We start from the raw sequence: 576,716 nt of genomic DNA on the forward strand, positions 1-576,716 counted from the left end.
TCATATCCAGTAGGTGGTCAAGCACACACGTCCAGTCAGTTGGCCAGGCTAACACACATAGTTGGTGGTAATTAACGCCAGGCACACACAGCTTGTTGGTTCGTCAGGCTAACACATTCAGTTGGTAGCCATGCATAGAACAAAAAAAGACACACATCTCGTCCAAGCAGTAACTAGAATCGTCCAGAATGCAGCCAGTCATGTCCAGTAGGCGGTCAGCTATATCTACTTGGTTATGTCAGAGATGCTGGACAGCCTTGCTTATCCAACGGTTGGTCATGCTATCTCGTCCAGGCAATAGCCAGCCATGTCCAGTAGGTGATAAAGCACACACGTCCAGTTAGTTGGTCAGGATATCACACACAGTTGATGGTAAGTAACGCATAGTCGGTCAGCCAGGTACACACAGCCTGTCGGTTCGTTAGGTTAACACGCTCCAACGGGATACAGGGCAACTTGGTTACATGAATACTTGGCTACAAAGCTACAAGACTATGAAGCATCGAGACTTTGAAGTTATTGGCATCAAGTGGATACTTCTGAAAATCAAGGTAAAAAGAAAACAATTTACATAAATTTTACACAAAAATAAAAAAAGTTCTGCTAGCTTCTAATAAGTAGATACATAAAATCAAGAAAATATTTTTAATATCACATAAATTCCACAAAAACTAATAAACAGAAAATAAAAATGACACAATTTCTACCAGCTTGCGAACTTCTCCTTTGTTCAGCAAGGATAGAGTTCTACCACAAGCCAGAATTTTTGTAATTTTTTTTTATTAGTTTTTGTTGAATTTATGTGATTTTAAAATTTTCGTCATTTTTATATGTTAGAAGCTAGCAGGTCTTTATATATTTTTGTGGTATTAATGAAATTTAATTTTTTTCTTTGACTTTCAGAAGTATCCTTATTTGCCAATAACGTCGAATTCTCGATGCCTCGTAGTCTTGTAGCTTAGTAGAAACGTATCCCCATAAGCAAGTTGCCTTTTGAACCAAGCAGCCCTGTATCCCGTTGGAGCGTGTAAGCCTAACGAACCGATAGTCTGTGTGTGCCTGGCTGAACGACTATGCGTCACTTACTTAAACTATGTGTGTTAACATGCCGAACTAACTGGATGAGTGTGCTTTATCCCCTACTAGACATGACTGGCTGTTTCCTGGACGAGATAGGATGACCAACCGTTGGATGAGCAAGTCTGTCCAACATCTCTGACATAACCAAGTAGATGTGCCTGACCGCCTACTGGACATGACTGGCTGCAGTCTGCACGATTCTAGTTACTGCTTGAATGAGACGTGTGTCCTTTGCTTGTACTCTGCATGGCTACCGACTGAATGTGTTAGCCTGAAGAACCACCAGGCTGTGTGTGCCTGGCATACCGACTACGCGTTACTTACCACCAACTGTGTGTGTTAACCTGGCCAAATGGCTGGACGTGTGTGCTTGACCACCTACTGGACATGGCTGGCTGTTGTCTGGACGAGATTGCATGAACAACTACCTGGATGAGCAGGTCTGTCAAAACTACCTGACCGAACCAAGTCTATGTGCATGACCACCTACTGGATATGACAGGCCACAGTCTGGATTCTCGTAGTTTTGTAATCGTTAGTCTCGTAGCCGAATAGCCTTGCGAACCTTCTTCTCGTAATTTCGTGAACCTAAGTCTCGTAGTCGCGTAACTTCATTATCCTTAGTCTCGTTATCACGGAGCTTGGTAACCAAGTATCCATGTAGCCAAATATCCACCTAATCAAGTAGCTTTGTGTCACTGTAGCCCTGGCTACAAGATTCGTAGTCTTGCAGCATCGAAGTTTCGTAGTCATAAGCCAGGGAGCATCGTGAACCTACATATTATAGTCACGTAGCTTCGTGATCATATGTCTCTTAGTCACGTATTTTCGTGAAGCTAAGCTCGAAGTTGCGTATCAACGTGGTGCTATGTCTCGAATTTGCATAATTTAGTAGTCAAATTATGTGGTAGCAGTTGTAGCACTTGGGCAGTTGGAGTACTTCGGCAGTTAGAGACCTATTGAAGCTATTGAAGCTGTGTGTCCTTTGCGTGACCTGTACGTATAATCTGCTTGTTCCTGGGCATCCTTTGAGTGTACTTTGAGTGTTCCTTATCATATCTTGAGTGTACTTTGAGTGTTCCTGAGCATACTTTGAGTGTTCTCTGAGCGACCGCTGAGTGTGCTTGGAGTGTACCTGAGCATCCTTTGAGTGTACCTGAGCATCCTTGAGTGTACCTGACCATCCTTTGAGTGTACGTTGAGTGTCCTGAGCATACTTTGAATGTACCTGAGCGTCCATTGAGTGTACTAGGAGTGTATTTGGCATCCTTTGAGCATACTTTGAGTGTTCCTGAGCATCGTTTGAGTGTACTTTAAGTGTACCTGTGCATTCTTTGGGCGTAATTTTAGTGGTCCTGAGCATTCGTTGATCGTACTTTTAATGTTCCTGAGCGTCCGTTTGAGCATACTCTGAGCGTCTGTTGAATATACTTGGAGTGTAACTGAGCGTACTTTGAGTGTACCAACTTTAAGTGTTCCTGAGTGTCCATTGAGTATGTTTGGAGTGTACCTGAGTGTGTTTTGTGCTGCCTGTGCTGCCATTTGTGCTGCCTGTGCTGACGTTTTTGCTGCCTGTGGTGCCATTTGTGCTACCTGTGATGTCGTTTGTACTGCCTGTGTTGCCTTTTGCATGTACGATGTATACTGTGTGTCATTAGTGGTACTGTGTGTCATTTGTGTTGTAGAATATTTGTACTGTGTTAACAGTGTGTACTGTGTGTACTGCGTGTCATTTGTTTGAACTGTGTGTGTCATTTGTGTTGACTGTATGTACTGTGCTGTTTGTGTGTAATGTGTGGTGTTGTGTGTTTTGTGAGTACTGTGTCGTCTGTGTGTGCTGTGTGTACGGTGTGTCCTTTTTTATTTGTGGTGTTTTATTTTTCGAACTTTAATTTTTTTGTTTAAATGTACGATTTTCTTAATTTTGGACCTTTTCCCGAATTTATAGCTTAATGTTTACAAATTTTCCTAAAGGGTGGAAGAACATCTAGATTGTGGACCGATTTTATGTTAGTATTTTAATAATTGTATTTTTTTGTTATTTTAAAAATTTTCCAGCACTAAAATTGTGGATTTTCAAGAATTTGACCAAGTAACAAGATGGCGGTCAAGTTACAAAATGTGCGGACGCCCAGGTAATTAATTAATATTGTATTATAGGGGGAAAAATAAACTAACAAGAAGTCATCCAAGATGGCTCCCACCAGTACGACATAAAAAACTAAGATGGTGGCCTCCAGCAGAAAAAATGAAAGATGGCTACCATGACGTCATACAGACTGATGTAATATATACGTTGGCGTTAGTGGTGGGAGGTCAATATACTGGAAGCTTCTGTGGAGGAAGGATCTGTCGCCCTCTTTATTTTACCTCACCAGGTACGAACCGAAGACCTTTTTACGTAAGTCCGTTTTCTATTTAAGTATATTTTATCAAATAATATTTTATTAAATTTTCTTAATTTAAATAATTTTTATAATTTTTTTGATTAAAAACCTAAGATGGCGGAGGGCATAAATGAAAGAGCAACGGCCATGACGCCATACCTCAAGATGTTTGGGTACATTTTAATTAAATATTTATTATTTATTTTGTTATTAATTTTATTTTTTCCTATAAAAATCGGATAATAAATAAAAATATCGAAGATGGCAGGCGCAACAAAAAGTGCAACATTCCAGGATAGCGGAAGAAGTCAAGTCCATATTTGGTAACAGGCTTGGGAGGCTACACGATGTCCAATTTCTGCTATCTTTTTTCATACCCATGGGTATAACAGTGGGTATAGAAGTTTGTAAAGCAAAAGTGGAAGCAGAAATATTACAATCATATCCACACGATCACCAAACTGGTAGCAGAAATAAGTAAACAAACTGAATAGTGCGCAGAGAACAGTCTTTTGTTAGTGTAAACAGACAATATGGATGACAGTGAAAGTTCATGCATACGGAGAAGAAAATTATGCGCTGTCGTATCATTGACATCAACACTTGCGAGAGAAAAGTCACGATGTAAAATTAAACGTAGGGCACGACAATGGTGAACAAAACCTTGGCTCCAGAAACGAGATGAAGGAAATGGCCACGGCATGTTGTCTTTACTCCGGAATGAATTGAGGTTAGTTTAAATTGTATTAATAATATAGGTAACTACTTTAAAGATTTATTATTCCCTTTTGATGTTCAAAATGTTTGTGTCTGATGGCCTTCACAAAATCTACTGATTTGTTAATGTTTCATAGGCTATATGACACCGAGAGTTTTAGAAACTTTGTGCGAATGGATGGGGCTCTTTTTGACGAATTGTTGGGACGAGTGTGTCCCATCATTCAGAAGCAGAATACAGTAATGAGGGAAGCCATCAAGCCCCGTGACAGGTAAAATTCTTGAATTATTTATTTCAAATACAAGTGGTTTAGGTGAAATGAATATCTTGCTATTTTAATCAATTGTATTTGTTCAGGCTGGCTGTCACCCTTCGGTATTTGGCAACAGGATGCACATACAAAGACTTGCAGTACTCGACAAGAATTGCGGCAAGCACACTTGGTGTCATCATACCAGAAACATTGCAGGCAATTTATGACACAATGAGGGATGAATGCATCAAAGTTAGTGCTGCTAACTTTTTCTTTACTAACGATGGTTTCTCAAATGTTGGGAATAACTTTAAAATGGTCTATTGTGGAATAGAAGCCCCTTGTTGTATCCAGATGAGCTAAGATTACCAAAGGTTAAAGTTCAGTATTGCGTATGCAAGTTAACGCTGTGATCCTGATGGCATGATCCTGAACACGATCCTGTGGTACATGATGCTTTTTTTTTCAGCAGTAGGGAGGTGCGCAGCGCCGACGTGTTTCCCGCGACAGCGCGGAAATTGATGATGTAAAAACTAAATTACATATAACAGAAATTAATCAGGTATCGTGCCATCGCGCTAAATGCTTCGGTGTTGTGCCTCCCCACTGCTAACCATAGGATCAGGTGTACAGGATCATGCCATCAGGATTATTGTATCAGAATCACAGGGTTAACTTGGATACGCAATACAGAACTTTTACCAAAAATAAAAATACTTGAACATTTCGTGATCAGTAGGTTATGTTAGCTGTATTAAAAATACAGACAATCTGGTGAACCATTTTACAGTACTTTAAATGTACCTAACCTAAACAACCATACACATCGGCTTGTAGTAGCAATTTTTACTGCAAAAAGCCTAACCAAACATGCACCCTATTGTTAAAGCTTGTAAATGAACAGAGATTTTACTAGATTTCAAGCTTTTTAAACAATTACTAAAATTCAGTGTCTTAGCTTCTTATCTCCACCTGTCCCGAAAATTGTTGGTATAACCTATCATAATGTAATCTATTGATTATAATAAAAAAATTCTAAATTCCCAGCCATTTCAGCAATACCACATTCTTTGTAAACCAAAAAATCCATTAACCTAAACTTTTTGTAATACATACTATATAATCCCAATATTTCATAACTGAAAATAAGAACATACGAGTTGTAATCTAAGTAGACAGTTGCATCATTTCAGGATAAAAAGAAAATTTTAGGTCTACAGATTACTATGTTAAAATAAAAAAGAAAGATAACTTAGAAAACTCTAATATAAGTATAGGGTAATTTTCTTGTGTCGCGGCTTTTCCATAAGTAAAATAATAGTATTCATAAAACCCATTTTTTCATACCTAAAAAAATCACCCTATTTACTCTTAAAGGGCCGTTTCAAAATTCCAACTGGTTTCCGAGATATTGCTGTTTGTAATTCAACCTAGCTAGCCTATGCATTGAATCGGCCATCGCCATGTTGTGCTTTAAATGTGCTGCCGATCCTGTGGTTTTACATATGTAAGAACAAGAATATTTTTGACATGGGTATTGAAACTTGACGCCGCCGTCAGTGCTCCCTCTGAGAGCACAGGCCGTTATGTGTCCTCAACACCTGATAAGTGCCGCGCCCCGAACGCGCCCGCGCGCGCAACGTAGTGCAGTGCCCCGAACAGCGTGACGTCAGTCACGGCCTCCTACGTGTGCAAAGCGCCCGGCCGGGTGTGGCACTGCGCAAGGGTATTGTTTATTCATGCATTCGATAATATAAACAGAAACTAATAAATCTAAAGCCATCAATAATCAATGTTAATTTAATAATCATGTTATAAAGGGTTATAATTCACAAAACTGGCCGAAGTCATCTTCCCGCGCTCCGCAGTTTTCCCGCGGAATTTCCCCCCTCCCTGGCCCCGGCGGCCAGGGAGGTTAGTCAGTCGCCATCCAGCACTCGCCCGGGCCGGCAGCCCACGCACGGGGAGCCTTCAACTTTCGCGCCAACATCCTGTAACTGCAATAGGTAATTATAGCCAAACCGTTTTATATCAGCTCCCCGGCCGGCCCAATCGGCCGTTAGCAACCTCGCGCGGTCTATTAATAAAATGTGTATCCCATCCAGGGATTTTTATATCTTACGTAATCAATTAGGTGATCCTTCGTGGCACCTGCGCCTCACGCTATAACGCCCCACCTCGGGACATAGTTCTTTGCCCACGCAGGGCGGCACTGCGCCAAACGCGACCACAAACATTCGGACGAGTCATCAACTGGGACGTGCCACGGCCACGTGTGTGATATCATACCAGATTCCACCGTGTCCGTACCCAGCTTAACGTGGCCTTCGCCACCCCGCGGACTAGCCGCTTGTGCATATCCTCCTGTGCGGGACTAATCACAGTGATTTAGTGTAATGTGTTTTCATAAGTAAATTCGCGGGACCTGCCGTCCTTATAGTGTAATGTGTTTTCATAAGTAAATTCGCGGGACCTGCCGTCCTTATAGTGTAATGTGTTTTCATAAGTAAATTCGCGGGACCTGCCGTCCTTATAGTGTAATGTGTTTTCATAAGTAATTTGCGGGACCGATCGCCCACACACTTCACGTCGCGTCCGAGTACTCTCGCATAAGCCAGAACAGGTTCATCGTGCGCGGAGCTTAGGTCGACGATGAAGCGGCCAGTTACGTGAACGTGTGACGTGTAGACTGTGCTACGCAATAAATCAGCTACAAGTACGTGTGTGTTTCATTAATAAGGCGTCCTGGGAGGCCATAACAGCCCGGGGAGTCCTTTGTCGCCGCGTCCCTGCCTGCAGCCACGAGGCCAGGAACCCCACCCTTGAGATCCAAAATTAATCCACCAGTTTGAATTCACGTAAATTCAGATCAGGCAACGGGGACGGCGTCAAACTCACTGTACCGTAAATAATAAAAAAATATACGTGAATTCCTACAGTGCATCTAAGCCCAATCGAAAACCCTTGACAGGGATTATTTTTAGCAGTATGGAGGCAGGAAGCGCCAATGTAATACGCACGACTTAATCCGACATGCAATAGGAATTGTAGTTGTAATTCCTTAGTTTCACAATTTTTTCTTGCCATTATATATATCCTCATACTTGTAACCATTGAAATTGACAAGCTATGCAATCAAAATTGACGATGCTACATTGTTGGAAATAGATAGCTGACTCATTTTGTAATACTTTTACTTCGTATATATGTGTGTAGGTTAACAGATCCAGTAATTGTAGTATGCTTACGAGTAGGTTATTTCAAACCCACAAACAAACTCTATCAGTAACAGGATGTATAATGTATGAGTAATTCGGTTTGCAGTAAAAGCCTTGATTATAGTTTTTTTTTTACATTTTGTGTTAACTACTTTTCGGGAATTTTTTTATACTGTTTTGTGTTTTCCACTAGATAATGCTCCTAATTAATGTATTTGTTAACTGTCCTAATTCTTTTTGTTTTATCTAGGTGCCAGATACTCCCGCTGAATGGGAAGTGGTTTCTAATGGTTATCACAGCATGTGGCAACTGCCTCACTGCATTGGTGCCCTTGATGGAAAACACATCAACTTCAGACCGCCTCGAAATATGGGCTCTTTCTTCAGGAATTACAAAGGGCATGACAGCATTGTACTGTTGGCACTTGTTGATGCAGAATACAAATTTTTGTATGTAAATGTAGGAGTCAACGGTCGTATGAATGATGCTGGAGTCTTTCGTGAGAGTGACCTTTCTGAAGCATTACTTGGTGGGACTCTCAATTTGCCCAAAAGCCGTCCACTGCCTGGAAGAGACTTGCCTATGCCATTTGTAATAGTTGCTGACGATGCATTTCCACTTACACAAAATATAATGAAGCCCTACCCAGACAAAAATCTTTGTCAGGCCAAACGCATTTTTAACTACAGATTGTGCAGAGGACGTCGTGTGGTTGAAAATGCATTTGGTATGATGTCGAATAAATTCAGAATATTGCTGTCAACACTTCAGTTACCAGTTAAGAAAGTGGAGTTGTTGACAGCAGTATGCTGTATTTTGCATAACTTCATTCTGTTGCGAAAGAATGTGCATTACCTTAAGTCATGTGTTGCGGAAGACACTGCTGAAATTGACGATTTCCTGCCAGTACTGCAAGGCCTTAGCCAACAGGGTGGAAATCACCACAGCAGAGGGGCAGCAGCTGTTCGAAATGAATTCAGTGAATATTTCAGTGGTGTTGGATCTGTTCCATGGCAGGATTCTAAGGTAAGGCTAAATCAGTGGTAGGAATTCTATTCTTAACTGTCAAAGAGAGAGGCACATCCAAAATAAATAAGTGAATAAAAATAAATAAATACAATAATGTTATTTATTTACTTCTTCACATAATTTCTAATCATTCTGTAACAGCTTTGTGATCTTTTAAGTATTTTACCGGTAATTTTACTTTCGTATGGTAGGTTAGGTTAAGTAAGCAAAATCTGTAATACTGTAAAATCTTGTGACTGGTAGGTTTGTTCAGATTCGCTACATTATAAATAATGTATAATAGTGTGGAGAGGTTGGCAGGGTTAACTTAACATTTAAAATACTGTAAAATTGAAGCAAAGGTCGTTTAGGTTAGGTTCGTGACACTTAAATTTTTATTGTGGGACGATTACCTAATTAACACCGAAAGAAACAGACTGATTATCATGGTTTATTATTTTTTATTTTTAGAGTGAACACTGAGTGATGCTAGTTGAGTGGAATGACTATGAAGTTATTTTTAATTTTGGAGGTATTAATGGCAAATTGCCTAAGCTAAAATAGGTTATGTTGGTGGATAGAAAGAAAACAAAATAATTCATGATAAAGCACTTAAAAATGCAGAGGTGTAGTAGGTATCGGATGAGGCAAAACAATGGCAGAGAGCAATGAGCCAGTGGGGCAAAATGAGCCTCGGATGAGGTGCGAGAATTGCATTAGAGTAAGCCTCTAACTTGCGAGAAGTGACGGGAATTGCGAAATATTTTTAGTTTTCTCAATTTTTCTGCAGTGGCCAATCGACCGTCAAGTAATTAATACGTTCTTCGAATTCACTGATAAAAATATCGCAATATAATTTTTTTTATTTTGAAATAGAATATTTATTCATTTCATACAATACGTTTACATTCAGCGTGATGGAAATTCATGAAACAAACCCCTGGTGGCTGTAGTCGCAAATTTTTGGATGTGTCCCTCTCCAAGTAAATTACCATTCTGTTACAATTTCTTGCATTTGGTGTTTGAGTGTAGCAAGAGACAAACTATTAAAGATTTGGCCACACAGAAAGTTACACTATGTCCGCAATGTTCATTGTCAGGAGGTAGTTAAGCCTGTATTCCACGATGGAAGTTTCCTTGCAAGGTCTTCCATACCAGCTGTTATGGATTATTCTGAGGTAGAATTAGCAGAGCATTGGCCGGTTTCATGGAAGTTTTTGTAATTGGCCACGTTCAAATTTCTGTAGGTTTCGTAGACGGTGGGAATTTTATTCAATCAGAATGACATAGTAATATACCCCTGGTGTTTAAAACAGTAATTCATTTAGGAGGGATTGAGATGTTTTTAGTAGTGGTGAATACTTTTATATTCATATTGAAGAACATAGTTACAATATGTGTTTCGCAAAACGTTTTGCCAGTTGATGGTTTTGATGATGTAAATGCTCCCCAATTCTTTTTTAAATTTATTTTTTTAAGTAAATGAGAGTATTCAAAGTGTATTTTTAAATAATCAAGTTGCCGGACCGTGGGCCCTATTCTCGACGCTGCCGGAATAATTCCGGTAGCGGAATGATCCTCAAATTTCAGCCCGGTAGACAACTAAATATCAATTCTTGAAACTGCTATTGTAACTACCGGAATAAACATTGTCGGTGTTTCGAAATGTCTTTATGGAAGTGTGGCAACGTTTAATTTTGTGTTGACGTACCTGGTAGAAGGCCAATCACAAAGAGGGAACGGTCTTTTGTTATTAAAACGAATGAAATGTTTTCGTTATATTCATATCTTTTCATTAGTTGATGGACATGGAGGTTATGTATGTATATAAATACTAGTAATAATTAAAAATGAATTTTATGACTTGACTTACATGAAAACAATTGCGGAAATACCTATAGTATGTTGTGAAATCAACAACTTTATTTCATGTAATAAAAAGTACTACTAACACATAAATATTTACAAAAATATTTACAAATTCATGTGCAATTTTAGTTAGAATTAAAGATTCTTATCACTTAAAAATACTCGTTTGTTAGTTATTGTTTCTGCTTACTTGTTAGAATTTAGAATTCTTATCACTTGAAAATACTCGGTTTTTAGTGTAGTATTGTTTATGCTTACTTTACCATAACTTGTTATGTGTTTGTGTATGAATTGAGGTGAAAATAAATTTTATGCAGTGTTTCTTGATTCAGAAAATAATTTGTGAATGTGTACATTGAGATTTCTATAATAAATGCAAGTCAGTAGGCCTACAAAATTATACAATTTTATGGACAGCTTCTTGGCAATTATTTCAGAGAGAAAGTTAGTAATTGTTTGCTGTAGTGGACTTCTTGAAAACAATCAAATATATTCATCAAAAAAATCTTTCAACTATATAATTGTTTGCTGTAGTGGACTTCTTGAAAACAATCTTATATATTAATCAAAAAAACCTTTCAACTATATCTTCTTTCATCATTTATTTAATAATACTTTATGGGTTTTCATCGATGTGTTGTTTTCAATCATATTTTCTACATGTAGGAATATTGGCTCTGTATGCAAGATAGGGATGGGTCAATATGATAACCTTTATTGTCACAATCACTTCTATTTGAGGAAATTTCATGTATATGTGGACTCATTTTGAGTACATTTCAATTCTGGGATTGATGTACTCTAAGAATGCATGTGCATAACCTAACACTAGTTATGTTCCATCAAAACATTTCTTTATAAGTTAATTTGTGTTTATTCGGAGTATTTCATGTTAATGTATTGTTGACACGTGTGTATCTTGATAGTGCTGTGCTTTAAGTTTTTATGTTACTGTATTGCTTATTTGTAAAATGTTTTTTAATTATAGAATTAACATACTTTGCAAGACTGATTTTTTATTTAGTGTTCTGTATACGTATTTGCTAATTATTTCCCATCAGAATGACTAAATTGTTTTTAATACTAAGTTCTACTGCATTAGTTATTCATAGTTCCTCAATAAAACATTATTTTATGTAAAAATTATCAACTTGATTGTTGTTATTGTTGCTGGTTGTTGTATATATTGTGGCATTACCACTTTTGCATTTTAATGTGAACTTACGTTAAGAGGTTAAGTAAAAGGTATGACCTAATATTGTATTGCATGTATGTAGTTATCGAGTGCTTGCTAATATTTAATGTGTATCGTGTTTGTAAGTTTTCTTATGAATAAACACAAATTAATTACAACATATATGTATTTTATTACTTTCAACTCTATGGAATGACATTTTAGTATCTTGGTAATAACTAGGGACACCCGTATTTCGCGAATACAATTCGTGTCAAGGTATTTCACAAAGCATTGTAGCTTTTTCTTAGAGTATTGGCGAATAGTGACCGTCCAGCACTACGGTACTCACATTTCCATTGGCTCCGTCAAGGGCGGGACGACACCTTTCACCGACCACAACCAATAAAATATAAGAAAAAGCTACAGTGATTTATAAAATACCTTAACATGGAATGTATTCGCGAAATATAGGTGTCCCTAGTAATAACGCTTCCATTAGTTACACATTAATATTTGGACCGATTACACATCAGTAATGTATAACGAAGCACAAACTTGGTATTTAAATCACCTATGCACAAACCAAATTTTGTCTAACATTTGCATGCAAAATTAAAAATTCTGGATACATAAAATGAGTAGTTAAATCTTGTTATTCAAACTTGGTTTGTTTAAACTAGGTGGTACCTGGCATGTTGCTGCCAAAGAAGAATTAATTATGTAAATGTTTAGAATTTGGAAGCATTATCTAGTTTAACTAGGAATGATAAAATATTTATTTTCTTGTCAATAATGAATACATTATATGAAATCCTATGATATGTAATATTTGTACTGTCCCTATAACCTTCAACAAATGCAAGCATTCTGTTGACACATGTTTATTGCAATCGGATTAAAGAGATGGTAGCACATAAAACACTAACAAACAAGCGTTGATTTTTATATATTAAATTTATCTGCCAGGCATTAAATGTTGCAGGATTAAGTATCCAGCTTTTATTTTGTTAATAACAATATGTTTTGTAACTGAGAGCATATAATATTTTAACACTTATTTGAAAATATAAATAATTGTAGTATCCATACTTATTATTTTGTTAGCTGTTTAACAGGATTATTGATTGCAGAAGGATAAATATAAATAATTTAATACATTAAACAATTTGACCCCAGTGGTTGTATTCTTTGATCATATATTGAGGGAAATATAAAAGCCAAACAATGGGCTGGAAAATTCAATACCAAAACAGAAAATACTTTCATTATATAAACAGAGATAGTTTAATGTTCTCCAAACAGAAAATTTTCTACGAGCACAAATATGTAGTGGTGTGAATATGATTGATAGTATCTAAAACATAAACAAAAACCTACATATATTAAGTATTTGGCTTTTTATGTTACAAAATAAACCCATTGCTTTTTTATATGAATGATCACCTCAATTTATGCCCAGTAATGATTATTATTCAATTAAGTAGGTAAATTACCCAAATGAAATATAATTTTTTTTGTATTTAGTATGAATAACACTATTTACATACAATCTTGCACACATACGCATGCAGGAACTAAAAACTTGAAACCTGTCTCTTAAAATTCGTAACTACTATAAGAAAAAAGTATAATTTTTATTTTACAAGTTAATAAGTAACATTTTTATTTTACAATTTACAAATTTACAGAAAAAAGGTACGCAAATACAAAGAAAAACACATAAGCTTGATGTAACATCATTTGAGCAAATTAGATGTATGGGAGTCATCCAATTCAGCTCCCATAATTATTTTCATTATATCATGTTTGGCTGCCATGCAGACACCCCGATCTTTTATGCTGTCTAACGCACAACCTAACCACTGGCCAAAGCGCTCATTTACCGTGAGGCGTGGTGGTTCCTTTTTGAGTTCGTCGACAACACTGTTGAGGACTGCCGTGTACCCATCCTCAGAAGGTGTAGAATTTTTTTGTTTTTTATGTGATTTTGGTGTACACGCAACACTGTCTAATGAGGCTGAAGTCCCTGTATGTCCTGTGACGGGGGACTGTTCCATGGTCTTGCACAGCTCTGCAGAGGGCCCGGGCTGTCCCTCGGCTATATGTGCCCGAGACTGACATGACAGTGAAATAGCCTGGTTTGATGTCGTTGAATCCTGGCTTTCATTGGGTGCTTCTGAAAGCGACTGATCTTCATCCTTTATAAACCAAAGAACAAATATCGAAATAATAAAATTTTACAAAATATTTTGGTCCCAGAATTAATACAACATAGGGCAAACACACAAATTACCATGTTCTTTTAAAGTAACTAAGAAATGAATCAGGGTTGTCCTTGGAATGTGGAATGTTTCATTCTACAAAATTTAATGCAGATGAAATACAAATTCAATATGTGAAACTAGTACATAAGCCAGCAAATGAATCTCTTCATTGTATCTAGTAGTCTGCATGTAATCGCAAACGGCAAAAGATAATGGGTGCATCACTAAAATCCTCTGTGACTATTCACTCAATGTGTTTGTTCACATTACAAAACTTATTTGGTACAACAGATTTTGGTAATAACATAGTAGTATTTATTTCACTGATGCATTATTTACTACATTTCAGGTTGATGTGTCATGTTTGTGTCACCTTATTTTAACCCAAGGTTAATTTTAATTATCAATTTGTGGTATGAAGTTAGTCAAAACTTCCTTTCATGATGATTACAAGTAATTACGTAGAGGTAATCATTAATATATACTGAATTTGGGTCAGTTTTTTTAAAAATACATATTAAATTAGTTATACAGTTTTATATATATATACACAACAAATATTATACAACCCATTTAGTTAACAAATATTATTAATACCAGTGAAATACCATGGCGATGATAACTGTAATAATTGTGTGGCTTTAAGGCACAATTTAATACCACATAACATCTAGCATGACCGATGCTCAGTGCAGACCATATAATTTGCACAAGGAACTACTATAAAGTGCATGTCTCATTTTACCCCACTTGAGCCACTTCACGCCCTAGCTGGGTCAGATGATGGCACCCATAATAATTGTTACATTAATGCACTCTCACTAACCAACAACTGGCCCCAAATTAGATAGCTGTGCAGAAGAAAGAAGTGTTTCTATAAGCCTCATTCTAACCATTGTGCCAAATAAGATCCTTGTTGAGATTGTGTTTTATTGTAAGGCAAATAACACCACATTACTTTTCAAAATTGCCTGTGCTTTGTCTATCAATTTTCATTTTATCAAGTCTATCAAATTTAATTCCTCTGTTGTAGGCTTGAGGTCAATGTGGTACAGTTTATATGCTTAGAAAAAAAGTAGGCAGAGAATTTTATTGAAAAATTACTTATTTAAAAACACAGGATTTGGTTCAGGGAAGACTTGAATCATATTGGTGTTTTACCTTAAGTAAGTTTATATCAGCTGTTATATAATAAAAATGTTTTGAAGAAAAAAATTGGTCACTATAATATTCAGTTATACTTAAAAAGTAAATTAAGGGAATGTAATAATGTCCCCACCTGTACATTACCCTTTATGCTAACTTTTACATGTATGAATAATGCTAAAATTAAAATTTGCTTTAATGTTACTTGGCACTTCTAAAAGTTGGCATGTATATAACAATTACAAAAAAATTACTAAGTAACCATTTGGTGTGTGCCTGAAAATTAAATTATTTATTTTCCATCTGCAAAAAATGTTTATTTGCAAATGGGTAAATAGGTCACAATCTAACAGCAACCAATTTGCGAATCATACTTACATAAACCACTAAAGGCTCCCACACCCTCGATGCAGGTGCAACTTTTAACTTTGTTTCTACACCCTTCCTCGGAACAATGTGGTTTATAAGAAAAAAGAGTTTCTTATAATACCAAAAATTTGGTTCATAAATCTGCAAAAAAATAAAAAAAGGGTTTACTGTTTTGCAATCAAGTATAATAAAACCAACATTTACAAATAAATAATTCTACTACAGTGAAGTCTGACCTTTTCCTTCCAATAACAATGTGTATGACCTATGCATTTTTAATTTAGCTGATCCAATGTAATTAAACCAAGCAAATGATAAACAGATATAAGTAATAATCGATTGAGCAGACATGTAAATGCACCAGGGCATTGAGGTAATGAAGGGGCAACCCAGCCCCAAACAAAGCAAAGTTGTCGACAACAGTAGATATTTCAAAATAAATTACATCAACTAAGATATTTTTAACATATACAATATACACTGTTATTTTCCCACACTTAAATAATCTCCTGTGTTAAATAACCTCTTATGTTTACAATTTTTTTTGTACATGCCGGATGTGTAATAATGCATATAGACCTAATGGCAGTTCACCATATCAGTGATAGGGTTAATTATATTTCATATAGACCTATAGTAAACAATTGAGTGGTTAATCTAAGTTTATGATACTGCCAATATTTCCCTACAAATTTTAATGTGAGCATGATTCATGCAAAATGTCTCAGGGGAAAAGGTGAGTTTTGTGTTAATGCATAGCGAAATATATACAATTTTACAAATGAGCATTTATCCTTAAGGGTAGATTGTGTGCTGTTATATTTTTGTAAAGGTTTACTTTTACTGATAATTTTTTTTCAATTTGGCTAGGTCCCCCCCCCCCCCCACACACACAAACATATGTATTTACATAGTGGCCAGAATAGGCCTATTCCTAAGGTAAACCTAAATGTTAATAGTAATTTTATCAGATTTACTACAGTTATTTCATTCTTTAAATAATATATCTTGATTTACCCATTTATATATATTTTTTATTTTCATTGATATTATTTAATCCAATACTTCAGAATCACCATACGCCAAAAATTATTAATATTCTGAAATACCATTAAGATATTTTGCTCTAAAATAGTCATTCTCATTATCAATAGGTACCTACTTTAACAAGTAGCCTATGTTTAAATTGGTCAGAACATGAATAAACCAAATCATTCAAAACCCATACAACCTAATGTTAAAAATAATACAGTAACTTTCTGACAGCCTGGCAAGCAACGGTCCAGAATGCCCCTAGGCCTGGCACTATTGAGGAATGCACAGATTTGAGGCATGCAAGCTTAAGCTAAAAACCTATAATTTTAACCAAACTGAAAATAACTTTTAAAATATACAATCAAAATTGATTTTGTGCCTGAATTACTGTTTAAAAGTTTAACCTTATGTTTGTGCTTAATCAATATTTGCTGCCAAACACCGTATTACAGATGCATTTGCTCTACAACTAAGCATTTGGTAATTTCAGGCATTCTACCTATAAGCCCAGCATTTTCAGTGATCCTGCATCTGCAAAGTTTTGAAAGTTACAGATTATAAGATGTCTGATGTATTAAATTTTTGTTTACAGAGCAGATAGTATCTCGCACCAACCAAATTAATTTTTTTAACAAAAACAATTAAGAATCTTAAAAACTCCTGGCGATAACTATTAATAAACACCACCGCAATGGCAGCAGCCGCATGGGTAAAAGTTTCGTATAGCGTGTCCACGTTAACCCTGTGTTCCTGATGGCATGATCCTGTACAGCTGATCCTGTGATACATGAAGCTTATTTTTTTTAGCAGTGGGGAGGCGCTTAGCTCTGATGCGTTTCACACGATACTAGTATAAAACCTAACGTAATTTATTTTTTACATCAAGTTTCGCGCTGTTACATGAAACGCGTCAGCTTAAAAAAATAAGCATCGTGTACTTACCACAGGATCAGGAGTACAGAATCATGCCATCAGGAACAAAGGTTTATCTGGATACACCTGGATACGCAATACAGGATGTTTACCCTGCACGGCTTTGAAATGTAACCTATAAATAGGAATTTCTCAGAAACCATAAGAAATTGAGAAATGCTGTTTTCAGGGTAAAAAGTGTTCGATAAAACCATTTACAGAAATTAATTATTTTATTTACGAAAAAGCTGCAACGTTAGTTTTTGATACAAAACCCAACCCAACCAACCTTTTTCACAATAGCACAATATTTGTAATGGAAATTTCTAGAAGTACAAGGGTAGGAAAGTTATAAAAAAGAGCAAAGAGGAAAGAATTATTTTTTTGTGAGCAGAGAATGGAATGTATTGGAGTGTATGTTGGCTAGTAGTGTAATTCAGTTTGGGATAAAACAGGAACGTAGGAGGGATGCTTATCACTGAGTGTTTGTCCTTTTGCAGCACAAATCAGTAACCTGCCCCAACTATTGGTTAAAATAGTAAACCATTGGTAATATATCAAGTAACAAAAAATTTTTTAGAATTTTTATTTAAATTATTTCACTAATGCCGCTCTAGCCTACTTGCAATTTAAAATTTGTTACTTCATTATTACTAACTCACAGCAATTTAATTTTATTTAATAAAATTTTTAACAAGTGTGAAAACCTGCTCACAGCGGGCTTTTAAAGAAATTTAAAAAACAATATATTCAAAATTATTCATCACGCTTTTACTCTAACACTGTATTTGATACAACTGCAAATGAGTCTCTGAATAAATACGGATAGTGCGAATCCTAATCTCCATAATGTAGACCTACATAATAATTTAGTTCCAACTACACTTAAATATATGTAACTTACCTCATCAGTACCGGTCCCACTCTTCTCTGAGGTTTTCTTCTTGCTGAATCCAGCGACGAAGTGAGATCGCAGTTTTGCAAACTTATTCTTCACTTCGTCGACAGAAGTCCCAGGCCTCAACTCTGACACAGCACTTGCTATAGCTGCCAGCGCTTCATTTCTTGCGTGTTTATTATGATATATGGGGCTTTTCACGTTGTAGAGACAAGGGTATTTCTCATAATTTTCAATCAAACATTCCACATGTTCCACACACCACTTGGCCGCCATGTTGATAGTTACTTTATTTTGAAAACCCGGAAGGACACGTGACCAATATACGCAGCTATGATTGGTTGAGGAGGATCATGGGTAATTCAACAACAGATTTCGTAGCAGAAAAATAGGACACGTTCTATTGGTTTTGGCTAAGACTTTGGGTATGAAAACTTTTATACCCATAGAAGGGTGCTGGAAAGTTACCCACACGGGAGCAGGCGCGCTAGCATAAAAATAACATGAAAACTGCTAAGGAAATGGGCATCGTGTGGGGCGGGCTTTAAGCCTTTTCCTGGACATTTGTTGCTTTTGGTATTTTCGCGGACTAAAACGGGAATTTTTCTCTCAAAACGGGAAGTTTTCCTTCGGAGATGGAAAATTTTTAGAAATTTTGCTGAATTTATTGCGAGAAACACCAGCCGGCCAGATGGTCAACACAGCTTCTATTCAATATATTCACGGAAAACCCAGCAGGATGCGCTCGGTTGGCTGCCCTCTGATAACTCTGAAAGCAGCCGCGGAACTCGCGGCCTTTGGTAGCTCAGGACGCCAGACACGACCCGGCTTACGAGATCGGAGCTCCACGTGGAGTAATGGATCTGTAATCCTAGCTGCGAGCGTCACATGTGTATAACGCAATGCAACGCCGCGTATCATATGTGTCCCTCTTTCTCTACACCAGACATAAACTGCGCCCGGAAAAACGATACGTCTGTGATAGCGCGATTACTGGCGCTCGTCGAGACCCTGAACACAGCTCTCGTTTTTTAAAGTGCGGTAACCTTTTTTACATACCAGCACTTAGTTACTTTATGTACGGAGGCGACACGGTATTGTTTTCGATTATCTCGCCGTAAAAATAAAAAAATTGCTAGCCCTGATTCGCTGTTAGACTTCCGTGTGTTCATTGGCTCCAAGAGAGGGGAAAAGGCGGTGCATGGGAAGGCAAGTGGGAGACACATCCACCCCTCAAAACTTGGAGAGATGGTCGGTTGGACAAATAGTCACTTGGACAAATGGTCCTTCGAACAAACGGAGCTTGGAGAAGTGGTCGCTTGGAGAAGTGGACACTTGGACAAATGGTATACACCCGCCCTGAGGAGCTGCGGTCTGGTGTGGGCTGGTTCAGCTGTGAGCTGGGCGCCCTGGGTGACGAGTCCGGCCTCCAGGAGTCGAGTGGCTTCTTCAGGTGTAGCAAAAGCCACTCGGTGAAGGCCGGTGGGGCGCCCTGTTGCCTGGCTGCGGATGCGCCAGCACTTGGTCGGTTTGTGGCCGGCCTCGCGCAGTGCAGACTCCACTTCTTCAGTCGGCACCCCGGCCCCTCCGCCGCCCCGGAGGACGACAAAGTGCCAGGGCACTCTCTTCAGTTGCGGAGGCTGCTGGCGTAGATCTTCAGCAGGCTGAAGTCGTGGTTCCCGCGCAGCTGTGGCCTCCTCCCTCTTCTTGGCAGAGGCGGCCTGAGTCACTGAGCGGTCTCTTGGCGCTTGAAGCTGTTGTTGTTGTTTTGGCGCTGTGACGTCAGTGCTGGTGCCTTTCGCTGCCGTGAAAACGGCGGTTTGGGTGCCAGAGTGTTTCCACTTGGCTGGGGCGGACGTCTGACACGAGGTGTGTCGGAGCCTCGCTGGCTGGTCCGTTTGAGTGCTGCAGTCCTGCAGCTCTGGAGTTGATTGGTTGCGGCTGTCGATATCTCTGCCACGAGTCATTCCACTCGCTGCACTATGCTATACTAGGCTCCCTCCCCCCCTCCTTTCTCGAGCATGCGTTCGTAGCACTTCTCATCTGAGGCTTTGATGAAGCAGAGAGGCCTCTGCAACCAGAGGGATCACTGGCAGTCAGTGCCAACAAATTTTCCTAAATGAGTCACTTGAGAGATAGGTGATAACACAAGTTATAATTAGTCGATGAACTTCTTATAGCTTGATGTATTGCACATTTTTCATTCTTTAAGTAGAAATTTTGCACTATTGTTTTCTTAAAACCCAAACAATTTATCGCAGTGCATCAAATTCTGTTGTTTATCTCTACTTTGGTAATTAATGAGTAAATAAGATAAATAAAAATATGACAAAAAAATTACTTCTTTGCCTTATTTCTAATCGTTTTGCAAAATTGCATTTCGATATTTCCAGTAGCTTGCATATCATTACCATTTTAACTAGTCAGTAGTTTAGGTTTGCTTCATTTGAAATAGTGGTAAATCGGGTAAAGGTTGGTTCTATTAGGTTAGCTACATTAAGTGCAGTTTTCACCATCATCATTTAAGATTTTAAACATGGCATAACAGCACTTAAATAGATTTAAGTAAAGTATTGTATTTCACCAAATATTTAATTGTGTTTAAAATGGATAACCAAGATTAACTTTAAACAGTCGATTAAGTTTTTTATATTCATAACAGTTGTTTAGCACACACAAAAATTTCTGCACAATTGTGTCAGCTGATACTTGAAGATGAAAACAAGACAAATACATAATCTTAAAATTTTAAGCCAAAAAATTAGTTAATTATGATAGTGATGATAATTATAATGATTTTAATGCTTGTTTTTAACTTAAAAAATACTGTGCTAAAGGAAACGTGAAATTCTGTTTGTTTCCATCAAACAAATGTCGCATATACAATTTTTATGAAGAAATATTTTCAAGTTAGAAATATTTTAAGTAAGATTTTTGAAATAAAAAAATTCATATTCAAAATTTTGAATTAAATTTAATTTAATACTTTATCTTTATTTCCTTTTCATTAGTTTGAAACAACTCCAAACTATTATAAACCAACAATTTCTACTTCCTAATTATAAGTTAGCGAATATTATTGAACAGTATTGCAAGGACCTTTTCACTTTATTCCACAAAGATTAATATAAAACGCATATACATTTTTATGAGTTTGATATCTCGTTCATCTCTTACATATTTTAATAACTACCAAGAAAAGGCTATATATTTATTGAAAATATGATTCCACAATTTAACTTAGGCCAGAAAATTCAATGGCTAGAATATTTTATATATTGATTATAAATTGCATATAAATTTTACATGCACATTGAACACATCATACAGACATTTTCATAATTTTATTACAGCTAGGTATACGATTTCATCTTACATAAATAACTTAAACTAAAAATACATTTCATGTGATTTCAAAAAAAATTGTTTGTAAAATTAATGTAACGAATGTTTAATAAGTAACATATTTTTATAAAATATAAGTTTACAATGTTAACTTGATATGACCCAAAAATGAACAAAAAATTTGCTACTGCTTGGAATTTAATTTCTAGCGAACTTTAAGAAAGTTAAACTTAGCTTAAACTGCTCGAAGTTATGAAAACACAAGAAAGTAGTGATGAAGTAAAAAAAGCTTGATATTTGTTTAAAAACGTTATGTAACTTTAAACTACCCTTAGTAATAACACCTGTTAACAAAACCATAGTGAAATTGGCTCTATTAAATTCGATAAATTAAATTTGGTAAAACACATTTAAAATACTTTAAAATCGTGTGGACAGTTGGTTTTAAATTTTTTAAATTTTTATTTTTGGCACTTCTCTTTTCCATAATTAGCTCCACTTTCCCATACAGTACCCATTTGGGTTTAATGTTGTGGTTAAAGTATTGTTAAGATGCTGCTTAAAGCTGTCAAACTTTTAACACATTTGAATTATAAGAATAAGCATTGGTAATTTTGAAAGAAAACTGAAAATTCAATCAGTTGCCATTTAAATATAATTTTTGAGTGTGATAGGTAATAGTTTAAAATTTTAATTTTGCGAAACCCTGAGGACATGGATTTCGTAAAACTAAAAATATATAGCTAATGCTACTGAGAAATGCTTTGAACATTCACGGACTTCTTTCACATGAGAAATGTGTTTTTAGTTTGAGCATACAACACAGAGCTAAGACAGAGCTAGGTGTCATACTATAACATAGCTAAACTTTGTTTTTGGAGAGATATTGATAAAAAGTATAATAACCAGTATTCTTTAATTTTAGTAACTTCTTCCTATATTCCATTCCAACTTATCATACCAAAGGACACACAATCGTATAATTTATTTAATTTTAAAACTTTATTATGCTGCCACTGTTATAACTATAAAAATCCCCATGAAAGCTCACGATTTAGGTTTTAAAGTTTAAAATTATTCCATAATTCAACTAAACACTTTATATTATAGTGTTAAAGTAGTAAAAAACAAATTAAAAACCATGTCGTTGCATATCAAAACACATAGTACCAATGCAATGTTTTGGGCTCAATGTGGGCATGTCATGGCTTGGAGAATGCTGGTAGGGCACCTCCTACCTTCTCCTTAATCCCAACAAGGTAGTTTTTATTCTCTACCTTACCCAAGTGTCTTGGGATGCCACCCTAAAAGTACTGTAATCTCTCTTGTCTAACGCGAGAGGCACAAGGGATGAAATGGAAAACAGAGGTGTGCAGTGTGTTAGACATTAATTCATCCAGAAACACATACCCTTAATGACATCAGATTAAATACAGAATATTATAACGAAGTACATTTGATTTCAGAGCCTTGGCTGCTAACAGAAGTCGAAAGTAACTGCGAACAAACAAACAAAACAAATGATTAGCAGAGCCCTTATTTTAGTGAGACCGCCTTAACAAAACACTGGGCTTGCAGCTCGTCAACTACCACGCGACCCCGGCGGGGACACTGTTAAAACAAATTACGTGACAGCAAAAATAAATCATTCTTTACTGCTCCAGCCAGAACATTTACACACATTAATGAAATGTTCTACAAGGCAATCTGCTGTTTCTCTATGTAACAAAGAATAGTAAACACATTTTCTGACTTGGAAACTCGATTAAGACACAACTATAAAAATTCTAATTATTTACTTAAAAACACTTAAGACTGATATTACTCTCAATAACATAATTATTACACATTACTGAACAGGTAAACAAGTGACAGATAAGTTAAACAGCAATTAATATGCTTAAAGTTCGAATCTTTTCAATTTACGAGATACTTTATTTATACGTTCAAAAGGCGTCGTTCTAAGGCGAATATGTATGCTGTACTGATGTGGCTATTGCTGCAAATGATGCAAGTCCTTGTTTGGCATTTACAAGTGTCTTAGGTCCGCAACAGGAACGACTCAATTAGTTTTCTCACAAATTTTGAACTTCCAGTTATTTCTTCAAAATGTAGTTACCGTTCCTTCCGGGATTTACTGTTTCTAGTGGAAACAAAAGATAAATGTCTCTTATCGGTGGGTTTTTATGCTCACACACCGTCAGCTCGAAATCCTGCCTCCGTCACCGCTAGCCCCTTTGCAAGTTTTACTCCAACTGGTCTCGCTGCCTTAACGGTGTCACCGTTAGCTCCGCAAGCAGTTTTCCGATGAAGTGTCCTACCAAGTCGAGTGGAGTTTGGTCAGGCAGCGTGACGGCGTGCAGGCGAGATTCTGACAGTGTAGCTTCTGGGCGGCAGCAACTCCCCACCTCGGTCGTCGACTCTGGGCTGTCTCTCTGTCCCAGGGCAAATTGGGGACCTTTTATACCCTGGAACTTGAGGTAAAAAACATCGGAGATTAATCTGTAGGCCAGTCAACAAGAGGCAAAGTAAGCACTTTTTACCAGCAGACCTGAAAACTTGATATAAGGGTAATTCGAGGACGCTGAATCGAATGGTGTTAATATTTTTAAAATCGGATGTGAAGTTTTTGGAGAAAATGGTTAAAAATTGGTTTGACTCAGTTTTTCTCAGAATCTAGGCGTTTAAGTGAAAAAGGTTTCAAACAAAAGTTGTGGATAATCAAAAAATACATTAAAAAGGTACCCAGGTCCATCTTCGTATTTGTAAATATGAGCGAGACAAATTGGAGAAAAAGTAGTAAAGCGTAATTGTAAAAGTGGGGCTAGTGTGTGGGCGAGCGTACGTGTGAACTAAACTCAAACGAAGGGTCTTCGGCTATTCTCGGACCTCTCCGTTATGACTATCCAGTGCGAGTGAGAGACGAAAGCGTTTGTTCTCTCTTTCTATTGTCTCACGCGTTAGCGAGTATTTTTCGTCTTTGGCCGTCGAGTGTCGAGCGTTATATATCCTTATCCTTACTAATTATTATTATAATTGTTATTATACATGCGAATGTGAGTTTGTTTGTTATGCTTTCACGCAGAAACTACTCAAACAATCATAATGAAATTTTGAGCGAATATTTTCAAGGGTATAGTAAAGGACTGACGTCGTTCCAAGTGCAATTCGCGGCTTGAGGAGTCCTGCTGCGCTTGGGACGTTTTTGCGGGAAGCGGGCTCCGGGTGACGCGCAGCGATGCAGAACGCGGCAGTCGAGCTTCAGACCTGGACCAGGCAAGTTGTGTGTCGCGCCTCGCAAATGAACAGTTCCGCCGGGAACTGAGCAGCTCCGCCCGCACCGGGCCACCACCTCTACCGATCCAGCTCCCTGCCAGCCACGTGGCGACATCACAACCCCGAGGATCTCCGCTCTACCTGTGAACTGGCCCGCAGGGTCTAAACTTAGGCTAGTTGGCGCCCTCAGCGACGGCAACATCGTAGCAGGGACCGGTAGGGCGACACATGGCGCCCAACGTGGCGCTACCAAATTTTAGGCAAATGAGATAAAAATTCAGCTTGCTAGAGACGTACAGCGCAAACCAGTGAAAAACGCGGGCGAAAACGGCATAACTCGCAGGGTAGGGACAAAGGACTTCAAGTGCGCAGCACTAGACACAGGCACCGGCCGGGCGAGCATGGTTCTCTTTTTCGCCCGTCATAGGGATGACGCGTCATCGGTATGACGCTTCGCTACTAAAAGCGAGCATGGATCTTTTTTCGCTTTCTGGAAGACGCCTTAGTTACGACATGCCCGTCATACGTAAGGCGCAATGGCTTGTCAGTCGTAGACCCGTCATAGCCGTCATAACCCCGTCGGGTACACATCGTTTGCCCTACAGGCGTTTGCCCTAAACGTAGGGCAAATGCCTGTAGGGCAAACGACTTTAGGGCAAATGCCGTTTAGTGCAAACGACTGTAGGGCAAACGCCGGCAAGCACTTATGTTTTGGATTAACGAAACCACACCAACTTTTAGGGCAGACGCCTGTAGGGCAAATGCCTGTAGGGCAAACGACTTTCGAAAAACTTATTTTAGGGCAAACGCCTGTAGGGCAAATGCCGGAGCCTGGTCCGAATGGGATTATCAAACATTTTGTGTAAACGCCTTTAGGGCAAATGCCTGTAGGGCAAACGCCTTTAGGGCAAATGCCTTTAGGGCAAACGCCTGTAGGGCAAATGACTTTAGGGTAAATGAAGTTTAGGTTATTTTGGGTAATGTAGGTTTTTTCAATTATGTATCGATTCAAACAGTGTTCTTGTAGTTTATATTTCCTCCGCAGGTGGCAGTACCTCAATAAATGTTTTCCCTCTAAATGCAAAGTTTACAAAAACGTCGCTAGATGGCACTAATGTAAGCCTATATGGAGGTTTGGTGGGAATTCGTTTGGTATGAACTTCCTAGATTCACCAACAGATGGTTCCCTGCGCTAAGTTCAATGTTATCGAATATTTTTTCTGTAAAATATTTCGGAACATAAGGTGATGTAAGGTCTTCGACCAAAAAAAAATCGTATGATAAAAAAAACAGTATTGGCGATTTAACAAAAATATCGCTGGAAAAAGGTTCAACATTTTTCCCGGGGCTTTGCTTATTTCAATTTCAGCTGTCAGACGTGCATTACGCTATCATTACTTAAAATATTACGAGCATATAGGTAAATAATGCGAATACTAGCTGTTAAACATTTTCTTAATTAGCATAATAGTACTAATGCGGTTAAACTCCTACATATTGTTCATACTATTTTATTTCGTAATGTGTACACAACATACAGCTGAAGTACACAATGAAGTATTCCAGTTCGTTTTGTTCTGGGGTTTCCATAATTTGCATTAATTACCTCAAAATCATATTCACCCCTTTTTAACCTCTTAGCGATTGAATTTCGCTAAATGATTATAGTTTGATTAGTAGTTTTTAAGTCTTTATTATTACTAACATTTCTTTTCTTTATACTTAGTTATTTTAAAAAAATATATATACTTATAACCCTTTTTCACAGCTTATGGCTTGAATTCCACTAAATGGAAAAATTGTGGTTGGTAGAATTAGTATGTTTATTATTGGTGGTCAATATCTTTTCTTATAATAGATTATTTTCACAGATAAAACTTTTATTTTAAAACCATATATATGTACCCCTTTCACCTCTTTAGGGGTTGAAATTTGCAAAATGATAAAATTTTTGTTGGTAGTTTTTGAATGTTTATTATTAGTACCCATGGTATTTTACTGCGCGTTATTAGATTCGGAGATATAATTTAATTTTCAAACGATATTTATCCCTTTTTCACCCATTGGGGTTGAATTTCGAAATATGATGATTTTGTTGTTTATAGTTCTTGTGTGTTTATTATTGGTTCCCATTATATTTTGTAAAACTTTATTAAATTCAAAGATATGATTATAATCATGAACACAATTTTCACCCCTTTTTAACCGCTTAGGGGTTGAATTTAGTAATTAAAATTTGCAGTTATTAGTTCCAGTAAGTTACGTTTATTATTGGTACCAAATATCTTTCATTTTGCTACATTAAATTTGGAGATTCAATTGTTAATCTTAAAACCATATTTACCCTTTTTTCACCCCTTTAGGGGTGGAATTCCGCAAATTCATATAGCATAGTATATACGATATCCGAAGACCTTTGTTTGAAAAAAAAATTATCAAAATACCACCAGTAGTTTTCAATTGATGCCGGAACAGAAATACAGACAAATAGACAAACATAAAAAAAAAAAATTAAAAACTATATTTTCTAGTTCACAATAACGTAAATAGGCTTTTAATAGTTGTTTCGTCAGTACTTTTGTATAGACTTTTCATCTCGAAAATAGATAATCTATAGATTTGGTAGCCGAGGTAATTTCCCATGTTACAAGAGGTAAACAAGCTGTGTAACCTGACAGACACAAAACAAAAATAAATAAATAATATTGATACCTGAAAAGAACAATTAAACAAAATTACTAAGTTAAGTATTAATTGTGAAGCATACGTTATTAATAATAAAAATAAGAAAAACATAATAAGTAATTACTTACGCATATAGCGCCTATCTGAATTGTCAAAATGCATTAGTAGTGATGATGGTTAATGTGCGAATAATAAACTCAAAACGTTAAATTATATGTTCGTTTATACAATATTAATACTTTATATATTGTTAAATATATATTTTACTCGATATTTGACGGTTATGTTCCGAGAAAGACAACTGTCAACTCCGTTGTATTGTTATTTAATGCGTTACATTATGTCCTTAGAGGGAGAAGGGGAAGGGGAAGAAAAGAAGGCACATAAAAAAATAAAAAAAGCGCATATTTGAATTCCTGATACAAATACTTTCGTTGCAACAATGCAAAAATGTTAACTGCTTTCATATGAATGTGACATATTGTTGGGCCGGTATCAACTACAGTCTATCAGTTTATACCGATCCATATTGTTTACGATTCAAATGAGTATGACACGGAAACAAAATGTAAAAGGACAAAAAAAAATACAGCCTTTATCTTCAAAGCTTTTGTGAGGTTAATTACTTTCGATTTATCTAAGTCACGCTATTTATGTGTCGAAAGAAACTTGAGATGGATAATAAGTTACCTAGTATGAACTGTAGTAATTATACTTCACATACATGGGTAAAAGGAGGGGGAAGGGTGCTGTTTTCCAATTAACCGAAAATGTTGAGTTTGTTAGTAACAAACCTGCCTTATATGCGACAAAATATATTCATATTTAATAACAAATATTAAAACATAAGTTACAAATTAAAATAAATTTTATAAAATATCGGGAAATTTTGAAACTAGCCCACGCAATTAGTAATAATAATATTCAACACATGATAGTAATCAATCACTTGCATATATATAAATATAAACAAATAATATTATGTTATATATAAGACATTTTCCGAACAATCACAGAAATTTCCAAATGTCGTCCCTACCACACTTAATTAAGCAAATCTCTGCCTAGTATGCCTACTAAGGAATACCCTAAAAACTATTAATTTGAAACATTTGTGTAACTTTATACATATATTCTTATAAAAAAAACTACAAATCGCGGTATTAAATAATTTTAGTAATAGTGTCCATGAATAAGAACGAAATAAAAACAAGTGAAGCACTGCTTTCTGCGAGTGGGATTTGATGACAATGGTTTCAAGCTCAATGCTAAACCGCCCTAGCTCTCAATACTAGGCTGCCGGGTAGGGCCTATATAAGTATCGCAATAGGGCATTCATCACATAGCACATAAATAAAATTTTAAGGAGTGAACTCTTTCAGCAGCATACACGAAAAAACCTTTTCTATTACGTAATCGCATATCACTATAAATACGGCTGAGAAACCATACAATTACCATGTTATGTGTACTAAGGTTGTATACAAATTGATGTTTTGTTTTGATTCATAAACCATGTCAAAATATGAAACTAAACTAATAAAAGCTACAAGTCATTTGTACGATTTCAAAGACGACACGTAGACAACATGGCATACACTGCGCGCTCAAAAATAAAACTGTCATTGCAATCTAGAAGTCTAGAAGTCTTTCCAGCACAGCATGAACATAGCAATGAGACAAAACAAAAATAACAAATAACGTATTTATTTATTAAACATAGGTGATGGTGAAAAGACGTCACTTGCTCCTACTAAGTTATGAATAACATATTTTCCAGTAAATTCTGTTTGTTTAATTGTTTTGAAAATATATTAACTATAATTGCACTTTTTTTGCGAATATGCTGATTCATTAGCATCTGAAACAGAGTTATAATTAATGATCTGTCTTTGTGTATTATACTTTTACGTAATTCATTATTGTACATTCCACGACATATCAAAATCGTTCCTAGTTTACACTCATACCTATGACATTCATTCAAATATTGTGGCAATATGGATGATATGATTAAATGCATTTTGAAAAGTTGTACATTTCATTGGATGTCACACATTAAATCAGTCTTTTATTATACTTCACTTGTTCCCATAAAACTTATTAGGGGTTAAGCTATAGATGGTCTGGGCGAATTAGCAAAATATGCACACTCTCGATGGAAGTATTTTCACCGCATTCTACAAACATATTAATAAAACGACAGATTCAGTTGGGCACATATTATATAAAAATTGAAAACAGGCATGAAGGTCTAAAAGACTATTTTAACAGTAACTTTTAAACACTGAAAATGTTTTGATAAATGCATATGTATAATCCTCTGCCTTAAATTATTTTAGGGTCATCGTTTTTTTGGACGACTTCAAGTGAAAATTCCAGCAGGCAAGGATAATAAAATTTTGTAAGCTCCTTTTGCTAACGCTTGTTTTTATATATAGCAGCAATATTAAATTAAGTTAATTTGTTCGCTATTTACCCCCCCCCCCCCCAACAATGTAAAATATTAAATCATCAACATCTCTGTTAAAAAATGATTTAAAAAATACAATCCAGTCACTGAGATTGGCGCACCATCTGTTGTAAGTAAGGTTCAATTACCAGCTGCATTCTTAGACTTCAACTTTGGGAAAGCAAACCGTATGTGCTGCCATCTAATTTGTGAATTTTGAACTTTGTACTCATTTGGAGAATGGTTCCAACATTTGTCAACAGGGGCGACACACGTAAAGACATCTATCTTCGAAACGGTTCGTAGGGCAAACGCCTGTAGGGCAAACGACTTTAGGGCAAACGCCGGCAAGCATTCATTTTCGGATTATTGAAAATTCGCAAACTTTTAGGACAAACGCCTGTAGGGCAAACGCCTGTAGGGCAAACGACTGTCGAAAAACTTCTTTTAGGGCAAACGCCTTTAGGGCAAATGCCGGAGCTTGGTCCGAATGTGATTATCAAAAATTTTGTGCATACGCCTTTAGGGCAAACGCCTGTAGGGCAAACGCCTGTAGGGCAAACGCCTGTAGAGCAAACGACTTTAGGACAAACGCCTTTAGGGCAAACGCTTTTAAGGCAAACGCCTGTTTGGAATGAGGAATGCGAGAATATGCTTCGAAAGTGCGTTTAGGGCAAACGCCTGTAGGGAAAACGACGCACTCCCACATAATTAGGCTATATTTTACCACCAGCGTTAGTCATTAATAACATTTTACATAACACTATGAAAATAATTCACTTAAACATTTTCAAAATTAGTTGAAAATACTTAGTCTAGAGATATCAGAATACAATCAATCTGTAATTTCACTTCAACCCAAATTAAAGCTGTTGAAATTGACGGGAAATCTTAACTGAGACTTCTTTCTTTTGGACTTTGCTAGGTCTATTTTTGGAGGAGGTAGTTTACACACAATTTCATCTAGAAGAATTTCATAAATGTCAGCACGTTCACTGAAAATAAAACAGTTATCTGATTTCATCATTTTCTTCAGATATGTCACTTCAAAATGTTTAGGGCTAGCAATGCCATCTACTGAGCACACCTTACCCACAAAATGCATTTTTGTCTTTTTGCCTTTGCACAGGACCAAAATAAAATCACCTACTTCGACACTATCCAATTCTAATTGTTCTTGTAAGTCAGCTGCTCTGATTTCTCCTTCGGAATCAAAATCATCATCAGTATCTTGAAGTCTCAACTATTCTGTGTCCTCTTCACTACTTGATTCATAGAGCCTTTTTGATGCAGCAAATTTAGGTCTAATTTTATCTACCTTCTCAGGTTTCTGTGTTTTCTTTTGTTTCTTTTCTATTTCTAATTTTTGAGGTGTATTTGTAAGAATTCTGGTTTTCCCCTTTCTCCGTCCCTGCAGACCTTGTTTTCGTTGACCGGCCTTTGGAAAAGGACGCATGGCTTCAGGCGTTACTCGTAACACAGCATTGTTTGTTGTTCGATTAGATGTTGGTGAAGCGGCTGTTTGAGGACTTGTACTTGGGGTGGCTGAAGAATGGAGTGTCACTATGGTGACACTACTTGAAGGCAATGAAGTCGTCAGGTTACACATGGCGCTATCTGGTCTGTCAGTGACATTAGAGGACAGAAATTCCTTATCATCAAACATTGCAGTATTCAGAGGAATGATCCCAGTTACTCTGAACCCACTGGTAACATTTTTAGGAGTAAATGCTAACTCGTAAGCCTTTCTGCGAGCTCGCCAATGTCATATATTGTCACTGGCTTTCCTGCATTTCCAGGAGTGTTCATCCAATCATACATAGCAGTGTTGTAATGTGTCTTAAATGGCCCAAAAACAGTCCGGTCAAGAGGTTGCAACTTGTGTGATTAGAGTGAGGTGGTATGGTAAGGAGAACAACTCCACATTCCCTAGCCCTATCAATAAGTCTTACAGAAATGTGAGACTCGTGGTTATCAAGTATTAGGAGGTGTTTCAGAGACACGCTTGGCTTAGCATGAACCAATAAATGGTCAAAATATTGCAAAAATAAATCTTCGTTTGACCAGCCACTTACATTTGAAGTTCCCACTGATCCAACTGGTGCTCCTTTGAGCATATGCTGTTTGAAGTTTACCCGTGGAAAAATGAAAAATGGTGGAATACTATTTGCAACACCATTGATGCACGAGACCATTGTGATATTCTGAACACGTTGAGCAGATGTCATTCCTCCTACTTGCTTTGAACCTTTCTCAGCAAATACTTTAGGAGGTACATGAACAGTCGTTAGGCCTGTCTCATCAACATTCCATATCTGGTGAGGTTCGAAGTTGTGTTTATATAGAACATCTTGGTAGTTCTTGAAGAACTCCGAGACTGTGGTCCTATTGAATGATGTAGAGCGGGACAAGCTTGTCGATTCTGGTTTGCGGAGAGATAACTGTGTATTGTGCTTCCGAAACATGCGTAACCTACTTTCGCCTGCGATTTGATGTTCTTGCCACTCTGGCACAACTTTGTTATTATGTTTAGCATACTGATATGCCAATTTCCTGGTCTCTACTGTTGTGAGGCCATAATGAAGCTATGCAGAAAGTAGCAAATAACTGGCAAGTTCTTTCTCTTCTTCAGAGGAAAACACTTTATGAACATCAAACCTAGGTTTGTATTTGAATGATTCATAGTTTTGCTCCCTTCATTTAACTACATAACGAGCTACTGCAGACTTCGCAGCACCGTACTTATCTGCAGATCTTCTGATGGTCAATTTATAATCAAGGACATCATTCACAGCTGCCTCCATTACTTCTTTTGAAGGTGTAGGTCTCTTCTCACCACTCTTGCTGCGAGCTATTATCCTGAAATATAATAAAGTACATTTAATACATATATTTAACAGTTAAAAATAACATTTTTAAATTATTAACAATTAAAAGAAAACGTAATGTACCTAAGGACACAAATGATGAACCAGGGGACGTGTCCCCAGGTACATCAGCACTTAGTGTCCCTAGGTACATATGTACACAACTCTTAACCTAAAAATTAATAATTTTTTTTTTGGGTATCTTTGAAAATAAAACAACTACTTTTGCTGAAAGCAAACCCATATTACAATTTAACAGTCACCTTATAAAATAAATTATCACAGCATTACCATGCAAAACAATGTTCCATGTATATGGTATATTACTTACTTTGGAGAGAAGAAACAATCAGCTGTTCATTATGCCACAATTCGTCACCATATTGAATAAATTTAGACTGGAACCAGTAGGACCATTGTAAACGACAATATACAGTAGGAAAATTAAATGTATTAACTATCTCTATACATGTTTTAGCTATTGTCCTTAGGTACACAGTGTCCCTAGGTTGAGCACCTTCCCTATATTATATGCAAAAAAATATTAACAATAAACTAATAAATAAAATGAGAGAAGATTTTTAGTGAAAGAAAAACTAAAAATAAAACTATAATATTTGTAAAAAAAGTTATACAAGCAGCTTTGAATTATTAAAATTTGCAAGAAGGTATTGGAGATTAAAAATTTACCTTTATGAGTACAGAGAAATGTTATACTAATTCTGTACTTATGAAATAAAAATTTTATATTGAAAAGAGTTAAAAATATATTTTCCCATAAGTAGACTAATGAAAACTAACTTTGGCCAATACCATGCTATAAATTTTTTTTTTAGCTTATTACGGTTGTATACTAACTTAAAAAATTAAAAGTAGTATGTTTAAAATCCATTAAATTTTTTAAATATGTACACAAAATATTGTAACCTTGTAAATGTTTGCAAGAATTTATTTATTTTGTGAGTGGTGGCCTTGGTGGCTGAGTGGTCTGATCATTTGCATCCCACCATGGCCATCCAGTTTGGTTTCCAGTGGAGCCAAACCCAAATATTTTGTTTGCAAGTGAGAAATGTGGTGGACGTGGTCGTGAGTTTTTTTGGAGTTCTCCTATTCCACCCACCCTTTCATTCCACCAGTGCTCTATTGTCATCTCATCACCCTTTATTTTTTAGTAATCTTGATGTTGGCAAGATGTTAAGCCTCATTCATTTCTTCATTCATACATACATTCAATCAATTCATTTATTCTTTATTTTTAGGTGTACTATATCTGAAAAAAAAGCTTGCACTTGATGCACCATGGTTAAGAGCATATAAAAGTAAACCCCAGTCTCATGAAAGGAATAGATGATTCCGATCACAGAAAGAATTGATGGAATCATGGCATCAAAGAACCATCTCAATCCATTTTCATGTTTTTTCATTAGCTCAATCAGATTCAATAATAAAAAATCAATGTATTCACTTAAAAATATTTTTCATTGTAATAATAACCATGTTCATTCATTCACTAACAAAGCTTACCAAATACTGTTGGAATAGCATTATTTAAACTTATGAACTTTTAAACACAGCAGATAACACTAAATACACTTATACTGCTCATCATTCAAAGAAAATGTATCACAAAATGTTTACTACCAAAATACGTAGCAGATACAAAACTTAAGCAAAACTTTCATTTTACACAATTAATATTATGTGGACAAGTTCAATGACCAACAAAAATTGTGCTAAGTAGTTACACAAAATAAAAGAAAATTTATCTCTCACTTCATGAAAGCATTCACACTACAAGTGGACTAGAAAATTTTTATTAGATCAAGAGTATAAATGGAATCCATTCAAATGAAATCTTGCAGAAACTGAATTTTATTCTTTGTAAAATATTTCAATATTTTAATAAACTTAATACCTAAATTTATTATAGACATTGAAAAAAAAACCTTTACATTTCTTTTTTAAGTAAAAGTTCTACTTAAAAGAGGTTTATAACATATTTATGGATGCTATTTATGGAAATCATTTTAAACAGTCTTTTTATTTTCAGTATTCAAACAAATGTAAAATAAAAAGAAAAATATGGCAGTTATTTTTATTCCATGCTGCTTAAATATCAAAGTCTTCTACGTTTCGGCCCATTACCAGCGAAAGAGGGTTAATACTTTGAAGTACCTATATTATTATGATTTAAAAGCCCAATACATAATTCCTTTCATATTGTCAATGAAATTTTTTTTTTCTAGAGTAATATTACAGTGCAATAGAAATATAGTCATAATATTTGTCTATTAACAATGTAAATATAAACAATATAAATTTTGTTCTTACAGTGAACAAATTTAAAAAAAAAAAGTCAGGATAGGTGGGATCCATTTTGAAATAAATCTCAATGCCAACCAAAAACATATATATTACTTCTGCCACACATTCTTGTCTATAACTAAATTTGAAGTTATAGTAGAAGTTCTATACAAGATGCCAACCTTTCAGATAAAAAATATGAATTATTAAAACAAATTTATATAAAAAAAATGTATTTTTGCCAAACCATCTTACCCATATTTAACCTCCTAAATCATGTCTAGTCATACTTATGCAAAACAAACACTGATGCATAAAAACATTATATAAACCATGACCAACCTATGCTCCAATTAGCAGATGGTCTAAACTGATACAACACTTTCCAGTCAGTAAATTGATTTTTTTATATTTATTTTAGGCCAATAAGAAAATAAACTGTTAATAAAATAAATGAAGGTTCATATTGCTTGGTACATGATATAGATTACAGAGGAAAGAAATATAATACATCTAGAAACAAAGCCAAACATTATGTTTAAAATTATTTGCTATGTATTTTAAGTGACTGTGGAGTAAAAAAAATTAAAACTTAGATTATTATGTGTCTTCACTGGAATTGTCAGACATTCCTCTAGCCTGAAAACCTCAAGTTTTGTGAAATTTCTTGTTGATATATCAGTTCATCTCAACTGCTGATGTATCTATTTACCAAACCTCCATTACTTTAATAACTCACACCCACAAAAAATAATTCTTTCACATATGGTTACTGTAGTGTTTACGCATCTGTCACTCGCACCGCCATTACATACACACTGCCCGCCACCCGCGGTACCAACTGCCTAATTGTATCAACCACTATGCATTCAATATATACAACACTACATCTCCCCCACTTTCTTTTTATAGGTCCAGTTTCTGAGGTTTTCTTACTGCTCTCCCACTCTGCATTGTTCTATCCCAAGCAGCAAAAACATATTTTAAAAATATGTTTGTAATATTTCTTCATTGCACTGGCAATATTTGTAAAATAAAATATCTTTATAATATATATAAAATGTTTCCTGAAAAACATCAATGAAGAAACATTTTAAATATGTTGTTTGTATAACATTACTTATAAGGTCTTTTTAAAACCTTTGTTTAATATTGCACGAAAAATATTTCATTAAACATGTTATCAAAACATTTTTAATAAAACCTTTAAAACCATTGATTTTGAATATTTCTCTTAATCGGTAAGAAATTTGAAATAATTTTTTTTATTTAATGAAACTGGATGGAGCGATGCTTATTGAAACCACAGCCATGATCGAGACCGAAATGAAACTGAACCATAGGTGCAGAATTCTATTCAACCGTAAAATTGTGTTATGCAGAAAGTTTTAAAAGCAAAGCTGCTTTCATTTCAGCAGTATCTGTTTCTGATTTCCTATTGGTAGAACCAGCAATGATTTTTTTTTTGTGCTTGTACACAGAAACGAAAATGGTGGCTACGATGTGTTTGTTTTTGTTACGTGTTGCATTGAATTATTCTCAAGGAAGTGTTCCCGCAGATACAAATTACTTTTTCTGCTGTGTAGGACTAGGTAGATAATGTAAAGCTTTTGCTCAACTCTGGACAAGACCTCTCGGTACTTAAAGAATGTGGACGATGAGAGAAAAATAAAACTCAGTGTAGGCCTATATGTGGTGAAAGTGAAAGGTGTTATTTGGGCTATTTGTTTGTGCGTTAGTAATAAATAATCGTGAAATGTTGACGTACACATTGCAGGTAAATTATAGTTTTCTGTTTACTAGTTCAGGAATAAATTGTTTAATTTTTCATAACAAAGTGATTTTGTTAACCTAGAAGTAATAACATCTTGAGTAGGTACAGGCAAATAGTATTTACTTTTTGTTAGGGGGTAAATCTGAATGCATTGTAGTAGAAACCCTTCCTTTATCATATAAGCACATCTACGACACAATTTAAATACGATAAATATTTACATGGCTATCCACAGTTTCGGAAAAGTGTCAAGGTCTTGATTGAACATTTGGAATAAACATATTCGGTAATTATCATGACTAGTCCGTCTTCCTTAAAAAAAAATTTAAAAATTGACAATACTTTCATTTTGTGCTAAAAAATGTACTGTTTTTAACACAACTTGAGGAAAAGTGACAAGGGCTAATTAATCGGCTCTGTTGGTATTGTTTGGCTCAAGGGGGCGGTCCCATAAATAATTGTTTTGGCGTTTTTAGCAAGTAGGTATACCTTCCAGACTCTGGCATTAAGAAAGGAGGGTTAAAAAAATTGTTTAGAAATAAAACTAAGTGTAATTTAGTACATTTTTCTATAATGGGATGGTTTTTGAATTGGTGTATATTTTATATAGTTTTGGGGCAAGGAACCCAATATATTTTTAAAAAGTGTGTTATTACTTGATATCTTAAATTGTTACCTGAATGCCTTGAAAAATTTTTTGTTACAATATGTTAAGTTTAAATTAATTCATGTTCTCGTAGCACTCAAAGTTTTCTTATTTTTTGCTTCATATTTTATTTTTCAATAAATAACTACTTTTAATAATAAATTTGCTGGAAATCTATTCACCCTTTTTTGTTTGTGAAAAACATGCAATTTACAACCTTTGCAGTTCAGTTACATTGTTTGAACTAAGATAATTACTATTTTTCTTATGTTTTAGGTTTTGGCACTTTTTGCAGTTGAGGGTACTAAGATTTCCAGAGTAGTTGGAAGTTCTCTCCGGCTAATGTTCGACAACAATTTGGCTGCCTGCTACAGTTGGAAGGGGCAGAAGCATAAGAAGGCACTGTGCAATTTGGAGATAGTCAAGATTATCTTGGGTAAGCCTCAACACATCAGCACTAGCTATTCTTCAGTTTCCTTTTCATATGTGAAATTTTAGGGTTGCTACAGGACTAGAAAACATGGAAAAGTCTAGGATTAAAATTGGTCAAGGAAAACTTTGAAATCCTGGTGAAATTACTGGTGACTGGAAATTCAAATGTGTAGTTACAAGCTTTAAGCCTGTAGTTACTGACTTATGTTAAGTCCTACAATCAGAGCAATCTTGTAAATAGTGACACAGATAATGTAAACTATACAGTTTTTTTTTCAGTGTGTAATTAAAAATTTATTTATTTCAGTCTTGACAAATTGAACGCAGAACATTGCTGTTGTGGTTTCTGAAATATTAATCTAAAGAGTTTACAAGTGTAAAACGCTCCCTCGTGACTACCTATCATTTTGAGGGGGAAAAACGGCATGCAGTAGGAATAAAAATGTAAATTTTCGCGTTTGTGACGACCTGACAGATTTTGAAACACATCCTTCAACAACTAAGTTTAACAAACCTGTTATTGCACATTTACAGGGCCTCATGGTAGTTTGAGAAAAAATAAATAAAATAAATATTTTTGGTATATATGGCGATTGTTTGCATAGAGCAGAAATACACTACGGAATCTCCGCTGTCATAATCGATAGGGCACAAATTTGTTTGATATGAATGGGTGTTGGCTAGATAACCTAAAAACATGTTGCTTAACGATTTGAATACAAGTTTTGCATGAAAATATTATTGTTTGTGGGTTTTATAACAAGTTGCGCACACCTAGAACAGACCATAGTGTGTGCCTCACACACTTTGCAAAATAAAATATTGTTTTTTAAGAGAACTTATTAATTTTTAACTTCAAAATCTTACTAAATTGAGAACTAACATAGGGGATATTTTGTTAAAAATTGGATTTTACATTTTCTCAACTGTGTGTTCTTTGTTGGATGCTACATTTGCGACTTAGGCTGTCGTTACAGCGTTTAGACAAAGAAAGAGTGATGGGCAGATGTCACTTTAAAAACGTATCAGGTAAAAATGATGGGAGATATTTTGTTTAGAATTATATTTCCAACATTTTCTGTAAGAGTGCATTTTTTTCTGCTAGATATAAAGAATATTTGTTAATGGGGGTTTTTACTGTTAAATACATATATGTAGTTATTAATTTTTTTATCCCCTCCCCAAAGAAATATACTATTATCCAAAAATGTCTACTATTCAAAATAGCACAAGACCAGACAGTTTCGGATATAGAGGCTACACTACTAGATTTGAACCTAGAGTGAACACTGTATGAAGCTGGTGCTTACAAAGAAGATAAATTAATCATTTATGTGTTGCAGGAGTGCTTCGGCTCAGGATAACGGAGATGAACACGAGTTCCTAAACTGAGGGTGGACAGTTTGCTGATTGTGCTATGTTAAATAAAAATTGAGTGCTTACATTGTTAAACCATGCATATTTTTTCTTCAACATTTTCCTCCCCCTTTTTACCCTCTTTTGGCATGAAAGAAGAAATTTGTATAGTAAATATTAGTGGAGAGTGTGTTCAGTCACATATGTAATTGTATTGACAGGGAGATTGCCTAAGCATATCTCATGTAGATTTTTTTAATTCTGTTACTTCGCCGATTACTTATTTTGAGTTTCATATCAGCAGAATACAATGACAGTCCATGTACAGTGGTGATTGATGTGCTCTACCAACATTTGAAAAATATAAATATGTCCCTTTTGCAATAGGGTTGTAATATTTTAGCTGAATTGCAGTAACCTTTTGTTAATATTTCATAAAAATTTTGCGAAATTTGTTTTGCAAGTTAAAAATTTTTGCAGCGATGTTAAATTTGCAACAGGTATGTTCAAAATATCGCAGCAACCAATTATTCATATTTATTCCATATACTTTAAATATTGCAGCAATGTTTCATTTGTAACAGGCTTGCTCAAAATCTTGCAGCATTCATTTCTTAATATTTATTTCATGTACATATGTAATTGCAGAAATGTTTAATTTGCAACAGGAGTGTTCAAAATCTTGCACCAATATTGCTGGAACCTTTTATTAATATTTATTTAATGTTTTTAAAATATGTTGTTTTGCTATCGTAATCATTTTTTTTACATTTTATATATGTTTTTACATTATATTTTTAAAATGTTTTGAAATGTTGCAACAATGTTTCATTTGCAATGGGTTTGTGCTACTCATAACATTGCTGCAATGTTTCTGCAAAGTTTAATACATATTTTAAATACATTTTAAAATCATTTTTGTAATATTTAGAAAAATATTTTTTAAATATATTCTTGCTGGTTGGGATATGGCAGCTGCTTGTAGTTCGTCCTGGCTCCTTCAGTTTCCCTCCTTTGTCCATATTCGTCTGAGAATCCACGGAAGGGCTCTCCTCCTGGACTCGATTCTTGCCTGCTATATCTCCTGGCTCCTTCTGTTTCCTTGCTCCGCACATCTTCCTCCAAGGAGTCATGGAAGAACGAAGCTTCTCCTGAACTCTGTGAGCTCCCTGGGAAAACCTGAAATGCAGGATTCTCTGCCAGATCAGGTGACTTTTCTCTTCTGGCCTGCCCACTTGTAGTTGCCATTCCTCTTGTTAATATTTGGTCGCCCCTCCTGTCCACGTCTTTTTGTGGGTGCACTTCGATCAGCTGCCGTCTGTTCCTCCGTAGTGTCCCTTTTTCTGTATTAACTACGTATGATCGTGGCGATTGTGCGATATTTTTCACTCGACCATACCTCTTCATGTCTGTGATCCATACTTTGCTACCCACCTGAAGTGCTGGTAAGTCACGTATTCCACTTTTCTCATCGTGGTTCTTCTTGTTCCTTTCTTTCAGCTTTTCATCTCTGTTCCTGAACTGTAGCATGGCCTCTGCATTCCATGATGGCACCAGCTTCGTCTCTACCATTGGCAGTATATTTCTCAATTTCCTTCCGAACAGTAATTCCGCGGGTGAAAAACCAGACTCAAGTGGTGTGGATCTATATGCGAGGAGACCCAGATTTGGATCTTCTGATAGGGAGAGAAGACCCTTTGCAATATCCACTGCCTTTTCAGCTTCCCCGTTTGACTGAGGGAATCTTGGACTGGACGTTTCCATGGTGAAACCATAGTCCCTGGCAAACTTTCTAAATTCTGCAGATGTGAACTGGGTTCCTCCATCCGTCCTTACTGTTTCAGGTATCCCATGCCTGGCAAACATGTTTTGGAGTCGTGCTATAACAGCCTCTGCCGTAATCTTACTAGGCTAACGATCTCTATAAATCTCGAGAAGTAGTCTTGTACTATCAGATAGTGTTGTCTGTGCAGTTCCATTATGTCCATGCCTAACATGAGCCATGGTCTAGTAGGTAATGGTGTAGTCTTCAATGTTTCTGATCGCTGTTTTCTATGTTCTATACAAACTGTACAGTTCTCTACTATTCTCTGGACATCCTTGGATACGTTGGGCCACCACACCGATTCATTTGTGCGACGACAGCATTTTACTATTCCCATGTGCCCTTCGTGTATGCGCCGTAGCATGTCCGATCGAAGTCCTTGTGGGACAAAAAGTCTGTTTCCTTTCATGATGAGGCCCTTGTTATATGTCATTTCTCCTCTCAGAGGCCAGTATACAGAATCTTTGTGGAACCCGTTCAAAATGTTTTCTTTCAGCTGTTGGCATTCCAGGTCACTTTCTTGTGCTTTTCTGATTGCTGCCAGGAGCACATCTGAAAATGGTGTTTCTTGTATTATATTCTGAATGTGCAACTCTTCTTCAAGGATGTCCTTGCCTTCTTGCAATGGTTTTTCTGTTGGCGCCCTCGACAGTGCATCCGGCACATGGAAGTCTTTTCCAGGCACATGTTGTAGGGTGTACCTGAAACACATCATCCGCATTCGCAGCCTCTGTAGCCTTGTAGTTAAGGCTGTTAGGCCCAAATTTATTTATAGCATATTATTTTGTTTTTATGTTGGTCTTATACATACAAGATTCTGTGCAAAACCGATTTGCGCTATAACTTATAGTTTTCTCATAACTGGCACTCAGGTTAAAAAATATGGCATTTCTTGTAGAGATTATTTCAGTAGCCGTTCAATGTAATTTATGAAATTTTGGTAATTTGCGAGTTCATTATGCATACTATTGAGTGATGTATTTTAAATTTTTTTTTTAAAAATAATTTATTCGTGTACTTGAGCCAGAAAATGAGAAAATTTAAGTTGTTTCTAGATCAAAAAATATTTGTTTAAAATATATAAAAATACCATTACGAAATACTAATCTCAATATACTTTCATCTGAAATAACAAAAATGTGACTTTCACTATATGAAAGCTGTGAGCCTCTACGAAAGAAATGTAACCCCTGGAATTCCAAAATATATTGAATGCAACCCGCAACACTAGTGGTGCCGCGTTGTCTCGCTCGTCTTTTCCCTCTTCTCGGAAAGAGCACGCGGACTTGGCCCGGTGTTGCCAGGTACCTGTCCCGTCTCTGAGTATCCTCTCTACCTGCCGCTAGACCGGCTGGCTTTCTTCCTTCCCCACGGCAGTGTTAAACGAGTTTACAGGTGTAGTGGTCAGTGGTTTATAGCTTGCGGTTTAATATGTCAAATGTATTAGTGTAGTTAAAATAATTGAACTGCTATACAATAGTGATTTTTGCTGGTGCGATGCAATGCAATTGTAGATGGGGCAAATATTTCACATGTAGCTACCATAGTCATTGGTAATGACGCACCCAGGCGACTGGATAGAGCCAGCGGATAGAGCTAACTTCAGCACCGTGTATTCAGTGTCATTTTTTATATATAGACCCTGCAAATTATTGAAAATCAAATCACATCACTTTTTTTTAAATTTGTGTAAAGGCCAGAGCGCTAGCCTCCTGAACTAATTATTATTGACTATCACCTTTCATAAACGTGTATTCTATTCGTCTATTGGCACTCACAATTTCCTTTGCAATGACCAACGAATACGCCTGGTACTATACAAATGTTTTTAGATGATATTTCTAAATTTGTATACAACTTGAATTTTTAATCGTTGCCTAATAATAGTTACTTTTTTTCTCCTTAACCCCCGTTTTTGTTTGAAATTTTGGGGGATAATTGATTTCATAAATAATTATTTCAGACGAAAGTTATAAATAGTAATTAAAAGTTAAACAATAAAAAAGTTATTTAATAGTGTACATAGTACAGATTTTTTAAAAAAGTATACCCCTGTTTTTGCTACAACCCCTTTTAGCAATATTTGATTTTATCAAAAAATGTTTCAGCCAAATTTTTGGATAATAATTATAATTTTTGCAAACAATTTTAATGGTTTTCATAGCGTATCTACTAATGTAGTTATGAATCTTTTTCCTATAACCCTAATTCTTTTTCACGCCTTGCAGTTATGGTTGTATTAGAAATGTATATAGTAAAAAAATATTTTTGGTATTACTACTACGTGTTATCATATGTTAAAACTGATGCGTTATATATTATATTATGGGAGTAACTGCGATTTTTTTTTCAAAAAATATTCCCCATTTCTAACCAGTTAGTCAAACTAACTCGACCGAGATTTTCCATTACTATATTTTATATATGTTAGGAAGTAATTTGTGCAAATATACGGTAGTTATCGTTTGTGTTTGTGTATATATATGTGTATATATACATGTATACACATTTTTACTTGATGATGGTTATGTTATTTTTGGGATCATAAAACGATTAAAAAAATTTCCGAAAGCCGCTCCAGGGGAACGGCTGCAATAAGTAGGTAGCTTTTTTTTTAAATGTAGGCTCTACCCAAAACTGGCAATTATTACAAATGTGTAGGTGTGATAATGTAAAATGTTATAAATAACGATATGGGTTCTTAAAATGATTCTTGTTTAATCAGAATTCCAATGAAAAATAATTTCTCCTGAAATTCGTAATGTTTTGAGAGATTTGGCAACAGCGCGCTCCATGTAAGTCGTGTACTGCAATCTAAGAGTGGGACGGAATTAAGTATGTGAGTATACTGAAGCCTTTGCCAGTTTTTCATTTACTGCATCAGCGTTTTCCATTTTCACACAATAATGTAGTTTTCTAGGTTATTGAGTGAAAAATGTGTTATTAGCTTATAGGTGTTCGGGGTGTGTCCAGATTACTGCGAAACAATAACATATGTAACTTAAATTTAGGCGTATTTAAGGTGTAACGACCTAAAATAAATTCGCAACATTTTTTTGTCTCCCAATTCATTACAGACGTAGCCTATGCTTTCCATAGGAGTCACACACAATGTTGGTTATTTGTAAATGTTGTGAATCAGTTGCATACGTGTCGGGCATTAACAATTTCCAACCGAAATAACTTAGTATAATTTGAATTTAATTAATGAATTTCTACACAGCATGCCAAATTCATAAAAATCCTTAATTTTCTATTCATGTTTGCTCAATTTACAGCAGCTAAATTTAGAAATATTTTATCGTAGGACTTACTATTATATAAAAAATTACAGTTAGTGTGTCTTTTTGATTATTCAATCGAATAGTAGGCTATTGTGTGAATTTTTCCTGTGTTTATGAAATTGTATCTAAAAGGATGAATGTACATAAATATGTGTACATGTGTATACATGTTAAGGCGCACTTAATTACATTTGCCAATTTAGTATTATCAACAATTCTATGATAATGTGTTTTAATAATTAGATGCATTATATTAAAAAAGGTGTTTTTAATATTACATAAAAAGGTATTTTTGCCTCAGCATATTTATATCATTTGTTTGTTTCCATGAGTTTTTTCATTGTAACCATGATTTTTTTTAATTTAACTGGAAAATAGGCAAAAACCTCGAATGGGATATGCCTCTAAGACACTGCATTGTCTATTAATTCACTTTTTTTATTACTTTTAGCATGCCATATGAATTCAGAAGCGAAAGATAACCTGTGCTAAATTTTAATACAATGAAATAATGCAATAAAACTATTTTTATTTGATATATTTTATTACTAGTTATGGATTGCAGAGAATAATTAAATCAATTTTGAAGATGTATAATTATTTAATTTAGGTACCAATCGTTTCTGAAGGTGCTAATGCATTTTTGCCATATATATTTATAATCTAAACGCTTCATACAATTTGAAAGTATTCATATAATTTCAGATGAACATTACATTCTGCATTGTTGAAGCGTCAAACAACTACAACTTGATATTGATTGTTAATGCATGGTAACCTCTTTTATAAAAATCGTTGTACATGGTCGTCAGACTGCTAAATAATTTGCAAAACTTATTTATGATAGTATTGTATTAAAAAACGATTTAACTTTATCTGCTTCCTAATGTATAAAAGATATATTCGTGAAGATCTAAACTTGTATTCTCAATGCTGCAGACATACTGAATAAATCAATTTTATGTGTACAATGCTTAGTATGATTTTTTTTAGATACAATGATACGGGAAAATTGCAAAAGGTTAATGTTAATACAAAACTTATTTCACGAAGCGATTAAAAGACTTGTTTAAAAACACATTTAAAACTATACATATATTTCCGTGCCATGTTTTACCCTAGAGTCAGTTACGAATACCTGGCGTTTTTAATTTCTGACTTCGTTTATTCATAAAGTAAATGGCAGTTATTTACGTAACCATTAAATAACCATACATATGTAGTAGTAAACATTATCTGGGGGATACATTTACATTACATTTTTAGACAATAACCGTAGCTTAGGCTGGTATTTATAGTCGTCCATGGGCGTACCCAGAAATTTTTTTTCGGGGGGGGGGGGGGGGGGGGGTTTGGGGTTTCCCATAATTTGTTAAATGAAAACTCACCTGCATATTTGTAGTTCCTGATTATGTAATAGTATTTTATCTGAACTGGTCACAATTATGATTAATAATACAGTCAATTAACTCAAGAACAAAAGGTTTTTTTTTTATCGTACGAAAACTGTTTTAGGTATATGAAGAGTTATTTTAAAATTTGGTTTCATTTACAATACACAATTTATGTATGATTTTAACTTACCACTTTGCCTTGCTCTCAACCCTGATTTCATTTTTTTTTTAGCTCTCTTAAATATACAACCAAGAATTACTCTGTTTTCTTCATCTTGTCGGGCATGCTCCTTGCTGATTTGATTAAGTATGGGCTGTTGTTGCCCTTTTGCTACCTTCAGGAAGTTTTCCGCGAATTCACTGAATTTGTTGTGATAAGAAGTGTTTGCATGTTCTGAAAAACACTCCAGTGCATTTTTCCAATTTGTATACGCTTTTGTCACAAGGGATCTGAGTTGCTGGTGACTTCCTTTCCCTGCTGCTTCTTGGGCAAACAAAACACAATGTCGACAATAGTGCTGCGTGTATGTCAACCAAGGAAACTTAGAAAACCATGAGATTTGAAAACGCAAATTTCTTTTTGTTTGCACAGGGAAGCAGTAGTCTTTAGGAGGAGTCCATGGACACTTCAAGAGATTTTCTTTCGATAAATCCTCCAAATTGTTTCTTCCGATGAAATGTCCAATGTCCCACTGACTGTTGCATATGTTTAACGTGTTCTGACCCGAATTTGAACCTGAATCAGTAGGGCTTTTGACATTTTCAATTTGCATCTGTGTACTTGATTCTGCAGTTTCTTTACCCCCACCCTCATCATTTAGTGTTTTGATTTTTTTTACAATGAAGGTAGTCAGTGATGACTGTTTTTGACTGGAACGTTTCATTTTCTGTAATAAAATATATACACCACATATTAAAGAAAAATTTAACCTTTCTTTCAGTGCCTTTTTAGCCTTTTAGTTATGTTTCCTTTCATTTTCTGAGTTTGCATAAATTATTATTGTCTTAAGACATATGTTTATTGCCAACCATTGTGCCACCTCACTCAATTTAGGATATAGAAAATTCTGCATTTCAAATTAAAACTTAAACATTTTAGTAATGATAAATTAAAGAATAAAATCTAACAGATGGACAAAATAGCAAAGGTATACGTTACAACTTTAACATTAACATGTGAAATTGAATATAATTTTGACACCAAATAAAATGACACCTATGTTTGGAAACTTATAAAAAACAAAGAATGAAAAACTAGCTATTTCGTGTATTCTTAATTTTTTTAAATAAAAGCTTTGCATTTTGCAACAGTATACAGTTAAACTTAAATAAATAGTTACGCAAACATACCCAACTTTGGCTAGTTTGTTAAAGTAAATTTCTTTATATTGAAATTTTTTAAAGTCTACAAAAAAGACACACATGCATTAACTGATAAGACACAGTCTGAGAAACATGAAATAGCTACACAAAAGTTACATACTTTAAAAATTAAATTTTATATAAGAAGTTTGCAGCACGGCTTCATTATTACAAACTCCAAAGGACCAAAACTAGAACTTTTCTGTGTATTGAAGGTTTTTTATAAAAAAATAAAAATTATAAAATTGCTTAATAAATCCTATTGACTTATTTTTAAAACCACCAAATGGTTTGTTCTTAATAGTGAAGTATTCTTTGTACTGAAGTTTTCTATATTGATGCTTTACTGTATATTGTTCTCTTATATATTGTATTGGAAAGTTAAATCTCAAAAATCAAACAATCACAACCAAAAAACGCAGCAAAGAGAAATGAAATAGGTACGCAAACCAATCGAATCACATCCAATGCAGTAACGTTCCATCCTAAACATTTTTATAGCAAATATTAGCTGGCGCCATAAGTGAATACATTTTAATAATAATTGTTTTTGGTTACATACGGTTAAATGCAGAAATAATTTTGAAATAGTTTTGATAATGACCATGTAACCACTAACCAGAAAGTCTACACTCTAAAACATTATTATACAATTAAAATATTTTAAGTATGAACCGACATTGCCCCCAGTTTATGAAGGAAGTATGCAGAAAGACTATTTATTTTTACTAAACACCACAACTGAAAAATTCACAAGTTACTCACAATAATATTAAATATTGTATTAAATGACATGCAAACCTCGTGGGAGTAGACCCTCTTTGGCATCAATTCGTTTACGTTAACACTACACAACACAGAAACAACGCCATCCGCCAACCTGTGTCCAAGCAGTATGCACAAATCTCAATACTTAACGCTACCTACCCAGTGAGGGAGGAACTATAAACTACATATTAGATAAGGAGGAGTCGAGGAATATTGATTCTCTCGACGTGTTCTGTACACATGATGTCTCGATCTATCAAAACTAAAAATAGATGTAGTAAATCATGCATACAACCGATTTTATTTCCATTTTTGTTTGCGACATGCCTGAAAAAAATGAACATATTTCGGGGGGGGGGGGGGGGGGGGGTTTCAACCCCTAACCCCCCCCCCCTTGGGTACGCCCATGTAGTCGTCCCTTGAGCAATGTCTTGAGACCATCTTGGCAAAGACAGTCTTGTTTCTCAAGATGGTGATTTCCACCTCCGTGTTTCATAGTCCTTGAATAAGATGAGCTTCATGAAGACTGCATGCTCAAGCAAACGCTTGTTTCACATACTTCCTGCTTGACGAAGAAATATCTTAAGACAGCCGAAAACACACGAGCATACACGAATCTTGCCAACTGGACTCGTTTGTCAAAAATTCTGCTACTTATCTCACAGAGAACTGAAATCTTAGAATCCGATGTTTTGAGATAAGATACCGCATATATTAGATTGATAAAATATCAGATTTAAATACACAGTAAAATGAAATATTAAAATTAAGGTAGAAAAATGTTATGCTTAGAAAGTTAACATTAAGTTTGAACGAATCTGATATTGTAAGCTACGTGTACATAGTAAGAAATCTAGAATCTTTTAAAACCCTTTTTATTACTTGAATCTTTAGCAGTAATTGTCCTTAACATTAAAATTGCTTTCAAACAAATATTTAGGACAGTGTTCAGTGTTTTTGCAATAAAATGTAATGTATTTGACTATAATGAGTTAATTTTGTGTTTTTAACACTTATTTCCACCTCTTGCAGTGAAGACTGGACGTATAAAATAAATTATTTTCAACAAAAGTTTAATTTCTTAAACTCTTATTTCCACCTCTTGCAGTGAAGATTGGGCATATATTTTCTGTTCCAGCCCCACTTGGTTATTCTTGCAGTAATGTTTCGTCTTAAGAGAAATTATTTCATCAGAAGAACTTTTTATATATTGTTTGAAGATTTACAATAACTTGACAGAAATTTAATAGTAAATACGTTATGAATTCTTTTGTCTTTTAATAGCTGTTTTCCACCTCTTGCAGTTAATATTAGAAATATAGATTATGAAAATTTATTTGGTATTACTCTTACGAAATCTAACATCACACAGATGCAATACTGGTTTTATTAAGGGAGTTATAGAAAAATCTGAATTTTCAAAAACCTTTCCTCCGATGTATCACCTCTGTAACAGCTAAAATAGACAGTTTTTCCCCCTTATTTAAAATACGTAATTTATTATCTCCCACTCAACCCTCGACAGTTGTTTTCATGCAAATGCACATGCCATTATAAACTTAAATCTAAAGTGGAAGAAAACCATCTAATTTTTTTATTTAGGCAAACAGGCATGTAGTTAGTCCGTATGGAGTGTTCGTTTATTTATCAGTAATATATATCATTCATTTCCTTATATATTATAATTAATTTTTCTAGTTCAAGTTACTTGTCATAGTATAATTTATTCTTGTTATAAGTACATTTGTCACAAAGCTAAACAGACCATTTTACTGAGCTATTATTTAAATATATTATAATAATTGGATACAAAAAAGAATTTTTTTATCTGTTTCTTAAAACTGTGTATTATTCACTAATATTTATTTTAATTTTTTTTGATAGTGTCGAAATTTGAACCATCTCAACCAGCTCAGCAAATAACTGCTCTATCAATCGAGCTACCGATGCTGTCATAAATTTTTGATAGAGATAATAATAATATCAGTATGTGCCATTATATTTTCTTATTGTTTTTAATTGATTTTAGTCGTCATGAATATAGATTACATATTTCTGACAGTGATTTATACATCAAAATCATTAAATGCATCGTCTTCCACATTCATAGTAGGTACTCGTTCTGCTATCAGTATGTAAATAAACAGGTCTGTTTAGAACTAGAATATGTAATCAACATTCACAAACAAACCCTAGAATTATTTAAAACACATATCAAATTAATACGGCACTTCATACAGTATTTATATAAGTTTAAAAATACGAGGTTTACAAGAAGCAGCCATTTTCTTCACTGCACTCTGAACAAGCAATTGCTTGAGATATGTCTGCAGTGGTCTTGGCCAAGACGGTCTTATTTGTGTTCATAAGCAATGTCTCAGTGACTATGAAACATGCTCCTGCGATGGTGTTCTCAAGCAACAACTATGAGACAGGAAAATGCTCTCTCAGAAACAATAAATATGGGACAACCATAAGATCGTCTTCATCAAGACTGTCTTGTTTTTGATCACTTGAGACAATCTCAAGAAACATCTATAGCACACAAACATTTAAAAACGAATGCATATAAGAATTTCTTGACGAAGGAATTGCTCAAGACATAAATATGAATACCACCCTTAGACACTCAGTACGTAAGTGGTGGTGAACCACATTAAAAAATTAATAAAAGGATTGGATATCACACATAAAGATCAAGTCATTATAGATTATTTATGGCGTATGTGAAAGCACACTATAACCTTTAGGGCTTTTGATAAAATGACAGCGTATTGTAATAAGCCTCTGAGGCTACCTTGTTTAAGAAATTTATTTTTTTGAAATTCAAACGACAGTTTCCAAACAAATGGAAGATGTTGTCTTTTTCAGGATATTATTTTACCCTCTTTGCGCTCTAAATAACCTATCAGCTATTAAACCTACCTTTTACCCTAAAATTATATTATTCAGTATTCAGATATTCCTAGTAGTCAAATATAAGAACAAACATTCCTCTTTCGAGGCACCTCAAAGAATAAGCATGACTTGTTCTTACAAAAACTACTCATTACAAACTGCAAATGTAGTGAGACGTCATAAGTTTTGGTTTTGCTATTTTTATTGGTTGTTTTAACAATGGATTTGGCCCCCAGCATTAGTAACATAAATGTGTAGATTGGACAAAACTTTAACTGTCAAAATATTTGAAAATAGTTTCTTTACTAAAAAGTAGGAAAATAGTAGTAGGCCTACACATGTAGAATATCCATAAGTTAGTTTGGGTTCAATAATGCAATGTAGCCTAACAGGAGTAATTTTGTGACCTCAAATATTTGTGCAGTTTCTCATTCTGTGTATTTTGAGGTGCTTACTTATAAATAAATTTTAAAATTGTGTGTTAAGGCTTAGCTGAACATATTTGAAATCCCTGCTTACTATCTGATCTTGTTTTAAATCATTCTGCTCAACGGCGAAACTTACGTACTGAGACATGTCCATACACTATTGCGGAGAAATGTTAAAATATTGCAAACTTTAAAATGTTTCTGACATATTAATTATTATTACTCTTGTTCACATAGAGCAAATATACCGAAAACAGGAGCAAGCAATTTAAATATTATACTTTATATAAGACGATATGACGTTATTGCACTAAACTATACTACTCCGCTCTCATTGCCAACTTGACCGGATGTTTACTAAATAAGTTTACGTTATATGCATTTTTGGGCAGGAGTTATTTAAAGGGTGAATTTCAAAAATGTTAATTAATGGTCTGCCATCACAAAAACATTACTTGCCTATAACTGTGTAACTTAAAATTTATTTTAAACCAATATTTTTAGCATGTGCATATGATTTATCGGTAGGCCTGTAAGTATATTAATCAAATTATGTAACCACTTTCTGCTGTATAATTATTTACAGAAACCTCTAAAAGATATTTTATTTAAAAAATACTGCTGTGTGTCTTGATTGTAACTCAAACCACTTTCAAGAGCCATGTCACCAAAAATAAATTAAAAACTTATTTGATTGAAATACTAACTAAATGCGTGGCTAAAGTATTTTGTTAGATAACATTCATTCATTATCTTTAAAAATGAGATTTGAATCGTTGGCCAATAAAATATCTTACCGAAGGCCATTTATTAAGGTGGGACATCCGTACGGATTTTATATGGAGAAATCTTACGACTTTCGTGACTTCTAGCTCAAAGCTGGATTATCCTATTAAAACGGAATTTTTTCCTATCAAAGACAACGATGGGGAAAATAAAGCTATTGTCGAATTTTTAATATTACACAATTAGAGAAATAATAAAAAATTATCAAACTTGTTAAATTTTCAAGTAGCGAAAATTCGATTTTCGATACCATAGCTTCATTGGAATTCAAATAACGTTTTAAAATATATTCGTGATTGCATGTGTTTAAGTAACCGTTTTGATACAAACAGGCACGTAAAATTTAACTTTTAGTTCCAGGTTTTATCGGAAGAGAGCGCATTCTAAAGATGCTTCCCCCACCACCCGCGAGCTCATTCTCCTCCTGCGCTCTGTGGGGGTAATAAATTGGCTGGTATGTTAAGTTCGCGTTCCTTCCGTTCCTGGAACCGCTCGAAGGGAAACTATACCTTCACCTTGTCACACCTTTACCTAGATTCGTGATTCACAAAGCGGCCGTTTCATTTTGATCATACAGAGTTTTCTTCAGCTTTCCTATTCTGTGCTTTGTTTTTCAATACTGAGTGTGCGGGTAATGAAAATAGACGGAAAACAAAATGTCTGAATCTCTAAAAGGGAAGACCACAGTTTATAGTCGTTGGTCGACTAAACGTACACGGCAATTAAAACTGTCGACGAAACGGAAAAAACGTAGGCCACATAAGAATTTACTGGATTCTTGCAAGAGACGAAGGTAAGCTATAATACGGTTACGTAAAATAAACGTGCAAGTATCAAGTTTTACAAGCGGCAAAAATATATCGCTATTCCAATTTTTTCAGGTTGTCAGATGAAACAAACAGAGCTCATGGTAGACCCAAATGTACAACTGTGAAAACAAACGAACTAGTGGAAATCCGAACGACTTAGGCCTACGTTAATTCGTCTCAGTAATTAGACTACGGTTTTATATATTCAGTGGGAAAGTATGAAACATCCCTACTAATATTATAAATGTGAATGTAAGTTTGTTTGTTACGCTTTCACGTGAAAACTACTTAACCGATCATCATGAAACTTTGTACACATTTTTTGGAGGTATTAGAAGTAACATTAGATACTTTTTATTAAAAAAATATATATTTTTTTCCTAAGGGCAAAAAAATTTATATTTGTATGTATTATCGTCTGACTGCGAGTTTGAGTAATTTGAATCATAATAAACGCCATCTGGTGTTTCAATAAGTAAATTAAATAATTCACTAATTTAATAATATAATACCGGCGGTCAATTTACTATTCAATTTTATTCTTCTGTCACCGCCAAGCATTACTTAAACTTTTTAAATTTTTGAGGTTAGGTGTCTATTTTCTTCGGTGATTGTTGTTTGGACATTGATGCTGAAGGTTATAATTTACATTCAAGAGAATTTTGTAATTTAGTGAAAATGATGTGGATATAATTACTCAAGTTTTCCGGACTTGCAGAAAAATTTGAATAGTGATCGGTGGTTGTACGCAAGAGCAATATTGGCGCCAAAAAATTTATATCGTTAATAAAATCTACACTTATATTTTTTAAAAGGTGCAAGGAGAAATGGAGTATTTGTCAATAGATACAATCATGGATACAGAACAAAGCACTTAATATCCTTCGGAGTGTTTTAATTCACTTGAACTTTCGGGTGTACCCTCACATAAACTTCAAATGAAACTAAATGTAGGCCTACAAGTTACGCTTATACGAAATCTAGATGCTCCTCGACTATGTAATGGAACGAGGCTTCGGATCACACAATTGGGACAGAATATTAATTAATTAATTATTTTTATTCTACGTTAATACTTTGAACTTTTTAACATGTTACGATTAAATTTTTTTGTAATAGTGAAACATTTCAATAAAGCATGTTTTCAGTTTTTTAAGCTAAATCGGATGTTAGAATTTTTAAATACGGATGATTCCAGTCACGCAATAAAAAAAATTACCATATTATTTTATTTTCTTTGCAATGATCTTAGATACTTAAGGACATAACACGAGCGAAGCAGTGGGTAAAAGCTAGTTAAAAATACAGTTGTAAGGGTTATTTAAGTTTTTCATAAAGATTACAATTTTTATACACGTGTCCACACTTCTAAGTATTATTTTTGCTACGTTTGCTTGTAAATAAAACCTTAAGCCTACTCTAGCTAATTCTTCTCATTTGTGTTACTGTTGAAGGCAGTTTTTAAAAGTTAACATAAGTTGCCATATTCTATTCCCATCATCACTTTTTGATCGTTAACAAAACTTGGGCACCTAGTAATAAATGAAAAAAATTAACAATTAGAACGAAACATTTTATGAAAAGTGAAAAATGCAAGATAAGTTTTCGTCTTATTATTTTTTTTTTCGTGAGAAACACGCATGCAGACTTTGTCCCCCTATTTAAGAAACATCCTGTATATAAATGCTTATATATATGTGCTTATATATATTTCTGTTTATACGTGTCTCTTGGTGCAGTTAACATCTTACTACACATCAGCTATATCATTACTTCCTGTGTACTTCTCGTTGATTTACATGACATTAGCATTGCAGTATTATATCACTGACTGTATACAAATTGTTAAAATTAGGAACTGAAAGTTTACAACGTGCCATTATTTTATTTTTTATTTAACTGTTTTCTGTACAAATATTATTGAAATGTTAATTTGCAACGTACAACTTTTTCTTTATATTTTTGTCGTTTGTTCTTGTTATATTTATCGACAACTATAACTTTTTTTGTAGGCTGCTATTGTTGGATACTACACGAAGAAGGTGCTCTTCATTGGGGTGAAAAACAAGTACTGCACGATTTGCGATCGCGCAGAGAAGAAAGGTGAAACTGCTGCCGATCATGCTTGTAGTAGGAACTGGGGTGTTCACCAAACATCAACAAGCATGGAATCGGCTATCATTCTTGAAGGTTTTCTTGCAAGTGAGGAAATGTATTCGGTGAGATACGCTAAAATTGCTGCAGATGGAGACAGCAGTGTATATAAAAATATTCTAGACGCAATACTTTACAAATCATTGACTGTAGAAAAAATTGAGTGCTCGTACCACCTTTTAAGGAATTATTGTAATAAATTGAGAGACTTTTCAGCAACAAGTGATGGAGGCCGTTATCCTATTTGTCTTAGGAAGAAAATTGGAAATTCTATTTCACGACTTCGAATGGCAGTGAAGAAGGCTGCAGAATACAGGAATAAGACCATGACACATGATATTGAGCTAAGCATTTCCGAGCTAAGAAAGGATATTTTGAATGGGCCAAATCATGTATTTGGGAGCCATAGAAACTATGCAGAACGGGGGTTATTCTGTGATGCTGCAAAACCAGAAGAAAGCTCCAATATCAATGATTTGATAAGCACTGGACTGTTTGAAAAAGTTATGTTGGCAGCAAAACACCTTGCCAGGAATACTCGTACTTTGCTATACTGTATGGACAACAATGCTGCTGAACAGTACAATTCTTCCATTTCCAAATACACTGGAGGGAAAAGAATCAACTTTTGTAGAGGAAATAGTTACCAAACAAGATGTGCTGGAGCAGTAGTACAGCATAACACAGGAACAGCTCACTACACGATACACAAGCAAATGTATGGCAGAAGTCCTCAATTTTTCTGCAAAGACGTCCAACTTAAAAGGAAACGAAGAACAGATTTAAAGATACATTCAAGAAACGTGCAGAAGAAATATCCAAAGTAGTCCAAGAAATGCTCAAAGAAGTTGTTTTCGGGTTTTTGTGACAAAGATGGTTTTTATGGACCAAATGCACAACGACCAGACATGGATGATCAAGAGTTTGAGAAAGAACGCTCTTTATTTCTTGATTCACTGAGAAGAAGTGATGAACAAAGAAAAAAATTAGAAAAAATTACAGTACTTCAAAGTGGGAGTGGAGTGTGGTCAGTTTGTAAACGCCGCAAAACAACGAAATGTGACTCGCATGTGAAAAGTATTCTGTACGGAACATCAATACGGAATGAAGCAATCATGCATGGTCGAGAAAACTAGAAAGTTTCACTAAAAGATTTGCAGAATTCTTTAGGAATATATATTCGTCCATGTGGTCTGTTTGTGGACGAGCAACTAGAATTTTTGGGAGCCTCTCCAAACGGTATCATAGATGATGATGGTATAGTGGAAGTTAAATTCCCATTTTCTTCAGCAGACTTACATCGAGAAGATGCGATAGCTCAGGGAAAGATCTAATCATTTACGTGTCAAGATGGAAAAATTGTACTAAACAAAAACCATGATAATTTCTTTCAAGTGCAGGGACAGCTACACATTACAAAAATAAATTATTGCATATACATTGTCTGGAATAGGAAGGGTATGTATTATCAAAGGATAAAAAGGGACGACAATTACTGGCATAAAGAAATGAAGGATAAACTTGTTAAGTTTTACATGGATAGTCTATTACCAGAGATAATTGACCCTAGGGCCTAGATACAGACTTTCTATGCCAATAAGAAATTCTGATTACATACTGAATTTTGGGAAGCAGTGCCCAGCTATTTCAGAATCATCACAGGATCAGCAGAGTGTTCATTAAAACAAAACAAAACAAAAAAAACTATATATGTGATTATGGTGAGATATATTTCATAGTGACAGGTTTTCATAAATAAAGGCAATAATTTAAAAGTTTTATTTTTAGGTGTGCTGTTATATGTTTAGGTGTTACTGTTATATGTTCATATAGGTACACATACTTATCAATCAACTACTTTGTTACTTTTTTTTCAGAATCATTAAAATAAATTTACGAATGAAAACACTTTATAAACTTTCTCTAGTGCTTACTCGCATTATATTTACCTATATGGTTCTTAATATTTGTGGAATATAATGAAATCGAATGCACATGATGAGGTGAATTATAAAATCATGTTTGTGATAATTGAATTATATGTTGTAAATGTGTGTTCAAATGAATGCAATGTGCAAACTGAATTACTTTATACAGTTCTCCAGTGTTTGTATTATTTGCTGTAAATATGTATTGAAACGATGACTAAATATACAAATTGAATTTATGCTCCAACAAATTACGGTTTATGTAGATTATTTTTCTAATTTTTCGGAAAGGACGTGTAATATTTAGAAAAAAATAATAGTATAAACGAAAAATCATTAATTGTTTAATATAACAGAATTTTGTATCTACGAGTTGCAATATTTTTTTTATCACATTTTTTGGGGGTATTTCATAGCAGACGGTATTGAAAATTTATTGTTGGTCATGTTGTTCCCAATTAGTTTTAATAAATTGTCATATTCTTTCATGAGATTAAACCATGGTTTTAACTGATTATTGAATGAAAAATGTATGACGAATTCAAAATTTGTCAATTTGTCGATTAGCCTATATCATTTAGGCCTAACCCTACATTAACATAGTTATAGTTATCGACATTTAAAAATTTGCTACTATGGAAAATCCGATTTGAAAGAACACAGTAAAATGAAATTTACAATATAGGCTACTGTTTGTGTTTTAAAGTTTTCTCGAAAACTGTACAAGTGTAATATATTCGCCTTGAATGTATTTGTATTGGAATTATTACAGTGTTCCTTTACTTTCTTTGAGAACTGAACCCAATGAAGCGTTTCTGTCGAATTTTTTTAGGTTCATTGTCATTAAAAGTATAAGTTAAATTATTTTCGGTTTTAACACGACACCAACTAATCTTAAAATACAGAGTTGGAACTGATATATGCTGTGAGAATTAATGTTAACAATGATTTCGTTTCTGTCCACAAATTTGCAGGCAGGTGAGTTTTAATATGTACAATACCAAATAAACTATTTAGTTGCTACATTGAGATAGTTTTTTGTTACTTTTATTTGTTTGTCTGAAAAATGTTATATTATATGATTTTATATTACATGAATAAATATTATAATTAGCTGAAACGAGCACTAATCATAACAATTAACAGCGTTTAATTACACTGTTATTGTTATGTAAAGTTCTGTTTCGTATTATGAATGAAACAGTATTTTACCTATCTCAAACAGCTCGCTAAACCTCTGAAGAACTTGCCAAGCCTCATATCTACGATCCTATGCTTGAGATACACTGCATTTGCAATCATGTTTACAATATGAGTGAACATTATTACTAACTTATTTATCGAATGGTTTGCAGTTCGTGATTCTTCAGATTCCATGTATACGTCAAATGTTTTGTTACCTACTGAAACGACTTAATTTGATATGTTTTGTCATGAAATACAATGACGAACACTAAAATATTCTTACCGCACCAGAACTTAACTAACTTTTGAGAAGTAGGTTCGTGTCAAGGTACACACAATAGCCTACATATTTCCAACCAAATTGATAGGATATCTATGTGAGTTTATTAGGAAAATAAATATGAAAATAGGTAGTTTGGTTGATTACATTTAATTGTATCTAATGGTCAATCACGTCTTTAAATCTGTATTCAGTTTCAGGGTGAGTACAGATCAAAGCCTGCCTACAACCTACCGCTTATAAGTACAACAGACGCGGCCGACAAGTACTCTTACGATACAGTACAAAAATGCCAGTTTACTACTCTGCCTACCACAATGCACGTAAAAACAACTGGTTTTGTTGCTGATACAAATGCTTAAGTAATTATTGTTTAAGGTATTCACACGATTATTTCCTACAAGTTGGACATTAACTTCAGTTTACACATTCATTTTATCAATTTTATTTTATGTATATTAAATACCTAGCGATGATATCGGAGCAACTAAATAGTTGGTTAGGATGAGAGAGTTTTATGGCTCCTCAATAGTGAGGTCTCGACAGTCGATGAAGGCAGAGATTCTGTTATTAACTTACCTAATGATTTGCGCGTTGCATTGAAAATCATACTCTTTACTTATCACCCTAAACAAATAACGTTTGTCTGCACGAATATGAGCTGCAAAGAATGTTTTCAAGATAATTAATTAAATAAATAAAAATTGTTATCGATGTTAATTAAACATTTATTTCAAAACACGATAAATGCTCACTGACAGTTTACCAGTAGTTTGCAAGTAAACGCTCCACGGTCAGCTTATTGACGCAGCGCTTTCAAGGTCACTGGCCTATGAACAAGGGATGACTCGACTCCGCGTCTCCGCCTGTTCAAGGGACAGAGGAAGAGCGAGTCCACGCCAAATACCAAATACCACACGGCCTCCTTCGCAACCCCCTTTCCCCCCGCTCCGATAGAATAACCGGTTTGGGGTGGCAAACAGCGACTCCGTCCACCACCCCCGGCGGCTAGTAGTGGGGGTAGCTAAGCGTTCGGGTTTTCCACTTCCCCTCGCACCACGTCGCTCAGACACTGCGACAGCTTGCTAACGTGTGCCCGGATGTCCCACCTTAAATTAACGAATCTTGACGATTTGCTCCTAATTTGCGTTCTTTAATTATTCACTTTAGCAAATTATTGCGTTTAATTATACTAAAGAGTAAAACCACTTTCTTATTGCTTAGGTACATGTTTATCACTCTTCCACAAGCTGTTGCGCTTCACACTGAAAGCCACTGTCTGGCTTGTCAAGCAGCAAAAGGAAACGCAGGTAGCTGAAGTCTTCGAACAGAAGGCAGGGATGATTGACCGCACTTCCAAGAATGCCCCTCCTGCTAGGTTTACGTTTGGCAACATGGCATCCCGCCCCTTTCATGCTACGGGACTCCGGATATTATCTTCCACGGGAATGCCCGAGCCTAATAGAAAGAGAGGTCCCACGCAGGACAGAGACGGAGATAAGACCGACCTCTTCTACCTGAACAATACCACTAGCGCAGACACTCGGAATTCTCCAACAGTGGAGCGGGTCGGGTGCCGTTAAATCTGCCAGTGCTTTTGACCCCAACAATACTAACAGTGGTTTGTGATCAGTGAGAATGTGTACGCTTGTGCCTATAATATATTCCCGGAATTTTTCACATGCCCATGTGATTGCCAGTGCTTCTTTTTCAATCTGGGCGTATCTGGTTTCGGTCTCACTCAGGCTCCTGGACGCATATACAACCGGTTTGCAGTTGTTGTTCTCTTGCCGCTGCTCTAGGACTGCTCCTAACCCATACGATGAGGCATCTGCCAGGATTCTAACATCTGCACCTCTCTTATACAGTGCGAGTGTAGGATGCTGCATTAGCTCTTCTCTGACAGTCTGCCATGCCTCCTTCTGTGCGAGGCCCCAAAACCACTCATTGCCTTTAATGAGTAATGCTCTTAGTGGCTGTATTTTGCTCGATAGATGTGGGATAAACTTCATCAGATAGTTGGCCATGCCGAGGAACCGACGCAATTCATGGACATTTGTAGGTTCTGGCATGTTCCTTATCGCTTTGGTTTTCTCCACATCAGGTTGTACCACACCATTGCCTATTATGTGTCCTAAGAACTTCACTGTGAGCACTCGGAACTGACACTTTGTTTTGTTGAGTGTGACACCCTCCTCTTTCAACTTTGCCAACACTAGGTCTACCCGTTTATCATGTTCCTCCACCATGGCCCCATATATGAGGATGTCATCCCCTTGATTCACAACTCCCGTCATCCCTTGTAGTATTTCCTGCATCCTTCGTTGGTAATGTTCTGGACCCGAGTTGATACCAAATGGTAAGCGCTTAAAATAGAAGCATCCAAATGGTGTCAAAAATGTGGTTAGGGTTGCACTGTGTTTACTCAGTGGCACTTGACAAAACCTGTTCGATGCATCTAGTTTTGTGAATACCTTTGCTCCTCCTAGCTGTGACAATGACTTATCCACAGAAGGTAACTGGAGATGTTCCCGATAAACATACCTGTTCAGTTCTGTGTAATCAACGCAGATTCTTACCACACCGTTCTTCTTAGGCACTACCACCATCGGTGCACACCATTCTGTTGGGGAACAGATTGTTGAAATTACACCTTCTTGGACCATTTTCTGTAGTTCACTTCTGACCACCTCTTTAAGAGGCAAAGCTACTCTTCTTGGGGCTGAAATTGCATACGGTTTGTAGTCTTTTTCTAGCACAATGTCATACTCTTCTTTTAGTCTCCCTAACCCCCTGAAAATCTCTGGAAACTTGTTAATAAAAACATTGGTATTATGTGTGCCAAGTTTCCCCTGCACTTCTTCTAGCATCCTACCATCACCAACTTTGACGATGTTAAAGGCTCGTAAGGCTGGCCTACCTAGCAGCGGTATTTGCTGACCTACTACCACAAATATCTCCTGCTCAATGCACTGTTTGCCTATACACATAGCCGTTTGAGTTACCCCAACAACTTCGATAGCCCGGTTACCAGCACCAAACAGCTTCTTGCTGTGCGTGTGACGACTAGGCCTAACTTTTCACTTAACTCTTGTCCGATGACAGTTACATCTGCCCCTGTATCTACCTTGAACTTCACCACAGTGTTTCCCACCTTCGCGTGAATAAACCACGGATCTGAGCATATTTCCATGGCCGATATTTCCCCCATGTAATAATAATTACCCTATGTTTCACTTAGGCCTATGTCTGCTGTGCCTAACTCTTGTATGTCCACACTTCTGCAACACCGTGCATAATGCCCTTTGTTTGTGCATTTATGGCATTTGATTTTATCAGCCGGACACTTAAACCATGGATGTGAAGGGCTGGTACCACATTTTGAACATCTGTTTGAAGCGGCTTCTTTGTTGTGTTGATGGCTATCACTTGTCTGCGCCCTCGGCTGTACCGGCTGTGCTACTGCTAGCTGCTTCCTTGGCTGGTGTTGGTACTTTCTGGTACTCCGTATGGCATCAATAGACATCTCCGTTGGTCTCACTGTTTGTTGTTGCTGGCGCACTGTCTCTGCCTGTCTTATTCGCTTAACAGCCTGTTCTGCGGTTAGTGTGCTATCCATTTGTAGTGTTTCGGACAGCTTATCGTCTGCTACACCGATGTCCAACACTGTGGTGATAAGCTCATTTTTCAAGGTCTGTAATTCACACGTTTCCGCAAGTTTAAACACATAATTTATAAATACGTCAGATGGTTCACTGTATTTTTGTCTACGTTTGAAAAATTTGGCTCGTTCGTAAACGAGATTTTTGTTTACAGAGAAGAAACTGTGGAACCGGCCTTTCACTATATCATAATTGGCCGCCTGGTCCTTCGGAAGTGCGAATGTTTCCATCATGTCATCAGCTTCTGGACCCATACAGTACAAAAACATGTTGACTTGAGCTTCCTGTGAGTTTGCTTGCAAGTCGGACGCCAAACGAAACCTTTCGAATCGTTTTATCCACTTTGGCCACTCGGACGGCGTGCGAAAGTCGAACTCGTCCGGTGGTACAATATGAAACTGCGCCGCGCTCGCCATTGTGTTCACGACCAGTTCGTCCGCGTTTACAAGACAGCAATATATCACTATTACCATAGCACCACTCCGAACCGCTGATTGCACTTATCTCGTACCCATAAAGAACCGTAAATGGTAAGAATAAATCGCGATATGCGACGTATAACCCATTATTTTACACCTGACACCATGTAGTGTTTACGCATCTGTCACTCGCGCCGCCATTACATACAAACTGCCCGCCACCCGCGGTACCAACTGCCTAATTGTATCAACCACTATGCATGCAATATATACAACACTACAGTTACAATATGTGTTCATACTCAAAGTTCAAGTACCGGTACCTAGTCATTTAGTATTGTCTCAAGCATGAAAATGAAAATAATCAATCACATTAGTGAAAATGATAAGTGAAAAAAAAGTTGAAGGCACAAACCATCACATGTAAGAAAAAATAATAATATGAAAATAAAACATTTAAAATGAAAGAAATCCTGCATCAATTAAGAAAATGCAAACATGTAACAATTCCTGAAGTTTATGTGTAAAGAAAGACAACAGCAACTTGTGTAACTGGCAGCAAGTTGTAAAATCTAATCCTCCTCAGTTATACTTCACTACGGACAACAGCAACTGCAACATTAACCAAATATTACATACAAGAAGGAAATAATTAATTACTTTAAGTGTTAAATTCTGTATGGTTTCTGAAAGTTACTTCTACTTGAGGCCTACTTTACAGCACTACTAAGCAGCACTATTTAGCCAAATCTTAGCAAAAATTATTCCACAAAATTTGTTCAAAAAGTAATAACAAAAGGTGACTGTCCATGATGAAGCATGGTGGCAGACAATGCTAGCACTACTAATGAGTAAAGATGATGCAATAACTAATATAAGTATTATATAATATAAGTAATATAGAGATCCCACATACATCACTCTCTATTGAAATATGAACTATTTATACTGTATTTACTTTTAATAAGAAACATTTCAATTGTTACCATGTTGCAATAAAAAAAAATGTATGTAGGCTTAAATACAGCAGTCAAGACAACACTAAGGAGAAGTTTGTGTAAGTTCAAGTTGAACATCTGCATGACAGTCTCCTTACAAAAGAATTGTGTGTCAGTCAGTAATACATTGCTTGCTATTTTGTTATTGAAGCCAAACTATTTTCAAGACAATGTAATTGTGAATTGAGCCAAAATAGAAAACTCCAGAAGACAAGCAAAATCATAACAATTAGTGTCAGAAAGTTACTGAGCAGTTGAAGCTAATGTATGGAGAATAAATTTATCTTTGTTTAGTAATTCTGAGATTTTGTTGGTCCTCGTTACCCAAAATTGCTGTAGGTGTAGCATTTTGCTTTAGTCACCCTTTCCAGTTCAAGATGGAAAAAAAAGAAAACCTGTTTTCTTACTAGATTGTCTTTCAAATCTCAGGTTTTCCATGTGACATTTTAAAACCCTGGATTTTTCTACCGATGTACCTGTGAATAATTGTAGTATCAATATTGGCCGATATTCCCAATTGTCTTGATTACCGTGTTACCATGTGACTTTAGAGATGACATTTAGAAATATTTAGCTGTGACAGCCTAGCGAAAACGTGTACACAGGGGAGGTGAGCTACAGCTAAGCATGAAGCCTGTGTAGTAGCTGGGCCACGAGACACAAGAAGAAACCTGGTAAGAATAAATCGCGATATGCGACGTATAACCCATTATTTTACACCTGACACCATGTAGTGTTTACGCATCTGTCACTCGCGCCGCCATTACATACAAACTGCCCGCCACCCGCGGTACCAACTGCCTAATTGTATCAACCACTATGCATGCAATATATACAACACTACAGTTACAATATGTGTTCATACTCAAAGTTCAAGTACCGGTACCTAGTCATTTAGTATTGTCTCAAGCATGAAAATGAAAATAATCAATCACATTAGTGAAAATGATAAGTGAAAAAAAAGTTGAAGGCACAAACCATCACATGTAAGAAAAAATAATAATATGAAAATAAAACATTTAAAATGAAAGAAATCCTGCATCAATTAAGAAAATGCAAACATGTAACAATTCCTGAAGTTTATGTGTAAAGAAAGACAACAGCAACTTGTGTAACTGGCAGCAAGTTGTAAAATCTAATCCTCCTCAGTTATACTTCACTACGGACAACAGCAACTGCAACATTAACCAAATATTACATACAAGAAGGAAATAATTAATTACTTTAAGTGTTAAATTCTGTATGGTTTCTGAAAGTTACTTCTACTTGAGGCCTACTTTACAGCACTACTAAGCAGCACTATTTAGCCAAATCTTAGCAAAAATTATTCCACAAAATTTGTTCAAAAAGTAATAACAAAAGGTGACTGTCCATGATGAAGCATGGTGGCAGACAATGCTAGCACTACTAATGAGTAAAGATGATGCAATAACTAATATAAGTATTATATAATATAAGTAATATAGAGATCCCACATACATCACTCTCTATTGAAATATGAACTATTTATACTGTATTTACTTTTAATAAGAAACATTTCAATTGTTACCATGTTGCAATAAAAAAAAATGTATGTAGGCTTAAATACAGCAGTCAAGACAACACTAAGGAGAAGTTTGTGTAAGTTCAAGTTGAACATCTGCATGACAGTCTCCTTACGAAAGAATTGTGTGTCAGTCAGTAATACATTGCTTGCTATTTTGTTATTGAAGCCAAACTATTTTCAAGACAATGTAATTGTGAATTGAGCCAAAATAGAAAACTCCAGAAGACAAGCAAAATCATAACAATTAGTGTCAGAAAGTTACTGAGCAGTTGAAGCTAATGTATGGAGAATAAATTTATCTTTGTTTAGTAATTCTGAGATTTTGTTGGTCCTCGTTACCCAAAATTGCTGTAGGTGTAGCATTTTGCTTTAGTCACCCTTTCCAGTTCAAGATGGAAAAAAAAGAAAACCTGTTTTCTTACTAGATTGTCTTTCAAATCTCAGGTTTTCCATGTGACATTTTAAAACCCTGGATTTTTCTACCGATGTACCTATGAATAATTGTAGTATCAATATTGGCCGATATTCCCAATTGTCTTGATTACCGTGTTACCATGTGACTTTAGAGATGACATTTAGAAATATTTAGCTGTGACAGCCTAGCGAAAACGTGTACACAGGGGAGGTGAGCTACAGCTAAGCATGAAGCCTGTGTAGTAGCTGGGCCACGAGACACAAGAAACTAACCAGAAAAGTCTTGTTAAACTTTACGCCATGTGTACGGAAGTTCTGTTCATGACCTGCGAGCGCAGCTTAGATTTTTCTGGGCCTAGTAGATGGCGAGTATATAAACACCCAGTCGCAAGGTCCAAGCAGCCAGTCTGGTTCAGTTGCCAAAGGAAGGAGGCCCGACAACCACTGCAGACATAGGCCTACACTACTGCCTAAAGATGCCATCGCTACGCCACCCACGCCCAAAGCAGAGAAGGACATAGGTATGCACCAGCCCTCGTTAAAGTTTTATTGAAGTTAGAATCTGGACAATACGTTAGGAAACGTACAAATTACGTAGGTAATGTGAGAGTTACATAAGGTTGACAGACTATTTATTGCATGGACAGGAGCGAGTTATTACTCGCAGTACACACAAGGGAAGAGGTCACTTACGGCACGAGTAGGCGAGTGGGCAAGGTGTTTAGGATGTCTGAAGGTGAAAGAGGCAGTGGCGTGGTTGCTGTGGCTGTCATGGTTGTCTTATTGGTCGATGACCTAAAACAAATCATAACATACACTTGACACGTCACCAGCATCATTAATGGACTTCCACAACACAAGGGTGCAAGTGGTAACCATAATCATTTCCTGTTGGTTAGGTGAGCGTGGAACAACACGTTCAGGTGGTACTCACTGTGTTCAGGGAAGCAGCAGTTGCAGAGGGCCGCGAACGTTGGCGCTTAAAGAATGCCAGCTCACTTCCTCGAGGGAGCATGTGAGCAATGACAAGGACGATTGTAAGACCCGTATACAGTGAGTCGTGTCGCCGACACAGCAAAAAAAAATGAATTGTGGATTCACTCATTCTACGAGGCGCTCGTAGCAGACTAATGGTTACTCATGCCGTTGTGGGCGAGTACTGGAGTCACAGACAGCTCTCACAGATAAGCCGACCTACCAGAGCAAGTTGGGAACTCGTTCACGATGAAAGTCGTGTAGCAGTGTAGATATCATTACAATACCAGGTGAGTTACATCTTAATACCGCTTGTCCAGGGGGTTTCTTTAGCTAAGGACTTTACATGACTTTCAACCAGTAAATATACCGTATTTACTCGCATATAGGTCGCCATCGCAGATAGTTCGCACCCATAATTTGAGGTCTTGAATTTGGTATTTAAGATTCCCCCCATATAGGTCGCACCGGTAATTCATTACACATACGCATTGCACCACAGTAAAAAATTTTTTTAAAAAAGGGCCGCAAATTGATGGAAATTTACCGTCAATAGTGCGCCGTGCACGGAGAAAGGTCATTGTACTCAATCAGCTGCTGTTACGGCGCGCCGGCTGGCTCTCTTTGTTCACTGAGCTGCGCATGCGCAGTATAACTCACTCAATGCTCCGCCCAGACTCGTGACCTTCCATCAGCAGCCAGCCAATAGATGCGAGCTTAGTGGAAAAAAATATAAGCTCCACCTCCCGTGTACCAGTTTTGTCCAGTTCTAATACCAGTTTATTGATATACGCACCAGTTTTCTCGCTGCTGTGACATGTTCAAGTTTACGTTTATCTTGATGTTTTGATACCAATAATTAATTAATTACGATCCCCAGGAATAAATTGTTGGTTTAAAAAATATGCGTCAACTGTACAATACTTCCGAAATTATAAAATACGTATAAAACAGTTACCAAGACTCCGCTCATTTTATCTTGTGAAGTTTGTCTCGTACCAGTATTTCGGCTAAGTTGTGACATAAATACAGTATCAGAACTTAACAATCAGCCACCTTTATACATTCGTGAGTTTACGTTTTTCCCTCGTGCATTATAGATTGTCTCCTGCTATAATTACTCGAACTTTTACACGCCTAGGCTTAAATTATTACATGTTTAGAAATAAAATCAACTTTTCATGTTATAAAATATGTATATTTTGCGATTTAAAATGTTCATTGCCGACTATAAACGTTACGTTTTTCATGATGTTTTTAGGCCTACTAGCTAATCTTATCTACTCTTAAAGTACCCACGGTATTTTCTGGTTGTTTATGGTTGTTACGTGACGTAAATAGCGGAATGGATTCGATTTTTGAGACGTAATTCGCGTGAAAGTATTGTATTGGACTAAATGGGAACTAAACGGGACCTGAAGAATATGGTGCAAATAACGGGAAAACTTAAATAACGGTAACGTAAATAAGGGGTTTCGCTGTATGTGTACATTGTAAATAAATTTGCCTATACCTATAATTATAAACTTCTTTTTCGCATTTTAAAGCAAAATATTGCAAAAAAAATTCCTCAAAAATTTTTCTTCACATATAGGTCGCACTTCATTTTTTTACCATCAAATCTGGTAAAATTGCCGCGACCTATATGCAAGTAAATACGGTAGTTTGGCATCTTGTCAGCTTTTGCAATATAAGTTGTATTGTGTTATTTAATTGGAATAATATTTAACTATGCATTACTTTAAGATTGCTATGTACTTTGTAAATATTTTAATGAACCATGGCATCCCTTCAAATGGTTCTTGAATCGAGCCATATTGTGAAATTAAACTGTTGTAATAATTTAGATGCCATGTGTTGAGATTATAACATACTCTGTAAATAATGAAATAAGTTGTGGCATCCATTGGAACGGCTTTTGAATTGAGGCATATTGGTAACGTTTCAATAAAGGAATATTTTAAAGACTTTGTTTCAGCATTGTTGTATCGTAACTTTAACATTTAAATATGCCCTCACGATCCTTAATGTGTACTCTACAAATGGTTAATGATGGGCTTGCTTTGAAGAGATATTTTAACCTCGTAAATAGGTCACAGAAATAGCCTTTTTAAGTTTAGTATTAATATTTTGATTTTGGGATTGCTCCATTACTGTTTTTTTTTTTTGTATTTATGCACATTTTGAGAGCCCAATTTTTAGATTTTGAGGCAAGCAGTGTTAAGGTTGGCAGCCATATTTACAGTAAATTTCTGTCTATTCAAAAATATGATTATAGCTTTGTATTACAGGGGTACATTTTGTTTTTTCAGTGTAACAAGTGTACGCAGTGAGCCAGAAAGTACCATTTAATGATCACTATTCGGGAGCACTCAAGTTTTGAAGTTCATAAGAAAAACTACTGTTTTTTTTAACAAGAGCCTGATCTCTGATTTTGTATAATTTTGCTGCTGCATGTTTATTGTAATAAATCATTCTGTGCACTTAGCCTATCATACAGTAATTCACCCACACATTTCCACAACAAACAAGATGATAGTTTCCAACTGATACTTAAAAAACAGATACCCAAGGAAAAGTACAAAAATGTCCTCCAGTCACATGTCACCCATTTTTTCCTACTTGCATACCAGTTTATAGTTCCGTAGGCATCTTTTACTAGAATTTTTCTGTAATTTAAGGCTATACACCCACCCTTTGAAGTAATATTCTAATTTTTTCCAAGAAAACAGAGCACTTATCAAATAATTATTTCATAAGTGTATGTTAATATAAATTAGTTTTTCAATCATATAAGTGTGTTGTTGAATACCATTTTGATCAAGACACTATTCCTGTTTAAATAAATTTATAGTACTAATATATCTAATTATGTAGGTACATTTAAACTACATTTAAATAAACATTAAAATTGCATTTTAATATTAAACAACCTAAAACTAAATTACAGTGTAGCAAAATTTAGGGGCGACATTATTTACTTTACATGGCTTATGCATAAAATTACCTGAGTAGGGGCTAACAACACATTTGAGTTACAAAATAATAAAGTTATTAAAGGCTGTAGATGATATGTTTTAGTTATAATAAGATTTAAACAATCATAAACTGAAGGTTTTCCATTTTAGAAAGATTATTTAAACAGTTAATGTAATTCCTGACACTGCTGTTTACCAAATGCATGCCTGCCATGCTGCTAGGCATGAGATAAACTAGCCCTGAAAGCTTTTGGCTTTTCTCACCAGCGCTGCTTCTGACATGCGAGATGGAGTAATACAAACTTTAGCTGAATACTAGGGCCTTGGGATATTTCTGTGTAATATAAATCACAGAAATATATTAGTATACACACACTGAATGAAGCAAATAGCTATAAGGAAAGAGCAAAATATTGTTTGCTGATTTGTCATATTATTAATTTGTTACATTGCATTTAATTGTGCATGCACTGAAATAAGAATTCAGGTAAATAATAAAAAAAAACAATACTTTGAATTTATGGCCACGCTACTTCAAAACTAGGCAAATCAAACAGCGTTACTTTGAGTATTTTGTAGCAACTCAGACTACTGCCCTGCCCACTTGTTAAACAGTTTAATTTACGATTTATTATGTTGTCAGATGGTTAGGTATTTTGATATTTAAATACCATATTTTTATTCCTTTTAAAAATTATTCATATGTTTTCCATGTGTTTCATGATCATAATTTACATCATTTTATACATTTTAAGTGTTCCTGATGATTTTCTTGCTTTATGATAACTAACCCAATTGAAGTTATTTTTTTTATTCATAAATGTGTGTACACGTAATTTCTTTTGTATTTTTTTAACATGATTCTTTATTTGAAAATTGGCAGATGAAATAATTTGCCAGTTATGTAATAATCAGAAAGAAACAGAGAGTTCTGTAAGTGTGAAAAAAAGTCAGATTTTTGTGGAAGTGTGTCACCATGTGCCATGATTGAATGATATTTTTCTGGATACTTTGTTAATGGGCGGAAATTATGAAACATGAGCGCCCTTTGTCCTTCCTCTGGAAAAAGTGCAGACATTTAAACCCAGCTTTATGTACGAGGTACCTGTAGGTCACGTGTCGGGCAGTGGCTCACAAATAATATATTAATGTGGCAAATAGATAATTTTGTGGCTGTGGTCCAGGCTATGCCGAACTTGAAACCTTTTTAGAACTTTCAAATTAGAATTCGTTAGACCACAGTCGTCAGTAATAGCCCAAAACAATCATTGAGTAACTTCGTCTTTGTTCCGAAGACCGAGTCCTTTGGCTTGAAGCGTGAGTTGCAAGCAACCACTGGATTTTCTTGCTAACAGTCTTTAATATTCATTTTTCGGTACCTACCTACAAACAGTAAATTTGTGTTTTAGAGTCAGTGATGTTTTGTGCAGCTTGTTTGTATTTCTGACATGTACTTGGTTTATGGTCAAAAAATGGTGTCTATGATGCTTTGTAAATTTTCGTAAACAGTTACAATCTGTAATTTTGTATGAGAGCTTTATTAAAACAGTCAATCATCAACAGTAACATTTTTTTTGTAACTTAAATATTTTTCCAACGAACAACTAATTTCTTCAAACGTTCATGTATGTGTACCACAGACCAATGTTGATCTAGCCAGAGGCCTGGAGTGTTACAATTGGCAGTACAAGTGTTGCAGGTATGAATTTTTACACACCCTGAAAACTGAAATCTTCAAAATTATTAAGAGAACTTTTGAGCAAAATAATTATTCTTTAATTCATGTGCACCGTCTGTGTACAGAAGTTTCGTCATGTGCTGTTCACGAGTCAACAGGAAGGTCTATGCGTCATAGGAAGTACGAGAGAACAAGATTTCTGCAACCTGAATGTGTGAACGTTGGCAGCGAGTTCTAGTTGTATCTAGTACTCAGTAAAAGAAAGATGTGGAACTTTGCGGAATGTGGAGAACATCGTAGACAACAATGCAAAACTTCACAAGAAACTTCGATAGCAAAGAACGAGGTATACATAGTCATTGTCAACAAGATATGTCAGCAGTAAAAATTGCTGACACCAAGTCATGAATCTTCATGGGATATACAGCAAATATCAAGGCATTTAAATTATGTTAGTAGTACATATTTGGCTGTCTGAATTTTTTTGGTGATGAGAGGAAGTGTTTACCCATTTGCATAAATTGAGGTACGTTGGACAAAGTGTTGGTTGTAACATTTGGTTGGAATTCCATTTTGTAATTTAATTCTTGTTTGGTTAAATAGGATTAACAATAATATAGCGAAAATGGGTGAAATAAACATGTTGAATCAGATGCTGGAATGAGTAATGGGAATTATGCAGAACATAACACAAGGACAACAGCAATTGTGTCAGAAATTAATATCATTATCTCAGGGATGGGACAGGAAATAATACCTGATCAGTTGGATGAGTCTAAAAAAATACTGAAGAACAGGTTACAGTAAATGTTGAAGGCAATCCTTCTGAATAATAAGTTGTAAACAAGGCAGAACCAGGGTTGAACCTGAGTAATTTAGATTAACTGATGCAAGTGCTGGAAGCAAGGAGACATTTATATAAATAAGAAACCAGAATTATGGCAGAAAATTTCACATAATACACAAAGAAAGAATCAAAATTGCCAGAAATTCAATGAGGAAATAAGACAGGGGTTGGTGGGAAAGACCAGCAAAATGTGTTGGTTTCAGTGTAAGCAGTGAGATATGGGTACCAATGTAAACAAACTGATTTCCAATTGAAAATCAAAGGGTACATGTAGGATTTAATTATGTGAGATGGGAATTTTCAATGAGGATTTTATAATCTGTAAGGAACATTCATGTTTGTCATACAGCAAGGATCTGGGAAAATGTGAAATGCAGATCACAAACTAGGTAGGAACAGATACATGGGAATGTACTGTTGGTTGTGGTAAATTTTACTTTAATTGCACCAAATGTAATTGGACTTACTAAGCTCTCCAAGGCATTTATTATTGGTGTATACTCTTCTGGGAGACCTGCTAGCAATAAAGTCCCAACCCATTCATCAGATATCTAAAACTTAATATCACGTAGGCATTGGGCTGTTAAAGTTATTTCATTCACATACTCTTCAATGGACTTACAGTTATCCAAGTCAGTCAAGATTAGCCGATGCAACCATCTGACATTCCGAGTCAGGCCAGAATCTTCAATAAAGTTGGGATCTTGTCCCACCCTCGCTTTGAAGTTTCACATTTTTCAAAATAGTGTATTAAATAATTCTTTACCAGTGATGAAATGCCTTGTGATCTCTCTTTCTTGCTTCATATACCTTCATATTTCCTTGAATGACATCCCACTGGTTTCTAAGCTTAACAAGGCTTTCATATGAAATTTACAAGTTGTGTAGTTTAGTGGACTTCCCGTTTTTCCACGGAGGAAAGATGCAACAATGCAAAATGTTATTAATATCTGCACTCCTGCATTGACAAGACTTGTTTATCTGCAACAACTGATTCACTTGACCCCATAAACTATGATGGGTGTACGCAGTTTAAATAATAATGTGTTGGTCAATAAGTAGTGGGTATATTTTACCATGCATGACAGCACATCTGAAACACAGCAAAGGCTGCGACACACGGACTGTGTAACCAGATTCCGGATACACTATTTATGTCGAGGTCTAAACAATTTACAAACCAACAATATTTTTTGAAGTGGGTATTGTTTATGAAAGATGCTGCTGTTACATACATAAGTTTAAGTACAAATGGTTCTGTTTTTAATCGCACATTTCACACATTAACTAACCAAAAAAAGTTTTAAAACTGTTGGTAGGCATATTAAAAATAAATAAATAAATAAAAAAACTTAGGTCTGCATCGAGGCACAAGTCCATTGGCTTAAGGTCAAACGTCTATGTCACAGAGTTATTTCTAGTGTATTTCATTGAAATGAAAGCACAATATTAACTGCAGTAGAGGTGCTAGTGTTGTTGTTCACAGTGTGTGCTAATTCAACTTGGCAACTTTTTGAAACCATCTCGCTTGCTCAGCGCTAAATGTTGGGAAACCTGTGTGGGGCCCAGCATCTCCTCTTCCATTAATATGTGTAATTTATATTTTTGGCTAGTTTTTGCATAGGCTAAACTTTCACACTGATTTTTAAAGTTTTTTTACACACTTTTCATTAAGAAACACTGTCCATCGACCCGTGTGTCAGGGAATAATTAGTATGACATTCATGGTCGTGTCTATAGGCTGTATACTGTTAAATACAATGTTAGAATTTGTTTCAGATTATGAAAATATTTGCTCATTCCTGCAACGCAAGTCAACAGTGAAAGTATGATTTCTGCTGGTGGAAACATATTCACAGAAAAAGTCAGCATCTTCTGTCGGAGCATGCACAAGAAATGGTTTTCTTGCATTCAAATTCAAACATTTTCTTCTACAGTTAGGATAAACTGTATATAATCAGCAATTAGTAATATCAAACTAATGTTTGATTCCTTGTAAATACTGTTAACATTTGAATCAAAATAATCCAGTCACATACATGTTTACTACACAAATGTGTTGTTAATAAAGAGGTGTTTGTTTAAAAACATTTATTTTTAAAATAAATGAACAGATATCAGACTGTGAAAAAACTGCAATTATTCTGTTGAAAAGTTAGACTTAGACTTTGACTTTAACCCTAAAAAAATGAACTTCAAACACCCCCAGAGTTGGCAATTAAACTATGTCACCATATTTCTGTTGGTGCTAATTGTACCAACACAATATTTGGCTGTTAGCATGGGTTTATAACATCAAAACTCACGAGATGGTACCGGTATTTTTTCCTATATTTACACTGTAAACGAGACACGGCGTTGATATTTTTGCATCTGAAAGGTGAAATATCAAGCCATACGTTCCGCAATATTATTCAGATTATGTTCATATGAATAACTAGATATAATAGACATAATATTGGTTGTATGCAAGCATGATCATGTGGAAAGCGATCCTATTCCCAGTACAAACAAACAGTGTCAAAGTACACCGGAGAGTGTACCATTTATTCTTTGAAAGGAGTGAAACTAAACTGTAAATAATCAGCACTTTCCAGTTAGTAATACAAACTCTTGCCGTCGTCCGGGGTCTCGGGCTCGAGTCCCGGTGCGGTTCCTAGCGGGAGTGGCTGTTGCGAATGTAATGAGTCCGGGTGGGCGCCAGACTAGTTCTGGTGCTAGTCGGTAGTTGGGTCGTGGGGTCGATTGCCCTGCGTGGCCCACTAGGACCGTCGGCGGTGTTACGTGGGTCTGAGAGATTCCCTACTCGGCGGTGGTTGGGGATAGCAGGTTTAAAGAAGCTTACGCTGGAGTGAGTTAATAAATGACGTGTGTCATTTATTCAGTCGACAGTGGCTCTGGTGTAACGTTGTCGGTTACACGCCACGTCGTACAATAGGTGACGTTACAAGATACAAATTACACAATTACACTCAACTGAGTCTGAGAGTTACTGAATTACCGTAGCACAAGTTTACAAATGGAATGTTACACGAGGTTGCGTTATATAAGTTCACGAATGTTACGTGGAGAGGTGCGTCGCACAAGTTTACAAAAGAAATGTTACACGAGGTTGCGTTGCACAAGTTTATAAAAGAATGTTACAACGTCAGTAGTTGTTCCGTATTATCGTGTCCCTAGGCGTTTCTGAGCCTGACTGCTCAACGAGGGGTGAGGGTGATTGGAGGCGGCCAATCCCGTAAATCTGCGTATTGAGGCGGTGCTCGCGTCCACGGCAGTGGAGCGCGGACCGCAGCTAAATTCGCTCAAGAGTTCCCTTACGGGGAGTGTCAGCGCCGGAGCGACTGAGATTAACAAAAGTTCTGTCCTCGGGAGTCGGCCCGTACCGGATAGTGCACCTACCCCACGGACCAATTGTGGTGCAGGGGGGGGGTGTGATATTTATGCGGCCGGATTAGGTCCTGGACCGAAAAACTGGACCGGGTACACACGGAGAGATTATTAAAAGGGTTTGAAGAATGACTATATTTACCAGAAGTGAACTCGGTGTGGACAAAGGATGATGTCTCTCCGTGGGACGTGCGTCCGCCCCGGTCCACGAGTCGCGCTGTACTGGCGTCATGTCATGGCGTCCGGCCGAGGCTCGGTGGCCCTCGCGCCAGGGTTGACCTCATTACGTTAATTTCTGATCTGATAAGTTAATAAGAGAATTTAATGATGTTAAATTCTTATATAAATTATAAAGGCTGAATTAAGGTCATTTGTCCCTTCTAGGAATTGAAAGTTATTATATTTAGGAATTATTGTGTTTGAATTTTTACGTCACACCAGCGACTGTTCGTTTCTTGTCAGATTGTTCTGGTGTGGTTAATGACGCAACACAAGGTTTGAATAATTATGTCATAAGGTCTGATTGATTGATTCAGGCAGAAGGCCGCCAGGGGAACACTCATACGCGTATTTATGTAGTTACACACGTGAGTGCCCGGGCACTCCTACGTCGCACTTTTGTTGACCAACTTCAAATAAATACGTAATATTGTTTAATAATTAGTGTTTGTTTTTACAACGTGGTTGATTGAAGTGGCAGTCTGTTTATCTTGGGGGGGGGGGGGGGGGGGGGCCAGATTCTACCTTGATTGCTGGTGGCTCGCCTGACTCGGGTGGGCCATGGCTAGGGGCGCGTTCCGTTAGCGGGGTGAATACTGGCGGTTGCAGGTCGGGCTTTAGGGTGGCCTTCGGTCGGACGACGTCAAACGCCCCCCCCTCGAGAAGCCCGACCTTGCGCCGCTAGTGACCCCGCCACGTGGGGGCGCCCCTAGCTTCGGCAGCAGCTCCAGCCAGGTGGTGCTCGCGGCGGCCGCAGCTGGTAGGGCCTGCGTACTGGGTCCAGGTCGTCCCACGTCGAACAGCCGGATGTTGGTTCGTCGGCGTGGTCCGGCAGCTGGTAGGGCCCGCGCTCTGGACCTGGGTGGTCCCGCGTCAAGTGTCCGAGGTGGTCCGGCAGCTGGTAGGGCCCGCGCTCTGGACCTGGGCGGTCCCGCGTCGGAGGTCCGGGGTGGGCCGGCAGCTGGTAGGGCCCGCGGTCTGGTCTCAGGTTGTCCCACGTCGATCACCCGGGTGCTGGCCTGTTGGCGTTGTCCCTCGGCGTCTGCTACGGCGTGGCTGGGTACAGCCTCCTCTCCCGTTCCGGTATGCCGGGCGGGTTTGGAGTAGAGGCCTCCTCGTCCTCGTCGTCCAGTACCATCACCATGGGGGTGGTGTCGGCATGGTCGTCCTTCTGTTGTGCCCTAAGCACCTCCCTGGACTCGTTCTCGGGGGTTGACCGTTGCACCGAGTGTGGCTGCGGTGTCTCGCAGCATGCGGTGGTGCGGTGGTGGCCAGGGTGCCGGCCGGCAGGGGCGGCGGTGACCAAGGTCAGGTGGCTCTCGGCAGGCGGGCAGCAAGCGCGGGTGGCGCTCGGCAAGGCCCGGCTCAGCCATGTCGACATGCGGGCGTTTCGCGGCCCGTCGTGACAGACGGATGGTAGGTGTCACCGTCTGTGTGGCGGTCACGCACGGTGGTGGGGCGGTCGGGCGTCCAGGTGCCGTGGCGTCGACCTGCATTGCGTCAGGCAGATGCAGGGAGCTCAGGCGACCCGGTAGCCGCGGTGACGTCACGGGGCGGCGTCGTGGCGCCTGTGGCGACTTGAGTGCACGTCGCCTCGGCAGCTGCTGTAGCAGGTTGGCCGAGGGGCGGCGTCGTGGCGCCTCTTGAGGGCAGAGTGCGCGTCGCCTCGGCGTTTGCTGTGGCAGGCTGGCCGGGGGGCGGCGTCCTGGCGCCTCTGGCAGCTTGAGTGCGCGTCGCCTCGGCAGCTGCTGTGGCAGGCCGGCCGAGGGGCGGCGTCGTGGCGCCTCTTGAGGGCAGAGTGCGCGTCGCCTCGGCAGCTGCTGTGGCAGGCTGTCCGAGGGGCGGCGTCGTGGCGCCTCTAGCGTTTTTGATGTTTCAGGCGGTGACGAAGACGGCGTCGACGTCGTGCGCGTCTGTCTCGTTTTGGTGGGCTCCATCCACGGTGCCTCGAAGCCAGGCGGGCACCGCGGGGCGAATCCCGGTGGTGGGGCGAATCCCGGTGGTGGGGCGAATCCCGGTGGCGGGGCCTCGCACAGGCATCTTGGCGTCGTGGCCCTGGGCGTTTCGTTTTCCAGCGTCCCCTTTGAGACCGCGTACTCGTGTGGCAGTGACGACGGCTGCATGTCGTTGAAGCCAGGCGGTGGCGACGGTGTGGCGCGACGTGTCGGTGCCGAGTCTGGTGGCGTCCCGGATGAGGCGTGTGTCGGAGACGACGCGGGTTGCGTCGGAACGGTCCTTCGCGGCACTGTGACAGTGGTCAGGTGCGGTGGCGAGGCCATCCCGGCGTCGTGAGGTGTCTCCGACACGATGCGGGTTCGGGTCGTCGTGGCAGACTGCGGTGGGACGGTCGGCGTCGTGCGTCTTTCGGTCGGCTTTGGCGGGTCAAGCGTCGTCACAGTCATGTTGAGTGGCGTCAGGTCTGCGAGGGGTGTTGAGGCTGGTGGCGTTGGGCACGGAGGCGGAGGGAGCAGGATTGGCGGCGAGAGGGTGACGAGCGTCGGCGTCGGGACGGAAGGCGTCCTTTGTGAGGCGTAGTGCGTCGGCGTGAGTGGCGTCAGGTCGATGAAGCGTGGACCCGCTGGTGACGGTGTTTCCAGACTTGGGTCGGGAGGCGTCAGGTCTACAAGGGACGCCGAGGTTGGTGGCTCCGGGACAGGAGGCGGTGGGAGCGGGGTTGCTGGCGTCAGGAAGCCGAGCGTCGGCGTCGGGACGGTGGGTGGCGGGAACATGGTACGTGACGGTGCGGATGTCGTCGGGACGCGCGTTCGTGGTACGTCGTGCGTCGGCGTGAGTGGTGTCTGGATGTCGTGGATCGTCACGGCGTATCGTAGGGGAGGAATCGTTAGCGTCGCTGCCGAATACTGCACCTGGGTGGCTCGTTCTGCGGTACATCGCGCGCACGTGAATGTGAAGGACTCGTGCCTCAAAGTCCCTTCACTCTCGTTGGTGCAGCTACGATGCCATAGGCGGTCACATTCGTCGCAGTGGTAGCCCCCGCTACTTCCTCCGGGACACGACCGGTTTCCACACATCGTCACTCCATAGAGTCGGTACTCTTGGCAATAGCCGCACTCGTACCCCGTGGCTGTCCTGCCGTACAAGTCCCAACTCGGGCAGGGGTGGTAACACCCGATGCATTTGTCCGCATACATCTCACTTGTTGTTCCTGCTATCGTGCGTGTTTAGCGGTGTTGGTCTGTGCTTCTCGCTCGTGGCTCTGTGTGCGCGTGGCAGGCTTGCGCGCGGGGTCGCGCTCGCCGGCTGGGCAGGTGCCCGGACAGCCGCACAAACGGAGGCCGAGAATGGCCGCAGCGGAGGTGGTGCGCAGATCGTCGTGCGCAGCGGCGGCCGAGAGCGCCCGGACAGCTGCACAAAGCGGAGGTCGAGAACTGTCCGCGTTGGGGAGGGGGTACGGATGAGCGTGCGAGGCAACGGGCGAGGGCGCCCGGACACTCGCACAAAGTGGAGGCCGATGATGGCCGCTGCGGAGAGGGGGGTCGGGCTGTGACGTAGGCTTCTGTGTCGCGGCTGGCGCTGGAATGCCGAGTGGGGTGGGGGGTGGTTGGAGCCCCTTTGTCCGCTTGCTTCGTCGCGCCGGCCTGTCTTGACCCTAATTACTTTTGCCTGTGCAAAATGGCCGTCCCGTGTCCGTGCTGTGGCTTGGCGTGGCCGGGAAAAAAAAATTATGATTTAATAATGGCTCAAATTTTCCGTTTTTTTGTGAAAGTTCTTGCAATTTTGTGTGGGGAAAATCTTGATTTTTCTATCTTCGCCCCACGCAGCGGGCGCCAAATGCCGTCGTCCGGGGTCTCGGGCTCGAGTCCCGGTGCGGTTCCTAGCGGGAGTGGCTGTTGCGAATGTAATGAGTCCGGGTGGGCGCCAGACTAGTTCTGGTGCTAGTCGGTAGTTGGGTCGTGGGGTCGATTGCCCTGCGTGGCCCACTAGGACCGTCGGCGGTGTTACGTGGGTCTGAGAGATTCCCTACTCGGCGGTGGTTGGGGATAGCAGGTTTAAAGAAGCTTACGCTGGAGTGAGTTAATAAATGACGTGTGTCATTTATTCAGTCGATAGTGGCTCTGGTGTAACGTTGTCGGTTACACGCCACGTCGTACAATAGGTGACGTTACAAGATATAAATTACACAATTACACTCAACTGAGTCTGAGAGTTACTGAATTACCATAGCACAAGTTTACAAAAGGAATGTTACACGAGGTTGCGTTATATAAGTTCACGAATGTTACGTGGAGAGGTGCGTCGCACAAGTTTACAAAAGAAATGTTACACGAGGTTGCGTTGCACAAGTTTATAAAAGAATGTTACAACGTCAGTAGTTGTTCCGTATTATCGTGTCCCTAGGCGTTTCTGAGCCTGACTGCTCAACGAGGGGTGAGGGTGATTGGAGGCGGCCAATCCCGTAAATCTGCGTATTGAGGCGGTGCTCGCGTCCACGGCAGTGGAGCGCGGACCGCAGCTAAATTCGCTCAAGAGTTCCCTTACGGGGAGTGTCAGCGCCGGAGCGACTGAGATTAACAAAAGTTCTGTCCTCGGGAGTCGGCCCGTACCGGATAGTGCACCTACCCCGCGGACCAAGTGTGGTGCAGGGGGGGGGTGTGATATTTATGCGGCCGGATTAGGTCCTGGACCGAAAAACTGGACCGGGTACACACGGAGAGATTATTAAAAGGGTTTGAAGAATGACTATATTTACCAGAAGTGAACTCGGGGTGTGGACAAAGGATGATGTCTCTCCGTGGGACGTGCGTCCGCCCCGGTCCACGAGTCGCGCTGTACTGGCGTCATGTCATGGCGTCCGGCCGAGGCTCGGTGGCCCTCGCGCCAGGGTTGACCTCATTACGTTAATTTCTGATCTGATAAGTTAATAAGAGAATTTAATGATGTTAAATTCTTATATAAATTATAAAGGCTGAATTAAGGTCATTTGTCCCTTCTAGGAATTGAAAGTTATTATATTTAAGAATTATTGTGTTTGAATTTTTACGTCACACCAGCGACTGTTCGTTTCTTGTCAGATTGTTCTGGTGTGGTTAATGACGCAACACAAGGTTTGAATAATTATGTCATAAGGTCTGATTGATTGATTCAGGCAGAAGGCCGCCAGGGGAACACTCATACGCGTATTTATGTAGTTACACACGTGAGTGCCCGGGCACTCCTACGTCGCACTTTCGTTGACCAACTTCAAATAAATACGTAATATTGTTTAATAATTAGTGTTTTTTTTTACAACGTGGTTGATTGAAGTGGCGGTCTGTTTATCTTGGGGGGGGGGGGGGGGGGGCGGATTCTACCTTGATTGCTGGTGGCTCGCCTGACTCGGGTGGGCCATGGCTAGGGGCGCGTTCCGTTAGCGGGGTGAATACTGGTGGTTGCAGGTCGGGCTTTAGGGTGGCCTTCGGTCGGACGACGTCACTCTTGTGTTTGTTTTCTTGTAAATACTGTTAACTTTTGAATCAAAATAATCACATTACATTTTCAAAAATATATATAGATGTTTGTTTAAAAACATAATTAAAAATTAAAGTACAAATATGAGACTACGAAAAAAAAAAAAAAATTATTCTGTTGCAAAGTTATAACTTCGACTTTGGCTTTGAACTTCAGAAATTTGAAGATTCAGAATTCTACATTGACTTTGACCCTAGAAAAGTGAAGTTTGAAAACACCTTGTTTCTCTTTGTTTTCGGAAGACATATGTTATTAAGATAAATTTATGTTAAGTTTTGAAAACTTGTTAATTTCTTGCCAGAGATGTCTAAACAAGGACTTGGTGTGAAAAATGGTATATGACGTACAAGATACAGCACGCGCACATTTGTGTGTGTGTGTGTTTGTGTGGAGGAGGGGGGGAGAGGAGGTTAGTCGGTTCAAAATGTTTATTACGACCCTTTTTCCGGGAACTGTGAGGGGTCGTTACAACGGTGTTTTACTGTGCACAAGAGAAATTTTCACCACTATTTAAGCATTATATTCTTTTGGCAGCATCAAAACGGTAAAGTAGTATGACGGATATGCAGGGTGTTGTGAATCGCTCAGCTTGATGAACAGATGGCGGGCAGAAAGATGGGATGGATGCGACGAATCATTGGGAGTCCAGCTTTACTGTTTAAAATCTTGTTGGCTGCCAGATCACTCGTGACAGACGAATGTTGAAATGGTGAGATGGAGCAATGATAGAATGAGCATAGAGGAAATATGGGAGTACCTGAGAAAACCTACTGGCTCATGGCAATTTCTGCCACACTTCCCAATATGAAAAGTCCAGGTTTCCTCTGCCAGGAATTAAATCCAGATAACCTTGGTGGAAGGTAAGTGATCTGCCCAATCAACCACCGTGGCCCTTAGGCACATGAGTTTAAAAGGTTGGGTTGATGCTCATACGAAGTTATTCAAACATTTTCTCTAGAACTAGATACATTATCATATCCTGCATTATGTAATGTCGTAATGATTCTTTTGACTGAAAAAGACATCAAATATTGGAAGAAATCAGACACATTTAATTATTTTTGTCTTATTTTACAATGTACTTCAAATCCACTAGTTAATTTCGAGATAACGTGTTTAATACACCAATTATTAGCTGTACAAACTTACAAGTTTAATCCAATAGTCTTGAAATAAATTTTTGAGCTTTTATAGACTGTGATGTTTTCCATGCATTACAAAACTGATTCTAATATTGACAAAAAAGTATTAAATCATAATATTTTTATGAATGTATAAATTACATGCCTGCATACAACAGTTATTAAGGTTGAACGATCAAAAATGAAACCAAAGATCTATTTTCTAAATCTCAGCTAGTGATAAAGTTTATTGATGGTCCCGGTTCCAATGAGTAGTATGTAAATGGGCATACTGGCACAGGGTCCAGGGTGTGGTGTCTGTGGTGTTTTCCGCCATCTTGGATTGTGACTTCACGGCGGCCATCTTGGATGGTTGTGACCTTGACCCCGATGGCCATTTTGGATCCGCCATCTTGGATCCACCATCTTAGATCCGCCATTTTGGATGACGTCATTGTGTTCTCGAAAATTCCGGCGATATGTTTTCCGGCATATTGGATGATGACGTCACCGTTGCATTTTCCGTCACGGTCGCCATCTTTAACTTTGTTATTTATTATCCGATTTTAATGAAATTTTTTAAAAATTATAAAAAAATTTAAATAATAAAATTTTAATAAATTTTTATTAAAAAACATTCATTTACGACATGGAGCTCGAAGTCCTCGGTTCGAACCCGACGAGTGCAAAAAAAATTAAAAATGGCGACAGGCTCCTTCCTCAATGGTGGCTGCAGGCAGACTGACTCCCACCACTTTTCTTAAAGCATATATATTGTCACCTAGTATGACGTCATGTCCGCCATCTTGTCTTCGTTGCTGGAGACCACCATCTTGTTTTCGTCGGCGAGAGTGGGCTGATGCCATGTTAGTTTAGTTCTTATCTGCTAGAGTGCAGTAATCATTTATTGCTGTGAAACCCGCCATCTTTAAATTTGGATGCCATCTTGAAAATGACTAATTATTTAGCTAGAAATTCGGGAAGAATTCCAAAATTCATTAAATAAATCACTCATTAATTTACATATTGATTCGATCCGCTCCTGTCCTCGGTTCGATACCCGATCGATGCAATAATGTTTATTTTTATGTAAAAAATAATAATTTCAATATACCATGTTCAACATTCGTAAAGAGTCTCTAAATCCTCTACGACCACCATCCTATCAGACATCAAGACGAACATATTAGTAATCCATAATTTTTATGCTAGACATGCGGGAAAAAGTTCAAAATTCATTAAATAAATTGACAATAAATATACTGATTGAATAGATCGACTAAGGTTCTTGGTTCGATCCCTGGCCGATAAAAAAAACAACTTTAATATTTTAAAAAAGTACCACTAAAGTGTTAGGTTTGAGAAAATAAAAACACAGCAAGTTCTCTTAAAAAAAAAACTTTTATTACATACATACTACACTACTACAAATACAAAAAAAATACACAGACAAATTACTAAAGTTTTGTGGATATCTCGATTCAAACAGTCTTCTTGTTGTATGGACCAAGTCTTTTACATGACTTGAAATGTCTATTCAGTTTATCAGGTCGACATATTGGTACACCACAATTTTCACACAAAGACGAATTATCGACTTCATTAAAAGGAGTGATATATTTTATGTCGTTGTGCACTTTGAATATTTGCCAATGTTTTGTTACAAAATATACAGCTTGATTCCGATGAATGTACAGCTAGTCCATCACAATTCCTGAGGTGTCGTTTTAATCTTCCATGAGGCCTGCTCTTCAGAAGATGTTACACGCGTCGAAATCTCCTGCTGTGCTGAGAGAGCAGGTGTAGCTGTAGAAATCGTTGTCATCGTGCTCTGCACTGATGATGGTAGACGTTCGATCCAGGTTGGTGTAGATAGTGGTAATGATGCCATCGAGTTATCAATAATAGCTAGATACTGGTCCATTAATCAAGTTTAACTATCCGATCCGTTCATCACCGCAGTCAAAGACGGACTGAAGTTCATATCACCAGGGTCTCACTTATATAGTCTCACCAGCTGGTACAACACATAAGTCAAAACAATAACCATGTTCATTATACTTCTCGGAGCATTTTTTATGATGATGTAAGCTATCGAGACGTGAAATTAGTTTATTACATTTTATACACTGAAATTGTATTCATTTCAGTAAATTATTCGGACAACTGCTCCTTTCATGTCGGCGCGCATTTGTAGGTTTAGTAAAAGATGCGCCACAATATTTGCATTGATGCGCTGTACGCTCTTCATTAATTGAAGTCTGGAATGCAGATGATGAAACTTGAGCTGATGATGGAACAGCACGTATCGTTGTCTCCTCTGCAGTCGGTATCGGGATCTCCGACTCCATCATCGCTGCTGCCATCGAGGTCCCCGCTGCTGACGGTAAACAGTCTATTCCGGTCGACATAACTAAACCTCACGAAACTACCTGAAGAGAGTTAGTCCGTACTGCACCGTGGTCAGAGGTGAACTGCGCGTCCAGTCATCTGAACCTCGCTTATATATATCCGCGGTCTACTGGTATACTACATGAGTCAAAATATTGTCTGTATTTAAAAATTTTTTTATTAGGTACCTAAAAATTATAGAAATAAAAAACACACAAGTTCAAGTTTTACACATTTATTTATAAAACATACACAAATACGCATTAAGTTAAGGAATCAAGCATTTTCACAAGCAAAGTCTTTAATGCCGCACACACTGTAACATCGACTCCGGTTCCAACTGGTTCGCAGGCCACGGGATCAGGAACACAGGTTTCCAGCTGGTCATCTTCTGCGACGTCGACTACTCCGACAAGACATGGTCGATGACGTCTGTGACCACGTCTACGCCTGGGCTTTGGCTCAGTGCTAGTTGGGGCAGATTCACTGCCTGAACTGCGACGACGACACGCACACCGTTTGGACGTCTGCGTAGAAGCATCACAGGTCGCAACAGGTTGCAACACGTCCATGTTTGGTGTTGCACATGCAGACGAGGCGACTACCTCAGCGATGCTAGCAGGAAGGATTGTGTGTGGTCTCATGTGATAGACGGCACAGTTTCCAGGTTCGCAACAATCTACTAGTTGCTGAGTCGGTTCGTAGGACACGGGAAAGTGCGCAAACCGCCAATGCTGAGCGCCTCCATCACAGGTTTCTGTATATGAACGTAGATACCCGGAATCCCAGTAGCTGTACTCGACACTGCTGAAGCTAGGTCTAGCGCTCACGTAAACGTTAAAAGGATGAAACGTAAACATCTTCTTGCGGGTAGAACGACAACTGAAGGCACGTACGTAGGTACGTCATTTATATATATGCAGGCTCCTACTAACACTGTGTGCCATTTCTGCATTAGCTGCGAGTTTGTGCAGGCACAGACACGTTCAAACTTGTCACGTGGCTGCACGTCGTATATTTCACTAAGCTTGCGCAGGGAAGGACAGCCGTAGTCGGTCTGTAAGTCTACAATTACAACTGACGCATCACACAACTTGCTCAGCCATTTCTTCTGTTCAGGTCCGGCGACATAGATTATTTCGTTTTGAACTAGTAAATCTTCAATAGTGTTTTTCATTTGGTGGTACGGAATTTTTCCTTCGTCCCACTCTAGTCCGTGATAATATTTACATAGCCATTCATTAGACCGTTTACTTTTTTCGTCTAGTAGTTTCCACGGATACGGAGGTCGGAAGCTGCGAGTTCGAGTCTTGTCTCCGGAGGTGACGCTAATTTCCTTGAGCATGAACCCATTTGGATTCTGGAAACCTTGCAGGTTGCAGTACATCTTATCGCTAGCAATGCTCGGTCGTAACTAAATTATTATCGAAAACGTAGCGGTATTTGTCAGAATTTTCACAAGTTTGTCTTGACAATTGTACGAAGCAAGCCGATCGTGAAGTATCAGACAAAAAGCATAGGTGTTTGGTGGAATATTTCCGCTAGTCGTTATCTCGATCCTACAGTCGATGATGTTTGAATTTATTCGATCTTCCTGTTTGGAAACGTCAAACACCATTAACGGAGCCTTGTTCTTGAAACTGTCGGGACTCAGTATCAGTGACTGTCTCCGCCCATAGTAAGCTTGCTGAAACTTGGCGTATATTTGATATGCTAGAAGATATCTTCCACTTTCAAAGTCCATGTTCATGTCAACGTACGGATAGCTTTTGCTGTTTAAAAATATTTTTACATTACGTATCTGACAGTTATCGAATATGGAGCGACTCACTCCTGCATTGAGCTGTCTCTGGTCTGAAGCCCGACGATGATGTATCTTGGTTTTTCCGTAGCGAAGCTGGACTTTACTATCCAATTGATACGCTGACTAAGAGGCAAGCCGGGATAAGTTTCCAGGCTCCAGGATCGGAATGGCATATCGAAGTTCTTGCCATTTTCTATGTTCTTCAACATCTTTACTCGTTCAACGGTGCTCACTTGGATGTGGGGCAGCATCCACTCGATAGACTGTAGTGTTAGCGAGACATCTTGAGGGTTTTCTGCAGCGGCGACAATTGCATTAATGTGCGTGTTGGCTAGAAGTAGTACGAGCTCTTGTTTCGAATTAATGATTATATGCTTGTAGTCAGTCCTCAGTGAATCCAAGAAGCATGGACAGAGGAACACAAACTTCGAACTTCCCTTCGGCATAAACCGGAAGCTTATATACATTCTCAAGAGCCCAACCGGCCATCTTTGCAGCAGACAGTTCATTTGGCGTGAGCGAAAGGTAATTTTTCATAGCAGATGTTATGCCTACATCTCTCGTCTGGTCTACCTCGACGCCATTGAGTACATAAGTAATGCGCTCGATTAGGTGAAGAATACCATTGCAGGATATTGACGTCGTTGTCGGGTGCGTACCATCCGCTTTTGTCAGCGTGCCTCTTATACGTAGAAATGACTGTGAAGGTAAAGTACAAATATCTTGGTGCTGTACAGCAATGCGTACTTCCGATGGTAGTGCGTACGGTCCGAGCAGGAAAGGCTGGTACTCGTGCAATTCCATTTTCGTAATGCTGTCATCAAAAATGACCGGATCTTCCACGTTGAGGATTTAGTCTTCCATATTTATTCGGCACTTGTCCAATACTAAGAAGATACTTTATGTTGTCAGGTGTTAACGCACCGATGTCTGGTAGAGAACTGTTCTTATTCACGACAATACGATTTCTTTTATAACTGTTCGGTGTTACGAACTTTATGCCCATCGCTTCAAGTGCAGATGTAATATAATTTCTTCGTCTTGAAAATTCACCAATCGTCCTCGACTTCGTGTGCGCACTTCACAACGACTGAAACGTAAATGATACTTTGCGGTACTTCTACCAGTTTATATCCTGGCGGGACCATCGGCGAAAACTCGTGCAGCATGTTGCTTAGTCTGACATTGAGATACGTTCCTCTTGCGAAATTACAGTTTATTCTTATGACATTCACAGGCAAAATGTTTACTGCGCGCGTAGATTCGTACGTTCTTCCTGTATCATACACCTTTGATTCGAATCCGAGCATGGTACCTATGGTGCCAGGTTTCGTAAAGTCGACATTTTCACTGCATGTTAGAATACTTTTTTGAGTGTTTGGATTTCCACGCAGTTGAAAGTCTACATCCTGTGGTAACATATCCCTGATGTAATTTGCAATGTCATCAATTTCGTAAGAGCCAACAAGTAACTGTATTTCATGAGCGGTCACATCGCTTTTCAGGAAGCAGATCTTGCAATTTTCTTCGTCAATGTTCGGTATGGCATTATACGTTTGAAAATCTACGAGTCCGATACATCATTCTCCGTCTAAATCCAGAGGCGGGAAATGAACTGCCCGCAGCTCAGATGCCTGACCTGTCAATGTAAGTGTTATCGACATGACTAATAAATTATCATCACTGCACAACCTTTAAGTAGCAATTTTTATTTGTCAGCTAATTTTTATTTGTTAAAAAGCGAAGACACAAGTGTCCGCAGTTTGTTTGATTAGGCCTCTGTTCCGTTTCGTAATTGTAAAACAGCGTAGTGGACCGGCCCAGGAACTGTCGCAGTTCTGGCGGAGGCCGTAAATTTCCAAAACTATCGTAGTACTCGGCCATGTTTCCAGACTTTACATAGGCCACCCAGTGCGTGCCTCGACCCGCCGACGTGTCTAAATTAATGATGGCACGTTCGTGCATTTTTGGCTTGCTGGGCAAAGTGTCTCGCATAAAAATGCCGCGGAAATTTGGTATTTTCAGTTTGCGTGCGTACTTTATTAAATCTATATTGGTGAGCGGACGTTTCGGCAGAGAACTTAGGATTTTCTCTTTACACGTTTCTTTTTCATGCCTCGGCCTGATTTGTGAGGTTGCAAGTACAGTCCGTCGCCGTTTTTTTACCGATGGCAATGGCTTCCAAGCTGGCATTGTGTCGCTGTGCTTCTTTTAACTGCTTGCGCTCATTCTTCGAAGTGTTGACTGCCCGCACTATACCGCTCGTTGCACCGATGAGGCCGCCGAGAGCACCCAATGCAGGCAAAAGCAAAGGAAGAAATCCTCCTATAATCTTCTTGTCGAGAGTCTGTAATTTTTGCTTGGCTTTTTGCACGCCTGCACCAGTCTTGTGTTTGGTCTTGCGTGAGTTAGTCTTTGACTTGATGGAGCTGGCTCGACGAGCACCCAGTCCTAATTTTGTCTTTGCCTTCATGATTTTGGAAACGCCCCACGCTGCGATTTTTTCTCCTAGTCCCGCGTTCGACGATTTACTTATATCTTCGGCTTCCTGTGCCAATATCTCGTCGGCCCGGTGTCTGGATTCAAGATCCTTGCTTAATGAATATGCAATATCGTGCTGCTTGCACTTTTCATCGAGAGAATTAATGCCCACGTCACCGCGAGCTAACCTTTTCGATAGTTTAGTCCCAAGGCCGCAGAATCTGTAGCCTGGAATGTGTAGCTCGAATGGCAGATTGTTTATCAGCGAGTTCACGAGTCCTGCACCGATGCGTTGTTTGTTCTTACCTCTTCGAGTCATTACGCACAACTGACCAGAAAGTATAAATGTGTTTGATTTTATACAATTTCTTCAGTACAATGCAAGTCGTCAAGCAAGAAGTGTGTTTGCCCGTGCACATTACGCAAGACGATGTATTTAGTGCGCGTAAACACGACATGGCTTACTGTTGCCTTCTGCCGTACGTTGCATAATGGCAGATCCGTCCAACTGCGGCCAAACGTGTGTTCTGCTGAGTTTACTGGAGGAACCAAACGGTCTTAGGTTCGAAAACGTTTACTTGTATTCCAAGTCGTTGCAACAGCCAAAGTACCAGCGCCTAGCTGCTGTTCTACGCTCGGTGGATGGTCTGGAGTATTTTCCATTTAATGATAATGCGGATGTGGTACCTCCAAACGAAACAAAAGCCAATTCCGTGTTTGTTTTCGACGATGTAATGTGCGAGAAACAAGGCATAATACAAGAGTACTTTTCCATGGGCAGACACACCAAGGTAGACTGCGTTTACCTGTGTCAGACGTACAGTCGTATTCCAAAACATCTCCTACGAGACAACGCAAATGTCATAGTTTTGTATCGCATGGACGAACTTAATTTACGCCACGCTTATGACGATCACGTAAACACCGACATGACATTCCAGGAATTCAAAGACATGTGCTCCTTGTGTTGGAAAGACGAACACGGATTCCTAGTCATAGTCAAAGACTGGCCTCTATATAAGGGCAGGTACAGACGAGGTTTCGATCAGTTTATTGCCAAACATGAGTCATAGCATTTCTAAATTCGGTCGTAGCAGTCGAGACTTACGTACTGCTCTCTAGACTCATGACGACGATATCCGTAAATACATTTCGCTACTGGCTCAAAAAGTAGAGTGTGAAAAAGGAATTACTAGAGTATCTCGTTGCCATCGACCAGCGTGTGGAAGCCTCGGATTCTCGCATTCGCGACATGATCGAAGTATCGAATGCACAAAGACGTGACGATCTGAGGACTTTTCAAAGTAGTCTGAAAGCATCACTATCACACTTGTCAACAAATTCAGATTTGGCCAAACACAAGAAAGAAGTTTCTGCTAACGAATAAAAAGTATAAAAGGAGGTCTTGCAATAAGTTTTCAGCCAGTACAATGTCGGACCTGGCCAGTGACCTTCATTGAGCTATACAGTCTGTTCGTGAAAAATATTTACTTGCTAGACGAACCAGACTTGCACGTGAGATGGAAAATGAGGAGATATTTAAACCAATCACTAGTCGCCTCGACGAACTTAAAAACAAAGAATAACCAGCCATTATTGTGAAGACAGAAGTTGAAGATGAAATGCCGACTGTAAAGAAGAGAAAGTATGAACCAGATCGTGAAGAAGAGGACTTAACAAGTACAGAATCCATGCACAAGAAGAAAATACCGAAAAAGGGACATCAAATTAATGCAATGGCCCGACCATACCTGATATTGTTTACGAGCCGGAATAATGACACGACCTACGGAGTGTACAGAAAACATAATAAATGGTTCATCGGTGCTAAAGAAATAGACTTTCTACCAGGAAATATTGTGCGCGTAGCAGAGTTCAAAACACGCGGGACTCCGGGTCTGTACGAATTGCTGTTTCGCAGGGAGCCTAAAGGATATTCTCACAAAGACTTACAAGAGTACAAAAAACTGCTAGAGCTAACCAATGCACATTTTCGCGATAACGATCCAGATAGTGGTGTATATAAAGACGAAGATCATGAAAAAATCGACATTCTCGCTAATCTCTTCAGTGAACTAACAATACATGGCGAATGTTTAAAAAAGCTAGAAAGTGGTCAGATATTTGACTATGTATATTGGGACGACCCCAATGAATTAGTTGATCGTCTTAGAATTCTACATGCTTCGCTTAGCGTAGGAAACTATTGGCACATTAACGAAATAATCTCCATACTTGAAGAACTGAGGGAAGCCGGCTACATACAATGAGTCGAACCGGAATCGCTCGCGAACTTCATGCTCCTGCTAGACGAAAATACCTTCGTCGCAAAGTCATAGTTCGTGGAATTGATGATTTATTCCAGGCGGACCTTGTTGAGATGTTACCGTATTCCCGATTGAATAAAGGTTTCAAGTACATGTTGACAGTCATCGATGTTTATAGCAAGTTCGCATGGGCTAGACCTGTAAAATCAAAGACTGCAACTGACGTAGCCAAGGCCATGAACAATATTTTGCGTGATAGACGTGTACCGTCGCACCTGCAAACGGACCTCGGGAAAGAATTCTACAATGCAACCTTCAAGGCTTTGATGAAGAAGTATGGCATCAAACACTACTCTACATTTAGTAACGTCAAAGCCTCCGTTGTCGAAAGGTTTAACAGAACTTTGCGTTCCAAGATGTGGCGACAGTTCACGGCTAACGGAAATTACAAGTGGCTTGACATCTTGCCGAAACTAATAAGCGAGTATAATTCCACGGTGCATTCTACCACGAAAATGAAGCCAAAGGACATAACGGACAATCGCCTTCTTCAAACAGTGTTTTCCAACACGAAGAAGAAAGATCCACGAAAGTGTAAAGCTAACGTCGGTGACATTGTGCGAATCTCCAAGCAGAAAGGTATCTTCGAGAAGGTTTTCACTGCGAACTGGAGTCCTGAACTTTTCCGTGTGACACATGTTCGTGAATCAGAGCCTAGGACCTACTAACTCGAAGATTTGGACCACAAACCTATCCATGGCGGCTTCTATGCCGAAGAGATTCAGCCTACGTTGTATCCCGATACGTAATTGGTGGAGAAGATTATAAAACGAAGAAGTGGTCTGTCCTACGTCAAGTGGTGGGGCTTTCCACCTCGCTTTAATTCGTGGGTGGCTGATGCGGAAATCGAGAAATCCACAAAACTTTAGTAATTTGTCTGTGTATTTTTTTTTGTACTTGTAGTAGTGTAGTATGTATGTAATAAGTTTTTTTAAAAGAAAGTGCGGTGTTTTTATTTTCTCAAACCTAACACTTTAGTGGTACTTTTTTAAAATATTAAAGTTGTTTTTTTTATCGGCCAGGGATCTAACCAAGAACCTTAGTCGATCTATTCAATCAGTATATTTATTGTCAATTTATTTAATGAATTTTGAACTTTTTCCCGCATGTCTAGCATAAAAATTATGGATTACCAATATGTTCGTCTTGATGTCTGATAGGATGGTGGTCGTAGAGGATTTAGAGACTCTTTACGAATGTTGAACATGGTATATTGAAATTATTATTTTTTACATAAAATTAAACATTATTGCATCGATCGGGTATCGAACCGAGGACAGGAGCGGATCGAATCAATATGTAAATTAATGAGTGATTTATTTAATGAATTTTGGAATTTTTCCCGAATTTCTAGCTAAATAATTACGCATTTTCAAGATGGCGTCCAAATTTAAAGATGGCGGGTGTCACAGCAATAAATGATTACTGCACTCTAGCGGATAAGAACTAAACTAACATGGCGTCAGCGCACTCTCGCCGACGAAAACAAAATGGTGGTCTCCAGCAACGAAGACAGGATGGCGGACATGACGTCATATACGGGGTACGATACATATGCTTTAAGAAAAGTGGTGGGAGTCAGTCTGCCTGCAGCCACCATTGAGGAAGGAGCCTGTCGCCATTTTTATTTTTTTTTTGCACTCGTCGGGTTCGAACCGAGGACTCCGAGCTCCATGTCGTAAATGAATGTTTTTTAATAAAAATTTATTAAAATTTTATTATTTGAATTTTTTTATAATTTTTAAAAAAAATTCATTAAAATCGGATAATAAATAACAAAGTTAAAGATGGCGACCGTAACGGAAAATGCAACGGTGACGTCATCATCCAATATGCCGGAAAACACATCGCCGGAATTTTCGAGAACACAATGACGTAATCCAAAATGGCGGATCCAAGATGGCGGATCCCAAATGGCCATCGGGGTCAAGGTCACAACCATCCAAGATGGCCGCCGTGACGTCACAATCCAAGATGGCAGAAAACACCACAGGCACCACACCCTGGACCCTGTGCCAGTATGCCCATTTACACTAATGGTTCTTGATAATTTAACTGGCACCATTAACCAGAAATATAATTCTGGTATGACAGAAAACTTTACACTCAAACCTATGAAAATATAGTGAAAATACAGTTCTCACTATAAAAAAACTGTTGTCGAAGGAAATAACTTACCTCTGTGTTATGCTTTGCTGTGTTTTATTGGGAAGTGAACCCAACAAGTCACAAAAAAAAACTTTAATGGGAGTGTTATAAGTATGATATGTAGCCAGCAGGCAGGTGTATAGAAGCCAGGGTCACACATGCACACAGCTTTCATATATCTCTTCATGCCGCCAATGAATATTTTCTGCAGCCTGTGTGACACGTGAAAGTAATGGTTAATGGAAACATAAAACGTGCAGGTGGGAAGTGTTAAAATGTAAAAATATTTTTTTTTGCAGAGGGTTCGGACATTTTTTGCATCTTTTCACTAGGACACACAGATAATCAATTCATATAAAATTAGACCAGTGGAAAAGTAACACAGGCTCAATATACTTTTAAAACTTATCTTAAAAATAACTACCACAATCTAGAAAAATATATCATGAAATGCAGGTATTTGCTGCCACTTTTGCAGCAATATCACTTTACAACCATATTACTCTTTTAACAAAGCTCTGACTGATGATCTGAGAAACACAGCATTCACTCATCAAATATTACTCAATTATATTTGTGTGATCTTTGCAGAGTCAATTTTCAACTATCAATTGCTGAATTTTTTTTTAATTTTGCATAATATTACCAAACACTAATGACTCAAACGAGAGAAAACTGGAATAAATGATACTGAACATGCAGACTATACCTCCCTCTCTTACACCCATCCAAATGACTATGCCAGAAGAGGTAGGCCTCAGACTTGAATTGCCGCAAGTGGGTCTACTAAAATGACTACATATTACTAGATCTTGCTGCTGCCACAGAATACCTTGCCACCCAGCTATCTATAGGAGCCAAAAAAATTAGCATCTTGCTGTTGATACAATTTTTTTTACTAATTTACACATTAAATTATATATTTTTTGCCAATTTGCAATTATATTTTAGCTATTTTTATTAATAAATACTTTTTAACTTCAATTAAATAAAACTGTAATTTATTTGTAAAATATACTTTACAAAATGCCACATAAGTGCTACACAATTTTTGACAGTTTTCAAAATTGTAAAAAAGGTATAGTTTCACACTTAAGAAAAGACAATCCTGTCTTGTAGACTTTTATTAACCTGACTCATCTTACAGTCGTACTTTGCAGTTTTGTATGCAACACATGCACATATATGACTAAATTTTTTAAATGTATGTCACGTACCAGTACTTCAGTTAATACACAAACACAACACATCCACTATCTTTGCCATAGATTCCTCGTCTCATGGATGAAAAGTGTACAGTTGACTAATCAGAAGAAAAGAAAACATACTGCACTATCTTGCATTTTGCTTTGGTAGTGAAGTAACCCACAGCAGTACTATAGGCAATTGTCATTCTCCCAAGTATTACTCTTGAACAGCGTGGTGATTTTTTGGTTATCGTTCTCTACACTTGTTTTTATGACCAGCATGCTCCATGATTTTGAAATGTCATTGTGATGCATTTGAGATATATTCAAAATATAAGCCCAAGCCCATTAATCCAGTTGATTTGTGAATTACTATAAATTAAACCAGGAACTTAATGTTTGCTAGCCATATTGCACTACAGATTTTTTAAGCAATTGAATTATTTTGTGGGTGTTAATATAGAAATGCATTTACAAATATTTTTTGTACATAACTAAAATAGAATTTTATTTGTAAGCATTTGTGTGCATAAACATTTAGTTTTAAATAATTTACATTAAAAATGTTAATTTAAGAATAATATAGGATAAATATCACAATAGTAGATGCTAATTTATAAAATATAACCTGCTAATTTAAAAAAAAAATGCTGATTTTTCCAGCCCATAGTTATCTACTGAGACGCGAAGCAACTGCGCTACATAAGCCACTGATAAGTCGTGTAGTTGAAATTAAGACACCATCTATCAGGACATACTGTATCTTCAATGTAACTGTAATAGGAAATAGTGTGGAGGTTACCCGAGTACTGGGATAAAAAGTATAACACATCACATCACTAATACAGACAGATAAAAATTTAGCATTTCTATTCAATAGTAATGAAAATATAATTTTTACAATGAGCACTAATGAAAAAAAATATGTAGATAAATGACATTAGTAGTAACTCTTGACAGTTCAGCTTACTATAGTAAAAAATACTTTAACATAATGTATACAATAAAATTGACACAAAATAATTGAGTTTTACAATTACAATATATATTTTATTCATTACCATAAAATTTGTTACTATAAAAACAAAAAGTGATATAGCTTTAACTATGTATCCCTAACCACTGGGTATGTTATATGCTTAGAACAAATAGTATTCTTATACTATGCACAAGTAATAAGTTAGTTGACATTTATATTAAAAGGATGAAGACAAATTTATTTCAATGACTAGATAATGTATTTTTATCAATAAAAAAAACCCTCAATTAATTAAAAAATATTTTACTCAACAAAGAAATGTGAGAAATTATTTTTAATAATGATAAAGTCTTAACTGCCAATTAGTTTGTTGCTCAAATGTGAAAATATTAAGGGGAAAAAAATGTTATGTTCCTACTATGTTATGTTAAATAAAGCCTGCCATTTACATGGATATTTCAAGAGTTAAACGGATTGGCGGAAAAACAGTGAAATTCACGAATATTTCCAAAGTTTGAGCCAATATCTTCCCATTAAAAATATTCCTGTAAATATTTACATTTTACTCTGCTATTAACACAGAGACATCAGATGGTGGACAACTCCCATCACGTATGGTGCCATTACACTTCCAAGATTCATACCAACACACCAAAAACATTAACCCAAAGATACCTTTTCAGACAAGCATTAAAGTACAGAAATATCTATGGTCGTGAAGTAAATGTTTTTAGTATCTTGAAAGATTATAAGTGTGATTGCGGAATTCGTTCAATTATTTGTAGTTAGAGTTTTTGATGCCATGTTTTTTAAATAAGTTATGATGGAGAAAAAATGACATACATCGCCAAATGGATCTTTGTACAAATAAAGTAATCATAAAAATTTTATGCAACCGTTAAAATGGTTGAGGCATGTTAAAACAAAATGTTCAACCAACTGTTTTCCTGAAATTCTGAATGAAAAAGACAGGGTGTGTTGAAAGATCTTCGGTAGCACGAATAAGAAAACATTTTTCATACAGCAATTGACGAGCTGGGTAGCAAAGTTGAGCTTCAATATTTTAAAACCGGACAGTAAAATGAAATGAACGATGCAAAAAACCTGATATAGAAAATTTGTGAACTTGCCAATGCTAAATGGCCTGTACATTGTAAAATGCTAAAATTTAGAGCATGATATACAGTACATACTTTCCTTTTGAAAGTGTAGGTAATTTTAATTGTATGGTTTTTTTTTATTTCACAAACAAGGAAAATACGGAGGTGGCCTAGATTTGAAATAAAAATTTTATCTTGCATTTTATGTTTACACTTAAAGCAAAGGCATTTAACTAAACCTTTTAATAGTTTGTTGGGTGCAATTTGAATTTTTTTAAAATGAAATAATTCTTTTATAGAAGACTAAGAACCTTATTGTGGTAAAATGATGAAAGTTGCAGCTTATTGGAACAAGGTAAGAAATTAACAATATGTATTTGCTTGTAGAAATATTACCAATCTGTTTGCTGAAATTCAAATATTAGAAGTGATATTTAACTGTGAGCGTTGTAGAGTTACAGGAAATAAGTCAAATAAGTAAAGGGTTGGTTATGTTAGGCAAGCTACATTAATAAAATGTCACTTTTGTTAAAATGGTAATTTACGTGTTACTATTGTCGCTTAACTTACCTAGCCAACCTTTCACTTTAGTTACTATTCACCTTTATTTCCAGAAGCTAAAAATTAATAACCTTTTAAAAAAAAAACCTTCAGCAAAAAACACCTGGTATTACTTAAAAGCCTGTATACAAACAATTTGTTTAATTTTTTTCAGTCAATTTCAATAAGCCTGTACTTTCAACATCCAGCCTTATTATTTCACTTTGTATAGTTAAATTACCACAAAACCTAATCTGAATTTAGATTTTGAATACTACAGGATTTTACAGGATTTTTAAATACTACAAACAGGATTTGCAGGATTATTGCAGGAGTGAAACACATAGAAAAACTAAAATATTGTATTTAATCCAGTGATAGTTTGTTATTGCATTGGAGCACACATGTTAATGAACCCCCCCTAAGAGCAAACTTAGTGGCTTACAACTTAATGTAGTAACACAAAATTTTTAAACGTAATCTCTAAAATTATATGAAATGTTGGTTTCTTCATTTTTTGATATGTAACATTAAGTAACTCTTGGGGCATGATGTGCAACTTATGTGTTCACCTATATCACATGTTCGATGGAGAATGAATGGAAATTGACTAATGCACAGCTAGAATCAGGGTGGTGGGAGTACCTTCACAAAACAATAGCACACAACCACAGTTAAGTTGTGTCTGAGCTAGTTGTGTCTGAGCTAGTTGTGCCTGAGCTAGTTATGAGTGGCATGAATATGTCTTGGCATTTGTTGAATTACAGTGGCTCTTGTCTATTCTGAGTGAGCTTTATTTGAAGAGTAGAAATATTTAGAAAATATTTAAAATACTTTTTAATTATTAAAGAAAAACATCTGATAGCCTTAATACATTCAGGGTAATTCTCATGCTTGATACCAGTGTAGTGTTTTAGTCTGTCAGTTGGCACTTAAACTATTTACGAGTAGTAAGTTTTCTTTACCTTAAATTTAAATACATTTTTGCTTGCATTGCATACAATTTCTGACTATTCTAAGATGTATATATTTTGTAACATATGACTAAAATAAACTGTTTTTAAGCTTTAGAACCATGTAGCATACTTGTATGCAGGAATCAATATACTTTTATTTAACAATAGCATTTAAAAATAACTTTTGTTGGTACAAAATATCACACAAAAACATAGTACTGGTGTTTCCTAGTTTGCTGTCGAAAATAAGTGGAAATCAACAAGCATATCTAGACTTACAAAATGGATATATTTATATGTATGGAGACATTTGTTAAATGTTTTTTTAGAGTCAACATAAGACAACATTTTAAGCCATTCTGACCTTTTACACAAAAAATTTCACGAATATATTTATTTTTACTTGCTAAATTGTGAGCAATCAAGTTTACAAGTCTTCTACATAAAAATTAGAATTTCTATAGAAGGAATATTTTGTTTTATTTAATATTCTGAGATCATCTAAACAAAATATAATCAAGAATACAGCTATGGCTCAATATTAGTAGAAGAAGAGGCTGTATTTACACAGTTTACAAGTAAATCAGACCAGGTTAATTCATAAACAGTAATACAGTAAAAGTCCGTTATAACGTAAATTTATAACGGCACCAAAAGTTTATGTTACAGCGAATTTTCGTTATAGCCAAAATTTAAAAAAAAAAAAAAAAACTTATTTTTGTAGCATTTTAAAAATATATTATTTTCTCACTTGTTTTTACTATGGAAATTCACAACAAAAGTAAAGGAAATATAAATAAAACTTACTAAAATAACATTTTTAAGCTATATCAGCACTTGCCGACTGCGAAATATGAGACCGTGTGGCCGTGATAAGGCTGTCACATCGTGGCTAAGCGCACAGCTGTTTGTTTACATGGAGACGGGCGGGCGGGGTCACGCAAGGTCATGCCGGCCGCTTCCTGTCGCTTTGACCGCAGCTGGTTTGCTGGAGACATGTGCGCTAAGCTGATGATATTGGGTGCATATTTGCGGAGTTTTGAATACTTACTAACAATATGTAAACTCAAAGATGTAGTGAAATTTATTTTAAAATTTGTCACATTATTACTCACGTTGACACCTATAAAAAATGTCAAACACAAAAAAAATTTAAAAAAAATCTCTACTTACGTTGAACAACAATACAAATTATATAAAATAATTTTTTAGACAATTGGTTAGTAACACAAAAATAATCACTCGTACAGACCCTTGGAAAATAACACAAAATTAAAAATCACTTTTTAAAAAACGAATCAATTTTCGTTTGCCTTGATTTCACTAGACTTTTGGACAAAATAAACGACTGGACCTCTTGGAAATTCATCAAATCTTTCGTCGAAGCATTTGTATGCTGATAAAAACGACTGATTGTATCAAGTGCCTCCATCATTGACGTTTTCGACGGAACAGATACGTCACTTGGTTCGTCGTCATTATTGTCATCATCTTCAGACGCCGCTTCGTTTTGATTAGAAGAGACAAGCTCGACAAGTTCCGTGTTCGTCAACTCCCCACACACATCAACATTATCATCAGCCGTGGCAAATTCGTGGAACGTGCATGGCACATGCAGTTGTTCAGCAACAGTAGGCCAAACACCGGGCTCATCTGCTGAACAATCCGACAATGCATTGTCAGATGTAGAAGCATCAGTTTCACATTCACAGAAACCTGCATGCCTGAAACACGCAGCTATCACTGCCGGCGTGATCTTCTCCCACGAAACTGCCATAACCTGAATAGATTCCAATACGTTCCACTTGCAGACAGTTCTCCCAGCAGGAAGTTTCCTCATCACCGCATTCACAAGCATCTTGTGAAATTCTCGTTTCAATAAATTAAACACACCCTGATCCAGGGGTTGCAAGATGCTAGTACAGTTAGCTGGCAAGAACACCAACTCCACATTTTTCAGCTGAATGTCTGAATGTGCCGGACAACGATCGATAAACATAACAACTTTACGATTTTTCATCCCCATTCTGGCGTCAAAGCTGTGAAGCCACTGCGTGAAAAACTGCGACGTCATCCATGCTTTTTTGTTTGCTTCGTAAACACATGGAATGTTGCGTGCACCTTTAAAAGCCCTGGGATTCTTTGACTTTCCAATAACAAAGGGCTTTAACTTGTCACTTCCGTCCATGTTTGCGCACAAAAGTATTGTCAGTCGTTCCTTGCTTCGGTTTCCCCCTTTGCAAGGATCATTCCTTACTGCCAAAGTCTTGTCAGGCAGTAAATTATAAAAAAAGCCCAGACTCGTCGGCGTTATAAACCTCGGAGGGTTTGTACCTATCCAGTATCGATGCAAGAATAGGTTGCCAGTTGTTGACTGCTTCTTTGTTGATACTTTCCGACTCCCCAGAAATTTTGTGCAGTGTTATTCCTCTTCTTGCCTTAAATCTGTTCAGCCAACCATCACTGCATTTGAAGTCTTCGTCAATGTTCAGTTTTAAGGCTAGTTGCACAGCTTTAGCCTATAACATAGCACCGGCAATCGGAATACCTCGTGCGCGATTTTGGGAAAACCATGTAAATAAGGCTTCCTCAAGATCAATATGTTTTGCAGCACGTAATTTTTTTTGTTTTACCTGGTGCGCAATCTTTTAAAGCTGCCGACTGGATTTTTTTCCTTATTCTTCAAAATAGTGAATATAGTAGACGGAGTCAAACCGTAGCGTCTACCAATTTCACTTCTGCTGACGGACGGATTTTCACACTCTTGTAAAATTTTCAATTTAGTAGATAGTTCGAGAGATTTTCTTTTTTTATCCATGTCTGAAGCTAAGTACGTAGTTACACGTGTCACGTAAAACTAGACGTAAACAACAATGCACGTAGTGCCATACACTGAAACTACACCGTACGCAACGCTTACGATGCAAGTGTGAGACGAGTTATGCTCATTTACGGGCTACAGTCGGCGTGATTCTAAATAAGTAATGCTCACAGCGGGGCCTTGTCGCAGTGGGTTAACGATACTTGCTTTCGTCGCCGCGAGGCAAGCTATGCTCGCTGTGGGGCCCCACCTTGTGCGGTGTTGCCAAGACGGCCACATCATGCGCGTTGTTTCATTTTCCGGACGCGTGGAATTGTGCGAAGCTGTTTCTCATTTATTAAGGAAATTGTAAATGTTTTCTCATTGTTTTAGAGCAAAATTACAGGTGTGTAATCTTTTGCTATAGCGAAAATGAGCCCACGCTGCATTCGTTATTTCCGAAATTTTTATCCTACGCAGCATATGCAAAACTTACGGTGCCGATGGCAATTATCGTTATAGCGGACTTTACGTTATAGACAGTATTCGCTACAACGGACTTTCATTGTATGTCAATATTTATGGTTGTTATTAATAAATGATATATATTTGAAGATACAAGTAGTGACTAGAGTGAATAGTATAAACAAAAACTTGATATTGACTGAAAATCATGCAATGTCTAACAAGATGTGAACTGAATACAAGAAAATGTTAAGTCACATATGAATGAATTTTTTAAAATAGGTATATAATTTAATAACTATTGAAAAGTAAGCATGTTTCACTTGAAATTATAAGTAATATCATAAAAAATCTGCAGAAATTGTTATAAAGTGATTTTTCCAATTGATTAAAATGTTATTTGTCATTTGCTTTTCCTTAAAAGGTATAGTTTATTTTGGAAGTGTTCAGTTTTGAGTTAGTTGAAGATAGCGCCAAGGTTTGTTTACATTAAGGTAGGCTTGGACAATGTATTACAGATTTTCATAATTCCAGTGGGCTTTTTGGTTCTTAGGTAGCCAGTAATGGGAATTGTTAGAGGTTAGTTAGTGTTTGGCTGTGCACAAGCCAGGGAGTGAACAAAAAAAGGGCAAGTGTTATGCGGAACCGCAGGACTATGTGAAGTGCAAGGCCAAGGTGATTGTGAAATTGTTGAGTTCGTTAGTGGAATGGCATGGCCTCAGCAGACACTGTGCCACAAATCAGCAACTTTTCGGCACTGTTTTACCCTTTTCATTTATTCAAGAGTTTGATACACATTAAGTGACTCAGATTAAAAAAATTTTTTCAATTATTTCCTATGGGGGCCATCCAATTTAAATTTTACCCAGTTTGTAGTAGCCAGCTGGTGCTTCAGTGCTGAGTGGTTTGACACGTTACATGCCGTACCGAAATGCAGCAAGCGTAGTGCAGCACCAGCATAGTCCCCAGCTACTCTGAATTTCCCCCCAAAATGTCCGAAATTCCTGCCCGCACTCATCGCCCTGCCTCTGCCTTACATCTGGTGGGCGAGTCTGAATTATACTTGCCTGCTCTGTGTCTTGTACTCCTGAGGCCTGGATGCCATCTAACGGCAGCTCAGTAACTAATACTCATGGACGTTAGTTCCAAAACCCCTCACATGGAGCGCCAACACCTGGCCTCTGTGGTGGGTCCTCCCTCCACACCCACCTGGTACTCTTGTGAAGGAGAATTGTGTTAGGAAGTGACAAGTCTACTCGGGGACAGTTTTTGAGGTGCGAGTGGCCGTGTCGCTACCCAGGCTCCGGGCTAGCCATTTTTATTAGCGCACAAGTGCTTCAAGACTTTTGTCTGAAAGATGTAGTTCCGAACAAAGAGATTTGTTCCCCAACATTTTTATTTTTATTTTCTTTTCTACATCTGAGCATCATGCAGTGAGCTAGTCTTTTATTATATTGTTTTGTATGGTGTTTTACTCCATTTTCGGTGGGATGCACTGATTTTGCTTCTCTACCCACCACTGTGGTAAGTGATATTCAGCTGTCCCCTTAAATAAATGTTTCACTTTTTATGAGGCAATTGTTCTACCCTGTTTCTCCACTTCTCAGTTTTTATCTCAGCACTCTTGTCTCTTTGCATAGTTGGTTCCGGTTCCTGACCCAAAATTAAACTTCTGTCTCTAGTCCCGTTCACCTCACCATATGGGCTGGTCATTGCTTCACCCATTTCCTCAATCCGCTGACGGAAGACGTCAGTATCTGATCCCTACAATCAACTGGCAGGGAGCAGCTAAGTCACACCAAAATTTAAGATGTTGCAGTTCATAAAACTATGTACAACATGTTCGCAATTTCTGGACATACTTGCGATTAGATTAATAAGAAAAGTAAAAATCATCCATTGGACTATCTGATTTAGAATAATTTGTTGTACCAAAAATAATTTCAATGTTATTGACTAAAATAAGCACCTAAGGTTTAATTAATGCCAATTTGTTTATTGTGTATTTTATTTTTAAATAATGAATGTAAGCTGGCCAGCAATTTAGTAATTTGAGATTACTAATGGTTGTTAAAGTATCTCTACTAAAAAAGGTAAATGTCTATTTTACTTCTTAATTACTTGGTAATATGTGGTTATTAAATAACTTGTTTGTCAGACTCGACATCTTCCATGAACGTGATTAAATAAAATGAGCAATATGAGAAAAACCTAAAAATATTTCCCATTTCTCGTCTTACCCTCAAATAAGTCCTAATGCCTTAAGCGAAATATAAAATAATACACTAAGCTACTTTATATACGAACCACTTGTACAGGTTACCCCATATCTGTAAAAAGAAAAAAAATTAAAATTAGAGTGATGCACGCAGGCTCCATCTCTCGACAGACTACTTTTAATTAAAGCCTTATCATTTAAGTTTACCCAGCACAACCTCATCTCTTAACCAGCTTCACTATGAGGAGCCTGAGTGTGTCAACACTCATTAAGGAATCTTGGCAATTAGGCTTTTGATGGATATAGACGTAAGGAAAGGACACTTCAATTATATGTCAAGTTGCAAGAGGCAGAATATCTGAGTGACAGCTAAGCAACATGAATTACTGACACCATTTAAGTTGTCACCTTTTATTTTAACTTAAATGTAGCTAAGATAATTGTGATTTAATGCAATGAATGTTGAATCTTGATTTAGTGAATGTAATTAAAGTTAACGAGTTGCTTTCATAAGTACTATAAAGAATCCAATAAATCCAACGCTGAGTATGCTTAAAAGATGTTTATTCAGCTTAAACATAGTCCATATTTAAAAAAAAGTAATGAAGACATAATGGTTTTAAATCTTGGCAAGGCAGGTACAGTTCCTGTTTTTATTATGATTTTTTATCAAGTTTGAATAATGTAAAATAATTAGAAGAAAAATTAACTGTTAACGTAAAGATAATGTATGACTTGTAATTACTTTAGGATATGACAGTTAACTATCAGATTCCTGAAAAGACCTTGATGTCCCATCTAGTTTTGCTTTGCGAGTTTGATCTACAATTGCAAACCTAATCAGTCTCTTTTGCGCACAATTGAAATTTTTTTGATTTTTATTATTCAAGATTCCTACAATTATAATTTAAATTTTCTTTTTTTGTTTAGATTTTAATGGAAAATTGTTAATTTTAATTTAATCTTCTACCTTCATGTAACACTTGCTCTCCCATTTCCTGTTGAGATGCTGTGTTAGCTAGTGTCTGATACATTAACCTTTTATCATTTGCTGAGAATGGCCATAGAGCCTGGTTCCATGAGCGCAGTCTCACGGTGCACCGTGCTTCTGGCACGTCTTATGAATTGAAGTGATGCTTTTTGAGACAGCCCCACCGGCCCTGCTAAGACTCTAAGCCCCCACCCAACTTGGTACTCTTGCATCCCCATGGCACTGCACTTGAGTTCCCTTGCTTATCATTGATACACCCTCTTGGCTCAGATCAGTTGCTTATGTGGACAGCACCGTCAGTGACTTGTGCTTCACCAACTGTGATATCATCATAGCTGTTGCGAGCCTCCCTGCCTTCGTGCCTTATTTTGGCTGGGGTTGGGAGGCTTGCGAAGAGTGCCAGGCTGCAGAATGCTGCCCATTACCTCTGTTTGTCTGTTGTATCTGTTCGGAGTTGGTGGAGGTGAGTGCAATACCGTAATCACTCGCGTAATATCCGCAGTAATTTGACCACATTTTTGGCCAAAAAAATGGGGTGTGGACATTATGCGAGGAAAAATACAAAATTTTGTGTCTTAATTATTACTAAAAAGGCACAAAACGTATCTAAAATCAATTTGGATTTCACTAGCTATTTTAAAAGAATATTGCTGCGGGATCGCTTGCAAACAACCCGGCTTAGACCATGTTTACTTTGCTGTAATTGCCACCGGTAACTGTCTCGCACCCACCGGAACATTAAAAAAAATTACGCGCTACACTGAAATAAGTGTGGTTACGTGTGCCTTATTAATGTGATTAATATGTGATGGATTAAAACGGCTATTAACGGCACGGCTGCAATATTTTAGCCGTACCATATCCTTACGTGCGGCGCGTAGGGAACCAGCGAGCTGGCAACAGCGCAGTGACTCACCAGTTCCACATCTGCTGCGCACTGTACTCCCCCCTCCCGGCAATCTGATGGCCTTCGTGGCGTAGAGTAGGAGGAAGGGGAAGGAAACATTTAGAGCGTGAGAATGGACAAGGGAGGGATTCCAACCAAATGTAAACAAAGAGGGGTTCTGTTCTGTCCCGACATGTAAAACAGGGTACACACTAATTAAAGTTGACGTTTCTTTTACGCTGCGCTGCGTGTCTTACCTCAACAGAAAACAAGACTGATCCATGTCAGCAAATGTGATGTTAATTTTTTTTTATAAATATAACATAACATTAAAACAGTTCAAATAATGAACTTACTTACCCAAAAAAACTGATACTGCAACAGCACTCAAAATATTTAGTCTGCATTTTAGCAACTGCAATTTCAAATAGTTAAAGGTCACGAAAACCTAATTTAAAAGAAAATTATACACTTAAGAGTTTAAAAAATGTAAGTCTTTCTCAACACATCACTTTCTAATCTGCTACCGACGTGTCGCAATCATCTTCCTCGGCGTTACTGCTTTCTGCGTCAGCATCGCTCCTGTCATCATCTGTATCTTCCCAGATTACATCGCCTTCAGTTCCATCGAGAGTGACGGTGATGCCAGACTTTTTGAAGCTTTTTACCACCATAGCTTCGGTGATAAGTGCCCAGCTTTGTCTCACCCAGTCACATATCTGGGTTAGCGATGGTCTTTTTAGTTTTCCCCCTCGAGTGAGTTCGTGATGATCGTCTGCCATCCATTCAGAGTAGAGTCTGCGAAGGTGTCCCTTAAAAGGTTTGTTGAGGGAGACATCTAGGGGCTGCAGGACAGATGTCAGGCCTCCGGAATTACAGTTATGTCGGTCTTGCCTTCAGACAGGTCACGCTTGACATCTTCCACAAGATGTGCTCGGAAACTATCCCACACAAGTAACAATTGTTTCTTCAGAAGAGCACCGGGTCGACGATTCCATACAGTTTTAAGCCAGTCTTTCACAAGGGGGGCGTCCATCCAGCCTTTCTCTTGGACCCGCACATGCACACCACGCGGAAAACTAGTGCCTTTTGGAATGGTTTTCCTCTTGAAAATGATGTATAGCAGCAGTTTCCGCCTGTCAGCCGTTACCGCTAGCATAACTGTACAGTGTAACTTTTGGTTTCCGGTTGTACGAACGGTAACACTTGATGCTCCCCTCGGACTAATCATCGTACTTTGCGGCATGTCAAAGTATACCGGAGTTTGGTCAGCATTACCTATTTGTGAGAGTAGGTAATCATGAGTTTTTCTCTGCTTAATGATGAATCGCTGAAACTGCAGTAACTTTTCGTTATTTTCTTTCGGCAATTTTTAACTCAGTGATGTTCTTCGTCGCAGAGAAAGGTTGTTCCGCCTCATAAATCTTGTGATCCATCCAAGACTAGCCTTGAATTCGTTATGCGGTGTATTCATGGAACGCGCAATTTCCAGCGCCTTTACTGGAACCATTTCATACGAAACAGCACAGGCATTACTTCTTAATTCACGTATATAGTTTAAAACTTTAACTTCAAGTTCTGGGAACTTCCCAGCCTTGGGTCCACGAAACGCACGCCGTGTTGCATTTGTTGACTGCAACTGTTCTTTTATTTTCCGCCACTGATGAACACTTTTCGTGCACTTCAAACTCCCTTTCAGCAGCCCTGTTCCCATGCTCTTCAGCATAACAAACTCCTCTTAATTTAAACCGCGCAGTGAAGGATTTATATTTACCCATTCTGTACTCTACACTACAAAACTTGACGCGTAACTCATGCCTTGAACTTTCGTGCGTGTTGGTCAGCTGTGTTTACCGTTACCGTGCTTTGTTCAGTTCAACGAATTTCCCCACCCTTTCAGGACAGGAGAGAAAGGACAGCTGAAGGTCACGGCTTTGTTTACAGAGCCGTCAACTTTCCATTCGTACTGCGTCCTTTAGGGGTGGCCAAAGTTGTGTTGCCCGCCGTAGACGACTGGTGCGGACATTATGCAAATTTTTAATTTTTTCTTTTAAGGATATATAAATAAAGGGTGCGTACATTATGCGAGGGCGGACATTACGCGAGTGAATACGGTAAGTCAGTGGGTCCCAGGGGGAGAGGGGGAGGGAAGATGAGTTGTGTTGTAGAACGTGCTTATCTGCACCATTACCACACACCCTCTGTCGGACAAATCTCGAACCACTCTGCTCCTCCCTATAACAACTTTGTGGGCTGATCAACCTCTTGGTATTTACTCAGAATACTGTGGAGGAATTTTATTATGGCATGTAGTCCCATAGTTGTGGGGGTTATTTCCAACTTTTTTATTGCTTGATCATGTAGTGCAAATTTTTTCCTTTGTTTGTCTTCAGATGATTTTAAGATTTTATTCTTTCCACCTCTGTGTCCCAGCCACACAGACTTCTCCCCACCATAGCAACAAGTGAGAACAACCAACACAAATTCCTCCTATCAATTTTTACTAGTGTTTCATAGTCTTCGTATTTATTTTTAAATCTCCCCCTTTTTAATACCTTTTGCATAGTGAGTTCAAGTCCACCCTTCGGGCTGAGCTTGCTGCCATGCTCCTCGAAACTAAGTGAACACTTTCAGGCCACTGTCTTCTGCTGTTTTCTGGCAATACTGGCTTAGCAGTCGTTGAGTCTCTCATACCTGCATCTGGCATGGGCAGATAAGAAATAGAAAGGAATGTGTTCTCTATTATTTTGATTAAGTGCACCTGCAATACCATTTGAAGCATCACCATTGGAATGAACAGATTTAAACTTTTAACTGAACCCTTATAAACTGCTGTCCAAAAAACTTATCTCTGCTAGCTTCGGAAGATGTTACAAGGAACATAAGCTTAAATTTCTTTAAGTTTTCATTATCTGCTTCAACTCTTACTGGTATTAAAAGTGCCCATGTAAAATTAATACATTTCGACTTCTAAAGATTTTATTCTTTTCATGCCTTCCTGAAAAAGTTTATTCCATTAATTTTTAATTGTATGGCTACTTTAATTCAGCTTTGTACACTGTTTGTCTCTTTTAACTTACACATTTTTTGAACCTTAGTTATAAAATGTTTGGAGTCCAAGTAATAATTTTCATTTAAGTATTTTCCCCTAAACCTCTTTACTAGGGATGGGGCGACCGAATCCAATATTCGCCGAATCCGCCGAATCCTAGGGATTCGAAGCTTTGGCAGATCTGATATAGGATTTGTCAAAGGATTCAGTGTTTTTTTTATTTATTATGCATAACTGCTTGTATGAGTTATTTTAGAGGTCTGCGAGTACTCGAAAATCAAGCTCGAGCCGAGTACTTACCTCAAGCTCGAGCTCGGCTCAGCTCGAAAAAATTGTTAGGCTCGTAAATTTCGAGCTTCAACAGCAGCTAGCAGCATGTTATTTGGCCCGAAAGCATTGTGACTGTGTTTTACTGTTTACGTAAAAAAATACAGTAAAATTCGCATACGAGGTCCCTCATGGTAGGTTTTTCCGTATAAAGTGTTTAAATTGTCCGGGGTCACATCATTTACGCCATTAAATGTGTGATAAAGTCCCGTTTAAAATTTTTCTGAAAGTTCCCGACATAAATAGTAATGGCACACGTAAATATGAAGAAAAAACAAATGAACAACTTACGAAAAAATATGGATGATGTACCATAACTACAGTACAAACCCAATAGTTATCTTAAGATAATTACCATAAAAAGAACTAAAGATTCTTTGTAGATACCATAATTACTACAGAAGCATGATAGCTATCACATTTGCACTATAGTTACCGTAACAACCGAGATGTATATTTACCGTGAAGGTAATGTATTTATTTATGACATATTAAAATTAAAGAACATTATTGAAAAAAAAAAAAAAAAAAAAAGATGTTAAATTTTGATATGTACGGTTCGCACATGTTGCTAAGAAATAATGTGATCTGAAAGAATGCAGTACTACTATGAAAAGTGAAAAGGGTACTCGTGGATTTTTAGGTTATGGCAGTCTCTTTCATTTTTCACTAATATTGGCCGAAAATTAACAAGCGTATCAGAAGTCGGCAGAAATGCCGATTCAACTAAATATTGGCAAAATCGGCTTCTTCAGTACAGCTCTACATTTGATGACATGAGTAAACATATTTCAGACTTCAGGATATTGAAAAAGACTTTAATTTCCATGTAGGTTTATTGTGTGTATGTTTTTTTTGCAAGTGTAAATTGAATTAAGTAAAATGCTTTTATTTTTATTACTTTCAGTTGATTAAAGTTTAATGTCCTGTTACAGATATTTATGACACTAATTTTGAGGTTAAGCAATTTTATTAAAGCATTCCAGCCACGCAGGTTGCCAGCGCGAGACGCTCCTCTTCTGCTGGAAACACTATCTCCAATCGTAGAGCTAATTTAACTCCTGAACGTGCAGAACAAATTATTTTTCTGCATGATAGATTAAAGAACAGAATTTAATAATCTGACAATCATTTTATCAGAATTTTTGTGCTGAAAAGTGGAAATGTTGAAACAATGTGAATATACTTTTCAAACAACATGATTTTTGGTGCTAAGTTTGTTGAAGCTCAGTAAGGACTCCAGAAAATTGACAAGGATGAAATTATTCCAAAGATATGTTACATTTACACAAACATATACTTGTAAACTGTGGTTATGTTAGTTGGATGATATCAGTTACTAATGAACCAATGGAAACAGGTAAGATTCAATGGCAAAAATGTTTTGTTTTTTTCCTAGCAGTGGAAAATGTAAATGCACTCGTAAATAGTTTCCCAAAATTAATAAGCCCACTTCATTTTAATACTTTATTCAAAGATTATACTAAGTTTAAGGTAAAAATAATTTCCCAAAAGTGAAGCTCGAGAATTTTCAAGTAGGCTCGCTCGAGCTCGGCTCGAAGTAAAATTCTTAGGCTTGCAGACCTCTAGTTATTTATAGAAAAAATCCTAACCGCTAATTTGTATTAAAACTACAATTTCTCAAGAAAAAAGTTTTGTCTTTATATACACAAGAAACAGTAAAAACACAACATATTTGAGGTTAGGAAGAAATCAGATGTTATAAACAAGAATGTACCCAGCCTAAGCTGTGTTGATATTATGTTTTGCCTGCATACAACAGTTAACGAATTTAATAATAAATCTGCCACTTTTCAAAATACGAGCAGTGATGCAAAAGTATTATTGATTTTTACTGTTTGCGCCGTAACCTAATCAAGCACCAAACTTCCACTCACGACTTGCGACCGTGGCGCATCGTCAGCTGCATTATCTTCGAACTCATCAAACACTGTTCCGTTTTCTTTAAGCATACGAGAATTTGTTTTTGTAATGTTTTAATCAAGAATATAAATGAAGAAAATAGTTCACAAACAAACGTAAAAGTTTTCAACAGAAACGAAGTTACACAAAACAATATTCACAACACGCAATTCACACACAAACTATTGGCGACACTGGGCACGGAACAATGGCGTCTCGTCCTGTTTGTTTATTAATTTGTTATCGGTATTGATTTTATCTGTGCGAGTTTTTCTACTGAACTGAATATTTCCATGTAACATGTGGTTTATCTTTCATTGTGAATGGTGATTTAAAGTCATTTACGTGACGTAAAACACAATCAGAGATGTCGGACGTATGGGAACATTTTGTTCTGGACAAATCTGACACCACCAAAGCTGCATGTCTGTTTTGTGGTGCAAAAATATTCTGCGGAGTCATGTACAACAAGTGCGTTACGTAAACATCTTAACTCCACTCGGCCCAAATCGCAGTTGATAAAACGGGAGAATAGTGAATCTTCCGGGTTCAGGAGAAATTCTAGGACCTAGTAGAATCTTATCTGAACCTCAAAACAATGAACCATCACTCACACAGCCCACACTAGCACAATTCATGACAAATAAATGTAAGTTTTCAATCAAAGATGGCAAAGGAAAACACATAGGTAGGCTTATTGCAGAAATGATATGTGTAGACAATCAGCCAGTCTTTTGTAGAAAACAAAGGCTTCAGAAAGCTTATTGCATTTCTGGAACCTCGTAATTCAATGGTTTTGAGAAAATTTCTGGCAAATACACATATGGGTCATTCCATGTAAGTTCAACCACACCATGACACCCACCGTCTCAGATTTTGATGAAACTTGGCATGGTTGTTCTATTCATTGCTGTAAGTAACCATACCAATTTGTTTTGCTCTATCTCGAATGGTTTAGATTTTACAGCCCCTTAAAGTTTATGGATTATTGGCATTTTAATCATCTGGCCGCCGTTAACTAGATGTGTTGTCCGATGGAAAAAAATTCATATTTTTTTTTATTTACTAACCATTTTGTCTGAAAAAGTTTTTATGTTTGGATCAATGTAGCAGGAATAATATAAAAAATGAACAAAACTACTAAGTGTTTATTTGAAACCATAAAAAAATCTCAAAGTGTAATTTTTATGATTATCGAAACAAAATGTAGAATTTTTAACGGAAAATGGTAAATCTCATAAAGGGAAAAGGATAATCATGAAATCTCTGTTTTGTTTTTGTTCTAAAAGATATGTTCTACCACATTAAACAGTAAGATTCGTGGTTTTTTTACTCCTTTGATAATTTTTTTCACTTCAAAACACAAAAATGAGTTAATTATTTAATTTTTATTAAAAAGCTGCTTTGGCTGCCTGTGTTTCTGAATTATATACAGATGATTAAAATACCATATTTTCTTTTTGGTATCCCACACACCTTTTTATAAAATAAATTACCTTACTTGCTGCTTCCTGTTTCCCATGCTGTCAAATCCTGCATTCCTGCCATGGCATCAACCTGTTCCCTTTACACTCACAAATACGAACAGAACTGATCTCAGTTATGAGATTGCAGTTCAATTTAAATATAATTATTAATTTACACTACATAAAACATTAGTGTGTTTACTTACACATGCAATACTCCTATGTTATTAAGGCTTACAGTTCTTGCGGTTGTAAAACTGTTAGGTCATTGTACTTCAAAATTCTTCTAGATTGTCAAATTTTGATTGGATATTTTTCATACATTCTTGTGAAAACTGATAGGTTCTTCAAGTCATTGTTTTTGGCGGTTCCACCATAGCAATAATATGAGGAATGGGCACAGCACATGTATCTTCTTTCTTGGGCCAAAAAAAGGATGGTGATGGTCCGCGGGGATGAAGAAACTGTACCGTGACATCTTTTTGTTCAGTATTTATCTCATTCACCATGCCAAAGTACCAGAAGCTGTCATAAACACAAGCAATAAAACATCCAGGGTACAAATATTCTAATTTCATGAGATAGTTTTGCTGAATGCTAAATAAATTAAAAATAATAGCTGCTTTTTCATCCTTGCTAATTCTTCGAGCCTCAATTGTTTGTGAATCATTTTGTGGCTGAAAGTTGTGAAATGATCTTGTCCCTGGAAGAGTTTGAACATCTTTGAAGCGACTTTCCATAGCAAGACTATTCAATTTAACTGCTTTCTTTAGTAATAAGATGGAAACTGATATTTTCAATTCTGGTCTTGCAGAAGTCAAACAGTTCAGACACTGTTATAATTTGTTTTTCCAGAGGTCGTTTAAGACTTTCCCTCCGAGCTATGCGTTTTACAGTACCCCCTATTCCGTCGCATTCCGTTTTGCCATGGCTGGTTGCAAAAAATGACCCCTGAGCTCTCAGTAAAAAATCTCTCTCATGTAGACACAGGTTTACGAAGTTGTATTTATTTTTATATTGTGCTGCACACCCATCACTAAAGTAATGAATCTCTTTAATTTGTGGGTGGTTCTCTTTCAAAAAGGCAGTCATAGTTTTTTGGATTTCGTACACCATACTTAAATTATGTTGAGGTCATCAGATATGATGCAAAAAAGTAGAACAAGCTTTTTGTCAGTTGCATCCTTGCAGTGAATGATTACAGGATGAATAGTGCATGAATCTGAGGTCCAGTGGTAACCTTGGGCTTCCTCTTGTATCGTGAAAGCATAATTTTCACTGAAGTCCATTGAAATTACAGCTACAATAGAAAGAGCCGTTTCCTTTAAAATTTTAAAAGTAGATGCTTGTGATTTGGCAATGTAAGAATGAGGTATTAATTTGTTGAGTTTTTCAACTAATGTTTCTATAAATTCAACAACAGAGCTGGAACACCTTACATGGTTGCTACAGAAATAGAATCTTAGAATTCCCTGACTTTTTCCTGTTTTCCAGAAATTTAAGAGAAAAATTCCCTGACTTTCTTATAAGTACATACCATAAATATTAATGTGCATATGATTAAATGAAATATAAAAATTTCGACATGAGGTCTAATAAGGTTTTTTTATTGTGTTATTTTGACGGCAGAATTGCGAATGTGTTTTTTTTTCATCGACATGGCTGGTGAGAGCTCTTTGGCCCATATTGCTGAGTTGAATACTTTAGTAGCACAAAGTGCAGTACGCAGAATTTATGTTTTTAGCAGAGGGTTTGATATGCTGAAACTGTGACTCCTTGAGCCAACTCTCCTTGAAAAGTAGTTTTCTTCGATATCTCTAAGCTAAAAAAAGTACATATTAATATTTTCAGGTTAGGTTAAAAAATTATTGTTTATAAATTCTTAAAAAAAATATTACTACACAAATACAAAAACTATTACAAATTCACACCTAGCAATATAACGGGCCTACTTAGAGAATTACAACAGCAGCATTACAACATGCAATACTCTTACATTCTTACAATGTTAACTAACGATTCTGGCGAAAAACATGTTCAGTTATGCATATTTTTTTATACACAATGTAAGTGTCACGCAACAGAACTCACGGATTATAACGGTTGAAAAAAAAAGTAATTAAAAACTTGTTAGAAAAATGCAAAAACATAACCGCACACAAAAGCCACGTGTTTTCGTATCAGCTTGGTAGTTTTCAAAATGAGAATTGGTATTGCTTCTTTATCAAAATGCACTTTATTTTCTTATGATCGCATCAAAAACTAACTTCACCTGAAACAACGCCATTTAAATTCACGTAATAAGCTTTGTACTCATCTTATTCCACGTGAAAATAGCCTTCAAAAGATAAACGACGCCATGCCCGTTCTGCAGTTCACTATATGGAACGGAAAAAAACACAAAGTCTCAAGGGCAAATTAAAAAGGATCAAAAACGAACAAATGAAGGCCGGGTCCGCTAGTGAACAAACGAGTGCCTGGATTGGCCAGAAGTTATGGTGGGTGGTTGTAACAGCCTATTGCAATGGACAATCGTAGACCAAGTAAAAAAAAAAGTTGCAGTTGCCGTGTGCCTTAAGCAGCAGCCTTTTAGCGGAGTCGTTCGGTAGTGGTACGAGCGCATCAAAACTAAGCTTTGTTTGAATTATAAGCAACTTTAAAATTTCCAGAATTCGTAGAATTTTCCCTGACATTTCCCGGAATTCCCTTACCATTTTAATTTCCCTGACATTTCCTGGTTTTCCCGGTTTTCTAGTCCTGTAGCAACCATGCCTTATCATTTCAGTTCGATCTGTGGAAACCCACTGACTGAACTCAATAACGTCTTCATTGTCATATTCTTCAAACTTTGTCTGTAAAAAATGGACAAGGTTATCTTTTGATGAACATTTGTCACAATGCCTTAACATACATTCTCTTGTTGCTCCTTCACAAACCATGAGCAATATCAGTTCTTTGTAATCTTCCTCTATACCGGCTCCATGAATCAATAAAATAACATTCTGGTGTATTGTGCACACACATACCAAGTGTGTGCCACTAGAGGCAGCTAAAACGCACCAATTAGGTCTCAAGAAACAGAATTTTGAAAAACCTATTTTCAAATAAGGATGCTCCCATTTAAAACTTGAGTATAGCTCAGAAAGATTACACAACATCAAACGCTTTCTCTCATAAACCTTTTTTCCTATACGACATCCTTCATCCCTGGCAGAATTCTACAATGTTCATCACTCTGATAAAATTGTTTCACTAAATCAATAGTTTCAAGGCTTAGCTGTTTTCCTTGCTTAGGGTCTGGTTCGCCTAAAAAACCCTTGTCTTTAAACACACGTTTAGCCTTACGAACAGAATAATCAGATGTGTTAAAAGTTTTTTATTTTTTTTCTAGACCACAACAGAGAAGCTGGTATTGTCAACATTTGAATGTGTTTTTTTCTTGATGCACCTATAATTTCCTTTTTAATAATGTTCACTAGTTTATCCATGTCTTCACTGTTCTGTAACATACTTTTTTCCAACAAGTTTTTTTTCTTCTGGTAGATCAACTTCAAGAACAGTTTCAATTTTTGATTTTACTTTTTCATGAACTTTTTGTAGCTTTTCTTTAGCATAACTTGGTTTGCTATGATGACCAAGTGCATGTAATTTCATTGGTGAACATCCAATTTCATGAAAGGAAGAATTTAGCTCGTCAATTACAGTATTTTTTTGAAGTTGGTTTAGTTCATCCCTAAATGTTAGTCCTATATCCTTTGTTTGTCCATTCTTGTGCTCATCATTACTTTCAACCTTGTCAGCTTCTTTATCTTTTAAAAGTTTATTCCTGCAAAACGCACAGTTTCTGACCAGGTTTAACCTTGTAACCTTTTGATAAGATGATTCTACTCTGTTGTACAGTTAAAACACGAAGTGCTTTTTTAATAACAGTTTTATGTCTTTTGAAAGGATCACAACACACCTTTTGTAAAAATTCATACTTCTTTGAAATCACACTTTCATGGTGAAGGCAAACAGTAGTTAACTTGTTGGATTCACATCTTAATGTCAAAAGATTCAAATCTTCTTCAGAAAGTTTTTCAATACCTTGTATAGACTTGTCCTTGACATAGTGTAACAGATGGCAATCACTTTCAGTAGTTTCTCCAACACTGCACTTTTTCTCCATTGTTCAACAAAACATAACAACAATGCACTTTGGTAGGTACTCACTTAGTTTAATAAAAACACATAAATACTATCAATAACACTCATTTACTGAAATGCTTAATTGACTGTTATGTATAAGCACCAATCTTACTTCTTTCATGGCAACTGCCTGTGACGGACTGACATGGAAGCTATATTAAATAATGCTGCTGTGAGGGGAAGGCAGGTTCGGACATGCACAAGGTCACACACAGCCCGCCTTATTCTCTCTCTATGCACGGATTGTATCAGTTGCTGGCCTTATGGCTTATCTCCTGGGAAGATCTTGCATCTGGATCTGGAAGAGGGCGAGCACAGAAGACGGGGGAAGGGGTGTGTGAAGTCCGCAACCAGGCACAAACACAAAAAAATAGGTAAACTACACTGGCAGGTGTTTATGTATTTGCGAGTGGAAAAGGAACAGGATGGTGTCATGGCACGGATGCAGGGCTTTGACAGCGTGGGAAACAGGAAGCAGCAAGTAAGGTAATTTATTTTATAAAAAAGTGTGTGGGATACCAAAAGAAAAATGTGGTATTTTAATCATCTGTATATAATTCAGAAACACAGTCAGGCAAATAGCAGACAAAGCAGCTTTTTAATAAAAATTAAATAATGAACTAATTTTTGTGTTTTGAAGTGAAAAAAATTATCAAAGGAGTAAAAAAACCACGAATCTTACTGTTTAATGTGGTAGAACATATCTTTTAGAACAAAAATAAAACAGAGATTTCATGATTATTCTTTTCCCTTTATGAGATTTACCATTTTCCGTAAAACTCTACATTTTGTTTCGATAATCATAAAAATTACACTTTGAGATTTTTTTATGGTTTCAAATAAACACTTAGTAGTTTTGTTCATTTTTTATATTATTCCTGCTACATTGATCCAAACATAAAAACTTTTTCAGACAAAATGGTTAGTAAATAAAAAAAAAATATGAATTTTTTTCCATCGGACAACACATCTAGTTAACGGCGGCCAGATGATTAAAATGCCAATAATCCATAAACTTTAAGGGGCTGTAAAATCTAAACCACTAGAGACAGAGCAAAACAAATTGGTATGGTTACTTACATCAATAAATTGAACAACCATGCCAAGTTTCGTCAAAATCTGAGACGGTGGGTGTCAAAAATAGTTTTTTTTTGTTGATTTGGTATGGAATGACCCTTATACCAGATATGTACCAAACTACACGTGAGAAAGTCAAGGGACTTTTAGTGCAAGCAGAATACATCTCACTCACATTAGATATGTGGACATAATCTGTTAAAAGATTCAGGCTTGGGTTCGATATTCGGCAATTCCAGTCGAGGATTTGAGTTAGGATTCGGATTCGAGGAAATCAGGATTCGCCCCATCCCTACTCTTTACTAATGTAAGTAAACTTTAAAGCAAAGCAGCATGTCCAAACTTTATAGCAATATAATGCTATACATATTAATAAGTTCCCTTTGTATATTTTTTCTTTTATTTTAAGTTACAATCCACCTCAGACCTTATGAAGGCCTGAAAAGCAACCTAAATTAACGCTAGTAAACAGTAGAAAGTCCTGGCATATATTACAGAAAGATGTTGACATCCATATAAACTGCCCCTCGAAGTAATGCCATAATTAAATCCAAGAAAACAGAGTGCTAATCAAATACTTTTTTACCATAAGAGAGTATGTTATAATAGTAGACTCCCAATCATCCAGGGTAATGACTGGCAAGGGGTCCACGGATAACCGAAAAGCACATTAAAGCAAAGTTAAAATAAATTAATTAAAAAAAAATATTGAAATTTTTTTATCCAACTATCTAGACTAACACTGTAACACCCATCCCTCAAAGTAAAGCCCTTATTTGTTCCAGTAAAACAGAGCGCTAATCAAAACACCACTAGTCACATACACAGGCCTCAAAGTGCTTTATTCACTGGAAAAAAGTGAGAAAAGTGACCTTTGTGATAGAAAAAGTGAGAAAAAAGTGATCTCCAGGAAAATAAGTGACTTAAAAGGTGACCTGATAGCAATTTGCAGTTCCTTTCTACCTGTGTGGTTTGTTGTTTCATCATAGCACACTGAATAGTATTCACCATCCATGTCTTTCAAAATAACATTACGAAAATATGGGCTTAATGCATCTGTTAGTAGATACCTAAATTTAGTGCTGCTCCGGCTGAAGTCCTCAGGCACACCCTCACCAAACATACTTTTAAAAACATCAGCTATTCCTCCACAAGATGATGCTGAATAATTTGAAATAATACATTTCATTACCCATTTCAGTTCTGCACTTGTTGCACTATCTCGTACACTGTAAAGACATTTAACATGGTTTTCTGAGGACACTTCACTTGATGTGGAAGCTGAACATGAAAGTCGAACGACCGTGAATTTTAGCTGACTAGGAGACAACTTATTTCGACATTCACTCTTATTTCGCTCGCAAGTAGCAAGCTGAGATAGTGCTTGATACCCTTTGGTTGATATTTTGATTGTGACACAGCAAACTGCACAAAAAACATCAGTATCGTTACGTTTTTTTGCCCACTCGTTAATGATATATCCATTATCATCGCGCCTCTCTAGCCACTCGCTACGAAAACGACACTTCCCCATCTTCACCACACAAGAAAAAAGAAAACATCAAAACACAACGATATTATTTTCCGGTTACTTTTTTATCTCAAATAATAGTATAGCATTACACAAGTCATATAGCTAGCAAAGGCCCCTAAGGACAAAACTAACTTAAGACCGTAATCAGACTAACTACAGAACACACTGGCGCGAACATAGGTCATCACGTCAGCCGATCTATACTGTAGGGCGAATCAATTAATGGATAGTTCGACTTCAGTTGTTTTTTACGCTTTTACGCATGTAAAAAACGATCTCAACACAATCCGTGTTATGGTCAAAAACACAAATTCAAGCATTTAATTAACGTCACTTTCATAAACGGAAATGCAAATTTTGGGCACCAATACCGAAAAAAAAAGTAAATTAAGTGACTGTTTAAAAAAAAAGTGACAAAAAAGTGATTGATGCAAAATAAGTGACTGTAAGTGAGTTAAGTGACCATTTTCGACCCCTGCATACAGTAAAACTTGTTTAAGACGTTTCCGCGTAACACGTTTTCCCGTTTATTAAGTTCAAAAAATTATTCCCTTGATCACCTCCATATATCCCTATGTTAATTTTTCCCTTTCATAACATCTGTGTTTTATGTATGCTTCCCACATATAACGTTCCGCGTTTGTAGAAAAAATATAAAATAATAACATTAACTTTAAACATTTGAACAATTTTTAAACTTAATTAAAAAAATTTACGTATGTATTTACAAACAATTTAATTTGAACAGCACAAGACTGTCGAAACCTGCGCCACACGCCACACGCTGTTACAAGTGTATTTTGCGACCAATCATCTGCATGACTGAGCCGCTGTTCCATCTACACACCATTTTCTAACACGTGACTAAAGCCGGAGTTACAATAGCCCGTTGCCTCCGTCCGTCCGTCCGTCCGTCCGTCAATCACGTGACCTGCAGCAAATAAGAGAGCTCGAAAATTTTCGTCCGTCCGTCCGTCCGTCCGTCAAAAGCTTGGCAAACTTATACTTTTGACGGACGAACGGATGAAATTATATCTATGGTTGGTCGCGCCAGTCAATTGTTATCCGAATAAAAGTCAGCGGAGTTTGTTTTTGTTAGTTTAACTGTTCAGTTTGGTTAACATTATATGTAGAGGCACGATTATATGGTAATGCGCGATAAAACGAAATAACACCGAAAACCGCTTGAAAACACGAAATAAAACGAAATTGTACGAAATCCGCGATATGTCACAAAATTTTGTCTATCCTGATTATTTACGTTTTTTCTCCCATTCTGTAAGGACAATTCACTATCTTCAGCACAATCAAATATTTCTGACTAACTAGCAGCCATATATATTATATGCGACGGTGATTCATTATAGATTCTAAAATGAAGTCTCGGAATTAACGTAATATTTTCTTTAAACGGTAATCTTGTGTACCATAATAATTTAAGATGTTGATAACTATGATACAATGGCCGCTGTTCACTTTATGTAAATACAAAAATAACAAACGTCCAAAATGTTTTCTAAGATTACGTTTTTAATCATTAAAATATTACACATTAAAGCGCATTGCTTTTACTGTTTATTTAAAATAAAGTACGTAGGGTATGAAAATAAAATTAACCCTGCTTAACGTAACGATTGTAAAGAATAAATAGTACATGTTTATGTCGGTATTAATTTTCACGTACGTATGTTGGTATTCGGTATGTGTTTGTATTCGCATCTATTCTCCATTGTTTTGATCTTTCCAGCACTGCAAGTTTTAGCGTTTTTAGAGGTTAAATTATTCCTATGTGATTAAAATTTTTTGATAATGCCTAAAACGAAGATTTCTGCCAGTGACCGATTGAAAGAATTTTCCAGCGAAGGATTTTATTTCAGTGATAAATTTTAATGTGCAATTTCTGTAACTGCAGGCTAGACTACGAGAGACGCGATACGCTTGTGAAACATGTCGCGAATGAGAAACATAAGCGTTTGAGGCAAAACTCATCTGTTAAATGACATCCTTGTCTAAGAGTCTTTAATGCCATTAATTTGCTGTTCAACCCAAGAAATGTGAGTAGGGTTAGCATAGAAGATGCAAACCTACAGAAGTCTCTGCATAACTTGCCTTCTGTTTCCCATCTTCCCATTGATATATTCATACATGGCTATGTTGCTTTCAAAAAAATAATTGAGGATGAACTTTCATTGCCAGAAACAAGCCAAATTGATGTTGCGAAGGTACTTTGCTCCCTTAAAGGAGACTACAGTGAATTTGTTCAAGCCAGTTTAAGGGCAATCTGGTTCCCAACATCAAATGTTGATGCAGAACGTTCATTTTCCAGGTACTCACTGGTAGTTAGTGACAGAAGACGTCTCACTCCAGAAAATGCGGAAAATTTAACTATGATAGCATTTCAATAAAACCGTCTTAATAGTAACTTTGGAAGTGCTTAATTGTGTAATTTTGTAGTGTATGTGATTGTAATTAAGTCGTGAAATTTTTAGTAGTTATTTAAGAGTTTGAATTTATGAATTTGCAAATGAACTTAATTATCTATGAATTTTCAAATGAACTTAATTGTAATTAGATCATGAGGTTTTAGTGTTTATTAATATTTGTTTTAATAAATTTGCATGTCGTACAGAAAAGTAAGAAAATTTTGCCGTGGGTATATTGAGCAAAAAAATAAAACCATATAACACCGAAATCTTTATTTCTTTACACCAAAATTTGTCTTAAAATAACACCATAAAATCCTGACTCTAATTATATGCATTGCGGCTTGAAAAATTCCTTGAATTGTAATAACTTCAAATTTTTCTGAAGATTTTCTAATCCATTATGTACGGGAACATGAGTTTCTGTACAATTTTCAAATGTGAACAGGATCACCAAAAATATTTAGCTTATATGGGCATTTCCTCTGACATTAGACCATTAAAGTTCGCATTTGTTGGCTGCACTGATTTCGAAAAATGTTTTGACAGACGGACGAGGTGCCTTGTTGTAAATTGCTTGCCTAGATTCGTGGTGTTGACGGATGAAAATGTTACAGACGGACGGATGATGGACGGAGGCGACGGGCTATTGTAACTTGGGCTTAATATACAGCAAACCACATTACCAGTATTACCATCAGCCATTATTCGTTGATCTTTCCACGTGTAGTTTTTTTTGCAAGCAGTGCGTGCACTTTATATCGTGCTCAGTAAACAGTAATTGATAACCTGCAATAAAGGGGTTTTAGTTGTGATTTTGTGGTTATTAATCATAATAAAGTTTAGTGTTGTAAAAAACAGTGTGTAATGGCATATACAAATAGTGGGGGACCTATTAAACGAAAGGTGTTATCTGTTGAAGAAAAGCTGAAAATAATATCGGAAGTTGATGCGAATCCTTCGACACCAAGAGTGAGTATGGCATAAAAACTCGGGATGCCGCCGTCTACATTGAACGGAATTATGATGAAACTGGATCAACTTTTGGCTGCTAGTGTTTCATCAAAATGCAAGAAAGTGAAGGTTGGTAAATATGAACAAGTTGAAAGTTTACTCTTGACTTGGTTTAAGGAACAGAGGGAACTTGGAATCCCAACAAACAGACCAATTTTGAGAGAAAAAGCTGTACAAATCGCACATAACCTTGGTGTTAATTTTCAACCTTCAAATGGCTAGCTCGACAGATTCAAGAACAGAGTGGGAATAGTCTACAGAACTGTCAGTGGGGAGTCTGCCAAGTGTGTGTGGTGATACTGTCGAGATTTGGATTCATACAAAGTTGCCTGCAATTTTAAAGGACTTTGAAACAAAAAATGTTTTTAATGTTGATGAATGTGGGCTATTTTTCAACATGCTCCCAGACAAAACCTTTGTTTTAAAAGGTGAAACATGCCACGGATGTAAACAAAGTAAGGAAAGGGTTACTGTGTTGTTGGGTGCAAACATGGATGGAACTGAAAAGTTGCCGCTGCTGGTTGTTGGAAAATTAAAGAAACCACGGTGTTTTAACAACATTAAAACATTACCTTGCAAGTATGCTAACAACAAGTCTGCATGGATGACGGGCAGCATATTTGAAGATTATGTAAGAGTACTGGATGCAAAGATGGGGTGTAGAAATCGGAAGATTCTAATCTTCATGGATCACTGCCCTTCTCATCCGAAGGAAATACTGAACCTTAGAAACATCCAGATTGAATTTTTCCCACCAAATTCGACATCTAGGCTGCAAACCATGGATCAAGGTGTTATTAAAATTTTGAAACAGCATTTTTGCAAACGTCTTGTGTTGCGACTAATAACACGCATGAAAAGTACCAAAACCAGTGGCTATAAGATAAAACATCCTGGACGCCATGCATTTTCTTGCCGCTTTGTGGGAAATGCTGGAATCAGCCACCATTAAAAACTGTTTCAAAAAAGCAGTATTTGGTGTTCAAGTAAATGATATTTTCTCTGAAGAATCCGTTGAGAACAGCGAACCAACTGCAGATGCAAATTGGAAAAGTCTTCAAGAACAGCTTAATTTTTCATGCACTTTTGAAGACTACGTCTCGGTTGACAATTCAGTTCTACCAAGTGAGCTGCCAACCATTGAAGAGCTATGTGAACAGCACAAGGGTTTAGCTGAAGATGTGATCAGCGATGAAAGTGATTCCTCTCCTGTGCCAACATACTCTGAAGCGCTTGACCACTTGGACAAACTGAAGTTATTTGTGCGCGGAACACAAAATATTCCTGATAGTGTGAGCAAGAGTTTGTGGGAACTTGACAATTTTGTAATGCGTCAGTCGGAAAATGTGTTAAAACAATCAATGCTGACACAATATTTTTCAAAACAGTAATTTTTTTGCTAGTGTTTTAATAAGTTTTTTATTGTGCTTATTACATTTAATTCAGTGTATATAATTCAGTTTATTGATGTAATTGTATAGTTTTCCAAGTACGCTGATGATAATAGGTGAGTGTAATTTTATAGTTAATACAGTGTGTTATTTGAGTAAATTTGGTTTTTATATAGCAACTGAATTTTAACCAATGTATTTCCCCTGTAAGAAGTTTTTAGCATCCAGTCCCTTGAAAAATGTCTTAACAGAGTTTTACTGTACTTTTTTCTATAAGTAAGTATTTTAATCAAGACACTACTCCCGTTAACATTAATCTACAGTACTAATACAGATCTAAATACATTTGAAGTACATTTAAATAAATGTTGAATAACATTTAGAGATTAAACAACCTAAAATTAAATAATTCACATACTGCATTGTTTACATAATACCTAAGTAGGTCCTAACAACATTTCTGAGTAACAAAATAATACTGTTATTGATATAGGATTCAAATTTTAGATCTAATAATTTAAAAAGCATAAACAACATTCTCTGTTATTAGAAAGATTGTTTAACCTGTTAACATAATTCCCGACATTGATGTTTGCTAAAGGCGTGCTGCCATGATTTGCCACAGCACATTTGTCACTAGTGCATCCTAGTAGCGCAAGGTAAACTAGCCCTGAAAGCTTCTGGCTTTTCTCTCCAGAGCTGCTGTTGATATGCAGGATGTCTGAATATAATTGTTTGCTGAACACTAGGGGATCGTCAGAAATAAATACGTTATGAAGGAAATGAATAGATATTAAGGAAAGAGAAAAATATTGTTTTATGATTAATAAAATAATCAATTCATTGCATTGTATTTAATGCTACACAAGAACCGTTACCATTATGTGAGCAGGAAAATAAAAATTCACGTAAAAGAAAGAAGCACAACTTCGAATCTATGACTGTGCTACTTCAAATCATGCCGTAATTTATTGGCATTGTTACTTCAAAATGACACAAATCTAACTGCGTTACTTTGAGAGGCAAGTGTAGATATAAAAAACCATAAATTGACTTTGTTGTGGGAAGGCAAGTGTTCCATGAATTTAAAGTCAAAGGTTAAAGAATAGAATATTGGCAGATTCAACATTTAAAAAAAAAAAATATATATATACACACACGCACGCACGCACACACACACACACACAAATAAAAATTAATGTCATATTATAGGAAAAAACTGGGCCAAAACACTGCACGTAGCCTTATTTGTCTATGTACAGTGCTTAACATAGGTTTAGCATTTATAACCATTTACAAAAAAAAGTGTTAATATAATAAAACTATATTAATTTAGTAAGTATTACTGTAAAAATAGTGAAATGAACCATAGCATAGCGCACTCAACAGAACAGCATTTAACTGGTCAAGATAAAATAATAAATAATGAAACCATTATATTTTACAATACACATGAACAGCAAATAAATTATAAACAATAACATGAATGGGACTTAATGCACCATGCAGGACCAGATAAGAACAGCTAAATGCAGCTGGAAGAAGTAAACATGCATTACACACACGCACATATTAAGAAGGTGTTCAAGCATGTGTCTGCATGCCTGTTAATAACTTTTGGTAATGTCATTTTTTCATAAGTTGGGTGGTTCATTAGTACGTACATACCTGTATATTGTTTTTATTGCTCAATTTTAAAACAAGGAAAGAAAAGAGAAAAAAAATGAAATCTTATTTAATAAGTTTTGGCATAACATATTTGTCACTTTTAAATAAAAAGTGATTTTTGGAAATCATGAGTGTACATGTATTTGAAATGTATCAGTTTATTCTTTAAGGAAAGTTAGACCTTTGCTAGCAACTTGAAAGCAGATACCATATAAAATTAAGATACATTAGCAAATAATTCAATTTTAAAACAATTCAGGCTATGCCACATAATTTTTTAGACTTTTTTTCCTCCTACAGTAAAACAGTATTCTTTAAGCCTGAAATATAAAGTTTTATGACAGAGCACAATCACCTACAAACAGTAGTTTATATTTATTAAATGTTTAAAAATTTGAAATTATATCATTAAGCACCACTGATTCAATGTCAAATTATTGTAAAATGGGTACAGTTAATAATTATATAAACACATAATACCATATGATATTCCTTTTTTCAGTGCGAGATTTTATGTAAATGAGGTATGAGAAAACAACTTTCCGAAGATTTACAAATTCCATTAAAAGATAACTATAATGTCTAGTAATATTTCAGTTTTTACAGTAAAATCACTAATACTAACTATAAATGTGATGACCAAAACTGACTTAATAATTAAACTGAGCTTTGGGCAAGTAAGACATGGACAAAAACTGCATAAATAAATAAATACATATATATTTTTCAATCTTGAATGAAATGCATTGAAGGACCTTGTAATCATAAACATACAAGTTAGTTGAAAACAGAATTTGAAAAATATACTTATGAATCCAAAAGCTACATTTAATGGGAGTGAACATCATCTTATAGTCCGACTGCTCTTCTTATACAATGATTTCCTAAAGCAACAATATTAACAATATGAAGCACCTTAAACAATGATTTTTTATAAAAAAAAAACAATAATTTTATAAGTTTACAAATGCACATATACATATTTCAACCTGAAATTAATGGATGTGCTCCATTATTATAATACTGGACCCATCTAACGAAGTTTACTAAACATAAATAAAATAAAATTTACTATTAATAATTTCACTAATAAAGTTTCTTAAATGAAACATATTTGTCTTCTAGTAGAAAATCAAAAATAAATATATATTTTTTTTTAACTATCCTAGAACTTATGAACAGGTTCCAAGCTCTCATCTGGTAGAAGATTACAAATAAAACAATTTAGATTTTTTAAACCATTTAAGAACTCATAAAATGGTTCCAATCAATAACAATGTTGTATTTATATAAAATAACAGTGCTAAAAAAGAATACAAAAAATCAATACTAAGGGTTTTTGTGTATCATAAAACTATGAAATGTTTTATTAAAATTTTAACATTAATTATTTTTACGCCTATATCATTCCTCAATTAAGTGCTATACAAGATGTGCAAGGAACCTCATAAACATGTTTCATTTTAAGATATTTAATGAAGAAACTTAGGTCTTGGAGATATGAACCCTAAATTACAGTAAAATGTGTAATTTTAAAAATTTTAAGAGGTTTTTCAATGTAAAAGTTTCCCTGCATTATAAAAATTTATTTTGAAGTATGAAAATGAAAATTACACCTTGTATAAGAACCTCTAGAAATAATTTTCTGTGTAAGATCCATTCAAATTAAGGCATTTGTCCTAACACCCCACTTATTTATAAGAACAGTTTTTAAAGTCCTGAGCCAGAGGTATTTTTTCCAGAGGATCATTCATTTCTTGACAGTAAATTCGTGCAACACTGTAAAGAATGCTCTAATGTTAGTAAAATTAAGTGGAAAAGTTGTATCAAAAGTACAGATATTTTATTTTCATGCATGTATTATGAAATAAAAGTTTAACATACAGGGAAACATACATGCTGAACAACTCTCCTGTAACACGAAACAGTTCAGTACAATTTGCTACATAAAATGATAAAAATGTCACACTGCTTCATTATTACCTAAAATTAGATACAGTATTATATCACAAATTGAAAACTAATGCTCCTAGACAACTTAAAGTAAACATAATTTTAACAATATAATTTAATACATATACATGAACTGTACACTTTCCACACCATTTAACCATCTATATTGAAATTAAATGTCATTCATTACCATTACTACAGCAAAAACAAAAATAAATTATACCATGTTCCTACCACATATCTGAGTAACCCATCTCACAGCAAAGTAATTATAGTACTTGTATTCAATACTTACTGCAGGCATAAAACTATTGGAAATGAAAAACATAAACTATAGACAAGATTACAGAAAGGAATTTTGTATTGAGCTGTTACAAACACACAAAATGGCCGCATGTTGAGTACACAGCAAAATTATTTACCAGTACTAAGACTACCAGGTTTCTGCATAGCTCCAGAAGGTGATACATGAGTGCTGAAACAAAAAGTGCACTTTACTTTGCAAGGAAAAAAAAAACACAATACAGAAAAATTTATTTTAAAACTATTTTGAAACTATAAAGAGCAATCAACTCACTCAATGAAAGACAATTTAATGCAAGGAAGTCACAGTGACACACTGAATGCATAGGTAGAGAACCGGTCAAGTGGTTGAAAAGCAATAAAACAGTTAGTACACTGATAAACCTTAGTACTAGAGTTTGGAGGGATCCTGATTTAAAAGGGAAAATATAGAAACGTGTCTTCCCCGAAACTTTGGGCGGGAAATTACTTTCTCCCATTTCCTGATTTTATAGTGGTAGTATACATGTCTATGTGCCAATATTGTTGCTAAAATGCTATTTTCAAAGAAAGCATTGCACTCTAACATACGTAAATACATGCATGTGATCGAAAACCTACCATTTTAGCAGTTTAAAATTAAAACTATTAATAATGGTGTACAAAAATTAACAGGCACAATAATTGCAAACAAGCAATTTATCCAACATTTTAAATGTACAGTAGACAATGAAAGTTATTTCACTACTATTGCGAAATGGTAATGAAACAAATTACATACACAACAAAAAATAGAATATTTGACATATTAAAAGTGTAAGAACAATTATTTGCTTGTTTTGCAACACGTACCAGTATTGGAAAAAATAAACAATAGTCTAAAATCATGAACTAAAAATAAAAAATAAAAAAACAGGATCTGTTATGCTATGGACAAAACCTGAACAGAGTAGTTCAATAAAATGTTCAAATCTATAGTTATGATCAATGTACCACCATGCTCACACAATAGTAGCTTAGTTGCTGAATTTATCTATGACACTATAGATGTTGTGACTTACGACTTGAAAGCAAAATGAACATACATAAATAAAAATGCTAAATTCAAGTGAAAATTTACTGACATCCTGACATCTGCGCCTATCATTAGGCACAAACAATCTATCTGTACCTGATGACAGGAGTAGATGTCAGTTCCCAGAATGTTGCAATTATTTGGTCATAGGAAGCCTACTGTGTTCGTCTGTGCTGTCATTGTGTTGTAGAGAATGACTGTTTAGTTTCATTGCTGGGTTCAACTGTGTATCACTGTGTTGTCCAGATTATCTGTTTAGAATTATCATTGGGGTTGTCTGTTTGTCACTGTTTTATCTAAATTTGTTTTTCTTCTATATTTACTGTTTTTGTTGGAACTGATTCGTAATTTTCAGCCCACTTAGGTCATCTGTGCTATAAAACTTTTCTAATTCAATTCCTTCCATAGAATTCTCTTTGCTATTATTTAGGCATTTAACATTTTACATCAGCTAATTTTGGCTTGTCCTCCATCTATTTATCTATTCAGCTATCTTGTCCATTCTTGAGGTATCTCTATGATGCACAGTGTAAACCAGAAATAGCATTATGTTAATAAAATTGTTATTAAAAAGTGATGGCACCACCAACAATCATTTGGACTTCTTTACTGGATGACCTTAGTGCTATTAGTGACGAATATGGAAAATGGTTTCACCAGGACATGACTCAAATGGAAAGCGTTATCAAGGCATTTGGAGGGCTGCATTGTCAGACTATTGTTGTAACTTACAAAGAAACATTCCTATGGGAAAGTATCGCAAGAAATTGGGAAGAAAATATTTTTAGGTATCTTTCTTCAATTTTATTTACTCTTATGTTGTATTTTTGTGGTTTACATTTGGAACTTTTGTGACCAGAGCGAGTCATTTGCCAGACACACATAATAAATATCACATGAAACCTGAGGTAGATACAAAATTCTGAAATTATATCTGGCTTCAGTGGCCAATTATCTTATGGAAACTTTGTTTTTTATTGTCACAGGACAAAAAAAGTTATAGACCAGTGCAATTACTTATAACAACAATAACAACAATAATAACAATTACAACAATATCATCTTTATGTTTCCAAGGTATAAGAATCATTAAATACAAATCTACACCAAAATCTGGCTTTCTATGGGACTAACTTAACATTTATGTTTGACGGTACTATGTTCTTACCCATCTCTTGAACCCACAACTTCATTCTTGAGCATGGTACTAGCCGTGGAGAGAGAATCAAGACCCATCTCTGACAAGGCACGCAAAGCAGTTAAGGCTGCCTGCAAGATATTAAACAAAGTTTAATTGCAGTAAGACACAACACAAAACAGTTTTATGTAATAAAGATTCTTATTTGTAATGTTAAGGTAATGAAACAGAATAAGTAACACAAAAGTAATTTTTGCAACCACAGCCATATGATATGGTTTTATGCCATACATGGCACAGTGGCATCTTGCATATCATAAAACACAATGTTGCATGCAAAGGCTTTCATAAGAGCCCATGGCTATTTACTTATTTCTAAGAACAATTCTTTAGTGTTCACAGGAGTAGTAGGGGTGAGAGTGTACTGGGACTGCGATGCATGGGGGGAGAATGAGGTATTGATCATTGTTTGTAAACATAGTGGTTGCTTCAGATCCACAGATTGTTAGGCCAGGTGTCTCGGAGGTACAGCCGATTGTTGTTCTTTACACAACACACAGAAAAGAGGCACCTGCTGGTGATTTCATTTTGGTAGTGCCCATCATTGTTCATCTTTTCAAAACTAGGTAGCGCTGATGTGGAGTGCTGGTGTTAATTTTAAAAGTAAAAATCTGTCGCGGCAAGTACACCGCGACCCAGGGTCACGTATCTGCAGGCCAAAATGCTAACTGCCAGACCAGCAAGTCAGTTGGGATATGTTGATATTAATAAAGAATATACAATACTATTAGTTGCCGTCGCCAAATTAAAATTCTAAAAGGCGTCAATGACTTTATCATCTGCTAGTGATTTTAAATGCCAGGTGTCCCCATTTTTTTTGTACTGCCATTAAATTTAAATTTGGAGAGGAGGCGCCCACTTTAGACTCAAAGTCCGCCATCTTTTATATTTTATTACTTGGCGGCGTCAAATTCAAACACCAGAGGAGAGACAACCCAAATTTAAAAAGGCAACGATGACTTTGTCGTCTGATAGGGAGCGCTATGTTTAAAACCAGAAACAGCCAGTTTTCATTTATACTACTAGTTGCTGGTTCCACAGTCATACACCAGAGGAACAAGTATGTATTAAAAAAAAAAATTACACAGACAACCATGTCATCTGCTATGAGTTTAAATATTGAAGGGCGCCATATTTTTTATAGTACTAGGTGTTTGAATTCAGATTGTGCTAGCTTGGATCAACATAGTGGTAGATACTATTTAATGTTTTAATTTGCTGTTTATAGGCTACCAAGATAATAGATACCTTTATAAGCACCCATTTTTTCATTATAGTGATAGCCTTGTAAGTATGCTTAAAGGCATTTTTGTTATAGTGCCATCTTAGATACTACTTTTATCCAGTTGGTGATAGCTATTTTTTTTAGTATTTGTCTTATTAAAAAAATTTATGTATAGTATTAAAAAAATAAGTAAAGGTGAAGGTGTTAGTGATAGCCTTCCACTTCAATAAAGAAAATAAAAATATTGGTTTAAAGTATTAAAAATGTTTCTGTTTTAGCTAAATAAGAAGTACTATATAAAGTTGTATAATGATATAGTGTTAAATATTTTTAAAGTGAAACTTCAAAGGGCGCGATGGGAGTAAAATTTCAAGGCCAAATTTTAATGCAATGTTTTCGTGAAAAATTGTTGTGAAACTATTTCTAATGCTAAACAGCTTCGGACGGTGCAGAGAATTTGGCGGGCCGCAAGCTCCACGTGGCGGCTTGCGGCTCAGATTAAACCTTGCCATGCTGAAGGGAAAGGCGGGTCGCGGTGGTGGGGATCCGCCTGTGCCTGATATTACTCCTACTTGTGCAGAGGGAAACACAATGGGGTTTGACGTTATTGTGCATTGTGCCACTGGTCATTTTCGCAAGAAAATTGTGTACTTTTAAGTACACATTATTTTAATTACTGGTGTGATTAAGTATTGGTAAACAGTGTTATATGAGTATTTTTTTAGGTGTGTAACTAAATATTTTTTGCTGGTATAATGCTTTTCACGCTTTAGTTTGACAGGGTAATAATTTGTCACATATTATAATTTAATTAATTAAATCACACACCGTATTACAGTTATGAGCCTACGAGCATGTAAATATAGTTATGAGCCTACGAGCATGTAAATATGTTGAGCCCAACTAATAATAAGCTATTTTAACAAAAGTTTACAAAACATAAAATATTAATTGTTTTTATTTTCACTTTGTGGCAATATGATTATAATGTAAAAAATTACTGTGAGGAAGGTCCATGCTGTTTAGTTTTCGCATCGCGGAGCAGCGGAGATGTTACTCATTGTTCATTCATTCAAAGGCAGAACATTGACAATGTCTATGAATACATTGCAGTATGTCTATGTAGCCTATTGGCAAAATCTGTTGCACTATAAATAAATGATTAGATGATATTTACAGAACTACAAAATCAGTCTAGAAAAATACTCAATCACATCTAATCTATAAATAATATAAAATTAAATTAAAATAATATTTTATCATAAAATTGATTGATCAATAACTATTAATATTTTAAACAGTTATTTTGAAATAAGTAATAATTTTTTTTAATCCATGTTTATTTACAAAAATTGTATTCTTTCTGTATTGCTGTATTTTCTCCTGCTGCCATTTTACCCCTTACGATATGAGTCCAGGTTTCAATTGCGAAAGAAGTTTCACTGCAATTACATGTACTGTTCTACACCTGTTCTTTTTTATATCATCTATTCAGATATATTTATTATAACTTTTAGTTTTATTCGTGCAAAGTTATCTGCATAATATTCATAGTGTTGCGAGAGGCTATATTTAAATTTCCAAACCCAGCCTATATATATGAAGACGCGGTTGCATGGCACCAACTATAAGCCCTTGTGAGAGAGCAGGTTTATTTTAAAACAGACGCTAGACTCCCTTGGGAGGGAGCCGCGGAGCTATAAAAATAAATTATTAAAGTTAGTTTTAGCTGGCAATTCTACCAGCTAAAAGTAACGTACATAGCAGAATGGGATATTGAAATAATGTAGGCAACACAAGAAGATTAAATTAAAGTAGTACTTTTTTATTTACAAAACAAGTTTTTTTTTCAATTTAAAATTTTTTTTGTCAATAGCTATTAACCTCCTAATTACTTGACACTGGGTAGCCTAGGGATGTATGGTGGGGAGACGAGGCGGCAGATCCGAACCTCCACCAGGGTGAGAGTCAATCCCAGAGGGCCCTGTCAACACCTCCACAACCACACCCCTTTCGCCGGACTATGTGTTGGCGGAGGAGAGCGCATGTGGCAGCGCTTCCTTAATTTTCTCCGTAAAGAAGGATGCCACCACGTTGAGTGGAATACCTCCTCCACCCCCTTCTCAAAGAATAAGGACATTGCTACTCTGGCACAGACTCCATTTGAAAAATAGGGAAAATTGTAAAAAGTCCAATTATTCAAGCATCCCTTTTGCAACAGTTACAATTCTGAATTTAAAAAGTTTACCAGATAAATCATGTTATCAGTTGAAATTTTTAGAAGATAGAATCCTGAATAAAAAAGTTAAAATTCTTTGTTTAAAATTTGAAAATTCTAAATTATATTTTACTTTCAAGTTTGTTAGGTTATTAAACTGTTGCAAAAGGAAATATTTGAAACATTATACACATTAAACATACAGACTGTTTTATCTTCATGTGCGTAATGGAGGGATCCAATGGTGCAAGGCTGACACAACCGAGGTGGGAGGATGATAGAGTACATTTGTTTTGCTACAACCACCACCTGGAGTCAGCTTGGCAGGCAAAAAAGCATTGATGGTTGCCTTCTACTCACTTAGCCCTCCCAGCAGGTGATGATGGGAGTGTGTTGTTTTGTTCCTACAACCACTGCTCGGAGGCAACATCAGCAGTGTTCCACTCTGTCTGACTGCTGAATATTAACAGAATTTCAAAGAATAGAGCAGATACTTTAGGGTGGATAGGGTGAGGCACGAGCTGGGGAAAGGCGCAGATCTTTGTGCCCCCAAGGTAAAGTGCTTACATCGTCTTCAGAAAGCCAATGCTTATTTATCATCCCCTGAAGACAGTGATACCTTGTTCACTCGCTGCGTAAACATGGTGTAGCCTCGCGAATGTAAATGGTACTGAGTGCCAAATATCCGGGAATTCTGAAGCTAGAAATTCCAGTACTGTGGAAACAGAAGTTATCACAATAACATGGCCTTAACCCATTTAGCTTTACGTGTAGAAGACCCACATACTCTCTGATGATCTTCCCAGCGCCTTCATCTTTCATCACTTCTTTTACACCCTTGTTAACTAAGGAGAACCATTGATCATTACCTGGTGCATAATTTGAAGTATCAAAATGTCAAGCTAAGTCAGTGTGAATTGAAAAATAAATGTTGACCACTCAACGTGGTAAATCAAAGAATCAGTATCTGAGTATAAGAAATGCAGAGACTGAGGAGAGAATTTTACTTGCAAGTAATTATAGTGAAAATCATATAAAACAAATTTTGAAAGGTCCAAAATTATGACGCCCATATACAAAATGTTTATCGAAGGTTATCAAAACTTTAGCAACTCTATAAGGACCAAATTTGTATTTATGTTTTACCCAGCCTTGCACGTCGCACGGCCAATCAGATCTGCTGCCCCATAAATCGGCACTCATACAGTGAAACAATGTGTGTCGTGTTTCCGGAAATTTTTCTAAACTATCCCGTAATTTGAGATGCACATTAATTTGAAGAATAATTTTTCTAAGGGGTTTGCAGCCTGGGCGGGATGCTCAGCATTTAAGACTATGTAATTTTTCATCCAGACCGACTAATTAAAACTCAATACACTGTGAATTTTGCAGATGACTGCCACATACTAAATGTAATGCCGCAGTGTTTTCGCATGGTCATAAACGATTTCCGCAGTACGAGAGTTAACAGTAATTTACTTATATGCCTGTTTGGCATTATACTATTATTCTAGTGCCAGAGGCAAATCTGATAGGCGATGGTGATAATCATCAGGGTGGTCAGTCCTACTTAACTAAATACATTTTATCACCATATATGTCCAACATGTTGAAATCCCAACTCACATATTTATCCTTGGGAATCCATTGAAAATTACCCACAGGAATACTGTCCAACATTATGTGAGCATACAATGCATTTACATCAAAATAATAGATGTAAGAAGACAGAAAGCTAGGGTCGTGAATGGAAACGTAAATATTATAGGTTTATGTGTGAGACGACTTACGTTAGTCATACCGCCTTGTATGGTAGATTCTAAAAAGAGGTATATGTCTGGATCTGTTGTTCAAGTCGTGCATGGGTGTTACCAAGAAGGGCATCATAAGCGAGCATCATAATGAGCAGGATCTTATGAATAATACTGTAAACAATTAAATGATCTGAATAACCAGCAAACAAGTATCTACATTGAGATAACTAAGTGCTTACTCTTTCAATGTAGCACAATGGAATACATTCCAAGCCAGTAGGGCGTTAGTATAGTCCAGATCACACTCGTCGTTGCCACTCATTATGTTACGGAACATCATAAAAGAAAACTCCTTTCCTCATAGCCAACTCAAACTGTGTCTCATCTGAAAACATTGAAAGGGTTATTTTAAACTGATCTAGCATGAGATTGCCAGCAAGGCTTTCCAGAAAATATGTTAAAAAAATTAAATGAATCTTTCCCCACTAGGGCTGGTGAAAGCTGTGTATTTCACTCGCCCAGGGGCTACCAGAAATGCCAGTAGCCCGCAGTGTGTGGCCAATGTCTACTACGGGAAGGGCCGCGCTGTGGGTTAGTTTGTTTAGGGGTCGTAATCCACACACACGGGTAACTCTCCATTGTTCTTTGGAGCTAGTACTATAAGGGCATTATAGGGGGATTTGGCTGGATCCACCATTTGCTCTACTGTTTCATATCCTCCAGCTTTCGCTTAGCCGGGGTTGGGTTTCTGGTCTCTTGTACACATGCTACTCCGAACTCCGGTAAATCTCATGGGTTGCTGTCCTGGTCTGCCGGAGGGGACCGTTGTCTTCAAATATACCCTTGTGCAGGGTTGGCTGATTTAAACCAAAGTTTAAACCATGGTTTAAACCAAAGTATTTTTATAAAAAAACCAAATGGTTTTTAAAATAATTTATTTCTAAATAGAATATTTTAATTATTTTTATGAAAGGCCTAACATCACTCTAATAACTACAATAGTTTGCTCATTAATGTATCTTGTGATTTTCAGGAACAAAAAATTACATATTAATCAAGATCTCATCATTTATATTATATGAATAAGTTATAAATCATACCCAACCTAATACTCCCCTCTCTAATTAAAAAAAAAAATTAAATAAATAATCCCTCTTCTATTTTATATTTGCAACAAATGTAACCTTTCGTAGTGTCGAACATCCTCAGTTTGTGAAACTTATGCAACAGCTTCGCCCAGGCTACACCCCTCCCAACAGAAAAGAAAACTTGTTCCCTTACTCTGGAAAATGAAAGTGTGTGGCTTGGGTGTGATGGCTGGTCAAATGTTCATAATGAACCAATAATATGTGCTACAATTACGACTAAATCGGGTAATGCATATTTAGTGAACACAATTGACACATCTGGTCATGCTCACAATGCCAATTATCTGACAGAAGTGGCTGTGAACAGCATAAAAATGTGTGAGGACGACTTCAGGTGCAAGGTTCGCTCAGTTGTTACTGATAATGCTGCTAATTTGTCGAAAATGTGCCAACTTTTGGAAGATAAAGAAGATTTGAATATCATCACTTGTTCAGCTTACATATTAAACTTATTAGCAAATGACTTGAACACTCCTAGTGTGACAGAACATGTTTTACACACAATAAAATATTTCAGAAACAACCACTTTGCTAATGCATGTTACAGACAGTATGATGTTCAAAAATTAATCCTCCCAAATGAAGTGTGCTGGACACACCTTAAAAGTAGGGGAACTCTGTTACAAATTTGTGAGGAACATCGTGACACTATTGATTTAGTACAAAACCAAATTTCTAACATGACTTTGAAATGGAATGTAGAGGACTTTCTATTTTGAAGCCTATTGCCATAGCCCTTGATGAAGTTCAGAAAAATACATGCACTATTTCTGAGTCAGTGTTCATGTGGAAAAATCTTCAAATGAAAATGGAAGCCACAAAGGATAAAAATGTAATACAAAATTCCAAAAAAAAGATATCATATGACACTTACACCTGCTCTATTTTTTTTAGCTTATATGCTGGATCCAAAAGAAAAAAAAATCACCACTTGCTGTTGATTTGACTGAAGAAGAAAAATGCATAGTATTTGAGTTTGAAAAATCAAGGTACTTGATGAGTTTACTGCTTCCGTTAATTGTTAAATTTCAATCAAAAAGTTTACTTTCCAAAAATTGCTTTTTTTGAGGATGAAGTAACATCAAAGGTTGCAACCTATGAGTGGTGGAGAAGTCAGAAGAATGACATTGAGAAATTTAATGATAAAGTTTTTTTTTTCTGTTGAACAGTTACTTACAGAACAAGCTACTTCAGCAAGTGTAAAGAGTCTATCATATGGATTTGTGCATTCTAAAGTACTTAATAAGTCAGGCATAGATAAAGCATCTAACTTGTATTTCTTTTTAAAGCATTCAACTAACACAACCAACAGTGATGTGATGTGATGTGATGTGATGTGATGTGATGTGATGTGACCTGCAATAAAAACATGAAAAAACTAACGTAATATTGTTTTAACTGGTTGATCTTGATATTTTGATTTTAATAACTGATAATCCAAAAGATTGAAGGGAAATTAGTGTTTTTTTTATTTAGCTTTTATGGCTTTTAGGTTTGATGAGTTTATTCTGTTGTACACATTGTAGTACTATCACCAATTTTTTCTATTAGTATTTTAACAATATATTTGACAAACTCTTATGCATTAGAATCATAATTGGGTACATAGATTACATAAAATTTACATGTGAGACAAATGGATGGTCTTAAAATGAAATAAAAGTATGTTTTAGTTGCCGTCAGTTATGAATTGGGTGTAAAATTATTAATCCACCTGAATTACAATATATTTAGTTTGACTGTGATAAAAACCAAAATAACTAATGTAATAAAAAAATATGTTTTTTTTTCAACCCTGACCTTGTGCTGGTTTAGGGCATGCTTGAGTTGCACGACTTGGGAAGATTTCAATTGGTATTTAATGCCCTCCAAACACCTATGTCAGGAGAATATTCTGGGGTCTACTTTGACCATTGCTCCGTGGTTCAGGTCCCAGAGCCAAAATTGACACATCTGGTCCCCAAGTCCATGATGCACTCCTGCATGTGTAGCCAGGGCTGACCTAGAATCATCCCTTCTTCAATTTGCTTTGTTACAATGAATTTAATGGGGTGTGTTCTTGTCCTTCTTCAGAGGGGTAGCTCGATATTTCCCTCGACTTGTATTTTCTAGGTGGGGCCGGCAAGGGAGACCTTGGCCAAGGAAAGCTGGAGTCTGTCCCTTAAGGCCGGAGGGACTTGGATAGCATGGATAAAGTTGGCTGAGGCTGCAGAGTCGAGGAGGGCCATTAGCTCCTGTTCTCCAATACCTACGATGAGTCTTGGGGCGATTGGCTCGAGGGCCCCCTCAACGGTGCAGTGGAGAGTCAAGATCGTTATTATTTGAACGGGTTGGTCAACCTCTCGTTTCTTTCCTCCTTCTCATTTCCCTGCCCTTGCGATTAGTCCCGTGGTTCCTGACAAGTTGTCTTCCCCTGTCCTTGGTTATTTCACATTGTGGTGCAATTCTTGTTTAGGTGAAACCCAGGGTAAAATCAACATCTTGGTAGCCAATTTTAGCTGGCTTGTTCGAGCGGTCGTCTGGCTTGGATCATACCCTCCTGGGCTGGTCCCGTATTGGGGGTAGTGATTGGAGTGGCGGTTAGTCGGAAGGTTGTCTGCCTACTCGGTCTCGCTCGAGTGCTCGCGTTATTTCTACCATATCCTCAATTGTCCCTGCTGGGGGGTATGCAAGAATGAGCGAAGGTTGAATAGTAGGAGTTTGATTATGAAGGGGATTCCTATGCCTTGGTGTTAGTAAGGATGCAGTCTTTGGTATATCTGCATTTTCTTCAGAACGAAGATTTCAGTTTCTTCATGTGGAGCCTGCTCTTGGCTGTAGAATTGGTGACTAAGGTCTGCCACCAACTCGGTCCCTGCGTAACAAATTATTAGGCGGGGTCGTAGCTCTGCCCAGGTGGATATAAAATACCCATAAGTGTTCCACCAGGTGGCCGCGCCTCCGTTTACCTGGAGTTGTCCGTGTTGGAGCCATGTCCACGAAGGATCCCTGATTCCATTAGTTGGTTTTCGCACTGATCGAAGAACTCGGCTGGATCCTCATGAGAGTGTCCATCGAACTCCGGGAGCAATAAACTGACGAGGTTCAAGTTGGGTGGAGGGAGATGAGCCCTGGGGCTAGACTGTGGTTGGGCCCTACGGTGGTGCACTTGTATTTCAATCCCTCGATGCTCAGTGCTTTCTCCCTCCACCCTTGTCAGACCATGTGGTAAGAATTGGCACAGCTACGGCACATCATGCGTTCTTGACCGTTACCGCTGCAGGTGGGGTGGGCGCATTTCCGTGCTTGCAGCCTACAGTCTGCACATTTGAACTTCATCCCTCCACTTTCTCGGGCTTCGTTCGTCCAGCCTAGGCACCTCCCATGAAATTACTTGTGAATGTGTTGCACTTCAGATAGTACAATCCTTCCCCATTACAATTAGGGGTGAGGCTGTTTTGTGATACCTCCAAGACCTGGGGTGAATTCATACCGCCTTCCTTTGTGTTATTCATAGCCATTTTAGCTTTAAGTAGGGTTTTCTGGGCACCACTGAGTTTTTAGGACAGTCTCAGAACTTTTTTTTTGTGTTAAGGGTATTACTAGTTATCTCAGGGGGCAGCTTTGTATGGCCGTCTACTGACGTGTCCCTAAGTATTGAGCCTCATGTTAAGCGCAAAATAATTGTCGCGTTTAGTTGTAATTACAATGTTCCCACTGGCCTGGGAACACTTTACGCTTACAATCTGAAAGGATTGCTACCTACAGTGCACCTGGTTAGGTTTCTAACCGGCCTCACTGCATACGCCTTGGTGGAGTTGGGGGGGGGGGGGGGAATGGCCTATTCAGTTAGGGGGGAAATCCTCAGGACGTAATGCCTTGGGGTCTCTGTGTACTTGATGGGGCTGCTGATGGGGGGAGACGTTCCTTGGCAGCGGAGGCTGGTGCGGGGGCGAAGTTGTTCTCCTCCTCCTCTCGGCAGCGGCTCAGTCCTGGGCCATTGTGTATACCCAGGGTGCCACGTCAGGGGATTGTCCCTCTACTGGGATAGATCTTGGTCATATAAGAGGGGGGCCGCATGGGCTTGGTTTAGGGTGAGGAGGTCTCTTTCCTCCACCCATGTGGGAGAATGGCATTTGCTGTTATACTCACTCCACAGCCGAGAATGCTGGCTGCTGCTGGGAGCTGGTCCTTCTGGATCAGCGGCCGGACTATGGTGTCAGAGGTTTCTCCCGTTTCCTTTCCCCAAATAGAGACACAAAAGTGCGAGCGATGGTGTTTATTTATCGTCTCAGCTCTAGTTCCCACGACAGTCTCCCAGTTACACACTTGATCTTGGATTGACTGTTTCCTTCTACTGTCTTGCTTTGCCTGCTGAGACTTAGTCCCTATTGCCTGTAGGAGAGGCAGCCCTGGCTCACTCGTTGAAGTCTAACTCTGTGACTCACTCGTGCCTGCCGTGAGTCAGGAGGCACGCGCACATCCAGGTTAATCGACGTTTGCTTCTTTTAGTGTGATGAGTCTGCACTCAGCAGCTAGTAGGCATTGTGAGTGAGGCTCAGCAGCCATGGTGCCTCTAGGACACCAACTGCCTAAGTTTGCCAAAGCGCTGGCCTTTTATACCCTCCCTGAGGGTCTGGTGTGATTTCAAGAAGGGAGGAATTCCAGGAATCACCGACCGCTTCCAGGTACTCCAGTCGGTAGTAGTGCCGTGTGCAACTGGCTGTCCTAGTGGGAGAAGGGGAAGGCGAGGGTAGCGGCCGGTCGGGAAGTCTAGGTTCGCTTCGCCGGTGCACGACATGGTTGCCCTGGGCCACTGGGCCACGTCCTAGATGTCTCCTTGGCATTTACCCATACGTCAACCACTAAAACAACTAAAATTTCCCGGGGTTACATCAAAAATACATCAAATGGCTGTAATTTTTCATGTTCTTTGTTTGTGCCACTCAATTTTCATAAAAGTGACTTAATACTTTCAGGTGGTCCTACAGGAAGAGAAAAGGGGATTAAACAATCCCTTTTTTTATACTTTCTAAATAAGTATCCCACTGGGCCCATATCATTTTTTACTAATATTCTATGCAACTTAATAACTACTATCACAAAGTATAAATAAATGTTTACCCTTAAAGATAAAATAACCCCATTTTAAGTTCCAATTGAAGCTTGTCACACACTCCTCTCTACACTTGGCGATGTAATGTAAATGTCCCCTCAAAACAAAAAAACTTTGGAAGCCTGGTGGATCTCTTAGTTTCAAATACAAAAAAAAATAACAAATGTGATTTTGTCTATATATCTATACCTGTATATTTATTTTACTTTTAATTAAGTGAACATAAACCAACAAAACGTGATCTCAGTAAATAGGTTAAAAAAGTAACTTAACTTACATATATGTTTTGCCAAATATATTAAAAATATAACATTTACTATATGGGTTGGCAAATATGTTAAAACTCTAACATTTGATGTATGGGCCAGCCCTAATTAAAATATTATTATAAGGTTTCCTTTTGCATAGTTAAACAGAATAAGAAACAATAAAAGGTCAAAATAATCAATCCCAGAGTTTTAATTCTTAGCGCTTAAAGTTATTAAAGTAATAGTTTTGTATGTTCCAGTCTCTTCAAAGTAGTAATCTAATTGTCACGCTGTAGACATCACTGAGAATTTGGAGGTATGGAGATATGAAATTAGCTGGCCAAAGGTGACGTGTTACGGGCTACCAGAGTGCCTTAGCCATCCTGGGTCCCCGAGGAAGGGAACAAGGATGCAGTCGTCATGCTCGCTCCAGGCTCTAAAACCCTGTCTGTGAACAAGCCCAAATCCAAAATGGTAAGAACTGGTTAACAGACAGTCAGTAAATGGGCAAAAATGCCCACCAAAATACCGCGATGGTCGGGGAAAAAAGGTTGGCGAAAACTCACCAAACAGGGAGTAGCTCGTAGCGCTCAGGAAGGTATCCCGCCAGAATGCAGGGCGAAGAAAAGTGCTGAAAACGTGCGGTTGCCACGGACGCTTCCATAAATTAGGATAATTAGGAATTTAGCAAAGTATAACAATATCTACTAGACACACAGACTGACTAATTACTGACAAACTGACAAGCTGACTACGTTTTCGTACGACAACCGACTGAATTCTTGCTGTGTGCTGGCCGAGGATCCAAAGTGGTCAGTCTACTAGTGCGGCACGGAGTCCCCTCGTGGCGGGAACGGTACTTAATTAAAATACGAGCTTGATTTCGAAAGAAGGGGGGTTGGTTTGGTTCCCGGGCCGAAAGGTTCGGAATATTTCCGAGTGGATGGCAAAGAAACACCGGCATCGATATCTTGATGTTGTGGTAAGCGGCCCGAGCGGAGCACCATATCTTAGGTGGTGGCAGAAACAGAACACAAGTTGACTTTGTGCAGCTCGCATGAGTGCTCTGTTAAAACAAGAGGGTTTATGGAAGAGACTGGTGTAGCTATCTGGCGGGTCAAGAAAGAACTACAGGTTAATGCTTGTGGCGTGAGTCGCCAGGTGGCAGGTTGAGCTTGACCACTGCTCGGAGGAGTTGCTAATTTTGCCACAAGAGGGCAGAGACGGTATGTCTGGACACTGGTGTTCAGAACTTGAGACAGGTCACCCCTGCTCGGGGTTAAAGACCGGTCAGTGCTCTGGGCAGTGTTCGCAGGAAAGCCTGGTGAAGGCATGGGGGGGGGGGGGGGGGGGGGGGGGGGGGGGGTGTTTGGAAACTGCGATGACTGGGAACGAGGCTCTACTGAGCCTGGAGATGTGACTGAGGGTTTGGTAAAACAACTCGCGTATGTGCCTTGAGGTGTTTGCCTTAGGAGATCTCCAAGAAAAACAGGGCCCTGGGAAAACACAGGGATAAGCCGTCTTGATCACGGCTCGGAGGAGAATTACAGGCGACGGGCGTGCATCAAAGCAGGGATAAGACACAAGATGGCACGCAAAGACTCGGCAAAAATCATATCTAGCGCTGGAGAGATTGGGGAGACTAGTCTGACAAAGATTAAGTGGAAGTGTGCAGAGAGCAGAAAAAGTTTAAGTTTAGTTATAAAATTACTGGTAAAACTATGTTTCAAAATTCAAATTTAAAATTGGGCCAAAAATGCTAATTGGCAGCACAAGCTTTGTTAAGGAATGAGTGGTTATAACATAGATTTTGCATCATTCAAAACCGAAGGAAAAACTTGAAATAAATTGTGATTTTTAGGTATTCTTGATACAACAGTTTCCTCATATTAGTTGATTGTGGAATCTCCATTAACTTGTAACACAGATTTATTAGCAAGATTTAATTTTTTTGTGGAAGGAAGTAGTTCCATTTTGGGCCTTCCATTATAAATGCCCGTTAACATAACACTTAATGTTAATTTTCCCTTGCTGCAAGAGCAACATATAGCATTTTAAGTAGATACTAACTGAAAACAAGTACCTACTATGTAGTGCCTACAATTAAAATTTTTCTATTACTAAAAGAGTTAATTGTATAAACATGTTGTGATTACAGGACATGCATTTAAAAAATAATTTCTAGAGCAATCAGGGTCTGGCTGGGTTCTGTAAATGGTTATAAACCTTAGATTTTCATAAGGTGCAACATATTTTGACAAACATATATTTATGGTGAATGTGTATATACTTTAAATGAGTAAGGAAGAGTAATTTCAGTGACAAACCATGCTTATCAAAATAAATAAGGCAGTTTATTTTTACACATAGCTTACATAAATTCAGAAACACTACAGAATCAAAGTAATCAATGCTTTAACACGCACATATTATATTTAAATAAAGTACATACTTCAAATTTACCATGATTCACATACTTATATACCTTTCATACAATTAAATACTTAAGAAAAGGTTAACTGCATGAAAAAATAAATATATTAATATTGTTTCACATAACAATAAATTAGAACAAATTTTATGTAGTAAATATTGACAACAAAAATTATTACACAAAAACAATAATGCAGCAAGCTATTGCATTCATTGCATTTCTTATATCACTAAAATAACAACCCCTGAAATATTTAAAACTTTTATTTTATATAAATTTATGTTAATTTAAATTCATACATAACTTCATATAAGTATAAATGCTAAAAAATAAAATATTCATGTTTGGTTATTTTCCATAAAAACCATCAATGAATTTCTGTGTTTTTAACGGGGTCACAACATCTACTACTCTCCTTTTACATTTGCAAAATATTGCCGATATTTGGCCTTTACATTGCAAGTTAAAATATTAAAAAAAAAATTATTAATATTTAAGTTATGAAAATTGGTAAAACAAAAAATCTAACATATTGCTACTGATTGGTGTACCTACCTATCTTATTTTATGTTTTGTAGTATTTTAAGTTCTTTAATTGGTTTATCATTTTGACAGTAGTGTCACATTAATATAGTATATTAAAGTTGTTTATTGTTTATCAAATAAACTTGTAAATATTTATAAAAATTAACAATTATAAATTCTATTAACAATATATATACACATTTGTAAGTCTTCTAGTAACTTAATTCATAAACTTATGTTTTCCTAAAGAACACACACAAATCACCAATTTCTTAGTTTCTTTTTTTGCATTCTTACAAAATTTTATAGTTATTGCAATCAAGTGTCACCTAAAATGTTTCGATATTATAATAATTATTAAAACACATTATTTCTGTTATACAAAACCTAGAAGTTGAATGACGTGAATACACTTATAAATTAAAATTAATTTAAATTTCATGATTGAGTTAGAACACATGAAAGACTCACTATTAGAAAATTTTTATTTTCTATTTTCAATTTATGAAAACCCTTATGTAAAAAATATGCTATGAAGACAAAACCATTCATACAGCTTTCACATTGCATTCCAATCAACTTGAATGCTAATACACCATTACAAATGTATCAAAGTGGTTATTAAACAGCAATAGTGAAGTATGCATTCTTCCAAATATTTGTTGCCTGGTAAATGCAATTAATACTTTTACTCAAACAAAATTATTCTGTTGTATGGTAACATGTTCAGAAATACATTTTTTTTAATGTGAACGTGTTCATATACAGAATGCACAACATGCACTCCCAACATTTTCCCTTAAATATTTCAGATTTTTTTTTTTTTAAATATTTCAATTTCTTCATATCAGCAAGCTGTTAAATTCTAATCTAAAATATTATTGAAAACATTCTTTAGACACTATTTTACATCAGACCATGATCTTTGATGCAACTGTGTGCCATGTTTTTCCAGAAACTTTTGAACATAATCTTTCCTTGGTACTTTTTTCAGACGTATAACACCTTTGAAGAACTGTCAGACATTCACTAGTTCATCTCGTAACCACGGTCTTGGCTTGACATGGTGTCTTTTGGATTTAATTATTTTTGATTTTTGAGCTCCTTATACACTTGAAGTCTTAAAGGATTTCTCTGGTGCATGACCAGTGTGTGCAGAAGTACAGTAAGTCCCCGGTTTACGTCGGGGTTACGTTCCTGAAAACCGCGACGTAAATAGAAACGATGCAAAATGAGCCATGTTTCATGCCACCGGCCGACCACGGCCCAAGGTCGGCCGGAAGCGCTGGCATACAGACGTGACAACGGGCAATTTTATCAGCAAATTACAACCGACAGCGTGGGAAACAAGTCCAACTAGTACTTCTCAGCTTTATAGAATGGCTATTTAACCAGCTGCTTTATTACCTTTATTGATTGAAATATAAAAACAGATATATAGTCGTTTGGAAGACATCTTATGAAGAAAAAATCATAAATTGCAGTGAGCTGATACTGTAGGCCTACTACAAACGCATTTAATCACGATAAAGTTAACAACGGCACGTTTAAAACTCCGGCCAACTCAATGATATCATAGCGACTGAAGTGTAGAGCTGTAGCAAACCGTATGTATTCGTTACTGAGTAACGGGTGCGGCATCTAGTAACGAGTAACGAAACGTTACACACGAATGCATTTCGTTACTCGCATTTTTCGTATGTTTTACGCATGCGCGCGCTTACTCGTTACAAAGAACGATGTTTGTTTATTAAGAAAAGTATAATTTGGAAATTCGTCGTCCAAGTTTTTTACTGTTTATTAAAGGCATTGTGTGTGTAGACAAAGTTTGAGATTGGAACAGAAACAACGTAAGAAAGTATTTTTTTTACAAATTATAAATATGTATGTTTTTGTTTTTTATTATCGCGTATTTTCACGTTTTTTTGTTCTTATCTTAAAAGAGATATTATAATAAAGCTGCTCTAATGAGATTTTATTGTTTCTTGGTTAACAAAAGCTGTTAATTATCAAATACTTTTAATTGTTTATATTCAATTTATTATCATTTACGCGACGTCATACTGTACGCGTACGAAATACGACTCGATTCGTTGCTGTTACATAACATAGCATGTTATGCGGTATCAGAAGTAACGAGTAACGATACGAAAGTAACGAGTACTAATTGTTATAGTAACGAATACATACGGGTACACTTTTTTTAGTTACTTTTACACCTCTACTGAAGTGCCAAGGAGTTGGACGAAAAGGGGTAGGAGAAAATGCTGTGTCGTTGCGGGAAGTAGATAACACTTCTACGTGGGTGGCCGAGCGGGCGGGCTGGTAGTATTGCATCACCGCGCGGAGAGCAGGAAGCGTCCCTCATGATGTATGATAAGTTAAGGCGGTGAACGTGTAGCTTACGCTACATAGCATAAATTAACTACCGAAGGAAACAAAGAATTATAAACGAATTATATACGGTGTTTTGGTTACAATAAAGATTTACGGTCATTGTAAACGACGTTATTGTGAATCGGTGACAACTTAAATTGAAACATGAGTACTCAAACATTAGCGACGTTAATCCGAAACGACGTAAATCGGTACGACGTAAATAGAGGACTTACTGTACTAGGAAAACTGGTGATATCTGTTCCTACAGAATTTATATTGGCATATCGTCTTTTCCAAAGTCAATTTCTTCATCTTCTGATAAACTTTCATCACTGGCTACAACCAATTTGTCCAAATTTCTATCTTTTATTAATGAAAATTTTCCTTTATCCAAATTAATTAAAAGCTTGCTAACTTTAGCTAGTTCCATAGTATCATCATCTTAAAGACAGTAAATAGTATTGTCTAAGCACACAAATATCATGACCCATGAATGTTGCTAACGCATCTAGCTCATGCGTTCGTAGATTTAAAGGCTGTGTCACATGCTTTTGGAGTTTGGTTGATGTAAGAGACGGATTTTGAACTCCGCTGGCTACAGCCATTTTTCTAAGAACAACATGTGCTCTATAATGTCCAGATTCATGATGGAAAGATGGAAACCAATACGGGTTGTTGCTGCTTACGCTACATTCTTTCCTCTTCTCTACAAGCAGATTAATTGTTGACTACAAATCTTCCGTGATGATAAAGAGGACTTTTCTGCCCATCTTACCCCTTGTTTCGATTCTTCGCAGTTTCTTTGTTAGTGTTTTCTCAGTGCCTGAAAGTGACTTAAATGTGTGAGTATCTTGATTAATGTTGGAAGTTTTTTTATATCTTTCAGGTGCATGTACTAAACCTCCCCAACATGCCTACAATTCAGAACAAGTGTTTGACAGAGAGTTACTCAGTTAGTTGCTTGAAACTATTCACTTAAGGCTGCTTAATGATTTGAAAGCACAAGCACACACTCTCTTTGAGCAAATATTTTTTTAAAACTACAATATCTTTGGCAAGAGGATGCTTTTGGGGAGTGTTCAACTTGCGCTCTTATAGAGTTTGATGTGCTTTACTTGCCATCTCATTCGTTCATTTAAGCTCAACCAGTTCAAGAAAACTGTTTATAACATCAACAGAATGTCTAAGGATATTGTCTTGCATGAATGATCCTTTCAGTACACATGCACATTTATTGATAAGATTGTCCTAGTTGTAAAGCTAGTGATGGATTTTTGAAAGTATTTGTTTCAAAATTGCAACCATGAACAACCTGTACACTTTTTTTTACCGTCTGATATTTTGATGGTGTTATGCACTCTGTGTCTTCACTCCAGCATTAATAGTTTTTCAATTCCAACATGAATCTGACAAGTTCCCTGCATCAGTCTGCAACCATGCGGTGATGTCTCTATTTATGGCCTAGTTTTTCTAATAAACTTTTACCAAAAGCTTGGATGAGTTTATCAGTAGCAATTTATTGAAAAACTCTTGTCATGTGTCATTTTACTTATAATCAAACATCTACAGCTACTGCTTAAGTTTTTTCCTGTGGGAATAAGTAGTGCACTCCTTGCTTGGACACTGCGATCCCTGCCACATGTTTTTCCAACGTTAACCTTATTCTTGCATTTTAATTGATGCCTAGCAAGTTTTTCTTAACATAAAATTCACTACAGTTTTTGCAAGGTAGATATATTGTCGGCGTAGTAGGTTCTTTTGGTCGCCTCTTGGAGATAAGTACTCCTGCACCTGTTAAAAAAAGAATAGTGTTGAAACAGGCCACAGACTCTTAAAGTAGAAATTTTCTCCTTGTTTCGGCACTGTTATTGGTCAGTGAGAGAATTTGAACCACTTCAATTTCATTGGAATGTTTCCTTTCTCAATGGAGGAACAATTTTGCTTGCATTGTTTTGCAGTATACACAGAATAACTTCTTATCCCACTTACGTTTATTTCCTGTATTAGATACAACCATTGTAACAATATTTGTTGAATCACTTTTAATGTTTTAGTAATCCCATTCGATGGACTTAAGGTTTCTGAGAAATTTTCATATGTTAGATATTGTGAAGTTTTTGCTTACTGAGTAATGTTACAAGGTAATGATGTGTTCTCACTTGTAATTTGGCATTATTGTCCGATTTCTGGTTGAAACTTATACTAGCCATTTGTCTTTGACAATTTGACATGCATTCTGTGTTCTTTATGGTGTGTTGGATACCTGTAATTGATACTTCATCATATGAAGTATCACATCTTTCTCTTGTTCCTTAAAAATTTGTTGAACAAAATGAGAATTAGTATTACAATTGTTTGCAGTCATCCGTACAGGTGCGGATACATCTTTTGATAAACTAACTTGTTTTTCATATAAACTGTCGATGTATTGCTTACCGCACACTCCTCTTTTTTCTATGGAGGATGAGTAGGGAATTGTTTCGTCCACAGCTGCAGCTTCATCCTGTACAATCAACGCATAATTTAGGACTCATAACTAAACTAAGTTGTTGTCAGATTGCCCAATGTTTGAAGTTAGTAACATGATCTGAAACCACCATTCTTACAATATAATAGTTACCAAACTGCCCAATAAATGATAGGGATGATATGATTTAATGAATCAGGGAAACACAGAAACATTTAAATCAAAATGAGGAACTATACCTAAAGTATATTTCAAATAAAGTTAGACCTATTTTAACAGGTACGGCATTGAATGTTCAAAATTCAAAAATTTAATATTCTTATATATACATAAAAAAAATTATTAATATTTTATTACCTAAATTAATCTGTGTTTAAGTTTTTATACTTCACAATGTTCACCTGTCAAAGTATGAATGTATTTTCCAATATGTGCAAAAGAATTTTCACCTTATATGAAATAGATTATACATGACAGTAGCGTAGTTGACAGAACGTGGGCAATATGAATATCTTGATTTTTATTTCCGGGTAAGGCATGGATAATTAAGTTAGTATACTTAAGCTGTATCCTGATGAGCCTCCCATCACAAAATAGGGACTTTATAAGAACAAATAAATAACATTCCGTAATAGCCCTCCCCTTAAAAATTTGTTATAAAATTATTTTGTCACTATTAAATCATAAAGTGTGCCTTGAGTATTCTGAAAAATGTCACATGAAGATAAAGTTGTATCTGTTGCATATCCAGTGGATTCCAGATGCTTCTGTTTTTCCGACATTGATTTTTTTATATGCAAGCATAAATTAAATTAGTACAGTTGATAATCAATATGTATCCAACTATTTTAGAATAAGTTGTCATGAAAATCTTTTTTGAGGCTTTGAAGCTTGGTATATAATGGTACAGAAGTGTTGAGACAATCAGAAATACTGTCAGTACAGTGTACTGTAATAATGCTTAGTGAAATGCAGAGCGAAGCATCGGTTACTTTAACCATCTCAATGCAGCTCCAACCCGAGAACTGAGATTATCATTCTTATCAGTGCCGCGAAAGCCTGCGATCAACTGAAGTTGTTAACATTTGTAATACAAAATTAATTAACTACGAAAAAATTTGTAAAATGCTTTTGTATAGTCGACATACAAGATTAAATATGTATAGTATCCATAAAAAAAAAATTCAAGTGGTTTTACATTGACAGCTTATTTTATGTGGTATTGTAAGTTGAAATAGTTGACATTCTAATAATAAGTGAGGGAGGTGTTAGGTCTTACTGCTTCAATAACTAAACACAGATGTTAAACATGTGTTAGTATTGGTAGTGCACTGCTTTTAAAAAACAATTATGGTTTTAACAAGCAAAATACATTGTTTCATTAATTGTGATTAAAGGAAAAGTTACATCGAATTTCTTTCGTTCACGTAATTGAGGTTTGGAATATTTATGAGAATATATTGTAAAATAAACTTACCTCCAGCATCTATTATTCGAGCACGTCAGTTGGCCACCAAAAAAAAAAACCTTTCACTTTGTCAACTTTAGTTCTAAATGTTGAACAGGCAAGCAGAATGCCATCTTCTTCAAACTGCACCAGATACCAATCTGAAAATAACCACATAATACAGCCAGTATTGAAGTTAAAGCTTTAAGATGTAAAGGGTTTTACATACAATTTAAGAAATGTCTCATCAATTTAATATTAAAACATAAATAAAAATATTTTGCTATATGTTATACTATAAGTTTTACTTTTTCTCACAGAACAATTTTATCAACAGGCCCTAATGAAAAATATGTTCCTATATTTTGTGATTTGTTTTAGGTTAGGGGCACTATCCATAAAAATATATTAGCGCAATTTTTACTCATTATTCACTCAATTTTTAAAAATACTAACTTTATTATTGGTGTCAGCTTATCTCCGTGACTTAGGGGGTGAGGGCAAACGTCGGCTTATGGTGCGCAGGTTGTGGTATGTTTGTGTTGTGTCTTTAGGTGTAAGTTTAGCTTAGTTTAGTATATAAACCAGCACTCGAAAGGTCTTTTGAAATAAAGAGAAAGAGAGGAGAGAGAGAGAGAGAGAGAGAGAGAGAGAGAGAGAGGGAAGAAGATGTAAATAATTTTAGAAATGAAAACAAAAGATATAAATTAGCATTCATAATTAGTGTGAGAAATTTGCACGAGTGAAATTCTGACTATTCAGTTTTCATCATTTGCCCAACTTAGCACCACTAGCCAAACTTCATACCTATACACATAAAATGTGTTCATAGAAAATGGACATACCTACACATATAAATATATTTGTGATTTATTTTAAATATTTGTTATTTGCATGCAAATATAAGCTAATGCTCATATAAGTAGGCCCTATATTTAAAAAAAAATCCTGTTTTGGAAAACGCTTCACACATTTTTTTTATAAAATAATCAGGTAATGAGTATTACGGAATGATAAATTTATCTAGCATGGTCTTTCTTTGGAAAAACTCGTATTAATGGCTTTTTGTAAAATTAGCTACTTAGTATGAAGTGTATTTATTTTTAACTCAGCACTTAAAAAGTAGTTTCACGCAAGTGAATGTACTTTTAAAGTTAATTATTAACCAATTTTATGAACTTGGTTGATTTCTGCTTCCATAGAAATGTCTCATCAGCCTGCATAAATGAAATTTTACAGGAGCAAACACAAAACCATAATATACCTAATACATCAACTAGTCGTAACCCAATCAGAGGATGTAAGTAGCATTTAGGAGTCCTAAAATTTAAGAATTTTTGAATGATTAAGACAGTTTATTTCAATTAGTTAAGCAAGTATTCTTTTGGAAGGTTACTTTCAGATTTTTATTATTATATAATATCAAGAATGATATAATCTTTCAGTTATAAAATGCAAAGTTATCTTCAAGAATTTCAAAGCAAAGATTAAGTTTGTAAATACACAGAGTACCGTTAAGTAACTGATTAATTAAGTATTTTACCAGCCTTATGTTTCGGACGTGTATTACTATAGTTAAAGTTATATTTTCAGTATCTACGGTACTGTAATACATATTGAACTTAAAGTCATAAGAAATATTAAGAAGATATTTGATGTTAATTTACTATATTTATCAAATAATTAATACAATAAGATATTAAAGTGCTTCGAAAGACAGATATGACTGTAAATGGAAAGTTGTTATCAGGGTGTCTACAGAAGTGACAAAATCAATTTTAGCGACTTTTTAGTGACCTTTTCAGTGACTTTAACTGACCTAAATGGCAACTATTTTTTTCAGATTTTTTTGTACCTTTGACTTTGTACTTTTGACTAAACTAATTGACACTTTTACAAAAAAATTATACATTAGGCATAACAATTATGCCTAAAAACTACCAATGACCACCAAAATTTAAAATGACATGTTATCCAAATGAGAAGATTGTGTATTTACTATACTTACTTTCTGAAATTAAAAAATTCTACAACATGATTTGCCTACACTGATACAACACTTCAAAGGTAGGCTAACATATATTATTATTGATATATAGATGTTATACTAGTTCGTCAACTTCTGTCAATGAATCGTCTCTTTTTTAATGTTCATCTCACAAATAAATAGTGTCTATAAAGTTCTAACTGGCCTATAATACTGATATGAATAAATAAAACCTTGGAAAAAGACACTTAATTTTGTAAATGATTGCACACAAAGTTATACCTATGTATATCAGTCTTCTAAACAAAAACAAACCTTTTTTTTTTTACTTTTTTATGTTTTTTTCTTCTTCAGATTTGTTATCTTGAGTTCCAGTGCCTTTATCTCTTCCTTACTCGCTCCACAATTCTTTTTTTACACATTTCCAGTTCCTTCAATTCTGAGGTTTTTCTTTTCTTCTCTTGTTCTTCTGCACTCTTTTTCTCCTGTTTGGATTTTAGAGCTTCTTGTCATCTCTCAGATGCATTTCTAACAGCAAAAATTAAAGATTTTGTAATAACCAGGTCAGATAATTTCCCAACTAAAGAAATTGCATCATAAATACTGCGTAGAGCAACTAGAGAGTCTTCCTCTAAATTCTCTACAAGGCACTCCTTGTAGACAGACAAGCCTCTTTCTACTGCAGCATTCCCATGATACATGACCAGTATTTTCTGGAAAAATGTAATCAACCTACTACTGTCCATTCTGGAATCTGCATGTAGATTGACAAGGAATGTATCTAATTTTTATGTTTTCCTGTCAAATTTTTTCACAGCATTTTGGACTTCTGGGTTTTCACAAAATCGCAGGTACTCTCTCTTGACACAGTCTGCATCTGATGCTGCAATCTGATTCTTTTCTACAGAAGCTTCAAGTGCAATATTAATCCTAGAAGTTCTCAAAACTTCACTTGAAATAATAGTAGGAGACAGGCAGAATGCTCCCTTAACAATTTTAAATTTCAAAGGGCATTTCAGGCAGAGTTTGCCAAAAAGATGTTGGAGGAATGTTTTGCATTCATTTTTGAAGAACATGATTTCAACATCTTTACAATTCTTTAATGCAGACTTTGCACCAAATCCAATGTCTACATTTTGTACAGATTTATGAAGTTAAAGATCTTTTGGATTGAGAGCAATCATTTTGGTTGCACTGCTGCAATCAGCTAAAACAGACTTCTTGAAAAACCTACAAGCTAAGCTATACACCAAAGAGTGTAGTTCCTCATACAGAAAAGGTAGCAATGGGTCATTGGACTGAAATATAGTCAAAAAAGGTTCCAACTGCAAGGAAGCTGACAACATGAACTCTAGTTTTGGCAAAAGCAATGGATCAGCCAAAAATAATTTTATCTTCAAAAAGTTCTCAGAGTCAGGTGGATGCTTTTCAACAGCAGCAACATACTTCTTTAGGAACTGCAACATCTCGATGGCCCTCTTCAAAACTATGGAATTTTCCACCCATCTTATTTGACAAAACTTTAAGGGAAACAGTACAGAGCTAGTGACCTTTGTGTATGCTGAACGCCTTAATGGAAAGTTCTTGAAATATTGGTACAGAGCAAGAAGAAACTCGTGTACTTTCCAGCCAGATTCTTTATGAGCTGTCTTGTAAGCCCCTTGCACAATGTGCAGAGAGCATGTCCCAACATCAAATAATTTTCTTTCGTCACCATCATCTGACAAACACTTCTGCTGTATATCTCTGAGGAACTTCAAATTTACATTAGGACCATCTAATGAAATCTGAATGATATTCTGTAAACACAATCCCCATTTAGTGATCCCCAACATAAATGCATTGACCAAGTACTCTGCAGTGCCACTGTTTAGGAAGACAGACGTTAAATAACGTCTACTGACTTCCCCTTTAAGATGATCCCAGTACCGAACAACAAGATCCATTTGACTTTTCTGAGCAACTTGATTTAAACTTTTGTTAAATGAAAAAACTGTACCATTTTAACATCATCAACAAGATTTTTCTGAAAAAAGGACCCAAGTCTATAGGTAATCACATATGATAATTTATCTTTGTGCATTTTGAAATTTTGGGCCACTGCACTGTCTGGAAACATCAAAGCAAACAAATCACTTGTACAGCCACCACTTCTTTTGGAAGTGTGACACATGACACAATTTAAAGACCAGAGTATTTCTGCCATCTTAACTTCATCTTTAATAAGTAGGGATAGTGATTTTTCGTTTTCGTGAAATAGATGCGAAAATATGCTAAATTATATATTTTCCGCTATAAAATGCGAAATCTAGACTATTCCCAGATAAATGCGAAATCAAGGTAAAAAACGTAGATTCGTCTTCACTCTACACAATTTATTTACCGATTGTATTTCGTTTCAGTTCAGTATCAACCGAAACCACCATTTTATGGCGTATTCAGCACAAGTATCTTATTGTCACGTCATTCACAACAACTATTGTTCGTAAATATTGAATGAAGAATGGCCATCCGTGCCTCACGATTGTAAACAAAGCAAAGAATAACTAGCTGGAAGATTGTCCGTCATCTTGCAGAGTACAAGTTTTTAGGCCACCATATTGCGACATCTCTGCTTCGCCGCGCCCATTTTCTGGCTGTGTTTCACGTGAAAGCCGCATTCTTGTGTAGTCTGTGGAAGGTGGTGTGTTTACAAATTGTGCATACTCGTGAATGTGTTGTATACTGTTATTTCTCGTGGTAAAAATGGGACGGAACGTAATTTACATTCGCGATCGCATAAATGAATACAAAAGTGAACAGTTCTACGAAAGTGATACAAATATTTTAATGTGCAAATTATGTAATCGCCGTCTGGAGTGTAAAAAAAAAAAAGATGTACTTGAAAAGCACATTAAATCTGAGGGACAACAGGCTGCAAAAAAAAAGATTCACCGAGAACTCGGATGAAGAAAAAAAGTATGTAAAACGGCAAGCAACTGTTTCTGGCATGATCGAAAACCAAAAGAAGGCGAAAATTGAAAAAACAAGTTTCATTCACGACACAGTGAACATGTGTTTGGAATCGAATATACCTTTCCACAAGTTGAATCACCCAGCCGTTCAGGAATATTTTGCAAAATGTAAGTATCATGTAAACTATGCTTTCACTGACTACAAATTGTATGGTTATGTTTTTGTGTGGATCATGTCAGTAAATTTTCAAATGCACAGGTCTGTCATGTAGTTCTAAAATCTTACTGAAAAGATGAGAATCGGCATCAATAAAACTAAGCAGTTGGCCAGAACTATTACGATAACTTGTTTTGTGCCTACTGCTAGATGAAAATGTTAAAACTTTAGTATGCTTACTACAGTTTTCAGTTTACTTAATGCAAAATAAAATATGAAAGTAGTGACAACATAGGCCCACTCTGTTTTATAGTTTAAGTGGATGTTGAAATTTATACTGTGTCACAGTTTAAGTAACATTGTAATTGTTTGACAGATATGTACCTGGTTCAGGAGACTTGCCTGGTGCAAGCACACTGAAAAGCAATTATGTACCAGTTTGTGGAGAAGAGATGAAGCTTAAAATCAAAGCTGAACTAAAGACAAGTCAGTTGTAATAGTGGCAGATGAAACTTCTGATAACAAAGGCAGGTGCGTATTTGCCATTTTATTTAGGACCATGACACCAACAGCTGAACAAGAGGTTTATTTGGCAAGTTTCTCATTCCTGGAGAAGGCAGATGGAACAACATGCAGTCAGTCGATTATTGACTGCATCAAGGAGTATGGCATTGGGTACAGTAATATCGTAGGTTTTGTTTCTGATTCAGCATGCTATATGGGGAAATGTTTCCAAGCATTACAAACCATTGTTGGGGATATTCTGCTCCTTTTTCAGTGTTTTGCTCACAAACTAAACTTAGTTGGGGACATATTTTTGAAGGAATTACATAGTTTAAACCTACTTGTATCAAAACTTAAGACGGCATTTTTGCACTCCAGAAAATTGAGAAACAAGTACGTACTTAAACTTTATCCAGGAGAAATATCCTTCCCTCCCTTCCCTCTTGTTTCTTGCACCAGTAATAACTCGCTGGAACTCCTGGTTTAAGGCTGTGCAGTACTTAAACACATACGTCGATGTGCTTGCTGATTTTTTCAACAACCTTGAAGATGAGAGTCACAGCAGCAGTACTGCTAGTGTGATTTCAATGTTCCAGAACAGACAATCAGCTGCACAGTTGAAAATAGAGATTTCATTTGTATCCGAGGTTTCTTTAAAGATTTCAGCATTGATAAACACACTTGAAGGGTCTAAGTATCAATATGGGCACAAAATTTGGGATGAACTAAAAGCTGTTAGTTCTGCATTAGATAGGTATGCTCATGGCTATCTGCCATTAGAAACTGGGAGGTTGGTCAAGGCATGCACTTTCACTAATGTAACCACCAAAGAAAAAATAAAGGAACAACTGAGAGAGTGCATGAAGAAGTGCTCAGCAAAACTAGCAAAGCACATGGAGAGAAACAAGACGAACGATTGTTTCATGGCAGCAAGTAGCTTGTTTGACCCAACAATTTCTGGCCAGATGTTAAACTTAAATCTGTAATCCCTGGAGGAATGTAAGAACGAAATTCCATTTTTCACATGCTTGTCAAGAGAAGAATTTTTTGAAGGCTATGAAAAATTTCATGCTCACCTTGTGACCAACATCAGAAACGGTTGTGGAGTTGATTGTCTGCAAATGTTGCTAGCTCTAAAGCTGCAGCATGAGAAGTTTTCTGCTGCTGCCCTCAAATGTTTGTGGACTTCTACTAACAGTGTGGATGCGGAGCGGTTCTTCAGCAGATACAACCTTATTGTAACAGATTGTCGCTATAGGATGAAAGAAGAAACTGTGGAAACTTGTTCCATGCTAAGTTTCAATGCTGCTGTTTCAGTGGAATAACATTATTTGTGCACTCTACATCAACTATGGCCATGAACATGGCTAAAAAATATTTATTGTAATTTTAAGTATTCAATTTATTGCACTCATAAGTGCTAAAATGTTGTTTGGAAACTTGCCAAGATAGGCTATCTTTGTAGTTGTGCTAGATCTTTATTTCTGTGGTTGTTAATAATTAATATGTATATTATTTAATGCTTTTTAAAAATATACTTTTCTTCAGTAATGTAAAATGAGAGAATTGGCTAAATCTTGTTTTTTAAAATGCTAGAAAATGCTCAATTTCAAATTCAAAATGCTAAATGTTACAGTATTATTTTAAATGCTATAAATCACCATCTCTATTAATAAGATATGGTTTGATGTCTGCAATAAGTTTACAATCTGAAATACGGGAACAAGTAGTGCCTGCAACTGATGCACTGGTAGGGCTTAATTCACAGGTCAATGGAGGCTGTGTACTGGACGTACTTGTCTGGGCCAGCAAAGTGGAAGCACCAGAAGTGCCAGATGTACTTGGTTTGGATAAATCATCTTGATACCATGCTGTGTCTCTCTGTTCTGTGTTTAAGGATAGTTTACTGGAGAAATTTATTGTTGACTGTTTAGCAGAAAGAAAGCCAACCACTAACTGCGAGTGACGTTTCCCTTTATCATGTACTTTTACCGAGTTGACCCCTGCATGAGAAACATCAAAATCTGTCCTACAAGTACTGCAATGAGCTCTGAATTTGTCACATTCAACTCGCCTTAACCACATTTTCCACGTACTTGCAAACGGTTGGTCATATCAACTTTCTTGAAAGCTACACTTCCCTGGCATTTTAATTCAACCTTAAGACCCAACTGGCCTATTTACATTATAGAGAAACCTGTGGTTCAAGTCCAATTTAGTGAAAAACCAACTTCAAGTTCTATAACACAAATTAAGGTTCATTTCTCACAAACTTCTATTTATCCATTGAGCTAGTTTTTTTTTATTTCGAAATCGCAAAACAGGTTAAGCACACATTTGTACGTAATTTGCGGAACTATCACATTTCTTCGATTTTCGGCAATGTATATGCAAATAAAGATCACAAACACGTAAACAAAAACACATTTTGAGTTATTTTATGACACACACGAAGTCCCGTACTTTACTACATAGATAAGTTCCCAGTGATATTATTTACGTAAGTTTTTACCAAGTGTGACAACAAATAGACACGGAGGCGGAAAGCATCGTTATCGTAACAAGTTGTACGTACCATATTTACTCGCACAATTGTCGCAGCAATTTTACAAAATTTTATGAAAAAAGTTAGGTGCGACCATTGAGTAAAAAATAATTTTTTTTTTAAATGTAAAACTTGTTTATGACATTCTCACACAAAGATTTCCCATTAAATGTGATAGAACGTTTCAATCCTGCCATTTTCTTCGTACTGTCTTTAGTTTACGTTGGAATAAATTATTTGTTAATAAATTACCATTTATTTATTTAATTAACATGAATACGAAGTTTCTGATGTGTAAATTCTCTTCCAGTTAAATTTTCAATCATTTTTTCCATCGCCGCTGTGTTTGGTTATGTTGATGCATGTATAGCGTGAGCGCAGGTAGTCGAATATGGATATTGATAGGTCACCGCTGTGTTTGGTTATGTTGATGCCTGTATAGAGTGTGCGCACGTAGTCAAGTACAGATATCGATAGGTCGCCGATTGCGTTCAGCGCGCGCACTCTGCCTGGTTCCAAGTAAACTATATTTGATAGCCCGCACTCACATTCCTTCCTACCACACGGCCACGCCACATGAAAGCAGGCTGTTCGGATCGCGCCTCAGTCGCCGTCAATAAATTAGTGTGCGACGATTATGCGCTGGCGACGATTATACGAGTAAATATGGTAGTATACTGTAACATCTATGATTTGAAAACCTCTGAATCCTTGTACAAATACGAGACTTTTCATTCGTCAGGCATTGCTAGACTCGTATGGCCTGTGTCCTAAAAAACAAAACAACGAAAACGAACATAGCATGACAATCAGCTTGGGATGGCATTGAATTTCACCAATGCGTTTCATGATATCTTATTTCAGCACTTTGTTCTTCTATCGCAGGCCAAACCATACTAAAGAAAGAAAAATACGGCTGTGCCAATTACACAGTCACTTAGTGTCCAATAATTACACAGTCACTTAGTGTCCAATAAATACACGTGAAAATACGTCAATAGAAATATTTTTCCCGAGCTTGTACCGAATTCCGTGACTTTCGTGACTTGTAGACACCATGGTTATGTAAAAGAACAGAAAATTAGAGAGGTAAAATACTAATACTAAAACCTCTAAGTAAATAGTCAAACAGATTTTGACGGTGAAATACTATTTTATGCGATCGTCATCAACCTCAAGCAGAGTGTCATTAACTAGATCCAGCTAATATTACTAGAAACCAAAACTGCGGGCAACTACGGTTTTCTGCGAATATCGGCAGACAACAAAAGAGCTCTCAACAAGTTCCTGCTACTATCAATAGAGATTATGACTACTAGGAACCACAGTTTGCTGCGATGAGTCATCTAAGAGACCTCACTGTTTGACCTTCGATAGTAAGATTACCGAATCCATACACCCAGGAGAGTAGGAAATCAAACTAGGTAACATCTCTGAACTTCAGTAGCACTTATACCAAGTGAGGTGTAATTATAGATTCTAGAGTTAAAATAGTCGATTGTTCATGTATGTTTAATTGTGTTTATTCTTACATATTTTTATCCAAATTTAATTTTCAATGCAAATTGCTCAACTTAATAAATAGCTAAATTGTTAACAAATAGATAAAGAAATTGTTTGTTTGATACAAACTCAGAAGTCCAGAGTTTTAAAAGTATATGCTGAAGCATTATATATTTTTTAATCAAATGGCTAAACTGTTACTATGTTCTGAATGCTTTTCATTTTCATAATTTTGTAAAAATTATAATATAGTTGCTTTCAAACTAATATTTTTTTTGTTATCAATTTGAATAAAATGTAAAGATATTGCCATTAGTTAATATTTGTTTGGAAAAAACCTGTTATTTTCATGCCTACAGGCTTTGTTTTATTTTGTTAGTTTTTTTACATCTTTGGGTACATCGTTATGTCATTTCAAAGAAACTTAATGGAAAACAAATATAAATACAACAAAATGGTGCACAAGACAAAATTATGAAAACCTAAACATCAAAACGTTTGTTAGGAGACATTTTTGCGCTATTGTAAAGTTTGCTTGTATTCATCACGCCTCTCATTGGTGAATATTGTCCATGACATAAGATGAAAATGGTGCTGTCTAACCTGGCTGACCTCAAAAGTTCAAGTTCGCTATTTCTGGTCAGACAGATCTGCTCCTTGTGACTGTAACATCAGCACCTTACGTCATAGGTCATTCATGTAGATTAATCAAAAGTCATATCCGCATCTGCACCATCAGCTCCAAGGCATTAGTCAGATATTAAGTATTCCGATGGATATGAATGTGTGAGTGCTTGCATAGCATCATGTTCTGAGCTGTGAGAAGCATGATGGCTCGGTTTCAAGGTCGTTGTCGCCAGGTAGAGTGGAGGGCGAGAGATGGCGGACACAGATAGGGCTCAGTCCGGTGAACTATCCTAGGAAAAGGGGGTAGCGGGGGTGTAAGCCTGGCCATCCTAACGTTCCCAGCTCTATTCCCATTGTCAAACAGCTAGGTTCACAACTCCCACCACCCGGCTGTGTTGTTGGCCGTAAGATCCCAAACCACCACGACTAATAAAGTTGTCCCAATGGTGACACACGGCCTTGGGATGTGCATATGATTTGCACTTTAGGATGCAGCAACCCCTAATCTCATATTAGTACTCACTAATTTTCTATCATGAGAGTTTGTTCACTTCCCCTGATACCACCTCCATAAGTCGGTGGAATTTTACAAGGTGCTTATACTCTGGATTTTAAATTAGAGAAATGTCGATAGAAATTGTATGAAAATTTAAAATGCCATCTAGAATAAGAGGCCAGAGTTTATTCTTGTAATATTCACTGCTACAAGGCTAATTAAATAAATATACAGTAAAGTCTCAATTATCCGTGTTAATTGGGACCTTCCGATGCCCGGATAATTGAATGCCCATAAAAAAACCCGGATAATCCGTTTCACCACTTAAAAATGGTGTATTTACTGGCAAAAGAGGGTCTCTTCAGTAGAATTCTTTAAGTACAAGCAAAGGCTTTGTATACTGTGTCCCAGCTTATTGGACCATAAACAATACTGGCACTGTGTTGCCGCCATCCTTCTCCTGTCCCCTTTATTTCTCCGGGAGGGAGAGCGGTGGCAGTCCCAACTCAGCATCTCCCTCCACCCTTTTAACGACCTAAACCAAACATACAAAGCATTGTCAACATCTGCGTGCAAACTGCAAAAGTTTTTCTTCACTTTTACTAATGTCTCGCACGGTTTGGATTCCAATTTCATATTCCTGTGCTAATTTCGCGGCAGTTTCTCCTTTTTTTAACCTGTCCACAACTTCTAACTTCTCTGCTATTGTCAGCACACTTTACGTTTCCTTTTACCAGACATGATTACAAAAACAAATGTGCCTGGGAGAACTGATGTAAATAACTGCGTGAAAAATGCCTCTTCCAGCCGTCAGGAGTGTGGGAAGGTAAAAGAGGTAGAGGGACTTTTTTTTTTTTTTTTTTTTTTTAGCGTGGCGGGGCGCTGTGAAAAGAAAATGAAAAAAAGGGAAGGGGGGGGGGGAAGTTGAGTCGGAAGCAGCAGTCAAGGCATTCCTTTTTGGTTTAAAGTGTGACAAATTGACGGGTGAAGGTGGCGGGGGAACGAGGGTCTGAAGGGTCAGGTAAAAGGCTTTCTGACACAGCAGTTAAAAAAATATATATATAAAAAAAACCGCAGCACAGTCGCGGCGTAGCTACACCCCGTCATTTATTTTTTACAACTTCATAAAAAAATTAAGCACAGATAACCCGAAAACCGGATAATCCAGGCCCGGATAATCGAGAGTTTACTGTATTCTAGATGTAAACCTTAATATTTTAAAACCAATTTCTGGATAAGTACTGCTCTTGAAAGCTATATAGTTTATGATTCCATTAATTCTTCATTTAATAATTTTGAAGTTTGTTACAATAATCAGTTGTATGCATTTGTTTAAAATATTGCTGTACAATGCACGTTCCCTTAAAAGAAAATTCTTTTCGGCACAGCATACAGGTGTACGTAGATTTCGAAGTACATATTTCTTCTGGAAATATTTTGGAAACTACTATAAACTCCTGGAAAACTAAAAAAACTTAGTGAAGCCTACATAACATCCTATATGTTTGCCAATATTCAAAAAAGAAAACAAAAAAGAACATTTTCTCATATTCCATGCAGCAAAAATATTTTCACTGTTTTTAACTTAATGCATTCAGTATTGAATATCTTAAAGAATTTCATATTATGTCTACTAAGGTAGTTATGCAATTATTTTTGACCTCCAAACACTATTTTGGATACCTTGCACTACTAGGTGGCCATATAAAAATTTGTTTTAGATAAAGGTTTAAGGTAATATTAAGATGGTTATTAATAAATTGCGATGAATTTGATACCAAAAAAGTTTTAATTTATATTATTTTTTCAACTCCTGTTTTTACGGTAATAGTTCATTTCATCAAAGGTCGTTTGTTTCAGCCTAAGGTTTTAGATAAAGTTTAGGAGTTTTACAATAAATTATAATGGATTTGATACTATATATATTAAAAAATAATGACAATTTTTTTCTTTCTAACCTTGTTATTTTCACCCCTTGCAGTAATGATTTGTTGTACAAAAATTTCTCTGACAAAAGTTTTCAAAAATCTATAAAAAGTTAAACAAAAATAAAAATTAATTAGATGGAATACATGGTATGAAGTTTTATTTATTTTCTTATTTCAACCCCAGATTTTTTAAACGCTTGCAGTAATAGTTTGTATTATCAAAAATTGTTTCATACAAAAGTTTTAGGTAAAATTTATAATATTTACAAACAATTTAAACGAAAATCACGGTAAGCCTATGAAGGGAGTTATGAATTTTTTTTTAATTCAACACCGTTTATTCCACCCCTTGACGTAATGGTTGGTTGTATAAAAAAAAGATTTTTGACGAAAGATGTGGATAATAATTTAACGTTTTACAATAAAACATAACGGATTTAATAGTGTACCATGGTATGAAAATTATGAATTTTTTAAAAATTCTACCCCTTTATTTTTTCAACCCCTGCAACAATGGTTTGTCTTATCAAAAATTGTTTCCAGCAAAAGTTTTAGATTAAAATTATAAGATGTACAAAACAATTTGAACGTATTTGATAGTGTACAGAATGAAGGAGTTATTATTATTTTTTTTTAAATTCTGAACCTCATTTGTTGAACCCAGATTTTTCATATTATGAGATTTACAGCGATTTTTCTGTTTTTCAAAAAACCTTCCTCATTTCTACCCCTTTGGTTGGATATTGCCCATTAATGAACACGTACAAGATTTTCCTTTAATAGTTTTTAAGTATCAGTTTGGAAGAGATTTGTAAAAATTGTGCCAGTTATCGTGTCCACAAAACTTATATATAAACTTTTGAGTTGACGATGGTTTTAGGGTCTGTAGACCATGAAACAAATAACTATATAATTATTATTATTTTTTGAAAGTTGCACAATGGTAATGGCCACAAAGGTAGCATTTCTTTGACATCTACCTAAAACAAGTAGGCCTGCTACATACATAAAATGCTGCTCTGCAGAACTGATTCATGTAACTGACTTTTCCGTTAGCGATTTACAGCGTGGATAACAAACACCACAATTAATTTTTTTTTCAAGAGACAATATATTAAAATGGTGGCACCATAGTGATGTAATGGCCATATCAGTCGCCTCCTATCACTCCAATCTTGTTAGATTTCCTGCGGATCCAGTGGGTGTGCGTGTTGATCATATGCATTGTCACTATATATACTACAGCATTTCTTCTTGAAAAAGTCAGGGATGACAAGGTAGACACATGCAGAGAAAAAATAAAGATATTATGGCAATTTCAGATTCAATAATTAATCCTGTTTTCGAAGATAAGCATTTTCAGTATAATGTTTATAGCTGTATGGCATCAGCAATGCCTACATAACAAAGATATAGAGGTACACACATTCACCTACACAATTAGCTCATAATCTGTTTACAGACGTACTTCCATAAATAACGCAACATTTACTTTGATTCACCATGAATATTCACAAATAAAACATGTTCAAGGTTCTTTACCAATTCAGTATTTTCTTCATTCTAACATAGATTCCCACATTTAATGTAGAACAGACTAAACAAATTCTACAAAATACAACATGAAAAAATGTGGCTTTGTGACACTGAACAAAAATTAAAAATATGTTTGGCTAACAAAAATATTATTAAAATAATATTTACTATTTTTAACTTTTTTTAAAATTTAACTCAAATTTATGGCATCTTTATGGCATCTCTCTTTCATTAACTTTTTATTTTACTTTCAGAATCTAGCTTGGCTTGATAATACTTTATAATCATTGTACAAACAAAATTTTTATAGGTAAATTATTATCTGAAAGCATTTAGGAATGTATTACAAGTGTAATGTGAGCAACTTCGCCTATTTACATGAATTGTGTAGTTTACTGTTATAGAAGACTCTTACATATTAAATCAGAATTATCTACAAGAAATTCACAATAAAACATCTTTAAAATCAACACATCCTAAAATGTTTTTTTCGGACAGTGAAAAATGAAAAATTCTGCATGTATTAAAATAATGTTTTATTTGGATAGTAAAGCCTTTCATCCACACTTAGAACTGGATTTTATATTTTAAAAGTTTGTTTCCAGTTAGTGGTTTTTTTTTTATTTCATACCAACGAAACATTTTAGTGAATGAGAATGTTATTTGTTTTACTGATCTATAATAGCTGATTCTATGTTGTTAGTTTTAAATTACTGATTAAAACTAGATATAATTTCATTTCACATTACAGGATAAAATATAATCTTGCCTAAAAGTTTGCACTGTTATATGTGATCAATTCTGCAAAGAAATCTGCAACTATAAAATTAATTTTCTCATATGCAAAGAAACTCTTTAATATTATTTTTACATACATAAAAATTAACATATACAGCATCACAATATAAATATATTTTTATTCATGTGTACATATTCAATAACTACCTCAAAAACACTTTGCAAACTGCTAATATGTCCTGACTTGCCCGGCCTACGCACCACATCTATTTTAACGCATCACGCCTCCACCCTTCCGTACCGTTACACTGGCATCTAATTTCAGCGCAAACTATCACTTTCAAGTCTTAACCTTATAGTTATGTGAGGAACATATGATGACATGTTTACCTAGTAGGTTTTTATTATAAATTTCTCTTTTCAATTAATGGGTATAAAGTACAAAACATAAATATTGTTTTTCATTATTAGCTTTCATCTTTATAAGAGATGGTAGAGGTGGGTGAAATAACTTTTTTCATGTGTAAAAAAAAACATCCTTCAAAAATGTGAAGACAAATTATTCACAATGAAATTTCTATAAATGAGTGGGACAGAACAACATCGGACTAAAAAAAATAATTTATACATGTTAATAAATGAATATTTTATTATTGTGTTAACTAACAAACCAGATTAATCTAATCTGTCAAGGATATAGAAATAATTTAACTTATAGAAATAATACCTTACAGGAAAACTGAATTACAAGAAATATAGCATTGAGCTTCTTATGTATAAACTATTTCTACACTTCTTTAAGTGGCTACGCTTTATAAACATGACATGCACTAGTTGTAAAATATGTTGTACTATGCAAAATAATACCCCTTTAATTAAACCTATATTTCAGTCAAATAACATTTAAAACATGTTGACTTACAAATCAACCATCCTACTGTCAAGAAAATTACTAAAAAGTATTTAATTCCATAGGACAATCTACGAAGGTAATATTAATGCTTTACGTAAAAATTAATTTTGTAACACAATGCAGACCCTGGATGTTTGAAGATTTTTTTTTTTTTTTTAAAGCAAACGTAATTTGTCTTGAGTTCAAATCTCAATGCGAATACATTTATGTGCCTGCCAATATAAACGAAGAGTTAACAAAATTTACTAAGTAAACGGGAACCACGAATATCTATATTCCTGACTTCGGGAAGGCAAGATAATTAACAGTTATTCACGTTACTGTTTCACTTACGATTCTCATTATAAGTATCACAAATGAGTTGCCATCAACTTGTTAGTAAATCAATTTTAATTTTAATTTGACACTTTATAGCTTCAAATATGAGAAATTGAGTTAATGGACATGAAGGTAAGATAAACTGCCAATTTCAGTGTTTGTAATTGGAAAAGATGTACATTATAATGGGGGAAAAAAAAAAAAAAAACCATGAAAATACAAGCGACTAAGAGAAAATGCAAGCTTGTAGGTAGAAGTTAAAAATTGGTTTGTTCTTGAGATGTTAATTTGTAAATATATGTAGTGGTGGGTATCATTAAACTCTTTACTACATGTCTTCAGTTTTAATATTAGTAGTGTACAAATGGGGCTCCGGGCATTGGGTTCCGGGTGTGGAGGTGGAGCTGACAGCCACCTGATGTCACGAAAACCATTTAGGGCTAAAAAATTACTCAAATTGGCTAAAAAAAACTCACAATTCCTACACATTTCCCAATTCAGAGGGAAAAATTCCCGTTTTGAGGGAAAATTTCCCTTTTTTATCCTTAATAATGCCAACGACTTGAAATGTCCATATTGAGGCTTAAGAATACATATCTACGGGTTTCGATAAGCCTCTGATGACATCTTGGATTATGATGTAATTGTTGCAATTTTTCGTTCCGCCCCGCCATCTTGAAATTCCGTAATTATTATCAGATTTAAATGGGAAAAAAATTAAATTTCCTAAAAAAAATTTAATAAAATTTAAATAAAAAAATTTCAAACCACTGTTGCACATGTTACGGTAGCCACCTTGGATTCTAGAAACGTTGCATGTTTCATTACGCCTGTCATCTTGGATGTGTATGACATCTTCATTGCACTTTTCGTTATGCCCTGCCATCTTGGATTTAGAACGTTGCAATTGTAGTTAGGGTCGCCATCTTGAAAATCCGTAATTTTAATGCTAGAAAATCAGGAAAAAGTTGAAAATTCATAAAAATATTAATTAATAAAATTTTTATAAAATATTATTAAAACACGCAATTACATCCTTGGTTCAAACCCGGGTGAGGTCGAAAATAAAAAAATTACTATAGTTCCTTCCTCCACGGAAGCCACTGACCGACTGACCTCCTACCATTAATGCCAGGTATATATATCGCCAGCTAGTATGATATCATATCCCCCATCTTGTTTTCATCTGCTGGAGGCATCAATCTTGTTCTCATCTATCAGTGTGTGCTACCACCATGTTAGTTCAATTTTTGTCCACTAGAGTGCAGTATTCATTTATTATTACTTGAAATTTGGGTGCCATCTTGGAAATGTATAATTATTCAGCTAGAAATTCGGGAAAAATTACAAAGTTCATAATAAAAACTACTGCAATTAATATACTGATTGATTCAAACAGTTCCTGCCCTTGGTTCAATCCCCGGGTGATGCAAAAAAGTCTAATTTTATCTAAAAAATAATCTTTTAAATAAATATGGTGGAAAGTCCTAAAAGCAGCTTAGTTTCCTTACCAACCGGCCTCCAGTAAGCTGTTATGATCGCCATCTTGAAAATTCATAATAATTAACCTAGAAATTCGTGAAGATTTCCAAAATTCATAAAAAAATCACTCATTAATATAACGATTGATTCTATCGTCTTGGTACAATACTTGATCAATAATTAAATAAAAAAATGAAAGGTTCGAGAAATAAAACATCCTAAAGTACACATAAAAAATTTATAAAGTAATTTTTACTCCACTACAGAAACACTTGCGACAGTTAACACCCTAATAAACATTTAGTTTTGCAGTGGCGTGAAATTACTAATTCCCAACTCCAAATGGTTTATACTAGACAGAGATGACCAGCCAGATCCTTTACTCACATAGTCTTCCTCTACTTGACAGAGTTTCTGGACACCGTGTTTAACCGACTGCTTCACATCATCAGAACTGTAAATTACAGCAGCAGATGTCTTGAAAGCACACTTCTTCACTTTGTCCTTGAACGGATACGGCTTACCATATACACAGTCCAACCACAAGTTATATTTCAAAGGACCGTTTGTTGTTACATCTTCAGTAAGCTGATTGATTATGTTCTGCCTGATATTGTCAAGAAATGTGCAAATGTCTTTCGACTCAATAAACGTATTTTGATAATAGTAGTCTTTAAATGTTCCACAAAATGCAGACTGAGCCAAGTAGAACACATCATTCACCTGTAATTCAGCAATCACAGTCTTGGCTTTAGTTTCATATTCAGACATCATAGCAATTGGTTGTTGCACATCTGTTTTTTTGCTTGTACGCTCACAAGTCTCCAAACTAAACCGAGGAGGTAGAAACATCAGCCTGAGTTCAACAGTACGTACACGGACTTAACCTTTACAGTTTTTTGCATGTCGTCGCAAATTATCAACTCCAGTAAACCAAACATAGCATTCATTGCAGTGAAACTTTATGCGAGAAGGATTCTTTGTACATTTACTCCTCTCGTGTCTCCGTACATCATGTGCAAATGCAAACGTAATATCGCAGTAGCCGCAAGGATGTCTAGTCATTGAAGACAAACCCCAACCAGATGATGATGTTACTGCAGTGGTACAAATTCCTGGTGTACTCTGATGCACATCAATCATTCACTGTTGTATAGAAACCTTTACTTTCTGCCACGCAGCAGGTCCTTTGCATGTCTTTTAGTGATGTTACAAATTAACATTTCTTTTTAATTGCTTGCGACACTTTTTACAGCCAAACATTTTACGAGAAAGATTCTTGGCACATTCTCTCTTTTCATGTCGTCGAACATTGCTGTTGTTTTTGAAAATCTTGTCGCAGTAACGGCATCAATGCTCGTTAGTTGTTGTCAAATCACCAGCTGTGGTCAGCTCCACCTCCACACCCGGAACCCAGTGCCCGGAGCCCAATTTGTACACTACTATTATATTTCAGTGGTCTAAGATTAAGTGACTATGATATTAAAAAAAAATTAAAAGTGAATCATTTCATAAATTTATGTCATTTCATTACATTATTGGCCAAATTTAAATTCAAAGTAATTAAGTTAAGTTGACTATCCTTTCTTCTAGCAGGTTTTCGGCTCGTCAATAAACCTCAAAGAATAATTAAAAAATAAATAAATTTATAAAGAAATTATGTGCATTACGAGAAACCATTCGACCTAATTATATACACTAATCCCCAACAGCATTCCTGAGAAAAGAATTTTTTAAGATGACTGCCATTGAAACTATGAATGGTAGAATGAAGTTTTGTTTGTACCTAGGTCATTATGAGTCACATGTGTAGCAATAATCCTATCTTGCGGTCGCACATTGTTGACTTCAGCTTCAGAGGCATTTACTTAGTCCTGTCTGTAAACCCTATAGTCAGTTTCACCACACAATGTCACAAGAACTCTTTCACAACTCGCTCTAGTAATAATGGCCAACTCAAATCATGCAATGTAAAATTCTAACTTTGACTTTAGAAATCAAATATAGTTAGTTCAATTCAACTTTGTTTTTGCTAAACCCCAAAGAATAGATTATAAATATTAAGTTACGTAAGACTGAAATCAGTAATCTCACGTTTAAAAGCCAGCCTCCGTGGCGTAGTCGGTACCATGCCGGCTTACAGTGCAAGAGGTCGAGAGTTTGAATCCCGGCTTGGACATAGATGTTTATGTTTGCCATTAAGCTTAAGTTAGTATGCATGCCATCCTCTGATAGGTTTCCCAGCATAAAATTGGGGGACATAAATAAGCCCTTTACCTAGAAAATAATATTTTTTATGAACATAACAAAGTACTAATTATATAGACTTTTGAATGAATTATTTCGACATTTAAATGAAATTTGTATAAATTAACAATTAGTATCAATGGCCTTATGTTAACTATTTTAACAACTAAGTGAGCACGAAATAAAAAACTGCTCCTTTCCGGCTGTTAAGTTTGTTATTAGCATTAGTCCATTTGAAAATAAATTTCTTACACTCACAGCCACCGTTTTTGAACTAGAGTTTTACTTAATTTTAATGCAAAATGAATCACTTTTACTCTCGGAGTCACTGTTACAATATGAGCGCACCCTTCCAAATAATTGGGTGATGATGTATTTTAAATAGTTTAACAAGTACAATTGAAAAATATTTGTTTTCTGATTTTGTTTTAGGCAAAATTTTGATCAGTACATACAAATGGTTTTACAAATCAGCACTGTGAGTTTACTCTTCATTACTTAACTTAAAATTTAAAAAAATAAATTTAAAGAAAGGTATTATATTTTTAAAGCTCAATAACATGACTTATGCAAATGTACTTTCAGTGCCGTTTATTTTAACTAAAGTACGGTTCCTTTATCATATAGATAGGCTAGTAAATAGTTTTAAGATATTACTTTTTTATTTTTAAAGAATTATGTCATATTTAATATCCAGTTTATCACAAATGAAAAAGCAGTACATTAGTTCAAAACTATATTAAGTCACAAGTAGTCACTGACTTAAGTGTATCTCATTGCATTTTCAAGTCGCTAAAGTCCTCACAATTGTGCAACAAACAATTGAAGCTAAAATTAAAACATTTTGTTGACTTCCAGAATAAAGGTGACCAGATTTATCATTACAAACCAAACAATAATTAATCAATATCTACAAAATAATAATTTTCTGTACGTTGTAGAAATTTCTGATATAGTACTGTGAAAAAATTATCTTAAAAAATGTAATAAAAAGACTGCACTGATGAAATATTTCCAAATGAATGACAAAAATACATCAATAGGCATTGCTATTAGGAGGCATACCAATAAGAAAACATATCAAAACAGCATACAATATTACATAAAATATGTAATAAAAGTAAACTTACCAGTTATTGATATCTTCTGGTATCATGTCGTTCTACTTGACATTGCTTCATGAATTTCTCTACGAAGAATGTAACACCCAAATATCTTCAGGCACTTCAGTAGCCCTTTATATATATAAGGAGTGAGCACGTCATTTAGAGAGTTGGGAATATCCATCCCTTTGGGAATTTCCTGCGATATCTGTGGCGTACTATACCTGTCAGCACACACTAACGTGCCTTCACAAAACAACTAGTAAAATGTCTGATTATGTAGGCTTACAGAAGCTTGTCATGAGCATATATAATTACAATTATTATGATAGATAATTATTAAAAGCATGTATAAATTCATATGATGCTCTTCATGAAATACAAACAGGAAATGTTATTTCCAAATTTCTCATTCCAAAGTTTAATTTTTGGTTTGACGTAACATAATGCACAAAAGAGCTAAATAGAGTATGAGTGAAAGCGGTAGTAACTTGGGTAAGTTAATGATAACACATTCCTGCCATATTTAAAGGAAGTTTTAAATTTAGTTTACTCTCAGCTCATTCTTACATAATGACTTCGGTGGTATAATGGCAAGAAAGGCCAGTTCAAGCTCAATCCCTGACAAGACTGGGATCTCCTGAGCACCGAGTCGGTACCAACTGCTTCAAAGCCCACTATAGCTTGGAAGTCTCATCACATTAAGCCCGGATAAACACAACCACGCAACCTAAAACTAAACCACTAATAATAATAAAGATTATACATAACATTTTGAATCCTGTAGTTATTGTTTTTTTTTTTTTTTCGTGGTCTTTAAAATTTAATTACTTAAACTGGCCTTCCATTAAAGCAACCAAAAGTCAATTCTCGACGAGACCAAACATGGACACCCACAAATGGTAAAAGTGAATCACCTGTGAAGAATAATTAGTTTATTAAGTACCGGTGGTCTAGGTAAGGTACATAAATAAATACTATAATTTTAACATAACAACATCAAAGTTTTTCAACCGTCAATTTATTATTCATGTTATGCCATACAGTTTATTTAGATTTATTTGTTTCAGTGATTGTAACTACCATATTTATGCATTGCCGGTAACTTCCAATCCATATATCTATTGTAATCATTCATTAAGTCAAATATAAGTATACTTTTCTTAAGTTTTTTAAGATATTATAATAGTGAAAAAAGTATTTATTTCTAGTAAAGTTAATTTTATTGTTGGTGTGAGCAAATTAGATTTAAATTGTTTAATTTCTTTTAACAAAGTAACAAAGTATCACAAATCTCCCTTGCCTCTTTTTGAACTAAGCTATGTACATATGATTTTAACATTTCAATTTTCATAATGATATTACGCATAAATATTTATTTATATTAAAATAAACTCATTTCACTCTCTGATAATTTGCCAGTCTTTATAAGAAACCAGACTATAATATTTAATATTACATTAATAATAAGGCAAATGGAGGCACACCATTGGGCTGATTGATACCCACCTGGGATGACATTCTGAGCTGTGACTCATAGGTAGCCATCATCCTGTCTGGGTGTCATGAATAGTAAGAGACAGATTGCATTGATGTGAGAAATGCGAGTATTCCTACAAACCCACTCTGAGACCACTAAAATTAGCTTCCAAAACATTGCTTGTATCCAGGGCTTGAATAATATTATGATGACCCAACAGTTAGTTAAAACATTTACCTGTCAGAATTATTGCATTATAAACCACTGGAACCATGAGTTAGCAAAATCACCTTACAAAAGAACCAGTTTATGATTCACAAACGCATGCAGTCAATCATACAAGTAAATGTGGTCACGTTAGCTTTGTCATTTTAACATTCCAAAGAATTAAATTGTTTCAGTCGATATTTTTAGTGATTTGAAGTTGTTACCATCATATGGTTTTATGGTTCTTTGGTTGCGAATTTCTAGAAATTATTACCAGCGATTTTTTAATACTCGTCAAGCAAATATTTTCACTAATCACAGAAGTGCACATTTTTTAAGCTATGCTCATATCAATCTCGTGTAGTTAAAATGTTTCGTAGTTGTTAAATGAATGTTAGATTTTTTCACACCTTGTTGTAACTCGATAGTAGTACTATATGTTGCCAAAAAAAATTATTTTCTTGACAATAGTTAAGAGATCAATGCCAAAACAAGACATTATGCTGTCTTGGTCTGTCAGTATCAAATAGCTCGTGTAATACTCACAAAGAACCTGTTAAAAATTCTTAAATAATTCAAATTGTCAAGTTTAGGATCAAGTAATATTATACCATGTTTTCTTGATGAAATCATGATAATTGTGTCAACTAATATTGGAATCGGTGTGAAAGAAAGGTTTATATAGCAAAACAGTTATCTTATATATTATTTCTCTAGCCTGTTTTCTGTCTGTCTGCGAGATCTTTTTTATTCCTTTATCAAATTCCATGATTTACCCCTCATTTTAAAGCTTATTGTGCCGGCTACTGACACAAAATAGACACGCTGTCGAAATAAAAATGTACCACTTAAATATGAGATTTAAAGTCATCTAAGAAGAGGTCCTTTAGCGGATGCGTTGATTTTTCGATTGATATCGAATCAGATTCGATATATATCGAATTGGATATCCACTTGAAACATCAGCGTTTACATATTTCTTTTTGAAATTACACTTCTGTCATTATATACAGAACTTATGATAAAGAAATCTTAGAGGATCCTTCCTTCAATTTAACCAAAAAATTCCAACAAAAAACCACTTAACCAAAACTTCTGGCACGTCAGACTTTTCTTATAAGTAAGTACTTTTGAAATTACTGTTGATATTTTGTATCACAAACATAACCTACAAACATAACCTCTTACATTTACTTCTCATAGCATCAGTTAGTATTGAAGATAAGTACAACCAAAAAGTGAACGATGATCACATCACTAATTCCAACATTGTATTTAAAGAGGTTTCGTAAACTCGAATATTATTGGTATGTTTGAATATAATACTTCTGTAAAAAAATGTGTAACAGCTATTTGTACTGATGTGTTCAATGACATGTCTTCTTTTGTATCAACACCAGTTTACTTTTTTCTATTCTTCTTCAAATTGTAATTTCTCCCAAATTTTTAAAGAATGGAATGCCACACAAAACACAAGGGTCAAATAGTTTAAATTAATACCAGCATATTTAATCAAATGAGAGAATTTAATGAAACTTCTTATGGCTATGGCATTTTATATATTTGTTATTGAAATGATAAAATGATATTTCTATTACTAATGCCATTATATATTTGGTCCGCAGATTTTTTCAGGAAAGTAAAATTGATTTTATTAATACCTTACAAAAAATTCTCTAAATAAACAATATAATTGTATATTCAAAAATAAGAATACAATATATCTGGTAGGAATAACTGCTTAATGAAACAAATATATTCTTGCACCTCTAAACATCCCATTACATTTTGGAATTTCTTGCATTCGTTCATATTAAACTTAACGCACCCCTTCCTGTTTGTATTTCAGCAGTATTCGGAGAAGGCCCAGAAGCCTTGGTCACAGTGTATGTGGTGGGAAAACCTAGCATTTTTTGATCCCAAGGAATTTGTGCGGAGGCAGCTCATTGTTTAGATGTTCACTCTACTAGTCAGGTCGGCGAGTTAGATATTACCCATTATTTCAGTTCACTCAGAACGCCTGAATCTTGTTGATTGCCTAGAGTGGAAATATAGTTCATCTAAATTCTCTTTAACATGATTCTAATACATCAGTATTCACGGTAAAGTAAAACATTTTTCAGTTGTTTGCAATGAACAATTAGATAATGATAGCCGAATATTACAAATTGATAAACAAAACCCAAAATTTAGTAGAAGCAGACTAGTTAATCATGTAGCAAAAATTAGTTTGCTGATTTAATAAAGTAACACATTTCTTCTCTCCTCAAGTAAACGATATTATCTTCTGTATGCATATGACTGTGCCATCTATTCCAACACCAAATTCAGATATCTGTGAAAAGTACTAATCCCTTATGTAAGGTCATTCATATATATTTACAAATATATAAATAAGTCTAAAACTTAAACAGACTGTGAACTATCTTAACTGACAGGGTTGGGCCGTCACAGTGGTAGTGTACCGACACTTTGCTCTGCATTGCAGCAGGCTTCATCTGAAGCCTGCAGCAAAGACAATGGTTGCTTAACTTACAATATACTTAAATAGAATAGTTAAATTTTGTGTTAGACAAAACTATACTGACTCAGAGTAGGCAAATTGTAAGTTTAATTTGTAAATGAGCACGTACTGTATATACTATATTTACCTCTATATGGTTCACAATAAACGTAGTATGTGTTGAAACTGAAAGTTTAAGAAGTTGGACTATACATTGAAATCAGTGATTGAAAGATTTCAATCCCTTCGTCAAAAGTATAAATGTGCATTTCCGTTACTCCGTTTCCCCCACCACTCCATTTCCCCTAACTTCACCAAAAACCTTACTGTTAAAGAGCGTAAAACCCAATCAATCAAAACTCCCTTTCATACCCCAAATAAATCCTAGTTACGCCCACGTTGCTTTTGCGAAAGAAAACCACTTCAGTCTGGGTTTGTTAAACGTCCAAGAAGTGGCTTGTGTAATCACACGTGCCACGTATAAAGTGACTCAATTCTTAGTACGGTGGCTCCTGTGGTACAGGGTAGAATGCCTGCCTATTTCATAACAAAGGGCTTATGGCTTTGAGTGAAACATCGGTAGTAGGCAGATTTTGTTGTCTCGAGTTAGTATGTTTGCCATTCCCCCGTAAACTTAGTGGAGTAACAAACCTTTGAATAAATATTTGCGAACTAGTTTTTGTAGAGATTAAATAGAAACTTTATTTTTGATTGATTTTATAATAATTTAAAAAATTTATGAACTCCGTACAGTATATTAGTACATAATGGCATTGAAACAATTCACAGTAAATCCTGTTTACTTCATGCTCACCAAAACACAAATTTATCATGTTCTGCAGATCCCGTCGCGTCAAATGTGCCACACTGATGTAATTCCAGTATTATACTGTGGTTATCATTGTACACAAAAAATTTTAATTCTATGGGAATTTCAATAACGTTAAAATATACTGTCTTAACCTAGTTATCTTACCAGAAAAGCCAACTAAGTGTACTAAACTAAAATACTATCAATATTTGTAGCTGAAAACTATACATTAATTAACAAAACAAACACAGATCATGCAGTAACAGACTAGATAATCATGTTCAATTATTATATTGTTCATTTCAAATGAAGAATAGGGTATCAAAGTCAGAATATTAGTTTCAGTATCCATAAAAAATTATTATCTTATGTCAAACTAGCAACCCATTACTTCTTCGTACGGATGTGATCTACTAATGTGGAGTCAAATAGATTTATTATTTAAGTACTTATAAAAATTAAGTTATCGAAAGTATTATACACGTAAGCCTTCAGGAAGAAGTTCTATAAATGATGGTCATAACCGCATCAACATCCATTGTGTAGTTTAGAGAAAGTAAGTAAACAAGAAGTACATGGACATTAGAAAATACACTGTTTTCTTTAAATATGGAATAAGTTCGTTTGTACACGGTTCTTATTTCATTCGCTTGTACCGAGAATTGAGCTGCCAGCCACAAACACCCTTCTTCGCCTTTTCCTCCTCCCAGCCTCCCCTTCCAAGGACTATGCTATTTCACTCATCGAGAGGACAATAACACTAACCAGAAGCTTAAATCCCCCCCCCCCCCCTCCCGGGCAAAAGCAAGATTCAAGTGAATGTGTGCTAAGTGACTCACAAACACAAACTAGACTAGAGTAGTCATAATAATTATACTCAATTTCAGATAAAGTATCAATTTTTTTATTACTGTTGCACTGTACATTCAAACTTTAACAGAAAATATTGTGAAGTAATAAACTAAACGGACACAGAGTCATGTGGCACCACACTAAAAAATAATGAATCAATAACTATTTTGTAACTATCTTAAGAATATTCGGCTATCAAAATTTGATGTTCGTAGCAGCAGCAGTCTAAAAATTGCCGCTTTATCTAGAATTGAGTATCTCATCTTGCTTAGTGGTGTAATTAAATTACAGAAACCTGGATTGTACTTTTACTACCCAGTTTCAAACAAAAATTATAACATTTATAGTAAAAATCAGCGTGATGACTATTATAGCTGAAACAGCCTTTTTGTTTTTTCCACAGGGCTCCTTATATAATTTCGTGACATAGGTATCCTTTTATCTACGTTACCACTTGTCATCTAAACTGGTTTAGTTTATTCAAGCTGGCCCCGGTATGTAGGGATCAGTGTGTCTGCTCCACAACACAGAATATGCATTCGGATTCCACATCAGGTATGGGTGTAAGTTTAGTTTGTAGGCTATACCCCAATTAATCTCCCAGCACAGGAGCGAGGATGTCAATAAGTTGTGCTGCAAAAATATTGTTCGCTACACTTCATTTTTAAATACATCTCAAGAAACTGGCCGTGGTCGCTTAATCAAGCTCCGGCAAGACTAGAAGAGTCAGCACGTCGTGATTCGAAGCCCACTACAATCTTGGATGCCCATTGCCTTATGTCTATATTAGCACAACCGCACTACTTAAATTTGTAATTTAAGTAAATTTGTAATTTAAGTAAATTTGAAGAGACGTCACAGTTATTTCCTACAGGCAGGGTCCTCTATAGTAGCACTCTCTGGGAATTCGCTTTGGTAACTGCAGGCAGAACTAAGTGCAGTTACAGTCAAACGTTCAGTGTGACTCCGTTTCTTAGCATATACACCAGGTGGTTTGAAAGACTTTGTTGTAAGAATTTTCTACTGCCATTAGCTGATCTGTTTACAACAGTGTGCCAAAGTACATTAACTTTAAAAATGGGCATTCTGTGTTTCTCATCGTTAAATTATTTTTGTTTGTTTTGACCACGAGCACAGTAAAACACTTAAGTATGATTGTATACAAAACAATTAAGTTATATTTTCACTAACGTGGAACCCATTCCATAACATTCAGTTGATTGAATTGATAGTGGCTATTGTAGTATAATGTCGATCATTGAAAATTTTACACATTAAAATTAGTTTGCCACCGTAAAATCTCAATTAGATAGGAAAAAAGTTTTTCATAAGGACTTCAATTTTTTGTTCAGCAAGAACAAATAATTGGCTAAAATCAGTTACTTGATTCCATAGATAAGAAATAATGTACCAAAATGTGGTTGATACCATTTTAAAACTAGCTGTCATAGGCATTAGACAAGTTTTTCCTAACACACATTTTGGTGAAAATTTTATGGTAATTGGTTTATATGTTGTGATTTATAACACGTTTTGTATGGCTCTATCTCCCATTAATTGCCATACAGTTATACGTAAGGTCATGCATAATTCGCGAAAAGATTCAGAGACTAGCTGAAAGTTAAAACGCTGTAACATCGTCTCTGTTTCGTGATTGGGTGAGTTTCTTTAAGTTACATGTAGATTGTTGCAACACCAATCACAGTTATTCAATGTGGAAGCCAACGCTTCCTGAGTGGCTCTGTCAAATAAGGCAACAACTTCACTTGCAGACAGCCGCCAATCACAAGGAAAAACCGGTGGTGCGGGTATACCTTGTTGCGGTCAAATAGGCATTCAGATTTTTTGCAAAAAATGCTTGCCACCAATGATTAGTTTTATATAAGGCCCTACATTCTTCCTTAAGTTAAGTCAGTGAACATTGATGATGTGAAAGTATTGTGCGACAAAATTGATAATATATTTTCACATTGTACCTTTAAGCATTTTTTAAAAGCTGAGTTCTTATTATACTTTTTATTTTGCTCATGCATTCATGATTACCTAGTTAGAATGTAAAGTGATCCTGATAATATAAGTAATTATTTCAAAGCCGAGAAGTAGCTCAATACACCAAAAATAGGCCTGCATTAAATTTTTTGCTCCCTTTTGCATAGTGTTTGAAAACCGAGGGTCAACATTATTAAATCATAAGTTCAATTCTAAGCATTTTCGGATATCCCATGACATGTTCGACTGGTATTGAAATTGAGCGGGTTAGATTCCCATCTCCTGTATTGAGGGGTTAAGTTATAACTAAAATAAAATTAAACATAACAAAGTTGTACAAATAACAGACTTTAAATTGTAACTTTTTGGTCCTCGTTTTATATTCACCGATTATTTTCTGCCTGTGTAACTGGTCCTCGTATTACATGTTAAACCGCAAATGCGAGTAAACACAGCAATACATACACTGGAAAAAAATCACGGATTCATTTCATGATAGCCTAACATCCAAACAAGTATACCTTTGTACCGCTTCTGTAATTGGCCCAAATTTTATCTGGGAACTGTGAGCCAATGGGAAACCCTAAACCAAGAAAGTGCTGAATTATGAACAACCTCGCTGAGACATCTCAAGAGTCAGGAGCGAATGAACAATTGTCATTTCCCAAAGTTTGTAAGAGACTGTGGAGTTTATCTCCGGTCCCTAGCAATATATAAGACCAGTCCTCGTTTTAGATTCACAGTTTATTGCCTGTGTAACTGGTCTTCACAATATAATGTTAAAAGCAAATGCGAGTAAATTTCAAATACTCTGTCTTCATTGGCTAATAAGGCCGGTCCTCATTATAGAATCTCAGTTTCTCGATGCCCACGTAACTGGTCCCTGGAGAAAGTCCTCGGTTTGCACTCTCAAGTCCTCAAGGTTACCGTGTAGTCAGTCCTCGGAGTGTGCGGTGAAATGCATGTGTATGTGAGGATTGTTCTGTGTAACATGGTCCTCGCATTAAACTATCCGAGTTGAGGTTCCATGTGTGAATGTCGACAAGCACACTACCTGGTGGAGAACTGTTGAACTGCAAACCTAATGTCATCATACAAAATGAGGACCACCACCAAAAATGGATTTATATACACTGTTGCATAGCTACCAGGCTGTAGAACGCGAATACGAGCATAGTTTACTGCGAGGAACGAGCGCCGGTCCTCGGAGTGCAAAAGGTCCTCACAGTGTCATTGAAAAACCATGCACTTGTCTTCGCATCATACCTTGGACCAACACGCACGCACACACATGCACACACAAAGACACACACACCAGGTCTGCCACAGGACTGGGAAAATTGGGAAACTGAGAATGAGCCATGCATTGTTTTGCTGTTGGGTAGATTATTACATGTGTTCCAGTATATTCAAAACAGCTTAGATAAGAAACTACACACACTGCATATAGTGTCATATGTCACTTTCAACCGCAGTAATTAAGCCGACCCCACACTATGCCCAATTTATGCTATTACCTTCTGTTATACCTATGGTTAGAAAAATGAACATTAATTTCATCTAGCAGAAGAGAATAAAGAATTCATTACCACAAACACAATACCTCAAATGTTAACAGGAAACCAGCCAATGCAGATGTCAACCAAAGCAAGCATATGGGGCTAGGATAAACATATTGCTATCTATTTAACCCAATACCGACACTATATGAAAATTGCACGTGTTTATTTTGAAAATTATGTAACTTTGTAAATGAGTTTTGATATTTTAACTTCTATCCTTCACTTACAAAAAAAATAAAGTTGGTTAAGTATTTAAAAACAAATAAAGAGAAATTTTAAAATTAACGAGATTGAATTTTCCTAGGTAGGCTAGTTTCAACTTCTAGTAATATATAATGAAAAGGATATAATGAAATTAGGGTTTGCTTAAATGAGTTTATTTGTGATATATTTATAACATTATACTAATCAAAAAATTTATCTAGCTAATTCACAGTCATTGTGATAATTTCATTGTAATAGTTCAAAATGCTAATTATTCACATATTTAAAATAAGTTAATTGATTACTAAATGTAGGGACAAGATTATATGGTCAATTGCGATAAAACTGAAGTAACACCGCAAAGCATGTCAATACAACCATAACACTGAACTGTAAGTTACTACACCATTTAGCACAAAATCATGAAATCAATCAATTATTTGACAAAACTTAACTCAAACCACAAAAATGTTATCTTTTACTATGGTAAATAAATTTAATGGAATTATCAGGCATGAATTTGTACCAAAATGTATAAACTAAATGGATTGGAAAAAATATATATAATATGTTGTTTGATCTTGCATTTCTTACTAGTAATATTTTTTACATTTATCACATTGACATATTTTTGAAAAACTCAAAAATTTGACAATTTATTTCAATTTTTCTGACTATTTCATTTCTAGACATGCTTATTACAAATTATTTTATTGTACAAGTGCATCACAGTCAGTCAAAATGAGACGTTTTTGGTGAAATGCAGGGAAAAATTTTTTTTGGACTCATATTTGTTAAATAATGCACCCTTTTTATGAATAACCACAAAGTATAAAAATAAAAACAAGAACACAAAATCACCGGTTTTAAAAGTGAAATCGACAAATAAAACCACAAAATTTTGTCCCTACTTATTATACTACTTTTAGATATTGTAACTAACAAATTTTTTTTAACCAAGTAAGACAAAGAAACAGGCATAGTTCAAGATAAAGGTAGTGCCCATAATAAACTTAAATTTGAAGTGAAGGAAAACAAACTCACATTTTCATTTAGGCTAACAGGTGTACCATTCTATGAAGTGTAAATTTATTCATTAATAATTCACTAAAATTCATTTCCTAATAAAAGTACGTTTTAATTAGAGAATTAATTGTTTTGCTTAAATTACTTATGAATATATAATTTTATTTTAAGTAAAATTAAAGGATATAGGCCAATAGAGTATGAAATAAACTAACATACTGAGCTATGTATCTGATGTTATAGCAATTAGATAAATAAAATGTATTAATATGTAATTTCTGAAAGCAAAATTTATACAATCCAGTAACCTGTTATTAATAAAAAAATTTTAAATTCTTCCAGGGATGAGGTTTGAACTACGTTAAAAATCCTCCCTTGGGATTCACAACCGCGCCCTCTGCCGGAGCACTACCGAGACTGGAAATCATAAGAGGAGACTATGTAGTATCCATATAGTAATGCCAGCTTTCTTAGTATTTTAAAACTTGTGATTATTTCTTTCTATGACTATTCAATTGACCAAATATATTCTTCTAGGGTACCTTTATTATCATAAAGTTTCATTTGACACACCAATACGTTTGGTATATCTCTTAATGTTTATGGAAGTTAATATATAGTTTTATGTTGCTACATGTAGGTCCACCATCTTGATGACTTTGGCTCATGGGTATAGCAGAAAAATAGCCCAGAGCCAGATCTCTTGAACGGGTGCTGAAATGTTACCTACACTGGAGCAGGCGTGCTAACAGAAAATAGGTATGAAAATTGCTAAGGAAATGGGTACAGTGTGGGGCTGGCTTTACTGCCAGATCCTTTACACTAGAAGTGACAAGATGGTGCATTTGATAAACACTTTCCTCAAAATTTGGGCTCTCCTTTATATGTTTCTTCATTTTTGTTTTTATCAAGGTAAAAGACTGCAGTCGCAGTTTTAAAAATACCAGGATACGTGGCTTGACACACACAAAACAAAACCAGAAAAACTCAACTGGTAGAAAACTCTTAACTATATTATATAAAGTAGATACCACACTTTTAAATAAGTTTTTATCCTGTATTAAAAGAATGAGTAAAACAATTTTGTTTGATTCTAACTAGGATCTAATTTGAGGCCATGGAGTAAAAATTATTTATGATAGTATGCAAGTATAATATATATTTTAGAAAACTTATTTATTAACTTGCTGAAAATATGTTTTGTTAGTCGGAGCTGAATTTTTATTTGCCGTTTATGAGTTTTACAATTGGTATAAAAATTATAACATATAAGTCATATCAGTGTGTCATTGGTTTACCCACATGACTTGAATTAAAATTTATTCAAAACATCCTATAAAACAATAAAGTTTTAAAACATGTAAATTGAAAGCTAAAGGTCAATATAAAAATTTAATGTATGATGTTCATCTTTAGTTTTTATATATTTTATATTGTTTTAAAGACAATTCTGTCATAAAACAAAATGCATGTAAAATATGCAACTTGAAACTAAAATGTGGTTTTAAGGCAAAGATTTTCTCTGGTCTTGTAATTATCATAGTTTCTGTAAGGTCTAGAACTACAGAGTGTCTTTAAGTTTTATTTAGGGTTCTACAAGTTTTTTGGTCACTTAGAAAACATAATCTCATAAAATCACATATCACTATTTTGAAAACTCTTTACAGTGAAACCTCGTATTTACGTTCTCACCATGATGGTTTTCCTCCAATTTATGTCTTAAAACGCTGATAATTGACGCTATACTGGAATAAAAGGCCAGCAGTAGGCCATAAGTTTGAAACACAGCTAAAAAAAAAAAAACTTTGAAAAGAAAGTATAGTAATGTCTTAAATGTAATTTTTTTCTATTAATTACAGCATCAATCAAGTATTCATGTTCTGCACAAAAGTATCAAAGCCTAAAAAAATGAATCTAGAACTTGAATCTACATATTTTTATTTACTCAAAATGTGAGATGGCTTAATTTTTGTTAATAAAAGATGCTATTATGTATTTTACATTTAGTTTGTTATCATTACATAAAGTCACATTAGGTCATTTAAAATTTAAATAGCAATTTTGTTAATTTATTCCACATCATGCCAATCGTGAGATACTTTCAAAATATAGCAAAATATGATCGGCAAACGTAAGTATCTGCAAGCACTATTTATGTTCATCCTTAGTGCCTTAGAAATGTAACATAAGCCATTAAAATACCCTTTATTTTATTAGACCTAAAAAGTAAAAAATTCTGCAACTGCTAAATTTTAACTAAATTTTTGAGACTGGGCTAAAAAATAAAGACTTCATTCGAAGATATAATAACTGAAATTTGGCCAACTGTTCTCAAATACTTGCAGAATTGCCCATACATATTTTCTTTACAGCTAAGCCTAAAGAAAAAAACAAGAGTTACTAAATCAATAACCAGGCCTATGAGAATATCAGTTTTTTTAGTTTGCATCAAATACGAATAGCAAATTATTCTTGCATATAAATATTGAATTTGAATAGTAAGAATGAGAGTTGGAAGGCCACTAAATTTTTTTTAATATCATAAAACAAATACACAGAGAAATAAAAAGGTAAATATGCAGTGTAATGGCTTTGGGAAAATTATACAAATGATACTGACAGCAGCTAGGTAAACAATATTTTAGTTCAGCAATGTTACAAACAGATTTTATGCTAATTTCCTTAAGACTCTGGAACCATAATTTACGTTTGTTTATTCAGTTATTGAGTCTCAATGTCTGCTTCATTATAGTTAAATACAGTTAAGTCAGCTGCTAGTGATTTGCATTGTGGTAGATTCATTGTTACTACTGATTTATACATTGGTGCAACTATCTGTTCACTTCTTTTAATGGCCATTGTAAAGAAGTGTCAGTGCTTTGTATTGATATCAATGGTAATAGACCTTTTTTATTTTTTTCCCATCGCTACTGGTATGCGTAGTGAAACTAATACAAATTATAGCTTGTTTTCAAATTTAAAATGTTTCAAACAGTCTGTGTTTTGAATCGTCCATGTGATTTTTCCCGCTACTGTTTTGCGAGACAGTAGTGAAATAACTTTGAATATTTGTTGCGTGTTTAAAACGCTGAGTTTTATTCATATTTTTGATTATGCAGTCTCGTTAAAACATATAAACTGGGTATTTATATTGCCCAAATGACTCAACCTTAACTGTGAATGTTGATAAATGATAAACTCCCGAGGTATGCTGTCACAAACATTCATTAACAATTGAGTATTCATTATTTTGAAGTGCTAGAATTTAAAGAAAATAAAATACAAATAATGAGCTATTTGCATTCGTATTTGAAAACTCTATTATTCTTACAGACCTACTACTAAATATTACCAACCACCAATTTTAAAAGAGCCAAGGGATGAATTTGGTTCTTGAATAAACAAACCACTCCAATGACTCAATGAGAATATAAAAGCACTGCTCAAACACAAGGGTAGTGACAGTGTAGGTAGTAAATGATACAATTCACGCAGTAGAACACTTATGGTGCCACTGCCACTGCCCATGTGTCACAACACTTGCTAATCCCTCTACACTGCAACTGCCTTTCCTACATTGACTCATTCTTCTGGGTACAAAAAAGCTGGCAGCTCCACTACACAGAACACAAGTTTGTGGCCAACAGTGATTTTGAACAATTGAGGAAGTTACAATTTAAAGCAAATACGGTTGAAAATATCCTTTTGGCCATTTAACAATTCAACAAGCAGATATATAAATGAACACTTTATAGTTATGTGTTAAAAAAAAAACCTTCCTGTTCACCAAAACTCAATGGTTCCTTTTTTCTTAAAGCAACTGTTTTAGCACATATAAAATTATTAAAAAAAAAAATTAAAAATAATAATTTAGGGGTGTGTGTGCACACACAAATGCTTAAAAAATACACATAGTCCACACATGACTTGCAACACCATCGGAAATAAATCTGTTCCAAGAGATAATATTTAAGGAAATAAAAACACGAGCCTCAAATAAATTCTACATTTACCTTTAAATATATTTTTAAAATGCAATATCTACAACAAACATAAAATTTATTGTTATGTATAAAAATGCTAGCAAAATGACATAGAAGAAATACTACCATACATATATTACTACAATATCCTTTATTTACAGTCTAGGTTTTACCCAAAAGTGGATGCTTTTGCTCATGGTGTATGCAATGATTTTCACTATGAAATATTTACATGACAAGCCCAATGTTTTCTGTTCATCCAAATTCACACACATTACTGGGAGACAGGTTAAACAAAGGGGTAATAGAGGGAGGAGGGATCATTGGTGGAAGATTCAGAGAGTGTGGAGAAGAATGGAAAGAGGAAGGCACGTATTCCTGGTGAGGATGGGGAGGGAGTGGAATAGGATTCAGGGAAAGATACTGGATATGAAAAGAGGAAAGGACTTGAGGAAAAGGCTTCAGAAATTGGGTGAGTAGGGGGGAGACTCCTTGTCCCTCACCGGGCTGTAACAACCCATGCAATCCAGTATTAATAATTTGTTATAAATTTTTTTGTCATATTTCAGGTTAGATGTAAATTTTTTTTCCTTTCAGAAGTTATTGTGAAAATATTTCACCGGGTTTATTGTTTTTATTTTTATAATTCATAAGTTTATTTTTTCAAGTAATTTTTTTTTGCTGGTTTGTTTGTGTGGGAAGGCATGATGACGCAATTCTCCTTCGTTTTTTTCACGACTGAGGCTTTGTTTCACACGCTACGCATGTGAGTCACAGTCAGGGGAGTGAGAGAAAGAGAGAGAAAATCGCTGCGTCGTGGGAACAGGGTTAAGCATTTCGTTGAAGTTTTCTGTTACTATGCGCTGTGATTGGCCGAGAATTACGTCAGCGTGCCCAGGACACTGCCCGCACAAAGGGAAGGAAGGCTGTAAAGTTAGTCATTGTTCGAGCACCGTGACGAGAGGTCGTTGTCGGGCGATAGCTCGCATAATATAGTAATGTTCTATTGAAGTACAACTTTGCGCCTACGGTCCGGGCGGCGCCTAACCACCTTTTTTCCCCCGGACATTTTAATTAATTAGAATTTTTTTTGACCGTAGTCGTAGGCAAAGCCCACAGTGAGGCAACAAAGGGTTTTGTCCAGCCGCCGCTGCCCGAAACTTATCCGGGCAATATAATGTACGTAATTTGTAACAAGAGTCTACGTGTTTTTTCTTATTTCTGGAGGTACAGTTTAATTTTTTTTGTGTGCTCTGTTGTACGGATAAGTGTGTGATTTTTACATGAATAAAAAAAACAGGTAATACATCAAACATTGAGTAAGAATTTCTTCGTGACCTGCTACTAACCTATATGTTCCACTCATCACCTAATTTTGAGCTAGCCGGAGGTGGTGAGTGGTGACAAGGCGGAAGCCCAATCGAAAGTGTAACAATCAATCAATAAATAATTTTAGACATGCTACGAACATTCACATTTAGTACAAGAATAGCATTAAAACTACACTAGTATGAACATAATGATAAACATAGCTATAAGGATTAAAAAAAAATTCAAAACAAACAAGTCTTTCAGTGATTAGTTTTAGATTTCATAATTAGTTCTGTTTGTCAAGAAATTTCTGTATAGTAGAAGAAAAATACATACCTGGTCATGAGAGGCATCTGTTGTTGATCCAGCACCATGACAAACTTGAGGTGGAACAGTTGACAAAGACACCAAGCTCAAGAATTCAGAATGGTTACCCTAAAAAGCACAATATTACAAAATGTGTACAATACTAAGAAACATCTTACGGCTGCCAGAGGAAAAAATGTTTAAATTTTGACTTGTACTTTTTTTTGTATAGGGATAGGAAAATTATTACTTTATCTATTAAAACCTAATGGTTTGTTTTAAAAAGTCTTTATTGCTGACTTGTACTACTTCTTAGACCACATGAGCACAGTCTTTCTTTAAACAGCCATTTTGGCTATTTTGTGACTTTTTCTCTAGCAGCCTAGAACTATTATATAAATGCTTAAGTATAAGATTTAGAACAAAACTAAAGCATATAGAAAGTGCATCAATTACAATTGTAAACACATAAGTACACTAAACTGCCAATTATCTAGGGGTACAATGTCAAGGATAATTTTTAAACAGATGATACCGGTAATTACATTTACTCGAAGCACCGATTCAAATCAACTAATTTTGTAACTGTGCATTTGTTTTAGAACTGTTTATTTCCCTTTTTGTTTAGTTTCCTTCATATAACATACATAACTTTTAGAAGTTAGTTTCACAATTTGTTTTTCAGGTGTGAGTAAGTTTGAACGTGTTCAGATGGAAGCCAATACAACAGTGGGCCATTCAGGATTACTCTGACATTGTTTGTAATAGGCGTGCCTCTGGATCTGGTTGGCTAGAGCACGGGCAACTGCATGTTGTGATGTTTCAGCCATGCACGTTCTGTTTAGCTTGAGAGCAGTGCTGCACTACTGAAAAACGTGGTGGGTAAGGGGCTCGAGTTAGGAGCAGGCAATTTTGTCTTAACTCATTCTGGGGGGTGTGGCTCTTGTCTTGCATGCATTGGTTTCTTTCTTCTGGATTTGGTATTTCAAGCATACAGATGCAAATGTACTAATCTATGGAATTTTTTAATATGAATGCTTTGGTGTGCTGAGGCCAGGGGACCCTAAAATTACGCCAACATGTAGCGGCTGAAGAGACAAGCATCTCTCTTTACATCTAGGTTTAGACTCAGTTTGGTAGATTAAGTTTATTTGCCTGCTGTGACTTCTACTAATCTCTCCATCATTTCAACTACTCCCCCAGATAATTTTTTGTAAGTACTTTAAGGTATAGTTAATAAAGTTTAAAAAAGTTCAAATAGTTTTGGCAAGACACTTAGATATTTTCTATAAATGAAGTCTAAGCAGGAACATCCATTTTAAAGTATGGTTATTGGCGCAAAGTAAACATGCTTCATAAGTTTTTTTGTTTGAATTTCTTAATAATGTAATAAATCTGAAATCACGCATCCTATATGCTGGTGACGGTGTCTACAGATTCCTAGTAAACTAAATGCAAGACTTTTTCAGGACTATTTAACCCTAGAAAGCTAAACTAATCAAAAGTTACATTAAAGCTAAACTATCGTAAAATCTACGAATGGTAAAAATATTACAACAAAATACTTTTGAATACCAGTACAGACTTTATTGAAAAAATTGTGTTAAAATACATCATTCAAAACATGTTTCTGTCAGATTTGCAATTTTACAAGTCCTCAACACAGTTGACACACTTTCCGCGATGCTCTGCGCATATTGGTTTCCTGCAGTAGCAGCAGTAGATTGACGTCATCCTCCTCTTGACGGATGGGCAAATTCCGCAAATTGTTCATGGAAGGTTTTGAGGGAGGTCATGGGCCCTTCCTGGAACTGGAATTTTCAGGATATCTGCAATTGATTGCCGGAGTTTGTGGGTCAAAGTTGGGTACTGTAATCGCTGTTGAAGCCATGGCTCTACAAGGCTGTGGTGGATTTGCATAGCAAATTTCCTTCTTGATACTGGTTTCTGACCTCTTTTCACAACATTAGTAACGTTAACAACATATGCATTTACTAGAATAATGTTCATCATGCCATAGAACACGCACAAAGGCCATCGTCTGGTCTTGCGGCTACAGCACATTGATGACACATCTGGTCCAAGGAGTCAACTGCTCCTTTAGTGGCATTGTAAGTCTCGATGATTTGAGGTTTTTTGGAGACTGTATCGATGACAGGCTTTTCGTGGCAAGTAGATAGTAACAAAACAGTTTTGGAATTTTTTTTCTTTGTAAGAAACCATGGTTTTTGGGCTATCGAAACAAAACATACTTGTCCCTATGGCTCTGCCCTTAGGGTCTTTCATTTCAGGTGGAATTTCTCGCTTGTCTCTTCTTAGTGTACCTACAATCGTAAGTTTTTATGGGTTTCCTAAAAGTGAGGTTGCTAGTGGAACAGATGTGAACCAGTTGTAAACTGTTGTGTTGCGATTGGATCCATGACAAGTTGTTGTCAGCTTTTTCACAAAAAAAAACTCAGCTTGAGGCAAACCTTCTGTGTCTAAAGTTTTACCTGTGTAACAGGGTGTCTACCAAATCAAATCCCAAAAGCAAAAATCAGTGACTTTTTGGGACCTTTTAAAAAAAATTTATGACCGAAAATTTTAATATATATTATGCATTAGACTCTTTTGAAATAGAGTACACAAATTTTTTCAAGGTTATGCACTATCATCTAACCTAAATATTCTATATTAGGCTATTTACCGACACTAAAAACAGTTTATACACTTTTCTTGAGTTTTTTCAATTCATTCTCTATTTCTAATAATTCTCCTTTTTTCTCTTCAAGCAATTTTTCCTTTTTCATTTCAAGTAATTTGATTTCATGTGCAGCTCTTTTTCTTGCAATTAACACCTCATCCTGTTCGTCATGTTTCCTTCTTAGGTCTTCCTTCCATCTTGCTGAGGCATTGCGAAATTCCAAAATCATTTTTTTTTGTAATCTGATGTGCAAGAGAAGAAATGCCATCTGAAAAACCAAATGAATCAATAATCAAAATAGTTAAGTAAAACATATTAGGTAATTGTACTTCAATATAACACAATCTGAATTGTAAGTACTCCCACCCTAGCCCAAAACAAATTAGTCCAAAGTTAAAATACTCACCTGGAAGTGAAAAGATATGATCATGAACCAGTCTTTGCGCTACAAGAGATTTCTCTTGAAGATTTTCAACCAAAAAATCTTTGTTAAAAGAGAAACTTCTCTCTACCGCTGCATTTCCATGGAAACAAATCAAGAAGCGCTGGAAAAATAGGATTAATTGAACATGTGCATCTTGCATAAATGAGTTGATCAAATTAAAAATGAACTTGTCAAGGCTTTCCTCCAGTTGAAACATTTTGCAGCTTTCAAAACCTCTGGATGTTCACAAAACCTTGTGAACTCTCTAAGAATAATCTCTCCATCAGCAGGTGCCAACTGATTGTGTGAGATGAGTTCCTGAATGGCAACCTTAGCTCTAAGAGCTCTAACCGAATCTCTTCCCATTACTAAAGGAGACAAGCAAGTTGAGTCCAATACAATCCTCTTTCTCAGAGGACTTTTTTCATCAAGTTTGGCATACAATGAGAACAGAAATTTCCTGCAGTCAGCCTTAAATTTCAGGGAGTCAAGCTCCTTTGCCTTTTTGAGACTGAAGGTAGCACCAAAACCTATCTCTATGGAATCAGTATTTCGTAAGATATTCTCATTCTTGATATCCACATTCTTCAACTGAGAAGCGTTTGAAATTTTATCCATCACACTTTGCTTGAAAACCCTTCTCCCTATGTTTTTCATCAAAAGAAATAACTCTTGGTGAATGAAAGGAAGAAGAGGATAATTTCTCTGGAAATTTGTCAGAAATTCTTCAAGCTCTTCCGCAATCATAGCTGAAAAATGCAGTTTAGCTTCCAGAACTGAATCTTCTAACAAACATTTTTTCACAATGCCAAGGTTCTGGGTGTTGGGAGGGTGTTTTTCCATCTCTTTGTCTGTTAGGTATTTTTTCAGAAATGGAATCATTTCCAGGCATCTCTTGATTACAGATGAGTTTTCAGTCCACCGCACAGCACAAAACTTTTTGGAAATACTCTGGAACCAGTAATCTAAGAATAAACAGCACGCCGAGATGGATAATTCTTAAAAAGTTGATACAATGCTCTAAGAAACTGATTAAGTTGCCAACCAACCTTTGTATGTGCCGTTTTGTAGGCACCATTAACTATGTGCAATGAACAAGTACCAATATTCAAAGGTTCCTTTTCAGTATCAAGCGTACTCTTCATGTAACTTTTGAGATCAGAAATCTACTTCAGATTTACATTCGGTCCATCAATAGATAGTTGAATTAAACAGTCCAGGGAAAGTTTGGCTTCACCAACACACACTAGCACTTTTTCCAGCAAATCTACAGCCGTACAGCGCTCAAGAAAAGCAGATGTTAGGTATCGAGTACATGATATACCGTTTTCTGAATCCCAATATTTAACAACAATGTCCATTTGCTGTTTTTGGCAAATATCATTCAGACTTTCATCAATAGATAGTGCAAAAAAAGGGCTTTTCTGTACACTATCAGACAATAATGAAGCAAAATAAGGCCCAAGGCCATACGTGAAACTATATGCTACTTTGTCTTTTTGTAATTTCATTTTTGAAGCTATAGTACTATCGGGAAACATAAGTGGAAAAAGTTCCACTGCAGCTGCTCCCGAGCGGGTTGAAGCATGCGTACAGACGCAATGAACAGCCCACACTATCTCTGCTTTTGTTGAACTATCACTTACAAGAAAAGTGGAGAGCTTTTGTTCTTGATATCTCTCTCCTGGGATAGTACTACAAGATGTAAGCTGTGAACTTGTGCTAGGTGCTGGCTGAGATGAATCATAACTTGGCATGCTGGGCCCGGGCTCTGATGAACTAGTGGTGGGCCTAACCAGGGTCGCAGGTACCTTTGTACAAAAAGAGAGCATTTGCTGCCTGCCCGACTTGTGAACATTAAGAAACTCACAATGTTTTTTTCCTTTTTCGTGGCATTTAATTGCGTTAACTCCAGAGTGAGATACATCAACATTTTTTGCATAGAGTACAAAAATCTGAAAACGTATCCTTACCAGCTCTTAGCCACAATTTCCATTCCTCTTCATCCAACCAAGTGTTTTGAAAATGACACTTTCCTGGCATTTTTAACACTGATAAAACATTGCAAAATACCTGATATAGGTGTGCTGAATACGTCTAACACAGCTTTTTGAACTATTAAAACTTCACATGCAAACACCCAATGCTAATAAAAAACAATATAAAAACATTGAAAACACACGTCCAGAAAATACTTCTAAATATTACATAAACACTTGATACTTTTTATCGGTAATCTTTTACGCAGAAAACTTCAATTAACCAATACATTACATCGTATATTCTTTTACTGCAAGCATAAAAAAGTTACCGATTAACTGCATAGCAATCACGTATAACACACGCTCGTGGCGCCATATTGTCAACAAAACGATACACTACCCATCATGCCGCGTAAAGCGAGACACTTGCATGACGAAACACAATTGATGTTTACTTTCTTTGATTACGGTATTTATTTACATAAGAGGGTTAGTTTTCGCTGAAAAGTTGAAAAAAGAATGAAAATTTTAATATAAAATTAAGCTTTAACGTGTGATACAAGAAAAAAATACAAAACAAGCACCCTTAGTTGTAGACTGAAAATTTTTATTTCTATTATGAAAAAAAAAACGTGACCCATATGGCCACTTTTGTGACTTATCCGTGACCATGTGTTCAATTCCGTGACTTTTTCGTGATTTCCGTGACCGGTAGACAGTGTAAGGAAGGGCATCAACCATATATTTTGTGGCAATATCACACATAACAACTATCTTCAGCCCACATTTATCTGGTTTGTTCAGAATGTACATTCTGAAACTACATCGCCCACGAAATGCAAGTAACTGTTCGTCAATAGTCAAAAAAGAACTAGGCTTGTAAGAACTTCGGCACGCAGCAACAAATAAGTCCCAAACTTTCCTCAAAGGAGCAAAACTGTCAGTTTTTATCCTATCGGCTCGAGTTGCAGAATCATCAAACCGCAAGCACTCTAACATAAATCAAATCGGTCACAGCTCATGGTTGCATGGTATCTCTCACCACTGATTTCTGGGTTGAACATCTTGTTTGACGGTAAATGATTGTCCTTTTGGGCTGCTGAAAGAATTAGTAACCCTAATAGAGCATCGAACTCACTATCGTTCATTGCTCTAACAGTTTTAGTTTGTGCAGTATAGTTAGCACTCTTTTCCTGAATTTTCATGTTTGTGGAATAAACAATTTGATTTTTAGTTTCATCAGTGAAAAAAACCCTGAAAACTTCCACAGGTATTAGTTTATCATTAGCAATACCAATGCATCCGGGTGAAATATGAATGACATTCCTCGCTACCGAGGCTCTATTGTGAACAGCTGTTGGCTTGTTAGTCCAACGGTGTCCATTTTTACCCCTCAGGCTAGTTTTATTGAAAACCACTAAATGTGGATCACCTGTAGGTCCGGGTGTAGCAACAGCATGTTGCGGGGTAGTTGTGCCACTGGTGGATGGTTGTGATGCTGTAGAATATCTTGAAGGTTGCAGGGTGGTAGTTCCACTAGTGGATGGTTGCGATGATGCATAATGACCTGAAGGTTTCGGGGTAGATTCACTACCAGAAGCTGTTTGCGTTGCTGCAAGTCGGTGAGACACAATGGGATTTACTTGAAAAGTCTTTTTTTTTCTCACTGGCGGTGACAGTTCTTCTTCTTCCGAACTTGACAGATCTTGCTCTGAATCAGGGCGATAATGTGGGTCTGCATCGGAATCATCTGTACATATAACGTCATGATATTCCACATGATCGACTTCATTATCTGAACCAGGAGCGCAGTCAGAGTCATCACTATCGTTATCTTGAAGATATTTAAAAATGTCTTTGTCAGTGCACTTTTTACTCATTTTTATAACATAGTTATTACTAACGCCCATAATTAGAACACAGTATTATCACTTTTCAGTCGATAATAAACCACTAAAAGTAAAATGAGTAAATTATAAAATCCAAACGTAAAAGCTAAACTATCGTAAAATGTACGAGTGACTGTCAGCCGCACTGAACTGACAACAGGCAGTGAAGCGAGACGAACGCTAACTAATGAGGTCGGCCAAGTGAGGCACGGAACTGGACAGACGAGTCCATTTACGCCGATTAAGGGGTGAAAGGTACATGAAAACAAAACATGCTCGTGAAATCTATGATAGTTTAGCTTTCTAGGGTTAATACAATTTTTTACAACTTTGTGTTACAGGGTATTTTTTTAAATACAATAAACCAAAATTAAACATAAAACAAAATAGATCTACCATTCACAGGAATATTCAAATTTCTATGTTAGAAAGTTAAAACCTTTTCAGAGCAAATGTGATATACAGGATGTCTACCAGATCTAGTAAATGAAATTCCCTGATTTTTCCAGGTTTTCCAGGTCTAAAACTGAAATTTTCCAGGTTGTCTGTAACACAATTACGACATTCCACAAAACTGAAAAAACTGCATAACAGTACATTGACGGGTTTCAAAATATTTCAACTCACTTAAATTATTAAAAAAAAAATAAAAAATGCCTTCTTCCAGACGCGGCCAAAGTGACTCAATTGATGGCAAATAAAATATGCTGCTACAAATATTTCACACACTTACTTTTGCAAAAACATAAGTAAAAGGAAGCTCCCATCAATTTCGCAGTGACTCAACTTTTGCGTCTATTGCACTTGCTTCAGAACGAGCCAAATCCAACACACGAGCCTTCTTCAACTGCAATGCCTTGATCTCCTCTTCAACTCTTCTTTTTCTGCCTTCTTCTTGTCTGTAGCTTCCTTTTCTTTTTGTTTTGTTTGCAGGGCTTCCTTACGCCTACAACTAGCATTTCTTACGTATTGTAACATGGACTTGGAGATATCAACATGCTCTACACCTCCAGAACATTGAACAAAGTCGTACATCTGTCTTAGTGCGATCAGTATTTATTCCTGCAAGTTTTCAGTCAGCAGATTAGAATTCACTGAAAATCCTCTTTCCAATGATGCATTTCCATTGGAAAGTACCAACATCATCCTCACAAACTTTAGAAGGCCTGTTTTGGCAGCTACTGTATGTGCCTTAAGGATGAGCATCCACAATTGATCAAAGCGCCAGTCTTCTCGAGAAAAAGACGAGAACAGTGCTTCAGAATCTTGCGAGGAACATACCAACTGATATGATCACTCAATGTTATCAGCTTCTTGTCCTTATAGCCACTTGTTTTGAAGACAACATTCTAAATTGTAATTCACATGCTGTTTCCTCACACCCGAATTTAAAGCAGGGATGCCAACTTCTGAGTAGTCTCATCAGTAGTCACCCCTCCTCGCCAATGGATCATCGACCACACTTTGTAAGAGAAGGGTCCGGAGACCCACCCCCGGAAAAATTTGAATTTCAAGGTGTAAACTGCTATTTACTCAGTTTTTGTATCTGAATATTAAATATACTACCAGTTGGAAATTTGCTATTGTTTTATAATATTTCAGGTTAAAAATTATACACATTGGTAGCCTTGAGGGAAAGAGAGAAAACAATGAACACCTTAAGTGCTATCTGCCCTCTAAAACTCACAAATGACCAAAATTGTTTTTTTGTATACATACAACGCACATGCAAACACAATGAGAGACCAAATAAATCAAAACACTTAAAACATGGTACATTACATTTACCTGCACTCACAACTAAAATATCTCATTTATGGCTAAATTATAAATAAAAAATTGCAAGCTCACCTCAACAGGAATTTCTGATCACATATTTCCGAAAGTTATGAAATAGGCCTAGGCCTACTATTTTTTTTTTTTTAAGTTGTACACTCATTTCTGGAATGTCTATATACATTTAACTTATATACACACACATATTTACAAAATCGTCTCATTTCAGCAGTGTGCCAACAAGTTAATTTATAAATCCTCCTTATGCACCCCTACTTGCTTCAACTGGTTAACAGTAGCATGCTTAGCCATTTCTAGTTGCTTCTTGGAAAACTTCTTTTTGTAACATTTATCTCCGTGTGCACCCATTTTTATTTTTTCAACCATTAAAGCATTTAATGTCTCAGTTCCAAGATTTGCACGAAAGTCAGTAGCATTTTGCCTTACTATACTGAAAATACGCTCTGTCGCAGCATTGCTGTGAGGAACTAATAATATGGTCAGCATAAGTTTTGGGAGAACCTTGTACTTAACACTGCCACTCGCATCTACCAATTTGGAGATTTTTCCCCAACATACGTCCATTTTTGGTGAACCTAGGATTTCTTGATTTAGTTCGTCAATCTGGTACCTACTGAATTCAAGCTCTATTTCATCCATCTCACTTTCATTGACAACCCCAGGAAATTGAGACATAAGATACTCTACAGATGAAAAGTTCTTCTCTTTCTTAAGATTGACATCCACTATCTCAGTGTGTTTCAAAAATTTATCCTTCATGGGCAGTTTAGAAATCATATAGTCACAAGCTACAACAAAAAAATTTCTGACAGACTCATAAAATGACTTCAACTGTGATGTAGAAAGTATTTCTTCATTTTCCCTTAAGTAAACTCTTGCTTTGGCTCCAATCACAAGGTTTTCATCTGATTTCTGATGCCGTTTTTTTAACTGTACCTCAGTTATGTCAGAATTAGTTGAAACAACTGCATCTGGTTTCATGAAACGAACCAACAGATCTGTGAACAAGGCCAACAGTTCTCTGCTAACAATGTGTATGGATGGAGCCTCAGATTGCAACTTTACATTGCAAGAAGTGAAAGCGGGTAATACACTACTAAGAAACAAAAAGTACAGCTTGGTGAGAGGAGATTTTAAAATGTTCCTTACACTTAAGAAACGAGAATTATGGCTATCGTTAACTGACTCATCTTCGACACCAAACAACTCTAACAATGCATCCCACTGTTCCAAAAGTCTGTTAATAGCATCCAATAATGACAGCCAGCAGGTCGAAACATATTTCAAAATTTTGTGCGTTTTCAAACCACACAGCTTTTGGCAAGCAACTAATTCCTTTTTCCTCTTTGAGCTTTTTTCAAGGTAATAGTAAATGTCAACAACTAATGTTTCGATGTCACTCCCCAACTGTTTTGCAGCCTTCTGGGCACAAATATGCAATAAATGGCACACGCAACCTTGAACTACTATGCTAGGATTTGCTGTTTTCAAGAAGGATGCTACTCCTCGCAAATGCCCTAACATTGTATTACAATTGTCACTGCCAAATGCCACACAATTTTTCCAAGGTATATTTTTTGCCTTCATCTCTGAATCAATAACAGAGAAAATTCCTTTTCCAGTGTTGTCGTCTGTTTCTAAAATGGAGAGCAAAGCAGTTACTATTTCTCCTTTAGAACTGTCAAAGTAACTGACCAAAATGGGGTAGAGTTTAACACTATTTTGGTCTGTACTGCCATCAGTTGCCATGGAAAACTTACCATGTTGCAGGATGGAAACAACATCGCGTGTTGTATCTTGCGCCATCGACTTGAGAACTGCAGTTGTTTTAGTACGCGCACATGCATATTTCTTAGCAATTGTAGAGTCCGGAAACATGGCCCTAAATAAATCTCCGGCGTGGTCTGCTGATGATAGTGGTAAATTATGTTCTACTATAAAACATGTAAATAGCATTTCCGCATTCATGATGCTGTGAGAATTCTCTGTCTTGGTAAAAAACGAACTTAATGATTTCGTTCCCGCCTTAACCTTCGCAAGTTCGATGTGTTTCTTGGAAGCGATGTGTCGCCTGCAATCATCACGGCCTCCATGTTTGACTGAAAAGTCACAATTACACACGGTACAAAAAGCACTATGTTCCGACACCTCGCTGGTTTTCAAACATTGCCATTCGCGTGCATACTCAGTCCGAAACCGCTGCGCTGCGACCTTTTGTCTTTTCGTGGTCGTGCATTCATCGCCCGACATGGTTGTTGAATATTTACTTCGCCTTATATCATGACTAATTTATTTTAACAACCACTGTTCCACATTTCAACAGATAACGCAAACACAAACTACAACCGGCAAAGGCAAACTAATACTGGCAACCGGGTGTAAACAACAATATCCCGAACTGAAGTGCGTGGCAACATTGCAAGTAAGTTAGTCGCTTAGTGAGTATGGTACGCTCGCCGCGTAAGACAGGTACGCACGTAACAGAACATCCTGGAAACTACTGCTACGAGTACCGAAACATCGGTACGTCTACGCATCACTTTAATGGCAACGCTGCACGGATAGCGACGCGCGCGCGCCAGCCTTGTGAAGGTGAACTACACAAAACAAAGAACGCAATAAACATCTTCGCGATGCCTGGCCTGTAGTCCGCATTCTTCACTAACAAATGAATACAACGTAATTAATAAATACATAAAACAAGGATCACGGCTCTTAGAATAATGTTTGTCTGCCGATTAAAAATTTACTGAACGCCAAAAAAGAGGACTACTAAATAATTTGCCGCGCATCCGTAGTCAGCCATACACCGTCCGGAGATTCGTAGTTTACATACTCTGTCCGTAGGAACTACGGAGAATCCGTAGACGTTGGTATCCCTGTTAAAGCCACAGACGGACATAAGCAGGAAATTCCCTTGGTAAGTTTGTACTTTAGGGGACTTTTGTCTTGATGTTTTTTTACCATAACCTTTAGACAAGTCCTAACATCATTTTTCAGTAACAGGACAGACTTTAATGGTACTTTCTCTTTCTTGATGGCATGGCATACTGCATAACCCAACTTGATATTGTTAGCAGTCAATAGATTTTCCTGGTTATCTACATCCAATTGAGATACATTGCGTTTCTCCCTAAAGCTCTTCAGTACCTCTGGTTTCAAAAACTTTCCTGCCAAAGCTAATAAATTGTCTACCAGTGAATCATAGAGAAAAGGTGCCATGGGTGCTTCACTTTGGAACATTGTGAGAAACAATTCCAGCTCTGATGCCAAAGAGTAGAAGAATGTCAATTTTACTTCTAGAAGATTATCTTCAAGAGCACTTTTCACTACACTGAAAGACACAGATGAAATAGAAACTTCACTAACAAATTTCTTTAGGTGGGGTAAAGTTTTCATGGCACGCTCAGCAACTGCAGTATTCCATCTGATTGCACAAAATTTCTTGGAAAAAAGCTCTGATCCAGTTATTCTAATGTAATCTGCCCTCCTTGCAGGTACATGCATAAACAAATACATAGTAACTGTGCCTGAAAAAACTAACAACATCCAATTGTATAGCAGAAATTCCAGTTTTGAAAGCAACATGGACCGTATGAAGTCCACAACTACCAATTTCTAGCAACGATGGCGAATCTTCACCAAAAGTGTCTGTGATATGTATTTTCAAAGCTAACAAAAATGCCCAGATTACGTTGAGGGCATCCATAGATACTTAAAATTAAATGCACCTGTCGGTATAATCCGAACGTGGGAAGCACATGCTGCAGTACGTACGTCAGCAGGATAACAGACCAGCTTTAACCAGTTTGTATCACGTGATTTAACGCCACTTTCGAATTCGATGGTAAATAAAAGAAAATGGACGTGGGAACTGTTCGTTATTTTCCATCCAAAAATAAAATAATGGGACGCGATACACTTGATGCTACGTCAATGCAAGCAGATCAATAAACAAAAAACATATTGCCAACTACAACCTACCAAACAAAAATTCCCTGATTTTTAACAAAATTCCCTGATTTTTCCCTGATTATTCCCTGATTACAATATTCCCTGATTTTTCCAGGTTTTCCAGGTTTTCCAGGGTCAGTAGACACCCTGGATATAATAAATCAAATAATTAAGAAACTACATTGTTTTGAAAACCAATTAATATTTAAATTGTTAAAATACTTTACGATATATATTTATGTAAAGTTCTTTCATAAAATTATACCTTTTAACCATTTAATAATAAAAGCATTGCATGCTTGGATTCTTGAATCTCATTGAGGGTAAATTAGTTTTTATAGCCTACTGGCTAAACCCAAAGTTGCTTCACAAATGAAATTTGTTAAAACAATATAATTCTTCTTGGTTCAATTTGTAATCCAATGAACTTAAGCATACGTTTTAAAAGTTTAGAAGTCTTGAAACATAACTCTTGAAATAAATAACTTACACAGTCAGAAATTGCCAATGAAATGTTATGCTCCACAAGAAACTACATGAATAATAATTCAGCATTGGTAGCCTCAAACTCGCCATTGTTTGCCAAGAAAGAATAAATAAGTTAATATGCACATGACACTTTCCTGTAGTTTTAATGCATTGTATTCCCGACATGTAAAATGGAAAGAGACACAGTCACTCTTTTTTGTAGTTATCACTTAAATTAACACAACCTTTTTAAAGTCTGAGGCATAAGAAACAGCAGCACTCTTCTTGTTTGGAGCTCACATAATTAAATAGTGATGCGAAAGGCAACACATTTGTAGCTTGTTCCATTATTGGCTGTTGTCGCCCTTACAAGCCTTTACACTGTTGCCAAAATATAACTTACACATTTCACCAAAATTATGGTGCCATGGGCACAGAGAACATAAACTATTCTGCAATATATGCAGCCAAAAGATAAACAGCTACATGAGCCAAATTTATCCAATGAAACGCACATACAGTAAAACCTTTTTGTTGTGACACCATTTATTGTGACCACCTCTCTATTACAACCCGATTTCGAGGAACCGTGAAAAAATTGCCGAAAATCCGAAGAAAATCGGACAGAAAATAAGTTTCTTGTGGTGAGTAGCGTGTTACTGCGTTTCTCTTGCCGAGTGCTGTACTCAGGGTGGCCACAGAAATGTAGAAATGAAATTCCCTGACTTTTCCAGGTTTTCCCTGACTGTGCAAAAAAATTCCCTGACTACAATTTTTTTTAAATTTACACAACCATTATTGCAATTTTATAAATATATTTTAAAATGAGAAATATAGGATCTCTGTTGTTAGCAGTTTTGTTACAATTCTTTGGCATAAAAATTTCAACAGTAATAAAAACAATAAAAAATTAACTATTTCAGTACACTGGAATATGTCTTTCACTAATTCATTATGGAAATAAGGGGCTATGCCATGTAATATAATGTACCCAATTTTTGTTTTTTGCAGTTGCATTTTTTTTGGCAACTGATGAGTCGGGGAACATCATTTGCATCACAGTTACATCACTTGCTGCACAACGCAAAGACTTATGTGATCAAACTGTTTGCATGCACCACAAAACTTCAGCCCCAGTCACCTCCTCATTTAAAACAAACGTGTTTATCCCAGACAGTGGCATTTTGCAAAGAGCTGTAGATTCCACAACCGACTGTTCACAATTTTTTTCAGGTTGCATTTTACTGACAACCCCCGACTGGTTACCAAGAACAGTAATCAGAAACAATAGTAGTAGTATACAACATGGAGGATGACTGTGAATCAGAATTACCACTGGCACTAGTAGAAGGCTTTGGCTTACAAGAAAAGTACATGCCCAAGTTACAACTGCTACGTTTGGAATATTCTTCTGCTTGCCTGTGTTTTTCACCATTCATGTGACTTGTGAGTGCATGTTTTCCCATGTTACTGAGGGAGAATGTTTTCTGACACAGCGAACAACGAGCATGATTATTACTTCCGGTTTTAGGTCGTTCCAACCACAAACAAAATCTCTCATCTTGAAGCCAATCATCTTTGAAATTTGAAGTCTTTCTTGGAAATACTATGTTTCAGGGTCTCAAATTATTCGCAACTTACCATGAAACTGTTAACGAACTTTCGTTAAATTGTCCTTTCTAAACTACGAAAATTTCGTCACACTTTAAATACTGAAACACGAAATTTTACGCAATCTATTCACGTGTAAACAAACAAATCGAACGTCTGTCACGTCTGTATAAAAATAGGTTAGCTAACTCTCTGAACAGCTAGCCAGCCATGTTAGACGTTTCATAATCCCCATTTACGATTCCTAAGAAAGTAGCTCACAGCAGTAATAATCACTTCAAACACTACGTCTAACGAACACTACCCCTACAACTCCGTCGTAATAATTTCCGCAACACCAGCAATAGGTACTTTACAAGTGTACACAAAGGCAAATAAGCCAATATGGCGATCCCAGCCGAAACCGAAAGAAATAACGTCAAATTTACCCCACCACCGGCTTTTCATTTGCTTTTGATTTTCATTGCAATGTTTTAACACGTCAATTATTAAACCTTTTATTTTAGAAAAATCCCTACGAAATAATATGCATGATATAAGCGAAAATAAGAACTGAAAATATGCTGCCAAACAAAGTAGCCATTTGATTTTGTAGATTTCTTAGGACGTGCTCAAAAACAAGTACATTTGTTGGCAAAACCGAGAGCAGAAAAACCATACACACCAAATTATTATGGTACTGGTGTGCGACATTTAGCATGTAAAAAGAGATTTACAATAGTTATTCATGTTGCACGCAAGCCATTGTTTTCGTATTGTCGAACGACAACAGCACGTAAGAACTGGATTACCGGTACGCATTACATTTGTTGGCAACATGGAGAGCAGAAAAACCATACACACAGAATTATTATGGTACTGGTGTGCGACATTTAGTATGTAAAAAGAGATCTACTATAGTTATTCATGTTGCATGCAAGCCATTGTTTTCGTACTGTCGAACGAGAACAGCACGTAAGAACTGGTTTACAGTACACATTCTAACATAACATAACATGGCATATTCACAGTTAATAACGCACAGTAGAAGAGAAAATTTTCCCTGACCTCTCAGACGATTCCCTGACTTTTCCCGATTTTCCCTGACCATTTCTAAAATCCCTGACTTTTCCCGGTTTTCCCGGTCTGTGGCCACCCTGGTACTGCCGTAGGCAGCGCATATCTAAAAATTAATACCACTTCCTGTCGACCGCTGTCAGCACTTGACAACCCCCATTCCACGTCCCTTTTCCGGCAGGGTGCAGATAAAGGTTTTTGTGGCAATGTGTTTACGTTTAGCTTTTTGCGAGTGTCTAGTGTGGTATGCAGTTAAGGCAAAGCTACCTGCTGGATTTCTCTTGATTTTGATTACTATCGGTTGACAATGTTTGCTTAGTTTTTGAATTCTGATTTGGTATATTTTCTGGCTTGAATTTGTGAACTATTGTTGATGAATTATGCAGGTTTTTTTCTTGTTTTTCCCGATTTTGTGTATTATGACTTAATAAATAAAATACCATTAAATATTAATTACTATTAATACAATGCAGGAAAAACCCTTCGGCCGCAGCGTGTGAACATGGTAGTCAGCCGCTCGCTTGCCCTTCCTCACCCTCTCCCCGTACCGTGCATTGCTTGTACTTGTTAACAATCACGTTATCTGCTTCATTTTAACGAGAGTAAAAATATATTAAAACTGTCAGCAAATTGATAAAAGCTTTATGTGTCCGCAAAACAGTGGACAACACTGGCCCCCCAATTGTTTTCATTCAAAACGTGGCTAAAGAACTTACATGGATCAGGCTGAAAACATCCGGCAATACGTGTAGGTTATAAGGAATCTTGTTATGAATCGAGATATGTTTTTCGAGTAGTTATACACAGCGACCGACTGGATGCACGCCCGCCTCGACTTGTTTTAACTGCCGCAGCGATGTTTATTTTGACAGCTCAAGCAATTATCTTTTCCCGTGGGTTGATAGAAAAAGGTCGCTTCACCCAGCATAAAAAAAAAGGCTAAGCCACATATTCCGCAAGCAGGAAACACACTGGCTGCCGTCTGTCTCCCCCGCATTTATCTTTCTTCTAACATTCCACGTCTCGCCTCTCGCGCGAGCAATAACGAAGCGACCATGCATTGGACCGTTTTATGCTTTGTTTGGTGACAGCAGCTTGATTTTATTCGGTATATTCCTTTTCATAGGACCCTTGCTATTAAAATACATTTATATAAGTTTGAAAGCTTGTAAATTCCTTGCCAGAGATGACTGAACTCTAACTTGGTGTGAAAAGTGACATATTTTGATATACTTTTTTTTGGGCGTGTTTGGGGTGAGGGAGGGGTCCAAAAATATTTACAACGATCTTACCCCTCCCTCACCGCTTTAGTACCCCATTCATAATAGCCCAATTTTACGGGAGAAGGGAGGGTGAAAAGAGCATTTTCTCACTGAAGGTTTTTCAAAGGGGAGCGAAGTTGGGGTGTTATAAGGGAGGACACTAGATGGTTTGTGTGTCTGGGAGGGATGAGCTAGCCTTGAAGAATGTTACAGAGGGTAGGGCATCATGAAGCCGCTGCCGCCAGCCAGCCGGGCGAGCTTAGTGTGCGCCCACTCGCGTTGCAGAACCTACCGCTGCCATAGTTTTAAAGGAAATGTCCCATTATTTTTTTGTTATTCTTACATGAACATTATTGGAAGTACTAAAGCAGACAAAAATACGCTGTATGTTAAAATTAACAGATTTTAATATCTTTCATTTCGTTTTATTTTTAATTTTTTTCTGATTTTCACATTTTGGTCAAAATGTCCAATTTTTTGACGGTTCCCGAGAATGTATTCGTAAAATAACTGCTTCGTTAAATCCGGGGTTCGTGACATCGGGGTTCTAGTGTATTTAACTACGGCAAGCAGAAAACGTACATGTAAACTAACAAGTAAAAATAAACTGTCTTTTGACATATTTTCTTTAGAGGTGGCCTGTAGGGCGACGGACTTGTCATGAAGGTTGAAGTGGGTATAAAGCAAAGCCGTCTAGCATTGTGAGTGACAGCATCTTGCCATTGTACGGCTGGTTTCTTAGCGAGTAATGGTTGAGGGGGGGGGGGGGGGGGGGGTTGAAATCAACAGAAAATTTCGGAAAACATCTATTACGACCCCCCCCTCTATTACGACCATATTCCTGGGAACCGTGAGGGGTCGTTTCAGAGAGATTTGACTGTATTTCTGACAAGACAGTAGGTTTCTCTATTTCTGGAAAAAATAAATAAAAATAACACTCCGTAATTCTCTAGCTGGACATCTATATACTCTAAATCAGCAATAATTGTGGAAAATTACCTAGTAATACTTGGCAGCACTGCATGATTTAATTGGACACTCGCCAATTATTTGTATTTAATGTAAAATAATAAACTTAAGTGAGATGTCATTAAAAAAACAAAACGCAAGCTAGCAAACAGTTACGTAAAATTAATCTTTGTGACTTTCAGCTGTGTTATTATTTATTTAGAGACTTTTTGTAACTTTTGTGACCAGTCCTTCAGTTTCATTACACTTTCGTGAATTTTAGTACCTGTAGACAACCTGTGATAGCTGTTTTTATTTGAGTTGGATCATAAGTCCCTTCTCAACATGTGTTATTTGAAGTTTTATTTCAAAATTTGATTTTGTATAAAAATGTAACAAAACTAATTTCCTTCAAAAGTTATGACTGATTACTTGTTAGTAGGTAACGATTCCCTGTGGCCTTGAGAGAATAATTTCACTGAATTTTCTGGAGGGTCAAGAATTATGTAAGAAGTGTGGATTGTGAAAATAAAATTTGAGAAGATAGAACAGTAGTCATTGAATTATTGTGCCCCGATCAGTGTTTCGAAAAAAACCCACTCATTAATTATTTTTTTCTTTACAAATTCATGTATCTTTCATCCATAAATTACATTTTCACAGAAGAAGAAATGAATTTTGAAGGTCTTGAGAAATATGTAACAATATACTCAAATATGTAATAAATGTTTTTTTATGGTGCCAAATGCTACACAGTTGATTTTGACAATTTTTTACATGCAGCACAAGATTCTGCTTTATGAAAATGTAAAAAAACAATGCAAGAAAAAGAAAATTAGCCCTCAAAATTGCCATACATGGAATTTTGTGATTAACAGTGTGGCAAAATCTCTCATGTCATCAGGTGATCCAATAACGTACAATATGTTTGTAGCTGAATATTCTAACTGCAAATAGTTGTATATAGCTTGTAGACATATGAACTTTTGCACTTTGAGTGAAAATATGTGCATTATTAAAATACTTTCTGCAACAATTTGATGAAACTAACTATACCTTATTCCTCTGTTAGCACTAGTGGTATCAGCTCTAGTTTTATCTATTGCTGGCCAATATTAGCCAAGAAAAGGGTACTTTCATTTCTCCATCTAAAAGCAATTAGCATGAAATGTGTACAATGTTAATAGGGCAGGGTGGCCACACAAAATCATAAATTAAATTCCGTGACTTTTCCAGGTTTTCCCTGATCCTGATTTAAGCTACTTCAGTTTAAAAATTAACCAGCGTTATTTTTTAAAACTGAGAGTATGCGACAGACTAACAAGCAAACAAAAAGTGAAGTTAATATTATTCAAGGTCGGGTTATATAACTGTAATAAAATGTAGTTTACCCAGTACAAAACTCACTGAAAATAAAAACATTATGAGATTACGTATGTACTAAACCCAATTTAATTTTAGCAGACAATTAAGCTACCCGAATACGCTGTGGTAATTCGAAATAAGAGCCACTATGCTTTCTAATTATTACCTAAGAAGGCATTGTGAAACTTCAAGTAGTTTACCAGTAATTTTGAAGAATACTTAGAATGGTTTTGAAGAAGGTTAGGTACCTACGTTAAAAATCACGTAAAATTGTGACGGTGATTTTGGTTAACTTAGCTACTGACATCGTCCGGGCCTGCGGCCCCTTTTAAGTCCGATATGCCACCGCCCAAACACCATCCACCCTCCATTCAAACCTCCCGCCTACCCGTGCGTACGTGTGCATGCGTGTGTGCTCGCCCGGCAAGAGGGCGCTGTCGAGCCAGTGCGCCGTACCCCTAAAAACATAAGTATATATAATTGTGTTGTTTGTTTTTATATTCCCTAAGTGCAACGTGACGGCAGATCGGCTGGGAGGGTTTTATGTACTTTTATTTTTTAACTAATGTATTAAAATATTATAGCGTTTCCGAACATTCCCGAGGAAACCCGAAGCCAGACAATAATTAAATTGAAATCTTAATAATTATAATTGATACAATCTTTTCTCTTCATTCAAAAATTGTTATATAATTTTCAATGCATTCTTGTCATGTTAATTTAGTTTCCCGTGGCACGAATTCGCTAATATCTATTAACGGCAATTGTTTCGGAGGGAGGACGCCATGTTAGTCGAGCGAGCCATGATCTCATCCTAGTCTTCCGCCATCAACGACCGAGAGCAGACGCATCAGCACTCCGGGGACCTCACCGCTTGTATTCTCTGCCAAGTAATTCTGTTAACTTTAATTTCGTCTCAATCATTTTCTTTTAGTCCTCGGAGCGGCTCTCGGTCGAGGGACTGCTTTATTAATTAATTTACGGCCAGTCTCTGTCTTTTTTCTTTGTACTACGTAATTCAATATGTGACCACGTGGTGGCTCATCACCTATAAACCGATTCGTGCCGCGGGCGTTTTGCATAGCTTCAACCGTGTACGTATGTGAGCTGAAGTAGCGGAATAAATCAGGTGTATGAATTTAAAGTATTATTATTTTATTTTTAATCTGTGTGACCACGTGGAGAGTGACGGCGTGTGGGACGCCTGAGAGCCCACTTCGTAGGAAGCGTGCCCGACGCTGAGAGCGGGCAGGAATTAGTGCTAGATGTTTTCAAGGGGGGATATCACGTCTCACATGGGCGACGTCACGCCCTGAGTTAGGAGTCTCACCGGGTCCACGTGCCGTACCACGTGGTGGCGCCCACTAACAATCCACCGCAAAGCCGATAGACCCCCCCCCCCCCCCCCCCCCCCCCCCGCGTCACTACATTTCATATTTGTAATTCCTAACCAATTGTTCAAACAATATTTCAAGATTTTTAATGTCCGTAACCTAACTAAACTAATCATTCTCACAATATCACAGATTTGTAATATGTAACCTAATCTCACCACTCGTTAAAAATGAAAATAGTTTGAAAACTACTAGAACCACTACAACGTTCTCTTAAAGAATGACTGCCTTAAAGGTTTTCCGTAACAATAATAGCATTCTCAGTACCTTTGTTGACACCTAACAGTTATTTTTTTCGCAAGAGTACTATTTAAAATATTTAATTCTTCAATTAAAATTATTAATGTAAATTTTAAATACAGATATCAGGTCGCAAATATTAAATTTATGGATAAACTGTGAAAGATAAAAGGTATATGTACTGTGAAGAAAAGAAAAAAAATGGTCCTGAATGTAAAATGACTACCGAACGAAGTTGTTTTGTTTTCTGCAGTGAAGCTTCACCGAATTATGATGACGAATAACTAAAAAAAATTGCTAGGTTATAAACAAAATAAATCATAAACAACAAATTATTTCCATTAAAATACAGGAAAGCACCAGTACAACGAACTTCAGTTAAACGAACACTTCACTTAACCGAACTCATTGTTTGGTCCCGCCAAAAACTTATATAATAACCTTGAATTTTATTTCATCTTAACGAATTTTACGACGGTCCGTTTCTTCGTGAAACAAAAATATTCACTTGAACGAACAACCTTGAGGCAAATTATGAAAAAAATTACCATCCAAAAACTTGTTCTTTATTTTTAATTTTCTTATTCAAACGTAACAGCGTGTACGTAAAAAAAACAATAACGGAACTAGTATGTGTGCGCACGTACTATCGAAATTAGTAGATTAATTCTCGTGTTTTGAAATAATATTGGAATGGTATTACGTCCGTTGTACGATACAACTAGTACATATTCTCGGATTTTTCGTTTTTTGGCTACTTACATTACGATAATTTTTGTACGGTACTTTGGCTAACCTGTGTTTTAATTTATTTTTTGAAAGTCATTTTTTTCATCACAGTCCATAGTGTTTTTGTCGTGTCTACAGGCGTGAAATTTTTTACGTTTTTCAATATTGTTGTGTTCTTCAGTGCCGGTTGTAGAAATGAAGCGTGTGACAGAACAAAAGTGTATATGGGGGAGAAAAAAAATAACGCAATTCATCAAAACTTTTGACCTAAGACCTAACTATTCAAAAGAATGACGATGCTTGTCGTCTTCAAATGTTTTGGAACACCATGCGTTTTGTAATGTATGCACGTGTGACTTTTCGATTGCACACGTTGGAAGGGATGACTGTAGAGGGCACATTGAATTAAAGAAACATGCGGAATATTTTATAGTCATAACAAGCAATAAATCCATATCGTAGTTTTTTCGCTACATCTGAAGAAACGAAAGTAACTAACGCAGAGTTATTGTTTACAAGTTCTGTTGTTTGTTTATAAGACAGTTCTTATCCAACCAGGATAAAAGAAGCAAATAAAAAGACAATTGTTCAAAAGTATAACTTTGCATACTTTGAATTGAAGGTTGAAAATTTCCTGTAAAATTATTGACATTTCTTACATATTCAGATGATTGTATTGTTCAAATCGTTTTTTTTTTCTTTGATTCATTAATTTTCATTGTATTCATATGCATAGGCCTACATTTTTCATTTTTTTTGCATATTATTGTCCTTATTTTATCTTGTGTGTGTCATAATTCCTCAGGAAAAATTTATCGTGCATGATTTACATGTACTTTTTCCATATAATTGTCATTACTGATGGGTGTGATTTGAGGTTGGCAGCTCTGCCTACAATGTGTCTCCTGACCATAGACAAAGCATTAGCAGAGAGTATGTGAACAGGTTCTTCAAGCGGCCATAGACTAATGACTGAGATACTGAACCTTAGTACACTTAAGGTGTTTCATGTGTTTATCGGTATACATATTTATAACAATGCTTATGTTTCAATATAAAGAACTTCAGTATAACAAACTCAACTATTTTTTGGTCCCTTCATGTTCTTTATAGTGAAGCTTTCCTGTATAATAAACATTTTTGCATTATCTCTATCACTCAAAATAAAATCTTATTTTTTCCCTCCAGTCATGTAAATAACTTTCTTCCCGTAGCATGATTCCCATGTTCTCATCAAATTTAATCATTTTAAGGTTTTTTAATAACTGTAGATAATCGCAACTGCAAACCTTTAGTAATAATTGCAACGTCTTTCCCACAAAACACACATTTTTCCATTTTCAAATTATGTGCATCCTTTAAGCAACAGTAGGTTAACCAACCTCAGGGCTTTATGGAACTTGTGGTATGCAGCATCGCCATGCGGCATTGTCAAGTTTTGAATAAGCTGTGCACAGTGCTTTTTAAACACACATTTTACAAACAAAAAAAATTGTGTACGGATTATTTGGGTGAATACAATAATATGAATACACAATTTTGAAAATGTTACATCGAAACTCACTTTTTATAATGAATGGCCATTGAAGAAACCATAAAGATGCAGAAACAAGCATATCTCAAAAATTTCCCTGACACAACAAAAAAATTCCCTGACTTTTCCAGGTTTTCCCCCCAACTTGTTCCCCTGGTTTTCCTGGCCTGTAGCCACACTGTAGGGAAAATCAAAAAAGTATAAAATAGAACATTAAAATAAAATAACAATAAATATTTTTTTAACTTGATTCAATATTTATTAAAAAAAAATAAAAAAACAAGAAAAGAGAAATAAATATACCTTTGGAAAATCAGAGAACTGTACGTTGAAGTTTAGCAGTTGCGCAAGATACAACAACTGATCTTTGGGACGAACCACCTGGTTACTCTGTGGGCTTGCTGACAGTGGAAGAGTTTTTGTAATATTTACAGGTACATTTGTACGGTTATGGACAGTTTTAGCAAGAGCTTCTGCTGTGGGTGAACTTCCACCCTTCAGGAATTCTTTTGCTATTGTTGCTGTGGTCTGAATGTTGATACCTGCAAAAAATATAAAAAAGACTTCATTTAGAAGTATTTTCAAAACTACATAAACTACATAAACAACATACTGGGCGCACACATGCTACAAGTATACTGCAACACCCAATATCCAGATTAAGAGATTTGGGATGTAACATTTACGAGACTACTCCAACCTGCACTTAAAGTTCATTGCTGACACAGTCTGACAACAGTATGTTTGGTATGGCTCTAACAGACATATGTGGCAGAAAGTCTGGCCTTATCTAGGTGCCAAGAACTATAGTCTTTGGCAAATAAAAAAAATGAGAAAAAAGATATAATTTAACTGTCAATTTTTTTTTAATAATTTTAGGTTTTAACGTCTTGCCAAAAGCAGTCATTATAGATGCCGACCCTTAATGACACAGATGAGGCATATCACAACAGGAATCGGCCATAGCCTATAGAAAGAAAACATCTCAGCACTTGCCTGGAGTGATTTTAGGGGAACCAAAACTGAAATCAGAATGGCAGAACCGGACACTGAATTCAAACCTGGGTGTCATACCACTGTTACACTTGCTCAAAGTCAAGTTTCTCTGGTAAAAGTATGGAGAATGATGGATTTTAGGGTTGTCTAACCTGCTGTTGATTTACCTTAGTTTGTGTGTCAAAGAACATATATTACCTAAAGTAAAAATAATTTAATGAATAAATGAAAAAATATAGCAAACCATATGGCAGGGTGTGTACAGAATGGGAAAATTATAACAGATCATATGCATTACTAACTGATATCAGCTGTAATATCAGTAGACTCATTTAATGGTAGTAATAATTGATTTTATGACAAAAATATTATGGCTTAATAAAAAAAAATGCACCACAATCAAATCATCAAAGTAAACGAACTCTTGCTTCCTCTCTAATTTTTGTTCACCTAAGTAAAACAATTGTACGGTAATGCTTTACACTTATATATTTACAAGCCCACTCAATTTCAAAGAAAACTAAATTTTTACAATAATATTTAATCATGTTTCTCAAAAATAAAAAGTTAATCTCTCAAATTTATGTGCACAATCATCAAATTCACAGTGTGTGATATTTTAAAAATGAAAGGATTAAAGCTATTTCACTACAGCCTCATTCAAAGGAGGTAAAAACTATCACAAACACAGTGGAAAAAAAAATCACTGTTATTAAATTTTTAAAAATGCTAAAAATAAATAAAGTGTTACTATCTCCTCTATTGGCAGCTCAAAAAAATAATAAAAATACAGAATGTCCATGAACATGGCCAATAATAGCACAAAAAAGGAAGCACGTTTAGCACGGATGTTAAAAGTATGAATATAATAAACAAAGAGGTACAAATCGACAGCAACAAACAACATATTGCCAAGAGACAACCGGCAATAGCTTACTTGAAACATTCATCTATGACACAATATGTTTAGGCCCAAAATCAAAAGAAAAATGAAAATAAAGTAACTATTTAAAAAAAAAATTGCTGGTTGGTGTTTCATAACACTTCAGAATCAGGTATTTATAACTTAAAGTTTATTAAACATATAAATTGGGTGGTGGATGGGATACCAAAACTTGGTATAAGAGTTAGGGAAAGAGACAAGCCCAACCTTGGTAAAATTACTCTTCTGCTCTGGAAAAATCTTGGGAAAGCCAATTTTTATATTCTGTAAACGTGAGTCATATATATTACATATTAGTTTATTTGACAGGAAAACCTGATATACTTATGTTTTAGGGATGTGTGAAGCTTCAGAAAGTTAAGTCGAATGGACTTACTCTTTGGAAAATTAAAAAACCTCCAAGATTCTGAAGATTTTTTTGTTGGAGCAGAATAGTTTATAAGTTCGATATAACGTCATTCTTTGGGGCCATAAGCAACATCTGCTGTGTCGGCTAACTGTGGGTTTTTACCGGAAGAGAACCACTCAAGCCGTTGTAAATGAATCTATGTTGTGCTTAATCATAAAACGTAACTACAATAGGATACAACTTAAAACTAGTATCGTTGCTACCATCAGTTGCGACTGAAAACTGCCCACTTTTTAAGTACTGCACTACTCCGGATTTTACATCTGAAGCCATTTCTTTCATAATAGCAGAAGTTTTGGTACGCCCACATCCATATTTCTTGTCAATTTCCGAGTATGGGAACATTTTTTTGACAAGCGCACCTGCATGATCTGCGGCCGCTAGAGGAATGTTATGCTCTATCAAAAACCAAGTAAATAAACACTCAGCTCGCGTAATGTCTAGATCTGCACCCCCAGATTTAACAAAGAACCTTGAAAGTTTGTGATTATCTTCTTGGCATTTTACGTTGGATAAATGCTTCGCACTTTTGATGTGCACGCTGGATGTCACTTTTACCGCCATGTGATATGTTGATGTCACATCTGCATATCTTACAAAAGCCAAACCTTTCCCCTTTGTCAGAATTTAAAATGCATGGAAACTCTGCACTAAATGTGTCACGGAATGTCTGGTAATAATATTGTTTTTTCGTACTCATCTTTGAAAACATAATGCAGACAGTTTGTGCTTCATAACCTGTCACAAACGCCTAAACAAGGCAAAGGCAATAGCCCGTAACAAAGTAAATAAATTCGTAAACAGTTGTTTCACGTTGCACTCGTTGACCACAGCGTATTTTGACAGTTTAAATGTATTTGAAACTCAAATTTTAATACGTAATAGCAGCTCGTAAATTATAATTCAAAATCACCTATCTTAACTAACCGTCTAACAAACAAGCGACGACGTACTCTCTGTAGAACTGTGTAATCGAGAAAAAAAACAATCGATAGTCATGAGCACAACACGCAATACATTGATCGACATGAATGTTGATTCAATTTGGAAGACACAGACTTTTTTTTACCGTGAAGCAATTTTAATTATAAAAATAGGAAGAATTCAGACAATTTCGGAAAATCGTAAAGAGCAGTTATAATTGGGAAGACTTCCGGAAAAATCAGAAAGGTTGGCAGGTATGAATATGAATCATGTTTTTTTTAATAACTTTACCGAGAAATCTGTTACTTAGTAATACAACAATAATGCCGACTTTCATCACAAGTTACGGTCACACATGTAGTAAAAACAATGAAATAATGAAAGACAAAAATTAATACATTATACAATTATTATTTTAATCGCGATTCAATTTTAAATATTCTGATACACGTTATATTTATGAATATTTTTAGGGCCAAGTTTGTTTTGTGTAGACTACCAAAGTTAAAATATGTATTATCTGAGAATTCCATGATGGCCAACCAATGAATTTGTTAGCCAATCATTTTGAGCAACACAAAAAATAACTAATATTAATATAAAGAATTTTAATGGGTAAACTAGAGAAAACACCCCATCACTTTTAACTTCGGGCATATTAATCACTATGCTTTAGTGAGGCTTAATTTTAAAAGACGCCCAACAATATTTCTTATGGCCTAAGACCATTGAAGCCAAGATGGCGCCTTTCAGTTTCCATTAAATATTTCAGGAAAGCGTTTATCTTCATTTGGGACTTTTAACAAATGACAATTTGGTAACTACAAAATATTGTTCCATCGGATGTTGAATTTCGTTTTCCGATTTCCGTGGATACATGAATTCCAGAAATCATGGTGTTTTTGTAGGAAAGGTGTGAGAGTGTTATTTAAATGCAAGAAATTTAATTTACGAGATTTAGAGAAGGTAAAAATGTCAAGTGAAGTGTGGGAACACTTTTCAGTTTATGCTAATCCTAAATATGCCACTTGTAATCACTGTAAGACAAACATTTCTCGTGGTGGCACGAGCCGAACAAGTGCAATGAAGAAACATTTGAAGCTACACCCAGTTCATGTTAGGGCCACATCACGTTCAGTTAGTAAGCCTAACGAAAATATTTGTGAGAATGTAGATGAACCAAATTTAGTTACAACTGAAACTGGTTCATCTAATGCAGAAGATAAACAAAAATGTAGCAAAACCATGTTACATCACACTCAACCAACACTTAAAGGTTTCATTGAAAAAAATTGGTTGTCTGTAAAGTCGGTTTACGGACCATAGTTTAACGTGACGTCATAACAAAACATTGATGAAATGATTGATCCAGAAGAAAATGAAACATCCAATTCGGCCTGAGACTGAGCCATAATAGGTTTTTGCAACCAAACCATTTAGGCATTAAAAATATGTTATTCTCTGAGGAAGTAATTTTTTTTTTTCATTTTTCTATCTTTTGTATGATAAAATCTACCTCTGCATACTTTTATAAATAAAATTGAATCATTTTTATTGAATTATCACTATTTTGTATGGATACAAACTAGGAGTGAAATTAAATCTACAATTTAATTGATTAATTTACTTTTATTTGCACTCAATTCAAATATGTTTATTACTTATGTAGTGTCACGCGCGCCGTATTTATTTTTACAAGTACAAAAATAAAGATTTCGCGGCGGCGGGGATTCGATCCGTCAACCTTTGGATTGGTAGTCAGCGATGCTAACCGCACGGCCACGAGGCCATATTGAAAATAATAGTTTCAGATGTTGTATATATATTTATAAAAATTTTGTTTTGTGTTGTGGAATTTTTAAAAACGTATGTAGTCCGCCATGTTTATTTCTTATAGTGGTAGGCGGGAAATTTAAAATATATTGTCGGCTGCTAGTCGGCCGCCATGTTTATACTAACTTCAAGATCGTCGAGAATGTTTTACGCTTTTTCGCAATTTCACATTTAACGACGAAGTTTGTTCATCGTGAAATTAAACGTAGAATTTAATAAAAATGCCCTTGCAGTTAATAAAAAAAGTATTAGTAAGTTTAAGAAATAATTTCGGCTTTAATCTCCAACCCAGACGCTCGTGGTGCGATGGGGCCGAGATTAAAATTTGTCGAGAATATTTTACGTTTTTATGTCTTCCAGTGCTCAAAATGATATGCAATTGTGGCCCCGGGCACAAAATTTTATTTATAATTCATTAATAATAACGACCCTCGCGATAAACAAAGGAAAATATGTATTAACGAGTGCCTGGTTTCCGCGGAAGACATTGAGCGTAACGGGACACATTGTAGTGGGACAATGTGTGTAACACGAAACTTTTTCGTGCGTGCAGCCGGCATTCATCGATTTATTAGACGTTGTCACGTCAAAAAAAGAGAAATTTAAGCCAGGCGATTCAAGAAGTGCTGGTATTACTAGGTTAATTGGAGAGATGATTTGTTTTGATAATCAGCCTTTCACAGTGGTCGAAGATAAAGGTTTCAGAGCTCTAGTAGCTCACCTCGAACCTAGATACATCGTACCATGAAGAAAATATTTTGCTAACAATGTTATTCCTAGCATGTATGCTGAAGCTGTGGCAAATGTGAAAAAAACTCTAAGTGAAGCAGAGTTTGTCTCTGTCACAATGGATTTGTGGACTTCGACAGCCAACGATGACTACTTAGGTGTAACTGTGCACTTCATTGACAAAGACTTTTGTGCACAGCATAAATGTATAGAAGTTATTCCATTTCCAGATATATCTCATTCAGCACAGAATATTTGCAGCTTTCTAACAAGAACACTGGTTGAGTGGAAAGTCAGTGATAAAGTGTTTAGAGTTGTTCATGATAATGCACGAAATGTTGTAGCTGCATTGAACTTATCCAGTTTCAGTCACATCCCATGCTTGGCGCACACTTTGCAGTTGGTTATCAAGGACGGTCTTCTCAGCAGCAGAGTGGTTGCTGCCACAACAGCTGGTTGTCGACGGATGGTGGGCCATTTCAAACATTCATCTCATGCAACAAAAGTTTTGAAAGAAGCCCAGAAAACTGTTGGAACACCTGTTCAATGGCTTGTGCAAGATGAACCTACTCAATGGAACTCAATCCTGCACATGTTTGAGAGACTGTGTGAGCAACGAAGAGCTTTGGCTCTTGCAGAAACTAATCTAGGATTGCATATTGAAATAACTGTGGCTCAGTGGGAACTTATTGAAAATTTAATACCTATCCTGAAAATGTTTGACCAAGCCACTTTGCAAGCAAGTAAGGCTTCTGTTAATACATCAGAGATCATTCCAAATGTCAATAGTCTACGACAACAGCTCAAGAAACCAGCACCTATACTTTCAGGTCTGCAGGGTGTGAAGAATGATCTCTTTGCATCACTGACCGACAGATATAGGTCACTGGAGGAAGAAGAAGTACACTACTTGATCCTCGATTTAAAGGGACTGTTTTCACAAGCAAGGAAAGACTTGATAGAGCAATGGAACTTCTCATATAAGCAGCAGAATGCTTTGACCTTCATACACATTGTGGAATTGTGCATGAGCAAGATGGGGTAAGTACAAGTTCTCTTTATAGTATGCTAATGTATGTTCTTGCCCCTTTGTGTCAGTTTTTAATTTATTTCTTGTTTCCAAACAGGTATCAAATCTTGCTGGTTCATCAAGTGGCATATGGTCACTGTACTCACAGATAATGCCTGAATGCCTTAAATCCACCAAGTGGGATTCTACAGCAATTGATGAAGTGACCAGATTCTTACGTGATACTACAGTTTACCCAGAAATAAACATCCTCGAATACTGGAAAACTCAAGTCTGCGTGTTCACCCAGGCTACATAAACTGTCCTAAAAATATTTGTGTTCACCACCTGCGACAGTGTTCTCTGAACGTTTGTTCAACACTGCAGGAAACATGTGAGACCAAAAATGGAATCGTCTTGATCCAGACCGTGTCAAAATGCTTGTTTTTTTAAATAAAAATTTAAAGGGTTGAATAATTCTGCATAATGTTTAATTTTTTCTCTTAACTTATAAATTATTTTATAATTAACCCTTGAGATCTGGATTCGGATTCAAGGGGTGGATTCGAGGTACTGTTTGGGATTCAAATTCAAGATTCGGATTCGGGAAAAATGGGATTCGACCCATCACTAGTTTAAAGTTTGCAGTTAATAGGAAATATATATTTTTTATACATCTAGTTAATAAACATAATATCTATGCTGTTGGCTCCTGATCACGATCCCAATAATCCAATATATTTTCTGCCCAAATACTGTCCTGAAGTAAAAATGCCACTCCCGTCTACCTCTAATATAAATACAATTTATGTAGCCATAATAAATAAACATATGGTCATAATTAGGTTGTAAGATGTAAGAATAGCTAAATGAGCAATGTCATGTAAAATTAAAACTTATGCAGCATTTGATAAATAAAAATTGACTCTACAAATAAGGAACACAGAAAAGCAACCGAGTCAAATGTCATGGGTGAGCATCGTTTCACTAAAATTCATGGTCAGAGGTCTGTCAAAAGAGGAATACATAAAAAAGATTAGTTTTTCGAGTTGAAGTGATGTAGGGCTGCAAAACTGGTATCAAACACCTGCAGTTCATGACAAGTAGAAAATTATAATCTGTGGTAGTTTAGTATTACGATAAATTGCACAAATCTACTTTAAGATAGAATGATCATCCTGGTCTCCAGTAATAATAAATGAAAAAAAAAAGTCTGGTCGAAGTACAATAAAACATTTGTTTGCATTGCTTCCTGAAACTTACTGCCTGTGTTATCTAACCATTTGGGCAAGAAATTACAAGAGGTGATGTTAAAAGGGAGGGACGGAAACAGCAGTCAAACAAGTATAAATTTACTAACCATTACTTTAACGTGTCGGGATGGTGGAAGGGGGTTAGAGGGGGTGGAGGCATGGTGCAGATATCTATTCATTGGCAGCTGAAAGCAAAGTTAGACATGTAGCCTGCATTTCTAAGATATTGCGGGATTGACACCACACTTTACCACTTCCATAAAGCTGTAATAATTTTTTTTGAGACTGGATGGTTAGTATTCTGAGAAAACAGTAGCCTAAAAAGGGGGGGAAAAGTTGTGTCCCACACAGCCATGTCTTCCCGGGAGTCAACTTTAATACATAGAGATGGACGAGTTGAGGTTTTTTGGCTTCGAGTCGAGTCGAGCCGAGTTTAGCAATTTATATTTCGAGTCGAGTCAAGTTCGAGCCACAAAATTTTTGAAGAGGTCGAGTCAGTTCGAGTTTCATAATTTAATGTTTTTTTTGCATCAAATATGATAAATAAAATATTACTACACAACCATTGATATAAGAATTGTGTATCCAAGATGCATCTGCATTATTTAAATATTTTAAATGATTAATTAGGAAATCATTATGTTATTTAAATATAAAAAACCAAGCTTATGTGGTACTCACTTTTCCTAGAACCTTGAGACAATATTTATTCTTGAAAATACACATTTTAGTATTTAACTTCCAAAAATTAAAATATAAAATTTACAGAACACACACTTTTTTTTACAGAGACTAATGTCTAATAATGTTACTTTTATCACTATTACAGGTAAGATGATACCTGTAATTAATTTCCAAAAACGGTTGTGTCTTTTGTTTAAAAACTAACATTATCGTGCAAGAATACTATTTTCTCGACAAGTTTTGGGCTTAAGTTTTCCCTTCGTGTGACAGTTAAACCTGCTTTGGAGAGGAGTCTTTCACTAGCAACTGAGGTTGCTGGTATTCCCAAGTAATGTTTTGCCAGCTTAGAAAGACATGGGTGACTGTTTTTGTGGTCATTACACCAGTTCAGTGGGTTTTCATGAAGTCCAATAGTTGGTAACTGCAAAAAATCATCCACCTGGGAAAAAAGACGAAGGTTATCTATCAGTTATACTGTTTCAGTTAATTTACAGTTTTCATTTAAGTCAACAATTTTATTTATCAGGATTGAAGGCTATTTGAATATTGTAATACGTATCTCTCTTTCGACAATGTTGCTGCTCTTTTCTCTCTTTGGGTTTGATTCTTGAACTTCTTTGTTGAGAAACCCCCAAAGGTTGTTCGTTGATGTTGAAGAACTTGACAAAACAGCATTTTCTATGTTGTGACTGCTGCTTTCTGTAGCATTGTTCTCTTGGTCAGAAGACTTTGCTGCTGTGAGATTAAGAAGTTGCTGCTTGACAGCCAATTCTTCATGATGCTCAAATATGATCATCTTGTATCGAGGATCAAGACAAGTAGCAAGTTTATGAATCATTGATTGTTTTGTTTCATAAAAACGAGCATGAATAGACTTTGAAAGACATCTGGCCAACTTCATTCCACTTCCCAGGTCTTCAATGTGGCCATTTATATACTGTTTCAGTCCTTCCTCCAAACTGTAAATTAATGGGAGCACCATTGATAACGTTGGTGTGTTTTCCTTGCAGAGCTCCTGAGTAGCCTGAAACATTGGTTTCAGAAGTAACACATAACTCTCAATAAGCTGCCATTCTGTTGCAGTTAAATTGTCTTTTCCACTCTTTGCAATATCTGCAGATACTGCTTCTCTTTGTTCTAAAAGTCAACTGAGCATCATATATATGCTGTTCCAACTTGTTTTGACCATTTGATGGAGGGAATGTTGCGGCAGACCTCGTCTCAACTGCAGTGACTCCAATCGCTCCCTCGATTTTGTACTGGATTTGTAGTGCCCAACAATGGATCGACATTTTTTGAGCAAGCTACCCATTTGAGCCTCTGTTACTGCATCATTTATACCGAGTTAGTGTGTGAGCCATGCATAATGTGTGTTATTGAAGCTATTTTTTTTCCTTCGACTTTGGCTTCGACAAAAATAAACTTCGAGTGGAAAAGTCGAAGATTTTTGCCAGAAACGTTTGGACCACTATTTGAATCAATATATATATACTGCCAAAATATATTTGTGGCGGGTAATTTCCCGTTTATGTATACAGCAAATTCTCTCTAGTACGTCCCTTTTGTTAACGTACAATCCAGTATAACGTATAAAGCCGCCGGTCCCTTGAAACCCCATGCAAATTAATTGGCATAATAAATATATAATGTACGTTTTTCAAAGCCCTGGACGGTAATTTATCATTAATACGTATCGTTTTGCCGATATTAATAAACAAAATATTAAACATTTTCTCATTTCATTCACAATTCTATAGCTTTGTTTAACGACAGGTCTTGTGGAAATTATTTTCAGACGTTTTCTTTATTTCGTTGAGTAAAATGGGAGTTGCAGTGCTGGTAACCGTGGGGATAGAAAATTAATTTGTATAAAAAAAAAGTCAGTTTTTTGTGTGATTGGTGTAACAACATAACATTTATGCTGAATAATCAAGAGTTATAAATATAAAACATTTAACTTTTTCAATTAAGAAAAAAACAATTCAATTATAATATTTATCCAACAAAATGCGTATTTTCGTGTTTGAATTTGTAGCAATGGATATTGGCCGATGGCGGCCATATATGGCTAGGTACATAAAACGTGGATTATACGATGGCCAACGACTACTAATGCGTTTTTTGTTACCGTTTGTTTTCTGTTATGATGACCTAACCTATAATTTGTTTGTAAACATCATTTCAGATTGACATCTTTCGCAATCGTACACAAATGTAATACGTATACAACATTTATTTAACAGATCTAGTGGCATGTTTCCGACGCTAGTGAACATTTTGTGACGTTTCGTGAAGCTTGTTTATGGCGACGTGACGACGTGAATAACCTGTTTATATTTTTATATTTAGTGTATTACGGCAGCATATGTAGGTAGGCCTACCCGTAGAAGTTATGAGTACCCGAAAGAGTGTGGGTATCAGCATTGCAAAAAACTAGAGATTCTTACACCTGTTGACAACTGCAAGAAAAAGTGTGATGTTGCAAAACGCTTTAATATGGTACCTACAACTCTGTCCACAATAATAAAAGACAGAGCAAAAATTGAAGAAAATGCTGCAAAACTGCACCAGAAGAGGAAAAGATATAGCAAATATATCGATAGTGACCTTGACAAAAATATTTTTGATTGGATTGTGCAAGCACGCTCTAATAACATACCCATCTCCGGCACAGCACTGCAAGAAAAAGCACGAATGGAGGCACTAAGGCTTGGAATTGACAATTTTCAAGCCTCAAATGGCTGGCTCACACGCTTCAAAGCCAGGTGGAATTTAACTTTACTAATGAAAACCAGATGAATGAATTTTACAAATTTTAAATAAATGAAAAGTACTTATTTTTCCTGTGGATTAAGATATTTAACAGTACTTATGTAGTATACATACATTTTTTTTGAAGATGTTTGGTACAATGGAATTTTCTTTAGTCTATATAATCATGATGAAACATATGTAACAATTTTTTTATAATAAAAATTATGTTATTTCAAATCCTTCGACTTCGATTTTTCTTTGACATTCCTTCGCACAATATAAGCTTCGCTTCGACTTCGCTTCGCATTTAAAAAGAGACCTTCGCACATGCCTAGTAAAATCAACTTAATATTTGTATCAGTATTTACTTTTGTCGAAATTCGTATGCCATTTTTGGCGGGAAGACTTCTTTTCACAGACGAGAGAGCCAAACCCCCGAACGTGTATCTTCGTTTTTTTTTTTGTTCATTGTAAATAAATATGGCGGTGTTGATAAAAGGAAAGACCATAAACAAGGCAACAGTATTTATTTTTACGCCACCATATTTTTCGTTTGCAGTGTGTACGTGAATGTTTATTTTAGACAACTCATGATAACTAATGTTCATTTAGGTTAGGTTAGCTACATTATAAATACTTTAAAACATTGTGGATGGTTGATTTGGTTAGGATAGCTACATTAAAGATACTGTGAAATCATGTAAATGGTTTCCTAACGCTAGATAGTTACATATTAAAAAGTTATTTGCTAAGCAACCATTAAATGATTTTACAGTATTTTTAATGTAGCTATTCTTACCTAATATAACCAACCATCCACAATGTTTTAAAGTATTTATAATGTAGCTAACTTATCCTAATTGACCACAAAATTTAATGCCACACCGGTTTAAACAATGAGATAGAACGGCGTACAGTAAACTCCCGGTATACCGCGCCCCGATAGATCGCGGAATCGGGTATATCGCGGGTCAAACCATGTCCCCCAATCAGAAATGAATAATAATAATAATAACACAGTAGAACCTCGTTAATTCGTGATGGTCGGGACCGAGATAATCACGGATTACCGAATTTCACGGACTAGCGATTAAAAGCCCGGAAGGTCTTGTCAAGCTTCTCAGACACCGGCGTGCAGCTGGGTAGGCCAAGGTCATGTGACGTAACATCTACCGAGGCTTACTGCGCCTTGGCAGCAGATGGATAAAAAATAGTAAACTCTCCATTATTCGTGTTAATTGGGACCCGCCGATGCCCGGATAATTAAAATCCTGTAAAAAAAAAGTAATAAACCCGGATAATCCGTTCACGGTAAGGACCGCCTTCGAATTAGTCTCGGCTTAAAAAAATACGGCACTGCCTAGCCATTAGTTCACGGTCATTTACAACAGCCGAAGAGAGAAAGATAAGATCGTGCTGAACTTGCACACATAAATTTTGGGTACCACCCCCCCCCCCCCCCAGCCCCCCACTCATCCCACTTCGTCCAGCCGAATGCCAGCCAGACACGTCGCTCGCCAGGCGCCTGCCGTGCATTGGCGGGTGGAAACAAACAAAGGGAGACGGGAAGCAGAAGTCAGGACATCCCCCTCAAGTTTAAAGAGTGACAAATGTGACAGCTGAAAGGGGGACGACACAAAGGGTCGGTACAAACAGCGTTGCAGAGTTTGGCGGCCCATGCGAAGGCTTGCAGTGTTTGCCGGCCGCCGGCCCGCGTGACGTTAATTTTAAGCGCTGACAATTTTTACTTCTCTTTTTTTTTTCTGCACTTTTAAATCGTCCCGGACTATCCGATTCCCGAATTAGCGCGTCACGGATTAACGAGTTTCTACTGTAATAATAATGGAATAAATGGTTGACAGCCGATTAGGATAATTTTGCGTTGTAACTCACAAACTAAGCATCGGGCAGAAAAAAGCCTAGGCGTAGTAAATGTCCGCAGTGAAATTCTAAACAAGATATCTCCGTACATTATTCCTCTATCTTGTAGTGTTTTCAAATTATGGTCCAATCCAGCCCAGTGTTATTTTCTGAAACACTAGTTCTTAACATTTTTTTTAACCCACAAATAAAGCATCGGACAGGGGACCCGATAAAGCCCACCGTCCAGCGACATTATCCAGCGTGACTCGGCTGGGGATTGATTTTGGATAGGTTTGGTTGACGGCAAGCGCTGGGAGGGGAGAAGCGAGCCGAGATTATGCGACCAAGACACCCGGGTAGACGGGAGGAGTGGAATATAAGCGCCAGTGATGAGAGGGGCGATTAAGCCGAAAGGGGGGAAGTCTGGTGACCTTGAGTAGTTCACTCATTTCCGTCTGCACACTTCTCGTGGTCACGTGTGTTGACAAGCGGAGACATATAAATGTTTTGTTACAACTTGAACCTACAGACGTAATATTATTCGTTGTATTATACACGTTCATCTTTTTACTTTGGTATAATGTTTTAACATTAAATAGTAAAGTAAATCAGCTAGCGTATTTTTAATCTTTGCCGAGGAATTTCCAGTGGTCCAATACTTACGTGAACCATACTGTACCACTTTTGCCGTGAGGTAGTAAACAAGCCCCGGAAATGTTTATGTGTAGCGGCCTCCCGACCTTTAACCAGAGTCTGGGGAATATAACACTTGCCGATCCGAGCCACACACACTCAGCAACTCGACACAGCGTTTGATGGAATAAGTAAAGACAACGTTTAACAGACTTTTTAATACGGCGCCACTGATTGCGCTAAAATTATTTTGGCGCAATTTTTGTATCCCACATGTGACCATTTATAATTTACTGTAAGCATGGATAACAAAGTTTAACTAACCACTTTACACGATAGACGATTCTTTATTTTATATTGTACGAATGCTAGAATCGTTTTTCACGTATCTGCTGCATACTTCTGCAAAAGACACGCTATCTGTAAGTACGTAAATCTAGAATTTTTATTTTGTCAATCAAACTCGGTACTTTGCGATTCATATTCGGTTTGAAGTATTACTATGGCCTTTCTATTTAGAAGACTTTGACCACAGAATCGTGTATAACCGCACACACTGCACTTACTTTGTTACGGACACTCAGACGAAGCAGATACTGTGGCTGACACCACGAGACTGGCAGCAGCTTGTGTGCCGCACGTGTGTATGGCGGCGTGTGGCGCGCTCGTAGGCCGTGCGACAAACTGTGCGCGGCGTGCGGAAAAATAAAAAATAAAATTCAATATTTAATATTTATCTTTAAAAATTTTTTTTTTATTTTTTCACCCGCGTTTAGTGAAAACTGCGGATGCAAAGTCCGCACAAAGGCGGGCCGTCTATACTGTGCGTGCTTCCTGACCTATTAGAACACAGGCGGTGTTTTATGCCTTTTGACCTTGGTCACATCGAAACATCGCGGTTATGCAACAACGCGGGTAAAAGTTATGTCCCCCGACAACCGCGTTAAATAGGGAGTGTACTGTATGTCATATGAGTAAGCTACATCCCAAATAAATACACCTGTTGTGGTACGGAAAAAAAAGCGAGCATGAACTTCAGATGTGGCTCTCTCGTCTGTGAAATGAAGGCTTCCCGTTTTTGGCTTCTCACTAGTCAGTGTTGCAAACGTTGAGTTATGTAACTTCTCAATGTAAATACACTTATTCCGCGGCAAGATTATTCGCCCAGAACTGTTACAACTACAAGAATATCAATTTGTTTAATAAATAAAAATTTCATGCATTTGATTTGGCGATCAGTAACTGATTGCCAAAAGAAAATGCATAAGTAGGGACCCCAGAAAATGGTAAATAACACTGGCTCATTTCGGTGTAAAAAAATGACAAAAGCGGTGTAAAAAAATGACAAAAGCGGTGCAAAAAAATGACAAAAGCGGTGCAAAAAACCTGTGTAAAAATTAGCACGCTGTGCAAAAAATCGGTGTAAAAATAAGCAATCAGTAGTGACCCCAAAAAATTGTGAAAAAATTATGCCATTGGCGGTGTAAAAAAAACCTCATAGCCTTACTGCTTCCTTATTTGCCTGGCCAATTTTTGGGACATAAGTTTCTCTAAGAGTGTTGGCTGATGATGGCAAATCCCCTGCACCTAAAATGTATACATAACTTACAATATACTTATAAATAGGTAGCATTTATAAGGTTATCACTGAAAATATTAATGGGCTAATTTATTCAAAACAATTCTTAGCCAAACCTAACCTAACCTTTTCTAGATTAGGTACTGCTGGATTATAGAGTCAAACCATCAATCAATCAGTCAAAAATATATTGTGGTGTGCTCACCATTTCACAATGCAATCCATCCTATTTATGTGTTAGTTAATCTGAGGTACTTGCATATTTATTTGAAGTAAAGGTAAGTTAATCGATAATATTGTAGGCCTACATATGCTTATGAACTTTTATTAGAGGGGGAAAACATTTCTAAATAAATAAGGCTAACCTTCAACATGGGTGTTACACCATTCCCTCATAGCTGGATGATCAGCTTTTTCCAAAGGAATGTTAACTTACAGCATCATATTAACAAAATCAGAAAAAAATTCTTGTTTTCTGCACTTTCAAGCTTGTTTGCTTTATTCACGCTGTCGCCTATCGAGATTTGTTTAGACACGGTAGAATGCTTGACAAAATAATTGTCTTTTTTGTTTTGTTTTGTGTGTGTCATTTGCCACATGCTTTTTGCACGTGTCTGCGTGTACAATCAACCCGCACGTTGCAGAACTTGCACATCATAATTTTGTCCCGCTGATCAAAAATATAAAATCATCCGATTTTATCTCTCTTTCGCGATCAAACAGTGTCGAAGTTTTCGGCATCTTAGCCACAAATTCAATTGTATCACAAAACTTACAAAATGTGGATGGTAGTTGTAAACACTCATAGATATGTGCACGCAAAAATGACTGCCATATTAGCTCGATGCGATTAAATTAGGTTAGAAAAATCGACACCAGTGTGCCTTGCGGCAGAAATGACCATTATTCAAAACACGAAAACTGCGGAGTCAATTTTGCTATGTTGGTAGTGCGCACATATCGATTGTTGACATTTGTTTTCATTTGCGATGACAATATTTACTGCTTGTAAAGAGAGTATTAAAAATACGTGGATTTCAGTAACGTGTCAAAACGAAGATAATATCACTGCACTAGTCTTTCAGTCTATGTTTATTTCACGCCTATGTTTATGATGGCGTAAATAAATAGAACTTACGACATAAGGACATTATTTTGTGCAAAAAAGCGTGAACTTCGCGCGAAAAAGTGTGAACTTCGCTCAAAAATTCGTGAATTTCGTGACTATGTCAAAATCAAAGGAAAGTCACAAAATTCGTTTAAAGTATCAAATTTTCGCGTTATTTCGTGAATTTCGCGCTTCACCATTTTTCGGGGTGTCTATGCATAAGCGTTGTTATTATTATATTTTATTCAAACAAAAACAGAGTAATTTTATCTTAAACGTTATTGACACGCAGTGCTGCGTAGCGGAGCACAGCTAAATGTAGTTCCAAAATGCAAGGCTGGCTGGCCTACCACGCAGCCATTTTCACGCTTCACGGCTTGGATGTTATTTACTAAATATTAGAATATTATTATTTAGTCTTTTTATTTTTATGTTACGGAAATCTCTTGTTTATAAGAGTAATTATAAACAGGGCACAATAAACGTGATGATTATTAATACATGTGCGTTTTGGTACAAATTTTTCTTCAGTGAAAATCCATTGACGTATCTTGTAAACAAATGCGGTACCGTATTTGAAGTAAACACAGGATGTAAAACAAAATGAAACCAGTGCATGCTGTTTTCCAAGTTTATTTTTAATATAAAATGGTCATGTGACATAATTTTGTCCTATAAACTGTCGCCACTATCGACAAAATGACGTTACGTCACATTCATAAATAAAGGTAGGCCTAGGTTTGGTTGCACTTGTACCTATTATAGCGCCGTAGCACAGTAGCGGGCAAGGTTAGGTTTGCACGGGATTTGTTTTGATTGAAGGCCATTATCAATTCTTGCTGTATTAACCACTTAACATGTTAACCCGATTTAACTCGGGTTATATAAAGTGGTAATTTTATGCTAACCCGAGTATACTCGTGACACAATTCACTTTGCTGTCCTTCGTTATGTATCCCGAATATTTCCGTCGTGTTTCTTCGCTCTTGTAGTTTACTTTTTTCTGTGTAGATTGCGGCACATATCGACTATGTGTGTACACTTCAAGCTTTGTAACGAGATGGCAGCTCTGTGCGCTTGCCGACACGCAAGATGATAAGCGTGTTCATGAAACGTTCGTAACTTACACCTGTATGTTTACAAAAATATTTAGTTTATTATTTCCTTGACAGGGTGCAGTATCTATTTAGATTTCATTACCTTACCGTGCACAGTGCAGTGATCAGAGACAATAGCAATGGTACTGTTTTTTCACGAGTTTTGCGACATTGAAGTAGACAATTTCTTTCGTTTTCGTATGTGTATTTCATAAATAATTGTATGAATATATAAACTGAATATTGCCATACGTTTTGCAATGTTTTCTTTTGTATTCGGGTACGAATGTACTCTATTCATGTACTTTATTTTTGTATCATAGATAGTATTATACTGTTACGTTTTAAGGCGGGTTCGTAAAGGATAGCCCAATTAAAGACTTTTATCACACACAGTTTTATTTATTGCCACTATTTATGTCACTTACAAAAATCTTCTAAAATGGCTAATAATTAATTACACTTAAAGAAAGGTCTATTCCCCAGACACTCGTTCCACAATCCACACACCTCGCTGGGCCACACCTCTGGCGCAACTCTCGCCGCAGCACCCCTCGTGGTCCTCCGTCGCCGCACTCCACCGCCGCTGTCGCACTTCCCCTTCGCCAAGATCCCACTCGGAACTGAACTCTTCGGCCTGGAACCTTCGTCCAGGGACTTTGCCGCTCTATCGCCCGGAAACTCCGCCGCGGGAAAACTCCCGACTCCACTCTCTCTCTACTGACTCCTGACCGGCGTCCTCGGGCATATATATAGGCCCCGGCGATATTCCAGAACTCACGAGAGCGGCCGAGGCCAGTCACGTCGCTCTGAGCCATCCCGACGGCAGAAATCTCTCGAAAACATGTGTCGCGTAACTCAACAGCTGGCAGGTTTCGGATGTCAAACTAACAGTGCCGCACGCGAGGAAGGGTGGGGAGGGGGGGGGGGGAGCGGAGGGCTGAAGGGAGATAATGCGGCGATCCAGGTGCGCACGGCACATCTCATGTTACGGCGTGCACCTGCGCGTGACGCGGCCTCGCTAAGTTCATAAGAATACATTTGGGACATTTTTATGGTTTTTTTCCAGGCTGTGTGTGACAAATAAGGTGTACTTATGTAAACTTTGTTTCATGTATATTATTAATTGTATTGTTCTTATTTAATATTTTGGCCATTTTTACTGGCATATGTAATTTTGGAATACATATAATTGTTTTACTCTTCATTAGTGTTAATTGTATAAACTTTTTGCATCAACATTTTGTAAGGATTTTTTCCTACAAATAATATGTTATTACTTAATGCAAACGTAATTAATTACTCGAAATAAAATCTATTCACAAAATATAACAAAATATTACATGATTTGCATTTCCGCTGCAAGAATAACATATTTGCGCCGACATAATGACTGGGCTGAGTTAACTCGGGATAAATCTGTGGTAAAATTATCGTCCTTCATATTTCATAAACAAACAAATTTATAAAAAAAAGGCCAACTGTTGTTCGTTAAATTTCTAAAGTACTTTTCTATTTAGTAATAAAAAAGAGTGATTTTTTCGGAACAGCTTTTGAAAATGTTATTGGAATGTTAAGTGGCGAAAATGTTAAGACAACCTATAATAAAGTGCTATAATGTCACGATGCAGGTACTTAACTCGAAACGTGTTTCGAGTCTGGAACTTGATAAAATATGTGACTCGGTTTTCGAGTCGAGTCAATCTGACCCAACGCGGCTCGGCTCGACAAACCAAGACTCGACCTATCTCTACATTAGAATATTATGTTTATTTAAATATACAATGAAACATAAGAAACCATAACATCACTAAACCAATCTGAAGTTTAGCCTGATAAGAGTATTTCAATAAGGATTTTCAGATTTATATAAATAGCTACAAAAATTATCCAAATTACCTGAAGCACTTAAAGACTAAAACTAAAATGTTTTAAAATACCAGAAACTTTTGCAGGCATATTTTGACTGAATCCACTAGTGGTATTGTTATCAGACATGAGGAGGAGGCCTGGAACAAGCTGGCGACCGCTGCTACCACCAAGTGGCATTTCTGTAGCCCTTTCTTCTTCCAAAAAGGTTACCTAAGCAGAAACAAAGGAACCACATTAACTGAGCAGTTACTGCTATACATAAAATGATCAGTAATGATGTGATATGTACACACACAACACATGTGAACCACTTTACAAATACATCAAGTCTTGCTATGTTGTCATCTTATACAACAATGTGAACTATTGAATCATTAGATTTTAGCAACCTTTCTTTGCGAAAAGTAGGGGTTATGGTATCTTGAAGCCATGAGGTAAGCCATACTTTCAAAATATGGCAAGACATTTTGAGTAAATCATTGCATTATTAAAGGAATAATTTATAAAATGAAAGGTATATTAATAAAGAACATGCATGAGTTATGTAATGCATTTGGAAACACTATGAACAAATACATTAGCACTAATTAAAAGAATTGTGTGGCAGATACAAAAAACAGCCGTTGAAATATCTAAATCAGTCTATAAAACTTTGTCGATAGCTTGAAGTCACCAGGTGAAACTCGCTTCGCAGGACATGAATTTCTCCACCTGGTTCAAAGAAATACTAAAAGTCAATATTAATCTTCAAACGAGTAACCATGGAAAAGTTTGTGTGCTTAAATAATTCAGAGCACGGTTCCTTGTAAGATTAGTGTTTGGTTGAAAACTATGAAAACCAATTCTTTCCAGTAGTGGATGTTAATTATTTATTCTCAAGGCATCAAAAGCTTTTTGTAGTTGAAAATACTTATGAACAATAATACAGTTATAAAATGGTTAATAATTGTTTAAACATAAGTTGTTAATCGAATCACAAGTGTGGATGTGATGGTTGTGGAATATTTCATAATATGTGTTAATGTACTGTTAGCTTAAACACACTCTGTGGTACAAATAATTTCCTGTAAATATATATAAGCCTAATTTTTATGTGAATTCTACCTATTATGTATATTTTGACTATATAATCTGAGTATTTAAAATGGTGGATGGCAATACAGAAATATGTAAATGTTTTTGTTTTATCAAACAGTACTTAAATATGATTCTATTAGTTAAATAACTGTTCACGCTATTATGCGGTCTGGCTCAGAATGCAGCCAAATCGGATGGCTGCAGGCTGCGGCCCAATTCAGCATTAGCTGAGATAGGGCCTACCTATCAGGTAAGATCTGATATGACTGGCACTCGAATCCATGGACAAACACATAAAAGGCCTTTACTGCTTGGTGCTGGCACAAGCAGGTCTATTGTTCAAAAATATATATGGGCAGTCGTAAGTATGTACCTACACTATTTAGGTCTACATGTACTCTTCACAATGTTACTACTTCCAAATATAGAAGGAGCTTAGGAGATGGCGATGACCAGGACCCAGTGACAAAACCCGCTTCAAGGTCGCCACTCCATTTCATTCCACAATATCAGTGCTGAAAACAGTGATTATCACAGTACTGTAGGGACCACGAAAGTAGCGAGCTGCATCCCATAGTTCCGACAACAAACATTGCTCGGCACGGATCGGCAGAACGAAGCGGCGGCGGGGCGACGCGCACGGAACTAGGCACGGCCCTGCTATATATTAGGCATTATAAAAACATGCAACGCAGTAATGAAAGCGCAACATTTAATTGTGTATCTGTAAAAACGTAATGGCATTTTGTTACACTGAACACATATAAATAGACACTTATAATTCTAACATGACGTTACTGTAAAAAAATTTCACTAAAGTTTCGAAACTCAACACAGTGAAGGCAGTGTTGGTTAGATCCGCAGCTCATGTAAGCCAAGAGTGGCAAAATTGCACCTCTTAGTTATGTGAAAGGAGGCGATATGGAAACATTAAAATATTACCAGAGCTCTATAAGTCAAAGAATAAATACCAGTTCTTACAAAGGCTGAGCCAAACACGATGTAGCTCTGTCAGTATCACTATTTTCATCACTGTTGTCCATTACACTGTTACTTGTTGATAAAAGGAATTCGTCATCATCACTGTTGTCATGTAAATTTATTAAGAACTGGTCCATTGCCATGTCTATGATGCAGTCCCTCTTCCAGTATTCGTCTTCTAATTTTTGAACATGATTGCAGTAGTCTACCCAGTCATCCTTTGTTACAGAGTTAACAGCATCCAGTGTGTGCATCTGAAGTGCTTGCGCAGAGAACTCTCCCACGGTATTACATTCCCGAATGCACCTCTTTATCTTTGCCCACGCTAATTCAATAGCATTGAACTCACACATGTATGGTGGGAGTCGAATGACATGATGTTCTGCATTTTTTAAAAGTTGATCAACCCAAAATATTTTCTCCTTGGGTTTGTGTTTTTCTACTAATTCCATCAACATACATTTCAGCATTTTTTCATCACACGCTACACTTCTGCGTTTTAGACATGTAATCATTTCGTTTTTTGTACTGTATTTCAAAGGAGGCTTATCTTCTTGTTTGGAGTGATATGGCACATTGTCCATTACTACAGCAGAAGATGGCGGCAAGTTTGGTAGAACACGTTCGGACAGCCATTTTTCAAAATTAGCAGCATTCATTTCCCCGTGATAATCTCCTACTGTCGTACCTGACTTGTATATCAATAATCCCCCTGGGAGAAATCCACATTTTGAACCAATATGAACCAATATTAGCCTCATGGTTGCATTTCCATTAGTTACTCCCGTTACGTCATTTTTGCATTGCCAACATTTATGGAACGTGAGATTAGTATACACCCACGACTCATAAAGGTAAAACACTTCCTTACCTTCAGACCTAAACTGTCTAATTTGAGTGAGGTACTTGGAGCGCCATGTCACTGTCAGCTCATTCGATTAACAAACGCCACCTGTCTTCGCACCGTTTCCAGACGAAGCCCATACTTCGCACTAATCTCTTGAGCGACAAAGGGCTCCACTGCCAACCTATCTATTCCTTTAATACAGGAATCAATTTGCGTACTGTGGGAACAACTTTTTTAACCCCACAGAATTCCTGGATTGTCTCTCTTATGACACGTTTATCGAAGCTGTCTATCTCAATCTTGCGTTTTTTTCGTGGCCTGCACATAAAAAAATTATGCTGTAGCAATCTTAATAATAAAAAGAAACATATGCACATCTGATATATTTTGTTAAACTAACATAACCAATGATAAATACTCTTTGTTCAATATCACTAATGCACATTACACATGTTTAAAATGCATGGCTTACCTCTTTTTCCCTGGTGTTGTATGCGGTTCATTTGGCATTGCAATTTGTATCTTTCGAATACGCATCACTGTTGCTTTGCTTACATCTGTATAATTTGCAGCACGTTCCGTTGCTTTGTGAATAGTAATCAAAAGGCATTTTTCACGAGCTTCTTGATCACAAATTGATATTACTTTACTAATAATTTTTCTATCTTTGCTGTGAATCACTTTATTACTTTTCCTAAGCTTTACATTCGCCTCCATTACTCGTCGCACACTACCTGCCAATATACTTCACACGGTTAGTAACACAGAAAGGAAGACGGAATTTCCTATCGCATGACACTCCCTTCCCCTTCAACCCCTACTTCCTCTGCCAGCCTTGAACCACTCTTTCCCCTTCACCCCCGTGCAGACAGCTTGCAAGATTCCTGGCCCATACAGTAAGAGGTAATATACTGCAAGTGTTAAATTAACTTTTGCAATTGGCAATCATACAATTTGGACTCAAAATGCACAAGCTGCTCAAAAAGGTCACAACACCAAGTTTCATTTTCAGTGTTTAACAAAATACTGCTTTTTAATTATGACATTAATTTTAAGATTAAAATTCAAATACGTTTGAATCTTTGCCACTGTGACAGTTTAATATTTGACAGTGTTACATCAAGTTTTTAAAACTGAAAGTGTATTTAAATAATACATCACAAAAAGTTTAAACATGTTATAATGTTCTGTGCATCTTTCAAAATAAAAAAATAAAAATTATGTAATTTAAATTCTGATAAATACTTGTGACAAAATAAAATTAATTTTCCCTAAACTAACATAAAAAAAATTTGGTTACATAAATATTTTAATCTGACATGTGGTTGCAATTTTACAGTTTTGTTGGGTTGGAAACATCTAAAAATTACATTTATTCTACGAAATTTTTTTATTGACTAATCCTGCTTAACATCCAACCAGCTTTATAACCAACCGTTCATTTCAAATGTTTGAGGGAAGTCAGTTCAAAGCCATTCAATTATTAACTATGTTTGGTTTAGTGAAATTATTTTATGGAGTCATATCCATTAACTTTTGACCAACATTGTAGGATTTTGGTGAAAAAAATGCGTGAAAAGGTTTCAGTATTTTCAAAAATTTTATTTAAAAAAATTAGAATTATAAGTTTTCGACACAACTTACGTGCTGATGTTGATTCACATATGCAAACAGTTCAACAAGACTGAAACTTCCATTGAAACAAATGAAAGACAAAAAGTTTTAATAGGTAATGACATCATTATTTTTTCTGCTTTTTAAACAATGTGATACCTCACTAATGACTTAATTTTTTATTGAATATGTTGACGTAATCCAAGGGCTGCACTACCATGTTATGCCTGATGCAATTGCCCATCTCTTGAACCCATCCCTCTCATCTTTTATTGTTAATTGTATGTTATATGTGCAGGAGCTGGGGTTCAAACAGAGGGTCACAAATTAATGGGTTGGCAGGCGTGCACATGTCGGCCATATTTAGTTGTGCTTGTCTTGCGGTTATTCCTTAAGATTTTTAAGGTTTAATAATAGTGATTTTTTTATATTTACTGGACCTAATTATTAACTTTTGGATGGCATTGACATAATTCAACATACAGTAACTTTAACTAACTGGAACACATTTAACCATCAGTTACTATTATTCTTCAACCTTAGAGACCTAGAAATTTCTCGAGTATCAAGCCTTAAAATTCTTTAAAAAAATTGAAAACAATTCACAAGTAAAAAAAAAAAATTATTTCATGAAGAAGACATGCATACCAAACCAAGGGAAGTGTGAATTTATATAAGGCAAAAAATTAAATAATAATAGACTAACCTCACTTATAATCAAATTACAAAAAATATTTTTAGAGAATAAATTTTAAAACTCCTTTATTCAAACCACATAGATATTTGTATCCTTGAGTTAATGAAAGGACCATCTGTCTTTTAAGACCTAGCCCCATCACCTGGAGCAAGAAACTCCCCTCCCCCCTCCAACCATCCCAGCCTCATTATAATACAAAATTCTGGAATTATTATTGTTATAAGGTTATTTTCTTTGAAAATCTGTGGCAGGGGAAAGAACTGCAAAATGTTGGTTTGAACAGACATTTCAGGAAGGGTATATGAAAGGATACTGGAGAAGGGGTGGGAATGATGGAAAAACTTGGCCGGCAAGCACTGGAGGAATGAGAGAGCCGATGTAACGTAATGATTGTCAACTCTGACCTTGCAGTGACCTTGAAAACTCGGGAGCATGCGCACAAATTTAAATTAAAAAATATTTTAAAAACATTTCTAATATGTTACCTGAATATTTAATGTTCAGGATATGTAAAACCATGCACGGTTTCACATTGTTTTACTATCCAAAACAACACTAACCTTCCTATTTTTTTCTCCTTCAGCTGTTGAAGCATCTGCTACAGTTTTGATTGATGGCTTGCAAGGCTGATTTGTGGGCCGAGAGTAACCCAGCTGTTGTAGTAGACCCTCTGCTGCTGCACGTTTTGCTAGTTTTTTATTTGGTCCAGTACCTGTGTACGATGTCTGACCAATTGACACCTAAAACAATCACAACAAAGCTTCAGGGTGCATTTCAATTTGTTTGTAAATTTGTAATTGTGTTTTAATATTAATATTTTATAAGTTAACTAGCTCGCGTGATTTCAGGGTAAGGCTTATATCTTACACCATTGAAAAAAAAAGTATGGGATTGATTCCAAACATATATACTGAAGAAACAGGTACAATTAAATAATGTCAGGAGCATAAAAATTTAATTAATAACAAAACTATTTAAGAATGATATTTTTTAAGTGGTTATGCATAGATTTATAATTTTTAGTTTAGATGAAGTATCTGACTTTATAATTTTGGTTTTAGTGTATTGGAGGATATATTTTACTTTGATAAAACCAAACTTGCCTCCTTTTCATTTTATAAGGCAGGCAATTCAACAAATTGGTAAAAACTCACCTATTTCTTTTTAATTAAGTTTATGCCATTGTATACACTAACACTTTAATTTACTATGGTTAAAGCTATCCTTTGAATAATGAAATAATGCCACTTTATTACAAATACCTCCCATTATTTAAGTATATCTGATACAACTGCATCTTTATTTGATGTAGAGTAGAGATATAAAATATCTTATCCAATGGATTTGTTGATTATTAGTTTGCTTAGTATTACTTAAACAAAATCCCCATAATTTTTTACCCCTTTTCTCTTTTCCCACATGGATGCCGATGCAAAAGTTCAGAAATCAATAAATATAGCAATTCCTGTTAACCAAACAAAAACCAAACTCATTTCAGTTTTTATCTTTTTACAGAAGATGTAAACTCCAAAATAATTATAATAAACTTATATTTATAGAGAGTTTAAATTTACCTTGCCAATACTGTATTATTGGATTCCATAATTAATTTTATTTTTTTAAATAATTGTAACCCCTGTTACAACTAAAGAGGTAATCTTTCAAAGAACGTTGAATAAGGGAAGGTAGCTTAAGGCGATTGGTGCATGGAAAATATTACGACAAAACTAATTTAACTGTACATATTTATTTTTGATGCTTCTTTTTAAGACATAATATACCTAGGATATTTTTAATAAACTTTTTTTTACTGAGTTATGTCATTTTAAATGCATTAATTTTTATTCCAAGCCAGAATTATTTAGAAAACACATAATTATGTTAAACTTAAGTATAGTTCAAGAAACGAGTGTACGAATAGGTTTCTGCACATATAAAAGTAAGAAGAAAAAATTTTCATCGTCAAAATTACAGTTTAATATTGACAATTTCCATTGATCACTGCTGGACTACTTCAGGAGCGATTTAAAGAATAAATTCAAATGAAAATGAAAACATAATTGGCAGAACACTATTGAGTTATGTATATATTTTCATATCCTTTTGATTTTGATACGATCCGACTCAAAATATGCCCTCTGGAGTGACAGTTCTAGTGCTGCGTGTAAAACTCTCGCCGCCGGGAAGAATGTCCCCGCGACGTGGCGCTGAGGGCGGCGCTTGTCGGAACCAGGTAGTCCGGCGGAGCTCCGGCCGGCGGGCCGCAGCCTGCGGGTGGGGAGGGGGAAGAATGGGGTGTAGAGGGATGACGAGAGAGGAGGCTCTGTCAAGGTCGTGCTCATGGAGCTAATATACAGTAATACATCTGGAGAGCACAAGGGAAGACCAGCAGAGGATGCGAGGTGAAGCCGGGTATCGGCTTCCTACGCTGAAAGAAAATGAAAAAGAGCCAAACTCGCCTCGCGCGGCCGAGAATCCTCCAAACTAAACTCGCAACAGCTCCGAAACTATCAAAACAATCAAACTGAAAATTTTACTGGAGTATCTATAAACATTTTTCCCCACATTGCTTTAATATTTTTTTCGAAACATGAATGCTTTCATTTTTAAAAATTAAATACTATTTACTGTCAAAATTTTTTGTGATTACGCAGAGTAAATTACAACATCGAGGAAAATTTTTTGTTTGCAATTGTAAGTGGGGGACACTAGCGTATGAAATAAGGAAGAAGCCTCAAATATTATTTATATACCCCTTTTGACACATTCAACCCCATACTTTTATTTTTACAGAGAGTTGAAGTGGGAATAATGTTTCAGTGGGTAACACTACCGACATATGTCTTCGGAACGCACTTCTTTTTGTTATTATACATCTCAAAATTTATAATTTCATACACAACGTTTATAAAAACGAATTCTTACTTACCTCATTTAATCTATTACAAACCTCTTGTAATATACGTGTATTAGTAGAAGAACCAACGTAACATGCAAACCTTAGGTAAACACTGGTAGAGAATTGTTTGGAATAACTGTAATGCTATGCATATACTGACAATGTAAGAAACTTCCAATTTTATTAATTGTTTGCATAAGAATTAATAATTTTAAAAAAATCATAGAATAGGCCTTTATAGACTGAAAACCTTTCACGTAGTTTCAGTCGCGTACATAAAAGTTTTTTAATATATATAATTACCAAATATTGTTGAATATATTTAACATTTTTATACATGTTACAACACACATATAATAACAAACCTATATAGTATATAAAAAGACAAACGCCAAATTTTAGCATTTTGTATTTCTTTTCTCTGTGTGAATAAAATAACAGTTCTTAACGTAGTTGCTAATACTGTACTATATTTCTAAAAAAAAATTACGAAAACCCCTGACATCGTCACCATAACAATGATAAATTTGCAAAATAATTAAGGCACATTTTTTAATGCTACGAAGCACACTCTTAAGAGAAATGTTTTAAACTTATGTTGGGATGTAACTAATATCTTAAAAGCATTGTGAAACCGTTACTTTGAGGGAAACCTTAATATACCGAACACCATACCATCCTTTAATCGAGTACGATTTTCGCTTCTTAAGACCCATTTGTCTTCAAAATGCACTGTACTGTGTAAGTAATAAATCAGTCTTAAAATCAGTTAATTATTTTATCTTCCTATTTCGAATTCTAATTGAAATAAATATCAGATAAGCATGTGTTACTTGTATCACGACATCAAGGTATTATTTATCAGTAATTAATATTTCATTTTATTTTTTTGTTAACTAATGTGCATAGGGCAGTGCACTAGACATCACTACCTGTGTGTAGTGTTGCGTTACACTTTTTAACGCATTAGAGTTTACATAAAATGATAAATTCAAAATTTCGTTTAAAAGTATAAATATCAGCCATCAATTTAATTAATGTCCAGTATAACTCAGTCAGTAAAACATTCGGAAATATGTATAGGACCTGTTAACCTAAATATTTGTTAACAGTTAAACTGAACTAAGATGTGTTAGAGTGGTTTTTTCTCTGTCCGTATATTAGAGGTATGGAACATCAATAAATATAGTTTAAAAAACTAAAGAAACATGCTTTTAAAGATTATCAAACTAAAAAGTTAAAAATAATTTTAAAATTTAATTTATGACAATAGTATATAAGCAATACTAGTATAAATGAGAAAAAAAACTTGAGGCGCTTTGTGCCATATTTTTTGTATATTAAGCGCCCCATGCTTTTTTCTCATTTATACTAGTATTGCTTATATACTATTGTCATAAATTAAATTTTAAAATTATTTTTAACTTTTTAGTTTGATAATCTTTAAAAGCATGTTTCTTTAGTTTTTTAAACTATATTTATTTTTAACTTTTTAGTTTGATATTCTTTAAAAGCATGTTTTTTTAGTTTTTTAAACTATATTTATGTATAATTATCATAGGGAAATGAGTTACCGACACTACCTATTACCATCTGAGATAACTATTTGGAGTTGCAACGTCACAAAGAAATGGTAAAGTCTCTCCGAATCATTTACAGTTAGATGTATGGATATAATCTTAGAATTTACCAGGAAAAAAAAAAAAACAATTTTTTTTCCCGCGTGGCCGGGAGTAGAACCCACGATCGCTGAATACGAAAGCTGACGTCTCTGAAGTCGCGCGCCTTAGACCGCTCGGCTAACGAACGTGATGAAGTTGGTGGGACATTTTACAGTGATGAGACACTCACTCTTAGTCGAAAGAGTTACAGACGGACAGACAAACAAACATACAGGTGAAGCTAATATAAAGCATGTAATAAAATACGCATCTGTCGCCCATTTACTTTAAATACAGAATTATAAACTACATATTGTGAAAACATTCTGCAGCAGTTTTTGCTGAACGGAAAAACACGGATGAGAAGACAGACGAAATGTGTTTGGTAAGTGATTTTTCGTCAAATGAAATGGAACAGGACAGTGCTTATCAGAATGAAATTACAGAACTACTTTTGTGCAAGGAAATGTATTTTACAAAGACATTTCAAGAGAAATCACCTTTAAATGAAATAGATCTTGCTGACATGGAAGAAATAGACTTAGATTTAGAGGCCAGGTCCCTTTCAAGTGACGAAATTTCTCTTGAAGGGCTGAAATATGTTTCTGGCTATATAGCTCATCGTTTCAGAAATAAATATCCTGACCTTGGCCCTACGGATTTCAATTCGGAGGACGATAGCTGGATACATGTACAATCAAAGGGTAACTTAAAATGTCCCACTAATGAATTTTTGGAATTAATAAAGATAGCTGAAATGTGTTTTGATAATGTTCATGGCAACAATTTTTGTGCAAAAAAGAGCGGATTTTTGAATCACTGACTAAAATTATTTGCGGAACTACTGAAAATAAATATCCAGAAGAAGTTATATACTGTTTTGTCAGGACAAGAACGTATATGCGTATCAAGTATTTGAACATGAAATATTTTAACGAACAAGACCAAAAACGCAAAGAAAGAAATAAGATGAGGAAAACTACCCTCTAAGATTTTTCAGTGTGATAGTGTCCACTTTCCTTCACCATAATATGTATGTTCATAATTTATTTACGATGTTTTTTAATTACTATATTTAAGAAAAGCATTTATTGTGAATATCGCAGCAATTATGTAGGGCTTAAGGTATTTATTGTATTCCAAATATTGAGTATGCCATTTTTATTGCCTTTATTAAAAATAATATATATGTTAACAATGTAACAAAATTGCGATATTTTTGTATTGCTATTGCAATTTCGTTTCTTGTAAACATTATTGTAGACTTTTTCATATTGAAATTAAATTTGCTATAGGGTTGTTTGTATTTTAATTTTACAGTTATAAGATTTTTTATATGTTGTTTACTGTTTACAAACATTTGAAAAATATTTCCTTAACCGTATTTCAATTTCCATGGCAATAGTCTTGTTAGCTTTTCGGGTAACTCTTCTACATGGATGATAAGATGGTGCGACATCTAAAACATATCACACCACCTTTACATAACTATAAAACTAAGAGGTGTTTTCTTTACATAATATTAAAGCACAATGTTTCCTTGTGGCGTAGGTGATTTAGAATTTCCATTTATCTAGAAAAATGGGCTTTCAGAATGTTTTTTAACACACAGTGTTTCGGAAGGTTTTTGAAGAAAAAAATTGACTACCCGTTTTATTTTTTTGCAGCTGAATTCGGGCACGTGCATGAAATATAATTAATCCGTAGGAAGCGCAATGGTTTAAAGTATTGATGTTGAAGATTTGAAAAGATTTATTGAAATAGTGTGAGAGAACGAGTGAGTTGAGTGAGAAGATGTGCGCTCTCAGCCACATGACGTGCGCAGTTGCGAACAAATAAATAATCCATTCCGCCTCTCCATGGCGAAGGATGAGTGAAAGAGAAAACCTGCTAACCCCTTCCCCTCCTCCGGGCACGATAGAACCGTATCGGCTGTGTGTTAGAGGGAGAGGGAGATAAAACCTTCGAGGTTCTGTTAATTCCTCCTAGATGGCAGGCCGCAGAGCGACCACCAGCAACACCCTTCCCGTATGAAGGCCATCTCGCCACTGACGAGCTGGAACTAAGCTCCTGACCTCCCTACATAGTAACAGTCACCCACATAGGCATCTAGACTCTTTAATGATCATATGATACAAAATTCATTGCTTTCGGGCCTGTGACCGTTTTTTACCGTGCACCAATCGCCTTAAGGTAAGTTTATTTATCATTTCCAATATCTTAAAAATCTTTTGACTTGATAACATTTGTTTATAAGTTAAATCATATTTACAATATTTCACAATTAAGAAAGTAGAACTTCAGCCAGTTGTAAAATAGAGTTGGCAGATTTAGGCACATTTATCATATAACTTACATCTCGCTTGATTAGCTTATACAACTTTTTTTTAATAAAAAAAGACAGCCTTTTCACTCCTTTTGTGGTCAAATATAGAAAAATGTTAAAGGTTAAAACATGATTTTAAATCATAATTTTTTACGTTATTCTTGGCAGTTTCTTACCTTTATCTTAATTTGTTTGAATATATGATTTATTACTATGAAAAAAGTTTACCCCCATTTTTCTGCCTTTGGGGTAGATTATCAAAAATTGTGAAAGTTTACTAGGTAATTAATTATTTACGTTAATCATACTAAGTTTCTTACATCTAGCTTTATTTTCTATGGTTATATTTTTTTTTTTTCTCTAAACGAATCTTATTAAGGAGTGAAATTTTTCAAATGGCTAAAATATTTTTTTATATTATTTCTACCATTTAATTTAAATTTTACTTTATTAGTTTCATTGATAAATTTTTTTCTTTTAAATAAATAAAACTTACCCCGTTTTCACCCCAATCAAAAGTCAAATTTTTTAAATTGCAAAAAAATAAGAAATACATTAATTAAGATGCAAATTTTTAAATATATTACTTCTATTTATAATTTAATTGGAAGTGTTAGTTTTTTGCTTAAAAAACACACCTACCACATTTACCAACCATACACAATTTTTTTTATTATATTTGATTTAATTTGATGCTAAAATTATTTATCTTAAAACCTTTTTCCCCCTTTTTTTTAGGGCTGGAATTTTGCAAAATGTTAAAATTGTGGTTAGTAGATTTTGTATGTTTATTATTGGTCCCTAGTTATGCTTGGTAGCTTCAGAGATATAATTAACTAATCATCTTCAAACCATATTTACCTCCTTTTCACCCTTTAGGGATTGAATTATCACAAAATGTTATCATTGTAGATAGTTGTTTTCGTATTTTTTTGATACCCAAAATAATTTACTAAGCTTAGTTTAATTCAAAGATAAAATTATAAATCTTAAAACCATATATAACTCTTTCCACAGCTTAGGGGCTCAATTACACAAAATATAAACATTGTGGCTGGTAGTTTTCAAATGTTTACTATTGGTATCCAAAATCATGCATTATGCTTAATTAAATTTGGAGATAAAATTGTTAATCTTAAAAACATACTTACCCCTTTCAGAAGATATAAAAATTGTTGTTAGTAGTTTTCATATGTTTATTATTTGTAACACATATCTTTTTTTTTTCAGAGTGATTAGTTTCAAAGATATAGTTATCTTAAAAACATATTCATCCTTTTTCACCCACTTAGGGGTGGAATACTGTAATTATATATAGCTTAGTTTTTAAGTTAGCCAAAGATCTTTCTAACAAAAAAAATTCATCAAAATCCGTCCAGTAGTTTTCGATTGATGCTCAAGAAAACACACAAAAATTTATAAAATAATGTAAATAAGCATTTCCAATAGTTTTTTTCTTCATTTCATCAAATATACAGACTTTTGCCTCAAATAGTTTTATTATTAGTAAAGATAACTGGACTACTTTCAATGCTGCTCAGGAAGTATGTTAAGTTCACATTTTAATTAAACATGAAATAGTGGAATCAAACAAAAAGTATATTCTAAATATTTAAAGAAATGTTGAGACCACATTTTCCAAGCCAACATTGCAAATACAATAATGTGTGACCTCTTTAATTAATAACTATAATGTGATCAGGGTTCCCACACTCTTCCTGCAGCCACTTTCCCTGAGTATTTCCTATCCCACCTAACATTTAGTACTTGTATAAACAGAATATCTGGTCAGGTTTCAGATGGATTACTATACAGACTATTAATAAAAACATTTCAACTAACATACATAACAATGATAATTAATAATAAAATTGTTTTCACGCACAATAAACTGTACACACTGTTATCCCTTAGCTTCAACACTATGTAATAAACTCTGCAGTCAGAAAAAAAATTTTTAGTATAACAAAACTTCGAAAGATAAACTATTGAACCTGATCACGCTAATTGTTTGTGCTTTAAATTATTACACAGTTGTTTGTATCCCTAACGTTCAGTTAATGTTTGTAAAACACACATATAAATTATAAACAGCATACTAGTTTATGAATAAAATGCAAACTGGTTTTAAGAATTAAATAACTAAAGTTTATAAAAAATTACAGATACTTCTTAGTAACTATGAAATTACCTTTTTCCCTGTGTTTTCCAGGTTTGTCCTATTTGCCAAATGTTTACTGTTTGCAGGAACCCCTGGTAGTGTAAGTACATATTGTCATGGTGTTTTTTTATGCAATATTTACATCTGATTGAACAATCTTAGTTGTCTGTGTTCCTTGGTAATGATGAGGTCTTTTGCAGCCATTTTCAAAGCAAAACTAATCACTGATGCAATATAGCACACACACGCACACAAAACCCCATGCCCGCTTACATGCACCGCCCCCCGAGCACCTGCCCACACCACCTCATAAAAACCTGTGTGCATACTCCAAGTCACACACGCATGTGTACAAACCCCCCCCCCCCCCCCCCCCCCACACACACACACACATTACTTTAGTTTTAATATGACTGGTTTGTATTTCATAAGAACTTCCCATGTGTTTCAACTAATGTTGAAAGGAGTAAGAGAGTAAGAAATATATGAACTGAACAGAATCAAACATATGAGTTTCGTTCGGTTCGAAACTTGTTGTACGTCAGTTTAGTAAAAATTATATAGATGTCAAACTTACCTAATATTTATACCAAATCAACAAATCAAGAAACATGAAATATGTTTATTTTGAATTTATTAAGACTGGTTAGGTGAAACTAGAGCAAAATCAAAAAGCATCTGAATATAGAGTTTATTCAATTTTATTTTTATTTTGCATTACATCCTGGTCCATAAAACTCATATTTAAAAATATTTATTGTCATGGCAAAGTAATACAAAAAAAGTGTTAATTTTTGGAATAAATCCAACCGAAACTTAACTTCAGTAATTTTACTTGTGAGTTTCTGTGCTATAATAGTACAAGTTACACATTCCTGATTTCAGCCAAGTGAAAAACACCGAAATGGCCAAAACCATTAGCAAAATGGCTTCAATGTGCAACAGTTCGGTTGTTGCCAAAATTTGTTATATGTAATTTGCAGTCTGATTGCACTCTTAGAGCAAAATGTCAATCAAATGCACAATAACTGTGTTAAAATACTGCATTTCCATTTTGAGGTTATAAAATAAATACATAAATTTTCATAAAAATGTTGTATTTCAAACTATAAATATACTAAAATCTTTAAGTTAATAATTCTAAATTGGTACAGAGAAAATGTGGATGACCTAGAACCTCAAAACATGTCAGAAATTTTGTTACTGACTTACCAACACCAATGTCATTAACATCATCGTCAAATATTTCATCAGCTCTAGATAATGATGAAGTAGAATAATTTATATCAACTTTTTTCTCCACGAAATAAAATGTACCAAACCTCTAGATGGCTATAAACCATTAAGAGTTCCTAACTTGCAAAAATTTAAACTAATTTCAAAAATTTGAACTCATAACAATGTTTTCTGATGGCATAAATGGTAGAAATTATACAACAGAAGATTATACCAAATGTTTAAGACCAGGGGAAAATTTTTTTATACAAATTTCATAATAGTCTTAAACATTTGATGAGAACTGTAAATACACTAACATGTCATGTGGAAAAGGCATATTAGATCACAAGTATATCAACACAACAAAGAAGTCTTCCTTCCTGGAGAGATTAGTTAACATTGTTTATTTCCGAAAGCATTAATAATCTAATAAAACTGACAGTAGAAGAATTGGAAGTATGTATTCATCACCACTACAACATTTATAGCATAAAATAGATAACATTTTATCATTCATTAACATGGTATTGTGATGTACACAGTTACATTCAGAGAGGAATTATGCCTGTCAGTACACAATTCCTAAAAATAAAAATACTTTGTTATAAATTCAACATTCTGCTACAGTATGCAATATTTTCTCGGAATTTGTTGGCAACTTGGAACAGTTACACAAATTTAAGGACTTCAATATATCATACAATAATATAGTAGCCAGTATCCTGACTACACAAAACCGAATCACAAAAAAAAAGTTGTTGTAAAACAAATTGTGAAAGACCACATAGCAATGCTAAATGAAAGAAAGATATCATACATGTAAACATATCTTGAGAGTATTATATATCAAATGAAATTTTATTAAGTAAATGAAAAATTGGTTGCCTGTAAAGTCGGTTTACGGACGATAGTTTAACGTGACAACGTCATAACAAAATATTGATGAAATGATTGATCCAGAAGAAAAGGAAATATACTCGGCCTGAGACTGAGCCGTAATAGGTTTTTGCAGCCAAACCATTTAGGCATTAAAATTATTATATACTTTGAGGAATAATTTTTTTTTCTATCTTTTGTATGATAAAATCTACCTCTGCATACTTTTATGAATAAAATTGAATCATTTTTATTGAATTATCACTATTTAGTATGGATACAAAGGAGTGAAATGAAATGTACAATTTAATTAATAAATTTACTTTTATTTGCATTCGTTAATTCAAATATATTTATTACTTTTGAAATGTTGCGTGAGCCGTATTTATTTCTACAAGTACAAAAAAAAACTCGCAACTGCCGGGATTCGAACCGACAACCTTTGGATTAAGAGTCAGTGAGGCTCACCACACGACCACGAGGCCATACTTCAAGCAAAATAGTTTGAGATGTTATATATGCAAATTTATAAAAATTTTGTTCACGGTAGGGGAATAATATTGTTTCGTTTTTATAATACGATTTTATAACAAATACGCATCCCAAATACACCAAACTTATTTATGTGTTACAATATTTTTTAAAACATTGTGCAAAAGATCTCAGGTGTAATTTGAATTATTATGTGTAACTCTAAAACACCATTGTTGGTTCAAAACGTATTTAAATATTCAACATTACTTTTGAATAACCGTACCGATTGTGCTGGAAATCGGTGGATGATCGTTAAATTACATAATATTAATAATTCAAACGACGAAAATATGATTGAAAAGTCAAATCAATGGTTGTTCCAATCGAGTGGAAGAGAGATGCCACGCATGCGTACAATGAGCATGAAGAGAGATGCCACGCATGTGTACAATGAGCATGAAGAGAGATGCCACGCATGCATACAATGAGCATGAAGAGAGATGCCACGCATGCGTACAATGAGCAAACAGGACACATCCGTAGTGGGACACTTTTTCGTGTGTGCAGCCGGCGTTCATCGATTTATTAGACGTTGTCACGTCAAAAATATATTATAATTTTCAGGAGATCACACTGCTGACATAAATTACCTCCATGACAAATTCCCTGCGACGGGGCACCCCTCTTTCTTCCAACAAAGAATACACTGGTTCCCGTTCCTTCTTGGCTTGTTGAATCTGTATTAAGCGAGAAATGGGGTTGATATATTCGCCATAATCTGGTTCTGCTTTTTGTTCCTGAAATTTAAGAAACTAAATGACTTAACAATAATAATGTATGGTTAGCAACTATGATTTCCATGATAAAAAAAAATTAGTTTAACTTATGCATAAGTATTAAAGTACAATAGAACCTTGAGTAACCACAACAATGCAGGGAACGAGTGTCTCGAATAATTGAAAATTGTGGTTAGGCTAGTCATGCTTACTAACAGCTGTCAGCCTGCGACGGCTATGAATAGCCTAGCCGCTTCCCGCTACAGCAGTCCGAGCGATCCCAGCCATCCCTGGGCCGCGTAAACAAGGCTTTGACCTAGAGTGTTTTATTTTCTCTGGTTCATATCTCATAGAAGAGGATGGGAAAGAGGATGAAAGGAAGTATGTAAATTCAGGTAGATGCAGATATTGCACAGTTTTGCAGATTCCTTTTAAAGATATAATTTTGCATCAGTTAATCAAAGGAATGGGGAAGTAAAGGTTGAGCTTGAATGGTGAAAGACGAAAGAACAGAGGCGGTACAAAGTGTGTGAACCATTTTCAATACATCTCCTTCTCACAACATGCATCTACATTACCTGTGGCAAATATTTATCTTCCCTGCCCCTTCTACTCTAATTTTTTGTGGATGTGTTAAAGGAGAGGGAGTGTGAACGAGAGCTGCAGACCTCGTTTTGCTACTACAAAGTTTCTGGATTAGCAGAATTGCTTGGTTGCCAAATATGACTCAAGCTGTCTAGCCACCTGATGCAATCTGACGCAAGCTGGGTGGTTCATTGCTACATATAAATTTTTTTTATGGAAAGCTTGGATCTGCTGTGATAGAATCACCTTACTAATTGGCACGCCCTTAGACCTCTTCTGTTAACCATTCAGACAAGCATCCAAGCGGCTGATGCCTAATTAAATATGTTTTATTACTCAATTTTTCACATTATAAGAAACACGTAAAAGTATTATTCAAGCGTGATAAGATTAAATAGACTAGAACTATTAACGATAATATTAAGTATAGCCCTAAGAATTTTTGGCACTTTGTCAAACTAATGAGACATGGTTTTATGAACAATCTTCTCTTACAGTTAATGGTACCAACAATGATCCTGTTGTGTTAGCTAATGTATTTGCTGAATATTTTGCCAGTGTTTATGGATCTGCAAACATTCTTAATCAAAACAAAACCTACAATAATTGTTGCGATACTATTTCAGTTCCTAAAATCTCTGATAGTCTACTACTGTGGGGAATCTTCCATGTCCAGATGGTATTCCCAACTTTTTACTTAAAGGTTGCTCGTTTTTACTTGTACCTCTCCTTTCACACATATTGAACGTAAGTTTAGACACAAGTCTTTCCTAAATCCTGGAAAATAGCAAAGGTTATTCCTATTCATAAAAATGGAAGCAAATTAACTGTAACTATTGTCCAATATCTTTGATTAATGGTTTCTCAAAAAATTTTAAAATAGTAAATTTCTCACTAAAACATAAACTGTTTCATAATCAGCATTGGTTTAGAAATGGTATGTCCATTACCACCAATCCGATATATATTCTTAATTCTGTCTATTATTAAGTTACACATAGAGGTCAAGTGGAGGCTTTTCTTTTTTGATCCAGCTAAGGCTTTCAATATGGTTAATCCTGGAATTTTACTTGACAAATTATCTATGATTGGTCTCAGTGACAGTTTTCTGAATTGGTTTGCTAGTTATCTTAATCATAGCAGTTTTTTTGTCTCCATCAACAATTGTTGCTTTAACTATTTTAATATTAGTTCACGAGTTCCCTTAATTTTCAATATTTTTATTGATACTATAACCTCTGTTCTCAACTACTCTAATAGTATTTTATTTGCCCATTATCTGAAGATTTTTATACTATAATATACTTTAAATGATTGTTTTCTCCTTCAAAGGGACATCAATTCAATTAATTACTGGTGCAAACTTAATTTAGTAACACTTAATATTAATAAAACAAAAATTATTTCTTTTCTAGGAAATATAAACCAATACTTTTTGATTATAAAATAGATTATGTTGTATTTCCTAAATCCTTTTCTGTAAAAGATCTTGGTATTTTCTTAGATGCTGAATTATTTTTCCACTAACATGTTAATTTATTTTCTAGTTCAAGGAGAACCCTGGCTTTAATCAAATATATTACGAGGGTTATTTTTTTTCAACATCCGATCGGCTGTAATAAAAAAACGGGAATGAATTGGGAAATTATTTTAATGTCAAAAGAAACGTACATCTTAACTCTATTTTTCCACATAATCACAGTGCAGATTGAGGCATTTGTCCTACCGATGCACCAGCTTTCCAATACCCTCTGCATAAAATGATGCCTCCTGCCTATTCAGCCACGTTTTAACAGTGCTCTGCAGTTCATCATTGGTGTTGAAGCGTCGTCCTCCAAGCCACTTTTTCAACGTGGGGAAAAGGTTATAGTCACTCGGATCCAAATCCGGACTGTAAGGAGGGTGATCAAACACAACTGAGGTGTGAGTTGGCCGCTCCACATGGTTGGTGGAAGGGGGTAAACACTACGAGACGTGTCGATTCGTGTACGAGCGATTAGGGTATCGATTAATGGGCATGCCATGGAGAAATGAAACTGTAATCACACTGCAGGGCACTGTTAAAACGTGGCTGAATAGGCAGGAGGCATCATTTTATGCAGAGGGTATTGGAAAGCTGGTGCATCGGTACGACAAATGCCTCAATCTGCACGGTGATTATGTGGAAAAATAGAGTAAAGATGTACGTTTCTTTTGACATTAAAATAATTTCCCAATTCATTCCCGTTTTTTTATTACAGCCCATCGGAGGTTGAAAAAAAAATAACCCTCGTACTTATTATGCAACCAATTCTGAATTAATTATTTATCTTGAATTCTCACTTATAAGAATAGTAGCTTGGAATTCTGTAAACTTAACTGATTGTGAAAGAATTGAAAGTATACAAACTAAACTAGTTTTATGAAGCTTTAACATTTTTCTCCACCCATCCTACCCTCTATTTTAAATTGTAGAGCCTACCTTGATGCAATTTTTATCAAGAACTGTTACAACCCCAAATTATTTCTCAATATATTTTTGACAGTACAGGAATTAAGAGTTCCTCAATTCCATAGCCATTTGATGTCTACATTATGTACTTTGCATAATAAGAATGATATCTTTTATAGAATAATCTCCAATTTCAATATACTTGAACTCTTATGAACCAAACTTATGAAGTAAATTACACATCTCGATAAGTCCTTATAAGAATTATTGTTTACCTTCTTTTCATTCTAATTATTCTTGCCATTTCTTTATTGTTAAATTTGTGTTAAATAGATGGGTAGATTCTTGCTTTTTTTTATTTTGTCTCGTTTTCTGTGTTTCTATGTAATTTTATGAGTATACTTTGTGTAAATTATGTATGTTTGTATTTTGTTCTGTTTTGTCTTGTGTCTGCAGATACGTTAAGCTGTCTCCTTGTGTATGTTGGCCAACTGCGGTTATGCCTACCTGATGCGGATTCTCCTCAGGTAGTGCTTGCTGACTCTTGGTGCCGATGCGAGGGGAGTATGTATGTATCTTCAGAGACCAATGTCCTTGTATGTATATGTCGTGTCCACCACTAAAGCCATCGGCTGTTGGTGGGCATCTGACAATTACAATTAAAAAAAAGGCTATTTTTCCATCCTCATATAGAATCCCTTCTGTCTTATTCTAACAAAATACTTGGTCTCATTAAGTTTATTACCTTTAACACTTCAAATCTTGATTCTATCTCTCTCTCTTTACAAAGCTTTAGTAAGATCTAAACTTGAATATGTATCAATAATTTGGAACAGCATCTGCAACAACACTGATGGTGAAAAACTAAATAGAGTTCAATTAAAAATGTATAATTTCATAATCAAAATAATAAACACTGGCATTAACACTGATATAAATTTCCCATTAGGTTCTCCTTCTACATGAAGAAATATCTTAGATGCTATATTTTGTCTATGATTGTTATGGTCTCAAACTTGTCTTTATATTTTTGAAGTTTCTGGCATTAAAATTCCTGCATTTAATAGTCGCAACCCAACTTTCATGTGTACCCTAAATAAAACTAACAAAATTATCTACAGACTCATTATGCATTACAATAGATATGAGAACTTCTTTAAACCAGCTAGTGAAAAGCAAAATGTTAAAAATGTTTTATCTTCTGCCCTACAATAATGATAACTTAATTTTTGTTATCTTTTATTTCCTTATTTATCATTGGTATACTATCATAGCTATGCATAGTCATATTATATAATCTTTGGTTGTCATAACCAATTCAGTTTATGTCTCATTGTTATTATGTAGTTTCATAATACCTATGATTGTAGTTGTATTTGTTGTGTCAATGTTTTTTTTTATATAACTCTCTGTTTTGTGCCATCATGTGATGCCCCTGCAATGCTGCAATGCTGACTGGTTGGTTTGTAACTGCTTGCAAGTGGTGCCTACCTGCATGGATTGTTTCTTGTTGGTGTTACCCACCTTTGCGTAGTGCTGACTTCCTTGTACTCATGCTCGGGTTATATTCAGAAAAAAGATTTTAAATTAGCATGAAGGTTTGCTGATTTGGGTACATGGCCTGGAGCCTCCAAAATATACTTTAAAAATTGTGATCTCTGATCAGCTGATTTACAATGTTTACATGTGCTCAATACATGGGGTGTAAGTAAAGTAGGAGTGCCAACCTTCGAGCTGGCGAAAATCTAATTTCTGAACACAGCAAATGCCGGTTCCTTTGTTTTAAATGTGTCACTATATGTTTGCAGAAAAAGTAAGTCGCAAAATGGAAAGATTTTTATTAAATAAGAAAGTCAATACTTCAATTGAGAAAGATCAAGCATCGACAAGTCACGGAGGAGAAAAAAATGGAAATATCGCAAATATGATAGCTATTTGGACTTTGGCTTTACTTCAGTAGGATTAAAGAATTAAAAAAGATCATAGTGTGTGCTCTGTTTGCAAATTCTAGTGCACAATAGTCTGCTCCCAAGTAAGCTAAAGCGACATTGAGACCTTTTACCCTACCATGGTTGAAAAATATCGCAAAATTTTTAAAAGGTCGTTGCAAGATTTACAAAAACATAATAAGTGTTCACTCAACAGGCCTCAGTAACTAGCAATGCACTGCTAGCATCTTTCAAGGTGGCATAAAGGATGGCGAAGTGCCAAAAACCTCACACCATTGCAGTTTCAAGGTGGCATACAGGATGGTGAAGTGCCAAAAACCTCATACCATTGCAGTTTCAAGGTGGCACACAGGATGGCAAAATGCCAAAAACCTCACACCATTGCAGAAGAGCTTATTCTAGCGGCTGCTCTCAAAATGGTTAGTAATATGGTGGGAAAATTGGCGAGACAACTAATTTCAAAGGTACCTTTACACTATTAGTCTAAGAATCCATCATACAGCTGAGGATCTCAATGATCAATTAATATAGAAAATAAAAGTCAAAAGGCAAGGCATTTGGTCTGCAACTTGATGAGGCTACTGAGAGTAATAAAGTTATTTGTTACATATGTTTTCTGGATGAAACTATTACTGTTAAAGAACTTCAGTTCTGCATAAGTATTGCTGAAAGCACAAAGGCTGAAGACTTGTTTGAAATTCTTGACAAGTTTATAACAGAAAATGATTTAGATTGGGAAAAGTATATTGGTGTATGTACTGATGAAGAGCGATCAATGTCTGGCCACTATGGAGGATTGCAAGAGCTCATTCATAGTAAAGCACCCCATGCAATGTGGACACATTGTATCATCCATAGGGAAGCACTTGCATCACAGTTGATGAACTCTGAATTGAACTTGATATTAGAATATCTCATAGACGTAGTAAACTACATAAAAGATAAGCCGCTGAAAGCCAGACTGTTCAAATAAATGTGCATAGACATGGGAGCTCAACACACGGCCATGCTATAATACTGTAATTCATGATGGCTTTCACATGGAAATGTCTTATCCCATACATTTGAGTTATATTAAGAAATTCACACTTTTCTGCAAAAGGAAAATCACGAAAAATCCAGATACTTTGCTGAACCAGATTTGTTTGCTGAAGGTAGAATATAGGTGTGATATAATTGACAAACCGAATGCCTTCAATATGTCTCTGTCTATTGGAGAAAATTGTGGCGTTTAAGAGAAAACTGCTGATGTGGATAAAAAAAATAAATGAGGATGGCAATTAAGATTGTTTCCCGAAATTGCATGAATATGTGGCCTCTAATGAGCACATTGTCTCACAAGACTTAATGTCCCTTTTCACGCAACACCTTTTGAAGCTCAATGAGTGGTTTGCAAAATACTTTGCGTAGGACAATGTCGAAAAATTTGTGTGGATCAAAGATCCTTCCCATGCTCAAGCTCCACCAACAAAATTTACTTGGCAAGAAGAGTGTCTCATTGAACTCTCTTGCGACAACAGGTTTTTTTTTTTTTTTTTTTTTTAAGCTTCTTCTGATTTAGTGCCGTTTTTAGATAACGGTCAAAAATTAATATCCAAATCTAAATTCAAAAGCTATAAGGATTCTCATTCCCTTTGCAACATCCTATTTATGCGAAGCCTGATTTTCAACTGTAGCTGTAATAAAGAGGAAATATCACTCAAAGATCAATGTGGAGCAAGAAATGAGAGTGGCAGTGTCAAGCCTTATTTCACGCTTTGAAAAATATGTGTGAAGATCACCACCTCACATTGATTAACTTCCCATTAAATTTTTTAATATTTTTCTGTAATAATAATATATTCTTGTGTTTCAGTTCTAATTCATACACCACTGTGAGCCTTAGATTGTGGATGTTTACATTTCTGTGCCTAGTGTCATAAAAAAATAAATTATTATCTTTTTTTGTCATTGTACACATATTTCAAATAAAGAGCCGCAACAAAATACTAAACCTGCAAGTGTGTTGCGAACTGAAAAAGTTTGGGAACTTCTGGGATAGGGGGTGGGGGAGGGTCAATTGGTCCCCTCCCGCCCAATTCTGGACCAACTATTTCCACGAACCGTGAGATTATTTTATGAGCATTTTCTGACATAATGCTGTACTAAACCAAACACATTAAAAAATATAGCTACATGTGAAAATGTGAGCACTCAAATATATCAGAACTGTACAACAGGTGAAAATACAAAAAACAGGCGGACACAGGTGATACTAAGCCAGCGCAACAAGCAGAAGTGAGACATGGCAGCTTGGCGAACGGGGCCCGCAGGTGTACAGTCTGTTTATGCGGGCTTTGACTACGTAAACAAAGAACACAAAAGTTTGTATTTTTTTAAAAAAGTTCATTTGATCTTAAATATTAAGTACTTTTACAAACTGAAATATTACAGGAGCAAAATACTACTATAATAGTGATGTAGTTAACAAAGTTTGTTACAACACACACCTCCCAGCTAGCTCAAAATTGGTCTGAATTGCACACTCAAAAAAAACTTAAAGAACTTGTTCATTTCAAAGATACTTTTCCAATTTGGTAAAAACGTTGCTCTAAATGATTCATGATGAGAATAAGTCTTTCGAGAACAATGAATGATTTTTAATCATTTTTATTATCCGTTAGCGAAAATTCATATTAGCACAAAGACCGCCATCTTCCGATCACAAAACTGTTCCAGATAATTCACAACACATAACAAAAAATAGTTTGTTGATTTGAGAAAACAATTTACTTTAAACTGGTACCAAAATGACCCATGAAAAGGTTATTTATTAATGTTATTAAATCCCATAATTTCACATGGTACAAGCCAAGTAACATACTTTAACAATGACAAAACCACTCACATTTACCTCGTTAGGGGCTTAACACCGATACGACTACAGTCAACGAATTCTAGATGAAAAGTTCAAACAATTTTCTAAGTCGGTGCAGCCTGGACCTAGCAGACAAAATTGCTTTTAAACTATATTTAAGTTCAAGCCATCGCCCGGCCATGACCATTTGGTACCATGATCATACACTGTGACTTAACTGAGTTACAGACCTGACTACCTCCATCCATAGAGGAAAGAAATGTTCACGTGCCCCCCACAACCAATTACATAGAAGCTTAAAACACACTTTCAAAAATCAGCCAATCCAAATACAAGTTACAAGAAATTAAAAAACTCTACATACATGACACTGGGAGTTTTTCCTTCTGTCTCTTTCCAATTCTGATTATATATTTGTCCTTGAGTTCCCAAGCTTGGTGGGGAACTACCATTTCTGTCTCTCTCTTGCACTTCAGGGCACACCTGCCTCTCTCATTCTCTCTCATTCTCACATTGCATCATCATGCTTTTAAACAAAGGATAATAACAAACTATGACTACAACTGAAAATTTAACCAAAAAGGTAATAATGACTTTTAGTGGCTATTAAAGTTTAAATTAGGTTAATTAAAAGATATAATTAAAAACATGAACTAATGAGAAATAAGGGCAAAACAACGCATTGGTAACATATTACTACCTCTGAAACGTTCCAACAGCCATTATTTACACTGAAACAGAAAACCTAACCTATTATTGAAAATGATGAAAAAAACATAATAAAACTTTTTTATGTCAATGTTTAATAGGAAAAAGATAAGAGCTTGCAATTCTACATTTAACAAGTGGCCTATATATGATTCAAGAACAGTTGTTTCCATTAAAAAACTAACACAAGCAGATAAAAATTGTGGGTAAGTTGCAAATTGGATAATCAAGTTGCGAATAACCGGGGTTATACAGTATTAAATTTTAACAGCACACATTATTGTTTTCAATGTAACAAATTGGTCAAGACTACACAAATTACATTCTGTATTTCATTATACAAACATACATACTGGCTTGATAATAATATATTATAATGCATTTTAATTCTTGTTTGAAAATAAAGAGCTGTACACAATAATCAAAATTGATTGAAAATTTTTATTACTGTGAAAGTTTTCTCCAAAACAGATACTTTTATGACTGGTAAGATGGTAAATAAAATCTTATACTGCATAAACAGACCAAATTTGAAATTTTTTGATTCAAATACAAAAATATTTCAAACCATGTTTGTATGATGAACTGGAATTAACATTTTTTTTAAGGAATGAAACCAATATCGTCCCCAATATAATACTGGAATTAAACTCTACATGAATTATTACAGATCTAGCTCACTTCTTTGTGTTTTTTTAAGTATTTTATTGAGAGAAAAAAAAAACCTTGTGTACATTTTTAAAAATCTATTTAGAAAGCAGGGATAACCTACAGTTAAATATACACTTGCTATTTTGAACTTAAATCCAGAACCACAAAGTTTTCATCAAAATGAACATTAAATAAAAAGAAACTATATAAAATTTGCAATCACATGTGTCTTATTAAATATTACAGTTTTATAACCCTTCTTAATTGTTTCACTCACAATGTAAAATTTATTATAACTTAAACCCATTAACTTTTGAGACATGGAATGGAAGGTTGACTCTGCAGGTCAAAAAGGTTGGGAACCACTGTTGTAGGATATCATGTTGACCCTCTTAAGTTAAAAAACTTAAAATGATGGGAATCTAAAACACAGTTTTTTGTTGAAGCAATAAAGACTGTTTGAGATTTCATCAATACCTGAAAACTAAACCACAGAATAACAAAGTCACACATTTATCTTAGTTGGTAATAACATTAATTTCTAAAAAATTATTTATTAAATAGAAAAAGTTAATAAATTGCTAACCTGCTGATATACCTTGATGAGATTACGAGTCTTTTTCTTCCCAGGATTCGTTTTCCGTTTAAGTCGAGCCATAGTAGCTGTAAATTTGGTAGGGGAAATTGGAGGCAGTTTCTTTAAATCTTCTAACATTTTCTCTGCTGCACGTTTCTTTGAAACCTATAACAAACAGATAAAATGTCAACTTTTATAAGCAGTTCTTTTTAAATGTAAAAGATACATTTGTTGGAAAACAAACTATAATGTTTTCAAATAATTCTCAATTGTGTGTACTAAAAACTGTGTTAGGTCTGTTTTCCATATGTGATATTTACATTGTACTGCTCTTGACTAAGTTATAAAACAAAACATAGTAAAATAATATGACGGCATCGAGTTTATATGTAATATTAAAATTACCATGAACTGTGTATAAAAAGAAACACTTCATCACTTTGTAGAAAGTAAATGTGTAATAAAAACTAAAAGCTGCTTATAAATCTTAACAGGTTATGGGGCAAGGTACAAAAGTGAGAGTCTCTGGTTAAAATAGAGAATCATATGCAGTGGTACAAGAAACAACCTGCAGCTTGTGAAGAGTTCAAGAGAGACAGTAAAGAATATAGATACTCATTAGAGAGGTGAACTTTCAATTAAAGAACCAGATGATTTGCAGTTATGGAAATTTAAAGTTAATGTTATGTTTACCCCAAGGGTTGTGATGAGTGGTTGTAGGTACAAAAAAAACCCAAATACAAAGATGAGTTTGCCAGTTTTAAAGAAAAATATGCTAAGCTCAGAAAATCATAATACCCACGTTTGACAAAAAAACCTATCACACACACATCGACTTGTTGCAGTGCTTCTGAGATGTACTCTAGACTATGACATATAGGAGCGTGATGCTTTACAATAGAATTTTGAATTGCTGCAAGATTTCTTTGACTTAAATTGACTACAAGTACACTTCTGGTACTGACATGGTAACACACATAAGTAAATTAGAAAACCTGGTATTCTGACTGAATACAATAAAATTAAACAATGACATTCTTGAACCTATACTCATCTCTAAAATTCTGACAACTCTGCCTGAAGTCTACAACAATTTTCACAATGCATGGGAATCTACTCCACTGGTTAATAAAACCCTGGCAAACCTGAGTACAAGACTGATCACAGAAGAGAAAAGATGTGCCACCAGCAGTTCTAAGGATGAAAATGATGTCCTTGCATTCAAAACAGCCATCAAAATGCTTCCAATGTGGATCTGATAGACTTCTGTCCAACTTTAACCTGAACAATAAAACAAACACTGGCCACAGTAAATCCACCATTACGAGCTTCACTCGCTCTGGAATAGGTCATGTCACAAGAGAATGCCCTAATAATATATATATATAATACATAAGTATATATATTCCTATGTGAGCGTCATATTGTGGTTGTTTTAGAGATCTGTGCCCAGTGTCATAAAAAAAACTTTATTATCTTTTTTTTTTATCATTGTACACATATTTTGACTAGAGCGGTACGACAAAATACTAAACATGTAAGTGCGCAGCGAACTGAAAAAGTTTGGGAACCTCTGGTATAGGGGTTGGGGTGGGTCAATCGGTCAAAAATGTTAACTGCAAATTCCCCCCGTAAGAACATTATTTCTGTAGATGACATCACTCGCAATGGCAGTGAAGTGAGCTTTACAGAAAATGAAGTCACAATCGTAAAAGACAATGAAATTTTTCTTAGAGGCAGGAAGACAACACTTGACTTAAGTCCAAGCCAGAAGCCCTAACTGTTGACCATGCAAAAACACAAAATATATGGCACAGAAGGTTGTGTCATATTAGCCACGGTTATCTCAAAAATCTATTTTAAATAGTTGATGGTATAAATTGGTCTGGTGAGCATACTGTGAGTCCACCTTGCAAAATTTGTATTCAAGGGAAGCAAACAAGGCTTCTGTTCGGCAGCAAATGAACAAAGGCCAAACGGCCTGATTTGGTTGGCCCCATGACTCCGTCCTCTTGGAATGGAAAGCGATACATTCTGTCCTTCATTGACTACTTCACTCATTTTTTAGAAATATATGTTTTAGAGTCCAAAACTGAAATCTCCGCAGTGGTTATCCAGCACTTTACGAAGTGGTAAAACAAAGACAAAATATGAGACTCACCAACTCTGGATTGACAATGGCAGAGAATAGATAAACAAAAGACCCAGGAGCTGGACAAGCGATGAAGGAATAGTTCTAGATACTTCCTTGCCGAACACTCCCCAGCAACAAGAAACAGATGAATGTTCTAACAGGACTCTGGTAGGGATGAAAAACTGGAACGAACAGCACTCACAGCCACATATCATATGATCAGAAGTCCAACTAAAGATATTGAAAAAACAACCAGCTGAACTGTGGTGCAACAAAAACACCTGACCTGAGCAACTTAAAAGTTTTCGGTTGTAAAGCATACGCACAAATCAACAGACACCTCTCAAAACTGAAACCAAGGAATGAAAAATTAATCTTTGTTGGATATACCAGGACTGCCTATTGACTCTAGGATGAAATCAAAAAAGAAATAGTCGTACAGAGAAATGAATAATTTGTGAAAAACTGTAAGGGCAACAGCGGAGAAGATTCTCCAGTCAGTTCTGGTATTAAATGATACAGAAAGCAAGAGTGACAATGAAGCAGTTAACTACCAACAGTTGCCAGAGTTGCAAGGAGGGGATAAGATGAAATATACGGAAAAGAAACTTTTGACAACTCTGATAACAAAATGCTATTCCATGGTTTTGAAGAAACAAAAAACTACCACAAAGATACGAAGACTATGTAATGCTGACATACCAAGAAGAAATGTCAGGACCTGATGGGGAGAATTGTAAAAGAGTCATTCAAGAGGAAATTGCATCACTTCTCGACAATAAAACATGGACTACAATAGCAAGGGATGAAGTACCTGAAGGAAAGGAAATACTAACAAGTAAATGGGTTTTCAAGACCAAAGACGATAGACACCACAAGGCAAGACTAGTTACGCGAGGCTGCCATCAGGAAGCACGTATTGACTATGAGGACATATATAGCCCAGTGTACTGAACTGTGGATCTATGAGAGCTCTGCTTGCAAAGGCCCAAGGTAAAGGCTATGTTCTGCAAACCTTTGACATTAAGACAGTGTTTCTATATGGTCAATTGGAAGAACCAGCATACATGTATCCACCTGAGGGTATCAACACAGATGGCATCTGTCAACTTGATAAACCTCTGTATGGTATGAAGCAGGCTCCTCAAAGATGGAACGCCAGAATAAGAACATGTAAAAGACTCAGTTAACTGAGATCAGAACTATATGATACTTGGGTTGTATGTGGATGATTGCATAGTCATAGGTAAAAACAGAAAAAAAAATCTTGAGAAACTGCTGAAAAATATTAAAGGAGAATTCAAAATCAAGATTCAAGAAACTACCAAGAAAATTCCTTGGAATGGCACTCACTAGAACAGAAGGATTTTAATCTGAGTGGTGTCAAAACTCTATCCACACCTGCTGTGAATGTGGTGAATGAAGATGAAACAGAAATAAACCATGCTTTTCCATACTGAGAACTGCTGGGCAGACTTCTCTACCCATCAAATAAAACAAGACCAAATATCATATATGCAGTTAACATGTGCAGCAGAAAAAATGAAAAATACCTAAGGGACCACTGACCTAGGAATAAGATTCACAGGTGATTTGTCAACAGAATTGAAAGGCTACTGCAACTCAAACTTTGCAGGTGACAGACAAGAAGTACCATCGAATATGTCATCTACTACTGTGGGGGACCAATCAGCTGGGGCACAAGTCGCACACTCTACCGCAGAAGCCGAGTACATTGCCACAGAATGTACAAAAGAACTTGTGAATCTGAAAACTGTCCTACATGAAATTCTGGGTCAAGAGATCATGACTAAAATGTTCATTGATAGTGTCATAAGTTTAGCAAAGAATGGGGTGATCATACTTAGGTCAAAACATATTGACGTCAGGTTTCACTATATTCACGAAAAGGTAACAAAAAGATTGCTGAAAGTGTTTTATTGTCCCAGTGAGAAACATATAGCGGATATTTTACAAAAAAAAAAAAAAAAAAAAAAAACTCTTATCAAAAGTAAGATTTGAGCTTTTCGTGAATGGGATAGTTTTAATGAAACAGATTAACACTGAACATTGAGAATTAAGGGGACGTGTTGGAAAACATTCTGTAATGTTTTTGAGTAATTCTCAATCATGTGTACTAAAAACTGTGTTAGATTATGTTTTTCATTAGTGTTGTTTACATTGTACTGCTCTTCACTAAAGTAGAAAACAAAAGACAGTAAAATTAATATGGCATCTGTGTTAAGTTGATATGTAATAGTAAGATTCTAAAGTGCTGTGTATCAAAGGAATAACATTTTTTCACTTAAAGTAACTGTGTAATAAAAAACTATAAGTAGCTTTTGAATTTAATTCCATTTACATATTTACTGAAATGATTAATTTTGGAGTATAACTACAAAATCATATTGAAATAATTTTCAAATAAAGTAAAGCTATTTTCATAGCTTGAGAGTAGTGTAATGTTTGTCCATAAGAAAAGTGAATTAAAAGTTATATTTTAATTTTTACAACCACTACAACCGTGTGATTTCACTACATATTGAGTATTAAAATCTGAAATAGAATAATAATCTGGCTCTTAAGAATATTTTGTAATTCTTTCATGTAATGTTAACAGTAATGCTTTATCAAGGTTACTATTAAAATAAAATTATGAGACTTTATAAAAAAATTTGTTGGATCTTTTTTGTTAACAGGGGTTGAATATATAGCATAAAGTATAAAACATACATCATGTTCATATTGATGTTTCACAGTTGGAAAAAAAATTATCAGTTCAATTATTGGACAGAAAAAGCTTCCAAACAATGCCCAAAAACAATAATACATCTCAGTTTGGTGTGAGATCCATTACTGTCTCAACCAATTTTAGATGTACATTATTATAAGTAGTCTAACCCATTCTCATGAAATACTTTCCTCAGAATGAAAACACATCAATTTGTAATACTGATACATTTGACTAAATCAGCAAACAAGGAAGCATTAACAGCAAAACAAAATGTTTGTTTTCTTTTACAGAACTATATGTGAGGCAAGTCAGAAAAACAACATGTCTCATAATTCATTTACTTGAGAAGTTTTGCTTACTGCTAGGATAAGTGGCTAGTTATCAAAAATAGTGTTGTAATTTTAATTTATGGTTTGTAGAAATGTGTTGTGAATTTTGCCCACTAGATGGAGATGAATACCTAACCATTTTTACCACAAGTGCTTTCTATTGGTTACTTTAAATACTACATTTTTATAAACCTTTTTTATTAACTATGGCATTTCCACACAGTATGTACATTTAACAAAGAACATCTGTGAGAAATAAATGTTATGTACTATTAACTGTAGTATAGTAAAAAATTAGCTTATCTCCAATTGAAACACAAAGTTGAACTATGATATAAAAAAATAGCCTAAATTATTTGAAGCACAATCTAACAAAAAATTACTTCAACTGAATTAAACAATAAAGTTAACGTCCAATTACTAATATGATGGAAATAAAGGCCATTTAAATTAGCTAGTAATGCCTAAAACTTGATGGGTAGTTTTGATTGCATGGTTTTAAAACTGGGAACAATATGATTGGATTATTCTTTGTAATAGGGAACACCAAAGAAACTCTTCGTGTTTTAAACTGCGTAACTAAAACAAATATTTTAAATTTATATGTTATTTTGTTTAATTGATAAAACTCCACTTTATTGGTCATTTGTGAAACGAAAAATTAATTCACAGTCCAATGTTCAATAATAATGTTTGTTCGCTGAAGTATTACGTGTAATAAAATGCATTAAGAGTACGGCTAGTGGACGTCTTATAGAAAATGCATAATCATCCCATAAAACACAGAAAGTTAGCCAATAAATTCACAGTGAAACTTTTTTTTAAGTTTTCGTTATGTGCAATTCACAGTTAAATTGTATTATTGTAGTTTAAAAATTGGTCTAATAAATTCATACTTAGCAGCTTATGGGTCTATCTTTTGACATAAGTTTGAATCAACATATTTCATAAGTTTTTTTTGTATATGTAAATTTTATTATTTACTGCAGGACTTTATAATCATGCAAATTTAAAATATATACTTCATAGTTCAATGGTTTCATTACACGTTACAAGATATTACTTCAACCATTTGTTATTTGTAAGTAAATCATCTAGAGTTTGTGTTGTAGGCCAATGGAAATGAGAAAAAAAAAAATCTTAGCGACATAGTTTTGTACACTTCAAACGGATTGTCGAATAGAGTTTGATCATGTATTGGATTATCAAGAAAACAATGCCAAAAACTCGTACAAAGTTTATGAGTTGTGTATCGAAATTATATTTGATACTGCTGTAGCGACCAGCCATCCTATCTTATTTTAACTCAATAACGTTAATTGTTTAAGAGAGTCGTTATTTTAAGAACTAATTTTATAACCTTCTACATTAATTATACTGTTCCTGAGCTTACTTTTACTATCAATAATTTATTTGTGTTACGCTTAATAGGCCCCTACTTCATAATTTTATTTTAAAACAATTTCTCTAGACTCATCAAAAATTAAAAACTTTGTTTTAAATTTTATATGAAAAAATTAGCCTGAAAACAAATTTAAGTATTTTTTTTTCGTAACCATACAAAATATTGCCTGAATATATTTCTCGGTGGACTGATTCATACTGCTGTATTTTTTAAGTGTACTAGGCTTTGGTTGCCAAAATAATTAGTGTAACTTCTGCAGTCACAAACATTTTGTCGTTATTTTTACCAGTTACAAAATCCCTTTAAATTAAATGAATAAGGAAAGTAGCATTTTAACAAATATTTTCATGATGGTTAACTTGAATATTTTAACATTAAAACATAACATAACATAACATAACATTTTCATGGACTAACAAATTTCTGAATTCTTGCAAGTAGTAAGGTCTGGCGAGTCAAAAACATAATTTAGAGTTGTTATTGTTGTTAAAGTTGGGTTCTACCCGACTTTGACGTATTACTTTGACATAAAAATAACAGATCTAATAAAGTTCCATAACTCAGGTAGAATTTGATGCTTCGAGTGAAATTTGAATCCTAGATTCCAATTTTACCTAGAAACTGAAAGATTCAAATATTAAAAAAATTGAAATAAATTACAAAAATTATGAATTCTTTTTTCATTCTCTTTTCTTCAGACAACTATTTATAAATATAACTTATATTAAGACGTATTTGAAACCAGTCACATTAAAAAAAGTTATTAGTGTCAATTAATTCAATAATTAAGGTATTTGAACCTCGGGAAAACAACAAAACATCCACCGCTGTCTTTACACTTCCAAGCCCATTAGGTGACTGATCTCCTCTGCAGCTAGCAGGAAGTCTTTATGTTCAAATACCATTTCTATTCTTTAACTTTTCAATCTCACTGAACATGTCATAAAAATATACAGAATGCTGGTATGTAAATCTTCATACAATTAAAAAAAATTAATGACAATTATTCTCATATGATGAAATTATTATTTTTAGAAATGTTTGGCAACGTATGGTATATACATAAAGAGTCATTTCAAATATTTAAAGGTAGCAAAAAAAATTTAATGTCATTGTTTTCTTGTCCTATATTTAAGTGAATACAGAAATATACATTTAACAAAAAAAATCAGATTTAGTTGTTGCTTAAAGAAGGCAACACAAGTGTCATGTAATGTAACATCATTAAAAATAATTGCAAAAGTTCTAACCAAGAAGACGCAATTTTTTGTTTATACAAATCAATAATTTATAAACGCCTTATTTGTGGATTCACTTCCAACATACAAAAGTGCGTTCATTTTATAAGATTTAAAGGTGTAAAATGCACACGCCGTCCATTTCACACTTGTTTTATTTGTCATGACGGGTGAGCGCCACTTAATGTTTACAAATACAAATAGGCTTAGTTAATCTTTTATTGTATTGAATTAAACCTTACATATGTAAGAAATTAATTCCTCTTTCACTATACGTGATTTTAACTTTCTTGTTGGAAGCCTCCGGTTTGATTTACTTTGCGGGAAAGTTACTTTCATTTTTGTGAGACACTCTGTGCTTAGTTTTCGTTTGGCGAAAACAAGGCTTTGAAAATAACGGGTTGCAGTAATGTTTTGTTCAGAAAACATTTGAATGAATAAATTAATTGTGTTTATGTTTTAATATTGTAGTAAGAAGCCACACCAAATTTTCTTTTATCAAATATCCGTCTGATAGTTTTACTTTTGTTTTTGAGTATTTCTTCTTCAATATCTTCATTTTTTAACGTGGATGCTTTGGTATCTTTATTTATAAATGGACGTAACTGACCTATTTATAAGCATCGCTTTGTTTTTAAGCGGGTTCTTAAGCCAGTGATATAATGTTGACTGATTTTAAAAAATTGAGAACACATTAGGCCTTCAGACGTATTTAATTAATGCCATTAACCTTTAACATTACTGTCACCAAAATTCTTCTGATGTGGTTTTGAAAGAGCCATACTTTACTAGTCCCCGCAGTTAAAAATAATAGATTAGGTTTTGTACAAGAATTAATGTAATACACCTTACCTGAATAGCTAATAAAATTTCTCTAAAAAGTTACCACAATTCAATGGGATTATCTTGAATGAAGGTAAAGGCAGAAATTATTTAAATGAACGTAAACAAAAATATACTTTACTAACACGACGACGGATTGTTCGCGAAACCACCCATGTTTATTGCGTGAGTCAAATGCCAACTGGCGGCTATGCGGCGACGGAGCGGCGACGGAGCGGCAACGTCGCGCTAAGCGATTCAAAGAGCGGCAAATTTGACTGAATTTTGTGCGATTTGTCGACAAATTCACAATGTGGATCCACAAGCCAGTGCGGGATCCTCCAGGCCTTCAGATGGTGCTGGATCCCGTGGGATTACGGGATTCCACTTAGCTGTATTGCAATCCCTAGTCTCAGTGCCTTGCTCCTGTCAAGCTTATACGCCTATAGCGTTACAGTCTTTCATTTACATGTACCTTATTAATTAATGCGATTGTAGTCTCGTCTTTATTTGCTGTCAGCGACGCCCACGGAGCTCAGAAGGGAGACGCTAGCCATCAGTGTGTACCTAACTACGTTTTGCTAACTTATCAAACCATCTTTCTTTACAATAAATGTATATTAAAGTTTCTCTACTTTTAAGAGCAATGCATATATTTTAAAATCTGTTTTGCTATGCATTTTTTAACAATTCTGTCTATTACAATAATACATTAGTGTTTTTCTGTCTGTCTTTCGTGTTGCTCGGAGACGTTAATTTGTTACATAGATTCTCTGGAAGAGAGGAAAGGAAAGGAAAGGGGGTCAATTTTCCCTTATCAGAATTTAATAAAGTTTCCTTTATTTCATGTTAAATGATCTTTACGCCATTATATACACCTCGACAACACGACTAATCCAGGTTTTCATAAATTGTAAAACTATTATTTTAAAAACATACTCCCCTCACATGCCTCTTCTGCATATATTGTTTTCTTTATATTATATTAGTTCTTTTTTCTTCATATCAAATTTTTTTCTATTCGGAAATTCCTTACAAAACACTTAAAAGTTTTTGTTTTAATCAACAGCATACTTACTTTGTAGCATGACTTTAAATTTGACTGATTCCTGTATAGTCTCTATTCCGTGTTATTCCTACTGACCGCAGCTATTGCATTGTCGATGCTTTCTTCACTGCAGTCGTGAAAGGCCCTTGGTGTATTTGCACACATTGCTCTTTAGAAACTGCCAATAAGTTTTAATTATTCAAATTCCTACTCGGTTCAAACCTTTCCGTTTTAATTAAATTTGCTTTAAAACAAATATTTAAGTAGATTTACATTTTTAATATGTTTGTATTTGTACAATTGTGTGTGGTGTTAAAATTTCAGTTTCGATTTAAGTTCGGAATGAAATAATATGTATTTCAATACTTTCTTGGTGATATTTTTGTGTAGAATCAATTATGACTATTTAATGTGTCAAAAAAAAAAAAAGGAATAATTCATTGATTCACTTACTATTTTATTACTGCATGGTTGCACCGGAACGTGGCGCACACGTGCTATTGAAATATAATATACTATAATTCTCACAAGTTAACATCACTTTTGAATGTTAACCCAGTCCATCTGTTATTGTTACCACATTTCTACAGCAATAATTAAATAAAGTTAAATTTAAAAAATAGATATAAGAAATTGTTCAAATTTAACATTCATTTTGATATCAGTTTTCTGTAGGGACCGGAAAAATTCGCAGTTTCAATGGCCTTTAGGATAGACTGCACATTCTCCTGTACGCTCGGGCAAATAACGCAAGTTCATTGGCTGCTGACTTGTAAGTCGTCCCAGCTGGTTTGTCTGTGATTCGATCCTTTTTTGGTTGAGGGTTTATAATTGGTTGAGATTTGTCCAGATGAACAGTAAGCAAATAGCAAAATCATCTAAAAGGTATATTTATTTGAATTTTAGCCTATCGCTGAAAGAATCAGCGAATTTTTCCGGTCTCTAGTATTTGTACTGCTTCTTTAAAGAAAACATGCTAAATCTGAACCAACCATACAACTTACTTAGTCCCACACCTTTTTCATTAGAAAAATCTGATCTAAAAATTAAAAAAATAAAGAATTATACAACTAATTTTATAAAATAAAAGTTTTACAAGTAGTCAGTATGTTTATACTTCACATAAGATTAAGTAAATTTTTTGGTTACTCGTGTCAAAAGTAATATATATTCAGTGTAAGTTTTTGCCACAGCGCCAGAAAAGCATAGTGTAATATTAGCCTAACAACTGGAAGCGCGCAAGTAAAGAATATATATATATATATATATATATATATATATATATATATATATATATATATGTATGTATGTGTATATATATATATATATTCTTTACTTGCGCGCTTATGTATGTATGTATGTATATATATATATATACATACATACATACACACACACACACATACATATACATATACATACACACACACAAACATATGAAGACACCTAATATGTGTGAGTGTTTGTGTTTGTATGTACATGTGTATATAAATAAAACATTTTCAGCAGTTCGTAGAACAAGAAATGAATAAATGATACATAATACATTCATTTCTTAAAATACAATAAAAATAATATCCATCACATTTATTACTTCCTAGCTTTATCCCACAGCTTCGCTCAGTTTTAAGTAGATTTTGTCATTCAATTCAGGTTGTCGGTCGACACAGGAAGAAAAAACTATTAAATTCAATTAATTAATAATATAATTAACCCATTTAATTCAGGTTGTTGTTCAATACGGGTAAAGGTTAAATATTTACAAAAGAAAAAAACTACACAACATAAATCAGGGTTAAGTGTTGGAGAAGAAAAGAAATAGCGGAGTTTGTGTTAGTAGAGTCACAGGTTCTGCCTTGTTGCGAATTTAAGATCCCACTACATATAAAATTTTACCTACAGTTAATTAACATCCCTTATTAACTCCGCTTGTAATCTATGTATATCTTACATAGTATAAAACAAAGTCGCTTCCCGCTGTCTGACTGTCATTATGTATGCTTAGATCTTTAAAACTACGCAATGAATTTTGATGCATTTTTTTAAATAGATAGATTGATTCAAGAGGAAGGTCTATATGTATAAAACATGCATAATATAGTAAAAAACACTGATAATTTTAGAGGTTTAGAGGTGTATGTTGTGATAAATTGGTAAAAAATCACCATCGCAACGGCTGTAGCATTGTTGATGCTTCATTCGTATCTATGACGACTATTTCATTGTTAGTGCAGTCCTCATCACCGTTGAAATTTTGTGAGGAATTTAAATATAAAAAAATGCTCTTTTTTCCAAGTATATATCCTACAGACTTGAAACTTGACAGTAGTGTTCCTTATGTTACGCAGGATGATGTTTTCCGAAAATCAGCTCCCAAGGGTGGTTAAGCCCGTGCAACAGTGGTTACTTCGTCTCCATAGCAATGGGCATCGCTTTGATTTCTTTTTTCATTCGAGGCGCTGCAGTGGCATACCCACAAGGAGGGGCATATAAAATGAGCGGCGCAAGAGTGTACTGCCTGCAGACAGCCGAAGCGAAGTAAGGGTACACCAGTTGTACGTTGCGTGCTCGAGAGTCGGGAAACCATCGGTGCTATTCGTTTTCTCTTCTATACATTAAAAAACATTGTAATAAATTAATTGCCATGGTATTTAATTTATTATTACTGTAAATGGGATATTTGGTCTTCTTTTCCCTGTATTATAGCAGTGCGAAGCCGGGTCGGAAAGCTAGTATATATATAAATGATGAAAATTCTTCTGCTTTGAGGTGCAATCACGTAAACACGACTAAACGTACCGGTATGGGACTATCACCATTCGAAGCAGGATCGCATGTAGGTGGTTCATTTTTTGTATTCCGTAGACCCTTTCACCAATTTTTTTTTTAGATTTTTAAATTTGATAAGATTTTTTGCCAGTAAAAAAATATACATACAATTCATGCTAACGGATTGCTCACAGCAACGAAAAATAACTACACCCAGCGATATATTAGTTAGATTTGCTGTTAAAGTTTTCTTTTAGTTTATTAAACTATAATTTATTTTTTGATGAAATATTTCATATGTCCTTTCTGTACCCCTGACAACGTGTATGCAAAATTTAATGATGATCGGTTAAGTAGTTAAGGCGTGAAAGCGTAACAAACAAACATTCAAAATCAAATTCACATTTATAATATTAGTAGGATGAATGAATAAAAGTGCTAATTGGACGGAACAGGCCGGTGTTTATTTATTATAGTCGTTTACCTATATCTGTTAAGTCATTGACATTTCTTTCAATGAAATTAGATATGTGCCTCCCGAAATCAGATATTAAAATAAAAAAAGTAAATTTAGTTTTGTTAATGAATAGGTTGAACAAATATTTATGCTTGTGTATACGAGCACAGCGACTGCTTGTTGTTGACGGAAATGTTTGCAGGTTGTACTGTATGGCTTGTCATTGTGATGCCTCAGCGGGGCGCCTGAGATCCCTGACTCTAGGTCGTAGGGTCTTTGGAGAAGAATACCTGAAATGTGCTGGGGTGGGGTGTGGCAGGAAACCAGTGCATCACTGGGGAAGGGGAGAGAAGTTGCCACGTGGTGGTGGAACAATTTACGGGCAAACGGATTCTCAAGACAAAGGACAGAATGAAACTTAAGCAGATTTCCGTGCTGGTTTGTATGAAATATAATTCGAGTATTCACAAACACAAAATATTTTTAAAAAAATGCAATACTGTCTCCTTGAGATCTATAGGGAAATAAATTTTTGTTTGGGTTAAGTGTTCCAAGTTACTTCCAAAATTAAACTTTCACATTAAATAATGTTATAAAAATCTGCAGTTTTTCACTTTTTACAATCGTGTTCTAACATATAAAAATTTTTCACCCGTTCAGATAGTACGAGCTTTGAGAGATGCACGTGTACACTTACAAGGGGCCATCCATAAATTGTAACACGAATCATGATTTTTTGCAAAATAATAAGCAACAAAAAAGCCTTCTCAGAAATCCAGACGATTTCGGGCTAAATATGACTGAAACCAATTGGAGCTAAATTCAGTTGTAGCTGTTGTAGAGAGTTGGAGCCATTGTAGCCGTTGTAGCCAGTTGGAGCTGCTGTAGCCATTGTAGCCGTCATAGCCAGTTGGAGCTGTGGAAGCCAGAGCAATTTGGAGTTGTTTAATTTTTACTCGGACTGGACAGTAGCAGTCGCAACAACGACAAAGACCTTGATGACGTATGTACCATCAGCAATTGGAGGTTCTTCAGTTCAGTCTAACCTATCACCTACACAACAGTAATGCTGACTATCGTCAGTAGAGATCATTGTGGAAGGTCTACCATCGTCGTTTACATACTAGAGGAGACTTTAACGGGTGCAGTGTCTTTATCAGCAGTAAAAACATAACAAGTATCGAAAACGAATACATTATGGTTCGGATACGCTTGGCCTACAAGGCTGACATTGTAAATGATCTGTTCGAACAGTAAGCTGAGAATCGATTAATTAGATCTTTTGGTTCGGGATACTTTGTCTATACCTGAAAAGGTACATGAGTAAGCTGAAGGGGTTTCCAAACCTTTTGGTGTGGAGACGCTTGTCATACAGCCTGTCTAGAGAGACGTTTCGTTGTAAGGCCAACTATCCAATTTTCAGAAGGTAAAGAGAGAAATAAAAAATATATTTTTTTAGTCTAAAATCCCTTTCTTTTCATCGACCAAGGTTCGAACCGAGGACTGAAATCAATTGATTCAATCGATATATTATTTGGCTAATTTTGTAATATTTTGTCGATTTTTTCTCGATTGTTTATTTCATAAGTAGGGGAGAACAGGGTAAAGTGAACATCCATAGTCAAGGTCATTCAAGATGGCCACCGTGATGTCACAATCAAAGATGGCGGACCCCAAACACACCACACACCGACTTCAGTTTCCGGACATACATTTATACACTTCTCATACGGAATGTTAGAAAAAAAGTTTATTTTGAATGCATACTGGCGTGAACTTCTTATTCATTATAAATACTTTTTTTGTTAAGAATTCTTTAAAAATATATCAAAAGGAGTTTTGTGTGTTTCAAGGGAAAGGACCTACTGTTAATTTCAGCTGCAAAACTCTAAGTCAAAATATGACAAAACAACACAAGTGAATATGTTCAAATTACTAGTTAATGGAGTGTAGCACTATGAGGCAAAAAGCCACAGACTAATATGATGTAGGTCTACACATAACATAACCAACCATAGACATTCAATTAAGTAATTGTCTCACAACATTTTTCTCAAGAAAACAATTAGTTAACTCATTTGTTAATAATGCCTCTCCACTCAGCTACTCGCACTTGGCAATGAATTAGTGAACGTGTTAATTCAAAGTCGAGTAAATAGTTATCTGGTTGCAAGCAATAGAGCTTAAAATTTTCGTCTAAATCACCTGACACAGTTCTTACTTTTAGAGTAAAGTAAATAAGAAAAGGGAATTTTTTTTCATAGAACCATTAAAATTCATAATATTAAATTTTTAAGTTTATTGTGTGAAATACGAAATCAAAAATAACGTAATCATTAATTGATGAAAAACCGTATATTGTTATAACTTTACTATAAAAAAATGGGGGGGGGGGGGGGGGGGGGAACTGCCGTAGTACGTACATTACAACTTATTTACTAAGACATTGGAAATTTACAAGTCTGTAGACATAATACGCTGCAATCTTATGTGATGGAAGAGAAAGTCCGCGAGAGATAGTAAAATTTCTGATTTAGACGTAGGGCATAACGCAGGTCACACCGAGCAGATCGACCCGCATTTTCAGCCACATAAGTCACGCTGAAATATTAACTCGATTTAAACTTCCTAAACTGTTACTAATTCAAAGTAATGATAAATATATAAACGGAAAATACCCCTGCAAAATTTTTATAATATTAGTCAAAAATAGTTATAAATAACTACGGGTAACTCATTCAAAGATATGAATAGGTATATTAAACAAAAATAGTTATCGAATTTTATTTTAAAACTATGAAAATAGCTTACGCAAACAAATAAATCAAAGTAACAAAGGAAAAAGTTGTAAAAAAATATATACTTTTAAATTTAAAACCTAATTACCGTAAAAATACTTCATTATCTCACATCAAGTAATGAGAGTTACTCGGAAATGCACTATGTATAATACAACGAGGTAGCGCAAACGCGAAAGCTCGGGTTCAAAATCATTTCATGAATCTTGATTTTTTACCACCTCTCCAATGACCTAGCCGTCATGTTGGAACCAGCTGTCTGGCCAAACGTTTTCTGCATCCCCAGTAAACATTGCTTGTGCAGTATTGCCCTGGAAATTAACAGGAAAATAATACCTTGAAATAAATTTTATGAAATGGAAAAATTAAATTTTTATGTTCCTCATATATAAAATTTGCAAAGCTTTTTATCTAAAAATGCTTTTAAAAGATTTAATAACCACCCTGCGTCTGAAAATTAAATTTTCTGCTTTCTCTACATTACGTCATTTCTCACTTATTAAAGTTTTTAAGATTATTTTACATACATTCTGTATTTATATTCTCAAGATTATGTCTAATGCTACATTTTAAAAAAATGTAAAAATTTTATATTAAATAAATGGTACTAATGTAACCTTCCAGAGAAGAATACCTAATGACGCTACAACGAAAGTAAATGAGATAATACAAGTTTAATTTATATATATTTTTTTATTTCATTTTAAATTTCTGTCAACAGCGACGTCATAGAAACGGTGAAAATTAATTCAATTTTTTTTCTTCTTGGTTTTACTAATAGTTATTTAAACACGTGAATTTAGCCCAATGCTCATTATGTAATCAACTTAATTTATTATAGCTATACAAACAAATAACAACTGTTTTACTAACACAAATTAAATCTTAATTATTGAAAACAGGAATAAAATAAACTTGTAGTTCAGATGTGGCAAGCAAAACATTAGCTGAAGTCAATTTAGCTATGTGTGAAACTAACAGCGCCATCTATACAGAGAGAACCAAACTGAACGCGAAAGTAACTATTTAGCCAAAAGAGTGCAGCTCTAAATGCAGGGAGTGCAAACAAAAATATTTCTCACTACATTCCTTTCAAAATATTTACGCCATCTCATTCAAATTCTAAGTAACGTGATTCGGCGTTATGTGTTTCTAAGTTACGTGTATCTAAGTTATAATCATTCTAAGTTGTGTGTTTCTAACTTGTGATAGTTCTAAGTTGTGACTTTCTACATTATGACATTTCTAAGTTGTGTGGTTCTGCATTGCATGTTTCTAAGTTATGTGTTTCTAAGTTATGATCTTTTTAAGTTGTGTGTTTCTAATTTACGTGGATTTTTCCAAGTTTTCTTAGTTATGACAGTTCTAAGTTGTGACTTTCTAAGTTATGTGGTGTTCCCGATAAAATATATGGGTGTTTGGAATAAACAATGCTGTGTAAAAAAATATATATTTATGCTTGTATGTCACTTCCTTAGGTCATTAGTGTCTTAAAATAGCCTGTTAAGTTTATGATTTTATTTATGAAGGCAGCTCTGAGATCTTAATGTGTTAAAAAATCACAATTTATGGATAGATTTTAAAGTTTAATTAATAAAGATTTCTAACAGAAATGATGCCAGCTGCCTCTAATTTTTTAAGTTATAGTTCTTAGGCTATTATGAAATAATGAGTGAATTTTTACAATGTGCGTGCACCATGCAATGAAATTTTCACAGGAGGAAAAAAAAACTAAAAATTATGTGTGTGCTTTTAAATCTTATACTTTAGTGATTGATAATGAATACTCGTCCATATCATTAAAGATATTTATTTATTGTGAACATTAGTTATGGAAATTGTGTTAATTAACTTTTTTAAGTGTAAATAAGTGAAGTTATGTTCCTGCATGTATAATTTATTTGCATTATGTAGGTTATTTACTACATTAAAGAATTAATTTTTACTTATGTTTATATTAATATTGACAATTGGTATTTATTTAAATTTTTTTACTTCATAGATTTTATACTTTACCAACCGTATTTCATGGTGGCCACTCACAGTCACCAAAAATATTCCCTGATTTTTCCCTGATTTCCCTGATTAAAAATTCAAAATTTCCCTGATATTTACAATTACAAAAAAACATACTTTTGATGAAAAAATATAATATTATAGAAAGAGATCACTCATATTTTAGCACCCTGCTGTATTTTCTTCATTATATACATACGGATGTTCGTTAAATAACAAATACATTTTAAATATGTCACTATACATTATAGCGTCCCGTTCAATGACCTGCAGTCTGTGTTTTGTTTTATGTAATGGGGTATTTCAGTGTCGAGCGCTCAATCATTTTTTCACGCAACTTTTGATAACTGTTCTTTAATTCATTTTTGAAGTGTAACATTTCTAGTTGTGAAATATTTTTAGTCTTAGTACTCTCAACAAGGGATAACAGTACAGTGCAAATTTTACCTTGTGTTTGATTTAAAAATGAAACAACTAATGGATAAATCTTCACTGCATTACAATCAGTACTCCCATCTGTAGCTAAAGCAAATGGTCCACTTACTAAAGATTCAACAGTTTCAATTTAGTTTCACCAGCTATATACTCCACTAAGGAAGATGTTTTTGCTCTCGCACAGCTGTATTTCTGTGCAATTTTTGAGTCCGGAAACATAGCTCTATACAAATTACCCGAATGATCGGCTACTGCTATCAGTAAATTGTGTTCTACCAAAAAACTTGTAAACAATAACTCTGCGTTTGTTACTTTCGTTTCTTCAGATGTAGCGAAAAACGACGATATAGATTTATTGCTCGTCACGGCTTTAAAATGTTCAGCATGTTTCTTTGATTCAATATGCCGTTCTAAGTCATCCCTTCCACCATGCGCAATCGAAAAGTCACACGTGCATACATTACAAAAAGCGTGGCGTTCCAAAACATTTGAAGACGACAAGCATGGCCATTCTTTTATATAATTTGGTCGAAAGTTCTGAAGAATAACGTTCTTTTTTTTTTTGCCCCAGATACACATTGTTCTGTCACACGCTTCATTTCTACAACCGGCACTGAAGAACACAACACTATCGAACAACATAAACAGGTTTCACGTCTGTACACACGACAAAAACACTTTGATGAAAAAAATGGCTTTCAAGAAAGTAAATAACACAAGACAGGTTAGCCAAAGTACCATACAAAAATTATTGTGATGTAAGTAGCTAACAAACGAAAAGACCGAGAATATGTACTAGTTGTATCGTACAACGGACGTAATACCGTACCATTTCTATTACAAAACACAACAATTAATCTACTTATTTCGACAGTACATGCGCACATTTATCAGTTCCGTTATCTGCGCAACCACGTGATGTATTCGAACTGCGTTCACGAAACACGCACACCAGAAACGGAATTTTTTTCCGTTACCCAGCAGCACAAAGCCTCGTTTCCGTAATAAACCAGCGATGTTCCGTAATTCCGTAATATTGTGTTAAATCCGTAATAATTACGGAAAATCCGTAATGGTTGGCAGCTCTGCGGAAATATACATGACACAAAAAATTCCCGGTTATTAAAAAAATTCCCTGACATTTCCCTGATAATTCCCGATCAACGTGATTTCCCTGATAAATCCGTTTTCCCGGTTTTCCCGGTGAGTGGCCACCCTGGTATTTACAATATCACGCCAGTCCTTTTATTATTTCATTTCTATTAATTATTTGCATGCAAAATTAAAGTTAGTTTTTTAAACAAAGCTAGGTAAGTATAACTTCTAACATGCGTACATAAGTTACATACACCAATTTTTTTTCTTACCATACCACAATATTAATGTCTTACACATACCAGATGACATGGCAAAAATCTGCATAAACAGTGTTTACACATGTTAACATCAACTGCAAACAAACACCAATTCTATTCTATTCTTGGAGAGCACTCCTGTCCTTAATGTACGTTACACGAGTTGGAGACACACAACTATCTTGCGTTACGTGAATTTGCACTAGTTTAACTAGTCTCAATTCAGTTTGAGGTGATTTGGAGTTTTAAAAAAGATTTTTCAATACCAGTAGCTTTGTTTTTGTCAATTACCCATGGCTTTTTTTAATAATAGCAGGAAGCCATATGTAGTAAAAAGTGATAAATTTGCTTAATGGTGTTTTTATACATAAATTTAGTTCATAGTTAATATTTAAGTTGGCCCTGATTAAATCAGTTAATTGTGATTGCACAACAAACCTTACACAGCTTAAATTAAATAAATAGACACTAACATTACGAATACACATAACCTGTTTCAGCTGCCATGTTTGTTTTGTTTAAAATTTTAAAGATGTGACAATAGGATATTAAGTGTGTACAAATGCATATAATGTTTTCTATAAAGTTTTTCCAAAGAACTGTTTTACAGGGTGGCCACTCTTCTGGGATAATAAAATTCCTGGTTTTTTCCAGGTTTTTTCAAGGGTGGTTTTTATCAATATTTGCCTACAATTTGCATTTTTGTTACACAAAGCACACACAATATGATGTTTTATTGGCGTTAAACAATAGACAACTTAACTATAGGCTTAAAAATTAAATCAATGAACTTGCTTAAAACAAAACCTACCACCAACAAAAAATTTATAATCTCACGTCACAAAAATTACTTGACACCAAACGCACGTGTTTTGCCTCTCTTGCGTGGCTGGCTAATGCTGTTCTTCCCATCCATGCTACCGATATTGATTTTAACATTACACAAATTGCAAATAGCGTGTGTCCTGCACTTTGGATCTTTCTCCACCCATTCAAACTCTTCCGTATATTTGTCATTGTACGTGGTGACCGAACTCGTTCACATTTTGATAGTCTGCGCCAATTACATGTTAGTTTAAAAAATTCAAAACAACGTCCCGCACAACTAAACTTTTTAAAAATACTCGAGAAAAGTATCCGTGATACCGTGACGCAACAACATGAGCGCAAAGTAGAAACAAATATACATACAAAACTAGTGCTACCAACATGCAGTGCGAGAAATTACTACCACCCTACAACAACGTTTTCAGCCAAAATGCTGTTGCTTTTGAATACAGAAACATAATAAGTATGGAAGTCTGAATTGTTAACGGTTTCTTACGTACTACAAAAGTTTTTAAATGCAATATGAACAAATTAACTTTCACAAAATATAGCACACGAGCACGCTGTCGTGCTTCGACGGGTGGTGAACGTGATCATTTAACAGCCGTATGTTATTGTAACCGTTACTTCATAAAAAAATTCCCGGTTCTAATAAAAATTCCTGGTTGATTCCCGGTATTCCTGGTTTTTTTAAGAAATCCTGGCTATTTCCCGTATTTCCCGATTTCCCGGTTGGCTGGCCACCCTGTTTTATGTAGAAGTATAGCAGTCTGCCTCACTTCATATCTATGGCTGCACTTAAAAGGGGCTAGTAGTAATATCTTGTTGAAAACTAATAAATGACCAAGACAAAATATATGCTTCACACTGCAATCGAGTAATTTTGCAGTCAGCTGAACACTGTAATATTTTAATTAAAATGATCCTTTATGATGGTGTTATTTACTACAGAAAAAACATACGGGCCAAAAATTTTAATATGTTAACTTAATTAACTATTAATGACATTAAACTACATTTTTTTATTTATTTCAGAATTATAAACTTCCTTATCTAGGTTCAAAGTTTTGATATTAACATGACTTTATATACAATCTAACTGTAATAAAGATCTCAGGCTTTTGCTGCCATTGTCTGGAGTTGCTTGGCTTCTAAGTTGTAGCTGCGTCCAAGGCTAAGATTTCACCTAAGTTTTCATCAACACTGCAGTCGCCATCATCAGGGTAGCAGTTCCCTACTAAAGTTTTTGGAAATTTTCCTGCCTTTAAATACTCTAGCTTGAGAGGGTAGTGTTGCCTGATTGGCTGCAGATGTGAGTAATCATAGCCTTCCTTTCTTCTGGCTGACAGGTTGGCATGTTATCATTTGCAAATCAATTAACAACTATTAATTTTTGTAATTTAGAAATATAATACACACAAAGAAACTAAATGTACCTTTTTCCCATTACCCTCGCCTGTTGTCATCTTGTCACCAACAGAACATTTGGTTATAAATGTTCTCATGTGAGGTGGTCCCTTCTCACTGATAACCTCGAAAGTTACTGGCAAGTTTCTCTTCAGTGCAATTTCATGCACCAAAGATATTGGAGACTTCAACTCAGAATTAGGATCAGAATCCACAATGCAGGAAATTCCTGCAAACAGTTTCATACACAGTATTTATTTGTAAAAAAAATTAACTTTTCACATAAAACAAATAACTTAGACTAATTTTTAGAATGACAAATTAAAGAAATAATTTAATGCAGAATTACAAATAAACATATCAAATAAAAAAGTTTCATATTTCTTGGCAGCACTTGAACCATTGAACATAAAAATAGTACATTCCACATCTAATCTTCTTAGAATCTGGAGAAGAGCATAGACCAAGGATAAAACTTAAAAATAATGCATAACAATATAGCACTAGAGATAAAGAAAGAGAAAGATAGGAAAGAAAAACATTTATAAACATTACAAGACAACTAATATTTAGGGGAACCAATTACAGCATAACTTTTAAATAAATAAATAAATAAATAAATAAATAAATAAATATATTTATATATATACTCTTGCACGTTATACATAGATTTCATATCCTGATACGGAAATCCTGATTTTGGTTTTCAACGGTTTATCAGAATCACTCTAGGCAAATGCTAGAATAGGTTCATACTATAAGCATTGGCCCATTTCTGTCCCAATATCCCTTATACGTGTAATTATGTTTTGCATCTCTAATGACCTCGCTGTGGACGAGAAGTTAAACTCAAGTAAAAAATATTTATAGTTAAGCCAGTGGATACAATTTTGCATAAAAAAGATAAGTACCTAGTATATATTCTACTACAGTACACACTCATAAAATGCCTTAAGTAAACATATAATGGTTAAATATTTTTATCCATTTATTTAAAATAAATAGACAATGTTATTCATTTATAATTTGTTACATACCTTATCTACAGCTTGTCACCACCCACCACCTCCGGCTAGCACAAATTTGGTGATGAGTGGAACTTACAGGTTAGAAGGTCACAAAGAAAGAAGAAATTTATAAACAATGTTCGATGTATTACCTGTTTTATTTATTTATGTAAAATTTACACTATATTCTGGACAGAGCGCACAAAAAAGAGTTAAACTGTTCCTCAAAAATATATGACACTGAGCCATGGCCCGGCCATGGCCTGCTCAGCCCGCCGCCCGAACAACGACCGCTCGGCCTGGTGCTCGGACAATGACTTAACTTTACAGCCTTCCTTTCCTTTGTGCGGGCAGTGTCCTGGGCTCGCTGACGTAATTTTCAGCCAATCACGGCACATGGCAACAGAGGCTCAACGAAATGCTTACTTCTGTTCCCATGATGCAGCAATTTTGTCTCTTTCTCACACTCCCGTGACCGTGACTCACACGCCTAGCGTGTGAAACAAAGCCTCGGTCGTGGAAAAAACGAAGAGAATCACGTCAGCACGCCTTCCCACATCACGTCAGCACGCCTTCCCACACAAAGAAGCCAGCAAAAAAAGAATACTTGAAATATAAATTTATGAATTTTGAAAATAAAAACAATAAACCCGTAGAATTACTTTACGTTTAACTTTGAAAAAGGAAAAACTTTAAATCTAACCTGAAATATGACAAAAAATTTATAACAAATTATTCTTACTGGATAGCATGAGGAAGGCTGTAATCTGGGTTGTTACAAGCTTAAGGCCTTGGATGGTAGGCACAATACAAGTAACACAAATATATAGAAGCCGAAGACAAAACCATACCAAGATAAAGACAAAACAAAAACACACATAAAAAAATATAAATAAGTATAATAAAAACTAATTATTTATTTATATAAAAACAAAACAAGAAATACAGCTACAGATAGCAAATAAAGCATGAATACTTTATTAATTAGGCAACTACACAACATAGTATAAACATATAATTATTATTTGAATCTTAACAAAAATTATATATTTAAATTAAGATAGTAGATTTTTTACATTTATTTTATTGTCTGACAGAGGAAAATAATTACCATATGTGTTAAAATTGGAAATAGTTTTGTTTAAAATATCATAATTTTGCTTAGTGTCCATAATAAAGGTTTTTGATGACTGTTGAAAGTAGGTACTTTAATACCTATATTGTCAAATAGATGAATACAATTAATTTTATTATTGTAGCAGTTACACTGGAACCTCGATGCATGGATCCCGCATCTAACATTTTTCCATATCAATCGTTTGTTTATTCTGGTCCCTTCAATAAGTCCACATAAACAACGTTAAATCATCCCGTTTGTGTCGTTTTTGAATGTTCGTTTTTCCCATATTGATCGCTGAAAATGTTGGAACACGCCCTTTGTTTTTCTTGTATCGATCGTTGAACAACTCAAGATGGCGGCTAATGTACTTCTACAATCGATAGTTGCGCTTTTACCTCATCGCTCGGGCGGTCTTTTTGTCTTGTTGGCAACACTACGCACAAATTTTTTTATGTATATCGTCATTTTTTGGTCTAATTCATTTCTGTTTTGTTTTATGTATGTACCTGTAAACTTTTTTTTGGCACGTGGTCACGTGAAAATACGGTGCATTTGAAAGTATTCAGCAGCTACATTAAATATATTTTAACGTTTTTATTGTGACCCTGGTGATGGCCCTACTGAAAAAAGTAAGAACACTAGACGAGAGGTTAAAGATCGTCGAATAAGTGGAGAAGAATCCTGGCGAGAAGAGAGTGGATGTTGCTAAACGTCTCGGAATTCCACCTTCTACACTAAATTCCGTCTTCAACAAATGTGAAGAAATACGTGCGCAGGTCAGCAAATACGGCCTATCAAGTAAAAAAAGAAAGACTGGTAGGGAATCTAATTTCCGTGAAGTTGAAGATGTACTGTTTAAGTGGTACTAGCAAGCAAGGGCTTCACATATTCCCGTTGATGGAACAATAATAAAAGAGAAAGCGATGCAAACCGCACTGCGATTAGGCATCGAAAATTTTTCAGCATCAAATGGTGGTCTACAAGGTTTAAGGAACGTCATGGCCTAGTCTCCAAGAAGGTCTGCGAGGAAAGTGCATCAGTAGATGAACAGGTCACTGGTCATTGGTTTGACGATCTTCCGAAGATCCTTGAAGGTTATGAACCTCGCAATATATATAACGCTGACGAAACAGGCCTGTTCTATAACTGTTTGCCAGAGAGAACACTTGCAGTGAAAGGAGAAAATTGTTATGGGGGTAAGCATTCTAAAGACAGACTAACAGTGTTGCTGTATACCAACAGTGATGGTTCCGATAAGTTAGAGCAAGTTATAATTGGGAAATCGAAAAATCCTAGGTGTTTTAAGAATGCAAAAATGCTTCCAGTTAAGTATGAATCAAATAAAAGTGCATGGATGACTGCAGATACATTCACTTCATTTTTGAGGGCTTTGGATTGCAAAATGGGTTCTCGTTGCAGGAAGATTCTGCTCTTTATTGATAACTGTGCTGCACATCCACTAGACGTTAGTTTTTTGAGAAATGTGAAAGTTGTCTGAAACCATGTTGACAACGTTTGTTTTTCAGGTTTAAGTCAAGGTTTTTAAATATTATTTTGTCAAAAACTTTGGCATATCCATTTAGAAGAGAGATAGGCCTACAGTTCATGACATTTTATTTGCTGCTTTTCTTATGTATAGGGATAAACTTAGCAGTTTTCCATTTATTGGGAAAAATGAAACTGTTAATACTGCAATTGAAAAAAAAATTGAAGCATGGGAGCAACAGTCAGAGAATATTCTTTAAGTTGGGAATTTCATATGGACCAGTTGACATGGATTTCAAGGATTTGATTCCCCTACGTACAAGGCTCACTGTAATGGTGGACATAGAAATCAGGAATTGTATGGTTGTGGTTGTTAGCAGGAGTTACATATACAGTACAAACATAGTTTTCAAAACTATTTTTAATACAAGTTGGGTCAATGGTAATATTATCATTGACCTTGAGTTAGTTTCTGATTATATCCTCCTCTCAAAATTTTTAGGTAAGCCCAATTTTTTTAAGGTTTTTCTGTGATTTTATTGTTTATATTTTGAAGCCAAACTATTTTATCTCATGAAATGAGAGTTTTAACTTCTTTACGATATTGTGAAAACAAAGCACAGTAATAAGGATTCCTGTTTGTTTTATATGGTTTATGAAAATGTTTTTTTTTTTTTTATTTCAATGTTTTTATTAGTTGCTTTGAATAACAGTGAGGGTAGCTAGATTTAATTTTCACAGTAACTGCAATGTAACTCTTGATGTATTCATTCACTGTGTAGTAGATAATCCACAATTATATTAACATTACCAGTATTATAGAGTAATGACCCATCATTAGGGATGGTGATTTTTAGTTTTCGCGAAATAGATGCGAAAATCTGCTAAATTATATTTTTTCCGCTATAAAATGCGAAATCTAGACTATTCCGAGATAAATGCGAAATCAAGGTAAAAAATGTAGATTCGTCTTCACTCTACAAAATTTATTTACTGATTGTATTTCGTTTCAGTTCAGTATCAAAAGAAACCATCATTTTATGGCGTATTCAGCACAAGTATCTTATTGTCACGTCATTACAACACTATTGTTCGTAAATATTGAATGAAAAATGGCCATCCGAGACTCGCGATTGTAAACAAAGCAAAGAACAACTAGCTGGAAGAGTGTCCGTCATCTTGCAGAGTACAAGTTTTTAGGCCACCATATTGCGACATCTCTGCTTCGCCGTGCCCATTTTCTGGCTGTGTTTCACGTGAAAGCCGCGTTCTTGTGTAGTCTGTGGAAGGTGGTGTGTTTACAAATACGTGCATACTTGTGAATGTATTGTATACTGTTATTTCTCGTGGTAAAAATGGGACGAAACGTAATTTCCATTCGCAATCGCATAAACGAATACAAAAATGAACAGTTCTACGAAAGTGATACGAATATTTTAATGTGCAAATTATGTAATCGCCATCTAGAGTGAAAAAAAAAGATGTACTTGAAAAGCACATTAAATCTGAGGGACGTCAGGCTGCAAAAAAAAAGATTCACCGAGAAATCGGATGAAGAAAACAAGTCGGTAAAACGGCAAGCAACGGTTTCTGGCATGATCGAAAACCAAAATTGGAAAAAACGAGTTTCAATTAACATTATTTGTGCACTCTACATCAACTATGGCCATGAACACGGCTAAAAAATATTTATTGTAATTTTAAGTATTCAATTTATTGCACTCATAAGTGCTAAAAAGTTATTTGGAAACCTGCCAAGATAGGCTATCTTTGTAGTTGTGTTAGATCTTTATTTCTGTGGTTGTTAATAATTAATATGTGTATTATTTAATGCTTTTTAAAAATATACTTTTCTTCAGTAATGTAAAATGAGAGAATTGGCTAAATCTTGTTTTTTAAAATACTACAAAATGCTAAATTTCAAATCCAAAATGCTAAATGTTATTATTTTAAATGCTATAAATCACCATCTCTACCCATCATGATCTTTAATAGCATTATATAAACTTAGATAGTTACCTTTCTTATAGTTTTGAAATCATGATGAGGTATTACCTTTCCTGAATAGTGTATCATGTTTGATATTAACTTTAAGTGCCAGATGAAACAAGTCTTCTTTAACTAGTGGTTCCAATGATTTACTAACTATACAATGCTGTAAGTTTGAAAAGTAAAGGTCTAAAAGGTGATTAGAGGGCTGTGAAAAACTAAATTGGAACCAGCTCAAACCTGAGATGTAGTTGATCACAGTCTGTGGTTTGGATGTAATATCAGTATGATTAAAGTTAAATGACTGAATATTAGAACAGTTTACACCAGGCACATTAAAGTCACCAAGTATAAGAATATTATCATCGCAGATTAAAATTTTTCTTCAATATTTTCGAAGTACGCACCATAAATTGCAGGTGTTATATCCGGAGGAATATAAATATTTCCAAGTATTATGAAATTTGTATGTGAGGTTTTAACTTAGCCGATTTAAATTTATGTTTATTGATGAAGATCAATTACCTGCCTCCTTTATCCTTCATTGTTAGGATGGAGTATCTGTCAGCTCTGAAAAGATGATATTTTTAATCAAAGTAATGAGAATTACTAATATTGTTATTGAACCAGGTTATGGTATAAGACAAATTAAATCTAGATCAGTAGCTGCTAAATTATTATAAAATATAATTGATATAGTTCTTACACCTCTCATATTTTAACAAAATATTTTCCACTCACACAATCTCCGCATGCGCAACATAGGGTATTAAGGTGATCCTCCGGACACCGGGTTGTTATATGGGTCAGAGGGATTTTGAGCAGTATTAATGGTTATTTCTTGGTCCCTAGAGTTCTTGAATATTTTCTCTGGGTGCAACTTTCCATAAAAGGGGCTGATAAGGTGGCCGCTTTGTCATAAAAAAGTGTTGTGGATCCTGTCAAAGTCTCCTTCTAACACCGAGATTTGGAAGGATGCATGGGTGTTATATTTCGACTACAGTTTAAAACTTTGAGTTGTGAAAGATTAAGTTCAATAGTTTTATGATCAACTACTTCTTTTTCTTGTACTTTAGGCTCAAACCGCATTACAAAGCTTTCATTTTTTTTAATGCCAGTTTATAAACAGTTGTTGGTGAGGAGATATTCCTAATACCAACTTGCATTCAGGTTTTCTTTTTGTCATTAATCCCAGGCTTGTTTTCATGACTCCTGTTGGATTTTTTCTTGCATGAATATTGCACAGTGGTAAAGCTTTGTTCATCACATGTCAGCTTGTTTTGAGAAGTGTTCATGCAATTGCTAACATCAAAGGAAATGCGCAGAGTCAAAAGTAGGTCAGCCGCATGTTCAAGAGGCGAGGTGACAGAAGCGTCAACATTCCTTTCCGTTTGCTCGCTTTACTTGTGTCCCGTAGATTTACTGGTGGCTTGACTGTAGGTTTTCTTTGGATCAGTTTGTGTTTCAACCCCTTTTATGATTTGGCTCACTTCCTCTTTCAAGTTCAAAATTTTTTTTCTGGAGTCATCTAACAAAGTCTTCAATACTTGGTTTTCATTTTTAAGATCATCAATTTTGGTATCAAGTATTTTTTGAAGATCAATTATTTTCATTAGCTTGCTCAATTCCACAGACACAGATGACACCGGTACAGTAACAGATGTTTTGTTTCAATGCCACCTTCAGAGAAGAGTTCTTGTTGCGATCATGTCCGTGTCAGACACAAGTTTAAATGTTAGTAGATCATTATTTGTTGCTTCCAACTTTGATATTTCATGATTAGGCACTTTACACTGTCATTGATCATAGGTTACCATAGTTTTTGAGGCGGTTGGCAATCTAAACATGTTCCAGTGTACTTTGTGGTCTGATTCAGAGATATAGACTACAGGGTAGGGTAATACCGAAAAATCAGATTGAGGAATTAATTATGATTCATTTACTGATTTAACAAAGATAACTACGTAAACATAGATACCACGGAGCGTACACGTAACATGTCATCCAGTTTGAAGATACGGCACGACTGCAGTGTTTTAACTTGTGTCATTATTATTTCTGTTGAACTGCTATTCACTTCGTAATCTTGCTTCTTGTAATGCTTAATCTCCACAATACATACTAAATATTTTAAATTATTATAAACAAAATGCTTATATGAAAAGAACCCCAGATTATACAGTAAAGAGTTATTTCTGCATTAGTTTTGATGACAGCAATTATGAATAATTAAGGTGCATGCATGGTATGATCATTAAAAAAATTTATTCTATGTGAATCAAAAACAAAAAAAAATTTACATTAGATTAGCATTTTGTATTTAACCAGCACTGCAGCCAATGTATAAAGACCTCCGATGTAAATAGTGATAGTCAACATTCTTGTCCAGTGTGTTTAAAAAATAGGGAGGGAAATTTTTTTTTATGAAGCTCTGCTCTGTGTATTGTTACAAGAATGCTATTGACAAGGCTAACCAGCCAGCACGCAGGTGGGGTGCGATGCACTTAACAGACAGGGAAGACTGGCACGCTGCCAGCAATTTTCAGAAACTTATTATTGCTCTTATGTTTCACACAAGTGCTGCTAGTATCTATTCATTGGTGGCTTGAGTGCATCACCACTATTTTATGCACCTGCACCACACACCAATCTTATCATTTTAACTGACTAACATTAATTAGATCATAAATAAACTATTAAACTTTTATATTTAGTTTCAATGTGCCAATCCCATCAATTCTTTTTTTTTTTGTCACCTGTGCTTCTAAGCACTTGTCAGATACTTTCATTACCAAAACACTTCCATTACTGCTGGTATAATTTCTTTGAGACTGGATGGGTTAACTGCCTGATATCTCAAAGGTATTCAAAAACATGGGAGTAAGTTATGGTGTAATAGCTGGGTTTCATCAGGACTATCACTAAATTAATATAAAATTTTTGTCTGTGTGATGTTTCCAGTATAAACTTTGTATCATATAAAAATTATAAATATATATATTTTTATATAATTTACTAAGTCCAGCCTATTTCATAAATCACTGTATTCCAAAGCAATCTACCTTCTCCAGATAAATTTATGACGGTAATCTTTAAATAATATAATTTTAAAATATATACACATGTTTCTTAATGACAGCATTGATTGGCATAAGCTGTTAGCTATCAAAACATGTATGCAAACAAAAAGCAAGCATAAATGCATTTTTTTCCTGTTAATCTATACTTACAGTAAAACACCCAGAATTTCCTGAAAAGAAGGCAAATCAACCAAATATTGTCATAAATAGTAAATCCTCTATTAACGGACAGGTTATTTTCTCGGAAATTGTCCCTTAAGCAACACATCTGTTAATTAAATCACATTTGCCTATAAGAAACAATGATAATGTCCCAGGTTACTATCCTTGATGTTCAAATATGTCTGCTTTTATTATTTGACTACCTATCAATACACAAAAAAATTTGATTATATATTTAAATTTTAAGAAACGCAACACAGAATGTAATAAATGGAAGAAAATGTTATTAACATGTAATGTAAAAACTTTACTTCCAGCTCGTAACTTGCCGAGCAGCACGTCTGGATGACATCGCAGCACAGTCAAAAAAAGAAACCTTATCTGCTTGGATAAAGCAAGCATGAAGGTTGTACACGACAAGCCCAATAACCTTGTCCAGAGCAAGAGTAATATAAAGAAGAACACTATGAAGTGAGACAGGACGGGTGACAATTGGCTGTTTCCCCTCACATGTCTTTCTTTGATGGAGGGGAAGCAGGGACAGGCTATTGCGTAGACTTTATGTATTGCACCACATATAATTTAAGCCTAAATCTGACAAACAACAAGCTATATACAATTAAATGGATACATTACATAAGATTTCACTGATCACAAGGAACTGTTTATTGGGGTAAAAACCAAAAAACCTACACGGTAGCAACACTCAAAAAAGTCAAAGTTTTGTTGGCCTTCAGAAAGGTTGCAAAAAACCTTTCAAAACCTTTGACTTTGATACACAATTTTGCGAAAAGATGAATTGCTCACATTTTTACAAATATTCTATGGCCTTTAGTAACAATATGTCTACTAGAGTTATATTCAGGCATTTAGTTAGAAACTCCTACTTCGTGTTACATAGTTAGAAGGCTTTGCGTGATGCTAAATAGACAATAATATAATGAAGATATTCGTCAGATGCATGTGCAACATAGTATTTATAGAAATTACAATGCACCAAAAATTACTACAAATGTATCTCAACATTATGTAATGCAATAAAACAGCATACTTTTTAAAACATGAATATGGGATTAAAAGCACTTTTGGTTGTGTATGTCTGTTTTTGTTCTTTTAAGTTTGATGAAAATAGACGAGTAATTAAAATAACTAAATTAATAGTGAAAGAGCCCTAAAAATTACAGATACAGTACTTAAATTAGTAATACTACAGACCTGGAGGAATGCCCTTTTTTTAAAAAAACCAGATAATAAGATTACTATCTAGACGTTACGGAACTACGTGACCCAGGAAACAGTAACGACGAGGCCACATGCCATCAGCCGGAAACAGTATTCAAGATAATAAAGTCCAGGTAGTAATTTTTGCTAGCAATGGCATAACACAAGTTGCTATGACAACAAGTATGTTTGCAAAACGCAACTTGCAGCAGGCAACCTTCAGAATAGCTGAAGTGAGTCAAGGGAGGGGGGGGGGGGATAGAGATAGAGAGATAGAGAGATAGAGAGTGAGTGAGAGAGAGAGAGGTGGGTGTAATGATGTAGGAAGCAGCAGTTGATCATACTAGTGACATGGGAGGTGCCTGGGATCACAACCCGGAGCACCGAGAAGACAGCCAACCGACCACAAGTCGGAGTCATCACAGGGGCACAGTTCCAACCTCTGAGTAAAGTTAAGTCCCACTTCACTTCAGAGTATCATGGACACAGAAATTAACTTCAAATCAAGCAGCAATATATAATATCACAGCATGCACACTAGGAACAACAACAGAGCTATGTAACGCTATGTAAATAAGTGAAAGTGGAATTTTTGAAGAGACAACTTCTTTAGCCGCATTGAGCAATTTTTGATAGAGGCAAAACTTATGGGTTCGCGTCATCAACATGCTAGTGACGTGTTGCGCCAGCCTGGCGAATCGCAACGGCCTGTGTACATGTATACGCATATATACACTAATACATTGTATATACTCGACTGTATCATGTGCGTGTTAGACTCTTTTTTGAATGGGTAAAATATTGTGAGTTCGCATCACCGACATGCTGTAGTAGCAGTAAGTGAAGTTAATTTGACCACGTGAATACATGACCTAGGTCTGACGTCACTGGTAAGTCATAGCTAGGTAATGCATTTTTACATAATTTTTACATACCACTGGCATCTGTTGTGACTAAAAAATTATGTAAGGATAAATGATATCATGCTGACATTGTACTGATATAATACCAAAATCATTTTCTTACGTACATTTGACATAGAAATGATGTCATATTACACATTTAAAAACAAAGTTTTAAGTTTTCACTTCTTTTGACAGTCCCCATGACTATTTTTTTTTTGTATTTGAAACAATTTTAGATGGGTTAAATAGAGCTTTAAAGAAAGAATTATAACAGGAACCAATTCTGTCAAGTCACAGTAGAGGATTGACATTTATGAGTCAGGTCTAGAGTGAAAGAGATTCACAGGAGCTATATATGTGGCTGTACCATGCGATATTCAGATGTATCTAGAGGGAGAGTTAAAATGGATGAAATATACCCATGTGATTACCAGACTACCACAAAGTTTGAAATGATTCATGTAATTCCAGCAGTTTGGTCCAAATTGAAACATCTGCATTTCCCATCACATTTCACTTTCACCAGAACCACTTTCCTATCATTAACCGATTGTTTGGAGGAGAAATGGTCTTCAGCCATTCCCCACTTAAATGTATCATTTGAAACGTTAAAACAACGTTCACCTGTTGATATGATGAATATATGCAATATTGTTATAGAAAATTACAAAATTTGACATTAGGAATAGTGAGCATGTTATTAATTATAATTATAATTATAAATCCATTTTTAATAGGAATTGGTTCAGCAGCAGAGTACTCGGAAGAGATATTCATGTTAGAAACGACATCATGTGTATCAGTAACTTTAATAGCTACAGTGTTGTTAATGAATGTTTTGTGAAGATTGTTTAGAGCCAAATGTCGAGCCTAAACTGTCCAGGTCACAGAGCATTCAACTTCAAAGGACGAAGAACAGACACTATGTGACAGTAATTCTCTAACGATTATTTAAGGTCACAGGAGGGTTAGGGCAACATTTAAAGATGAAGAAGAAAATTAATTTCATATATGGTTCAGAGTGAAAGATAAGGAAGTAAATGAGTAAATATAGCATATAAACCAGTTAGTAGAGATTTAAGAAATTAAGAATTTAAAAGTAATAAGAGTTATTGTTTTATGTCATAGTTTAAAATGTTGTAAATGAGGGAAATAACTAGTCAACCAAGTGTAAGGATTTAAGGGTAATAATGAATATAATGAACGAATAAAAGAATTATAATAATAGAATAATTGAATTGTTAGAATTTTACAAAGGCAAAGAATATTGTAAAAATAAAACAGCATAAGTTTAGAAACAAACAATGTATACTAGGAACAATTTTCCAGTAAGGAAAATAACTCTTACTGAGAGTTAAAACATAAAGTCCTGTAACAAATAAATAAGTCTGAGAAAGATAGTATCCTTAAGAACAATTCAAGTAAAGATCAGTATTTAGGATAAAGTTAAATAGTTAAGAAAGATAATTTAAAGTTTATAATAGGTTAGTTAACCTGAAAAAAAAAGAGGGTGGGAGATCCAGTACCTTTCCAGTAACTACCCCATAATAATAAATACAAGGTCAAGCAAAATGGACATTCAAACAAAATAGTGCTTCAAAGACAACTGACGGATTGTAAAGTGTTTACAGACTACTACATAAGAAGATAATGGCCTGCTAACAAGAAGGAAAATATGTTAGACTACAGAAAAATAGCAACATCAATAAACACAAACTGCGAACATAACCTATTTGGAGCATTACACACCGAACACGTTGAACAGTCACTCCAGGCCAGAGGGAGGTAGCAAAGTCCCTCAAACCTACTGGATGCTACAGAAGAAGCCTGTTAAGTACTCTCCAACGTCCATCTACAAGAGAATCATTTCGGGAGCAGGAAAGTGAGGTAACCCCAAGAGACCAGTTTAGCAACCTAAGAAGATGCGACAGTAGTCTGGAAGACATGCCACGCCACACACTAGTGCAGAGTGTACGTAGCCGGTCAACCTCAAGTCAAGACATCAGTGCAAATATACAAATGATAAAACACTCATGAACTATTTGAGAACTGAACCAATATGAATTAAATATACAGTGAACAGAAAAGAGTGAAAAACCCCGAGTAACACCTTTCCATCACTATACCTGCCAACTTGGCACAAACACCAGCAGTAAGTTTTTAAAAAACTAAATTTTTACATTAAATTACACACGATTCAATCAGTGGTACTGAAACCTTCACCGTAAGTCCAGCATTAATCTTAACACATCTATAGTTTATTGAAAGCATATCTGTATAACAAATACTAACTACCTAAAGGGCTATTTAAAGTACACATTAAAAAAAATTTGATTTTCCTCACGATAGGAACTACACAATTCTTATGTCCAACATGCTGCACTGTCAGAACAAAAGGCTATAACATTTTGTAAAGGCTCAACAAATTTTAGAGTTCTATCAATAAAAGCTGTACAATAATTTTGCCAGTTGAAGCACCTAACAAAGATGGCATAGCAACTAACCATTGAATTAGAAGAAAGTTCATAATAAACTACTAGTGGATACAACTTATTATTTGTATAATTTTTCCCATTTGTTTACAAAGAAAATGGTCTACCTTGCAAAAGTTTAATAACCGTGGTAGTTGTAATGCATTCCATTCTTGATCATCACAATAGTTTTCGTGCACCTGCAACTATACAATTTTGCTGTGTCTGAAGTCTGGAACATTTTAGACAAATTTCCAGCGTTATCAGCTACACTAAATGAAATATATGTTCTACTGAAAAACTGGTGAAATAGCATTTTGCTTGAATCAATTTGGTGTCGCTAGTACGGCTCGTAGAAAATAAACTGTTCATTTTTTTTTTTTCTGCAGATTTCACATTACTTGTGTCTTTCAAACACTTCATGTGATTGGAAACATTGTTCTTCCTGCCATTAGAAAAATTTATATCACAACAGCATCCGCTGCAAAATAGATCAATCAAGTCTTTTTCACTGATGGTGATTCAAGGAAATAGTTCCGAATACAATGACCTTAACACATGTTGACGACATCTGTCGTGTCCCTCCCGGTCTCTAGGCCCGCTGTTGCCCATCACCGTCTTGTCCTGGCGCGAGTGCTTTGAGTGTAAATTTCATTTACTGACTAAATGGAAGTGTATTTGTCATATTCCCTGTATTCTGTGTGCGGTTACATCAGCGAGTTGACCCGAACCGCTTACTGTTTCCCACGCACCTTGTGTGTCCCCTCCCCTGCTTCTTGCTCGTCGCGCACCGGTGTGCGGGAGGCAATCTCGATTCGTCTCCTCCGCAACGGACGCGTTGGTGCCACCCAGTACAGGTAGATTCGCTAATAGCACCGCTTTTACTTCTAAGTGGCATCTCGAGCGGCTGACAGCTTGAGCGGTCGCTGTGGTCCTGGCCTACTGTAGTAGCCACATGATGAGGACCCTTCTAATACCCGAGTTTTAAAGTTAGCCCGCACCCACGTCTCGATAGAAACATTCGTTAAAGGGATCAGAGGGCCAGGTGTCGTCAATGTTTATACTTTTTTTAAAATTGTTTTTAGACATTATAACACCAAAAACCATCTCAAAAAAAATATCTTCATACACAAGCATTAAGCTTCTGCACGTACAGAACAATAAAACACAACAGTACACGCCGTTATTTCCACCACAGAACTAGACGTCATGTAAATAAATCTCTCTTTCAATGGTTTCACGGGGAGAAAATAAATGGAATTTTACATTTGCTTCACGGTCATAAAGAAAGGTCTGGCAACTTACCTTTGTTCTCCATCGGCTTAGTGAAGCTCGCGGCAGCCTGCGAACTAAAGGCGCTAGTAATAGTGAAACCCATTATTAAAATTGTGTTAAATGGGAGTTACGTATAAAAGTGGGCATACTTTTCAAACTCTGTTTCGTTGTAAACTTGGGTTACAGTTTAGGATTTTTTATTTATTTGGTAGCTTTTTTGGGTTTAAATGCATAACAATAGCTTGTAACTTTGCCGCACTTGTTAATTAAAAGTTGGAGTCTTGAGAATGCAGATTCCAAACAAACTGGGATCTCCCATAAAAAAGAATATTTTAAATGTTAAGTGCACATTTCAATCAAGAATATTCATTTGTTATACATTTTAATCTTTAAGCAAGTGTCTATTTTTCCCAAATGTGATTTTTAATCCAGTAATTTACTTTAATCTAATGAGGGTAAGGGCTCACCAATTTGGCTTAAACTGTGTTAGTAGAGGCAGGTAGGTCCCCTTTAAACATCTTAAAAAAACTCACCTGAGTGGGCCCCAGGAAGCCAGGCGAGATATGTTAGGAAGCAGAAAGGAGTATCTACTTGCCAAATTGGTGAGCCCAGACTCTTACTCTCTTCTCAGAAAGATTTCAACTATAAATTTTCTTGGTTTTGCAGATTGCCATTTTTTTTTCTTTTATCCAGGTAGGTGTAAAAACTAAAAAAAATTGACGGTCTGCAGAAGAATACCTAAGCAAATCTGGTGATTTTATTTCCACAGAAAACTACTCACCACAGAAAATTAACAATGCAGATGAGACTGGGATGAACTTTAAAGCCCTTCCCACCAAAAGTCTTGCTTCTCAAGAGGAATCTTCTGCGCTGGGTTTTAAAATGAACAAACAGTGTCTTACTGTTTTATGTAGCCTGCAGTAACGCAGCAGGATCAAACAAGTTTCCATTGATGGTAATTGGTTAATCTACCAAACCACGAGCCCTTAAGCGTATGAATATGAATTCTCTCCCTGTGTATTACAGGAATCAAAACAAGGTATGGATGACTAGTTCTCTTTTAAGGAGTGGTTCGACAAGCAATTTATTCCTTCAGTGAAAAAGTTTAATTAAGAAAATGGACTACCACTTTGAGCTCTACTTCTGATAGGCAATGCCCCTTCTCACCCACCAGACATGCGCTGATATGTGGAGGCATAAAAGCAGTTTTTCTGCCTCCCAATGTGACATCGCTGCTACTGCAGCCTATGGATCAGGGTGTTCTACAGAATATATAACTAAGCTACCGAAAAATGCTTTTACATATCTTATTGAAGAAAATGGTTTTCTTTCTATCCTTGAGAAGCTGAAGAAAGTTACAATAAAATAAGTTATTTACTGGGTTGTAGAATCTTGGCAATATACAAGTGTGAACTTACTGCGGAGATCTTGGAAGAAGCTTTGGCCTAGCCTCGAGTTCGAGAAAACACCTATCCCTACACCTGTCACACAAGACGATAACACTGACCTCCTTCATCTTGTTCAGCAACTACTAGGTTGTGAGGATGCTGAAGAAGGTTGTCTAGAGGAGTGGGCAAGAGTTGATGTCAATGAAGAATGCAGCGAACATGAAATAGTGAGTCTGGTCCAAAGTCAACATGATGGCAATGTAACTAGTGACAGTGAGGAAGAAGAAAATGTGACAGTCAATGTGACTTATACTGATTCTGCCTCTGCTCTTGACATCGCCTTGCACTTTGTAGAACAACACGCAGCATCCATGCCGAACAATGTCATGTTCATGTGACGCTGGCGCACAATTGCCTCCGCGGGAAGGTTTTCGTCACTTCAACAATTGAAGATAACTGATGTAGAATGAAAGATTAAGTGATATTTTGTGTGTTTCTATTTTTATTTCATTGTTTTTTTCAAAGTGATTAACCTAGATAATTTCAATAACCAACTTTAACCATTTTTCAATCCTGGATGACATAAGTATGTAGACACATTTACACTTTGTTAGGTATGCTAACTGTACTTCTTTGTTAATTTTCAACTAATTATGTAAAATAAGGTTACAATGTAGAATATATAAATATTTTATGACTAAAAAAAATTTCTCTTTTTTGTGTGTTTTTTTTCAAACTTCATTTTGTCAAAAAATCTCATTCGGATTTCTCGGGATTTAGGATTTCCTGGGTTTGGATTTGAGGGGTTTCACCATGGTCAAAAAAACAATCAGTTAACTTACCATTTTCTTTTCTTCCTGATTCAAAAGGCTGAGGTTCTTCAGGTAACGGTAATAACTTTAAAGCATTTAAAGCTCTTGCTGCTGCATCATGCCTTGCCGCCTGACCAGTCTGGCCTTCACCAAAAAATTCCCGTGCACCCACACGCAAGGACACCAAAAATATTGGGTGATGGAATGGTCCAGGAGAAGCCTTATATATATGGTATCTCTATAATGAAACCACATACAAACATTAGTTTCCCTATCATTTGCACAGATAATAATCAGATTCTGCAATACTAAAGATGATGTTTTGTGGCTTTAAAAAAATACATTCTTAAAAGATACTTAGCCTGCCTGACTATTTATAACATGCATGAAGTGTATGCTAGAAGTGGATAGAAAAACAAAAGGATCTTAGATTAATTATTAAAAGCAAATGGAATTGATTATTAATATTATTATGTGGTATTTTTGATATAAATGTATTGGTCACCTTTGTTGGCCAGTCAAACTTTCACATTCCTCCCCTTTATCACCTATACACAATACTCTGTTTCAAAATATTTCTGCTCATTTTGCTTCCCCTCCCTCCGCCTAGACAAAGTGCTCACTTGGTCTAAAAACAGTAGAAGTTCAAAAACTGTGCCTCCGATGCTAGCCTGTGCAGTGGTAAAAACCAAGAGAGTGGTCATCATTATACAGAAGAGTCATTCAAATATAAACTAGAATTTTTTTCAACATATTTATTGGTAATTTATGAGAATATAAATGAAATTCCTTATTTTACTACATAGTTTCCTTCAACAGAAATGCATTTTCTCCATCACATACGAAGCTTCTTAATCCCTTAATGAAAAAAAAAAGTTGCCCCAAAAGCCCGTTTCGCATGTACTGTTCAATTGCAGCGCATTGTCTTCAAATCTTTCCCCTCCTAATGCCTTCTTCAGTGGACCAAACACATTGCCCTCCACAAGCTCACGCACGGCCTAAATATTGTCTTCATTGATGCTGTCACCGGATGCTGTTTATGTATTTGATTTACCACTCTATCACAATCATTTAAAAACTTCTGGGCCCAATCGAACACTTGGGTTTTACTCAGAGTAGCATCACTGAACTGTGCTTGAAGTCTCTTGAAATTTTCACTCGATTTCACACTTTTGTTGACGAGAAAACAAATAATAACCCGCTGTGCAACTGATACTTGTACTTTTTGTTCACCCATAGAATTAAAGGAATGACGGACATGAGTGTGAGGGCTGTGTACATGCCTATCTCCTCTACATTCTCCCGCTACAGATTCCCTGGTTTATATTTGAATGACCTTTATATATAGAAATCTGCAGGATTAACGCCCACACTTGCCCACTATCCTAGAAAAAAAAAAACTACAGTGTGTGTCACAACCAAACGTCAAGCCGAGAACAGTAGTTAGGCCAGTAAATTACGGTTGTGAATCCAAAAACTAAAAATCAAAAAGTGTAAATTTTTTTAGTTATATACTATTTGAAATTTTTTTAATCCAAATTATTGAAATTACCTTTTTACCTTGCTTCCGGGACTAAGTTTGTTGATGCAATGCACTGACAATGCTACTGCAAGATGCAAATGATGGTATATGGAGGTGTACCTACTCCCACACGTGTTAACATTTTTGATAAATTGTTTTACACTTCAATTTTTAAAGAGAAACATTAAATTTCTGTTACCTCAAGTATTTGTTCATTGCTATTGTTCATTATTAATTTTTGGAGTCACTGGGGACTGAGTTTCCATGTAATGTTTGTCATCCCTCTTGGATTTTCTGTATTTTGTAAATACAAGTGTGTACTGAGAGAATTCTCTATAAAGCTTCTTCTTGCACCACACACACTTGCTGTTTCCTGTGTATTTAGTACAAAGGACCTATAATTTATTCTACTTTTTTCTTGTACTTCATGTGAGCGTGACTGAAGTCTCAATGACTGAAATATACATTCACTGCATGCTTCAGGAGAAAAAATACTTTGACATTGTCCTGCACTTCAGGAGTTTGGGTATGAGTATTTCTGATGAGAAGCTTAAAATCAATAATTTCTTTCAAACTTTAAGCTTTCCACGCAGGGATGGTGTAAAAGTTCTGTCCCTGAACACGGAGGAGGCAGCAATTCAGGATTTACTGTTTGTTCTAGAAGCGCCTATTTTCAACTGTGTTTAAGACTTGTATTGGTAAGTAACAACCATCCCAAAATATTTTTTTCAAGTTTTGAAAGATTTATTTCCCACATTGTTTTTGTAATTTTCTACTTTTTAAGTCATTTTTATATTGTGAATATTGTACCAGCTTTAAACTGTTTAAACCACCCACTTTTAAGATGAAGTCCATTCAATTTATTTTATTTTATTTTTGAGAGAGAGAGAGAGAGAGAGAGAGAGAATTGCTCTTAATAACGGCTAAGTTGATTGGACATTTGTGATTTTGTGTTTCAATTCACATAGCCAGCTTTTTCTCCATTGCTCTGGTAAGAATGTAGCTCGTCTTCACAGCAATAACAAATGCAGTGTTAAATAGACAACTTTTCATTTTGACCACATCACCTATAATTATATTGACTGTGATGGGCATAATCTTAACACTTTCCTTACATCCACAGCCATTTCAGCCAAGCAAAAATGTCACAAAACTTCTAATTTTGTAGGCAGCATAACTAAATGTTTTTTCCTTCCCAAAAATATAGGTGTTTAACAGAAATGACAGTTTCCAAGCCATCTCACAAAATAAAATAAATAAGTTACTCCACAGAGAAATACTATAAACCCACCTGAATGAAAATTACAATAGTTATGAAGTGACCTACTAAATGGACATTTTCTTTTATCAGCAGAATGTTTACGAGTTGAAGGGTGCCCGTTGGCTGGCAGAAAATTATGATTCAAAGAATTATGTAACACATGTTATTTGCTGAATTACATTAACAAAGTTTAGATGTAATCATTTAATACTAACACTGAATCTGGGAAACGGTACAAACAAGACACACAAAAAACAAAAAGAAAAAAAAACTTTTACTAATAGATTACACTCTGTTCAAGATAAGGTGTTACTTTTTATGAAAGATTCTTGAGCAAAAATTGAAACCTTGATCGATGAATATGGTTATAAAATTAACATAAATATTAATGATACATTAGCACCTTGTCTGGCTACATTAATTTCAATTTATTTTGTTTATGTCATAAAAAATCAAGATCTTGGACAGAATGTAAAAATTGGAAGGAAAACAATGTTATTCTAAATCTTAAACTATACTAATTTAAAAATCTGTAAAAAAAAATTTAAAAAACTCAGCAAATCTGAAACAAAGTTAATCAGAACAGTAAAAATTGGGGATTAATGTCTGTGTCTATGTGTGTGTACATATATTTGTATGAAAGTGTGTGGCTATGTGGGTGTTCATGTGTGGCTATGTGTGAGCGTGTGTGTGTGTGTGTGCATGTGTGTGTGTGCATGTGTGTGTGCATGTGTGTGTCTGTGTGTCTGTTTGTGTGTGTTGGTGTGTGTTTGGTGTGCTCATGTGTGTGTGTATGTGTCTGTTGGTGTGTATGTGTGTATTGATATGTCTGTATGGGTTTATGTGCCTCTGTGGTGTTGAGTGTGTCTGTGTGTTGGTGTGTCTGTGTTTTGGTGTGCCTGTGCATGTCAGTATGTTTCTTGAGTAAGTTTTATTTTTGCCTCACTACGTAGTCACTGAATAATTTGTGACAAGTATATTTAAGACAAGTGGTCACACATTCAATTAGAATTTTACATATTCCTGAGTCTGCTCTTCTTTTAAAATACCTAATTACAAGATGTTTATACAGTACACCTATCCCTCACTTAGCACGTCTTCAGATTGCACGGATTCATTTAGCACTATATTAATTTTACAGCCACGGTCTTGAATAGCACGTCTGTAAATTTCAGTTAGCGCGAAATCTCTACAGGCAAAAAAAAAGTTAGGCACGATGCCACGAAGTCTGTTTCAACTTTTGTAAACAACAGATGTGCTGTGAGATACAGTTAGCCAAACAAGGAGGGAAGAGATGCGCGAGCAGGTCTGACTACACTATCGGCTGTTTTACAAACATCAGCTATGGCAAGTTAAATTGTGGCTATGGAGTGCAAAGGACCAAATTTTTCTACGTCCGCGTGAATGCCGCCGTGCTGTACTGTTGTCGCCTGGCCACAGACTGGGTCGTGAACTCAGTCTAGCCAGTGGCTAGGAATTCACACAAACAAAAGCAACGTCTGCCCATTCAGCTGCCGGTAACTCTACGTGTTTGATCACTCATAATGCATCGTGTTCAAGTGTTTGAGACAAAACTAGTAGTATTACGGCACGCAGATGGACATGAAGGCCACGCTTATGTTGGTCACACTTTAGTTTTAAGCAAGTCAACTGTGCATACAATTTTCTTTTAAAAACGTTTTTAAACGTTATAACCTTTATCTGTTAGTCTGCGTCGCCGCTGTGTACCGTTTATAAAAATGTAGCCAGTGCTAGTTGGCATCATTCATGTTTGGCTATGTTGCTTCCCGTGTAGAGCGCACACACATAGTCGAATTTTTAAATTTAAATGTAACTATCCGGACAGTAATAACAGTTTCACTGTTAGTACAGGATGGTTTGGAAAGATACGTGACGTGAGTTGAAGGTCACGTCCGGGCGGGCAAGTCAGCCAGCCGACTGACGATAAAGTACATACATAACCACATATCTCCCATGACGCGAAGTCGTATTTGTCATACAAAGTGCGATAGGAGGCATATAAAGATTAATGGTGTGACATATTTATTGTTGAGTGTTATTCTACGCATTTATATTACGTAAAGTATATTTTCCTAGACAATTTTGGAACACATTAATTAAATTAGCCTTGCTATTTATGGAAACTATGCTTCAGAATACGAGATTTTGAATAACACGAGCATTTTTATGAACAAATTAGTCGTGCTAAGTGAGGGATAGGTGTACCAAGCATTATGATGACCTAAACACAAACAGTTACCATTAATCATTCTTAATTCAAGAACTTTGCAATGCTTAAAATTGATCATTCTAAATCATGTAGGATTTAATGACATTAGGTTGCATGACTTACTTGGTTGTACATGCCGCGATAGTTATAGTTGTGTGATGGTGGTGGTGGTGGTGGTGGCGGAGGTGGTGGGGCCATGTATGGTGGGGCAGCAACAGCAGGTGTAGGATCCAGAAATGTATAAACAGCAGGTTCCCCTCTTTTCATTGCAAGAGCATTTAGCTCAACAGTAGGTGTGATATTACCTGCAAAATAATATACATTACATATTATCATTTCATTACGAAGCTCGTTTGGCCTTGCCAAAGCATTTTCAACTCAAATTAGGGGGCAGGGTTTGAACACAGGTGCCTGCATTTTGGATGGTTCTCTCCCTACCAGGTGAATGCTCCTTCAGTTTCTAATGATAATCTTTCTATAGTCCTAACCTTCAAAAGTGCTGGCCAGGAATTGGTATCAAACTTATGGCTGGTATACACAACTGAATTAAAATATTAAAAAACCAAGGGGTTCCAAATTCTTGAATCTTCCACGGTGGCTGAGTCAGCAATACTCACATGTTTCTGAGGGTTTCAGATAACATTCAGTGCTCTGATTGTGCCAATTTTCATATGGTTTGTTTGACTCCATAGGAATAAGACCCACTAAGCTACAACCACAAATCACAGTAGAACAAGGACATAGCACCAAATCACACAGAATAATGTAGAAATGTAGAATAACGTAATGAAGCTGTTTTGATCTCGATTATAGGATATCATTTTCATAGATATTACTGTTTTTGAGACAGTAAAGTATGCTCGGTAAAGCTTAGTAAAGTATGGTTTTGTTAGTTACATAAAAAAAATGTATATTATTTTCTATTTACTCATGTAAATAGATCCATTTACATACCACTTTTTTAATATTATTCAATATAAAACTACTGCAAATCCTGAGTGGAGAAAAAATTTAGAAGAGCTTGAGATGAAACCACTGGCTTTAGTTTGATGCCATACCCCTAAATTCAGTACAACGTACTCACTTCCCCATTTCTCCTACTTGATTTTTTTATCCTATATTTTGACCATTTACACTTGACAAAAAGAATATCTTTGTTTGCACATTACAAAATTATAACTCTCCAAATAGTCAACTCTCAATTTTAAGACCTCCGTACCCCCGAAGTAAAGGAAACAATGTTCATTTTTTAATAAAATAGTTAAAATATTTGTATAAGGTTTTAATTTTATTAGACTGTTAAATACTGTATGTATAAAGAAAAAATTGTCAAGCTTCTGCTCTTAAGGCAATATTTCCAGACCACAGGTTTGTAATTTGCCAGACTATTCAGTTCTTCCTTCCTCATTCTTCCTTCTGCCTCCTCCACAACCCTTCTTGCCAAGCAACCCAGCCCATTAGTTAAATCGTAAGAGAAATATTTGTGGGACTGTATAAATAGAAAACTATAAATTCTGCTTCTATGAATGGTGTTTCATTACAAAGTATGAGTTCAAATAATTAATTTTCCCAAAAACTATGTTAAATTCATAATATTACAACCGAAACTGTTTTTATAAATGCAAACTGCTGTTACCGCCAAATACAGTGTTGAGACCAAAACCAAAAAGGTCACTGAAAATTATGTGAATCACCAAACACGTGTACAAGTATTATATTATATTGAGCGAAATGCTGATTTACTGAAAATTCTTGGTATATTTTACAAGGGGAGACTAAAATGACATTAGTAAAGAACTATAAAAGTACTCAATAATTGCAAATAATATGACAATCACAGAAAAAAAGAAACAGAAGATAGAAAAAAATCTCTGTACAGTATTGGACAAATACATTCTGTCAATGGGTTACTAAGTTGTTTGTAAGCTTTAGACCATGTAACAATATAAAAAATAGTAAAATTAGTAAAGCATAGGTTCTTTGAGAATTTTCTTCATAATATACATTTATTTTTACACTGAAGGGTTTCAAATTTATAGCCAAGATTCATTTCATGCCAGATCATCCAGCCAAGAATACACATTGTCGTCCCCACCATCTCAGATTTCGATGAAATTGGTACATGGTATCTTTAAAGAATATAAGAACCCGTATTTTTAATTTTTGGAATATTGACTCTGGCTTGGAATTTAATGCCCTTCAAAGTTTCCCTCTGTTTGGTGGAATTTTTTTCATCCGCAACCAAAGTCAAGTGACACATATTGCTTCAACTTACATTTATAACAACAGTTATTAATGTAGAATTGTGAAATTCACCATACTTTTTCATAATTTTACGTAGATTTCAAATATCAGTCGTAAAATATAATTAAATGCCTAAAAGTACGTCCAATTAATGTTATATGTGGAAAAAATGAATTACCAAAAATTGTAAACATCAGTTCAGTAATCCTATTATAATATTTTTCTATTAATCTTTAGCATCTTGGGTTTGGTAACATTAGAAAGAGCACAAAACTATGAACAAAATGATGAAATAAAATTTGTCTATATTTACTTTCTCATCCTACCTAAAGTAATGTTTTGGTGGATAGAATTTTTGTTAACTGTCCATACATACAGTACATAAGTTTATATAAATAAAATAATAATAGCCATAGTTAGGCCTGCAAGCTGTGCTCTTGAAAATTGAGTGTTTTTACAATACGGGTGTCAATGTTGTACATACCTGAAGTGGCCTACTTAATGTTCTTTATCAATGTAATCTATGCAGAAGCTGAATCTATTTTGACCATTTTGATGTAATTTTTCTCTCAATCATGGATTTCAGTTTATAATGAATGCACCCTTCCAACCTGAATCTCAAGTTCTTGAACATCATCAGTGCAAAGAATGTTGACTAACTGCACCCAGCATGAATCTTCCTGGCCATAATTGCGATATTCTGGCCAGTAACATAATTCAGCTGGTCAGTGAGGATAAATAAACTTAATCATTGCCTCTTCATCTTCTTTTTCAAGCACTTACCCAATATAACACTTATCATCATAAACTGAACACACTGCTACACATATTCTATCTTTTGCACTTGTGTAACCTAAATGTCTCCTTAAAATGACTTTGGGAGACTGGTGGATCTTTTAGTTTCAAAGATAGAACAATAAAAACAAAGGGTGATTTCATCTGAATATAAGTGCCTCTATATTTATTTAACCATTCATTACTTTAACATCATTAAAGAAAACATGGATTTCACAAACAGGTTAAAAAGATAACTTAATTTATGCAAACGTATTGACAAAATATTTTAAAATTATAACATTCTATGAGTTGGTAGACAAATATATTAAACTTATTAAATTATATTAAGAAAAATATTGAAATTACAACATTTAATGTATTGGCCTGCCCGAATTATAATATTACCATTAAGTTTACATTTGGCAGAATTAGAACGGAATCAAAAGCAATCAGTTAACATAAACAATCCCCAGTATTTAGAGTTATCAAGGTTCCGAAGTAAATATTTTTGGATGTCCCGTCTCTTTAACGTAGTTATCTGCTGGGCACGCTGAAGACATCACAAAAAATCTGGAGGACTGGAGATTTGACTTTAGCTGGCCGAAGGTGACGTGTTACATGGTCCCAGGGTACCTTAATCGTTCAGCTTCCTGGAGTAAGGAGTCGAGGGTGGTGTGGTTAAGACAGTCAAGTACATCCCATTTATGTAAGAAGTGGAAAAAATGAATTACCAAAAATTGTAAACATCAGTTTAGTAATCCTATTAAAAATTTTAATTACGAGTCGCTCCCGCCCCAAAAAGACTTTGTGCCGCGAGAGCAGACTGACAACATCGCATTGAGGCGAGCCGCATAACAAGACTTCAGTCCGGTCGTGCAAATATGTAGTCAACTAGGTAAATGATGATCTCCCTTAAACTCATTTTTAATCATTTATTAGTCAGTATGCGTGCCTGGTAGAGGTAGTTAAAATTTGCTAAATTTAATAATGGTTTTAAATCCTGGAAACATCCGCGACAACCTCGCATCCATATCCGGCTCTTGGACCCTGTCAGACAGGGAGGTGGCTTCTAGCGTCAGCGGGGTAGCCCGCCAGGGTTTGAACCTCGCGAACACGCCAGGTTGTCGCGGATGTTTTCAGGATTTAAAATCATTATTAAATTTAGTAAATTTTAACTACCTCTGCCAGGCACGCAGACTGACTAATAAATGATTAAAAATAAGTTGTAGGGAGAACATCCCTTGTCTATTTGACTACATATTTGCACGAGGAAAGACTATAGTCTTGAGCGGCTCGCCGATGATGCAATGTCGTCAGTCTGCTCTCGTGGCGCGAAGTCTTTTTGGGATGGTAGCGACAGTGAAGTCAATCAAAAGAAAATGGAGGGGGGACTTTGGCTTCCGAACCGAGTGGTTCCGAAGATTTCCAAGGGGGTGGTCGAGAAATACTGACTTTGATATCTCAAAGTTGGTGGTACTGGCAGATGTCAGCACTACCTACTGAGGGGTGTCCGAAACAAGAAAAGACTGACTCGCACGAGGCGACTGCTAAAGCATGGAGCTTATGGAGGGGACGAGTGCAGCGCTCTGGTGGCTTGGAAATGAACTACGGGGCACTGTTTGTTGCGTGAGGTGCCAGGGGGCAGGCGTTTAGCGGGCATTAACTCTCAAATCTACCACAAGATTGCAGAGGCGGTGTATTCGCAGACCGATGGGCATCCTTGGATTCAGCTGAGAATGATGGACGGCCAGTGAACTGGGCATGGTTCCCTGGAGAGGGAGTAGAGGGACGGGGGGGGGGGGGGGGGGGGGAAGTGTGCTGGAGGCAGTGGGAAACTCTCTCAGCAGAGGCCAAACAAAGACGTGCCGAGAGCTTGAGCAAAACAACCCGTGTCTGAAATCGCTTGCGTAAGGCTGGCTCTCAGAAGACCTCCGAGAACATAGTGCCCTGGGAGAAACGCTGAGATAAGCCGTCTTGATCACGGCTCGGAGGAGAATTACAGGCGACAGACGTGCACCAAGGCAGAGATAAAATGAGCGCACAGTCTGACTCGCACTGGCTCAGAAAAAATCAGATTTAGCGCTGGGAACAGATTGAGGAGACTGGCCTGACAAAGATTTAATGGGAGAGAACAGGAGGTAGAAAAAGTTTAAGTGTTAGAAGCAAAAATGACTGGCAAAATTATTGTTCAAAATTCGAATTTATAACTGTGACGAAAAATGCTAATTGACGGCACAACACATGAATTGTTTTAAATTTGGAGGATCTCCGTTTTTTTAGTCAAAGAGTCCTCTAATGAAAAATTCTCATCAGAGCTAATTCGCTTAGCTGCTATTATAGTTTTAGACAGTATGATGAAATAGTGCAAGGACCTTCTTCCAGGCACAGTTGTGAACTCTGGGAAACTCTTGCTAAGCTTTTCTTCCACTGCATGAACGTCATCTTCTTTGATCAGCTGAAACTTAATTTTAGTAAAGTATTCATTGCAAAATTGAAACATCTGCTCAGTTGTCAAAATTGGATCTTTATAAGATCTTTGCAAGCTAACTCTAGATACTGTCCTTTTAACACATCCTCCAACACCATCCCAAGCTGTTTTACCATGACTTGTTGCATGAAAGGTCCAAGAAGCTTTTAAATCAAAATCTTCCAAGTGATAGCAGAGGTTGTATTGTGCTGCACTACCGTCTGTGGTATACTCCATCTTATTAATGTTGAGGAATTCTTCATGAATTAGTAAGCTCAATCTTCTTTGAACCTCATACACAAAAAGAACATCATGGTTTAGGTAATCTGAGATAAAGCAAAAAAACATATCACATGTTTCTCCATCCTTTCTGAAGTACAAAATTACTGGATGTAATGTGCAAGCAGAACGCACCCAATGATATGACTGAATTTTGTCTTGAATACCAAAAGAATAATTTTCTGCAAAGTCCATGAAAACTAGTATTTCATTTGGCTGAATGTTTTCTTTCTTCTATTTCACATAGTTCGACTGCTGTTTAGAGACGAATGAGTGTGGTATTAAAGCACCAGTTTCTTCAAAAGCAGAACAAAAAACTCACATAAAGTAAGGACCAAGGCTGTGATCAGAAGTTATCCATTGTGAAAACTGAATTTCATCTTCATCATCAGAGTCAGTAAAAATGTTTCTTAAGTATTCCTTAACTTTTTTTTCAGAATTTGGACAGTCAGGACATATTCTTAACATGCAATCACAGTTGTCACTATCACGTACCACTAAATAGATACAGTCCTTTAGCTTTGATTATTAAATTCATAGCACTTAAAAGAAGGATTGGATTCTGGTGTACTGAGCAAACACAGACAGAATGTGTACCTGGCTGTCCAACTATGACACACCATTTCGGCCGCAGCTCACATAATTGAGGAAATCCTACTTTATCACAGGGAAATTTCTCTCTGTATGCTATGTGTAGTACCTTAATATTGCTGAGTATTAGGCTCTTTTGTTCATAAACATTTCATAAAAATTTTTGTGTACACTAACCTTATCTTTGGCACCTGGCATTAGTCTACTGTTTTCTTCTGCTTGATAAACAACTTCAGCAGAAATTTTTCGACCTTGCTAAGGATATAAAAAATGCTTTTAAATTTTTTTTTTACCAACTAGCCTGATTTTCTTGCTATGTACTCAGAAAAAATTAATTATGTTGAAATTTTCTTTTGTGACCAGGAATTATGTGCAACTGATAAAATGTGTAACTTCACCCTTATGGATGTTGCACATTTCAATTTTTCTTTCATCTGACTGATTACAATAATTAAGTCACTTGCATTCCTCTTAATAACTGACTCTTCTGGTAAGTCTTCATCAGTACTTCCTTCAGACTGCAATTCATCTCCTGGTAGCTTCCAAACTGCTGCTACTTATTTCACTTTACTTTTGACTTCAGCTATCTATCTTTTACCATACACTAATTTTTAACACTTTAAAAGTCAGTTTAGTTTCAAGGGTCAAACATCATGCTTAAATTCAAATCTTTTTCAAATGGTGTAGTGTCACTAAGGTCTTCCTTCATAGGTGTAAGCCTGTGAGGGTCTGGGCCTTCCTCTTCATTAGAATAATTCTGTGAATTTTCAAACTCTTGTTCTTGAAATAACTTTGTCCTACAGTTGGAACACAGCTTGTGACGAGGAATTAAAAAAAAAAACAGCTTTCCTTTTTTGCATCTTTGGCAAATTGAAGATATATAAGACTTGCCACTTTTTATAGAACTTTTGTGTTTCTCTGCTGGGTCACAAAATTTTTTTAAAAGCTTCCCAGAGATGCCAACCTTGTGGAAAGCCTGTCAGTAGTGAGCAACATTTGGCATAATATTGAGGGCCCTTCCCCTGGGAAAATTTTGTTTAGTAAGTGCAAAATGGTGCTAGTTTAACCAATATTATTTTAAGAAACATTTTCTGAAATAGGAGACTGGGGAGGGTTCATACCATATTTGAACAAATAATGCCTGCTAACACATAAAACAACCAAAACACTGCCTTAAATTAAAGGTAACTTGCAATTTAGAGAAAATAATCACACAAAATACATATAACAAAAACATTTAAAGAACTTAATATACTCTTACCTTAAATTAGATAAATGTGTACGCACAATCCGAGCTGAATTGTTAACATAAAACCAGTACTACTTATTTTTCTTGCAACATAGTTTTTGTTGCTTGTTTGGCGCTCATGAGGTCCTTCTTTGAAAAGTGTTTTTGGTAACATAGTTCAGAGCATGACACCATGTTTGTTTTTTCCACCAACCGTGTACTAAGAGTCTTTGTATTCAAGATGCTTCAGAAGTCTGTATGGTTTTTGCGAACAATGCTGAATATGCGCTCAGTCGCAGCATTGCTGTGTGGTATAACAAGCACTGTAAGCATAACCTTAGGAAGTTCTTTGTACTTGTATGTTACACCCTGATGCATCCTTTAATTTGGACATTTTTGCCCACGCAATATCCATTCTTTCTGTCTGCAAAATGTCTTAATTTAGGGGATCTTCCTGGTAGAAAGAAAACTCAACTTCCAATCTATCTTTATCACAGCTAGAAAATACGTTTGGAAATAAGTCAACAAAGAAAAGTACTGATGAAAATTAAACAGTTCTTCTTGTTGAAATATCCACTACTTCTGCATGTTTCAAAACAGGGTCAGAATTGGGAAACTTGTCGAAAATATATGTGCAGCTGCAGAATAGAAATTTCTCACACATTTATAAAACTTGTTAATGTCATCAGCAGACAAAGACCCAATTGTACTTGCCTGTTTCATGTACTGCCTTGTTGCAACACCAATCACAAGGTCATCATTATGTTTTTGAATTTTTCTGTTCATAACATTTATATCTGGAAGACATTTTAAACCACTAGACTGCTTTCCCAAAGAATCAGGTTTGATAAACCTCACTAGTAAATCCATGAGCAAAGAATTTAATAGTCTAGTAACTTTGTGTATGTATGGAGCTTCTTGCTGTAGCATTACATTGTATTTGATGAAAACTGGTAGGATGTTTTTCAAAAACAAAAGATACAGTTTTGAAGGGTCACTTTCCATCACAGTTTTCACACCAACAAATCTACTGTCATGGTTTTCACTAGCATTGGCATCTTCCCCAACATGAAACATTATCTTCAGTGCTTCCCATTGCTCTAAAACCCTGTTTACCGATTCAGTGAGAGATAATCACCTAGTGCTAACATGATTCAGTATCTTATGGCTTTTAAGTTCAGGTCCACACATCTCTTGGCCAACTTTCAAATGCATTTTTCTTTTAGAGCTCTTTTCAAGATAAAAATATACATCTACCAAGAATGATTCAACGTTGAAAGCCAATTCCAATGTTTTTGTTGCTTTCTTTGATGCCAAATGAAGCAGATGACACACACAGCCCCGTATTATCATTGCAGGATGCTGCTGCTTCAGAAATGCAAGAACACCCTTATTTTTGCCAATCATGGTGTTGGCATTATCACATCCAAATGACACACAATTTTCCCACTTCAATGACATAATTTTCAACTCTTTGTCTAATATCTTAAATATTCCTTCCCCTGTCTTGTCAAAACAGTCAACGAGTGAAAGCTGAAGTGTCATAACCTCCTTTACTTCACAATAATATGTAACCACAAAAGGATACAATTTACAATCATTGTCATTGCTGCCGTCTGTTGCCAAAGAAAAGGGTGCGTTCTGAATCTTATTTATGATACCTGCGACCGTTTCATCAGAAATGCTCTTCACAATTGCGGTGGTTTTTGTTCTCCCACACGAATATTTGTCTGCTATCTTTGAATCAGGAAACATTGCTTTAAATAACGGTTTTGCATGATCAGCTGCTGATAACGGCAAATTGTGTTCAATGAGAAATTGTGTGAAATAACACTCTGCACGAAAACACTCGTGTCTTCAGCAGATGTGAATAAAGAGGTAAGTGGTTTACACTTACCTCTAAGGCGACCATTTTCTTCATGTTTTTTGGATGTGACATGACACCTACAATCATTTCATCCACCGTGTTTTACAGAAAAATCACACTTGCCCGTCTCACAAAACACTTTGTTTGTAGATGTTTTTGAAGGTTGTAGGCATGGATATTCTTCCGTGTAAGATCTCCAATACTGCTGATTCGGTAGCTTACTAGATTTCTTCGAACTTGAAGGCTCAAACATATTTTCAGTGATAGAACTTTTACCTTTCGACATTTTCTGTCATTATATCGCAAATAACACGCCAAATGTAGTGTGTAGCATACACACGGAATCAATACACACATAACCTAACCTACACACCATAAAATAACAAAGCAAAACGAAACGGCATAGATATATTGAGTCATTACTGGACACTTGAAAATAAAATGTTACGAACTGTGAGTCTAGGGCATTTTGTTTCACAAGTGTGACATCACACATGCATATATCTATGGAACCACGAACACAACATACAGCATATTGCTGCGATTTGATGTAAACAAACCGAAAAACCATAAAATGCATTAAATCCGTAGTTTTAACCTACCATCTGTATTGCCGTAGTCAAGTAACGAAAATCGTAAAAACTACGGAAAATCCGTAGTACTTGGTATCTCTGGCTTCCCCATAATATTTAATGAGTGATGCAGAGTGGTGTAAACATATACTTGAATTTGAATGCAGTGTGAATCCATATATCCCCCAAAACAGAAATTCTTTTTCTTCATCAGAAGTTCAGCAATATTAAGAATTATCTTCTTGTCTGTGTATGTATTTATATGACACTCAGAATAAATAAAAAAATCAACACTACACTTTTCATATAAACTGGTAGTCATTGTAGATTGTAAAAAAAAACTGTCGGTTTTACCCACTTCAGTGAGAAAATACAAAGAAAATAACTTATCAAAAATAAATAAATAAAACTAGCTACATGTCAATACTCAAACATTAACAGTCCTAGATTAAACAATCCCAGACAACTTGTTGAAGTGCACAGAAAAATAGCAGCTTCTAAGACTACCACACACTAGACAACCTGTGACTGCATAATATCTTCTATGAGATTAACCTACAGTAAAGATTTAGATGATGAAATATATTACATCATCTGCATTTAAGAAAGAAGATGCAATATTATGCAAACTCATTGAGTGATCAAACATTAATTGAACCATAACTTTTCTTTAAACATTATCTTCTTTTTATTTGTATTTTTCGTATATAGGCCTACAGTATATTAAATATGTATTTTCATCAAGGCTAAATCATTATTTCAAACATGCAATAAAAATTTTACTACATATTTGCTTTTACATGTTCAAATTATTTAGTAAACTTAAGGAGTAGGGAGGGACCCCTTGTCACCAGGTGGAAGCTCAATAGCAAGTGTATCAATAAAAACAAACTTATTTATAATCGTCTTAACCATTTCTTTCACAAAGAACTTGCTTCAATGAAAAAGGAAGGTAAATATCTACAAATATTATTTCACGATTTGGTAGCAAAATTTTGTGCTCTTTCTGATGGTACCAAGCCCAAGATTGTTAAGATTAATAGAAAAATGTTTTAATAGCGTTACTTAACTGATGTTTACAATTTTTGGTAATTCATTTTTTCCTCTTATAACATAAATTGGACGTTCTTCTGGGCATTTAATTACATTTTACGACTGATATTTGAAATATACGTGAAATTCAGAATTAGTATGGTGAATTTCACAATTCTACATTAATAACTGTTATTACAAATGTTAAGTTGAAGAAATATGTGTTACTAGACTTTGGTTGCGGATTAAAAAAATTCTACCAAACAGAGGGAATCTTTGAAGGGCTTTAAATTCCAAACTAGGGCCAATATTCCAAAAAAGAAAAATACGGTTCTTATATTTATCTGAAGATACCATGTACCAAATTTCATCCAAATCTGAGATGGTGGGGTGGACACCCTTGGATGATCTGGCATCAAATGCACCATAAGGAATAGTATTATGCTTGATTCATTAAATGTAGTGAGTGTCTTTATTGAATTTATATAATTTACAAAGCTGGACAGTTACATGTGAGCATGGTGGTCAATTCAACTGCCAAAAATGTATTTTTCATAAACGTGATACATGATGGATGTTGCCATAAGCCAGTGCATTTTCTTGGGCATCTCCCATCCACCCTACCCATGAATTCCATCAATGTGCTATTTAAATCTCTTCACCCTTCATTGTCTCAATGTTGAAGACACACTAAGCCAAATTCATTTAATCATTTTTCCACCAGACCAGAGGGGAACAACCACTCCATTACAATAAATATTATAAGTCCAGCTCTGCCAGTGACATGACAGAAACTAAAATCCTGGATAGTTAAGAAAACAGGGGGCTGAGGACAAGTCGTTTTTTCAGGTCTATGTTGATACGCGTTCCGTCTTTTACCGAGGTTAAGAAATTAGAATCTTGAATTAGATACCGAACATTAAATGATCAAAATACTATGTACATTATTTGCATGCAAACTATCCCAAAGAAAACTTTCCCAAATACCTAGCAGTCACATTTGTTCCAAAATGAAAAGTCTTGCTGAAATTATGAATATGAGAGACTATTACACAATTACCTACCCCATCTCAATCAAAACTAGGAAAGGTAAACAAACTATTAACTAATTTTTATAAACACTGTAATCTAATAAATAATGTTCTAATTTTAAATTTATTTTCAAAAAAATTTCCTATTTAGTGTTAAACTGAAAGTAGTGAAATAGCAAATAAATTTTAAAAAATGAAAAGTAAAATTGATTTCCTGATATAAAATATTTTTATTAATAGTACGAAAATTTATTTTAAGACAAAGCATTTTATTACTTTTTTTACATTTGCTATAAATGGCATTTAAGTTTTTTCATTTAATTTTTATAGTTATCTTACATGAGCATATTTGCCAACATTTCAGTTGGAAGAATACAAGATCGCTTAATAGTGTCCTGCTTACGCAGAACTGAAGACAATCTGCATAAAAGAAAATTAAGAGCTGTAAATCTCATTTTTAAGTAACTAAAATTTTTAACTCAATTCTTTTACCCAGATAGCTGAAAATACTAGTAAAACACACACAACGTGATAAATCAGGGTACAAAATACATCAAAGTTTTTTTGTACCATTTTATTTCACAAATAACAAAGAAGGTTAATAAACTAATATCTAACTGAGTAAGCACAGGGTGCATGCTTCTTCCTTCTTCGATATTTGATAACCTCAGCCTGGAGGGAAAGCTGGTAAAATAGATTATTTTTATTTCAGATCTGTATCCTACAAAACAGCGTGTGAATGCTCAAGTCCGATCCCATGCCATGTTAATAGAATAGAAACAGAGCTTGTGCAATACCCATCCATTTCCAGCAAAAACAGAATCCAATCAAAGTCCGGTATTCATTGGCTTATGTGCGGCGAGTCTTACAGTCTTGCAATAATTGCAATTGAGATAATATTTGAAAAAGATCAGAGGTGGAACTCATTGTTTCAAACCAAAATTTTGTATATATGTAGAGACTAGATAAATGACTATATATTTCAAACAAAGACAAAGTTATTTTAGTTTATTATCAAACAATTTATTTTAAATATTGTTTTCTATGTATTTTTTACTAAAGCCATTTTACCAACTAGTATATGGTAACACAGTAGGCCTACTTAAGTAATTTATTTTGTTGTAAAAGCAGGTTTTTTTAATATGCAATATTGTCGTGAATGTGCAAAACCACATTTAATTTTGTTGATTTCAAGTAATTTTAATTTACTGAAATGTTGCACACTATGCCAAAATAAATTAAGTCTGTTCAACTAATGTGTTTTGTATTTTTCGAACCATTCAAAATTATTTTAGAACTTAAGATAAAAAACTGAATGACCGCAAAATAACACCAAAATGCCAGTACTTAAAATTAAAAATGATAAAAAATAAAACCATTTTTATGGATCTTTACATATAATATTATCTTAAAGAAGATAAGAGCTCAAGGTGCCATATGGATCTCACCCTATACATAATAATTTAAGTCATGTCCTAAAACTTTCTTGCAAAACTGAGCAATGTATGATGACTTTTAAATTGAAATTTAATATTACTCTAGTAATTTATTGACACAATATACTGCAAAGGCAAACCAATATTAAATGTGTACTCAACCTCCTACTTATTATAAAAACTAAAAATGCCCTTACACTAGCCCTAAAAAAATGTGAATGAATCTTTCAGTATTTTCCAGTGCACATCAAAACACGGTTACAAGCAAATTCATGAGTTCTCAATGTTGCAAATAAACTTATAATATAATACTAAACTCTGACACCAAATTTAACATAGAATTCTTTAGAATAATGCACATTAAGTAAAAATGGTAAATATTTTTCCCATTTATAAAACCTAACTATAATCCTGTTTAACAAGATGGTACTATTGATTTCTCAGGGCTAGCCAAAACACAGTAGTACCCAACGCATCACGTGTAAATGCCTCAACGCTGAACATATGACATTTCCCCCTAGATCGAAATGATCATTGCCTGCATTTCTCAGGTTATACTTCTTTAGGCATGCTGAGGGTGAAATTTTAGTATGTACCAGAAATGCAATGAAACAGGCGTACATTACACAATGGAAATTTGACAGTTTGAAAGTGTAATGCGCATGCATGCAGAAACTGCTATAGCCACGAGCTAAAGTCGTCAAGATGGCGGACCCATATGTGGCAACATGCATGTGTATATATTTACTTTTGTTAACATCGGGGGATGTACTAAACGTATTGTTGTGCCAAAGTAAACTTTATGAAAGTGAAAATATCCTGAAATACATTTTGTATAAACTTGAATAGTCATAACATATATAGGCCAGTAGCGTTAAACACAAAAATCACCCAATTCGGAAATAATTCCTACAAAAGGTTTTTTTGCGTCAATGGCTTCATTTATGGCCCAATATGACTCTCCTATGTTTTCCCCCTCGGGGGAGTTGTGGAAAAGTGGTGGGGGGTGAAAATGTACCCCCAAAAGGGATACTTCTGCAGTTTTTCACTTGTATCTCCTGAACTTAACGAAATTTTGAAACAGTACCTTTTATAAAAGTTGTAGAGCATTAAATTCTGTGTAGAAAAAACCAGGAAAAATATTTTTTGGACCACCCGTTGCTAAACTACAAAAGGTGAAAGTCGTATTAATTTCTTAATTTTACGAATAATTTTAGTTTTAATATCAGTTTTTCTTAAATATCTTCTAATTAAACTTTTAATCAAACAGTTATTTTACATAACATTATTTAAGAATTAAATTTTGCATCGAGTGGAATTAAGAGCAAATTTTTCGGCCAACGCGTTACCAAACTACAGCAGGTTAACGTTGGACAAGTTTTCAACAATAGCAGAAATGGTTGGTTTCAACTACACTTGAAGCAAACACATAAAGGCATGAATTTGATTGGTAACAATCTATCAACAGTCACGGCACTAACTGCCAAACAAAAAATTCCTACACTGTATCAACCACCCAAATAAAAATCCCTGCTCACAACTCTACCTTAACACTAGCACCAAAGGGCGCCCGACATGCAGAGACATCACACGGCCCCTCGAGCAACTACGCCTCGGACGCCGCGTAACTGCGCTCACAGAGCGCAGGTAAGGCATCAAACCACGCAAATTCAAGAAAAACTAGCCAAAAAAAAGTGACCTACAGTTATATTATAAACATGTTTCTGCACGATACAATATGATGGATATGTGTGCTGTGTGTGAAGTGACAATAGAGAAGGGTGAGGCTGTGACTGTGAAAGCAAGAGGAATCAGAACGTTGGTTGAGTGCAGTAAGAAACGAGGTGATGGAAAGCATACTCGCTTTCAGACATGTGAGACTGTAAAGCTACACATCTCATGTCATAAATCTTACACCAGGGAGAAGAATGTGACTGCTGCAATGAAAGCAAGTGGGAGTAAAGTACGTCAATGCCGAGCAGGTCAGTCGGGGTTTACACTTTGTTTTTTTTGTAACAAAGATGCCAGTGATGATTTCATCTCCCAACAACTAAGATTGAATGTTAATCGGCAGGTAAATGTCAGTTTAGTAACCACTATAAATTTCAAGAACAATGTGTTAAAAACTGCAGTTTCCCGGGGAGACCAGTGGGCGGAAGAAGTCAAATCACGCTTGGCCACAGTGAGTGATTTGGTTGCCAGTGATGGAAGATACCATCAGAACTACATGAGAAAATTTGTTTTACCTGTTCACCCAACGAGTTCCAAGGGTAGGCCCCAAGATGAAAACATCACTGCTTCTTTTGAACATGTTCGCAATTACATTGAGAGCATGCAAGAAGAATGCCAGTTTTCGATGAAAGAGATCATGAAAGATTTTTCTGGCCCTAAAGCGACCGATAAACAACTGAAGAGAAGGTTGGAAGACCATTACGGGAGTGACATTATTATATCAGTTGGTCAAAACCGAGAGACAGTACTCTGTTTCCGCAATACTGGCTACAAAATTTTGACCTAACAATGGTATAAATCTAAACAATCGAATGAGGAGGAAGAATGCCTACGAATTGTTAGAGCTGCAGCTGACATAATCAGGGAAGATATCCGTGCAAAAGTGTACTCCCTTGATGCCTATCCAGACCCACAACGTTTAGTTGATACCTGCGAGGATGATGTTCCACAAAGCTTGCAGGTATTGCTTGGTTCTATCATATTGAAAGGCAAAAGAGGAAAACTTAAAAAAGAAAAAAACAAAGTGACTTCTATCGCTCATGCAGTAATATCAGCCACCAGACCAAGGTCGTTCCATTCACCCCTCCAAGTTGGGGTCGGGGCCCTCCTGGCCAGGAAATATGGCTCAACGGATCTGATTCAAATAGCCAATGGACTAGGGTTCTGCTGTTCCTATGAGGAAACCAGAATTTTTGAGGTATCATGTATGAACCATCCACCCAGCTCTGTTCATCCAGACACTTATTCCCAATTTGTGTGGGACAATGTGGATGTCAATGTTGACACCATAGATGGCTCAAATACTTTCCATGCTATGGGTGGTATCCACTGTGTAACTCCAGCAATTTCTGCATCTTCAAGTAGTAAAGCTATAGCTAGAGTCAGTACTGTTCCAAAAGCAAGCATTGTAGGAAAATTTGGTGTGATTCCAACAACAACAATTGAAAAAACCAGAGCACCTTTCAAAAACATTGTGTTTAAGGACTTGAGGGAAAATTTCTCCAGCGTGATCATTCAACAGACTTATTTCGACTGGATTGTGGGAAAATGGAAAGGATATGAACTCCCAGGTTGGAATGGTTTTATGGAGCAGCTCATGTCCTCAAAACCCTACTCAACATCACTCGCGGTTTTCCTTCCATTCATCAATGCACCTCCCAGTAACTAAGACACCATCTATACTTCACTTCTCTCAGCAGTTGAAAAATGCAAGATCCTCGACCAAAATGTCTGTTTTGTCACATTTGACCAGCCTCTCTATCTAAAGGCATGTGAGATAGTCGCATATTCCACTCCCGATTCTGAGTTGAACATAGTCATTGCACGGTTGGGGGGTTTTCATCTTTTAATGTCATACCTGGGAACCATAGGCTACATCATAAATGGAAGTGGGCTGCAAGAGCTATTCAGCATTGCTTATGCCCAAGCATCAACAGAAAAAATTATGGCTGGGCGTGCTTATTCAAGGGCAGTTCGTGCACATTCTCTCTGCAATTTGGCTCTTGCAAATGTCATCCTTACGAAAATGAGGGGTAATGAGGACTCTGAAGAACATTCCCATTCAAAGACTCCCTTGGAAGAACTTGATCACGAATATTTGAAGCAGCTGTTCACTGAGAAACTAGAAGAACTGGAGGATAATGGTCCCACTGCCAAGTTATGGGTGCTCTACTTCAAAATGACCACCCTCATGAAGCAGTTCATATAGGCAGAGGACTGGCGACTGGGAGCTGCATCTGAGTACTGTGAAGAAGATGTTGCCCTATTTCCATGCAAGTGGGCATTTTTTTGTATGCTAAGTCAGCACAGCTCATCTGCAAGACATGATGGACCTACAAGAGAAACTATCTCAAAGAGAGTATCAGAGGTTTGTGCTGAATGGATGGTTTACAATCAGAAGATCTGATAAATTTTGGAGTGGGATTTGGTCTGACATTACCATTGAGCAGACCCTCATGCGCTCATTAAAAAGTACTGGAGGGCTTAGTCATGGTCGTGGTGTTTCAGATAGTACTCTCAGCAGATGGGCAGTCACCATGCCAATAGTTACAACAGTGGCACAACAGGTCGAGGATTTTAGCGGGGTTTCATTCACCACCTCAGAGCAGCATGTTGATGCCAGAGATGCTAAGAGTCCAGAGTGATAATGGAGATGTACAGAAGTTTGTGGAGTGGTTTCAATCTCACGATCCTTTTCCAGCAAGCGACTTCATGATGTCCATCAGTACAGGTGTCATGGGAGATGAATCAATAAACTGTCACAGAGCCTTTGAAATTGGGAATTCGTCAATGCTTACCTTGGTGGGACAAAACTTTGACCAAATCAAGTTTGTCAGAAAGAATCGTGTCATGAACATTCAAGGTTTCAAGTCAAAGTTTACCATTCATGGGGAGGATGTACCAGTCAATCCTGAGACAATATTTCACCGTATCGCACTCCTCAAGAAATCTGATGAAGAGCTAAGGGAATTCTTCCAATACGAGCTGGCACCATATCCCCTGTCTCTATTCGATGAGGTTGGAATGAGGAAGGTACCTACCTAAGTCTGTACTTTGACTTTTTTGATCCTGTAGGAGAAGTTAACCTCGATGGAGCGGCTCACGTCATGGATGGAGGATTTTTATTACACTGAGTGGTATGGAAGAATGGCGATGCCTTTCAATGTATTATCAACAAGTATGTTGATTACTTGAAACGCCACTACAACAGAAAAGCTACCACTGTGGTTTTTGATGGCTACCCCGAAGACCTGCGTACCAAAAGCCTCAAATCTGCAGAGCGGCTCCACAGAATGAAGAGGCACATTGTTCCTGAGGTCATCTTCACAAAGTCAATGGTGGTGACGATGACCCAGGAGCAATTTATTTCAAATGACAGGAACAAGGAGCGACTCATCAGCTTGCTTACCGAGAGGCTGGAAAGTGAAGGCATATCAGTCAAGCAAGCTCGTGAGGATGCAGACCACATGATTGTCACCACAGCCATCGAAGTTGCCCATAGTCATGAGAAGGTTGCTCTAGTCGGTGAGGATACGGATTTGTTGGTCATCCTCACTGCTCTAGCCAGCTAACATTTATTACCTCAAACCAGGAAGAGGAACAAACACCACAAAACATATTCACCCACCAGAGTTGTAAACTCGCAGACGACCTGAAAAAGGTCCTCATTTTCCTCCATGCCATTAGTGGATGCGACACCACTTATTCATTTTACAAGCTGGACAAGAAGAAAATAGTGAACCATGTGGCCAAGAATGAGCACCTTTTAGAGGACATCAAACCCTTCTTTGATCACAATTTACAACCTCAAGCAATTGCAGAAGCTGGGCAACGATTTTTGACCACCCTCTATGGTGGTAGAACAGAAGACAATCTGGACAAGGTGCGGTTTGACCTGTTTGCCAAATCCCTCATAAAATCTAAATTCAATTTGGCTTCCCTACCACCAACCACGGAAGCAGCTCTCCAACATTGCTTCAGATCCTACCTCCAAGTTCAAATGTGGTTAGGGAACCAGATGGATCCGCTCCAGTGGGGATGGCAGCAGTCCAACTTTGGACTTGCCCCTGTTCTTACCTCCAAGGAACCAGCTCCACAGTCACTTCTGATGAAGATTTCTTGCAAGTGCAGCAAAGGGTATGCAGGTTCTTGTGGCTGCAGGAAGGCAGGTTTGAAATGTTCGATAATTTGTGCCAGTTGCAAGGGGACCTCATGCACAAACGCCCTCCAACTGGTAGAATTATTGGAAGATGCTGAAGAAGATGTGTATGGAGACCTCAACATTTTGACTGACCACATCAGAAGTGTCAGACATCGACCAAAATGTTGAGCCCAGTGGTCCAACGGCAGAGAAAAGTCGAAGACTTTAATTTTATTTCAGCACGTCTATTATTTAATGCTTATATTCACCCATTATGTATATGTTTTAATTTAGTGACAATTTTTCATGTTAATATAAATATACTAATTTTGTATAGTATATTACTGTTATCCTGTTTGTGACCAAATTCTGTACCTGAAGTTAAAACAACCATTATAATTAATGTTGACAGTTGGGCCAATTGGCTAATTTTTTAATTTTTTTATAAGATATCGTCTTAAACATGTAGTTAAAACTAACCATTTACACTGATATTGAAAATTGGTCAAACTTTCAGCTGCTGTAGTTTGGTAACAAATTGTCCAAAAAAATTGTTCTTGGTACCATTCAACGCAGATATTAATGCTCTATAACTCTTATGAAATGTACTTTTCAAATATTTTGTTTAGTGTGGGAGATAAAAGTAAATAACCATAAAAACACCCCTTTTGGGGGTACATTTTCACCCCCCACAACTTTTCCACAACTTCCCCGAGGGGGAAAACTTAGGAGAGTCATATTGGGTCACAAATGAAGCCATTTAAACAAAAAAACCTTTTGTAGGAATTATTTCCTAATTGGATGTTTAATGCTACTGGCCTAGTAATAACTTTAAAAATACTTATGATTTATTACCCAAGAAAATTGTGATGGGACAATCATGGCGTTAAAAAAACTTTAACATATTTTTCATTCTCTAAAGCATTTCGAACATGGTACTATTTTCAAGTACTTTTCAAACTAAAAGTTGAAGCCCAAAGATCCTGGCTTTGGACTTAATTTTTGACAAATAATTTTATTAAAATACTACCCATCTTGTTAAAATTCATTAAAAAGTTAATAGTAAAAATGTTCTGCACACATTAGAAGTTATACTTCTATGGCATTATTATATAAATATTAACCTGGAACATTTTAAAACACATATTATAATACTAGGTATATGTTTGTTTTTGCCTTAAATACCGAAATCAGTCTGTAAATATTTTCTACAAACAACCTTAACCTTATTTAAATGATTCAACATTAATATTATATAAAATTATATTATGTTATTAAAAAATGTAAAAAAAAATTCACAGTGAAGAGATTTGAACAATGTCCCTTGAAATTAACAAGTGCACGTAATACCAATGGGCCATCAAGACTAGTGGTAGTTGGTAGGAGAAGTTGTTTTATTATTAATGTAATGTCAGTTTTCTTAGGTTATTTTTTAACTTGGGATTACTTTTTACTGTGACTATTTTAGTTTACCAAATATATTTCAGGGTGTTTCACTATCATAAAGTTTCATTTGGCACACTAATGTGTTTGGTATGTAAAAAAGTAACTATATACAGGTGGGTCCGCCATTTCCGTTTATCGACTTCTGTTCCAATTTTACAAAATTACTCCTACCAAATGCCCTATACTGAGGGCTAAGATATTTACACATCAATAAGCAGTAACCAAACAGGCACTGCGATCAAACTATTTTTTTGGTAGTGAGTAGTAATGTTGTTTTAAAACTATATGCAAATAGTATATGAAAGCACACTAACAACCCCAAGAAGAATAAATTAATATATAATTTATCCTTTGATTGTGTTGCAAACGAATCAAATTAGCACATTTTAACAGTAAAAAGCAAAAGTTAATGTCAAAGCAAAGGACCAAATGAAAAAACCTTAATTTAATGGAACCAAAGTGTTAAAATATTAAACACAAAAGAGGACAAAATATGACTACAGAAACAACATTTAAAACTAATTTAAATCCAAGAGCACTAAAACATCAATATTTTTCTGCTTACTCTTTCCCAAACGAATATTTCTAGTAGTTTTTGGGGGAGGGTGTTTGTACTTCGTATGTTCTAAGGCTTCACTAGCAGCTGAATGCTGAGCTTTCTTAATGCTTGCGCCCTCTGCAGAATATTCCTCTTCTCCCAACTTAAGAGTAACAGTAAATCGTTTCTTGTGAGCAGGACCTTGTTCATTGGTCAGACGGTACTGATGCTGTATCTGAAAATGTAAAACCCTAATTAGTACCAAGTAAACTTATAATGTGTACAGCAGGAAATGAATTGAACAAAACAGATTCTAACATTACAATTATTTATTTAATAGATACTGTCTACAGAGTAAAATTTTTTTCCTTTACTACATACAACCGCTTAAGAGGCCACTCCAGTGTTTCAGGGGCACTACGCAACCCGCGTTAACCTCATAAGATTCAATGTTATTTTCATTTTGCTTATAACTAATCAACTAATATAGATTTCGAAATGATGCTTGCTTGATATGTAAGACAACGATGCTCTTATCAAAGCCCCTTTCTTCAAAAACATGCATAAATTATGGTTTTATACTAATCTTTACTGATATGCATAAGTGTATTGTCTAGGTTTGAACCATAATTTATGCACGTTTTTGAAGAAAGGTGCTTTGATAAGAGCATCGTTGTCTTACATATCAAGCAAGCATCATTTCAAAATCTATATTAGTTAATAATTTATGCACGTTTTTGAAGAAAGGTGCTTTGATAAGAGCATCGTTGTCTTACATATCAAGCAAGCATCATTTCGAAATCTATATTAGTTAATAAGTTATAAGCAAAATGAAAATAGCATTGAATCTTATGAGGTTAACGCAGGTTGCGTAGTGCCCCTGAAACACTGGAGTGGCCCTTAAACTAAACTTTTATGTCACAAATAATAAATAGAGATTTCTTCTCTTAAAGCCCACAACCTATAAGCATCAACATTTATCCATCTTAAAAGATTTTTAAGAACAAATTACAAATGAAAGTGAGTGAACAGGTTATAAAGAGCAAATGGCATTACTGAAAATCGGATTGCAACACATCTGATTCTCAAGAAGTTGTCGATGTAGTGCAAGCAAAAAAAAAAGAGGTCATAGTAAGATATCACATTCTATCACTGATTCTTTTATACTTAAAAACAATCAAAACTGAATTCACAGTATTATTTATTTATTATTATATGGTCAAACAAACAGCTTTGTACCAATAACCTGAAACTCAATTCTTAATAGACACTCTTTATATGTCTTCACTGATCATAATATCTTCTTTTCAAATATATATCCATGCCTTAACCAGGACTTGATCCCAGAACCCCTCCAACCGTAAGTGGCCTCCGACTACGCTACGGAAGTCAGCAACTTCATGGTCACACATCATTTTATTTTCTGTGCAGTGGTAAATGTAGACAGCGCACCCTAAAAATTTGGTGACTGCATGCCTCAAAGCACTTCAGTGTCACTAAAATAGTGAATATAGTGACATTCCTGCCTGTTAAAGTGACTTTAAAGTGACTTCAAAGCAAAAAAGTGACCAAAAAGTGACTACAGAAATATTATACAATAATACTATAGACTACATAAAACCTTTAAGAAAATATATAATCACTAAAACAATAAGCCAACGCTTTAAAAAAAACGCACATATTATGTACAGTTATTAATTAAAGTCCTAAAAAAATCCAAGCGAGAGTCCTTAAAACACAATATTATACAGAAGTGCCATTAATAATTGAAAATATATATTAACTTACCTTTTATTTAAAAATGATCCATTGCATATAAACCTTTTGATACTGAAATGACAGTTCTTAAAACAAATTTTACAACAGTAACATTAATAATAGAAAAATGGATACTTAGTAGAGGTAGGCCTACATATAGAAACACAAAATTATATAGATTTTATTATTTATTTATTTATTTATTAATGTTGTAACATGCCCACCAACAGCCGAGGGCTTTAGCGGTGGGCACGACACATATATACAAGGACAACATATAAACAATACAAACAAAATACAAACAAACAAAGTTTAAAATATACCTATTAAGGATAAACATCAAAATATAAAACACATAAAACAAATACAAAACATAGACATTATAATGAAATTACTAATTGCTGACATTGTAATAAATTTGATAAGAAAATAACACATATTATAGGCTTATGTAAAAAATAATTACATTGTATAGCTACACTTTTACAGGTTAAGATTATCAATTTTATTGAAATTAGAAATGAGTCTAAAAATTATATCATTCTTTTTATGGTATGCACATAGGGTAGATGTTAAACGACTGTTAAATTGGGGAATTCTAATGCCAGTATTATGAAGAATGAACTTACAATTCAATTTTGAACAGTAACAGTTTTTAATAAATACATAATCCAGATAGATACGGCGTTCAGAAAGAGAATCTATTGTAAGCTGAGAGAAGTTTTTAAGTTTAATTATTTTATAAAATTTATTCTGAATGGATTATAATTTATTGCTATCAGAAGCATTAATTGAATTCCAAATAACTGAACAATATTCTAACTTAGACCTAACAAGTGATAAATAAAGACAAAGAAGAGAGTCACTGTTTGTAGCATAGAAAGTAATATATTTTATTAATACTAATGTTCTATTGGAACTAGTAACTAAGTAATTTACATACAAGTGATAATATAATTTTGAGTCAAGTAGTATACCTAAATCTTTTAAAGAAGAAGTGATACGGATTATTTTATTGTTAAGAAAATAACCGTATTTTATAGGATGATAATTGAGATAATTTTTGTTTTACTTGTGTTAAGAGTTACTATATTTAATAAGCACCAATTATTAATTTCATGTATATCAATTTCAAGTAACATGCAATCATTGATAGAGTCAATACTTCTGGAAATTTTAAAATCATCTGCAAACAATACACCACTCGAATGTTTAGGTACAAATGTAATATCATCTATGAAAATATTGAAAAGTAATGGAGAGAGAGTGCCACCCTGCGGGATCCCAGATGGAACTTTAAAATATGTAGAAGAACTGTTGTTGATGGAAACAAAAAAGCATCTATTATGAAGGTAGTCGGAAAACCAGGTTACAAAATTGCCACATAAACCAAATTTAGCAAGTTTACTGAGTAAAATATCATGGTTAACCGTGTTGAATTCTTTCGCAAGGTCAAAGTAGCAGGCATCTAACTGACCCCTATTCGTTACATCATAGTAGATAGGATTTAGAAAGGACACAAGGTTGGTTGCTGTGGTCATACCAGTTTTAAAACCATGTTGTGAAGGAGACAGTCGGTTTTTAATTTGGAAATTTAAGGATTTAAAGATATTTTTTTTCAAATATTTTAGACAAACCATTAAGGATAGAAATAGGATGGTAGTTAGATACCTTTAATTTAGAACCGCTTTTGAGAATGGGAATTACCCTTGCTATTTTCCACTTGGTGGGAAACGTTTGACTTTTCAAACTCACGTTAAATAAAGGTTTAAGAAGTGGTGTTAATATGTATGAACAGCCTTTAAGAACAAAGTTAGGTCTTCCATCAGGACCACATGACATAGAAGATTTTAGGGATTTAATACCCCACAGCACAAGACTTTCAGAAATAACGGGGACGGAAATGGTATCATGATTTGACGTTGATACGTTAACATTATGATTGTGATTAGTAGATGAATATACATTAGAAAAATATTCAGCAAAGGTATTAGATAACAAAACAGGGTCAGAAGACACAACATCATTAACCTTGAGAGAGTACTCTTCACGGTAACCATTTCTCATTATTTTTACATAGTGCCAGAACTTTTTAGGGTAAGACCTTACTTTAAGACCTTACTTTGTTATTAATATGTCGGGTCCAATTGATTTTGTCACGTTTGATTAGATATTTAACTTGCTTCCTGTAGAAAGAAAATTGGGAATAGTAGGTCATGTTTATTTTCTATAATTTATGGAAGTGTTTTTTAGCTTTTAGATTAAATATTAATTCACTAGAGAACCAGCAAGGGTATTTAGTAGCTTTTTTTTAGAAATAACAGGAATAAATTCATTCATACTGTTACATATGCAGTTAGAGAGTTGATCCACTAAAAAATTAACATCGGTAGATTTATAGAATAAAGACCAATCACAGTTTTTTATGGAACTAAAGAGACCAAGATAATCCCCATTTTTATAATTTTTGAAATTAGTTGAAGAATTAGACTTCTATGGTAAAGAGTCTAAAATTAATTTTATAAATAATGCTGCATGATAGAAGTCTTCTCGAGTGGATCAGTTGCTTGAGACACTTCACAGTTTGATGAGTTAGAAAAAATTAAATCTAAAAGATTAGGGGGAGGCTGAGTGTTGTTGTATTGGATAAGGCAGAGGCTATAAGCGAAATTGAGAAGACTCTGTGCCTTACGATTAGTGTTCACTTGTAAGTTATAATTGGACCAGTCGATACCAGGAACGTTTAAGTCACCAAGGATCAGTATTTTATCTTGAAGGGACGAAAGTTTGTCTTCAAGATATTCAAAATACGATAAATACGTAGTTAACGATGTATTAGGCGGTTAAGTAGATAGTACCAAAAATAACTTGTTTAGATGAATTACTTTTAATTTTAATCTATAAGGCTTCCACACCAAGATAATCAAGTGTATTAATTAGCTCAACTGAAGCAAATTTAAGTTTATTTACCGCTATTAGAACACCACCACCACATGTTTTCAATGTCAGTAGAGAATCTCTATCCTTTCTAAATACAAGATACTTGTCCGAGAAATAATGTGAATTTATACTCGTTTCGTGGAACCAGGTTTCAGTTAAACAAATTATATTATTATCAGAAGAAAGAAAGTTGTCAGAAAAGACTGTTGATTTGGTTCTTAGTCCTCTGACATTTTGATAAAAAATGACACACTCCTTAGAAACCGAATGAAGGAGAAATATTAAGGTAGAAGTGTTCCTCCAGACACCCGGGATGAAATAGAAGCTGATGTAGATAAGGTAGATGTGGATGCAGGCACAAACGCAATTAAGGGTTGTGGGCTGGATTTACTGACTTCAGTCGGATTTGTTGATTCAGAGACGTTAATTATTTTATCTGGGCGTAACTTCCCGTAGAAAGGGCTAATTAAGCACCCACTTGGCCAAAAAACAATGTTGTTGATACTTGAAAATTCTTCCTCCAAAACACGCGAAGGAAAAAAAACTCTATAGTGTCCACTGCATTTTTTTGGTATTGAAAAATTAGGGAAATTGGTAAGCAAGCTTCTTCTCAGATTATTCTTTCTTCCCATTAAGCACACCTTCAAGCATAGCTTGAGCTAATAGTATTTCAGACATGTTAATCTGAGAAACAGCCTTCTTTAGCCTACTGTTAGCTTCAAGGAATAGCTTATCCATAGCTTTTCGTTTTTGCTCTTCTTCTCTCCTCAATATTTTCAACTTTTCTTCATCTATTGAAATCTTCTCTCGTTCTTTAATTAAGTTTGTTCTTTTCAGTTCCTCTGCAACCCTTTTTTTCCTCAGCCTCAGCTTTTAGTATTGCATCTTCCTCTAATTCTTTTCTCTTCCTCTCCAAGTGAGCCTGGTAGCTGGATTGTGCACTTCAAGCCATGGACAGAAGATCTTTCGTCATGAGAACCAAATGAGGATTCATGTCAAACATTTTCAAACAACTTTTGACAACCATTGCAGCATTTAATGTTCTTTCAGACATGGACCCTCTTTCTTCTGTCAAAAACTTGGAAGAAACAGAGAAGCTGTGCTCCACATCTGCATTTCCATGTGGAAATGCAGCTTTCACTACTGCACTCACTTGAGGATATTTGAACACATTCAGGGTACTTTCCATGACAAAAAATTGCAACCAATAATCATCAATACGATCACAGATATCAGGTACTTTTTCTTGTTGTAACAACTTCCATTAATCTTGAAGGACATCAGTGTCAATATTCATGGGCAATGCTTTTGAAACAGTGACAATATCTGAACAACTTCGCAGAGAAACTCTCTCCTTTTGCTGAAGGAAGCTGAATTTTTTTAGCAATGGCTTTGACTTTAAAGAGGATTTAGATAGTACGTGTGAGCAAGCTTTTACAAAATGCTTCTGTACCATGTCAAGGAATGGGAGGCGGTCACAACCCCGCATCTGGAAAAAAAAAACAAGCAATTTTGTATCTATAATACTAAGTGACAATTTTATAGCAAACTGAGAGGTGGAAAAAATTTGTAACAAAGTAATAATTAAATAAGTAAAACAATCATATTGTCGCGGGTTGAAATTTTGCAGGGTTGTTGAAATCAAATTTAGGGACTTTACTGACGGGACTCTGGGCTGGCTGCTCTGTTCACTCGTCAGCGCAAGTGGCGTGACCATGTAATTGGGGCACGGGGCCGGCGCGGCGCGCTGCGGGCTTGCAGAATTTTGTTTGTTTGTTTGGCCGCGCGCTGGCGCAGCCACGGGCCGCAGTTACTGGGGCGCGCTGTCGTAACAAGCCGCGCGGTGTGGCCTGCACATTGGGGTAGAGGGGGGGTAGTCTTCCCAGGTGTTCTAGTTAGTTGTTTAGTAAATTTGACTTCAATAACGAGCTTTTGTTATGGTAGGCGCGGCAGGGCGCGCGAATTTAAGCGCAAGTGAGTGGTGACTCGGGGCTCACTCAGGCGGAGGCTATGCGTCTCACCTGTGGTCACGAGTTGTTAGTTCGTTCGTGATGTAGGAATTCAAGCTTTCGGGCGGAAGCTATGGTCGACGCCAGAGGCCACGAGTCGTTTAATTTAAGTTAGGTCATAATGTAGTCGTCAAGCTTTCGGGCGGAGGCTATGGCCCTCGTCAGGGGTCACGCGTCATAGTTTTTAAAATGTAATGTTCGTTCGGGATTTCAAGGGCAGGAGAGGCCCCTACGTTATTTTTTTAAAGTAATCGATCAAGAAAGGCTTTTCGGAAAATGTGAGTATGGACTTATCCTTGTTTTAATTTTAAGTATTAATTATGATTTGAGGTATTCGGAAGGACTAGGGAAGTGTTTAGTGAAGTTCTCTCATTCTCTCTCTTGTAAGGTCGTTCAATCGTTAAGGAAGTAAAGAGATTATTGTTTTAAATTGTAATCCCGCTATTTAAATGTTCTTTAAAATGATGTTGAGTATTTGACTTTAAGAATAAAATAATTTTAATTAAGTATTATGTTATTTTGCAAAATCTCCTTAGTTCAGCTCTCACCAGACATCCTGTACGGGATGACGAACCTATGATCCTAGGTACAGTAAAGTATTTTATGAAGTTAAGACTAGTTGATGCCAAGCGAGTTGTTTCTATGTAAAGAGCTACGATTCTCGCCCCCCCCTCTGAAGGTGGATCGTGACAGAAATGGCGGTGGCACCGGCTAGGTGCACGTGACAGAAATGGTGGAGGCGCCGGGTAGGTTCTATTTCTGGAGAGAGAGAGAGGTAGATTTTTATGTTTATTATTAAGTTAGTTTCAGCTTCTGATAGCAGGTTATTAAGAGTTTACTTGAGGAGAGGATTACGGAATTTTAGTCTATAGTGGAGGAAGTCTTTGAGATTTTTTTTTTGACGTAACAGATGTTTATTTGAGGATACTTGTAAGGATAAAGTTTATAGTGATAAGTTGTTTTAAGTCGTTGAATTTATTGTAGATTTATATCGGGGATTATTACGTGAGGAGAATACGTTATAAGTTAAATGCTTATTAGAGATAATGCAAGTGGTTTAATTTAATTGAAGTTCATTTTAAGATTGTAGGTTAAGAGAATTATAATTTAAAATAAAGTTTTTTGTCGTAAATAGGAATTATTTTCAAGAGAAGTTTGTTTTGTTTTCGTGCGCGTAGGAGACGAGACGTACGAATTAAATCAGTCGAGGGAAGGATAAACGTTAGAAAGGAATTAAAGAGAAAACGAGAGTTTATGTAAAAGAGAGTTATAGAATTTATAGTGATGTTTTGTTTTAATTAGAAAAATGTTGAGAGTTAGGGAAAATCATTGGAGGTCATGTTTCCCTTCCTTAAGTTTTTCCTATCAAATTATTTGCCTGATTAGATTATGCTAAGGGTGGGATACTTTATGTTAGCAGTTGAATTAATTAATTTTATTTTTTTGTGTGTTTGCATCCTTGCCCATCGATTGCAGTTTAGTAGTTAGTTTTGTATTTGTCAGGCGTGATGGTAATGCCTGTTGATGATGTTTCAGAATTGTAATCTGTTCGTGATGAGGATGGCACAACTCCGAAGCAGATGTGGGGAGAAGTTGTGAGCTGCCCTGGAAGCCAGTCCAGTAGCTGTTGGAGTTGAGTGGTGTTTGCTGATGGCCAGCCCAGGGAGCTACTCTTCTCGACAACACTGACTTCGAGGAGTTGCACCAACCTTCACGAGATAAGAGTTTAATTAATTGAAACACTGTAAGGACACTTAATTTTTTTTGAAGAACGAAAGAAGTATGGTAATAAACGGAAACCGAAAAAAAAAATAATAATAATAATTATCAAGAATTTGCACATTGTTTAACGAATACTGAGAAACTAAGAACAGTAATTTAATTTGTAAAGAGAGCTTCACTAACAGAACAATTTTTTTAGAATTGAGAACTCGAGCCTCTGAAGGTTCCTGTGAGAACAAACCAGATAAAAGTTTTACATTTAATTTTATGAATACTTGTTGTTTTAAAATAAATCTTATGCAGAATCTAGATGTATGTTCAGACAGCAAGGAACTAAGAAAATTATTATTTTTGTGAAATGAGGAATTTATAGTTATGGTTTAATGGAAAAAGACAATTTGTAATTTTGAGGTAGCTCGATGGGGCTCGAGCTCTGTGAGGGGAGGGTTATGTCGCGGGTTGAAATTTTGCAGGGTTGTTGAAATCAAATTTAGGGACTTTACTGACGGGACTCTGGGCTGGCTGCTCTGTTCACTCGTCAGCGCAAGTGGCGTGACCATGTAATTGGGGCACGGGGCCGGCGCGGCGCGCTGCGGGCTTGCAGAATTTTGTTTGTTTGTTTGGCCGCGCGCTGGCGCAGCCACGGGCCGCAGTTACTGGGGCGCGCTGTCGTAACAAGCCGCGCGGTGTGGCCTGCACATTGGGGTAGAGGGGGGGTAGTCTTCCCAGGTGTTCTAGTTAGTTGTTTAGTAAATTTGACTTCAATAACGAGCTTTTGTTATGGTAGGCGCGGCAGGGCGCGCGAATTTAAGCGCAAGTGAGTGGTGACTCGGGGCTCACTCAGGCGGAGGCTATGCGTCTCACCTGTGGTCACGAGTTGTTAGTTCGTTCGTGATGTAGGAATTCAAGCTTTCGGGCGGAAGCTATGGTCGACGCCAGAGGCCACGAGTCGTTTAATTTAAGTTAGGTCATAATGTAGTCGTCAAGCTTTCGGGCGGAGGCTATGGCCCTCGTCAGGGGTCACGCGTCATAGTTTTTAAAATGTAATGTTCGTTCGGGATTTCAAGGGCAGGAGAGGCCCCTACGTTATTTTTTTAAAGTAATCGATCAAGAAAGGCTTTTCGGAAAATGTGAGTATGGACTTATCCTTGTTTTAATTTTAAGTATTAATTATGATTTGAGGTATTCGGAAGGACTAGGGAAGTGTTTAGTGAAGTTCTCTCATTCTCTCTCTTGTAAGGTCGTTCAATCGTTAAGGAAGTAAAGAGATTATTGTTTTAAATTGTAATCCCGCTATTTAAATGTTCTTTAAAATGATGTTGAGTATTTGACTTTAAGAATAAAATAATTTTAATTAAGTATTATGTTATTTTGCAAAATCTCCTTAGTTCAGCTCTCACCAGACATCCTGTACGGGATGACGAACCTATGATCCTAGGTACAGTAAAGTATTTTATGAAGTTAAGACTAGTTGATGCCAAGCGAGTTGTTTCTATGTAAAGAGCTACGATTCTCGCCCCCCCCTCTGAAGGTGGATCGTGACAGAAATGGCGGTGGCACCGGCTAGGTGCACGTGACAATATTTTACCTGATTCAGTTCAGATAAAACATCATCATTGACCTGAACTTGACTTGCAGGAAGAAGATTTTCTGGTTTTAGTAGAGCCTCACACACCCCAAGTTCTTTGATGGAGTCAGGTTTACAAACTTTCCCAATTATTAATGTTTTTACCAAGGTATTAAGTTCTTCAAACATAACATGAATCATAGGCACAACTTTCTGAAACATGCCAGTGAAACATGTGAACAAGCGAGCACTTGAAGTCACAAACAATAATTCAGCCTTCATAGTTGGTTTCTTTAACAATTCCACAATCCTTCGATACCTTGCACTCTTTGTTAAGTCACTCTTCTTTTTTGGAACTAACAACAAAAAGTATTTTTTCACAGCACTCCACTGTTCTATGAGTCTTACTGTTGCTCCTTCTAGCGTGAGCCATCTTGACGAGACATGTTTGATAAAGCTGTGATGAGGAAGGTTTAGTTCAGTCTGCAAAACAGCATAATCTTCCCACCTAGATGGCCAACCAGTGTAAAAGTCATGAACTGATATCACTAAGGCCCTTCGTCCACCGGCGCAACGCAACTGAAACGCAACTGCAACTTAACTCTTGTGCAATCGTCGTATGTGGGTTGCGTTGGATGTTGTTCGTCCACAGACACAACTCATAAGCAACTGAATTATAGATTTTACTTCAGTTACCATTATCATGTCGACTGTTGGGGAGCGCAATGTTGTACTCGCTTACTGGTACTTGAAGCGAAGGCGGAAATATCGGAGACATTGGGTTCATCCATATATTAGACGCAATGTCAATCGACGTGCATTTGTAGCCGCTAAAGAACTGGAAAAATACGACGAGAAGTTTAAATGCTTTAACAGAATGTTGAAAGAACTATTTCAATGGTTAACTGAGGAACTTAGACCGGTCTTACAAAGGAAAGATACAAACTACAGGCCAAGCATTTCTGTTGAAGAGAGGCTACTGATTACTTTGAGGTAAGTTCTGTATGCCATATATAACACTTAACATTATACATTAGGACATAATATACAATACAGAATTGTTAAACAGTTAAATGACAAATGTAAGTTCTCACAATGTACGAGTTATTCATGCCACAAATTCGTGGGGGGAGGCTGAAGATGTGAGGTTAGCGGCCCTAGGTCTATGTAGGTCCTCTCATCAGCGACTTCAGTAGTGGTGACAATGAAAGGTTGTGGTGTTGAAGACGACGATGACGACTCTGATTGAAGCAGTCCATACGTTGACGCGGTGGAAGGAGCCAAGATTCCATCCACAAGAGACAATACCTTTCTTCTGAACTGCCGGAACTGTAGATCAGTCATATTATCGACATCTGGCAGTAAACTGAGCAGGAAATACTTTCTTGGCGAATCTACAGCTGGAAATTTTTGTTGTTCACAAAATGCAATGAAAGCACGATCAGCTTCCGACATACCCACTTTCGCTTTCTTTTTGTGAATAGGTGTTGTATTCATCTTTGGTGATTTATCTGGTTGCACGCTAGATGATTCATTATTTGAGTCAGGTGAAGCTTGAGCAGTCTGCGTTCTTCTGTCATCATCACCGCCGTTATCATCACAAGCATCCTCATCACATTGTTGGGAGGTATTACTATTGTTCTCCCTGGGAACTGGAGGCAAGTTTCCACTTACCTGAACTACTGCAGGTTTTACAAATGGCACCAATAACTGGAGCATATTATGTACGCGTAAATAATACGGCTTAGTTGTCTTGCTACCACTTGGAGCTGGCTTGAAATGCCTGCCAAATACAGTGCGGATGTTCCTCCACTTGTCATTGCATCTTGACACTGGAAAAGCAAAAAAAAAAAAACACATAATAAACATAGCAAAATAATACATCATATGTGAAGTAATTGCTCATGAAGTAGTTGGATATGTATAACATAAACTTTGGGAGTATTTAGTAAAGTAATAATAAATTACGTGGGACAAATCAACTATAGCCACAATAATAACAACTGCTTCCAATCTATTTTTTATGGCAAGAAATGTATTCTTCCGCAATATGTAAACAGAACTATGGCCATGTGGCAATGATATTTTTCACATTTGGCAGAATTTTATCTGTTTTGACTCACAAATAGTGCGAAAGCAACGTAAAACTTTTACCGCATGGTGACTATAGTTCAGGCAGCTAATTTTCGTTCGTATCAATATCTACTGTTCTTATTTTTTTAAATTTTTAATTGTTTGTTTGAACTTAGAATTTGTTTAGAAATATTTTAATTCAAAGAACGGAAGCTACAATATTTAATTTCAATGAAGATCTTTACAATTTCAAGTTTATGACTATATATTACATTATACATGTTCGTATTAATAATATTTTATATTCCATGTTTCAGATACTTGGGTTCCGGCAGTAGTTTCACATCACTTTCATATTATTTTGCCCGTGGGAACTGTACTATCGGAAGAATCGTCCATGAATGATGCACTGTGATTTGGACTGAATTACACGAGAGGTATATGCCTGTACCAGATAGTGCTCGTTGGAAAGCAATATCCAACGCTTTGGAATGCTTTGGAACCTCCCAAATTGTGTAGGCTCGCTTGATGGCAAGCATGTACGTATCAGGAAGATGCCGGATAGTGGTTCAAGAAATTACAATTACAAGTCTTTTCATTCTGTAGTATTGTTGGCAATTGCTGATGCTGATGGCAATTTTATTATGATTGAGACGGGTTACTCTGGGCGAAACAGTGATGGGGGAATCTTCAGAGCATCAAGAATGAATCACTGGCTAAATCAAGGTATGCTTGATTTACCTGAGCCCCAAAGATTACCCCATGATGAAAACATATGCAATTTCCCATTTTATTTTACTGCTGACGAAGTGTTTCCTCTTACAAAACATTTAATGCGGCCTTAACCAAAAAAAAATATTAAACGACCGAACAAGAATTTTTAATTACAGACTAAGCAGGGGTCGCAAAAGTGTAGAATGTGCATTTGGCATGATGTATCACAAGTTTCAAGTTTTGTTGAACTCTATTACTTGTAAACACGAACAGTCAGTCAATGCCATCGTTAAAGCTGTATGCGTACTACACAACTTAATCAGAAAAACCGAAGGTAAATCGTATACGAGCACCTATGCCGAGACTGCGAATGATTATGATTGTCAACAAGCTAGGGACGAACGGGAGATCGCAACAATAGACCATGCGTCAAACGCTCAAAAGGTGCGTGATTATTTGTCGTATTACTTCCTCAAACCAGACATTGCTCTACCATGGCAGGGGAATCGTTATGTTGACAAGTGAAATGTCTTTGTGAGGCGTTATTTACTACGTAGCAATGAACACTTAAAACTTGTGTTGGGCATGTAGTGAAACTCTATATAACCTTTTTAAGTAACCTATTTGTAATATGTTTGTTTATGTGATAATTTGATTCATTTTCTGCTATATATTTCGTTGAATATTGTTTCGCAAATATTTTTTATTACTAATTATTGCATTGCAACATTTACATTATTTGTGTGATTACAATTGTTTAAGTTCACTTCATAAGTATCTGAACATAATTAACTTACTGTTAGCGTCAACTTCTTTAGCCACAGCTTCCCATGCCTTGTCAACAGTGCACTTGTTTGAATATTCAGCCAGTCCGTAGTTGTACAGACATGGCTGATTCTCAACTTCCTCAACTAACTTGAGGGTTAACACTTGCTCCGCGTCACTCATTTCGTCATCCGCGTCGTACGACAGTTAGATTGAAACTGACACGTCCAGTTGCACTGCGACGGTTGCATCTAGATCGCGTTGCAGTCGCATGCAGTGGACGAGTTGCGCATCTAATACAAGAGTCAGATTCATATGCAACTACTAGGCAACTATTTCACCAGTTGCGTTGCAGTTGCGTTGCGCCGGTGGACGAAGGGCCTAAATCAGATGCACTTTCCCCGAATACATCAAGTCCGCATAGAAATGCATTATGTAAAATGTGGATATTGCAAGTTCCAATATCAAGAAGGTTTTTGTTTCTAATATTCTTCAAATCTTAATTCATGAGTCAAATTGTTCTTTTGTTAACATTTGGGCCATCACAGCCGGGCATCACAAGTTTCTGACGTGGTAATGATGCACTATCCAATGCATTATTTATTTTCTCAAGAACAACTTCTGCTGTAGCTGATCCAATAAAATATGTTTGAAGATGGTGACATGATATTTTTTTTTTCCTTTCTGACCAGTATCTTACAGCAATATGAAGTTCCTTTTTGCCGGCATTATTTGTAGTCTCAACACAGAAAATGCTATAGTATGCCCCTGCCAAGTCATCCAACAAAAGTTTCCGAAAGTAAGGGGCCAAAGCATTAGTCAAGAGATACCTTGCTTTTGTACTAGACAAAGAAAAATTATCAGCGATTTCTGAACTACCATTACCATTGTTATGAAACATACAGCCAAACAATTCTGCAATATTATTGCACGATGAAAAAGAGAAATTTGATGCAACACATTTTAAAACCCAATAAATCTCAGCAGCTGTATAATTGTCATGCACACTGTACACTTGTAATGTTTTCTCTGCAAGTGGTACAATATTTGCAAATTCTGTAGCACCTGTAGAACTTGAACAACTTGGCCTAACTGCTGCAAGTCGGAGCTGTTTTTTATGTAAATTTGTTTCACAAAATTTCTTGTGTCTTATAGTACTGGCATGCTGCGAAATGGCTTGAAAACCTTTAGCGCTGACACTGAAGGTCAAATTACATAACAAACAGGAAAGTTCTTGGTCATTATGTTTTCTTCCCCATTCCTTGATGACATAACCATTCCCGTCCTTTCTTTCAAGCCATTCAAGATGAAGCTTGCTTGCACTTCCCCATTTTTCTAGTAGGCGATCGTAGTACAGCTATATAGTTGAAACCATATTATACCATTCAAAATTTTAACACACAAACAAAACTATTTTAGGATTATTTTTAATAAGCGCCGGTAAACCCAACATGTTCCAACAGCCAATGAAAATAACATAGCACACTACACTGTACTCGCAAGTTTCACACTAGACGATACGTATAATAACTGACACGTTTTCATAAATCATATAAAAAGTAAAACCGGAACCATCAAAAGTTCTTTATATATTCAGTATTTTAATTTGTCCAACCGCAAACTCTATCTGTACAACTATATGCTGTACTTTTAGTTTTTAGTAGTAAAAATAAAAATGGTGTCACGTCTCATGCAATGGCCAGTGTCGGCTCAGTGTTGCCAAGATGCCAACAAATAAATGGGGAATGTCGCTACAACTCTACGGAAATTCTGCAGAATTCCGGTACAAACAGGATACAATATTCGTTGTAATGTCAGATACGCCTGTATTTTCTTGTTGCACAAGCGATTGAATTCCGGTACGCGTAGGTGTATTTCACAACTGTTGGCAACATGTAGCTTGCGTTGTCGATGACGAGTACACACTTCACAACAATAGCATACACCATGTGAAAATACAGCACAAATAAATACAAAATGAAATGGAAATAATACTTACGTCCTATTTTATATTCAATGAATACCCACTGAAAAATTTCATCATCGTAAAAATTGCAAAAATAATAGGGCTGTTGGTATTGGTATAAACACTTGAAAAAAAGTGAAAAAAGTGAACATTACTTTAAAAAAGTGACTAATAGTAGCTTTCTGTTAAAAAAAAAAAAGTAACTAATAGTGAAAAAAAGTAACTAATAGTGAAAAAAAGTGACAGACTTCGAGGCCTGTGACTGTGAAATAAAATATTTTGTTAAAAAAAAAGTATCTATTATTTAAAAAAATAATTGTGATATCAAATTCTTAGAAGACATACATCACACAAAATTTTTTGTCATATCTGCAAATTAAAATTATTTCTTATTGCTGAGCTCAATATAAACCTAAAAGAAATAATTTCAGTTATGTTCATGTAGTTACTTGCAAAACAAATCATCTAAGGAATTTTTGTTTGAATCACCATGTGATCAATAAGTTTAATTTTCACTTATCTCCTGAATGGTTGGTTTCTTGACTAAAAAAATTTCGGATTAATCCTTTAAAGAAGTTACTTTTACTTCCTTAAACTATTGGTTGGTAAGAATTCCTCAACTTTCCTCCTTCCCTAAAGTTTAGTTGTTCTTGTAGAATCCCATTGGATGCTGTTTGTATGACGTTTGACCTGCACCTCACAGCCTTCAAAATTCATACCTAGGTGTTACTGGTGGTTGTCTTTTACCCAATTTAACAACTTTACATTTTAATCACATGGCAACCTTTATTTATTTTTCATAATCTTCTGCTTGTTAAACTTTTTTTATATGATAAAATGGTCTCTGAGGTTTTTATCTGGTCTAGCCTGGACCATCTAGAGCTTACTGCATTGATATTAATAAACTAAATGTGAAGAAAAGTTTTATATCACATTTTTCCTACGGCACATTAAATATCTTTTATTCCCTATTAGATTACTCTGTTACCATACACTAGAACATTCCTTTACACACTGCAGCACATTACTAGCCAGAAGTATATTTGAAGTTACCAAATAAGAGTGTCAGCACACAGTCTTAAAAACATAGACAGTCGGAAATTGGGCCTAGAGTGACACACAAAGATCTAACACTAGCAACGCGGTTAGCAGGATTATCAAACTAAAATGACACACCCAACATAAACTAAACTTTTAGAATCATGCTAATAGCATTACCAGCAACAGATCATGTGTGGTGCATAAGAATGGATCAAGTCAGTGACCTACCTGGTAATAAAACCAAGCAAATTAACTACTAGAACTTTTAAATATAAATTAATGAATAGGACTCTGTTTAAATAAATGGAAAGATTTAAATGCTCAGATACCTTAGGAATGGGTAAGTGGCCACATACCAACACTTTGAAATTGAACCAAAAAGTGGTGGCAAGTGCAATAAAGTGAGTCAAATTAGCTTGATAATTATAGAAGCATTCTGATATTACAATACTGTAATATCAGCAGTCATGAAATATTTTGGTACATATATGCAGAGTTATAAGCCCACCACCCTGCTGATAATAAATAAAAGGCTAGATAGTTGTCAGGTGATACAAAAATTCAGGGCAATAGAATTTGTATCCCCTTGGAAAGGGTACCTTTCATACTTTTGGTGACGGTAGTGTAGCTGGGTAGAAACTGAAAAGCTACCCTTTCCAATTTCTTAAAATGTTTCGGTTTTAATGCAAATATGCACTGGAAAGGTATCCCCTCGGAAAGGGTAGCTTTCAAGATTTTCTGTACAATGACACAGCAGAAAATAAACTGGAAAGGTACCCTTTCCAATTTCTTAAAATACATATTATTTTCTGCTTTACAATCGTGAAAGTTATCCCCTCTGGAAACATATCCCAAAATGGCTGCCAGACAAGTAATGTATCGATACAAGCACCTAGTCCCTAGTTTCATACTAGGTAGCACTAGTAGGGAGTGTCCCCAGAATACCTTAGCAAAATAACCGCCTATGTAGCGTAACATTTTTAATTGTCTTCTCTTTTGTCTTTTGTTCTGCGTGTAAACTCTACTTCAATCAGAACATATGATCGGAGGAAAATTCTTATCCCGCGTATTGTCTGTGTTAGTGCACCATACTTACCTAACCTAACCAAGGGGATAACTTTCAGGATTTTAAAGCAGAAAATAATATTCATTTTAAGAAATCAGAAAGGGTACCTTTCCAGTTTCTTTTCTGCTGTCATTCTACAGAAAATTTTGAAAGGTACCCTTTCCGAGGGGATACCTTTCCATTGCATATTTGCATTAAAACCGAAACATTTTAAGAAATCCGAAAGAGTACCTTTCCAGTTTCTACCCAGCTACACTACCGCCACCAATAGTATGAAAGGTACCCTTTCCAAGGGGATACCATTCAGCCACCCCCCCCCCTCGCCACCCCCCCCTCCCCACCCCCCCAAAAAAAATCTACACTTTTATGGTTAAAATTAGTATTAATTCATCACAATAGAAGTACATCCCTGCAAATTACAAGTGAAAATCAATACTCTGATTAACACAAAAAAACTATGCTAAAAGACTAAAGAATTTATATTTTAAAAAATGTATTCTGAGTAAAATAAAAGCAATAATATACAATAAAATTAATTACTTACCTTATTGAACCTTGCAAGTTCATTGACAAGACACATTGGGGTTTTCTCTTTTGTGTTTGCCAAGTTCACAGAGATTAGGTTATTATCATTGCTGTTACAATTTGTACTTGAATGTGGTGATTGTGGCAGGGGTTGCAATGATGTGACTTTACCATTTTGTTGGCCCTCTTGGATAACTGCACCAATAGAATCTCCACTAACACTGTCAGGCAACAGCACTGAAAATAAAATATTAAAATCAGAAAGTTTAATACAAAAAATAATTTATATTGTATAAAACACAAAAAGGACTATTATACAAAAATTTATAAGGCTAAACCTAAATTTTAAAAAAAGTATGTCACTAAAGAGAGACAAAATCAAAATTGTTATAAAGTGTAATTTCAAAACCCAGCAGCATGAACACAGTACAAAACACAAATAGGTGTTTATCTGTGAGAGCTCATATGAAATACATTCATAACTGCAAGACTTCTCAATCACAAATTCTTATTTCTGTATATTACAATAACCAAAATATGCAACTACATAAACAGACAATTTAAATAATAATAAAAAAACATTCTGGGCAGTAAATAAGATTTATTAACAATTCATTTATTTGTTTGAGTAATTTATAGTAGTTGATAGGCAAGACATATAAAATTGTTTATGTTTTCCACATTAACTAGGATGTTAAAATTTCCATCCTAAAATCATTAATTTAGTTGAGAAAAGTTCAAATATAAATAAAATATTTATTTAACAATAATATATGCAGTGTTCCCAATCAAATTCTAAAAAAAAAAAAAATAACTTTCCAAAAAAAATATAGCACATTTTGTAAACATCCATAAAAAAAATCTCCCAATTCCAAAATACCCTAAACCACATTTCACTCACAAGCAAAACATTTAATTTATCATTCATTTGCAAAACAAACCATCTTACATATTTAAAAGTTAAACATATAGCTCTACATCCTATGTAGTAGAATATCTAAACTGATACAATAGTTGCTTACAAATTCATCCCATGTTTGTTTTTGTTTTTGTTTTTGTTTGTGTGTGTGTATGTATATATAATGCTAGAGCTGTATTAATATTTAGTAGTATAATCAATATCAAAAAAATTCAGAACCTTCATTTTTCAAAAATTTCATTGAAACCATTGAATAAATGCAATTAATGTTGTAATAGAGAAATGAGGAGAAGAGATGAGAATGAAGTTAGGAATACTATTATCTCCTATTGATTAAGTTGGTTTTAAGGATTCAATGCCCCATAGTACTAGGCTCTTGGAGATGAAAAATAGAGGAAACGAATCAAGGATAGGATTCACTGTGACACTGAGAGACGTTAAGTTGGGCAATACATAAACACTATAAAAATACTTGACAAAACCATTTGAAATTAAAATAGGATCTTCAGAGACAATACCATTAACATTTAAGGATGAACATTGTTGATAACCATTTTTCATTATTTTGACATATTGCCAAAATATTTAAGTGAATTTCTTAATGCTATTGTTGAGCTATTGATTTTGTCTCTTCTGATAAGTTTTTTTAACTTTTTGGTGGTAAAATGAAAAATACATGTAATTCAATAAATAAGTTCTTGTTTCTTTTAAATAGTTTATGAAAATGTTTCTTTGACTTCAATGCTTGAATAAGATCTTTGGAGAACCAGTGAGGGAATTTAGAAGATCGCAAGATCGCGCAGTCAACATGGGAATAAAAGTATTTCTTAATTCATTAATTCATCAGCTAGGAGGTTAACATCTGTTGTCATGTAGAAATTGGACCAGTCATGTTCCTTAATGGCAAAAATAAACCTAAGTAGTCACCTCTTTTAAAATTTCTATAAGAGAAGGGGTCCTTATTTGAGGTAGTGTAAATTTCAATGATGATTTGAATATCGAGAGTAGGATGCAGCAGAAGATCGTTTACTAAAGCCTTCAGCTTTTGAGACAACACTGGTAGAATATTATTACACTGACTTAGGCTCATATTAAGTAGGGATTGAGCATTGGATTTGGTTTAGCTATGCGATACATTCAGGGTATGGTTATTTAACCAATCCACACCGGCACATTAAAGTCACCAACTATTAAAATGTTAGATTGATAATTAGTGAATTTGTCTTCAAGTACTTAAAAATACATAGGATATGTGTTTGGGGTAATTTGAGGAGGTAGATAGATATTGCCTAGGGTAAGATATTTTTAGGGAGAGGTTTGAATTTTTATCAAACTGCTTCAATTCCAGGCAAATGGAATGGAAAAATATGTTTCTTTTATAGCATTTGTGTTCTGCAGTTCTGCAAGTTCTAAAAAATTAGATATTGATCAGCAAAATAATGACAGTTGATACTTGAATCGTTAAACCAAGTTTCGGTACGGCAGATTATAATATATTGGTAAGGGCAAGGTTCTCAAAAATTCCGGAGATTTAGTTCTGAGGCCACTCACCGACTTTTGATTAACTATTCCCCACTCTTGGGGACAAGACATAGACATTGGCGCTCCTCCGGGCATCGAATGGAGATAATGTCAGACATCAGCTTAGTAGTATTACTGTTAATGCTTGCTAAAGCACAATTTGTTGTACTGGCATTGGCGATTTCTTCGGGATGTAATTTCCCATAGAATTCACTAGACACCTATTAGGCCAAAAAAACTGAGTTGTTTATTCTTGAGAAATCTTCTTCTAAGACTTAGATATGGAAGGATGAATATGTGCGATACTTTGTGTGTAGTTTAGTCACTTTCACTTGAGATTCATTTCTTTTGTGATGTAGTTAGTAATCTTGTTTTCTTGCACAAAAGGTTTAAAGCGTGTAACAAAAAAAACTTTAGTTTTCTTAAATATTCGTTTTGCTACAGTTTTTTATCGTTGAAGAGTTCCTAATTCCTGTTTTCATAGGTGTTTTCTTACATTCATTCAAATGTGCGTTTGACTCTTGATTTATGTTGTATTTAGGTTTGCATGACCACTGAACTAGAGTAAAGCCTTGTTCGTCTACGTAATGTTTATTCAGGGAACTGTTGACGTTGCGCTGATTCCACTGAGTCGTAAGTAGGTCAGCGGGTGAGCCACTGTCGCCAGATGTTCCCAAACATTCTTGCGTACCACTGTTGACATATGTAGCAACATGTTCCCACGTACCACTGTCTTCAGATGTTGGAACACGTTCCCACGTACCACTGTTGCCAGATGCATGCTCAGATCTTAAAGTACCTGTGGTCTGTTTCAAAGCATGACTGAATGATACTGAAGAGCCTTTGTTCACTCGTAGATCATGGAGATTTCCTGTTTCAACTCAAATATTTCAGTTCTAGAGTCCAAAAGCAAAGTCTTTAGAACTAGGTTTTCATATTTCAGTCATCAATTTTCATATCTAATGACTTCACCAAACTCAATAAATAATGCATTTTAATTGTGTCCATGTTCAGATCCTTTATACTGTCAGATTCCAGTGGACCAGTTTTTTTCGGAGAATAGAACATATTTTTGCAGAGGTCCTTAGGTAGCTCTAAGATGATTTCATTCTGAAATTCGAGGGGCATACAATATCTCAATTTGGGTTGTTCGAGAAGTAATACACCAATTATGGTTGACAATCAACTGACGATTACCGGGAAGAACAAGATAAGTAAACCACAATGACTTGAATCCATATTTCCTGAAATGTCTGATGTTATAAAATAACGTGGCGACATGAAAACTCATGGTACAAATGGCCGAGAGGCCATTTTCCATCTGGTGTGGACACTTAAATTTGTGAGTCACTGCGAACGCGATCTCCCATGGCAACTTCCGAACAATGATGACCAGGAAAAAGCACAGTACAAAAAATGCACAAAGGAGTACAAAATGGGGACTTCCCTGAAAAAGCTACCTTGCTATTGACTACAAAGATTTTTCTGAAAACTACTATTAAGTGATACCCCAGCTTGAAGTCTCTCACAGTTATGGGAAAATGTCTCTCTCTTTAAAATAGAATGAAATATCATCTATCATTTCGGCACCCCGGAAACGTACATCTGCCTTTCTTTCTTCACAGAGCTTCAGAGAATACTTTGGTACAGCTCATATGGTTAGGATTTTCTATTTGAATCTACTATGTATCCCCACTACTGCCCTAACAATGGCAAAAAAGAAAGAATAATGACATGGAAATAAAACTTATCAAATTAAGTGTTGCATAAACACTTTGAAGAACACATAATTTAGTACTCATACCTGGCAGCTACCTGTAAAATATTATTCTGCTCAGTCCAACTTTACTGTGGAAAACAAAATGTTATGTATACAAAAAAAATTAATTGAATTAAGTTGTATTAATTTGAATTTAAATATTAATTTATTAATTTCAATTTCAATTTAAATTGAATTAATTTGTACTAATTTAAAAAAATTTCAAGAACATAAATAAAGTTTTAAATTAGTTTTGGTAGTGTACACCAGCGGTTCCAAAAAGGTGTTCCGCAGAACCCTGGGGTTTCATGGTAGGGTCACAGGGGTTCCATGAGTCGGGACGTGTGTCGTATAAAGCAGGCAGCCGATGCAGACACTTTTATCGATACTACATGCACAGGTAGTTGGTAACAGGCCGCAACACTGACAAAAGGAGCGTATATTTATAAGTACATATACATACATATACACAGACCTACATACAAAAAATTTAGAAGATGATCTTCTGAGCATATATTCCTTAGCAAAATATGCTACAAACCAAAAGCATTTTTCAAGACAGTTTTTCTGAAGCAATTACCATTGTGCAAGTGTGATTGTGTAATCCGAAAACATACCCAAGGTGATTCTGAGCGAACTGCTATATCCACCAAAGATAAGTAATTGTCTGTTTATTAGTTGATCCTTAATGCATATTTTGCATTCTTACATTACTTTTCTAAAGTGTCATCAGGAGAGAAATATCCTTCCATAACGAATATTGTATAAAATCATCTGCCAAACCTTAAAATCACTGTGTGACATATTATATATATTTTTTGTCATATTATAGTCAATGAGGTATTAAAAACTTAACTATCATAGGCTATGACGGAATAGCACCTAAAACTTTTATTAAAATTAGTTGTTTAGTTTGTTCACAATGAAGAGTTTATTTTATATCAGCGTGCTGCTGCACTGGCCAGGTAACTCCCAGCCACTAACCGACCTCAATGTGACGTCTGACGCCTGCAGCTAATGAAGGCCCAGTGAGCGGGAATGACTTAACTTGTGTACTTTTAACTACCTTGAGTTTAGTCCAGTTGAGTCAGTTACCGCGACAGAGCTGCTATTGTTTATGTACCAGATGCGGATAATTTTGTGGATGGAAAGTGGATTGACTGACTTAATTCTGTTTTATTACAATATTTCCTGTTGTTTTAATCAAGGAATTTCAGAGCTCACAGGTATGTATTTACTCCATTTACCTACATACTTGTTTAAACATTGTTTGAAATCAAAGATCTCTTTGGTGAGTTACTTCAAAAAGTTCCTTATATTTTATCTAATAACTTTCTCATGTTTCTAAATTTATATTGTTTGCCAATCATATTTTTTTTTTAGTTTCAGTTTAAAATGAATAATTGGCTTAGAACGAGGCGGCTTGCAAGTGGCAAAAGTAGTTCGAGCTCTACTAACGAAGCTGCCAATATTGTACTACCAACACCAGAAGGACAGTCTCATAAATATATTTCAGATGATGCTGTGGCTGGTTGTATGGGATAAAATTATAATTAACTAGCATTGTTTAGTTAGCAATGATTGGTTTAAAAAATAAGTAATGTACCTATGAGTTGCCTGGCTGCCCTAGCTATACTGACAAAATTATTTTTTATACAGTGACCGTGTATTTGGTCACGAGAAATTTTGTTTTCATATTCTACATTAAAAACATTTAAGGGCATGAGAGAAACATATAACCTTAACTGTTTACCATGTGGAATCATCACTTTTCGTGACATCACAATTCATAGATAGGCTACTGTCGTGTGTTGTTAAAGACTTTAAACTTCTAGCAAAACCACAGAGGGTTTCTTCCAAAAAAACTTCAAACTCAGTAGTACCAACCAAGATCTTAGCAAGAAGAATACAACGAGAAGACTTTCATGTGTATCAATTGTTTGAACTACAGTGAAGAACATTCTAGAACTTTCTGTGACCATCCTAGAATTTCTATTTCATCCCAGAGAGGTTGAGGTTGACAGGCAATAGAAGGGAGGGAGGAGTAATTTTAGGTAATCCAGGATGGAGCAGCAAGGACCATCAAGAAGATGCCATCATGAATCGATGAAATCAGAGAGAGAGGGGCATGAGAGTATGGAGGTCATTGGAGAGCTAAGTATAAGTTTTGTGTTTATTTTCTTTAATGGCCAAAATGTTTTTGGAGATAAATAATTTTCAGATGAAATTAATATTTTTAAAAGTGTGTGTGTGTGTGTGTCTGTGTGTGTGTGTGTCTGTCTGTGTGTGTCTGTGTGTGTCTGTGTGTGTCTGTGTATGTGTATGTGTATGTGTATGTGTCTGTGTCTGTGTCTGTGTCTGTGCCTGTGTGTGTGTGTGTGTGTGTGTGTGTGTGTGTGTATTTACAGTTGAATAAATTTAATAAAACTTATTTGTTTTGTCTTGTTAATGTTTTGCCACCTTCTAAATTTTCAGCATTTAGGTTATTTCCACTGATGTTTTTCATTTAATATGCAGGTTAAGCCCCATCTGGGCAAGCAAGTGTTTACCTTGTGTGTTGGTAAAAGAGTTGGTGCATGCAGTGAGTGTTTGGGACCTGATGGTACCGGTCTCAATTCATAGAATAAAGTTGTTTGATTTTTATGTACAGAATCAATTCCTTTCAGATATTAAAACAGTAATGAAACACCTTCTATGTTTATGTAAGAAAAATCACACTAATATTATAAATGCTACAGTAACTCTGTCTTTTTGCTATCTTTTCACGACTAAACGGCTGAACAGATTTTATTGGGCATAGAGACAGCTTGAACCCTGGGAATGGACATTGGGTACTTTTTACCACCATCATCAATTTTCTTCACTGCTTCTGTGGATGAAACCGCAGAATGCAATTAGTCTATCAATAAATTACAGATGTTCCAATATATACTTGCTTTACAGGCGTGTAGGAGCAAATATTTAATGGGGGGGGGGGGGGGAACAAAGGAGAGTATCATTATAAGTGGTGTATTTAACAAAGGGGGTGTCCGGGGGCTCTCCCCCGGTAGAAAAAAAAATTGTATTCTAAGCAGCAAAATGGTGCTATTTAAGCATCTTTCATACATAAAAATAGAATGTACTACTAGCAGAAATTTTAACTTTTTTTATAACAAATTTACTTAAGGCTCGGCATCACAAAACAGTGTTCACTTTTCAGTTTTCGCCTCGTAGAATTCATTTTAAAGGCAATTTGTTGAATTTTTCCACTGCACAGAGTACATAAATTACAAGCACCCTCAAATTTAGTCCCCAGGTATCATCAAGTTATCTAGAGCTGTAGAAAAGGCAAAGATGTATTTATAATTAAAAATTTGTTTGACAAATTGCATCATATTACATGACAGTGGTTGAAGATTAATATTTGTAGCGTGAGATAATATATTTTGCCAACTATCTATAGCTATAGTTACAAGGAAAGGTCTATATCAACCAAATCTGAATTGAGGCTCCAAAGTTTTGAAAATTTACTATTCGTTATGTTTTTTATTGAAAGGAGTACTAGAAAGTATTTACATTGTATTCAGAAAGGTCAAAATAATTTTTTTAGCATTTAAAATTTAAAAAGTCACAAAAATTAATGTCTCGAAAAATGCAGTTCAACTTTAAAAAAATAAAAAAAAGATGGAAGAAAGCATTTCGCAATAACACTCATATCATTTTATTCAGGAAAGTCGAAATTTTATTTTGGTATTAAAAATTAAAAAAGTCAATATACGTATTAATTTTTTTACTGTCAGACTCCCCTTAAGAATAAGTTTAAAATGTGAACCCCACAGAATAGGCGAGTGAAGATGCTTAAAAATAACTGCAAATCTGCTTGATAAATTCTTGTTCAATGATTTGTAGATTCAAAGTAATTTTTTTATTACTCGATGGAATAATCACAAGCGACGAGTGGAAAAAAATAATGTAACGACATACTAAACTTTAATGTTAAATAGGTATATTATATTTGGTTTTTGGGATCATATAAAAATTTGTCTCAGTCTAAACTGCTCAAAAGTAATACCTTAGTTAAAGGAATCCAACTGTTCTTTAGGATCTTTGTCTTCACAGGCATCACAGCCTAATGTGCACTGCTTTTAAGGCGGTGGTTGTGATGAACTGCAGGACTGTGCAGAACGGTTGTTGAAGAAAAAGTTGATGCTTTTCTGAGTCATTGTACGCCGCAAAAATTAAAATACTGTTATAAATTTTCTCCATAAACCCTAAATGTTTTTCATCACTGCCATTCCGCACTACTCACTCACGACACTACAGATAAATAAGTTTATTTTAAACAGTTCTGTAGTACGGTTCACAAAGTTTCTTGGACTTAAAAGCAAGACTTACAGCTTTTGAATGATGACTGATGTGGAAAGCGCTCTGCACGTCAAGTCGTTACCGTTAGGTAGAAACGAGGCGGGGTGAATGCAAGGGTGTGAAGGTCAGGTAGACAAGGGTGGACAAAAACTGAGCGTAAGCTACTGCAACGAGCGGAAACATGTACTGGTCTTATATCTCACAATAATATTTCCGCTATCAGCACTGTGAAACGTGAATATTTAGAAGAAAACAAGAACAGTTGCCGTATGTATTGTGCCTGTACACGTATCGGAAAGTCTTAATTTATTTTAAGAATAAAGTAACGCACAGATTAGAAAATCCCACAAAACCACTTATCATTGTAATGAAGACAATGCCTCTTGTTCATCTGATGCAATGGCCGGGCAAAACCATCACTTTGCCCGGCCATGAAATGTTATGGCCGGGCAGTCGCCTAGGTCGCCCCCCCTCCCCCCCCCCCCCCCGGTTCCTTCGCGCCTGTTGCTTTAGTTTTTTTATTGTTTGAATATATTTAGCAATATTTGTATTTATTCTAATACTAAACTATGGTGGATGATGACTCTCCTATTGGGCAAAAGCGGTAATACACAGTGAGGCCAAGTAACAAAATTGTTGAAATTCCAATGCTAACTTTTTTGAAAAAGAGGAAATACGATGATTCCTACCTGTCATTCAGATTTATTCCTGTAGGAATTGCTGAAAATCCGGATGGACAATGTGTCATTTACAACCAAAATTTTGTACAACAGCTCTTTGGCACCCGCAAAGTTAAAGCGACATCTTGAAACCAACCACCCGCACCTGAAGGACAAGCACATTTGTTTTTTTGAAAGACACAAAGAGGCATATTAAGCCGATGTGGCTGCCTTACACAGTTATTTAAAAACTGATATTGAAAATGCAATATAAACATCATTTCTGTTAAGTTACAGGATTGCTCAAGCTGGGAAACCACACACAAATGCAGAGAATCTAATGTATGTAAGAAATAGTTAACTATGTACACGGACAAGACGCAGTGAAGAAAGTTACAGGAGTACATTGTTCCAACAACACCGTATCCGATCCGATCTATAATATTTCAGACCATATTGAAGATGAATTGATTGGTAGATTGAAAGATAGTAACGCATTTGCAATGCAACTTGATGAAAGTACTGATGTTGCCAGACTGTCAATACTGCTTGTTTTCTTGAGATACCCTTTCAGAGAATCTATTGAACAAGATTTGTTTCTCTGCGCACCTTTGCAGACCAAAACAACTGGACTACAAGTTTTTTTAAAGTCATTTATAGTTACATGAACAAACACCATATTGATTGGAGCAAATGTATTGATGTATGCAGTGATGGAGCTGAGGCCATGATAGAAAAAATAATAGGAATTGTATCAACAATAAAAAATGTTGCACCAAAATGTAAAAGCAGTCATTATGTTTTGCATCACCATGCTCTTTGTCACGAAAAAAATTACACCCGACTTACAAACATTCTTGATCAAGCCATACAAATTGTCAATATTGTCAAGTCTCGTCCACTCCAGTCAAGACTTTTTAAAAACGCGTGTGAAGATATGGGAAGTCAGAATCAATCACTTCTTCTATACACTGAAGTGAGACAAGGCTATATGAATTGCACGAGGATCTTAAAGTTTACCTGACTGGCCAATCAAGTTCTACGTCCATGAGTCATGTTGAACTATTATCATATGATGAGCAATAGCTTATGAAATTGGCTTACCTGGCCGACATATTAGATAAACTCAACAAGGTCACCAGGTCCTTACAGGAAAAAAACCACAACCATGTTCACAGTGAGAGACAAAATATATTCACTGAAAAAAATAATTCAGTTTCTGGATTACATGTGTTGAACAAAAAAGTTATGAATGTTTCTTCATTTAAATGGATTTCTTGCAGAAAATCAGATGCAATTAACATCAAATGTGGAGAAAAAAAAAAGTGAACATTTATTGAACCTCAACAAAAGGCAGAAAGAATATTTCTCAGAGGAGTCACAGGATATTGACTGGGTACAGAATCCATTTACAAACAAAACCATCAATGTTAACCGTGTCGGAGTATGAAAATATCATAGATATCAAGAGTTCATCCTCTCTCAAACACAAGTTTGAATCAGTATCATTGAATGACTTTTGGATTGGACTTAAGGATAAATACCCTGCAATCGCTGAGATGGCTGTGATGACTCTGCTTCCCTTTGTATCCACTTAACAATGCGAAACTGGCTTTTCAGCTTACGCGTACACCAAAAACAAGTTCTAAACTATTGGATGCTGCTCAAGATCTTTGAATTTGACCGTCAAACATTAAACCTAATTTTAGGGCTATTATAAATCAAACTATGAAAAAATTTAATTCATCACATAGTTACATGCAATAAATGCTTTTAATTCGAAAATATAGTTTCTTTCTAATTCAAATTACAACATGCATACAATTAGGTATCAGGGATCTTTGACAATAAGAGGTAAATAAAATAATTTTGGTTTAAATGTTCACAATTATTGTCAAATAACTTTCTTTGAAGGAGTTGGGGTTCCGCCAAAAGAAATTCAATTGTAGGGTTCACTGTCCGAAAAAAATTGGGAACAGCTGGTGTATACAATGAAAAAAAAAATCAAAATCTTATAAAAAAAGTACAGGAAAATAGCAACTGATATCAATAAATATAGGATGTACTTAAAAATAAAGAAAATATAGGAAACTATAGGGTGTGGGTGGTGTGGGTGGTGTGTGTGTGTGTGTGTGTGTGTGTGTGTGTGTGTGTGTGAGTGTGTGAGTGTGAGAGAGTGTGAGTGTGTGAGTGTGAGAGAGTGTGAGTGTGAGTGTGAGAGTGTGTGTGAGTGTGAGAGTGTGTGTGAGTGTGAGAGTGTGTGTGAGAGTGAGAGTGAGTGTGTGTGTGTGAGAGAGAGAGTGAGAGTGAGTGTGTGTGTAAGTTGTGTGTGTGTGTGTGTAAGTTGTGTGTGTGTGTGTGTGTGTGTAGATATATATATAGTAGAATCCCGCTAATCCGAACTAATTGAGACCCGAACCCTGTTTGAATTAGCAAAAATTTTGATTAGGCGGAATTTTTTCTAATAATACCATTTTTTTAGGCGTATTTAGTGTCTGATATGTCAAATATGTATGAAAGGTCAGACGAAATATATACCTTTATTATTTAGCGTACATATTTAGTATCATATAATATTTTTAATTACTCACCTAGCCTAAACTACAATTTCAAATATTCCAACAGCCTACATTACGTGACAACATTAGGTCGAAATGAAGGGTGGTTCATGAGTGTGTATTAGTGGAAGGGCAGTGACCTTCAACCAGAGTAAACAAAGCCCCCATCCTCCTTCCTGCATAGGCTTACGCATTCCACTCCTCTTCCGTTCCCAACTATGATAAGTCAGACAGTCAGTGCATCACATGCCACTGCTGTGTCACCTGCTACTGCGCACTTGCCCTGTGTTTTGTGAGCCCTTGTGAGCGGTGTATAGTGTGGTTTTTTACATTCTGTGCTTGTCCCTGCTGTTGGTCATCATGACAAGCAAGCGTAAACATAACTCGTGTACATTAAAAGAAAAACTGGAAGTGCTGAAAAGACTTGACAAAGGTGAAAGTGTCACTCTGTTATCGAAATAATTCGGTGTCTGCAAAGCAACCATTTCCGATTGGAAAAAGAACAGAGGTAAAACTAAGCAGTTTTTTACTACCGCAAGTGAAAAAAAATTATTGAAAAAGTAGCAAAACGACATTGTCTTCTTACGAAAAATTGGACGAAGCACTTTTTTTATGGTTTACCCAAGAAAGATAAAAAGGAATCACTATCACTGGCCCTCTGATTCAAGAAAAAGCACTTCAATTGAACAAGCTCATGGATGTTGACACATCATTTACGGCTAGTTGCGGTTTCTTAGACTGATGGAAGAAACGAAATGGAATCAGGCAGCTTACAATAACTGGGGAGAAACTGTCAGTGAACAACGAAGCAGCTATTGAATACCTTGAGGAGTTCAAAGATATAATTTCTTCCTACTCGCCACAGCAAGTTTATAACGTGGATGAGACGGGACTTAACTTTAAAGCATTGACTACCAAAAGTCTTGCATCATGAGAGGAACAATCTGCACCAGGGTTTAAAATGGATTGTGCCGGCAACAAGAAGACATTTATGTGTGTGACGTCATCACTAAACAAGAATCTTCCCTCCTTCCTCCTCTCATTATTGCCCCCTCCCTGGTGGTCTGTGCTGCTTTCCCTCCTTTTCCCCTACTCCAGTCTTCTCTCTGTGCATACGCTCTAGCGGCCGGTCATCCTGGTAGTTGCAACGGCTGCCTGACGTTCTTATTATTTTAGGTTCGAACGAGGCAACATGTAATTAATTGGGTAGCAGGTAGTTCTCTGTGTCCGACATGTGTGGGCAGCACGAAAGTTAGGGTATGTGATTAAATTTGGATTAGCCTTTTCCTAAATTTGTTTTGGATTGCCTTTAGAAATTTTGTTTGGCTTATCATTAATTATAACGTGTAGGAATCATTTGTGTGCAATAATGTAGCTTAGTAGTTTTGATTGGCTGTGTTGCCTTTGAGCTTTGCCCAGTATTATCAAGTTTTTTTTTTAAGGTCAACTTTAATGTTCACGAGTAGTCGGAGCATGGCACTCTCCCTATGTTAAAAGGAGTTAAGATAAACATCGCAAGGAATTCAATGTTTTAATAGTAACTGTGTATGTGTTGCATTTACCGACTCCGCGGGGTCGTAAAATATGTTTAGTAATTTTATTGTATTGCAGTTTGTACTTCACGGAATAAAGTATTGTGATCGTACTTACGAAGGTTCATGAAATCATGACATGGTAAGGTTAGGTAGTCATGTGCAAAGTTTGTTGTAACCTTTGTCAGATGTGGTAATTGTATCATGCTTCTCCCTTTTTGGTATAAATCTTGTCCAGTGTATTAATTGCTCTTGATATCGCTCTTGCATAGTTGCGATCGTATGAATGAATCTTTAGCAATTTACGGCTTAAAAAATTTATTGTATTGCATGAATTGTTCAGTATATTGCATCTGCATGATTTAAAGGTGAGTCATTGCTCTTGAGACTGTATTCACAAGTTCTTAGTGCAGTTACCCCTTAATTGTTTTTGGTCGTTATTTTTAAAAACTTAGTCCCTTTATGTGCTTACTTCCGACTTATCGCTGTCAGTTTCATAGTTGCATGTTACTTGTTTTGAACAAATAAACTGTTATTTGTTGAACGAAATTGTGTAAATCCCTTGGAAAGTATTTTTGTAAGAGTTTACATGTCCTTCATTAGCCACCTTGCATCTTCAATGCTAATGTTCTATTGCAGTTTTCTATTAAATTAATTGGAAATACTTGTACTAATCCCCGAGGTTGGTACAAATTCTGCGCAACTCTGCTAGCTTGTGTGTCTAAGTTTTTTTTTTTTTTTTTTTTTGTTTCATGTGAACACGAGCCAACAGTGACCATATCAGTTTCTTGGGTCTACACTGTCAGCAAGGTTGAGGTGCTGGCCTTTCTATCTGACGTGGGCGTGGCTAGCGAGGAGCACGAGACGGTGCAAGATCTAAGGCGAAAGGCAGTTCAGTTTCTCCGTGCGGAGCTGTCCGTACCGCCTTTGCAGGAAGCAACATCTGTGAGTTCAAGCGTTCCTCCTTCCTTCAGTCAAAAGTTATTTCTAAAATCCCTGCAGGGGTTGCCAAAGTTGTCATCCGGGGAGCTTCGTGCGGTCTTGGATTTTCTGATTGCTGTCAGAAAATTGTGTGAGCTCATGTTAGTGAGGGAATCAGATTTTGTCCACTCGCTTTTTACGAAGTGTGCTGATCATTTTCTACAGTTATTGTGTGATGTCATTAGGGTGCACGGTAAATTTGATGACTTTGCGAAGTCCGTGTTGGAATATGCTTGTCCTCCGCGGGTGAGAGAAAAGAAAATGAATTTAATAATCAGTATATGAGGTGCAACGGTCTATGTAGCACATAGAATTCAAGAATCATTACAATATTACTCAATTGTCTTGTAGACAATATGTATGTAGATAATATGTATTGGTGAAGCTAGTTCTTTAAATCAATGTTTTTTTAACCTAACAGGCATGAATTTTAGTTATCAAGCTTAATGAAGTTACACACTTACTGTAAATATGTAGATACAACAACCACTCCTATGTGTAATTCCATTTGGAATTATTCTAGTTCCTATACTTAACTAGACTTTAAATAATTGAAATTCCAAATTTTGAACACCTTAATTTCATTGCTGTCAGATTCACTACATATTGTAACTTCCACTTTTTTTTACTGAAGTAAAACCTTATTTTTTAATAATGCCTATTCAAAAGAAAGTCCACCAAAAAAAACTCCAATTGGTACTAGTAATTGCTATCTCACAGCATATTATTGGGCATATAGTAGCAAAAAACCTAGATCCATCTTTCTACCAAATAATATGATAGCATAGAAAAAAATTATGATATGAAATAAAATATAGTAATTATGTTATAAACAGTGGAGACTGGTCCCTGGGGCAGTATCGTTACACTTGCTAACATGTTATATTTTGTAAAAATCAACAATGATAATAAAACCATTCCAGAACATAAATATATGAACCAAAAAACACAATGTCACTATGCAAAAAATTTTCTTAGATGTATTTACACCATAGTAATTACAATAAAAAATATAGTACAAGGCTAAGCAAAATCGCAGGTTACTAGTGTACCTTGTAAAAGGTTAGTTGTTAAAGCAGGTTCCACTAGGTTACAAGTACACCATAAATCTACTAACTCACCTGGTGAGTTCCTAGAAGCTGTATTCTGAGGTGTAGTGGTTATTTCTGGAGAAACTGTTATGGAAGAAACCAGCAGACCTAAAAAAAATGAACATTATTACGATTCCTAATCACACCAGTGTTACATTCATAAGATTAATTGATGCCTTCTATGGAATATTGATAATTTCATTCTTATGGTCTATTTGCGTAAATTTTAACACGATAACTCTCTAGCATTTATTTTTCCGTCACTAATTACACTTGGTGAATATTTGCTGAAAATATTTGTAACAGAACAACAAATTCAAGAGAGGTATTGTGCTAGATTTACATTATTAGCTATTAAGTATTAGTAATGATGAGAAAATGAAAAATGAAAATGGTGTGTTGAAGAGAGCCTTAAAGCCATATTTTAAGCTTGCCTTGAAAATTACAGCAGTGAATCCCTCATAAAACAGTATATTATGTTAATGAGTAGACAATCTCATGAATACCAATCAAATAACAAAGCACACAAGATTGAATAATCAGCCAATTGTAATCCTAAAGCAATACTCAGTTATAGGTGGAATCTTGCAAATGGTCCAACACTTGTCATCCTACATTAGAAAGTAAATCATTTTCAGTGTGTCATCTAAATGCATTCAATAAAACTCAAATCTTCTTCTCTAAATTAAATTTTAAAATAGACTTCAAAAACATTAAATAAAATAATTTTGTTTATGAATGATTATTCTCAACAAATCTATAATTTTTAACTATGTAAGTGAGAGAAGTGTCTGCTTGCACAACTCATGATTGTCTCAGTACGTAAGTCTACAGCTAACCACACCAAAACCAATGAGCACTGAGCTCATCAAAGAAAACAGTTAAGTGTGAAAATCCAACTGTCACAGGGCAACCAAAATTCGTAACATTCCCATTCTTAAGATATTTTGAAAAAATTCATACTATTATCCTTGCGTTTTAAGAAAATAAAAACCTTTCCCTCAACAACTCAAGTGTATGACATTGGACAACCTACTGTCTACAATATTGTGAAAAATAGAGGAAAAATTAAAAAATTCATGAAGTCTGTTGAAGATGAACCCATGAACGGAAAAACTCTTAGGACTAGCGAGTTACATGAGGTCGAAGACACTCTTTTTATTTGGTTCAAACAGCAACGGAACCGGAATGCACCTATTTCAGGAGACATTTTGAAACAAAAAGCCCAGTTTTTTTACCAATAAATAACAAAGAAAACTGACTTTCGCTCTAGTCACGGGTGGTTTGAAAACTTCAAGAAACGTCATGGTATAAGATTTATGCAGATGAGTGGCGAAAAAGTGTCTGCTAACGAGTCTGAAATCCAGGAATTCATCGGAAAGTTGGACACAAAAATCAATGAACTTGGCCTAGTTCCTGAACAAATTTATAACCCCGATGAAAACCGGCTTAAATTGGCGTCAGCTACCAACAAAAACATTTGTTACTTAAGAGGGAAAAAAAGTTTCTGGGAGAAAATTACAAAAAGAATGAATCACCCTGATGGTATGTGCGAATGCGTCAGGAATTCATAAGTTAAAACTGCTTGTTGTTGGTAAATCAAAAAACCCACGTGCGTTGAAAAATGTAAAGGTCGAATCTCTACCAGTAACATACATGGCTCAAAGCCGTGCATGGGTCACCAAAGAAGTTTTTCATGATTGGTACACTAACAGCTTTGTCCCACAAGTTAAGCAAGATTTAAAAAATAAGAAGTTACCAGTGAAAGCCCTTCTGTTGCTTGACAACGCACCCGGACACCCTGACAAGGATGAATTAAAAGTTAAAACTGCCAATGGGTACATTGACGTAATGTACTTACCAAAAAACACGAATGCTTTGATCCAGCCAATGGACCAAAATGTCATAAAGACCCTCAAGGCACATTACAAAAAGTGCCTTTTAATGGATGTTGTCAGTCTACTTAATGATGACATTGCAACAATTTTGAAATCCTTCAACATTAAGGATGCGATTTTGAATGCCGCATTTGCTTGGCAGCAACTAAAAAGCACAACCCTGATAAAATCTTGGAAGAATATTTGGCCTAATAACCCACATCTTGCAACATGCAACTCTGCATCCAATGATTCTGAATCTATTTTGGATGCTGCACTTGAAATTTGTAATGAAGTGGAACTTGCACCAGCATCAATTGAAGAGTTCAAGACATGGATTATTGAAGACAACCTTGCTACTGATGTGACAGACGCAGAAATAATCCAGGAAGTCACAACAGTAGATGACAAAGTGATCGAGGAGGCAGTGCCGGAGAAAAACTTCACTATCAGCTGTGATGAAGCGTTATCGGCAACCAAAACTTTGCTTCATAGGTGCAAGGAGAGAGAGTTAGATTTTTCAAACATTTTGATTTTAAAAGGGATTCAAGAACAAGCAATGACGTGACATCATCCGGGGCAACACCTCCGAGCCCGATACGCCAGTACCCTCCAACCTTCCCCTCCAGCCACAGCATTCAAACCTCCCGCCACGTGTGTAGTGTGGGGATAGAGCGCCACGGACCTCAAAAAGATGGCGCGAGAGGCTTTTTTTGAGGCTACCCGGCAGCCATGTTTTTCCCGGAGTTAACTCTACGTAAACCGGACATACCCCGGAGTGTTTATTTGAGTTACCTTATGGAGTTGGGTTCGTAAATAAACGTGTAGACAATCTGTGTGCGCGCGCCTGTAAGTTAGCTCAGTTCTACCACGTGCGTGTTGTCTGAGTGCCTGATCACGTGTTTGCCTCCTCGACGTCTGGCGTGTGGGACGCCCTAAGAACCCACCCATCTAATCATCAGAGCGTTCCCGGCACTGATATCAGGCCAGGTCCAGGTGTCGCCAAGAACAGCAGCAAGGGGGACGAGTCACGTCCTCACACGGGCGACGTCACGCCCTGAGGCGAGAGTCTCCGCCAGGTCTGTGACCCTTGACACGGTGGTGCCCAGTAAACTTGTACGTCTCATTAACAATACCCCCGACCATGTCAGACGGACTGCCTGCGTAAGAAGAAGCAGAAGAAAATCACAGACTTTTTTAACGTGTAAATATGTAGTATGCACTTTTTTTTACATATGTACTGTACATTTTACTTTATTTTCTTTCCGTATTTCTTTTAAAAACTTATATATACAGTCATTTCGTAGCCTAGTTTTAATAAATTACATGTACTTATACTGTTTGGTACTTTTTATTAACTTCATTGTGTTGAAAAGCATTGAGAAAAAAACATCTTTGATAATCCGACATTTTCGGTAATCCAACACGCCCCCTGGTCCCTTACCTGTCGGATTATCGAGGGACAACTGCATATTGTTTTGCTGGCAATGGTAATTTCAAAGTAATCTCAAAGTCAAAATTTTAACAGGAGTTATGTACCATGGAGTACTTAATTGTGTGCAAATTTCAGATTTTTAGATAACTTCCCACCAGAAATATTAAGCCGTAAAGTAAGCAAAAATATGAACAAACTCATTTTTACAAGCCTGTAAAAAAAAAAGTAGCAAAGTCTCACACTCCAAATAATTTTTGTTTACACTACTATTACATACGTATGTACTTCCAAAAATATTTTGAAGCCCAACACATACTGCCTTCATTCTGAAAAAAAATTATGAAAATGCAAATTTTTGCAATTGTGAGGCAAAAGTTCACCTTAGAAATTGGTAAGATTGAGTGATTTTAGAAAGATGGTTTATGATCAGAATTGTAGTAAATAATGTGCTAAACACCTCAGATTTTGTTTCATCATCATGCTATGACCTACCAAAGCTAAGATACGGCAATGCAGGTAAACCTTGGTAAATGTAAAAATTTTTGCGCGCCATGGCAACAAAATGGCTGCCATAATCAAACCAGTGAGAGTAAAAATTTAATTGTGCCAGTTTTAAACGGTCAATACATAATGTTAACAAGGCACAAAATATCAATTTTTTTAACATTGATGAAGCTATCAATAATTTTATTTTGGACTACTTCATATGGATTGACACTTTAAGCACTTAGAACAATAAGGACGATGTCGCACCATGCACATGGGTTTTGGACTGCACTCAGTTTCCAAATATCCAATTTTAAAATTTTAATTAACTAACTAAATAATATCACTGTTAATTGGTCTGTTTTAAAATAGGGATTTTATTTAAGGGTTCATTTTGTTTTGTCCTCGGTACAGTTTTGAAACTGACCTAACATTATGTAGTTGGACGGCCAAAAAACCTCCTACGGCCATTGTGCGCTATGTTCAGCCCAGCCTCTTGAAATCGCCGCCCGAAATAGAATGCTCATTGCACATCCCCAGGACTTGAACTCATCTTTAACTGATCTGTTAGCATCCGCCAAACGTTTTAATAATTCTAAAACTTTTAGTCTTTCCAAGTGGACTCCTCGGGACCGTTTTAAGTAATATTTTTATTTCTGTTTACGGATTTTTGAACTTGATTATTGACTGCTAAACTTGGTGCCCTGGACCTCAAAGCATTCCGATTCAGTGCCGTTGCACTTATTGCAAAATATTTTTTTACGTAATTTCGCAACATAACTGGTGGTAGAATCTAATGTAGTCACAATGTTTTTGAAAAAAGAATAATGGAGTTAGATAAAGATTGACTGTGCCAAAGGTCGTACAGCACGACGGTGTCATCAATATTTTCAAGAGGCTTGTAGGGAATCTGCATTGCCTTACAGAACAGTGGCAAGGTGGGTAAAGTGCATACATTTTTCGTCAAGCCTGCAAGTTAACTGGACTTAATAATTTTAATTTTGTGCACGCCAGGGCTTGCAGCAGGTTGGCTAGCCTTGCTGTCACCCAGCACGACTGTTCACCGGCAGTCGAGGGTTCAGTAGCCGACAAGATCATGAACGTTAAGCCCTGCAACTATGCAGCGAGGCTTCGCTAGCCAGCACACAGCAAGAAATTACATGATAATACACTAGCTAGTTCAGACAAAGAAATTTAAAAAAATTATATAGGCAGTATTAATCATTTCTATAAACTAGAGATGTTATTAAAATTAAAATAAAATAATAGAAATAAGCTATAAAACAATGCATAATGATGGTATAAAACATTTATTTGATAGAATGTATTTTCATGGAGTAAGTTGGTGCTGAAGTAAGACACTGGATTCCCATTCCAGAGGACAGTGTTTTTAATTCTATTCAAGGCATCCCAGCCTTCCTGATTTCTATTTTCCATGGTTTTCTGAAATCACTAAGACCAATTCTGAAATGGTTCTTTAAAATACTACACAGCTGATTCCTCCTCCAAAATCCCAGTTCTGATTTGTTGTGTTTTATCATTGTCAATGAGAAGTTATACACAAAAAAAATAGTTTTTGTTTCACTTTGGCAGGCATTGTAGCTTTAGTGTGTTTTTTTTATCAATTATAATCATGAAAAATGGTTGCTATGACTCTGTAACTAATTATAAAAGCCAGCTCCCAGAGCTTCTGTTTGTTTGTGGCAGACTAAACTTAGATGTCTTGCCACCAACCTATGCCATAAATGTGGGTGTGATTTACAGAAATACGAGGGTTGGAACTTTAATAGTGGCAACACCATGCAACGGAACCAAATAACGGTGTTTATACAACACGTTAGTTACATATCTACCTTAACTCAAAGCAAATAAACTCCCATGCAACTTGACCAAATAACGGTGTTTATACAACATGTTAGTTACATATCTACCTAACTCAGAGCAAATAAACTCTCCCTTCCCACATCACGTGCATGAGCACTAACGAGAAGTACAGAGCCTCCTGTTAGCTGGTAGTCGAATGTAGTGTAGTCACGATGTTTTTAAAACAGGAACAATGCAGTTGAATAAAGATTGAATGTGTCAGTGGTCAAACAGCACGAGTGTCATCAATGTTTTCAAGAAGCTTGCAGGGAATCTGCATTGCCTTACAGAACAGTGGCAAGGTGGGTAAAAGCCTTTGAGAAAGAAGTGGCGACACTTTCTGCAGAACCCACCCATCATTTGCAAAACAATGCTTGGCTGCATGCAGTGCAAACTGTGGCTAATTAGTTTGATCAATAGGGTTGGGAAGTGCTGTACCATCCACCATACTCCTAGACTTAAAAGCTTGTGACATTGACTTGATACCTAAGATGAAGAACCACTTCATGGCATTTGCTTCAGAACTTTTCCAGAGATTCTTCCGGCAGTAGACCACTCCATTCAAACTAACACAGACGCTGCTAAAGGTATCCTACGGCTTTCACATTGCTCGCAACGGGTTGTACACAATGCTGGTGATTACATTGAAGGGCAGTAAAACTTGGTAACATGTATGTCTTTTGTATCAGTTGTAAATAAATATTTGCCACTATTAAAGTTCCAACCCTCGTATTAAATATTGAGAGAAATAGTAAATCTGTTTCCTTAAAGCACCCCTAAAAATCACTTCCCCTGCTCTTTATATTTAACTGTATTTATTTGCATACATGCATTTAAAAAAAGAATAAGTTAATTGTGTGATGATGCTGAAACCCTGTCATCCTTATTTCTATAAGCACATTTGATTGAGAGATAATAAAACTATGTATATTAATTCACAAATTTTTTTTGACAGTTCATAAATGTCAGCTATTGTATGTTTGTTATATGTTTCACGGTACAGGAGAACCAATTTTATAATTGTAATTTAATCATTGTCTGAATCAGTTTTGAAAGTTATTTTTACTCATTTCCAGCTGGTTGGCCAACTTTAGATGGTTACTCACAAAGTTTTTATATTTACTGTATTCCTTTACTTACCAGTGTGTTGTGGTTACTAGTCCCTGCCCACAACTTTTTTTTTCCTGGTTTGGACTTTGTACCCCTGAATGGTTATACTACCGTCAAACACCCCTGTGCTGCAGGTGGCCAATCTTCCAGGCAAGTTATTGCCGCTGGTTTCGCGTGTCTTGGCTGAAGTAGTGGAGTGGTGGGGGGAAATGATGACTCGACGAGCAAGCCCAGGACAGGATGCCCTACAAACTCTAAGGTGTGTATCCAGCCAGTTTTCACCCACAGACTCATTCATATAAAGATGGTAGAGGTTTTGTGGGTAAAATATTAAAGTTTGAGACATTGTACATGCGATCTAAATGTTTGAAGATAGTTGCAATGTTGTAAATAGTTGGTTAGTTCAATGCCATTTTTTCCTCATTTTCATCTATTAAAGTTATTCTTAAAATATTACTCACTTGGCTTAGTCTTATTTAATGTATGCAAGTTTTCTATTCATTCCAGTCTTGCCACTGTAAATATTGGAAGCAATAATTATTTGTAACATAATTATTCACTTTGTTTATTTTTCAGAATAATAAGATTTCACAATATGTTAAAGTTTATGTACTTGTAAGTAATAATAAAAAAAAAATGTTTATAGGCACATGCTGTGCGCGTCCTTGAGCAAGTCAAGAAACAAAGAACATGTACACAAGACCAATTAATTATTCGAGATTTATCTAGTTGTCTTTGTTAACCATATATTCAAAGATAATAAAATGTGCGACTCTCACAAGCCATTTCTTTGGTTTTGCTTGAACACAACCCTTTCATGTTTCCCATCCCGTGGGGTAACAAATCCTTGGGTACCAAGGTGGTTCTAGAACATTTGGATGATATTATAATAATGACAACAATATTATGAGAATGATGAATTACAAACATACAATGGAAGTTAACGGTGTGTTAGAGAGAGAGAGAGAGAGAGAGAGGCTTGTGTGCAATTTGTGAGGAAGAAATAAATTATTTTTTTGTTCTCTGGATACACAGTAATAAAATAGCAAGAGATTCTGGATTGTTTACTGTATTCTAAAAAGCTTTATGATTGGCTGGTATGTGAAAGATGTGTTGTGATTTGGACACGAGTTTACTTCCATTTCATGGAGAGGAACGTGGATGTGTAATTTACCTTCACATTCCGTCAATGCTCAGAAGTTGCTAGAGATGGTCGCAGTTGGTCAATAGCTCACAAAGTAATATTTCAATGGAATCAAGAGACAATGTCAAGTTTGTGGTCCAGGCCGTGCTGTCTAATCTTTGTTTTAGGACAAAAATAACTAGAATATTTGGCCCCGAGACTGCCTAGGCAAAGCTTTCATGTGCCTTTGTAATGGCTTCTTTGGCTTTGTATCATGAATAGAAAGTTACTGCAGGATATAACTCAATTTTACACTGTAAAGTAACATTTAAACTTACATAATTTGTTTCGAACGATGAGCTATTTGGGTGAAGTTCATTTCTATATATAAAACGTCATCTTTTGTAATGAAAATGTCGTTATAAAATTGTGTTATAAGAATTTTGGTAAAATAAGAATACATAACAAACTATTTATAAAATATTTTATTGAAGAACAATCATAATATTTATGGTAAAATCACGGACGTCAATATTAAGAACTTAAAATTTCTCTTTAAGTGTTAGTGAACTCTAACAATGTTAAACCAATGCTAGCTAGAGAGGTTTGACTTGTTGTAACTCTAAACCTTAACAGCATTTATTGTTTCCTTTCTCACAGCCACCCAATAGATAAAATACACTGCTCAACAAAAGTTTGGAATAACATGGATACGACTATATTGGATTCTTACAGTCAACCATTTTGTGATTTATCAATATGTATTTAACAAAATAAGCATATTTCCCTTTGAATAAAACATTTTCAATTATATATACCAAATAAGCAAAGCAAAACAAATTGCATCTTCTGAATTTAAGTCGAGACAGTAATACTTGGAAACTTTCTTCATCGCATGATGCTTACAGTCTTTAGTAATGGGTACGACCACCCAGCATACAGATGAGTTCTTCCACCCTGTGCTGAATGCTTTGAATGAAGTCATCAAGTTTGTCTTGGGGCAAACCGCCCCACTCCTTTATTGCAACTTCAGTAAGATCCCAGAGATTGTCCAGTGTCTTTGGAGATACAGCAACACTGTCCCATGACAGTGAGGTTTTGTATTGTCATCTGCTAGGATGAAATGATCCCTGAATGCAGTTTGGAAATGCCACACAAATGGTTGTAGCACCTCTTGAAAGTATTGGGGGGGGGGGGGGAGGAATTTAATGCACCCCGGATAGAAAAAATGAGAGGGGTCCGCAGAGCTGCCAACCTCAAATCACACCCATCAGTAATGACAATTATATGAAAAAAATACGCGTAATTCATGCACTATAAATTTTTCCTGGGGAATTATGACACACACAAAATAAAACAAGGACAATAATATAAAAAAATATACATATATATGTCTATGTACCTATGTATATGAATACAATGCAGATTAATGAATCAAAAAAAAAATTTTTTGAAAAATACAATCATCTGAATATGTAAGAAATGTCAATAATTTTACTGGAAATTTTGAACCTTCAACTCAGTATTCAAAGTTAAATTTTTGAAAAAATGTATTTTATTTGCTTCTTTTATCCTGGTTGGCTAAGAACTGTCTTGTAAACAAACAACAAAAGAACTTGTAAACAAAAACTATGTGTTCGTTACTTTCATTTCTTCAGATGTAGCGAAAAAACTACTAAATAGGTTTATTGCTCGTCATGGCTATAAAATGTTCCGCATGTTTCTTTGATTCAATATGACATCTACAGTCATCCCTTCCACCATGTGCAATCAAAAAGTCACACATGCATATATTACAAAACGTGTGGTGTTCCAAAACATTTTTAGACGACAAGCATGGCCATTCTTTTGAATAGTTAGGTCGAAAGTTCTGAAGAATTGCGTTCTTTTTTTTCTCCCCAGATACACTTTTGTTCGAGGTTATTTCTAAGAGCCCTGGTAGTTGATATTGGACGTCTGAGAGCAGGCACTGGAGATAACGATCCTGGGTTGGTGTAAAACATGAGGATGACCCGAACGAGGCCTATTATTCATATTTCCTGTCTCTCTGTACTTTCTCCACACCTTAGACACACTGCTTTGTATGAAATTAACCGATCGGCAACATCTTGCTGTGTATGGCCTGCCGAACGTGAATTCTGTCAAACATTTGTATTTGTCCATGTGGCACGTCAATGCAAGGTTGAACACAAACTTACTGTAGCATTTGGTTTTATGGGACAACATACCATCTGAATAAACACTGTCTAATTACAGGGTTGTGATAATCTAATGAATACTGTACCTATGTCAATGTGGCATGGAATATCTCAGAATATGCATTTTGGTATAATTCCAAACTTTTTTTCAGGTGTGTATTTAAGTATTGCATGTAGTACATGCCACAGTTAACTGTGTTTCAAAAATGATAATTGTTGTTCACAAGTAATCAAACATGAATAAATTAAGTATACATTTACTTTAAAATTTTAGTGACATTTTGTTTTGTTTTTTTTTACACTACCAAACATTTAAATGTCACACCATGTAAAAAGAGAACAATCTGAAGGAATATGTTGCCAAAGAAATTATCTATGTGTTGCAGCTTTTAACCTCCTCCAATACTCTCATTAGGATATAAATGCATGCCAGCAAAGACAAACAATTAATTTCAGTTCACAAAGTTACTCGTGAGAAACCCTTGATTTATTTAAATGCTTATTTTCAGCCAAACCTCATAACATTGTGATTTTTCTTTTTAAATAATTTCCATTTATTCTCTAAATATCTAGCTTCCATTGCCATCTATCTTTAAAAAAAAAAAAAGGACTGCCAGTGTACGACATTCCAAAGCATACCTTAGATGCAGAAATATGTTAAGACTGAACAATTAAATGGTACTCAGAAATGTTAAATTTTCAGCCATTAAATTTTCCACCATTTCTTGTGGCACTGTAACATAATTTAGTACAGCTACAACAGCATAAATCATGAAATAAAAAAGAGTGCATATTCCCATTACATTGCATGCCACGATTAAAGATAATAGAGACTATAGGTTTTTTTTTATTTTGTCACATGCCTATCAACATCTGAATAACTTTTGGGTTTAATTTAGTTTAAACAGAGTTTTAATCCTGTATAATGGAAGTAGATAATGGGTTTCATATTAAAATCGCAGTAAAAGGAAAGGGAAGCCAAATTAATGAGGGAAAGCCACTCATTCAATATACCTGATACATTTTTGGGCATCTGAAAGGAGATTAGCCCAAACACAAAGTTGGTACCCCAATTAAAACTATTAACTTTTTAAAGAAAATATACTGCAAAAATGCAGAATAAAAAAATTGATAAGTGAAATTATCAAGCCACTAACACAGCATAATTTCAAATTTGCTCAAATAAAAAAGATTCCATACAAAATGAAAACTTGGAAATGCTTTAGTATAAGGTAAGTTCAACTACATCACAGACACATTAAAAGCAAGAAATCTGCAAACATAGGAAAAGTTAATACACCATACAACTTTCGAATGTATTAAAAGGGATGATAACATGTTTGGAAAACACTTAAGAAAATTCAGTTATGATAAAGGATTTGATTTTTATTGATTTTAATATTAAAATATTGGTACTGAATGTCACTGTACTGGAGAAATTTAAAATTTGAAGTATAGATCATGACAGAAAACAGCCTGAGTAACTAAATAATATTAAGTCCCTCAGACTACTAAAGAATTGCTAAAAAAAATGGAAATAAAATTCTCTAATGACATGTCAGTAAATTCAAATTTAATATGACCCTTTTATATGCATTTTGCAAAAAAAAACTTTTTTGAGGGTGTTTTGACAAGACTTTTTTTTTTTAAATTCAATATACTGGTTTACAGTATTCAATGATATATCTATTAAAGCATGTTGGTAAAAACTAAATTTAGAAAAAAGGATGACAAACAAGGAAATATCTTTTAGTAATTAAGATAAATAATACTGGCACACATGTTTTCACAGGTTTAAGATCTCCATTATTAGAAACATAACACTGGTAAACAAGGTGTATGTAACACAGATCCAAATAGCATTTTTATTATGTGTTTACCTTCCTGATAACGAAATAGTTAATAAAATATAGCTATCACGTCCCATTTTTTGTTAACAACATATGGTACCATCATATTTTACCATAATATCACATTATTTCTCTATTTGAAGCTCGACAGTTGGTAACACTGCAGAAGAGGGAGGGGGGCAGTTTGATGTTCTTTGTTTTCTTCTGTCACTGTCAGTGAAGTGTTGCATCTGTGAAGTGAGGTTATGTGTGTTTTCATTTAAAGTTTTAAGCGAAAATGGCATCAAAGCAGCGAAGACTTTGTATAAATTCACCAGTAAGTTTTGTTATATTTGTGGACATTATGAATTAAAACCTCAAGGTAGGCATATGAATGAAGATGTAAAAAAAGCATTTTTTTTTTGTATTTTGGATGCAAAATAGGAGACCAAGATAAACAATGTGCGCCACATAGTAGTTGTGTGAGCTGTCACGTAACACTTATTCAGTGGATGAAGGGTAACTGAAGCAGTATGCCATTTGCTGTACCTATGGTTTGGCGTGAACCAACTAACCACTTTAATGACTGCTACTTTTGCCTTACTAATACTGAAGGTTATTCGAAGAAGAAGAAGAAGAAGAAGAAGAAGAAGAAGAAGAAGAAGAAGATTGATTATCCGACTGTACCTTTAGCCATTAAACCTGTTCCTCACGGTGAAGGCCTACCTGTTCCAACTCCACCTTTGAACTGGGAAGATTTGGTAATTCCAGAACTAAATGACAAAGAAGACTTACATTCGGAAACTGAAGAGTTGTTGGAAAATACCATTGATCCTACATATGTTCCTCCGTCTAGCGAGCCTCACCTTATCAAGCAAAATGAACTAAATGATTTAGCCCGTGACTTAGGCTTATCAAAGCAGCAGTCAGAACTACTAGGTTCAAGATTACAAGAGTGGAATCTTTTAGCAAAAGGCACAACCATAACGTCCTTTAGAAAGAGAAATGCTAACTTCTCTGTATTTTTCAAAATTGAGGGGCCTATGTGTGTATGTTTCGACATTGTGGGGTTAATGAATGAACTTGGACTAACTCATGTTTCTACAGAGTGGTGACTTTTTATTGACTCCTCTAAGTCTATCCTCAAGGCTGTTTTACTCCACAATGGAAATAAAAAGCTGTAAATTCCAGTTGCTTACTCTGTTTCAATGAAGGAGACTTATGACAACTTGGGTGCAGTTCTAAGGGCAATCAAGTATGAAGATTTTAAGTGGGAAATTTGTGGTGACTTGAAAGTGATAGCTATATTAATGGGACTTCAGGGTGGCTTTACAAAGTATTGTTGTTTTTTGTGCTTATGGGACAGCAGGGACCAAAAACAGCACTTTGTTAAACAATCATGGCCGCCAAGAAAATCTTATACTCCAGGGGAACAAAATGTGTTAAACGATCCTTTAGTTGACCATAAAAACGTGCTACTTCCTCCTCTGCACATTAAGTTGGGTCTTATGAAGAACTTTGTAAAAGGCATGGACAGAGAGGGACCCGGTTTTAAGTACTTGTCGGAACTTTTCCCAAAACTTAGTGAAGCGAAAATAAAAGAAGGTGTTTTCACTGGACCTTACATCAGGAAGGTCATACGTGATGCTGAATTTGAAAAAAAGCTAAACAAAAAAGAATTGGCAGCTTGGAAAGCATTTGTGAAGGTGGTAAAAGGATTTCTTGGCAACAACAGAGAAGATAACTACAAGAGTTTAGTTCTTAACCTTTTAAAAACATACAGAGCTTTGGGTTGCCAAATGTCCCTTAAAATTCACTTCCTTCACTCGCATATCAACTTTTTCCCGGAGAATCTTGGAGCTATAAGTGATGAACAAGGTGAGAGATTCCACCATGATATAGCAACTATTGAAACGAGATACCAAGGCCGCTGGGATCCTGCAATGCTCGGAGATTACTGTTGGTTTTTGAAGGAAGATGCCACTCCACATAAAAGAAAAAAATGAAAAAAACATGAACAAACTGTATATATGTATACAGGGCTAAATTTTAAGGAATATTTTAACCTGCCCAACGGACAGGTGTAATCGAAAATTTGCCTGTCCGCCATCCAATTTGCCTGTCCGCTGTTTTACCCAAATAAAAAAAATTTCAAAGTCGCTGAAAAAGTGAGAAAAAAGGTTTTTTGCTTTATTTTGCACCTATTTTTATCACACACTTAACATCCTTATTTAATCATCATTTTCAGACGAGTCACTGCACGAATTACTTGGCTGATTCTGTCTTGAACATCTTCGATAAGGAGGCTGAAAGGTTCGACGTTTTCTCTGAACATTATGATACCAGAGATTTATTGCTGGTGCTGGATCAAACTCACTTTCAGAAGGTGACTATTTGAACACGCATGAGGGCAGACAGTGTATCATCATTTAGACAGTTTCGCCAGTCTGTTTTTATAGACTTCATGAGCGAGAACCCTCGCTCACAATCTGTAGTGTGAGCTGACAGGGATAGCACAATATCAATGAGAGAGAGTACATTTTCATACTCAGTGTGGTATTTGAGATTGATATCACTCCAATTTGCTTTGGTTACTGGATTGTACAGCTGGTAAACTGTGGTCTTTAGACTTGTCCATTCCAACTCAATCATTTCACACTTTACTCAATTATTCACAAGGGAGGGAGAAAAAAAGTGTATCAACCTAACGATGCAAGTGTCACCAAACTCTGGCTGAATGCTTGTAGGCCACGTTTTAAAACTACACAAATTTGTAGCAGTCAGTAATTCACAGTCCAGTTTTCTTATCTCCAAGGCGAGATTCTAAATTTTCAACAATTGCACTTATAACTGCTGTTTTCTTGGGTGTCTGCAAAGGAGCTCCTTTCAACTGCTTAGCTTCATCTTCAATTAATTTATTGCATGCACGGAGATGAAAGCCATCTTTGTCACAGAGCTTCTACAACATGGTGATAGTATCATACAGTGACTTTTGTGTTTCTGCTACAGTCAAATAAGGATGTTGCAAAAGTTGTGAAAAGTAACTCAAAATGGAGGTTACATCGCAAAGCAGTGAATATACTGAAAAAATTCCAAATTGTTCAGTGCATCTTCAATAAATTTGCATGAACCAGCAGTTGATGCATTACACATTTATTCCTGGCGTAAATTTTCTGCAGTGAGGATAAGTGCAGGAACAATCTTGAGCACATTTGTCAAGGCTCGTTTGGTGTGAGAAACCCAACGAGTGCCTCCAACTCTGGTAGGTACACAGAACTTGATTCTCAGAGTTTCACAATATTTTTTCAAGATCGCTCGGTGCACTGGACTGTGGTGGAAGAATGCATATACAGTAGAACCCTGTTATGTTTTTCAAGGGAGCACAAGAAAAAAACATTACAAGCAGGAAAACGTTATAAGCAGGATATCTCAATTTAGCACTTAACAATGTTCTAGCTTTGTACCAATGGACTCACAAAGCTATGTAAAAAACTTTAATGTTAAAACCAAAGATTGATACATGAATTTTCTGAAACAAGCCAACAATTTTTTAACTTTGTCTTGTTCCCTGGTTAAATTTTGTTTGTCTTTAAAGATACACTGCCACATTTTTTGTAAAATTGTTTCATGATTCATGATGACAACATTAAGAGTGAGAACGTCTACTCCTTCGCCACCTGAAAATGTTTAATTTTGGGATTCCTACGTATGAATGAAAAAAATATATATATATATATTTGTAAGCAATAAAAATGCCCTCGCTCAATGGTTGGAAACTTAAATATGGTAGGACTATGTACGTGCATCTGAATACCCACTGGAATGGCAAGGAAGAGAAGAGTTGACTAAGGGTGCCAACTGACACGTAACTATGAACATTGTGTACATTCAGTATATTGCATAAAATTGTATTTTAACAAACTTCATGTATTGTATGGCAGTGATTGTAAACATAAACATACATAAAGGAAACTTTTTATTGTAAGTGTTGGAATAATGTGGTTTTAAAACATTTTTTCCCCATTTATTGAAAGTTAGAAAGCAAACATTATAAGCAGGAAATTACACTATTTATGAACGTTATATGCAGGAAATAAATACATTGTCCTTATGGGGTAAATATTGGGACTTTAAAAATATGACATTATAAGCAGGAAAACATTATATGCAGGAACATTATAACAGGGTTCTACTGTAATTTCTTCAAGAAATTTTCCACTTTGAGATTCAATAGTGTTTCAGAAAGTGCAGCCTTCAATGCGAGTTCAAGACGGTGTGCTAGACAATGTATAGCAACCAAATTGGGCTGAATTGATTGCTTCAATTTGGTACTATCTACATTATGCAATCCTCGCATCACTGCTGCACCATCACTTGCAAAGCCTACCAAATGCAGCTTTAAATCTGAAATGGTGAACCACAATACTCATTTGAAACACACAATATGCAGTCATAAATCAGGGCTGCATTAGGCCTTTCTACATGTTTAACACCTACAAACTTACAATGTATTACCCCTTTAACAGCAAACCTTACATAAACAATGACCTGTTCTTGTACAGCACTGTCTGTAGACTCATCACACATAACTGAAATATATGGTGCACTTCTTAAGTTATTTTCCAATTCCTGGCATTCTATTTCTGCAATGGAACCCATAAATTCTTTGCACTTCTTGTCAGTGCGGTAAGTATTACCAACATCCAGGCCTTTCTTTGTGTCAAGTATACACTGCCAAACAAAGTCTGTGAAAGGTCCCCCATGTTTAGCCAGGGCATGAGACGTACAAAACAGTATTTCCAGTTTAGTGAAAACATCCTTTTGAATACTTTGTAAGGTCATATCTGCTTTGGATTGTCCAGGTTTTGTCAGTATTGCATCTTCCATATCTTGAAACTTGTTGTGGGCACTGCTTGTAGCATGCGACGTTAGGTTTTCCTTGCGAAAACTTGAGCAGTCCGTAACAAAAACTGATCCAGATGATTTTGAATGTGTTTTGCAGACTTTGTGCAAAACATTTGTTTTGTTTCTGTGTCGTAACGAAGCCAAAGAAACTCGGAACACCAAGACGTTAAAAAGGTACGGGACCGGGCGATTTTGTCATATTTAACATTATATTCTGACTTGTCCTCATCCGTTTTTCTTTTCTGGTGGTTTTGAAGCACCAGTAATGAATTTTGACATTGTGTAACGCAGTTAATTAAATAATTAAACAATCGCCGTGACAAGATAAACTGTAAAAGATTACCGTGTCCTCTGTAAACAAGTAATGTTTATTTTTTGATGCAACAGTTGACAGGCGAATTTTCAAGCAGTCGCAGTCACTGCGGCCACTGTCAGCTGCATCTGGAGAACGCATGGAATGTTAACCACGCGAAAATGCTTTTCTGTTAACAAACTATGTTAAAGTAGAGCAAGGAATTAGTAAAGTCACAATTTATAAAGACAATAAATTTAAAAAATTATATTTTGAAAGTATACAATGGTAAATTACGTAATTGTTGGCTGCAGTGCAACGAAATTAATATTAAAACATGGCAACAAAAACAAACATCATCGGTGTGAGACGTTTTGCATCTCTAGCATACGAATACGACTATGTTACGTGAATCATGACGTGAACGTAGTATTTTAAGAATTATGATTCAGAAGATTTCAGCACGGTTTGTACATAACCTACTTTTTTTCCAGCGGTATACAATAGCCAGAGTCGTCCGTCACAAAAGAGCAGCCATTATTGTTTATTTATAGATATTATCAAAGACGTTTTATTTGCGGTCACGGTCGCATAAATGTTATTAATCACCTCTGCTGCATTAGTGCGTGCGAATAACCTCGGCGTCACAAGTTGCACCTGTCCACCGGACAGTTGCCTTTTTTATTTTGCCTGCCCGGACGAGATTTTGCCAGGCGCTAAAATCGAGCCCTGTATGTATATATTTCAAAGATGCTCATATGTAAAATAATGTGTTTAAGTTGTTTGAAAGAGAAAAAAATTAATGTGTACAATTACATTACAAATTGTTGTTTTTATAATAAGTCTGTGGCGTTATTTTTCCTATATTTACCACTCTATTGCCAGTGTCTCTATAACAAAAAAACCAGACGTGGTAGATGTTTTTCAGTGTCATTTTCGGATTCAGCAGGTAAAAGTACATAGGAATAAGTAAAAAGTATTCATGTAACATAAAAAAATTTTTTTTGTAGACTACCTAGTGTAATTAGCAGGTTTTGTTACTTACTTGCAAATAATTTTCATTTAAAAAGATATTCTGAAATTATATTTTTACGTGCCCTTAAAGCCATAAATTATTACCTTCTCTAAAGAAAAGGTGGTAAAAATGTTTGTCGTAATCTCTCATACGGAATCATATGCTGAGAATTATCTGTTTTTTGTAAACATCATCTATATTTACACGTAAACAAACATATGGTGTTGTGTCTAAAAAATGTAATGAACAGTCCAATATCTCAACAGTATAAAGTGCCAGTTCCAGATGCATTTAAAATTTCAGAGACATGTCAAGAAGTAACATACTCATGGCCATCAGGGTACACCTGCTACACATGAGAGGTAGTGTCACAGAGCAATGAATGAATGAATGAATTAATTAATTAATAGAGAATAAATTAACAATGTTATGCAACACATGAAGTGATGGTGCAAATGTACTTAATGGAAGCAGTCAGCTAAACATGTTTTTACAAGTACAGTTAACTCTCAATCATCCACTTTGCAGCTTATACCCAGCAGCTTATTTGATTTCCAAGAAATCTCAGTAAAAATGGAAGACGTACTAATTACAACTGACTAAACATACTTCTGCTACCTTAGTTATTAGATATAGGAGCTGTATTTTCACTATTCTTAATAGATATGACTGAGTGACCAAAACAAAATGCCATTACTATGTTTATAAAAATCCCAGTATCACTACTAGAACCTACAGCCACCTGCATTATAGAAGAATGGTCCACACACATCATTGCTTCATATAGTATTCTTAACTGGCCCCTTGCTTTTCTTTGCTATTAGAATGACTGGATTGCCTGGTCTCTTACTGGCCTACATCACTTACCTCTACTTTCCTGCACAAAAAGATAGCTGTTTCAAACACACACTCTAAATGCTTTGCCACATGCCAATTACATTAGTCAAGCACAGCTTGATGTTTACACTTAATTTTTAAAAGAGGTGGTCTTTTTGAATGTTTTATGGTATGCTTTATCCCTAACACATTTGGCAACTAAAACAAATTAATAACTTACTTCTTTAAATTCACTATAAAAAGTCACAGTAAATAAACTTCACAACACAAAATACAATGAAATTAACCTGTATTACCTAGTTGAATGCAAGATTAAATTTGTAAACCTTTAATTTAGGCATTTGTTTGAAAATTTAAACATTCATGTACTGTGTACAAATATTATATATACATATATTATATATATGTCTAAAATAAAAATTTTTTTAGTACTATTACACAACTTTATTTCTATTTTGCCTACAGAAAATGTTTTTTTTAACCAATTTATTTAAACCAATCATTACAAAATGAAGCTTGGCCTGACCTTGACTTCGTGCAACAATTGGTTTGCTAAGCACTTGTATCTTCTGTTGTTGCTGGTCCTGCTTCTGTTGCTGTTGTTGTGGTGGCACAGAAATGCTGCAACCATGGCTCAATCTAAAACAATGTCGTTTAAAATCACTTCCTGGTCACATGTCACATGTTCCACTACTTAAAAGATGTACTAAATGTTTTAGTACTTCATAGTAAAAAAATTTTTTCACAACTTACTGACAGTAATAAAAACATATCTTGAGTCCATTGCAAATAATTCATGATTTAAAACTCCAGGCTTCAGCATCAGGTAAAACTCATTGAGAGATTGAAAATATTGCTAATGAAGTTCTGGTTAGTTATGTTTGCTATTTGTTTCAAAATCTACTTACTACTAATAAATGTGATATTCACTGCTAAAGAAAAAACTTGAGTACATGCATCTAGTTTAACAGCTAAATTATGGTATAAAGAGAATCTAAGTGGTATCAGGATAATGTTTAGGTACTATGTGGGTTTCAAATGGTAAATAGGGCTTATGCTGTGATTTTAAATGCAAGAGAAATGCCTGGTGGTAAGTGCAGAGAAATGTCTTAAATTCGGCGCATTCGAGACCATGGCAATGTTGGATTATCAAATGTCAGTAAATTTTTACTTCAGCAAGATCTCGGTGCCTTCAGACCCCGGCAAAGGCAGTTATGAAGCGCCACTACCCCATCCCCCTTATCTATGTTGCATCATGACGTACTATGATTGTGCATGTGCAATGGCCTTTGGAGGTGCAAGTTATGTATAATAACTTTATTTTAATTAGTTTATTGTGTTATTTTCTACAGCTGTTCATGTTTATGTAATTTTTTACCACCAATAACCTGACACGTAATCACGTCGTACCACGAGACTAATGAAGCACACTGCCGCAAAGCCGTGCCTTCCCGCCACACTGGGTGTCGTGGTGGTGGCAGTCTCGGCCAGTATCTCACGGAGGTAAGACGTCGCTCGCTACCGTGTTACCCTAGCACTTAGTTCATTAACACATTACGCACCCTTCAGCCTTCAGTTAACCATACATTGTTGTTGTTTAATGTTAAGTATATTATTTTTTATGCTAGTAATAGATTTTTTACCTGCATACAACTGTCAAAATAAAAAGGGTTTTAGAGTTAATTAACTTGTAGAGCATTGTGTCACCCTTGTGTCAACGTGTAACTGTGCAATATCTATTACGTCACGAAGTCACGAACCCTACGTGATTAGGGTCATTCCATGTCAAATCAACACACCCATTTTACCTCACCATCTCAAATTGATGAAATTTTGCACCGATGTTACCTCCATACAGACTAACAAAAATATAAAATTTTAGAATGATATATCCATCCGTTTTGAAAATATTACTTTGCAAATTTTCGAAAAAACACTCAAAATCGCACAACAGGCATATTTTAAAACTAACTGCCCGATCCGGCTTCGCACGGCTATACTAATGGAAAAAAATTAAGCCACATCTCCCATTTACAGTAATGGTAAATAAAACAAAATTCAGTGAAAATTTATTACAATGCTGTATAATGTACCGGAGAGAAAATGAATAGCACCGATGGTTTCCCGACTCGTGCACGCAACGTACAACTGATGTACCCGTACTTCGCTACGGCAGTCTACGGGCAGATCACTCTTGCGCCACTCATTATACATGCCCCTCCTTGTGGGTACGCCACTGCCGCGCGATGCCCGTTTCCATGGAGACGCAGAAGGCATGAACAATGCAAAATCCTGTTCTCATGCAGACAAAGTACCCACTGTTGCCTGGTTTTAACCACCCATGGGATATAATTTTTGGAAAATGTCATCCTGCGTAACATAACGAACATTACTGTGAAGTTTCAAGTCTGTAAAATATATATACTTGAAAAAAAAAGGGCAATTTTTAATATTTAAAGTACCCGCAAACTTTCTACGGTGATGAGGACTGCACTAACAATGAAATAGTCGTTGCCATAGAGTTGAATAAAGCATCAACAAAGCAACAGCCGTTGCCAAGGTGATTTCCTACTAAAAACTGGAAATTTTGATATATTACGCCCCCGAAACTCCCCTTGGGATCGGACTTCCGCAGAATCCGTTCTTAGTGAGCGTCTACATCACAAAATGAGTAATTATGCTAAATTTCAAGTCAATCGGGTGTATAGTTTTATAGATCTCGTGATGAGTGAGTCAGTGAGTGGTATTTCGCTTTTATATATATATATATATATATATATATATACACACACACACACACACGCAAGTCCTTGTCAGAATTGTAACGGGAGAGGAAAATTATTGATGGTCCGAAAAATGAAATTTGAAAAATAATTCTAGTAAAAGAAAAAAAACTAATTAAACTCAGAGAGAGAGGAAAAAACCATAGTTTAGGTTTGCGATTTAAATTGATAAAAAGTATTTAAATACTAATTGAACTCTTATGAGGGTACTGATTGCTTCGTTGTTAATATCACACGGGTGTTTTTTACTTGTATGGGAAAATTAAGAATGATAAGGCATCTAGTGCGTGGCAACAATGTTAATAGGCAATAGGAATAAACTTCTAGCACCTGCGGCATTGTCAACACACACTTCGTACGTGTACTGCATGTTGTATCTAACCCCCTCTAATGCATTTGATTCTAAATTGGACTTTTAGTAAAGATCCCTAATGTTATTGATAATATAGTATAGCCTATAGCCTTCTTCGATAAATGTACTATCCAACGCTGAAAGAATTTTTCAAATCGGACCAGTGATTCCTGAGATTAGCGCGTTCAAACGAACAAACAAACTCTTCAGCTTTATAATATTAGTATAGATTACCATAACTCTTCTCCAAATTAAGTTAGAAAGGTGAGACAGGTGTCATTTTGCAGCATTTGGTATGGCCTTTCACGTGATATGTAACACAATAATGTCTAGAAATAAATAATTTTCAAAATAATTTTTAATATTTAAATTTAAAATTTTGGAAAAAGTGCATTTTTATTTTTTTTTCAATAAATTCTATAACATTTTTTGTATAAAATATTTGTACAAAAAAATGTGTAGAATTTTTGAAAAAGATTAAAAATGCATTTTTCCAAAATTTAAAATTTAAAAATTATTTTGAAAATTATTTTTTTTCTAGACATTATTGTGTTACATATCACATGAAGGCCATACCAAATGCTGCAAAATGACACCTGTCTCACCTTTCTAACTTAATTTGGAGAAGAGTTATGGTAATTTTAAAATATGCCTGTTGGGCGATTTTGGGTGTTTTTTCAAAAATTTACAAAGCAATATTTTCAAATCGGATGGATATATCATTCTAAAATTTTATATTTTTGTTAGTCTGTATGGAGGTAACATCTGTGCAAAATTTCATCAAAATCTGAGATGATGAGGTAAAAATTTTATTAAAAGTGTGTTGATTTGACATGGAATGACCCATATGTTAGAAAGAATCGTACATATATTACTCAATAATATTTCAGAGTTATGAGATTCTGGGATAATCATGCAACCAGACAACTACTTACTGATTCTGTACACTATTGTGTATCCTACATGTAATAGCATAGACATAGACCCATCCAAGGGATTTCACCCCATTTCTCTTTGTTTACCCACCGCTTTTAACCATGAGATCTTGCCGCCCTGGAGCCCACACTGACGTGGATACGGATACACCATACACGTGAATCGGGAAAGCCATTATAGAGTTGGGTATGATGAGAGGCTGAGGCTACCACCTCATTCCACTACCTCACTCAGCTAACCAGACAGATGAATGTGCCCTTATAACCTTATCAGTGCTGCTGGTGCTTACCCCAATCCACCACATCACACTGGGATCCTCAGTCACCCAGGGAACCCATGGTCCAGTGGAGGTCTATCCCACCTCTCCTAGCTGTTCAGGCTAGTAATCAAAGCTATATCGCTGCTCACTGCGTCTGCTCTTCACAGTTCTAGGGAACTTACTCCAAGCGGTAGGAGCAACACCACCAAGTGCAAGACCTACCCAAACTGATCCTAAGCCTACAGAGGAAACCTCATTGGGGAACCATTCACAAGGATCATCCCGCACTACCACCAACTTAGATAGTGTCTAAACTAATCATAAGTGTCGTTGCCATACATGAGCTGGAGGACATCAACATTGTCTTGGTCTCCCTCAGCCTTCCCATGCCTAAGCCCAGGGGGCTTACAGCCGTTTAGGCCCAGGTGCACCTGGCCCTGCCTACGACATGCTAGGCTCCTTTTGATCAGCCTTGGGCTCTTCACGGTGAGACCAGCCTATGGGATTCACCACCAAGGGTCAGTAGTCGAACCCCACAGAAAGGTTTCAGTCGCATCAGCTGTTGCCCGTAGATTCAGCCCTTTCACGATTTTTGGTTCCCATTCTGACAAGCTGAGGGTGTCTAAGGCAGGGATACGCCCACCACAGTCCTCTTTACTGTCACCCATTGGTGCCACGAGGAGGCAGAATATTGCCATGAGTGCTAAGAGGCTATGTATTCGCATCATTCCACCCTTCCTGCGGGCCTTTTGGATCATGACTTGGATAACTAGAACTGGCAACAACTGACACCTCAAACGACAGTTACCTCCCACAGGAGTCTGGCTCACTCCCAAAACATGTAATAGCCATAAGAGGGGATTACATTACACTGCAGATACTATATTATGTAAAGACCGTATTTCTGCACAAACCGAGGAATGGTTGTTTTGTCCGCCACTTGCAGAGGTCACAAAGCTCTATACTACAAACATGGAAAAAAGGATGGTTTCCTTCCATGAGGAGGTGGAAACGTAACTGAGAGCTGAAGGAAACATCTACATGAGGTACATGTTGTGCAGAACAACAATGCTACAGCTGATTCATCTTGTGTAAATATTACCCTCATGTATGGTACATTTCATTGCAAAACAAAATTATTACCATGCATTTACTTTCCTGAAACCATGTATAAAATGCATTCTGTGTGGAAAAAATTATGAAGGGCAAACTATTCAGAATGGCATTAATAAACACAAAAAAAATTAACATTTTTCCTTGCAAGCAAATATGTACACTTATTTATGATTATCTGGATTAATGAAAACATCACAGAAGTGAATGTTCATCGGGTATAAACATGGGTTGGCTGATTTAAATCACAATGTTTTAAAACATGTTTTAAACCATGGTTGAAAGCAAGTGGATTTTATAAAAAAAAAATGTTTTTTTTAAGTATTGTATTTTTAAACAAAATATCTTAATTATTTTAATGAAAGGTCTAATTCCTCTCTAATAACAAGAAAAGTTTAGTCAATGTTCCTAGAGATTTACAAGAACAAAAATTTATATAATATTCAAAATCTTATCATTTACATTATCTGAATAAGTTATAAATCAAACCCAGCTAAATACTCCTCTAAAATCAAAAATATTAAATAGTTAATTCCTCTTCTGTGAGGAATCCCCAACTTTACTGTAAAACCCCATTATTTGGGAAATACCCTTTCTAAGATTAAGTCCCAGTCAGATGTGCAGATTTGCTGGACTTCAGTTCTTTGAGGTTATAACTTTACTGGTTCAACATGAATGGCAGAAAGCTGGATGTTGTATGGCTTTCATTTGAAGAAATTTAGGAGTAGAGAATAGGTGTGAGGGCCAAAGTAAAAAATGTGGCACTGAACTAAAGGGTCAAGTCCTCAGAATGAAAAATAACCTATCTAAATATGAAAGTTCAGCTATGCAAGTTGAAGATGATGAATATGATGCAAGTAAGATCGATCAAGTATAATATTGTCTCTTGATTTAAACAAAATACATGGTTGTGTTTAGTTTGCTACATTTCTTAATTAATATGAAACCAAGTCATTTAGGATCACAGACAGGACCGCGACGCACGCCATGTTCGGAGCTGGCTGGCTGTCCTGCACAGCCGCTGACGTCACGCGTCGTCCATTTAAAAAAGGCATGCCATGCATGCCTGGCCGGATTACAAGGGTCCTCACTATCTACCCCTTTCGCTCCCAGTGCACCATTAGTGGCCTGGGAATTACAGGCTTACAGAGGCCGCCGCGAGGAATGACGTGAATAAGCATCACTGTTCTGGGTGTTTCGGAAGTTGGTCGGCCCGGGATGACATGAAATGTCATAGCCCCTCTCGTCCCTTCAACAAGGATGCCACGGGTATATAAGTGACGATGCCAGTCTCCATGAGTGTTCTGAGAGTTTGGAGAGTTCTGCGAGTGAAAGGAAGTCCAACATCTGCAAAAAGGGTGAGAGACCCTCAAGAGCGGCGCGACGAGGAGCAACGGGACCTTGAGAGTGCAACTGAGTGGTGCAAAGCTGTGTGTGTGAGTACAGGCACGAGGTAAGGGGCGAATCACTGTCGAGCATAGCTCCAATGAGGAGTGCGAACTGTGGAACTTGACAGACATTGAGTGACTTGCGAATAAACATTTTTAAGTGCAAGTGATTGGTGATCAGACATTTTTAAGTACAATTATTTATTAGTAATCTAAATATTAGTAATTAAAAAAACTTAATTGGGCTATCCCTTATGAATCTAGTTCCCTCCACATAAGTTCTTAATATAAAGTTTTCATTCTTAACTTTAAACAAGTCACAAAATAATATCATCATTAGCTTGCTCATATTTTATTTTGCTTTAGACTGTGTTTACTTTTCAAGCATTGTATTGTAGTTTGACTTATTAATGATTTAGATAGCAAAAAATATTATTTTAATTATTTTGATAGCTTAAAATAATATTTTATAACTATTTTGATAGCCTAAAATTTTTTTTATTTTTAATCTTTAATATTATTCTGTAATTATTCCTAACGATATTGTCATGGTATATCAAAGACAGTGCAGTATCGGCACTTGCTGTTTAATTCCCAGTTCTTAATTTCCAAGTGTGAACCTATCTTTGCACAGTTAGCACTGAAAACCTGTCAGTAGCAAAGCATGTAACCAAGTTGTCCATAATAGGTTCAGAGTTATTATGTGAGGTAAAATGTCTTCATTTCTAATGCTCTTTTCCTTTGTAATTTTGAACCAACTTATTAAGAGAAACATTTTGTTTTCAGACTGCATTACAGCTTCCACAAGCAAAACGCACACATCCATCAGTTTATCTGAGACTTCATTAAATGAAGGTACCGAGTCAAGATATACTTCTACCAAAAGAAAAAAAAAAGTTAAAAGTAACACATCAATGGATTTCTACATAGTTCAATAAACACCAATGCAGAAAAAATCTTTAGATCAGTAAGTAGCTCGCTTTATATTCGCAGCAAATACATCCTTTCGTAGTGTCAAACAGCCTTTGTGGAACTTATGCAACAGCTTCACCCAGGCTACACCCCTCCAAATAAAAAAGAAATTAATGGTCTGTTACTAGATGCTATTTTTGAATAAAAGAAAACTTGTTCCCTTACTCTGGAAAATGAAAGTGTGTCTCTTGGGTTTGATAGCTAATCAAATATCAATAATGAACTAATAATATGTGCTACAGTTACGACCAAATCAGGTAATGAATATTTAGTGAACACAATTAACACACCAGGTCATGCTCACACTGCCAATTATCTGGTGGAAGTGGCTGTTAACAGTATAAAAAAGTGTGAGAAGGGCTTTAGGTGAAAGATTTGCTCTTTTGTTATTTAAAATTCACTTCAATACCCTTATTTACATCCAAAAAACAATCAAAAATAGGCATGCAATTATAAGTTTCAACAACATGACAAGACCCATCATCTGATCGCATCTGATTGGCTGAAGTTTTCGCATAATGCTGTAACTGCTTCAATATTAAGACACATGTTCACAGCTTTTCAAAACAATAATCAAAACATTTAATCCCTACAAAATAAATTACTGTCCTTAACATTGGATGAAATTTCCTTTTTGTACGAAACCTTCCACAGAAATCCATACACGGCCGATTACAAAAACTTCCATGAAAACGGCCAGCACTCTGCTAATTCTTCCACAGAACCATTCATACCAGTTGCCATGGAAGACATTGCAAGGAAACTTATTTCTAGTGATAGGGTAATTTTAAACAGTTATGACAGTAACTTTGCGTTTTGACAGAATTGTATAAAACATTCATAGTTTCTGTGCACCGATACACAATGGAACACTGAAACAAATGGCAGTGTAATCGAGTTCAAATATGTGTAGGTTTAGAATAGTAGCACAAGTCTCACACATTAGGCATGGGAGTGTCATCTTGTATCGTTTCAGTAGCACGAGCTGATATTCTATTTATTTTGAGTGTGCTTGAAAGTTTGTGGTCATAGTTACTAAACTATAGGCTATTCACAATAAGTATAAGTACAAAGTTTATAACCATTATGAAACAAATGTCTTGTTTGTATACTGAAATATTGTTTTAGTAAAAATATTAAGTAGATTTTGGAACATCTAGTATAAATGTTTTCACCCCAACTGATATAAATTTGAACTTATTAACAGCTGATAGAACAGTCATCTCTTTTCTTCATTGTTAGTTGAGTATTTCTTTTGTTTCTGAAAATGTGATATTGGTCGATGAAATAGTGTGAAGTTATACTATTTACAATGAGCTTAGTTTGTCAGATGACACCAGGATGGGAGCAAACAGTATTATCAAAAAATTCAATAGATTTTGTTCTTAATCCCCCAACATTCTGATAACACCGGTCAACAAATTTAAACTTTTTGCTGCAAAATAATTAATTTGCTCTGCACATTTTTATGTATTTTTTAATTCATGCTTTATATGAGTATTATGAGACTCATATTTAATTATTGTATTTTTTTTATCCTATGGGGTCATTATTATTAAAGCTTGAGGCAGTTGGCCCGCCTGCTACTAGTGCTACTGCACTAAGTGGCCAGACGTGCCACCCATCCCATGACACGCTAGCAGCGTGTCAGGTTTACCTCGCCTGTCCGCATGTACTGTTTCAAGCGCCCGGCTCAGGCAATATATCTTTTGTTACGTCTGGCCTCCTGTTATCGCGCCAGAGACACATGGCACCATGCATCCAGCCTGCGCACGTACCCACTCTGGCAATTAGTACTCTTTCTGCCCGCCTGCCTAATCTTTTTTCGCCATGACATTGACATGATTTCCCTCTCCTCTCCCCAGGCCCTTGCGTCACCCACCAATTTGTCGCCAGCACGCAACCCCCCCCCCCCCCCAACCCAATGCCAGCACAAGTCACGCTGCCCTGTGCGACAACTGTCGGACTGTTCATGAACTAAATTATGGCTTCTAGAAGTCCTGGTTTCTGCCACCAGGGAACACCACCTCTCAGCACCTCCTCCAACTCTACTCTAACCCCCCCCCCCTCCTTATCGTGGTATCTTCTGTATGCCGCGTTGCCCCGCTTTACAACGCAACGCTCTCTGTCGGGAAAAATTGAAACTATTATGCCCCACCCTCTTCTTGGTTCTGGAACCGTCTTTAGCTACGTGAGCCACTACCTCCCTCCACGAGTCTTTCGGTAACCACACAGGTGGTCACATCTGCAATTTTTGTTTGCAGTTTTTTTTTAGGTAGGAATTCTCTTTGAAAAGGGATGTATGTAATCCCGAGAGAGAAAAAAGGGAGCTAATTTCCATATTTATTTTATTCCATATCACCATGAGTGTTTTCTGCAGTAGTGTCTTTCACCTTGTTGCCTTCAATACAGTGCTTTCTCGACTGACCTGGGTCTATGAACATTATGTAAGGAAGTCGTTAAGTCCATTTTAAAATTTAATCTTTACTGCAACTGGCCAGATCTGATAGTTAATAAGTATCAAAATACATTATTAATTTTATTGAATTTACTTAAACAATTTACTAACTACAAAGTGATTGTGAGCCCTCAAAGTAACTTGCAAAAAACAAATGTTTTAAAACCTAACTTATCAAAAGGTACAACAGATATACCCTGCAATACCCGGTTGTTATTTACTATCAGTTTTTTTTTTCTGCTCCCTCTTTTACGATCCACAAGTTGCTGACTTGATTAAGAGTCTGTAAAATTTACTTTGTTTCATTACTTCCACTTCTGATGTGTTCTAGATAATTTATAGTTTTATTTGTGAATTATAACAAGCACATATTTCCTGGATTTTTATAAAAATGATATAACTATTTATATTTGGAAGTAGTGGGACAAAACTGATGGTATTTAACGTGGTTTATTTGTTCATTAGCTATGCAAAAATAGTCTCAATTAATTATTAAATTCCAGGTACTTTTAATAGTTTATATTTATGCAGTTATTTACTGTGTGCTATAGTTTTTCAGCACAAAATTACTTGTCTTTATAGAGCTCTTACAATATTCTGTTGCTTTTTTTGTTTAACCTTTTACCCACCACCCTAAGATCCCCTTAAAAAATTATATATTTTCCTGCGAATTATGTTTACTTAATGTTTCATTAAGAAATGAAAATTGATAGATAACAAGAAAAAAAAATGTTTTCTATTTATTTTGCTATGTTCCAGAAGTGGAACATTGGCAGGAAGTGGTTATACAAAAAATAGTCAATTGGTTTTTAAAATATATGTATTACTATATAAACCCATTACAATGTATATCCATAACAAAATAAAATAGCTATTTCCCAAAATTTGAAAAATAAAAAAAATCAACTTGGAAACTATTTTTTATGGAAATACGGGGTAACACCCAAGATCAATGCTGCTTTTGAGTTTGATGTGTCAACAGTGCAACAACATCTCTTACACGTGAAGCCATATCAATAAAGTCTATTATTACACTTTCAGTCCATGGAAATATGAAAAATACTCAATATGGATCCTCTTCTTGCAGTCATTGCATTGGTACTTCGTATTGGAGATACAATGAGCACATCTTCCGTGTGATGCCGAAATCAAGTAATGCCCATCTGAATTTCGTTGAGAATGTGGTATACGAGGCTTTGGCCCAACTCTAGGCCCCTCCTTTCGAGGAAAAATTCGCAGGAGGGCCATTGTAATCTGAACAACAAATTTTTTTGATTAGGTAAATGTTAAGTAAAAAAAAAATAGAAAAACAAATAGAAAAAACTAAACGTACCTGTCGCCGAAAGAAAGATGGTCCAGATGTAAACACGATTGTTTGGAGTGAAGCTCTTTGTGAACAATCCAGGCAGCAACAACAGACATGTTGAGCGCGTTGGGGGACAAGTTCCACCACCACTTTTTTTGAACGCAATTTTGGCCGGTAAGATCCCAACAATATATCCATAACATCAACTCCACCCATGTCATAGTTATATTGCCTCAGGAGATGAGGTTGATCAATTGCAACTCTTGTTCTTTTGTTCATGAACTCAAAAAACAGGTCAATAGGCTCAAGGGATATCAATTTAGGAAATTTATCACCGAGTTTCGCTTGATTTTCAGAAGGAAGTACATAACTGAAGCTTTTAGTTTTTTGTCAGTTTGGTTTTTCCGGGATATGTTTACCTTTCACTCCAGGTTTGGATTAGCTTTTCTTTTACGATTTCTTTTAGGAGCAGGCAACTCTTTACTAGTTGAAGGAAATTATTCTTGCTGTGTTTCATTGGACACAGATGCACATGAATTTATAAATAAAATTACCTGTCCACAAACATCAGTCGGCTTCACTTTTCCCAAATTGTTGTCATCAATGTCTTCATTATCCGTCCATCGTTCATTTTCTTCTGGAGATAACTGACACAAGTCGTATTCTTCATCGGAATTGTCAGTGATGTCAGAATCATTCAAAGAATTCAAGTAGTCAAGTGAGTCATTCATTGTACGAATTACTGTTTCACTCGCCATAAAAGCCCTCACACGCACAGAGGTAACCTAAAAATACTGCAATGACAGCAAATGATTTTATAACACAACTCTTAGACAGTTGAAAGAAAACTAAGTAAGAGCAGACTGAGTTCCACTGCAGGTAGTAACTCGCATGAAAGTTATGTGATGACGTATACGGTTTGTGGCTGCGAGGCGCAAGTAGAAGCTTGCGCAGTAGGCGTGTGGTGACGCATTTAAGTAAAGTGGTCCGCAATAACCAGAACCCGCCAATGTTCCACTTCTGGAACATCTAAACGTCTGGAACACCAGCGAGATAAGTAAAAGTTATAATTGAATACTCGTACGTGGAATCATTTCTTTTACAATTCCTAAGGCACCCTAAGCTTTCTAAATAGATAATTTATTTTTATTATAGCAAAATAAAAATAAAAACAATAAAGAGTGCGCACCGCATCTGATTTTGCCATTTTGAGAAATTGCTTACCTTTATGAAATGCATCATATGTCACTAAATAAAATCTGTAAATTAAAAATGGACTTTGTTTAACAAGGAAAATATTATGTCATGAAATATTTTAATTTTGTTGTAGAAAAAAAAATTCTCAAAATCATGTTCCATAAGTGGAACAATGGCAGGTGAAAGGTTAATAACTTACCATTTTAGCAGCTTAAAATCTGTAGCGGTTTAGAGTATTTTTCTAAGCTGCGTGCTTGTCAGTACATTCCTTTAATCTCACCTTAACGTAACAGGTTTTTTTTATCTTGGGAGTACCACTTACCGCTCCCTACGGCCTCTAAATGGCCGTTAGGAAAATGTTAAACCATTTAAGTCTTCTGAAACTAATGACTTCTCCACTTGTCATGCTTTGATTGTCACTATCTTTTTTTCTGACCTAGTCATCACACTTTGTGGGACTTAGTTTCCTGACTGTTAAATAGGCATAGTGTGTAAGGTTTTTTTTTTTGGACCATGTTGTAGTTTTACGATATTTTGGGTGCCGTCATCCCCTTTTCTTGTGCTTGTTTACCTATAGAGTTCTCTGCTCCCAATGCGAGTGCGCGTACAGCCAATGTTCCGTCCTACCAAAAGCTATCCTCTTCCCCGTCCCCCCCCTCCCCCATATTCCAGTCTACTGCCAGACAGCTGGCAACCTTCCGAGTTTCGTGACATCACGACACCCCCCCTTCCATGCTTCCGGCCGTGCAGACCGGATGCGTCACATCACGTGCCATTCCGGAGGATTATCTTGGCGTGCCAACCTACCTGCTTTTTTTTCCTCCAACGATGCCAACTTACTACACGTCTCTCTCCACTCATGCTTATTGTTGCTTGGCAACGTCTCTGTTCTCTGTAAACACAAGTGCACGGTGCACATGTATTCTAATGCCGATGCGCTCCTTTGACATAGTTTACAATAGGATATGTTTTCCAATACACTTAAAGCTTAAATTTAATAGTTATCGGAATTATTGAAAATAATATTAATAATATAATATACAGAATTTAAAACCAGAAATATAAAAGCCATATTTTGAATTTTTATGTGAATAGTTTACAACAGTTACCATACTACATATTATATGCAACCTGCCTAAATCTAAAGCTTAGTCGAATATTTATTATTTTATTTTTACACGTACTTTACTTTAAACATTACTGGCAAATATGTTAATACACTTTACGCCATCAGGACAGCCCAGTTTTCCGTTTTGAGCCTTACTCAGAGTTCCCTCAGAAATTTTTGCCTAGTAACAGGCAAGATACATGTTTCTTTTACTGACAGTAAATTTATGACTTATATTTTCTATTATTGTAAGCTTATAACCACTGCTCTTCCAGAAGTAGTTAAAGAGTTGGCGTTTGTATGTTTACTTTTGTTTAATTTGTCTTTTTGCAGGGTTGCCATCCAGCTGGACCTCCAAAAATAGGGTGTTTTAGGGACTGACAGAATAAGAAAAGGGACCTTTTAGGGTATTTTTATGGACTGAAATTTTGCGGAAACCTTAACATTTCTAGAATTTTTCATACAATTTTATGGTCGAGTACAACAAATTACACAGTATTAACTCAGCATACCAAGTAATCCTGTATATAAAACTTGAGGACAACCATTTGACAATCATATAACACAACACCACATCTTATAATACCTATTTAGTTTCAGGGTCTTCCGAATTATTATTCCTTGGAGTTTTATTCATTTTGCCATATCTTTGATATTTTATTCGTTACTCTTTTCACCTTTCAACTACCTCGCCATTTAGGAATGAGTGAGAAAACCTTACAGCTCCTTGGTTACTGTGAGCAACCAAAATCAACAGCATTTTTTCTTCTTTTTTTATAAAAAAGGATTAGAGGGAAGCCTTGGGCATTGCTTTGGGAAGACATTGCTCGGGCTGGGGCTTGCCAAATCCTTGGTTGCCCGCTCGAGTGGCCAAAGATGTGCGTCACCCGCGATTTAATTAGATACAGATCCATCTTCTGAAAGTCTTGAGATAGTATTTTCTGACATTATGTCAGAAATAGGGAGTTACGACTTCTTTGTGAAACACTTCCGCGTCAGTCGCTTTCGTACATATAGTGCCTCAAGACGACAGTTGCAGCACTCCACTACGAATATTTCCAACATTTCGTGAGATCCAATTTGACTATAAACCTTTCAGGATTAGAGGGATGCCGGTCTTCAATACAGTTTCCAGTGTAGCTGAGTACTAATCTGGAGGTCCAACAGATATATTAACTTTGTTCCCGACTCCACACATCTAGTTCCGGCATTTTATTGCGTGCCCTCTTGCATTATCAGATATTAAAGGTACAAAGGTGCAGGTTTCTATCAGAATGGTAATTGAAATCTTCTGTAACTAGGGTTGTCCTCTAGTATATTAGGGCCTGTTTTAGATACCTATGTGAAAATGATCTTTGCACTACCCATCTTTGAATCATAGTCAGTGCTGATTATTGAATGAATTTGGTATCTTTTAATCAATAGTATTTTATTAAATGGAAATTGAACTCTATGGACCTGACCAATAACTTTATGCAGAGGCACATAACACACCTAGCAATTACAGTATTGGTTTCAATAGCAACAAGCTCACACTGGCTCTCACATATTCAGTGGCATGCTAGCTGGAATAACCGCTTGGTAAGTTCACCAGCAGCATCTTGCCCTGACACAAACGAGGGAAGAGATAGATATTAACAGCAGAACCCGAAACCAGAAATTGATCGAAAATTACACCTGAGAAATATAATTGTAAATTGCACATATCTTAGTGCCCCCATATTCTAAAAATTTAGGATACCATGCAAAGTTTTTTAAAACTTTCTAAATATTGTCTATAAAATAGGGTCTGAACTAGTTATTGATTTGACCAACCCTTACTTCTATGGGTGACCAAAATACGCATGCGAAACAACAAATTTATTACACCCTAAGTAGCTACAGTATCCAGCCTTTCAAGGTATTTGTAAATTTTCTAATTAAGACCAACATTTTTGGTTTAAAAATGGGGAGATGTTTTATCAATTTTTTTTTTAATTTGAAAATATAGCCCTATATGATTGGGATACAATTTTTGCAAAATTTATAACAACTTCGAAGTCTACATGCGCCTGTAAGCTAAGCCGAAAGGGTTTTTTTTTTAATTTGAACCCTTGACAGCATAGCCTACAATAAAATAAATGAGCAATGATTTAAAACATTTAAACATGCATGTCTATGCTAATCACATTGGTTTGGTAATGTACTTATATTTATGATGTAAAATTAATAACTGTCAGTTGAATTGTGAATGTTTTGCAAAGCTAAATAAAAATAATTTTAAGTAACTATAGCCTGACTTGTTATTTATATAGTTGTGTCATGTAGGTTACAAAATTTATAAAATATTGATATTGTTCTGTGTTAATTAGGCACCTCGTCTTTCTAATTCGGAAGGCTAGCCGAGTAAACATTTTGAAAGGTATGTCCAGGTTATAATATGTGCCATTTCTTTAAAGATATGAATTGTGGAAATGTGTGTAGCGCAATCAAAATACATAAATCCATTTGGCATTAAAAATCATTTAATTCAATTTTTTTTTTAAAAAAAAGAAAGATTCTGCATTTATGGAAATACCTAAAAACTATATGAATCATAAAATGTATATTTGTGTTTGCAAGAAATATAATGCTAATAAAGACATATGCTTGATGGGAACAAATTTGCATAGTGACTGTTTGGGAATGATATTTACTTACATTGTGCTCAAAATATGCCCTGCCAAGTAAACACGAAGGTTTGTATATTAAGGCAAAGTCTTTAAGTTGCAATAACTGACCGGTTTTGGTGTTATTTTACAGCTTAACACATTAACACAATATTATTGCTAATTCTTTATACTTTTTCATAATAGATCTTGTATACGAGAGTGCGGGGGTAAAATATTGAAAGAGTGAAGAACAAGCTTAGTTGGAAAACAAGACTGCCTATCGCTATTTATTCAATGCCACAATAAAATTCGTTTGAATATCAACATTTCAGAATTTTATAATACAATAAATAGAGTTAACTAAGGTAAACATTTCTCGGACGTCTGGAAATGTATTGCAACTACTAAAAGTTTCAAGAAACCTTGTCACATATCATATATAATTCATGTGGGAGCTGTGTATAAATGGACGGTGATGCACGTATCGGGTCACGTCAGTCCGCATTGTGAGCAGGACACACGAAAGTCCCCGCGTGGAAGGGCTGCCGCCGAGAATGAAGGACAATGGAATTGTAAAGTTTGACGGCTGGTGCGAAAGGGGGCGGGAGTGGAGAGTATGGGTGGAAAGGAGAAGAGCTGGTTATCACGGTTTGCTTTCCTTTTAAGAAAACCTATGGGGTGTCCGTGCTTGAGAGAGAGAGAAAAAGAGAGAGAAAGGCAATATTTTTGAAGACCTTCCGACGATCCCTGCTAGATGGCAGGCCTCAGAGCTGCACCCTTCGACAACCTGTGCTCATGAGAGCTCGCTTGCCACTAACTTGCGAAATCTAACCCGCTAGCTTATATACGTGCTGGCTGATCTTACAGTAGTAACGAACAAGTATTTATGACACACTTAAGCCAAATTCCAACAAATTCTGACGCATGACCGATTTTTGCCCTGCACCAATCCCCTTAATATTGCATAGTATTAGGCTCTTTTGTTCATAAACATTTCATAAACATTTTTGTGTACACTAACCTTATTTTGGGCACCTGGCATTAGTCTGCTGTTTTCATCTGGTTGATAAAAATTGGTAACTTTCTCAACAACGTTTGCAGAAATTTTTCAACCTTTCATAGATTCAGGATATGAGAGAATTCCTTTTTTTTCACCAACTGGCATGATTTTCTTGGTATGTACTCTGAACAATTAATTAATTTGAAATTTTCTTTCACGACCAGGAATTAAATGCAACTGATAAAATGTGTAACTTATCTCTTATAGATGTTGCATATTTCAAATTTTCTTTCATCTGACTGATCATAAAATTTAAGTCACTTGCATTCCTCATAATGTCTCTTCAGGTAAGTCTTCATCAGTACTTCCTTCAGACTGTAATTAATGTTCTGGTAGCTTCAAAACTGCTGCTACTTATTGTACTTTTCTTTTGAATTCAGCTTACTTTCTTTTACCATACACTAATTTTTAACACTTTAAAAGTCCGTTTAGTTTCAAGGGTCAAACATCATGCTTAAATTCAAATATTTTTCAAATGGTGTAGTGTCACCAAGGTCTTCCTTCGTAGGTGTTAGCCTGCGAGGTTCTGTGCCTTCCTCTTCGTTAGAATTATCCTATGAATTTTCAAACTTTTGTTTTTGAAATAACTTCGTCCTACAGTTGGAACACAGCTTTTGTCCAGAAACTAACAGAACACCAGCTTTCCTGAAAAGAGATATAGGTCTTATGCCAATTTTTATAGACTTTTTGTGTTTCTTTGCTGGGTTACAACATTTTTTTAAAGCTTCCCTGTAATATTGAATGAGTGATGCATATTGGTGTAAACATATACTTGAATTTTAATGCAGTATGAATCCATCTATCCTCCAAAGCAGAATTTCTTGTCTTCATCAGGAAGTTCTAAAATATTAAGAATTATCTTCTTGTCTGTGTATGTATTTATATGACACCCAGAATTAATAAAAAAATCTACACTACACTTTTCATATAAACTGGTAGTCATTGTAGATTATAAAATAACTGTCGGTTTTACCCACTTCTGTGAGAAAATACAAAGCAAATAACTTATCAAAAATAAATAAACAAAACCAGCTACAGGTCAACACTCAAACATTAACAGTCATAGATTAAACAATCGCAGACAACTACAGCGCAGCTCCTAAGACTCCCACACACTAGACAACCTGCGACTGAATATTTACTTTGGTGGTGATTGTTTGGACGTTGATGCTGAAGGTTATATTTTACTTTCAAGAGAATTTTTAACTTTAGTAGAAAATGATGTGGATCTTATTACTCAATTTTTCCCGGACTTGCAACAAAATTTGAATAGTGATCAGTGGTTGTGCGCAAGAGAAATATTGGTGCCAAAAAAATATATTGTTAATAAAATCAACACTTATATTTTAAAAGAGGTGCAAGGGGAAATGAAGGAGTATTTGCCAATAGATACAATCATGGATACAGAACAAAGCACTTCATATCCTGCGGAGTTTTTAAATTCACTTTAACTTTCAGATGTACCCTCACATAAACTTCAAATGAAACTAAATGTACAAGTTATGCTTATGCAAAATCTAGATGCTCCTCAACTATGTACTGGACCGAGGCTTCGGATCACACAATTAGAGCAGAATATACTTCGTGCTACTATTCTAACAGGTGTTGGTAAAGGGGAAAGTGTTATCATACCTCATATTCAAATTAAGCCCTGATCTACCGTTCCAATTCAAAAGAGTTCAGTTTCCCGTAAGGCTTAGTTTTGCTGTATTCATTAACAAACTGCAAGGGCAAACATTGCAGGTAGCAGGGGTGCATTTGGAAAAGCCATGCTTTTCCCATGGCTAACTATATGTAGCCTGTTTGCGTGTGTTCAATACCCGAAATCTACACATATTTGCACCGGACAGAAAAACATATAACATTAACATAGTATACAGGAGCATCATAGAATAACACTCTGATTTAAGCTCTTTTAAATTTTAAAGAAAAATTAATTTATTATATGTTAATACTTTTAAGTTTTTAAATGTTAGTATTTAAAATTATTTTTTTTTTGTTATAGTGAAACATATTTCAAGAAAGCATGTTTTCAGATTTTTAAGCTAAATTGTATGTTAGAATTTTTAAATACTGATGATCCCAGTCACACAATAAAAAAAAGATTACCATATTATTTAATTTTCTTTGCAATGATCTTTAATAATTATTTAAGGACATCAACGTGAGCGAAACCGTGGGTAAAAGCTAGTTTTACATAAATTAAAACACAACACTGAAACTAATAAATTTGAAATAGCTAAAAATCACAGGTAGAATAGAAATTTGGTCAATTATAAATTATTTGTGTCCCTGAAAAAGATTTTTTTGTTTGTTTTTTAAGTAAAGACACAAGAAAAGCATGAAAGAACAAAAATTAAAAATTTGTTTGCACGGCAGCAAAAGATGAGCAGATTACTATCTACCTTAGTTATTTTGAACTCTCGGATTTTTAGACCAATAATCACTGTAAGGCAATGTGTATCGTACTTGTTTTTGGATAATAGTGTTAACACGTTTACATAATGATTTTTAATACATTCAGTAACTTGATAGGTTTTATAAATATGGTTAAATTAATAGTCAACATATATCTATAACAGTTTTACGAATAATATAAACTTTAAAAAAAAATTAGTCATTTCACACAAAAAATAAACACATTTCCAAAGCTTCTAAAATAATGCAAATATTTTTAAGATTATAATTTAAACTTTCCATCCATGGAAAGTTTATAAGCTGGGCAAGCTTTTGACGGACGAATATAATTTTTCTGGCAATCTGATTGGCTGTAGAATCACGAACGAACGTGATTGACTTTTGTAAACACAACTTTAAAAATTAACTTGCTTTTAGATGTTAGTTCTTTTTCATATTTAATTATAAAAATAAGAAAAAGATTTAAAATAGAATTTTTACAGTGTGAATGTATTTGATATTATTATCTAGTTTAATAAAATATTTTGTTTATCATTTACTTTAATTTTACCAAATATTCATTATTTACAATTAAAATAGTTTTCGGGACTAACACAATTGTCGGAAAATCACTGAAGCATCAAAAATAATGACAGAAAAATACCATCAAAGACAATTTAGAACATCCCCGGGATGAAAATATATATGAAATAAATAATTTCAGTTTCTTGAATGACAAGATCACCGTGGTTTTCACGTCATAAGACTTCGTCAGTTTTGATACAAATTGAATGTTATTTTAACCAACATTTAATATTGTGAATGTGTCTTTCACTAGCTTTACTGTAACAACATATTAATCAATAATAGTATGCATGGATTTGTCTTACACGGTAGTATTGTATTAAGGCAGCAAACGTCGTTTGCAATCTCTTGTATTTGATGCTGAACTTTTTCCTTGGAATTTTCCCTTGGCAACTTGCTTTCTTTCTTGTGCTTCACTAATGCAGTCTGGATCTCTGCACCTTAGACCACGGCTGTGCCTAGGATCAGCTATTTAAGGCAATACACATTCCAGATAAAACCTTTTTAGCTTTGGGAGCATTTCAATTGATCATAATTGAAAATCTCGTTTCACAGAAATAAATTCTGTATCAAAATCACAAAATAAAACAGAGTGGCGTATTTTACACTACGAATGTTGAGTTGCCCCTGCAGCTGATAGTAAAACGAGCTGTTCTTTTATGATACACCAAACACGTTCTATTGTCTTCTGAAAAAGAGTGCGTTGACCTTCAAACAGGTACCATCTTTATTCTCCCGTCTCCCATTCGTCAACAACAGTGGGCCGGCGCAGGGCAGGTCGAGAGAAAGCACTGGTTGCAAAAAGTTCCGAAAACTGCCAAAAGGTGTCTCCACAGTCCAGCGCGCTTTCCACACGTCGCCGATACTACACGTCGCCTAAACTCTGGTCACTACCATTGTACCTGAGGTCTGATTACAATAAACTAAAAGCTAATTTAAAGTCAATCCTACAGACGTCAGAATGAAAGGACTTTAAATTATAATTGAAGCGTGAATTCTTAAAAACTTGCAAATTAATATAACGTTATTTTGTAACAGTTAATAATTTATTAAAATTAAAATCTTAAATACACTAAATTAGTAATGATTACATATACAACTATGGTTTTAATCAAATCTCTCATGTTTGAAGATTTACCTACAAAAGTTTTACCACTAAATTCTTTATATTTTTTTAATTAGTGAGGAATGTTGAAAATTCCAGAAAACTGACAATAACTTTGATTTTAAATAAATTTAAAAAAATAACTATACACCAGAATGCTTAAAATCATTTATTACAGCTGAATCATAAATAAATATATTGTTTTTTGGACTATGATGCTGGTGCACCAATCCCCTTACGGAACTACACACAGCATACAGAGAGAAATTTCCTTGTGATAAAGGATTTTATAAATTCTGTGAGCTGTGGCCGAAATGGTATACAACATTTGGTCAGGCAGATACACATTGGGTCTGTATATGCTCAATACACCAGGATTCAATCCTTCTTTTAAGTGCTATGAATTTAGAAAAATCAAAGCTAAAATAACCTTATCAATTTACTGGTATGTAATAGTGAATACTGTGATTGCATATTAAGAATATGTCCTAACTGTCCAAATTCTGAAAAAGTACAAGAATATGTAAGAAACTTTTTGCTGACTTTGATGATGGTGTGACCAATTCGACCAATTTCACAACATATCCAAATCTCACAATACAAGAAAAGATACATTCAAGAATCAGTAGAAATATTAAAACACCCAGTAAACATTAATAGAGAAGATGGCTACAAATTAAGCAAAATATGGAACCCACTCTTTAGAAATCCTCAAAACATAGCTCCACATCCAACATCAGACAGATCGCCCCTAAATGGAAAAATAGCCCAGCCAACCAGAAGAAAGGAAGGCTCTGATTGGTCCACAGCTGCAGCCAATCAGGAAGCACCTCCTTCTCAGACGAGAGTATGTAAAGGCAGGATAACTTGTAAGAACCTCAGTAGGTAACTGCTCCCTGATGATGGCAACTGCAATGTCGACCGAAACGTCGGTGAATTATTTGCCAAGGACACGGCTACAACCCAGAAGCCAAGCTACTTCTTTTATACCACACTAGTTCGTCTCTAAACAGCAGTCAAACTATGTGAAACAGAGGAAAGAAAACATTCAGCCAAATGAAATACTAGTAGTCATGGACCGTGCAGAAAACTATTCTTTTGGTATTCAAGACAAAATTCAATCTATCATTGGGTGTGTTCTGCTTGCACATTACATCCAGTAATTTTGTACGCCAGAAAGGATGGAGAAACATGTAATATGTCTTTGTGCTTTATCTCAGATTACCTAAACCATGAATTTTTTTTTGTATATGAGGTTCAAAGAACATTGAGCTTACTAATTCATGAAGAATTCCTCAACATTAATAAGGTGGAGTATACCACAGATGGTAGTGCAGCATAATACAACCTCTGCTATCACTTGGAAGATTTTGATTTAAAAGCTTCTTGGACCTTTCATGCAACAAGTCATGGTAAAACAGCTTGGGATGGTGTCGATGTGTTAAAAGGACAGTATCTAAGTGTGAGCTTGCAAAGACCTTATAAAGATCCAATTTTGACAACTGAGCAGATGTTTCAATTTTGCAATGAATACTTTACTAAAATTAAGTTTCAGCTGATCAAAGAAGACGACGTTCATGCAGTGGAAGAAAAGCTTAGCAAGCATTTCTCAGAGTTCACAACTGTGCCTGGAACAAGGTCCTTGCAATATTTCATCCTACTATTCAAAACTATAATTGCAGCTAAGCGAATTAGCTCTGATGAGAATTTTTCTTTATAGTACTCTTTGACTGAAAAAATGGAGAGCCTCAAAATTAAAAACAATTCGTAAATGTTTTCAGTTTATTATAAGTGTTATATTGGGTTAGTGCTTTAAAAAGAAGATGAAGAGGCAATGATTAAGTTTATTTATCCTCACTGGCCAGCTGAATTATTTTACTGGCCAGAACATCGTAATTATGGCCAGGTAGATTCATGCTGGGTGCAATAGGTCAACATTCTTTGCACTGTTGATGTTCCAGAACTTGAGATTCAGGTTGGAAGGGTGCATTCATTATAAACTGACATCCATGAGTGAGTGAAAAATTACATCAAAATGGTGAAAATGCAATAAGCTTCTTCATAGATTACACTGACAAAGAACTTTAATTAGGCCACTTCAGGTATGTATAACATTAAGTGACACCCGTATTGTAAAAAAAAATTATATTTTCATGAGCACAGTTTGCAGACCTAACTTTGAATACTGTAATTCTGTAATAATATTATTTTATTTATATAAACTTATGTACTGTATGTATGTACAGTTAACAAAAATTCTATCCACCAAAACATTTCTTTAGGTGGTACCAAGCCCGAGATTCTAAAGATTAATAGAAAAATGTTTTAATAGGGTTACTAAACGCTTGTTTACACTATGTGGTAATTTATTTTTTCCACTTCTAACATAAATTGCTCGTACTTCTGAGTATTTAATTATATTTTACGACTGATATTTGAAATCTACGTAAAATTCTGAATAAGTATGGTGAATTTCACGATTCTAAATTAACATCTGTTAGACTATTACAAATGAAAGTTGAAGCAAGACGTGTCACTCGACTTTGGTTGCAGATTAAAAAATTCCACGTAACAGAGGGAACTTTGAAGGGCTTTAAATTCCAAACTAGAGCCAATATTCCAAAAATGAAATATACGGGTTCTTACATTTTTGAAAATACCATGTACCCAATTGGATCCAAATTTGAAATGGTGGGGTGGACAATGTGTATCTTGAATGGATGATCTGGCATGGAATGACCCAATAGTGAATTTTGAACAGGTAAGATTCACATGCTTGTTTTGCACAAAATTTGTTTCTTATGGAGATGGCATTATGGTATTCAATATACATTTTTATTTGTAACATGCCTATCAACAGTTAAACCAGTTAATTTTAAAGATAGGCAAAATACATATACACAATACACAAAACAAGACTGACAGGTCTAACAAAAAAAAAAGACTATATGGTGGGCACTGTAATGTAGGGCAGGCACTACCCACAATGGAGGCATTATCCACAAGGCAGGCATTGCCCACAAGGGAGGTACCACCTGTATGCAGGCGCCACCAACTAACAATACAAAAATGACAAGATTCCACAGCTAAGACAAAGACAAAATTAGACATACACAAATGAAAACCAAATATACTCATCTAATGTGTAAAATTATAGTGCCATAAACTGCTAATGCTATCTTTGTCATTCTTCGGTTATCTCCGCCTTCGTGCATTTTTTTCAGCTGTGTTCCTTCCCCTCTCCACTTTCTCATCTGCTGTTTGCTCCCCTCTCTTTGTCCCATGTTGCACATGCACCTCTCTCCCGTTTATAGGTACTAATTTTTATATGCAGAGGTACACCCCTCCATGTTTATACAAGCCTTGGTTTGGTATAAATTCCTTCTTACGCCTTTAGTCTCTTCGAGCAGACACATCTTGAGTTCGTGTAGGGGTACCGTGGATACAGTAATGGGCGTGTAATTATTATGCTTTGGAGTTGTGTTTGTAGATTTATTGTAGTGGCACTTACAGTAACATAACAAGTAGCACTCTCACTTAAACTCTTTTTCGGCCTGCCACCCTCTAAATTATGTTTGTTGTTAATGTTGTTCACTAATTGTGCGTTTGTAAAATACCGCTCATGATCGGATCCCGTTGCAACATATTTTAAGTGCTCTCATTGAAATCTTTAAATTTAATATAAATGTGTCTGTCTCTACATATAATGTTTGCATTTGATCATACAGCATTCTTACGTTGCATTACTCACGATCCATATGAATTTACGCAATATATTTTTGTTCTAGTAATCAACATTTGTATAGAACAAATGAGACTTATGATTGTAATTGCTTTTATCACTCTGATTCACATAGAACATATTTATTCCTGTTACTATTATATTCTTTTGGTAATCAAATCATCATAAACTATTCAACCAAGAGCAAGTAGTTTGTATTTCATTTGAGATTACATACTTGTAATTGTTTATAATCATTTAATGTTTTTTTATTATGTATTTTGTTATTCTTAAGAATGTTTCATATTGTTTTCTTTACTAACCCTTGATGCATACACTTACACGTACATGCTATCCGTTTAATAACTCACATTTGTATAACTAAATGTTTCTAGTCATTCTTTTTTTTGAAGACACTTATAATTATTTTTTCTTCAACACCTGGGCTTGATTACAGAACTGTCTGGTTATTGTACTAGTTTGAATATATTATGTTATGAATAAACATAAAGTCTTTAAATCACATTTTTTTCTTTAAACATAAATTAATAGTTATAGGTGATTCTACTATAAAAAGCATAATGTCCACTTTTGAATAATTTATCTTGTATGACTTTTCTTATTACTGTTTATCTCCTCCAGCAGGTTGAAACTGCCTGACGGAGATATGGTAACATACTGTATGGTCACTGTATGCTTCAACCTGTGCTACTCTGTTGCCTGTGAGCAACAGTTTCTTCCTGTTTTGTTTACTGTTTCATGTGACATGACATCTACATTGACTCCAGTGACGTGGGTCTACATGTTACGGCGCAATGAGTTTAAGTTCCGTACGATGAAGCCGATACCATACATGAGTTACGCTTCAGATTGATTCGCTATATTGGGGGTTCGTGGGAAGCCCTTATTAAGTCTCAGGCAGCTCTGTCCCCAAACGATGCTAAACCAACTTCGACCTATTCCTTTAACCAGAAATTATTTTTTAACAGCATCGAAACCCTACCCAGGCTGGAGGGTAATGTTCCAAATTCAGTGTTAATTTATCTGAGTGAGGCCTCAAGAGTAACTAGTTTATGTCTTGTTAGTGACGAATTTTGAAGGCACTTATTAGTAAGTGTGGACATGCCTATATACCACTGTTGAGTGAGGCACAGTCATAACATATCTTTCGGAGAATTTAAGAGTTATGATCTAAAATTTGTCCGTCCACCCAGAATTCTGGAAAGCTGTAAGTGTCAGTTAGTTTATAGATTTCAGTGACCTAATGAGCCTGTCTTAGAGTTTATTAAATCTATTGTCATTTTTACCAAGGCATTTGACCTTCAGCTATCTGAGACTTAACTAGCTCAAATAATCTTGAATAATGTGTGCGTAGAGAGATTGAATTTATGTATTTAACCTAATTAACCATTTTAATGTTCACCTGGCACCACCATATGTGAGGCCCTACTGTGCTTGCAAACAGCTTGTCTCCACAATGTCAGGGACCTTGAAATCAGGTACCAACATGTACTGAGGTAATAAAAACACTAGCTGCAGACCTGCCAACATTCAAATTTAAAAAATCATGAGGTCCTCGATAAAAATTTTCAGGCCCATAAATACAGATTAGATATAAAAAAAAACCAATGAGAATCTTTAAATTTAAGTGACATACCTGTACATATGTTACATGGTCTCTGCTTCAAAATTTATTTCAACAAACTATAGGTTGCAGATTTAATTTATTTGAACATAATTTAGCGCTGCCGTGTAGTGATCATGCAGGGCCGCAACTAAAAAAGATGTAAAATAACATTCTGCTCGTGTAACACTATTATCACTGTTCACAGCAAAATTAATTTTTTTATTGGAAGCAATACACTTCACGTGTTAGTTGTGTTTTTTTGTAGCGACATGTTTCACAATGTCTCCTCTTCCACTATGCGAGATAGAAAAATCAGCACAGCATTTGCTACAAAATGCAAAATTGCTTCCTTTACGTGACTCGAGTATTGATGGAAACTCGTTACTGTAAGCTTTCGTAAAACTTGTTCTGTAACTTTTACAAACAAAATCTTGGGGCCCCGAAAAATCGTGAGGAAACACTATTTTGGCGTGAGGGCGTGAGATGGACCTTAAAATCGTGAGCCTCACACCAAAATCGTGAGAGTTGGCAGGTCTGTAGCTGTAATTAAAATTAATAATTACTTTCTTTGTATTGCCTAGATTCTACAAAACTCTTAAGTGGAGAAATCCTTTGAAGTCTGCAATTATTGTGTAGTTTAGCAAAGTGAAAAATTGTAAATATTTTTGAAAAATTTTAACATTTGATGTAATTTACTTAAAGCAAACTAAGCAAATTTCCAATCACTATTTTTCTCATTTTAAAGACTTTTAGCCCACAATTTCATGGCACTGCACACCAGCTAGTTTCTTAAAATCCAATAGGAATTTCAAAATGTTATTTTCAGAGTGAATAGAGGAAAGTATGTAGAGCTTAAAAAGGCCATTTTCAGAATTGTGTTTACAGAAAAGCTGTTAAACTACGAAATTACACCTTATAGTCTTGCAGAACATGTATGGGAATACAGAAATTTGTCTTTCACAAAATATGTTTATTAATGAAACTAACTTTCAGATATCATATTACTTATACACTATGGCTTTACTTATTCTAATACAAAACACGATACTGAAGATTTAGGTTTGTATTGGGTTTCCAAGGGTGAGTTACACTAAATCCCATTCGCAAATTTAACAATAAATACTAAAAATTTTATAAAATTCCAATAACACGTTTGGCAAGCCGTAAAAGCATAGTTTTAAGTACTAAGAAATAAGAAAAATACATTAGTTTCAAATAAGGGCAAGATTATGTTGTTAAGACTATATACCGGCATTAAATAAACAAATCTTCATTCGTAAGTAAGTACAAGTAACACTCGGCAAATAAAAGCATCGAAACATTTCAGTATGCAATCTTCTAATTGATTATAACCTAAACAGTAAAATCTAATATCTAACAATACAAAACTAATCTACAAAAAATGCAATTACGTATACTATACCTATTAGGTTCGCGTGGCTGGCTGGCTTGGATAGGAAGCGAATGTTGATGCAACATTATATTCCAAACCTGAGCAACCACACTGCAATACGAAGTTTTAGAATTTAAAATATTTATTTCAAATGCTAGATACAGGACCCCAGTTATTTGCGACTGTCAATTCTTCTATACGGTTAATAAACAAACTCGGAATTTATTCCTTATCTCAAACTAATGTTTCTTGTTTTATGTTCGCTCTTTACTTCTAAAACGTAATATTTCTTCTTCTAAAAATGTTAACACAGTTCAAATAGTTGACAAACATTAAAGAAAATTTGCATTAACATGCGGCCATATTGCTCTTAACTTTTTCAAATTTTATTTCAAAAAGCTCCATCCATTTGTTCGATTAGGGACGTATTTTGAACCTTTCAACTCGTCTTCGTTCGATATACTAGAAATTTTAGGAGGAATAGTTTGAAATAAAATTAAATTTTTAGACCAGCACATTAAAGCAGGAGAAAATAAAAAAAAAAAAACAAAAAAAACTTAGAGAAGAAGCACGTTATGTGTTATGCAAAGTCTATAAATAACTGAAAATGGAATGGCAATCATTATATCCGGGAAAAAACTCTCAAATTTAAATGTTAATGTGTTTTTAACAAGTACGACCAAAAGTTATTTAATTTAAAAAATATATTTATTTTTCATTTTGAAACTAATACAGTAACTCAACTAAACAAAAAAAAAAGTTATATCTGTCGAATGCAGAGTAACAAAGTTAACCAAACGAGTTAGAATTATCATCCTCAAAAGCACAAGTTGGTACTCAATCTTAAACATCAAAATAGTGAATGCGGCAAGTGAGATTTTGAAATTAAAGTTTGTTAGGGTATTAATTTAAATTATTATTTTTAAGTGCCAAAGAACAAAGTTTTAGTCTTTCAAGTTATATGTTGCCACGCTCTCTTAATTGGTCGTAAATGTGGCAAATGCCTACAATGGGGAAAAGGGTTATAAAAATTAAGTTAGCCTGGGGCCTATTTTATAAAACTACAGTAAGTATACAAGTTTCAAGAGAATTCACTTGTAACTTGTAAAAATCGATTTATTGCTGTTTCATAAAATTACAAGTCAACATTCCCTGTAACAAGAAAAAACTTAACAAGTTACAAGTACATTTTACAAGTCGAATGGTGATTCTGTTTCACAAAACAACTCGTTAGTATCATGGACTTGTAAATATTTAAAATTTCTCAAAAATGTCCCACCCTAGTTCAAACCATGTTGACATAGACCGACCGAAGGCCACCCTAAAGCTGAACCTGCAACCGCCAGTATCCGACCGCGCTAACGGAATGCACCCCTAGCCATGGCCCACCCGAGTCAGGCGAGCACCGGAACAACAGGTAGAATTAAAGACCATGCCCTAATGAACCAGCCAACGCGATCCCTGTGCATTATAAATTAAGCATAATTTAATGAATACATCACTTTTAATTAAAAACCCCATACAAGGGAAGTGCGTCGTAGGAGTGCCCGGGTCACTCACATGTAAATTTTGATTGATACATTTGTGAGTGCCTCCTTGCGGCCTTCAGCCTAAATTAAATAAAGTAGTGTGTGACGTAATTATAACCTCCCAATTTTTGTGTATCACTCGCCACTGGAGCAGTCAACAAGTGACGAACAGTCTCCAGTGTGACTCACATTATTCAAACTTAATTAATGTAAACTTATTGAATCAAATTCCTAAAATGTATCTATGTATTAGGTTAATTTCTATTATTTAATGTGTGAATTTAGAGCCACTTTCAATTTCTTATTAATTAAATAATTTCCGAATAACGGAACTTTAGAAACTTTGGCGCGAGAGGACGCTGAGCCCTCCCCTCGTGCCAGGGCCAGACCCCAGTACCGAGCGACTCGCGGACTGGGACGGACGTACGTCCCACGGGGAGTCTTCAACCTTTGTCTTCACCGCATTCACTCCTGGTAAATATAGTCACTCTACAAAACCTTTTCGTATTTAACTCCCCGTGTGCACCCGGTCCTTTAACTTTACGGTGTAGGGCCTATCCCAGCCGCTTAAAAGTAAACTCCCCGCACATATAATTATGCGGGGCAGTGCAGCATATGGCACGGGCCAACTCCCGCACCCACAGACTTTTGGGTAATCGCCAAGTGCACAGGCACCGGCAACAACGACTTAAAGACCTTTAACGAATTTCATAGCGAGCTGCGGTCCACACAGGTGGGCCCGGGTGTCGCCGTTCGCAATTTTCGGGATTGGCCGACGCCAATCGAACTCTCCCCCACAACCTCGACTGGCGTGAGGACTTAATATTAGTGACGGCGCGTCAGAGCGCCCAGTGTCAACCTAGTGTAATTTGTGTAGGGAAAATAAGTGTGCATAGTGTAATTGTAACTGCAAGTGAAACTGCCGATTTCAATTAAACGTCCACTCCGCACACTCCGTGAGCGACGTGTATACGACAGTGCAAAACCAAACTCGTGTATGTTATTTTGTGAACTTCCCTATTTCAGTCAGGGATCAGCATGCTATGCTGTGTAGGGCCAGTAGCGTATCAATAGCCAGGGATTCCTCCCACCACGACCACCGCCGCCATTCCTAGCGGGCCACGCAGGGGCATTCGCACCCAACGACCCAACTTGTGGTTGGCCACAGAGCTAGCCTGGCGCCCTCACGGACACATTTTCAGTAAAAAAAACCAGCCTTTCCGCTAGGAACCACACCGGACCTCGAACACGAGAACCCGGACGACGGCATTGTACAAGTTGATTTTGTGACACAGTTTAACAATATTATCTGGATACGAGCTTTATTAATGTGATTAATATTTCTGTATTGTATTTTTATTAGCATAATTTTAAAAAAGTAAAATATGGATATTGTATTAATCGATTATGACGAGGATGAATAGCCTACATGAATTTGCATGTCTCAAGGCCGAGTAAGTTTCGAGAAAGAATTAATGTTTGTGTGTGTTTTTTTTACACATATTATGAATACAACAAACAATTTTGCATTAGTTCTAAAAACTTGATGCTTATTTTATGTATAATTGGGACTTTTGCTAACCCATGCAACGAACAGAAATAAAGTTCTCTCCAAAACTGCAATTGTGTATTGTATTGTAATGGTTGTTGGGATACGGAGGACAATATTATGCCATCTGTCACATGCATGGGTTTCGAAAGCAACAGTGTGCAAATGTATAAAACGAGTTATTACAGCTGTAAACGATGTTAAATTTCCCGAAGTTGTAAACTAGCTTGATAGTGTGGCCTCTGTAGTGCAAAGTTTTCATGCATTTGTTGGGATGCCACAAGTATGTGGTCACATTGATGGGACATTAAGGCGATTGGTGCATGGTAAAAAACGGTCGCAGGCCCGAAAACAATGAATTTTGTATCATATGATCATTAAAGAGTCTAGATGCCTATGTGGGTGACCGTTACTATGTAGGGAGGTCAGGAGCTAAGTTCCAGCTCGTCAGTGGCGAGATGGCCTTCAGACGGAAAGGGTGTCACTGGCGGTCGCTCTGCGGCCTGACATCTAGCAGTTACTAACAAAACCTCGAAGATTGTATCTCGCTCTCCCTCTAACACACAGCCGATACGGTTCTATTGTGCCCGGAGGAGGGGAAGGTTTAGCATGTTTCTCTTTCACTCATCCTTCGCCATGGGGAGGCGGAATGGATTATTTTTTTGTTCGCAACTGCGCACGTCATGTGGCTGAGAGCTAACCTCTGCCACACATCTTCTCACTCAACTCGCTCGTTCTCTCACACTATTTCAATAAATCTTTTCAAATCTTCAACATCAATACCTAAAACCATTGCGCTTCCTATGGATTAATTATATTTCATGCACGTGCCCGAATTAGGCTGCAAAAAAATAAAACGGGTAGTCAATTTTTTTCTTCAAAAATCTTCCGAAACACTGTGTGTTAAAAAACATTCTGAAAGCCCAATTTTCTAGATAAATGGAAATTCTAAATCACTTACGCTACAAGGAAACATTGTGCTTTAATATTATGTAAAGAAAATACCTCTTAGTTTTATAGTGACACCGTTCCGGCTGCCTCCCCGTCAAAGCTATCAAGTCTTGCGGGATGGGTCTCGGGGTTTGGGTTCGGCCAAGTGGCGGGAGGCAGGGGCGTGTCCGTAGAGGTGATCCTTGGGCTGTTTAGGCCACCCAAGACGCCTTATACTACAAATGATGCACTCTGCTACGTGAAGTGTGGTTTTTATTATACATCAACCTCTACATGGTGCTATCCATCCCCTGGCCGCGACTGTTCGGGGTTAGAGAGCTCTGCGCGTGTACGGCTGTTCGGCGATGACCCCGCTTACTATGGAGAGGGGGGAGTTTTGAGCGAACAGTACGTGGCGGACGTTGCTGCTAAGACCTGCGCGGTGATGCGCGGTGATGCGCGGTGATGCGCGGTGATGCACGGCCAGTGGTGTTGTACTCACGATCTAGATGCGGTTGCGGAATTGGCGCGAAGGTGGCCTCTCAACGTTGCGCGAAGACGACCAGCCTCTTCGAGCTCCCGGTGGGTACTGACTCACTCGTGTAGCACAGCGCTACAGCAGGCCTGCCAATTGCGTGCCAGAAGCGCAGCGCGCGGGAAACAGACGCGGCCAAGTTTAGGACCTATTCGCACGTTGAACAATGGAATTAACAAATAAAAACATTTGATGAAATATACATTACATAGTTTATGTCTGTGAGAGAAAACATGTGCCCTTGATGCTATTATAGTCCGGCGGAAGCACATTGCCACACCCGGCGGAGTGCTTCCGCCGAGGTGGCCGGTAGTGGTGCTAGCTGCGGGTCGTTCGGTGCACTCACACTCGTTGCACCATGTTGCACGCGCGGGCGTGTTCGTGGCACACGGCTTTGAGAGGCGTCGGAGAGGCATCGCGGCCTGTGCGACTAAGAGGCGCACTATCGGCTGGCGTCAAATGCCCCCCTCTATCTGAGGCCGCTATGTGCACCGACGCCTCACAATGATCGCACGGGAGTGACGCACTCGAAGCGCGGCACTGGGGTGGTGTACTATGCCTGGGGTGAGATTCTAGGCCCTGAGCATCTCTCTTCAAACAAGAAAATGACTGTGTGCCTCCCTCACTATGCTCGTTCCCCCTCAGTAGGGGCAGTGATGTTTTGATGTGGATAAGCTCCATTGAGTTGCACTGTGGTGGCACTGTAGGGTCCCTGGCCTGGCCCTGATGATTGGTCCATTCGTACTCAGCAAGGTGAACCGGAGCCCTGCGGGTCCTCTGTGGCCGCCGTGGAGGGGAGGGGGCTGCCGCTTGCTCGGGTGTGATGTTCGGCGGGAGGCACCCCTTCAGGGGCAAGAACTTGTCCGAGGTATTGTCCTCAGTCTCGTCCAGGGGAGTGATATCCTCAATAATGTATCTCCCGGGCTCGGCCAGGGTGTAGGCCTGGCTAGCTTGGTCTCTCTCAGGCTCGTCCGGGGGGGTGACATCCTCAATTATGTATGTCCCAGGTTCGGTCAGGGTGTAGGCATGGCTAACTTGGTCTCTCTCAGGCTCGTCCGGGGGGGGTGACATCCTCAATTATGTATGTCCCAGGTTCGGCCAGGGTGTTGGCATGGCTAACTTGGTCTCTCTCAGGCTCGTCCGGGGGGGTGACATCCTCAATTATGTATTTCCCGGGCTCGTCCAGGGGCGTGATATCCATGGACTCATGTTCGTCTAGACAGCACGTCTGGACTGGAGCCCGCCGCGTGCGTGATGGGTACCTTCCCCCAAAGTCAGTTCCTTCCTCCCCCCCTTCTGACTCATCACCTGACTCATCGACAGACATCTGGGGGTTGGCATCTACCAAGCTCATGTTCAGCATCCATGATGGCTCATCCCATTCCTCTGTCTCCTCCTCGTCATTCTGTTGCCATATCGGGGAGTCCTGATGGGTGCCACCCGCGGTGTCGATCGGAGGGCTCAGTGTACGGGCAGTTGGAGTTTCCAGTTCGGGGGGGGCAATATGTATCGGCTCAAGTCCCATGTTATCATCAGATGGTGGGGCGGTGCCCTTTGGCAGAACCTGCTGGTTCGTTACCTGCTGGCCCTCTGATTGAGGCACCCTCGAGTTGGGCCCTGGTGACACGCCTTCCATTACCCCGGGTGCTACCAACCGCAGGTCATCCCTGTGGACCTTGGCAGGCCGTCCCCGGGGGGTACGGACCGCGTATGACGTGGGTCCGGATTTCCAGAGCACTTCCCTTGGCTCCGACCACTTGGGGGCCAGCCCCGCACAGAAATTGCGAGCGACCGATGACAGATGGTGCTGCCTCACGTACACCCACTGTCCAGGTTGTAGGGGTGTTGGGGGGTGACTGGTCTGTGGTGTGTGCTCTGATAAGAATTGGTTTTGCTGTTGCCTGGCCTGTTCCCTCCCTTCCTCAATCTCCGGACGGATTAGTGTGTCCGTGATGGCCGCTGCCACCCGGCACTCCCCTGGTAGGGCGAGGTTCTGTCCATACAGCAGCTCGGCCGGGCTGTGGCCTGTGACGGCATTCGTACGGCGCCTAAGACAATACAGTAACTTGGGTATATGTACATCCCACTTAGAATGGTCGTCCCCCAGGCGCAATCTTAACTGTGCTTTTACTTCTTGGTTCCGACGCTCGGTCGGATTGGCCTGGGGGTGATAGACAGGGGTGGTGTGGTGGTCTAGGCCCCACCGACGACAGTCAGCTCGCCAGCGCTTCCCAGTGAATTGACACCCATTGTCTGTCAGTAGAACCCTCGCGAAGCCGTAGCGCGGGAAAATTTCCTGGTCCAGTAGAGCTGCTATGGTCCCAGCTCGCACATTGGACACTGGGAAGGCCTCAACCCACCTTGTGAAGATGTCCGTGATGACCACTAAAAATCTTTTGCCCCGAGTGGTCCGGGGATATGGCCCCATGATGTCGAGTGCCAGTGTGTGGAACGGGTCACGGGGTCGACGGGGGCGCTGTTGCTCCACTCCGTCCATCCGCCGCGCCTTCCGCTGTTGGCAGCGCTGACACTGTCGCACATAACCCCTAACGTCGCGGGTGATGCCTGCCCAATGAAATGTTTTGCGGATGTCCGTCTGCGTCTGGTCTGCCCCGGGGTGGCCAGCCAAGTCATGGTCGTGGTGAAAATGTAGTACGCCAGCTCGTGCGCACCCGGGTACGTAGAGACGCCATGCCTCCATGTCGCCAGGCACCCGTGTCTGTAGCACTCCGTCTACTACCCGTTGGAAGGGGTGGACTGTTCCCTCACCCGCCTGCACTTCGGTCTGAGTGGCCTCGTCCGTCTGCTGGGCATGCTGCACGGCCGCCACTAGGGCAGTGAGGGTCTCGAACACCTGGATTGGGGCAATGTCCGGGGGCGTGGTCACGGCGCACAACACCGCTGGTGCCTCCTCCCCGGTGGCGACAGGTAGGGTACCTGGTGGGGGTAGTAGCCCCTCCCAGCTGTGGTCGTCCTGGAAAGTGGACCTAGGGTCGGGGTGACGTGACAGCTCGTCAGCGAGCTGGTTGTCCTGCCCCTTCACATGCTCGATTGCGATGTCGAAGCTCTGGAGCATGAGTGCCCACCGCGTGAACTTCGACTTGCGGCCTTGGGCGGAATCCAGCCAGCTTAGACACTGACTGTCTGTCCTCAACGTGAAACGCCGGCCCTCCAGGTGGTGTCGGTACCGCCGCATCGCCCAAACGACGGCCATGCACTCCTGTTCGTTCACATGGTACCGCCGCTCGGGCTGGCCGAACTTGGCGCTCGCGTACTCCACTATTCGGCGTTCCTCGTTTTCCCCTACCTGGTATAGGACGGCCCCCATCCCCTCTTGGCTTGCATCTGTCTGCAAGTATAGCGGGGAGTCGGGCCTCAAGCGGGCGAGTCGGTGGCACTCCCGGAACTCGTGCTTGACGGTGGCCAGTGCATGATCTGCCTCCTCTGTCCACCGAAACCGGGTCTTCGGTGACAATAGGTCGGTCATAGGGGCAACTATGCTGGCAAAGTGGGGTACAAAGGATCTTAGCCAGTTCAAGAGACCTAGGAGTTTTTGTAGCTGCTTACGGGTGCTGGGTGCAGGTTTGGATTCAATGAGGTTCAGGTGTTTGGGCAGCGGCCGACAGCCTTCCGCATCCACGAGATGCCCCAGGTACTCAATCTCTCGCGCACCCACGTGGCATTTGTGGGGGGCGCATGTGAGTCCATGTCTGGCCAGCCGCTCAAGGACCAGGCCTAGGTGGCGTGCGTGGTCCTCCCACGACCGCGACCAGATGATCACGTCGTCTAGGTACGCTGCAGCAAACTCGCCGGCGTAGCCATCCAAGACGCGGACCATCATGGCCTGGAAGGTCGCAGGGGCGTCCATCAGCCCGAACGGCATGGCGCAGAACTGGAAACGCCTCCCATCAGGCGCGGTGAAAGCTGTTTTGTGCCGGTCCTCCGGGCGTACTGGCACCTGCCAATATCCTGATTTTAGGTCTAGCGAGGTAAAGATGCATGCATCGCCCAGCCCCGCCAAGGCATCCGTGATGTTGATGAGGGGAGGGGGGGCAGGTATGGTGACTGCGTTAATTGGCTTGAAGTTGACACAAAAGCGCATTGAGCCATCCTTCTTACTGGCCATCACAATCAAACAATTGTAACGGGACTCACTTGGCTCAATGACGCCATCGCGCAACATCTCAGCGATCTGCGTCTGGATGACCTCGTTCTCCTTGGGCCCGAACCCGAATGGTTTGACGAACCGGGGTTCATGTGGCCTGGTCGGAATGGCGTGCTCAGCGACCGTGGTGCGTCGTAGCATATCAGTAGCAGCAAACACTTGCGGTTGTTGTGCCAATACCCGGTTAATTAGGTCTATCTGCTCGGGTGGTACACCATTTTGCAATTCATCTAGGGTGATGGGGTTCTCTCGCCGAGGTGGTAGCCGCCGACCCAGGCCGTATACGGTACGCCTCTCCTGCTTGCCGACGTGCACCCTCCCCGCCCGCACTTCTACTGTAGCATCCTCCTGGGCTAACCATGGCAACCCTAAAATCAACTGGTCCCTGAGCCCATCCATCACGAGGGCGGTGGTTTGACTGGTGTGATCTCTAATTGCAAGGGTGATTTGGGTGCGGCCGACCGTAAGTGCCTTCGCCCCCTCGGTGGCTAATTGTACATTCTCACGCTCCGGGATCAGGTCCCCCTCGGGTATGAGTTGAGCTGACACGTAGGAATGACTGGCAGCCGTATCCACTAATGCATGCACAGGTTGCCCATTCATGGCCACCGGTATCCTAAGTAGGTACCCAGCCTCAGGTCTCAACTGTCCCAGGTGGGGCGACTCACCCGACTGCTCCAAGGGCGCTGCCGACGTCGTCAGAGGCACGTGGTGGCTGGTGTAGCTCGCCGACGACCTGGTGCGGGCCGCTGACGGGTGGCGCTGGTCATCCCCGTCCGTGGTGACAGGGTACGCCGGTGCATTAGGAGGCACCGCAGGTGCTGCCGTGGTCGCCGGGGGCACCCGGTGGCTGTTGTAGCACGCCGGCGACCTGGTGCGGGCCGCTGACGGATGGCGCTGGTCATCCCCGTCCGTCCTGACGTGGTACGCCGGTGCATAAGGAGGCACCGCAGGTGCTGTCGGGGTCGCCGGGGGCACCCGGTGGCTGTTGTAGCTCGCCGGCGACCTGGTGCGGGCCGCTGACGGGTAGCGCTGGTCATCCCCGTCAGTCCTGACGGGGTACGCCGGTGCATAAGGAGGCACCGCAGGTGCTGTCGGGGTCGACGGGGGCACCCGGTGGCTGGTGTAGCTCGCCGGCGACCTGGTTGCGGGCCGCTGACATCGCGACCAGGTGAGGCGGGCCGCCCCCACCCGCGCTAGGTGGAAGGGACGGCAGCTGAGTGGCCCCCGCAGCAGCGTGCGGGGGCGGCGCCGACGCCAGGTGGACGGAGTCGCTCGCCGGCGACCTGGGGCAGGCCGCGAACGGGTGAGGCGGGCCTCCCCCACCCGCGCTAGGTGGATGGGACGGCAGCTGGGTGGCCCCCGCAGCAGCGTGCGGGGGCGGCGCCGACGCCAGGTGGATGGCGTCACTCGCCGGCGACCTGGGGCAGGCCGCGAACGGGTGAGGCGGGCCTCCCCCACCCGCGCTAGGTGGATGGGACGGCAGCTGGGTGGCCCCCACAGCAGCGTGCGGGGGCGGCGCCAACGCCAGGTGGACGGCGTCGCTCGCCGGCGACCTGGGGCAGGCCGCGAACGGGTGAGGCGGGCCTCCCCCACCCGCGCTAGGTGGATGGGACGGCAGCTGGGTGGCCCCCGCAGCAGCGTGCGGGGGCGGCGCCGACGCCAGGTGGACGGCGTCGCTCGCCGGCGACCTTGGGCTGGCCGCGAACGGGTGAGGCGGGCCGCCCCCACCCGCGCCAGGTGGATGGGATGGCAGCTGGGTGGCCCCCACAGCAGCGTGCGGGGGCGGCGCCGACGCCAGGTGGACGGCGTCGCTCGCCGGCGACCTGGGGCAGGCCGCGAACGGGTGAGGCGGGCCGCCCCCACCCGCGCTAGGTGGATGGGACGGCAGCTGGGTGGCCCCCGCAGCAGCGTGCGGGGGCGGCGCCGACGCCAGGTGGACGGCGTCGCTCGCCGGCGACCTGGGGCAGGCCGCGAACATGTGAGGCGGGCCGCCCCCACCCGCGCTAGGTGGATGGGACGGCAGCTGGGTGGCCCCCGCAGCAGCGTGCGGGGGCGGCGCCGACGCCAGGTGGACGGCGTCGCTCGCCGGCGACCTTGGGCTGGCCGCGAACAGGTGAGGCGGGCCGCCCCCACCCGCGCTAGGTGGATGGGACGGCAGCTGGGTGGCCCCCGCAGCAGCGTGCGGGGGCGGCGCCGACGCCAGGTGGGCGGCGTCGCTCGCCGGAGACCTTGCGCTGGCCGCGAACGGGTGAGGCGGGCCGCCCCCACCCGCGCTAGGTGGATGGGACGGCAGCTGGGTGGCCCCCGCAGCAGCGTGTGTGGGCGGCGCCGACGTCAGGTGGACGGCGTCGCTCGCAGGCGACCTGGGGCGGGACGCGAACATCGCGACCAGGTGAGGCGGGCCGCCCCCACCCGCGCCAGGTGGATGGGACGGCAGCTGAGTGGCCCCCGCAGCAGCGTGCGGGGGCGGCGCCGACGCCAGGTGGATGGCGTCGCTCGCCGGCGACCTGGAGCGGGACGCGGACACCGCGACCAGGTGAGGCGGACCCTCTCCAGCTGTGATAGGTGGGCGGGGTGGCGGCTGGGTGGTTCCGCGGCGCCGGGGTGAGTCTTTCCGCGGAGCTGGGCTGTTAATTGGGGGGTGGTGGCCAGCTGCGTCACCGCCCCCTAGACGGAGTTTCCCGGGAGCTTCACCTCGCCCCCTCGCGTTCGCCAGACTGCCTCGCGGGTCGGGCACACCATGTGCCAGTGGTACTGCTCTGTCGCGCAGTAGCGGCAGCGGGGTGGCCGGCTGTCCTGGGCGCCCTGTGTTCCCTCGCGGTGGTCGTCGCGACGCGTCTGTACAGCGCCACGGTGAGGAGCGCCCGGTAGGGGCATCCCCTCCCCCATCGGGGACGGGTCGGTGGGCCGGTAGTTGCCCCTCGGCGGCGGCGGGCCCGTGTACGGCACTACGGCACGTTCGACCTCTGCGCGCGCCGCCCCCTTGGTGGACGGGGCTGACCGGGGCGTCGCGACGCTCTTGGCGCTGCGAGCTGATTGGAGGTCATGCTCTACGGCTCGTGCTCGTGCGAGAAAAACATCCAGCCCGCGAGTCACTGCTTCGCGCAAGAATGGGCGAAGTTCGGGGGACACTAGCTCCACTATGAAGGGCAGTATGTCGCTAGTTTGACCCCCGGGTGTTAGGCGGCGGTATAGTCTGAGCTTGTTATAAACAAACGTCTCCACCGCCTCCCCGTCCCCTTGGCAACGGCTGAACATCTCACTCCGACATGTGTTCAGGGCTCGGGTGTCATTGAAGCGCGCCTCCAGCTGGCGGGCGAAGTCTTCCCAGTCTGCGTCGTAGCTGCCCGCCTGGGCCCACCACTCGCGCGCCTCGCCGCGCAGCTGCGCACTCACGCGTTCCGCCCACTCTTCCCGCGGTATCTGGTGCCGCACGAGCCTCGCCTCGCAGGCTCGCAAAAACACGCGCGGATCCTCGTGGTTGAGGCCCGCGAACTCCGGGAGGGTAATAGGCCCGGTGAGGGGGCGGGACGTGGTAGCTAGCTGACCCCCTGGGTGCCCTCGTGCGCGTCGCTCGCACCCCCCACACAGAAAAAGTCCGTCCCGGAAATTTACGAATTCCAGCGCGTCTGCGCATGCGCGGTGTTTAATTGTTCCGCACTGCTGGCATCTCGCTATCTCGCCTCGGTAACCGGGACAGTGGACAGCGGCGCACTGGGGACCCGCTTGGGTTCTGGGCTGCCCCTCCGTCTTGACGCGTACCGTTTCGCATGTGCAGTACAGGTGGGGGTACTCACCGGTGCTGTGGCTGGTGGTGTGCGGCTTGCCGCACCCGGCGCAATAGCTCTCCATGGTGATGGCTACGTCCGGCCTCTTGTCCATGCGCGATCCGCGGCTGTCCGACCCGAGCGTCGGGATGAAGCGTCGGTGGCGGGCGCGGGCAGATCCGGGGGTGCGCCCCCTTGCGCTTACGACCGAGCGGTCTTGCCCGCACGCACGCGCCTCGCGGTTGTTTACGCGGCCGCGGCTGGTGACGGCTCGGTGATCTTCGGGCGCGCTCGTTTGTCCTCGGCGCGCGAGGGGTTAGGCGGGAGGGGGTGAGCGAACGATCTGTACGCGTGTAAGGGGGGGGGGGTGGAACCGTGGAATGCGGGTGGGAGTGAGCGAACGATCTTAGTGCTGGAGGGGGGTGGTGTGGCCTGATTACCCCGGCGCGTCCCGTTCCGCGGCGCCTGCACGTCTGCGCGCGCTTTCTCTCCCCTTTGTGCTGTCCCTACGCGTAACTCTGCCGGATTTTCAGCGATTCGGATGGCGTTTGCGGCGTTGTTATGTTGCCACACTAGGTGGGCGCCATTTTGACACCGTTCCGGCTGCCTGTCCGTCAAAGCTATCAAGTCTTGCGGGATGGGTCTCGGGGTTTGGGTTCGGCCAAGTGGCGGGAGGCAGGGGCGTGTCCGTAGAGGTGATCCTTGGGCTGTTTAGGCCACCCAAGACGCCTTATACTACAAATGATGCACTCTGCTACGTGAAGTGTGGTTTTTATTATACATCAACCTCTACATGGTGCTATCCATCCCCTGGCCGCGACTGTTCGGGGTTAGAGAGCTCTGCGCGTGTACGGCTGTTCGGCGATGACCCCGCTTACTATGGAGAGGGGGGAGTTTTGAGCGAACAGTACGTGGCGGACGTTGCTGCTAAGACCTGCGCGGTGATGCGCGGTGATGCGCGGTGATGCGCGGTGATGCACGGCCAGTGGTGTTGTACTCACGATCTAGATGCGGTTGCGGAATTGGCGCGAAGGTGGCCTCTCAACGTTGCGCGAAGACGACCAGCCTCTTCGAGCTCCCGGTGGGTACTGACTCACTCGTGTAGCACAGCGCTACAGCAGGCCTGCCAATTGCGCGCCAGAAGCGCAGCGCGCGGGAAACAGACGCGGCCAAGTTTAGGACCTATTCGCACGTTGAACAATGGAATTAACAAATAAAAACATTTGATGAAATATACATTACATAGTTTATGTCTGTGAGAGAAAACATGTGCCCTTGATGCTATTATAGTCCGGCGGAAGCACATTGCCACACCCGGCGGAGTGCTTCCGCCGAGGTGGCCGGTAGTGGTGCTAGCTGCGGGTCGTTCGGTGCACTCACACTCGTTGCACCATGTTGCACGCGCGGGCGTGTTCGTGGCACACGGCTTTGAGAGGCGTCGGAGAGGCATCGCGGCCTGTGCGACTAAGAGGCGCACTATCGGCTGGCGTCAATAGTTATGTAAATGTGGTGATGCCGCCATCGATGCTCCCTCTGAGAGCACAGGCCATTATGTGTCCTCAACACCTGAATCAGTGTCAGTGCGCCGAACACGCCCGCGCGTGTAGTTTAGCGCAGTGCCTCAAACGGCGTGACGTCAGTCACGGCCATCTAAATGCTCGAAGCGCCCGACCGGGTGTGGCGATGCGAAACAGGTATTCAGTGCACATGCAAATGATTTAACAAACAGAAACTAACAATTCTAACAAGCATAAAAATTGTCTTTAATTAATTAATGATATTGTCACGCGGTAAAATTTTACGTGTAGAGTTTTTTTAATTTGGCTTTGTGCTTGTAGTGCTTCGTGAGCCCGCGTGAGTTCCTGACACTTGTTTGCGACACTCGGGCTTTGACGGTTGTTTTCCTGGCGCGGTAGATTGCTAGCACTCTCTGTTTTTCTGGGGCGGTGACGTGGTTCGCCGCCGGAGAGCCTGGCCAGCTGCGCGGGCGGTTGCGTCATCCTGTCCTGGAATCTCCGGGAGTGTTGGCTGCCCTGGTTGGTTACGCTGCGTTGCTGTTCGTGCGCGTGACGCTCTGGTGTTTGTCGCCACCAGGTGGCAGAAGTGCGAGTCTGGCATGACCGGTGGAGGGGGGGATAGCGTCGGTTGGCGGAATGGCGGTTGGTTTGTGGAATCGCGGCCGGGATTTTTGTTTTCGCGTGGAGTGTTTTCGACGTGATGACGTGGTGAAGTGGATTTAATAAATGGGGCCACCCTGGGTGCGCCGGGGTGGTTCTTCTCGGTGAGGTGCTGGAGGTCTGTCGGAGCCCCGGCCTGGCGGGTAGCTGCGTGCTGCCGTTCGACGGTGTTGTAAGTAATGGCGAACTCGTAATTTTCTTTCACCTCTTGTAACATCTGGGGGCGTATTTCAAACTTGGGTTAGGATGACTTAACGTTTTGATTCTTTCCAGGAGTGCAGGCAGTGTGTGGTATCCAGTAATGTAAACTTTCTTTCGTTTATTTAGCTTAAGGATGGGTCGAGGTGTGTGTTAAAAATCATGTTATTTTAAAAAAAAGTAATAATCGTTCTCTTTTACTTATTTCAAAAGAGTATTTTATTTATTTTTTTTGTTTGTTACCAGAGTATGTTGACATTGACTTTATTTATTTATTTAATCAGTTAATTATTTACTTTTGTGTTGGTCATAGTTTACCAGAAATAAAACCTGAAACGATGTGGGATAAATAATACTTTTTTTTCTTTCAGTCAACACCCTACACCCCCTGTCCTAAGGAGGTTAGACAATCCCTGTACCAGCTCTACTGCTACCACCCCCCCCCCCCCCCCTTAATGTTTATTTTGAAAACTTGAGTGTTATCTTATATTTTTTTTATTTTTGAGTGACATCTTGTAGATCTTGACGGAGACCGAGGGCGATTGCGACAAAATGGTGTGAGGCTAGGGTATGTCTAATTGTAGGGTGTGTGTTATTTTTTTTTTAAATTTGTTTGGTGTAATGGTGATGTTTGGTTTTAACCATATCTGTTTCAGGGGTCACGAGGTACAGCCAGGTTATTTATAAATGTTTTAAGCATGAGAAAGTATTATTAATTTTTTTTTAAATTTGGCCTATTCTGTAATGGTAATCATTTTTTTTTTTTCAGCCAGTGTTTGAGATAAGTGTTTATGTTTATCAGCAAGGAACAACATATTCAGGAGTTTTAATTTGCATACCTTCCATTTTCAGGTTTTAATTATAGGAGTGGAGACAGAATGCCTACTTCCATGTTCTCTGAATAAGTGTAAAAATGAAATGGTCTTGTTATAGAGTTAAGTATTTTAAATTTTCATTAAGTTAAGTAATTTTTTTTTAAAAATTGCACTTTAGTATTTCAATTGGTTTTTTTTTGGTATTGTGTGTGTGTAATTATAAGCAGTTGATTTAAGATTTTTTTTTTTAAGCCAGGTTAGGTAGGAGGCTGAATGTTTATCAGGAGCATGATTATTTTTTTTAGTTTAAGTATGTCCACACACTGAGTATTCTGTTTATTTTTTTTATGTTTGGGCATGTCTTATCAATACACTCTTAGCCTATGTACTGACGACAAGACAGGGATACCTGATATTTGTGGAAATAGTAGTTCAGATGAGGAGCCCCTGGTAAAGATACAAGAAAAATTGCATTTGTTAAATTCAGCACCTAGAGAAGAACACCACGACACAATGGAGGCAGGAAAATTTTTTGTGGAACCTAGCTATTTTTGGGGGAGACAAATAGAAGATGTTGATGAGTTTATAAAACAGTTTAGGAGAGCAGCCAAGGTCAATGGCTGGAATGACCAAAAATGTATTGCGTATTTACCCACATTTCTCAGGGGACCAGCTAGCCGCTGGTATGACAGTTATGAGTCAACATTGGAAAATGTGAAAACGTTTGATGAATTAGCCACTGCTTTAAAGGCTGCTTTTGTTCGTGTAGGTCAGGTAGAAGACCTGGAAATAAGACTTCAATCAAGAGTACAGGGTGGGGAGGAACCATTTGAATCTTTTATTTACGACGTTCTTCACCTTTGTAATCGGCTTGACCCCAAAATGCCAGAAGCCAATAAAGTGAGATATTTATTAAGAGGCTTACGACCGGATATTGTGGAGAAAGTTATGTTGTTTCCTAACAACACAGTAGACCAGTTGCTAGGAAATTTAAGAAAAATTGAGGCAGGCCTATACTATGCGAAGAGTCATGATAGATTAAAGGGAAGTGGGGCTGTAAAACCAGAACAAGTTCCTGTTCGAAATATCAGGGAGGCAGACACAATGGATTCAAAAATAGAAAATAGACTAATGGAGTTGGGGAAACAGTTAAAGCAACTGCGTGAAGAAATGGAAGTTTTAAGAGTTCAGCCCATACACTTACAAAATTTCAGACCTAGTGGAGAAAATAGAAATAAGTTTAATAAACACTTCCAACAACCTAACCAACAGAAACACAACAGTACACCTAGAGACACAACCCAAGATCCCGGTTCTAGAACCTTTGCTAGACCCCAGAGGACCTTTGATGGGAGACCCATCTGTTTTAAATGCAACAAGCCGGGACACATTCAGTGGAACTGTCGCTCACAGCCAAATATGCAGAAAACAGGGAAACTAGGAAGGAAAAGTTATGCGCAGACTAGGAATGCATTCTGTAAAAACACAATGTCCCTTTTTAAGTGCGATGGGGTGTTCAGTCTAAAAACTAAGATTTTTGGGACAGAGATCCCCGTTTTTATAGATAGCGGTGCTGCTGTATCTTTAGTGGATAGTAAGTTAATTCCTAAACGTTTTTGGAAACCAGCAGAACACAGAGTTGTAGCAGGGGTGTCTGCACAAACCCACCACTTGAATCACATGGTTATGCTGGGTTTTAAATTAGGCCAATTTTTTTATCATCACCCAGTGGGACTGGTAGAAACACCAATCCGTGGTCTTATTTTAGGATGTGATTTTCTTACTAAGTTTGAGGCAGTAATTTCATGTAAGGGAAACAGAAATACTTTATTTACAATAAACCATCCCACTGCAGGCATTCCAGTACAAGGAGCAGAGGTGAGGGAGGCTAAGGACAGACACAGAAAACATGATAAAATTAACGCACCCCCTTGTGATAACCAAGTTCAGAAGTCAGGGACCCAAGATGATCCTCCTAAAGTAAACAAAATTGAATCAGAACCTACTTTGAGGTTAGGTTGTGTCAGGATAAAAGAGCATTCACACAACGAGGCTAGGATGCATCAACGAATTCCAGTGTGTTTTGCAGGTAATGATTTAGCAGAGGAAGTTAGTAGTAGAACCCTAAGGGGCAAAGAGAAAACGTTAGAATTACCTGTTTTTGTTGTGCAAGATATTGATTTGACTAAGAAGCAACAGTCTGACCCCAGGTTAATGCCTTCAGGACCTAAGACAAAATTACGTAGATGGACCAAAAATGTTTCTTTGCATGATGATGTGTTTTGCTATAATAATCCCAAGCCAGATAGAATAGACCAACGCAGGTACGACAAACGAAGACGAGTGGTGAGTTATAAGGTGGGGCAGGAAGTGTTAGTGTTTACTCCGATCCGGAAAAAGGGGCTTTCGGAGAAGTTGTTGCATCGCTGGTTTGGTCCTTTTGTTGTTGAGAAAAAAATATCTGATAATCTGTATCGGTTAAAAAAGTGTCAACGTGGTAAAGTTAGCTATGAGGTAGCTAATGTGGAAAGAATGAAACCATTCTTTGCTGTCTGAGTTTTATTTATTTTTTTTTATGGTGATGTCAATAGTGAGCCCTGTTTGTATTGTGTCTAGATTCTTTGTAAGGCCATCAAGTATTTGTTTTTGGTGTTCGTTGTTTGTGTATTGTAACCTGTGATACATTTCATTTCGGTCCTGGGTAATTTTGTTTAATAGTGACTTGTCAATTTAAGATTTGTTTTTTTTTTTAAGTCGCTCGTAAGAGTGTTTCAGGTACCCTCAAAGCCACTCGGGCCCTCATAATGAAGACAACTTGCTGGTGGCTACTGATGGGTATGCTGGTGCTGTCTCGAGGGGATGACGCGCCTCATTCGCCGTTCCAACCTGAGACAGTGGGGGTCATCGCTGGACCCCATTTCTTTGAATAAACCGGTTGAAGTATTGAGTTTCATGGTCAGACATGTTCAGAGTATTGCATTATTTGTGATAGGGGGTACCCTATTTTTGATTATCATTAGAAATCCATACCTTGTGGGTATTGGAACGTTCCCACGTGTAGCTGCACTGGATGAGACCACTATGTTAAATGCTGAACTTACTGTTATGGTTTTTATATTGGGAATTGTAATTGGTATGTTGGCTTTTCTTATCTGGAAGTGTATTCAACTTAAACGAAGTGCACAGAAAAATTTGAAGATATCGTCCCCAGTCACGCCTGTTGAGGCCTCCACGAGTGGAGAGGCTATGGACTTACGAGAACGATTACGTAATGAAAATGTAATAAAGGCCAAATTGTCTAGTAACACTGGTGATGAATTTCTTGTAAACATCACACTTATCGAACCATGAGGTAAATTTTCTTTGATTAATGGACTCATCCTAATTGTTTACTGTTATCGCGGTTTGTAATTATTTCAAAATGGTATTTGTTGTTTAATGAAGAATTAGCTATGTTTTTTTTTTTAAACAAAGTAAGTTACGACTAATTATTTGGGCACATTGGTGTATTGTTTATAAAGATTTAGATTTTGTTTGTTAACCAGAGATGACCCTAGGTGTCTGCTATTTTGATAGGTTATGCTGGAATGGGAGTTAAGCCAAGAAAGAGTTCCTTATCTCCTTTACCTCCCTTCCATACTCCTTCCAGTGTCATGTACTGTGCGTTTGAACCAGATTTCCATGGACTCGGAGAGCCAGGACCAACTTTAAACTCGACATGTGGTGCTAGTGTAGAAGATGAACTGTTATAGCATCAATCATCGTGTCCATCCTCATTACCGAGGATCTGGGACTATACAGCCTGTACCTGGTGGTGGGAAAAAGTAACTGTTATCCCATCCAGGAATTGTTGTGGGCTGTGTGTGTGACTCCTGTGGAAGTGCATTCGTCGGATGACCCCAGTTGATTGCGACATGTATGTGTGGACTCTCAGTTTCTAGAAGAGAAGAGACGAGACTGCTTGGTCGCAGTGGGGTTCGCCGCTATCATGGCTTTGCTACGTTGAGAAGCCAGTGCTACATTTCTGTACTAATGAGTTTGATGAACGTTCTATCCCGCAGCTGGTTGCTGCCATTACGACTCTGTGAAGATTTTGGACTTCAACTAACTTTTGAAACTTTTGAACTACCTTCTGGTTCCTACCTAGAAGCGTATCCTCTTGTGCCCTCGGTCCTCTTAAAAGGGGAAGGATATTTTGTTGCAAATTTCTTGTTTTGCTCGGGTTAACCTTTATTTGTAGGACGTAAGTTTTGTATCCTAATTATTGAATCTGCGGGGTAAACAGGCACCTGGGTTCATCAATGGTTAGGCGTTTTTGGATTCCCATACTTACCTTGTTTGAGATTTGCCTATGTTAGACACTGTTGTTAAATGACATTAATGAAAGGTTAAATTTATGAGTATGTCCTTTTCTATTGTTGAAGTATGTTGCTACCCCTATGTAAGTTTATGTTTTTGAATCACCTAAGATTATTTTTTGTTGTTGTTATTGTTTATTTTGTTGATGAATCTGATGCTGGGTATGAAAGTTTCACAGTATTGACGGATGGCACTGCTGGCAACATGCAGCAGAGATGGCTGGAGCTGAGGGGTGCTACTCCAAAAGGTGGAGCCCTGGACTTGGGGACGAGCTGCAGATCGTCCACCGGGATCATGGCTTCCACCGCCCCTTCGAGCTGTTCTGTCACCATACTCCGCCTCTCTCGGCTGTAGGCCAGTCAAGTTAGGCTTAAATGTGCTTGTACCTCAAGATTACTTTATTTAGCTCAATACAACTATGTACACTCATAATTGGAGATATGAAATTGTAATTTTATGATGTAAGCAATCGGATCAATTTTTGGATACCTCGAACCCGTCTTTAAGTCTAGCTCTGTTTGTTATGTCATCGATTCTCCTCTGGCCGGTCTTGCTATGACTTTTAGGAATTGGCTCGTGCCTCTCAGGCTTCTTTTGTAATCTTAATAGTTAACATTGTAAAATTTTCTTTCAATCCTTTGTTTGTAAATTTAAAGTTGTGGTTCTTGGCTTGTGGGGCACAAGCCCTCGTCGTCCGGAGTAATGTCACGCGGTAAAATTTTACGTGTAGAGTTTTTTTAATTTGGCTTTGTGCTTGTAGTGCTTTGTGAGCCCGCGTGAGTTCCTGACACTTGTTTGCGACACTCGGGCTTTGACGGTTGTTTTCCTGGCGCGGTAGATTGCTAGCACTCTCTGTTTTTCTGGGGCGGTGACGTGGTTCGCCGCCCGAGAGCCTGGCCAGCTGCGCGGGCGGTTGCGTCATCCTGTCCTGGAATCTCCGGGAGTGTTGGCTGCCCTGGTTGGTTACACTGCGTTGCTGTTCGTGCGCGTGACGCGCTGGTGTTTGTCGCCACCAGGTGGCAGAAGTGCGAGTCTGGCATGACCGGTGGAGGGGGGGATAGCGTCGGTTGGCGGAATGGCGGTTGGTTTGTGGAATCGCGGCCGGGATTTTTGTTTTCGCGTGGAGTGTTTTCGACGTGATGACGTGGTGAAGTGGATTTAATAAATGGGGCCACCCTGGGTGCGCCGGGGTGGTTCTTCTCGGTGAGGTGCTGGAGGTCTGTCGGAGCCCCGGCCTGGCGGGTAGCTGCGTGCTGCCGTTCGACGGTGTTGTAAGTAATGGCGAACTCGTAATTTTCTTTCACCTCTTGTAACATCTGGGGGCGTATTTCAAACTTGGGTTAGGATGACTTAACGTTTTGATTCTTTCCAGGAGTGCAGGCAGTGTGTGGTATCCAGTAATGTAAACTTTCTTTCGTTTATTTAGCTTAAGGATGGGTCGAGGTGTGTGTTAAGAATCATGTTATTTTAAAAAAAGTAATAATCGTTCTCTTTTACTTATTTCAAAAGAGTATTTTATTTATTTTTTTTGTTTGTTACCAGAGTATGTTGACATTGACTTTATTTATTTATTTAATCAGTTAATTATTTACTTTTGTGTTGGTCATAGTTTACCAGAAATAAAACCTGAAACGATGTGGGATAAATAATACTTTTTTTTCTTTCAGTCAACACCCTACACCCCCTGTCCTAAGGAGGTTAGACAATCCCTGTACCAGCTCTACTGCTACCACCCCCCCCCCCCCTTAATGTTTATTTTGAAAACTTGAGTGTTATCTTATATTTTTTTTATTTTTGAGTGACATCTTGTAGATCTTGACGGAGACCGAGGGCGATTGCGACAATATTGTAGATTAATTCCATTCACAAAACTGGCCGGCATCGCCTTCCCGCGCTCCGTCGTTTTCCCGTGCGCCTTCCTCCCCTCCCTGGCCCGGTTGCCAGGGAGAGTCGTCAGCAGCCATCAAGCACTCGCCAGGGCCGGCAGCCCCGCGCACGGGGAGCATCCAACTTTTGCGCCAATAACCACGTTTAGCATTAATAGGTAATTATCTCCGAATGATCTTTCTTCAGCTTCCCGGTCGGCCCTAACCGGCCGTACGAATTGTCGTGCGGTCCATATTTAAAGTGTGTGACCCGACTACGAGTCTTTAATGTAATACGTAATTTATATTTCAAGGCAGCCCACCGAGGTGCCTGCGCCTCACGCCGTAAGACCTCCCCACAAGGAGTTTGAACTTTGCCCGCGCAGGGCGGCATTACACCAAACGCGCCCCACCAACGTACGAATGCTTCAATCCCTGGGACGTGCCACGGACGTGAACGAGATACCACGTCGGGTCCCGTCGCGCCCGTTCCCAGTTTAAACGTGGCCCACGCCACTACGAGAATCAGTCTCAGACCACGTGAGCATTAGAAGTCTGGAGACCGTCCCCACTTCGAATCCGGGACGTACTAATAACTATTCAGTGTTAATTACCGTGTTTCAGATTAGTGTATGTCGTCATCATCATGTCCATGTATAAGTTAGTATTACTTGTTAATTCGCCTAGACAGTAACAGTTCCAGTTAGTAAGTGTGACATCGTCCGGCCGACGACCACCCCAGAGCCCGACCTGCACCCGCCAGTATACGCTCCCGCTAACGGAACACACCCCTGGCCATGGCCCACCCGAGTCAGGCGAGCCGAACAGCGATTAAAGGCAAACCTGCGAAAACCTGAGTAGACAAGAGAAGAACCGTACCCATTCCTCCTGGAACATTAAATTAGGATTTTAGCGACAATAAAGTCTCTTCCAGACACACCCATTTAGAATCTAGCGTAATGAGGTCAAACCTGGCGCAAGAGAGGCCGAGCCTCCCTCGGACGCCATGCCAGTTCGGGAGTTCAGCACAGCTCACGGACCGGGGCGGACCTACGTCCCACGGAGGGGCAACAGCCTTTGTCTTCATCGAAAGTAATGTCCGGTAAATATAGTCACTAATTAACAGAACCCCTTTTTTACTTAACCTCTCCGTGAGTACCCGGTCCCCCTTTTCGGTCCAGGACCTAATCCGACCGCATCAGTTTAAAGACACCCCGCACCACACTTGGTCAGCGGGGTTGATCTTCAGTATACGGCACGGGCCGCCTCCCGCAACTCACAGAACTTTACTTAAGGCCACGCGCACGGCGCTGACCACAAACCCGCAAGGGAGCTTGGACAAACTTATTTGCGGTGCGTGTTTCACCACAGTGGGCACAACACCCGCGCAGAGACATTCGTATACGGGGTTGGCCGTCTCCAACCGTCCACCCCTTAATTCAGTGTATTTTTGTGTCCCGTATTTTGTATTACTAACTTACGTTACCCGAGTAACGAGTGCCACGTAATTTGTGCGCGCCCCCTTAATTCAGTGTATTTTTGTGTCCCGTATTTTGTATCACTAACTTACGTTACCCGAGTAACGAGTGCCACGTAATTTGTGCGCGCCCCCTTAATTCAGTGTATTTCTATGTCCCGTATTTTGTATTACTAACTTACATTACCCGAGTAACGAGTGCCACGTAACTTGTGCGCACCCCCTTAATTCAGTGTACTTTTGTGTCCCGCCTTTGTGTTACGAAATTACGTTACCCGCGTAACCAGTGAGACGTATGAGACGTAACAGCGTCCGAGGCCCACGTAACGCGGAACACAAACAATACGGCGCCACGGAATACGAGTAAACCCCCCCGGGGACCTCTGTAGAGTGTTGTATTGTGTACGACTCGCTCCTATGAATAAAAGGTACAACACCGCCCCCTCAACTCCACGTCTCTTATTTAAACACCATCTCACGCAACACCGCCGCCGGCCCTAGTGGGCCACGCAGGGGCACATACATCCACGACCCCAAATTCACGACTAGAACCGAGCTAGTCTGGCGCCCACCCGGACAATACGTATCAAGAGCCGCCTTTTCCCACTAGGAGCCACACCGGGACTCGAGCCCAAGACCCCGGACGACGGCAAGTGCATTACGAACTACCATGTGTTATGCACCAGACTTGCCGCGCCACGAACTGCTATCATCGTAGCTCAGGATAGCCTGCACCCCTCGGTGGAGTAGTCCTCGGAACACCGTGAGACGTAATCAGTGCCGCCATTCGAGGGCCGTGTAGGCGGAGTGAAGGTGACGACGATACGGCCAGTCACGTGCCAGTGCCTCGTGTAACGTTCTGTAACGTGTGCTACCGGAATAAAACACTTAAATTTACGTGTGTATTTCACTAATACGGTGTCCTGGGAGGCCCTAACAGCCCGGGGGGGCCCTTTGTCGACGCGTCCCTGCCTGCAGCCACGAGGCCAGGAACCCCGCCCTTGAGACTAAATTCACTTTATATAAATTTAATTAACCAAATTTCAGGACAGGCAGCGGGGACGGCGTCAGTGGTGTGATATGTTTTAGACGTCGAACCATTTAATCATCCATGTAGAAGAGTTACCCGAAAAGCTAACAAGACTATCGCCATGGAAATGGAAATATGGTTAAGGAAATATTTTTCAAATGTTTGTAAACAGTAAACAACATATAAAAAATCTTATAAATGTAAAATTAAAATACAAACAACCCTATAGCAAATTTAATTTCAATATGAAAAAGTCTACAATAATGTTTACAAGAAACGAAATTGCAATAGCAATACAAAAATATCGCAATTTTGTTACATTGTTAACATATATATTATTTTTAATAAAGGCAATAAAAATGGCATACTCAATATTTGGAATACAATAAATACCTTAAGCCCTACATAATTGCTGCGATATTCACAATAAATGCTTTTCTTAAATATAGTAATTAAAAAACATCGTAAATAAATTATGAACATACATATTATGGTGAAGGAAAGTGGACACTATCACACTGAAAAATCTTAGAGGGTAGTTTTCCTCATCTTTTTTCTTTCTTTGCGTTTTTGGTCTTGTTCGTTAAAATATTTCATGTTCAAATACTTGATACGCATATACGTTCTTGTCCTGACAAAACAGTATATAACTTCTTCTGGATATTTATTTTCAGTAGTTCCGCAAATAATTTTAGTCAGTGATTCAAAAATCCGCTCTTTTTTGCACAAATTGTTGCCATGAACATTATCAAAACACATTTCAGCGATCTTTATTAATTTCAAAAATTCTTTTGTGGGACATTTTAAGTTACCCTTTGATTGTACATGTATCCAGCTAGGGGACGCGGATTTGTGTCGAAAAGAATAGTGACTATTCCGTCTAAGCAATGGCAAAAAACGGATTTGTGTCGAATCGGAATAGTCACTATTCCATACAAGATTTAAATCTCACAAGTTGCCACGGACTTGTGCCGACCCGGAATAGTCACTATTCCGGTTCGACACATTTCCGTGTAGTGAAGATTCCGGGTATGGTGGAAGTCGGGTTAGTTGTATGCGGAAAAGTTTCGAATTTTTTTCGTTGGAATTCATGTAGTTTGGTCAAACATGGTCCGATCCGGATTTTATTCGAATATGAATTTTTCAAGTAGTACCTACATAACGACGTTAGAGTGCAGTGTTCGCGTGGTTTAGCAACGCTATCTGTCAAGTTACTCATAACTAATTGTTGAAGCTCATTGCGAATTATCACTAAGCAGGGTGCGCCAGTATACTCTTTTCCATTTATAATTTTATAATTTATTATGTATCTCGGTTTCTATTTGCACACATGATTTATTTTATGCCTGTACTTTTTAAGTGCATAAGTTGTCAATTCATACACTGACTATGTTTCTTTATTTTCTGTGCAATACAGAATACATTTTTACTTTTAAATATAAAAAATAAATGTCTCTGAAACATCAAAACTGCCAATCTCCTGTTCCACAATACCAGACCAAAAACTTGAATTATAATCGGTTGACACAGCTCGACAGGAGTTCTAGATCACGTACGGCATGTATTATGTTGTATAATAATATGTTGTACATATTTGTAGTGTCCCGCACATGGTGATGTGATAATTATAAAACTGACTTAGTGGTAGACGCGTGAGCCCTGTTTCATTAAATATATTGTATTATATTTACTAACAAGTTGAGTAGAATTCATACAGTAATGCTATTATTGTAACATTAAGCCGATTGCAGGTTCAGCTTTTTTGAATTCTGCAAAAAAAAAAAATATATAAAACGTGTTACCACATCATTACTGAAATTTTAATGAATTCAAAAGTTAGCTAACTTATGTGAAATTTATGTTGATAGATTTATATTTAAAATTTAAATTAATTTGCCGATTCTCTTGCATCTTATATAGCATAAATATTTTATAATTCAACTTCTTTTTAAACAATTTTAATAAAGATATTTAAATGTATGCAATTTTGATGTTGCCACACATTTATTTAATCAATTTTTTAAGTACGATTTTAAAATAATTGTGTAATTTTGAAGTTGCCAATATATACACTTTTTGGTTGAAAAACGCAGATTTTAAAACTAATTTGCAAGAGTAGGCTGCAAGTTTTGTTCATCTTTTTCGTTCGTTTCTTGATGTTTTAATGAGTTGAAAATAAGGCGGAAAGTTGGTTTTTTAGGATAATTTTTTTTGTTATTTGTTTGATGCTTACTGAATTACTATCAATTGAAAATATTATTTTTGCAATACGATACAATTATAGTTAGGTATGTGTGTGTTTATAGTTATTTATTTTCTGTCTAATATATAAAGCGAGTTTTTATTTTATTTTATTTTTACAAAGACCATCGTTGGAAGAGAAGATTTTCTCAATTTTGGGGGACTCGAAAATAGTACAAAAAAATAGCCTACTATGTTAATGTGATGAAAACATTTGTTTCAGTTGCAGTGTCTAACATTCAGGTTTCTCCTGATGTATAGGCCTATTTGATGGTTTTCTGTGGGGTAGGCTCAATGTGTGTTAACTGCCTTTATCTAAAGTTATTTGAAAAAAAAAAATTCTTAAAAAACTCTAATAATTTATTAAATTCTTAAGCTACAACAAATACAAATACACCATCTCAGAAAAAAAATTGGTTGTCTGTAAGGTCGGTTTACGGACGATAGTTTAACGTGGCAACGTCATAACAAAACATTGATGAAATGATTGCATACTTTTATAAATAAAATTGAATCATTTTTATTGAATTATCACTATTTTGTATGGATATACAAAGAAGGAGGGAAATGAAATCTACAATTTAACTGATAAATTTACTTTTATTTGCACTCATTAATTCAAATATGTTTATTACTTTAGTGAAGAGATTATTTTAACTATAACTTTTATACATGTTTGCTATTTAACTTCTTCCAAACTGTGTTATTCTGTTAAGGATACGACAGTGATAGGAAAAGTAGGAAACGAATGGGAGTGTTTCAAGTTTAATGTGCCTCGAAAAAGTCAAATCGATGGTTGTTCCAATCGAGTGGAAGCATACAATGAGCGTAACGGGACACAGTGTAACGGGACAACGTGCGTTACGGGACACTTTTGACGTGACAACATCTAATAAATCGATGAACGCCAGCTGCAGTACCCGACGTTGCCCGGGCTGAACACAGGGTGAATGGGACCTTTTTCGAAAAAAGATGTAGATACTAATTGTCTTCTTAATTTCAATGTCAAGTGTGCAAAATAATTTATATCACTTTCAGATCCCGACAGACGTTTTGCCAGTGCATAGATATTTACCTGTATATATCTCAAAATTGGTAGTCTGTATGTAATCTAGACTCTATAAAGCACTATAGACAAAAAGCTGAAAAATAAGAAACATACTAATATTGAAAAGAAAAACCATATCACTGATAGTAGAAACGCAGTTTACATCAACATAGAGACCAAAAGACATGTATATTACTAGAACATCCATTTCAATAAATAAATCAATTTTAGTTTTTTTTTTACATCATAGTATACACAAAATAAACAACTACATATAACAGTTTTTCGAAATTCACTGTAAACAATATTTTAAAAGGTATGTCTCCACAGAACATAAAATATAAACTTCAGATAAAATTAGAACCTTATATAAAACTCATGAACAGTTACTTCCAAAAATATTTTTTTCTCTCGTTTAACTTAATGTTTTCGATGTTAGAACAAATTTGAACACAACAGAACATTTTATGGCTTATCGTCCAGAGTTTCAAAGAACAAAAATATCTTACTTCAATTATATTTACATTCATTTATCCCTTGCTGTTTCCAGCTCAGTTTTTAACGTCTTGATTGCTGTTTCTCTACCAAGCTTTTTCAGCTTCCAAAATGTAGTCTGGTTCTCTAATGGCTCTGCCTATGCTTTGATTTGACACCACTACCTCAGGCAGTAAACACCTACGATAAAATCTAGTCAGTTTCGGCAACATTTCTGTTTTCCACATGAGCTTATCTCTTTCTGCTCTTTCTACGTGTAAATTCTGACGAACGCCAGACATTACTATGAAGTAACAATATTCGCGCTTTGTTAAAGTCCTTTGCAGCTGATAAAAATAAAGGTGTGAACGTTTAAGTATTAAACTTCCATCGTCATTCACACGTAGAAAAAAACTTTCTTTTTCTTATTGCAGATTCTTGGAGCCCTTGGTCAACTACAAAAGGCACACACTTGATTTCAACAATCGCATTTTCTTCGACCACAAGTCCGTCGGGGCTAGCACTCAAATCTCCCTATTATAGATCCAAAAATAAATCACATTTCTGTACAACTAATCCGGTTTCTGCTTGAAACCTCTGAATGGAAAAAAGCTCATTGCGACGACCGTATTACATTGCCAGTGTCGAAAACGGGGGCTTGTTAAGTAGGTAACTGTTTAACAAGATTTGAACAGGACGTAGATTCTTTCCGGCGACAAACAACGCAAAAATGACTGGCTTTTAAGCGCACACGTCTCATTTTGTGCCATACCTCCAATCAGCTTGCATTTTTGTTCGTTCTACGATATTATTTCTTTCTTCCAAAGTGACTTGCAGTGATGGGATGCAATCAACATTAATTACATAAGTTGTTTTGTCACAGAAATGATACTCCTAAATATACTAACATTGTGCACCTGTTAGATGTTAGACATGCAATTATAACATGACATTATTCTAAACATTTTGATACTATTCATTACTGTTAAATAAAACTATATAAACGTTAATTATATAACGTTTTTCAGTCACATTGTAGCAAATATAAGACGTGTGTATAATCACAATGGCAGTAGGCAAAGTCGTCACCAAAACTCAGAAAATCTAATTTAGTACTACTTTTAATGTAAATAGATTCTTACATTAAGTGAATTTTTAATAAAAAGTTTGTTTTACGTATACGTCTAAAAAAATATATACACATGGTAAAATTTTAAAATGGAATAACATAAAGAATATTTTACAGAAATATTTCTGGATTGTTTTCTCAGTTTCAGTTTTATAATCTATTGTCGCTGGCAAATAAGTGCCAGCACGTGAAATTGACAGTAAAGATTACAAAAAATTTTATAGACATAAAATTGCATCCTAATAAAAATGGTATTTATAGCTGCATATAAAAATCAAAATTGTCCCGTATGCATCCGCACTTTTACGGTTAACATTGTCACTAGCACACAAGTGTAATGTATCATTAATAAATTTTCAATATATAGGCATATAGAAATTATTTTTAAGCATAAAAGAAAACCTTAAATCCGTTTGAAATGTGTTTAGAGCAAATATATTTTTTTTTCAACTGTTAATAATGTTAAAAATGAATTTCCAGAACAGTCAATTTTTTAACCTTATTTTAAAAGTTTTACAGTAGGTCACGCATAAATGTCTCATATCCATGTATGCATAAAAATAAATATAACACTCAATGTACATAGGTACCTTTTTTATTTTTAGCATACGTGCCAGAAGCATTTTCTTTTTTGCGGATTTCTTTCGCTTTGACAATTTATTGTGGCCGTTTCTTGAGGAATTTTGTGCTGCCCATAATCGCACACTGCGTACCAAGACTTGATAAAAATTCGTTGAATAAGTCACACGTAGTCGAGCGTTGCGAACACTAATACTACACAAGAGAGAATGAGTGACCTCGGTGAGACGCTGGCGTTACACACCTTTCCCCATCCCTTCCCATCATGCTCGGTAGCTGAGGGCGCAGCTGAGCATCCCACTCTTAGATTGCAGTATGGAAGTAAATGGGCGCATTCTCTCTCTCTAACACACGCCGATTGCCGTTAGCACTGTCCTTGTTTCTTCGTGCGTTGTTGCCAAATATCAAACGAAATTTAAAATTTTAATTTTTGGACCAAGCTTTTTTTCATATTGTATAGAATCAAAATACGCATCAGGCAATGCTTATTTTGAATACTTAACAATATTTTAAGTGTCCGAAAAAATTAAAAAACATAACTTATTCGCTGCGAACTGTTTTGAAGTATTCCGATATGTTTCACATCAAAAAAAAAACCTACATGTGTATTTCATTCAGATTTTTTTTATTAGTAAATTAATGCCTAAGGACGCCACCGAACAAATGTTAAGACAAAAACTGTACAGGTTTCACTTAAATAATTTTTTTAATATATTGAAATGCATTTTCTCACAAACTGACACATCAAAAAGTTGACCCGCGGAAAATTTTTTTTCTATTAAAGATAGATGGGGGACGAAAGCGAGAAAAATGTTCACAATGAATTGAATTAGTTTTTAAAAGCAGCGCCATCTCAATTGCTTCTACAGTTTCCGTGGAAATAGCTGTTAAAGATGTGTCTTATCAGTACAAGAGCACGCGCTGCAGTCGTAAGAGGAAACAGGGCCGTGTGTTTAGATAAGTGGGGTTCTGTCCTACAAGCAATTTCAAATACATGGCTTCCTTAGTCAACAAAAAATATTATAATCGATTCTTGAACATAATATTTAAAATGTATGAAATAAATACGAAGGAATTTAATAGCGATCATGGTACAAAATTTTAAATTATTTTTCTATCCTTCTCACCAAGCATCTTATCGAACATTGTTTTAGACAAAGTTTTGGAAAATAATTATGATATTATTACAACCAATTTAAACAGATTTGATAATGTGTCTACTAAGGCAGTTACGTTTTTTTGTCCGGTGAAAATTTTTTTTCGAACCCATGCAGTTATGGCTGGTCGTATCAAAAATGTATTTAGAAAACATTTTTCGGCATTAGGTAATCCGAGTTATCATACGTTAAAACGGATTCGATATTATTCATATTATGGGAGTTGTTGCGATTTTTCTGTTTTTCAAAAAAATCTTCCCCATTTCGAACCAATTGTTCGGATTTTTCCCATAACTTACTCGACCGAGAATTTCCATTACCGTATTTTATTTATCATTTTGGACATGACTTGTCCAAAAATATGGCATTTATCGGGCCCATGAAAATGTGATATATATATATTTATATATATAATTATATAGGTATATTGTCACGATCCACCTTCAGAGGGGGGGGGGGGCGAGAATCGTAGCTCTTTACATAGAAACAACTCGCTTGGCATCAACTAGTCTTAACTTCATAAAATACTTTACTGTACCTAGGATCATAGGTTCGTCATCCCGTACAGGATGTCTGGTGAGAGCTGAACTAAGGAGATTTTGCAAAATAACATAATACTTAATTAAAATTATTTTATTCTTAAAGTCAAATACTCAACATCATTTTAAAGAACATTTAAATAGCGGGATTACAATTTAAAACAATAATCTCTTTACTTCCTTAACGATTGAACGACCTTACAAGAGAGAGAATGAGAGAACTTCACTAAACACTTCCCTAGTCCTTCCGAATACCTCAAATCATAATTAATACTTAAAATTAAAACAAAGATAAGTCCATACTCACATTTTCCGAAAAGCCTTTCTTGATCGATTACTTAAAACTAACGTAGGGGCCTCTCCTGCCCTTAAAATCCGAACGAACATTACATTTTAAAAATTATAACTAAACGACTAGTGACGAAGGCCATTGCCTCCGCCCGAAAGCTTGAAGATGACTACATTATGACCTAACTTAAATTAAACGACTCGTGGCCTCTGGCGTCGGCCATAGCTTCTGCCCGAAAGCTTGAATTCCTACATCACGAACGAACTAACAACTCGTGACCACAGGTGAGACGCATAGCCTCCGCCTGAGTGAGCCCCGAGTCACCACTCACTTGCGCTTAAATTCGCGCGCCCTGCCGCGCCTACCATAACAAAAGCTCGTTATTGAAGTCAAATTTACTAAACAACTAACTAGAACATCTGGGAAGACTACCCCCCCTCTACCCCAATGTGCAGGCCACACCGCGCGGCTTGTTACGACAGCGCGCCCCAGTAACTGCGGCCCGTGGCTGCGCCAGCGCGCGGCCAAACAAACAAACAAAATTCTGCAAGCCCGCAGCGCGCCGCGCCGGCCCCGTGCCCCAATTACATGGTCACGCCACTTGCGCTGACGAGTGAACAGAGCAGCCAGCCCAGAGTCCCGTCAGTAAAGTCCCTAAATTTGATTTCAACAACCCTGCAAAATTTCAACCCGCGACAATATATATGGGATTTTTAGAACAGAAAAGAAAACTATAAGAAAATTTCGTCTACAATAGGTAGTTTTTATTTGAAATTTACATAAAAGTGGCATTATTACAAATTTATATGTATAATAGTATAAAATATTATAAATTACGATATGATTTCTTAAAATGCTTCTTGTTCTATCCAAATTACAAAGACACGCATCTCCTGAAATTCGTAATGTGTTAGAGATTTGGCAACAGCGCGCGCCATAAGCCGTGTACTGCAATCTAAGAGTGGGACGGGCTATAGCCACGGACCTCGACGCCATCAAATCTTTTTCTTAAAAAAAAGTCTAATTGACAGAATGTGAGTGTCGCTAGATTTTTTTATCTACACGGCTCTACCAAAAATATCAAAGTTTAAAACAAATGTAATCGTTTGTGCGTCTTCAGAAACATTTGAATTTTCAGGAGCAGCCTAAATCTATAGATAGCAAAAACTATTCTGTGTTATTTTTAAAACTCGCTATTAAAATAAAAATTTATCAAGTGTGTGTAGATATTCAGATAGGAATTTGAGATCTCTTGTCATAATAAATGTGAAGTTAAAAAAATTAATAAGCACTTGGTTTAGACAGGATTGTTTCGAAGAAGCCTCGGTGTGCATAACAGTGTGACATAAAATCATCCTAAATTATATATGAAAAAACGACCACAGAAAAAACTATTTAAAGTAATGTACAAATTTAATTTGTGAAGACGAACTGCGTAAGCACAATTTTTATTATTTTTAATGCATGACCATCATGCTATCAGTTTTTGTATTTATTAGCTGTCCTGTAAAGAGTTAAACACTAACCACTGAAGTTGTAAATGCAGAACTGTCACTACCCCGCGCGCAAGGCGTGTCCGTCTCCCTGGCTCAAGTCGCGAGGGGTGGGTGACCTTCCAGGAAGGAGCTGGCAACACGGCAGCCTGTCTCCGCCACCTCGCGCGTCAATCTCTCCCCCCTGCCACCCCTCGTAAACAACCATGTGCTGGGCCAACACCCTCGGCCTGCTTTCTAAACGGAGGGAGGCGTGTGACGTCAGCAGGAGTGGTCCTAGCCTGCCCCGGCCGGCAAGTGTCGAGCCTAGCGCGCGCACATGTTCCTTCCCTTCTGTAGCTTGCCAGAGGTCAGTTTTTGTACAGATTTCGTGCTGAGCGGTCAGTTCACATGCTGGTTCACTGCTTTGTTACTCGATGTCGGTTTTTGCTGCAATTCGAACCGAGCTATCAGTTAATATTCCGTATAGCCGTTGTGTCGGGATGTGGGTTTCTTATGTGATTTGGAACTGAGAGATCAGTTAACATGCCGTATCGCTGTTGTGTTACCGAATGTAACGAACTATAAAACAAAAGCATTTATAACCAAAGAGAAAAAATAAATATAATACAGTAAAGCAAAGGCCTATTAGAATTATATTTGAAATTTCCTGCAAGAAGCATTAAATTTACAAGTCACTAATACTCACGCTATATATAAACATGTATACTTACATACATATACATCCACTTTTAAATTTATAATGCTATTGATATTTAAACTACCATATATATTGGAGAAGGTAATATTTAAATGTGTTATGCATGAATGTTAAATTATGAATTCTTTAAAAATACTTGAAAACATTTCAAGGGGCAATTTTCTCTTAAAAAATAAAAATGCCTGATTTTAAAAATCATCATTTAAGGAATTTAGAGGAAAAAAAAAACATTTTTAATTCGATTACATCTTTGTTTCATGTATAGAATGTTAGATGGTCATATCTTCTGTATGGGCCTTTTTGTAGATAAACATGAGAATTCTAATGCATAGTGTAAGAGAAAACGATTTTTTATTTGTTTGTTAACTTTACAAATTAATACAGGTTAACATAAATTGCATTTAAATTTACATTTTTTCGGTAACTCTGATAACTAAAGCTCATTTTGGTTCAAAACTAATGTCTATTTATTCGTGAGACCATGAACTAATTACTTTGGAACATAATTTTTAGTTATAGCTTTATAAACATTACTAAAAGTTTCGTAGTATTATTTTTTCGTATTATTTTGAAACAAAATTAACGAATATTAATTCTCATTACTAAAATTATATGCCCAGAAATTGTTTTGATTTCTTAATAACATTGGATTTAAGTGTTTTCAAATGCATAAAACTATCGCTAAGACTCAAATTTAACTTGCTCTTTCCCCACAATGCCAGTAAAATAAACGAGCATGCTTAGTCAATGATACCACTGCTTGGTATCAAATAAAAATTTATAGTATTTTATACTTACTGATTAATAGGTTTCTCGGATGTATATTTCAATTGCGTGGTTTAATACTGAATAATCTTATAAAACACTATTCAAACGTCAGAAAATTACTTACACTTCCTCTTTATATTGGCAGAAAAATGTTTACTGTTAAACTTCATAATAAACGTAGGATAAGAAAGATTGCTAAATAACTATATTTTCTATGTAAACGCAATTAACTGACCCTGAAATCTTAATAAAGGACCTACACCAATAAATGAAAAATATTATACACTATAAACCAAATTTGTATTTGCTCAACTGGTCTTGTTAAAATGAATGCATTGTTTCAAATAATTATTTTCTTTATTTTAAGGTGTGCGAGTTGCATTTCTAGTCAGACTACATACTGAAGGAAACAAGCTGTTATGATTCTAGAACTGGGAAACATCTGACTGCTCCACTGGCACACCCAAGATTATGTGATGATGCCGTTCCAGAAATATTTCCCAACTGCCCTTCTTATTTGTCAGCACCTAGTCATAGTCGAGAAAGCCCTGAAATAAAAATAATTTTTTTGCAACAGGAGTTTGCACATGTTCAATTAAACTCAAATTTTTGTTATTTCATTTTTTGAACAGTCTGTCCACCTGGAATTTGAAAACATACATTTTAATTATTTCCCTGTAACTTGAAATTCTCAATTTGTGTATTCCATTACACCTCATGCCCATAAGATTCTTTTATGAACCCAGGAAGAAATAATTTTGCCTCATTTTTACACAAAAAAATTGCCCGTTCAACAATAATAACAAATAAAATTTTAATTTCTTGAAACACTACAAAGTAAGTATCAGTTACATACGAGAGAAGAGTACTTTTTCTCTGGTTGACTAAATTCACTTGAAACCGTATTATGACTACAAAGTGCACTTGTTTTTATGGTCATTATAGCCTTTTATCGTCGGATGAAGATGATGTTTACATTTAACCATTAAAACAAATTACTGCTAAAATATACTAATCACTATATACTCTGCTGGTATTGTAACAATATACTGTGAAATATGTTCAAAGTTTGTTCTGTAACAGCAAAACTGTCTTCAGCAATTATGAAATGTAATAAAGTTACGTCTTGTTATAATATCGTTTATTATGTGTAGGTATGTTTTTATGTTATGTAGCTATATTCAGTCATAAACTGAAAGTCCATTTGGATCTTTTTTTCGTAACCTAACTAAAACTAAGCGTATTTGTTTGGGAGGCGTCTGGGTTAGGTAAGACTATAAGTGCGTTCTAAAATAATTCCAGTGGTAATTATTTTGCTTTATTAACATATTGTCAACATAAGTTTAAAAACAGCCAAAACAGTTTATGGATAATAAACGGAATGACAGAATTTTTTTTTAATTACTTCAGCAGAGTTCGTTTGTTTCGATGAGCTTAGTCAAACTGAACTAGCTTCTTGACAAGCAACCTAAAATTCATTAAAATAAAGAAAATATAGTTTGCTTCGGTGGCCTGCTGTCGTGATAAAACAGTCTATAACTGTGTTTATTAACGAAACTAGCACTGCTGTGAGTAGAAACGTTTTTACAAAACATCTAAAGTATATTTTAAAAGCGCACGTTAGAAAATGTAATAAATAAAAGACTATGTCTATAAACTTTAAGTCAATTTCTTAAAACCGTATTATAACACTCTGATACGTTTTTGTAATGGTTATCTTAGCCATGCATTTTCATTCTTAAAAATATCAGTTTTAATAACATTATACGATTAAATTTTAAATGATTGACGAATACGCTTTAATGAAATGTGTCTAATACTATATTAGACAAGCTAAGATTATGTGTGTCGATTTCCTCTTCGAGAAATTACTGATTTTGTACTCCGGATTTAAATCGCATGACTTAACTAGTTAAATTTTAATCCACAATTACTTTTAATTAATGTTATATGTGATGTCCATACAGTGAGACAGAATTATAAGAATATAAAAGTAATAAAATAACAGCGAAAAGCAGGTAAAACGCTGTGAAACAGGCGCGCCGTAGAGCGGAGTTAAGGACCACTCTTGATGACGTCATGCGCTTGAAAGCAGGCCTTGTGTCCAGAGGGTGTTGGCTGGGCCTCTCGGCCTCAATGTTTCCATTACAAATAACCATGCTGTCAGGGGCGCAACAACAGGGGGGAGAAGGGTATTTTGCTCCCCCCCCCCTCTGAAATCTTGAAGTGGTGGCAAATGGGGGCAAAGAAAGTGCTGTGTAATCAATTTTTAGATAATAAAACTGCTTAAATAGCACCATTTTCCACCTTTAAATAAAAATTTTCCCGGGGGAGGACCCCCAGACACCCCCCTCCCACTGCTTCATTAGGGGGGATAGATGATTCTTTATAAAAAGGTATATTGCCCACCCTTTGGAAATTTAGTTGTTGCGCCCCTGCATGAAGTGTCTTTGTTTTTAGAAATAGAGAATCAGTCCCGCTGAATTTTTTTTAAAGAATTCAACTCAGTCAAGGGTGCAGTACAGCTGTTTAAGCGATTTAATTAATAGCCTGAAAACTATGATACTTTGAATATTATATCATATGATATCACCATCTTGAAATAAAAAATTAAAACTTTTGAAGCCATAGCACTGTTAAAGGTCTTCAAAATCTACAACAATGTTTTTGTTTGACGCTATTATCAAAAAAATTGTGGAAATCGCGCAATAATTTGTTTTGCATGTAAATGCCTATCCCGCGGCCGGAGTGAATTTGGTTGAAGCCCGGCCTTACTCGCGGACAATATATCACCCTGGGTTCAGCCTGGCAAACGTTGGGTACTGCAGCTAGTATTATATATAAACCATATGGACATTAATTATATTATATTTAAACTCCATTTAAAAATAGTTACAGGTAAAGGTGTATGTGACTGCGTACAGTGAAGTTTGCGTAAGAATTGGTGTGTAGTTAATTTTTAAAAGTTGTAATATGTTCACATTTCCCGTAATAGACGCTTGGGCACGAGTTTTAGGCCCTTGACAACGTTAATTTGACCGCTGGGCGAAAGGATACCAAACAAGATAAATAATATGATAGCACAGTGGTAGAGTCGACTATGCTTAATAACATACCGAAAGTTTGCCGCTGTAGACCTTGTGCGTATCACCGAAAATTTTCAGTTAAGCCCTAGATGACAGCGACTGACAGCAGTTCATTAAAATGCTTTCCATTTACGCACTCTTTACCGAAGACTCTCGATAGCTTTCTGAAAATAATCTTAAAACACTACTACACTCATTTATAATGAATAAAGTTCTAAGTGTTAATATAAAAGGTAAGAAAAAAATTGTTTCATTAATGAAATAAGTTTTTTTACATCAGTCAAGGAAATAAAAATATTATTCACTTAAAAATAAAGGGTTTTACGAAAATATTTCTTGAACAAAAGTTGTTGTATAATTCTTAAACTTAACAGCGAAATATCTCTTAAAGGTCTGGCTTAATTTATTGGATCACTAGAGCCTTCCGAGCGTATCAATGTCGTCTACGCACTGCGACAGAGCCACATCCGCAAGCGCTGGGGCCACTTCCACTCCCACGAAATAGAAGAGTTTTAATCTTTGTAAAATTTCCTCCAAACTGAAATTTGAAACAGTAGTAACATACACGTTTTCTAGCTACATGTGAAATGTTTACCTCCGCAAACCTTGCGCGTAACACCGAAAACATGTAATTAAGTACTAAATAATACTTTATTGGCAATTTAACAATATAGCACTCCTTAAACGTAATTACTATAGTAGACATTCATAATAGCAAATCAAAACTATCTCAAAACCTTAATCTCTATGATTACATTTAAAAACCTTTCACTACGTTTGACTAAATATGCTATGTATTCAATAATATTAGGAGAGAGGTGTTATGCAAAAAAATGGCACAAATGGAAATCCGCATGAAAAGCCCGATGTGAAAACATTGAATAAAAGAAGTTTTAAAGTTCTTAAGCTTTACATTAGTTTATTTTTTGAGAGTCTGGTACAATTTGTCTGACCGCCGAAGCGATCCGAGCCGCGTAGTGTGTACTACTGCGAGGTTGCCGAAGTTGGCTCGGGTCGGGACGAATTTCGCTGTTAAGAAACAAAGGTTTTTAATACATGGAAAATTATCCCAAAGAAGAAACTTTGTACAGTTGTAGAATGACCGTTTCTTAGTAACATGTAAAAATTTTACCGATGTAACCCCTGTGATCACACCAATAACGAGCATTTAAGTCCTAAATGATAATTTCCCAAACGATCCACAAAATTGTGTTTCGTAAATAATTTAATAACTCCATAAATACTTTTTTTAAGTAGGCTCTCAGTATACAGCAAACTTGGTTTTTCTTCAAACGCCATACTGCTACGGTAATAGGAATATGAAATCACTACAGACAAGATTTTGTTCCGTTTACTGTGGTGAAACCAGAGCTAACCGAGAAATGACCGAGAGTCCCGGAAAGTTGTGATATTTGACGACATTTGACTAAATTGCGCGAGTAGCACACCCGTACGTGACTACAGAGAATGACTAGTTTCCTTAACCGTTAGGATTTCTGGGACGAACACCCTCTCACAGCTAGGGTCATAAAATAAAGTCAAACTCTTGCAAAATCATCCACCACCGCTCTTTGCCACTAGCAATCCAACGACGTCAGCTAGGCGCAGCACTCAAATACATTAACTTATAAAAAAAAATAAATATGTAATGCTACCTATACATTTTACAACACAACTCGTGTTTTATTTATTTTCTGAAAAAAAAGGTAATACCTATTATTATAGGAATTATGTTATAAAAATGAAAAATAAAAACTCACAGTACATTTACGATGTATCGTTTTATTCAACTTTTATGTAGTAAACTGATTTTAAAGAAGTAAATATATAATTTTTAATATTTTCGAATACAGGCTACATTAAAATTTTGCATTGTTCTGATCGAAAATAAAACGATATATCAGAAATAAAAAAATAAAAATATAGTTGCTACAAAAATAAATTTTAATAATAAAATTGTTGTAACAGAATAAATCCATGCATATATAAAACCAGAGGTCCTCTAGAGTTTTTCATTTACAAGTTCCAAGCAGAAATCGTTTATTGTTAATTTTATTGTATCAAAAAAATTCATATAAGAAAAATATACATAATCTCAATACATGTAACATAAATACACTCTATCATATGAATGAGCTATGTTTAAAGTAATCCCTAAGTAAGACCAAGTTGAATGAGTGTCGCAGTACGCAGTGTGTCGCAATGCCGCGCCGGCGCGGCGCGGCGGTGGCCGTGAGAGATCAGTACGGCCGCAGTACACTGCAACGCTCGGGCCGCTTTAATAAGCTAACTAATTACGTAAGACTCTTTATAAATATACTGTCTTAAAGCTAAAGGTATAACCATACACATTTATTTGGACATTTTTCGCATTGGGCTCTTCAAATTGGTGTATATCGTATTTTTATCTGGGTGGCAAAGATAAAAAAAATGTCATGAATTAATCGCTTAATATCATATCTTTAATATTAATAATTTATGCTTTTTACAACATTAATTGCTGCATTAGAGTCTCAAGATTATTTTGGTAATTTTATGGACAGTCTAAATTTTAAAACTGTACAAATGGGTAGAATTTTAATGGACTGATGTAAGTCGCTGTCATCTAGGACTTAAATGCAAATTTTCGGTGATACGCACAAGGTATACAGCGGTTAACTTTCGGTATGTTATTTTATTAAGCATAGTCAACTCTACCTACTTGCAGCTGGCTTTTTGTAAAATGATGTTCAATAATGATTATTGACAGAACAATATAAGCATTTCGTGTTCTTCCACCTGTATCAGCAGCAGTTTTGCACTGATTGTACAAAATTTATTTTACTCTTCAGACAACTAATGGCAGTCTTGAAATTTTCTGCAAATTTGCAGCAAAACCAATTTGATAGTATAATAATTTCAATCAGACTTACTACAAGCATATGAAAGCACACTTGTTATAAGCTTGTTGCAAGCACTTCACTACTAGCTTGCTGCATAGCAAGCATCTCATGACATATAGTGGCAAGCCACTGACAGCTTGGCATGGTAAGTTTGCTGCAAGCTGGTCATGGCAAACCAGCTGCGAGCTTGTCAAGGCAATAAGCCTGCTGCAAGCTTGTCATGGCAAACCAGCTGCAAGCTTGTCATGGCAAACCAGCTGCAAGCTTGTCAAGGCAAGCCTGCTGCAAGCTTGTCACGGCAAACCAGCTGCAAGCTTGTCACGGCAAACCAGCTGCAAGCTTTTCATGGCAAACCAGCAGCAAACATGTCATGGCAAACCAGCTGCAAGCTTGTCGCGTCAAGCCTTCTGCAAGCTTGTCGCGGCAAGCCAGCTGCAAGCTTGTAGCGGCAAGCCTGCTGCAAGCTTGTCATGGCAAACCTAATGCAAGCTTGTCACGGCAAACCAGCTGCAAGCTTGTCATGGCAAACCTAATGCAAGCTTGTCACGGCAAACCAGCTGCAAGCTTGTCATGGCAAACCTAATGCAAGCTTGTCACGGCAAACCAGCTGCAAGTTTGTCATGGAAAACCAGCTGCAAGCTTGTCATGGCAAACCAGCACCAAAAATGTAATGGCAAACCAGCTACAAGCTTGTCGCGGCAAGCTTGCTGCAAGCTTGTCACGATAAGCCAGCTGCAATTTTGTCAAGACAAGCCTGCTGCAAGCTTGTCATGGCAACCAGCTGCAAGCTTGTCGCGGCAAGCCTGCTGCAAGCTTGATTCAATCACATTATGGCAAGCTTGCTGCAAGCTTATCATGGCAGGCTTGCTGCTGCAAGCTTGTCAAGTGTTAACTAGTTAGCTTGAATCAAGCTTGATTCAAGCTATTACACTTGCCATGGCAAGCATGATTCAAGCTTGCAGGCTTGTCATGACTCGTGGCAAGCTTGATTCAAGCTCGATTCAAGTCTATTTTACTATCTGGGTAGTTAGTGGCTTGACCTAATCATCACCTCTAATTCTAACAAAGTTGTGTGCCATGGGTATCTCCCTGCACCGGGTCTATCACGCCACAATTTATTTACCATGCTTTTCCATTCGCACACCTAGGTTTCTAGCTACAGAAATATCAAAATTTTTTCAAACTGATTTGCTTAACAAAGTGGTTTAGTTATTCTTATAAACCCGGCGTGTGGTGCGTCCTCCATCTGCACAGATGACACCGGCATCACAGAGGTTCACTTATATACTCTGTGCCGGCATCTTGTTATTGATGGCTCGAGGGGATACTTGCTTTCAGAAAATATAAGGGAGCTATTAAACGCGACGATGAAGAGTCTAATACAGTTTTTGAATCCTAGCATGTTCTAAGAAACAGTTGTATCCAAGATGTACGCAAGGCTAAATTGCTTCCACCAGCCGGCTCACGGCTCAAATAAGGCGTGATTTAAGAAATAATGTTAATGCAAACAAAGCTCCAACTGCGAAAAATGTATTAACTCTAACGATTGCAATTCTCATTTCCTAATAAATTTCATTCCTGTGGCACCTGACATCCAAAATAAGGCTACAAAAGTTATGTTTATAATTCAGAAAGTCAGTTGTAAAAAACATAATGATACGGTTCTTTTTAAGGCCCGTTCTACAATGGCACGGAAACGGAGACGGATCACGTAAACGGAGACGGATCTCACGGAACAGAGTTTCCACAATGGCACGCAGATGGAGACGGACCCGCACGGATTAGCTCGGCAATGCTGAGCTCTTCCGTTTATGTTGCTCCGTGCGACCAATAGACGCCGAGTATTTGGATTTGGTGGTAGTCATGTTTGTTCATGTTCTAAATACGTTAACATTTGTTTGAAAAACTAACATTTTTAGTGTTATTTATTAATTTGTCGTTAATTTTATATATTTTCAAATTCTGCCCGTAATTAGATTTTAAAAAATAAGAATTTTTTATTATTATTTATTAATCTTGAAATGCACTCAGGCCCGTTTTACAATGGCACGGAAAAGGAGACATCGAAAACGTAAACGGAGAAGGATCTCCCTGACATTTCATTGTCGCATCTGATGCTTCCACAATGCACGGAAACGTTACAAATGGCAACCAATGAAAGTGCATTTCAAAATTAAATAAATATGAATTTAACTAAAAAAAAATATATATATTTTTTAAAATATAAGTACGGGTACAGGAACTATTTTAGATTTTTGTATACAACATGTACAGAACCATGATTTAAATAAAGTACAGTCAATATTTAAACCCAATTTCTTTGCTGTAAGCGTACTTTTTGGATTTAATAATAGTTCAAATTAGATCCAGATTTGCTGATGTATAATTATATTTTAATATTATCATGTATAGCAGGTTTTCTTAACATTAGCTGTCAATTTATTATTTATGAATCAATTATTATTTCATCTATAGGTATGTGACTTTTTTTGTATTTAAATTACGTGGAAATAAACCTGATACTAAGATTCTGTTAATGGCATTTATAATCCTACTATGAAAACGTTAGGGCGCGGTTACACGGGAGTCTGAACTACTTCAGGTGAACATGTTTAGCTGTTGAGTGCGGTTACACACAGTCTGAACATGTTTCGTTCGAGGCCATTTCTCATTTAACTTAAACAGGTTGGCAAAGTAGTTCATATCGACATATCTTCTACATTAGCCTCTGATTGGCTGGTTAGAATATAAACAGTCTTTTGCAGAAATTCTAGATGGAAAGTGTTTCTGGCACAAGTTCGAGTAATATTTTACCGAATGCAACAAAAAAAAACCAACAGATAATTACATATATTTTTTAATTTATCCTGACCTTAATTTTCTTAAAACTGAGATAGGTACTCTCGCTCAAAAAATAATAAAAAATAAGTTTAAAAATTTTACTGTGCATGTTTGAATTCCCGATTTGTAAAAAAATATTGAGCAATATGTAAACACATTTTATTTCTGCTGATACTGCTGTATAAACAAGTGAGAAAATCCCGCGTTTTCTGGATGCAATTAAAAAATAGAGATCAACAACACAGTCATTCGTTGACAGTAGACAATCGGTTTTAGAGCTAAACACACTTTTCAGCAACTACCGTGTAACCGCACACTTTCGCGTTTGTAAACGTGTTTACTTAAACATGTTCACCTGAAGTAGTTCAGGGTCCCGTGTAACCGCGCCCTTAATTTTGATGTTCTCTGCGACCCTTGCGAAACTCCGTGGATAGTATTTCAACTTCAAGTCAAACTCATAGCTTTTAGCTTCACTGCCAGGTGGCAGCATTGCTCAAACAGGTTAAGCCTGCAGTCTACCGTCATTTTATATGAACTAGTTTTAAAATATCAGATTCGACAGAATTCCGGATCGGTATGGTTCTGGCGTACAGGTTAGTCACTGGAATTTCACCTAAAATATTTCGACACTTTTCCGTGTGCTATTTGTAGATGCTAATAACAAACAGAATAGTCACTACGCCGTTTCGACACAATTCCGTCATTCCTACGATTGTGCGGAATATAAACTATTCCGTGTCGGTACAAATCCGGGCCACCTTTCAGAATTTATTTCGTAGACGGAATAGTCACTATTCCGTTCGATGAAAATCCGTTCTTTTACTTAGGGAATCCGGAATAGTCACTACGCCGGGTCGAAACAATTCAGTCGCCCCGGGTGCGCCAGTATACCCTTTTCCATTTATAATTTTATAATTTATTGTGTATCTCGGTTTCTATTTGCACACATGATTTATTTTATGCCTGTTCTTTTTAAGTGCAGAAGTTGTCAATTCATACACTGACTATGTTTCTTTATTTTCTGTGCATTACAGAATACATTTTTACTGGTCTCTGAAACATCAACAAAACTGCCAATCTCCTGTTCCACAATACCAGACCAAAAACTTGAATTATAATCGGTTGACACAGCTCGACAGGATCACGTACGGCATGTATTATGTTGTATAATAATATGTTTCACATATTTGTAGTGTCCCGCACATGGTGATGTGATAATTATAAAACTGACTTAGTGGTAGACGCGTGAGCCCTGTTTCATTAAATATATTGTATTATATTTACTAACAAGATGAGTAGAATTCATACGGTAATGCTATTATTGTAACATTAAGCCGATTGCAGGTTCAGCTTTTTTGAATTCTGAAAAAAAAATTATAAAACGTGTTACCACATCATTACTGAAATTTTAATGAATTCAAAAGTTAGCTAACTTATGTGAAATTTATGTTGATAGATTTATATTTAAAATTTAAATTAATTTGCCGATTCTCTTGCATCTTATATAGCATAAATATTTTATAATTCAACTTCTTTTTAAACAACTTTATGAAAGATATTTAAATGTATGCAATTTTGATGTTGCCACACATTTATTTAATCAATTTTTTAAGTACGATTTTAAAATAATTGTGTAATTTTGAAGTTGCCAATATATACACTTTTTGGTTGAAAAACGCAGATTTTAAAACTAATTTGCAAGAGTAGGCTGCAAGTTTTGTTCATCTTTTTCGTTCGTTTCTTGATGTTTTAATGAGTTGAAAATAAGGCGGAAAGTTGGTTTTTTAGGATAATTTTTTTTGTTATTTGTTTGATGCTTACTGAATTACTATCAATTGAAAATATTATTTTTGCAATACGATACAATTATAGTTAGGTATGTGTGTGTTTATAGTTATTTATTTTCTGTCTAATATATAAAGCGAGTTTTTATTTTATTTTATTTTTACAAAGACCATCGTTGGAAGAGAAGATTTTCTCAATTTTGGGGGACTCGAAAATAGTACAAACAAATAGCCTACTATGTCAATATGATGAAAACATTTTTTTCAGTTGCAGTGTCTAACATTCAGGTTTCTCCTGATGTATAGGCCTATTTGATGGTTTTGTGTGGGGTAGGCTCAATGTGTGTTAACTGCCTTTGTCTAAAGTTATTTGCAAAAAAAATTCTTAAAAAACTAATAATTTCGTAAATTCTTAAGCTACAACAAATACAAATACACCATCTCAGAAAAAAAATTGGTTGTCTGTAAAGTCGGTTTACGGACGATAGTTTAACGTGACAACGTCATAACAAAACATTAATGAAATGATTGCATACTTTTATTAATAAAATTGAACAATTTTGATTGAATTATCACTATTTTGTATGGTTACAAAGAAGTAGTGAAATAAAGTCTACAATTTAATTGATAAATTTACTTTTATTTGCACTCATTAATTCAATTATTTTTATTACTTTAACGAAGAGATTATTTTAACTATAACGTTTATACATGTTTGCAATTTAACTTCTTCCAATCTGTGTTATTCTGTTAAGAATATGACGATGATAGGAAAAGTAGGAAATGAATGGGAGTGTTTCAAGGATGATGTGAAGGAAAATGGCTTACCCAACACCAAGATGCTGTCAAAAATAATATATTTGCGCCACGGACTCTGCAGCAATGCTAGGAGGAACGGGTTAGCAAAGAGCAATGAAAATGTTACATTGAAATGCATGAAAACAGAATTACGCCACGGACTCGGTCGCAATGCTAGGAGGTTCAGGTTAGCAAAGAGTAAAATAATATGAGCGTAACAGGACACAGAGAAACGGGACAATGTGCGTAACGGGACACTTTTTCATGCGTTCTGCCGGCGTTCATAGATTTATTAGACGTGGTCACGTCAAAAATTTTACACATATAATATATAGAATACATTACTAACTTAAAAAATGTATATAGAATACATTAGAAAGTTGACATTCCGTGTTCGGCCCTTGCAAGAATCGAAGTTTTACAATTCGCATCCACAAAATAATAAGTAATGTGTGCAGAAAAGATAAAAGATTATGGAGTATATATTAAGTTAACGATATGAAATGAATTTACAGTAGGATAGGTCTTACAGTAAAGCACACAAAAACACATTTACTATGTACTTCTTGCATCAGAAAATAGCTTTTGCGAAACCTTGTATTCATTCAAACCTTCTTTTGAAAGTTAGCCTATCTTGTGTACATGCATCGTAGTTAAAACAAAATTTTGTTTCAATTTATACAGTTAAAAATAGTAAGGAACCTATTTACATATCATTATAATATAGGTAACTATTCTGTATGTAAATTAATCATGAATATACCTTACAAAATGGCGGGTTTTAAAGCATGCTTACTTATAATAGGCCTTTTTATACATTTTTATATTCAACCCTAGAATACCGCACATAACATATATTTTGGGTTAAAGTTACAAGAACAGTGAGATACTAAATTACTAACAATATGTAGGCTACACTAATACAATTATGATTGCTACAATGAATATTTCAAACAACATAAAAGAAAACATCTGTTGTTTGAGTTAATATGCACACAACTGGCACTTGTAAAAGCTCAACTAACCAAAAAATGTTTTCATAAATCGTACGCATCTAGGTACATAATTACACAACGAAGTAGTCGTTTTATTACATTATTCTACTATAACTGGGAAGTTACTCCACCTGGCTCCACTTGCATTCAAACATGCTAAATGTTACTAAGATTACTTTCTTGTGTAACTAGAGAATTTGACTTGGAATAAATTAATGTTGTAGATAAATTCAAACCCATAATGTCGGTTTTTAAATAAATTAAATGAAATTATACAGATGCTTTGAATAATAATAGACCATTAGCTTCATTTTGAATACAAATAGTGAACGAACGGTGCGCGATTGTTAAAGTCGCTAGTAGCTAAAGTATTGGCGCCTACGGAACTGTATTTGATGTTCTGAAACATTGTTATACAAATGTTAAATAAGAATGCATATAAGAATTTCTTGACGAAGGAATTGCTCAAGACGTGAATATAAATACCACCCTTAGATAGTGTTATAAAGATAAGTATTAGTAACGGTTGTTCTTAAATTTCATTAAGATCTTCGGGGTATCGAATTGCTTCGAATCTGTAGGTTCCAACAAGTCTTTGAGCAGTAAAATACATAAACTTTCAAGTTATTTTCCACCAATAAGTATTTTAAATTAACTATATAAAGTATGTCAAAATTTATTTTGAAATGAAGCATAATCTTAGTAGAAAACCACATATGATACCACAAATTAACGATTAATTGTTGAAGAAGCTGGAGTAGTACTTTAGTAGTCATTGCAATTTGTTTTCTATTCATCTGTTCATGCGTATTTATGAAATTTTTAGACACGTGAGATTTTTTACAATGTTCTCCAGTATCAGTCGCGGTGAAAATTACGATTATTGTTATGTACTCGCACAAAACAGAACAAGGGTATAAAAGGCTTCACCACCAAAAGTAGTACACATTAAATAATTGAAGCTATAGCATCTCGTAAGATTCGTTTACCTTGCCCAAACGTTTGAATTACTCCTCACTTACAAATAAGTGTAACTATGTTACACTGCGTACTGATACAAACATTTCGGGACCAATAACATTTTACGATGTAATTATAATATTCTATTAAACTGTACTCCTCCCCCGTGCATCCATGTTCCCCTCTGTCAAACCCATAACACCCATTCACTTGCCTTTTATGGTAGACGCGATATTTGCTTACAGCGCTACACCTTATCTTTCAGGTCGCACGTCGACCTCGGCCGGCAGCTGGTGCTATAGACCGTCCCACTCAGATTGCAGTACATGGCTTATGGCGCGCGCTGTTGCCAAATCTCTAACACATAACGAATTTCAGGAGATGCGTGTCTTTGTAATTCGGATCGAACAAGAAGCATTTTAAGAAATCATATCGTAATTTATAATATTTTATACTATTACACATATAAATTTGTAATAATGCCACTTTTATGTAGATTTCAAATAAAAACTACCTATTGTAGACGAAAATTTCTTATAGTTTTCTTTTATGTTCTAAAAATCCCATATATATATATATATCACATTTTCATGGGCCCAATAAATGCCGTATTTTTGGACAAGTCATGACCAAAATGATAAATAAAATACGGTAATGGAAATTCTCGGTTGAGTAAGCTATGGGAAAAATCCGAACAATTGGTTCGAAATGGGGAAGATTTTTTTAAAAACAGAAAAATCGCAACAACTCCCATAATATGAATAATATCGAATCCGTTTTAACGTATGATAACTGGGAGTACCTAATGCCGAAAAATGTTTTCTAAATAAATTTTTGATACGACCAGCCATAACTGCATGGGTTCGAAAAAAAATTTCACCGGACAAAAAAAGGTAACTGCCTTAGTAGACACCTTATAAAATCTGTTTAAATTGTTTGTAAATATCATAATTATTTTCCAAAACTTTGTCTAAAACAATGTTTGTTAAGATGCTTGGTGTTGAGAAGGATAGAAAAATAATTCAAAATTTTGTACCATGATCTCTATTAAATTCCTTCGTATTTATTTCATACATTTTACATATTATGTTCAAGAATCGATTAAAATATTTTTGTTGACTAAGGAAGCCATGTATTTGAAGTTGCTTGTAGGACAGAACCCCACTTATCTAAACACACGACCCTGTTTCCTCTTACGACGGCAGCGCGCGCTCTTGTACTGATAAGACACATCTTTAACAGCTATTTCCACGGAAACTGTAGAAGCAATTGAGATGGAGCTGGTTTTTAAAAACTAATTCAATTCATTGTGAACATTTTTCACGCTTTCGTTCCCCATGTATCTTTTATGGGAAAAATAATTTCCGCGGGTCAACTTTTTGATGTGTCAGTTTATGAGAAAATGCATTTCAATATATTAAAAAAAATTATTTAAGTGAAACCTGTACAGTTTTTGTCTTAACATTTTTTCGGTGGCGTCCTAAGGCATTAATTTATTAATAAAAAAATCTGAATGAAATACACATGTAGGTTTTTTTTTTTTGATGTGAAACATATCGGAATACTTCAAAACAGTTCGCAGCGAATAAGTTATGTTTCTTAATTTTTTCGGACACTAAAAATATTAAGTATTCAAAATACGCATTGCCTGATGCGTATTTCGATGCTATACAATATGAAAAAAAGCTTGGTCCAAAAATTAAAATTTTAATTTCGTTTGATATTTGGCAACAATGCACGAAGAAACCAGGACAGTGCTAACGGCAATCGGCGTTTGTTAGAGAGAGAGAGAGAGAGAGAATGCGCCCATTTACTCCCACACTGCAATCTAAGAGTGGGATGCTCTATAGATAGTGAACTGGCAATGCAGTTGTGGCGTATACCTATATTTTGGACGTTTAGTATTTGTTTATACTGTGTTATGTGATGTCAGCAACAATTAACATTAATGTGTGTCCAGATGTAGCAATCCCAAATATGTAATGACCAAAAAGAGTCCTGGATAAATGTTTTAAATTCTTTAAACTAATGTTTTTAATAGACGCGATATATAATTGCTATGCTATGCTTATTTGATAAGTTTCCATTCACGTGTGACATTTGAAGAGTAGTATTGCATAAGGATGTACGAACGTTCGAAATTTCGAACTCGAACCGAACTTTAAAATAGTTCGGTTCAAGTTCGTGTTAACAAATTTGGGTTCAAGTTCGCTTTTTGTGACAACACTAGAACTTGTTAGTTTCCACATTTTAATAATACTAGAACTACGATTTTATGTATGCTCACGGCAAGGGCGCCCATATGGCAGTTTGTAAGGGGGGCCAGACTATAAAATAGTTTGTAAGGGGAGGGGGCAGACCTTCAAAAATTGACAAAAAGTGTCAAAAATTACAATTTGTCAAAAATCCTCAAAAACCCATACATTTTTTCCTCTTCCTGAAAGCTGGGGGAGGCGGCCACAGCCCTACCCTGCCCATGGGTATGGGCGCCCTTGGCTCACGGTTCCAAGGATGGCATTCGTAAAATCGCTGCCTTTGTAAAATCGGGGCTGGTCCATTTCCCCCCCCCCCCCCCCCTTTCACGCCATTTTATTTCTTTAACTTTTCGAACTAAATATATTTGGTATTACTTGTGTGTATTTTGTCGTTATAAACAACATATCATTAAATATTAACGACTATTACTGCAACGAGGGGGGAAAAAACCTCCGGCCGTAGCGTGTGAACTAGAGCTGTAGCAAACCGTATGTATTCGTTACTGAGTAACGGGTGCGCCGTCTATATACGAGTAACGAAACGTTACACACGGCTGCATTTCGTTACTCGCATTTTTCGTATGTTTCACGCATGCGCGCGCATATTCGATGAATTTACGTTACAAAGAACGATGTTTGTTTATTAAGTAAAGTATAATTTGGAAATTCGTCGTCCAAGTTTTTTTACTGTTTATTGAAGGTATTGTGTGTGTAGACAAAGTTTGAGATTGGAACATAAACAACGTAAGAAAGTATTTTTTACAAATTAGAAATATGTATGTTTTTGTTTTTTATTATCGCGAATTTTCACGTTTTTTTATTATCTTAAAAGCGATAATTTAATAAAGCCGCTCTAATGAGATTTAATTGTTTCTTGATTAACAAAAACGGTTAATTATCAAATATTGTTAATTGTATATATTCTATTTATTATTATTTACGCGACGTCATACTGTACGCGTACGCAATACGACTTGATTCGTTGCATGTTATGCGGTATCAGAAGTAACGAGTAACGATACGATAGTAACGAGTACTGATTGTTATAGTAACGAATAAATACTGGTACGCTTTTTTTCGTTACTTTTACACCTCTAGTGTGAACGTGGAATGCGCACTGGCCCGACCCGCCAGCCCGGCGCAGCGCCGCCCGCCCTATCCCGCGCTATCTTCCCACGCTGCGGCCGGTCTCGGATGCTACAGTCTCTGCGCTGCTGTTATTTGAAATATTCAGATACATGGAAAGTGTTATACACTCGTTTTAAAGATTTTGCAATCAAAAACAAACTAATATCATCAATTTAAAAATAAGTTACCTAACTTTTATTTTTCCGCCTTGCAGAAAGAAGCAGGTTTCCTTTGTCACTATTCTTTTTAAAATGCGTCTTATTGCCACCAATTGCAGCGTTTCCCACCTATTTCAATTTAAAAATGTGGCTTCGTGGTAGCGCGATACAACAAAACAAGTAGTGACGACCTCCGACATGTGCGACATCTGTTATGTGTTACTGCAATGAACCTCTGCGTGCGGAGTGCCCGACATCTGTGTGTGGACGCGTGAACTACGATGTGTAAAATTCGTTCTTCGTCTACCGATTACGAAGGTTACGGCGGAACAGATTTTTCAGCTGGTATTGCTTCTAAATGCATCCTGCTGTTTCTAACTCATGCACACATATGTGTTGTATAATATTATTATTTTGTTTCCCATTTCCAATCAAATTATACCAGCATTCGTCTACTAAACTTCGCCGTTTTTAGAAATAATTAGTTAATAAAATAAGACGCATACCGAAATTTCGAGTAATAACATTTTAAGATCCATCCTTACTCTGTGAATAATATTTTACCAAAATCCAATTTATGTCATGGCATTTACAGAATCTGCTCCACCGCAAACATCGATTTTGCTGCTCGGAACCACATGTATCCCGCACTCTTAAACCTCTGCTAAAGCCAGGCTATGGCTTCCAGGACGAAGCGCAACACCCCGTGGCCCTTCCATAAATAAAAATAAATCAGTTCACATTCGTAAAAAAAACCTACTTAAGAGTTTATTTCTTAATATTATATTGTTCTTGTAAATATTGATTGGGTGGGGTCACACTTCCAGTGCGCTGCCTCTGTTAATGTGGCAGAGTTCTAGCCGACTTTTTCTTGTGAAGCAGTGCGCAATAACTTGGTTTGAAAACAGCGATGGCCGTGGTCTGCCAAAGGTTATTTCATGTAAGCAATAAGAAAATGGTTGTAGTACTTAATTAAATTATATTTATGGCTCCACATGCGAACGTAAGTAAATTTTGGGCAAATGTCTCAGAAAAATAAGATGACAATAACTTGTTAATTTAATAAATGAGTTTTCTGTGAGACATTTTATTGCACTACATTTAAAATAGAACTTTTAAGATCGATTGAAAGCTTTTTGAAAATTCTGGTCTTTAGTTACATAATTATACAGTTATTTTGATTTTTAATAACTTTAAAATATTATATTGCCCTTGAGGCTGATATGAGTAAGCATATTCAGACAGCAGAATTATTTAAATAACATAATTTTAGTCGTTATGATTTTGATTATAGATATATACCTAGCTGAAATGCTGTATATTTTTATTGATATATCTCTATACATAAAAAATCCCGTGTCACGATGTTCGTCCACGCTAATCTCCGAAACTACTTAACCGATTTTAATGAAATTTTGCACATATACGTAACTTAGTCCAACTTGAGGGGTAGGATAGTTTTTATCTCAATTAGTGACCTAAATATTTGTTTTTTCAAATGAAAAGTTTTTTTATAGGACAAAGGCTCATAGACATACAAACAGTAATTGTGTGTTATTTCTCTATGTCCACCACACTCTCATATAGTGCTATACATTTAAGTGCAAGCTTCAAGGTCGCGGTTGTGATTTGTGAATCATGGTCACCAGGTAGTGCTGGGGTGGAGATGAGAGCGAGAGATCGCAGACAGAGATATGACCGTGGCAGCGAGTGGCCTGAAGGGTGGAAGGGGTGCGCCGGCGGGATCACGTGTTCATCCGGTGTTGCCAGTTCTGTGTCCCACTGAGAACAGCCGCGTGCCTAGCTAGGGGCGGACTTTCGGCGAGGCACACCCACTCAGCAGTGTTTCAGAACTAGAAGCCCGGGACAGCAGGAATCATTGGGCATCGTATAGAGCAGGGTTTTTTGAAGATGAATTCAGATACTTAATTGATAACATATTTTTTAATGTATATTTTTTTAGTTATAATTCTACAACCAATGATCAGTTAAACTGGACTCTATCACATGTCATGTTCAAGGATTACGTGCACTTACACGTCCCGTAACACCGTAACATAAGCCCCGACACTCTGGTGGGTTTTCCTACAAACACACATTTAATTTTATGAGCAAACTTTTTTTTTAATTTAGAATATTTTAACTTCTCCACATAATGTATGCGAATATTTCGTTTGTGACCTAATGTTTGAATTATGTTTATATATATATATAGATTCGAGTTATAGGGCAGGACTATTTTTGAAATATTAAACAATTTGTAAAATACTGAATAATTTAACAGTAGTCGAGATGAGTCAAGACACAAATATTTCGTAAGAAATAAAACACCATGTACATACATATACTTGCTACACATTGACAATTTAACGAAATGTAAAAAATGAGGACCTAATACATTGACGTATTAAAACTTAAGTTTATAAAACAATTGCCAAGTGCAAGTACAATAGGCAAACCAAGAGCCCCGTATCGTTCATGGATATTTGATCTTAACTTGCAAACTTATAAACTGAAGTAATATATATATATATATATATATATAGACAAGCTGCAGTACCCGGCGTTGCCCGGGCTGAACACAGGTTGAATGGGACCTTTTTTGAATTCAGATGTAGATAGTAATTGTCTTCTTAATTTGAATGTCAAGTGTGCAAAATAATTTATATCACTTTCAGATCCCGACAGACGTTTTGCCAGTGCATGGTTATTTACCTGTATATATCTCAAAATTGGTAGTCTGTATCTGTATGTAATCTAGACTCTATAAAGCACTATAGAAATAAAGCTGAAAAATAAGAAATTACTAATATTGAAAATAAAAACCATATCACTGATAGTAGAAACGCAGTTTACATCAACATAGAGACCAAAAGACATGTATATTACTAGAACATCCATTTCAATAGATAAATCAATTGTCGTTTTTTTAACATCATAGTATACACAAAATAAACAACTACATGTAACAGTTCTTCGAAATTCATTGTAAACAATATTTTAAAAGGTATGTCTCCACAGAACATAAAATATAAACTACAGGTAAAATTAGAACCTTATATAAAACTCATGAACAGTTACTTCCAAAAATAATTTTTTCTCTCGTCTAACTTAATGTTTTCGATGTTAGAACAAATTTGAACACAACAGAACATTTTATGGCTAATCGTCCAGAGTTTCAAAGAACAAAAATATCTTACTTCAATTATATTTACATTCATTTATCCCTTGCTGTTTCCAGCTCAGTTTTTATTGTCTTGATTGCTGTTTCTCTACCAAGCTTCTTTCAGCTTCTAAAATGTAGTCTGGTTCTCTAATGGCTCTGCCTATGCTTTGATTTGGCACCACTACCTCAGGCAGTAAACACCTACGATAAAATCTATTCAGTTTCGGCAACATTTCTGTTTTCCACATGAGCTTATCTCTTTCTGCTCTTTCTACGTGTAAATTCTGACGAACGCCAGACATTACTAAGAAGTAACAATATTCGTGCTTTGTTAAAGTCCTTTGCAGCTGATAAAAATAAAGGTGTGAACGTTTAAGAATTAAACTTCCATCATCATTCACACGTAGAAAAAACTTTCTTTTTCTTATTGCAGATTCTTGGAGCCCTTGGTCAACTACAGAAGCCACTTGATTTCAACAATCGCATTTTCTTCGACCACAAGTCCGTCGGGGCTAGCACTCAAATATCCGTATTTTAGATCCAAAAATAAATCACATTTCTGTACAACTAATCCGGTTTGTGCTTGAGACCTCTGAATGGCAATATGGTCATTGCGACAACCGTATTACATTGCCAGTGTCGAAAACGGGGGCTTGTAGAGTAACTGTTTAACAAGATTTGAACATGACGTAGATTCTTTCTGGCGACAAACAAGGTCGAAATGACTAGCCTTTAACCACACACGTCTAATTTTGTGCCATAGCTCACGATCAGCTTGCATTTTTGTTCGTTCTACGATATTATTTCTTTCTTCCAAAGTGACTTGCAGTGATGGGATGCAATCAACATTAATTACATACGGTAAGTTGTTTGTCACAGAAATGATACTCCTAAATATACTAACATTGTGCACCTGTTAGATGTTAGACATGCAATTATAACATGACATTAATAATAAACATTTTGATACTATTCATTACTGTTAAATAAAACTATATACACGTTAATTATATAACGTTTTTCAGTCACATTGTAGCAAATATAAGACGTGTGTATAATCACAATGGCAGTCCATCGGTGAGTGGGCAAAGGTGTCACCAAAACTCAGAAAATCTAATTTAGTACTACTTTTAACGTAAATAGATTCTTACATTAAGTGAATTTTTAATAAAAAGTTTGTTTTACGTATACGTCTAAAAAAATATATACACATGGTAAAATTTTAAAATGGAATAACATAAAGAATATTTTACAGAAATATTTCTGGATTGTTTTCTCAGTTTCTTTTTTATAATCTATTGTCGCTGGCAATAAGTGCCAGCACGTGAAATTGACAGTAAAGATTACAAAAAATTTTATAGACATAAAATTGCATCCTAATAAAAATGGTACTTATAGCTGCATATAAAAATCAATATTGTCCCGTATGCATCCGCATGTTTACGGTTAACATTGTCACTAGCACACACGTGTAATGTATCATTAATAAATTTTCAATATATAGCCATTTAGAAATTATTTTTAAGCATCAAAGGAAACCTTAAGTCCGTTTGAAATGTGTTTAGAGCAAATATATATTTTTTTCAACTGTTAATAATGTTAAAAATGAATTTCCAGGACAGTCAGTTTTCAACCTTATTTTAAAAGTTTTACAGTAGGTCACACATAAATGTTTCATATCCGTGTATGCATAATAATAAATATAACACTCAATGTACATAGGAACCTTTTTTATTTTTAGCATACGTGCCAGAAGCATTTTCTTTTTTGCGGATTTCTTTCGCTTTGACAATTTATTGTGGCCGTTTCTTGAGGAATTTTGTGCTGCCCATAATCGCACACTGCGTACCAAGACTTGATAAAACTTCGTTGAATAAGTCACACGTAGTCGAGCGTTCCGAATACTAATACTACACAAGAGAGAATGAGTGACCTCGGTGAGACGCTGGCGTCACACACCTTTCCCCATCCCTTCCCATCATGATCGGTAGCTGAGGGCGCAGCTAGCCACGGACCTCGACGCCATAAAATATTTTTCTTAAAAAAAAGTCTAATTGACAGAATGTGAGTGTCGCTAGATTTTTTTATCTACACAGCTCTACCAAAAATATTAAAGTTTGAAACAAATGTAATCGTTTGTGCGTCTTCAGAACCATTTGAATTTTCAGGAGCAGCCTAAATCTAAAGATAGCAAAATATATTCTGTGTTATTTTTAAAACTCGCTATTAAAACAAAATTTTATCAAGTGTGTGTAGATATTCAGATAGGAATTTGAGATCTCTTGTCATAATAAATGTGAAGTTAAAAAAATTAATAAGCATTTGGTTTAGACAGTATTGTTTCGAAAAAGCCTCGGTGTGCATAACAGTGTGACATAAAATCCTCCTAAATTATATATGAAAAAACGACCACAGAAACAACTATTTAAAGTAATGTACAAATTTAATTTGTTAAGACGAACTGCGTAAGCACAATTTTTATTATTTTTAATGCATGACCATCATGCTATCAGTTTTTGTTTTTATTTGCTGTCCTGTAAAGAGTTGAACACGAACCACTGAAGTTGTAAATGCAGAACTGTCACTACCCTGCGCGCAAGGCGTGTCCGTCTCCCTGGCTCACAGTCGCGAGGGGTGGGTGACCTTCCAGGAAGGAGCTGGCAACACGGCCGCCTGTCTCCGCCACCTCGCGCGTCATCCTCACCCCCCTGCCACCCCTCGTCAACAACCATGTGCTGGGCCAACACCCTCTGGATGCAAGGCCTGCTTTCTAAACGGAGGGAGGCGTGTGACGTCAGCAGGAGTGGTCCTAGCCGGGCCGGCAAGGGTCGAGCCTAGCGCGCGCACGTGTTCCTTCCCTTCTGTAGCTTGCCAGAGGTCAGTTTTTGTACATATTTCGTGCTGAGCGGTCAGTTCACATGCTGGTTCACTGCTTTGTTACTCGATGTCGGTTTTTGCTGCAATTCGAACCGAGCTATCACTTAACATTCCGTAGAGTCGTTGTGTCGGGATGTGGGTTTCTTATGTGATTTGGAACTGAGAGATCAGTTAACATGCCGTATCGCTGTTGTGTTACCGAATGTAACGAACTATAAAACAAAAGCATTTATAACCAAAGAGAAAAAATAAATATAATACAGTAAAGCAAAGGCCTATTAGAATTATATTTGAAATTTCCTGCAAGAAGCATTAAATTTACGTCACTAATGCTCACGCTATGTATAAACATGTATACATACATACATACATACATATACATCCACTTTTAAATTTATAATGCTATTGATATTTTAACTACCACATATATATATATATATATAAATATATATATATATATATATATATATATATATATATATATATATATAGTAGAAGGTAATATTTAAATGTGTTATGCATGAATGTTAAATTATGAATTCTTTAAAAATACTTGAAAACATTTCAAGGAGCAATTTTCTCTTAAAAAATAAAAATGCCTGATTTTAAAAATCATTTAAGGAATTTAGAGGGAAAAAAAAACATTTTTAATTCGATTACAACTTTGTTTCATGTATAGAATGTTAGATGTTCATATCTTCTGTATGGGCCTTTTTGTAGATAAACAAAAGAATTCTGATGCATAGTGTAAGAGAAAACGATTTTTTTGTGTTTGTTAACTTTACAAATTAATACAGGTTAACAAAAATTGCATTTAAATTTACATTTTTTCGGTAACTCTGATAACTAAAGCTCATTTTGGTTCAAAATTAATATGTCTATTTATTCGTGAGACCATGAACTAATTACGTTGGTACGTAATTTTTAGTTATAGCTTTATAAATATTACTAAAAGTTTCGTAGTATTATTTTTTCGTATCATTTTGAAACAAAATTAACGAATATTGATTCTCATTACTAAATTAATATGCCCAGAAATTGTTTTGATTTCTTAATAACATTGGATTTAAGTGGTTTCAAATGCATAAAACTATCGCTAAGACTGTCAAATTTAACTTGTTCTTTCCCCACAATGCCAGTAAAATAAACGAGCATGCTTAGTCAATGGTACCACTGCTTGGTATCAAATAAAAATTTATAGTATTTTATACTTACTGATTAATAGGTTTCTCGGATGTATATTTTAATTGCGTGGTTTAATACTGAAAAATCTTATAAAACACTATTCAAACGTCAGAAAATTACTTACACTTCCTCTTTATATTGCAGAAAAAAGGTTAACTGTTAGACTTCATAATAAACGTACGATAAGAAATATAGCTAAATAACTATATTTTCTATGTAAACGCAATTAACTGACCCTGAAAACTTAATAAAGGTCAAACCTACACCAATAAATGAAAAATATTGTACTCTATAAACCAAATTTGTATTTGCTCAACTGGTCTTGTTAAAATGAATGCATTGTTTCAAATAATTATTTTCTTTATTTTAAGGTGTGCGAGTTGCATTTCAACTCAGACTACATACTGAAGGAAACAAGCTGTTATGATTCTAGAACTGGGAAACATCTGACTGCTCCACTGGCACACCCAAGATTATGTGATGATGCCGTTCCAGAAATATTTCCCAACTGCCCTTCTTATTTGTCAGCACCTAGTCATAGTCGAGAAAGCCCTGAAATAAAAATAATTTGTTTGCAACAGGAGTTAGCACATGTTCAATTAAACTCAAATTTTTGTTATTTAATTTTTTGAACAGTCTTTCCACCTGGAATTTGAAAACATACATTTTAATTATTTCCCTGTAACTTGAAATTCTTAATTTGTGTATTCCATTACACCTCATGCCCATAAGATTCTTTTAGGAACCCAGGAAGAAATAATTTTGCCTCATTTTTACACAAAAAAAAATTGCCCGTTCAACAATAATAACAAATAAAATTTTAATTTCTTGAAACACTACAAAGTAAGTATCAGTTACATACGAGAGAAGAGTACTTTTTCTCTGGTTGACTAAATTCACTTGAAACTGTATTATGACTACAAAGTGCACTTGTTTTTATGGTCATTATAGCCTTTCATCGTCGGATGAAGATGATGTTTACATTTAACCATTAAAACCAATTACTGCTAAAATATACTAATCACTATATACTCTGCTGGTATTGTAACAATATACTGTGAATGATGTTCAAAGTTTGTTCTGTAACAGCAAAACTGTCTTCAGCAATTATGAAATGTAATAAAGTTACGTCTTGTTATAATATCGTTTATTATGTGTAGGTATGTATTTATGTTATGTAGCTATATTCAGTCATAAACTGAAAGTCCATTTTGATCTTTTTTCGTAACCTAACTAAAACTAAGCGTATTTGCTTGGGAGGCGTCTGGGTTAGGTAAGACTATAAGTCCGTTCTAAAATAATTCCAGTGGTAATTATTTTGCTTTATTAACATATTGTCAACATAAGTTTTAAAACAGCCAAAACAGTTTATGGATAATAAATGGAATGACATAATTTTTTTTTTAATTACTTCAGCAGAGTTCGTTTGTTTCGATGAGCTTAGTCAAACTGAACTAGCTTCTTGACAAGCAACCTAAAATTCATTAAAATAAAGAAAATAGAGTTTGCTTCGGTGGTCTGCTGTCGTGATAAAACAGTCTATAACTGTGTTTATTAACGAAACTAGCACTGCTGTGAGTAGAAACGTTTTTACAAAACATCCAAAGTATATTTTAAAAGCGCACATTAGAAAATGTAATAATAAAAAAATGACTATGTCTATAAACGTTAAGTCAATTTCTTAAAACCGTATTATAACACTCTGATACGTTTTTGTAATGGTTATCTTAGCCAAGGCCGCAACTAGAGTCTCTGGCACCCGGGGCATGAGTTAATTTATGCGCCCCCCCCCCTCTTTTTTTTCACATATCAATAAAGCGGGGGGTACGGGGGCCCTCCCACGGAAAAATGGTGCATTTTCCATACCTACATGTAACAGTTTCTGTGCTACTGTAACTTCCATGCATGAACCCACTATGTTCATAAAGTAGTCCGTATAATCACTAGACTTGTTCATTAAATATGTTGAGACGTTATATTGTAAATCAGATTAGACATTCCTGGCATGCAAGTTAAAAAACTTTTTACCAGTGATCAGTTGTAGTAGTAATTACAATGCAAGCGATTTCGGCGCCCCCACAGCTTTGCGCCCGGGGCGTATGCCCCGCTTGCCCCCCTCTAGTTGCGGCCCTGATCTTAGCCACGCATTTTCATTCTTAAAAATATCAGTTTTAATAACATTATACGATTAAATTTTAAATGATTGACGAATACACTTTAATGAATGTGTCTAATACTATATTAGACAAGCTAAGATTATGTGTGTCGAAGATTTCCTCTTCGAGAAATTACTGATTTTGTACTCAGGATTTAAATCGCATGACTTAACTAATTAAATTTTAATCCACAATTACTTTTAATTAATGTTATATGTGATGTCCATACAGTGAGACAGAATTATAAGAATATAAAAGTAATAAAATAACAGCGAAAAGCAGCTGAAACGCTGTGAAACAGGCGCGCCGTAGAGCGGAGTGCGGCACCACTCTTGATGACGTCACGCGCTTGAAAGCAGGCCTTGTGTCCAGAGGGTGTTGGCTGGGCCTCGCGGCCTCAATGTTTCCATTACAAATAACCATGCTGTCAGGGGCGCAACAACAGGGGCAAGGGTATTATGACCCCAACCCCCTCCCCCTTTGAAACCTTGAAGTGGGGGCAAATGGTGGCAAAGAAAGTGCTGTGTAATCAATTTTTAGATAATAAAACTGCTTAAATATCACCATTTTCCACCTTGAAATAAAAATTTTCCCGGGGGAGGACCCCCGGACCCCCCCCCCCCCCCCGCTTCAATAGGGGGGATAGATGATTCTTCATAAAAAGGTATATTGCCCACCCTTTGGAAATGTAGTTGTTGCGCTCCTGCATGCTTTGTCTTTGTTTTTAGAGATACAGTATCAGTCCCGCTGACTTTTTTTTAAAGAATTCAACTCAGTCAAGGGTGCAGTACAGCTGTTTATGCGATTAAATTAATAGCCTGAAAACTATGATACTTTAAATATTATATCACATGATATCACCATCTTGAAATAAAAAATTAGAACTTTTGAAGCCATAGCACTGTTAAAGGTCTTCAAAATCTACAACATGGTTGTTGTTTGACGCTATTATCACAAAAATTGTGGAAATTGCGCAATAATTTGTTTTGCATGTAAATGCCCATCCCGCGGCCGGAGTGAATTTGGTTGAAGCCCGGCCTTACTCGCGGACAATATATCACCCTGGGTTCAGCCTGGCGAACGTTGGGTACTGCAGCTAGTATTATATATAAACCATATGGACATTAATTATATTCTATTTAAACTCCATTTAAAAATAGTTACAGGTAAAGGTGTATGTGACTGGGTAGAGTGAAGTTTGCGTAAGAATTGGTGTGTAGTTAATTTTTAAAAGTTGTAATATGTTCACATTTCCCGTAATAGACGCTTGGGCACGAGTTTTAGGCCCTTGACAACGTTAATTTGACCGCTGCGCTGGGCGAAAGGATACCAAACAAAATAAATAATATGATAGCACAGTGGTAGAGTCGACTATGCTTAATGACATACCGAAAGTTTGCCGCTGTAGACCTTGTGCGTATCACCGAAAATTTGCAGTTAAGCCCTAGATGACAGCGACTGACAGCAGTTCATTAAAATGCTTTCCATTTACGCACTCGTTACCGTAGACTCTCGATAGCTTTATGAAAATAATCTTAAAGCACTACTACATACATTTATAATGAATAAAGTTCTAAGTGTTAATATAAAAGGTAAGAAAAAAATTGTTTCATTAATGAAATAAGTTTTTTTACATCAGTCAAGGAAATAAAAATATTATTCACTTAAAAATAAAGGGTTTTACGAAAATATTTCTTGAACAAAAGTTGTTGCATAATTCTTAAGCTTAACAGCGACATATCTATTAAAGGTCTAGCTTAATTTATTGGATCACTAGAGCCTTCCGAGCGTATCAATGTCGTATACGCACTGCGACAGAGCCACATCCGCAAGCGCTGGGGCCACTTCCACTCCCACGAAATAGAAGAGTTTTAGTCTTTGTAAAATTTGATCTAAACTGAAATTTGAAACAGTAGTAACATACACGTTTTCTAGCAACATGTGAAATGTTTACCTCCGCAAACCTTGCGCGTAACACCGAAAACATGTAATTAAGTACTAAATAATATTTTATTGGCAATTTAACAATAACAATTTAACAATTTAACATAATTACTATTAGTCCATTGAAAAGTTACATTTGGGGTTGCGTTTTTTAGAGGACGCAATTTTATTTTTTTGATGTGAGGGGGGGGGGGGGGGTCAGTGTAAAGCTAAAACCAAGTTTGTGGGGTCGCCACCCTTGTCCCACGGCCGCCATCTTGAAAATAGGGGTTAAATGGTTTTTACGTTATATCTCTTAAACTATTTATTTGATAAAAACAATTTGTTAACATTGTTTGTTGCAAATTAAATTATCTACAACTTTAGTCCAGTAACGTTTTGTCGTAGAACTATAAATAAAAAAGTTATAAGCGAAAATCTTCAGAAATTCGAGAAAAAAAATTATATTTTTCGATATAACTTTTTTTTATCATTTTACGAAAAAATGATATCTGACCATTTTTGTAGATCGTTTTTTGAGGAACAACTTTTATTCGCATAATTTTTTCATTAAGTCAATAGCTAAGGTTTTACAGCGCTCCGAAGTGAGTACTATTTTTCAGTACTCTTAAATGTACCTATATTATACGTGTGTACTAATAATATGTCATCAGTTATTGTTTTTTTTATTTTGTTATTATAACTTTTTTAATTACAAATTTTGCAATATTATTAATAATTAATTATTGACTCTTTTCCCCACCACCCACGAGGTAGAGTCTAGAGGCGCGTTTTTTTTTTTACGTGGTATCCCCAATAGGCATAATCCACGGTGATTTTCTAAATTAGAACTACTCCGTCCTCAGTCGTTTCGATGGACCAGGCTGCGGCTCAGCATCTGATCGGCTTTCTGAATTAAATACCAGTGGGAGAACTGGAGAAGGAAGGGGTGTTAATGTCGGCGGTTCATCATCAAAGTCATTTTCATTTATTAATTCTGAGGGTTCCATTAAGTTGCTGCAAGTCTCTCCAGAACAATGGAAGCACACTGCAGAACATTTCAGCGACATCCACACATCGCTCCACAGTTTCCTTTGCATTTGCAAAAGATCAATTTTAGAAGCTCAGGGTGTGCTGGAGGTTTAGAGTTCTGCACTGGCATCAATAATTTTCCACATTTTTTCCAGCCCCAGTCTTCAGGATCATTATAATTACCAAGCCACGACTGGACCTGATGGTAGACTCGGAAAGTATGAAAGCGAGCTGTGTCTTGTGTTGGAGGAAGTGAAGATAAGTTAAATGTACTTTTTGTCACTGCCTTGGCGAATTGTTTGTATCTTAGCCTGTCAAGAGAATTATCATCTTTATTTCCACCGTATAAAGAGATAAAAAAACGTTCACCAATTACAGTGAGCAAAGCAGGGTCAACTCTCTTGTTGAGAAACAAAGCCGTTCCACTTGCAAACTCTAAATGTTTTTCCAGGTTTTTCACAAATTTCATTTTACCGATATTGTAAGGAGCTGAAGTTGTGTCACATCCGGAAAAAGCATGAAGAAACAACAAGTTATCCGCAATGACATTTCCGTACATAAAACCTGACGCACAATATAATTGTTCTGCTGTTCGTCCTTTTGATGGTTTTAAAAAAAATACATTTGCTTGTTCTCTGCCAAGTGCTGTGAGCAATATCAGTATGTCAATATCTTTAGCTACAATAGAAACGGTATTAAATAATGGAGATGCAGCAAGAGCAGTGCGAACGATAAGAGCGTCTGCGTCTGATTCTGCTTGGTCAACAGTGAAACCCATTTCCGAGAATACAGTTTTAAGAAGTATAATAAAGTTAGATTTGTTCCTCTCATTACCAAGAAATTTCTCTTGTGATAATATCGGTATGGTGTTCTTGTCAAATTTTACTTCTGTCGACTGGTGTTTTTTCGTGCGGCGCAAACGTTCCCAAGACTTTGTTCCTGCGACATCAGGGTGGTCTGAGTAACGTCAAACACAATGCTTGCAGAGAGCCCGAAGTGTTCTTGTACATATTTGACGTATTTTGTAGTTATATCATTGGTCACTTGGGTATTTTCTACCTGAACAGTATTCTCGGTAACGGCCATCAGATTTAAAATTATTTTAAAAATCAATAATTGTTAAATCCTGTTATGGAGTGAAAAAGAGTCAATAATTAATGATTAATAATATTGCAAAATTTGTAATTAAAAAAGTTATAATAACAAAAAAAACAATAACTGATGACATATTATTAGTACACATGTATAATATAGGTATATTTAAGAGTACTGAAAAATAGTACTCACTTCGGAGCGCTGTAAAACCTTAGCTATTGACTTAACGAAAAAATGATGCTAATAAAAGTTGTTCCTCAAAAAACTATCTACAAAAATGGTCAGATATCATTTTTTCGTAAAATGATAAAAAAAAATGGTTATATCAAAAAATATAAATTTTTTTCTCGAATTTCTGAAGATTTTCGCTTATAACTTTTTTATTTATAGTTCTACGACAAAACGTTACTGGACCAAAGTTGTAGAGAATTTAATTTGCAACAAACAATGTTAACAAATTGTTTTTATCAAATAAATAGTTTAAGAGATATATCGTAAAAACCATTTCAACCCCTATTTTCAAGATGGCGGCCGTGGGACAAGGGTGGCGACCCCACAAACTTGGTTTTAGCTTTACACTGACCCCCCCCTACACATAAAAAAAATAAAATTGCGTCCTCTAAAAAACGCAAGGTAAGGCCTAAAAAATGTAACATTTCAATGGACTGTATAGTAGACCTTCATAATAGCAAATCAAAACTAACTCAAAACATTAATCTCTATGATTAAATTTAAAAACCTTTCACTACGTTTGACTAAATATGCTATGTATTCAATAATATTAGGAGAGAGGTGTTATGCAAAAAAATGGCACAAATTTAAATATGCATGAAAAGCCCGATGTGAAAACATTAAATAAAAGTAGTTGCAAAGTTCTTAAGCTTTACATTAGTTTATTTGTTGAGAGTCTGGTACAATTTGTCTGACCGCCGAAGCGATCCGAGCCGCGTAGTGTGTACTACTGCGAGGTTGCCGAAGTTGGCTCGGGTCGGGACGAATTTCGCTGTTAAGAAACAAAGGTTTTTAATACATGGAAAATTATCCCAAAGAAGAAACTTTGTACATTTGTAGAATGACCGTTTCTTATGAACATGTCAAAAGTTTACCGATGTAACCCCTGTGATCACACCAATAACGAGCATTTAAGTCCTAAATGATAATTTCCCAAACGATCTACAAAATTGTGTTTCGTAAATAATTTAAGAACTCCATAAATACTTTTTTTAAGTAGGCTCTCAGTATACAGCAAACTTGGTTTTTCTTCAAACGCCATACTGCTACGGTAATAGGAATATGAAATCACTTCAGACAAGATTTTGTTCCGTTTACTGTGGTGAAACCAGAGCTAACCGAAAAATGACCGAGCGTCCCGGAAAGTTGTGATATTATACGATATTTGACTATATTGCGCGAGTAGCACACCCGTACGTGACTACAGAGAATGACTAGTTTCCTTAACCGTTAGGATTTCTGGGATGAACACCCTCTCACAGCTAGGGTCATAAAATACGGTCAAACTCTTGCAAAAACATCCACCACCGCTCTTTGCCACTAGCAATCCAACGACGTCAGCTAGGCGCAGCACTCAAATACATTAACTTATAAAAAAAAAAAAAAACTAAATATGTAATGCTACCTATACATTTTACAACACAACTCGTGTTTTATTTATTTTATGAAAAAAAAAGTAATACCTATTATTATAGGAATTATGTCATAAAAGTGAAAAAAAAAAAACTCAGAGTACATTTGCGATGTATCGTTTTATTCAATTTTTATGTAGTAAACTGATTTTAAAGAAGTAAATATATAATTTTTAATATTTTCGAATACAGGCTACATTAAAATTTTGAATTGTTCTGATCGAAAATAAAACGATCTATCAGAAATTTAAAAAAAAAAAAAATAGTTGCTACAAAAATAATTTTTTATAATAAAATTGTTGTAACAGAATAAATCCATGCATATATAAAACCAGAGGTTCCCAAGAGTTTTTCATTTACAAGTTCCAAGCAGAAATCGTTTATTGTTAATTTTATTGTATCAAAAAAATTCATATAAGAAAAAAATGCATAGTCTCAATACATGTAACAAAAATACACTCTATCATATGAATTAGATATGTTTAAAGTCAAAGGCGTACCCAGGAATTTTTTTCGGGGGGTGTTCTTCCAGATTTTTAAGAACAACTGCATAAACACCAAAAATTAATTATTTCTTGAGTAAATAAATAGAATAGTCTCAAATTTCATTTTTTTAACCTGGTATATTGTTGATGTGTAATTTGTACGTAATTTTTCTTTCAATTAACTTAAGTAAGTTCACATTACAATATTAAAATACCTGTAAAAAAACCAAAAAGATATACATATTTAAAAAAAAATATAAAAATAATTAGTTAATTTAACGAATTTACGTACGCACTTTACAAACTTATTCCTAATACGTTGACGGCATTACAATAGAATAATTGCTGTATAATTTGATTGTAAGGGTGTTAGCAATTAAAGCCGGTATTACAATAGCCCGTCCATCGTCATCCGTCTTGTCAATTACGTGACCTGCACCCAATAAGATGGACTGAAAAATGTCATCCACTCGTCCGTCTAAAGCTTGGTAACTTTAGACTTTTGACGGGTGAACGGATGAAACTATAACCTCCTAATGTCTTCTAGGTGTTTGCATATAAAATATTATATTAATATGTATTAAAGTTTGTTTAATTGTTTAGCTGATTCCACAATCATTTCTTAGCTTACGTTTAGACACATTTCGAAAGCTCTTTTTTGAAACAAAAATTTTCTAAGTCACGGAAGTATTATAATTACGTATGGTAACTCTGTAAATGTGAAAATACATACCGAAAAAAAAAACACTGCGAGTTTAATGAGTTTCAAGTACTTACTTTACATAATTGTTTAAGTAATATAATTACATACGATAAGTTTTTTCTCCCAAATTTCTATTTTTCAAGTTTTTTATTTCAAGTTTTCTCAACAGTTGTCAGCATTGACATAGAGCTATATTACGACGGACAAGCGGAGGGTTGTAAATCGCCAGCCGACCTCCGTAGCGTAGTCGGATGCACACCGGCTTATGGTGGGAGAGGTTCTAGGTTCGAGTCCCGGGTAAGGCATGGGAGTAAACTTGAGACTTATTCAAAATATACCTTTGCGATAAAAGATGATGAAAAAGAATAATGAAATTGTTATTTCTGGCCAAACGGATACCGCTCAAGGCCAAAATCCAAGCAGAGAAGTGAAGTGAAGTTGTATATCGCTTGGCGGCTAACGGATGACGGACGGATGCGACGCGCTGTTGTAATTCAGGCTCTACAATTCAAGTGTAGCAAAACAGAATTAAATCTTTACATATAAAAATCTCGTGTCACGATGTTTGTCCGGGCTAATTTCTGAAACTACTGCATTGATTTTAATGAAATTTCGCACAAATATTTGTAACTTTGTCCAACTTTATATATAGGCTATATTTCATTTCGTTTAATGACAGCGTTTTCCGAAAATCAGCTCCCAAGGGTGGTTAAGCACTGGCAACAGTGGGACAGCGGGATTTTGCACTGTTTATGCCTTCTGCGTCTCCATGGCAACGAGCATTGCTTTGATTTTTTTCTATTCGAGGTGCGACAGTGGCGTATCCACAAGGAGGGGCATGTATAATGAGCGGCGCAAGTGTTCTGCCTGTAGACTGCCGTAGCGAAGTACGGGTACATCAGTTGTACGTTGCGTGCTCGAGAATCGGGAAACCATCGGTGCTACTCGTTTTCTCTCCGGTACATTACAAAGCATTGTAATACATTTTTGTTGAAATTAATTGCATTTTATTTCATTTATTACTACTGTAAATGGAATATTTAGTCTCATTTTTTCCCCATTAGTATAGCCGTGCGAAGCTGGGTCGGGCAGCTAGTATAATATATATTAAATTATATTCTTCGATTATAATATTCGCTAAAAACACCTTCACATTGAGTTGAGGCCATTAAGCTACTGACTCAAACACAACTTCACACCACGTTGCACTCAACGAGGTCTCTTTCATCTGAGGCGAGAAATTTACATTTCAGATTTTCAATGTTTGTAACAGTCGTTTAAAATTACGCAACTTGCGATAATCAAACTTTTTTCTTCGTGTTATACGTACAGATGTACAGTATTTAAATGAAAGTACCTGACTTGACAAAACGACCAAAAAACGTCCCCCCCCCACGTTTTAATAGTATTATAGAGTTTTTATGCAATTAGGTCGCAATCACTACTGTTACTCAAGGCCCAATTCTACTAAGCAAATATAAAACATAATCAAAGTAGAGTTGAACTGATTATTCCATAGACCAATCACCACGATTTAAGAATTTAGACTGACCTATCATGAACCAACCACAGCAATTCAAATTTGTTTACGTTTACTTACCAATTGGGCTGCTTGGTGACGTTATTTCTCTCGTTGATCTGTGTTTAGAAATTGAGCTCGAATGACATGAGTGTTCATAATTTTCTTGCCTTATTTCGGGGGGGGGGGGGGGGGGGGGGGGGTTTGAACCCCCAAAACCCCCCCCCCCCCCCTGGGTACGCCTATGAAGTAATCCCTAAGTAAGACCAAGTTGAATGAGTGTCGCAGTACGCAGTGTGTCGCAATGCCGCGCCGGCGCGGCGGTGGCCGTGAGAGATCAGTACGGCCGCAGTACACTGCAACGCTCGGGCCGCTTTAATAAGCTAACTAATTACGTAAGACTCTTTATAAATATACTGTCTTAAAGCTAAAGGTATAACCATACACATTTATTTGGACATTTTTCGCATTGGGCTCTTCAAATTGGTGTATATCGTATTTTTATCTGGGTGGCAAAGATAAAAAAAAAGTCATGAATTAATCGCTTAATATAATATCTTTAATATTAACAATTTATGCTTTTTACAACATTAATGGCTGTATTAGAGTCTCAAGATTATTTTGGTAATTTTATGGACAGTCTAAATTAAAAACTGTACAAATGGGTAGCATTTTAATGGACTGATGTAAGTCGCTGTCATCTAGGACTTAAATGCAAATTTTCGGTGATACGCACATGGTATACAGCGGTAAACTTTCGGTATGTTATTTTATTAAGCATAGTCAACTCTACCTACTTGCAGCTGGCTTTTTGTAGAATGATGTACAATAATGATTATTGACAGAACAATATAAGCATTATGTGTTCTTCCGGCTGTATCAGCAGCAGTGTTGCACTGATTGTACAAAATTTATTTTACTCTTCAGACAACTAATGGCAGTCTTTAAAATTTTCTGCAAATTTGCAGCAAATCCAATTTGATAGTATAATAATTTCAATCAGACTTACTACAAGCATATGAAAGCACACTTGTTATAAGCTTGTTGCAAGCACATCACTACTAGCTTGCTGCATAGCAAGCATCTCATGACATCTAGTGGCAAGCCACTGACAGCTTGGCATGGTAAGTTTGCTGCAAGCTGGTCATGGCAAACCAGCTGCAAGCTTGTCAAGGCAAGCCTGCTGCAAGCTTGTCATGGCAAACCTAATGCAAGCTTGTCACGGCAAACCAGCTGCAAACTTGTCATGGCAAACCTAATGTAAGCTTGTCACGGCAAACAAGCTGCAAGCTTGTCATGGAAAACCAGCTGCAAGCTTGTCATGGCAAACCAGCTACAAGCTTGTCGCGGCAAGCTTGCTGCAAGCTTGTCACGATAAGCCAGCTGCAATTTTGTCAAGGCAAGCCAGCTGCAAGCTTGTCATGGCAACCAGCTGCAAGCTTGTCGCGGCAAGCCTGCTGCAAGCTTGATTCAATCACATTATGGCAAGTTTGCTGCAAGCTTATCATGGCAGGCTTGCTGCTGCAAGCTTGTCAAGTGTAAACTAGTTAGCTTGAATCAAGCTAACACACTTGCCATGGCAAGCTTGATTCAAGCTTGTAGGCTTGTCATGACTCATGGCAAGCTTGATTCAAGCTCGATTCAAGTCTATTTTTCTATCTGGGTAGTTAGTTGCTTGACCTAATCATCACCTCTAATTCTAACAAAGTTGTGTGCCATGGGTATCTCCCTGCACCGGGTCTATCACGCCACAATTTATTAACCATGCTTTTCTATTCGCGCACCTAAGTTTCTAGCTACAGAAATATCAAAATTTTTGATCAAACTGATTTGCTTAACAAAGTGGTCTAGTTATTATTATAAACCCGGCGTGTGGCGCGTCCTCCATCTGCACAGATGACACCGGCATCTTGTTATTGATGGCTCGAGGGGATACTTGCTTTCAGAAAATATAAGGGAGCTATTAAACGCGACGATGAAGTGTCAAATACAGTTTTTGAATCCTAGCATGTTCTAAGAAACAGTTGTATCCAAGATGTACGCAAGGCGTGATTTAAGAAATAATGTTAATGCAAACAAAGCTCCAACTGCGAAAAATGTATTAACTATAACGATTTCAATTCTCATTTCCTAATAAATTTCATTCCTGTAGCACCTGACATCCAAAATAAGGCTACAAAAGTCATGTTCATAATTCAGAAAGTCAGTTGTACAATACATAATGATACGGTTCTTTTTAAGGCCCATTCTACAATGGCACGGAAACGGAGACGGATCGAGTAAACGGAGATGGATCGCGTAAACGGAGAAGGATCTCACGGAACAGAGTTTCCACAATGGCACGCAGATGGAGACGGACCCGCACGGATTAGCTCGGCAATGCTGAGCTCTTCCGTTTACGTTGCTCCGTGCGACCAATAGACGCCGAGTATTTGGATGTGATGGTAGCCATGTTTGTTTATGTTCTAAATACGTTAACATTTGTTTGAAAAACTAACATTTTTAGTGTTCTTTATTAATTTGTCGTTAATTTTATATATTTGAAAATTCTGCCCATACATAGATTTTAAAAAAATAATAATTTTTTTATTATTATTTATTAATCTTGAAATGCACTCACAGGTAAAGGTGGGTTGTTACAGCAATTTTCGGTATCTGTTCCAACCTGATACTGATACAGTAATGTACCTAGTTACAAGTCTCTGACACTTTTGTTTCAGAGCAGTAGTGGTCCCAGGAAGCGACAAGGTATCAGCATTCTCGTTACAGGGTACACATCCTCCGTGCCGTCATCACCAGCGTAAAAAAGTATCGGTGTCTCTGATACATTATTTATCACGCCCGGTAATTCTCTACCTCTGTTACTCTCATGCCCGCCTGATACAGCCAGTATCAATCAGTTCAACATTCACTGCAGTTCGTCCTGGCCGTGTATTAATTACCACCATGTACATTGTTGCGGGCTGTCATGCTTTGTAGTTAGTATCTTTATAGTGAAATAAAGAATGGATAAGTGCAGGAAAAAGACTTCATTTGTGTGGAATTTTTTTACGAAAAATAATGAGTTTGCTAATTGTAATTTGTGTAAACAAAAACTGAGTTATAAATCATCATCGACTAATCTGAACAAACATTTGAAACGTAAACATTGATATAGTATGCTCACTAATGTACGTATCTGTTTTTTTATTTTTTATTTTTGATAAAATCGTAATCTTTTAATGTATGAAAACACTAGTTACTAATTGTTTTCGGAAAAAAAAGTCCATATGTTGATTACATTTGTTATTAGTGTCAACTGAGAATTTATTTGCATTTTCATAGCTGTTAGGTGCACAAATATAAATATTATATCTTGTATTAATGTACTTTTTAATATTAAAATTTCATTAGTTTTATTATTTAACGAGACTGTTCACGCACTGCGCACTGAGCGTACTTTGATGTGGGAAAATAACCAAACGACTCGTAACAATTTCGCTTTGCGCCTCTCCTTCAACGCCTTCCCCTGCGCTTCCTCCCCTACATTATTTCCCTTCTTTATCCCTTATTCGTCGTTCCTGCTCCCTCCCCTTTCACAAGCTCCGCCCAAGTGACCGTCATCTGCGATCGGGTTCTGCGCACATTGGCCGTGGTGTTGTTCCAGGCGAATTATGAACTGATACTAAAGTACCTGATACTTTTCAAGTGTACACTTTTGCCGTTCCTGATACAGGCGCGTATCAGTACCAAAGTAACAGGTTGATACTTTTCGACCCACCTCTACTCACAGGCCCGTTCTACAATGGCGCAGAAACGGAGACACCGAAAACGTAAACGGAGAATGATCTCCCTGACATTTCATTGTCGCATCTGCTGCTTCCACAATGCACGGAAACGTTACAAATGGCAATCAATGAAAGTGCATTTCAAAATTAAAAAAATATGAATTTACCTAAAAAATATATATATGTTTTAAAATATAAGTACGGGTACAGGGACTATTTTAGATATTTGTATACAGCATGAACATGTACAGAACCATGATTTAAATAAAGTAGGTACAGTCAATATTTAAGCCCAATTTCTTTGCTGTATGTGTACTTTTTGGATTAAATAATAGTTCAAATTTATATCCAGATTTGCAGATGTATAATTATATTTTAATATTATCATGTATAGCAGGTTTTCTTAACATTAACTGTCAATTTATTATTTATGAACCAATTATTATTTCATCTATAGGTATGTGACTTTTTTTTGTATTTAAATTACGTGGAAATAAACCTGATACTAAGATTCTTTTAATGGCATTTATAATCCTATTATGAAATCGTTAATTTTGATGTTCTCTGCGACCCTTGCGAAACTTCGTGGATAGTATTTCAACTTCAAGTCAAACTCATAGCTTTTAGCTTCACTGCCAGGTGGCATCATTGCTCAAACAGGATAAGCCTGCAATCTACCGTCATTTTATATGAACTAGTTTTAAAATATCAGATTCGACAGAATTCCGGATCGGTATGGTTCTGGCGTAAAGGTTAGTCACTGGAATTTCACCTAAAATATTTCGACACTTTTCCGTGTGCTATTTGTAGATGCTAACAACAAACAGAATAGTCACTTCGCCGTTTCGACACAATTCCGTCATTCCTACGATTGTGCGGAATATACACTATTCCGTGTCGGTACAAATCCGGGCCACCTTTCAGAATTTATTTCGTAGACGGAATAGTCACTATTCCGTTCGATGGAAATCCGTTCTTTTACTTAGGGAATCCGGAATAGTCACTACGCCGGGTCGAAACAATTCAGTCTGTGTTATTCTGTTAAGGATAGGACGGTGATAGGAAAAGTAGGAAACGAATGGGAGTTTTTCCAAGTTTAATGTGCCTCGAAAAAGTCAAATCGATGGTTGTTCCAGTCGAGTGGAATCGTATAATGAGCGTAACGGGACACCGCGTAACGGGACAACGCGCGTTACGGGACACTTTTGACGTGACAACGTCTAATAAATCGATAAACGCCGGCTGCACGCACAGATTGGAAGAAGTTAAATAGCAAACATGTATAAAAGTTATAGTTAAAATAATCTCTTCGTTAAAGTAATAAACATATTTGAATTAATGAGTGCAAATAAAAGTAAATTTATCAATTAAATTGTAGATTTCATTTCACTCCTTCTTTGTATCCATACAAAATAGCGATAATTCAATAAAAATGATTCAATTTTATTCATAAAAGTATGCAATCATTATTTCATCAATGTTTTGTTATGACGTTTTCACGTTAAACAAGTCCGTAAACCGACTTTACAACCAACAACCATTTTTTTGGAAAAATATTTTGTTTTAAATTTTGGATATTGATTATTCTTATGTGTTTCTGATTAAGTTCGCTTGTCTTTCATGCTTTCATAAATATAATTTTATATATAATTTTAACTGTAAAGCCATTTTATGATGGCCTGGATTAGATGATATTATTTCAAAACTAGTTTATCTTTTATATTTAAGTTAGATATCTTCGTTTCTGATTTTAGTACGAATTATAGGTTACGAGCTGCAATGTTGCACATTTAAGGTTCAATTGTAACTTATCCCAAACGTCTGGTATCTCAAATAGGTGCATATATATTTTACCAAGAATAAAAATTTGTATTTAAAATTATCTGTCTACAGCGATTCCAAACCGAAATGCACTTCAAACTGCAGACGATGCCTACGAATTCAAAAATTCACCTTAAACCTCTGCTAAAGCCAGGCTATTGCTTCCGGGACGAAGCGCAACACCCCGTGGCCTCTCCATAAATAAAAATAAATCAGTTCATATTCGTAAAAAAAACCTACTTAAGAGTTTATTTCTTAATATAATATTGTTCTTGTAAATATTGATTGGGTGGGGTCACACTTCCAGAGGCGCAGAGTTCTAGCTGACTTTTTCTTGTGAAGCAGTGCGCAATAACGTGGTTTGAAAACAGCGATGGCCGTGATCTGCATTTTGGGCAAATGTCTCAGAAAATAAGATGACAATAACTTGTTAATTTAATAAATGAGTTTTCTGTGAGAGATTTTATTGCACTACATTTAAAATAGAACTTTTAAGATAGATTGAAAGCTGTTTGAAAATTCTGGTCTTTAGTTACATAATTATATAGTTATTTTGATTTTTAATAACTATAAAATATTATATTGCCCTTGAGGCTGATATGAGTAAGCATATTCAGACAGAAGAATTTTTTAAATAACATAATTTTAGTCGTTATGATTTTGAATATAGATATATACCTAGCTGAAATGCTGTATATTTTTATTGATATATCTTTATACATAAAAATCCCGTGTCACGATGTTCGTCCACGCTAATCTCCGAAACTACTTAACCGATTTTAATGAAATTTTGCGCATATACGTAACTTAGTCCAACTTGAGGGGTAGGATAGTTTTTATCTCAATTAATGACCAAATATTTGTTTTTTCAAATGAAAATTTTTTTTATAGGACAAAGGCTCATATACATACAAACAGCAATTGTGTGTTATTTCTCTATGTCCACCACACTCTCATATAGTGCTATACATTTCGTTTTAAAGGCAAGCTTCAAGGTCGCGGTTGTGAATCATGGTCACCAGGTAGTGCTGGGGTGGAGATGAGAGCGAGAGATCGCAGACAGAGATATGACCTTGGCAGCGAGTTGCCTGAAGGGTGGAAGGGATGCGCCGGCGGGAACACGTGTTCATCCGGTGTTGCCAGTTCTTTGTCCCACTGAGGAGAACAGCCGCGTGCCTAGCTAGGGGCGGACTTTCGGCGAGGCACACTCACTCAGCAGTGTTTCAGCACTAGAAGCCCGGGACAGCAGGAATCTTCATTGGGCATCGTATAGAGCAGGGTTTTTTGGAGATGAATTCAGATACTAAATTGATAATGTATTTTTTAATATATTTTTTTAGTTATAATTCTACAACCAATGGTCAGTTAAATTGGACTCTATCGCATGTCATGTGCAAGGATTACGTGCACTTACACGTCCCGTAACACCCGACACTCTGGTGGGTTTTCCTACAAGCACACATTTAATTTTATGAGCAAACCTATATTTTTTTTTAATTTAGAATATTTTAACTTCTCCACATAATGTATGCGAATATTACGCTTGTGACCAAATGTTTGAATTATGTTATATATATATATATATATATATATATATATATATATATATATTAAGATTCGAGTTATAGGGCAGGACTATTTTTGAAATATTAAACAATTTGTAAAATACTGAATAATTTAACAGTAGTCGAGATGAGTCAAGACATAAATATTTCGTAAGAAATAAAACACGATGTACATACATATACTTGCTACACATTGACAATTTAACGATATGTAAAAAATGAGGACCTAATACATTGACGTATTAAAACTTAAGTTTATAAAACAATTGCCAAGTGCAAGTACAATAGGCAAACCAAGAGCCCCGTATCATTCATGGATATTTGTTCTTAACTTGCAAACTTATAAACTGAAGTAATATATATGTATATATAGCCTATATATATTTTCTTTTTGTTTCCCATTACCAAGGAAATAATGATATATATCAGCATTTATTTATACATACAGAGATTTTCAATAGAGTAAAAATGGTGCTTATTGCATGAAAAATAATTACACACACACACACACACACATATATATATATAAATATATACACACATACATATATATATACACACACACACACATATATATATATATACACACACACACACATACAAGCTGCAGTACCCGGCGTTGCCCGGGCTGAACACAGGGTGAATGGGACCTTTTTCGAAATCAGATGTAGATAGTAATTGTCTTCTTGATTTGAATGTCAAGTGTGCAAAATAATTTATATCACTTTCAGATCCCGACAGACGTTTTGCCAGTGCATAGTTATTTACCTGTATATATCTCAAAATTGGTGGTCTGTATGTAATCTAGACTCTATAAAGCACTATAGAAAAAAAGCAGAAAAATAAGAAATTACTAATATTGAAAAGAAAAACCATATCACTGATAGTAGAAACGCAGTTTACATCAACATAGAGACCAAAAGACATGTACCTATATTACTAGAACATCCATTTCAATAAATAAATCAATTTTCGTTTTTTTTTACATCATAGTATACACAAAATAAACAACTACATATAACAGTTCTTCGAAATTCATTGTAAACTATATTTTAAAAGGTATGTCTCCACAGAACATAAAATATAAACTTCAGATAAAATTATAACCTTTATAAAACTCATGAACAGTTACTTCCAAAAATATTTTTTTCTCTCGTTTAACTTAATGTTTTCGATGTTAGAACAAATTTGAACACACACAACAGAACATTTTATGGCTTATCGTCCAGAGTTTCAAAGAACAAAAATATCTTACTTCAATTATATTTACATTCATTTATCCCTTGCTGTTTCCAGCTCAGTTTTTAACGTCTTGATTGCTGTTTCTCTACCAAGCTTCTTTCAGCTTCCAAAATGTAGGCTGGTAGTCTAATGGCTCTGCCTATGCTTTGATTTGGCACCACTACCTCAGGCAGTAAACACCTACGATAAAATCTAGTCAGTTTCGGCAACATTTCTGTTTTCCACATGAGCTTATCTCTTTCTGCTCTTTCTACGTGTAAATTCTGACGAACGCCAGACATTACTATGAAGTAACAATACTCGCGCTTTGTTAATGTCCTTTGCAGCTGATAAAAATAAAGCTGTGAACGTTTAAGAATTAAACTTTCATCGTCATTCACACGTAGAAAAAACTTTCTTTTTCTTATTGCAGATTCTTGGAGCCCTTGGTCAACTACAGAAGGCACACACTTGATTTCAACAATCGCATTTTCTTCGAACACAAGTCCGTCGGGGCTAGCACTCAAATATCCGTATTATAGATCAAAAAATAAATCACATTTCTGTACAACTAATCCGGGTTGTGCTTGAAACCTCTGAATGGCAATATGCTCATTGTGACGACCGTATTACATTGCCAGTGTCGAAAACGGGGGCTTGTAGAGTAACTGTTTAACAAGATTTGAACATGACGTAGATTCTTTCCGGCGACAAACAACGCCGAAATGACTGGCACACGTCTCATTTTGTGCCATAGCTCACAATCAGCTTGCATTTTTGTTCGTTCTACGATATTATTTCTTTCTTCCAAAGTGACTTGCAGTGATGGGATGCAATCAACATTAATTACATAAGTTGTTTTGTCACAGAAATGATACTCCTAAATATATTAACATTGTGCACCTGTTAGATGTTAGACATGCAATTATAACATGACATTAATAATATACATTTTGATACTATTCATTACTGTTAAATAAAACTTTATAAACGTTAATTATATAACGTTTTTCAGTCACATTGTAGCAAATATAAGACGTGTGTATTATCACAATGGCAGTCCATCGGTGAGTGGGCAAAGGCGTCACCAAAACTCAGAAAATCTAATTTTATACTACTTTTAATGTAAATAGATTCTTACATTAAGTGAAATTTTAATAAAAAGTTTGTTTTACATATACGTCTAAAAAAATATACACATGGTAAAATTTGAAAATGGAATAACATAAATAATAGTTTACAGAAATATTTCTGGATTGTTTTTTCAGTTTCTGTTTTATAATCTATTGTCGCTGGCAATAAGTGCCAGCACGTGAAATTGACAGTAAAGATTACAAAAAATTTTATAGACATAAAATTGCATCCTAATAAAAATGGTATTTACGGTTAACATTGTCACAAGCACACAAGTGTAATGTATCATTAATAAATTTTCAATCTATAGGCATATAAAAATTACTTTTAAGCATAAATGGAAACCTTAAATCCGTTTGAAATGTGTTTAGAGCAAATATATTTTTTTCAACTGTTAATAATGTTAAAAATGAATTTCCAGGACAGTCAGTTTTCAACCTTATTTTAAAAGTTTTACAGTAGGTCACATATAAATGTCTCATATCCGTGTATGCATAATAATAAATATAACACTCAATGTACATAGGTACCTTTTTTATTTTTAGCATACGTGCCAGAAGCATTTTTTTGTGCGGATTTCTTTCGCTTTGACAATTTATTGTGGCCGTTTCTTGAGGAATTTTGTGCTGCCCATAATCGCACACTGCGTACCAAGACTTGATAAAACTTCGTTGAATAAGTCACACGTAGTCGAGCGTTCCGAACACTAATACTACACAAGAGAGAATGAGTGACCTCGGTGAGACGCTGGCGTCACACACCTTTCCCCATCCCTTCCCATCATGCTCGGTAGCCGAGGGCGCAGCTAGCCACGGACCTCGACGACATCAAATTTTTTTCTTAAAAAAATGTCTAATTGACAGAATGTGAGTGTCGTTTGATTTTTTTTTATCTACACGGCTCTACCAAAAATATCAAAGTTTGAAACAAATGTGATCGTTTGTGCGTCTTCAGAAACATTTTAATTTTCAGGAGCAGCCTAAATCTAAAGATAGCAAAAACTATTCTGTGTTATTTTTAAAACTCGCTATTAAAATAAAATTTTATCAAGTGTGTGTAGATATTCAGATAGGAATTTGAGATCTCTTGTCACAATAAATGTCAAGTTAAAAAAAATAATAAGCATTTGGTTTGGACAGGATTGTTTCGAAGAAGCCTCGGTGTGCATAACAGTGTGATATAAAATCCTCCTAAATTATATATGAAAAAACTACCACAGAAAAAACTATTTAAAGTAATGTACAAATTTAATTTGTGAAGACGAACTGCGCAAGCACAATTTTTATTATTTTTAATGCATTATCATCATGCTATCAGTTTTTGTTTTTATTTGCTGTCCTGTAAAGAGTTGAACACTAACCACTGAAGTTGTAAATGCAGAACTGTCACTACCCCGCGCGCAAGGCGTGTCCGTCTCCCCGGTTCACAGTCGCGAGGGTTGGGTGACCTTCCAGGAAGGAGCTGGCAACACGGCAGCCTGTCTCCGCCACCCCGCGCGTCATCCTCACCCCCCTGCCACCCCTCACCAGCAACCATGTGCTGGAGCCTCGCGGCCTCAATGTTTCCATTACAAATAACCATGCTGATGCTGTGTCTTTGTTTTTAGAGATAGAGTATAGTATCAGCCCCGCTGACTTTTTTTAAATAATTCAACTCAATCAAGGGTGCAGTACAGTTGTTTAAGCGATTAAATTAATAGCCTGAAAACTATGATACTTTGAATATTATATCACATGATATCACCATCTTGAAATAAAAAAATTAAAACTTTTGAAGCCATAGCACTGTTAAAGGTCTTCAAAATCTACATGTTTTATTTTTTGACACTGTTATCACAAAAATTGTGCAAATCGCGCCAGAATTTGTTTTGCATGTAAATGCCTATCCCGCGGCCGGAGTGAATTTGGTTGAAGCCCGGCCTTACTCGCGGACAATATATCACCCTGGGTTCAGCCTGGCAAACGTTGGGTACTGCAGCTAGTATTATATATAAACCATATGGACAATAATTATATTCTATTTAAACTACATTTAAAAATAGTTACAGGTAAAGCGTAAAGGTGTATGTGACTGCGTACAGTGAAGTTTGCGTAAGAATTGTTGTGTAGTTAATTTTTAAAAGTTGTAATATGTTCACATTTCCCGTAATAGACGCTTGGGCACGAGTTTTAGACCCTTGACAACGTTAATTTGACCGCTGGGCGGAAGGATACCAAACAAGATAAATAATATGATAGCAGAGTGGTAGAGTCGACTATGCTTAATAACATACCGACATTTTGCCGCTGTAGACCTTGTGCGTATCACCGAAAATTTGCAGTAAGCCCTAGATGACAGCGACTGACAGCAGTTCATCAAAATGCTTTCCATTTACGCACTGTTTACCGTAGACTCTCGATAGCTTTATGAAAATAATCTTAAAGCACTACTACACACATTTATAATGAATAAAGTTCTAAGTGTTAATATAAAAGGTAAGAAAAAAATTGTTTCATTAATGAAATAAGTTTTTTACATCAGTCAAGGAAATAAAAATATTATTCACTTAAAAATAAAGGTTTTTCCGAAAATATTTCTTGAACAAAAGTTGTTCTATAATTCTTAAGCTTTACAGCGTCATATCTCTTAAAGGTCTAGCTTAATTTATTGGATCACTAGAGTCTTCCGAGCGCATCAATGTCGTCTACGCACTGCGACAGAGCCACAGCCGCAAGCGCTGGGGCCACTTCCACACCCACGAAATCGAAGAGTTTTAATCTTTGTAAAATTTGCTCCAAACTTAAATTTGAAACAGTAGTAACATACACGTTTTCTAGCAACATGTGAAATGTTTACCTCCGCAAACCTTGCGCGTAACACCGAAAACATGTAGTTAAGTACTAAATAATACTTTATTGGCAATTTAACAATATAGCACTCCTTAAACGTTATTACTATAGTAGACCTTCATAATAGCAAACCAAAACTAACTCAAAACATTAATCTCTATGATTAAATTTAAAAACCTTTCACTAAGTTTGACTAAATATGATATGTATTCAATATTAGGAGAGAGGTGTTATGAAAAAAACAATGGCACAAATGGAAATACGCATGAAAAGCCCGATGTGAAAACATTAAATAAAAGTAGTTGCAAAGTTCTTAAACTTTACATTAGTTTATTTGTTGAGAGTCTGGTACAATTTGTCTGACCGCCGAAGCGATCCGAGCCGCGTAGTGTGTACTACTGCGAGGTTGCCGAAGTTGGCTCGGGTCGGGACGAATTTCGCTGTTAAGAAACAAAGGTTTTTAATACATGGAAAATTATCCCAAAGAAGAAACTTTGTACAGTTGTAGAATGAACGTTTCTTAGTAACATGTCAAAAGTTTACCGATGTAACCCTTGTGATCACACCAATAACGAGCATTTAAGTCCTAAATGATAATTTCCCAAACGATCCACAAAAATGTGTTTCGTAAATAATTTAATAACTCCATAAATACTTTTTTTAAGTAGGCTCTCAGATAACAGCAAACTTGGTTTATCTTCAAACGCCATACTGTTATGGTAATAGGAATATGAAATCACTACAGACAAGATTTGGTTCCGTTTACTATGGTGAAACCAGAGCTAACCGAGAAATGACCGAGCGTCCCGGAAAGTTGTGATATTTGACGATATTGCGCGAGTAGCACACCCGTACGTGACTACAGAGAATGGCTAGTTTCCTTAACCGTTAGGATTTCTGGGACGAACACCCTCTCAAAGCTAGGGTAATAAAATACGGTCAAACTCTTGCAAAAACATCCACCACCGCTCTTTGCCACTAGCAATCCAACGACGTCAGCTAGGCGCAGCACTCATATACATTAACTTATAAAAAAAATATGTAATGCTACCTATACATTTTACAACACAACTCGTGTTTTATTTATTTTCTGTAAAAAAAAATAATACCTATTATTATAGGAATTATGTTATAAAAGTGAAAAAAAAAAAAACTCAGAGTACATTTACGATGTATCGTTTTATTCAATTTTTATGTAGTAAACTGATTTTAAAGAAGTAAATATATAATTTTTAATATTTTCGAGTACAGGCTACATTAAAATTTTGCACTGTTCTGATCGAAAAAAAAACGATGTATCAGAAATAAAAAAAAAATTAGTTGCTACAAAAATAATTTTTAATAATAAAATTGTTGTAAGTAGGTGTATTTGGTTCATATGGGGGCACCGGTGGGTGGTGGGGGATTCGGGGATTATGTCACTTCCTTCGACCATGCACACACGAAAAAGTGTCCCGTTACAATCATCAGCCATGTTGGATTACGTCACTTCCGCCGGTCATACACGCACGAAAAAGTGTCCCGTTACGTTCATCAGCCATGTACGCACGAAAAAATGTCCCGTTACGACGGACAGACCAGCTCGCCAGGACGTCTCGCTCTGAAAAGTATTAGGCGGTAATAAACAGCCAGGAGGTAACGAATATAAGCCTACTTCTACACGTGTTATGAACGCCGGATACATACGGCCAGGCAACCGTGTGTTTTGGCGCGCTCTACTTCCACGACGCGCAACGGCACCGGCAAGTTTTTATTACTACCTCCTCTCAAGTTCTGATCTCCTAATACTTCACAGCAGAGAAGCGCTGTTGGTCGGAGCCCGTAGGTATTCCTTCGCACGCCTAACCTAACCTAACCTAAACTAACCTTACCTAACCTAATCCATATGCTAATCTATGCTAACCTTACCTAACCTAAACTAAACTAAACTAAAATAACCTCACCTAACCTAATCCATATGCTAATCTATGCTAACCTAACCTAACCTAACCTAACCTAACCTAACCTAACCTAACCTAACCTAAACTAACCTAACCTAACCTAAACTAACCTAACCTAACCTAATTCATATGCTAATCTATGCTAACCTAACCTAACCTAACCTAACCTAACCTAACCTAACCTAAACTAAACTAAACTAAAATAAACTAAACTAAACTAAACTAAACTAAACCTAACCTAACCTAACCTAACCTAACCTAACCTAACCTAACCTATCCTAATCCATATGCTAATCTATGCTAACCTAACCTAACCTAACCTAACCTAACCTAACCTAATCCATATGCTAATCTATGCAAACCTAACCTAACCTAACCTAACCTAATCCATATGCTAATCTATGAAAACCTAACCTAACCTAAACTAAACTAACCTAACCTAACCTAACCTAATCCATATGCTAATCTATGCAAACCTAACCTAACCTAACCTAAACTAAACTAAACTAAACTAAACTAAACTAACCTAACCTAACCTAATCCATATGCTAATCTATGATAACCTAACCTAACCTAACCTAAACTAAACTAAACTAAACTAAACTAAACCTAACCTAACCTAACCTACCCAAACCTAACCTAACCTAACCTAACCTAACCTAATCCATATGCTAATCTATGCTAACCTAACCTAACCTAACCTAATCCATATGCTAATCTATGCTAACCTAACCTAATCCATGCCAATCTATGCTAATCCATGTCAATCTATGCCAATCCGTATGCCAATTTATGCTAATTCGTATACCAATCTATGCTAACCTGTATGCCAATCTATGCTAATCCGTATGTCAATCTATGCTAATCCATATGTTAATCCATGCTAATCCATTTGACATTTTGTATTTCTAGTAATTTCCACCAACTTCGAATCATGTCGTCACCGTTGCAATTTTCGTTACGGTCGCCATCTTGAAAATCCGCAATTTTTATGTTAGAAAATCGGGAAAAATTTTAAAAATCATTAAAAAAATTAAATAATCGAATTAAATAAAAGTCTTAAAAACCACTGTTGCAGTTATTGTTATGGTCGACATCTTGGATTATATAAATGTTGCATATTTCGTTACACCCGCCATCTTGGTTGAGTACCATATCATTCTTACACTTTTCGTTAAGACCGCCATTTTGGGTCCTATTAATGTTACAATTATCGTTATGGTCGCCATCTTTAAATTTAGACACCATCTTGAAAATCTTTATTTATTATACGATTTTAATGAAAAAAAAAGTTCAAAATTCATCAAAAAATTAACTTAATAGAATTCTGTTTATATCGATTCCCGTCCTTGATTCGAAACCGGCGAGGGCAAAAAATATAAAATCAACAGATCCTTCCTCCACAGAAGCCACCTTCAGACTGACCTACCTCCACCAATAACAAGGTATTTACCATCAGCTGGTATGACGTCACCACACCTTTGACCTTGACCTTGACCTTTGACTTTGACCTTGACCTTCGACCTTGACCTTGAAATTTGACCTTGACCTTGACATTTTTCCTTGACCTTGAAATTTGACCTTGACCTTGAAATTTAACATTAACCTTGAAATTTGACCTCGACATTGATCTTTGACTTTGACCTTGATGTCCATCACGGATCCGTCATTTTATGTTCAGTACATGCTAGCGGTCATTGCCACCATCATGTTTTCGTCTGCTGGAGGTCACCATATTGTGTGTACTTGTCTTACCATCATGCAAATTCTATTCTAACATGCTACAGTGCAGTAATAATTTATTATTGCTGAGGTGCCCACCATCTTGAAATTTGACCGCCATGTTGAAATCATGTAATTATTTAGTTAGAAATGCGGGAAAAATTCCAATAGTCTCCGAAAAAATCAATTATTAATTTACAAATTGAATCGATGGATCCATGTCCACGGTTCGATTCTTGACCAGTGACAGTTGTAACTAATTATTAAATAAATTTTAAATTCTTTTTTCCGTTACCTTTCGCGGAGTTTATTAATCATAAGTCAATATACCTAACAAAAGAATTAATACAGTGACGATAAGCCTATCATGAAAGTCTAATTTTTGAATAATCTGAATAACCTATAAGCCGTTCATGTACAAAACCGCACATAAAGAACAATTGTCTTCAGTCCATGAGACCGAGTCATGTCATTATCAGACGTATAGGCTAGTCATTTCAGGACCACATGACCTTCGTCGTTAGCTAATTATATTCAATTAATCCATCGTGACATTTTTATACATTCTAAAGGAGCAAGTAACCTTGAAAAATATTTTAGTAACACCAAGAGGTGATAAACTAGTAAATATTCAATCACTACATTTTGTACTACGCGCAATCAACAAAAAGGAAGCACCATCAACAAAAAGACAGCACCACCAACGAAAAGGCAGCTCCGCCAACGAAAAGGCAGCACATTTGGAAGCAACGACAACGAAAAGGCAGCACAGCCAACGAAAATACAGCACATTTGGAAGCACCGACAACGAAAAGACAGCAGCGACAACGAAAAGACAGAACATTTGGAAGCACCGACAACGAAAAGGCACCACATTTGGAAGCACCGACCACGAAAAGTCAGCACCGCCAACGAAAAGGCAGCTCATTTGGAAGCACCGCTTTCGAAAAGGCAGCACATTTGGAAGCACCGTCAACGAAAAGGAACGGACCGCAAGACCGGGCCATGAACAATGTCAGTCATATAGTCCATGAACACAGTACACACAGAAAAACGGAATGTACACCCAGTACACACAGGAAAACGTAATTTACACACAGGAAAACGGAATATACACACAGTACACACAGGAAAACGGAATGAACACACAGTACACACAGGAAAACGAAATGTACACACAGTAAACACAAGAAAACGGAATGTACACACAGTAAACACAAGAAAACGGAATGTACACACAGTACACACAGAAAACGGAACGTACACACAGTACACACAGGAAACGGTACGTACACACAGTACAAACAAGAAACGGAACGTACACACAGTACACACAGGAAACGGAACGTATACACACAGTACACACAAGAAACGGAACGTACACACAGTACACACAGGAAACGGAACGTATACACACAGTACACACAGGAAACGGAACGTACACACAGTACACACAGGAAACGGAACGTACACACAGTACACACAGGAAACGGAACGTATACACACAGTACACACAGGAAACGGAACGTACACACAGTACACACAGGAAACGGAACGTACACACAGTACACACAGGAAACTAAACGTACACACAGTACACACAGGAAACGGAACGTATACACACAGTACACACAGGAAACGGTACGTACACACAAGAAACGGAACGTACACACAGTACACACAGGAAACGGAACATACACACAGTACACACAGGAAACTAAACGTACACACAGTACACACAGGAAACGGAACGTATACACACAGTACACACAGGAAACGGTACGTACACACAGTACACACAAGAAACGGAACGTACACACAGTACACACAGGAAACGGAACGTATACACACAGTACACACAGGAAACGGAACGTACACACAGTACACACAGGAAACGGAACGTATACACACAGTACACACAGGAAACGGAACGTACACACAGTACACACAGGAAACGGAACGTACACACAGTACACACAGGAAACTAAACGTACACACAGTACACACAGGAAACGAAACGTATACACAGTACACACAGGAAACGGAACGTACACACAGTACACACAGGAAACAGAACGTACACACAGTACACACAGGAAACGAAACGTACACACAGTACACACTCGAAACGTATACACACGACTTGATGTAAGTTTTTGGACATACGCCATTGCTAAAATAAAATTAAAAATAAAAATAAATTAATAAAAAATTTAAAACAAAAAAATCTACAAAAAAAATACACAAAATTCTGCTGGCTTGTACTAAAACTTATCTTTGCTCATCAATGATAAGTTTACAAGCTAGCAGAATTTTGTGTATTTTTTTGTAGATTTTTTTTGTTTTAAATTTTTTATTAATTTATTTTTATTTTTAATTTTATTTTTAAATTTAATGATATCCAAGAAAATGTGTGGTGGTTTTCTCCGTGTGCTCCCGATAAATTTTGTCAATATTTTGTCGGTTTTTTCCGTGTGCTCCCGATAATTCTTGTCAATATTATGATGGTTTTTCTCCGTGTGCTCCCGATAATTCTTGTCAATATTATGATGATTTTTCTCCGTGTGCTCCTGATTATTCTTATCATTATTTTGATGGTTTTTCCCGTGTTCTTGCAATCATTCCTGTGGTTTCTTCAAGTGTATCTGACTATTCTGAGAAACCGATCTCTCCATGAAGGAGTTTTACTCTTAATGAGACATGTCATTTTATTTGGAGTTACATTTAATTCGATAATTTCTGCTACTAAATCAAAACTTGCAATATTTTTATCAGGTGGAATTAAAAAATATCATTACTCAGTCAAATTAATATTACTCCATGAGACATCTGTGGAGCACCAACATGCAAGACGAACTTCCTTTTCCTTGGAGTCTAGCGAAGCCATCTTTCTTTTGCGATCGCTAGTGAGCATCCCGCATCCTGCATTAAAGAACTAAATATTATTTACCTGCAAGCAATACGTGACGTCATTAGTTGTTGAAAAGCAGAACTAGTTGCAGCAAGTACTTTTGTATGAGATAAATTAACTCTCGCTGATGAAATATGAAAAAATTTCTATTTAAGTATTGGATCTAATTTAAAACTCTTAGTTTACATCTGGCATTAGTCACAGAAGCTACCATGGATCGTGGTTTGTTATCTGCAGCTGAATCGGAAGGAAGCCGCTGTAGTTACTGTGGCAAGGATTTTGCCATGAGAAGGAATGCTAGACGTCATGGGAAGAATGATTGTGCTAGAAACCCACTACGCAACATGTTAAGCTGTAATCGTTGTAGCAGGTTGTTAACACGAATTGACAGCTTAAAAAGACATGGTAGAACATGTAAAGTCAAGACTACTTACGGCATAGAGGACACTGATGGATCCACTAGACTAAAGAAGAGTGATCTGCATTACGACAATAATTTTCCTTGTCCTGAGCGTGATGGTATTAGCTCACCCGATCGTGAGAAAGAACATAAATTGAAGGATGCTAATGGCTTCGGGAAGACTGAAACTAATGGCAGTATCAACACCGTGAAAAGTGAGAATACATTCAAGCCTATATTCAGTAGATCCTCCATTCTTTGTAAAAATGATGGACTCCTAAAAAGGAAGCATGAAGACGATGAAGACACTTCGACATCATCTATAGCGAATTCATACGGTAATCTGGGTGAAGAGGATGTCTTCTACAGTGATTGTTACAGTGACTCTGAGGCTGTTGACAAAGGTATAGACTGTGATGAAGCACCTAGAGCTGACAAGATCGAAGAATGTGGCGATGTCCTGAGACCGAAACGTTGGAAACGTCGTGTTATAATAAATAAATCTGATAATGCTTATTATGATCACTGGGATGATTGTGATATTGACAGTATTTATAATAAACAAGCAAGTAAGATGGTGGTAGAAGAGATTGATTACACATCATGGAAAGATCCAAACATAATGGTTGACCGGCTAAGACTTCTACATGGCTCGCTTTGTGAAGGAAACTATTCGTGCATCAAAGAAATATCCTTCATACTCAAAGAACTAAGGAAAGCAGGCTACATACAATAATGGCTTCTTTTACTTGTATTTGTGTAATGTTGAGAAGTAATTAAATATTGAAAGTAAAAATTTAATGTTTTTATTTCTTGTATTCTGATTTCCAACTAAGCCTGTGTGTTTCCGCTACTGTATGTGTGATCATTCCGTTTCCTTTGTGTACTGTGTGTATACGTTTCGAGTGTGTACTGTGTGTACGTTCTGTTTCCTGTGTGTACTGTGTGTACGTTTCGTTTCCTGTGTGTACTGTGTGTACGTTCTGTTTCCTGTGTGTACTGTGTGTACGTTCCGTTTCCTGTGTGTACTGTGTATACGTTCCGTTTCCTGTGTGTACTGTGTGTACGTTCCGTTTCTTGTGTGTACTGTGTGTACGTACCGTTTCCTGTGTGTACTGTGTGTATACGTTCCGTTTCCTGTGTGTACTGTGTGTACGTTTAGTTTCCTGTGTGTACTGTGTGTATGTTCCGTTTCCTGTGTGTACTGTGTGTACGTTCCGTTTCTTGTGTGTACGTACCGTTTCCTGTGTGTACTGTGTGTATACGTTCCGTTTCCTGTGTGTACTGTGTGTACGTTTAGTTTCCTGTGTGTACTGTGTGTACGTTCCGTTTCCTGTGTGTACTGTGTGTACGTTCCGTTTCCTGTGTGTACTGTGTGTATACGTTCCGTTTCCTGTGTGTACTGTGTGTACGTTCCGTTTCCTGTGTGTACTGTGTGTACGTTCCGTTTCCTGTGTGTACTGTGTGTATACGTTCCGTTTCCTGTGTGTACTGTGTGTACGTTCCGTTTCTTGTGTGTACTGTGTGTATACGTTCCGTTTCCTGTGTGTACTGTGTGTACGTTCCGTTTCTTGTTTGTACTGTGTGTACGTACCGTTTCCTGTGTGTACTGTGTGTACGTTCCGTTTTCTGTGTGTACTGTGTGTACATTCCGTTTTCTTGTGTTTACTGTGTGTACATTCCGTTTTCTTGTGTTTACTGTGTGTACATTTCGTTTTCCTGTGTGTACTGTGTGTTCATTCCGTTTTCCTGTGTGTACTGTGTGTATATTCCGTTTTCCTGTGTGTAAATTACGTTTTCCTGTGTGTACTGGGTGTACATTCCGTTTTTCTGTGTGTACTGTGTTCATGGACTATATGACTGACATTGTTCATGGCCCGGTCTTGCGGTCCGTTCCTTTTCGTTGACGGTGCTTCCAAATGTGCTGCCTTTTCGAAAGCGGTGCTTCCAAATGAGCTGCCTTTTCGTTGGCGGTGCTGACTTTTCGTGGTCGGTGCTTCCAAATGTGGTGCCTTTTCGTTGTCGGTGCTTCCAAATGTTCTGTCTTTTCGTTGTCGCTGCTGTCTTTTCGTTGTCGGTGCTTCCAAATGTGCTGTATTTTCGTTGGCTGTGCTGCCTTTTCGTTGTCGTTGCTTCCAAATGTGCTGCCTTTTCGTTGGCGGAGCTGCCTTTTCGTTGGTGGTGCTGTCTTTTTGTTGATGGTGCTTCCTTTTTGTTGATTGCGCGTAGTACAAAATGTAGTGATTGAATATTTACTAGTTTATCACCTCTTGGTGTTACTAAAATATTTTTCAAGGTTACTTGCTCCTTTAGAATGTATAAAAATGTCACGATGGATTAATTGAATATAATTAGCTAACGACGAAGGTCATGTGGTCCTGAAATGACTAGCCTATACGTCTGATAATGACATGACTCGGTCTCATGGACTGAAGACAATTGTTCTTTATGTGCGGTTTTGTACATGGACGGCTTATAGGTTATTCAGATTATTCAAAAATTAGACTTTCATGATAGGCTTATCGTCACTGTATTAATTCTTTTGTTAGGTATATTGACTTATGATTAATAAACTCCGCGAAAGGTAACGGAAAAAAGAATTTAAAATTTATTTAATAATTAGTTACAACTGTCACTGGTCAAGAATCGAACCGTGGACATGGATCCATCGATTCAATTTGTAAATTAATAATTGATTTTTTCGGAGACTATTGGAATTTTTCCCGCATTTCTAACTAAATAATTACATGATTTCAACATGGCGGTCAAATTTCAAGATGGTGGGCACCTCAGCAATAATAAATTATTACTGCACTGTAGCATGTTAGAATAGAATTTGCATGATGGTAAGACAAGTACACACAATATGGTGACCTCCAGCAGACGAAAACATGATGGTGGCAATGACCGCTAGCATGTACTGAACATAAAATGACGGATCCGTGATGGACATCAAGGTCAAAGTCAAAGATCAATGTCGAGGTCAAATTTCAAGGTTAAGGTTAAATTTCAAGGTCAAGGTCAAATTTCAAGGTCAAGGAAAAATGTCAAGGTCAAATTTCAAGGTCAAGGTCGAAGGTCAAGGTCAAAGTCAAAGGTCAAGGTCAAAGGTGTGGTGACGTCATACCAGCTGATGGTAAATACCTTGTTATTGGTGGAGGTAGGTCAGTCTGAAGGTGGCTTCTGTGGAGGAAGGATCTGTTGATTTTATATTTTTTGCCCTCGCCGGTTTCGAATCAAGGACGGGAATCGATATAAACAGAATTCTATTAAGTTAATTTTTTGATGAATTTTGAACTTTTTTTTTCATTAAAATCGTATAATAAATAAAGATTTTCAAGATGGTGTCTAAATTTAAAGATGGCGACCATAACGATAATTGTAACATTAATAGGACCCAAAATGGCGGTCTTAACGAAAAGTGTAAGAATGATATGGTACTCAACCAAGATGGCGGGTGTAACGAAATATGCAACATTTATATAATCCAAGATGTCGACCGTAACAATAACTGCAACAGTGGTTTTTAAGACTTTTATTTAATTCGATTATTTAATTTTTTTAATGATTTTTAAAATTTTTCCCGATTTTCTAACATAAAAATTGCGGATTTTCAAGATGGCGACCGTAACGAAAATTGCAACGGTGACGACATGATTCGAAGTTGGTGGAAATTACTAGAAATACAAAATGTCAAATGGATTAGCATGGATTAACATATGGATTAGCATAGATTGACATACGGATTAGCATAGATTGGCATACAGGTTAGCATAGATTGGTATACGAATTAGCATAAATTGGCATACGGATTGGCATAGATTGACATGGATTAGCATAGATTGGCATGGATTAGGTTAGGTTAGCATAGATTAGCATATGGATTAGGTTAGGTTAGGTTAGGTTAGCATAGATTAGCATATGGATTAGGTTAGGTTAGGTTAGGTTAGGTTAGGTTTGGGTAGGTTAGGTTAGGTTAGGTTTAGTTTAGTTTAGTTTAGTTTAGTTTAGGTTAGGTTAGGTTAGGTTATCATAGATTAGCATATGGATTAGGTTAGGTTAGGTTAGTTTAGTTTAGTTTAGTTTAGTTTAGTTTAGGTTAGGTTAGGTTAGGTTTGCATAGATTAGCATATGGATTAGGTTAGGTTAGGTTAGGTTAGTTTAGTTTAGGTTAGGTTAGGTTTGCATAGATTAGCATATGGATTAGGTTAGGTTAGGTTAGGTTAGGTTTGCATAGATTAGCATATGGATTAGGTTAGGTTAGGTTAGGTTAGGTTAGGTTAGGTTAGCATAGATTAGCATATGGATTAGGATAGGTTAGGTTAGGTTAGGTTAGGTTAGGTTAGGTTAGGTTAGGTTTAGTTTAGTTTAGTTTAGTTTAGTTTATTTTAGTTTAGTTTAGTTTAGGTTAGGTTAGGTTAGGTTAGGTTAGGTTAGGTTAGGTTAGCATAGATTAGCATATGAATTAGGTTAGGTTAGGTTAGTTTAGGTTAGGTTAGGTTAGTTTAGGTTAGGTTAGGTTAGGTTAGGTTAGGTTAGGTTAGGTTAGGTTAGGTTAGCATAGATTAGCATATGGATTAGGTTAGGTGAGGTTATTTTAGTTTAGTTTAGTTTAGGTTAGGTAAGGTTAGCATAGATTAGCATATGGATTAGGTTAGGTAAGGTTAGTTTAGGTTAGGTTAGGTTAGGCGTGCGAAGGAATACCTACGGGCTCCGACCAACAGCGCTTCTCTGCTGTGAAGTATTAGGAGATCAGAACTTGAGAGGAGGTAGTAATAAAAACTTGCCGGTGCCGTTGCGCGTCGTGGAAGTAGAGCGCGCCAAAACACACGGTTGCCTGGCCGTATGTATCCGGCGTTCATAACACGTGTAGAAGTAGGCTTATATTCGTTACCTCCTGGCTGTTTATTACCGCCTAATACTTTTCAGAGCGAGACGTCCTGGCGAGCTGGTCTGTCCGTCGTAACGGGACATTTTTTCGTGCGTACATGGCTGATGAACGTAACGGGACACTTTTTCGTGCGTGTATGACCGGCGGAAGTGACGTAATCCAACATGGCTGATGATTGTAACGGGACACTTTTTCGTGTGTGCATGGTCGAAGGAAGTGACATAATCCCCGAATCCCCCACCACCCACCGGTGCCCCCATATGAACCAAATACACCTACTGTTGTAACAGAGTAAATCCATGCATATATAAAACCAGAGGTCATCTAGAGTTTTTTATTTACAAGTTCCAGGCAGAAATCGTTTATTGTTAATTTTATTGTATCAAAAAACATTCATATAAGAAAAAAATGCATAATCTCAATACATGTAACATAAATACACCCTATCATATGAATAAGCTATGTTTAAAGTAAACCCTAAGTAAGACCAAGTTGAATGAGTGTCGCAGTACGCAGTGTGTCGCAATGCCGCGCCGGCGCGGCGATGGCCGTGAGAGATCAGTACGGCCGCAGTACACTGCAACGCTCGGGCCGCTTTAATGATCCAACTAATTACGTTAGACTCTTTATAAATATACTGTCTTAAAGCTAAAGGTATAACCAAAAACATTTATTTGGACATTTTTTGCGTTGGGCTCTTCAAATTGGTGTAAATCGTATTTTTAACTGGGTGGCAAAGATAAAAAAAATATGTCATGAATTAATCGCTTAATATCATATCTTTAATATTAACAATTTATGATTTTTACAACATTAATGGCTGTCTTAGATTCTCAAGATTATTTTGGTAATTTTATGGACAGTCTAAATTAAAAACTGTACAAATGGGTAGCATTTTAATGGACTGATGTAAGTCGCTGTCATCTAGGATTAAATGCAATTTTTCGGTGATACGCACAAGGTCTACAGCGGTAAACTTTCGGTATGTTATTGAGCATAGTCAACTGTACCACTGTGCAAAAATTCAGCTTTGGACAAATTTTTTACAGGTTTGTGCCTTTTTAAGTCTTGGTTTCCTGGACTATCATGTTGAAATATTTTCCTTTGAAAGCATTTTTATTTTATTTATCTGTACTGTGTGTAGTACCTACACTAAGAAATCAGATAACATCATAATACTGATACTTGCTTTTTAATTTTTCAATACGTCACAAATGCGTTTAAATGGCTTTTTACAAAATATTTTAGGTTCTGATAGAACTATTACTATTTATGTTGCTGATAGAATGAAACTTAAAATTTTATTAAATCTGATTAAATAGCATTCGATTTTTAAACGTTTTGAATTTTGAAGGTGCGTAAATAAATTGGTATTTTTTTAATTAACGAAGTAATTTTAAGCAGATATCTGTGGTTGAAAAAAAATACTGGCTAATCTCATCGAAAACTCATTACACAATTAAAATTATACGAGTAGTGTTTCAGTTGTAGTCAAGCAGGCTATAAGAGTTTGAAGAACTTACAACATCAGTTTCCAGGGATTAATCCAAGACATCATTGTAGACCTTCATGAGCGTTCGTACCTATACAGCTGCCGAGGTTGGTTAACGCCATCCCTGTTTCAATGATTTTAACCCTGTTTTAAACAACAACCAACATTTGGAACTTAATTATAAAAAGTGAATTTTCTTAAATCATCACACACTTTAAATGTTTGTATAAGGACTGTAAATTCTTATCTTGTTTTCAACAGTTAACTCTAACTGTTAAATTACGTTATTGGAATATTAATCCCTGTAAAATTTAGTAGTTACTACAGGTGGAATTGTTTTAGTAACACAATATTAAAATCAGATCATTATTTAATAACCTTCATTAGTATTCTATCTGTGTATTTCTTGTTTCACAAACTCAGAGGTCCAAACTTTCCGACCGTGAGCTTAGCTGGCAATTAAGTATTTTCTTGAACCCATAAATATTGTAACTTATTTGTCATTAATTGATACATAATATTTCTTATTAAATAGAATATTGAGAAAAATGATATCAATCTTAAAGATCAAACGAAACGTAAAAAATTATTGAATGGTTAAGTGACAGAAAACTAAACGAATTCCATCTGGTTTAGTTATTAAGTAATGTTTTAAACTAGTTAAAGCAAGTTAACATTATTTGTTTAACAGAATATATTGTTCAATTGTACTTGATCAACGTACACACAAAACTAAACCTGAAAATACACGAACTATTACATGGAAATTTAAGTCATTTCAGGGTATAATTATCACTATAAAGCATGAACATACTAGTTTAACTTAAGACTAAATTTGTCAACACTATTCATTCACAAACACTGTGAGATTAAAACTAGCGTGTAGAAAGTTATTAAACTCAAATTAATAACGTTTATTGGGTACACTAGTTAGCTTCTACAGTGTAAGTAAGGGAGATAACTAGACATTTAAATTGAAAAAAAAAATCTAAAAAAAGGAATTTCTTTTGTAAAACTTTACCAATTGATACTCTTTCGTATACAATATCAACAAAAGTAAAATTTCTAAAAATGTGGAGGGCTATACTAACATTTGAATTTTTCAAAACTATGTATTTATGAAACCATTATTGATTAAATGGTACTTTTGGTTGATCAAACTTAAACAAATTATACTATTTCAGATTAAATATAAAAAAGTTGTGATTTTGAAATGTGGGGGGCGGGGGGCGGCTGGGGCTAACATCCTGTTTTGATTTTTTTTTAATTTGATATATTTATGAATCTATGATTGATAAAATGGTAATTTTCGTTGATCAAACTTGAACAAATTATCCTCTTTCAGATTCAATAATAAAAGTTGCGATTTTGAAATGTGAGGATGGCCTTACTTCGAGTTTTATTTTTCGATATATTTTTCAAGCTATGATTGATAAAATGGTCTTTTGGTTGATCAAACTTGATCACATGATCTTCTTTCAGATTCAATAATAAAAGTTGAGATTTTGAAATGTGTGCGGGGGGGGGGGGACTTCGCGTTTTCTGTTGTTTTTTTTAAATTCGATATATTTATGAAACTATGATTGATCAAATGGTACTTTTGGTTGATAAAAATTGATCAAATGATCCTATTTCAGATTCAATAATAAAAGTTGTGATTTTGAAATTTGGGAGGGGGGGAGGGGGGGGCTAACTTCGCACTTTTTTTGACGGGCTGGATCTGTTTAAATTAATTTGATCAAATGATAATTGTATGTGATCAAATGATGATAAAACAATTCTATTTATAAAGTATGTCATTTTCATACTCCTTTTAGTTCATACAATTAAAGCGTGTGTTTTTAGTTTTTAAAAATATAATTTTATTCTTGATTACCTTTTGATGTATAACATCTTAGCTCTTGGTATACGGATTTTGATAAGAGTAGGTACTAACTTTTTAGTGTATTATAACAAAATGGGCAGTATTTTATTTAATTCCTTGTCGAAAACAGGTCCAAAACCGGGTTTACTATTTTTCCAGGTCTTTTTTGCTTTAATCGGAGCATTAATCTGCAAATAGATTTATTTGATAGTTGATGTTCTTTTTTTCTTGAAAGTAGAAAGAGACTTAATGCAGCTTGTCGTCCTAAATCGACAATTTGTAATTGTTTTACTTGCAGCTGGCTTTTTGTAGAATGATGTACAATAATGATTATTGACACAACAATATAAGCATTATGTGTTCTTACGCCTGTATCAGCAGCAGTGTTGCACTGATTGTACAAAATTTATTTTACTCTTCAGACAACTAATAGCAGTCTTGAAATTTTCTGCAAATTTGCGGCAAAACCAATTTGATAGTATAATAATTTGAGTCAGACTTACTACAAGCATATGAAAGCACACTTGTTATAAGCTTGTTTCAAGCACATCACTACTAGCTTGCTGCATAGCAAGCATCTCATGACATCTAGTGTCAAGCCATTTACAGCTTGTCATGGCAAGCCTGCTGCAAGCTTATGGCAAGCCTGCTGCAAGCTTGTCAAGGCAAGCCTGCTGCAAGCTTGTCAAAGCAAGCCTGCTGCAAGCTTGTCACGGCAAACCAGCTGCAAGCTTGTCACGGCAAACCAACTGCAAGCTTGTCATGGCAAACCAGCAGCAAACATGCCATGGCTAACTAGCTGCAAGCTTGTCGCGGCAAGCCTGCTGCAAGCTTGTCATGACAAACCAGCAGCAAACATGTCATGGCAAACCATCTGCAAGCTTGTAGCGGCAAGCTTGCTGCAAGCTTGTCACGATAAACCAGCTGCAATTTTGTCAAGGCAAGCCTGCTGCAAGCTTGTCATGGCAACCAGCTGCAAGCTTGTCGCGGCAAGCCTGCTGCAAGCTTGATTCAATCACATTATGGCAAGCTTACTGCAAGCTTGTCATGGCAGGTTTGTTGCTGCAAGCTTATCAAGTGTAAACTAGTTAGCTTGAATCAAGCTTGATTCAAGCTAACACACTTGCCATGACAAGCTTGATTCAAGCTTGTAGGCTTATCATGGCAAGCTTAATTCAAGCTCGATTCAAGTCTATTTTACTATCTAGGTAGTTAGTGGCTTGACCTAATCATCACCTCTAATTCTAACAAAGTTGTGTGCTATGTGCATCTCCCTGCACCGGGTCTATCGCACCACAATCTTATTTACCATGCTTTTCCATTGGCGCACCTAAGTTTCTAGCTACAGAAATATCAAAATGTTTGATAAAACTGATTTACTTAACAAAGTGGTCTAGTTATTCTTATAAACCCGGCGTGTGGCGCGTCCTCCGTCTGCACAGATGACACCGGCATCTTGTTATTGATGGCTCGAGGGGATACTTGCTTTCAGAAAATATAAGGGAGCTATTAAATGCGACGATGAAGTGTCAAATACAGTTTTTGAATCCTAGCGTGTTCTAAGAAACAGTTGCATCCAAGATGTACGCAAGGCTAAATTGCTTACACGAGCCGGTTCACGGCTCAAATAAGGCGTGATTTAAGAAATAATGTTATTGCAAACAAAGCTCCAACTGCGAAAAATGTATTAACTCTAACGATTTCAATTCTCATTTCCTAATAAATTTCATTCCTGTGGCTCCTGACATCCAAAATAAGGCAACAAAAGTCATGTTCATAATTCAGAAAGTCAGTTGTAAAAACATAATGGTACGGTTCTTTTTAAGGCCCGTTCTACAATGGCACTCACGGAAACGGAGACGGATCACGTAATCAGAGACGGATCTCACGGAACAGAACTTCTATGGTAGCACGCAGACGTAGACGGACCCGTACGGATTAGCTCGGCACGCCGCCGTTTCCTCATATGCTCGGCCAAGAGCGTGTGACAGCGATACCAGGAACTATTATGTTCCCATAACTCGCTATGTGGTTGCCAATATAAATATTGCGACCCCGTCACTTTGTTCGAATCATTGGAAACGACGGGGGGCGCGAAGTGTGCGATTTTAAGATTAATGGTGGCTCACGGTGCTGCAAGTTGTAAAATAGCTGTCGCATGCTGCTTGGCTCTATTTTTAATAGTGTAGATGTCAGGCGGGGGGAGGTTACCCTTTCCCCTCAGTTAGTTGGCTAACTGATGCATGAAAGTGTCGTGATGTCTGTATTTAGAGGCGTGTGGAGTTTGCGCAAAGATGGCCTAATTAATCTCGTTTTGTGAGTGTAGTGTATAGTTCCAAGGCCGCACATACCCGGCTGACCAAGGAGGCATATAATCGTGTACAGTTAGTCCGATGAGGGAAAGAGCGCATAGTATTAATAAACCCTGCGATGATACCTGTAATTTTATTAAAAAGTATCTGGGGAAAACAACTAGCATAAACTATAGCCCCGCCTGGGCTAATAAAGGCCTGAAAATAAAATTTAGCGCCCCGCGTGGGCCAAAAGGAGCCGCGAGTGTGTACCCAGCACTCGGCACCGCCAGCCAAAATCCTATTCTGTCATCTGAAAAACTTTTTCCGCAGCATCGGTACTATAGAGAAATGAGTTATTCATTTAAATTAAAAATTTAAATCGTGAAATATTAAATGTAATTTAATTTCCCGTGAGTTGCTGCTTTGGGACGCACTCAGGAGAGGACATAGCTTCATGTCGCCTGTCACCAGCAAAAGGCAGTCGGCAGTTAGAGAAATTGCCCAATCCTTCATCACGAGTCCCTGGCCACAACTCCTACGCTTAAATTCTAACGATGGTGTACGGCTATTAACTTTCCCCATTGGCATGGACAGTACTTGGTCGGGCAACACTAATAATGATATTACATTCTCATATAGAGCCCCGCATGGGCCAGAAGTAATCGCAATCGTGTGCCCAGCACTCGGCACCGCCAGCCCAGGCATGCCACTCGTTGGCAAGTCCAGCTTCAACGGTGTATACTTTCACCATGGGCATGGACAGTACTTGGCCAGGCAACACCGCTAACTATATCAAAACAAGTCAGAGTCCCGCTAGGCCAAATTACGGCTGCGTATACTCGTTTCGGTGCTGTGTGCACTGGGATGTATGTGGCCTTTGCTTAGGCAAGTCGCGGTTTTTTAAATTGTCGCTGGACAGCTGGGTCGTAGTCGGAGATAGTATTTATAAAAACATTAGGATGTGCCGGGAGTTGGCCATAAAAAGACCTATTTTGGCGTTTTATAAATTCCGAGACATATTCTACTTTAAGGAGCTGGTGTACTTCTAAATTGCTATTATACCAGTCGCAATCGGATATTACCCGCAGGAATCTATTTTGGGTTATTTGAAGTTTCTTTATGTGCGACTTGGCTGCATAGCCATATATCTCGCAAGCATAGAGAAGTTGAGGGCGAACTATTTGTAGATATAGTTGAAGTTTTTTCCTTCTAGGGAATTGAGGAGCCTTAAACATTGGGTATAGGGTTCTTAAAGTGCCTAGGGCAATCCTTGAAACTTTATTAACCTGATGTTTCCAGGTGAGACTTGAGTTGAGAGTTAGGCCTAAATATCTTATAGATTTTTCGTATGGAATTTCTTGATTAAATATTTTAAGTTCGCGATCAGGAGCTGTACGTTTTTTAGTTAAAATTATAGTGGTTGACTTGGCTCCATTAATTTTAATGCGCCAGCGAGTGCACCACTGTTCTAGTGATGTGAGCTGTCTTTGGACAATAGTTAGGGCAAAATTTAAATTGGAGGATTGATAAACTACCGCAGTGTCATCCGCATATAGCTGTACATGGGCATGTTCGCGTGGTATATCGGCTGTATACACATTATAAAAGAAGGGAGAGAGGGGTGAGCCCTGCGGCACCCCAGCTGTGAGTTCCCGAGTAGAATACTTCGCCCCATCTATCGCGACAAAAACGTTTCTGCGCCATAAATAATGGGCCACCAGATGAATATATGTGTCTGGAAAATTAAAAGAAACCAATTTATGAATTAGGCCAGGAATCCAGACTTTGTCGAAAGCTTTTTCCGCATCTAACATGGTTGCTACTGTAAACTTCGCTCGTGAATTAAATCCATCAGTGGCATCCTCAATAAGCTTGATTAATGGATGAGATGTTGAGTGGCCACTCCAAAAACCGAATTGGTTATCTGGGATAATGTTGTGTTGGTCGGAGAGCTCTTTAAATCGTTTTAATAGTATTTTTTCGAAAAATTTGCTAGTACTATTTTGCGGTAAAGCCGCATTTTCCCCTGGCTTCGGAATCGTTATTACTTTCGCGAGTTTCCACTCGGAAGGATAGGTTTTTAAAATAAATATAGCATTCAAAATTTTTAATAGATATTCGATTGCTGGAAGAGGTAATTTTTTAAGTGATTCGAAATTTATTCCATCAGGTCCGCCTGCTTTGTTTTGAGGTCGCGATTGTATTACTCTTAGTAGCTCATGAATTGTTATAAGTTCCGGCTCTATTTATGTGGCTATTTGTAAATAATTATTTACTGCTACTGTAGTGGTTCTAGTAAACTGAGGGTCATTTACATCCTTATTTGGTGAAAATTGTTTCTCAAAAATATCTGCTATCGCATTTGCTTTGTCAGCTGCGTCATATTTTATGCCCGTGTCTGTAATTATTGCGGGAGTATAAATACATTTATTATTGCCTCTTAGTGTGCGCGTAAGGCGCCACATTTGTCGAGGTTGTGTTGCGACTTCTGTGACTATATTCCCGAATTTATCTATTTTTAATTGTTTAATTTTCCGAGTAACTTGGGCTTTAAGGCGATTGTATTCCGTCCTAGCTTGCGGTGTTCGTGTTCGTTGATAGTAATTTCGCGCCTGAAGTTTTAAAATGATTAAAATATCAACATCTGGATAATGAATTCGTGTAAATTCTCTTTTGTTTACTAATTTCGTGTGTTTTTTGCGCACATCTGTAACCGTGTCAGTAAACAGCTTAATCCGTGTGTCTAGCTCTTCAGGAGTATTTATCGGTGGTGTTTCGATAAAAATTGTTTCTAAATCGTCGCGAAATTTGTCCCAGTCGGTAACTCCGAAAGTTCGGCTAAAAATTGCCGCGCAAAACTGGGCATCAAAAGTTAATTGTATTAACACAGGAAAATGATCGGAGTCTAACTCATCTAATTTTTCGGAAGTAACCTGTGCTCCCGGGATGTTGGTAATAGCTATATCTAAAATTTCCGTCATGCCCCCATTAGTTGGGTAGATAGTCAGCGAATTTGGAGCAAAAATTTCGTAGTTATTTCTAGCCGCATGTTCAGTTAATATTCTCCCTGCTGGGTTAGTATTCCTGCAACCCCAGTCTTCGTTTTTACTATTTAGATCACCTGCTATGAAAAAATGTTGCATTGGATTAATTAATTTAAATCCCTAAACAATAGAGGCTTGTTCGGTGGTTTATAGACTGCCGACATACAGATGTGCGCACTTTTGTTACGAATATTTATGCTGGTGGCCTCAATATGCTCTAAGCCAGTTATTTCTATAGGATGATGATTTATTCCATGCTTAATGAGGATGGCTGTGCCTCGTCCGCCCCCTATAGTGTCGCGGTCGGTTCTATAGGTTGTATAACCACTTATATTAAAACGATTGTGACTTAATTTTGTTTCCGAAATTAATGCCACATCTATCCCGTACACGAATAAACATTGTTATAACTCGTAGGATTTTGAACGAACGCCATTTGCATTAAAATTTAGAATTTGCAGTGTTTTCCCCATGTCTACAGCCATTTATTGGAGCACTTTCGCAAGGGCTTACAGCAAAATGGTCTGGCGCTGTTTTTTTAGTCGGCGCGGCGCGGATGTGGACGTAAAATGGCTCAAGGGCCTGAACAAGGTTCCAATAATCGCATAAGTGAAGAATTTCCGCGAGTTCCCCAAGGCCTGACATCGTACTAGTTTCGTTTGCGTCTGTATGAGTAGCTCGGCAATGCTAAGCCTTCCGTTTACGTTGCTCCGTGCGACCAATAGACGCCGAGTATTTGGATGTGGTGGTAGCCATGTTTGTTTATGTTCTAAATACGTTAACCTTTGTTTGAAAAACTAACATTTTTAGTGTTCTTTATTAATTTGTCGTTAATTTTATATATATTTGCAAATTCTGCCCGTACTTAGATTTTTAAAAATTAATAATTATTTTTTTTAGTTAAATAAATATTTTTTAATCTTGAAATGCACTCTCAGGCCCGTTCTACAATGGCACGGAAACGGAGAAGGATCTCCCTGACATTTCACTGTCGCATCTGCTGCTTCCACAATGCACGGAAACGTTACAAATGGCAACCAATGAGAGTGCATTTCAAAATTAAAAAATATGAATTTAACTAAAAATATATATATATATATAGGCCTATATGTTTTAAAATCTAGATATTTTAGATTTTTGTATATAACATGTACAGAACAATAATTTAAATAAACTACAGTCAGTATTTAATCCCAATTACGTTGCTGTATGTTTATTTTTTGGATTTAATAATAGTTCAAATTTATATCTAGATTTGCTGATGTATAGTATTTCAACTTCAAGTCAAACTCAGCTTTTAGCTTCGCTGTCAGGTGGCAGCATTGCTCAAAATGGATAAGCCTGCAATCTACCGTCATTTTATATGAACTAGTTTTAAAATATCAGATTCGACAGAATTCCGGATCGGTATGGTTCTGGCTTACAGGTTAGTCACTGGAATTTAACCTAAAATATTTCGACACTTTTCCGTGTGCTATTTGTAGATGCTAACAACAAACAGAATAGTCACTACGCCGTTTCGACACAATTCCGTCATTCCTACGATTGTGCGGAATATACACTATTCCGTGTCGGTACAAATCCGGGCCACCTTTCAGAATTTATTTCGTAGACGGAATAGTCACTATTCCGTTCGATGGAAATCCGTAGGAATTCCGGAATAGTCACTACACCGGGTCGAAACAATTCAGTCGCCCCGCCCCTTTCAAATGACGAAATTTTTCTTGAAGGGCTGAAATATGTTTCTGGCTATATAGCTCACCGTTTCAGAAATAAATATCCCGACCTTGGCACTACTGATTTCAATTCGGAGGACGATAGCTGGAGGGGCGACTGAATTGTTTCGACCCGGCGTAGTGACTATTCCGGATTTCCTAAGTAGAAGAACGGATTTTCATCGAACGGAATAGTGACTATTCCGTCTACGAAATAAATTCTGAAAGGTGGCCCGGATTTGAACCGACACGGAATAGTATATATTCCGCACAATCGTAGGAATGACGGAATTGTGTCGAAACGGCGTAGTGACTATTCTGTTTGTTATTAGCATCTACAAATAGCACACGGAAAAGTGTCGAAATATTTTAGGTGAAATTCCAGTGACTAACCTGTACGCCAGAACCATACCGATCCGGAATTCTGTCGAATCTGATATATTAAAACTAGTTCATATAAAATGACGGTAGATTGCAGGCTTATCCTGTTTGAGCAATGCTGCCACCTGGCAGTGAAGCTAAAAGCTATGAGTTTGACTTGAAGTTGAAATACTATCCACGGAGTTTCGCAAGGGTCGCAGAGATCATCAAAATCAACGTTTTCATAATAGGATTATAAATGCCATTAACAGAATCTTTGTATCAGGTTTATTTCCACGTAATTTAAATACAAAAAAAGTCACATACCTATAGATGAAAGTATGCTTACATCAAAGAAATTGGGCTTAGATATTGACTGTACTTTATTTAAATCATGGTTCTGTACATGTTGTATACAAAAATCTAAAATAGTCCCTGTACCCGTACTTATATTTTAAAACATATATATATTTTTTTTTAGTTAAATTCATATTTTTTTAATTTTGAAATGCACTTTCATTGGTTGACATTTGTAACGTTTCCGTTCATTGTGGAAGCAGCAGATGCGACAATGAAATGTCAGGGAGATCATTCTCCGTTTACGTTTTCGATGTCTCCGTTTCCGTGCCATTGTAGAACGGGCCTGAGAGTGCATTTCAAGATTAATAAATAATAATAAAAAAATATTATTTTTTAAAATCTAATTACGGGCAGAATTTGCAAATATATAAAATTAACGACAAATTAATAAAGACACTAAAAATGTTAGTTTTTCAAACAAATGTTAACGTATTAAGAACATAAACAAACATGACTACCACCAAATCCAAACACTCGGCGTCTATTGGTCGCACGGAGCAACGTAAACGGAAGAGCTCAGCATTGCCGAGCTAATCCGTGCGGGTCCGTCTCCATCTGCGTGCCATTGTGGAAACTCTGTTCCGTGAGATCCGTCTCCGTTTACGTGATCCGTCTCCGTTTCCGTGCCATTGTAGAACGGGCCTTAAAAAGAACCGTATCATTATGTTTTTTACAACTGACTTTCTGAATTATGAACATGAATTTGGTAGCCTTATTTTGGATGTCAGGTGCCACAGGAATGAAATTTATTAGGAAATGAGAATTGCAATCGTTAGAGTTAATACATTTTTCGCAGTTGGAGCTTTGTTTGCATTAACATTATTTCTTAAATCACGCCTTATTTGAGCCGTGAGCCGGCTGGTGTAAGCAATTTAGCCTTGCGTACATCTTGGATACAACTGTTTCTTAGAACATGCTAGGATTCAAAAACTGTATTTGACTCTTCATCGTCGCGTTTAATAGCTCCCTTATATTTTCTGAAAGCAAGTATCCCCTCGAGCCATCAATAACAAGATGCCGGTGTCATCTGTGCAGACGGAGGACGCACCACACGCCGGGTTTATAAGAATAACTAGACCACTTTGTTAAGCAAATCAGTTTGAAAAAATTTTGATATTTCTGTAGCTAGAAACTTAGGTGCGCGAATGGAAAAGCATGGTAAATAAATTGTGGCGTGATAGACCCGGTGCAGGGAGATATCCATGGCACACAACTTTGTTAGAATTAGAGGTGATGATTAGGTCAAGCCACTAACTACCCAGATAGTAAAATAGACTTGAATCGAGCTTGAATCAAGCTTGCCGTGAGTCATGACAAGCCTACAAGCTTGAATCAAGCTTGCCATGGCAAGTGTGTTAGCTTGAATCAAGCTTGATTCAAGCTAACTAGTTTACATTTGACAAGCTTGCAGCAGCAAGCCTGCCATGATAAGCTTGCAGCAAGCTTGCCATAATGTGATTGAATCAAGCTTGCAGCAGGCTTGCCGCGACAAGCTTGCAGCTGGTTTCCATGACAAGCTTGCAGCAGGCTTGCCTTGACAAAATTGCAGCTGGCTTATCGTGACAAGCTTGCAGCAAGCTTGCCGCGACAAGCTTGTAGCTGGTTTGCCATTACATTTTTGGTGCTGGTTTGCCATGACAAGCTTGCAGCTGGTTTGCCGTGACAAGCTTGCATTAGGTTTGCCATGACAAGCTTGCAGCTAGTTTGCCGTGACAAGCTTGCATTAGGTTTGCCATGACAAGCTTGCAGCTGGCTTGCCGCGACAAGCTTGCAGCTGGTTTGCCATGACATGTTTGCTGTTGGTTTGCCATGAAAAGCTTGCAGCAGGCTTGCCTTGACAAGCTTGCAGCTGGTTTGCCATGACAAGCTTGCAGCAGGCTTATTGCCTTGACAAGCTCGCAGCTGGTTTGCCATGACCAGCTTGCAGCAAACTTACCATGCCAAGCTGTCAGTGGCTTGCCACTAGATGTCATGAGATGCTTGCTATGCAGCAAGCTAGTAGTGAAGTGCTTGCAACAAGCTTATAACAAGTGTGCTTTCATATGCTTGTAGTAAGTCTGATTGAAATTATTATACTATCAAATTGGTTTTGCTGCAAATTTGCAGAAAATTTCAAGACTGCCATTAGTTGTCTGAAGAGTAAAATAAATTTTGTACAATCAGTGCAACACTGCTGCTGATACAGGCGGAAGAACATGTAATGCTTATATTGTTCTGTCAATAATCATTATTGTACATCATTCTACAAAAAGCCAGCTACAAGTAGGTAGTGTTGACTATGCTTAATAAAATAACATACCGAAAGTTTACCGCTGTATACCTTGTGCGTATCACCGAAAATTTGCATTTAAGTCCTTGATGACAGCGACTTACATCAGTCCATTAAAATGCTACCCATTTGTACAGTTTTTAATTTAGACTGTCCATAAAATTACCAAAATAATCTTGAGACTCTAATGCAGCAATTAATGTTGTAAAAAGCATATATTATTAATATTAAAGATATGATATTAAGCGAATAATTCATGACTTTTTTATCTTGCCACCCAGATAAAAATACGATATACACCAATTTGAAGAGCCCAATGCGAAAAATGTCCAAATAAATGTGTATGGTTATACCTTTAGCTTTAAGACAGTATATTTATAAAGAGTCTAACGTAATTAGTTAGTTTTTTAAAGCGGCCCGAGCGTTGCAGTGTACTGCGGCCGTACTGATCTTTCACGGCCACCGACGTTTCAGCGCGGCATTGCGACACACTGCGTACTGCGACACTCATTCAACTTGGTCTTACTTAGGGTTTACTTTAAACATAGCTAATTCATATGATAGGGTGTATTTATGTTACATGTATTGAGATTATGCATTTTTTTCTTATATGAATTTTTTTGATACAATAAAATTAACAATAAACGATTTCTGCTTGGAACTTGTAAATGAAAAACTCTAGAGGACCTCTGGTTTTATATCTGCATGGATTTATTCTGTTACAACAATTTTATTATTAAAAATTATTTTTGTAGCAACTATTTTTTTATTTTTTTATTTCTGATATATCGTTTTATTTTCGATCAGAACAATGCAAAATTTTAATGTAGTCTGTATTCGAAAATATTAAAAATTATATATTTACTTCTTTAAAATCAGTTTGCTACATAAAAATTTAATAAAACGATACATCGTAAATGTACTCTGAGTTTTTTTTTCATTTTATAACATAATTCCTGTAATAATAGGTATTACTTTTTTTTTCAGAAAATAAATAAAACACGAGTTGTGTTGTAAAATGTATAGGTAGCATTACATATTTAGTTTTTTTTATAAGTTAATGTATATGAGTGCTGCGCCTAGCTGACGTCGTTGGATTGCTAGGGGCAAAGAGCGGTGGTGGATGTTTTTGCAAGAGTTTGACCTTATTTTATGACCCTAGCTGTGAGAGGGTGTTCGTCCCAGAAATCCTAACGGTTAAGGAAACTAGTCATTCTCTGTAGTCACGTACGGGTGTGCTACTCGCGCAATATAGTCAAATATCGTCAAATATCACAACTTTCCGGGACGCTCGGTCATTTCTCGGTTAGCTCTGGTTTCACCACAGTAAACGGAACAAAATCTTGTCTGTAGTGATTTCATATTCCTATTACCGTAGAAGTATGGCGTTTGAAGAAAAACCAAGTTTTCTGTATACTGAGAGCCTACTTAAAAAAAAGTATTTATGGAGTTATTAAATTATTTACGAAACACAATTTTGTGGATCGTTTGGGAAATTATCATTTAGGACTTAAATGCTCGTTATTGGTGTGATCACAGGGGTTACATCGGTAAACTTTTTACATGTTACTAAGAAACGGTCATTCTACAACTGTACAAAGTTTCTTCTTTGGTATAATTTTCCATGTATTAAAAACCTTTGTTTCTTAACAGCGAAATTCGTCCCGACCTGAGCCATCTTCGGCAACCTCGCAGTAGTACACACTACGCGGCTCGGATCGCTTCGGCGGTCAGACAAATTGTACCAGACTCTCAACAAATAAACTAATGTAAAGCTTAAGAACTTTGCAACTACTTTTATTTAATGTTTTCACATCGGGCTTTTCATGCGTATTTCCATTTGTGCCATTTTTTTTGCATAACACCTCTCTCCTAATATTATTGAATTCATAGCATATTTAGTCAAACGTAGTGAAAGGTTTTTAAATGTAATCATAGAGATTAATGTTTTGAGTTAGTTTTGGTTTGCTTTTATGAATGTCTACTATAGTAATTACGTTTAAGGAGTGCTATATTGTTAAATTGCCAATAAAGTATTATTTAGTACTTAATTACATGTTTTCGGTGTTACGCGCAAGGTTTGCGGATGTAAACATTTCACATGTTGCTAGAAAACGTGTATGTTACTACTGTTTCAAATTTCAGTTTGGAGCAAATTTTACAAAGATTAAAACTCTTCTATTTCGTGGGAGTGGAAGTGGCCCCAGCGCTTGCGGATGTGGCTCTGTCGCAGTGCGTAGACGACATTGATACGCTCGGATGGCTCTAGTGATCCAATAAATTAAGCTAGACCTTTAAGAGATATGTCGCTGTTAAGCTTAAGAATTATACAACAACTTTTGTTCAAGAAATATTTTCGTAAAACCCTTTATTTTTAAGTGAATAATATTTTTATTTCCTTGACTGATCTAAAAAAACTTATTTCATTAATGAAACAATTTTTTTCTTACCTTTTATATTAACACTTAGAACTTTATTCATTATAAATGTGTGTAGTAGTGTTTTAAGATTATTTTCATAAAGCTATCGAGAGTCTACGGTAAAGAGTGCGTAAATGGAAAGCATTTTAATGAACTGCTGTCAGTCGCTGTCATCTAGGGCTTAACTGCAAATTTTCGGTGATACGCACAAGGTCTACAGCGGCAAACTTTCGGTATGTTATTAAGCATAGTCGACTCTACCACTGTGCTATCATATTATTTATCTTGTTTGGTATCCTTCCGCCCAGCGGTCAAATTAACGTTGTCAAGGGCCTAAAACTCGTGCCCAAGCGTCTATTACGGGAAATGTGAACATATTACAACTTTTAAAAATTATCTACACACCAATTCTTACGCAAACTTCACTGTACGCAGTCACATACACCTTTACGCTTTACCTGTAACTATTTTTAAATGGAGTTTAAATATAATATAATTAATGTCCATATGGTTTATATATAATACTAGCTGCAGTACCCAACGTTTGCCAGGCTGAACCCAGGGTGATATATTGTCCGCGAGTAAGGCCGGGCTTCAACCAAATTCACTCCGGCCGCGGGATAGGCATTTACATGCAAAACAAATTATTGCGCGATTTCCACAATTTTTGTGATAATAGCGTCAAACAAAAACATTGTTGTAGATTTTGAAGACCTTTAACAGTGCTATGGCTTCAAAAGTTTTAATTTTTTATTTCAAGATGGTGATATCATGTGATATAATATTCAAAGTATCATAGTTTTCAGGCTATTAATTAAATCGCTTAAACAGCTGTACTGCACCCTTGACTGAGTTGAATTCTTTAAAAAAAAAGTCAGCGGGACTGATACTCTATCTCTAAAAACAAAGACACAGCATGCAGGGTTGCAACAACTAAATTTCCAAAGGGTGGGCAATATACCTTTTTATAAAGAATCATCTATCCCCCCTAATGAAGCAGAGGGAGGGGGGGGGGGTCTGGAGGTCCTCCCCCGGGAAAAATTTTTATTTGAAGGTGGAAAATGGTGCTATTTAAGCAGTTTTATTATCTAAAAATTGATTACACAGCACTTTCTTTGCCCCCATTTGCCCCCACTTCAAGATTTCAGAAGGGGGGGGGGGGCAAAATACCCTTCCCCCCCCCTGTTGTTGCGCCCCTGACAGCATGGTTATTTGTAATGGAAACATTGAGGCCGAGAGGCCCAGCCAACACCCTCTGGACACAAGGCCTGCTTTCAAGCGCGTGACATCAAGAGTGGTCCCTCACTCCGCTCTACGGCGCGCCTGTTTCACAGCGTTTTAGCTGCTTTTCGCTGTTATTTTATTACTTTTATATTCTTATAATTCTGTCTCACTGTATGGACATCACATATAACATTAATTAAAAGTAATTGTGGATTAAAATTTAACTAGTTAAGTCATGCGATTTAAATCCGGAGTACAAAATCAGTAATTTCTCGAAGAGGAAATCTTCGACACACATAATCTTAGCTTGTCTAATATAGTATTAGACACATTTCATTAAAGCGTATTCGTCAATCATTTAAAATTTAATCGTATAATGTTATTAAAACTGATATTTTTAAGAATGAAAATGCGTGGCTAAGATAACCATTACAAAAACGTATCAGAGTGTTATAATACGGTTTTAAGAAATTGACTTAAAGTTTATAGACATAGTCTTTTATTTATTACATTTTCTAACGTGCGCTTTTAAAATATACTTTAGATGTTTTGTAAAAACGTTTCTACTCACAGCAGTGCTAGTTTCGTTAATAAACACAGTTATAGACTGTTTTATCACGACAGCAGGCCACCGAAGCAAACTATATTTTCTTTATTTTAATGAATTTTAGCTTGCTTGTCAAGAAGCTAGTTCAGTTTGACTAAGCTCATCGAAACAAACGAACTCTGCTGAAGTAATTAAAAAAAAATTCTGTCATTCCATTTATTATCCATAAACTGTTTTGGCTGTTTTTAAACTTATGTTGACAATATGTTTATAAAGCAAAATAATTACCACTGGAATTATTTTAGAACGCACTTATAGTCTTACCTAACCCAGACGCCTCCCAAACAAATACGCTTAGTTTTAGTTAGGTTACGAAAAAAAGATCCAAATGGACTTTCAGTTTATGACTGAATATAGCTACATAACATAAAAACATACCTACACATAATAAACGATATCATAACAAGACGTAACTTTATTACATTTCATAATTGCTGAAGACAGTTTTGCTGTTACAGAACAAACTTTGAACATATTTCACAGTATATTGTTACAATACCAGCAGAGTATATAGTGATTAGTATATTTTATCAGTAATTTGTTTTAATGGTTAAATGTAAACATCATCTTCATCCGACGATAAAAGGCTATAATGACCATAAAAACAAGTGCACTTTGTAGTCATAATATGGTTTCAAGTGAATTTAGTCAACCAGAGAAAAAGTACTCTTCTCTCGTATGTAACTGATACTTACTTTGTAGTGTTTCAAGAAATTAAAATTTTATTTGTTATTATTGTTGAACGGGCAATTTTTTTGTGTAAAAATGAGGCAAAATTATTTCTTCCTGGGTTCATAAAAGAATCTTATGGGCATGAGGTGTAATGGAATACACAAATTGAGAATTTCAAGTTACAGGGAAATAATTAAAATGTATGTTTTCAAATTCCAGGTGGACAGACTGTTCAAAAAATGAAATAACAAAAATTTGAGTTTAATTGAACATGTGCTAACTCCTGTTGCAAAAAAATTATTTTTATTTCAGGGCTTTCTCGACTATGACTAGGTGCTGACAAATAAGAAGGGCAGTTGGGAAATATTTCTGGAACGGCATCATCACATAATCTTGGGTGTGCCAGTGGAGCAGTCAGATGTTTCCCAGTTCTAGAATCATAACAGCTTGTTTCCTTCAGTATGTAGTCTGACTAGAAATGCAACTCGCACACCTTAAAATAAAGAAAATAATTATTTGAAACAATGCATTCATTTTAACAAGACCAGTTGAGCAAATACAAATTTGGTTTATAGTGTATAATATTTTTCATTTATTGGTGTAGGTTTGACCTTTATTAAGATTTCAGGGTCAGTTAATTGCGTTTACATAGAAAATATAGTTATTTAGCAATCTTTCTTATCCTACGTTTATTATGAAGTTTAACAGTAAACATTTTTCTGCCAATATAAAGAGGAAGTGTAAGTAATTTTCTGACGTTTGAATAGTGTTTTATAAGATAATTCAGTATTAAACCACGCAATTGAAATATAGATCCGAGAAACCTATTAATCAGTAAGTATAAAATACTATAAATTTTTATTTGATACCAAGCAGTGGTATCATTGACTAAGCATGCTCGTTTATTTTACTGGCATTGTGGGGAAAGAGCAAGTTAAATTTGAGTCTTAGCGATAGTTTTATGCATTTGAAACCACTTAAATCCAATGTTATTAAGAAATCAAAACAATTTCTGGGCATATAATTTTAGTAATGAGAATTAATATTCGTTAATTTTGTTTCAAAATAATACGAAAAAATAATACTACGAAACTTTTAGTAATGTTTATAAAGCTATAACTAAAAATTATGTTCCAACGTAATTAGTTCATGGTCTCACGAATAAATAGACATATTAATTTTGAACCAAAATGAGCTTTAGTTATCAGAGTTACCGAAAAAATGTAAATTTAAATGCAATTTATGTTAACCTGTATTAATTTGTAAAGTTAACAAACAAATAAAAAATCGTTTTCTCTTACACTATGCATCAGAATTCTCATGTTTATCTACAAAAAGGCCCATACAGAAGATATGACCATCTAACATTCTATACATGAAACAAAGATGTAATCGAATTAAAAATGTTTTTTTTTCCCCTCTAAATTCCTTAAATGATGATTTTTAAAATCAGGCATTTTTATTTTTTAAGAGAAAATTGCCCCTTGAAATGTTTTCAAGTATTTTTAAAGAATTCATAATTTAACATTCATGCATAACACATTTAAATATTACCTTCTCCAATATATATGGTAGTTTAAATATCAATAGCATTATAAATTTGAAAGTGGATGTATATGTATGTAAGTATACATGTTTATATATAGCGTGAGTATTAGTGACTTGTAAATTTAATGCTTCTTGCAGGAAATTTCAAATATAATTCTAATAGGCCTTTGCTTTACTGTATTATATTTATTTTTTCTCTTTGGTTATAAATGCTTTTGTTTTATAGTTCGTTACATTCGGTAACACAACAGCGATACGGCATGTTAACTGATCTCTCAGTTCCAAATCACATAAGAAACCCACATCCCGACACAACGGCTATACGGAATGTTAACTGATAGCTCGGTTCGAATTGCAGCAAAAACCGACATCGAGTAACAAAGCAGTGAACCAGCATGTGAACTGACCGCTCAGCACGAAATCTGTACAAAAACTGACCTCTGGCAAGCTACAGAAGGGAAGGAACACGTGCGCGCGCTAGGCTCGACACTTGCCGGCTTGCAGCAGGCTTGCCGCGACAAGCTTGCAGCTGGTTGCCATGACAAGCTTGCAGCAGCCTTGCCTTGACAAAATTGCAGCTGGCTTATCGTGACAAGCATGCAGCAAGCTTGCCGCGACAAGCTTGTAGCTGGTTTGCCATTACATTTTTGGTGCTGGTTTGCCATGACAAGCTTGCAGCTGGTTTTCCATGACAAACTTGCAGCTGGTTTGCCGTGACAAGCTTGCATTAGGTTTGCCATGACAAGCTTGCAGCTGGTTTGCCGTGACAAGCTTGCATTAGGTTTGCCATGACAAGCTTGCAGCTGGTTTGCCGTGACAAGCTTGCATTAGGTTTGCCATGACAAGCTTGCAGCTGGTTTGCCGTGACAAGCTTGCATTAGGTTTGCCATGACAAGCTTGCAGCAGGCTTGCCGCTACAAGCTTGCAGCTGGCTTGCCGCGACAAGCTTGCAGAAGGCTTGACGCGACAAGCTTGCAGCTGGTTTGCCATGACATGTTTGCTGCTGGTTTGCCATGAAAAGCTTGCAGCTGGTTTGCCGTGACAAGCTTGCAGCTGGTTTGCCGTGACAAGCTTGCAGCAGGCTTGCCTTGACAAGCTTGCAGCTGGTTTGCCATGACAAGCTTGCAGCTGGTTTGCCATGACAAGCTTGCAGCAGGCTTATTGCCTTGACAAGCTCGCAGCTGGTTTGCCATGACCAGCTTGCAGCAAACTTACCATGCCAAGCTGTCAGTGGCTTGCCACTAGATGTCATGAGATGCTTGCTATGCAGGAAGCTAGTAGTGAAGTGCTTGCAACAAGCTTATAACAAGTGTGCTTTCATATGCTTGTAGTAAGTCTGATTGAAATTATTATACTATCAAATTGGTTTTGCTGCAAATTTGCAGAAAATTTCAAGACTGCCATTAGTTGTCTGAAGAGTAAAATAAATTTTGTACAATCAGTGCAACACTGCTGCTGATACAGGTGGAAGAACACGTAATGCTTATATTGTTCTGTCAATAATCATTATTGAACATCATTTTACAAAAAGCCAGCTGCAAGTAGGTAGAGTTGACTATGCTTAATAAAATAACATACCGAAAGTTTACCGCTGTATACCTTGTGCGTATCACCGAAAATTTGCATTTAAGTCCTAGATGACAGCGACTTACATCAGTCCATTAAAATGCTACCCATTTGTACAGTTTTTAATTTAGACTGTCCATAAAATTACCAAAATAATCTTGAGACTCTAATGCAGCAATTAATGTTGTAAAAATCATAAATTATTAATATTAAAGATATGATATTAAGCGATTAATTCATGACATTTTTTTTATCTTTGAAACCCAGATAAAAATACGATATACACCAATTTGAAGAGCCCAATGCGAAAAATGTCCAAATAAATGTGTATGGTTATACCTTTAGCTTTAAGACAGTATATTTATAAAGAGTCTTACGTAATTAGTTAGCTTATTAAACCGGCCCGAGCGTTGCAGTGTACTGCGGCCGTACTGATCTCTCACGGCCACCGCCGCGCCGCGCCGGCGCGGCATTGCGACACACTGCGTACTGCGACACTCATTCAACTTGGTCTTACTTAGGGATTACTTTAAACATAGCTCATTCATATGATAGAGTGTATTTATGTTACATGTATTGAGATTATGTATATTTTTCTTATATGAATTTTTTTGATACAATAAAATTAACAATAAACGATTTCTGCTTGGAACTTGTAAATGAAAAACTCTAGAGGACCTCTGGTTTTATATCTGCATGGATTTATTCTGTTACAACAATTTTATTATTAAAATTTATTTTTGTAGCAACTATATTTTTATTTTTTTATTTCTGATATATCGTTTTATTTTCGATCAGAACAATGCAAAATTTTAATGTAGCCTGTATTCGAAAATATTAAAAATTATATATTTACTTCTTTAAAATCAGTTTACTACATAAAAATTGAATAAAACGATACATCGTAAATGTACTGTGAGTTTTTATTTTTCATTTTTATAACATAATTCCTATAATAATAGGTATTACCTTTTTTTTCAGAAAATAAATAAAACACGAGTTGTGTTGTAAAATGTATAGGTAGCATTACATATTTAGTTTTTTTTATAAGTTAATGTATTTGAGTGCTGCGCCTAGCTGACGTCGTTGGATTACTAGTGGCAAAGAGCGGTGGTGGATGATTTTGCAAGAGTTTGACTTTATTTTATGACCCTAGCTGTGAGAGGGTGTACGTCCCAGAAATCCTAACGGTTAAGGAAACTAGTCATTCTCTGTAGTCACGTACGGGTGTGCTACTCGCGCAATTTAGTCAAATGTCGTCAAATATCACAACTTTCCGGGACGCTCGGTCATTTCTCGGTTAGCTCTGGTTTCACCACAGTAAACGGAAAAAATCTTGTCTGTAGTGATTTCATATTCCTATTACCGTAGCAGTATGGCGTTTGAAGAAAAACCAAGTTTGCTGTATACTGAGAGCCTACTTAAAAAAAGTATTTATGGAGTTATTAAATTATTTACGAAACACAATTTTGTGGATCGTTTGGGAAATTATCATTTAGGACTTAAATGCTCGTTATTGGTGTGATCACAGGGGTTACATCGGTAAACTTTTTACATGTTACTAAGAAACGGTCATTCTACAACTGTACAAAGTTTCTTCTTTGGTATAATTTTCCATGTATTAAAAACCTTTGTTTCTTAACAGCGAAATTCGTCCCGACCCGAGCCAACTTCGGCAACCTCGCAGTAGTAGGGGAGACCGGGGCTAGTTGGCTACAGGGGTAAGTTGGCACAGTGCTAATAGTTCGAATAATTACCGACAGATAGCATAACGCTCTTGTATGTAGGATCACACAGACCAGGTCCCTAGATCCTGTTGTTTTCCGCCGCGAGTCTTCACTATTACAAACAGGAGACCATTTTCTTTACTTCTACGTTTGGTGAGTAAAAATTTTGTCTTACAAAGACTTGGATATAACTTTTATAATAAATTATATATTTTTAAAACAATATTTGTGTATAACATTATAACGTGCTAGTTTTAAGAAGCAATTACTAAAATAATGTAAATATATTCCAATTCTTTCGTTCACTCAAGTAAGTTTTAAAAGTTGCTGTGGGGCTAGTTGGCACATAGATGGCGGGGCATGTTGGCACATGTGCCAACATGCCCCGGACACTTTCTCGCGATTCTAGATCTTCCAAAACGAAACGCATTGTTATGAGTAAAAGGTATAAGCTAGCACTGGAATGAAATAGCATATTTTTTTGAAATTCAAACCATTACATACATTATTACAAGTAGGAAAGACAACAAAATATTATAGTTTTATTAATTGGATATCATTTTTTATTTTAGGCTTCAACATGCGCACCTACAAAAGAACAAGTAATAGATGCCAGACTTCCCAAGACGTTGTTTTAACAGCAGTAAAGAAAGTTAAACTCGAAGGGAAGTCCATCAGAAGCGTAGCAAAGGATTTTGGAATTCCATTTCGCTCTTTGGCTCGATATTGTAGCAAAGTAACTGAAGAAAAACTTATTGCTCCACAAGATACCCCACCTCTTACAATTGGCTACAAGAAACTGAGACAGGTAAGGGCTTTTTAAAAAAAATGTTATGTTGTCGACCTGAATAAATATATCAATTAGGAATTTAAAGATGCTTAATGGCTTGTGGTTGTTTTTTTCAGGTTTTTACAAACGAACAAGAGAATGAGTTTGCTGATTATTTGAAGAAAGCAGCTGATATTTATTATGGATTGTCACCAAAGGAAGTCAGGAAATTCGCATTTGAATATGCAGTGAGACTTAAGGTAAGGTTTCCTTCTTCTTGGGCTGACTGTGAAATGGCAGGTGCGGATTGGTTTTCTGCATTTTTAAAACGGCATCCTACACTTTCTATAAGAACACCTGAAGCGACCAGTCTTTCAAGGGCTACGTGTTTCAATCGCACTAATGTGAAAGCATTTTTCGACAATTTGAAAGACGTTATGAATAGATTGAAAATTGGGCCTGGAGATGTGTGGAACATGGACGAGACTGGTATCACTACAGTGCAAAGACCAGACAGAGTAGTTGCACGGAAAGGTTTTAAGCAAGTAGGTAAAATTACTTCTGCCGAAAGAGGAACTCTAGTTACTGTAGCTGTTGCAGTATCTGCGACAGGAAATCATGTGCCACCATATTTTGTTTTCCCTCGCGTCAATTTTCGTGAATATTTTCTGAAAGGAGCGCCTATAGGTAGTTCTGGAGATGCAAATGCTACCGGCTGGATGAAGGAAGCAAATTTCGTCAAATTTGCACATCACTTCGTAACAAATGTTAAGTGTTCCAAAGAAAACCCATGTCTGTTGCTACTTGACAATCACGACTCACATCTTTCAATTGAAGCATTGGACTACCTTAAAGATAAGGGGGTCACTGTCCTTTCTTTCCCTCCACACTGCAGCCATAAACTGCAACCATTAGACCGGAGTGTATTTGGCCCTTTAAAGAAATTTGTGAACAGTGCCTGTGATTCTTGGCTGGTGAACCATCCTGGGAAAACAATGACTATTTATGACATACCTGAAGTTGTAAATGCTGCTTTTTCTAGTGCGGTTACGCCGAGAAATATTTTATCTGGTTTCAGAGTAAGTGGGGTATCACCTTTCAACCCTGATGTCTTTAAGGATACAGATTATCTTGGTTGTTACGTAACAGACCGCCCAGCACCTGACGAAAATGATGTTGACAGTGGAGAATTGCCTAATTCAGACAACACTGTTCAATGTAGACCAAATGAACCTGTAATCATGGAAGCAGGCCCTTCAAATATGCTGATTGTACAACTAACTGAGGAAGAAGCTGATCAGGAAACGTCAATGGACGTAACGAGCAGGGGCTTACACGAAATCGCATCACAAGATAAGGAAATTGTAGTTGATTCTACGTGCAACATAAGCCCAGAAATGGTGAGACCATTTCCCAAAGCTGGTCCAAGGAAAAATAACCGGGTAAATAATAGGAAAAGGAAGAGTGAAGTGTTGACAGATACTCCAATAAGAAATGAATTAGCTAAAAAGAAATCAGATATTGATAAGAAGAAAGGAGCTAAGAAAAACTTGTTTGGAAGTTCGAAAGATACAGTTCAGAATCCACGCAAGTCTAAGGTGAAAATGTTATGCAAGAAAAAGAAAAACATATGTGTCAACACAGCAAACAGCAGAGCCAGTAGGGAGGATACATTATGTCTTCTTTGTTTAGGACCATATTCCAAAAGCCGGCCCGGTGAACAGTGGGTGCAGTGCGTCGGTTGCAAAATGTGGGCCCACGAAGATTGTTCGGATAATAGCGTGCAATTTTTGTGCCACAACTGTAAGAAATGTTAGAAGACTTTGGCTCATGTTGGATCAACCAGTTAAAATTTAGTATAAATATTTTCATGATCAGAATTGGCATTCTATTAACATTTTACTGTATGATAGGCTATACAGAGAAAAATACTGTAGGTAAAATTGCTAAGATTTTAAGATTTTGTATTATTAGCATTAAAAAATACGGAAATTGGATATATATATATATATATATATATATATATGTATACTTATATATATGCGCGCTAATGTATGTTATATATTTAGCTTAAATAAGCAACACATTCGTAATATTATCTATGATTGTATTTCCATAAATTTGTGATATCTGTTAAAAAAACTTGAAGGCAATCGATAAAATTTAGTAATGAAATAAAATAAAGATACATGCAAAAAAGTAATTAGTTGTAAAATTATTCTATATATCCCTGTATATATGTAGATATATGTAGCCTATACATATAGGCACATATATACACATATATGCTCAATTTTGTAATGTGTGCCAACATGCCCCTACGTGTGTGCCATCTTACCCCGTTCCAGGGGCAAGTTGGCACACAAGCAGTGGGACAGTTCATTATTAAATAAACCATTTTATGACTTTCAAACTGCGATTGTTGTGGCTCAAATATATTGCTGAAATGTAGATACTTGAACTGCCATAAAAAAATTTCACATTAACAACATTGAAAAAATTATATAAATGTTTTATTAAAAAGTGTGCCAACTACACACTACGCGGCTCGGATCGCTTCGGCGGTCAGACAAATTGTACCAGACTCTCAAAAAATAAACTAATGTAAAGCTTAAGAACTTTAAAACTTCTTTTATTCAATGTTTTCACATCGGGCTTTTCATGCGTATTTCCATTTGTGCCATTTTTTTTGCATAACACCTCTCTCCTAATATTATTGAATACATAGCATATTTAGTCAAACGTAGTGAAAGGTTTTTAAATGTAATCATAGAGATTAAGGTTTTGAGATAGTTTTGGTTTGCTATTATGAATGTCTACTATAGTAATTACGTTTAAGGAGTGCTATATTGTTAAATTGCCAATAAAGTATTATTTAGTACTTAATTACATGTTTTCGGTGTTACGCGCAAGGTTTGCGGAGGTAAACATTTCACATGTTGCTAGAAAACGTGTATGTTACTACTGTTTCAAATTTCAGTTTGGAGGAAATTTTACAAAGATTAAAACTCTTCTATTTCGTGGGAGTGGAAGTGGCCCCAGCGCTTGCGGATGTGGCTCTGTCGCAGTGCGTAGACGACATTGATACGCTCGGAAGGCTCTAGTGATCCAATAAATTAAGCTAGACCTTTAATAGATATGTCGCTGTTAAGCTTAAGAATTATACAACAACTTTTGTTCAAGAAATATTTTCGTAAAACCCTTTATTTTTAAGTGAATAATATTTTTATTTCCTAGACTGATGTAAAAAAACTTATTTCATTAATGAAACAATTTTTTTCTTACCTTTTATATTAACACTTAGAACTTTATTCATTATAAATGTGTGTAGTAGTGTTTTAAGATTATTTTCAGAAAGCTATCGAGAGTCTTCGGTAAAGAGTGCGTAAATGGAAAGCATTTTAATGAACTGCTGTCAGTCGCTGTCATCTAGGGCTTAACTGCAAATTTTCGGTGATACGCACAAGGTCTACAGCGGCAAACTTTCGGTATGTTATTAAGCATAGTCGACTCTACCACTGTGCTATCATATTATTTATCTTGTTTGGTATCCTTTCGCCCAGCGGTCAAATTAACGTTGTCAAGGGCCTAAAACTCCTGCCCAAGCGTCTATTACGGGAAATGTGAACATATTACAACTTTTAAAAATTAACTACACACCAATTCTTACGCAAACTTCACTGTACGCAGTCACATACACCTTTACCTGTAACTATTTTTAAATGGAGTTTAAATATAATATAATTAATGTCCATATGGTTTATATATAATACTAGCTGCAGTACCCAACGTTTGCCAGGCTGAACCCAGGGTGATATATTGTCCGCGAGTAAGGCCGGGCTTCAACCAAATTCACTCCGGCCGCGGGATAGGCTTTTACATGCAAAACAAATTATTGCGCGATTTCCACAATTTTTGTGATAATAGCGTCAAACAAAAACATTGTTGTAGATTTTGAAGACCTTTAACAGTGCTATGGCTTCAAAAGTTTTAATTTTTATTTCAAGATGGTGATATCATGTGATATAATATTCAAAGTATCATAGTTTTCAGGCTATTAATTAAATCGCTTAAACAGCTGTACTGCACCCTTGACTGAGTTGAATTCTTTAAAAAAAATTCAGCGGGACTGATACTCTATTTCTAAAAACAAAGACACTTCATGCAGGGGCGCAACAACTAAATTTCCAAAGGGTGGGCAATATACCTTCTTATAAAGAATCATCTATCCCCCCTAATGAAGCAGAGGGAGGGGGGGGTCTTGAGGTCCTCCCCCGGGAAAATTTTTATTTAAAGGTGGAAAATGGTGCTATTTAAGCAGTTTTATTATCTAAAAATTGATTACACAGCACTTTCTTTGCCCCCATTTGCCACCCCTTCAAGATTTCAGAGGGGGGGGGGGAGCAAAATACCTTTCTCCCCCCTGTTGTTGCGCCCCTGACAGCATGGTTATTTGTAATGGAAACATAGAGGCCGAGAGGCCCAGCCAACACCCTCTGGACACAAGGCCTGCTTTCAAGAGCATGACGTCATCAAGAGTGGTCCTTAACTCCGCTCTACGGCGCGCCTGTTTCACAGCGTTTTAGCTGCTTTTCGCTGTTATTTTATTACTTTTATATTCTTATAATTCTGTCTCACTGTATGGACATCACATATAACATTAATTAAAAGTAATTGTGGATTAATATTTAACTAGTTAAGTCATGCGATTTAAATCCGGAGTACAAAATCAGTAATTTCTCGAAGAGGAAATCTTCGACACACATAATCTTAGCTTGTCTAATATAGTATTAGACACATTTCATTAAAGCGTATTCGTCAATCATTTAAAATTTAATCGTATAATGTTATTAAAACTGATATTTTTAAGAATGAAAATGCGTGGCTAAGATAACCATTACAAAAACGTATCAGAGTGTTATAATACGTTTATAAGAAATTGTCTTAAAGTTTATAGACATAGTCATTTTTTTATTTATTACATTTTCTAACGTGCGCTTTTAAAATATACTTTGGATGTTTTGTAAAAACGTTTATACTGACAGCAGTGCTAGTTTCGTTGATAAACACAGTTATAGACTGTTTTATCACGACAGCAGGCCACCGAAGCAAACTATATTTTCTTTATTTTAATGAATTTTAGGTAGCTTGTCAAGAAGCTAGTTCATTTTGACTAAGCTCATCGAAACAAACGAACTCTGCTGAAGTAATTAAAAAAAAAATCTGTCATTCCATTTATTATCCATAAACGGTTTTGGCTGTTTTTAAATTTATGTTGACAATATGTTTATAAAGCAAAATAATTGCCACTGGAATTATTTTAGAACGCACTTATAGTCTTACCTAACCCAGACGCCTCCCAAACAAATACGCTTAGTTTTAGTTAGGTTACGAAAAAAAGATCCAAATGGACTTTCAGTTTATGACTGAATATAGCTACATAACATAAAAACATACCTACACATAATAAACGATATTATAACAAGACGTAACTTTATTACATTTCATAATTGCTGAAGACAGTTTTGCTGTTACAGAACAAACTTTGAACATATTTCACAGTATATTGTTACAATACCAGCAGAGTATATAGTGATTAGTATATTTTAGCAGTAATTTGTTTTAATGGTTAAATGTAAACATCATATTCATCCGACGATAAAAGGCTATAATGACCATAAAAACAAGTGCACTTTGTAGTCATAATACGGTTTCAAGTGAATTTAGTCAACCAGAGAAAAAGTACTCTTCTCTCGTATGTAACTGATACTTACTTTGTAGTGTTTCAAGAAATTAAAATTTTATTTGTTATTATTGTTGAACGGGCAATTTTTTTGTGTAAAAATGAGGCAAAATTATTTCTTCCTGGGTTCATAAAAGAATCTTATGGGCATGAGGTGTAATGGAATACACAAATTGAGAATTTCAAGTTACAGGGAAATAATTAAAATGTATGTTTTCAAATTCCAGGTGGACAGACTGTTCAAAAAATGAAATAACAAAAATTTGAGTTTAATTGAACATGTGCTAACTCCTGTTGCAAAAAAATTATTTTTATTTCAGGGCTTTCTCGACTATGACTAGGTGCTGACAAATAAGAAGGGCAGTTGGGAAATATTTCTGGAACGGCATCATCACATAATCTTGGGTGTGCCAGTGGAGCAGTCAGATGTTTCCCAGTTCTAGAATCATAACAGCTTGTTTCCTTCAGTATGTAGTCTGACTAGAAATGCAACTCGCACACCTTAAAATAAAGAAAATAATTATTTGAAACAATGCATTCATTTTAACAAGACCAGTTGAGCAAATACAAATTTGGTTTATAGTGTATAATATTTTTCATTTATTGGTGTAGGTTTGACCTTTATTAAGATTTCAGGGTCAGTTAATTGCGTTTACATAGAAAATATAGTTATTTAGCAATCTTTCTTATCCTACGTTTATTATGAAGTTTAACAGTAAACATTTTTCTGCCAATATAAAGAGGAAGTGTAAGTAATTTTCTGACGTTTGAATAGTGTTTTATAAGATTATTCAGTATTAAACCACGCAATTGAAATATACATCCGAGAAACCTATTAATCAGTAAGTATAAAATACTATAAATTTTTATTTGATACCAAGCAGTGGTATCATTGACTAAGCATGCTCGTTTATTTTACTGGCATTGTGGGGAAAGAGCAAGTTAAATTTGAGTCTTAGCGATAGTTTTATGCATTTGAAACCACTTAAATCCAATGTTATTAAGAAATCAAAACAATTTCTGGGCATATAATTTTAGTAATGAGAATTAATATTCGTTAATTTTGTTTCAAAATAATACGAAAAAATAATACTACGAAACTTTTAGTAATGTTTATAAAGCTATAACTAAAAATTATGTTCCAACGTAATTAGTTCATGGTCTCACGAATAAATAGACATATTAATTTTGAACCAAAATGAGCTTTAGTTATCAGAGTTACCGAAAAAATGTAAATTTAAATGCAATTTATGTTAACCTGTATTAATTTGTAAAGTTAACAAACAAGTAAAAAATCGTTTTCTCTTACACTATGCATCAGAATTCTCATGTTTATCTACAAAAAGGCCCATACAGAAGATATGACCATCTAACATTCTATACATGAAACAAAGATGTAATCGAATTAAAAATGTTTTTTTTTTCCCTCTAAATTCCTTAATGATGATTTTTAAAATCAGGCATTTTTATTTTTTAAGAGAAAATTGCCCCTTGAAATGTTTTCAAGTATTTTTAAAGAATTCATAATTTAACATTCATGCATAACACATTTAAATATTACCTTCTCCAATATATATGGTAGTTTAAATATCAATAGCATTATAAATTTGAAAGTGGATGTATATGTATGTAAGTATACATGTTTATATATAGCGTGAGTATTAGTGACTTGTAAATTTAATGCTTCTTGCAGGAAATTTCAAATATAATTCTAATAGGCCTTTGCTTTACTGTATTATATTTATTTTTTCTCTTTGGTTATAAATGCTTTTGTTTTATAGTTCGTTACATTCGGTAACACAACAGCGATACGGCATGTTAACTGATCTCTCAGTTCCAAATCACATAAGAAACCCACATCCCGACACAACGGCTATACGGAATGTTAACTGATAGCTCGGTTCGAATTGCAGCAAAAACCGACATCGAGTAACAAAGCAGTGAACCAGCATGTGAACTGACCGCTCAGCACGAAATCTGTACAAAAACTGACCTCTGGCAAGCTACAGAAGGGAAGGAACACGTGCGCGCGCTAGGCTCGACACTTGCCAGCTTGCAGCAGGCTTGCCGCGACAAGCTTGCAGCTGGTTCCCATGACAAGCTTGCAGCAGGCTTGCCTTGACAAAATTGCAGCTGGCTTATCGTGACAAGCATGCAGCAAGCTTGCCGCGACAAGCTTGTAGCTGGTTTGCCATTACATTTTTGGTGCTGGTTTGCCATGACAAGCTTGCAGCTGGTTTTCCATGACAAACCTGCAGCTGGTTTGCCGTGACAAGCTTGCATTAGGTTTGCCATGACAAGCTTGCAGCTGGTTTGCCGTGACAAGCTTGCATTAGGTTTGCCATGACAAGCTTGCAGCTGGTTTGCCGTGACAAGCTTGCATTAGGTTTGCCATGACAAGCTTGCAGCTGGTTTGCCGTGACAAGCTTGCATTAGGTTTGCCATGACAAGCTTGCAGCAGGCTTGCCGCTACAAGCTTGCAGCTGGCTTGCCGCGACAAGCTTGCAGAAGGCTTGACGCGACAAGCTTGCAGCTGGTTTGCCATGACATGTTTGCTGCTGGTTTGCCATGAAAAGCTTGCAGCTGGTTTGCCGTGACAAGCTTGCAGCTGGTTTGCCGTGACAAGCTTGCAGCAGGCTTGCCTTGACAAGCTTGCAGCTGGTTTGCCATGACAAGCTTGCAGCAGGCTTATTGCCTTGACAAGCTCGCAGCTGGTTTGCCATGACCAGCTTGCAGCAAACTTACCATGCCAAGCTGTCAGTGGCTTGCCACTAGATGTCATGAGATGCTTGCTATGCAGGAAGCTAGTAGTGAAGTGCTTGCAACAAGCTTATAACAAGTGTGCTTTCATATGCTTGTAGTAAGTCTGATTGAAATTATTATACTATCAAATTGGTTTTGCTGCAAATTTGCAGAAAATTTCAAGACTGCCATTAGTTGTCTGAAGAGTAAAATAAATTTTGTACAATCAGTGCAACACTGCTGCTGATACAGGTGGAAGAACACGTAATGCTTATATTGTTCTGTCAATAATCATTATTGAACATCATTTTACAAAAAGCCAGCTGCAAGTAGGTAGAGTTGACTATGCTTAATAAAATAACATACCGAAAGTTTACCGCTGTATACCTTGTGCGTATCACCGAAAATTTGCATTTAAGTCCTAGATGACAGCGACTTACATCAGTCCATTAAAATGCTACCCATTTGTACAGTTTTTAATTTAGACTGTCCATAAAATTACCAAAATAATCTTGAGACTCTAATGCAGCAATTAATGTTGTAAAAAGCATAAATTATTAATATTAAAGATATGATATTAAGCGATTAATTCATGACATTTTTTTTATCTTTGCCACCCAGATAAAAATACGATATACACCAATTTGAAGAGCCCAATGCGAAAAATGTCCAAATAAATGTGTATGGTTATACCTTTAGCTTTAAGACAGTATATTTATAAAGAGTCTTACGTAAATAGTTAGCTTATTAAAGCGGCCCGAGCGTTGCAGTGTACTGCGGCCGTACTGATCTCTCACGGCCACCGCCGCGCCGCGCCGGCGCGGCATTGCGACACACTGCGTACTGCGACACTCATTCAACTTGGTCTTACTTAGGGATTACTTTAAACATAGCTCATTCATATGATAGAGTGTATTTATGTTACATGTATTGAGATTATGTATATTTTTCTTATATGAATTTTTTTGATACAATAAAATTAACAATAAACGATTTCTGCTTGGAACTTGTAAATGAAAAACTCTAGAGGACCTCTGGTTTTATATATGCATGGATTTATTCTGTTACAACAATTTTATTATTAAAATTTATTTTTGTAGCAACTATATTTTTATTTTTTTATTTCTGATATATCGTTTTATTTTCGATCAGAACAATGCAAAATTTTAATGTAGCCTGTATTCGAAAATATTAAAAATTATATATTTACTTCTTTAAAATCAGTTTACTACATAAAAATTGAATAAAACGATACATCGTAAATGTACTGTGAGTTTTTATTTTTCATTTTTATAACATAATTCCTATAATAATAGGTATTACCTTTTTTTTCAGAAAATAAATAAAACACGAGTTGTGTTGTAAAATGTATAGGTAGCATTACATATTTAGTTTTTTTTATAAGTTAATGTATTTGAGTGCTGCGCCTAGCTGACGTCGTTGGATTACTAGTGGCAAAGAGCGGTGGTGGATGATTTTGCAAGAGTTTGACTTTATTTTATGACCCTAGCTGTGAGAGGGTGTACGTCCCAGAAATCCTAACGGTTAAGGAAACTAGTCATTCTCTGTAGTCACGTACGGGTGTGCTACTCGCGCAATTTAGTCAAATGTCGTCAAATATCACAACTTTCCGGGACGCTCGGTCATTTCTCGGTTAGCTCTGGTTTCACCACAGTAAACGGAACAAAATCTTGTCTGTAGTGATTTCATATTCCTATTACCGTAGCAGTATGGCGTTTGAAGAAAAACCAAGTTTGCTGTATACTGAGAGCCTACTTAAAAAAAGTATTTATGGAGTTATTAAATTATTTACGAAATACAATTTTGTGGATCGTTTGGGAAATTATCATTTAGGACTTAAATGCTCGTTATTGGTGTGATCACAGGGGTTACATCGGTAAAATTATTACATGTTACTAAGAAACGGTCATTCTACAACTGTACAAAGTTTCTTCTTTGGGATAATTTTCCATGTATTAAAAACCTTTGTTTCTTAACAGCGAAATTCGTCCCGACCCGAGCCAACTTCGGCAACCTCGCAGTAGTACACACTACGCGGCTCGGATCGCTTCGGCGGTCAGACAAATTGTACCAGACTCTCAAAAAATAAACTAATGTAAAGCTTAAGAACTTTAAAACTTCTTTTATTCAATGTTTTCACATCGGGCTTTTCATGCGTATTTCCATTTGTGCCATTTTTTTGCATAACACCTCTCTCCTAATATTATTGAATACATAGCATATTTAGTCAAACGTAGTGAAAGGTTTTTAAATGTAATCATAGAGATTAAGGTTTTGAGATAGTTTTGGTTTGCTATTATGAATGTCTACTATAGTAATTACGTTTAAGGAGTGCTATATTGTTAAATTGCCAATAAAGTATTATTTAGTACTTAATTACATGTTTTCGGTGTTACGCGCAAGGTTTGCGGAGGTAAACATTTCACATGTTGCTAGAAAACGTGTATGTTACTACTGTTTCAAATTTCAGTTTGGAGGAAATTTTACAAAGATTAAAACTCTTCTATTTCGTGGGAGTGGAAGTGGCCCCAGCGCTTGCGGATGTGGCTCTGTCGCAGTGCGTAGACGACATTGATACGCTCGGAAGGCTCTAGTGATCCAATAAATTAAGCTAGACCTTTAAGAGATATTTCGCTGTTAAGCTTAAGAATTATACAACAACTTTTGTTCAAGAAATATTTTCGTAAAACCCTTTATTTTTAAGTGAATAATATTTTTATTTCCTTGACTGATGTAAAAAAACTTATTTCATTAATGAAACAATTTTTTTCTTACCTTTTATATTAACACTTAGAACTTTATTCATTATAAATGTGTGTAGTAGTTTTTAAAGATTATTTTCAGAAAGCTATCGAGAGTCTTCGGTAAAGAGTGCGTAAATGGAAAGCATTTTAATGAACTGCTGTCAGTCGCTGTCATCTAGGGCTTAACTGCAAATTTTCGGTGATACGCACAAGGTCTACAGCGGCAAACTTTCGGTATGTTATTAAGCATAGTCGACTCTACCACTGTGCTATCATATTATTTATCTTGTTTGGTATCCTTTCGCCCAGCGGTCAAATTAACGTTGTCAAGGGCCTAAAACTCCTGCCCAAGCGTCTATTACGGGAAATGTGAACATATTACAACTTTTAAAAATTAACTACACACCAATTCTTACGCAAACTTCACTGTACGCAGTCACATACACCTTTACCTGTAACTATTTTTAAATGGAGTTTAAATATAATATAATTAATGTCCATATGGTTTATATATAATACTAGCTGCAGTACCCAACGTTTGCCAGGCTGAACCCAGGGTGATATATTGTCCGCGAGTAAGGCCGGGCTTCAACCAAATTCACTCCGGCCGCGGGATAGGCATTTACATGCAAAACAAATTATTGCGCGATTTCCACAATTTTTGTGATAATAGCGTCAAACAAAAACATTGTTGTAGATTTTGAAGACCTTTAACAGTGCTATGGCTTCAAAAGTTTTAATTTTTTATTTCAAGATGGTGATATCATGTGATATAATATTCAAAGTATCATAGTTTTCAGGCTATTAATTAAATCGCTTAAACAGCTGTACTGCACCCTTGACTGAGTTGAATTCTTTAAAAAAAATTCAGCGGGACTGATACTCTATTTCTAAAAACAAAGACACTTCATGCAGGGGCGCAACAACTAAATTTCCAAAGAGTGGGCAATATACCTTTTTATAAAGAATCATCTATCCCCCCTAATGAAGCAGAGGGAGGGGGGGGGGTCTTGAGGTCCTCCCCCGGGAAAATTTTTATTTAAAGGTGGAAAATGGTGCTATTTAAGCAGTTTTATTATCTAAAAATTGATTACACAGCACTTTCTTTGCCCCCATTTGCCACCACTTCAAGATTTCAGAGGGGGGGGGGGGAGCAAAATACCTTTCTCCCCCCTGTTGTTGCGCCCCTGACAGCATGGTTATTTGTAATGGAAACATTGAGGCCGAGAGGCCCAGCCAACACCCTCTGGACACAAGGCCTGCTTTCAAGAGCATGACGTCATCAAGAGTGGTCCTTAACTCCGCTCTACGGCGCGCCTGTTTCACAGCGTTTTAGCTGCTTTTCGCTGTTATTTTATTACTTTTATATTCTTATAATTCTGTCTCACTGTATGGACATCACATATAACATTAATTAAAAGTAATTGTGGATTAAAATTTAACTAGTTAAGTCATGCGATTTAAATCCGGAGTACAAAATCAGTAATTTCTCGAAGAGGAAATCTTCGACACACATAATCTTAGCTTGTCTTATATAGTATTAGACACATTTCATTAAAGCGTATTCGTCAATCATTTAAAATTTAATCGTATAATGTTATTAAAACTGATATTTTTAAGAATGAAAATGCGTGGCTAAGATAACCATTACAAAAACGTATCAGAGTGTTATAATACGTTTATAAGAAATTGTCTTAAAGTTTATAGACATAGTCATTTTTTTATTTATTACATTTTCTAACGTGCGCTTTTAAAATATACTTTGGATGTTTTGTAAAAACGTTTATACTGACAGCAGTGCTAGTTTCGTTGATAAACACAGTTATAGACTGTTTTATCACGACAGCAGGCCACCGAAGCAAACTATATTTTCTTTATTTTAATGAATTTTAGGTAGCTTGTCAAGAAGCTAGTTCATTTTGACTAAGCTCATCGAAACAAACGAACTCTGCTGAAGTAATTAAAAAAAAAATCTGTCATTCCATTTATTATCCATAAACTGTTTTGGCTGTTTTTAAATTTATGTTGACAATATGTTTATAAAGCAAAATAATTGCCACTGGAATTATTTTAGAACGCACTTATAGTCTTACCTAACCCAGACGCCTCCCAAACAAATACGCTTAGTTTTAGTTAGGTTACGAAAAAAAGGTCCAAATGGACTTTCAGTTTATGCCTGAATATAGCTACATAACATAAAAACATACCTACACATAATAAACGATATTATAACAAGACGTAACTTTATTACATTTCATAATTGCTGAAGACAGTTTTGCTGTTACAGAACAAACTTTGAACATCATTCACAGTATATTGTTACAATACCAGCAGAGTATATAGTGATTAGTATATTTTAGCAGTAATTGGTTTTAATGGTTAAATGTAAACATCTTCTTCATCCGACGATAAAAGGCTATAATGACTTTAAAAACAAGTGCACTTTGTAGTCATAATACGGTTTCAAGTGAATTTAGTCAACCAGAGAAAAAGTACTCTTCTCTAGTATGTAACTGATACTTACTTTGTAGTGTTTCAAGAAATTAAAATTTTATTTGTTATTATTGTTGAACGGGCAATTTTTTTTGTGTAAAAATGAGGCAAAATTATTTCTTCCTGGGTTCCTAAAAGAATCTTAAGGGGAATGAGGTGTAATGGAATACACAAATTGAGAATTTCAAGTTACAGGGAAATAATTAAAATGTATGTTTTAAATTCCAGGTGGACAGACTGTTCAAAAAATGAAATAACCAAAATTTGAGTTTAATTGAACACGTGCTAACTCCTGTTGCAAAAAAATTATTTTTATTTCAGGGCTTTCTCGACTATGACTAGGTGCTGACAAATAAGAAGGGCAGTTGGGAAATATTTCTGGAACGGCATCATTACATAATCTTGGGTGTGCCAGTGGAGCAGTCAGATGTTTGCCAGTTCTAGAATCATAACAGCTTGTTTCCTTCAGTATGTAGTCTGACTAGAAATGCAACTCGCACACCTTAAAATAAAGAAAATAATTATTTGAAACAATGCATTCATTTTAACAAGACCAGTTGAGCAAATAAAAATTTCGTTTATAGTGTATAATATTTTTCATTTATTGGTGTAGGTTTGACCTTTATTAAGTTTTCAGGGTCAGTTAATTGCGTTTACATAGAAAATATAGTTATTTAGCAATCTTTCTTATCCTACGTTTATTATGAAGTTTAACAGTAAACATTTTTCTGCCAATATAAAGAGGAAGTGTAAGTAATTTTCTGACGTTTGAATAGTGTTTTATAAGATTATTCAGTATTAAACCACGCAATTAAAATATACATCCGAGAAACCTATTAATCAGTAAGTATAAAATACTATAAATTTTTATTTGATACCAAGCAGTGGTATCATTGACTAAGCATGCTCGTTTATTTTACTGGCATTGTGGGGAAAGAGCAAGTTAAATTTGACAGTCTTAGCGATAGTTTTATGCATTTGAAACCACTTAAATTCAATGTTATTAGGAAATCAAAACAATTTCTGGGCATATAATTTTAGTAATGAGAATTAATATTCGTTAATTTTGTTTCAAAATAATACGAAAAAATAATACTACGAAACTTTTAGTAATGTTTATAAAGCTATAACTAAAAATTATGTACCAACGTAATTAGTTCATGGTCTCACGAATAAATAGACATATTAATTTTGAACCAAAATGAGCTTTAGTTATCAGAGTTACCGGAAAAATGTAAATTTAAATGCAATTTATGTTAACCTGTATTATTTTGTAAAGTTAACAAACAAATAAAAAATCGTTTTCTCTTACACTATGCATCAGAATTCTCATGTTTATCTACAAAAAGGCCCATACAGAAGATATGACATATGGTAGTTTAAATATCAATAGCATTATAAATTTGAAAGTGGATGTATATGTATGTATGTAAGTATACATACATGTTTATATATAGCGTGAGTATTAGTGACTTGTAAATTTAATGCTTCTTGCAGGAAATTTCAAATATAATTCTAATAGGCCTTTGCTTTACTGTATTATATTTATTTTTTCTCTTTGGTTATAAATGCTTTTGTTTTATAGTTCGTTACATTCGGTAACACAACAGCGATACGGCATGTTAACTGATCTCTCAGTTCCAAATCACATAAGAAACCCACATCCCGACACAACGACTATACGGAATGTTAAGTGATAGCTCGGTTCGAATTGCAGCAAAATCCGACATCGAGTAACAAAGCAGTGAACCAGCATGTGAACTGACCGCTCAGCACGAAATCTGTACAAAAACTGACCTCTGGCAAGCTACAGAAGGGAAGGAACACGTGCGCTCGCTAGGCTCGACCCTTGCCGGCCGGGGCAGGCAAGGACCACTCCTGCTGACGTCACACGCCTCCCTCCGTTTAGAAAGCAGGCCTTGGCTGGTATTTATAGTCGCATCTTGAGCAATGTCTTGAGACCGTCTTTACGAAGACGGTCTTGTTTCTCTAGGCAGCGATTTCAATCTCCATGTTTCATAGTCCGCGAACAAGACGAGCTTCATGAAGACTGTATGCTCAAGCAAGAGCTTGTTTGCCGTACTTAGGCTTGACGAAGCACTTACTTGAGACAGCCGAAAAGACAAGAGCATACACGAACTTTACCGATTGAACTGTTTTCGTTAAATATTCTGGTACTATTCACACCAAGCACTGAAACCCCAGAATTTGAGGCTATTTATAGTAACAAGATTTAGGGCCGGTTTTATGACCTCCGGCTAAAGTTCCGGCTAAAATTTAACCGCAGGCTAGCTCTTATTTTGTTTTTATGACTCCCTGTTAACGTCTAACTTCCAGTTAAAGTTCCGGCTAACCCAGCGGGTGGATGAACCGGCCGCTAGCTGCTTAACCGGAGGCTAAGCAACAGAAAATAAAATGGCGATGTATCAGGCGAGGTTAGTTGTTGATAGTGATGATGACTATTTGAGGAATTCTATTGAATATTTGCAGGATGCGATGGAATAATTTATTACTAAATATAAAATGCTTCGCCGTATAAGTCAAAGTTTTATTAAAAATTACATGACATGAAAGTGTAGTCACGCTTTTCTATTCTCGTCGAGTCGTGTATTATTATTTGACTTTAATTGATCACGAAGTACGTATGCAATGTATATAAACTTAAATGTTCCTGCTTAAGAATATGTGTAAATAAGTGAATTTTAAAATTGCAAAACGAGGGTTATTATTACCTATAAAATGCGTGTTTTCGTGGAAGTTGTATCTGTGAATTTTTATTCGTAATACAGTGGACATATGCCGGGAATGAAATGCACTTCATACGACTTCAGACGTGGTTCTAATTCAATGAATACAATTTATTGTGAAAATAAATGTTACCCAATTATCCCTTCCGTATCTTACAAACCTTTAGGTACTTATTATCTACCTGCCACGCAAGTGCAAAACGAAAACAGCACTGGAATTATTCTGTTTCCCGTATCCAAGTTTATCCCTTGATCCTATCGGCATGACCCTTTATATGTTGATCTTGTTTTACATTAGACTTGCTGTTTTAATTTAGAATGTTGAAAAATCCTGTACATAACTCAAAATACCTAACATATCACGATACAAACAAATTATGTCAGGTCTTGTAAAAATGTATTTCTTTCGTATACATTTTACAATCATAATTATTTCACCAGTGAATATGTCTAGGATCTCTCGACCTACTAAATTAAAACAGCAAGCATCCTATACCACAAACTAATTCCATCAGGATCGGATTAATTTGGATACGTAATACGAAACTATTAGTACAAAAATGAAACCTACACCAGTGAAATGAAAATCGACAAGTATTTTCCCGAAACATGGTCTATATTATTTGATTATGAAATAAATTTATGAAAGAAATAAGTGTTCTCTAGCAAAAATGTCATCCGTATTTATTTGTTTGTATAGAATTACTTCGTTAGTTTTGGCTTAATATATAACCTAACAAAATCATGAGTTTCAATAGAAGAGTAAAGTTGAAAACACACGGTTTTGAATCGTAAATTGTAATTTTATGGTTTAATACAAAGCAGGTTTGACGTCGAAGTAGTTTTTGGTTAATTTAATTATATCTGTTGCAAGATAAAGTTCGCGGCATATTTCTTTACTGCAGCTGTAAATATTACGAATCACAATACAAACAAACAGCTGACTAACATTCTACCAGAAAAAAAAAACTGTCTTGCAACAAATGTTACCAAATTCTGGTTTATTTCATTACCAACACACCCATTATTACACCACACGCATCGTCAGGTTCCGGTTAGCCAACCTCAGGCTAAGTATGGGTCATAATACACTCCTCGTTCGTTAACCGGAGGCTAGCCTAACCTGAAGGCTAGCTAACCTGAGGATTTAGCCGGAGGTCATAATATCGGCCCTTAGTGAGTATATATCACTACATTCGAAGTGCGTTTGTACGTTGATGTGAGGAATTCGTTTATTGTTTTAATACTCTCGAATCACACATGGAAAAATTGATGTTTTGCGACCACAAATCTGCACACCTTCTAGTACATCTCAACTTGTGTCACTTGAGATGAATGAAACTAAGAACTTTATAGACTTTTGACGTTCCTGTGCAAGTTTAACACTAGAAATTATGTATCTAACGATATAATAATACCCTTTTAACAAAATAATGCAATAAAATTAAGATAGCATATTCAGAACTGTTAATACTGAATTACTACTTGTTTATAAGCTACTTGTCTTTACAGAATTATCAAAAAATATTTCTGTCAGTGAAAAACTTTTTTGTTATAAAATGTCACTCTGCTTCAGCTTCAGGATAAGGTACAGTAAATGTTTGTTTAATAAAAATATAAGATTTAACTACACAGTAAAAGAAAATTTTTAATTTAAGTAAGAAAAATGTATGTTTAGAATTATAACAATAAGTTTAAACGAATCTGATAAGGGTACATAGTAAGGAACTTAAAATTTTGTAAAACTCTTTATAAAGTGTTTGTTTGTTCATCAATAATATAAGACATTAATTTCCTCATATAATAGGTTAATTTTTCTTGTTCAAGTTACTTGTGATTCTATAATTTAATCGTATTATAAGTAAAATATATAGACAACAGTATGTCTCAAAGCCTACTGCGTATGAAATAACCAAATCAATAAACTGAGCTATGTATTTAAATATATTATAACAATTAGATTTTAAAAAAAATTAATCTAATAAAATTTCTCTTAAAGCTCTATTTGCATTTTTCATTAACTGTAACAATAAAAATAGTATTGCCAGTGCCAAGATTTGAACCACATTCATATCGTTTCCTCTATTTATGGACATGAAACCAATCTCCCTAACTATTTCACTACCAAACCTCTTACGAAAAAATGTGGAAAATTATTGTATATCAATCATGTAATGCCACTTTTTCTTAAATTATTTTTAATGTATTCTGGATGTCACAAATGTAGAATTAAATTTTCTGATTGTGATATGTACCATCAACCATAATTAAACGCATCGTTTTCCACATCCATTGTACTCGTTCTGTGATCGATATGTAAATAAACGTGTCTGTTTAGCACTTGAAAATGTAACCACTGGTCACAAACACTAAACTCATTTAAAATACATATAAAATTGCTTCAGCACTTCATACAGGATTTATTTAAGTTTAAAAATACGAGGTTAACGAGAATCCGCCATTTTCTACATTGCGATCAGAACAAGCAATTGCTTGAGACATGCCTGCCGTGGTCTTGGCAAAGACGATCTTATTCGTGTTCTTAAGCACAGTCTCAGCGACTATGAAACATGCTTCTACGATGGTGTTCTCAAGCAACGACTATGAGACAGGAGAATGCCCTCTCAGAAATAAGAAATATGTGACTATCATAAGATGGTCTTCATCAAGATTGTCTTGTTTGCGATCACTTGAGATCATCTCAAGCAACCTCTATGGCACACAAATGTTAAATAAGAATGCATATAAGAATTTCTTGACGAAGGAATTTCTCAAGACGTGAATATAAATACCCTTGTGTCCAGAGGGTGTTACTCCAGCACATGGTTGTGGGCGAGGGGTGGCAGGGGGGTGAGGATGACGTGCGAGGTGGCGGAGACAGGCGGCCGTGTTGCCAGCTCCTTCCTGGAAGGTCACCCACCCCTCGCGACTGTGAGCCAGGGAGACGGACACGCCTTGCGCGCGGGGTAGTGACAGTTCTGCATTTACAACTTCAGTGGTTAGTGTTTAACTCTTTACAGGACAGCAAATAAAAACAAAAACTGATAGCATGTTGGTCATGCATTAAAAATAATAAAAATTGTGCTTACGCAGTTCGTCTTCACAAATTAAATTTGTACATTACTTTAAATAGTTTTTTCTGTGGTCGTTTTTTCATATATAATTTAGGAGGATTTTATGTCACACTGTTATGCACACCGAGGCTTCTTCGAAACAATCCTGTCTAAACCAAGTGCTTATTAATTTTTTTAACTTCACATTTATTATGACAAGAGATCTCAAATTCCTATCTGAATATCTACACACACTTGATAAAATTTTATTTTAATAGCCAGTTTTAAAAATAACACAGAATAGTTTTTGCTATCTTTACATTTAGGCTGCTCCTGAAAATTCAAATGTTTCTGAAGACGCACAAACGATTACATTTGTTTCAAACTTTGATTTTTTTGGTAGAGCCGTGTAGATAAAAAAATCTAGCGACACTCACATTCTGTCAATTAGACTTTTTTTTAAGAAAAAGATTTTATGGCGTCGAGGTCCGTGGCTAGTTGCGCCCTTGGCTACCGATCATGTTGGGAAGGGATGGGGAAAGGTGTGTGACGCCAGCGTCTCACCGAGGTCACTCATTCTCTCTTGTGTAGTATTAGTGTTCGAAACGCTCGACTACGTGTGACTTATTCAACGAAAGTAGTATAGGATAGCCGGTCCGAGATCAGGCTGTGGTGGTGGTGTCGGCGTCCGCCATCTTGGATTGTGACGTCACGACGGCAAAAATTCCTCAAAATTCCTCAAAAATGACTCGAAATGACTCAAAATTTCCCGTTTTCGAGGGAAAAATTCCCGTTTCGAGGAAAAATTAGGATTTCAAAAAACCACAAATGTCTTTTGCCTTAGAAAGAACACAAATTCCTAAAATAGGCTTAAGCATCCTTAACTCAAGCCTCAGTTAAGCCATTTCTAGGAATAAGGATACCATGACCTTTGACCTTGACCCCGGCGGCCATCTTGGATCCGCCATATTGGATGGCGTCATTGTGTTCTCGAAAATTTCGGTGGCGTGTTTTCCGCCATATTGGATGATGACGTCACCGTTGCAGTTTCCATTACGGTCGCCATATTTAACTTTTTTATTTATTATCCGATTTTAATGAAAAAAATTCCAAAATTCATCAAAAAATTAACGTATTTGAATTATGTTTGATTATATCGATTTACATCCTTGGTTCGATTCCCGGAGAGAGTAAACGGTCGATCCTTCCTCCATGAAAGCTACCTAGACTGATCTACCACCAATACCAAGGTATATATCGTCAACTGGTATGGCATCATGTCCGCCATCTTGTCTTCATCCACTGGAGACCACCATCTTGTTTTCGTCTGCTAGAGTGTGCCGATACCATGTAGTATAATTATCTGGTCACCATACTGTTGTCCTCAACTGTTGACATTGAACATTGACCTTGAACATTGACCTTGACCTTGAACTTTGACCTTGACCTTGACCTTTGACCTTGACCTTGAACCTTGACCTAGAAATTTGACCTTGACCTTGAAATTTGACCTTGACATTGAAATTTGACCTTGACCTTGAAATTTGACCTTGACCTTGAAATTTGACCTTGACCTTGAAATTTGACCTTGACCTTGAAATTTGACTTTGTCCTTGAAATTTGACTTTGTCCTTGTCGAACATAATGGATCCGACATTTTATGTTCAGTACATGCTACCAGGAGCTACCACCTGCTGGAGTACGCCATATTGTGTGTGTACTTGTATTATAGAGTACATTTCCATCTGGATAATTTTATTCTAACCCGCTACAGTGCAGTAATCATTTATTATGGAGGTGCCCCCCGCCATCTTGAAATTCGGCCGCCATCTTGAAATCATGTAATAATGTAGCTAGAAAAGCGGGAAAAAATCCAAAATTCATTAAATAAATTAGTAATCCATATAATGATTGATTGGATCGACTTAGGTCCTTGGTTCGATCCCTGGCCGATACAAAACAACTTTAATTTAAAAAAATACTAAAAAAGTGTTAGGTTTGAGAAAATAAAAACACCACAAGTTCTTTTAAAAAAAAATTATTACTTAAATTCAATACACTACTACAAGTACAAAAAACACTGACAAATTACCAAAGCCTTGTGGATTCCTCGATTCAAACAGTCTTCTTATTGTACGGACTAAGCCTTTTACATGACTTTAAATGTCTATCCGATCCGTTCATCACCACAGCCAGAGACGGACTGAAGTTCATAGCACTTATATAGTCTCATTAGCCGGTACAACACATGAGTCAAATCAATAACCATGTTCATTATACGTCTCGGAGCATTTTTTATAATGACGATGTAAGCTATCGAGACGTGAAATTAGTTTATTGCACTTATTGCACTGAAATTGTATTCTTTGAACATTATTAGAACAACCGCTTCTTTCATGTCTGCAAGCATTTGAGGTGATAGTAAAAGATGCACCACAGTTTTTGCACTGATGCGAAGTACGCTCTTCATTAATTGAAGTATTCAATGCTGATGAAACTTCAGCTGATGGTGGAACAGCACATATCGAAGTCTCCTCCAGTGTTGTCAGAGGCGTTGCCAACGGGATCTGCACCTTCTCCGTCGTAGCTGTCGTAAAGGTTCCCGTAGACGATGGTACAACCTCCGAGTTCGACGTTAAAGTCGGTAAAGATGCCATCGAAGTCTCAAGAACAGGCAATTACGCGATTTATGCACCAGATTAAACAAACTAGGTGATCCATACACCGCCGACGTCAGTAACAAACTGAGCGTCCTGCTGTCTAGGACTCGCTTATATACATTAACCGGTTTGAATAATACGCTAGTCAAATCAAGAACCATTTACAATAATACTAGAGTCAAAACAACATTAAATATAGAAGCACCATCAACAAAAAGGAAACACATTTGGAAGCACCGACAACGAAAAGGCAGCACATTTGGAAGCACCGACAACGAAAAGGCAGCACATTTGGAAGCATCGACAACGAAAAGGCAGCACATTTGGAAGCACCGACAACGAAAAGGCAACACATTTAGAAGCACCGACAACGAAAAGGCAGCACATTTGGAAGCACCGACAACGAAAAGGAAGCACATTTGGAAGCACCGACAACGAATAGGCAGCACATTTGGAAGCACCGACAACGAAAAGGCAGCACATTTGGAAGCACCGACAACGAAAAGGCAGCACATTTGGAAGCACCGACAACGAAAAGGCAGCACATTTGGAAGCACCGACAACGAAAAGGCAACACATTTGGAAGCACCGACAACGAAAAGGCAACACATTTGGAAGCACCGACAACGAAAAGGCAGCACATGCTGCCTTTTCGTTGTCGGTGCTTCCAAATGTGCTTCCTTTTCGTTGGCGGTGCTGCCTTTTCTTTGTCGGTGCTTCCAAATGTGCTTCCTTTTCGTTGGCGGTGCTGCCTTTTCTTTGTCGGTGCTTCCAAATGTGCTGCCTTTTCGTTGTCGGTGCTGCCTTTTCGTTGTCGGTGCTTCCAAATGTGCTGCCTTTTCGTTGTCGGTGCTTCCAAATGTGCTGCCTTTTCGTTGTCGGTGCTTCCAAATGTGCTGCCTTTTCGTTGTTGGTGCTTCCAAATGTGCTGCCTTTTCGTTGATGGTCCTTCTATTTTTAATGTTGTTTTGACTCTAGTATTATTGTAAATGATTCTTGATTTGACTAGCGTATTATTCCAACCGGTGCATGTATATAAGCGAGTCCTATACAGCAGGTCGCTCAGTTTGTTACTGTCGACGACGGTGTAAGGATCATCTAGATTATTTCATCTGGTGCATAAGTCGCGTAATTACCTGTTCTTGAGAACTCGATGGCATCTTTACCGACTTTAACGCCGAACTCGATGGATGTTGTACCATCGTCTACGGGAACCTTGACGTCAGCGACGACAATGGTGGAGCAGATCTCGTTGGCAACGACGACGACGTCAACATTGGAGGAGATTTCAACAGATGTGATACCACCAGCAGAAGATAGCTTAATGACTACTGAGCTGGATGTGCAGGAAACCACGACGATCGACGATACGACCTCGATGGAGACTTCAATGGATGCTGATTTGACAACTAGCGAACATCGGTGCTGTTACTGCGACAAGATTTTCTCAAACAACAGCAATGCTCGGCGACACGAGAGGAGCGAATGTGTCAAGAACCTATATCGTAAAATGTTTGTTTGTGAGAAATGTCATAAGCAGTTTGCCAGAAAAGATAATATGAAAACGCACATGAAGGCATGCAAAGGTCCTGCTGTGCGGCAGAAAGTAAAGGTTTCGTCACAACAACGATGCATCGATGTGCATAAGAGAATGCCTGGAAATGGTACTACTGTTGCAACGCCTGTATCTGGATCGGGTCTGAAAGGATCGTCTTCATCACCACGGTATCCTTGCAGCTACTGTGATACGTCGTTCGCATTTTCCCATGATGCACGAAGACATGAGCGGAGCAAATGCACGAAGAATCCTTCTCGCATGAAGTTTCGATGTGATGAGTGCCTTAAATGGTTTACTCGAATTGACAGTTTGCGACATCATGCGAAAAAATGTAAAGGTGGAGTCTGTGCTCCTACTGCTGAACTACCTGCCGACATTTCGACTCCTCGCTTTAGATTGGAGACACGAAAGCGTACAACCAAAAAAACAGATGCCCAGCAACCGATTGTTATGACGTCTGAACATGGAACTAAACCTAAGACTGTGTTTGGAGCATTACAAGTGAACGATAATGGCTTCTACTTGGCGCAGTCTGCATTTCGTGGAACGTTTAAAGACTACTATTATCTAAATACGTTCGGTGAGTCAAAGGACATTTGTAATTTTCTTGACGATATCAGACAGAAGATAATCAATCAGCTTACTGATGATGTAGCAACAAACGGACCTTTGAAATATAACTTGTGGTTGGACTGTATATATGGAAAGCCATATCCGTTCGATGACAAAGTGAAGAAGTGTGCATTCAAGACATCGGCTGCAGTAATTTACAGTTCTAACGATGTGAAGCAAACTGTTAAATACGGTATCCAGAAACTCTGTCAAGAAGAGGTGGACTATGTCTGTAAAGGTTCTGGCTGGACTCTGTCTAGTATAAACCGATTGGAGCTAAGAATTAGTCATTTCACACCGCTGCGGAACTAAATGATTATAAGATTGCTGGCTTTAGCAACTGATCCTGTAGTAGAATATATATTATGTAATAAATATTATGTTTGTGAAAGAACTTGTGTTGTTTTTGTTTTTTTCTCGAACCTGTCACTATTATGTTAAATTGTTATTTTTTTTCATCGTCCAGAATCGTACCAAGGACCTAAGTCGATCTAATTAATCAGTACATTGATTGGAAATTTATTTAATGATTTCTGAACTTTTTCCCGAATCTCTATCATTAAAATTATGAATTACCAATATGTTGGTGTTGATGGCTTATAGGATGATGATGACAGTAGAGGTTTTAATGTCTCTTTAAGAATGTTGAACATGGAATAATGAAATTATTTTTTTTTACATCAAATTAAACATTATTGCATCGATCGGGTATCGAACCAAGGACTGAAACTGATCGAATCAATCTGTAAATTAATGAGTGATTTATTTAATGAATTTTGGAATTTTTCCCGAATTTCTAGCTAAATAATTACACGATTCCAAGATGGCGGCCAAATGACAAGATGGCGGGTGACACAGCAATAATAAATGATTACTGCACTCTAGCGGATAAGAATTAAACTAACATGGCGTCAGCGCACTCTCGCCGACGATAACAAGATGATGATGGCTACCAGCAGACGAAGACAAGATGGCGGACATGACATCATACTAGTTGACCTTGTTATTGGTGGTGGTAGGTTAGTCTGTAGGTGACTTCCGTGGTGGAAGGATCGGTCGCTATTTTTATTTTTTTTCGCCCTCACCGGGTTCGAACCGAGGACTCCGAGCTCCGTGTCGTTAACGTATGTTTTTTAAATATTTTTTATTAAAATTTTATTAATTGAATTTTTTTATAAATTTTAAAAAATTTTCTATTTCATTAAAATTGGATAGTAAATTTAAAGATGGCGGGCATAACGGAAACTGCAGCGGTGACGTCATAATCCTATAAATGGCTTAACGTTGGCTTGAGTTAAGGATGCTTAAGCCAGTTTTAGGAATTTTCAGCCGCTGGGATTTTTAAGGAATAAAACGGGAAATTTTCCCTCGAAACGGGAATTTTTCCCTCGAAAACGGGAAATTTTTTCTTAAAACGGGAATTTTTGAGTCATTTTAAATCATTTTTGAGGACTTTTGAGGAATTTTTGCCGCCGTGACGTCACAAATCCAAGATGGCGGACACCGACACCACCACCACCGCCTGGCGCCTGATCTCGGAGGAACTATTATATACTACTGACGTGTGCGGTTAAAAGCCAGTCATTTTGGCGTTGTTTGTCGCCGGAAAGAATCTACGTCCTGTTCAAATCTTGTTAAACAGTTACTCTACAAGCCCCCGTTTTCGACACTGGCAATGGAATACGGTCGTCGCAATGAGCATATTGCCATTCAGAGGTTTCAAGCACAAACCGGATTAGTTGTACAGAAATGTGATTTATTTTTGGATCTATAATACGGATATTTGAGTGCTAGCCCCGACGGACTTGTGGTCGAAGAAAATGCGATTGTTGAAATCAAGTGTGTGCCTTCTGTAGTTGACCAAGGGCTCCAAGAATCTGCAATAAGAAAAAGAAAGTTTTTTCTACGTGTGAATGATGATGGAAGTTTAATTCTTAAACGTTCACACCTTTATTTTTATCAGCTGCAAAGGACTTTAACAAAACGCGAATATTGTTACTTCATAGTAATGTCTGGCGTTCGTCAGAATTTACACGTAGAAAGAGCAGAAAGAGATAAGCTCATGTGGAAAACAGAAATGTTGCCGAAACTGACTAGATTTTATCGTAGGTGTTTACTGCCTGAGGTAGTGGTGCCAAATCAAAGCATAGGCAGAGCCATTAGAGAACCAGAGTAGTATAGGAATTGGGCTACTGGGACAGGATGCAGGATGTGGATTGTGATTGTCGGTCCGCCATCTTGGATTGTGACGTCACGGCGGCCATTTTTGACTCAAAATTCCTCAAAAATTCCTCAAAATTGACTCAAAATGACTCAAAATTTCCCATTTAAGAAAAAAATTCCCGTTTTCGAGGGAAAAATTCCCGATCCGAGGGAAAATTTCCCGTTTTAGTCCTCAAAAATTCCAGCAGTTAGAAATGTCCCCATAGTGGCTTAAATTCCCCCAAGGTCATGCCACTCTAAGCCACTTGTGGGGAGCTTTGACCTTGACCTTGACCCCGGTGGCCATTTTGGATCCGCCATCTTGGATCCGCCATCTTGGATGACGTCATTTTGTTTTCTCGAACTTTCCGCCATCTTGGATCCGCCATTTTGAATGATGACGTCACCGTTGCAATTTCCGTTACGCCCGCCATCTTTAACTTTTTTATTTATCATCCGAATTTAATGAAATTTTTTTTAAAATTTATAATAAAATTAAATTAATAAAATTTTTATATATTTTTTTTAAAAAACGTACTTTTTAGTCACGGAGCTCAGAGTCCTCGGTTCGAACCCGACGAGGTCAAAAAAAAAAATGACGACAGGCTCCTTCCTCAATGGTGGCTGCAGGCAGACTGACTTACCCACACCGTATACATATCTTCACCTAGTATGACATCATGTCCGCCATCTTGAAAATCCGGAATTTTTTATGTAAGAAAACCGGGATAAAATTTAAAATCATTAAAAAAATTAACTAATCAAATTAAATAATAAAATTAATAACATTTTACTTATAAACCACTGCTGCACATATCGTTATGGTCGCCATCTTGGATTATATAATTGCAGCATGTTTCGTTATGTCCGCCATCATGGTTGAGTACGATGTCGTCGTTACACTTTATGTTATGTCCGCCATATTGGATCCTATTACTGTTGCATGTTTCGTTACGGCAGCCATCTTGGAATCGTATAATTATTTAGGTAGAAATTCGGGTAAAATTCCAAAATTCATTAAATAAATTTGCAAGCAATATACTGATTGATCCGGTCAGTTGCTGTCCCTAGTTCGATACTTGATCGATTCAATATAGTTGAATTTTATGTAAAAATATTAATTACAATAAACCATGTTCAAAATTCTTATAGACTTTAAATCCTGTACTACCATCATCCTATAAGCCATTAAGATCACCGTCTTGGAAATTCGTATTTATTGACTTATTAATTCGGGAAAAAGTTCAAAATTAACTAAATAAATTTACAACCAATAAAATGATTAGTTAGATCGACTTAGGTCCTTGGTACGATTCGGAATGAAGATAAAAAATTAAATATAACAACAATATAACATAATAGTGACAGGTTCAGAAAAAAAAACACAAGTTCTTTCACAATATAAATTTTATTACATAATATATATTCTACTACACGATCACTTACGAAAGCCAGCAATCTTATAAACATTTAGGTCCGCATAGGCGTGAAATGACTAATTCTTAGCTCCAATCGGCTTATACTAGAAAAAGTCCAGCCAGAACCTTTACTGACATAGTTCTCCTCTTCTTGACATAGTTTCTGGATACCGTTTTTAACAGTTTGCTTCACATCGTCAGAACTGTAAATGACTCCAGCCGATGTCTTGAATGCACACTTCTTCACTTCATTTTCGAATAGATACGGCTTTCCATATATACAGTCCAACCACAAGTTGTATTTTAATGGACCGTTTGTTGCTACGTCATCAGTAAGCTGATTGATTATGTCCTGTCTGATATCATCAAGAAAAGTACAAATGTCTTTCATCTCACCTAACGTATTTAAATAATAGTAATCTTTCAATGTTCCACGAAATGCAGACTGTGCCAAGTAGAACCCATTATCATTCACTTGAATGCGCCGAACACAGTCTTAGATTTATTTTCATGTCCAGACGTTATAGAAATCGGTTGCTGCACATCAGTTTTCTTGCTTGTACGCTTACGAGTCTCCAATCTAAAGCGAGGAGTCGAAATTTCTACAGGTAAGTCTTCAGCAGACACACGAACTTCTCCTTTACATTTTTTCACATGTCGTCGCAAACTATCAATACGTGTAAACCATTCATGACACCCATCACAACGAAACTTTATACGGGATGGATTCTTCTTACATTTACTCCGTTCATGTCTTCGTGCATCATGAGAAAATGCGAACGACATATCACAGTAGCTGCAAGGATACCGGGATGATGAAGACGAGCCTTTCAGACCCGATCCAGATACTTGCGTTGCCGCAGTTGTACCATCTCCAAGCATACTCTTATGAACATCAATGCATCGTTGTTGCACCGAAACCTTTACTTTCTGACGCGCAGCAGGTCCTCTACATGTCTTCAAGTGTCTTTTCAACTTATCTTGCCTTGCAAATTGCTTGCGACATTGGTTACAGCTAAACATTTTGCGAGGTGGATTCTTAACACATTCTCTCTTCTCGTGGCGTCGAGCATTGCTGTTGTTTGAGAAAATCTTGTCACAGTAACAGCACCGATGTTCGTTAGTCGTTCTTGAATCACCAGTCATTGAAGTTTCCATCGAGGACGAAACGAAGTTCGTAGAGTTTTCCTGTGTAGCCAGCACCACAGGAATTAAAGTCTCTCCTGCTGACGGTATCACGACTGTTGAAGTCTCCTCTTGTGATGACGTCGTCGTTGCCGACGGGATCTGCACCTTCTCCGCCATAGCTGACGTTAGGGTTCCCGTAGTCGATGGTACAACATCCATCAAGTTCTACGTTTTAGATGGTAAAGATGCCATCGAGTTCACAAGAACAGGTAATTACACGTCTTATGCACCAGAAAAATCAAACTAGGTGATCCTCACACCGTCGTCGTCGCCAGTAACAAACTGAGCAACCTGCTGTCTAGGACTCGCTTATATACATGCACCGGTTGGAATAATACGCTAGTCAAATCAAGAACCAATTACTATAATACTCGAGTCAAAACACCATTGAAAGAAGAAGCGCACCAAAATAAGGTGACACTTTCGGAAGAAAATTCGACAAATGAAATGAACACGCAATGCACGCACTTGAAGCTTTCATCTCAAGGTATCATTTAAATTTCATTCAAGCGAAGTATCAAGCCAATGACACATCATATTAACATCCTATTGGTCATACTATCCTCAAAATTTCACAGTCTTATAAATCACATCAGTTATAGGACTTATAGTTTATAACACACATCATTTCAGCCATTGTTCTTTAACAAATTCGAATTTAAAAATGTAAAATGTAAGTACTTGTTAAATTGAAGAACCAGGTACGTAAATATTTTATATATACTTTATGGACACTGTAGGCACAAAAACCCTGAAAGTACATATGTAAGAATGATATTTAATAAAACTAATATTAAATTGTATATTTATTTCCTGATCAAAAAAAGCAGGTTTTATTCTATAATCCCTACATTTCGTAGATCATGTTTCTTTGAGGATGTATAAATTTTCAACATTTTGCGAACCAAGTAGAAGTTTTAGCCTATTCTCCAATCATTTGGATTGACTCTCGATGAACAATTTGGTCTCGCGTGCTACGGCTTCCATCTTTTCTATATTAATAATAGGTATTATTTGTCGTAAAATCTCCGCATCCGTATCACCATCACAGATGTAAATCATCATAGCTGTCATCAATATTATCATGAGCTGCATCAATATCACTCATTTTATGATATCGTTTCCACATTTCAGTTGTCAGTGATTATCCACAATCTATGATCTTGTGAGCTCCATTCTCATTTTCTTTAAAAGCCTAAGTGTCCAGTTTTATTATTTAATCTGTCAACCCATCATCACAAACTCAATTAAATCATCTTAGTATATAGAAAAAAAAATCATCAAAGTTCCTTTCATTTAATCTTAGGAACCGCATCATCCTTTCCACCTATAGTGTAGTTTCTTGAGCCCAAGAGTCTTTCATTATATATACCATGCAGTGTTCTTCAAGAGATGTGGTATACTAACAGTTCTACATACAAATCCATCCTATCAATAATTTGTTTACACATAAAAAAAATACCTTCACGCTATTTTTTCGTGTTTTACTAAATTATCTCTTCGTCTAAAATAATTACCACACATAGTAATTTCTACAAAGGACACTTTGTCCAAGTCATTTTAACCATCATCTGTCTGAAAACAAACATGTCCCATCTATATCACAAAGTAAACGAGGGTTAGTGGAGATAGGTCAAACAAGTGCTAGTCACTCATAGGGTAAGAACCATGTGTTCGATACCTATCTCAGTCAATGTAGCATCTATGTATTTTTCTTACCTCATGTAGAAAAATATCTTACAATGCATACGAATTTAAACTTATTCACGTGCGACTAGTCAAAAGTACATAAATTCAAGCACGTCAACCTCAAAAAAAATTCTCAAGGATAGAGACAGAGACTACACGATCGAGACACGCCTACCGTCACCCGCAAATGAACATTGACCCCTCGCGCGGGAGTTGCAAGCTAGCAGAATACTGCGACAGTCATATGTTTGCTCAAGACATGCATACATCACGTCGCTAGCCTTCCAACCCATTTCACGTAAAACTCCAGTGAAATCGTAATCCAGCATACGTAAAGTACTTGCTGGAACCACTTCAAAGTATACATCACTGAACCAGAGCAGAAAATTAGCTTACACATGTATAACTCGCTACCAACAAAAAAAAATTTGTAGCACATATACGAGAGGAGTCGATTCCTACATACCATACTCAATACTCCGATAATTATAAGCGGCAAAATATTTTAAATCAAGACCCCGGCCAGTATATATATATTATTTTTTTCATGTTTTAAAAATTCATGTTAGTAATCAGCTACGAAGGAGTGAGTAACTTGGACGAAGAATCGTTTACCAAGTATCCGGAATCTTACTGATACAACCCATCCAGTGCACCAGCTTACTCCGAAGTGTGCGCAATTGATTAACATTATTCAATTTTTTAATATCACGTCCGCAGTGTACACCAATATATGACAGGTTACGATTTAAGACCATACATTTCCCTCAAGTCTGTTAGTTTTATTTCGGGGAGTAATAAATTATTTCTCTGAAAAAATAATAAATCAAGTTCCTATCAGATTTGCTCTAATTTTACGGCATTACCTGTACCTGCACATTACCAAAACATCTCCCATAATAATCTTAAGAATGCAGATGACATACTCACACAAAAATAATTTTAACAAAAAAAAAAACAGTCTTCAGCATTATTGATAAAAAAATAATACACACAAACAAGACAAAACGGACATTTCAAATCCGACCTAAATTACGTGTCACATGTAGTTTATTACATTAAGATATACGATGTAGGTTAGGGAAAAATATATAAAAAATTCTTTAATTCTATAATTTATTTAAAATTTTACATTTATACACATTAAAATCTGACACTGTATATATATTTTACATTTCTCAGTCCATGCGACATTCAATATTATTAAAATAAATTGTTATAGTTCGTATTAAGAGTGAAAAAATACAAATAATTCATACAGATCATGTTACATCAGATCAGGAGTGTAACACCTTAGAGGGCCAGAAATTATGTTAGAGACCTTCCTTTACAAAATTGATAATGTTTTTTCAAGTAAAATTTTCGTGTAACCTGTACACCGCACTTCTCACACAGAAATTTTACACGGTCAAGATTTCTTCTGCAGCCATGCCTTTCATGGATGCGTGTACTTCGTACTTGTTCAAAACGTTTACCACAGTAGCGGCACTGATACAGATACTCATCGCAATAACCATCGCTTCCCCGATGTACAACTTGCAAATGAACTTTGCTTTTACAATGCCTAATCAAATTACTTTTGTTGTGAAATGTACACCACATGGCTCACACGGAAATGTCAAACGATTAACGTTTCTTCTACAGACATGATTTTCATGTCTTCTTGCATGTTGTCGGTATTTAAAACTTTTGCTACAGTACATACACAGATGTCTCGTCGTTAGACCGTTAGTCACCGACGGCTCGGAAAGTATATTACTTTCAATGTGCACTGCTGTTGTAGGCGACGAAGTCCCGTATGTTGCATGAGCTGGAGATTTCCCAGTCGACATTGACAGATCATCTGTACTGGATGCCAAAGAATCTGAAGTATACACGACTGATGCAGAAGCTGGGAATTGCTCACAAAATGTTTTATCTACGAAATGCGGTGTATTTGCAGGTATCGGAGTCTCCTCTGCGTTCGATAATGAACACATTGAAGTCTCTTGGAGTGAAGAGACAGTAGATACAGCCATCATCGGGATCTCTGGAGATGGTAGCTTCGTTACCATCGGAATCTCTGGAGCTTCCCTCATCGCTGTCATAGGGATCTGCTTCGTCATCATCGCCTCCGTCGTCAGGGACCCCGGTGAAGACGTGAGACCCTCCGTCAAGATCTCTGCAGTCGTTGACCCCGCCACCATTGGGATTTGTACCGATTTCAACGTTGCTACTATTGAGTTCGGATACACATCAATATTCATATACCAGACTTATATACAGCCAAAGACTCGCTTAAATAACAGTGTCCGCTTGTATAACACGCGAGTCAATTTATCATCCATTAATATTACTTAAAAAAATTAGGAATTTCAAGGAATAAGAATTTAAATTATATATACAAACAACTAATCACACATCCTACATACAAGGTTCATTTAGACATACAAGAGGAGCAAGAGTCTGTAATCAATGGAACTTTCACAACCCAAACAAAATTTAAACTACTCAAATGTAAATTTTATTATGTACAGCTACTCATAACATCCAACTGACTCCAAACTACTTAAATTTAAATTTTATTATGTACAGCTACTCATAACATCCAACTGACTCCAAATGACTACAACACATGACTAAAATAATTTATACGATACCAGGCTAGGTCCAAAGTCAATTTTTTTTGTACCTCTCATCTACAGTTCAGGGGAGCTTCAGTGCTGATATAGCTACAGCCAAGACATGCTCAGTACCATACATCTTCAAAGCCTTCAAAGTCGATCCTTGTTAAGCCTTACGACAAAAGTCTCCGAAACAAGAGACCTACTCTATAATTTTACTAGTCATTTTTAAGCTTTTCATAGCACACATCGATAAAAATCTTCGTAAATAACCCAAAATATTATTAGACCACTAGCATTTGATTTATGCACATACTGTGGGTCACCAGCGTATTCATCAACACATGACCATTCTACATTAAGCTCCCCACTTACTTCCATCAGTCTACTAGGCTCCACGCAGCACACATAAACTAAAAGAAGTCAATTAACAACCTATTATTTATTTACATTCGAATATTTAACAGCATACTGTCGACTAGTAAAATAATCCTGTCAGTGAACATATCAGCAAAGTCTTCATTTATATAGAACCAGGAATCCATTGAACATTCAGAACCTAGCTACACATACACAGTGCTGGATGCAAGTTAATTCTACACTTATTTATCATCACTGACACTCATATTACATCATAGGCACTTGAGTCAACACTCATTTTACCATCATTAACATACACACAAATGCAAATTAACCACCATCGACACTCAATGCAACCAACCACTTTCCATAATCTAATCTCAATTCGGCACTCATTTTCCAACATCGACACTCAATTCAACACTCACTTTCCATCATCAACACACAATTCAACACTCACTTTCCATCATCAGCACTCAGTTTCCTTCATCGACACTCAATTCAACACTCATTTTCCATAGTCGACACTCAAATCATCACTCATTTTCCATAGTCGACACTCAATTCGACACTCATTTGACATAATCGACACTCAATTCAACACTCATTTTCCATAATCGACACTCAATTCACCACTCATTTTCCATAGTTGACACTCAATTCGACACTCATTTTCCATAATCGGCACTCAATACGACACTCAATTTCCATCATCGTCACCCAATTCGACACTCATTTTCCATCATCGACACTCAATTCAACACTCATTTTCCATCAACTACACTCAATTCAACACTCATTTTCCATCATAGACACTCAATTTGACACTCAATTTCCATCATTGACACTCAATTTGACACTCATTTTCCATCGATGACACTCAATTCAACACTCATTTTCCGTCATCGATACTTAATTCTACATACTCCTTCCTTCTTCGACACTCATTTTCCATCATCTACATACAGTAAAATGGAAACTTTCCACACACACACACACACACACACACACACACACACAGAGAGATATATATAAATATATTCATACTCAACTCAATTCTTTAAAGTAGCATACACATGAACTTTATTAGGGCATGAATAACGACACATTTTAATATCAATTTTCAAAATTACATTTATATCAAAAATACAAAAGTATAAAAATTCATCAGTCAATAAACATTACTAACTTATTATATATCCTGAAATTCTAAGTTCATCAAGAATAGTCCACGTTTCTTTGATAACTGATTCAATTTCGTCATCTTGCGAAACAAGTAAAAGTCGCAACCTGTTCACCAACACGTTCGGGTCTTTCAACGATATATAATCAATTTCACTTGATGACACCATCTTCTTCGAATGTTTGCTGAACATATTCTGAAAATCGTTGTATTAATGATTATGATAATTTGTATCATCATCATCATCGATGCTGTCCACATCTTTATTAAACACACTGACATCTTCATCTTGCATATCACAGTATTTCGAATTTTTTGACATTGGAGTGCCATCATTGGCAACAAGCTTACTTGCTAATTTTCCAAAAAAATATTCCAAAGTCCGTGGAAGTCTACTATAAGACGCCTTGTCACTTTTTCTGGAGATGTTACTTTCATTATCTTCTACCTTACTTATATCTCCAACACCATTTAAGCTATAACCTTTCTCAAGACCTGGAGAGATTTTAACACAATCGCTTTTAAGACTAAGTCGATCAATTTCATTGTAAGACATACTGTCCCCGAGCATATCGTCTCCATCTTCGTACTTTATCTCCTGAACGAGCTTGGCTTTACAAGTTTTATAGTGTCTTTTTAAATTCTCTCTTCGTGTCATCCGCCTACCACACTTGCCACAACTTAGTATTTGACGGAATGGACTTTTAACTCAATCGGTCTTTTCATGTCTACGAGCATTATAGCTTTTATCAAAGTATTTGCTACAGTATGTACAATGTCCTTCAGATCGAGATCGATATTTGAGTATCGTACCTTCACTAGACTGTATGTACTCCATAATGTTTGAATAGCCACTAAAAGTATTATTTAGGTACTTCGTATTTTTATGTATGAACATTCATCAATTATTTACGAAAAAAGATTTTTTTTTCTCATTTTGACTAAAAAAACTCATGTTCCACGTAGTTTTACTACCCACCTTCATATTTCCTCATATGTTATGTTGTAAAAGCAACCAGAGTTGGTTGTATGTTACGGAATGCTCACTCACGATCTCTTGAAAAAGGTGTGCCTCCCTAGATCTCAAGAGGAAGAACATTGACCTTATTTAAAAATTAGTGAATAATATCATGGCCTAGCAAGAATCACAAGATAATCTATTCATATATTAGCAACCATCATGTATCAGTTGATTGTATATGCAGTCTCTGTTGTCTGTATAAGTAGACAATGTTTTGTGTGGGATGCTGGATGCTCCCTAACGATCGCAACAGAAGGAGGGCTTCGCTAGAACTCAAGGGGAAGGGAAATCTTCGTGTGTGATAGCTTTTCCCATTTGTTTCAAGACATAGTAATCGTCTGATTAATGAACTTTGGTTTTTGTGTGATTTCCACCTGTTAAAATTATTTTTTTAGTGTTGATTTGATAATATGACTTCGGAAATTTATACGAAACTCTGAATAAAATTATCCTGTCTTAGACACCAAGGACAATACAGTTTGTCTTTCATGTTAATGCTTCTCAGCTGTCTCAAAGCATATTATTTGTCTGAGTAAAGTTATTATTTTTTTTAATCCACCTGATAACAATATTGTAAGTGCTGATTTATTGACAGAATTTCACTGATTAAATGTAACTCTGAATAGAAATGACATGACTCAGTAAGTAAAAAATTCTTCATGCAGAGATAGATCTCTCACAAATAATCAGGAGCACTCGGCGAAAAACATCAGATGTCTAGCCAGGAATAATCAGAATCACTTGGAGAAAGCCATCAATATAATATCAAGATTAATCAGAAGCACTCGGAGAAATCCATCAGATGTCTTGTTAGGTATAATCAGAAGCACACGGAGAAAACCACCATAATATTGTCAAAAATAATCGGAAGCTCACGGAGAAAACCACCATAGTATTGTCAAGAATAATCGGAAGCACACGGAGAAAACCACCATAATATTGTCAAGAATAATCGGAAGCACACGGAGAAAACCATCAGGGAGGATGTCGTTTATAATCATCATAAATTACCAATTTTTTTTAAAAAGTCCAAATTTATTCCTGCTTAAGCAACATGAGAGTTCTAGCACAAGCCCGCTTGTGAACTCTTTGCTTAAGCAAAAAGTTCACAAGCGGACTTGTGCTAGAACTCTCATGTTGCTTATGCAAAGAGTTCACAAGCGGACTTGTACTAGAACTTTCATAATGCTTAAGCAAAGAGTTCACAAGCAGACTTGTGCTAGAACTCTCATGTTGATTAAGCAAAGAGTTCACAAGCGGGCTTGTGCTAGAACTCTCATGTTGCTTAAGCAGGATTAAATTTGGACTTTTTAAAAAAATTGGTTATTTATGATGATTATAAACGACATCCTCCCTGATGGTTTTCTCCGTGTGCTTCCGATTATTCTTGACAATATTATGGTGGTTTTCTCCGTGTGCTTCCGATTATTCTTGAAAATACTATGGTGGTTTTCTCCGTGAGCTTCCGATTATTTTTGACAATATTATGGTGGTTTTCTCCGTGTGCTTCTGATTATACCTAACAAGACATCTGATGGATTTCTCCGAGTGCTTCTGATTAATCTTGATATTATATTGATGGCTTTCTCCAAGTGATTCTGATTATTCCTGGCTAGACATCTGATGTTTTTCGCCGAGTGCTCCTGATTATTTGTGAGAGATCTATCTCTGCATGAAGAATTTTTTACTTACTGAGTCATGTCATTTCTATTCAGAGTTACATTTAATCAGTGAAATTCTGTCAATAAATCAGCACTTACAATATTGTTATCAGGTGGATTAAAAAAAATAATAACTTTACTCAGACAAATAATATGCTTTGAGACAGCTGAGAAGCATTAACATGAAAGACAAACTGTATTGTCCTTGGTGTCTAAGACAGGATAATTTTATTCAGAGTTTCGTATAAATTTCCGAAGTCATATTATCAAATCAACACTAAAAAAATAATTTTAACAGGTGGAAATCACACAAAAACCAAAGTTCATTAATCAGACGATTACTATGTCTTGAAACAAATGGGAAAAGCTATCACACACGAAGATTTCCCTTCCCCTTGAGTTCTAGCGAAGCCCTCCTTCTGTTGCGATCGTTAGGGAGCATCCAGCATCCCACACAAAACATTGTCTACTTATACAGACAACAGAGACTGCATATACAATCAACTGATACATGATGGTTGCTAATATATGAATAGATTATCTTGTGATTCTTGCTAGGCCATGATATTATTCACTAATTTTTAAATAAGGTCAATGTTCTTCCTCTTGAGATCTAGGGAGGCACACCTTTTTCAAGAGATCGTGAGTGAGCATTCCGTAACCTACAACCAACTCTGGTTGCTTTTACAACATAACATATGAGGAAATATGAAGGTGGGTAGTAAAACTACGTGGAACATGAGTTTTTTTTAGTCAAAATGAGAAAAAAAATCTTTTTTCGTAAATAATTGATGAATGTTCATACATAAAAATACGAAGTACCTAAATAATACTTTTAGTGGCTATTCAAACATTATGGAGTACATACAGTCTAGTGAAGGTACGATACTCAAATATCGATCTCGATCTGAAGGACATTGTACATACTGTAGCAAATACTTTGATAAAAGCTATAATGCTCGTAGACATGAAAAGACCGATTGAGTTAAAAGTCCATTCCGTCAAATACTAAGTTGTGGCAAGTGTGGTAGGCGGATGACACGAAGAGAGAATTTAAAAAGACACTATAAAACTTGTAAAGCCAAGCTCGTTCAGGAGATAAAGTACGAAGATGGAGACGATATGCTCGGGGACAGTATGTCTTACAATGAAATTGATCGACTTAGTCTTAAAAGCGATTGTGTTAAAATCTCTCCAGGTCTTGAGAAAGGTTATAGCTTAAATGGTGTTGGAGATATAAGTAAGGTAGAAGATAATGAAAGTAACATCTCCAGAAAAAGTGACAAGGCGTCTTATAGTAGACTTCCACGGACTTTGGAATATTTTTTTGGAAAATTAGCAAGTAAGCTTGTTGCCAATGATGGCACTCCAATGTAAAAAAATTCGAAATACTGTGATATGCAAGATGAAGATGTCAGTGTGTTTAATAAAGATGTGGACAGCATCGATGATGATGATGATACAAATTATCATAATCATTAATACAACGATTTTCAGAATATGTTCAGCAAACATTCGAAGAAGATGGTGTCATCAAGTGAAATTGATTATATATCGTTGAAAGACCCGAACGTGTTGGTGAACAGGTTGCGACTTTTACTTGTTTCGCAAGATGACGAAATTGTATCAGTTATCAAAGAAACGTGGACTATTCTTGATGAACTTAGAATTTCAGGATATATAATAAGTTAGTAATGTTTATTGACTGATGAATTTTTATACTTTTGTATTTTTGATATAAATGTAATTTTGAAAATTGATATTAAAATGTGTCGTTATTCATGCCCTAATAAAGTTCATGTGTATGCTACTTTAAAGAATTGAGTTGAGTATGAATATATATATATATATCTCTCTGTGTGTGTGTGTGTGTGTGTGTGTGTGGAAAGTTTCCATTTTACTGTATGTAGATGATGGAAAATGAGTGTCGAAGAAGGAAGGAGTATGTAGAATTAAGTATCGATGACGGAAAATGAGTGTTGAATTGAGTGTCATCGATGGAAAATGAGTGTCGAATTGAGTGTCGATGATGGAAATTGAGTGTCAAATTGAGTGTCTATGATGGAAAATGAGTGTTGAATTGAGTGTAGTTGATGGAAAATGAGTGTTGAATTGAGTGTCGATGATGGAAAATGAGTGTCGAATTGGGTGACGATGATGGAAATTGAGTGTCGTATTGAGTGTCGATTATGGAAAATGAGTGTCGAATTGAGTGTCAACTATGGAAAATGAGTGGTGAATTGAGTGTCGATTATGGAAAATGAGTGTTGAATTGAGTGTCGATTATGTCAAATGAGTGTCGAATTGAGTGTCGACTATGGAAAATGAGTGATGATTTGAGTGTCGACTATGGAAAATGAGTGTTGAATTGAGTGTCGATGAAGGAAACTGAGTGCTGATGATGGAAAGTGAGTGTTGAATTGTGTGTTGATGATGGAAAGTGAGTGTTGAATTGAGTGTCGATGTTGGAAAATGAGTGCCGAATTGAGATTAGATTATGGAAAGTGGTTGGTTGCATTGAGTGTCGATGGTGGTTAATTTGCATTTGTGTGTATGTTAATGATGGTAAAATGAGTGTTGACTCAAGTGCCTATGATGTAATATGAGTGTCAGTGATGATAAATAAGTGTAGAATTAACTTGCATCCAGCACTGTGTATGTGTAGCTAGGCTCTGAATGTTCAATGGATTCCTGGTTCTATATAAATGAAGACTTTGCTGATATGTTCACTGACAGGATTATTTTACTAGTCGACAGTATGCTGTTAAATATTCGAATGTAAATAAATAATAGGTTGTTAATTGACTTCTTTTAGTTTATGTGTGCTGCGTGGAGCCTAGTAGACTGATGGAAGTAAGTGGGGAGCTTAATGTAGAATGGTCATGTGTTGATGAATACGCTGGTGACCCACAGTATGTGCATAAATCAAATGCTAGTGGTCTAATAATATTTTGGGTTATTTACGAAGATTTTTATCGATGTGTGCTATGAAAAGCTTAAAAATGTCTAGTAAAATTATAGAGTAGGTCTCTTGTTTCGGAGACTTTTGTCGTAAGGCTTAACAAGGATCGACTTTGAAAGCTTTGAAGATGTATGGTACTGAGCATGTCTTGGCTGTAGCTATATCAGCACTGAAGCTCCCCTGAACTGTAGATGAGAGGTACAAAAAAAAATTGACTTTGGACCTAGCCTGGTATCGTATAAATTATTTTAGTCATGTGTTGTAGTCATTTGGAGTCAGTTGGATGTTATGAGTAGCTGTACATAATAAAATTTAAATTTGAGTAGTTTGGAGTCAGTTGGATGTTATGAGTAGCTGTACATAATAAAATTTACATTTGAGTAGTTTAAATTTTGTTTGGGTTGTGAAAGTTCCATTGATTACAGACTCTTGCTCCTCTTGTATGTCTAAATGAACCTTGTATGTAGGATGTGTGATTAGTTGTTTGTATATATAATTTAAATTCTTATTCCTTGAAATTCCTAATTTTTTTAAGTAATATTAATGGATGATAAATTGACTCGCGTGTTATACAAGCGGACACTGTTATTTAAGCGAGTCTTTGGCTGTATATAAGTCTGGTATATGAATATTGATGTGTATCCGAACTCAATAGTAGCAACGTTGAAATCGGTACAAATCCCAATAGTGGCGGGGTCAACGACTGCAGAGATCTTGACGGAGGGTCTCACGTCTTCACCGGGGTCCCTGACGACGGAGGCGATGATGACGAAGCAGATCCCTATGACAGCGATGAGGGAAGCTCCAGAGATTCCGATGGTAACGAAGCTACCATCTCCAGAGATCCCGATGATGGCTGTATCTACTGTATCTTCACTCCAAGAGACTTCAATGTGTTCATTATCGAACGCAGAGGAGACTCCGATACCTGCAAATACACCGCATTTCGTAGATAAAACATTTTGTGAGCAATTCCCAGCTTCTGCATCAGTCGTGTATACTTCAGATTCTTTGGCATCCAGTACAGATGATCTGTCAATGTCGACTGGGAAATCTCCAGCTCATGCAACATACGGGACTTCGTCGCCTACAACAGCAGTGCACATTGAAAGTAATATACTTTCCGAGCCGTCGGTGACTAACGGTCTAACGACGAGACATCTGTGTACGTACTGTAGCAAAAGTTTTAAATACCGACAACATGCAAGAAGACATGAAAATCATGTCTGTAGAAGAAACGTTAATCGTTTGACATTTCCGTGTGAGCCATGTGGTGTACATTTCACAACAAAAGTAATTTGATTAGGCATTGTAAAAGCAAAGTTCATTTGCAAGTTGTACATCGGGGAAGCGATGGTTATTGCGATGAGTATCTGTATCAGTGCCGCTACTGTGGTAAACATTTGAACGAGTACGAAGTACACGCATCCATGAAAGGCATGGCTGCAGAAGAAATCTTGACCGTGTAAAATTTCTGTGTGAGAAGTGCGGTGTACAGGTTACACGAAAATTTTACTTGAAAAAACATTATCAATTTTGTAAAGGAAGGTCTCTAGCATAATTTCTGGCCCTCTAAGGTGTTACACTCCTGATCTGATGTAACATGATCTGTATGAATTATTTGTATTTTTTTCACTCTTAATACGAACTATAACAATTTATTTTAATAATATTGAATGTCGCATGGACTGAGAAATGTAAAATATATATATACAGTGTCAGATTTTAATGTGTATAAATGTAAAATTTTAAATAAATTATAGAATTAAAGAATTTTTTATATATTTTTCCCTAACCTACATCGTATATCTTAATGTAATAAACTACATGTGACACGTAATTTAGGTCGGATTTGAAATGTCCGTTTTGTCTTGTTTGTGTGTATTATTTTTTTATCAATAATGCTGAAGACTGTTTTTTTTTTGTTAAAATTATTTTTGTGTGAGTATGTCATCTGCATTCTTAAGATTATTATGGGAGATGTTTTGGTAATGTGCAGGTACAGGTAATGCCGTAACATTAGAGCAAATCTGATAGGAACTTGATTTATTATTTTTTCAGAGAAATAATTTATTACTCCCCGAAATAAAACTAACAGACTTGAGGGAAATGTATGGTCTTAAATCGTAACCTGTCATATATTGGTGTACACTGCGGACGTGATATTAAAAAATTGAATAATGTTAATCAATTGCGCATACTTCGGAGTAAGCTGGTGCACTGGATGGGTTGTATCAGTAAGATTCCGGATACTTGGTAAACGATTCTTCGTCCAAGTTACTCACTCCTTCGTTGCTGATTACTGACATGAATTTTTAAAACATGAAAAAAATAATATATATATACTGGCTGGGGTCTTGATTTAAAATATTTTGCCGCTTATAATTATCGGAGTATTGAGTATGGTATGTAGGAATCGACTCCTCTCGTATATGTGCTACAAATTTTTTTTGTTGGTAGCGAGTTATACATGTGTAAGCTAATTTTCTGCTCTGGTTCAGTGATGTATACTTTGAAGTGGTTCCAGCAAGTACTTTACGTATGCTGGATTACGATTTCACTGGAGTTTTACGTGAAATGGGTTGGAAGGCTAGCGACGTGATGTATGCATGTCTTGAGCAAACATATGACTGTCGCAGTATTCTGCTAGCTTGCAACTCCCGCGCGAGGGGTCAATGTTCATTTGCGGGTGACGGTAGGCGTGTCTCGATCGTGTAGTCTCTGTCTCTATCCTTGAGAATTTTTTTTGAGGTTGACGTGCTTGAATTTATGTACTTTTGACTAGTCGCACGTGAATAAGTTTAAATTCGTATGCATTGTAAGATATTTTTCTACATGAGGTAAGAAAAATACATAGATGCTACATTGACTGAGATAGGTATCGAACACATGGTTCTTACCCTATGAGTGACTAGCACTTGTTTGACCTATCTCCACTAACCCTCGTTTACTTTGTGATATAGATGGGACATGTTTGTTTTCAGACAGATGATGGTTAAAATGACTTGGACAAAGTGTCCTTTGTAGAAATTACTATGTGTGGTAATTATTTTAGACAAAGAGATAATTTAGTAAAACACGAAAAAATAGCGTGAAGGTATTTTTTTTATGTGTAAACAAATTATTGATAGGATGGATTTGTATGTAGAACTGTTAGTATACCACATCTCTTGAAGAACACTGCATGGTATATATAATGAAAGACTCTTGGGCTCAAGAAACTACACTATAGGTGGAAAGGATGATGCGGTTCCTAAGATTAAATGAAAGGAACTTTGATGATTTTTTTTTTCTATATACTAAGATGATTTAATTGAGTTTGTGATGATGGGTTGACAGATTAAATAATAAAACTGGACACTTAGGCTTTTAAAGAAAATGATAATGGAGCTCACAAGATCATAGATTGTGGATAATCACTGACAACTGAAATGTGGAAACGATATCATAAAATGAGTGATATTGATGCAGCTCATGATAATATTGACGACAGCTATGATGATTTACATCTGTGATGGTGATACGGATGCGGAGATTTTACGACAAATAATATTATTAATATAGAAAAGATGGAAGCCGTAGCACGCGAGACCAAATTGTTCATCGAGAGTCAATCCAAATGATTGGAGAATAGGCTAAAACTTCTACTTGGTTCGCAAAATGTTGAAAATTTATACATCCTCAAAGAAACATGATCTACGAAATGTAGGGATTATAGAATAAAACCTGCTTTTTTTTGATCAGGAAATAAATATACAATTTAATATTAGTTTTATTAAATATCATTCTTACATATGTACTTTCAGGGTTTTTGTGCCTACAGTGTCCATAAAGTATATATAAAATATTTACGTACCTGGTTCTTCAATTTAACAAGTACTTACATTTTACATTTTTAAATTCGAATTTGTTAAAGAACAATGGCTGAAATGATGTGTGTTATAAACTATAAGTCCTATAACTGATGTGATTTATAAGACTGTGAAATTTTGAGGATAGTATGACCAATAGGATGTTAATATGATGTGTCATTGGCTTGATACTTCGCTTGAATGAAATTTAAATGATACCTTGAGATGAAAGCTTCAAGTGCGTGCATTGCGTGTTCATTTCATTTGTCGAATTTTCTTCCGAAAGTGTCACCTTATTTTGGTGCGCTTCTTCTTTCAATGGTGTTTTGACTCGAGTATTATAGTAATTGGTTCTTGATTTGACTAGCGTATTATTCCAACCGGTGCATGTATATAAGCGAGTCCTAGACAGCAGGTTGCTCAGTTTGTTACTGGCGACGACGACGGTGTGAGAATCACCTAGTTTGATTCTTCTGGTGCATAAGACGTGTAATTACCTGTTCTTGTGAACTCGATGACATCTTTACCATCTAAAACGTAGAACTTGATGGATGTTGTACCATCGACTACGGGAACCCTAACGTCAGCTATGGCGGAGAAGGTGCAGATCCCGTCGGCAACGACGACGTCATCACAAGAGGAGACTTCAACAGTCGTGATACCGTCAGCAGGAGAGACTTTAATTCCTGTGGTGCTGGCTACACAGGAAAACTCTACGAACTTCGTTTCGTCCTCGATGGAAACTTCAATGACTGGTGATTCAAGAACGACTAACGAACATCGGTGCTGTTACTGTGACAAGATTTTCTCAAACAACAGCAATGCTCGACGCCACGAGAAGAGAGAATGTGTTAAGAATCCACCTCGCAAAATGTTTAGCTGTAACCAATGTCGCAAGCAATTTGCAAGGCAAGATAAGTTGAAAAGACACTTGAAGACATGTAGAGGACCTGCTGCGCGTCAGAAAGTAAAGGTTTCGGTGCAACAACGATGCATTGATGTTCATAAGAGTATGCTTGGAGATGGTACAACTGCGGCAACGCAAGTATCTGGATCGGGTCTGAAAGGCTCGTCTTCATCATCCCGGTATCCTTGCAGCTACTGTGATATGTCGTTCGCATTTTCTCATGATGCACGAAGACATGAACGGAGTAAATGTAAGAAGAATCCATCCCGTATAAAGTTTCGTTGTGATGGGTGTCATGAATGGTTTACACGTATTGATAGTTTGCGACGACATGTGAAAAAATGTAAAGGAGAAGTTCGTGTGTCTGCTGAAGACTTACCTGTTGAAATTTCGACTCCTCGCTTTAGATTGGAGACTCGTAAGCGTACAAGAAAGAAAACTGATGTGCAGCAACCGATTTCTATAACGTCTGGACATGAAAATAAATCTAAGACTGTGTTCGGCGCATTACAAGTGAATGATAATGGGTTCTACTTGGCGCAGTCTGCATTTCGTGGAACATTGAAAGATTACTATTATTTAAATACGTTAGGTGAGATGAAAGACATTTGTACTTTTCTTGATGATATCAGACAGGACATAATCAATCAGCTTACTGATGACGTAGCAACAAACGGTCCATTAAAATACAACTTGTGGTTGGACTGTATATATGGAAAGCCGTATCTATTCGAAAATGAAGTGAAGAAGTGTGCATTCAAGACATCGGCTGCAGTCATTTACAGTTCTGACGATGTGAAGCAAACTGTTAAAAACGGTATCCAGAAACTATGTCAAGAAGAGGAGAACTATGTCAGTAAAGGTTCTGGCTGGACTCTTTCTAGTATAAGCCGATTGGAGCTAAGAATTAGTCATTTCACGCCTATGCGGACCTAAATGTTTATAAGATTGCTGGCTTTCGTAAGTAATCGTGTAGTAGAATATATATTATGTAATAAAATTTATTTTGTGAAAGAACTTGTGTTTTTTTTTTTTTCTGAACCTGTCACTATTATGTTATATTGTTGTTATATTTAATTTTTTTATCTTCATTCCGAATCGTACCAAGGACCTAAGTCGATCTAACTAATCATTTTATTGGTTGTAAATTTATTTAGTTAATTTTGAACTTTTTCCCGAATTAATAAGTCAATAAATACGAATTTCCAAGACGGTGATCTTAATGGCTTATAGGATGATGGTAGTACAGGATTTAAAGTCTTTAATAAATTTTGAACATGGTTTATTGTAATTAATATTTTTACATAAAATTAAACTATATTGAATCGATCAAGTATCGAACTAGGGACAGCAACTGACCGGATCAATCAGTATATTGCTTGCAAATTTATTTAATGAATTTTGGAATTTTACCCAAATTTCTACCTAAATAATTATACGATTCCAAGATGGCTGCCGTAACGAAACATGCAACAGTAATAGGATCCAATATGGCGGACATAACATAAAGTGTAACGACGACATCGTACTCAACCATGATGGCGGACATAACGAAACATGCTGCAATTATATAATCCAAGATGGCGACCATAACGATATGTGCAGCAGTGGTTTATAAGTAAAATGTTATTAATTTTATTATTTAATTTGATTAGTTAATTTTTTTAATGATTTTAAATTTTATCCCGGTTTTCTTACATAAAAATTCCGGATTTTCAAGATGGCGGACATGATGTCATACTAGGTGAAGATATGTATACGGTGTGGGTAAGTCAGTCTGCCTGCAGCCACCATTGAGGAAGGAGCCTGTCGTCATTTTTTCTTTTTTTGACCTCGTCGGGTTCGAACCGAGGACTCTGAGCTCCGTGACTAAAAAGTACGTTTTTTAAAAAAATATATAAAAATTTTATTAATTTTATTTTATTATAAATTTAAAAAAAAATTTCATTAAATTCGGATAATAAATAAAAAAGTTAAAGATGGCGGGCGTAACGGAAATTGCAACGGTGACGTCATCATTAAAAATGGCGGATCCAAGATGGCGGAAAGTTCGAGAAAACAAAATGACGTCATCCAAGATGGCGGATCCAAGATGGCGGATCCAAAATGGCCACCGGGGTCAAGGTCAAGGTCAAAGCTCCCCACAAGTGGCTTAGAGCGGCATGACCTTGGGGGAATTTAAGCCACTATGGGGACATTTCTAACTGCTGGAATTTTTGAGGACTAAAACAGGAAATTTTCCCTCGGATCGGGAATTTTTCCCTCGAAAACGGGAATTTTTTTCTTAAATGGGAAATTTTGAGTCATTTTGAGTCAATTTTGAGGAATTTTTAGTCAAAAATGGCCGCCGTGACGTCACAATCCAAGATGGTGGACCGACAATCACAATCCACATCCTGCAGCCTGTCCCAGTAGCCCCATTCCTATACTACTAACCAGACTACATTTTGGAAGCTGAAAAAGCTTGGTAGAGAAACAGCAATCAAGACGTTAAAAACTGAGCTGGAAACAGCAAGGGATAAATGAATGTAAATATAATTGAAGTAAGATATTTTTGTTCTTTGAAATCTGGACGATTAGCCATAAAATGTTCTGTTGTGTTCAAATTTGTTCTAACATCGAAAACATTAAGTTAAACGAGAGAAAAAATTATTTTTGGAAGTAACTGTTCATGAGTTTTATATAAGGTTCTAATTTTATTTGAAGTTTATATTTTATTTTCTGTGGAGACATACCTTTTAAAATATTGATTACAGTGAATTTCGAAGAACTGTTATATGTAGTTGTTTATTTTGTGTATACTATGATGTAAAATAAAAAACAAAAATTGATTTATTTATTGAAATGGATGTTCTAGTAATATACATGTCTTTTGGTCTGTATGTTGATGTAAACTGCGTTTCTACTATCAGTGATATGGTTTTTCTTTTCAATATTAGTATGTTTCTTATTTTTCAGCTTTTTTTTCTATAGTGCTTTATAGAGTCTAGATTACATACAGACTACCAATTTTGAGATATATATAGGTAAATAACTATGCACTGGAAAAATGTCTGTCGGGATCTGAAAGTGATATAAATTATTTTGCACACTTGACATTCAAATTAAGAAGACAATTACTATCTACATCTTATTTCGAAAAAGGTCCCATTCACCCTGTGTTCAGCCCAGGCAACGCCGGGTACTGCAGCTTGTATATATATATATATATATATATATATATATATATATATATATATATATATATAATTATTTTTCATGCATTAAGCAAAATTTTACTCAATTGAAAATCTCTGTATGTATAAATAAATGCTGATATATCATTATTTCCTTGGTAATAGGAAACAAAAAGGAAATATATATAGGCTATATATATATATATACATATATATTACTTCAGTTTATAAGTTTGCAAGTTAAGAACAAATATCCATGAACGATACGGGGCTCTTGGTTTGCCTATTGTACTTGCACTTGGCAATTGTTTTATAAACTTAAGTTTTAATACGTCAATGTATTAGGTCCTCATTTTTTACATTTCGTTAAATTGTCAATGTGTAGCAAGTATATGTATGTACATGGTGTTTTATTTCTTACAAAATATTTGCGTCTTGACTCATCTCGACTACTGTAAATTATTCAGTATTTTACAAATTGTTTAATATTTCAAAAATTTTCCTGCCCTATAACTCGAATATATATATATATGTGTGTGTGTATACATATATATATATACGATTTATATATATATATATATATATATATATATATATATATAACATAATTCAAACATTTGGTCACAAGCGTAATATTCGCATACATTATGTGGAGAAGTTAAAATATTCTAAATTAAAAAAAAAATAGGTTTGCTCATAAAATTAAATGTGTGTTTCTAGGAAAACCCACCAGAGTGTCGGGGCTTATGTTACGGTGTTACGGGACGTGTAAGTGCACGTAATCCTTGAACATGACATGTGATAGAGTCCAGTTTAACTGACCATTGGTTGTAGAATTATAACTAAAAAATATATATTAAAAATACGTTATCAATTTAGTATCTGAATTCATCTCCAAAAAACCCTGCTCTATACGATGCCCAATGCAGATTCCTGCTGTCCCGGGCTTCTAGTGCTGAAACACTGTTGAGTGGGTGTGCCTCGCCGAAAGTCCGCCCCTAGCTAGGCACGCGGCTGTTCTCAGTGGGACACAGAACTGGCAACACCGGATGAACACGTGATCCCGCCAGCGCACCCCTTCCACCCTTCAGCCTACTCGCTGCCACGGTCATATCTCTGTCTGCGATCTCTCGCTCTCATCTCCACCCCAGCACTACCTGGTGACCATGATTCACAACCGCGACCTTGAAGCTTGCCCTTAAAACGAAATGTATAGCACTATATGAGAGTGTGGTGGACATAAAGAAATAACACACAATTGCTGTTTGTATGTCTATGAGCCTTTGTCCTATAAAAAAACTTTTCATTTGAAAAAACAAATATTTAGGTCATTAATTGAGATAAAAACTATCCTACCCCTCAAGTTGGACTAAGTTACGTATATGTGCAAAATTTCATTAAAATCGGTTAAGTAGTTTCAGAGATTAGCGTGGACGAACATCGTGACACGGGTTTTTTATGTATAAAGATATATCAATAAAAATATACAGCATACTATTCAAAATCATAACGACTAAAATTATGTTATTTAAAAAATTCTGCTGTCTGAATATGCTTACTCATATCAGCCTCAAGGGCAATATAATATTTTATAGTTATTAAAAATCAAAATAACTATATAATTATGTAACTAAAGACCAGAATTTTCAAACAGCTTTCAATCGATCTTAAAAGATATATTTTAATTGTAGTGCAACAAAATGTCTCACAGAAAACTCATTTATTAAATTAACAAGTTATTGTCATCTTTCTTTTCTGAGACATTTGCCCAAAATTTACTTACGTTCGCATGTGGAGCCATAAATATAATATAATATAATTAAGTACTACAACCATTTTCTTATTGCTTACATGAAATAACCTTTGGCAGACCACGGCCATCGCTGTTTTCAAACCACGTTATTGCGCACTGCTTCACAAGAAAAAGTCGTCTAGAACTCTGCCACATTAACAAAGGCAGCGCACTGGAAGTGTGACCCCACCCAATCAATATTTACAAGAACAATATAATATTCAGAAATAAACTCTTAAGTAGTTTTTTTTTTTTACGAATGTGAACTGATTTATTTATATTTATGGAAGGGCCACGGGGTGTTGCGCTTCGTCCCGGAAGCCATAGCCTGGCTTTAGCAGAGGTTTAAGGTGAATTTTTGAATTCGTAGGCATCGTCTGCAGTTTGAAGTGCATTTCGGTTTGGAATCGCTGTAGACAGATAATTTTAAATAACATTTTTTATTCTTGGTAAAATATATATGCACCTATTTGAGATACCAGACGTTTGGGATTAGTTACAATTGAACCTTAAATGTGCAACATTGCAGCTCGTAACCTATAATTCGTACTCAAATCAGAAACGAAGATATTTAACTTAAATATAAAAGATAAACTAGTTTTGAAATAATATCATCTAATCCAGGCCATCATAAAATGGCTTTACAGTTAAAAATATATATAATTATATTTATGAAAGCATGAAAGACAAGCGAACTTAATCAGAAACACATAAGAATAATCAATATCCAAAATTTAAAACAAAATATTTTTCCAAAAAATTGGTTGTCTGTGAAGTCGGTTTACGGACGATAGTTTAACTTGACGTCATAACAAAACATTGATGAAATCATTGCATACTTTTATGAATAAAGCTGAATCATTTTTATTGCATTATCGCTATTTTGTATGGATACAAAGAAAGAGTGAAATGAAATCTACAATTTAATTGATAAATTTACTTTTATTTGCACTCATTAATTCAAATATGTTTATTACTTTAACGAATAGATTATTTTAACTATAACTTTTATACATGTTTGCTATTTAACTTCTTCCAATCTGTCCGTGCAGCCGGCGTTCATCGATTTATTAGATGTTGTCACGTCAAAAGTGTCCCATAACGCACGTTGTCCCGTTATGCTGTGTCCCGTTACGCTCATTGTACGCTTCCACTCGATTGGAACAACCATCGATTTGACTTTTTCGAGGCACATTAAACTTGAAACACTCCCATTCGTTTCGTACTTTTCCTATCACCGTCGTATCCTTAACAGAATAACACAGATTGGAAGAAGTTAAATAGCAAACATGTATAAAAGTTATAGTTAAAATAATCTCTTCGCTTAAAGTAATAAACATATTTGAATTAATGAGTGCAAATACAAGTAAATTTATAAATTAAATTGTAGATTTAATTTCACTCCTTCTTTGTATCCATACAAAATAGTGATAATTCAATAAAAATGATTCAATTTTATTTATAAAAGTATGCAATCATTTCATCAATGTTCTGTTATGACGTTGCCACGTTAAACTATCGTCCGTAAACCGACCTTACAGACAACCAATTTTTTTTCTGAGATGGTGTATTTGTATTTGTTGTAGCTTAAGAATTTACGAAATTATTAAAGTTTTTTAAGAATTTTTTTTTTTGCAAATAACTTTAGTTGCTACCAGAGTGTGCCACCGTCGCCATCTTTAATTCTTAAAGTTACTGCCGGATGGCGCCAAGTGTTATGTAGTCAGTCGAGACAAGTCGGGAACGAGTCGAGACAAGTCTAGACAGTCGAGACAAGTCGGGGGACAAGACGAGACAAGTCGGTAGCCTGTATTCACCAAGTTCTCAGTTGCCGCCATCTTTAATTCATAAAGTCGCTACCAGATGGCGCCACTGTCGGCCATATTTAATTCAAGGCATTGTCGCCGGATGACGCCAAGTTTGAATTTAAAAACCTACAAGTGTTATGCAATGTGTAACCAGTCGAGACAAGTCGGTAGCCTGTATTCACCAAGTTCTCTGTTGCCGTCACTGCCATCCGGGTATCTGACGAGACCTAATTAATATACTCGTACACATCCTACCTCTATGACCTCTACAAACAAACTGACCGTACCTACTCCAAAATGACATATATATATTACACCCACATGCAAAAATAAATTAACCATCGCTGAAACAAATTTCCCAACATTAATTACAAGAAAAAAAAGTCCGGTAAGATACTGTATTTTGTCTATAATTTTATAAATTATGATAGAGTATTAATAAAATATTGGTGTTGTGTAGAGTCTCTCTCTCTTCTTCTCGTAGTGGCGGAAGACATCTCGAAGGTAGTGTTAGAATTTATGTATTAAAGCAATCACTCTAGCTGAGGAGGTTAATAACTAATAGTTACAACCTTTAAAAAATACTCTGAATTTAAAACAATTTTTAATAAGAGGGACCATTAAATGGTTTTTTGAAATTAAAGCAAACAACTTAAATGTTAAACACATATTTATTTAAATCTTATTACAAACAGCAAGGGATAAGAAAAATCACTGATTTAAAAGAATTAAATAATGAGTAATAAAAGTACATAATATTCACACACTGCACATCATAGTGACAAAGTCAACATAACCTATTTACATAAACCAGAGACCCAATTATACATAGTAGTATGGGTGGTCGAATAGCCAGAATTTAAGTAGCTGAACATTACAATGGGCGCAATGGAATTTGCCATACATTTTTATACATTTATCCAGTCGGTTTCCATAAGTCTTTAAAAGTTTGTTGACGCTAGGACAGTTTCTTTCATTATGTAAATTAACAATGTTGGCACTGCACAGTTCACTAAAGATACTTTTTTGTTTGTCTCCTAGGACGTACACTACATCTCCTTCTTCAGGGTTGACGATGTCACATAACACTGATGAGATTTGGTCAAAGCTCACTTCACCTTCGTTCCACGAGAGTCCATGCACTTCATAAGTCAGTTTACGATTCTCGCTTTGCGACTGTCTGTCTAGTTCAGACCAGTCACATGGCAGTTTGAATATGTATTCGTAGGTCCTCAATACATCACCGTCCTCGATGAACATTGCTGCAAGTTGCTTAACCACATACCCCTTTTGTGATGTGAGGCACTGAATGTTGCAGAGAAATAATAACATTTTTGCCAGTAACCACGATAACTGATGTGTGAAGCTGTGCGTAGTTGATATGGAGAGCAGCCGAGTGCTAGCTCTGCAAGGCTGATGCTAGTTCTACAGGTATGACTGCAAGGCTGTAGTGCTGATGTTGTCTCTACGATGCTGAATGTCAGACTGGTTGTAACAACCCTTGGTGTCGTAGTACACACAAATTTATTATTCGTCATCATCATCACTATCCCCCAAGCCACTGTCCGTTCCTTCATCCACATCTTCGTTCGCCTCTTGCGCTTCCTTTGCGGCCTCGATGCAGGTCATAACAGCCTGATATATATAGGTAATAAATTCCTCTTCCTCAGGGAACTCAGCGAGAATGTTGAGGGCGGAGGATGTAAGGTGGTAATGTATATCATTAAAGTCCATACCTATGTAGCGACGTACTACCTCCATTACAAATTCCCGAACATCGTCCATCGTTACACTGTTTAAATTACAATCGCAAACACTCTCCGCGCAAACACTGGTGGAAGCCATGATGATAGGAGCGCGGTTAGAAGCAGACTACCACGTTAGCGGAGCGATGCTGTGAGGCCCTAGAACTCAACCTTCAATGCATTCCCGAAAGTTAACAACAGCCTCAACGAACCGTTACAAATTCCAAACCTCCCCCCCCCCTACCCTCTCTCTCGAAGCAGACAAAACAGACGTACGCCACAGGAGCTAGAACAACTGAATAGCCAAATATATATTTAGACTGCCCAACTTCATAAATGACATGAGATAATTCCTGTGCGATAATCATACTTTAAATAATGCAATGTATGTATAAACATTAATCATTCCTAAGTACTTGAAAAAAAAAATGTAAGTGAGGTGTTATTCACCTTTAGCGCTTCTCGATTTCTGTA

At 36.4% G+C, this 576,716-nt stretch overlaps 2 protein-coding genes across 2 annotated transcripts; one reads left to right on the forward strand and one right to left on the reverse strand.

Annotated features, from left to right (window-relative positions):
- Positions 1 to 127,921: 127,921 nt before the first annotated feature.
- LOC134529333 (double-stranded RNA-binding protein Staufen homolog 2) lies at positions 127,922 to 405,241 on the reverse strand. The gene is made up of 16 exons (XM_063363291.1): positions 404,716 to 405,241; positions 376,822 to 376,934; positions 357,356 to 357,433; positions 341,981 to 342,198; positions 323,843 to 324,050; positions 302,559 to 302,740; positions 297,453 to 297,660; positions 280,537 to 280,736; positions 258,742 to 258,897; positions 248,849 to 248,995; positions 237,144 to 237,323; positions 231,436 to 231,577; positions 211,985 to 212,223; positions 188,376 to 188,474; positions 130,104 to 130,204; positions 127,922 to 128,053 (listed from the first exon to the last, which is right to left on the reverse strand). The coding sequence occupies exons 1-16, from the start codon at positions 404,769 to 404,771 to the stop codon at positions 127,993 to 127,995; spliced, it is 2,388 nt and encodes a 795-aa protein (XP_063219361.1). The 5' UTR covers positions 404,772 to 405,241; the 3' UTR covers positions 127,922 to 127,992.
- A 116,774-nt stretch (positions 405,242 to 522,015) lies between these two features.
- On the forward strand, positions 522,016 to 530,007 carry LOC134528902 (uncharacterized). The gene is made up of 3 exons (XM_063362568.1): positions 522,016 to 522,342; positions 522,441 to 523,901; positions 529,960 to 530,007. The coding sequence occupies exons 1-3, from the start codon at positions 522,115 to 522,117 to the stop codon at positions 530,005 to 530,007; spliced, it is 1,737 nt and encodes a 578-aa protein (XP_063218638.1). The 5' UTR covers positions 522,016 to 522,114.
- The last annotated feature ends 46,709 nt before the right edge of the window (positions 530,008 to 576,716 follow it).

Source organism: Bacillus rossius, chromosome 2 (assembly GCF_032445375.1).
Source record: "Bacillus rossius redtenbacheri isolate Brsri chromosome 2, Brsri_v3, whole genome shotgun sequence".
In the NCBI taxonomy this organism is placed as follows: Eukaryota; Metazoa; Arthropoda; class Insecta; order Phasmatodea; family Bacillidae; genus Bacillus; species Bacillus rossius.

Coding starts and splice junctions, on each gene's coding strand:
- LOC134529333 (XM_063363291.1), bottom strand. CDS start 404,771: ATGTTGCATCAACATTCGCTTCCTATCCAAGCCAGCCAGCCACGCGAA. Junction 324,051..341,980: donor AACTTGCAAGGTTCAATAAG/GTAAGTAATTAA, acceptor TTACATTTTCAG/ATACAGCATCAGTACCGTCT. Junction 231,578..237,143: donor AAGGAGAAAAAAATAGGAAG/GTTAGTGTTGTT, acceptor GTTTCTGCTTAG/GTAACCTTTTTGGAAGAAGA.
- LOC134528902 (XM_063362568.1), top strand. CDS start 522,115: ATGCGCACCTACAAAAGAACAAGTAATAGATGCCAGACTTCCCAAGAC. Junction 522,343..522,440: donor GCTACAAGAAACTGAGACAG/GTAAGGGCTTTT, acceptor TGTTTTTTTCAG/GTTTTTACAAACGAACAAGA. Junction 523,902..529,959: donor AGAATCCACGCAAGTCTAAG/GTGAAAATGTTA, acceptor TTCGAATTGCAG/CAAAAACCGACATCGAGTAA.